Source organism: Mesoplodon densirostris, chromosome 13, assembly GCF_025265405.1.
Source record: "Mesoplodon densirostris isolate mMesDen1 chromosome 13, mMesDen1 primary haplotype, whole genome shotgun sequence".
Taxonomy (NCBI): Eukaryota; Metazoa; Chordata; class Mammalia; order Artiodactyla; family Ziphiidae; genus Mesoplodon; species Mesoplodon densirostris.
This window is the reverse complement of record NC_082673.1, coordinates 88,469,608-89,046,323: the sequence shown is the minus strand read 5'-3', so window position 1 is coordinate 89,046,323 and position 576,716 is coordinate 88,469,608. Positions and strand designations below refer to the sequence as shown.

General features: G+C 47.8%; 1 protein-coding gene and 2 non-coding genes across 3 annotated transcripts; 2 read left to right on the top strand and 1 right to left on the bottom strand.

Annotated features, from left to right (window-relative positions):
- The first annotated feature begins 168,451 nt into the window (after nt 1-168,451).
- On the top strand, nt 168,452-409,190 carry COL22A1 (collagen type XXII alpha 1 chain). Its single transcript, XM_060116083.1, has 66 exons — nt 168,452-168,542; nt 172,916-173,482; nt 202,501-202,575; nt 208,690-208,801; nt 212,950-213,073; nt 224,310-224,585; nt 227,676-227,756; nt 228,934-229,050; nt 231,485-231,529; nt 233,493-233,555; nt 237,752-237,790; nt 254,446-254,499; nt 255,328-255,381; nt 256,427-256,480; nt 258,397-258,441; nt 267,972-268,025; nt 268,696-268,740; nt 273,724-273,768; nt 274,043-274,072; nt 274,350-274,403; nt 278,170-278,223; nt 292,459-292,512; nt 303,181-303,234; nt 303,882-303,935; nt 305,399-305,452; nt 306,411-306,464; nt 310,148-310,192; nt 310,748-310,792; nt 311,241-311,294; nt 314,451-314,492; nt 317,246-317,278; nt 320,199-320,252; nt 320,523-320,576; nt 321,388-321,441; nt 323,200-323,253; nt 324,827-324,880; nt 327,534-327,638; nt 328,396-328,444; nt 329,391-329,410; nt 332,535-332,564; nt 333,351-333,356; nt 336,038-336,115; nt 344,346-344,381; nt 345,291-345,344; nt 346,594-346,638; nt 350,960-351,007; nt 357,166-357,279; nt 357,664-357,717; nt 364,616-364,669; nt 366,275-366,328; nt 369,390-369,443; nt 374,129-374,182; nt 377,755-377,808; nt 382,073-382,126; nt 387,082-387,126; nt 387,938-387,991; nt 389,746-389,799; nt 394,961-395,014; nt 396,510-396,581; nt 396,742-396,777; nt 397,600-397,644; nt 400,074-400,253; nt 401,892-401,958; nt 404,493-404,675; nt 406,777-406,854; nt 409,000-409,190. The coding sequence occupies exons 1-66, from the start codon at nt 168,452-168,454 to the stop codon at nt 409,188-409,190; spliced, it is 4,860 nt and encodes a 1,619-aa protein (XP_059972066.1).
- Nucleotides 329,668-329,772, top strand: LOC132501117 (U6 spliceosomal RNA). Its single transcript, XR_009534156.1, has one exon. It is a non-coding gene; the product is annotated as a U6 spliceosomal RNA (small nuclear RNA).
- On the bottom strand, nt 373,072-373,161 carry LOC132501127 (small nucleolar RNA SNORD116). Its single transcript, XR_009534162.1, has one exon. It is a non-coding gene; the product is annotated as a small nucleolar RNA SNORD116 (small nucleolar RNA).
- Nucleotides 409,191-576,716: the final 167,526 nt, after the last annotated feature.

Genomic DNA, 576,716 nt, shown 5'->3' with positions numbered 1-576,716 from the left:
AGCTCCTCTTGGTTTTGTGGCAAAAGCTTTGGAGTTCCTTGACTTGTAGAAACATTACCCTCATCTCTGCTTTTCCTTTCACACAGGTTCTACGTGCATGCATGTCTGTGTCTAAAGTTCCCCTTTTTAATGACATTGGATTAAGGGGCCCCCGACTCCAGTATAACCTCCAGTATAACCTCAGTTTAATTTTACTAATTACACCTACAATAATCCTATTTTCAGTCAAGGTCATATTCTGAGCTACTGGGAGTTAAGCCTTCAACATATCAATTGGGTGGGGATACAATTCCATCTGCAATGCCTCCTTGAACATGTGTGCAAAATGAGGTTCAGTATAAGGTTTTAAAAGCCGACTGAGAGAACCCCACCTTCACACTTGGATGCACAGGTGCAGTTTCACACAGTTCTAAGGACTGTCGAAATGATCGTACTCGAACTTGTATTCACGTAGTGGAGGAAATGGAGTCCCAGAGGGATGTGGTGAGTCGTCCAAAGTCACAGGGGCCAGAAGCCAGGACACTTGATGGCTTCTTCTAGAAATGTTTCTGCCACATCACACTTTATTCTCACATACTCACAATTTAGTCCATTCCTGGGCCTTTAGGAGACAATTTTTTTTTTTTTTTTTTTTTTTTTTTTTGCGGTACGCGGGCCTCTCACTGCTGTGGCCTCTCCCGCTGCGGAGCACAGGCTCCGGACGTGCAGGCCCAGCAGCCATGGCTCACGGGCCCAGCCACTCCGCGGCACGTGGGATCCTCCCGGACCGAGGCACGAACCCGCGTCCCCTGCATCAGCAGGCGGACTCTCAACCACTGTGCCACCAGGGAAGCCCAGGAGACAATTTTTAAAAGCTACAAAGGGCTCTTTGGTGAGGCCTCCTGAACTCATAAACCCTTTGCAGCCTTAAAACAAATTTGCTGTAGGATTAAAGCCCCTAAGACTGAGCCCTGCCTGGCCCTGGGCCACCATTATCCTGAAGGCACTGGAGACGCCATTGCCCTCAAGACAAAAGGACAGGCTTCTGTGTCAAGAAGAAAAGCTTCCAAGAAAGATCTCTCGGTCTAACAATTGGGCAAACACATTCAAAATGCTTTTATTCTATTAGTGACCAATTCTGCCAAGGCAGGGATTTTGCTCAGCTCAGCAGCATACAGATTTTGACATGGATTTGAAAGAAATTTAGGAGACTTCCATTTATGACCAGGAGAGAGTAAAAGGGTCCAAATTTATTTTCCACTTTAAACAGTTAGAAAACTGAATATATATTTCATTTGGACATATATATGTTATACAAAGTAATGTACCCCTAATGAATATACACATGATATATATACATATAATGAGTTTTAGACATTAGAAGCATGAAACAGAGGACTGAGTTCCCTGAAGATGTGAATAAAGGAAAGCAAAGTGAGCCCTGCAATTCTGAGTTTATAACCTAATGGCAGCTTCCAGGCTGCAGTGAAGAGAGGGGTGACCCAAGAAGAGCCCAGCAGTTACATTAAGTTGAGAAGATAGGAATAAGAGGTGGTGAGGCCATCAAGGGGACAGAATTTGTGGAGCAAAATATCAAAAGAGAAGAGAGCTTCAGAGGGAGAACCCTCGAGATCTGCAGAGGAATCCTCATTAGTCTTTGGCTGGTGACTGATCTGACTTTGTATTGCTCAGGCATTCGGTAGAGTATACAGGATGGCATTGCTTTAGGAAGGTGGCTAAATCTGCTCTAGTCTAAAGGCTGTTAGGACTTGCCCTTACAAAGCTGAAAAGCAAGCCTCAGATGGATGACCGATCTCAAAAACTTAACTGCATGCCAGAACCAAGCCTACACCATTTAAAGAAATACTACAAAATCCAGCACCAGTGCAACGTCTGGAATTCTATCAAACCTATCAAGTAGGCAAAGAAGCAGGAAAATACAACTGAGAACCAGAAGAAAAATCAATCAATAGAAACTGACATAGGAATAACAGAGATGATCAGATAAGGCCATTAAAATGCTATTATAAATCTGTGCCATATATTAAGAAGATAGATAATAACAAATATGATGGAGAGAAATGGAAAATATTACAATATCTTAAAAATGCTTCTAGAGGTAAAAAATACAGTATCAGAAATGAAAAATATTGGTTGGAATTAACAACAGAATAGACTTGAAGAAACGATCAGTAAGCTGAACACATAGCAACTGTTCAAAACAAAGCACAGGGAAGAAAAAAGGAGGAAAGTAATAAGTAGAGAATCAGAGGCCATTTTCATAATATCAATTTATTTAACATACATGCAGTTGCAGTCCTTAGAAGAGAGAGGCCAAAAATAAGTGTGTAAAATAATGTCTGGAAATTTTCCAAATGGTAAAACCCAAAAATCCAAAAAAGAGTGTTCACATACAACAAGCAAGAAAAAAATTTAAACTATCAGGACATCTTATAATCAAATTGTTGGAAACCAGTGATAAAAATCTTAAAGCATCCAAAGAAAAAAAGCATATTATACCCTTCACACAAAGGTCCTTATGAAAGGACCATAAATGGTAAATATTTGAGTGAAGATAAGATATATCTTATTTTCAGTACCTTTCACAGATAATTGAATGTTTAAAGCAAACGTAATTTCAATTGTGGGATTTAAACCAAACATAGCAGTTAAATGTATAAGAACTAGAGTATGAAGCCCAGGAAAGGATATTGGAGGCATACTGTCAGCGTTTTAAAGTTAAGTGAAGTGCGAATATATGAGGACATTTAATATTATTTGAAACCCTAGAATGCCCACTTTAAAAAAAGTAAAACTAAGAGGTATAGCTGAGACATTAGTGGAAATAAAATGAAATTAAAAATCGATCCAAAAGAAGGCAGGAAAAGGAAAAAAGTGATAGAAAACAGATGGAACAAATAGAAAATGAATAGCAAGACAGTAGATTTTAACCAAACCATACTGATAAATACTGTAAATTCATAGTGACAGAAAAGATCAAAGGGAATTCTTGGTGGTGGTGGAAATGTTCTATATCATGACTGTGATGGTAGTTTCATGACTGTGTATATATTGTCAAATCTCACCAAACTGTAGAATTACAAAATTAGTGAACCTTATTTGATGCAAATTATACCTCAATAAAGCTGTTAAGAAATAAAAGCAAAATAGAAAGATGCAGGGGGGAAAGAATGAAGAGTAAAATGGGCCCAAGATCAGATTTGAAAGTCGATACACACACATACACGCATGCATTGTGTGTTCAAAGCTTTGCTGCTTTTTCCTTTTTAAAGTTAATAAATTATTCATACAATGTATTTAGAAAATGCCAGATAATACGAAAATATTCTTTATAATCTTATCTTTCTAGATTTGAGCACTATTTTTTCTCAAGCATATTCTTCCAAGCATTATCACATATATGCTTACATAGATACACAAGTATGTTTTTCTTACTAAGAAGATTATCACTATTACACATAAGGTTTTCAGTCAACAATATTTTGGAAACATTTTCTCGTATTGATAAATAGAAATACATTTTTATACCAACCATTTTAAGAGCTGCCTGGAATTCCACTGTATATGTATGTGCGTGTGTGTGTGTATTTAACCATTCCCATTGCCATATGGATGGTTCTTTGGGCTTTTTCATATTTTAAATTTTTGTCCTTAGCAGTATTGTAGTGAACATTCTTATGTCTGCTTTTTTTCTTTTTGTTTTCTTTAGTATAAGTCATAAGACTTGGAATTGTTCAAAGGGAAAACACCCTTCTCATAAGGACTTTTACAACCTCCCCAAAGATGGTGGCAGCTGACACGCCTTTCTGGTAGAGCATGTGAATACCAGCGTTCTCATGTCCTCACTCACCATGAATATCCTTAGACTTCTGATCTTTGCTAATTGGGTATATTACTATATTGTTTCAGAGTGTGTGTGTGTGTGTGTGTGTGTGTGTGTGTATGTGTGTGTGTATAAGAGCTTTGCAAGGTATTTCCAGAGGCTTTCAGCTGCTGTTATGGGTATTATCATGCCCAAGAAAAGGTGAGGCTGGGGCCTCTTCACAACAAACCTTTGATGCCATATCTCTGTGATGTCTTATGACTTATAACACGCTTTCCAATATTATATAATTTAAAAAATGAATGTGATAGTGCCCACCTCACAAGGCTGTCGTGTGAGTATTGGGATTAAGAAGAGAGTGGTTTTTAATGTAATGCTCTCTCTTACAGAAGCATTGGAAACCACTTAATTTTCAACACCTAGGAATCAGCTCAATAACGTACACCATCCATGTAATAAAACACCCGTGGTCACTGTAAGGCCATAGTAGAAATGAGGTTACTGAGCTGGGAAAATGGTCATGATCAACTGTCAAGTGGAGAAAAAAGCAGGTTATAAATAGGTATGTAGGCTATGATTCCATTCTTTTGATAAGTAATCATATTCAAGTAGAAAATTATCTGAAATTACACCTATTTTTATATTCGCATTGATTGTTTCTGGATAAGTGGGTGAACTTTTTATCTTGCCTGTTTCTTCAGACTCTTCTGATGGCCAACGTATTGGTTGTAACAAGAAAAAGGCAATTTCACAAGAACATCCGACACCAACATGATTTAAAGTGCCTAATGGGCGCCCAGTAAATGCTTATTATCCTTTGACATTTTCAGCATCTCTGCCTGCGGGCCATTATCTTCCCCATGTGTCGTACAACGGCCGGGGAAGCCGAGGTTCCAAGCGAGTGCCGTTCAGCTTCATCCCTCACTGCGCAACACGTTTGTCCTGGATCTTCCTTCTCTGCCTTCTGGTAGCAAAATTCCACTGCAACGCGGTCCTCATCTTACACCTGTCTCTGCCGGCAGGGGCTAAGAGGACTTGGAGAAGTTCCAGCATGTGGAACTCTTCAGAAAGGACCCAGAGCACCTACAGGAATGGGGGCCTTGCAGGGAAAGCCCCTCCCCTCCCCTCCCCCATAGCCTATGAGCCAGGATGCTTCAGACTCCAGGGAGGAGCCATGATGGTGATGCTCTAAAGAGCACCCCCCCAGGTTGGAGTTGCATGGTGACTGCTGTGACCCCTCCCAAGTGCCATCAGGACGGTGGATGTAGTAGAGCCCCAGAGGAGCAGCCGCTGAGGTCCCTCAGAGCCCAAACCTGCCCACACCTTCCGCAAGCGTCTCAGACTTCAGCACCACTCACATGATGCTGTATGCTTGATGAAAAAGCCTCCCTTTGTGTGATTGTTATTCACCAGCCAGTCACCCGAGGAGGAGGAAATTGGGTAGATATTAGCATAGTACCCACTTCACATAGAGGTTAAATGGCTGAGACACAGCCAACAAGGAGTCCAGGTGGGTTGGAACCCACACTCTCCAGGTTCAAGTCCACGAATGCTCAATGGAGAAACACTTAGCACAGTGCCTGCCATCAAGATGTGTCCTCCCTCCTTTGGTCTTTCCTCCCCTGGGAGGCCGAGCTTGGGGACACAGATAGAGGGTTTGTGTTGCAACCCTAATTCTACGGCTATGGTCAATGGCTTAATCCACTCTGAGCATCACCTTCTTCTTAAGCAAAATGGGGATGTAACTCATAGGATGGTCAAACCTGGAGACAGTGGGGTATATGAAACACCTGTTAAAGTACCCAGTGCATTGTAGGGGAGTAACAGACATCAGTTCATAAAGACAGGCCCATGTGTGAGCAGTAGAACTTCTGTTCCCTGGGGCTCAAATGAGCTCAGGCTCCCCAGGGCTCATTGTTGCCCACCGCCTTCCCAGGGGGGTGTCGTGACTGAGGGTAGAAACAAGCCCCCAACAGTCAGCCAGATCGGCTTTTGAATCCTGTCTCTGCCACCTCCTAGCTGTGTGTCTTGGGTGGGCTGTTAAATCTCTCAGCCTCAGTTTGCCCATCTGTAAAATGAGGGTAATTATACCCACCTGGGGAAGTTGAAAACATTAAACTAAATCCAGCAGGTGGAAAGTGACCCTCAAGAGGGCAGGGCTTGCTGTCTTCTGTTCGCTGTTCTTTTCCTAGCAGCCAGGAGAAGGGCTGCTTATAGTGGAAGTTGGATAAATATTTTGTGAACAAAGGGATCCAGTGAGGCATGAGCCAGCATGGGGTGGGTGTGGGTCTTGTTAAAGAATGGAGAGCACATGAGCTGATATTTATTATCACTTTAACCATCGCCACATCCCAACATGAATGAACATGAACATGAATGTCTAGGGTCCTGATGGGCACCATCTCTGAATCCTGCTCGTCTGTGATTGATACATGGCTGCCACCAGCCCTGGCTGTTATCAGAGTGCCACAAATTCCGCTTAGCAGGGATGATTCACGGCACCCCCCAGAAGCTCCCCCTGACGGTAGCCTCTCAGAAGAGGTGGCCCCTTCCCCCCACATCGGTGTGGGGTTTCTCCTTCTGCATAAATGCTCCACGTGCTGGGAAGATGGGGCTTGGGCATCAGTCAAACACCAGCTCGAATCCTGAGCCCACCAATGTGGAGCTTTGCTACCTTTGGGTGACTCACGAAACCTCACTGAGCCTGTTTTCTCCTTGGAATAATGGAGGTACTTGCTTTGCACATTTGTTGGAGCTAACAACATCTAATGCTCCCTGGGATACACTGCTAATCCTGCAAGACCCTCTCCACCATCTGCACCAATGGCGAAGACTTTGTCTCTGGTGACACCTACTGGTGCCTGGTCCGTGGGGAGGAAGAAACCCTGAGACTTCTGGAATCGCAGGGGGTTGGAGCTGGAGCTTACGACACCCCAGTATCACAGCTAATACGGACAGCGCCCCCCATGGCTGCATCGCTCACCCACCGCTGGGGTGGCCTTCTGCTCCGGCTCGTGCACCGCAAACCGCTCTGCAATTCAGTAGCCGGGGAATCTTTGAGACGACACACAGGAGGTAAAAAGCCTGCTGGTTCAAAGCCTGCCCTTGGTTTCCCTTCAGCTTAAGATGAATCCAAGCTGAGCACCTCAGTGACAAGACCCCACGTGGCCTGGCCTCTGTCAGTGTCCTCTTACATGGCCCCTTTCTCCATGCACTCTCTGTTCTGGGACCCATGGAGGCCCTTACTGGTCCTTCTGCCTTGGACATTCTTATCCTGCAGGCTTGTTTCCGTCCTAGGGTCTCTGTTCACAAGCCGCCTCCCCGCAGGGCTGCCCCAGGGTGTGGCCTCCGCCCCAAGCCCGCCCCTGCATCAATCTCCTTAGTTCCCAACAGCGGCCGTCAGCTCAGGAAATGAACAGACATGGGCCGATGGCAGGTCCTAGTCACGCCTGTCTCTCACACTAGAATGTGAGCCCCACGAGGACAGGGACCCATTTTTCTGCTCTTGTGTTGACACATAGTGAATGCAGGTTTGCGGACTTAGACTTTCATCACTTAGCCACAGTGAGGGACACAGACAGGAGATGCAGCATCTCCATCTATTCAAGGCCCAGCAGCTACCCAAGTACAGTTTCCTTCCGCCCCTCACCCATTTGGGCGTGTCTGGGAAGAAGGTTGGGAGGGGGGGTTCCCCCGGGGCAGAGAGGCTCCGGCCTCGTTTTCTCACCAGTCTCTTACACCCTCCTGTCTAGTCTATTGGTCAAGGCTTACTGCCCAGATGCCACTCACCGGCCTCATGCGTTCCCTAGATCAGAGGCAAATCCAGCACACACCCGTCCACATTTATCAGAACTGCTTTGCAGGATTCTCGTGAGGGTTCAATAGCGTAATATGGGTATCGTGTGCGGTTCTGGGTAGCTGGCACGCGTAGCTGATTGACAACTAGAAGTTGATAATCAAGTGCTGCTCGTGGGCTTTCCAAGTCTGAGTCTGTGTGCTAAGGGACCAGAGGGTGGCTTTTAAAATGCACTCCAGGATGCTCCTTAGAGACTGCGGTGGGCAAGCCCATGCCCCTGCCCCTTGTCGGTTTTACATTTTGGACTTTGTTTAAGGAAAATCTTTCTCTTCCCTGCAATGCCCCTCCCCATCTCCCCATCCAAAAAAAAAAAGAAGAATGTTTAATTGCGTGCCATCATCTGTGTGGAAAGAGGTCTGCACATGACTCAGGGGTCCTGGTTCTGATCCCAGTTCTGTCTCATCCGGGGGCTGTGACCATGGTCAACTTGCTTCCATTTTCTGGGCATCGGTTTTCCCCAAACATCAAAAAAAAACTAATTATTTCATCTCCCACTCTGGTATGTGAGGATTAAATTCAGTGTCTGCATCACCAGACAACCATTAACCAGACATTTACCAGAAAGGAACCAGCTCTAAAGCCAGGAGCCTGGTGCAAACATTCCTCTGCGTCTTCAACTGTGTGATAGTGGATAAATGACTTCACCTCTCTGGGCCTCTCATTTCGTAGGTGGAAGATCACTAAACTTACAGAGCAGCTGCGGAAAATCAGCTGAGCCAAGCTGGGGTGGGAGGGCTAAAGCACCTGAATTCGCAGCCTGCGAATCACACCTCGGTACTGAAAAATGTGACTTCTCTTCACTTTCCCCGTCTCCCAGGCTCCTACCCCAGCTTTCTGAGGACTGCCTGGGATGGCCGCCCAGAGCCCTTTTCATCCAGGGAAATGTTCTGCAACTCTTTTCTCTTCCTTCTCTTTTGATCCACACCAAAGGGCTTTAAGAAGCCGAAGGCACATAGTGATAATTTGGGGTCTTGACATTCTGTCAGTGGGGTGGAGTTCCGGGGCTTCATCCACTCATCAGAGAAGCGTTCGTTCTTCACACGTCCTGTGCATCTGCAGCTGGACCACGCTGTGTACATGGGTGGGAGGAGGCGGTCAGCAGGCAGCCGCCACAGGCCAGCCCCGGACCCCATGCCTGGCCCTAACTTCCTCCCATCTCCAGGGTCCTGCTGACGGGTTTGCCATACATGCGGGCAGTGGGGCATGTGATGGTCCAGCTGAGGGTTCTCCTCTGTTCCAACACCATTGCGGGGGCGGGGCTGTCTGCAACACGTTTCCCCAAAGCCAGGGCTCTGGTATTTGCTGCTGAAAAAATTCTGAGCTAGGACGTGGTCTCTCCTTTCTTAGCAATAGAAAGGGCATCAGAAAACGTCTGCAACAAACCAAGCTCTGTGGCAGATCACCATGTACTTTACCTTAATTTCCCCCCAATTTGTCAAATTGTGAGAATTATTCCCATTTCTTGGGCACTTACACGTGCCAGGTTAGAAACTATGAGTAGTATACTTGTATAAGAAATTTAAGCCCGTGAGCGATGCTTTTTGAGCAAACTTGAGAATGCAGATTAGCAAAAAGAAGGTAAAAATCACCCCAAGGGCCACCACTGTCGACATCTTCAAGTGTATTCTTCCAGACTTATTTTAGAAGTTCCCTGTGAGTGGTGTGGTGATAGGAAGGAGACTTCTGGAATTACACTGAGTTTGAATCCTGTTCCAACCACTTACTAGCTGTTGACCTTGAGTAAGCCTCGCTCTCAGCCTCAATTTTCTCACCTCAAAATGACAGTGTCAGTACAGTGTATCTCGGAGATATTACGGGTCCACTTCCAGACCACGGCAATAAAGCAAGTCACACAAATTTTTTTGGTTTCCCAGTGCCTATACAAGTTTTGTTTCTATTATATTGCAGTCTATTGAGTGTTCAATAGCATTATTTAAGAAAACAATGTATACACCTCAATCAAAAAATACTTTATTGCTAAAAATGCTGACCATCATTTAAGCCTTCAGCGAGTTGCAGTAGAAACAAAGATTGCTGATCACAGGTCACCAGAACAAACAGAATAATGAAAAAGGTTGAACTATTGAAAGAATTCCCAAAACGTGACACAGAAACATGAGGTGAGCAAATGCTATTGGAAAAATGGCACTGGTGGGCTTGCTTGACGCAGGGTTGTCACAAAACTTCAATTTGTAAAACAAAAATGCAACATCTGTGAAGTGCAATAAAAAGAGGTGTGCCTGTCTGTCTGCAATAGGGAGACCCTGACAGCAAAGGAAATGGATGATACAGGTAAAGTGCTGGTTAGTGAGAGCTCAGTAAAAGCCAGCACAGATGTGCAGAGATGTATCCATTCAGAATATTGTTTGAGCCACTACTATATACCAGACATCGTGCTGAAGACTAGGGTGTAGGGTGTGTGTGTGCGTGTGAATTGTTTACCAAATTTGGATTTGACCCTTCACATCACTTGTCATTCTGCAGGTCTACCTGGGCGAGGGAAGCTTAGCCTGAAGAAAAGGGGACTCTTTTAATCCCGGTCAACGACTTTTGTAAGCAAAAGGGGGCACACTTGCTCTCCCATTCTCAGTGTGGTACCCGATGCCTGGCAAGCATCCAAGAGATGTTTGTTTGGCGAAGAAATGAATGACTGAACAAATGAACAGATTAATTCTGAGAGTAGAATTAGATGAAAAACTCTAAAGGAGTGGGAGGGCAGGTTCAAGTTCTCAAAGGGCTTGGTCCACGGCAGAGCTGTCCAAGTGGGGAAGGGCAGGCAGACAACCGCTGTGTGACGTCAGGAAGCCTCTGCTTCGGAGCCTTGGAGCCTCTGCTTTCCCATCTGTACTGTACTGTCAGATGGGGATCATCTCTGAGCCCCGGTCCCTGGTAGCCATCGTGTGGCTCCTGTGATCATCATCACTTCTGACCCTCCTGCCAATCCCGCTGTTGGCTGGCTGGCCTCATAGCTGCGGAGGAGCTGTGCCGTGAGTCTGCGGGGGGTCTGATTCATCTCTCTTCTCTTCCCCGCCTCTTCCCCTGCCCACTTGGAATGTCATCATCTCATCTGTGGTTAGCTGCGCTCAGCAGCGACTGCCGGGAGGTGATGGATGGGCAGTGACTGCTTCCTGTCTGGTACCCAGCAGGGCCTTCTGGGCATCCTTCCTGAGCTTCTACTGGCCCTGCTGATCCCCTGCCTGGTCTCCAGCCTGCATGTTGAATGCACCTGAATTTTAAAATATGGCTTTCCACTTGGCAGAATTTACCTAATTCTCTACTGTTTAACCTCCAAACATTTTTTTTTAAATTTGTGCAATGAGAAAAGAAATCTACCCCTGTGATGGCTGTTGTCTGGAAAGTACCCATCCCAGGGCTCAGAGGACATGTTAGAGGAATATCCAGGCAACTCAGAAACAGGGGCAAAGGTCAGACCAGAGGCTGGGTGTGTTTGTCTGCTCTGCAGAAAGGCTGCTGAGGATGACTGAAGGTAGATGGTCTTCAGAGACACCCTGTGCAATGCCGTGCATCCTCCCCACTACACAACGTGTACCCTCCCATTTTGCCACCAAGGAAAATGAGTCCCAGGTAAAATGGCTTGCTACAGGTCATACGGTTGATGCCAGATGCTGCAGGAGAGCTGTGCCTCACAGCTACAATAGAATTTTCCTCAGAGCAGCAGCTGTGAACAAAAGGTACCTGACATCTGCTTGATTGCTTCTAGTAAAGGGGAGCCCACTCCTGAGTGGAGGCGTCTTTTTCTCCTCTGGGATTCCAGGAGGGTTTTAGTCATACAAGATCTGAGGGAAAATAAAGTAAATGGGGAGAGAAAACTATGGAAACGAAAGTAAATGGGTAGAAAACTATGGCCCTAGAAAAGGATGCTTCCTAGTGGCCAAGCTCACGGTAAGCAGATACTTCCCTTTTATCCCTCATATTCGAAGGAGAAAATTCAACCCACCAAAAACTAATTAGATACAATCCTGAACCCTGATAACTCATCTTTCTCTTGTTAAAAGGATTACTTCTCTGATTGATCCTAAATGATCGCCAGCTGGACCTGAGACTATTGGATGACAGCAATATTCTAGTCAGTTCCTTTCTCCTTTACCAGAAAACAAGGCATTTATTTTTACCAGACTCTCATTAACTGGTTCTAGAAATCTGGGAGGAAAGCCAGCACCCAGATCCATTCAATGGCCTTGGAAGTAAAGGTCACAAAGCTATTGAACTGCCAGAAACATCTCAACTTCAGTGATTTAAACAAACAGGCACTGGTAGAAAGAAAGAAAGGGAATGTCTTGCCTAATTAGAACATGTTTGCTTACCTGGGACCCTCGGGCCATACCCGAGAGTCTATGGTAACAGTGTGATTTACGGTGGGGCCTTAGCCATGTGATAACATCTTAGTTTCTGCAGGGGCTGGTCAGCCATGCCTACATCTGGATTGACTCCGCAGTAAAAGCCCCGGGCATCAAAGCCAGGGTGAGCTTTGCTGGTGGGCTATAGTCCATGTGGGTTGTCATGCCTGGCCACTGAGAATTAGATGCTGTCCACACAACTCCACTGGGAGAAGACACCTGAAGATTAGTCCTGGAATCTCCTGGACTTTGCCCTACATGCCCTACATGTCTTTTCCACTGCTGATTTTAATCTGTATTTTTTTCACTGTACCAAATTGTAACTCTGAGTTACAATTAGTAACTGTATTAAATTGTAACTCTGAGTTACAGTAATGGCTTTGCTGAAGTCGGTGAGTCCTTCTAGTGAAACACTGTGACTGAGGGTGGCCTTGGGGACCCCAAAACACAGCTAGTCTATGAGCTCCTGGTGGGTAGCCTATTCCCTGTTCATATTTTACCCCCAGAGACACCACAGTCAATGTTTAGCAAATGCATGAAAAAGGAAGAGGATGGATAAACACAGGCCCGTCAGCTCCCTCTGCCTTTGCTGTAGGAATAGAATGGTCCTCACAGTGTATGCTGGGGGTACCTTTCTCAAGGTGACAGTGAGTGACTTTTGTTCATTGATCTGCTGGTTTCCTCTTACTTTTCCCAGGTATGCTTTCCTCAGCATGTGGGTAGACAAGACCTCTTTCAGCACGCTGGTGGAGAAACCAAGGAAAGCACAGGTAAGAATCGACAATTCACGTATCATTTACCTCCGTATATATTTTTCCTGATTCTGACGTTAATTTTACCTGGATTTAGCATCAATAACCCTTTTCTCATCTTTGCCTTTGTCAGAAGTAATTATAAAACCATAAGTACTTTTCTGTGCGGGCTTTAACTCACTCCAGTGGACCATCTTAGGGTAAGCACAGGTCACATTTTCTGTTCAGAATTCTATAGAAGGTTTTTGTCTTAGGTTGGATTTCCCAGGGGCCCCTACTCTGCAGGGAGACTTGATGGTGCTTCAGGCCACTGGTATCGGGGTCAGCATGGATTCTGTACCCAGAGTGGAGTATGGTCACCAAGCAAATGACCACGGTTCATTTTGGGAAAGGATGGAGAAATCATTACTGCAACTACTTGACCTGGCATTGCAGGACCTTTCTTCATGAAACCTGGCCTCTCCTGTAGTTGATGTGTTTTGGGTCTTTGAATTGTCTCGGGTGTAAAAACTGGGCAAGAGATTTTGACCTTCCATGGGGGTGGCTAACCCCAGTCTTATGATCATCCATCCTTGACCTTTTGTGATAAAATATATTAAGGGCTTCCCTGGTGGCGCAGTGGTTGAGAGTCCGCCTGCCGATGCAGGGGGCACGGGTTCCTGCCCCGGTCCGGGAAGATCCCACATGCCGCGGAGCGGCTGGGCCCGTGAGCCATGGCCACTGAGCCTGCGCGTATGGAGCATGCGCGTCCAGAGCCTGTGCTCCGCAACGGGAGGATCCCACGTGCCGCAGAGCAGTTGGGCCTGTGAGCCATGGCCGCTGAGCCTGCGCGTCCGGAGCCTGTGCTCCGCAACGGGAGAGGCCGCAACAGTGAGAGGCCCGCGTACCGCCAAAAAAAAAAAAAAATAAATAAATAAAAAATAAAATAAAATAAACTATATGAAACAATAGTTCTGCTAGTGGCCCATCTCTCTCAAGATCATGTATCCTTAGAGCCACCTTCCTAGCTTCCTGCAGGTTAGGCGGCCTTATACATTTCCAGCCTCACGGCCCTTTAAGGCAATGCCCAGGTGACTTCTGAAGGCTGCTGCGGCCCCTGGCCTCTGCTGCCCTGGGATTCTCTCATCTCTATTGCCACAGGAAGCCTGGCTCTGTGCCAGCATCCCCTGCTGTCACCCCAGCCTACAGTGGAGGGCATCACCCAGGTCTTGAGCTGGGATCCTTCACTTCCCCCCTTGCCTTGCTGATGACAGGGGCCTGACACCCCCTCAGGAAAACGGCCAGCCTGCGGATTTCCAAGTCTCGCGGGACCTATCCCTTCCATCATCGCCACTTCTCCGCGCCTTTGATCTTTTCCTCTTCATGTCACAGCAGTTTTGGTGTCTCTGCTTCATTTAGGTGGGCTGTCAGTGCTTCCACGCTTCCCCGTGGCACGACAGCAGGATATTAGAATAATGTCCCAAGTCCCCCACAACGGGGTTACATCCCGTGTGGACAAATTCTTTTTAACTAGCCTTATTTTCTGTGCCTCTCCATCCAGCACTCCCAGGCGTGTCTTCAGGGCTCCTGCTGATACACGAGAGCCTCCCTCCGCGGCCCCTTTGGAGTAATATAATTCTTCTCATCCATCAGCCCTGGTGGGCTGGGCCGTAGGCTCTACACTAGAGGTGGGTCTGGTGGCTGGGAGCAGTGGTGGGACCAACCTGGAGAGCAAACATCGTCCCACAGGGGGCTCTGCCTTCTTCGAGTCTCTGGCACGGTTGGGCTATTTCTTCACGGGCAGAGTGTTTAGAGGTTCTGGGAACTCAGGGTTTTCAGTACATCTGCCCAGATGTCCTCACGTCTCAATCTCAACTCCCACCCCTTCCCCATCAGGGCCCCCCGTTGTCATGGAATTGTCTAGGCTGATTATAATGATGACAGAGAGAAGCTTGAATTAAATCCCATGCCTGATCATCAGCTCCGTTTGCCCTCCTGCTGCAAAGTGATGGATGGGTCTTCAAATGCTGCCAAGAATGCCTCTGACTCTCCCGCTCTGCTTTAAGTTGGTTGTTAACTGACCCAAGCCTGTTCCTTGCTATTTGATGCAGCAGTTTCTCCCTGCAACAGCCATGCACTTTTTTTTTTTTTTTTTTTTGCAGTACACGGGCCTCTCACTGTTGTGGCCTCTCCTGTTGCAGAGCACAGGCTCCGGACACGCAGGCTCAGCGGCCATGGCTCACGGGCCCAGCCGCTCCGTGGCATGTGGGATCTTCCCGGATCAGGGCACGAACCCGTGTCCACTGCATCTGCAGGCGGACTCTCAACCACTGCGCCACCAGGGAAGCCCGCAAACATAATTTTTATATGCACTGGGAAACCAAAACATTCATGTGACTCTTTTTTTTTTTTTCTGTCTGCGTTGGGTCTTCATTGCTGCGTGCGGCCTTTCTCTAGCTGCAGCGAGTGGGGGCTACTCTTCAATGCAGTGCTCGGGCTTCTCATTGCGGTGGCTTCTCTTGTTGCGGAGCACAGGGTCTAGACGACCAGGCTTCAGTAGTTGTGGTTCGTGGGCTCTAGCGCGCAGGCTCGGTAGTTGTGGCACACGGGCTTAGTCGCTCCGAGGCATGTGGGATCTTCCCGGACCAGGGCTTGAACCCGTGTCCCCTGCATTGGCAGGCAGATTCTTAACCACTGCGCCACCAGGGAAGTTCCATGTGACAAGCACTTGTGGTGCTTTGGAGCTCGAGCCGAGTTGTCTGAGGTGTGCCTGGAGTAGAAGGCATCCGTGGATGAATAGCCATTGGATTCCTTTCTTCTGTCTCCACCTGCTCTCTTCTCAATTTTCTTTGAACAAGAGTGCCTAAACAAACAAAAATGTACCCTTTTAAGAGTAAGTGAAACCTCCTTCCAGCCTACCATCTAGTGAGAGGGAGAGAAATCACCAGTGATGTTTCTGTACACCCTGAGTTGTTACAGATTTGAAGCAACTACCCCTGTGGGGAGTCAGGAAAGACCGTCTCCATGAGGACCTTCCAGGATGAGCGGAGAAGCACACAGTGGTGCCGGTCACAGAGGAGATGCTACCCATCACCAAGCAGTTAAACATCCCCCAACAGGTCTCGAAGCCACGTGATTTGGTGACTTTGGGGCTTGAGAGAGACGCCTTCTCGTCGTTTCTGCATTAAACAATTGCCCCTTTATCTCGCGGTGCCTCAAATCCGGAACATTTTTCATTTTCCCTCCTGGCCCTTATTTATTTCAGACAATTCATCTTTCTCGCTGTGCCCTTTGCTGCCACATCGTTAATTGCTTGTTGTTCAAAGTTTTTCATGTTTAAGTTTACTTTTTTATTCCGTATCCAGGAAGCACAGCTTAAAAAAAAAATTTGTGGTAAGATATACTAGAAATACAGCTCTCTTTTTTTAAAATACCTTTTCTTCTCCTCTCCATGAAAATGTCGTGGGGGGAAAAAATCAGCGTAAGGTGGGGATTTCTGGTCCATTCACTGGGGGTGTGAAAGAAGGGGCCCCTGCTTTGTGATCCTAGTGCCCACAGGCAGGGGCCTGGGATGTGTTTACACCCAGATCTGTAAGGAAATTAACTCAGCCCCTGTTTTGTTTTGTTTGGGGTCTCTGAAGGTCCCAAAGTTATTTAACGTGATGTAATAAGTTCCATCTGAAAAACGGAAAAATCTGGGGAAAAAAGATTATTTGAAAGGATTCCGTATAATTATTTTCAGAAAATCAGATAATAGACTGGGAGGGGCCCTACAGGCTACAGTCTGCGATTCACCAGCAGCTTCACATCCCTCTGCCCTGAACACTCTTCTGGGGACCATCACTTGACCTGTTCCTGAGAGGTTTAGGCCTCTGTCCAAAGCTCCCTCCCCAGTCAGGTCCACCTGACCATATGATCATTCTCACCTGATCAATCTGCAAACCCCACTCCCACTGATGGATGTGGCTCTTGTCCCTGCTTGAAATGACATGTTTTTTTTGTTGTTGTTGTTTTTTACCATGTTCACTACTGGTCTCCCCCCAATAAATTCTGAACATTCCATGAAAGCAGGGACTTCGCCCTGCTGCCCACTTCATCTCCGCGGTGGGCACTCAGAAATATCTGGTGAATAAGAAAGCAAAAGAATGATGTCTTGGTTGGAATTTAGCATTCGCAAATACTTCCCTATGTGAAAATGACAGTGATATTGAGCATAGTAAAATAATCATTTTTAAACTATGACTTATTGGCTATTAAACTAAGTCTCAGGCACTATATAAAGGGATTTGTGTGTGTCATCCGACTTCAGCTTCATAACAATCCTATGAGTTTCACATCACTATTCCTCCCATTTTGCAGATGAGGAAACTGAGGCTCAGCAGAGTCTGGGGACTCACCTGACTTAACACAGATATGAAGTAATGGGCAGGGACCATAACCCACACCTGACTCCAGCGGTCCAACTTTTCACCCCGATGCTAGACACCGCTGCTGCCGGCCCCCCATTCCTTACACAGAGTATAACATGAGCCCTGCACCTTAGAGCAACCTCCTGGAACGGTCCACCGAAAGGATGCATTTCACTGTACAATAAGATGTCTCAAAGGCCTCATCAAGTGCCCTCTAAACTACAAACAGCCTCAGAAGGGGGTTTTGTGGGGAGGAAGCACTCAGGAGACAAAGCTGAATGAACTTCAGCTTGTTCAAGGGCAGCCTGCCCACCCCCCGCCCTGGGAAGGTCAGGACTGATCTGGCAGACGTTGCAGCACCATCAGATGTGAGGGGAGTAATGATAGTGACAGGAAGGTACAATCATAAGAAAAGCGATGCAGTTTTGACTTGTGTGGTGCTATGTGCCTTAGGTACCTTATTTCAATGGAATCTCCCAACAGCCCTGGGAGGTAGGCATCCTCAGCCCCACACCGCAGTGGTCCGGCCAGCTCGGTTGTGTTGTGTAACCAGGCCAAGCCCCCCAGCTAGGAGGAGACAGTGCTTGCATTCAGACTCCTTGCCAACCTCCCCGAAGACGATGCCGCTTCAGCGATTCCGCTCCCCCAACGCACATCATGTCCTCTATTAAAATTCTTTTTTAATTATCTTTCATTTTATGCAAAACTGTGAGCACAGTTCTTTCTCCCGTTCTTCTGTTTAATATAAAATAATGACCCTTAAACTCTGCCAAATAATAAGAAAAATTCAAATGAATTTTAAAAAAAATAGAAAAAGAAAAGGAAAGTGGTAGGAAGGAAAACCACAGATTGTCATTTTGCTCCTATGGCCAATTCTCATGTGCAAATAAATGTTAACAGGAGACACCCTGACAGGGTAGCATGGCCTTGACCCTGACCCAGGACCTTCACCCACTGCTGCCCAAAATTTGTTGGCAAGCTCAACTTCTTCATTTCCCCCTCATGGCTTCCTAGAGAGAAATGGAAGTTACGTGGCTTCTTACTGTGTCATTTATTTTTCTCACTGAATGTGCCTTTGAACAGGTCTATTTTCTTTATATATTTACAGCTTAATTGATATCTGTAGAACCGCACACGTTAAATATGTACAATCTGAGTTTGAACAAGTATAAATATCCATAATACTGTTATGACAATCAAGGTAATACACACACTAACACCCCACCAAGTCTCCTTGCATCCTTTTTTGTTGTTTGTTGGTTGGTTTTTTGGAAGCACACGTAAAAGATCTACCCTCTTAATTTTTTTTTTTTTTTTTTTTTGCAGTACACGGGCCTCTCACTGTTGTGGCCTCTCCCGTTGTGGAGCACAGGCTCAGCGGCCATGGCTCATGGGCCTAGCTGCTCCGCGGCATGTGGGATCTTCCCGGACCGGGGCACGAACCCATGTCCCCTGCATCGGCAGGCAGACTCCCAACCACTGCGCCACCAGGGAAGCCCCTACCCTCTTAATTTTGAGATGCACAGAATTGTATTATTAACTGCATGCACTGCGTTGACAAATCTCTGGAACTTATTTATCTTGCACAAGTGAAACTTTATACCCATTGGACAGCAACTCCTCCTGCCCACAGCCGCTGGTCACTACCATTGTATTCTCTGCTTCTACGACTCTATTTTAGATTCCTCTTCTAAGTGGAATCGTGCGTTTTTGTCCTTCTGTGCCTGGCTTATTTCACTCAGCGTCACGTGGTCCAGATTCACCCATGTTGTCACTAATAGCAGGAGTTCCTTCTTTTTCAAGGCCGAATTCTTGTAATTGCCCAATTTCAGGTTTATTCTTTTTATTCCATCTGATTGTCTGGCGAAATTCCTCACCTTGTCGTGTGTTTTCTTACCCATAATGATTACAGCTCCTTTGAAGACCTTGCTTAATGTTCTCCCATTTCTTCAGTGGCTTATTCTGAACTTTGTAGACCCTTGCCTGTTCGCTTTAAGAACATCAACACTTTTAGAGAAACCAGATGAGGGTTGGGCCCACTGCTCTCTGGATTCTAAGTCCTGGCTGCCTCGACAGACCCAAATTCCATTTTTTCTTTTGTCTCTCCTGCCCCGTGAGACTTCCCTTTCTGCTGGCTTCTCTGCCTTCTAGCAGCAGCCCTCTGGTGGTTCTTGCATATGGGATTCTCATCTGCTCACCCTGAAGTATGAATCAGCAAATACACAGAGGGAGAGGCAGGTACAGAAGGTGGGCTTATTTTTCTGCAGTTCCCTGCTTGCAAAAATCTTGCTCTTCGATCCTGAATGCTGCCGTAGCTGTCTGCCACCTTTGAGCAGATCTTTCAGCATCCTATCTGGATTTTCTATTTGTTCTCGGCTCTTTCACTGCTCTGTTTCCAGCCAGTCCTTCATGGCTGGAAGCAGAAGTTCTCAGGAGAGATTTCAGTACAGCAGGTGGCACTTCTGGTGAAGTCCAGAAACAGATCTGATACAGGAAGGTCATTGGGCAGCTCCACAAAAGGAGCTACAAGAGGTATGTGGAGTAAAAACCACAAATCAAATAAGGAGAGGAGAAATGGTGAGAACTGAGTTGGGAACAGGATAGTCCAAAATGAATGGAGAAGCTGGTACTTCCCAATGGCCCTTGTAAGGAGCAGGAGAAGTGGTCCATCATCCACATTGAAGGACCATGAACAACAAGGCAGCGTCTGGGCTTTTCCCCCATAATCAGAAGCAACCAAAGGAGTTTGACCAAAACTGGAATTTCTGGGAATAGTTCTTTTAGCAGAGAGATCGACTGGGCACTTCACCATCAGAACTGAGATGGGAGAGGCTGGAAGAATTTGGGAAAATCAGGAGGTTAACACAGGGTTTCGAGAGTTTGCAAAGATGTATTTCAGGGGGTGACAGCAAGACTGGGTAGGAAGGGAGAAGTGGATGGGACCTTGGGGCTCCTGTAAGTTTTTCCTGAGCTTCACGCCGCACCATCCATGAGTCGTGTGGGTCTTAGGATGCACGTAACTCCTCCTGCGAGGGAAGGAACTGCCTGGATTTGTGTCCATGGAGTTTATAAAAGGCAGAGGCACACTCAGAAGGCCATTTCTCCTTTCTCATCAATCAGCAATTGCTTTCCTTTGGGACAATGGTTTGAGTCTGAAAGCGATTGCGTGATGAATGTGCATCTTCAGGAGAGCCTGGCAGGCAGGGAGCCTTGTGAGGGAGCAGTCACGTGATTAACTCTCCAGCCTCCAGGGACTTGCAGGTTCACAGAGACGGTTTCAACAGCCCACAGGGGCTGTGTTTTGTCTCAGAGGGGCGCTCACATTAGCTAACCACACAGGAGTGGCTACGTGAATCAAATCCACTTTATTACATTACAGTGAAAAACAGCCCTTCACACTGGCAGACTCACGTTAGTGTGAGAAGCCCATTTTCTCCCTGTAGGTGGAGAGGGAGAAAGCTGCCGAAATACCGAGAACCTCTGAACAAATCCATAGAGGTAGAATTATGAATTCAGGAAACAATCAGATACGTGCACACAAATATCTGCAGGCACAAATGTTTCTTACGGTGTTAATTTGTGAGTGAAACTGGAAACCATGAAAATGTCTTCCAGTGGGGGAACTGGTAAAATTGTGGTCTAACCAGATAGTGGTTAGAGCCTGCAATGGTTTCCATTTATATTTGGTAAAATAGGTAATGATAGATAAAATGCAGACAAAATTTTCATCTTACAAAGCAGACTGGAAAGTCTGTATCAGCACTGAACGTGTGAGGGCGGGCGGGGGAGAGAGAGAAACTGGGGGAAAACATCTGGAATTTTTAACATTATTTATCCCAGAGCGACGGTCCTTATATTATTTTAATTTTCTACTTATTCCACAATGAACATGTTATGCTTATACTTATAGGAAGTATATGTTTATATGTTTATACTTTTATACTTTATAAAATGCATGTTTACACACTTCATATTAAAATATGACAGGGCTTCCCTGGTGGCGCAGGGGTTGAGAGTCCGCCTCTTGATGCAGGGGACACGGGTTCGTGCCCCGGTCCAGGAGGATCCCACATGCCGCGGAGTGGCTGGGCCCGTGAGCCATGGCCGCTGAGCCTGCGCGTCCGGAGCCTGTGCTCCGCAGCGGGAGAGGCCACAGCAGTGAGAGGCCCGCGTACCGCAAAAGAAAAAAAAATGACAAAAGGATATTGAAAAACTTTGAGACAACAGAGTATCCTAGAAAAAACCATTTAAACCGAGGCAGACCTTGTGTAAATCAACACGGCCCGTTTCTAACTCTCAGATCTTAGATTTTAAGAGGCAGTTCACCATTCTTTGAGTTCTGTTTATTCAAAAATGGGGAATCATGAGAAGTCCCTTACACAATTTTTGTGAGATAAAGTGCAAAAGCCCTTAGCACATCATCAGTGCTCAAATAGGGAGCTGTTATTGTTACTTTTAGAGAACCATGATAATATTCCAGTGTTCTTCTCTGCAGGGACTCATGCAGATGTGACTTGTGACTCATAGCGAAGGATGCTGATTGGGTGGCCTGGCCCCAGGGTGTGAGGTTGCTGGGGTCCCAGGGCTTGGGACACCGAGGTCCGGGGCAGCCCCCGCTGGCAGCGCCACCGTTGGCCTCTACAGCTCTGCTTTCCCTGTGTGCTCCATGGACCAGCCTCTCCTGCTCTGAAAGTTCTTTCCTGTGCACGATGATGATGACGATGATGACTTGAGCCGAGATAGGCGGGCATCGTTTCTCCTTCAGCCGAAAGGGTGGTCTCTGTTCTCATCCATTCTCCATTCTTGGGGACAACTCCCTGAGGACCTCAGATCTCACCTTATCACCACATTCAAAACCCAGTAATGCAAACATGGCGCCACCTCTGAAACCCCCACACAGGAAGCACATATTCTCACCCAAGTCCTGGTAGGACTGGCATTTGGACTCCCTCTGACTTCCAGCCCAGTCCTTAGCAACCCTCTCTCGCAGCTGGGCATCTACTTAAACAATGTTTAAACTCAAGCTCTGCCTAGTCTTAGCTGATGATTTGGGGTGAGTCACTTCCTGGGCTTGGTCTCTGCCGAGTCTCAGATCTCCCCACCTGGCAGGGCCTTTATTCATCATCTTGTCCAAACTCCTCGTCTCATCAGGGGAACAGTCACTCTGCCCCCGGCCCCATCACTCTGCAGCCCCATTGATCAGCCTTGGCCCACCCTCACCCCTCTGCCAGGGAAGTGGGGACTGGAGCATCCCAGGCCAGGAGAGGCAGTGGTGAGTCATGAGTATGGAGGGGGCCCCCCTTTGCTGAAGAGTCAGAAGTTCTCTCTGCTGAGGAAATTCATCAGCGTGGAGTCTGACTCCCCAAGAAATTATATCTCTGATTTAGTTTTCTGTTATCAACCTTTATTTTGCTAAGTTCAGCTGAGTATCATGTATGGGATCCCCACTCTATGCTAACCAAGGGCAAGGTATGCTACTATTTTTATTTAATTCCTATATCAATGCTTTAGGAATATTAATGTTATCCTCATTTCAAGGAAGAGGATATTTACTTTAGAGATGGGATTGAGAGATTTAGAGATGGCCTGCTGTCCATGCAGCTAGTAAGTGGGCTGTAAAATGCAGTTGATGATTATTATTGAAATAAGCTGGAACTCTTTCTAAAGGCCAGTTTTTTCCTATTCCAAGTGAGGAAACCGAGATTTCAAGATGGTGAGTAAGAGGTCTGAGGTCCTCACATTTGAAGAGCAGTTCTAGGACTTAGAGCTGCTCTTCCAGGTCCAGGAAGGATGCTGGCTCTCCTTGGCATCTTGGCATCTTTCATCATGTACTCTGACACTACTCCTTGAGGCCACGTCACTGGGCCTCTGCCCCTCGTTTTAGAAACTAGCCTCCACTATGTTCAGCAGTGTCCACAGATCTAGGCGTGTCCATCCATCATTACAAGGTTTCGTAGGAGAAATCTGCCTGAATAGCAAGATCAGGGAGTGATCCCCAAAGAGAGACTTGCAGCCTGAGCTGGGGGTGTGGAAGCAGAGAAGAGGAGGGTGCGGATCCAGGCGGACTTGGTGAGAGGGAGCAAGCAGAGGCAGGCTGCTTTCCTGAGTACCTGCAAAGCAAGCTCAGGTGCTTGTTTTGTTTGTTTGTTTTTTCATATCTTGTTATTACTGGTCACCTCCCTTGCCCTCATCGCCTGTCTGTGGGAGTTACTGTCTTCTTGGTTCCCGACTAGAGTACTTGGAACAAACTTGGTGTGAGATTCGCCATAGTTCAGATCAGACTCCATGTCAGATTATATTGTCTGTATATTCAGAGTAAATGGGCGTACAGTAGGTGCTAACAAAAGCAGTACTAAGAGAAAAGTTATAGCCATAAAGGCCTACATTAAGAAAGATATCACATAAACACGCTAACTTTATACCTCAAAGAACTAGAGAAAGAACAAACTAAGTCCAAAGTTAGCAGAAGGAATAAATAAGATTAGAGCAGAAATAAATGAAATAAGGGCTAGAACAATAGAAGAGATCAATGAAAATAAGAGCTGGTTTTTAAAAAAATGATAACATCAAGAAAAAATTGATTCACATAAATAAATTTAGAAATGAAACAGGAGACATTAGAACAGATGCCACAGAAATACAAAGGACAATAAGAGAACACTATGAGAATAGAGTGGTAGGGGGAGGGGGGATTGTTTTTCAATGGGTATAAAGTTTTTGTTATGTGAGATGAATAAATCCTAGAGACCCACTGTGCAGCATAGTAACTGTAGTTAACAATAACCACAGGTTAAAAGTAGGTGCACTTTAAAGATATGTATGCTTTAAAATAGTTTAGAGGAGAGATCTCATATTAAGTGTTCTCACCAGAACAAAACCAAAATGCACAAAAGAACACAAGGACATCTTTGGAGGTGAGGAACATGTTAGTACTTTGGTCATGGTGAGGGTATCACAGGTGTAACCATATGTCCAAACTCATCAAGATGTACACATTAGATGTATGCAGTTTTTTGTGTATCAGGCATACCTCAATAAAGCAAATAAACAATGTGTTGAATAAATGAGCAAGTGAAAAAGAATCCCAACTTCCATATATCCAGATTGTGAGCTGAGGACCAAAAGGCAGCTCCATTCGGTATAAAGACCGCAGATGAGCACCAGACAGACTTGACTTCAAATGCTGGCTTTGACTCATATTAGTGGCTCAACTCTTTTGAGCCTGTTTCCTTTTCTCTAAAAGAGGATAATAATTGTTCTTACCAATATGACTGTTGGGAAGATAAACGTTAGCTCTTGTGTATGTTATTCTGTGACTAGGATTTTCAGTATCATGACGACAGTGATTAAATCTGGTCAACAGTCCTGGCCTGAGTCGGCTGAGTCCATCAGAGGGACTGGGAGAGGGGCCAGGAGCTGAACTGGCCTATACTAGACCCTCTTCAGATGTCTAGTCTTTGACCTTCAGAAATACAACCGCATAAGCAGAGGTGTGCGTTGGTGGAAGCCTGCCTTCTGGGGGCAGCTGACTCATCTGGGTTACAGTGATGTGGAGGGAGGCTTCCACCAGGCTAATGCAATCTGTGAGTAGAAAAGGACGTGGGTGGTTTTGTTGCCTTTTCTAAATTGTGCTATTTCCACTGAGTTCTAATTCAGTGAATCCTGAGAGACCCTCTCTGCTCTAGAGACCAGAGCCAGACTTGATGGAAGAATGCAGGAGGGGAATGCCCGTGGCTGCTGCTTCCTGGGCACGCAGCGCCCTCTGGTGGCTCAGAACCCAAGCGTTCACTCCGCTTCCTTTGTGCAGGTGTTGCGGCTGAAGGGAGGCTCCTGAGGTTTCCGCCACCTCTGGGCTGTCTTGCTTCCTTTGGGAGCCTGGAGATCTACGAGGGAAGGAGCACCAGGGGAGCCCTCTCGTTGTACTCAGATGGGGCCTCATGTAATGGATCTGGGCTGCACCACGAACTTGCTGGATGATCCACAATTATGTGCCTGGGCTCTTTGAGTCTCAGTTTCCTCAGAATTGTGTTGTGAGATTAAAGAGGACAGATAATGCATGTGGAAGCACCCTGAGCAATTCCTAACACCCAGTAGATTCACATCAAACATTACCTTGACTTCAACATCTCCCTTTCTCAGCGAGATGAAATTGCTACAGTCCAGAAAACAGTCTCAGTCTTTCCACAGACATTAGCTAAGTGCTGAAGAGGGATGGGCTCACAGATCTCTAAAACCTGCCCCCGCAGGAGCTCCTAAGCCTGATGGAGAGAAAGAGCTGTGCAAGAAGATAACTTTGTTTTTAAGATGGTTGCATGAAAGTTAATCTTCATGTATCATTAGGCTATAGCTAGGCTATGTTCTCATTACAGTCCCATCCTTGCTTCAGAGATGGAAGAGAAGTTAATAGTTCTAGTAACCATACCTGGTCCATGGGGTACCTATGGCAGGGAGGTGGCGGCAATAGTCACACGAGCAGAATCCCTTAGGGGTTGACGGGAATCTACTGCATCTCGAAAAGAACAATTAGGGAATGAAGTGAAGCATGCCATGGCCTTTGACCCAGAATTACACTCCCAAGAAATTATTCTAAGCAAATAATTCTGATAAAAAATTTAAAAAGAAATTAAAGTCACATACAGAGGATGCTGGTAACAGGACTTGGTAAAGGACACAAAAAGATGGACACAATCTAATGGTAAATAGAATTACATCAGTCAGAGGGACCATTACGCAGCCACACAAAGTTAGAATTAGGAAGACACTGAAAGAAATATGTATGCAATTAAATACAGATAAGAGCAGAGTATGAAGTTGCACATATTTACACCTAAAAAGGACGTATATACAATGAAAGAAACTAATATATTAGGATAATGTGATTTGGGACATGGTCTTATACTAACAATATAAAAAATGAGGATCGTACTTTTATATAAAGATGCATACAAGGGGCTTCCCTGGTGGTGCAGTGGTTAAGAATCTGCCTCACAAGGCAGGGGACACGGGTTCGAGCCCTGGTCCGCGAAGATCCCACATGCTGCAGAGCAACTAAGCCCGTATGCCACAACTACTGAGCCCACGCACCTAGAGCCCACGAGCCACAACTACTGAGCCTGCGCACCTAGAGCCCATGCTCCACAACAAAAGAGGCCATCGCAATGAGAAGCCCGTGCACCGCAATGAAGGGTAGCCCCCGCTCACCACAACTAGAGAAAGCCTGCACACACATTTTATGTAAAGATCCTAATCCTAAAACAAAGTGAATGATTTAAAAACACAGTTTATTCTCAGTTGTGCCAGAGTGAGGACAGAATGCGATGTGACTTCAGAATGGTGACAGACCCCCTCTGGGGGGGGGGGGGGTTGTGCTGCCATCTCGGAGTTCGTGACACATTTCCTGAATAATGAAAGTAGAAAAGCTGTAGTCATCCCTGGAGATGGAACAGCCCACGGATTAAGAACATAGGCTTTGGAGCCCAAATGCCTCGATTCAAGTCCACACCTGGTTTGCTGCAATACTTAAACCCTTGTGACTCAGCGTCCTTCTTGGTACTGTTAGATCATAATAGGACTTGACTTCAATGGTTCTTGTGAAGCTTACAGAAGTTAATATTATACACGGAAAGAGCTTATTATGTAGAGTTAGCGTTATTTGATGTCTTAGTATCATCACCATAATTTTCTCATCGCCCTCATCATGTAGCTTGAGTCGAATGAGGGCTAGGAGAGGCTTTACAGACTGAAAAGGCTTGGATACGGGACAGCGTTAGCTTTTAACCAGTCCCAGTTTCCACGAAGTCGACAGTAATAGGTGATGTTACGGAGCAGGTCTGGGAGGTGTGTAAGTGCCCGAGTGCCTGGATTTTATCCCATAGAGACCTTTGAGGTTCACAGGGAAGTTGTGGGGACAGGAGGCAGCATGTCCCCTAAAGACATGCTTATGTAAGCCATCAGCAACTCAGATGTGGCTGGGGGCAGCATTACCAAGAAGCCATTTCTTCAGCATCTTCACTGAGCTGCATGGAGCAATAAATAAAACCTCATATGGATTTTATGCTCCACTTTCATGCTTGTGAGGCTGGAAAAAGTTCAGTAAGCAAATAAAAGAAATTCAGCGGAATTTTATTGAGTTAGTTGACTCAGCAACTAACTGAGTTAGTTGGATTGCACATCCCTAAGTTCACTGTCCTTTATAGGACCATAAACATGGCAGGGGATGAGAGTGGGGAGAGGGGAGTCTCCAAGCTGAGACAATAGCCAAGGTTGTTCTATGTTCAGAGGCAGCTACTTTCCTATGGCTTTTCCGAGTGCTCCAAAACAGAGTCCCAGATGTCTGGTGCAGCAGGAATCAACATATGTGTGTTCTACAAGCAAGCACCAAGGCCCAGAGCAATGGCTCACCACACAGGTAAGGGGCTACGTATGGGCTGGCCAAAAAGTTCATTCAGGTTTTTTCCGTATGATGTTATGGACCAACCTAAATGAACTTTTTGGCCAACCCATTAGATGATCAGGAAAGAGAACCCAAGGCTCAAATTAGGAAGGCTGTGCAAGGCATGGATTCATATCCACCAACTGAGCATGTGTGGGGCAACCACCGGGGCCTCAGGCAACTCTGGTTCTAAATCCAGGTCTCCCGAGGTCCCTAACACTGCTTTGTCCATTGGAAGTGTTGCTTCGAAATCTTCAAGTTATGAGAAGCAAAAAAGGATCCTTCCCACGCTGTCACGGACTTCGAGGCAGGTGATCTTGCAGAGGCGTGGTGACCCAAGTTCAGCCACTGGTTTAAGTAGAAGCCGGTACCTGAGAGCCTGAACCGGTACCTGCCTCAGCCCTGCCCCAAATCCATGCCCCCACAGCAGAGGAGAGTTTTCAGGGCACCAGATGTCTTTTTGAACTTTGTTTTTCATGCCAAGCAGTTGTGACGGGAAAACAAGTGTTACAATCTTTGGAGTTACAATCTCCAGATGTATCACTGGTTGGATGAATATTATCTACTTGGTGCCAAACCTTTGTTAGATGCTGTGTAGACCAAGGAGGATAAATTCTATTAACTAGTTGATATGATTAACTCACCACTCTGCACCTGAGGTTAAAAAAAAAAAAAGGAAAATGACCTGATCCTAGTTCTTTCCTGGAAGGACCTCCCCATCTATAAGAGGAAAGTGACCAGGAGCTACAGTTTAATGGATGTAACAGGGTGAGGGCTCTGATAGCCTCAGTGGAAGCCCAGAGCAAGAGCACATACATCCCCTTGGGGAAGTAGATGCAGGCCCAGATTCTTCCTGGAAGAGGTAACACTTTAGCTCAGTAGAAGTTAAGCTCAGGGTTTCGCAATTTTAGCAGTATTGACATTTTCGACTGGATAAATCTTTGCTGCAGGGGGCTGTCCTGTGCATTGTAGGATGTTTAGCAGCATCCCTGGCCTCTACCCAGTTGTGAAAACCAAAAATGTCTTTGGACATTGCCCAGTGTCGCCCCTCCCACTGAGAACCACGGATGGAGCTCCAGGAAAGCAGGTGGGAAAGTGTCTAGAAAACAGAACTCAGTTTTATTCGTATCGAGTCCTTGTGAGGTTTTAGAGGTCATCCTGCCTGGCAGAGGCAGCAGCTAGTGGTGATATCCCTGCTCAACTCAGCATCTAATCAGGCAGGAGGTCTCGGGCCCGTCACTGGTCTGATCCTGCCTGAGGTGGCTTTCCTCCAGAACAGCCATAGAGACCCCTGGGGCTTCCTGCAAGCCCCACGTGGCTACATGGCTCTATGACATCAACGTCTCTGATTTCAATGTGACATGGGCTTCCACTTACAGTGTAAACAGCATGTGAGCAAAGGGACTTTGAAAAACAGAAAAATCCAAGTTCTGGTTCAAAGTGAAGTTATGTTTGAAATTCTGAGATTCAAAGAAGTTTGGGAGCCAGAAGTCGACCGTGGAGGCCATCTGGTCCATTATATGGGTGGGTGATGGAGGGAAGGGAGGAGCTCAGACAACAGTCTTTTCCTCAAAGACCCTCTGCCCCTCAGCGGTGAATTTGTTTGCACTCCAGACACCAGAAGAGGCCTTATACTTCCCTGGGTAACAGTACAGGCAAAATAAATGGTATGACAGGGACAAGTGACACATCCTGTTTCACCCATTCTTTCTGAAGGCACACAACGGAGGCATTGGCAACAGCAGGACAAAGACGTGCAGACCATCAAGAATTGGTTGGGGCTTCCCTGGTGGCACAGTGGTTGAGAGTCTGCCTGCCGATGCAGGGGACACGGGTTCGTGCCCCGGTCCGGGAAGATCCCACATGCCACGGAGCGGCTGGGCCCGTGAGCCATGGCTGCTGAGCCTGCGCGTCCGGAGCCTGTGCTCCACAACGGGAGAGGCCACGACAGTGAGAGGCCCACGTACCGCCAAAAAAAAAAAAAAAAAAGAATTGGTTGGCCAACACTTTGATGTTACGTGGTAGAAAACAGTGATTTCTTGCTTAAAAGAAGGCATTGTATGGAGACAATAACTGTCATGGAGCTATTACTACATGACATTCCAACCTGAGCATCAGCAGACCTTCTCCTGAGCTCCCAACAACTCTAGAGAAGATGTGACTTGCCCAAGGCCACACAACTAGCAGGTGACATGAGTGGGACTGTCCTGACCCCAAATCTCCCACTCTTAACCCCTGTGCTAGCCAATACTGTTTCCTCCCATTCCCCAGATATTTTAAGGTCTGGTGAAATTGCTGGCATATGAAGTCAGCATTTGAAATAAAACCGTGACTCTGAGAACATCAGACTCTCCTGGAGGACTTGGTAAAGCCGACTGCAGGGCTTCCCCACGCCCACCGCGCCCCCCCGCCCCAAAGTTCACTCCAGGTGCTGTGCTGGTCCAGCCTATTTGATGTATTATGTGGCATCAGCATCTGAAGATACGGGTGATGTGTGTTCGGATAGATATCGTAGAAGTCCCACACACACAGTTTACCCCGATCCTGGTTGCTCACAGCTGGCTTAGTCAGCGCCCCCGACTCCTATCCTTAGCCTATGCATTAATGTACATTATCCATGGTTATCAAGTTGGATGACTGTGGTTGAGAGCCTTCTATTCTTATCAGAATTAAAAAGTTTAGGGGAAAATAAGTTTAGCTGCTACGTGCCCTCACATAGCCTTTCAGGGTTGGGGCAAAGTGCTGGGAATTAAAGTTTAACAGGTGCCCTAGGCCTGTCCACCATGATGAAGGTCATGGAGTTTTCAGTTCAGGATCTCACGGCCCCAGGCAGAGGAGGAATAGGACAGTCTGCATTTTTCCTCCAGCTCTGTCTGATGCTCAGGTGCTTTTGCCAAGGGACTGGGGCCAGGCCCCCAGGGGCAGCTGGGCTCCGTGCTTCAGTTTCAAGGGCAGGGCACAGAGAGATGACCCAGAGGTGCCCAGGGCTGAGGCCAGGTCAAGGTCACTGGCCATCACACCCCAGTATGCAGGCCCCTCTGCTTCCCTCGTGGCTGTCAGGGTGCTGAACCAGGAGGCACAGCAGGGCAGCCTGAGCCTGTGGCCTCTGAACATGGTAGGTTTATCCAAACCCAGCTGTGGAGCCCATGAGACCATAACCCCGTAAGCCTTGGTTTCATCATCTGTAGGTTGGCCATTATAATTGTTCCTGCCTTGGTGTTCATGTGAGGATTAAATAAAGGACTATCCCATACGGAAACACTCAAGATGAGCTGTAGTTGTGCTGACCCTGGAGAACTACTGACATTTATGTACACCTAATGGCATCGTCTGTACCCTCCGAGTCAACGCATTTTATTCCCAGAGGCTGGCCCGCAGCTGACCAAGTCCTAGCTCTTAGAGTCACCCTAAGGATTCCTTCTATTATAATGCCCACAGCTTCTTGAGATGTAGCACAGAGCTCCTCAATGGGCATACAAACTGCATGGGTCTCTTGTTAAAATGCCCTCACTATTCAAAGTACGGGCCATGGACCAGGAGCCTTGGCATCACCTGGGAGCTCATTAGAACTGCAGCATCCCAGGATCCACCTCAGATCTAACGAATCAGAATCTGCCTTTTAACTAGTTCCCGCAAGTAATTTGCATGTTCACTAAAGCTTGAGAAATCCCAACTCGGAAAATCCTGTTAGAAAATATGCTTTGCTCGGGGTGTTTTAGAAGCACATCACTCTCTGGCTCATTGTATGTATGTCTAATCATCCTTCCTCCACAGTCATTTACTTTACATCTAATAATACTGTTTCTTAGCATTTGCTGTCTGATTACATACAGATACATATATTCATGACTTTAATCTTTGTATGGCTCCATAAGGTAGATAGTGCATTCTACAGATGAGCAAGCTAGGAATTGGTAACTAGGTGACCCGAGGCAAGTAGTATTAGCTCTCCAGATAGTAAGAAAGATCTGGGGTCAGATCCTGACCCGGCTGTCAGTGATGTGCTGTCAATGCTTCGTTACCCAGAGCTTACCAAGGGGAGGACCTTCACATCTGCACAAATTGCCACTCAAGACTGTTTGTATCTTCTTCCAAACAGATGAAACAGATTCTAGCATAATAATGTAACTGCATACCAATAACAGAGCAATTTCTTCATGAAAATTCAATAATGAAAACTGATAATAAACTGAAAGACACCAAGAAGTCTTCACCTGACTTTTCTAGGTCTTGCCCCTTTGGTGCAGGTAGTGCTTGGACCCCCAGGTGCTGAGAAGTGGGGTGGCTGGTGAATTTCTTCCTTGATGTAAGCCCTCCACAGGGGGAACAGTGGGGGGAAGTTTGGGATGGCATCTCAGAACCAGAAGGTGCCTGGGAAGGCCAGGCAATCTCAATGAAGAGGCTATGTGAGCCTCCATTACCCCTGGAATTAACGGAAGTGTTTTCCTATACACTTCCCCAACTCTTTAGTTTTCAGAGCATTTCACATTCATTATCTGGTTCCATCCTCTTAACCTCAGTAGGAAGCCACATTTGAAATACGGATTTCTGTTTTACAGAAGAGAAAATGCAGGCCCAGAACCCTCCCCTTAAGAGTGATGCGCAGTGTCACTTATATCAGTATCCAAGGCATTTTCACAAGCAAAGTCTGGAAACATCACTAACTCCTTTGTTACAGGTATAAACCTGAGATCTGGGAGGCCGAGTGACTTATTCCACTCACCTAACCTCTTCAGATTCAGAGCAGTTAGGGACTTTTTAAATTAACACACGTGAGTCAGTCAGACAACACCGTTAAGTGAAAGGTCTGCGTTCAAAGTATCTGTCTAAGCCACAATCCTTGCCATCAGCGGTGACTAACTTGGTCATGCAACACCCCCCCCAGGCCCTTCCTTCTGCGTCCAGCTGAAGGGGTCTGTTCACACCCGTTTCCAACAGGGAGATGGAGCCATGACTCACCCTCTGTGGAAACAGCTAACGTTTTTACCATGGGCTTTACAGCCCCTAATAATGATCGTTTGAAAACAATGGTAAGCCAAGTTTTATTGAGTCTGAAACTCAGAGACCTTAAGTGACCTGCCCAGGGGCACAGAGGTGGAAGGTTAGAGCTCCAGATTGAACACAGTTGCTCTGAATGCATGTGTCTACACCAGGATTTCTCAGAGGATAGTCCACAGGCTCATCATCTCCAAAGAATGGTTTCAGATGCTTATGAAACAACTGATTCCTTGGTACATACAAGATACTCGAGACTCTCTGGAGTGGAGCCTGGGATCTGCTTTTTCAAAGCTCGCCAACATCTTCCTGCACTCTCAGTTTTGAGAAACACCATCCGTACAATTTAGCGCTTCTGAGTAAATACAGCCCATCACGTCAGGTTTTTCTCAAACGTTCTTCCTCTCAACGCCTTCTCCCTGCAACAACTTTCAGGAAGACCGATGTCCTTTATTCTACTTGATGACTTCCTAGTACTTGCTGTGCCATTCATACGTGGCTGGCCTGAGATGATCTGTCACCCTAGTCTCATTTGAGGCATCGATGTCCCCAATGAACAGAGGTGACAACAAAGGCTTAGGAAGATTAAGGAACCCCCACTAGGCATTACAGCAAGTAAGAGGTGGGCCAAGCCTGAATTCGAATGCAGGAGGATCTGATTTCTAAGTCCAGTGTTTCAGTTAAACTGTCCCAGCGACAGTACAGAACAGCACTTAGCACGTGGTGTATGCTCGACATTTACTGAATGACTGAGTGAGTCACTGCATCCTTGGTGAACTCACTTGTTCTCTGAGCTCCCTCATCCCCACGTTAGAACACGGGGAGGGTAATACCTGCAGTGGGGCCGGGAGTAGAAAATGCCACATGGTGAGGAGGGTTGTGGCAGGGCAGCTGCCCACTAAGTGTTAATCCCTTTCATCTCCTGGTCAGGGGCTGGTCTGGCTGTTTCAAAGTTTAAGCTGAGCCGAATCGCACTCGAGAGTGACAGAAAAACCTGAAACCTTGGGATACAAGCATCATCCCCTGGAGCCAAGAAGCAGGCCTGGCAGGCTCCACCTCCTTTTTTAAGACACTTCCCCCCAACCCCTGACATACAGGGGAAGCAGGGGGGTGAGGATGCCCACTCCCACCCCCGCCCCTGAGCTCACCGCAGCCGGTGGTGTTCACACCTCTCCCGCAGGGTCGGCACCTGCGGGCAGCCCGGCCTGTGGGCACCTGCCCGGGAGGAGCTGTGAGCCAAGGCTACGTCGACTGCTTGTCAGAGCACCTCTCGTGTGTGTGTCTTGCATCCTTGCATTGCAGGCCAGGAGGGATGCGGGCTCCTGATCTCCTGTACTTAGGTTCCGGGCAGCAGGCTCCAGGCGGAGCTGCTCAAGGCCCTGTTTTGGAGAAAAGAGTCAGGGGACCCCAGACCAGAGACCAGCGTGAGGAAGGGTGGTGAGGGCCCAGTGGGGATGAGGCTCCACAGTGGCTCCTGGAAAGAAATGTCGAAGAATGTGGAGGATGGTGTCCCCAGAGCCCAGGCTGGGGTCCAGGGGTGTCTCTGTGGCCGATTTCCCACTGGACGTGGACAAAGTTCTTGACTAACTGAGCCTTGGTTTCCTCAATTCTCAACACAAGCAGACGCAGACAAGGCATAGACCAGAAGCTCCCTAAAAGCCTTGGGTAGTAAGAACTGCTGGAAGAATTACATTACTGCAAAAGCGACTTTAAAATATATTATTATTTTCTTATTTCTTAAGTAAGGACTAATATTGCTATAAAAGTTTTTATATGGAATTTATGTCAAATGTTGATAGAAGTTTTCTTCAAACCTGATTCAACAATTTTGTACAGAAATAAACCTCCTTTGTTTCTTCTGGTTAAAAAAAAAAAAAAAGCCTTGGGGACCTAAGCTTCTTGGTTACTGGCTCACAGAAACAGCCGGGTGGCCGCTGTCACTGCCAGCCCATCACCGAGGCCACCGCTAGGCTCTCTAGAGGAGTGGGTGGCTTGGACACGCGTGTGCTGGGTGCCCCTAGTTGTTCGACGTGTTAGCTGATCCAGCCATGCCTTGCGTGAAAGGTTAACTGGAAGTCAAAGCACTATTCCGGAAATAGACCTATGTTACCCTTTTGGTCAGCATCAGACAGTGAGAATTCTTCTACCCCACACCAGACACAGGGTCATTGCATTAGTTCTTGAAGGTGGCATAACAAATTGCCACAAACTGGGTGACTCAAAAAATTGAATCATGGTTCTGGAGGCGGGAAGTTGGAAATCAAGGTGTCAGCAGACTTGGCTCCTTCCGGAGGCTCCGAGGAACGGTCTCTTCCATGCCCCTCTCCCAGCTGCTGGTAGTTGTTGCCGGTCCTTGGCTTTTACACGATTCCCTCCAATCTCTGCAGCCATCTTCACATGGTTTTTGTCCCGACGGATCTCAGGGTCTGTGTCCAAGTTCCCTTCTTCTGAAAGGAAAATGGCCATCGAACTAAAACCTTGAACCCTAGTTCACTGAATCCAGCAGGCCCTCATCCTAACGCGACTGCATTTGAAGAGATCTTATTCCCAAATAGGGCTACATTCACAAGTACTAGAGATTAGGATCTGAACATGTATTTTCAGGGCCTTAATCAACCCATGACAGTCACTTAGGGATCAAACTTCAGTTGCCCTCCCTAAGGATTCAAGCTAGAGAGTGTTTTAAGTTCTTTAACCGGGCTTGTGCAGCGTGGATAACTATTTAGAACATCTTTGGCTATACATCACGGATCCCACCGATTTCATAAGAGGGTCTATTTGCCATATCCAACACGTTAATTAGAAAAACACTTAGTATTGATCAAAGGTAAAGCTTCCCAAGCACCCACACCTGGAGGTGTTTTCTGATTGGAATGCTTCTTGACCAACTCTGAGATGTGATTTCCTTAAAGCAATAATTTCCCTTTGAATTTCAGTATAAACTCACCAGTGCACATATTTATGACTGTTTATGATGAAGTATAAGTGAACTAAAGATGGTATAACATCAACTGACAGTCATATCTACTTCGCCTGGTTGCCAAGATAAAAATGAAGAAATACATTCTATTATCTCTGGTTAATAAACAAACAACCTGAGGAAGAGAGATGAAGCCACTAATTTAACAAACACACAGTTAATACGTTGTAGAGGGGAAGTGAAAATATAGTCTACTCACCCCAATTTCTCACTGAACTTAGGCTCACTTTTCATTCCTTCTTAACTTACTCACTTGAAAGTTGAGTGACCTTGGATGGGTCACTTGCTCTCTCACAGTTGTAGTGACCCCAGTAGTATAAAGACTGAGAAATTGTTTTCTCTGACAGAATATTTGTAGGTCATTGGAGGTTAAAAGTGCTCCGTGGACTCTAAGCTGATAGACATGTACCAGGAGGGTCGTGATGGGAATTTTCTGCTTCCAGAGTGGTCTGCTGTCTTAGCTCTTTTAACAAGCACTGAAACAGTTATGGAAGATCAGGCATCTAGCTCTAAGAATAGCTTCTCGCTATTGCTCAAGGAAATGCAATGGAAGTTACTTTTTTAAACAACTTTCTGGCTGAGTCTTATCACAAGAGGTTAGGTGGGACTTTTTCTTAGATACAAATTTTAGCCAAGACATGGGTCTTCCTGTGTAGCTAACGCCAAATCTGCTCTAAGAAGGATGGTCATTGAAATGTCCAGATGTTTCTCCAGGGAGTAAAACTTTCCTCTTATCCCCTTAACTCAGCCATCCCTCAATACGTATTTCTAAATTTAATTACAAGGGTTTTTACCATTTTAAAGTAATACAGCTGCATGTTAGATACCTGAAAACCAGAGAATAGCCTGCAACATCCTTCCCTCTTCCCCCCACCCCCCACCATCACAATGCTTCTATTATCTGTAGTGGCCTCAGGACATTCTTATATATTTCAACTTTTACATAGATAAAATCATACTGTATGTTTTTTTATCCCATTTTTTCCTGCTTACATCATGGTGTAAGTATCTTTCCATGTTCTTTTAGAGTTTTCTTAACTCATTTAAAGGAGCTGAGTGTATATAATTTATATACCTATTTCCCTGTTATTGATTATTTAAGGCTCTTTCTAGTTTCTCCCCATTAAAAATGCCTCAGGGAATATATTTATACACAGATGTTGCTTTCTTTCTCAGACAAGGAATTAAATCCTTAGGCTCAGTTCCCAGAAGTGAATTATTGGGTCAACGAATATGAATATTTCTTTGTGTCTGGAAGTCTTTGCCAAATTGCTTTCCAAAATAGTCCTTACAATAAAAGAGGGACAAGGAGAGTTTTACCCTAACTCCAGCAATTTTGTGTTTTATTTTCTCCTTCAGCCACTGATACTTTAACAAGCAGAAAACCCTCCTTGTTTGGATTTGGATTTCTCTGTATGTGAGACTGGCCACCTTTATGTATATATTTGCTTCCTAGTTATGATTTCCTAAGTCCTATGTTCTTCTTTACATGTGGAGACCTCCAAGTGGTTTTAGGAGTCACTGGAGATTCAGGCACAAGGCAGCCTCAACTGACTGCACAGACGTGGGGTACAAGGAGTTGGGAAGGGATTCAAGCCTCGTGCTCAGTCGTGACCAGGGTTTGGGGAACTGGTGGGTTACAGAGTCAAGAGGAGGGCTGAGATCCAGGGTCTATAGGGTGTGGTGCTCAGTTGTAATTCACATACCAGGTGGAAGAGAAAGACTGGGAACGAGGAGTTAGATGGCGGCCACTGTCCGAAGGTGCAGGCTCATCCCCTAGCCTGGTGTGTGTCACCGGGGCCGAATCACTCAGTCTGGGACGTGTCTGCTGAGCACTTGGCCCCAGTGGTCAGTACCCGGTCACGAGTAGCCCCTGTTCCTGAGGCACAAGCCCTGCCATCAGGGCCTAATGACTTAGTGGGAGTAACTGACATCCTCAAAGGAAATGTCACAAATGGTTGTAGGGGCCACGTCTGAAGTCCCCAGAGCTCAGCACAGTGCTTGCCACACGGCAACCTTTGCTAAGTGTCATCATGTTAATAAGAGGTAACTAACAGTTGAATGGTTAGCACGTGTGCGATGTTTAACATCTTGGAACCAGACCCATATGGCAAGGAGAAGGAACCAAAGGTGTCAGGATTAGGGAAGAGGCCTGTAATGTGACAGACTATTTGGGTTTCAACAGCTCAAGAAAATCCTGAAGGAGATGACAGCGGAAGGCTGTTGCTGGCAGGATTTCTAGGAGCTGAAGTCACGAGTTCTTCGCTGAAGGAAGAGCTGCATGTGTCTACTACATGATGACAGTTCAATAAATATTCCTTCTATTTCCCCTCTTGTCCTTCAGCAGGAATTGAGTCTATGTATATATAATTAATTGGCAAAGCCAAAATTTTACCTTGAAGCCACACATCAGAGCATGATAGACCTGACAGGGATGTTAAAGACAATCCAATAAGAACCCCACATTTTAGAGATGGAGGAACTGAAGCCCAGAACGTTCTGCTCGCCTTCTATGGCCAGAGCATGAAGCGTTAGATTGGCCCCAAGGTCATCTGTCCCCTCAGACCCGTGTTATCTCCTCTGCCGTCCCCAGATGCACTGGAGAAGCCCAGGATATTTATTTTCTACATTTGGCCTCAGGCTCCACAGTGGTTCTAGGGAAGCCCAGACTCCCTCTAGGAGTGGGGAAGCCAGGAAATGTGTGCAGTAGAACAGCCATGCCTGTTTGTGGTCCACTGAGGGGGATTTGGTCAGTGGCCCCGACTGCACGTGGGCATCTCCAGGTTAGGACACTCCCAGCCTGCAACTTGGGCAGCAGGGTTAGGGTTAGACACATCATAGTGACACAGAGCAGAAGCCCTGGCTGCATCAGATCTGGACACACCCTCAGCTGTGCACTTAGTGTGCCCTGTGATCCAAGGAGAGCCATCCCCCACTCTACCTCAGTTTCCCCATCTGTCAAATGAGACTAGAATAGGGAGGATCTATTTCATGTGTGATTTTCTTGCTCTGAAGAAAAAGTCAGTATTTTTCTTGCATGTGCTTCCTCAAGTGCCTTTAACTGCAAACACTCAACGTGCCAGAGAGACATATTTTGGGATGGCGGGTTCTGAACTCCTACAGCATTTCCAGATGTTTGTAGCGAAGGGAACAGAGCCCAGCTCATGTGTCAGGCTCTTTAAAAAGATACAGCCCTGGGGCTTCCCTGGTGGCGCAGTGGTTGAGAGTCTGCCTGCCGATGCAGGGGACACGGGTTCGTGCCCCAGTCCGGGAAGATCCCACGTGCTGCAGAGTGGCTGGGCCCGTGAGCCATGGCCGCTGAGCCTGCGCATCCGGAGCCTGTGCTCTGCAGCGGGAGAGGCCGCAACAGTGAGAGGCCCGCGTACCACAAAAAAAAAAAAAAAAAAAAAAAAAAGATGCAGCCCTGGACATAGCTAGAGGGGCAGGGGCTTCTTTGGAACAGGTGATCCTGATGTGAGGGAATACAGCATGGCAGGCGGCCTAGAGGACAACAGACTGCATCAGCTGATAGACTTGAAATACCACAAAAGCTAACTTTGTGAACTCAAGTGTGGCTGGTATCACACTTGATGAAAGGTCTACTCATTAGTCAGGCTAGAAGTTGTATGCTCAAGTCTCTACTCTGTCTAGGAAAATACATTCTGTCCAAAAAAGTTTTGCTGGTTGGTGAGTAGTCAGTTTTACAAGAAACGAGATTTTCCAAAGTGTTCTGCATCTGACTTGGTGATAGGAAGCTCAGGTAATAGGAATCAGGTTTAGGAAGTTCCTTCCTATACTAGATAGGAAGTTCCAGTAAAACGCTAAGAGTGGGCTTCCCTGGTGACGCAGTGGTTGAGAATCTGCCTGCTAGTGCAGGGGACATGGGTTCGAGCCCTGGTCTGGGAGGATCCCACATGCCCCGGAGCAACTGGGCCCACGAGCCACAACTGCTGAGCCTGCGCGTCTGGAGCCTGTGCTCCGCAACAAGAGAGGCCACGATAGTGAGAGGCCCGAGCACCGCGATGAGGAGTGGCCCCCGCTTGCCACAACTAGAGAAAGCCCTCGCACAGAAACGGAGACCCAACACAGAAAAAATAATTAATTAATAAACTCCTAACCCAACATCTTCTTTAAAAAAAAAAAAAACGCTAAGAGCATTGGCTTTCAAGTCAAAACCTGGACTCCTACCTTGACTTTACCGCTTACTAGATCTTAGATTGTTCAAACATTCTTAATATGTCTAGTCTCCCACCTCAAGATTAGGGAGAATACTAATCTCTCAGAGATGTTCTGAGGATTAAATAAATGAATGAAAATAACAGTTGGCACCTGGTAGATGTGTCATAAGAACTCAACAAGCAGCACTCAGGTTTGAAGGGACTGCACTCATGATCCCTGCGGCCGGTGTGGGACACACTCATCTTTTCCATTTTGATTCTAACTGTGTCATATCTCATCCGAAGGGCTTTCACATCCATTCTGAGTCTTGGCAGGGATTTCAAATGAGTCTTAGTTCAATTAGCATTTATTAAGCAACCTTTCCTGGGTCAGGGGCTGGGTGCTGAGGAGACACATTCACTCATCTATTTATTAAATACCTGCTGACCCAGAACCTACCATCGTAAACAATGGGGAGAGTCTAGGGAGATCCCCCCTCTTCAGCTGTGGATTTCACATCTCAAGAACCAAGAGACTGTAAACAACTTGAGCTCTCAAATGCCGAGTTGTGTAATCCTGGCTATATCTTCATGAAAGATTACTTTTATAAAGTGGTTTGTTTACAACTTCCGCTGAGAATAACAAAGCTTTTCTTATGACACCATGCCATTAGTTGGAGGGCGCTGGTCCCGGACATGGATTTTTCGTGACATTTGGAGAGCAAGACTAACCAAGGTAACTTTAGGTAACACAACTACTTCTTCTGAAAGAACCCTGTGGGTTCATTCTTAGACCACCTGGAAAGAGCACAGATTTCTTGTTTTGTAGTGTGGGATTGTAATTGGGTCTGTGTGGGCTCTGCTGATTGAGTTGTCTCTGAGTCATTATTGTAACCCCAGAGAATTCTGAGCAGAATTGTTGCTCAAGCTATGCTTGTGGAATGACAATCCCATAGTTGTAATGGAATCAGCCAAAGCAATCCATTTATTTGTTCATCTCTTGAGTGTTCATTGAGCCTTTCCTGTCTGCCAAGCCCTCTGGAGAATATAAAATTGAATCAAATGAGAATTGTGCTCAGTCTAATAGAGAAGGCCAGACATGCCAAGTGCAGGGTAGAGAGAACTGAGACCTGGGGGAAGAATGGATAAAGTTATTGGTTTTAAGAGAGATTATTTTGGATGAGATGAGAGATAGAATAGGAGATCTGGACCATCTTTATAAGGGCAGTTGAATTGAGTTATAATAATTATTTATACACACCATGCACTGTTATCTATTACACACCTGGCAATTTTCCTATGGTAGCTTATAAATTCTGACCCCCAAACTCTCAAGTAGCTACACACATGACTCTCATTTTACGAGTAAAAATAGCTCAAGATGTTAGCAGTTTGTCCAATATCACTACGGACCGCACAGAATTTGAAACAAGGTTAATCTGTCCCCACCTCAAACTCTCCTCCAGTACTGTGCTGCCTACCAGTTACGGTTGGCTGATATTAAAATTGAACATGGCCATGGCCAGGCAGGGAGGCAGGATATGTCTGATGGATGGAGAGCACCAACATCTGAGGGAGGCATAGAGGGTGAGGAGTAGAAGGTGTGTATGGAGCCCAAGAGGACCCTCACTGCCAGCTGCAGAGTCTGGACTTTATCTTGTAGGCAGTGGGGAGCCACTGATTGTAGAAGAGGAATAGCTGAAACAGAAGATGGAGAGACCATTGGAGGTAAAGACACACAGCAGCGATGAGTTAAGCTGGATTGTGAGACCTTATAAAGAGAAGCAAGAGGACCAGACGTGATTTCCTGTGCCATAAAGCCTCAGGATGAGGGTGAGTGCATCTGAGTTCTGGTGAAGGGGTTCAGAACATGCCACCCCAACATATGCCACCTCAGCATATTATTTTGAGCTGCAAGCACTTGAGAAATAGCAGATGCAGGAAGGGCTACTGACCTACCCCTTTCTGCCCTAAATGCAGTTCACAAAGTTTTCCTGAGAAAGGTACCTGCACTACAGCAGGAAAAGAACATTCTTATCACCAGAGATCGGGCGACAACACCAAAATGAGCCTATATAGACCAGTCTACTAAGATAACCCTCATCTTCCATTTCTCTCCCCCATATATTTCCTGCCTGTTGCCCACATTTTGCTGCCCTAAGACCAAGCCCCTTTGTCTGCTCACATCCCCATAATCATTCTGTGTGTAAAAAGATGTGAAAGGTTTTTGGACTAACAGCCTCTTCGGGTGTTCATTTTCCTTCTGAAGACTCCCATGTATGTGTAAAGATAATAAATTTGCATGTTTTTCTCCTGTTACCCTATCTTAGGTTCTAAGAATTAAACTGACGTAAGAGGGTAGAAGAAGGTTTTCCCAACCCACAGTGAGGAAGATGTAAGGCATGCCTTCACTAACATGCTGATGGTTGTCAAATTCCCGAGTTTTATTAACATGGGCTTGTATGTGGTAGGGAAGGTGGAGAAACAGGCACACAGACCCCCTCACGCATGATGCTCACATACAGGCATGACCCTTGCTCGTACACGCACAGGAGGCTCTCACAATAGATGTTCAGATCATAGGACACACCCCAAATTCAGAAACATGGGAAAACATGCAGCAATGTGCATCTTGCAGGCAGGTACCAAAGCTGATTGCTCCACGTGACCTGTGAGCTCCCTCTACTGAGGGAGTCAGAGATTCAGCCAGTAGACTTACTGGACCTCTGCTGGTGGACAGCACTAGAACCATCACTCACTGGCCTCCAGTCTGAGGCGCAGAAGGGTTAAGAAGTATATGTTCAAGTCCACACAGTTGGGAGGAGGCAGAGTGAGGATCGATCGTTCCAATTCTGTCAGTTTCCTTTTTCTGTAAAAATAGGACTTATTCTTCTCAAGATTGCTGTAAGAATTAAATAATGCATGCACACTGCTGGTTTAGGAGCTGGCACCTGGCAGGTGCTCAAGGCACAGGAATTCATTTCAGTTTACTGCACAAATACCGAGCTTCCTATCAATCATAAGATGTTAGAATCAGTGATACCATAGCAATCTTATAACCCAACTTCCTTGCTGTGCAAAGAGCAAGCTGAGGCTCAGAGATGGGGGATCGGCTCTGGTGGGGCCAGGGACTGACCAAACTAGAGCGAATACTGAGGTCTCCCAATGCTAGGCCAAGAGATTAGCATTTGAATTGGTGGAGTAAAGACTTGGCCGATTGATATAAGCTACCCCGTCACTGGCCACCCCACTGCTGACATGAAGAGCACATGAACCAAATGACCACGGAGACAGGGATGGAAGTTATGCATTGGCCAAACAGCATGGGCTCCCACTTACCAAGGTTGATTTAACTACTTTGAACCTCTGACGGGGACCAAAGCCGAGGCCCTGGAATAACGCCATTCCTCTAGGAGCCCAACTTGGAGGTAAGCGGACTACACTGGGCTCCGTCCACCGTAGAAGGGGCAGTGACGTATCCTGATAGGCAAACCTCTAATCTGTGAGAAAACTAAACTCAGAAAGTAAATTGTTCAGCTAGTAGGTGAAGACTGCAATGGAAGACCAGCTCTGGCTCCATCAGAATGTATACCCCCATCCAATTATTTTTTTGCATATTGAGTGAATGGCTAACTGTTAGCTAATAAGCCTTGAACTGTGCGTAGAATTTTACAAATCATAAATCTGACTCGTGGGTTACTTCCTTTGATCCATACAAAAATCCACGAGGCAAGCAAGACGCTTTCAAGCTCACGTTACACATGAGCAAATGGCAGTGCGTTCTCTCCTATTCCTCCTCCACCTCCTGCCAGACCAGCGTTTGGAAAGTGACGGCCCAGGATGTTCACTCTAAAGCCCTACTCACTCCTCAGTGAGCTCAAGAACTATTCATACTGTTCATATATTTTAGCATGTTTCATTTAAGAGAAAAGTTAAAGAATTAGCTACCTAAAGGTTCTGAACCTCGGCTAAGATAACTGCATGTAAAAATCGTTTGCAGGGCTTCCCTGGTGGCACAATGGTTGAGAGTCCCCCTGCCGATGCAGGGGACACAGGTTCATGCCCCGGTCCGGGAAGATCCCACGTGCTGCGGAGCGGCTGGGCCCGTGAGCCATGGCTGCTGAGCCTGAGCGTCTGGAGCCTGTGCTCCGCAACGGGAGAGACCACAACAGTGAGAGGCCCGCATAGTGCAAAAAAAAAAATCTTTTGCACCCTGTAAAGGACCATGCCAGTGGGTTGACAATGAAAACCTGAAAATACAGGGGCATTCGTCAGCATTCTGGAATTCCTAAGTAATCTTGATTTCCAAGAGAACGGGGCAATAAGAAGGTATAATATCACGCTCAGTACCATAATGGGAATGGGTGGTGAGACGCAGACCTGTGTCTGAGTACAGGAGAACGATGTTCACCCAGGTTCATAGGCACTTTAGGAGAGATTCAGCACCGTAAGTTAGAGGAGAGTGTGGAAGATGGAAGGGAACTTGGAGCAGGAGGAATCCAGGTCAACTAAGACAGGTGAGACCAGAGGCACATCACTGTTACTCAGCATCACAATGCAGAGCTCAGGTGAAGGCCACTGCCTGGCTCAGACTAATCCCAGCACATCCTGGAAGTAAACGAAAAAGAAAAGGCTGCTTCTGGGCTTCCCTGGTGGTGCAGTGGTTGAGAATCTGCCTGCTAATGGAGGGGACACGGGTTCGAGCCCTGGTCTGGGAGGATCCCACATGGCGCGGAGCAACTGGGCCCGTGAGCCACAACTACTGAGCCTGCGTGTCTGGAGCCTGTGCTCCGCAACAAGAGAGGCCGCCATAGTGAGAGGCCTGCGCACCGAGATGAAGAGTGGGCCCTGCTTGCCGCAACTAGAGAAAGCCCTCGCACGGAAACGAAGACGCAACACAGCAAAAATAAATAAATAAATTAAAATTCCTACCCCAACATCTTCTTAAAAAAAAAAAAAAAGAAAAGAAAAGGCTGCTTCTGACACCTTCTGGAAGGAGACAGGATATACGTTATAAATAAATATTGTCTGTACATGCTGAAAACCTCAGCTCAGGAATGAGGACTGAAGGATGTTATCCTCCTAAACTCCCTCCCTCCAACTCATCTCTGGGGAAGCAATGCTTCTCTCTCCTAGGTTTCTGTTGCTGTTTTATGTTACTGTTTTAAAATAGCTCTTAAACCAGAAGACACAGGATACACCTGCAAATTTGTATCAGGATTATCAGTATTTCACCTATTAACCGACAGGGCAAGGTGGTGGTAAATCCAGACAGGGTTTCACTTGAAGCTAGATTTCCTGTTAACTGCTGTTGAGGGTGTGCGGGTGCCTGTGTATTTCGCACATGTGTCTAAATACAATCTAACCACTTTCCCTCATTTATTTCACATCGCTCCTACTATTTAGGAAACAAATGAATCAATGCATCATAAAGAACGGGCAAGGATGGAAGTGTGGGGTAAGTGAGGCTTATTTTCCAGGGAGAGTTATTAAAATAAGCAGTTTTAGTAGAAATATAGATCAATGGAATAGGATAGAAAGCCCAGAGATAAACCCATGCACATATGGTCACCTTACCTTTGATAAAGGAGGCAAGAATATAAAATGGAGGAAAGACAGCCTCTTCAATAAGTGGTTCTGGGAAAACTGGACAGGTACATGTAAAAGTAGGACATTAGATCACTCCCGAACACCATACACAAAAATAAGCTCAAAATGGACTAAAGACCTAAGTGTAAGGTCAGACACTATAAAACTCTTAGAGGAAAACATAGGCAGAACACTCTATGACATAAATCACAGCAAGATCCTTTTTGACCCACCTCCTAGAGAAATGGAAATAAAAACAAAAATAAACACATGGGACCTAATGAAACTTAAAAGCTTTTGCACAGCAAAGGAAAACATAAACAAGATGAAAAGACAACCCTCAGAATGGGAGAAAATATTCGTAAATGAAGCAACTGACAAAGGATTAATCTCCAAAATATGCAAGCAGCTCATGCAGCTCAATAACAAAAAAACAAACAACCCCATCCAAAAATGGGCAGAAGACCTAAATAGACATTTCTCCAAAGAAGATATACAGATTGCCAGCAAACACATGAAAGAATGCTCAACATCACTAATCATTAGAGAAATGCAAATCAAAACTACAATGAGGTATCACCTCACATCAGTCAGAATGGCCATCATCAAAAAATCTACAAACAAAAAATGCTGCAGAGGGTGTGGAGGAAAGGGAACCCTCTTGCACTGTTCGTGGGAATATAAATTGATACAGCCACTATGGAGAACAGTATGCAGGTTCCTTAAAAAACTAAACATAGAGCTACCATACGACCCAGCAATCCCACTACTGGGCATATACCCTGAGAAAACCAATATTCAAAAAGAGACACGTACCACAGTGTTTATTGTGGCACTATTTACCATAGCCAGGACATGGAAGCAACCTAGGTGTCCATCGACAGATGAATGGATAAAGATGTGGCATATATATACAATGGAACATTACTCAGCCATAAAGGAAATGAAATTGAACTCTTTGTAGTGAGGTGAATGGATCTAGAGTCTGTCATTCAGAGTGAAGTAAGTCAGAAATAGAAAAACAAATACCGTATGCTAACACGTATATATGGAATCTAAAAAAAAAAGTTTCTGATGAACATAGGGGCAGGACAGGAATAAAGATGCAGACGTAGAGAATGGACTTGAGGACACGGGAATGGGGAAGTGTAAGCTGGGACGAAGTGGGAGAGTAACATTGAGATATATACACTACCAAACGTAAAATAGCTAGCTAGTGGGAAGCAGCTACATAGCACAGGGAGATCAGCTCAGTGCTTTGTGACCACCTAGAGGGGTGGGATAGGGAGCGTGGGAGGGAGACGCAAGAAGGAGGGGGTATGGGGATATGTGTATACGTATGGCTGATTCACTTTGTTATACAGCAGAAACTAACACAACATTGTAAAGCAATTATATTCCAATAAAGATGTTAAAAAATTAAAAAAAAAATCCCTGAATGTGTCCTGAAGGTGGTCTGCAGTAGCAGAATGCCTAGTCTTTTATTCTGAGTATATATCAAGGGCTTATTTAATATATTCACTATTTTAAACAAATTTATGTATTCAACAATATTGGCCAAACCTTTTTATTGTGTGCCCACCCTGTATCAGGTGGTGATGGTCAAAACTGAACAAGAAAAATCACCTGCCAAGAGAGATCTTCCATTGCAGGAGGAAAAACTGAGTCACGAAGAGAAAACCATAACACAACTGATGATCTCAGAGAGAGGGAGGAAGTGGGGGCCGTGGGACGGGAGGATGATTCACAAGGTGCTAGAGGAAGGTAGCGGAGCATAGGCAGGGGAATCCATTACGATCTTATGCCTTGGAGGAAAAAGAGGTCATTGTGGTAGTTGCTGGGAGGAGGCGACACTGATTTGAATTTAAAGCAGGAGTAGGAGACAGATTCATAGTAACAGCCACTTTGAGGAACGAGGGAGAGCAATTAAACTGCAGAGGAGAGTATGGTACTTCAGCCTTACCTCCCTTAGAAAAGTATTTTAATTTCATATATGAGAATTATCAAAGTTCAAAAAAGGAAGATCCATTAAGAGAATTAAAAACCAAGCCACAGTTTGGGAGAAGATAAGCAAACACCCAAGTTAAAAAATAATTGGCAAAGACCTGAACAGACACCTTACCAAAGATGATATACAGATGGCAAATAAGCATATAAAAAAAGATGCTAAATATCCTATGTCATTAGGAAATTGCAAAGGAAAACAACGAGATACCACTACAAACATATTTGAATGGCTAAAGTTGAAAAAACTGACAATACCAAATGCTGACAGGGATGCAAAGCAAAAGGAACTCTCATTCTCCACCAAAAGGTGGAGATGCAAAACGGCACAGCCATTTTGGAAGACAGTTTGGCAGTTTTTTACAAAGCTCAACAGAGTCTTATGATTCCGCCCTTGTTCTCCTAGTTATTTTTCCAAGTGACCTGGATACTTAGGTCCGCACAAAAACCTAAACACAGAGGTTTAAAATCAAACAATAATTAATATTTATTGAGTGCTTTCTACATGCCAGATACTTGGCTCTCATTTCCCTCATTTTTAGTTAAAGATGACTTCTCGGAGAACTGAACTCACATAACTTGCCCAACATGAACCACGCAGGAAGCAAAGCAAGATCAGAACCACAGGAGTCTAACTTCAGATGCCAAGTTTTCAGTCACAGTGCATTTCTGTCCCCAACTCTAAAAGAAGGGAAAATATCCTACAATAAAATGCAGCATCGAGATTCATTAATTCCAGGCATATTTTGACTTTTCGTAAGCGGAGTACTGTGAGAAGACCTTTGGGGACAGACAGAAGTGGGTCCAAGTTCTGGTTCTCCCAAATACCAGCTCTGGAAAAGGTGTTGAAACTCCATAAGCTTCTGGTATTTTAGCTCAGAGATACTTTATTAGAATGAAATGTGGTAAGATACATAAAATGTCTAGCACCCAGTGCTAGACATCAACTTTCGCCATTTAACTTTTCATGATGTGGTCTCCCAGATGGATTTTCCCAGCGTGAGAGAATGAACTGATTATTTTGGCAGCTCCATCTCCCCATGGAAATGAATAAACGGCTGCTGAATTTCATGTCTTGAGCGTGGTCAATATGAGTCATTGTGCAGAGTGAGATAAACTCTTGGAGAAGCTGTAAGTTCTGTTCTTTGAATATATACCTCTGTGGACCAGAGCTTGAGTTCACTGAGTCCGCTGTCTGAACCAGCAGTCTACTTCCCCTCCCGCATTAGTACAGGACGTGCAAAATCCCTCTGTGATGACTTTGTTTTTATAGCTTCTATTGATGACAGTGTAATGATCCTAGACTGCTTACCTGGATGGCACATTAATGGTCATTCACGAGAGAACAAAAACAAGATGTCTCGGTTGGGGAGCTCAGAAGTGCACATCCTGTTGATCTCCGGCTCCTGGACAGCACCTCCTGGGTGCTGTGCCAGACCGGCCTTAGCTCTCCGCTCGCTCCCCGTGCCATCAGGGCTGAAGTTGCTGTGCCCATTGGATGAGACAGTGTGTGGAGAGCTGTTACTCTGTGCGTGGGACAGGGTGACAACTCAAGAGTTCTAGAAAGCAAGGGTTATGAGTTTACACGCAAAATGGCCAAAGCTCCTCTTGCTGCTATTAAGGGTGAGATATTCATTTGTCTGTCCTAGCACTTGGGATGCTTGGGACTAGTGTCAGACTGCTTGGTGCAAGTTCTCAGGAAGGAAGATGACAGATACAGGTATCTACTTGAAGAAGGCAGGTTTTCTCTGTCTGTTTATTTCTTGGTGTATCAGGTTTTCTCTGTCTGTTTACTTCTTGGTGTATCACAAGGGTCTAGAATAGTGCTTGGCAAGAACAGAGCCTCTGCCCTATAAGATATATTCCCGATGCCTGGTGTGTCACGGCTACTCTGCTGCCACGTATTCCAGTACCATCCCCTTCACCATCACTGGAACCATCACTAAAAAGCAACCACAGAACAATGATGCTTAGGGCTGAACCGCTAGTCACACTCACTCCTAATTGGTTCTCCAACCCTGGAATTTTCATTTAAGCACACTGTTAAGATAGTCTTCTTAACTTGCATCATCAATATATCCTTCATCTATTATTCATATTCTTTACTTCCGCAGTCTGGTCTGGAAGAAACAGATACCAAGGGGGTTTATATTACCCAACTGTTGAAAATTGCTTTTTCTGATTCTTTCCCCAACTATCTATCTTCCCTTCGCTTTCTCTCTGTCACTGCAGTGCTAGTTCAGTTTCTCTTTGTCATCGTCATGGACCAGTTCCAAAGCTTCCTCATTGCTTTTGCACTATTTCTGATTCATTTTCCCCCTAATGAAGTAGAACTTCCTGGTTGCCTTCTAAACATTGTGCTGATTGCACCACTTTTCCTTCCTGGGCTTAGCATCACCTTCTGAATCCAAACTGACCTTCCCATGGGCTCTGAAGGTCCTTCATCATTTGGTCCCCTACCTCGTCTTCCTGCTCACCTCTTCCTCTTTTTTCCCGGCCACGACTGCACAACAGCCAATGATTCATCCTTTTTGAGCACCCACGTGCCCCTTTTCACCTTCTTCCCTTGACTGGAATATCAAATGTATTATCCTTAATACAACCATCCTTCAAGACAAAGTTCAGAAATGACCACATACATCAAGAATGTCTCTATGGCTCCCCCTGGTTATTGAAATGTACCTCACTCTCATACCTTCTTATACTTCTTAATGCTGCATTTTGTTTATGCATTTTAATATAGGTATTTATGTTCATGGTGTCTCAGCCTGCTTTCTATTACATTTTGGAAGGTGTAGCATAGTGCAGAAACAGCCACAATACTTTTTGTCTTTTCCCATCAAAAGCTGAAGCCCAGAACTGTTATTAATACCCAAAGAATGGACGGTGAGCATGGAGGTGTTTAAATACTTTCTTCTAGCTGTGGAGGAAATAAGCTGGCTACAGTGATCAGCCCAAACTCACTTATGAAGAACAGGAGGGGAATTGATATTTAGGTGGATGCTCTGCATCCAATAGTTAGTCAAGGTGCAGGTTACCTGGGGCTGTGGTCTTAGCCTCTTTGAATAGTGACAGATCTTTCTGCACATCAGACGTATGGTGCTGACCAGAAACTAAGATTCTCAGTTTTATATAGTAAAAAAGAAATATAAGCCAGCTAATTAATACATGGAACGTGCACCATGGTACTTACTGTAAGTGCTGATTACCCGATTTTTAAAAAACTGACGACACAGTGCCTTCGTTTCCTGACGGCCACTGCCTGGATTGGAGAAGTGTGTACCCCCTCCCTAGAGACAGTCCCATACCTGTGCACATGCTGCCATGTGCTTCCTGTTCTCAGACTCACTGGGTGACGAAGGCATGCATCCCATCAGTCAGCTGTGGCAGAGGCCTGGCTAACAGAAAAGTCCGGGCAAGGAAACCGAGCTCGTCCACAAAGCTGAGAGGATTGTTCCTGCTAGTGTGCCCCATGGACGGTCTGCTATAGGCTTCAGCAGTTGCCGGGAGGTCCAAGGCTGGATCTGGGGGTCTGGGGTGAGGCCTGGAAATCAGGATGCTCATCAAACACCCCCAGTTACTGCAGACGCATCAAATGGGGCCTATGGAACTACGACAACTACAAAGTTGTAGAGGGAGGCTGCCCCAACCAGCGTGTAATGGCTCACCCTTGCCATGGTAGGAAATCCCTCTCTCCATCCTTGCCCCACACTAATGCAGCTCCCAGCACAGGAAGGGTTGGGTTTTTTTTGGGGGGGGGCAGGTGTTGTGCTGAGAATGTGAGTGTAAACTAAATAGCTCAAGGATGCAGGGCTGTGCCCCAGGTAATGTTGGAGAGAGCGGGATTATCTCCAGGAAAAACTACAGAACCAACCCCCAAAACACCTCCATCTCAGTTTGTGCTGAAGCAGAACAGTCAAGTATCTGGATCATTTTTCCAGGGCTCCTGTAGCAAAGTGCCACAGCTGGCGGGCTTAAAGCCACAGAAGGGTCTTCTCTCACATCCTGGAGGCTAGAAATCTGAAATCAGGGGGTCAGCAGGGCCACGCTCACTCTGAAAACTCTCCGGGAGGATCTAACCCATGTTTTTCTCGTAGTTTCTGGCATTGTCACCATCTTTAGTGCTTGTAGATGCATCACTTCAACCTGCCTTTTTCATTACATCATATTCTTCTCTTTGTGTCTCTGAGTCTTTTCTCCCGTTCTTATAGGAACACCCATCGATTTGGATTAGGACTCACTCTAACTCAGTGTGAACTCATCTTAACCTGATTATATCTAGAAAGACCACCCCCCTTCCCAAATAAGTTCATATCCACAGGTACCAAGTGTTGGGAATTCAACATATCTTTTGGGGGGACACAATGCAACCCATAAGAGCATCCAAGAAGCAACAGACCAGAACACACTGTGCAGCCCACCCCCCAGTCTGCAACAAAACCCACAGAGCCAGAAAGTGAAACTTCCTTGGGGAGTCATTGGGCTACTCTGAGTTATCTTCATCTGGTATTTGGAAGTAGATCTGGTATCTTTAGACTGAGGATGTCCTTGAAGTTTCTGGATAAGAATGGAATATGGGATTTTCTGGGGTCTGGGTGTGAAAAGGAGAAAAAAAGAGTGACTTTTGATTCCTCAAGCTGTTGGAAGGGGTCCTACAGTTTACCACATCTGCTTAATTCCATTTCACAACAATCTTTGAAACATTGTATGTTTCGAATACTTCTCTAAATCCTGGACTCTTCCCAGAGCACCATACACTTATGTATCTTGTACTGATACATAAGGTTAAAATTTATTTCTGAAGCACGTGGTGAGAGGAATAAAGCATATGTTAAACAATAAGCATATTTTCTGGTAAGCCTGACTATCCCTGTAACGCAAATGAGCACAAGAAAAACTCTGCCATTTGGTCAGTTCTGCAAAATATTGGAAAACGTCTTCTAGCTCATCTTTGAAGATGACTTCTAGACTTCGAGGGCAGAATTTATCCAGCAAATTAGCCAACTGAAAATTAGCCAGTTGCCTGGGGTCCTTGCTAAGGAGACTTTGGGTACTTGCACTTGACCTTTGCCACTGGCAGTGACAGCTGGCTTTGCATATTAATGATCCTTCTGCCGAACTCTTAGTGCTTTTCAAATAATTTATCCATCAATAATCCCACCTGTTATAGGGTAGGTCATTATGTCTTCCTTATATCTTGACAAATTAGACATTTCAGTCTTGGTCTCTGTATAAGAATTCCTGGGATAAAATCTATGTCTCTATTTACCAGCTACATGACCTTGGGCATGTTAATTAATCTTTCTTTGAATCAAGTTCTTCTGATGTAAAATGGGACTGATAAATCTGATAAGAGAATTACATAAGATAATTCACGAAAAGCACTGACACAGGTCTGCCCCACAGCAAGTTCTTAATAAATGGAAGTTTTTGTTAATATAGACCTCACGATTACACAAATTAGGATGTAACAAAATTAGTCATGGGCTTCCACCTTCCATTGTAGGCTCACTCTAGTCATTTCACTAACCTTGAAATACAAGTACTTAACTTTTAAAATATATGTACACTGTTTTGCACTGTTCTCACTTACAGTGATTTAACTATAATGTAGTACTTGTGTAATATTTGAGTGGAATAATATGATTGGAAACAGACATAAACATTGATGTGGTATACACATGAAATTTAAATTTATGATTGGCTACGTTTTCTTCACATTAACACTCTGAGATTATATATTCAGTTACTATTCTGACATCAGCATATTTTATTCTTTCTGATTTTTTTAACTGAAGTATAGTTACTTTACAATGTTGTGTTAGTTTCAAGTATACAGAAAAGTGATTCAGTTATATACACATATATATGTGTATACTTTTTCAGATTCTTTTCCATTATAGTTTATTACAAGATATTGAGCATAGTTCCCTATGCTATACATAACATACCTTGTTGTTTACCTATGTTATACATAGTAGTGTGCATATGTTAATCCCAAACGCCTAATTTATCTCTCCCCCACCATCCCCGCTATTCCCTTTGGTAACCACAAGTCTGTTCTCTATATCTGTGAGTCTGTTTCTGTTTCATAGATATGTTCATTTGTGTCATATTTTAGATTCCAAGTATAAGTTATATCATATGATATTTGTCTTTCTCTGTCTGACTTACTTCACTTAGTATGATAATCTCTGGGTCCATCCATGTTGCTGCTAATTGCATTAGCATTTATTCATTCTTTTATTTCATGCACTTTATTCATGTATTATTTCATTCTTTTTTATGACTGAGTAATATTCCATTATACACACACACACACACACTGCATCTTCTTTATCCATTCATCCATTGATGTACACTTAGGTTACTTCCATGTCTTGGCTATTGTAAATAGTGCTGCTATGAACATTGGGGTGCATGTATCTTTTTGAATTAGAGTTTTCTCTGGATACATGCCCAGAAGTGGGATTGCAAAATCATATGGTAACTCTATTTTTAGTTTTTTAAGGGACCTCCATACTGTTCAACATCATTATATTTTAATGATAACAATGCAATTCCCCATCATTCTACTTATAGTGGATAGAGCGGTACTCTGCCCTGAATTTTCCTTCAAGCCTGATGTTACCATCCCATAGCTATTGGTTGCTGAAGTGTCAAAGAAGTGTCCCTCACTGGAATTGTCCTCAGCAATAGAGAACTGCCCCAGCTAAAGTGATGCCCTCTGCAATGGTTAATTTTAGGTGTGAATTTGACCAGGCTAAGTGATGCCCAGATAGTTGGTAAAGCATTATTTCTGGGTGTTCTGTGAGGGTGTTTGCAGAAGAGATTAGCATTTGATTCAGTAGACTGAGTAAAGAACATCCACCCTTCCCAAGGTGGGTGGGCATCATCCCATCCATTGAGGGACCGAAATAGAACAAAGACACAGAGGGAGGGTGAATTCTGTCTCTCTTCTTGAGTTGGGACTTGCATCTTCTCTGCCCTGAGACACTGGGGCTCCTGGTTCTCAGGCCTTAGGACTCCCGGACTTACACCAGTAGCCCCTAGCTCTCAGGCTGTCAGACTGGGACTGAATTATATCACAGCTTTCCTGGTTCTCCAGCTTGATGGCAGAAGATCGGGGGACTCCTCAGCCTTCATGATCAGATGAGCCAATGCCCCTAATAAGCTTCTCTTGTACATCTATATGTATCCTATTAGTTCTGTTTCCCTGGAGAACTCTGACTAATATACCTTCCAGGAAGAGGCTAAGACTGATGACTGACTGACAGAGGAATGCAAACACCCAGCCAAGGGGCTGTCCCAGATCCAGAGCTCCCATAGGATTGGCTGAGGCCCGGGTCCCACCTCACTGCCAGTCAGCTTCTTCCTCTGCCCGTCTTGCCTTCTCCTTTCTTCAGTTTACACACTGATTTTCTATCTTAGCTTTGTTTCTACACACTCTGCTTTCAGACACCCACTTTGATATCCCACAGTGGATCCACCGGTCATGTCAATTGATGACATTATTCTACATGTTCCTGCTGAGCAGGTTATAGTGGACACGCTAAGCAATTTAGCAAGGCGTATGTGTGTCCAAGGATGGGTGTGAAAACCAGCAGAAGACCAATGGTCTGCCACATGGGTAAGGTTCCTATGGCCCCATGTTCTGAGGTGTATAAGGATATTCCTTTAAAAAGAGATAGATGCAGTTTGCTATGTTTGCACTTTGCAACCAAGAAAAAGATGCAATGCGGTAACTCTTTGATTTTTGGTGGTAAGATACACTACCTTTGGGCGTGATGTTCTGATACATTTATTGAGTGACCCATAAGCCTAAGTTTTATTGGGAGCCTGTAGCCAGAAAGGGCTCTGCAGCAGATCCATGCATTCTGCTGCTTCAGCCTTATGTTCCTGTAGATCTAATGATAATAGAAGCATCTAAGGCAGACAGGGATACTCATGGGCCCTCTGGGAAGTCCTCCACTGATGAATCTCAGCAGAGACATTGAGGACTTTGGAGTAAAACTGTCACCTCTTTGAGACAGTGATTCTTCTTTTGAAAAGCACCTCTGGTTTCCTGGGCCCTGAAAGCTATTGAATGTCTCAGGACACCATGTGAGTCAGCAACTTCAGTTTACTTTTATTGGCTGAATGGTTTTTGAGCTGGCAAATCATAAAAAATGGTTCTTTGATTAAATGGAAGTTATTTAAATGAGACCAAAGCCAATTCAGAGGCACAGGTAACCTGCAGGAGAATGCGGTACACATTCCAAAGTTACCCTCTCTGACTGTGCTGTACAATGAATTGTGTCTCTCTGAAATTTCCATGTTGAAGCTCTAACCTCCATTGTGACTATATCTAGAGATAAGGTCTTTGGGAGTTAACGTTAGATAAAGTCATAAGAGTAGAGCCATAATCTGATAGGACTGTGGCCTGTGGGCTTGTAAGAAGAGGAAACTCTCTCTCTCTCTTGCTCTCACTCTCCTGACCCCATGCCTTGTGAGGACACAGCAAGAAGGTGACCATCTGCAGGACAGGAAGAGAACTCCCTGTAGGACCTACCCACACCTTCACCCTGACCTTGGACTTCCAGCCTCCAGAACTGTGAGAAAATAAATTTCTGTTGCTTCAGCCACACAATCTATGATATTTTGTTACATCAGCACAAACTGACTAATACATACCATTATACTACTTCTCCATCAACTCTCAACCTAGAATCATGTGCAGCTCTCTGATGGCAGCCAACACAATGGGAAAGAAGCAAGGGTCTCTTTCAAAATCTGCACATTGTGCTGTCATCACTGGAAGTGAATGGCAGCTGCAAGAGAGACCCCCAAGGGTGCCCCTGTGGACGGTTACAAAATAAAGTTATGCAATGAAGAATTTGGGTAGTATTTCTATACGTTCATTATACAATGGAAAAGACAGAACCTGTATAGTGATTGCAAATGGACTGGTTCGCCGTTCATATTTTTTTTCCAAAAAATAACTATTGGAAATTAGGTGTCATATAGAGGAGTGATGTGTGGACGGACCTCTTAGAAAGGGAACGGTGAATGAAGACATTTATGATAAAACTAAATAAACACCAGGAGACACAACCCATTTGGAAAACACTCAATAACCAGGTGGACAAGGTGAACATACGTGGACGTCCATCAGCCTCTTTCTCCAGGAAGTCTGGCATTTTCTCTGTGGACACAAAGATTCTGGGGCATCAGGAATGAAGACTATGCGTGGGCTCTACAAGCTGGACATCCTTCACCAAGCTGAGCTGGACACTGCTATTGCCAAGTACTGATGGTGTCTTTAGCGGTGACTAATGCTAAGTATCTAGCATGCAGGGTAATTGTGCGTTCACTTTTGCCCCTGGAGTCTTGGTTTATCCCTTTTGTCCTGATGTCCCATTAGCTCCTCTTTTCATTCTCAAAAGTGTCCTACTTGAGAAAGTCAATTTTATGGCCACTTTGCTGATATAGTACCACCCCCAATTGCAATCATCCTGCTACCAGGTGGTAGGTGTAGTACTTTTGTTCCTTTTTATAGTGGAGTGGGCAGCAATTTATTCTAATAGAAACACATACATATTCTAGATGCACATTTGTCTTCCCTGCAGGAAATATTTCTAACAGAACCATCATCATTCAGTGACTTGTGGCATTCATCACCATAGTATTCCACTTTGCATCGACACTAACTGAGGAAATCATTTTACTGTGAAGGAGAATTTGTAATGAGCTAAAACCTACAAATTAATTGTTCACCATGTGCCTTATAAAACAAAGTCACTGGCTTGACAAACAGATGGAATGGGCTTCTGAGGCTCAGGACAGATTTGAGGTAACTCTGTGCAAGGTTGGGGTGCTGTCCCACGAAATGAGATGAGTCCCTTACACCAACAGCTATTTGTTTTAGTTAGGATCCAACAGGAGATAGAAACCACGAACTACTTTGAAAATGAAACGTTTAATATAAAGAATTATTCAAGAATTACTAGAATAGGAGATGACCCATCAAGGGACAAAGAGAACTCTAAAGAATATAATGATGGACCTACTGTATAGCACAGGGAACTATACTCAGTATCTTGTAATAACCTATAAGGGAAAAGAATCTGAAAAAGAATATATATATAAAACAGAATAACTGTGCTTTACACCTGAAGTTAACAACACTGTAAATTATAATGTTGTAAATTAACAACATTATAAACTATACTTAAATTTAAACTTTTTAAATAAATAAAATGTAGCTAAAAAAATAAAAGTTAAAAAAAAGAATACAATGATGACAGATCTGTAGAGCAGGCAGAATCACTAAAACTAAGACGGATCACCCACGGGGGATACAAATCTGTAAGCGCCTTACCCCCTGGCCGGAGCTTAGGACCCCTACCTCACTATGTCCTTTTGTTTCCCACACATGCAGCCTTGTGCTCAGAGGGTTCAGGTGTCTAGTGCCCAAAGGATGCCTACTGACCAGGCTATACATAAAATTTTTGTCAAATCAGAATCGGAAACTCCCCCTTAAGCATTTGATCTCCTTATGTTGTTACATCACCACACGAAGAAGAGCTTCTTCTATTTGCTGAGGTGGTTGATTACGATTACCAAGGGCAAATTCTGTTACTAAAACACCACTGTAAAGAAACACATCGTCAAGAAAGACAGTGTGTGAAATCCAAGAAAGGCACCGACTATTTCTTAGACATCTTAAGCCCACAAATATCAGTCAATAGGAAATTTTGGCAATCCAATAAGGGAAGATCCAGTAAGGATATGAATCTGTGGGAATAAAGGCATCCATGACACCATCAGGAAGAAAATTTCAGTTAACTGAGAGGCTGTCAGAGGAAATGGGAAACACGAGATGGGGGTTGTAGAAGAAGGCTCCAATTTATTAAATTATTCCCTCAATTATCTAAAGAAAAGTTAACCAGAACACACGTTTGGTTAATTAATTTAACCCCGTTTTTCTTCCCCCTACTACTTTATATAAAAAAGCACTGGTGGTGCCAACATCTCAAGTTTCAGGTGGGAATTTAATTATATTGACATTCTTCGGATCACTCACCTTCAAAAACTTTGTTAACAACCTACACACTAAGCAGAGTTTGAAAGTACTGTGATGTGTTAGCATGAGTAGCGTCACGATAACCTGAATTATCTGTGGAAGGTTCTTCTAGATAATGCCTAGTCTGTGTGTCATACGGATTTCCCCAAGGACATTGTGTGACCCAGCTGCCTCCTACCTCTGTGCCTGGGACAAATCAGCTTCACTGAACCTTAGTTTGCCCACCTGTGAAATAGGTAAAGATGATAGCACACTGCATAGGGTTATTATGAGGCACACATGATACAATGTCTATAAAGCAATTGGAAAATATTAAAATAGCATAAAATTGTAAATGGTTATTTATTTTTTGTTGACTCTACAAAATTCTTCTATCATGTCAAGGTAGTTAACCAAAAGGCTCTTACAGACCTCTCATCTTGGTATCTGTATAAAACAGAATCCACAAAAAAACAAAACAAAAAATAAAAAATATATACAACAAAAAACCTAGATAAGAAATAGTAGTCAAAAGAAGAGAGCATGACCTTACTTCAAATACCTGGAAACATGCACTGATATCTTCCATCTGGGTCAACGAGAAGGTTCTTCCTGCACTGTGGCCTGACACACACCCTTCCTTTACCATGATCTGGTTTGAAAGATCCAGGTAGCAGTTTAAACTAGAGTCTAGACCTAAAACAGAGCCTTCTTTTGTGCAGAGCTCATTTGAAAACTTGCAGCCTATGGGTAAATGGATTTGAATGATATTCCCAAATGTGGTATATGGTTACCTCCAAAATCCAGAGACATCCACAAAGTATCCTATCCTGTTCTCCAGAGTGATGTAAGGTGAAGCAAATTCTCTCTAATTTTAAAAGGATTATTTCGACTTGCCCTACACTCTGGCACCCAGAAACTTCACTAATATGGTAGGGCACTTACTCAACTATTAGACGGAGGTAAATCAAAATCTGTCATCTCACTGTCCCAATCCCAAACTGACTAATAGTATTCAGTGATGTTTTGGGTGCCCAGGACTAGAGATAGAGCCTGTATCTAACAGAAGTCCTGGGAATTTCCCTTTTTCTGGTGCATGGTTACCCTGATGAATAGCCATAGGCTTTTTTTGGTGGCCATTTATGTTTTTAATAATATATAATGATTGTTTTTAACAATTTTAAATTTCATTAACAAATTGGAAAACACGTTTCTCCATAATTTTAAAATTTGTACATTTTGATCTCTGAATCATTATTATAGGCCCCTCCCTTGAAATTACTAATGGTTTTAATCTCAGTTATTTTCCTCTGGAACCTGGAGGTATTTTTGCATATTTGTTGTCTATATTGCTTATTTGAGTCTATGGAATTTTACATCTCCATGCTTTTTAGTCCCCAGTGTGACTTTTCCCTTTTTGTCTAACTTCCTTTTCTACTTCATCCTGTTGGCTTTTTGTCTTAGATTTTGCTTACCTTGTGGTTTTCTGCTCCATTTCACAGAGGCTCTGCCTTCTTGAATTTTCGAAAAGCCAAACAGTTTAATTCCCATTGAAATGCAATTATACTTCATAGATGAAATAATGTTCTTTTTAGTCATCATTGAGTGATGTGATTTTTTTCTGGATGCACTTTTAGCAGCAGGTAGTGTGGGTACGTAGTGCTTCTCTTGGCACACTGAAGTGACCTGCTCTGTGGACCTGACTCAGACCTGCAGCTGGATGTCACATTGATGTGCTGGAAGGAAGTATGCCCTCAGAGAGCTGTGCAGGGAGCTGTCCAGGTACTGAAATGTTTCTCTTTTGACAATCCCTGGGCTCCTTGGATAGTGCACTGCACCTCCATGGTATTTAGAGACCAAGATCTAAATGTAATGTGTGCTAATTGTTACCCTAGTGTTATTGTCCCCAGTCCCTCTCAGTGGAAACGTATGCATGAACACACACACCTTAAATCTAATTATTTTATATCTATAACTATCTACTCATCTATTTATGGAATACATGAGGTGTTACCATAACATATCTTTCCATATTTCTACCTCCCTTCTTGTCACTGAAAAGCTGGCTCCCATTCCCAACATACTTACTTATGTGCTCAAATTCCTGTATGCCAATCTATGCCTCTTTTACCCTGTTCTGATACTGCATTTCAGACTACCATTTCAATCACCACTGGAATGGCTCTGTGGTCTGTTTCTGATGCCATCCTATAGGATACTGTTACTGATTCACTTTGGTCTTCCCAGTGACTTTTGGACTAAATTAACTGAGGAAGGAAGGAAGGAAGGAAGGAAGGGAGGGAGGGAGGAAGCAAGGGGAAAAAAAAGAAAGGAAATTTGGTCTATTCAGATCTTACCCAAACTTCAAGGCTCAGCTCAGAGAAATATTCCCTAGTTTTACAGAATAGTTTTACAGATGCCCGTGCCCTAACCCATAGAACCTATTAATGTGTTACCTTGCATGTAGAAAGGATCTTGAAGATAAGATTAAATAGAGGATCTTAGATGGGAAGTTGTTACAGTGGGTCAAAACTAAACACAGGGGTCCTTATAAGTGAAACTGGGAGGCAGGAAAGTCAGAGAGAGACTTGACAATGACACACTACCGGCTGTGAGAATGGAGAAAAGGACCATGGGCCTAGGAATGTAGGTGGTCTCTGGAAGCAGGAAAAGGGAAGGAAATGTGTTCTCCCTTAGAGCCCCCCAGAAGGAACACAGCCCTGCTGACACATCAACTGCAGTCAGTGAAACCCAGGTCTGACTTCTGACCTCCAGAACCATAAGGAAGTAAATGTGTTATAAGCCACTAAGTTTGTGGTAATTTGTTAGAGCAGCAGTAGGAAGTTCATGCACTGATCTTGGGTGATATTTACTTGAGGACTCTTCTTAGGATCCTCACCAGGGTTCAAACTCCACAAAGACAGGGGCCATGTCTTTTGTGCCCATCTTTATACCCAGCACATGGTTGTATCCCAGTGAAACTGACCACTCCAATGGTTTAACTTTTGAGGTTTGACTCTTATTTATTTTAGTGGAGAACTTTAGGCCTTTGTGTGAATTACAGATAAAGAGAAGTGACCTTGAGAGATTTTCTGAGTTCTCCTTCATTCTGTATTAATCTATGAAACAATCAACATACCAAGGTAAAAGGATTCAGTCAAGGTATTATCTTCTAAACATGCCCTGTTTGTGCGTTTATTCCTCCATACATTTCCTGTGCTGGTTCCTCCATCTAGAATGCCTGTCCCTTCTTGCCTTTGGCTCTTACTATTGCCACCCAGATCAAAGATCAGGAATGCATTACTCTCTCTCCTCATGCATTAGGACACATCCGAGACAGTTTCCAGGAAATTGCAAGGCTATAGTCAAGGTTGCATTTAAAGCATTTATTGATGGCTTCAGGAAGTGAGCTCATCAAAGACACAGGGGACTATGAGATATTGGTGTATCTTCAGAGATTGCATAATTCACTCAAATTCCCTGTCATGAACGATTGTCTCCTAATAGGGTAGTAAAAATTATAATGGAAACCTAAAATGCTTATAAGGCTGAGCTAAGGAAAAATATCTGGGCTCATTTAGGGTACAGAGGAATGCATTTTACACCCCTGCTTTCCTAGTCATTACGTGATGTCTTATAAGTTCAACAATCTGAAAGTCAGCTTTTTCTATCACACTAAGGACCCACTGATGACTTATGGCTTTGCATTATTCAAGGGTTTGTTTAGTAAGGATTTGCTTATTAAAAACAGAAATGATGAAGCAGCTTTGACCTTTCAACTCTTCATGTGTGGTTTCAAATTCGGGTGTGCACTCATCTAGAAGGAAGATTTTGGCATTGAAATCAGCTGAAATTTGAAGCTTCTCTGTGTAACAGTTTATATGTTGTCTTCCTCTGAAATGTCTGCGTATCTTCCTCCTGCAGTAAGAAGTCCCTCAACAACGGAGACCTGGATAAAGTGTCACATCCTCAAAGGGAAGCTAGGTGGGGATGTGAAAGAAGCAAAAACATGCATTAGGCTGACTTCTGCTGTAAATCCTGGAACTCCAAAGGTTTGGATTTGCTCACGGACAATATCATCCTTTATCCTTTTATAAATGTTATAAATAACACTTCACTTATTTTCGTGAAACATTATGAAATGTCTTATGAAAGGTTATCTTCATGAATGATAGTTATCCAACAATCCTGCAAAGAAATCACTGTTCTTTCTATCCTTTTGAAACATGAGAACTTGAGGCTTATAAAGATGACTCACCCAAGGTAACTGCTGGCCACAGCAGTGGGAGGTTCAAGCTGAAAACCACTGATGTAATTCAAGCTCCTAATTTTCCCAACAGCGAGACGAAGACTAGATTCAGAAAAGAGAAATTTCCAAAAATTACTCCATGACTTAGGATCAAAGAAGTATTAGAATGCCAACTTCTGGCCTCAATCACCAGTATATTTCCCAACACTGAGGTCAAAGAATATAGGTATGCAGAATGAGGAAGAAGCTTAGATGCCATCTCATTCCTATCCTTCACTGTGTATTTGAGAACACCGAGGCCCCTAAAAGACAGATAGGGACACCATACAATTAGACAGATTTCCCATAACTGAGCTGCAGTACCAATCGTCAACTCCAAACTTCCATTAAACTGAGCAAACATGAATTCTATTTACTGTTATCAACTTACTAAGGCCTCACATCCCCTCCATGTTATACATCCCCTTTTTTATTTTTCTAATATGTTTCATATTAAAGAATTTCTATATATAATAAAAATGGAAATTATCTTTTTATTTCATACACCCAACCCCAGTTCTCTAACTGAATAAAATTCTTATGAATAATTCATTGTGCATTCTTCCAGATACTGTTGGTTTTTTTTTTTTTTTGTATTTATGAACACACACACACAGTGTTGGTGCTTTAAAATATAAATGATATCATAATATACAGACATTCTATTAGTTGCTTCATCCCCATATAATATCATGGTCATCTATGTCAATATCTGCATATTTACTTCATTTTTTTTCAATATTAGGGCATGAACAAAATGCATTAAATACCTACATGTTACAAGACCTATTAATTACAAGGATTTAAGGTCCGTATGAAAGGAAATGTCCAGTAATTTGCTCATCTTTCCCATACATTAAAATTATGCTTAAAAAAATCTATCCTCTTGTTGTCACCGATTCCTCTGTGCCCTTCTCTAAACTCAGTTTAATAAGATTTCAACCTTACTCCACCAAACTGTTCCTGTAAAGTCACCCAGGGCTGCCATGTTGTGAAACCTGATGGACATGTTCCAATCCACAGCTAATTGTATCTTTCAGAAGTATTTGAGCAATGGGTCCCCTCTTCTTAACATCTTCTGTGCTTAGCTTCCAGGTTGCCACATGCCCGTTGTCTTTCTCCTAACTATGTCTCAGCCTCCTTTTCTGTATAATCCTCATTCCCCGACTTACAAACACCAGAGTACAACAGAGATCAGTTTCGAGTCTCTCTCCTTCTCTCCATTCACTCCTTGTGTGATTTTACAGAGTCACAGGCTTCAAATATCACATAACACTGGAAGCTCCCCAATTTTTTATCCAGATCATTTTATTTCCAGACCAGACATCGCTCATGAATAACAGACTTCTATATACAATGACCTACTCAAAATTTCCAATTCTATACTTACTAGTTAACTCACACATAACAACTCTAAATCTGAACTCCTGATCTCCACCCTAAATACTGGCTTTCCATGTTTTCCCCATCTCAGTTAATGCAAATTCCAATTTTCTGGTTGCTCAGATCAATAACCTTGGAGTCATTTTAAATGATTTCCTTTCTCTTACACCCCGTGTCTCGTATGGCAGCAAATTCTCTTGGCACCATTTTAAAAATATATCCAGAATCTGACCATTTCTACCACCTCTACTGCTACTCACCAAGCACAGACTCTGTCTCTCCACCTCACTGCAATAGCATACTATCTACTCTTTATCCTTTTGTCCTTGATCCTTGTTGTCTACTCTCAAAAAGTTGCATGAGTATTGGTAATAAAATATGAAAGACTGTTATTCATCGGTTCAAACTTGCAAATGTTCTGAATAAAAACCCAGGTTCTTTCCATGGTTTAAGATTGCCATAAGAAAGAATGAGATTTTAAAATTGCAATGAAGAAACGTTTTTTCCAACAGAGAGTTAGAGAAGGCTTTATGTAAAAAAAGGGAGTACATAGGGACTTCCCTGAGGTCCAGTGGTTAGGACTCCACGCTTCCAATGCAGAGGGTGCGGGTTCGATCCCTGGTTGGGGAACTAGGATTCCACGTGCTGTGTGGCACAGCCAAAAAAAAAAAAAGTAAAAGAAAGGGAGCCTTTGGCTTTTCTCTTAGCATGGCACATTCTGAGAAAGGCATAAATATTGGAAACTATGAGCATTCAGGGAAAAAAGTACATACAGAGGCACAAAACAGAACTATAGTGCTCATGAATTTTTAAGAAAATGACTATTGACTGATGAGTGATTTACCAGGAGATTAAAAACAAAAGGGTAAATTTAAGCTAGATTGTAATAGGACATTAACATATTCTGGACTAATTTTGGTGGGCAATAGGAACCACAGAGACTTTTTTTCCACAGAGGAATTATGTGACCAGAACTGTAAAAAGTAATCTGAGGGCCTCCCTGGTGGCGCGGGTGGTTGGGAGTCCGCCTGCCGATGCAGGGGATGCGGGTTCGTGCCCCGGTCTGGGAGGATCCCATGTGCCGCGGAGTGGCTGGGCCCGTGAGCCATGGCCGCTGAGCCTGCGCGTCCGGAGCCTGTGCTCCGCAGTGGGGGAGGCCACAACAGTGAGAGGCCCGCATACCACAAAAAAAAAAAAAAAAAAAAAAGTAATCTGAGAGCAGAATGTTAGCTGAAATAGCATGGAGATTCCAGTGAGGGTACTTCCCCAGCAGTACAGGTAAGGGATAATGTCCAGTGGTGATGAACACGCAATTGAAAATTCTGTACAAAATGTGAGGAGTCGTCACTGATGACACCAGGAATTTGAGCCTTGGTTATCTACTACGTGGTTGAGAAGCTATTACAATATCTCTGGAAATAGACACTGGTATTCTAAACTAAAGCAGTGGCAGTTGGGGTGCAGAGAAGTAGGTAATTAGATGCAATATCCGGGAATTCTCCCCTCTCTGTTTCTCTGCAAATGAAAATCATTACAACATCTTTAAAATTTTTCCTTCTGACTCACAGACTTAGAGAATGAACTTATGGTTACCAGGGGGGGAGAGCTAGGGAGTGTGGGATTGACATGTGCACAAGGCTATATTTAAAATGGATAACCAACAGGGACCGACTGTATAGCACAAGGAACTCTGCTCAATATTGTGTAACAACCTAATTGGGAAAAGAATTTGAAAAAGAATAGATACATGTAGATGTATAATTGAGTCATTTTCTTGTATGGCTGAGGCTAGCACAGCATCGTTGATCAACTATACTCCAATATAAAAGAAAAAATTAATAAATTTTTTTTTCCTTCTGGTACCATATTTAGAGATATATTTATAGGGTATTCAGATTCAGGTCAGAAGTTCGTTTTTCTGATTCTGTTGCCATGAAGACACCATGTCTACACAGTATGAAGTTCCGTTGGAATCCCTGGTGGTAGAATTGGCAGGATATGAGGGCCGGATGAGCGACGTGGGTCAGAGTGATGGAGGAGTTGAAGATGACTTTTGACTTTTACAATTCCAACATTTCAGTCCACCTTTTTAGAAAATCTTTCTTTATACTTGGTATAGACAAGCTTTCAGCCACAAAATATTATCCAAGAAAACATGACTGGGTACGTACCTAGTGGTCGTCATTAAGAATATCTTTTTAATATGAAACAGATGTGTCATGCAATGAAGAACCCATAACTTTGCTCAAGACAAGATATATTACACCTGTCATCATCTTCCCATCTCTAAGCCCCATTACCCTGTCATGGAAGATTAGACTCATCAGGCAGAAAATGTTCCTTCCGAAAATCTCTCAGATACTGCCTAATTCTCTGTTCTCTTCGGTGGTACCACAGTTTGTTTTCAGTGAGCATTTTGTGACTATGTAAGAGACGAGATATCTGGCTTACAACTAACACAGCTTCTAATTATAGTTGAAAAATTCATTTGGAAAAAATACAGATCAAAACAGTTTCCTGAATTTCAACTAACTACTTGACAAAATAATTTTCAACATGCTAACATTCACTTGCTCTTGACTGCAAAGGGAAGATGCAAAATTCATTGTATGCAATTATTTACGAAGTATTTATCTGTGTTCTAGTGATATTATCACCTAGGAGCCCCAAACTCTAACCCTCTGGGCATATCAGATTTCCAGTCTTCACCCCTTCTGCTAGGCTCTGTTAGGAGCACCGCCTTACATTCCACTGCCTCAACTTCAGCAGCTCCATCAATACTGGCTTTGGAAATTTCCCCTAAAGAAACTTTCTTCCTGTGACTGCATACTGTTGTCACTTGTTTGCCACCATGTCTCAGAGGGTTGCCCTGCAAGCACCCTACACCATAGGTGATGCTTCCCTTCTGGTCTTGTAATCAGCCTTGGCCATGTCTCCTCCATCAGACCAGATGCTTCGCACCTCCCCTCTTGGGTCTGTGTATCTGCCCGAACGTGAATACACCTGTCATCACCACTGCAGTGTATCTGTGCTTCTTGGCTATCCTCTGGGTCCCAGGTTTGTTCCCTGGCTCTGCTTCCTCTAAATAAATGCTCTCCCGTGGAAGCCAACTTCAACACATCCAATCCCAATCTCCAGCTCCACGGTCATATTCTGAAAAATGTTACTGAATATCCCCTGACAGAGGTATACTTTCTAGTTATGCCCAAGTTCCAGTAGTATTTGTACCTACATATTTCTAATTTAGTACTTTTTACAGTGTAGTATAATGTGTAGCAATATATACCGGCTTAGTTCTCTCACACTAATAAGACTATGGTACATTTTAGACTGAAAATCTGGCTTATAAAGCTTTGTACTCCCCACACTTTGACAGATCCTTGATCAAAGGTCCTCCATGCATACTTGTTAAATATTTCATAAAACCTATATAATGGGATAAAAGAACCATGGGAAATAATAGAGAATAACATACATGGGTCATGCCCTCAAACTTACCATTAAAAAATTGTACAAATGAATACATCAATACCTATGATACAGAAAGCATTGTGCTATGTTCATGGCAGGAAAGAGATGGCATTCTCAAATTGGATAATTGAAACGGGGGACAATTTACAAAAATGTAGGCAGGGTACAGGGAAACCACAAAAACTAGTGCTATACCTTCGAGCTAGTGACTATGGCAGTCCTTTATCATACCTGTGTCTGCAGGGTTCCAAGGAGAGTGGTAACAAGAACCCGTAAGGAGGAGGTCATGTGTATAGGACCACCTAAAGAGACAGTGGGGCCACAGGTGGAGGACTCAAGCCAGATCACACGAAGCCACGCCCACAGGGAGGGAGCCAGGGTACTTCTTAAACATTCTCTTCACAAAATCTTCCCAAGTGAGTTCAGGTTATCTACAGTGTGTGGATCCTGAGTTGATCTCTCCTTATGGCTGCATAATCTTAGATTTTCATTGTTTGTTTTGTTTTGCATTTTCACCAGTTTTTTTTTTAACAAGTATTATTTACTGCTCACCTTTGATGGTGCTGGGTGATGGCCATTAAGTCTGATTTCCTTCCATAAGGATGTTCACAGTCTATCAGGAATACAGACATGTAAAAGATCCAGTAAGAGCTTTAGCAGAGCCATGGATAAATGTAATGACAATGCAAAATGCAAATCAGTTAATTTCTTGGGCGAGAAATAGAAGGCATTGGCCTGAGTCTTAAGAGTAAGAAGTTTTCCAAGAGAAGGAGTCATGACAACAACGGAGGAAGCACATGTGCAAAGACTAATTCTCAAGGAGTGTTTCATTTCAAAAACCACAGAGAATTTCAGGCCCACGATGACCTCGTGTGTGTGTGGCAGTGGTGAGTTGGACATCAGGTAATCTGAGAACAAATTACACATGGCATTGTGCATTGTTAGCTAAGGCACTCAGACTTTGTCCTTCAGACAGGTAGACAGGAATCCATATTCTGAGGGGGTCCATCAGTGTCCCTCTCTGGCATGCCTTCCCGACTTCAACAGCCCTTGATCAGAGGGTCTGCTTGTGCGCCTGTGCCCGAGAGTCTGTGTTGATCCACACCTCGGACCACCTTTCCTTCCACCCCAGTTCTCCACACCTGGAAGATTTCAGGGCCAGCAGAGTAGTGCTCAAGGGCCCTGACTGTCTATTTCAAGTTGGTGGAAACATCCCCTAGAAGTCCATATGCACACTAGCCCCATCCTACTGTGTACATCCAATTCTATGGCTCTTTGGATCAGATTATACTCATTTGATTATGAGTGTAATTATTTCCTTGGGATTCTCACTAGTCCCCTTCCACATTTAAATCCGTCGAAATACCCACATGTACCATCTCGTGGTGAAGCCTTCATCGCAACCCAGAGGCAAACCAGGAGCTTCTTCTCAAATAAAGAAAAAAGGTTAAGGAAGAAGAATAAGACTTGATTACCAAACCCACAGGGCTTTTCAGAGGTTAAAGATAGCTTCTATGCCACAATACTTTCCCAGTAATACTGGGTCTGCTGGGTCATAGGGCCTAAGAGGCAGGGCCTTGCTCACAACAGCCTGGATGTGCTACAGCCCATTTCCATAAAATGGGTAATCCCTACTTCTCCTTCAAGACGAGGCTCAAGTGTGCTTTTCTCCATGAAGACTTCCTGGTCATCCTGAGGCCTGACTTATCCAGGCTCTTGATCATACGATCTTCTACACTGTGTTGTAACCACGCATTCGTTTGTCCGAGAGCTCTTTGAGAGGACAGACTGTGTGTGTGTGTGCGTGTCAGTTTTGCTCTACTTAACCAGACACAACACACTGCTTACATATTACGATTTCCTTTTAATTTTCTCATTAATCTGAAAAAATTAAATCAATATAACTGGACATTTTGCCAGTACTGTCATAAACATACACCTATATCTGGGGCTTATAATGCATGATCGTAATGAATATAAGGCGATCCAGAGTGCTTGTATATTTTTTTTAAATGATGGCAATAAATCAGTGTGAACACACGTTTTCATGTGAAATGCCAAAATCAAATTGGGCAAACCATAGATACAGAAGTGCCAATTTTGACCATGTAAACTAAATATATTGTGACTTAGATTTCCAAGAGATAAAAACGATTTTAAAAAAATCAACGGTGCTTTTGTTTTGCCTCTGGATTTATGGGGTAGATATTTCTTGGTGTTTACTAGCTGACTGTCTTTTGATTTCTGGTTTAACTAAATGAAGATTTTTTTTAAAAAAAGATCAGCTCCTCATAATGAAACAAAATAGGGAATTCAAACATGCAATTAAAATGCACATTTAATCTACCAAGTGTCTATTTTCTGGTCTATCATTTAATAGACCAGAGGGTCATTCTTCTTAATTATTTATTTGTTTGTTTGTTTATTTGGTTGTGTTGGGTCTTTGTTGCTGCACGCGGGCTTTCTCTAGTTGCGGCGAGCAGGGGCTACTCTTCATTGCGGTGGCTTCTCTTGCTGCAAAGCACGGGCTCTAGGCGTGTGGGCTTCAGTAGTTGTGGCTCGCTGGCTCTAGAGTGCAGGCTCAGTACTTGTGGCGCACGGACTTAGTTGCTCCGGGGCATGTGGGATCTTCCCGAACCAGGGTTCGAACCCATGTCCCCTGCATTGGCAGGCGGATTCTTAACCACTGTGCCACCAGGGAAGCCCAAGTATCATTTTTCCATCAGTCCTGCAATACCATTAAAGATCTTGATGTGTCATCCTCCACTCACACCAACTACGCTTATTGGACATGAAGTAAAGACATTTCTTGTTCATAACTTTTCCAATTACTTATTCTACCTCTATAATTATTCATTAGGGAATTTTCTTCATATCATACAAGTAGCTCTGTGTTACTTTGTTAATCACTTACATTGTCATACACATACACATGCATATATGTGTATATGAAAAACATTTCATTAAGTAAATCCATCTTTTTATCTGCAATTTTCAAATATCTATTCTATTCTTATAAATTTTACTCAAACCTGTTTTTATATAGGTTTATACTTTCTTGTTATTACCACACTTTTTATAGTCAAGCTTTACTCTCTCTGCAAGCAGTTTTACATGTCAGATGAGTATATACCTGATTTTTCCATCAGCCACATTTCAAAATACTATTTAACAAGTATCCAAATAATCATTGTAACTTCAAATTTGAACCACTACCCTTTCATATGTTAGAGTTTAAGTAATAGATTATGTCTTTTTCTATTATATCTTCTCTCTCCTATACCAGCACCAGGAGTTAAATTATTTTATGTTTACAGTAAATGTGCCATATAACAGGTGACAGCCCCCTCCACTGGCCTTCTTTTTTAAAATCCTTTTGGATATTATCCTATGTTTATGTTTAGAATTCCTTTAGAATCACTTTGCCAACTAGTATAACATCACATTAAGATTTAGGTAGAACTATGTTTAAGTTAGACAACAATTTGGGACAAATTTTAATTTTCACAAGATTGAGTGAAGCTCTCCAGGTACATGGTATGGCTCTCCATTTATTTTTAAACTTTTATTTGTTTCCAAATAGTGTCTTTGAGTTTATCACTGGGTAGTTCATATGTCTGTTGTTGCTCACATGACACATAATGTTTTAATCGTATCAAAGAGAAGAAGTGGAGACACAGTCAAAGTAGACATTAATCAATATATCTGATTTCATTCAAAGCCCTTCTTGAGATTCAGTCTACAGCACACCCACCTCATCAGTGTAGTTTGTTTTCTCTGTACACATCCGAAAGTAAAAAACATGAACATTTCTAAGGATATCTTGAAACGTTAGAACTTTTACTTGATTCCATAATCAAATCTCCACAACTAGCATCACCGTCCTCAAACGCCAACGTCTCACCGACCCAAGGCCTCTTCTTCCAGTGTGGAAACTTAAACTATTTGCAGTGGGTCCTGGAGTCCTGGGTTGCACCTTCTGGCTCCTTTGCTGAATTGTCTAGAAATCTGCCAGGGGCCATTCCACAGCCACAGCTATCACTCGTCCCTCTTCTGTGCCCTGCTTGGTCCTTGGCCACAGCCTCTCCTTATGCTCCTTGGCAGGGGACCTGACAGCCCTTTGACAATGATTCAGTATGACGTGGGCCTTGGCAGTGAAGGGACCACAGCCAGGAAATGAAAGAGATGGTGATGGTGCTTCCATTCATTCCTCCCTGGCTCATGCCAGCCAATGTCCATGACCCTGGGAATCCCAGCGCTGCCTGGGGCACTGCCATTTCCCATGGGGTGCCTGGTTCTTTCCTAGGGACAGACTTTCCTACGTGATTTGTCTCCTCTCTTGATTGTGTGAGAAGCAGACTCAGCTTTCTCTAGCTACTTCTCAGGTCCTCTCTTCCACTTAGCAGATGGCGGTTTGTATTCCACTGCTCCATCAGCTGGCAACCCACAGCCCTCCCCAGGTCTCTCCCAACATGTCTCTGGCTCAGTAGAAGGCAAGCTGTTGGTGACTAATATCCTGTGCATATATTAATAAAAATTTTTTTAAGTTGTACTCCTTTCAAATAATGCTTATATATTCTTGAAGGCTGAGCATTCACGGGACTAGGCGTTTGGAGAAGGAACTTGGAATTGTTGTTATAGAAACAATTCATTCGCAACACTGTGGTTCCTTAACCCTGGGGAGAAAAGGGTCAACTGTGACTTCCCCTCTAAGAGCTGGAAAGACTTTCTGATAATTTGGAGGGAATACTTCTTTGATGCTACCTTGAGGGCTAAGAGATTCAAAGTGAAATCTTCACTTTCATATTGAAAGTGAAATTCTTTTTACTTTATAGAGTAAGTTTCACCCCCGAGGAATTAAAAAAAAAAATCTAATCTAAAAATCTCCTTGGGAGGCAGTGAGCTTTCTGCCACCTTTGATTTTTCAAGTAGAAATGGGATGGGCACAATATAACTCTTTAAGGAAAGCATTTGTTCATGATTCACCTACGGTACCACCTTATTGCAATTATCACAACGTTGATCTCTGTAGAAACAGTACAGAAGAGTGTAAATAATTCAGCCATTGAAAGCAGACAAATCTAAATTCTACTTGAATAAGCTCTATCACTTACAATATAGCTTTAGACAAGGTACTTGCCAAACCTCAACGTGCTTGTCCATAAAATAGAGGCTACACAGATGCCTCTCTGCTCTCTTGCTGACATGTGCTGAAGCAGTTTTCACTCCCTGCTAACCTGGAACAGAACTCATCCTCTTAGACGTCCCTGAAATAACCCATCTGCACTGAAGCCTCGGTGAGCACAGCAGACTTTCCTGAAGTGTCCAAATGCAGGAGGGTTTACATTGCATCCCCCATACATAAACAACTCACAAAAATGGGCAAACATTCCTCAAACTCCCTTCTCACCCGTGCCTCTGAACTGGCTGGTTGGTTGTCTTTATTTTTCCCTTCCTCCTCTTTCCACCTGTCCCCTCGTGGATACTGATTCCAGCTCTCCTTTCTTTCCAGATTCCAGCCCCAAACCCATCTTCAAATCCCTCCACATTAAGGAAATTCTACTTCCACTATTGACTCAGCCCATGAGATACTCTTCAAATAAGGGATGTACAGAGGAAACTCCCTCCTTGGAAGGCTTTATCCCAGGACATTTTTGTGATTTCACTTCTACCCCAGGAAACTCATAAAAATATTTCTCCTGAATAAACAGAATGCCCTCTTCACAAGAAAAATGTTCTCAGTCTTGATTCAACGAGTTAGTAGTAAAATGCCTCAGATGCCTCATTCACAAAGTGATTCATTATTATGACTGAACGATGTAAAATGTGCGGCACCCGTTGTTCAGTGCTGCTTAGAAAGAGATAGAAAAGGAGGATGAGGATCATTAAAATGCCAAAAAAAGTTTCTAAATGAATGAGTGAATTCATGAGTGTCATGAGGGAATTTCAAGTCAGCCAAGGTGCTATGGACTGAACTGTACCCACCCCCATTCATTGCTGAAGCCCTAACTCCCAATGTGATGGTAGGGGGGGACCTTTGGGAAGGAATTAGGTTTAGATGAGGGTGGGGTCCTCATGATGGGATTAGTGTCCTTCTAAGAAGAGGAAGAGACACCGAAGCTCTCTCTCCACCACGTGAGGACATCTCCACCATCTGGTGGCCATCCGCAAGCCAGCAAGAGAACTCAGCCATGCTTTCTCCCTGATATTGGACTTGCAACCTCCGGAACTGTGAGAAAAAAAATGTCTGTTGTTCATTGTAAATCAACTATACTTCAATAATTTTTTTTTAAATGTCTGTTGTTTAAGCCACCCAGTCTATGGTATTTTGTTACAGCAGCCCAAGGTGACTAATCCATGAGGCATCCTGGGTCCAGAGCTCACACACAGGACCACACACAATGCCATCCAACAACAGGACTTGTTCTGGATATTCTCTGCCCGAAGGTCCACTGTCCACACTTCACTGCCATTTACTGGGCTGTGTGAGGCCAAATCCTTATGAATTACATCTGCTGCACTCCTTGCCCTCTCACTCTTATTTGGGTTTGGCCGTCGGGCAGCACAAGTAGACAACCGGAGGGCAGGATAAAAGAGTGACTGGGCCGCGGTCCAGCAGTGACTGCCTCCCTCCCCACGTGGCCCTTGCCGAGTGATTCTCCTCCAAACTGCAACTTCATCTGGGGTCTGATCTCTCTTCATTCCCCCCTTGCCCCTTCACAGCTAGGGGTGGAAACTGCATCCCAGGGTTGCTTGTCTTGGGCACCTTACATCCTGTCACAGTTCTGTTAATGCTTCCCTCACTTCTGTAAATATTTCCTTCCTTGCAGGGTATTCAGTTGAACCCTGTAAATGTAATTCACTTTCCTAAATACAGTGCTGACCCTGACAGGTAGGTGCCTTACCCAAAGCATATTAGAAAAACTTAATGATTATTTGCTCCTGGATTCCAAATTAGACGATAAGTTTGTTACATAAAAGCTAAGATGAAGCATAGCTGCCCTGGAGACATAGACTATAAATAAGAGGTGCTTTAGCCCGAGATCCACAGAAATCAGAGGTAGAAAGAACATGCAGGGATCACTTTGTCTAATTTTCAGATCACTTTTAACACGCATAATCTAGTGGAAACAGAATGGTCTACGGTGGCTGACAGCTCTTGGTTCAAATCGCAGCCTGCTTACTTACCAACTGATTTGGGGAAAGTACTTAAACCCTTCTCAGTCTCAGTTTGATCAACTTTAAAATGAGTATAATATAGGCAAGCCCAAGTCCCTTATTCAAAATCTTTGGGCCCAGAAATGTTTCAGAATTCAGGATATGTTCAAAGTTTAGAAGTTTAATATAATACCATGCCTGTTTCTAACTTTGTAAAAGGGCCAGAAAGGGTCAAGGGCATGACTCTAATAAAACTCATTACTGTTTTTGCGGGGAGACGTGAATATTCATGAGAACAAAATAAATGAAAACTATAAATAATATCACACCATTTCTAGCCAGGTTTTTCTACCAAATTACTTACAAGATCCTTGGACTTTTTACCTACCTTAAGAGTCATTTTGAGATCACATTAATTAATGCATTTCAAGTCAGTAGCACAATAGCTGGAATACAGTCAGTACTCAACAAATGCCATCCTCATCAACATTGTTACAGCGGCCAACAGCGAACAAGTACACAGAGCCTTCCTGTAAACTGGTTGGACTCAAGGCAAGAAGCTCTCTGGCATCTCCTCCAATTCCCACAGGTGGTCGGCAGGGCACTGGATCTCAAAGTGTAACATTTCTGAGTTTAGATAGTTGGTAGGTAGAGCTGGAATATGAGTTCAGATCTTCCATCTCCAATTCTGGGCTCTTTTCCTATATTTATCCATCCACTCAAAGATTGAGGAACACTATCTACAGTATAATCCCATGTGTCTAGAAAGAAAAGCATTACCTGAAAAGGTCTAGAAGGAAACAACAGTAAGCGGTGCTCAGTGAGTGACCGGCATGGCTGGCTCATGTCAGCCAGTAGACAAGGCACCAAGGGATTGACGTGGCCCACAGCTCTGCAAAGGGGTAGATCATTTTGCGAATATGCATTTAATTTCCTGGGGAAAGGCACCTTTATATTCATCACATTTTCAAAAACGCACACACAGAGAGATACAGACACTAGAAGTGCTTGCAGGGAGAGGGTGTGCTATTCCAGGGGGCTGACCCCCGTGATATGCTCTCTCCCGCAGCTGCTCCTGGGCCCAATAATCGGATTATTGTGGCAGAAGGACATTTCATTGCTAATTAGCACAAAGAGATCTTCCAGGCTTCTCGGGTCAGGGCCTGGCGAAGGATAAAACGCTGGGTCCTGAACGGTGCCCTTTGAGATGTTTAAATGGGTTTGGGAGGGAGCCTGTCACATCTGGTTTCTAGGATAATTAGGTTATGAAACAGGGAGGGAGAGAAGGCATCCAACGTAATCTGCAAAGTCTCTGGCAGAGCCTGGAGTAGGAAACTGGCCGTGGAGTTGACCTCCAGAGGGTCACATTCAACGCGGGCCCCAGAGCCGGAGTTGGGGGCACCGACTCAAGGAATGTTTGGTGTCTAAGGGCCTGCTGAGGACATCTTGTCAAGTGGCTTCCAAATGCCAGGCACTTGGTGCGTTTGTTTGAAAGTATAGGTTCCCAGGCACTGTCCCTGCAAATTCTAGGTCAGTGGACTTGGGTTTGAACCAGGGGGGAGGGCGGTGTTTTTAGTTCCTGGGTAGCATTTAATGCATACAGTTTAGCAGTCACTGGCCTAGTTCAGTGCTGACATTTGGCAGACGGAAATGAGGAGACATACTGGAGACGGGGATGACAACAGCACCCGTGTATGTTGTACCGCGTTTAATCTTCCTGGCAGCCCTACAACGGTGGCTGTGTTTGCCCAGTTTGACAGATGAGGATACCGAGGCTCTGAGAGGACCAGGGACTTTTCCAGTCACACAGCCAGTAAATGATGAAATGAGACTGCATCAGTGCCTCCCAGGGCATCCCTGAAAGCACTTGTCAGAGCCCACAGGCTCAGCATGGTGTGGCCCCTGCATAATTCTGAACACCTCGATACTCTCTACCTCATTCCTGATGCTCCAACCAATTGGTCTTCTTTCAATTCCTCAAAGAAGTGTGCAAAGCTCTTCTGATCTCAGGGCCTTTGCACATGATGTTCTGACTGCTTGGCCAGTGTTCCCCCAACCACCCCGGTTCTTCAAATACTTATCTTCTTTGCACCCATGTTAAAGGCAGAGTAATCATTGTGTCTGAGTGCATGCCCACATACACACAAATACACATGCATACACATAAATACACACACACACCCCTAAGGAGGTTTAGTACCTCCCAGTGCTCTAAGGTTAACAGCAAAATTCTTTAACAGGACCTGGAAAACCCTGTGTTGCTGGCCCCGACCTCTCTCCAGCATCACCTTGCCCCAGGCTTTCCTTTACGCTCTGAGCTTGTAACCCCTGGACCTTTTGGTCCTTGAAGCCTCCACGTGCCTCCTGTGGGACCCTGGCACACTCACGTGCTTTTGCTTTGGTTTTGCTTTGGGTCCCAGAATGCTATTTCTTCCCCTATTCTTTCACTCGATTGCTACCCAGCCGTGAGCCAGACTTTCTCGGGGATCCTGACCTGACCTCCCAAGCACACTGAACACCCCTTTGTGGATGTTCATTGTGTCCTGTCGGTGGCCATCATAACCCTTGTCATTTCAGAGCCTCAATCTTTAAAATGGATCGCCTCTTTCTTCTACTAAGATACAATGCCTGGTGGTTCTCAGCAAGTCCCAGCACACAGCACAGAGCCTGGTACACAGTAGGCGCTCCATAAGAACATGCGGGTGGTCACCTCACTGAGCCATTTGGGTATGTGCTTAAATATCATCTCTGCAGCAAAAAGGTTTTCCCCAACTGCTTCCTAAAGGAGGCGTCTCTGCTGTTGCTTCTTTGTCTCACTCACAGTCGTAATGACAAATTATAATGATCTGGGTATCTTTTAACTTTCCGCCTTCCCTGTAAGGATGGAAGTTGCCTGAGGGCAGGAAGGATGTCTGCCTTGCTCACTTCTAGAACGAGGCGCTTGTATTTGCTGCTTGATGCTCACGTGAGTGAATTGGTAGAAACCAAACTCCAGATTCTCAGTCCATGAATGACTCTTCTCAACATGCAGCCTTCCTGCTGGTAGATTTAGACCCACTCACGCCATGATACTGGGAAAGGGATGTCCGCTACCTTAGTTTTCCCACATAAAAAAAGGAGTGAGATCAGATGAGCTCTGAGTTTCTTTCCAGAGTGGACATCCAGAAATTCTAGGACCCACTATTTACTACAATAGACAGATGCCATTGTTGTAATTTGTTACTTCTGAAGGGCTGCACGGGACTCAGTTCAGAGGCTGAACTTGGTTTTTAGACCAGTGTTTGGCTCATGATGAAGTCAAGTTCAGACACCAACCCCACAAGTTAACCCAGATTTGTAAGTAAACTATGCTGAGAAATAAGTCATCTGAACTTTCCTTAACACCCTGGCAGAAAAGAGACAGTATACATATATTTAAGAAGAATTCACAAGGGAACGATTTGTAAAAGGAACCATTTCATCCTGTGGGCAGGATTTAGGGGGTCAGGAGGGAAGGTCCCATCCGGAATCTGGTGACAACGGTGAGACACGGCACCCCTAAGCCTGCAGGGTTAGTGGAGGTACAGTTACTAGATCCCAGAGGGAGGGGACGCTGTGTGGGGAACAGCATCTAAGATGCACTGTGGTTGTCAAGGACACAGTCAACCTGCAGAGATCTTGCAGGGAGAGTTAAAAAAAGCAAGACCCTGACTTTACCACCTCCCTTCCCTCAGATCTCTTGCCAATGCTCCCCTGTGAGCTTGGAGCAACGTGGAAAGAGTAGAGAGAATGGTGGGTGGGGGGAGGGTGGTGCATAGAAAATGTACAGCACACAACTTGAAGGAGACATCAAAAAGCAATCAAGTAGAATTTTACAGATAACCTTCAATTGCTCTAAGTTATTTATAAAGTCTATAATTTGCAAACCTCAGCATGTTAACGGTTATTAGTCTCAGGCTGCTTGTGGCACGCATCTAAATCATTTGAGGTACATCAAAGAATCCTCACTGTGTTTACCAGGAGAAGGGGAGAAAAGATCATTTAACTGGAACATATATGACCTGCTACGCTCCTGACAAACATTTCTAAAATGTAAATATGTCAATTCTAAGAGTATAATGACCTAAAAAAATATAATTCACTTGTAGGATCATCTGCATATATTCTCTTAGGTTCTCCTCCCATTATATAATGGAAACGAGAAACATGACATACAACATATATTTACACAATTTGCAACTCAGTGACTCCAAGGGCTTGTTATTCACCAACCATATAAGTGCCTGAGAACAATCACAATCCTTGTACTGTCAGCAAAACTACCATTACAGTAATGCATTTTATACAGCCTAGCCTGCCCTGTCTTTATTGAATGGATTTTGGATTAATGGGGCATAGTGTCCAATTATTCACAATGCTTTAATCCTATCATTCTTCTATTCTACGCCATTCACTATGGAAAACTGTTCTTCAATTATATTTGCACCTCTGACTGTGAAAAAGTGCTAGGCCAACAGTCCTTCCAAGAATAACTAGAAGAGTTTATATATAATTTCATTGCACATCACAATTCTATAAATGTGTCATAAATCACCCCAAATTTGCGCACACACACACAAACACATACATATATTCCATGAGTGTATAAAGAACTACCCCCAAATTTAGAGGCTTAATCTAACCAAAATAATTAATTTTCTCGAGCTCCTTCAAATGGGGATGTGGCTCCAGCTGGGGAAGCTTGAAGAGGGCTGGAGGTTCTATTTCCAGAAAGGCTCACTCCCGTGGCTGGCAAGTTAGTGCGGGTTGTTGGCTGGGACCTTAGCCAAGTCTTCAGTTCCCAGCATGGCTTCTCCAGGTGGCTAGGTTGAGCTTCTCACAGCATTATACCTAGGTTCGAAAAGGAAGCATCCCAAAAGCAAGTTTTCCCGGAGATCAAGCCTCAGTATCCATGATTTTGCTGTTTCAGGAGCTAAAAGTTAGCCTCGCGGCCAAGCCAAGGCAGCAGTCAATGTGACGGGAGACAATAAAAGTGCGTGTGTTCCAGGGAGCACAGAGCACTGGATATATGTGTGTATTTGTTTATTTATTGGCATAGATAATCTGTCAAGGAAATTAGAATGTGGGGACAAAAGTCTTAGAGAAATTAAAAACAAAATGAGGTGAATCCAAAATCAAATTGGATAGTGCTTCCTTTATCTGTCATTTTTACGTAAATACAAATAGCCAAAAATAGCCAAGACAATCTTGAAGAAGTAGAACAAACATGGAGAATTTTCACTACCAAATATTAAAATTTATATAAAGTTAAATAATTAAGACAGTACACTAATAGGTGCAGAAATAGGCAAATAGAGGAATGGAATGGAATATAAATTTCTGCTAAACACACACACACATAAATGCAATAAAATAAATGAATTATTCTGGATAAATTCGATATCCATATTTTAAAACTATGAGTATTGATTCCTTTTTCATTGGATACATAAAATTCATTCCAGATAGATTATAGGTCTAAATTTAAAAGGAAAATTGTTATAAATTCTAAAAGGTAACTTGAAGAATGGCTTAATGCTATGATATAGACACAGATTTTTTTGATATAGGCAGCAGAGATAAATCTCAGAAAGATAACGTTGAATGAACAAACCCAGACACAATGAGGTACACACTGTATTGTATATGTGTGTGAGCATATATGTGTACTGTGTGTGTGTGCATGTGTATGTGTATGTGCTGGTATGTGCACATTGGGCATGCATGTACGTGTGCGCACGTGTATTTTAAATACAGGAAAAATTCATCTTTGATGGCAGAAACCGGGGTCGTGGTTATCTCTGGGGGTAAGTGTTGTGACTGGAAGGGAATCCAGAGGAGCCGTGAGGGGCAATGTTACTGTTTTTATTTTTTCTTCCTTAACGGGTGGTGGAGACTTGGTCAATTTTTACTTTGTGAAAACTCATCCAGCTGTACATTTTTTATTTGGACACTTTGAGGTGTGATTTTTGGGCTCAAATAAAAGGAAGTTTATTTTTAGAATGCTTTTTAGTTATTAAGTGTATGACCATAGAGTGTGGCTGAACGGCAGAGTAGGAGGACCCTTAGTTCCCCTCCCCACCAGGCACACCAAAACTCCAACGTTTACAGTTGTAATTACAGAGCAACTATCTATAAGAACAACCCGAAGCCTAGCAGAAAAGATTTTCCGCAACTGAAGATACACAGTAGGATCCACGAGACAGGTAGGAGATGCAGTATACTCAAGACCCACATCTTGGGTAGGCGACTCACAAGCAGGAGGATAATCAAAATTGCAGAGGTTCTCCCCGAGGAGTGAGGGGTCTCAAGCCGCCACGCTGGACTCCCAACCCAGGGGTCCTGAACAAGGAAGACGAGCCCCCAGAATACCCGGCTGTGAAGGCCGGCGGGGTTTGCGTATGGAAGATCTGGAGGGCTGCAGGAAACATAATCTGCTCTTAAAGTGCATGCACAAAATCTCACATGTGCTCTGAGTCCCAGCACAAAAGCAGTAGTTTGAAAGGAGCCTGAGTCAGACCCATCTGTTCATCTTGAGAGCCTCCTGAAGAGGCAGGAGGCTACTGGGGCCTCCCATTGGGGAGCTCATTCTACCACAAGGGCACTGGTGCTGGCAGGTGCCATTTTGGAGTCCTCTCTCTAGCCTATCAGTGCCAGGGGCTCAGCTGTCCACCAATGGGCTGCAACCGGCCTCCGGCCCCAAGGGCCCCACGGCCACCTGCCCTGGGACCTGGCCTTGCCCACCAGTGGGCTGGCAGCCACCGAAAGAGGCAAAGACAGACAGACAGCTGGCCAGGGGCCAGCCCCACCTACCCGCACATCCATGGCAGTTGTCCCCGCCGTAACAGAAGGGTCCACATAGCCCACGTCAGGAGGCACCCCTAGAGCACATACATGGCTCTGGTGGCCAGAAGGGAGTATGCTGCTGGGCCCCCTATTTAACATGTGAATATATAATCTTTCACCAAGGAGAAACGGGACACTGATAAGTGCTGTGTGTAGGGGATTTCCTCTGCAGCTGACTTGGTGGGTGCACGTAGAGGGCAAGTTGTTGATTCAGTAATTAATTACTGTATGCCACTTAGAAGCTGAGTTGACAATGCTGATTAGAAATACTGAAACATGGGCTGGCAGCTTCAAAGCCTGGAATTCTCAACTCAGGCTGCAGGTAGAAAATCAAAAGGTGTCTAGGGCAGTTCCGAAAGCAGCCCTTATCCCCTGCGGCTGCAGGTGAATGTGGGTCAAACACAGAGTCTGTAAGGACCACTGACTTATAGTGACCATTAGATGATAATTCTCTTTGGCCTCTTGTGCCAAGTTAAGGGAACCGGAATTGATGGGGAGAGAGGGGGCCCCCAGGGATGGCACAGCGGGGCAGGCACATACAAGCTAAGGACCTTGAACTCTCAAATCCCTCTTGTCATTCCTTTCAGTGAAAGCAACCCTCTCTCACGTGTAGGGAAACCAGCCTCTCCCTGCACTTAAAGATGGATGTATAAAGAACTCTGCTGGCATCACACAGGGTGGTTGGTTCACAGGGGGCTGTCGACTCTCCTCCAGACTCCGCCCACCCACGGGCACCCTGTGCTTCGGACAGATAACAAGAGTTTTATTCCAGCAAAGCCAAGGTGTGGAAATGAGGCCTTGCTGCAGGAGGAGGTGTAACACATCAACTGTTAGCAAATCTTTCCAGTCTTTGTTGACACAGCCGAAGCCACATGAATGGCAAAGTGTTCTGAGGGCATTAGATGGTGGAAGGTGAATACAACACTGAATTGTGCCAGCTTGACTGTTATGACCTGAATGTTTGTGTCTCCCCCGCCCCCAAAGTCAGGTGTTGGAACCTAACCCCCAATGCGATGCTGTTAGGAGATGGAGCCTCTGGGAGGTGACTGGGTTATGAGGGCACTGCCCTCATGAACGGGAGGCATGATTTCCACAGGAAGCCAGGGGAAGCAAGATGAGGCCTGATTTAACAGGGGGGATGACGCAATGACGGCGACCTGGTCACAGACATACTTGGACTTAACTACATGTTCAGCCTCTTACACTGCAATATATACAGGAACATTTCAGACCTGGCAGACATATGCTTGATTTGAGATACCAGAGTGGCAGTGGGGGCGTGGGGTGAGGGATGCGCGGCCTTTTGCCAGATTCCCAGGTAGGAGTCAGTTCACAGATCCAGAGCCCCTTCACGGAGAGGGAAGTGAGCTCCCTTTGAGAACGGGCTTCACCATGCAGCCATAGGTGTGCGCTGCAAATTGTCACCGAGACCGTCTTCCCGGGGAAATGTGTCCCACGGACGTACTGACGTGACGAGTTTGCTCTTATCTTGTGGGGGGAAGGAGACCCATTTTAGTATTTTGAACAATTAAGAGATAGACTCCCATCTCTGTCTTACAACAATGATTCTTGAACCCATTTAGAATGGTGCTGAGATAAAGGCTTTGAGGCTTGAAATGAAGCAAGGATTCTAAATATGGAAAATAGGGATTGGATTAAAGAAACATTTAAAGAAGACAATTATCAAGCTATAGTGATTGGCTGGATATGAGAGGCTTAGAAGAGAAGACAGATGAGGGATGAGATCGTAAAGTGTGAAGGGCCCTGGATATACTCAGAAGAGCTTGAAATTCAGAGAACAAAAGAGAGGCACCGAAGAATTATAAAGAGGAGAATTAGATAATTAGGAACGTGGTTTTATCCTAAAGATACGTGACAGCTCCTACAAAACACTTCTCCTGGCAGACTAACCTAAAGCTCCATTAGGGTGTTAAGGTCGCTGGCATTTATGAGTGATCTATCTGAAATGGTAACGTATTTCTGCAAAAAAGAAAAGATGGCTCAATTTCAGAAAATCTAGTCATGAGATTCAACACATTTACATCCTAAAGGAGAGGAAAGCATGAGCAACCTAACAGGATTAAGGAACTTAAACATGTATTCCTGCCCAACAGCTGTCTCTAAAATACCAGTATATAAGGGGAGGAAAACTCATTTCCCTCCACCCTTCTAGGTTTTCGGCTGAGAATCCCATAAAAGACAAACTAACAGGAGAAAAACAAACAGAAGCTTAGTAACATGTATCCCTCCTACATATTCAATACATGGGAGAGACGCAGGAAAACTGAGCAACTTGTTAAAATGGCCCATCCACACCTTAAACACCACCTCCAGTGAAAGACAAAAGAAGATGTTGTTTAGGGGTGAGGGTTTTGGGGTGCAATTATGGGAGGCTTTCAGGTAAAGCACAGTAAAAGAAGCTACTGTTGTTATGTCTCTGCCTTCTTCATTGATCAGAGTTTCTGGAGATTTGGTCTCTAAGTTCCCCTGCAGCGGGCCCTCACCACCACACCGCCCCTCCTTCTGGTCTCTCCCCGCCTCCAGTCCGCCCTCCACACTCCACTGATGGGCTAACCTTTCAGTTATGCACGATGAAAAAGTTCTAGAGACCTGCTGTGCAACACAGCGCCTGTAGTTAACAACAATGTATGGAGCACTTAAAATAGTTGTCAAGAGTGTGGATCTTGTGTTACACAGTCTTAACATAAAAACAAACAAAAATACCCAAGGGGCACAAAGACACTTTTGGAGGTAATGGACACGCTTATAACCGTGACTGTGGTGATGGTTTCTCGGGTGTATATGTATGGACAGGCTCATCAGATTGTAACACTAAATATGCAGGGTTTATGAATACCAGGTGTACCTCAATGAGGCTGTTTTTAAAATTCAAATTCCTAAAGCAGAGCCCTGCCCAGATATCTCTGAAGGTGGGAATTGGACTCAGATCAGCTGGGTTTGAGCCTTTATTAGCTGTGACACCTTAAAGAAGCTGCTTAAACAACCTGTGCTCCATGTTCCTTGTTGCAAAGTGGGGATGATGCCCATTTGTAGGGTGATTGCAGGGGAAGAGGAGATGATGCAGATACAGTGCCTGGAACAGTGACTGATACCTTATCATCAATGAACATTAGCCGCTATTCATTTTATTATGTGTAAGTTTCCTATGTCTCCTTATAAACAAATCACAGTGCGATGGGAGGTCCCCCTCACACCTGCCTAGGCTCACCTGTCCTCCCCATACCTGCCGAGTAGCCTTAAACCCTTGACTGGCAGTTCCGATCTTACCTTCCTCCTCTTTTCCAAGTTTATTCTAACCTGACATTCAGTCGTTTGTTTTGTCACCTCTCTGGGGGACTCTGATGCCCCCGGACACAGTCTCCTCCTAGAGTCCCTGTCAACTCTCAGACCCCCAGTATCTCCATCCTCACGGGGACCGGGGCCCCAGGTGGGTCTGATTGCCCCCCGGGGAGAGCAGGTCTCCCCCCTGAAAACCTGCTCCACGGCTGGTCTCCACCCCCCGCCCACCTCACAGCCAGCCTCTCACCACGTCCTGTGAATGAGACCACAAAGTCTCTGTAATTACAATGAAGATATTACTAATCGTTAACATTTAATCAGTAGTTAAGCACTTGGCAGACATCACACTAAGCAGTTTAAGTGGATTAATTCATTTAGTAACAACCGTATGAAGTGGCTCCTATCATTCCTCCCATTTTGCACATGAAACAGCAGCCTGGAGCTTAAGCTGCCTGCCCGGCGCTGCACGCGCAATAGGAGGTGAAGACCCTTCCTAATACGTCCCTTCCGGCACCCCCGCCGTTGTACTGCCAGAACCTGCACTGCAGCTGCCACACTGAGCTTCCGAAAACACAGGAGACCTATTGCTTCCCCAGTTGAAACTGTTCAGGAACCCCGCATCTTCCGTAGGTGCAAGGCCCACCTGTGCCCTGCCTACCGACCAACCTAGGGCCGAGCTGCCGATGCTCCAGCGTCACCCCGGGAAACTGCCCCGGTGACGCCTTCACAGGCTCTCATCGCAGCCACAGCACGCGGACGGATTTCAACACGTGGAAGCTCTTTGCTGCCCCCTGCCGGCCGTCGGCAGCTATAAGGGAGCCTACAAACCAGCTGTGTACCACCCCGTCCGCGGGATTGCAGCCCAGGGAGTCCCAGGATATTGTCTAGCACAGGGTTCTCCTGATGCAGTTTAGTTTACTGTAACGTTTTCCAAACTTGAATCTCAGAATCCCCAGTTGAGGGACCCTAGCATCTGTAACTTTAATAAGTGCCTCTGTTGATTTTTATTATCAGGCCAGTTGAGAGAAATCACGTTCCATACACATTTGGGACCCAGACAAAGGGGGGCTTCACCTGTCAGCTCTGTCCCTCCTGCAACTGCCATCCTGCCCCATCGTCAATCTGAGCATCTCTCTTAGTGATTAATTACTACTTAATTGAGGAGGGTTTTGTGGGGCTTGATTGAGACGATGTTGGTCAATTAATGCAGTGCGTCATCACTCACCATGGTCCTCACTGCAGCTGTTTTTTTGTTTTTTGTTTTGGGGTTTTTTTTTTTCGGTACGTGGGCCTCTCACTGCTGTGGCCTCTCCCGTTGCGGAGCACAGGCTCCGGACGCGCAGGCTCAGCGACCATGGCTCAGCTGAGGGCCCAGCCGCTCCGCGGCATGTGGGATCCTCCCGGACCGGGGCACGAACCCGCATCGGCAGGCGGACTCTCAACCACTGCGCCACCAGGGAAGCCCACTGCAGCTGTTTTAAGGGCCTCTGACCTGCGAGCATCAGGCAACAGCATCTCAGAGCTCCTCCTCTTCCCACCACACCGACCTGGGTGGTCCCAAATGGCCCAGATTAAATTCTAAAAAAGTGACTTCACCTCGGGTGATACCAGCATCGCCTCGAAATGAGAGTGGAACTGGCGAGGGGATGACCTGCGGCTTCCATTTCCAGAACCTCCAGAGCCACGACTGGGTCTCCGCACCTCTCATCGCGGGTCCTTGCCCTCGGCCTGGCAGCAGAGCGGCCCCCAGCACCCACTCGTCTCCCTCCCCTCCCCCTCCTCCACTTTCCCTCCCCGGCTCGCAGTAGGAAAGGGCTGCCCAGTGGGACTAGTTTCTTGCTCAGAGAGGCTGGTGCTGTGCCTTGCTAGGCCCAGGCCACTGGACCGTCACCTCCAAGGGATGCTGGGGATACTTCTGAGCCGGGTTCCAGCCCCAAGCCCTTCCCTCTCCCTCCCCTGTCCTGGAGCACTGGGTAGGTCAGTGGCTTAGGAACCTCACGCCCCGCCCTCACGTGTTGCCTCTGTTCCCTAAGCCTTCCCCCAACCCGGTGCCCAGCCCTCTCCCTCTCCTCACACCCGCGCCCCAGCCAAGGTCTCTCAGCAGTGCAGGGCCCAGGGCGCCTCCTGCACGGCAGGCTTCCTGCTGCTGGTTCCCGTGTGCCCGCCGGCCTCCCCTTCCACCGGGACAGCAGGCTGCCTGCCTCACAGGGGGACATGGGCATGAGGATTCTAGTCTTGTTTTCATTAGGATTTATTGCCCAGTGTCCCTAACTGGATTCTTATCCAAGGATGCCAGTTAATGCTGTTGTTATTATTATTTTCTGAAAAGGTTATATAATTTTCATCTGCAAAATGAATGCAATTATAACTCTCTCAAAAGGTTTTAGATCAGGATTTAATAAGTACATTATATATATGTATATGTCATATATGAATGATGACTCATGACTTGTAAGTGCTTATTATTACAGTTAGAATATGAAACAACTCTGTTGTAGAAACCATTTTACATGTGATAAAGGGAAAATTATTCACTAAACACACGTACATATACATAAACACACACACACACAAGGCAGAAACCTCCACTGGCTTGTGATTTGTGACAATCTGAGGTAATCCCTGCATTTGGGCTTCATCTTCCTACACCGAGGGGTAGAGATCTGGAAACATGAGGACCACGGGGGCCTTCCTGGCCCGCAGCCCTTTGGAGCCAGGTCAGTGGCACAGCCCGGAGACGGAGGAGGAGATAATTTACAATCATTGAGCAGATTTTTCATGAATATTCCGGAAAGACTAACAAATACACTTGAGCTTTGTTGCCTTGTGCCGTCAGTAGCCACGGGATGACCAGAGCCAGCACTTTGACCCCTCCAGGCCTCAGTTTCCTCACCTATAGGATGAGAGGGTGGGGAAAGACTCAGGGGTTACAGACCAGGGGCAGAGCCACTGTGATATTCTGCTTGTTTTCTTTTTGGTATTAGACCCCTTGAGACAAGTTGTCTGGCTCAGGAAACCCCAGTAAAGGAAGGCAGGTCTTGTTTCACGCAGTTTCAATATGCATAAATCCATTACCAGCGTTTAGTTAAATAATGCTAGTCTCTGACACGTGGTTCAAATTTCAGTTCACAGTACTTTAACTGTACTGAGTGAGGCCCAGGACACCTGACTCAGGCAGGCTGACCTGACGGGGGGATGTGAGGGGAGGCCTCCTGTAGGACCCCTGCAGGTTGACTCCCAGGATTTGTAACAAGGGGAACAAGCTCTAAGGCCTCAGCTCTGTGACTCTAAGCAAATTACCTAAGCTCTCTGATCGAATATACACTCATGCACGTAAATACAAAACTTAACTTTTTTTCCCCAAACTATGTTTAAGGTTGTTAATACAATAGGGTGCCCTTGCTTAGATTGGATTATAAAATTTTGAAGATAGGAGACTGTTCTTTAATATATGTAAGTCATTTCTATATCCTCAGAGCAGACCAAATTGATCATTTTTAAGGCAGACTAAACTTTGTTCTAGAAAATCTAGTACATGGTATTACACGTGTAGAGAATTTCTTATCCTCATGCCTTGGGAAAAAATTTTTAATTCAGCAAAGTAACCCAAATGAGTTCTCTGAGACAAAATGAAAAAGGACATGTTCTGCTTAGTTATAGGAATTAACTGGAAGTGGTAATTGGATGTGGAAGAATTCCTGCAGACTTTGCTGCTTCAGTTGGAGCAAAGTCACCTTTGTCTGCATGGGTTGGACAGCCGTAGGCCTGAACTTACTTCGTGTTCTTACAGGGTTGCATGGCTTCTCACAAAACGAGTTGTGAGGTGAGATCTTGAGGCCCCAGGAAAAAAATCAACATGCTTAAGATTCACCACATTGTGCTGGAGGAGGAATTTAGGCAAAGTAACACAAAAGCTCTGTGTGGTGCTTTTTCTGGCCAAGCACCAGAGCAGTGTGCCTGGTGGTGTCTAAGGTCTTAAACAAAGGCATTTAAAATTTTTAATCATGAACTAGCCCTAACCTTAAACTGGACCCCACAAATTAGAGACACCATAGACTCTAAGTCTCTTAACAGGAACTCAGTGCTCGTAACCACCTGGCCCAAAACAATCTTCAAAGCTTTATTTCTGGGACTTCCCTGGTGGCACACTGGTTTAGAATCCACCTGCCAATGCAGGGGACACAGGTTAGAGCCCTGGTCTGGAAAGATACCCCATGCCGCGGAGCAACTAAGCCCGTGCACCACAACTACTGAGCTTGTGCCCTAGAGCCGGCGAGCCACAACTACTGAGCCCGCGTGTCACAACCACTGAAGCCCGTGCACCTAGAGCCCGTGCTCCGCAACAAGAGAAGCCACCGCAGTGAGAAGCCCACGCACCGCAATGAAGAGTAGCCCCCGCTCGCCGCAATTAGAGAAAACCTGCACGCAGCAACGAAGACCCAACGCAGCCAAAAATAAATAAATTTATTTTTTAAAAAAAGCTTTATTTCCCATCTCAGCCATAATTGTTTCAAATTGTCCCAGTTAGGACCACGGCCCCTCACCGTAGTATATTTCCAGTTGGCGCTGCTGGGAATGACCATCCCCCCACTTCTATTTCTCTTGGGTGTTTGAAGGCTAGGTTAAATGCACACATCCATGATGCTTTTCCAGATGCAGCCTGCTCTGTAGGACTGCATGCCTCCTTGTGTTCCCCCATTCACATACCTCTGTAAGAGCACATCACGTTTTAGAAAACGGCACAGAACGAGGCAGGTGAGCAAAGTGGTTATTAGATCCCACTCTGGAACAAAAGTGCTCACATTAAAATCCAGATTTCACAACCAGCCAGGAATGTGATTTTGAGCAATTTCCATAAAATCTCTAAATCTCAGCTCCCTCTTCATAAACATGCAGGTAATGATGGTAGCTGTTCTAAGACGTCTGAAGAAAATGTAGCAAAACATGTAAATATCTAAGCACAGTGCCTGGCACAGAAGCTGTGCTCAATGCCTAGCCCCTGTCATCACCAACATCACCATCATCATCATCATTACCAAGGTGTCATCATCTCTATCAACAGCAGCAGCACCGTGATCACCATCATCATCATTATCCCCATCACCAGCATGATCAACACCATCATCATCATCGTCATTGTCATGCTCATGATGGTCATCATCTTATCACCATCATCCTCATTGTCACCACCATCATCCTCAACACCCTCACTTCCAGCCCCATCATCCTCATAATCATCAACACCATCATCATCACCATCATTGTCATTCCCAGGAGGGTCATCATCCTCATCACACCCATCAATCACTCTCATCCTCATCTGCGTCATCATCTTCATCAGTGCTATCATAATTCCCAAGACGGAACCTCTAAGACTCCCTGATCTCCTCCTGGTACACACGCCCTGTGTAATCCCCCCATGCTGAGTATGCGTTGGCTCTAGTGACTCACTTCCAATAAACAGATTCCAGCAGAAATGATGGTGCGTCTGAGACTAGCTCATACACAGACCGCGGCTTCCATTCGGGCTATTCTCGCCCACTCTCCCTCATTCTCCCAGATTACCCACGTGCGGCCAGCCAGCTGCCGTGTCTTGAGGACACTGCATAGTCCACGTGGCCAGTACCTGAGGTCTCAGTCCAACAGCCACGTGAACTTGGAATTTGAGCTGATGGCAGCCGTGGGCTGGAGGGCTACCTCCCGGGGGGACCCAGAGCCAGAAGCATCCAGCGAAGCCACACTGGCCCAAGGAAACCGTGAAACAAGTCCTCTTTCTCCCTTTTCCTCAGAGACAAAGGAGCCTGTAATTCCCTTATTCTCTGATGTTTGGAGCCTACTGTGCATCTCTTCGTGTAGTAAATACCCTTATTTTATATCTTTTTTTTTTTTTTTTTTTTTTTTTTTTGCGGTACGCGGGCCTCTCACTGTTGTGGCCTCTCCCGTTGGGGAGCACAGGGTCCGGACGCGCAGGCTCAGCAGCCATGGTTCACGGGCCCAGCCGCTCCGCAGCATGTGGGATCTTCCCGGACCGGGGCACAAACCCGTGTCCCCTGCATCGGCAGGCGGACTCCCAACCACTGCGCCACCAGGGAAGCCCATAAATACCCTTATTTTAAAATAAATATCTAAGTGTATTTTAATTAAATCTCAGTTACTATTAAGTATTTCTATGTTAATTCCTATCCTCCTAAGGACATTTGAACATTTTAACTTCTCACTGAACACCCTTCCCCCATCATTGTAGTCATTGTTATTATTTTTAAACCTAAATTGTAGCGTACAGCATCCTAAATATTCTCATTTAAAATTACTTTTGCACTGTCCCGTATACATAACTGGAATGGGCATTTTTTGTTTATATTATTGATTTTACTGGCCCTCTCTCTTCGCTTTGGTGCACTTCATTTATTTCTTGTTTGTTGTTTGTGAGATGTTTTGCTAAAGAGATGATTTTGATCCAGTCTAGCTCATTCTACATAAGTTTACAGTGCCTCTGTTTAGTCTAAAAAGTCAGCAGAAAGGGGCTTCCCTGGTGGCGCAGTGGTTGAGAGTCCGCCTGACGATGCAGGGGACATGGGTTCGTGCCCCGGTCCGGGAAGATCCCACATGCCGCGGAGCGGCTGGGCCCGTGAGCCATGGCCGCTGAGCCTGCGCGTCCGGAGCCTGTGCTCCGCAACGGGAGAGGCCACAACAGTGAGAGGCCCGCGTACCGCAAAAAAAAAAAAAAAAAAAAAAAAAAAAAAAAAAGTCAGCAGAAATATCTTTATCTTCCTATTTGCGGTGGTATATTCCTCTTAGTTATTTAAGATCCTGATCTCGTGGCCCAGCTCCTGCCCTTCTGCTGTGCTTTTCTCTCTCTCTTCCTTATTAGTCCCCCATATTCTTAAGGAAGATTTCAACTCAGAAAATGCCTTGGCAGCAGTTTCATTCAGCCGAATTCTGTGAGCGCCGCAGGCGTGTATATGGGAGTTGGACTTGCCTATCAAAGATGCTTTTGGTGCTCCAGGTGGCTTCTGCTCAGGCTCTGATTTCAACCACACCTGTAAGACTTGTGAATAGCAACCACCTTGGAGTCTTTTTGTTGTCTGCCTTAGGGCCTTCTCTGAAGCCACAGGAGTTCACTCAGCACTTTTGTCCTGTACAAAAGAGCTGTCAGGAAGTGTCTGTGGTCTGCCTTTTCATCATTGATTTTTTAAGTGTTCTTTTATAGTGTGGATTTAAGTCTTTTGTCACAGCAGGCATTGCAAGACTTTTTTCCCAGTCCGCAGCTTACCTATTAATTTACTTACAGATGTCATTTGATGATCACATTGAAACAACAATCTGTTGAAGCCCAATGTTTCTCTTAACCTTTTTTTTAGGGTTGGTGCTTTTGTGTCCTCAGATATCTTTGCCTACATGAAGGCTGCATATATATGATACGTGTTCTTTTACAAGTTTTATGGCTCTTGCTTTTAAAATTTAGTCTATGATTCATTTCAAATTTACACTAAGTAGTGTGTCTATATGTTTGAAGCAGAGATTTAGGGGTTTTTTTTTCTTCATATGGATACTCAATTGTTTAGCAAGTTGACCTTGTGAAATTCACTTATCTGTTCTACTTTTCTTTTTTAGAGTCCCTAGAGTTTTATGTATATACAATCATGTCCTTGAGAATGAAGAGCTTGAATTCCTCCTTTGTAATGTTTGTCAGCTCCCCATCTCTTGCCTATTGCTCTAAGACTTCCAGTTCAAGGCTGCATATAAAAGGTGAGAATGGGTGTCCGTGCCTGATACTCAGTGACGGAAGGAAAGCATTCAATATTTTACTTTTAGGTATAATAATTGTTGTGGTTTTTGTAGATGTCCATTATCAGATTGAACATGTTACCTTCTATTTTTGATTGATGTTGTCATCATGAATAGTTATTAAATTATATAAAATAATTTTCATTCTTTCATTAAAATGGTCATATGATTTTTCTCGTTGATACTCTTTTTTTTGGGTCCCACCATGCGGTATGCAGTATCTTAGTTCCCCAACCAGGGATAGAACCCGGGCCTGCATCAGTGAAAGCGCCAAGTCCTAACCTCTGGACCACCAGGGAAATCCGGATACTCTTCTTTTAATTGAAGTATAATTGATTGATACTCTTAATTTGGTGAATAACCTTGATTGATTCCCAAATGCTGAACACACCTTACAGTTCTGAGATCAACTTCACTTGGTCATATTCACTTGGTCATTAGATTCATCTTACTAATATTTTGTTATGAATTTTGCATATATATTCCATTCCTTCTTTCCTGATTTTGTGCTCTATACTTCACTTACAGATTTTACAAACCACACAATACTTTGTTATTTTTGCTTTCTACAGTCATTGTTTTAATGAAAAATGTACAGAATAAGATTTTTCATATATTTATGTACATATTTATAGTGTCTGATATCCTCTTATTTTTCCGGTAGATCTGAATTTCCATTAGGTGTCTTTTCTCCACCTTGTCCACTAGATTTTTTTCACCTATTTTTCATAGCTACGTTAAAGCCCCATCTGCTAATTCCACCTTCTGGGCTATCTATGGGTCTGCTTCTATTCAATGTTGTGTTACCTGATTTGGGTTGGTTTGACTCTTTATATGTCATAATATTAATTTTTTATTATATGCACACAAACAGTAGGTTAAAAAATAATAATTATCCTCAGAATATATTCAGTTCTTAGCTTGCAACTACTGGTAGAACTCCAAAGACCTCTTAATGCTTTTCTACCTATCTGCCAATTTTGAGTCAAAGCCGCTTTCTCTCTGATCAAAAAGCTTGGCCACCAGACTTTTGAGCCCCTTTATTCTACCATCCTGCTTCCAGCCTTTTGCTTCTGGGGAGATCCATCTCCATTCTGCTTCTTTGCCTCCAACCTTCAGCCACCTGCTACCTTATACTCAGTGAAAGCCTTACATGCCTGGCTGTAATCTCTCACTCTCCTGCCCCGCCTCCATCCAAAGCAAGCATTTGTATGCGGGAAAGCTTTCATCTTACCTAGAAGATGTCTCCTGGCTCTCCTACCCGTCTCCAGACTTCCGCATACCACTATGTGCCCTTGGTGAGAGTTGTGTGGGAAAACGGTGGCAGGAGGCTACCAAAAGATTAGTGACGGGGGCACCTAGGAATTCCAGCCCATCGTATCAGCTGACATGTGGCCATTAAGTGGCCATTAAAATTTGTGCTGATTTCTTTTTACCACCTTCCATGTCAGGTTCACTCTTCCTTCTTCCCTACCCGCAGAGGTGAAAACAGGTGGGGACTCTCCTAGGAAACATTCATCTCTCTCTAGCATTTATTTCATTCTGCATATGTAGATCTCTGATCTTTAAACAATTAAAATCGCTTTGTTTATTCAGCTTGTTCTTGGTTTTTAGGGTAGTGGGAACTGTCTCTTGAGATTTCCTACATCCTGCCTGGGAGGTGTGCTCAGAGAGGTCACATCCTTATCTTCCTTTCTTTACCTCCCTTAAATTCAGAAGTAGTGTGTCCTGTCTGTAACCAATAACTTAGGAAATTAATCTTGCTTACATTTTCAGATATTTAGAAATGGATAGTCTGAATTTGTCATGTAGAACTTGTTTTATTAAGTCATCAATAGGAACATGGGTTCGTAGAACAGAACAGATCCTTAGAGGTCAGCAAGACAACCCCTCCCCCTCATATATTTTTTTTAATTAAAAAAAATTCTTTTTAGGCCGTGTCCTACAGCATGTGGGATCTTAGTTCGACCAGGGATCAAACCAGTGCCCCCTGCACTGGGAGCACAGAGTCTTAACCACTGGACCACCACTGGAAGTCCCCCCACCCCTCATATATTAAAAGTACAGAAAACTGGCTCAGAGGAGACAAAGGACCAGTCCAAGGTTACCCAGTAATTAGGTACAGAGTCAGAACTCCAATTTACCATACATTTATCTTTCTACTTTTGAAGTACCTGCATTTTAGAGATTCAGTTCCCTCATTAGTAAAGTAAGGGAACTGGACTAGGTTAACAGCGGGTCCCCTCCAGCATCATGATTCTATTTTTTCCTTTCATGTGCCTGTGAAAGCTTTCAAGGATGTCAAGGACATGATCCACGTTACATCATCGGAGGACCTTTTCTATTTATGCTTAAAGGTTTATTGCACCATATCTAGATTACAATTCTGGGGAAAAATAATAGCTTAATGTAAAAAAGAAGTAAAACCCGAAATAAAACATTAAAAAAAAATTTATTCTCACCAAATCCAAATGTGTTCATGTGAAATATTTGTTAGGCATTGTCAGGTATAATAAAAACACTATAATTTCCTTCTCCTTCCATTCCCAGACATAACCACTATAAAGAGTTTAATATATAATTCTCACAATTTTTATGGACTTACATTATATCTATGCTTTATTCCTTCTGCGTATGCTCACTGATGTCCTACTGTGTGCTGGAATACTCCGCTAGATACCAGGATAAGACAACAAGACAGGCAAGGTCCCTCCTTCCATGGACTTTATATTCCAGTGATGAAGGCAGACAAGAAGTAAATGAATGAATCAACAGCAGCATCCATCCCACAGGCAGAGATGGAGGACAGTGACTGGGAAGAGGGCTGTCCTGGAAAGGGTGATCAGAGCCTGTCTGTCTCAGAAATTGAGATCCAAATAATACAAAAGAATCAGACATTTTAAAGCATGAGGTAAGAGTGAGCTGGGGAGAAAAAGCAAAGGCCCTGACAAAGATCAAGCTTAGTGCATTCAGCCCCCAAGGAGAGTGGCTGGAGTGTGCAGAGTGGGGACTGGTGGAGCGAGGTACAGTGGAACCGGGGTCCACGTCACACAGAGCCTCAGCCAGTGAATTAGGTAACAGCCTAAGTGCGGAAGAAAGTCACTGCAAAGTTTTAAGCAAAAACTTCAGAGTCTGATTCATAATTTAAAATATGGTTAAATATAGACTCACACATAACACATGCTTATACTAAAATAGATATATATTCATCCATACATACATTTTATTGCAGATATAATTCCTTCTTGTTTGAGAAGGGTAGGATCTTTCTACATATACTCTCTGACACATCACTCAGTTAATGGTTTGGACATCTTCACTTCTCAGTGTCTAGAGATCACACGTGGTTCTTTTTTTAAAAAAATAAATTTATTTATTTATTTTTGGCTGCGTTGGGTCTTCGTTGTTGTGTGTAGGCTTTCTCTAGTTGTGGCGAGCGGGGGCTACTCTTCGTTGTGGTGCACAGGCTTTTCATTGCGGTGGCTCCTCTTGTTGCAGAACACGGCCTCTAGGTGCACAGGCTTCAGTAGTTCTGGCATACGAGCTCAGGGGTTGTGGCTCATGGGCTCTAGAGCACAGGCTCAGTAGTTGTGGTGCACAGGCTTAGTTGCTCCGCGGCATGTGGGATCTTCCCAGACCAGGGCTCGAACCCATGTCCCCTGCATTGGCTGGCAGATTCTTAACCACTGAGCCACCAGGGAAGTCCCTCACACACACGGTTCTTTTCAACAGCATTGCTCTGTTTTCATTCATCTTTGCAGAGGGATGTTCACTGAAATGACAGTGTGTGTATGAGTTCAATTTGCTTATTTCAGTTATTAATCAGTCACTTATTCAGCCATCCAGCAAGCACTGTTTGAGCCACTACAATGCCTAAAACTCTAGGCATTCATAGAAATACGAATCAGTGAAGGGTCCTTGTCCTTAAGAAGCAGCATTCCAGAGAAAGGGTGCACCGTGCATGACCACGTCCTATTAAGTTTCATGAGGTCGGGAGGGGAGATTGCACAGAGTAACAGAGGAGAACACGTGGGGAGGACTCCAGCCTCAGATGCTGGGGGTCAGGGAAGCCTTGCAGGGTGGCTGACTCCCGGAAGGAGTTCTGAGAGGTTGGTGAGGACATGCGTCAGGCAAAGGGCCGGGAATGGCCAGAGAGGGCCAACAAGTGGCAAGCACAGGGCAGGATGTAGCCCCACGTGTGACAGGCACTGAGGAGACTCATGGTGAGGAGGAAAAGGGTTCACCCTGGTGGTCACGACACCTGGGCTCCCGACTTGCTTTTTCCCCGAATCCCTGCGTCTTCATCGCTAAATCCCTTCCCCTCTCTGTGTCTCAGCCTCCACATCTCAAAGGAGCACTTTGACTTTCACATCCTGTGACTTTAAGTAAAAATCTGACATAAGCAAGACAATTGCAGGGGAAAAAAAATTCTGCTTTGATTGCTCCTGAGTTCTGAAATGCTGCCAAGTCTTTTTCCCAGAAGACAATATCGAAACAATTAATGGAATGAGAAATACTGATCTCACAGAGGGCATCTTCAACAAAATAAGGGGGATCATTAAATAATACTGTAGTGAGAGATTCAAAGTGACAAGGAGGTAATCTGGTCCCACGCCGGCTGACAATTTGATGATCCTCAACAGCGCCACCTAGTGGTCATCCAGCTTTGCCTTGAAGCCCTTTAATGAAGGAAGTTGGCTCTGTGCAGGAAACGAACCTTCTCTCCTGGGAGGGTCAAGATCGACCCCGACTATATTAAAGACCCGTTTGTTCTGGGTGCCTGCCACACCCATAACTTCTGCTGAAGACATCTCAGACTGCAGCCCCGAGCTGGGGTGTCCGTGATCTTTACAATGGGACTCCCTACAATCTTGAGTCAAAGCAGCCTCAACCAGGGAAGGGCCCTTCCTCAGGGACATTCACGCATCAGGCTGGTCGCAGGCAACGGTGCATCTTAGTGGAAGAGCTGCAAACAAGGGCGATGGCACGTAGCTGCAACAGATTCCTTCTTTGAGGAATCTGAAACAGGGATGTAATTAGACAGCTGACAGTGAGAGCAGAAGTACAGACATTCACCGTTCAGGACGTTGTGTTTGCCCTTCCAATTCCCAGCCCACTTTGCCATTGGGATTTGGGGTGCGTTTGCGACCCCACCCTAAGCTCCAGGTGCATTTAACCAGAAAGATTAACTCTATCCTCTTTGCTGTGTTGATTAGCATAGGCCAGTAGATGCCTGGTTTTTCTCCCAGCCACAGAGAGTGGTTTATGAACTCAGGACTTTGCAGGGAATTCTGAGAAACAGGATCCTGTTTAGGGTCTAAAAATGCAAAATCTGGAACTTGAACAACTGCCATTGTTTTCCCGCTATGAGAAAAGGCAACACGAGAAGAAAGCAGACATGCAGAGATGGGCAGAATAAAGGGAATTGCAGAGAAACAGAGGTAGTGCTATTCAACTGGTCCTAAATCCCATTCTCTATTATTGTCTAGGCCAGTTTGATTTGGAATTTCTGTTACTTATAAAAAACGTATCCTCAAAAAGAAAAGAAAAGAAAAGAAAAAGAATGTGTCCTCTCAAAGATACCAAGGCAGGGTGCATGTGCTATATCACTGTTGGAACCCAGCATCCCGAGTTCTCCCTGCTTGGGGCGTGATGACATGGATGAGACCTTAGCACTAACTCAGATCCTGGTCATTCTGGACCCAGGAATCTGCACGTACCCCAGCTTCCAAGTTGTGTTTGTTCCACAAACTTTTTTGGGTACCTTATTTCACAACATACACCTGATCACTATCTCCCATCCTTACTCCTGCTTAAAACCTTTTGTTTGGGTTTTCAGTGATTTTAGGACGCAGAACAACATTTTTCCTGGCCCAGAAGCTCACTCTCAGGTCTTCTTGACCTAGGTTACCTCCTTCTCAAAGATGAATGCTCTAGTCCACCTGTATCAGACCCACCTGTCCCTAATACAACCCCTCACCTGTCACCAGCTCCTGGTGTGTCAGATGATTTTGCCAGTGAGCTTGTTGGGGGAGCCCCGTTGGGTACAGACACCGAATCTGCCTCTGCTCACCACTGCCTTCAGTCTCTGGCATGGAAGAGGTGGGAGGGAATTAATAGATAGGTGAATAATTTCCTACCATTAACTGAAGGGGTGAGTTCTTGCTAAGCCAAATCTCTGCAATTAACCCTTTCCAGCAAGCCAGACCATGATATAGAACCTCTAGAACTGCCAAATCAGGCTCCACGGTGTTTCCAGATGTTGCATGCCATCAGAGAATGGCAGGAAGGCACACCTCTTCAGTGGACATGAGCAGGGTCAGCTGCTCAGTGATACCGTGGGAATTGGCAAGCCATGGAGTTATTACTATCAGTTCCACTGGATTTAGGAAAAGACCACAGCTGACACACTCCTCTAGAGTCTAAGAAAAATGGCAAATTGATTTCAGGGGTGGGGTGGGGCGGCTTTTATAAAATTCATCGCTAAACCCTTGAAATATATTTGAAGTGACGAAGTGTGCTGTGCTTCCCGGGGCAGCTCCTACCACCTGCCTGGATGGATGAAGGTCGTGCCGAGGCGCAGGCTGCATCACTGGTGCCATCACTGAACCATGCAGTCAAAATCCTGAGTTTTAAACCCAGCCCCACCACTTGGGAGCACAGATTGTCGAAGTATAAACACGCATTAGAAGTTCGCTTGTCTTCCCCTCTCATCTTTTGTAGACGCTGATTCGGGAAATGGGATGACTGGCCGGCTTGGCATTTGGTTAGCATCCTTCCCAGATCACAGTGGAAGGTGTCCTTTCACGTGGCAGATCAGAGCTCGGGCTCTGGTGTCAGACTAGTTTGGAGCCCTGTCTCCACCCCGTGCCTGGGTGTGGCCTGAGGTATCATGCTTCAACGTCCAGCTCTTTTCTGGTCTATAACATGGGGCTATGGTGCTGTTATAGGCATTAAACGAAATGAGTAAAAAGCAGTTAACAGGGCACCACACAGCACGGAGCAAGTGTTGAATTAATCTGCCCTAATGGTTTTCCCAATGAAGTCAAAATCCAGCTCCCTGTCTTGTTACACAGCTCGGAACTCCAAATCCTACACCACGGAGAAGGGGGAGCCTGGGAGACCCACAGGAGGCAACAGCCAAAGGCCGAAGGAGCCGTGCACACTGTCATCAGAAGGTAGGCGGGTCCATCTTGCCGGAGGAAAGGGTTCTGCGATTTGCTGCCTGTGCTTCTCCATAGACTGAAGGGAGCCCCACGTATGGAGCCGGGCCCCGCCCCATTTCATGGATCCCATGTACCTCCAAGGCAAGCACTCTAAACGCATTTCTCTCTCTGAAGCTCGGTGGACACCCCACTGGCTTCTCAATGGAAATGCGAATGGGCGGCAGTATTGCTTAGTTCCCATGAACTGCCGCCGGCCGAATACTAGAGATGGGAGGGGTCTTAGATTCTTGTGTTTTCCTGAAGCCAGAGAGGGAGAGAAACTTCATCACACAGTGAGTTGCAGGAATGACGGGACTGGAAAATGCTTATTCGGGCCCTGAGTTCAGATATTTTCCATTATCCCACATTGTCTTTGCTTTTGCACTCAGATAATTTATACGGCCGCTCTTCCTGAGAACTAAATGCTGGGGAGAACTGCACAACACTTGCAGTGAGCAGACCCCTGCCGTTCTGTGTGGCTTGCAGGGGGCCATCGGGGATGGTCAGAGGATCGAGAGGGCTGCCCCCGCCCCTGCCCCTGCCCCTCCCTCACTCTGAGGCTTCGGGGGAGTCACTGTGCTTCTCCTGCCCTCTGCATCCTTATCTGTAGATTGACAGAGGTGAGCCAGACATTCTGAGGAACCCACTGATACTGAAATACCTGTGGTCCAATTCCCCAAGTGGTCAGAGACAAAGACGATCTGCTTTCTTCAAAACATCCCAACCTGGACATAGTAAACACTTGAGAGATATCTGAGGATAAATTAACAAAGGAATGAAAGGAACTTAAAGAAAAAGTGCACCCAGTGAAAGAAGCCAGTCACAAAAGAACACAGTGTTTGCTTCCATTTATATAAAACGTCCAGAAAAGAAAAATCCAAAGACAGAAAGTAGAGCAGTAGTTGTCAGAGTTGTTATGCTCAGAGCAACATGAAGTATAAAAGGACTTTCATATATGCCAGCTAATAGAAGCCATAGAAGGATGGTGCACAAAACAAGAACTACCTATGCTTCGTCTCCATAAAACTGAGATCCAGAGATGAGAAATGACTTGAAGGATGACTCACACGCCTTGTCAGCGGCAGAAGAGGGACAGGGATCCCTTCGTGCTCCTCTGTGCCGCTCCTTTGCACCACAGCCCCTAATCCCACCCACTCAAACCCATGTACCACCTACCTAGTGATAAGAGCAAGAGGTCCTGGACCAACGCAGAAGATGGTTTCAGCCCGTATCTCGCAGGGCCTGTACGCTGCCTCCAGCGCTGCCCCCTCAGCCCCCCGGCAACGCTCGTCCCACCAGCCACTCTTCCTTCCCCCTAGTGTCCTCACACCACGGCCTCTTGGTCTCCTGGGCAGCCCCCCATCTGCGTCCTGCCCATGGATGACAGGTGTTCTCAGCTCCTGGACTCGCCAGCTTACCCTATGACCCCTCCCAGGGGTGTCTCACTCTTCCTCGTGGATTCTTCTTGGACTGTGTCCAGCTTTCTCTCCAGATTCTTTGCCTCTCGTCATCTCCAGTTGTACCTCTCCACGTGCTTCCTGAATTTCAACAGCTGCGGGTCCCATAGTCACGTCAAACTCAACTTCATCAATAGCTTCTCTGCTAGACCTTCTCTTGGCTCTGATCTTCGAGGGTGCAGAAACCTCACGCGATTGTATCCCTAAGTTCATGACATGCCAACATCGGCACGAAAGTCACCTCAGCCTTGCTCTCGCCTCTCTTCCCTCGTCTCCCTCCCTCTCCCTCTCTGTGTTCTGATTTTTCCCCTACTCCTTCCTCAATTACACCCCTTGCCTCCCCAGGAGATAACTGCTACGTTTGGTGTCATTCCCTGAATATGGGGGTATCCTTGGAAAATGTGTAATGCTGTTTTCTGGGTACGTAGTTTGAACGTGTATTAATGATATCATGCTGATATTTCGCTCAGCACTTTTAAGATGTAGCTGTGTGGCGGCATGTTCCTCTGGTTTGCTGCTCCTGACTGCTTCACGTCCTAGTGCGTTCACACAGTTTGTCTGTCTCTTTCTCCACTGATGGGTAGCTGGGCTTCTTCTGACACCTGCTATCACAAAGCTGAGACACGCCTCCTTATATCTGTTCCCTATAGAGCAGCTCCTCTGCTGGATCACTGGCTACGCGCCTTTTTACTTCCACCGATTCCACCTGTATTCCCTCCAGCACGGCTGGACCCGTCCAGCCTGCCCATCCCGGCAGGTCCTCAGTACCCCTTTCCCCACTCCCCTCCCACATTCTGAATTGCACCTCCTTGCCATTGCTGTCAGGATAAAAAGTTGTACCTTTGTTTAAATTAGCATTTTAAAATTATCGAGTCTGAACGTTTTTAATAAACATGTTAGTAGTTTTGACTTCCCCATCTGTCAGTAGCCTATTTATAGCCTCCGCTCATATTTCTACTCCATTTAGTGTCTTCTATATTTTATTTTCAGGAATTGTATTCTTTATTACTGATATAAATCATGTGTTCATTTTGGAAGCCAGAAAAAAACGTTTCCTGGCCTGTCATTAATTTAACTTCTTTAAAAGATTAGAAATCATTATTTCTCATGTTGTAAGAACGATTCTTATTCCCTGGAGGTCGGGGCTTCCTGTGGCACCTGTTCTGTCACCCTTCATCCTAGTTGACAGCCCCAGTGTGTCCCGTCTCACCTGAGCCCAGACTGCACAGCCTCCCTGACGGCCTTACCTCCCTCCACCAGCGGCCCACCACCAGCCCTCCCAGCCGTGTGGTCTGGCCGTGACGGACACCATCTCCTCTCCCCCCCAGCATCGCTGCCCTGGCTTGTTGCTCGCCGGCTCTCACCGGGACTGTCGACCTGACTGCTCTCCTGCCCCCAGACCCCACCCCTTCCCACTCCGTGCTCCAAACTGCTCATTGAAGCCTCACTTCCAACACACGACTCTGTCCTCCTCCTAAAGTCCCTCAGTGGATCCCACTGACTCAAGCAGTTTCAAACTGAATGAAAAAAGCTTCACTGGGTGAAGCTTTTTTTTTCCCCTCTTTAATCAGAATTCTTAGATCCCGACCCAGAATTACAGAATGAGAACACTGGCGGACAGGGCTTGGGGAACTGTATTTTAGTAGATGATTCACATGCAGGACAAACTGTCTTTTCGCTGCACTCCCTGCCCCTTAGGCAGTACTTCTGAAAACCCAGTCCCGAGGAAGGCACTGTAGAAAGTAGCACCGGACCGCCAAACTGCCAGGCCAGCTCTCCTGCCTTCAAGGCCATTAAAGTAACGCTGAGATATTTGTTCTTTCATGCGCTAAACTAGTTTTTGCTTCTTTGCCTCTGCAAGATTTGTGTCATCCTTTTGGGAATTCTTTTCCTTGCCTTCAACTTATTTTATTTCTTCAAGGTTTTGCTTAGCTGACCTCTTCTTCAGGAAGCTTTCTTTCTGATCCACTGCCCTCATCCTGATGTTGCCCCTCCCTGGCGTCCCTCCCTAGAGCTTGTCCCACCACCATCCGCCATGACCCTGCCATTCTCATGTTGCTTTCTAATGATTTATCTATGTGTGAGTCTGTTTCGTCAAACTCTGAGTTCCCTGAGATAGAATGGTATTAATTATTACCGAACCTGGGTCAACAGGTCCTAGCATTTCAGACATGAAAAGAAGGAAGATGAAATCTGATGAACAAAAATCTTAGGAATATCAGTGGAATTGTAAGGAATTGTAAGCAAGAACATGGCCATTTTCTAGATGTACTAATGGCATCTTTTATAATATGAATGAGTGTAAGCTTCTGAGCATGGGGCTTAATGCCCATAGCTTCACGGGGAGACAAACCACCCCAAACTTAGTGCAATTTAAGAAACCCAGTTTTATTACAACGACTACTACTACCACTCCTTCTTGTGGTCTGGGGGTCGACTGGACTCAGCTAAAGGCTCTCACTCGAGGTCTCTCACTCAGGTGCAATCAGATGTGGCTGAGATGGAGTCTTGCAGGAGGCTTTCTCACTCCTGTGTCCGTCGGTTGGTGCTGGTTATTGGCTACGACCTTAGCTGGCATTGTCAGCAGGGCTCTCCATGTAGCATGGGCTTCTTCAAGGCAAGGTGGCTGGGTTCTAAGAGCAAGTGTCTCAAGAAAGAGTCAGGAAGAAACTTTATTTCCTTTCATGACCCTAAGTCACATGGGGTCACTTCTGCTATACTGCATTGGTCCTGGCAGTCACCGAGATCCGCCAGGTTTCAAGGAGAGGGGATATACGCTCCTCCTGATGGGGCAGTGGTGGGTCACATGGTCAGAAGAGTACGTGGACTTGTTATGACGCACATTTGGAAACTACTGATTACAAGCTGCCCCACCACGAAGCTACTTCACATCTCTGAGCCTCAGTTTTCCCATCTGTAAAATATGGACACTAGCACAGACTTCACAGACTTTAAATCCAATGACACCTGCCTTCTGTTCAGTAAATACTGAGCATCTGCTGAGTGAAAGCAGAAATGGATTGAAAAAGCCTGCGGTTCATGGTTATAACGAGTCTACAATAACTATTAGCTTCAAGTTCTCTGTAGAAAATGACAATACCCAGTGTTCAAAGTTGGAGTCTCCATTTGGGAATGGGCCTTTGTGAAAAATACCAGAGCAGGAAATTGCCTGCCTGTGTGAATCTCCCCTCAGCCACCACTGCTCCCTCTCTTCCCTGTTTTCATCCTTTTTCTGAGCTGCTTTCAAGCAGATCTGGGCATATTTCCAGCATCCAACACCCTTAAATATTTTGTCTTCAAATATTTCATTTTGGAAGAAATCCATGTTTAATTGAATAACCAGCCCAGTTTGTGTTAAGGAAAAGACAGAATAGTCCCATTTTTACTACAAGGAGGCTTATGTATCTCTCTTCTTTTTATCTTATTATGCCTCTCATATTCACAGATTTCCTCCCATAAATATCACTATACACGTGCACGAATTTTATGAAATATAGGGCTTAATTTTTTTATCCCTCTCTCTTTTCCCCTTTGGTAACCATAAGTTTGTTTTCTATGCCTGTGGGTCTATTTCTGTTTTGTATATAAGTTCATTTGTATCATTCTTTTTAGATTCCACATATAAGCAATATCCTATGATATTTGTCTTTCTCTGTCTAGCTTACTTCCCTTAATATAATAATCTCTAGGTCCATCCATGTTGCTACAAATGGCATTATTCCATTCTATTTTATGGCTGAGTAATATTCCATTGTATAGATGTACCACATCTTCTTTATCCATTCATCCGTCAATGGTCATTTATTTTGCTTCACGTCTTGGCTTTGTAAATATTGCTGCAATGAACACTGGGGTACATACCTCTTTTCAAATTATGGTTTTCTCCTGGGCTTAGTTTTTTTTTTTTTGCGGTATGCGGGCCTCTCACTGTTGTGGCCTCCCCCGTTGCGGAGCACAGGCTCCGGACGCGCAGGCTCAGTGGCCATGGCTCACGGGCCCAGCCGCTCCGCGGCATATGGGATCCTCCCAGACCGGGGCACGAACCCGTATCCCCTGCATCGGCAGGCGGACTCTCAACCACTTGCGCCACCAGGGAGGCCCTGGGCTTAGTTTTTTATCATGTAATAATTTATACCTAAGACCACTGTCTGATACAATGACTGAATTAATAAATGCATATACAGGTACAAAAATAAGTACAAACAGTGTATGTAATATATGTAAATGAAACAGCAGAAAGAAACAATTACCCATGAACCTACTCCCCCAATTAGTATAGCAGTGACTCAACCTGGGCGCTACCATCTGTCCCATCCTCCACCTCCCTGCAAAGGTTACGTTTCATTCTAAAGTTTAAATTTATTATCCTCTTGCTCTTTTAAAAATATGTGTACTTTATATGTTATATTTTTTCCCCAACAATACTGTGCTTAATTTTGCTTATTTGGGGACTTTTAAAATAAATGCTTTCAGGAGTAAAGTGAATAATTCTGAGATGGAACGTGGTGAGAAATTACAGAATAGTAACTATCTTAGAACACTGGAGAGTGAATTACGCCCTTTCCAAAGTTATCCAAAGTCAGTTAAAAGCAACAACAGCAACAGCAGCCTCGGCAACACCACAGGTTTTGCATGGAAAACCTCCACCTTAAAACCCCAGGCTTTGAGGGAAAAGTGTGAACCCTAAGGCGTGAATGCAGGGCTCCCCAAAATCCATTCACAACTTGCTTACCAGCCCATTTCACTTGTAATGGTAAGGATGCGGAGCGACTACAGCATTCATATTTTGCCAATATACATGTAGATTTGCCCAAGCACTATGGAAAATCTTTAGTTCTAATTGCTGAAGATAGTATGCCAGTACTCTATGACTGAGCAATTCCATTCAATATACTCAATAGAAATAAATGCATATGTATATCAAAATATATATACAAAGATGTCTTCTGTAGATTTAGTTATAATACCTAACCTAGAAACAACTCAAATGTCCATCAGCAATCATCAATATATATTCCATCCCACATGCTTTTCTTACAGCAAGATGTTAACCCTCTTCCATTGAGAAGTGAGGGGGTTTCCCCCCTTTTTTTGATCCTGGGCAAAACTTTGTAGTTGCCTTGACCAACATACTACAGTAAAAGTGATGCTGTGTGACTTCAAACTTGGAAGCTAGGCAGTAAAATTAGGTACAACTTCTGCTTTGCTCTCTTACCCTCTCAGAACCCTCAGTTTTGAAACTCAGACACCGTATTATGAGAAGCCCAGCTCACATGGAGACCCCATGTGTAGGAGCTAAGGTCTCAGCTGGCAACTAGAATCCACCCCCAGACAAGAGAATGTAGAAGACTGACTCTGTCAGCTGAGGCCTCAGGTATAGTGGGGTGTAGACAAGCCCACCGTACTGTGCTCTGTCCAAAGTTCTGAACCTATAAGTACAATAGATGGTTGTTTTATGCTACGTAATTTTGGGATGACTTATTATGCAGCCATAGTAACTGGAATAATTACACAAAAAACATGAATAACTCTCACAAACATAAAAAGTTAAGGTCAACAGAAGTGAGTACATGCTGGATGAGTCCACTGATAGGAAGCTCAAAATCATGAAAACGAACCCATAGTGGAAGAAGTCAGAAGAGTGGTTACTTTTCAGGGTGGACTTACTAGAAGGAGACAGGAAAGAAGATTCTAAAAGTATAGACAGTTTTCTGTATCTCAGGCTGGGTGTCCATTTCATGACTGTGCTCACTGGTAAAAATGCATCAAGCCTTACACAGCAGACGCAAAAACTACTTCTTCAAAAACAAAGTTTTTAAAAGCAAAAGCAGAGGTGTTCTGAAGTGGGTGTGGATCCCTGGGGACCACTGACTCTGTTCCCTCTTATCCCACAGAATTCCAAGAGCTCACTAAGGAATGTGGTTTGAAAACCTCGTGAGTGAGGTTCTTCTCATTTTCTACATTCCATCATCTTTTTACCTGCAGGAACTACCATATGTAATAGCTGGTATGGAGTAACTGCTTAATACATGCTGAATCCATGAATGAATGAATGATAGCTTTTGTTTGTCTATGGTAACTACAAGAGTTCTTTCTGGCAGACTGGGTAGGAAATCCTTTGGAAAACTTCTGGAACTGTATTAATTCATTTGACACATTTAGTGTCAAATCATTTGACAAATTACTGTTCATTTTTTAAATTACTGTCCATTTTGCAATTTTTGTTCTTCCGAGTAGCCTCCCTTGTTGTCTAATGGAAGCTTAGACTGTGGTTTTTCATACCATTAAGTCCTAATCACCTAATCTCACCATTAGTCTTATATATATATGATTCTATTAAGAGGTGGATAAGAGATATTAAAGGGAATATCTAGTGAACACCTCATCTGTTTCAGAAATATATAAAAAGGGCAATATGATTTGACCAAGTGGGATTTATTCCAGGAGTGAAAAGTTTGGTTTAATATTAAAACTCTAATCACTTTAATTTACACATAACAGAAAATAGAAGAAAAAATTTTGATCTTCCCAATAGGCATATAAAAAGCATTTGACAAAATTTGATATCTAATGATTAAAAATAATCAACAAACTGTGTTAAAGGGAACTTCCTGGGCTTCCCTGGTGGTGCAGTGGTTAAGAATCTGCCTGCCAGTGCAAGGGGACACAGGTTCGAGCCCTGGTCTGGGAAGATCCCACATGCCGCGGAGCAACTGGGCCCGTGAGCCACAACTGCTGAGCCTGTGCTCTAGACCCCACGAGCCACAAGTACTGAAGCCCACGCGCCTGGAGCCCACGCTCCACAATAGGAGAAGCCACTGCAACGAGAAGCCCACACACTGCAATGAAGAGTGGCCCCAGCTCGCCACAACTAGAGAAAGCCCACACACAGCAATGAAGACCCAACGCAGCCAAAAATAAATAAATAAAATAAATATTTAAAAACAAAGGGAACTTCCTTAATCTGATAAAAGGCATCAGCTATAAACCTTTTGCTGACTTCATACTCAATGGTAAAATATTTAATGCTTTCCCTTTGAGGATAGAAACAAATAAAAGATGCCTATTGTCATCACCTTTAATTAACTTTGTATTGGAGACACTAGCCATTACAATCAGCATGAAAAACAAATAAAAGATACAATGATTCAAAATGGAATAACAGAAATAGAGTTACAGATGTAGAAAACAAACTTATGGTTGCCAGAGGGTAAGGGCAGGAGGGATAAATTGGAAGATTGGGATTGACATATACACACTACTATATATAAGATAGATAACTAATAAGGGCCTGCTGTATAGCACAGGGAACACTACTCAATACTCTGTAATGACCTATATGGGAAAAGAATCTAAAAGAGAGTGGATATATGTATAACTGATTTACTTTGCTGTACACCTGAAACTAACACAACATTGTAAATCAACTATACTCCAATAAATTTTTTTTAAAAAAAGGAAAAAAATCAAAAAGGAATCAAGCCATCTCTCTTCATAAATGGCATGATTATATATGTAGAAATTGCCTAAATCTACAGTTAGAATTAATAAGTCAATTTAGCAAAGATGCTAGAAACAAGGTAAATCTAAAGTGTACATAAATACAATAATATTTATATATTCTAGCAGCAAATAATAGAAAAATAAATTTGAAAATATGACTATTTACAATTGCATGGAAAATTATTAAGTACATAGGAATAAATCCATGTAAACGTGTGTAATATTGATATTTTAAAATATCAAATACCTAAGAATAAATCTAAGTAAAGATGTGTAAGAATTCCACATGGAACAACACAAAATGCTGTTGAGAAAAATTAAGTAATGCCTAAACAAATGGACAGTTATTCCATGTTCATGTCTTAAGATACTTAACATTATCAAGATTTCAATTCTCCTTAAATTTATTTATAGACTCAATATAATTCCAATCAAAATCCTAGAAGATCATTATTTTAATCGACTTTATTTTGTAGAGCAGTTTTAGGTTTAAAAAAAACTGAACAGAAAGTACAGGGTTCCCATATACCCCCATCCCACGAGTGCCCCCCACCACTGTCAGTATCCCCAACCAGAGTGATACATTTGTTCCAACTGATGAACCTACACTGATGCATCATTATCTCCCCAAATCCACAGTTTATATTAGGGTTTACTCATTGTACATTCTATGGGTTTGGACAGATGTATAATGACAAACATCCACTACTATAGCATCATACAGGATAGTTTCACTGCCCTCGAAATCTTCTGTGCTCCACCTACTTATTCCTTCTTTCCCATACCCCCTGGCAAACACTTATTTTTTTATTGTCTCCATAGTTTTGCCTTTTCCAGAATATAATATTGTTGGAACCATACAGTGTGTAGCCTTTTCAGATTGGCTCTTTAATTTACTTAGTAAAATGCATTTAAGGTTCTTCCATGTCTCTTCATGGCTTGATAGCTCTTTTCTGTTTAATGCTGACTAATATCCACTATCTGGATACCTAGGTTGCTGATATCCACTACTGAAGGACAGCTCTGAGCAGATCTCTCACCACAGAAGATCTACAGATGCAAATAAGCATATGAAAAGATGCTTTGCATCATATGTCATCAGGGAAATGCAAATTAAAACAATGAGATACCACTGCACCCCTATTAGAATGGCCAAAATTCAGAACACTGACAACACCAAATGCAGGTGAGGGTGTGGAGCGACAGGAACCCTCATTCACTGCTGGTGGTAGTCACTTTGGAATGCAGTTTGCCAGTTTCTTATAAAACTAAACATACTCTTTTCATACCATCCAGCACTCATGCTCCTGGGTATTTACCCAAATGAGCTGAAAACTTATGTCTACACAACAACCCACACATGGATATTCACAGCAGCTTTATTCTTAATTGCCAAAACATGAAAGCAGTTGAAGATTTTTAAAAATATTAGTGTGGTAGATATTGATAAAGAAATTCAAATATTTAATGAAAATGCTATGAACAAAGAACGGCCAAGACAACATTAAAAAATAAGTTAGATGATTTATAGGTTTCAAGACTTAGTGTGAAGCTGAAGTAATTAAGTCAGCGTGGACACTGACACAAAGATAGACAAATAGAATAATCAGTCAAAATAGACCCTACGTAGACAGACATTGTTATTTACAGTGACACAGATTTTCACTGGGGAACAGTCTTTTCGATAAATCTTGCTCCCCCCGAATCCAGTATATGTATGGAGAAAAACAAACTTTCTTCCTTATTTCGTAATTTAATTTGAGGAAAATCATAAACATAAATCTGAAAGTTAAAATAATCAAGCTTTAGAATAAAACAGTAGAATATGTTCATAATCTTGTTTTAGGAAAAGATTTCTTAAATAGTCTCTGAACCATTCATCATAAAAGAAAAACAAGATAAATCAGACCGAATTAAAAGAAGGAAATTCTGCTCATCAAAAGCCAACATTATAAAAAGTGATTAGTTGGGCCAGGCCTTGGTAAAAACATTTGTGGTACGTTCCCTGTTCCAGGTATCTTTGTATCCCAGGCCCAACCCAGAGCCGACACCCATTAGTTCTAAGGAAAGTTTAATTTTTTTCCCTGTCCCTTTTCTTCCCCCTAACTGGTGGCCTCTTGCTGTGTAGTATAGGCACGAGTCTCTTGCACTAGCAAAGGGATGAAAGGCCCATCGTGCCTTGTAAGGAAGTCTTAAATCAAGGTCTGCTGTCTAGTTGTGGGTGCTTTATTGTGCAAATGTTCAAAAAGAACTCCTCCACAAATCAAGGACAGAAGATTTAGTTTCAATGGTCAAGTACATGCACACACCAAGATCCATGTCAACAACAAGATACACTCATTGAGGGAGTATGGACTTGGGGACCAGACAGATAGGAGTGCAGATTCCAGGGATGGAATTTACTTGTTGGCTTTAGACAAACTGCCTTGCCCCTCTGGGTCTCGTTTTTCTTACCTCTAATGGGATAACTACTTAATAGTTTGTTTTTAATGCTTAAAATATCAAAATCTATTCCATGAAATACCAATTCCATGATACTGATAGATATTCCACATACGATACATTATCCAATATGGTTCAACAGTTCTAAGAAGAAACTATTTTTTTAAACTTCATGACTCCTAAAGGGATTTTTCTAGTGAGTCTTATAAATCTCCAAGGAAGGACTAGAAGATTCCATTTTCCAATACAGCTCTGAGCCTGGAAGCATCTTCCATAGTAAGAACTAGTGTTGTATGAACACACTTGGAGAAACAACAACGTAGGACAGAATACACATTCCAAAATGCGACCTACTATTATTATTATTACTATTATTATTGATAACATAAATATTACTAGGTTATTAATTATTACTTTGCAGCAACAATAATAATACAAGAGGCCCAAATCTGAAGAAATCCAAGTTACAGTTCAAAATTCATAAAGTATCATTTTCCAAACAAAATTTTGCATGTTGGATTTTGCTTGGTGCATCTCCTCTGAATTATACCAGTTTTAGAATAGACAACTTGAAAACAGACAAATCCCTCTTCCCTTTGCTAATTAGCATGATGGATTGTTGCGATGGGACTGTTCCATCACAGCAGAGATGATGCCGTTGTTTTTAATTAACCATACAGGGACTTGAATTGAATCAAAAAGAAAGAAAAGTTCGGAACATGCCTGCTCACCTGGGTTAAGGATAAAGAAGTCAAAGAAATAACAGCTGTGGGCCTACATTTCCTATCGCGTTCCTTATATGAAAACAGATTTATACATACCACTTTGAATATTTATAACTGTGTTTTCATAACATGGGGCTAATGAGAACGCAGACAGAGAAAAGCAGTACACTCACATACTTCTGCAGTGCCAGTCTTTTGTCCAGTGCCTTCCTGGATTATGCTATTAATTCCTTGGAAAGTGTGAATCATAGTAGCTGCTAGATGATGAGTGATTTTCCCTTATTCATGAGTGCATTCTTGTATGTAAACAACAGCCTCCCTGTGCCAGCATCTGTTTTACTCCCTGAGAGGCTCCTGACCCCTGCACTCTGGCTCTAGCCCTCCAGCATCCATAGGTCTCTAGGATGCATGGAAAACCAGAAAGAACCTAGGCTTTGGACTCTTCCCCCTGTGGGAATTTGGGCAAGAATCTCTGTCACTCCCCTTCTCTTTCCTGGTAGTAGGCTAAGATGAGCTGGATACCTTCCGATTTCAAGACCGCATGACTCCATGGCTTCAGGTTAACAGGGAAATGAAACCATTGGATTGGATGGAGAATATAGGAATATTTGCTTTGTCAGTGGCCCTATTTTTATAACTATTTAACAGGCCTTTACTGAGCACCTAGGTACTAGGCCATAAGCTGGACACTGGAGAAATAGAGCTCACAATCAAGTTGGGGAGAAAAACATATGCCAATAAAATAATGCGGCGTGGAACATTTGATGCTGATGTGGACATACTACAGAGAGATGACACAAGGCAGAGTGATCGCAGCAGGCCTCCCGGAAGTCATTACACTGAAGCAGAGTTCTGAAAGTTGCATGTGAGTTTGGCAGCTGGGTAGGGATGGGTGCTCTGGGTAGAAAGAACCGTACATGAAAAAGTGCTGTGAGACTCAATATACAAACAGACAAACACGTGTGTGTGTGCACATGTGCGTGTGGGGATGTGTGTGTGCGTGTGTGCACGTGTGTGCGTGTGCATGTGTGTGTGCGTGCGCATGTGTGTGCGTGTGTGTGCGCATGGGGGTGCATGTGTGTGCGCGTGTGTGTATATATGAAAGGTAACTCCAATCCACAATTTGCAGCAACCAACCCTGGAAGCCAACCAATAACCCTTAAAACAATCAGCCCCAAATGGCCAGGTCTTGGTTAATAACTGACAGCCTCCCTAATTTTTGCCCCCATTTCTAGCTTAGGACCAAATGGGATAAAAATAATATTCACCTCTAAACAGTCACATGCCCCACTGGAGGTGGTTAGTCCAACTCCAGCTTCTCCAGGCCAACAGCCTCCAATCAGGGCACCCTGGAGGCCTCTGTTTTTTCGACACTATAAAGCTTTCCCACTCCTCTGCCAGCTGTGGATTCTCTGCCAAACGCCCATGATGGTGGGTGACTCCCTTGCTAGAGCAAGTTCAAAGTAAATAGCCTTTGCTTACTTTCATTTGGGAAATCTTCATTTAATTTCACAGCACAGAGGCGTGAAGCCCTGTGTTTTGTGTAAAGAACTAAAAGTGTCTAGTTATTGTAGGTGGTTTTGTGTGTGTTTCTGCGAATGTAAACATGTATAAATTGAGGGGAGGGCAATGGTAGATGGGTTTGGAGAAACAGGCAACAGGCTTTTCTATGATGTATTAGTTAACTACTACTATAGAATAATATTATCACAATCTCTGGTGCTTCAAATGACACACATGTATTATCTCCATCCATGTGGGTCAGGGGTCCAGGCATTCTTAGCTTCAGATAAGGTCTCAACTGGGGCTGGGCTCATCGGAGGCTGGTCTGGGGAAGGGTCTGTTCCTGGTCCATGTGGCTGCTGGCAGCCTTCATTTTCTTCTGGACTTTGGTCTGAGGGCCTCAGTTCCTTCCTGGCTGGAGGTACTGGAGGAGGCAAAATAATGGCCCCCCCAAAGATGTCCATGATGTCATAGCTAGAACCTGTGAATATATGCCCTTACGTGGAAAAAGAAACTTTGCACATGTGATTACAGCTAAGGACCTTGAGATGGGGGGGTGTGGAGGGCAGGTACCTGGATTAACCAGGTGGGCCCAGTCTAATCATGTGGATCTTTAAAAGTGGGGAACTTCTCCTGGTTATCGTTACAAAGAAATGTGAGAACACACGAGGCGTCAGACTGTGGCTGGGCGTGAAGATGGAGGGTAAGGGTCGTGAGCAAGGCAGTGCAGGCAGAGCCTCCGGGAACTGAAAAGGGCAAGAACACATTCCCCCGGGGCCTCTGGAAGGAACCCAGCTCCTGACTTGTGCCCTGCACACAGGTCCCCAACCAGACCAAGCATGTGGCCACCGAAACCTTGCCTACGCTCTGCTCACCAAGCAACACCCTGTCCGAGAGGGGTCCACCCATCGGGGGTCACCTGTCTAATTTGTCCACCTGAAGACGGTGCCATTTCCTGAATCTCTCTAGAAGGAATGTCGCTGTATACTTTGCCCAAAGGCACGAGACAGCAAGTCCTCTGTCTGTTCCCACAAACGCCTCCACAAACTTACTGTTACCTGCTCCCTGGAAACGACGCTTAGAAGTAAGTGACATTTTGCTCTTAACTCAAAGAGATATAGGCTTTAATTTTAGTGGAACGTTTCTCCCCCACTGCCGAGCAGTCTTCTTCATTTGTATAACCCCCAGAGCCTATGCTGTGAGCCAAACAGACAGTGCCTGGTGAAAGTCTGTTGCACTGAAACAAGTAACTGATTCGCAAAGGGACTTGGATGCCAAGGCTTCTACATCAGGGCTGCAGTAGGGAACGGTCCACCACACAGCTCCCACTTATGGAGGCCACCCTAAATGCCAGTACTGTGCCAGGCAGCCGGCCTTCCTATGACCCCAGGCCTCACAACAACATACGACAACACACCACATACGACTCGTCGTTCCCAATTTCCAAATAAGAAAAGAAAATACAAGAGTAGGTTTAATTAACTAGCCCAGCGTCATAGAATCAGTAAGGACAAACCTGAGATCGAATCCTGGCCTCTGGACACCAACCGATGTGATTTCCTCTGAGAAGCGCCTCCCATCATAACCTGCCCAAAGGAAAAAGAGAATCAGCACTCACAGAAGCCACAGCTTCTGCAAATCTGCTCTTCGAGATTACTTTTCATCTCGGTTGGCGTAGGGGATGGTGTCTAATAATATATATTATTTTTGTAACTAGGCTAAGTTCTTCACTGTCCTACAATGTAAATCTTTATTCACACAACGTGTCATTATTCACACAAATGACACCCGTAACTCAGGTAAGAAAACCTGTACAGGAATGTATGTTATGAACGCGGTCACAACTACCTCACAACCCCAAATGCCCGTGGTGTTCAGTGACACACTCATCGCTGTGCACAGAAATTTTAAGAGGATGCACTTCCGAGCTAGACACTGCTTCAAACAAAGCCCAGTAGGGAAGGGCCACGTGGAAGCACTTTATCTTCAAGGAGGAGGAAGGGTGAGAGATCTACCTGCGGGCTCATCCCGGTCTCCTTTCTCCACCAGACGGAGTATACTCAACAGTTCATTAGGTCCCTCAGTCTCCTGGGATTGTCATCTAGACCCTGCAGGAAGCCTCTGGGAAGCAGAAGCCTCTGGCGGTCCAGTCCCACCCACGCGTACGTGTACCATTTCTCTCTCATCAGGTGATGGCGCATGTCAGGGCTCCTAGGCCTGTGGGAACTTGTACTGTGGCAGCTTTGACGACACCTTTCCAACAGCACGAAGTACACAAGGCATCTCCAGGGCACGTTTGCAAGGAAACAAGATGTGTGGCTAAGAGCTGGAAGGCGGGGGGCAGAAGGGGCCAAGCTGATCTAGGGTGAGGTACAATCCAGGTCCAGTTCAGTCTGAACATCTAAACTGACCAGATGCATAGAGAAACAATGTGTCATTGGTAACATATAAGCACAATACAATGCTCGATACATATGAACATTGCATAAACAAGAAGTTAGAGCAGATCGGTACACAATTACTAAGACTTCTAAGAACTTCAGATAAATAATACTTAGAGCTTATGAAGCCTGAGCGCCACAGCTACTGAAGCCCACGGGCCTAGAGCCCATGCTCCGCAACAAGAGAAGCCACCGCAATGAGGAGCCCGCGTACCACAACGAAGAGTAGCCCCTGCTCGCCTCAACTACAGAAAGCCCACGTGCAGCAACAAAGACCCAACACAGCCAAAAATAAACAAATAAATAAATAAATAATTTTAAGTACATTTAAAATAAATAAAGAAATGAGAGATAGACTCAAAACCGTGAGAAAACGGTAATATACTAGGAACAGAACAGCAGGCAAATAGAACACCCAGAAGGAAAAATGCAGGCATTGAAATTTTAAATAAAGTTAATGAATGGGCAAAAGTGACGTTTGAAAAAGATGATGATATAATAACGTGTTCCAGATATTAGCTGTGATAACACTTCGACATTACTCTAAACATAATCCAGAGAGACAGAGACAGAAAAATATGAAATGTAAATTTACAAGGACCATGGGAAAAGGAGGCATGACATACATCTAATAGGAACAAGGTAACAATGGAGTCAATATGTAATGAGGTCATGACCAGAAAAACTGAGAATTTCCCAGAACTGCCGAAGGACATAAACACTCAGATTCAGGAGGCGTGCAAGTCCCAACACAGATAAATACACAGAAAATCACTTCTGGACCCACTGTCGTGATACTGAGTAATGTCAACGGCAAAGAGAAGATCTAAACAGACAACTCGAGAGAAGAGAGGGTACCTACACTGGAATGACATTTGGACTAAATTACTGAATTTTAGGAAAGGTATTTTAGTCATTATGATGTTTGAAGAATATCTTAAGAAGAAAGAAAGAAGGAAAGAAAGGAAAGGAAAGGAAAGAAGGGAGGGAAGAAGGCAGGCTGTTACACCCACAGGATAACTGCCACCTCTACCGGACAAGAAGTCCTGCCTGGAGGCAGTTTTGACTAAGACCCTTCTGTGAACTGAAGGAGGTCCGACGACACTGGGCGTTGGTTATCAGCTTAAATTCTTCTCAAGAGTCTCTTTCGCTGCTTATTTTAAGGGTAGTGGGGAGACCATCTACCTGGGCAGGTGGGGCCTCTGTGTGCTCTCAAGTATGACAGGGTCGAGCGGAGCAGATCAAGGTCTCTGACCCCGTTTTCTCAGCGCCTTTTGCCCCTCAACTTGAACATTCAGATTTCCCTGCATCCACCTCCAGTGTAGCAAGTGACTTGTATAAAAGGCAAATCAGACCCTGTGACTCTTCTTCCTAGCTCCCTGCTTTGTGTACAGCCCCAGGTCCAAACGCCTAAGCCAGACCCTCGTGACTTACTCCTTCCAACCTGCCCAGCACCTACCACCGTCTCACCCCAAGCTCACTCCTGCTTCAAGCCGCTGAGCCCCTGTGCTTCCCCGGATGGTCACTGCTCTCTCCCTGCAAAGTCTATGCATATGCCGTCTCTCTACTCAAGCCACCAAACTAACAACTCCCAAAGTCTAGGTGTGACCTCAGAGCTAAGAACTAGAAGGCAGCCCCTAGCATCTGGCAGCTGGCCTGGTGTCCTCCTGCTGAATCCAAACATTTCACAGAATATCAACACTAGACAAGGCCACTCTGCCCGTGACAGATCAAGACAAACAAGACCATTGCATAATCATGAACAAGAACTTTATCCAAACCACAAAAATGTCCAAACATCCCCCATCGTGGTTGACGGAGTGACTGCTGCTTCTTTGGAATCACAGCTGTAGCTGTCACCCCTACCTTCCCCTGAGAGCTGAAGGATCCTTGCCTTGATTTATCTCTATGTTGGTTTCAAAAGCACCTGGGGTTGAGACTTCCCTGGTGGTGCAGTGGTAAAGAATTCGCTTTACAATACAGGAGATGTGGGTTTGATCTCTGGTTAGGGAACTAAGATCCCACATGCCACAGGGCAACTAAGCCCGCACGCCACAACAACTGAGCTCGCGCACCTCAACTAGAGAGCCTGCGTGCCCTGGAGCCTGTGCGCCACAACTAGAGAGAGAAAACCTGCACGCCACAACTAGAGGGAAGCCCGTGTGCTGCAACAAAGAGACCTCATGCTGCAACTAAGACCCGACACTGCCAAAAATAAATTAAATAAGTAAGTAAATAATAAAATAAATCTTTTTTAAAAAAAGCACCTGGGGTTTGACAGAGATGTTTTGCAGCTGCGCTTTAAGAGACGTGCCTGAACCTACTCCGACATGACCATAGGAGCCAGCCTACGCAGAAGAGACCTCGGCTGTCCGGAAGCAACCTTTGCTTCATCATTATGCTAAGATCTCTGCCCAGTGGGGGGACCTGTACTCTGCTAGGCACAATTCGTGCCTTGTGCAGAGAAGCAGGGAAGACTTCGCATGCCCTGGCTGTCCCTGGAAATCTCTGCCCCTTTCCTAGTTCCCTGATGACATGCCTGCCTCCTACCCCTTAAAATTCCCTCACTCCCCCCCACTCGGGGAGAAGGTGTTTTTAGAGCACGCGCTCTCCCTCCTCCATTCCTTGATCGATGAATAAAGTTTCTGCTCTGCTACACCCAACCCGGTTTCGTTTGATTGACATTTGCAACCCTGGGCAAAGGACCCACTGAGATAACATAGCCTCACTCCAATCTCCCTCACATAGGGGAGATCTCCCTACAGGTAAGATATAGGTAGGATACCCAAAACTAGGATTACCTGCTTTTTCACTGCATCCAATCCAGAGCAAAGCCCACTTCCTTAACTCCTTCCCATACCACCTAACACAGACCCTAGCCCTACGTGAGTCCCTTCCAGCACACTCTGACAGTGACTCCTTCACCGGAAGGTAACCAAGCCCCCTCGTTCACTGCAGGTGCATTCCTGGCGGGGACTGGCTGGAGGGCAGGACCGAGGTCTCATCAGAGACCTTTCCTTCCCCCTCATCCCAGGTGAGCTGTGACTGGCAGGTCAGAGAAGAGCTCTCAGGCTTTTCTCTTTGTTCACCCAGAACAAAGCTCTCCCCACCTCTTCCCACCCTGTGCCACCGGCAAAAGCCAGGAGTAATTCCCAGGGAATAAAAGTAAAGTCTGAGTAGTAAAATAAAGTCTAACCTTTACCTTTGCGCTTAGTCTAGTTTCACTCATTCACAGGGGGGCCTCAGTAAGAGGCCACGCACTGGGAGCTTCAGACTAGAGACACTGGTGCAACATGGCTGAACCCACACTTCAGCTCTCCGGCCGTGTGCAGAGACGCTGCACCCGACCCTCAATCCAAGATGGCAGCGGCGGCAGCGGGCCGTGTGCAGAGGCACCGCGCCCGGCACTGCCATCTGGAGCGGGGAGCCGTACAGCTGCGCCTGCGCCCGCCCGCCCCTCGAGAACCCCGCCTCTTCCCTTGCCGGATCCCCGGAAGCAGCCCCGCCCACGGCCTGGGGGTGGTGGGAGAGCATGCGCCCTAGAGTTCCACCTGAGCCTCTCCCTTCTCTGATCAAAGAACGGAGCTTTCGGGCTTCCCTGGTGGCGCAGTGGTTGAGAGTTCGTTTGCCGATGCAGGGCACACGTGTTCGTGCCCCGGTCCGGGAAGATCCCACATGCCGCGGAGCGGCTGGGCCCCTGAGCCATGGTCGTTGAGCCTGCGCGTCCGGAGCCTGTGCTCCGCAACGGGAGAGGCCACAACAGTGAGAGGCCCGCGTACCGAAAAAAAAGAACGGAGCTTTCCGAACCCAACTTGGTCTCGTTCTACTGGTTCCAATGAAGAAAGGGCCCTTGCTGGGTTTGGTAACACCTGTGTTCCATTTCTTCCTGTATCCACCTTGCTGTCTCCCACTAAGAGCTTTCGGGGGCACAAGCTTTCCTGGAGGAGAGCTGCCCCCATACAACCAGCCTCCACGTGGAGGCCCCTCGGTGTTTAAGTTACAAGGGACTTCCCCGGAGGTCCAGTGGTTAAGACTCCGCGCTTCTCTGGTCAGGGAACTAAGATCCCACGGTCAGCGTGGCAAGGACCAAAAAACAAAAAAAGAATGACTGATGTGGTGATAGTTAAGGTCAGAGGAAGCAAGTGGCAAGCAGGACCAGGAGACAGTGAGAGGGACGATTCCTCTTTTATTTTACTTATTTATTCTGCTAACGTGACTTTCCCTTATGAGCCAAGGTAGAGGCCTGGTGGTCCTGCACGCTGTGTGCCCCTCGCCACTGTCCTCCCCCAGGCTCCCTCATCTAAATGTAGAAGCTGCTTCTCGTTCTAACTCATTGCATCCTGTCTACCCAGAGCAGCGCCTGGTGGATACCGGTGCCCACACACATGTTTCAGATGATTGATTGGTGGGTGAATTGACCCATGGCTCTCCCAGCCTAACCAGAAAACGTTCTCTTCTCCTTCTTTGCCATTCTGTCCCCAACTCAATGCATCAGAATTCTCATCCTCCAGGGCCCAATTCAAATGTCACCTCCTCCACAGAGCCTTCTCTGGAATTCGCCTTAAGAAGGAATCACTTCTTCCTCTGTATTTCCTGAAGAAGTCAGCAAATCCTTACGGAGAAATGAAGGCGTGGGAATGAGTGAAGACCAGACCCCTGGTATGGAGACACTTCTAAAAGCTCACCTTGATTTTGCCCTTCTATTCCATCTCATGCCACAGATAAAATAATAAATACATGAAAATACCGTTTTGTCTTTGGAGTTTGCCCTTTCATGAAGCAGCTCATAAACAGTAAACCTCATTACACAGCGCACATTCCAATTAGAAGCTCACAGCCCAGAAACAGAAGGGTGGGTCTGCCCCCTGCCATTGTGAGCAAACGAACCAGTAATAAATCCCCAGTTAGCCAAGAGGAACAGGGCTTGAATATCTCTCCTTACTTTTTTTAGCCCTGCAAACAGGGCTGTGGGGTTGGCATTCAAGAGGAAAAAAATAAAGTCAGTTTAAATTTGCCATGATTTATGTCTTGCCAGGTAAGTTATTTAAAGTTTCTCAAGAATAACACTAGGGAAAGTCATTATAAAATCAGAAAGGTTATAGCTATATATCTATATCTACACATATATATGACATCATCTTCTTATAGGTAATAAATATGGATACAACACAAAGTTCAAGAATTTTTGATGTTACCAGATCTGGTGTTTTATAATTAATTAATTACAATTACTTTGGCCGCTTTCTAGTTGTGTGATATCAATCAGGGTTTTTGAACCTAAATTTTCTCATTCTGTATAGTGGTGACGTTGTATATAAAGCTCTATTTAAAAGTTTTTAGGACAAGCAGCAGTCAGGGGAATGGGGCTGCCTGTGACTATTATTAATAGCGGAAGTCCCGACAGCAGGATAGTAACGCTGACCCACAGGTGTGCAGAGAGTGCTGTGTTCCCTGGGCCTTCCAGCCACTCCATATGTGTATGTCCCCTGAGTATCTGAATCGAGGCAAGAGCTATTCTTATCCTTACCTTCTGAGCGAGGCTCAGAGAGGTTACATGACTCACCCAAGGTCACAGGCCCATCGGAAACCTGGAGGAATGGGTAGTGACAGCGTGCTGGGAGGGTCCTGACTTCAAACGGAGATAGACATCGTGGAGAGCACACACAGCTGGGAAGGAGAAGGCTCCGTGGGTGAAACTGCAGAGGGTCCGCCGCCTCCCATAGGATGCATCATCTTCTGGCAGCTCAAGTTGTCCCAGCAAGTGAAAGGCTGTCAAGGAAAGTACTGAGTTCTCCGCTACTGGAGGCATCCAAGCCGAAGCCGCCCAGAAAAGGATGCTGAGGAGCAGGCCCCCAAGGAAGGGGTGCAGGCTGAAGCGGATGACCCCCAAGACGCCTCATCATTCCCGCATCCTGGGATCCTAAGACAATACGCAGACGCCCCTGGGTTTGTCCGAGCGTCCTGGGTCTTACGTATCTCAGCAGGCCCTGTCTTCTGCCCGAGTTAAGATTGGAATTCGTCTGCTGTTTATGGTAGTAAAGCAGGCTGTTTTCATAATTGCCTTTGGAAAACACAAGCATTGCAAAGTCCAGTATGACAAAGAGACACTTTTTCTTAAGGAAACCAGAAACTGTGCTTCACAATGAAACACAAAGCAGAGAACTGGATGGTGAATTTATGGACTGTTCTTTGCAGCTGTGAACACAGGCCCCTCTTTGGTGGCGAGCTTGTTGTGTGCATACATTCTCTGAATTTTCCCCAGAGGCTGGATAGAAAATTAAACTGTAAGGGTATTTCTACAAACCAAAGGTATGCCAGCAGATCCTGGGAACCAGGGTTTTCTGGCAGCAACTAAAGCCATGGTAGATGCCATGGGACAGTAGAGGAGACAGCATGGCCAGACTGTGCTCAAAGCGAGAGGAAGGGGAGAAATACCCGGCCTCACGTCTTCCAGCTGCCCTCCAGTCTTGCTCTTGACATCCTGCTGGCCTTCCCCACTGGGAAGTCAGGAACCAGGACGCCTGGGGAATGCAGGTCCCCACCATGCAGGGGAGAGTATGCAGGGGTGGACGGATGCGAGAACAAACAGATCACAGCTGTGCCCTGCAAACACACGCATGCTCTCACAACCCTGAGGGGAAGGAATCACAGTCCTCACTGCACACAAGAGGAAACTGAGGCTCAGAGCTGTTGAATGACTCACTCATTCAACCCCCGAAAGCTGGGCAGAATCATAGCAGAATTCAAATCCTGAGCTCTTTCTTCTACACCGGTCAGCCCCTGAATGGCAGGGTTATGCGTGACTCATATTGTTATCCCTCCTGGGACCTAGCATAGCATCCAGCATATACGGGCCATCAATGAATACTCACAGAATGTAAATGGTAGTGGATGAGTCATTACTAAGAGGGTAGCAAAGACAGCACGGGGTCTGGGATTTAGAGACAACCGGGCTATGATGGCCCGAATGGCTTCTGGACGTGGGATGTGGAATTGGAGCTAGCCCTCGAGGGACACAGTGTCACAGAGTCAGAGGTCTCTGGCGTGGGCGGCTGCCCCAGATCCAGCTCAGATGACAACTTGGCAAGACCCTTCCTCACCTTCTCCACCAGGTGCTCATCTTCCTCATTGGACGAGGCAGGGGATGTTTCAAAGCAGACGTTGTAAACACAATTATACAGGTAGGCCAGATGCTGCCTGAGGATGGAGAGACGGGGGGCGGGGCACTAACTGTGACAAACCATGACACACCGCTCCTTCTGAGGGTGGGGGGCCCTCAGCGTCAGGCCGTCCTGCCCTGTGGGAACAGTGTGGCCTCACCGAGAAGCTGGGTACTGGAGCTTGAATGTGAAATTTCGAGATGCGATCCTGAATTCAGATTGTTTTTCAGTACCACACAGGTAATAATAATAATAACAACAATGAAAGTGAAAATCTTAAAGGTCAAGTCTGACCTGAAGGCCACGAGTTCTGTCCTTCTGCTCTGGAGAAACTGACATGGGCTCCCCGCAAGCGGGCCTGTCCCGACTCTGTACCATTGCATCAGCAGGAGGCACGTATTCAGGTATTTGGTTTTTGCTCATCTGTGTGCCTTCCAGGGCAGCGTTATCGGGGGCATTTGTAAAAGGCCTTCTCCAGCTCGGCCTTCCCTTTCTGAGCAGGCAGTCATCTCTGGTCCCATCCCCTGGGCAACAGCAAGCCTTGGTCTGAGCTGCTATCACACACATGTGATGATCCGGGTGTGGGTCTGTGTGCTGGAGGGTCTGGGGAACAGGAGATGGAGGGCCAGGTCTGGGGGTGGGAGTGGGGCAGGGCCCCAGCTGGCTGGCGAGGTGCACGGGGAGGGGAACGGGCCCCGGGTGCAGCCCAGCCCCAGTGCCTGGTGCGGCTGAAGCCCAGGGCTGGGGTGGTAGAATCAGAACTGCTGAGAGCAGCCCCCTCAGACCAAGGCAGTGTGGGAAGCAGGCCAGGGCAGGGGCCAGGGGGAGAGTGCAGAGCGGCCAGCAGGGTGTGTGTGTGTGTGGGTGGGTGGGTGTGTGAGTGTGTGGGTGTGGGTGGGTGCAGCCCAGGGTCACAGACACAAGGTGCAGGGGATTTTGGTGGGTGTGTGGCTGTGCTTCCCTCCTTTTGGGGATCTGCATTCTGAGCCCCAGCCTCCTGAAACTGAGGGAGCTCACAGCGGGGAGGGAGGGGGAGGAAACGCAGCCTGGAGTGGTTTAGCTGATACTGTCATTTAGCTTTCCACTGGAGAGGAACAGAGACGCAGAGAGAGAGAGATGGAAGTAGAGAGACGGAAAGACAAAGAGATACAGAGAGACAGAAAGAGAGAGAGACACACACAGAGATGGAGAGAGACAGAGAGATGGACGGAGACACAGAGACAGAGATATAGAGACAGAAAGACAGAGACACAGACAGACAGACAGAGAGGGAGTGCTCCCTGGGAACTGAGACGGTGTCGCCTGGAGCTCATAAGGTCCTGGCCGTCCCTGTGTTCAACTGGCCTTCACGTTGCGGCTTAGTTGTCACTTGGGTTGGCCCCAGAGAGCCCCTGACTCTGTGCTCGCTGCCAGTAACAGGTTTTGCACGCGTTCCCTTTGCGCGGCTCAAGCTCAGAAAGGCAGCCTCGGGCTCAGCGTGCGGGTGGCCCTGGCATCCAAGAGGGACTGGGTCGGGAAGAGAAAGCACAGGAGAGCCAGGAGAGGCGGGCTGGAGGAAGGACGTATGGGTGGCGCGGCCTCGGCCACCAGCTCTCCGCCTTCAGACAACAATTCCCCCGACGGCGTGCCTACTCCATGTCAGGTCCATAGCCCACTTTCCCCTGGTCAGTCCTCAGGGCAGCCAGGCAGACCGGGCATTGCCATCTCCGCCCCCATGCCCCTACTTTACAGGGGATGAAATCAAGTGCAGAGAGGCTAATGCTTTGCCCAGGGAAACACAATTGTTAACTAGCAGAGCTGCCAGAACAAGTTACTTCCTTGATGGCTGAGAGAATTGAGTCTCGGATAATCTAAGGACACGATGCTGGCCTCTGCACGGTCCTTCCTTCCCGCATCCCTATCCCTGGGGCCTGCCCCCCTCCCACTTGCAGCCCTGCTTCCTTCCAGGCTGCCGAGAGAATGGTGCAGGAAGGAGTGACCCCCATTCCAGCCCCGGGGAGGGTGTGATCAGCCCTGGCCCTGCCCCTCACTCACTGAGACTTTGTGTGGCCCCTTCTCTCTCTAGTCACCCTTTCTGTAGCTTGTTGATTGTTGCTCTTATTTCTATTTCATTTTTAAAATTGACTTAATATTCAGTTTGCTCTGAGTTTTTGAGTTTCTTAACATGGAAGCTTGGGTTATTGATTTTACAATTTTCCCCTAATATTTGCATTAAAGCCGAACGCTTTCCTCTAAGCACCCCTTTAGCTACATACCACAATTTTTTCCTATCTCTGATTTTTTAAAAAAGTTTCCAGTGATCTTATAAAATAATTTTTAATTTTTTGATGAAAACATTTTTATAGAGGTATAATTGACCTATATCACTGTGTTAGTTTCAGGTGTACAACATAATGGTTTGATATAGGTCTGTATATTGGGAAATAATCACCACCTAAGTCAGTGATGTTTTTCATGTTGTATTTTCCTTAAAACTCTGTGAGAACTCTTTTCTAATTTCCATTGTGATTTCTTTTCTTTTTTTCACAATGGGCTACTTAGAAAAGCATTGCTTCCTTTCTATACTATGGGTCACAGTTTCTTACCTCTTTGTAAATTTTATAACTCTTGATTTTATGTCAAACACTGTATATAGATGAGTAGTAGAGATTTAACTAAAAAATATTTACCCCCAGGAAAGAGCATACTCCTCCCAATATAGGCTGCTAGTCTGAGAGGAGGGCTGGGAGGTGGTAGCCAGTGAAGTTAATCAGTATTTACACCAAGATTTGTACACTGCCATTTAGATTTGCTGAACAATTGGCTTCAATTATTTTTAAAAAGGTAAGAAGGCATTTCCTTGAGGTGTGCACTGCAAAAACTCTAGTGATCTCTTTATGTTTAGAGTATAGCTGCCAGCTTTTTGACTGTGGTAGGTCTCTCTCTATTAATCTCTTCCTCACCTCAGATATGAGCTTTTGAGGTCCCTGGGAGTTATTTCCTTCCTCCAGTCCCATCTCTGGATTTCTATACCTCAGGGGATCTCCCTCTGCCTTGTGACCCTGACCTCAGCCTTCAGGGAACCCTGCAGTGACCTCACTCAGCAAGCGCTTGGGCTACTTCAGAGGGATTTCTATCTGCTCTCTTACCCTGTATTCTATCTTTAGAGGACCACTGTCCTGCTGTCAGCCTTTAGGGGGAGGGGGTCTCTGCAGTGCACTCTGTGGATGATTCGTATGACTCAAAGGGATTTATCTCTGCTTTCCTGTCCTGCCACTGTGTGGCAGAGAAATCACTAAATTAGCACGAGTTGCTACTGACGTGATGGACTTCTGCAGACGCTGGCACTTGTTCCCTGATGCATGTTTGTACCTATCTCCCTACCCCAACCTCACCATTTAAAGATTCAACTTAGTCTTACGTAAGCTTTATGGGTACTCCCAGCCTGGATAAAAAGCAGCTGCGGCACATTTTCAAATCATCTGATGCTTCTTTTAGCCAATATCTTGACCTTCTACATCTTAATGATCACCGTTCTTCTCTGTCTCTTCTGTATGCTGAGCTTTTTTGACGACAGGGACCATGTCTCTTCCTCTATGTGCCCACAGAGCCTAGAGTAGCACCCAGCACATAGTAGGTGTTGAGGACATACCAAAGCCACATCTCCAGGGGGTTGGTGCAAGATGACCTTATCAAGGGGAGCCAGAGCCTCAGGCTTATGGGTGCTGCTGAATCCCCCTCCCACACTGGCTCGACAAATTGGTTATGTTGAGGGTGTGAAGTCAGATTTAATGCCCATTTCCTATAGCGCAAGAAGGGAAGGGAACTATTATAGTAATGACAAAGGAAATCTCAATGAAGTGACATTTAAAGGCCGTTGTCAGACATCCAGACCACAAGTCAGAGCCTCCTCGTGTGACATTATCAAGTTTGTAGTTGCCTGGCCTTAGAGGACTAAATAGGGCCTTGACACTGGTTTTATCCAATCTCAGGGCTGAGAGGTAGGCAGAGAAAGCAGCCAAGGGAACCTAGGCCGTGAAGCTGCAGGACTCACTCAAACACCACTTACCTCCAAGCTCAGAGGGGAAAAGAGCCTTGTTCTTTGGTTTAAGCCTTAGCTGAAGGAAAAGCAGTCAGATGATGCAATGAGTTTGCAATATTTTCCCATAATACTGGAAATCAACCAAAATGCTCAGTAAGTGGAGAATGATTTACTAAGATGATTATATTGTTTACAACCTAAATAATATTTATATTATTCATGTTATGGGATTTGATACAGGAATTTGCAATAATATTTAGGACATGTTTGTAATGATGTTGGCCAATACTTATAAAATTAAGTGATCAAACCATGATATAGTTGGACACTTCCTATATATTCTCGATAATGTTCAAAACAGCTTTTTCTTAATTTAAAAAAAGTCTCAGAAAATACAACAAATTGTTCATAGTGAATATTTGTGAGGTTAAGGTTTGGAAAGATTTTAATTGTAAACATTTTAGTTGACTACACATTTTCTATGGCATCTGTTTTGTAGGAAGAGAAAAATTAGAAGTGTACACATATGAGAAAACTGAAAGCAAATGTCTTCCTTGAGTCTCTGCAAATTCCTGGATTTCTTCTGGAATTTATTTATAAATATACATTTATTTATAAATTTTAAATTTATAAATGTATTCATAAATATAAATTCAATAATACATTCCTGAAAAAGACTTAAAAGTAAATATAAGTATGAAATAATTAAAGCTCCTAACTACAAAATGGGACTGGTGTCCGAGAGAACTGAGGTAGCTTTGGGGACCTGTGTCTCACACTGTGTTGGTCACACAGAATACCTTCCACATTCGGCTTGCTGACTTCCTTTCATTGTCTCTAAATGACACCTGGTGAATTATCATCAGATTTGACATGTGCAGGAAGCAAGCTATTTTCCTGCAGAAAAACACTCTATAAAGCCACGTGACTGCAGGCATCCAGGGACCTGTGCTAACACTACTCCTCAGGACACCTGTCCTGACTTACCCTAGGTCACCACTCTACTTCTAACAGGTGCAACTGTGAGAAATTACCCTGGTCATTTATTTACCCATCATTGACTTCTATCATCTTAAGGGAAAGTCCAGTTAGAACACTGCCTAGCAGATAATAGGTGCTCAATGCATACTCATTGAATGAATTATTCCCCATGGCCCACTGTGTGCCCAGTCCCCATGTTAGGGGCTGGGGATGAAAAGATAAACACAATCCAAATCCTACCTAGCATGAGGTCGCTCGAGACTCCCAAACTGAGGCATCCAGGTGGCCAGTACTCACCAGATCAGTGGGTTCACAGGCAAGTTTGGAACTCAGGTTTTAATTTTATCCCTGGACAAATGACTACACCAACATCACATATGTGTTTGCACACATCCACACACGTGTGAACAGCCCAACTGTCATCCTGGCAGGTAGAAGAGCACAAGAAAACACCATTAATCACAATACTCTGCAAATACATTGCTGAAAACTCAGACTGTGATGGATATAAGGAGAAAGGACCAGAGCTTTCCAGCCCACATGTAGAGAAAACGCCTCCGCCTGTCTGACTGAGCCTCCAAATACCACTCCCATGCCCATCTTACACAATGATCTTGACAGAGACGTTATGAGAAACAATAACAATGTCCCAAATAACACAGCCTATTAACTGGTATCATCATTGGCTTAATAATCCGGTAAAAACCTGAAACTGATATTATAATCATAAAAATTGTTTGTTAAATGAAGTTGATTACTAGCAGATTTTATGGAGGAAGAAAAAGGAGAAGAAGGAATATTGTTTTCTCAAAGTTTAGTGACAAAGAAATAGAAGAGACATGTCAGCCAGCATATTGGTCATGGTTCTCCAAAGAAACAGAGCCGATAGGAAATATATATGTATCATGAGATATAGATATTATTTATATACATATATATATGTATATATATATATAGAGAGAGAGAGAGTGAGTGAGAGAGAGAGAGAGAGAGAAAATATAAAGGAATTGGTTCATGTAAGTGGGGAGGCTGGCAAGTCCAAAATCTGCAATGTGGTCTTGCAGGCTGGAGATCCAGGGAGAGTTGATGTTGCAGCTCAAGTTCAAAGACCATCTGCAGCAGAATTCCCTCTTGCTTGGAGGAGATCAGTCTTTTGTTCTATTCAGGCCTTCAACTGATTATACAAGGCCCACCCATGGGATGGAGAACAATCTGCTTCCCTCAAATTTCCACTAACTTAAATGTAGGTCTCATCCCCAAACACACTCACAGAAACATTCAGAATGTTTGACCACATATCCGGGCACCATGGTCCAGCCAAGCTGATGCAAAGTTAACCATCACAAGCCAGAAATATAACCCAGTCCATCTCCCCGCCCTCTGGCCTCATGCATAGCTCCCTCTCTGTACATCACTCTTCAGTACTGGTACCAGGAGCCCATTGCCTAGTCCCCTCTGGGTTCCTGAGAGAGAGAAGCTAATTGGCTGGGTATCTGTGGTGTCAGCCGCATGGACCATAGGTCACGGGCATCCTAGGAGTGGCCACAGCTAGTTGAAGTGTCCGTCCTAGACAGTGAGTGTGGTGTGGGTGGTGCTTATGGTGGGTACTTCCCGCTCAGCATGGACCATGAGCATCAGCTGGCCCTGAAGGGGGCAGGTGCCAGCAAGAGCACAGAGTCCTGAGTGCCATGGAGACCAGCTGGTATTGGGCATGCTCAGAAAGAAAGTGACTGCCAGCTCCTAAGGGCACTAATTCACCACTGGCCTCATCTTGTTAAAACAATGTGCCCATCATCAGGAATTATTCCTCAAACCCATATCAAAAGGAGTGAGCCACTCACCAGATCTGCTGTTTTGGGGCTGTAGGAGCCCTGAGTCTGAGCATGGTTCAGTCTTTAGCGTAAGAACCAAAGCCCAGAGTGCGAGAGGGCAGGACGTCCTCGTGAGCAATGGAGGGGGTCAGGTGGCCTGGGAGTGGAGGGTGGATTTCTGGGAAGAGTTCACTCTGCAGTTCTTGGGATGGGAGTAGGTTTGGGACTTCCAAATATAGCAAATTAACCTCCTGCCCTCCACAATTCATTCCAGCTTTCCCGCCATTCCTAATAAGGCACGTGCTTTGGTGTTTAAGACCACACCAGACAGCCCCAACCAGATGGGACCGGTGCTTTGTGACCGCCTGGAGGGGTGGGATAGGGAGGGTGGGAGGGAGGGAGACGCAAGAGGGAAGGGATATGGGAACAGGTGTATATGTATAACTGATTCACTTTGTTATAGAGCAGAAACTAATATACCATTGTGAAGCAATTATACTCCAATAAAGTTGTAAAAAAAAAAAAAAGAAAGGGGCCTTAGCCCTGGGTGGGGTCATTACCCCCATAACCCACCAGGGGGCACACTCCTGTCGGGAATCAGCCCTGGCGGAAGCATTGCTTCCCCCTCGTCCTGCACATGTTCCCTTTAGCTGCCTCTTGGACGGATCTATCCCCTGCTACCCCCTCTCTTAGCCCATCCGTCCCCTCTTGCACTGACTTGGCTTCTCTTGTGAGTCCACAGGAAGAGCTCCACTCCAGGGGCCACGCCGGGGTCACAGTCCTAGACTGGCCTGAGTCCCTGAGTGACCAAGCGGGGCCCAGAGGACCCAGCAGGACCCTTTCCCCTGCACTTCCCTTCTCGGTGCTCACCCCCTTTCTTCGGGCAGCTCACTGCATCCAGAAGCAGCTCCATCACATGAATAAACCCTGACCTCAACTGCTTTACCCCTCGCAGGTGCTGCTGTCCTGCTTCGGTGCTGACTGGTTAGTGCTGATGGATGAATGGCCGATGATTAGCACAGTAACTGATTGTATCTACATTTTACAGACAAGAACCTGAGGTTTACCTTGTTGAGGAAGTTGCCTCTGGTCACAGGGTTAGGGAAGTGAGAACGCTGCAATTCAGATAAAGATTTGCCAGGATTTGTGCCTTGACCTGTGTGATACTTTGTTCAGACGCTTCCCTGTGCATCGGGATTGAACGTGCTTCCTTCTGAGCGGATGCCCGTCTCCCTGCAGTTCCAGCCACAGGTTCAAGTTCTCCCCTTGGGAACCAAACCAAAAGGCCCAGGCCAACGTTTTTCTGTATCAATTAGCTCCTTATTTATGTGATGAATGTGCTGGAAGCTGGCTTCCAGCACTTTTGTTTTCTGAGAATCTGAGGCTCACCAAGGGGCAGCAATCTTACTAAATCTCCCCAAGTCCTGGACTTGAATATAGAGCATTGAATTCTCATCCACTGAGCAGTTCCCTGGGCTCCAAGGGAGGAAAAGGCAGAGTTTCTTAGAGGCAGTGGGCAAATAACAGTGCTGCCCAGTGACCCGTCACTTTCCTCAGATGCAACCCTTGTTGGGTTCCCCTTGTCGATAACAGCACCTTCCCAAAGAAATTTGGGGTGGGACGGGTGAGTCATGTGCCCATCCCTAGGAACAAGGAGAGATTTGGGGAGGCCAGCTGTGGGATGCCGTGGGACTTTGCCCTGGGAGGAGAAGGCATCGGGCTTCTGGAGAAGCAGAGCCAGCCAGGTCTCAGGGAAGGAGCCTGGAGACCTGAGGGGGAGATGCGGCTGGGCTGGGGCGGTGGCGAGTCTGTCAGGCTGGCATGGGAATTAGACGTGGCCCTCCCAGAAATGCTCTACTGACTCTTGTGTTTGATGTCCCCGCCAGGCTGGCTTCTGTGGAAGGTTAATGACCACCTGCAACCCTGCAGCAATCAGATGTGGCGCCCATGCCAGCATCCTCCCCGGAACAGCAGCATGCACGTCTCTTAGCATCCTGCCTTTTTTTTCCTCATGGTTTCAAAACTCTGGGCCCCTCCAACGGATGTTCAGAAGGGGCCCCCGCCCCACCCCTGCTGCTCTGCCTGGTGGGCCCAGACGTTCCCCACCAGCGGCTCCAGCCTCACCAGTTGTCCGTGGTATGGGAATCGCCTGACTGTGCTCTGCAAAGCGTTCTCTGGAAAATAGTGCCTGTGCAAATGGGTCTGGGACACGCTGCCAGAGATTCACAAAGTTTGGGGTCTATTAATGATGCTGTGGGTTCTCATATAAAGAATTTGTTGAAATTTGTTTAACTTGGTATTTCCGAAATCATCATGTTGTTTTTGTTGTTACTATTCTTTCTCCTCCCATGCCCCTCCCCCTCCTTTCCCCTTCTCCTTCTCCTCCTCCTCCTCCTCCTCCTCCTCCTCCTCTTTCTTCTTCTTCTTCTTCTCCTCCACTTCCTCCTCCTCCTCCTTCTTTTTCCTGAAATGTGTATTTACATCTCAAAGAAGACAGAGAAATATTCCTCTAAGCCAGTCCTGACAGGGACCAGGGCTGGAGAGATAAACACTCATCAGTAAGCAGTCTTGAAACCAATTACCCCCTCTTGCTTAGTATTTGATGCTCCCTGCGGTGGGGCTGGGGGAGCCTTGGATATCTGCATCCCAAATCCATGGTCTACAACCTCCATCTGGTCAAGAAAATGCATTTCTGCCTCAGTTTCCTGTCCAGTACCTCCTGTCCAGGGCTGTAGGCCAGTCCTGGGATCCAGAGAGCTCAGCTGTGATCCTGCAAGCCGGTGGTCCCCTTGAACTCCAACAACTCTCTGATCCTGCCCCAAACCAAGTATTTGGAACCACACCTCTGTCCTGCCTGACTCTCAGAATCCCTACAGACCATGGGCCCTTGCTGTTGCTCCCCACACACCTGGGGAGATGCTCTTATTTATGATAATTATTAAAATAGGGCTGTAGTATGTGCCAGATATTTTACATGTGTCATCTAATTTAATTTAACCCTCATAACAAAAAAGAATGCTTTCCAGATGAGGAAACTGAAGCTTAGAGAGGTTCAGCCACTTGGGAGATTGGGATTGACATATACACACTACTATATATAGAAACAGATAACTAATAAGAGCCTACTATAGAGCATGGGGAACTCTACTCAATACTCTGTAATGACCTATATGGGAACAGAATCTAAAAAAGAGTGGATATATGTATATGCATAATAGATTCACTTTGCTGTACAACACTGGAAGTCAACTACTCTTCAATAGAAATTAATTTTTTAAAAAAGAGAGAGAGGTCCAGCCACTTGTGCATGTACTTCTCACAACTGATGCAATAGTATCAGTATCCCCATCGTACAGAGGAGAAGGATGAGGCTCAGAGTGTGAAAGACATTTGCCTAAGGTCTTCCAGCAGAAGGTGGATATGTGTGTCTTTGTTTTATCAGCCGGTGTGGAAGGTTCTAATACAAGCAGAACCAGATAAATCCCCCAGAGGAGTGGCGGTGACTGGCAGCAGTGGCCAGGCCAGCTTCATGCAGGGGACCCGTGCAGACACATAGGACCCCACACTCACAAGGACCTTGTGATGGTTAGGTTTCTGTATCAACCTAATTGGACTTTGAGAGGCCCTGCTATCTGGTTAAAGGTTATTCTGGGTGTGTCTGGGAGGGTGTTTCTAGAAGACATTAACATCTGAATCGGGGACTAAGAGCACCCTCTCAGGTGTGGGTGAGCATCATCTGATCCACTGAGGGCCTGATTGGAGCAAAAAGGTAGAAGATGGGAGAATCCTCTCTTTGCCTGACTCCTTGAGCTGGAGCATGGGTCTCCTCCTCCCCTTGGACTGGAATTGCACCACTGGGTTTCCTGGGGCGGCATCCAACTTCAGAGAGTAGGTCGTGAGACTTCTCAGCCTCCGTAATTGTAAGCCAGTTCCTTGATTGATAGATAGTTTGATGAATAGATATAATTTTTTTGGTTCTATTTCTCTAGAGAACCCTAATAGGACCTCATACTTGGTTTGGCCCTGCTGTTGCCATCTTGAAACTTTTTGCAATTTTATCTTTGAACTTGGTTTTGTAAGTGAAGTCTGGTGGGACGATGGAGCACGTGTGTGAACACAGAAGACGAGCACAATGTGCGCCCCCCTGTCCCACGTGCATATCACTCTTCAATGCCCCAGGAGCACAGAACTGCAGAGGACCCACAAGCTACTGGAGCTCAATGGACTCCCAGGGAGCATAGGGTCTGTGTTCCATCTATACTGGGTAAAGGGAGACACAGACCCCACTTCAACACAGAGGGATGCAGTGGCCATTCTAAGAAACATGAACGAACAGGAGACTATCTCAGCCTTCCTGCCCCTGTTACTTCCCTGTTCAAGTCAACCACTAGGCTGAAAATGACGCAGTAGAAGACACAGAAGAGGGAAGGCAAACCAGAGTTCCTTCTCCTTTAGTGCTTCCTCCTCATCAGCAAGCAGAAGCCAGAGTGTGTTGTAAAACGTGCACATGCCAACGCGTGAAATAAAAATGGTTAAGTAACTTTTTTTAATAGTGATTCTTTTCTTTCAAACTTATTTATTTATTTTAAACATTTATTTATTTACTTATTTATTTTTGGCTGCGTTGGGTCCTCCTGGCTGTGTGCGGGCTTTCTCTAGTTGCAGCGAGCGGGGGCTACTCTTTATTGCGGTGCACGGGCTTCTCATTGCGGTGGCTTCTCTTGTTGTGGAACACCGGCTCTAGGTGCACAGGCTTCAGTAGTTGTGACATGTGGGCTCAGTAGTTGTGGCTCGCAGGCTCTAGAGCACAGGCTCAGTAGTTATGGCACCACGGGCTTAGTTGTTCCACGGCATGTGGGATCTTCCTGGACCAGGGCTCAAACCCATGTCTCCTGCAATGGCAAGCAGATTCTTAACCACTGCACCACCAGGGAAGTCCCCGGGTAAGTTACTTTTGTGCAGCATTTCCATCATCTGGTAAGATCAAAATACATATGCATGTCACAAGCTACGATATATGAGTTGTAATTTCTGTAATTCTGTACACGATTTAAACGCCCTTACATTTGCATTTAAAACTGGCATTGCACAGTATAAAGATGGCTGGTAAAATTCACACTAGCGATATGCAATTTTATTTTTCTTTATTTAGGGTGACATTAAATAGCAAATAAAACTCACAACAACAACTCAAGAGAGAGATCATAGAAGAAAAAAACTTGATAGTAGTACCTTTGACAGCATTTTTTTCCTGCTGTTTGAAAAAGGCACCCTACATTTTCATTCTGAGCTAGATCCTGCATAAAATGTAGCCAGTCCTGAGCAGCATGTTTTAAAGTTGAAAGGGAATTGGGAGGATTTTCTTTTCACTCTCCTTTTACAGGTGTGGAGACAGAGGCCAGAGCAGTGAGGTGGCGTGAAAGCAAGGATGCAGCTCAGTTCTCCTTCCCCCTCCAACCCCGGCCCCTGGCCCACACAGGCCCTGCCCAGCTGCAGCGGGGCTCACCAGCCACCCAGGACACGGGCTCTTCTGGGCAGCTGCCAGGGGCCCCAGCCAGGCTGGCCTTCTCTAAGGGCACAGGCTGCCTGTTGAACTGTTTTCTGAGAAAGTCCCAGAAACCTCTGCCCCCTCCCCAACAAAGTGTCTTTAGCCACGTGAACCCCGTGCTGTGAGGCCCGTGGCCCACTGAAAACCCCTCATTATGGCCGACACAAAGCAGGAGTGCCCTGCCCGGCCTGGAATCCCGGGCTTATTCACTGTATTGTACCCAGAGAAAGAAGGGCGCCTTTAAGTATGGAGAAAAGAGGGGGCACTTCTTGCCTTGAGCGTGGAGTCAGTGTCCACCCTCTCGTTCACGGGGCCTCCTCTTTCCCACAGCAACTCCCCCCGGCCTTGGCCTCATCCTACTGGCTTTGAATCTGAAGGTCATTTCCCAGGTTGACCTGATCAGGTGATCTTGCGTCAGTGGAGAGGAAAGGTGCTTATGTCACGGAGGGGACAGGGCTGTGGGTGTAGAAAGCTGGGCTGGGCTGGGCTTTGGTGGTGGAGCAAGTGAGGGCTGGGAGGGCAGCAGGCCTGGAAGTGCTCTGAGGGGCCTGGGTTTCGGAGAAGAGCAGCTGACCTGTCATTAGAAGAGTCTTTCCTAACAGCACTTTTCCTCCCAGGCTGGAAGCGTTTCATTGGTTCTACCCCTAACCAGATCTGGTCGTGCCTTAAAATTGCACCCCCTGATTCCATGTCCCCATCTCACCAGCCTCCCACTCTTGGCTGAGTCAGGACAGCAAGGAAGGTCTCCACCGTCCCGTCCAGCCACATGGCTCCAGCCCCTTCAGCTCTCCCTTCCCTGGTCCCCGACCTCCACCTGCAACCTCAGCTCAGACCAGGCCCTGAGTCTGCTCCTAACTGGACACAGGAGGGGTCTTAACACCAGCTGACCCTTCATGCTAACCTTTGTGCCAGAACTCAGTCTTCCTGGCTATTCTGGTGCTGACCTTGGGCCTCACCTACAATATGTGTTCTGTAGCCACTTCTTTTTAAAAGTGGGTCTCCTTCCTCGGGAGGCTGGCTGTGTGTACTGGCCTCCTGATGTGTAAAAGAACTCAGACTCAGGCTCGATTCTGGACCTGCTAGTCTCCAGCTGTGAGAACTGGGGTAAGTGACTCAACCTCTCTGAGCCTCCAGTTTCTCCTAACTCTCAAGGAGGGTGTGAGGATTAAGTGAAGCAGACCTTCTAAATTGGAATTGTGGGAGCTGGGGGCTTTGAATCTCATTTCAATTTTCCCAGGTGATTCTGAAGACCAGATGCCACTGTTAAAAGAAATCCACAGACAAATAGCACAGAAACTCAGGGGGTCGGGGTGGGGTCGGGGTGGGGACATAATTCCTTATAATGAGATCTTTGATTCTCAGAAGGCTTCTCTTACAAAAACAATAGTTATCCAGGAGGAAAACCACTTGATCCTCTGTGATCCACTAATGCTATAAGCAAAGAAGAGATTCCACAGGGCAAAGAGCAGTGAGGACGACTGGGTAGGCAGCCTGAAGGATGTGCCAGGGGCACAGAGCTAAGAGAAGGGATGAGGTACTTGGACCGTATCTTTGCAAACTCAGACTCCAAGCCCTGGGTCCCAGTGTCACCTGCTACCTCCTAGGCCCGTGACCTCAGACAGGGCACTACCCCTTCCAACATCTGCTTCTGCATCTATAAAGGCAAGGGATAAACTGGTGCATGGGTCCTCCAAGTGTGGTGCAAGAAATCATCCATCAGATTCATGCAAGGATTTGTCGAAAAGCAGGTGATGGGTTTTACCCCAAATCTTGGAGCCAGAACCTCTGGGGTGTGTCAGCCAAATCTGAAGCTCATTAAAATTGGAAAGTGAGTTGCCTAAATTTGCTATGGCCTTTTCTGATATTCCAGAACGGTGTTCTCCAAAAGGCACCCCATTCATGAAGAATGGAGCATGTATCTCATTAGTGTATTTTATTTTATAAACTATGTATGGGTGTGTCTCTGATTACAAATGTATTTTAAATATTATAAGACATACCCCCAAATAAAACTTTTAAGGTTGTTATAAAAATAAACTGACCTAAAATTTATATAGAGAGGCAAAAGACCCAGAAGAGACAAAACAATACTGAAGAATAATAAAACTGGAGGATTGACACTACCCAACTTTAAGACTTACTATAAAGCTACAGTGAAAGAATAGATAAATAGATCACCGGAACAGAATAGAGAGCCCAGAAATAGACCCATAAATATAGTCAACTGATCTTTGACAGAAGACAAGAGAATGGGTCACTCATAGTCTTTTCAATGATTGGTGCTGGAACAACTGGACATTCACATGCGAAAAAATGAATCTCACACCCTTCATAAAAATTAACTCAAAATGGGTCATGCACATAAATGTAAACTGAAAAACTATCCTAAAAGATAATATAGGGGCAAACCAAGATGATCTTGGGTAGGGTGATGCATTTTTAGATACAACACCAAAGACACGATCCATGAAAGAGAAAATTGATAAGCTGGACTTTGTTAAAATTAAAAACACCTGCTCTACAAAAGACAATGATATGAGAATGAGAAGACAAGCCATAGAGTGGGAGGAAATACTTGCAAAAGATACATCTGATAAAGGACCGTTATCTAAAATATACAAAGAACTCGTAAAACCCAATGGCAGGAAAACAAACAACCTGATTAAAAAATGGGCCAAAGATCTTAACAGACACCTCACCAAAGAAGATATATAGATGGAAAATAAGCATATGAAAAGATGCTTCACATCATCTGTCATCAGGGAAATGCAAATTAAAACAACAATGAGATACCACTATTTACCTATTATACCAGAACACTGACAACACCGAATGCTGGTGAGGGTGTGGAGCAACAGGAACTCTCACTCACTGCTGGTGGGAATGCAGAATGGTAAAGCCACTTTGGAAGATAGGTTGGTGGTTTCTTACTAAACTAAATATACTCTTACCATATGGTCCAACAACTGTACACCTTGGTATTTACCCAAAGGAGCCGAACGCTTATGTCCACACAAAAAACTACACATTGACGTTTATAGTACCTTTATTCATAATTGCCAATACTTAGAAGCAACCAAGATGTCCTTTAGTAGGTGAATGGATAAATAAACTGTGGTCCATCCAGACAATGGAATATTATTCATCACTAGAAAGAAATGAGCTCTCAAGCCATGAAAAGGCACAGAGGAAGCTTAAATGCATATTACCAAGTGAAAGAAGCCAATCTGAAAAGCTTATATACTGTATGATTCCAACTACATGACACTCTGGAAAAGGCATAACCATGGAGCCAGATAAGAAGATCAGTGGTTGGCAGTAGTGTGGCGGAAGATGAATAGGTAGGACACAGAAGATTTTTAGGGCAGAGAAAACACTGTATGATGTTATAATTATGGATAGACACCATTATACATATATCCAAACTCATAGCACATGCAATACCAAGAGTAAACCCTAATATAAACTGTGGACTTTGGGTGATCTTATATGTCCAAGCAGGTCCATTACTTATAACAAAACACCAGTCTGGTGGGGAATGTTGGTAATGAGGAGGCTGTGCATGTGTGGGGCAGGAGGTAATGTGGGAAATCTCTGTACCTTCCTCTCAATTTTGCTGGGAACCTAAAACTGCTCTTTAAAAAAAAAAGTCATTAAAAAATAAACAGAAAGTGAAACACAATTAAAAATCTACAGTAAGGAGATAAGTAGGGCCCCCCCAGATTCGACCACATAAAACATAGGGTCCTGTAAAAGCAAAGTTAAAGAAAAGCAGTGTTTTAAGTGGTCTGAAATGTCATAATAAAGCAAAAATAGATAGTGAAATGTACGTCTTATGCAACTGAATGAGAACAAACAGAGAAATTCTGAAACGCCAAGAAGCAGGCAGTTTCCCAGCGCTCACCTAACTAACCCTGACCCATCAGGGGATGAAAATCGCAGATGCCTTACCTGAGAGCAGGGCCAAGAGTGGGCACCAATCACTGAGTCATGCGTGTTAGCCTGGGGCTGCCTGCATTTCTTCTGTACCCACACGCATCTCCTTGTTCACTCTCGGCGCTGCCTGAACCCCACGTGCAGACCACTCTCCTGAGACTATATGGCTCAACAGAGAACAATGACTAGCTTCTCTGAGCACCTACTAAGTGCTGGCATTTGTGGCTACTTTCACAGAACGGATCTCATTTATGTTAGAAAACTACATTTTAGTCACCCTTGAACTCCATCCTTGAACCCACGGTACAGGGGCCACAATACAGGACCTGGGGGATGATGGGTGTGTCGTCCAGGGTCACGCAGCCAAGTAAGTAGCGGAACAGGGATTCAAAGTGAAGTCTCCCAACTCTGGCCTGTGTCCTTGCCGGGGATGATGCTCGGACTTCAAGGCCTCCCTCCAAGACCATGTATGGGGCCCCTCCCCAACCTTTGCAAACAAAAGGGGACCCCTTCCAACCCTTTCCTCATCCAGATAGCCTGAGGGCCGGGCTGATCCGTGGTTCAAGCTCCCGCCCAGTTCACTTTCACTCTGTCAATATTTGTCGGCACCCTTCTCACTCCCAGCAAAGGTGGGTGAGCGCAAAGCTAGGCTGGGCATGTGAACACAGGCAGTTTGTCAGCATAATTGATGCTGCAAAGCCGCAGGCCCAGCACAATGGATGCTTGCCGAGCAGATGGGGGAGGATGTGTAATCCCTATAATACAAACAGTCATGTAATTTAGGAAAGTGGATTTGTTTTTCTTGAACAACAAGGACAGATAATGCCATTCCACGCAGCCAGGACTCTCTCTGGAAAGTTCAGACGGGCATTACTCCTCTGTCCTGCGTTTCGAGCTCTTGCTCCACAGGCATCCATCACCAGATGGCAACCCTCTGAGCGGTCCCTCCTCACTGGGCTCCTGGCCCTGGTGCCCTTCCACTCCCAGTTGCCCATATGTGGATGCAGATTGACCTCTGAGCAGCAGCAAGCACTCCCTGGCAGTGGGGTGTGGAGGAAGTCGTAAACCTGTTTGTTTTCTCATCTTTACAATGGGGATGACAGGACACTCTGCATTGTCATTCATTCATTCACATCAAGTATATTCATGGAGCACCTGTCACTGTGTGCTGGGCATAACCAGCTCTGGAAGTGCTGAGCAGATACTAGACACTCCACACATGTGACTCCCTGACTTTTCCCTCTTTCCTAAAACTCCGGTTTATAAATCAGCCCCCCATCTCCAAAGCCCCCCTGTGGCTCTTGCCCTGTGCAGGGTAAAGTCCATATTTCTTTATTGGGCTCTAACATTTAAGATATCCAAGAAGAATATATCTATCAGGAAATAAGTTGTACACATCCTTAACCAGCTGGGGCCACTTCTAGGACTCTTCTTGCCTAATTCACAAACAGGTAGAGAACAGAATGAGATATACATACAAAGATGTTTATCGCAGCATGCTAAAAGTGAATAAAAAAGTGGGACTAGCCATCTGTCCGTTGCGGGATCATGATGGAAATTACTATCCTTCCATTCATCAAGCTTAGTGAAGCTCTTCCTGGCATGTGATGGGCATCTAATGTGTGTGGAATTAGAGAACAGATGGAAAGCAAGGGGGCCATGAACAGAATAAGGTCGATCTAAAGGAACTGACATTGACAAGTGCCCAAGACACAGTGTTAGGTGAAAAAAATCAAGCTACAGAATGGTATGTGTAAAGAGTATGTTCTCAGGGGCTTCCCTGGTGGCACAGTGGTTGAGAGTCCGCCTGCTGATGCAGGGGACGCGGGTTCATGCCCTGGTCCGGGAGGATCCCACGTGCTGTGGAGCAGCTGGGCCCGTGAGCCATGGATGCTGAGACTGCGCGTCCAGAGCCTGTGCTTCACAACGGGAGAGGCCACAACAGTGAGAGGCCCGTGTACCGCAAGGAAAAAACAAAACAAACAAAAAAATAAATGCTGTCAGAAAGCACTAGGGGCCTTGGAGAATCACAAAACCAAGTGGGGAGCAGAGAGAGATGCGGGGATGGTTTGGATTTTTTTTTAATTGTATTATGGTCAGGACACTTAACATGAGATCTACCCTCTTAAATACATGTTTAAGTGTGTAATATTGATACCATATTGTGCACATTGTTATATAGACTCTAAAACTGATTCATCTTGCTTCAGTGAAACTTTATACCCACTGAACAGCACTGCCCATTTCTTCCTCCCCCAGATCATGACAACCACCATTCTGTGCCCACCTTCTATGCATCTGACTGTTCTAGGTACCTCAGATCAGTGGAATCATACAGTGGTTTGTCCTTCTGCAACTTGCCTATTTCACTGAGCAGAATGTCCTCAAGATCCATCCGTGTTGTCACATATGGCAGGATTTCCTTCTCTTTCAAGGCTGAATGATATTCCATCGTATGTAAGTACCACACTGTCTTTATCCATCCATCCATCCATCAGTGGACATTTAGGTTGTTTCTGTACCTTGGATATCATGCTCGATACTGCAATAAACATAGATGAGGTGGTGGGAAGGCCTCGCTGAGGAGGGGGCCTTTGATCTGAGCCCTCCGTGGAGGAGAATGTGGCCATGGAGGAGGGCTCTCGTGGGAGGGACAGCCACGAGAAAGTCCTGAACGTGAAGAGGGGCTCCGGCTTGGAGGAGAGGCAGGGAGGCCATTGTGGCTGAAGCTCCACTGTAAGGGTCCAGAGGTAGGAGGTGGGGAAAACAGGGTTCTGGGCAGTGTGTGAAGGACCATGGTGGCCTGGGGTTTCAGAATTGATTCTGAGCATAAGGGGAAGCCCCACAGAAGGGTTTGCAGCAGAGATAAAGACATTGGATTTAATTTTCAAAGGATCCCTCTGGAGGCTGGTGGGTAGAGGGAGGAGGCTGCCCAGAATCCATTCCAAACATGCCCCACTGCTCCCAGGCACTCTTCCAACTACACCAATTTGGCCCCATCACTTTTCCGTGATGTTCATCTTTTTTAACCTTTCAGTCTTGTGCCTCCTAACATGTCAATCTGATTTAAAATCTACCACCTGGCCCTGTGTGAGTCATCTAGACCATCATCCATTCATTCATTCCTTCACTCATTCATGCATTTCACAAATATCGTTCATACCTGTCATATGCCGAGCATCATGCTAGACTTGGGGACATAGCAGTGAACAAGAAGATATATGTACTGTCCTCATAGAGATTGGAGTCAAATAAAAATGCAGGAAACAAACAAGTTATTTTTAAGAGGAAGAAAATGAATAATTACAAATTTCAGTAAGTGCAGAATTTTGCAAAAAGGGCGTGGTAGGTCAGAAGGCTGACTCCCAGGAAAATGTCCCTCCCTAACCCCTGGAATGTCAGCATGTGATGAGATATCACTCCAGTGACTGTGTTATGTTATGGGGCCCAATGGACATGAATAAAGGGAGGTTATCTGAGATTATCTGGGGGATCCTCATCGAATCCCATGAGCTCCTGAAATCATGAGACTTTCTCTGACCGGTGGCAAAAGAAGGTAGAAAAAGACACGAGAGGGCTGTGCTCCAGCTGGGCTGGACCAGGAAGAAGCAAACAGCTACTTTGCGAGCTACTGATGGAGAGCGTCAGCCTCCCAAAGGGATGCTGGGGGCCACCCTTGGTGCTGACAGGGAGCAAGAAAACAGGGATCTCCGTGCTACACGGCAAGGAAGGAGCAAAGGCCAGCAACCCAAATGAGCTCGGCAGCCGACTCCCACCCAGGAACGTCAGGAGGAAATGTGGCCTGCAGCACCTGGATTGCAGCTTTGGGAAACCCTGAGCAGACGATCCCATGGTATTTGCACACAGAAATATGAATTGTGGCTGGCAATGGCCTTAAAGTTATTGTGTATGTTTACCTGTGGCGTTAATCATCACCGTGATAAAATGGGTGGTAGAAATGAGAAGAAGTTAAGTCACAGGGGGACATTTTCTAACTCTTTGTCTAATGCACAGCCATATATTTTTGTGTGCATAATGATGTACATATTTTCTATTTCCATTTAATACATCTCAGAAATGTGAACCATTTGTCATCCTGGCAGAGAAAGAGTCCAGAAGGGGAAGGAAGTGAGACAGAGAACTTTCTGGAATTGTCTTTCCAGCGCCCTCTGCTCACTCCTCCAGCCTCGTGGCCTCTCTTTGCAGAGGTGGAGGAACCAAGCGAATCCTAGCATCCGCTTCTTGGAGGCAGGGCCTGACCTTGTGAAAACATGGATCCATTTTCGTGAACAGATTTGGTTTGGAGGAGGGGCTGGAAGGCGGTGGACCAGGTGGACCAGGCTCTGGCCTCTTCTCTGGTCTTTTGGGTGCTCAGGGGAGAAGGGAGAGCCGCAGGGGGGAGGCCTCTGGTCACCAGGGGCTTCTCCAACCCAAGGAGGTTTTTATCACAGTTTCACAGTGACAGCAGCAGAAGGGAAGGTGGGAGACTGGGGGTTAGGGTGTGGCTGGGAGGCCTTGAACTCTGTTCATTGTCGACGGTGAGGCCAAATTCAGTCACGGCGAGGCCGGGGGCCTGGAGCAGGGGGACAGTGCTGGGTGACAGGACAGCTGCCGGGCAGGGACCCAGAGACATTCCCAGTGGTGGAGGGGGCATTCTGTCCCCATGGGCCAGACCTCCCTCACTAGGTCTCCAGGGTCGTCAGAGGGGAGAGGCTATTCCGGGGACCCCCCTGGGCTGCCCCTCCAGTGTGCAAGCTCATTTTCACCGCGGGGCTTGGCACTTGCCGTTCTAGTGAGCCTAGTGTGCTCTCTCTCTCTGAGACTGAATGGTTTCCCAGCTCATCTCCCTGCCACTGCCCATGGGCTCTATAATGCCCCCCCACTGGCCATGCCCCTGCCCCCTAAGCACTTCAGAGACTCCTGGTCATCCGGCTCGAGTCCACGCTCTTCTGCAGGCCTCCCCAGTGCCTGTCAATCACCTGGGCCCTGCTCCCCTCTCAGGCCTGGCCCCCGGCCACAAGGGTCCTCAACTCCACGCGTGAGTCCTTCACTCTGCCTGGATGGCCCCCATGTCCTGTGAGCTCTGGGCACCCTGCTAGCCCTGGTCCCTCCTTCGCACAGGGTGGGGCGGGGGACACGCCCATCTCTAGTCTCGGCCTCCTCGTACTGAATCTAGAGTCTTCCCCCCGCATTCATTCTCTGACTCGTCCCTCTTCTCTGTGTCCTTTGCACTTAGGATAACATGGTCAGTCAACGTGATGGTCTGCTTCCCCATTTTGTCCATCTCCCTGTGAGGATGCGCCTAGGCAACCCCTCCTGGGCTCACCCTGCTACCTGCGCCTGGGCACTCACTACCCTTGCTGTGACTCTGATAGCCAGGGCACCTGTCTCAGTGCGTTGCCATCCCACAGCAGGGCCTGGCCTCCCCAGCACGGCTCCTGTGTTCCATTTAGCTGGCACCCGACACTCTGCCTGGTACCAAGTGCGCCCTCAGCCACCATGCGTGGAATGAACTGTCGTGGGCTAGTGGGAAATTAGGAGGAGAGGAAGGAAGGGGTCAATGGCCGAGGATTCCCTGGGTCACAGAGGAGCCCCATGCTGTCTGTTTATTAAATCCCTGCTACCCAGCAGGCAGCCAAATAAAGACACCCCAGAGTTTAGGAGTCTGATTGGGAGTGGAATAGGGGTGAGGGAGGTCATACAAATTAAGCCATGCTCTCATCTAGTTCAAAATACCCATGCCTGGCCCATTTTTAGGAACACAAGTCAGCAAGAAAAAGTAGAAGAGCCCCCAGCGCCTGCACCTGTTCCTTCTCGGCTTTTGGAGTCTGGGAAGCCCTTTAGGGAGGAAAGTGTGCTCATCAGACCCACCTGGGCCCCCATCCCTGCTCTGCCGAGAGGCCCTGGCAGGTGACAGTGGCTCCCTCTGAACTTCCACAGTCCTCATCTCAAAGTAAGGACATCAACCCACCCCTCCCCCAGGATGTCCCGAGAGCCAGTAAAGGGGGCCACCTGCAGGAAGAGACAGGTAGGTGCTGGGACAGGAGTGGGACTCCCTGTGCGGGACAAAAGCAAAGCCCCAAACCTCCGTCCCCCTGCCCCTCCAAACTTTCCAAACTTGCAGGCAGCTGCCCAGGGAGGGGGCTATTTCAGACCCGGCTGTAAGAGGGACCAAAATATCCGCTGAAGTCTATAACTGGACGGAGAGTTGTCGGGCCCTGTCCTGGGCTTCCTCTTTACCGCCTGGAGCCCGACGCCGTTCCTGCTCCCCTGACCCCTCCCCAGGCCCCTGCCCCCGTCCCCCGCCCCCGTCCCCCGCAGGCACGCAGCCTCGCTGCCTCCTCTTTCTTCCGGGAGGCCTCCCGCCCCTCCGGCCCCTCCCGCTCCCAGGACCCAAGCGTCTCCTTCTCAGCTCCCCCCACCCCTTGTCCCGCCCCTCCTCGCCCCGCCCATCGCCGGACTCCGCCCTCCGCGCTCCCGGCTGGGGATCCCACCGCTCCGGCCCCTTCGCCCCTGGGGGGACCGAGCAGCTTTGTTCTTGCGCAGCAGCTGGGCTGGCTGCCGCTGCTGCATTTCTTCCCAAAGAAGTGTCTCCCCTTTCCCTATTTTTCTGTTTCTCACACACTTTCTATTTTATTCTCTGAGTGCCAAGCCTTACCTTTTTACTGTATTTATTTAGTTATCAGTTTGAAAACTAGCTCTCTCTCCGGACCCCTGGCCTGTGGGGGCCCCCCCAGACCTACTACAAGTCTTATCTAGCGAGTCAGTTTGCTAGATTTGGGGGAAGGGTGGGTGGGGTCGCTGGCAGGTGACCCTCAGGAGGGGGCTGCCTGGGGCTGGCGTCTTCTCCAGACACTGCTTCCTGTGGATCCGCCCGGACTGGGACCCTAGCTGGCATCCCTGAGCTTCTCCCCCCCACCAGGTAAGGCCGGCTTCTCTTCTCCGCTGGGGGCTGCAGGAGGTCACGGGGCTTCAGGCTTCCTCGCCATCTCCCCATGACCAGGAGGGAAGAGTCCTGGGGGCGTGCGCCCTGGGGACAGTGCCCTCTCCTAACTAGGATCTGTTTCCTTCTGGAGCCAGAACACACTGAGCTCTTCAGGGAGTGACCTCGGTCCTGCGAGGTGGGTCTGTGCTTTGCCTGAGCTTTCTAGTAGAAAGGAGCAAAGTCGGTGAGAAGGCACCTGTTTGATTGATTATAGTTGAGCAGCCCCAGGAAGCAGGAGCACAGGGCTGAGGGCAGCGTGTCAGATGCCGGGCTTGTTTCCGATGGCTGCTTTTAGAGTTGTTGAGATACCCCAGCTTCTTTCAACTTTCCAGTAAGAAATTTGGAGTAAGAGCCAGAAAGATTGAAAAAAACAAAAAACAGGACAAACAAAAAAAAATCACAAAGAGAGTGAAGTGGGGTAAGAATAGCTTCCCTTTGGTTTTGTCCAGGAACTTTGCATGTTGGTCTAAATTTAAATCTCTTTCCTATCTGAGCAGTGTGTTTCGCCTCTCCCAACTTCCTCTGGCCCAGAAAGGTGTTTTTGTTCTTTTTCTGCAAACCCATCCTCTGTAGCAGACCTGAGTTTCTTGTACCAGGTTACAGAGTGTAACGAATTAGTCACGTTATTGGAAAACGTGCCCTTCCTTCTCCCCACTGAAGTCCAGACTCAGAGATGACAGACAGGGGACACGCTTATCAGGCATGTCCTGAAGGAGGCAGTCCAACCGGCCTTGTCCTGACTCTCCGTGCCCCGTCTCCCTCCCCAGAACTTCATTACTTGTCATCTTCCAGAACCCTGTACGGCACTCCTGTCTCTGCACAGGTCATTCAGGCCCCAGTCTGTATCTCATTGAGGATGTACACCTGGCAAAATCCTAGGAGGCCAGACTTGAGCTGGGAGAGCCCCCCGGTGATGGGCCGCCTCTTCAGGCCCTTTCTAGTTTAGTTCATGAGTTGTTCCAGGAAAGTTCTAAGCTCCAGGGCTTGTGCATTGCTAGAGGCAGGCCGAGTGAGGTGTGCTGGCCAGCTGGCGTAGATGCAGGTGGAGGGCAGGAGCTTTGCTGCTCGTCTGGCCTTCTGGTCCTAACTCAGTCGCTTTCTCTGGCTGCCCTGAGCTGGGGGGACTGCACCCAGTGAGCCTGTTTCCTCACCTGCCAAGTGGAGATGATGAAATGACACAGAAAGAGCTCTGTGAGTGCCTGGGACCTCGCTGGCATGCGGTGCATCTTACTTTGCTTCTGCTTCACGGATCTGGGGAGGGGATGGCATCAGTCGTTGTGGGGAGGAAACACCCGCCCCCCCCATCCTAGATCTCCTTGTCACACTGCTACTCAGGGGCCAGCTGCGTGACTTTGGGAAATTGTCACCAAATTGTGTTTGTTGGGCCTCCCAGGTCTGGCAAGAGGCTGGAAGAGATGAGGGTTTCCTTTCCTGGGGATCCAGGCGTGCCTCCGGGGGATCCATGGGGCCTTTCAAATGGGAGCAGAAATTTGTTTGTAACTGTTTTTTTATGGGGCTTCTTCAAAGTTTCATCAGATTCTCAAAAGGTTTTTCATATTAACAAAACGGTTAAGGAAGTGGCCCACAGGCTGGTCCAGCCTACAGACAGTTGTAATGCTTCTTAGGTTATTTTACATTTGTTTTCATTACTTGCCAACATAAAATGTTCAGGAGATGTCATGTACGCATCTTAATCTCTGGCTTCTCTTGAAAAATGAGAAGATGGGACGGCTTTTGGCTTGTGTCCCTGGGAGGCCTTCCGAGGAGCCGCCCACTTCAGCCAGGGATGTACCCTCTGGTCATGCTCGGTTGTCTGTGTGACCTGCAGGGGGTTTGCTGGCTCTGGACGGGATGATTCAGGTTATCTCTCTCGGTCTGATTCCATTCCAAGAGGGTTGCAGATAAGTGAAGGCACTTTCAGAGGAGAGAAAGCAGGATGTCCTGGGAACAGACGCGTGGCTCACAAGGAAAGGTCAGTGTGACCATAAGAACGATGCTCTGGTGTGGAGGAAAGAAAATGTGTGGCCACGGGAATCTGGAGGGATGCTGTGGAGAAAAGGTGGCTGATCTGTTCTCTTGGTCCCCAGAGGGTGGAAGGAGGACCAGTGGGCGAAGTTTCGTTGGACACTGGATTCCAGTCCAGTAGGAAGATTGGGGCAGATCCACCCCCCTGGATCCGCTCGCTCACTGGGGGGTGGGCCCCAAGTGCCGGAGGGATTTAAACTGAGGTTGGATGGCCATTTCACAGTGCTGGTGAGGGGCTAATCTGAACTTTTGATGGCCAGGCGAACATTTAGGGTCTTTTCCCAGCTTGAGATCGTACCCCTCCTAAGTGCTTCCTTTCCGGCCCTAGAACTCTGCTGATTCCCTTCCGCCCCCTTCGCTTCTTCAGTGCTGCTCCTGATAGAGGCCAACACAGGTTGTTGTGTCAGGACTGTGAACTCTATGTGGATCATTCATATCTCGGTTTTGTGAACAAGGAAACGGAAGGAGAGAGTTTGAATGACTTACCTGAGGGCAGGTAGAGAGAATACAAGAGTCAGGATTCAGAGCTACGTCTGGGAAATCAAAGCCCTTGTCACATCAACAGAAGGAGCCATCATTACTAATGCAGGCCAGCGGGGGAGAACCAGAATGAGAAAGGCCCATGGGGATTTTTTTAGGGTGGGAATTGTCCCTGAGGATATTTAGCCAAACCTCCTACTCAAGAATTGAAGACATGGCAGGTTGCCTGACAAAAATAACTTTAATTTTTAATAATTTTTATTAAACAAAATTAAAATAACAAGAATATTTTTGTGAATAAAAAGAAAATAACAAAAAAATCAAGGAAGAGGGGTATGGCAAGATGGGAAAAGTATAATTCCCCCATTTTACAGATGAGGGAACAGAGTCCAGGAGAATGTGAGTGACTCGCCTGCTTTGTAGTTAGAGACAGAGGTGGGTCTCAAACACAGGTCTACCGAGAGGCACCTGGGCATAGAGAGGTTGGCCCTTTGGTCTTCCCGCCCAGGACTCAGCACTGTGGGTGCATGCATGCATGCCTCTGTGTGTGTGTGTGTGTGTGTGTGTGTGTGTGTGTGTGTGTTGGAGGTGGGGTTGGTGTCTGAGAAGACCAGACCGAGGCCAGGCGGCCACACTGACCTCTCTGCCTTGTGCTTTGCAATGAGTAAATGACCACATGAATGCAGAGTTGAATGAATGAATGTTGTGTGACATGTACCATTCCTCAGCTTTATTATTTAGCAAAATCGGTCACTTTCTTTGTGGTTTTAGTAAGGACCATTTTTTATTGCTTCTTAGAATCCCTTCAAGTGGATGAGCCAAGCCGTGCTCACCGTTCTCGCTGGCCACTGCAGCTAGCACCTTTCTGCACATGACTTCGGCCCCTTTTCGATGTGGTCTGGCAGATTATTCCCAAGGAATAGGATTTCTGGGTCAAAGGGCATGGCCATTTTAATGGCTCTCAGGAGGTTTGGGACTGAGCATTCATGAGAGGCCGAAAGCCGAGTACCATCGTGGCCCAGACAAAGGGAAGTCTTGGCAGAGACCCAGGGAATGCACGGAGCCACCAGCCCGCCGTGGTCGTGGACATTGTCAGAACCCTCGGGGGTGAACCCCAGCTGATGCTTAAGTTCCCTCCTGCTGCCCACTTGCCTTTTCTTGTACCCTCCCAGTTACTGGATGCTCACTACTTCTAGCTAATTCTGTCTACGTTCTGGTAGAGATGAGAATATCATTTTCATTTTTTAAAGTTTGGTTCATAATACAATTTTGAGAAAAAAATAGCAGTTTACACTGTCCTTTGGTTGGAACTCTCTCGAAGGAGAAACCTTTCCTTTAACTGCATCCTGGCGGATCTGAGCCAGTTGGAGCTGGCCTTGACTGCCTGGCAGCCCAGTGGCTGGGGGATTCTCTTTATAGGCTCTTGCATCTGAAGGCTATAAGATGACCCTCACGGCCACCTTACCCAATCTCCTTGTCCAGTGTCTCCCAGCATTTGCCCACCTTCTTCTGTCCAGGGACAGAGGAATCACCACCTCCCAAGGGAGTCCGGTACGTCATTAGATACCTCGTTAAGACGAAAGCTCTCTCCCTGCCACCTCCGTCTGCCAGCCCTTAATTCATGTTTTTGGAGGTACTTAGAATAATTGAAATCTCCTTTCCCATGACATTTTTTGACATCTGTAGAAACAAAAATAATGTGACCCTGAGCCTGAGATTGGATGCCAGAGGGTGCCAGGCTGTATACTATGCATTCTCACATCACTTACTCCTGTGAATTGGCTATGCTGATACCCCTTGTACAGATGGATAGACTGAGGCTTATGAACATTCAGTCCCACAATTAGTAAGCAGCAGAACTGGGATTCAAACCCATGTCTTAGTGCCAAACTCATACCCTGAACCAAAATTCCATATGGCCTTAGTGTATAAGGTAAAGGTATGGAATTTATCCAAAGAGGCACATACACCATTTAGACCATCTTTGTTCTTTTAAAAAAATATTTCTCATTAGAATGTTTTAAATTATAAAAGTAATGAAAGCGTATTTTTACAAGGGCAACAATGTTGGCCACAGCCCTGTGTTCTCATGCCCCCAGCTTACCCAATAGTCACATTCTGGCAAATACCCTTTCAGAATTTTAGATGCAAACATACACATCAATCAAAAGCCAGCATTTGAACAACTGGGGGACAGTAACAATGAACACTAGAACATGTTTACCTAGTGCGGTGTCTGGCTCATCGGAAGTACCCTGTGTATAACTGAAAGGTTGAATTCAGGTATGTTTTGCCTGATCTCATGCTTGCTGTGAGGCCACTGGGCAGTCTTGCCACGGTCCCCATTTGCCTTTAGCAAAGCTGATGGGCGGGATGGGACCCTGGATGGGATGTTTCCAGGCCTCTGAAGAAACACCTAATGGCATCCCAGCTTTTCCCCTTGCTCCTGAGTTGCTGTGGGCAAGTCAGCGTGGGCTCTCCTTGCATCTTGGGTTGCCTGGCATGCTTCGCCCCCAGCACCCCATGCTGCGACAGCTCCGCATCGTCAACTGCTGTAATCCACCGTGGGCTGGTCTGTTTCTGCCACTAGGCAATGAGCTCCTGGAGTTCATGGGTTTTATATTTCTTTTTTTTTTTTTTTTTGCGGTACGCGGGCCTCTCACTGTGTGGCCTCTCCCGTTGCGGAGCACAGGCTCCGGACGCACAGGCTCAGAGGCCATGGCTCACGGGCCCAGCCGCTCCGCGGCATGTGGGATCCTCCCGGACCGAGGCACGAACCCGTGTCCCCCGCATCGGCAGGCGGACTCTCAACCACTGCGCCACCAGGGAAGCCCATGGGTTTTATATTTCTTATCTCTGAACTACCAGTGTTTGTACAATGCTGGACACAGTAGGAACTCAAGAAATCTTTGTGGAAGGAAGTAATTTCAAAATGGTGATAATCAAGTGCCTGGCACGTAGTACTGGATTAACGAAATTACAACTTGGTTTAAATCACAATAAAATAATGAAATATCAAAATTGGAAAAGCGGTACTGATATTTACGAGGTCTGGCACAGCATTCCACATACAGACACACATGATGGATGCTTCTCCTTCCCCATCAGTAGGGGGGTTCTGAGTGGTGACCAGTCAGCTCTGGACCTTGGGCGTTGTTGGGGGCCCCACTGAGCTCAGGGGGCCTGGATTCATGGACGGGGCCGTGTTGGTGTGTATAAGTCTGGCTTGGGTCTGGATTTGGCCCTTCTTTGGCTAGCTGGGTGGTTCAGTGCCTTTTAGAGCATCTCTGTGCTCGAGTCCAGGAATCACCAGAGAAAACATGATACGGGTCAGTTCAGGGCCTGGGAGCCTCTGGTCAGTGAGTTGATCTGACCTCCTTAATGCCTGGTAGGTCAATTTTCTAGGACCTTTCAAAGGTCATACAGGCCCCAGGATTCCCTGTCAGCCACACCAGCCTGTTCCCGCGCTGGACGTAAGGTAGATAGCTAGTGGGAAGCAGCCGCATAGCACAGGGAGATCAGATCGGTGCTTTGTGACTGCCTGGAGGGGTGGGATAGGGAGGGTGGGAGGGAGACGCAAGAGGGAAGAGATATGGGGATATATGTATATGTATAACTGATTCACTTTGTTATAAAGAAGAAACTAATACACCATTGTGAAAAAAAAATTCACTAAAAAAAAAGAAAGAAAGAAAAAGAAAGTACCTCGATCCACCTGATCGCCCTCTCCCTCAAGTGATGCTCTGGCTGTACACAAATACCTGTAATCCCTTGTCTCTTTGGTTGGTCAGTTCCCCCAGGGGTGTATCCGGTCATCCATTTAACACGCTCTGAATGCCGGCTGCGGGTCAGGTGTGCTTAGGGAATCAAGGGGCAGACACCCCGCAGCCCAGAGTCCAAGCTGCTCACGGTGTTCAGGTGAGGGTTCAGGTGCTCTGTGCTGTGGAGGACTCCCCAGCCAACCGCTCGCCGTGCAGCAGCACTTACTGGAATGCAGACATTGGCCCCGCGTGCTTACACACTCCCCCCAGGTGACTTTTGCAACAATCCTACAGGTAGTTAGTAATCACTTTATGTATGAGGAGAGACCTAGAGAGGTAAGCGGCCACAGCTAGGGACAAATGGCCAGAGAAGAGCAGAAGCCTCTTTCCTCTATGCTTCCTTCCCATCCCTGTGTCACAGGAGTGCTGTGTGCTGAGGCTGGGCTTTCCCGTAGGGCTTCCTGGAGGGGTAATGCTGAGTCTTGCAGGAAAGAAGAGAATTCCCCCCACACTGTGTTTAAATGCCTTGTTCCTCCTGGGGGCTCTTCCAGCTACCGTGTACTGTTCTGAAGGCAGAAACTCTGCCTTGTTTACCTCCATCCCCGCAGCCCTGGCGTAGACCTGGGTGGGAGTGGGGAGGGGTGCCGTGCCTGCGCGTGAGTGAGCATCTGTGTAGGTGGGTGGGTGGGTGCTGAGTCAGGGAGGGAGGGCGTGGGTGCAGAAATGTGTGGCTGCCTGGAGGGGCAGGCAAGGGAGCAGATTCACAAGCAGTGAGTGAGAGAACAAGTCCCCGGCTGGATAAAGGCGTGAGGGCGTTAGCAAGTATTGATCAGAGGCGTCTGGGTGGTTCTTCAGGTGAAAAGGAAAGGGGATGGGGGTGCAGTGATTCTTTCCTCAGACAGAACCTTTCCAGAGGCTTTGCTTCTGTTCCTCCTGTGGAATTCTCCCACCAATAAATGCTCAGATGGGGCTTAGATAACCCGACTTTACTCGACACAGCAAACCACAGAGGGCATGAGCAGAGGTCCCTCCCACAGGGGGCCCCCCTTGATGGGAGAAATGCCCGGAACTTCCTCTCCACCTTGGAGAGGGACAGTGATGCCAAAGGCGTAGGCTCCCTTGGGCAGGGAGCTGGAGCCCCGGGTCGAGGTGGCTCATGAATCTCTCTTGTCCCACTGTGCTGGGCACATCTGTGAATCGACTCCTGGGAAGAAAACTCATCCTGCAGGGGGCCTCCGTTCCTGGTCCCTCCCCACGCATCCCTGACCTCTCTGCCTGCTACTGCCTGCAGAGCGTCGGGGTGCTGGTAGGATCTGAGGAGATTCTTAGAAGAAAAGAAACACCCTTCGTGACTAGGCAGAGGCAGTAACTCCTGTGCTCATAATCCACATGCTTCCTCTGTTCTCAGGAAGTAGAAGTTTCAAGATTATTTTTTTAAATGTTTTTTTAGAAAAAATAAAAGAGAACGCCCTTTTATTATCTAAGTTAAATACAGAGTTAAGTTAGTTGAGACACTCACCTATTGTTATGCTGATACGAGGAGTGCCTGCTCTGTGCCTATCACTGTTCCAGGCGCTGAGGAAGAGAGACCAGAGACATAGCCCCTAAGTCTGAGGAGCTCCGTGGAGAAGACAGACGGAGAAGTAGGTCGGTTTTAATATCACTTGTGTGGTGAGAAAAACCGGGGGTCTGTGGGAGCCTGAAGAAGATAGTGGGGAATCAGAGAAACCTTCACAGGGGAGAAGGCACATATGCTGTTTTTTTTTTTTTTTTTTTAAGATGTTGGGGGTAGGAGTTAATTAATTAATTAATTAATTTTTGCTGTGTTGGGTCTTCGTTTCTGTGCGAGGGCTTTCTCTAGTTGTGGCAAGCAGGGGCCACTCTTCATTGCGGTGTGCGGGCTTCTCACTATCGTGGCCTCTCTTGTTGTGGAGCACAGGCTCCAGACGCACAGGCTCAGTAGTTGTGGCTCACGGGCCTAGTTGCTCCGCGGCATGTGGGATCCTCCCAGACCAGGGCTTGAGCCCGTATCCTCTGCATTAGCAGGCAGATTCTCAACCACTGCACCACCAGGGAAGCCCCATACGCTGGGTTTTGAAGGATGAGTAGGAGTCTGCCTGGCAAAGAAAAGACATCATCTCAGAGGTAACAACAGAGGCAATGGCTAGGATTTAGGAAAAGAAAATGCTGGGGTGTTGCAGAAAGAGAGGAAAGTCGCTGAGGTTGGAGAATTAGGTCCATGAGGAGTGGGTGGAGACCGTGAACGTGGAAAAGGAGATTGGTACCAGACTGAAAAAGGCCTGAGGAGAAGGCTTTCAGCTGGGAAGTGATGTGAACAGACCTGTCTCCTCTGATGACATCTGTGCTCAGGGTGAGCAAGGCCCTTTGCAAACTCACAGAGTATAACACACGGGGTTGACAATCTGGTACAGACGTCAGAGTCTCACCCTCAAAAGGGAAAGTGTCTTCAGGGGCTCTGGGAGGTGCGTGCCCTCAGGGCTGAGCAGGGAGCTTGGATTTGAGACTACAGGGTCTCCTAAGGTAGGGGGTCCAAATGGTCCAGTCGCCGAGGGGGCTGCCTGTGTGAAACTGCTCTGACTGGGAAGGGGAATCCAGGGCCTCATCCCTCCTTCAGCTTCCTTATCTGAAGACGGTTAACATCTCTCACTCTCCTTCCTGCTCCAACAGTGTAGAATTCCGAGATACACTTAGCACCTTGCAAAGTTGCCAGCACCTGGTTACTGGGGACCCCGAGACCTAAATGAAGGCATGAGAGGGGCCGAGAGGGGATTCAGGCACGGGGTGATGGGGGAGTGTCGGGGTGGACCACTCTCTCAGATAGAGAGGTCTCTGAACTGGGTTACGTGGTGGTACAGAAAGTACTGTCAGTATGAAATAAATGCCTAAAAGGATTCTCTGGTAGCAGTAACTTCCTTTAATTGAGTGCTTGTACCTTTTTAAAGTTTGAAATCTTTTTATGGCTGCCATTGACTAGGCAACCAGCCTCTGCGGTAGGGACCCTAATCCTTGCAACCAGCTGGTGAGGCTGGGTTAATCCCCTTGTTACAGACGAGGCGCTGAGGCTCAGAGACAGTAGCTGAGATCACACGGTGCTGAAGACAGGAACCAAACTACCGCCCGTCTGGCCCACGGCGCTCCACCTACTGTCCTGTCTCAAATCTCACGGGGGAGGTGCCGCTTATGGCTCTGATTATCCTCCCCCAGAAAAAGGGGAGCCTTTCTGGGTCGGCACCTCCCAAATCAGTGTGGGCGCTCTGGCACTATTTATATGCATTGCTTCATCGGACCAGACGCGACTCAAAATGTGTTAAACAGAAATATCTTTCTGTGTCCTCAGGACCCTGTAATCTGAGACCGTCTCTTGTGAAATGAACTGAGACAGTCTATTTGGGGTCGGGGAGAGGGGAGAAAAGAAAGAAGAACAAAATCAGGAAGAATTCAATACTGAAAATGAAAGAAATATGAATGGGGTTATGGCAGCTCTCAGAAGTCTGCACAGACTCATAGAACAATGCAGGGCAGTGAGCGTTTTCTGGTGCTGGTTGTGGGGCTGTCAAAAGGGAGGGGGGGGGCCCCTGTCTGTGCCACCGCCCCCTTGGCCCAGGAAGGGTGCAGGCGTGGGGTATCTGGATGGATTTTGGAAGCCAGCCCTTGGAAGGGGAGGGTGGGCAGGGTGATTCTGGGAAAGCCAGTCTAAGCTGAGTTGTCAATCAAAGAAGAAAGGAGAGGAAGAGGAGACAAGATACAGAACAAGGAGAGTAAGGAACCAGGGGCCACGTGGGAGAGGCTGGGTGAGCTCCAGAGATGGAGCTGTATCCGCTGGGCCTTGTAAAGTACAAGGCCTGCCTGTGGTTTGCACATGAAAGAATCCCAGCTCAGATTGGCGTAGGTTTAGAAAATGGGGCTGGGGAAATATTTATCCCCAACACAAAAGCTCTGGGTGCTTTCTGGACTTTGGGCAACACTGAGCTAAGGTGCTCGAGTGACAAAGCTTGTCTTGTTCCCCTCAATGGGTGGCCTTCTCCTCCATCAGGATCCACCCATGTCATGACAAACGGCCTTCCGCATCTCCAAACTTAGCAATTCCCCAGAAATGCACCTGTCTTCCCCAAAACTCCAGCAGAGTTCCCAGGGATGGCCCTCATAGGCCCAGCTTGGATTATATGCTTGTCCCTTGTCCAATTCCAGTATCTAGTAGGGATGTGGAGTCCAAGTTGGCCTGGTCTGGTCTCCTACCACCCACCACCCCACTCACCAGGCCATAGGGTCCCCTCACGTGAACCACATTGGCCAAGGGTAGGAGAGACCTTCTCACCAAAACAAGATACGGATTCTTCTGCCTGGAGAAGGGAGTCTTGGAAGGCGTAGGCAACAGTGGGACCAGGCAGGAGACTCTCAATGGTGTGTGGGGACTCAGAGGGGACCACACGGACAGGGTCTCCGTTTCTGGGATCCACACGGGCCCAAGTTATATGGCTCTTCGCTGCCAACTCCACGTAAAGCTTATTAGTCTCCACCTTTGTGGAACTCACATAGGATTCAGAATTGAGGAGTGTTTTGCTACGTGTTGCTTGAAGCACAGAACTCAGACCACTGACATTCAAGGGCCCACAGTCTGTCCTAGACTCCTGTTTCCACTGACACCCGGCTTCCCTTTAGGAGGCAGCCAGCAGCCCCAGGAGGTGGGTGGCCCAGAAAGTGAATCCAATAACTGATTCATTTTGTTATAAAGCAGAAACTAACACACCATTGTTAAGCAATTATATTCCAATAAAGATGTTAAAAAAAAAAAGAAAGTGAATCCAGCCTCTGCCATTTTATTTATTTATTTATTTGGATTTTTTTTTTAAACTTGAATAGTTGATTTACAGTGTTGTGTTAGTTTCAGGTGTACAGCAAAGTGATTCAGTTATGTATATAACTTGTTGATTATCTATTTTATATGTGGTAGGATGTGTATATGTTAATACCAACCTCCCAATCTATCCCTCCCCCCCACCCTTCCCCTTTGGTAACCATAAGTTTGTTTTCTAAGTCTGTGAGTCTGTTTCTGTTCTGTAAATAGGTTCATTTGTATCATGTTTTTAGATTCCACATATAAGCGATATCATATGGTATTTGTCTTTGTGTGTCTGACTTACTTCACTTAGCATATCATCTCTAGGTCCATCCATGTGGCTGCAAATCAGCCTCTGCCACTTTATAACTGCGTGGCCTTGAGCGATGCCCTGGCCTCGGGTTTCCAGTCCGTGAAAGGGAGCAGTAACTCTGAGCACATCAGGCCACTGTGGGGATTCCCTGTGGCTGACTCTGCACCTGTTGTGTGGTTGATGTTTGGTGAATCTTAATTGGATTCATGCACACGTCCCGTTCTGACTGGGAGGGCCACCAGCCTTGAGTGGATTAGTGGTAGGGCACATGTTTCTTATTCCCCCGTCAGGCCTGACGGTCACACGCAGGGGGTGATTAATAGCAATAATGCTCAGGTAACCACCTGGACACCTGACGCTCAGCAGCTCGGGGGTGTGGAACGGTTTCATGTTTCCCCATCCATGCTTCCAGGCGTGTTACGTCAACACCCCTTTTCTTGTCCCTTAGCCAATCTTGACCAAATCACATAACTTTTTGTTCACTTTCAGGTGCCACAAGGGCTAGTCCCATCTGTTCCAGTCTCAGAGTTTCATCCTGTATTCACATTAAAGCTCTCTGCCCTCCCGTCACCGCCGATGCTAAGCATTGTCCCGAGGGACCTGGAGGGCGGAGGGGGCAGTGGGCTCTTTCGCTCCTCCTTCCTCTGTCTCTGGAGGGTCGGGGTGAAGACGAAGGGGGAGCTTGGGGGGCAGCAGGCCCTACTTCAGTGGCTGCAGGGGAGCCCCCTCCTGGCTGTCCGGGCCACCCACGCTTCACTGTGTTGCGGGTACCCGAGTGGCGGGTCTCTAATGGAGCCTCCTGGGCTTGGAGCCCCCCACCCTGGGAGATCTCTCCCCTGCCCCTTCTGCTTCTGCGCCGGCAGTGCCCTCTGTGGCTGCGTACCCTTGTTGTGCAAACAGCTCTCTTGGTTGGGTGCCAGCCCAATAACCCAAACCCAGCTTCCTTTTGTGATGTCCCTCTGACTCATGGGAAACTCCCTCATCCTCGCCACGCGGCGTCCTGGGAGTGCGGGCTGCCCCTCCCCTGCCCCGGCGCTGGCAGCCCTCCCATTATCTTCTCCCCTGTTCACAGAGGGCCAAGCACACCTGCAAGCAGGTGACAGAGGTGAGGCCGGAGAGGTGGGTACAAGCCGGTGCCTGCAGGTCTGTGATGAGGACGCTGAGCTCCGTCGCAGGCAGTGAGGGGCCACCGCATCCACGAATCTAAAGATCACATTTGTGCGTCGGCAACCTCATTTGGTTCTTAGGAGGACATGCAGATGCTGAGGTCAGGGGCCAGCGTGAGGTCTGGAGGCCACTCCCAAGGCTGTTGGTTGCAGAAATCCGAGACTTGATAGAGGCCTTGTCCTCCTCCCCCCACCCGTCCTTCTGAGTGGCCGGCTCCATCTCATTAGTCAGACCTCAGTTCAGATGTCCCCAGCTCAGCAGAGACTTTCCTTTTACAAAGTGTAGAAACTGTCCTGCCCACCACGTCCACTTCTATCCCATAACCCTGTTGTGTTCAAATCAATGATTACTCTGGGAAACCATATGGGTATTTGTTTGTTTCTTGGTTTAGTTTCTCTCTTCCCTCCCTAGAAAGTCAGCTCCAAGGAGGTAGAGGTGTCGCCACACCCAGTGATTAAAACAACGCCTGCTGCCTAGTCTGGGACTCCATGGATAAATGCTTGTCGGATTAGTTAATCAGGCTGTGGGGAAGGGGGAAGGAGTGGGCAATGGCTTCAGGAGGACGATGTGCCTTTCAAGTCCCTTTGGGGGCCAGTTTGAGAAATCGCCTTTGTTTCAAGAGGAGATAGGGCTGGAGTTTCATTAACAGTTTTTAGCAACTGGCAGAGAAACACGACTGGCATCTGGCCTCTTCTAAGGGAAAAAAAGAACTGATAGGAAATATTTTTGAATTCCATAGCATGCAGAAGGAGGTTAGGAAAACACATTTCTCACTCTATTTCCATCTCCTTCAATCAGGTTAATCCTGCGTTTCGGCAGCGTGGGGCTTAAGTTGATTCCATTTACATCTGTGATGTCTGAATGGAGAGGACGTGAGGACTGGATGGATGTTCTTGCTGATTATTAAGACCAAAGGCTCCTAAAGGCCCGAGCTCTTTTCTTCCCTCCTCTTCTGTGAGACACCCAAACAAGTTCTTCCATTCTATAGAGGACAGAGACCAGTCCTCTGTGGTTAAGTTAAAAGGACACAGGATTTAGGATGATAGCGGCCTAGGACTAAATTCCAGTTCTATACTTCCTGGATGTATGATTTGGGACATGTTTCTTTTTTTTCTTTCTTTTTCTTTTTTTTTTTTTGCGGTACGTGGGCCTCTCACTGTTTTGGCCTCTCCCGTTGCGGAGCACAGGCTCCGGATGCGCAGGCTCAGCGGCCATGGCTCACGGGCCTAGCCGCTCTGCGGCACGTGGGATCCTCCCGGACCGGGGCACGAACCCGTGTCCCCTGCATCGGCAGGCGGACTCTCAACCACTGCACCACCAGGGAAGCCCTAGGACATGTTTATTAACCTTCCTGAACTTGAGATTCCTCAGTTGCAATAACCATTTTGTCAGCTTGCTATGAAGAGAGAAAACAATTCAAATGAAACCACAGCATGGCTCTGGCTACCGTTTATATCATTTGTGCCTTTGTACATTCACCATATCTGTTACCGCACAGCCTCCTGGATCAGCTGCCATTCTGTGGGTTTGGACATGTACTTTCACTGCCCTAAAAATCCTCTGTGCTCTTCCGGTTCATCCCTCCCTCCCCTCACACTCCTGGAAACCACAGATCTTTCTCGACTCCATAGTTTTGCCTTTTCCAGAATGTCATATAGTTGGAATCATACTGTATGTAGCCTTTTCAGATTGGCTTCTTTCACTTAATAATATGCACTGAAGGCTCCTCCATGTCTTTTCATGGCTCGATAGCTCATTTCTTTTTAGCACTGAATAATATTCCATTGTATGGAATACATACATACATACAATGGAATGTGTATTCCATTCCACAGTTTATTGATTCACCTCCTGAAGAATATCTTGGTTGCTTCTAAGTTTTGGCAATTATGCATAAAGGCACTATAAACATCCACGTGCAGATTTTTTGTGTGGACATAAGTTTTCAGCTCCTTTAGATCAATACCAAGGAGCATGATTGCTGGATCATATGGTAAGAATATGTTTAGTTTTGTAAGAAAGCACCAAACTGTCTTCCAAAGTGGCTGCACCATTCTGCATTCCCACCAGCAATGAACGAGCGTTCCTGTTGCTCCACACCCTCACCTGCATTCGGTGGTGTCAGTGTTCTGGATTTTGGCCATTCTAATAAGGGTGTCGTGCTATCTCGTTGCTGTTTTAATTTGCACTTCCCTGATGACAGGTGACGTGGAGCATCTTTTCATATGCTTATTTTCCATCTGTGTATCTTCTTTGGCGAGATGTCTGTTGAGATGATAGGCCCATTTTAAAAATCAGGTTGTTTGTTTTCTTATTGTTGAGTTTTAAGAGTTTATGGTGTATTTTGGACAGCACCAAACTATTTGGATAACACCAGTTCTTTATCAGATGTATCTTTTGCAAATGTTTTCTCCTGCTCTATGGCTTATCTTTTTAATCTCTTGAAGGTTTTGTTTGTTCATTTTTAGCTAAAAGTATACCTCAGAGTATTCTCCACCGTAAAAGTCACAGGAAAACTTTGGATCGGGGAAGAAACCAAAGGTACAGAAGTACTGTAGCATGCGCACTTCTGTGACTAAGTGGTAGTAATTGAAAGTGAGGCTGACCCCAGTATGGGGAGGGGGACCCTTGACTTCTCTCCATGCCCCGACTCTGGCTGCACACTGCTTCGCCTCAGGGCTCTGTCCTCCACTCCCTCTTCGCTTTTCCAGGGGGATCTCCAGCCCCAATTTCTCTTCCGAGCTCTACACTCAGATGTCTGTCTGTCTTTGACTTCTCCACCTGGCTCTCTTCCAGGTGTCTCAGACTCACTCACTAGGACCTGCCCGAGCTTACCATCCCCACTCCACTCAGGGACTGGCTCCCAGATGCTCAAACTGGCCATCGGGGCTTCCTTCCAGGCTCTCTCCTCCCTCCGTCCTTCTGTTTCCTGCCGGTCACCTGGTGTCTTGGAGTCTGCAGCTGGACCACTTGACCTGCTACTGTCTTCGGAAGGTTGTCAGCATCTCTGTTTGGATGTTGCACGAACCTCCTCACTGGTCCCTCTACTGCATCCATCCTTTTCAACAGGGTTTTCTAAATCACATCAGTATAGGCCACTCCCATGCATGAGGACATCCACTGGTCCCAGGGGCAAAATCTGACCCCTTTTCCTGGGTCACTGTACAAGTCCCTCAACTGCCTTTATTAACATGAATTCCTGCCTTCTGCTCCAGCCTGAATTTTCACCATTCCTTTCACCTCCTTCTCTAAATAATTTATTTTTTGCTCATCCCACAGTGATACTGCAAGGGAGGCAGGCTGCTCCTGGTGAAAGCAACTCTTGTCCCCCAGCCTCCTCTCCACCCATCTTTCCCGGCTCGGATCAGGCGTTCCCTCCTCCAGGAAGCCTTCCCTGATTGTCAGGCCTGAGTCAAGTCCTTCCCTCTATCAGAACACTGACCACATAGAAATGTAAGCATCTACTTGCTTGTCTGTCTCCACCATTAGGTCTCAACCTCCTTGGAGAAAGTGTCCTAGTCCATGTGTCTGGCACTTAGTAAGTACTTGACATGCATTCAGGGCATGGTTGAATTAGGGAATAAAACAGTGAAGGCCGTGGTACCCCTATGCAGTCAACATCAGCTGAGTTCTCTGAGTAGCTCAAATGGACACTTCTCCCCTTGATGTTGATAAGGGCAATAATGGTCAACATTTCACTTTATAAAGGATTGTCGCTCCCATTGCCTCACGTAATCTCCCCCACAGATCCATGAAGTAGGGACTCTTGTTCCCATTTTATAGGTGAGGAAACAAAGGACTGGAAAATCACAAAAATAGTATGCCTTAAGACCTACTGTGATCAGTTAGTGTTCTAAGCTTTTTTACATGTAGTGATGTGTTTAATTCTCCCAATAGCCAGTGACATAGATGTTATCCCCACTCGTACATGAAAGGGCTGAGGTCCAGAGAGGTTAAGTGACTTCCCCTGGTTTACACAGCGAGTCACAGGCAGAACTGGACTTTGAACACAGGGGTTCTGATATAGAAGCTACATCGTTGTGCCAGCCACCCGGGAGCAGTCAGTGTCTGTGCAGAACCTGGGTACAGAAGGTGCTCGGTCTGTTTGGTGACTGAAGAGGTCTTGTTCCAGGTCACACAGGGCAGGGGTTTGAATCCAGGAGGTGGGCTCTGCAGCACTTCCCAGGAAGCTGGGCTCTAGCGCTTCCATAGAGACAGAAGCTGCCCAGCTCCCTCTGCCCCTCTTGACCAGCAAGTTTGCCTCACAGACAGCACAACAGAGGCTCAGAAGGACCCAGCTCAGTGGCCTGGACACAGCACACCAGGCTTTTATGTCACCACCAGATTCCTGCCCACAGCATCGCCCGTCGCCTCAGCAACACATCAGCGGTGCCTCGTTCCATGCAGTCCCCACCCCCAGTGGGCAGCGGCCAGACCCTCTGAAGCAGACAGAGCTCGCACTCTGCCCAGGCTGCCCTCGCAATGTGCCAGATCTCATTTCCTCCCTCTAGATTGCTTTCTGCTCAGTGTCTTTTCTCCCCTACCTCTGAGTCCCTGAATAGGGAAGGCAGGTTACTATGGCGATGGGCCGCCTTGTGGAAGGAACTCAGCTCAGTAAATTAATTGCTGGACTTTCGGAGACTAATGGCAGAGCCGTGCCTCCAGGGACAGGGTGTGGCCTACTTCGTGCCAGCTTGGCAGCCAGACCCTGGAAAGAGCTGGTGAGAGGGAAATGGAATCATGGTACCCATGCTTGTTGGGACTGCAGCCTAAGGTGGTTTGGAGTGGGCGAGGAAGCTGACTGACGCAGATCTCACACTTGCTGTGCACCTGCTCTGGGCCAGCATCTGCGCTGCATGCTTTGTAGAAATTGCTTCATGTAACCCTCACGGCATCCCCTATGGAGTAGTGGTCCTCCCCATCTTATGGGGATGGGCGCTCATTTCTGTGGCTAACGAACAGAATCCCATACTAGGCCTGCTTCCTCAGTGGGCATTTTGTTATGAACACTCCAGTTATTCTCTTCTCTACAGTATCTTCCAGAAGGTAGAAACACAGGGAACATTTCCTATCTCATTCTATAATGCCAGCATTACCGTAATCCCAAATCAAACAAAGGCATTCCGAGAAAAGAAAATGACGGATCAATATCTCTCATGAACAAAAATGCAAAAACCCTCAACAAAATATTAGCGAATCAAATAAGACAATGTATAAAAGAATTCTAGGCCACGGCCAAGTAGGAGGGATCCAGGTATGCAAGGCCGGTTCAAAGTTTGAAAATCACTTAATGGAATCCATCACACCAACGGGTGAAGAAGGCCCTTCTCTTTCCTTTGGGGGATGCATGGCTTGCTTTTTGACTGTATCCTTTGCTTGTTTCCCACGTTGTTTCTGTGCTTAAGGAAAAAGTGTTGCTCCAGCCAGATTCCCAAGAAGCCATGTTGTTGTTTGATTACAGTGTGGGCCTGTGATTACCTGGGGCTGAACCCCGGCTACTAGGTGTGAGGTCACGAGCAGTTTCCTAAGCCCTTTGTGCCTCAGTTTCTTACCCTGTAAAATGGGTCTCATGATACCTGTCTTTCCGATTAAATGAGTTATTATGTATAAAGCCCTGGGAATAGCTCCTGGAGCTTCGTAAGCATGCGATATGTGTTAAAGGTTAGTGCTGGAAAGAGCGTGGACTTTGGCGTCATTCAGGCCTGACGGCAGGTCCAGCTCCATCTTTGCTGGCCTGGGTGCCTAGCGGAGTTGTCTGTGCTCCCTGATCCCAGGTTCATTTTCAGGAGGGTGGCGCCGCCGGTACTGACTTGCAGAGAAGATGTTGCTAAAAGTTGCCCGGCTCACGGCACACACGTGTTTCCCCAGCCTTTTCTCTAGAGAACCTGACATCAGGACTGTGGATTTTCAGCTCCGCAAATATTCACTGGGACAGTGGTCAGCACAGACTGGCCCTAGGGGAGCTTCCAATTAAGCAGGAGCCCACACCTGCTTTTTTGGGGGGCAGGAGCTTCCAATTAAGAATATTTCTGAGTCCCATGGATCTGCTTGCACACGCAGCTCTGCCCGTCACCAGCAGGGTGTGCTGGGGGCACCTCCCCGCTTCTCGGCCCCAGCTCGCTGGCCTGTGAAGTGGACACACGGTGCCCGCTCCGTGCGGTTGTTATAGAGATGGGATGTGTGACATCTACAGTGTGGAGACCCTCCAGTGATGCCGGGTTTTGCCCCAGGTACAAGGCACCCTTGGACGGCGGGTGGCCTGAGGAAGCAGGTATGGGTTGGAGTGCCCGCTCTGGCTCACGTCAGTGATGGGGCCTTAAGGTTGGGCTAAGACTTTACTTGCAGTTTTATTGATAGTATTTAGTCTCTATAATGACCCCCTTGCGACAACCGGCTACGGTAGGTTTTGTTATTCTCTGCACTCCTCGAGTGAGGACGCTAAGGCGCAGAGAGATTAGGTGTCTCTCTGAGAGCGCAGAGCTGGTGAATGACCGGGATTTGTACCACCAGGCACTCTGGTTTGAGGCTCCACCCTCCTGACCACCCGGCGAGCTCTGCCCCCATCTACACTAGAACCGACGGAAGCTGCTTCTGTCTTTTTGGGGCTGGTGGGTGATGGAGATGTGAGAGGGCTGAGCGTGCTGTGTTGCCGCCGGGATGTGGGGTTGGGCCGGCCTCAGCCCAGGTGTGGGGATGCTCTTGGGCTGTTACAGAATCCGCTGCCTGTTTCTGTGGTCAGGCCAACCAGTCCGCCTTCAGTAGAGGGAGGAGCTCCTGACATCTTCTTTTTTTAAAAAATATTTATTTATTTATTTGGCTGCACTGGCTCTTTAGTTGTGGTATGCGGGCTCTTCCGTGCGACACGCACGTGGGATCTAGTTCCCTGACCAGGGATTGAACCTGGACCCCCTGCATTGGGAGCACGGAGTCTTAACCATGGACCACCAGGGAAGTCCCTCTTCTTCTTATAAGGGCACTAATCCCATTACGGGGCCACACTCTCACAACCTCATCTAAATCTGATCACCTCCCAAAGGCCCCACCACCAAATGCCATCACACTGAGGGATAGGGTTTCAACGTATGAATTTGGGGGACATAATTTAGTCCAGAGAAAAGGGCCTGAACATACATTTGCAGGAGGCAGGCGAAGAGAAGGGGGTGGGTGGGAGATTGCCAGGAGGGACCACTCACCACGCCCCTAGCATCCACTGGGTCCTCCATTCCCCTCAACTCTCATCACCATTCAGTATTCTCTGGATGCTATGACAAATCACCCCAAACTTAGTGGCTTAGAACAACACAGATTTATTATCGTAAAGTTCTCAATTGAATTGGATTCCAAAATGGGTCTCACTGGGCTAAAATCAAGGGGTTGGCAGGGTTGTTCCCTTAGAAGTCCATAGGGGAGAATCCCTTTCCTTGCCTTGTCCAGCTTCTAGAGGTCACCTGCATTCCTTAGCTTGTGGTCCCTTCCTCCATCTTCAAAGCCAACAATGGCCAATCAAGTCTTTCTCAGGTTGCCGTCACTCTGGTTCTGACCGAGACTCTTCCATTTGTGAGGACCCTTGTGATTACAGAGCCCGCCCCGATACTCCAAGTTAACCTCCATATTTTAAGGTCAAGTAATCAGTAATCTTTTTTTTTTTTTTTTTTTTTTGGCGGTACGTGGGCCTCTCACTGTTGTGGCCTCTCCCGTTGCGGAGCACAGGCTCCGGATGCACAGGCTCAGCGGCCATGGCTCACAGGCCCAGCCGCTCCGCGGCATGTGGGATCTTCCCGGACCGGGGCATGAACCTGTGTCCCCTGCATTGGCAGGCGGACTCTCAACCACTGCGCCACCAGGGAAGCCCAAGTAATCAGTTATCTTAATTCCACCTGTAACTTTAATTCTCCCTTGCCATGTAAGGTAACATATTCACAGAGATTAGGATATGGACATCTTTTACTGGGTTTATTGTGGTAAAAAGTAAATAACATAAAATTTACCATTTTAAGTATGTGATTCAGTAGCATTAATTCCATTCAGATGTTGTGTAACCATCAGCACTATTTCCAGAACATTTTCATCACCCCAGACAGAAACCCTGTAATCATTAAGCAACAACAGAAGATGTCTTTCCATGTATTTTGGTCTTCTTTAATTTCTTTCAGCAGTGACTTGCAGTTTTTAGTGTACAAGTCTTGCACCTCCTTGGTTCAATTTATTCCTAAGTATTTTATGCTATTTTTTGATGCTATCGTAAGTAGAATTATTCTTCTTAATTTCTCTATGGATTGTTCACTGCTAGTGGACAGAAATGCAATGGATTTTTAAATGTTGATTTTTCATTCTGCAACTTTGCTGAATTCGTTTATTGGTTCTAACAGCTTTTGTAATTTTTAGGGTTTTCTATATATAGGAACATGTCATCTGGCCTTCTCCTGAAATGGTCACACGGCAATCCCCCTACTGTCCCCATGCTCCCATAACCCTCCCCATTTCCCTCTACCGGTGTCATTTTATCCTACTTTGCCCTGGCCTGTGTCTTACCTGTCTCCCAGGTGTCAGTGAGGTAGGGTTTGGTGTCATTCATCTGCCTGCCCTCAGAACCTGGCACATGAGGGCCACTGGTAAATCTTTGTGAATGAATCAATCAATGGTCAAATCTATAAGCTGTTTCCTTTTCCTGCATCTTGGAGTGAGCAATGACAAACGCTTTTTGAAATGGCCCTCCACATGAAAATAAAATATACAGGAGGGGAAATAATTTAGCTAATAAACCACATGGATCAAAGAAATGCATAGAAAGCAAGAAGTGGTGTCTGTCCAACTGAGTTAGCAAAGATCAAAGGAATGATGCTACTTCTGTGCTGCCAGGTATGTGGTGAGAGGGGCACCCACACACACTCCCACACTGCTTGAGGCAGTGGAAATGGTACAACCTTTTTGAAAAGGTTGACAATTCATATCAGGGTCCTTTCAAAACCCATAGGACACCCTAAGTATTTTCCCACAAACCTGCTGTAAGAAAATAATTAAATAGGGGTACAAAGACTTAGGTACAAAGATGTCCTCTTGTGACATATTAAACAAATAAAACAGCCTATTAATGTCTAAAAGTAGAAAATAGGATTGGAATAATGATGTTACTGTAACAGGCCATAGCCTTAGGGAGCTGATAACGTGGGGCCTGGCTGGTTCTTAACACGAATTTGCTAATGAATGGATGTGGGGGGAGAGATGGATGAATCAGTGACTGGGAGGTAACACTGGGCTTTGCTCTTAGAAAGTCACACCTTTGGCTGTGTGAAGAGTGGAGTCTGAGCAGTGAAGAGTGGGGGGAGGCTGGGTCTGGGGAATTCCTCCCACGTGAGGCCCAGAGGTTACTTCCTGCAGCTTCTCAGCTCAAGGGCCCTCCTCTAAAGGCGTGTCTTTCTCCACACAGGACATGTTCCAGTAGACCGTAACTGCGTCTGTTCCTGGCCCAGAAACGCTTGTTCTCAAGCACGAGAGAGCCATGGGCGGCCTGCAAGGGAGCGTCGTGGCCCATCTCCTCTGGATGCTGCTGCTCTGGAGTGGGGACGGCAGCTGTCAGGCCCAGAGGGCAGGTGGGGCTGGAGGCTGTGCCAGGCTGAAGACAGAGCCGTCTGTGTGCGCGTCCGTGTGTGTGTGGGTGTGGGCCTCGGGGTGGGCTAGCGCCTGTGTGTGAGAGAATGCGGGTCATCACAGGGGAGGTGTCAGCTGTCCCCCAGCTGGTGTGTGTCATAGTCGTGCAGCTGGGGCATGTGCATGTGTGTGTGAGTATGTGTGTGAGAGTGAACACGCCTTTTTCTTTTTTTTTAAAAATTTTTATTGGAGTATAGTTGCTTTGCAATGTTGTGTTAGTTTCTGCTGTGCAGCAAAGTGAATCAGCTATACGTATACATATATCCCCTCTTTTTTAGATTTCCTTCCCATTTAGGTCACCACAGAGCACTGAGTAGAGTTCCCTGTGCTCTAAAGTAGCTTCTCACTAGTTATCTGTTTTATACACAGTGGTGTGTGTATGTCAATCCCAGTCTCCCAATGCATCCCATCCCTGCTCCTTCCCCTCTTGGTATCCTTAAGTCTGTTCTTTATACATGTGTCTCTATTTCTGCTTTGCAAATTAGTTGATCTGTACCACTTTTCTAGATTCCACATATAAGTGATATTATATGATTGTTGTTTTTCTCTTTCTGACTTCACTCTGTATGACAGTCTCTAGGTCTATCCACATCTCTGCAAAGGGCACTATTTCGTTCCTTTTTATAGCTGAGTAATACTCCATTGTATATATGTACCCCATCTTCTTTATCCATTCCTCTGTTGATGGACATTTAGGTTGCTTCAACACACGTCTTGTGTCGATCATAGAATGTGTTGAGGGTGTGTCTCTGTTGAGCGCATACAGGGTTTGGGGACAGTGGGCAGGTTAGTGCCCTGCTGCGTTGTCCGGCTCTGTGAGGACATTGGACCACATCCTGGGGGGCATTGGATGTCCTGGAGTCCAGCCAGAAGAGGCGGCTGGGACAGTGAGTGGACGGGAAGTGGGGAAGTTATCGTAGCAGAGAAGGCCCGGGTGGGAGGGGGTGAGAAGTGACAGGAGGGTTTGCCCACCTGTCTGAGGGCCTCCTGGGAGGAGTCACTGTCAGTGGGGGACATGGGGAAGGGGTCAGGGACCTGAGCTGGTCTGGTCTGTATCACAGCACCCAGCCCAGAGCCCGCGCACTGCGTCCACGGCACACAGCTGGACCAGATCTCAGGGAGAGCGCCTGTCACTATACGGCTGGGTGTAAGATGCTGCCCCCGTTTTACAGATGAGAAACTGAGGTAACAGATGCCCACTACTGTATTTAAAGTAGATAAACAACAAGGACCTACTTATAGCACAGGGAACTATATTCGATATCTTGTAATAATCTATAATGGAAAAGAATTTAAAAAAAGAATATAGATATATACATCTATATGCATAACCGAATCGCTTTGCTATACACCTGAAACTAACACAATATTGTAAATGGACTATACTTCAATTTTAAAAAGTGTTGAAAAAAAAAAAGAGAGGCTCCTATCCCCCTACCTCCATCCCCGTGAGGCTGGGGGACACAAGAAGTGCTGAGCCAGAGCCAAGCCCTTTATCCGGGGCCTCCAAAGAAGACGAAAAACAAACAACAGACCCCAGAGGCTTGCGTTTCTCCATCGTTTTACAAAGTTCTGCTTTGCGTGAGCCTCACAAAGCCCGGCTGTCTAGAAAGACAGTGATGAGTGTGGGCGTCCTGGTTTTCATGGGAGGAATGTGGGGCTTCCTAGGAGCTTTCTGTGTCCCCTGGGATGACCCCACGTGCCCAGGCGATACCCAGGATTATCCAGTTCAGAAGTGGGAAGGCCCAAGGACCTTCTGTCCGTGCTCTCATTTCACAGAGTGGTGGCCCAGGGGAAGCAGTCGCCTGCCGGGTCACAGGGCCCTTGCCTGTGGCAGAGCCAAAGCCAGAAGCCAGGACCCTTTCCACCACACCTCTTCATTCTCACCTGCCCAAGACCCAGCCTGTTCCCTGGCCTCCAGGAGAAAGTGGCCCCTTGGCGAGGCCTCCTGCACAAATGAACCTTCTGCAGCCTAGAGGATTACAGCCGCAGGGCGGGCCCTCCCTGGCCCGCAGCAGCAATTATTCTGATCAGGCTGGGACATCATTGTCCCAAAGACAAAAGCATGACCTCTTGTGTCAAGAAGAAACACTCCCCAGGAATTATCTCTGAGTCTACACATCTGGACGGACACACTTCTAAAGCTCTAATCCTGTTAGGGGATCAATCCTGCGAAAGCAGGGATTCATCTCAGCTCCTCAGTGGATCGGACTTGGATTTTAAAAACTAGAGGGGAAGGTAGATGTGGAAAATTCAAGGGAGGCACTGGCTCAGGGCAGGATAAGAAGTATTTGTGTGTGTGTGTATAAATATGCCTCGCTTTATTTTTCTGTTTTTTGAACTTAATGCATTGCTTGTAAACACAAAACCAGAAGTACAAAGGAATACCATTCACTCATGGTTCTGCTTGCCAGAAATAAGCCATGTTTCTTTTTGTAGCTTCTCTCGTGAATACACAGTTGTACACAGAGACACACATGCTTTTCATACCCAACAACAGAGTGGAAAATGTATCCACATTGGTAAATAAGGGTTCCTGTCAGGCCCGGCCACGGCTGTGGCGGCTTCCTGGCATCCCACTGAATGAGCACAGGAGGAGTTTTATTTAAGTAGTTCCCTGTGGGTGATCATGGAGGTGGTCTCCAGGATTTTGCTTGGCCGTACTGCCATGAACTTCCTTATACATCTTTATTTTTTTCCCCTTCCATTTATCTGCTAGTTTGCTTCAGTTAAATCACTGAATCTGGAATTGGTGGATCCAAAGATACCCTCTTCTGTAAAAGGCTTTTAGGACCCTGACAATGGGGTGACAAACCCCATGGCCACTTCTTGAGCCCACAAAGGCACTCTCCTTACACTCTCACTGGCTACCACGGTCTCTCTGACTTTTTCCAGTTGGACAGTTTAACAAAGTGGGATTCTTTTTCTTTTTTTGGTTTGTATTTATTTTATTTTCACTAATCAGATGTTTGTGCCAGGTGTTCCCAAAGCCTGATCAGCTGCTGCTGTTGGCATGGCCAAGACTCAGATTCCAGAAAAATCGAGACAAGGGCATTTTGATGGTTCCCCTGTATATTTGTGCAGCACTTTGGAGTTTAGAAGACACTTTTCCTCATATTATCTAACTGTGAAATGGGGACGAACAAGCTCTCTGCACAGGGCTGCCCTGAGGATCAGAAATAAATTATATAGTGCTGCATTTTGTTTAATCAAAAGCATCACATAGCTTATATAAAATTTATATTTGTAAAAATATAAGCATATTTTTTATAGAGCACTATAGAGCTTCTAAAATATATGAATGCAGTCTATCTTATATGATTTCTAATAGTGAAATACTTTTAACTGTTTAACTATCTGACAAGAGAGAACTGGCTAAATAAATTATGCTTATCCCTGCAGTGGGATCTCTGCAGCCATAGAAACCGGCATTATCACACTGGAAATGGGCTCCCAGAGCATCGCTGGATGCGGTAAAACCAGCTGATATATCAGTGCGTCTGGTACAGGCCCACTTCCATCGATAACTATGTGGAAACAGAACATAAATAAATACACCGTGGGCTAGCAGTAGTTATCTCGGAGCAGATGGAAATACGAGTGTTTAAAGATTTTTTGATTGCCTTTTCTGCTTTTTCTGAAATGGGCGTGCATTATTTATAGTAGGTTTGAAAGATAACGAAGTCACTTTCGAACCAAAATAATGGGAATAAAGAAACGGGTACGGTAGTGTTCCATGATTGTCACTCACTTATATAAATATATATATATATAAGCGATATATAAAATTATATATATTTATATAACATCTATATATTATATAATATATAATTATATATGTATTATTCACTTATATACATATATAATTATATTATATATAATTATGTATATGGTATATTTTATATATCATTATAGTATATTATATATAATTGTATGTTATTCACTTTTAGAAATATATATAAACTATATGTAGTTCTATATTAGTGTATTTTATATTATATACAATTATATATGGTATCCACTTGTACAAATATACGTATTAGCTATATATATAAATATATATGTTAACTCTATCTATAGGCAGCTGAACCTCACAGCAACCGCGGGGAGACTCCCGGTCACGTGACCTTTAGGGACCCGAGGTCGGGGCTTTAAGGCAGCAGCCGAGGCCCCGCCACCGCCCCCGCGGCGAGGCCGAGTGGGCGGGGCTTGGAGGCAGGTCTTCGAGACCCGGATGACCACGCCTCCCGCCCCCAAGGACTTTGCCTTTCCTGCGACCCAGCGGCCCCCGTCAGCCTTCTTGTCGCCCCTGCAGGTTGCAAAACCGTCCACTACGACCTGGTCTTCCTCCTGGACGCCTCCTCGAGCGTGGGCAAGGAGAACTTCGAGAAGGTTCGGCAGTGGGTGGCCAACCTGGTGGACACGTTCGAGGTGGGCCCGGACCGCACCCGCGTGGGCGTCGTGCGCTACAGCGACCGGCCGACCACGGCCTTTGAGCTGGGCCGCTTCAGCTCACGGGCTGAGGTCAAGGCGGCGGCGCGGCAGCTGGCCTACCACGGCGGCCACACGCACACGGGCGACGCGCTGCGCTACGTCACGCGGCACAGCTTCGCGCCGCGGGCCGGCGGCCGCCCCGGGGACCGCGCCTTCAAGCAGGTGGCCATCCTGCTGACCGACGGCCGCAGCCAGGACCTGGTGCTGCCCGCCGCCGATGCGGCGCACCGCGCAGGCATCCGCATCTTCGCCGTGGGCGTGGGCGAGGCGCTGCGGGAGGAGCTGGAGGAGATCGCCTCCGAGCCCAGGGCCGCGCACGTCTTCCACGTGTCGGACTTCGACGCCATCGACAAGATCTGGGGCAAGCTGCGGCGCCGCCTGTGCGAGAGTGAGTAGGGACCCGCGCGGGGCAGGGCGGGGGCGGGACCCGGCTGCACCGCAGAGGGGGGCCCGAGGCCATCCGGCCAGCTCAGTAACTGAGAACTCCCCACCCCCAGTCCGGGCCCATCACCCAGGGTCCTGCCCCGTGGGCCCTGCGTCCAGGGAGGCAGAGGTGGAAAGAAAATTAAAGAGAGCTGGGTCCTGAACCCCGCCCATTCTGAGATACTCGGAGACTGGTTACGTCTCTTGAGTTGCAGCTTCATGTCTGCAATGGGGACATGTTAAGGCTGTTAAGTCAGAGCTGGTGCCTGCAGAGGCCTGGCCAGAATATCTGCACGCAGAGCTGAGAGATGTCGGGTCCTGCTCCTCTCCTGAGGGGTCGCAGTGAGAGGTCATGGAAGAACGGGGGCACAGACCGCTTTTGGGAACTGCCGGAGTCTGGGCAGGGTGTGACATGGTCAGATCTTTGTGCAGAATGGAATGCTGGCAGGACAGTGGAGTCCACGGAGCCCACTGCTGGTCCCAGAGGCCAAGGGCTCTTGACCTGGTGCCCTCTGAGATCACGCGAGGCCTCCGAGTTATTTGCCTGGAATCTTGACTGTGGCTGGGGATGGAGGATGGGAGAGGAAGGAGTATGTGGGCAGAGGGGGGCAGACAACGGGCAGAGGTCCAGGGGCCCCTGGGGCTCTGACCTGGATGCTGACCTCCAGGACCCTAGTGGGGTCATTCTGAGGCCAGCCCCCTCTCCAGGACAGGAGGGGTGAAGTGAGTTTCTCTTGTGCCAGCCTTTCTCCAGGTTCAGCCTCTGCCTGCTTCACTGGGGTGATGTTTCCTCCTTGCCGGGTAACTTCCGCCTCCAGGGCCCAGGCGGGGGCAGGGAGCAGAGTGTCAGCCTCTGTCTTGCTAACTTCTCTGGGGGACTGCGCCCTGGGTGGGGCAGCCCAGAGGGCCGCACCTGGGCAGGGGCAGGGGCCTGGGGCAGTGGAGGAGGGACTGGCAGTGGGAGCAGCTGGCCAGAGAGGCAGGTGCCTTGTCCCAGGGATGGGCTGGGCTTGCAGCTAACTCATGTCTGAGACTGGATGCCCTCGGTTTCTTGACCACTCTGTGGCTTTTCCTCTGCTTACTTATTCACAGATACTTACTGGGAGTCTCATGTTTGTGTGGCGTGACTTCTGAGCCTATAGAAAAAGATAAGACACAGCGCCTGCCCTCAAGGCTTTCCTAGTCTAGATGGTGGAAAAGACACCAAAAAAGGAATGTGATGGGTGGGGTCCTGCTGTGGTTTGGTGGATGGTGGCCCTGAGAAGAGGGAGGGCTTCCTGGAGGAGGTGACACTTAGACGGTTTAGAAGACAGAGCGTGAGCTTCAGGATGAGGTGGCCGCACTTAGTGAACTGGAAATGGCCAGAGGAAAGGAGCGGAGTGGAGGATGGTGGCTTTGTGTGATGGTCAAGGCCTAGATAAAGGAGGGCCTTGTGTGCAAGGCGAGGCGTTGGAGGCTTCTTGGCAGGGCGTGACATGGTCAGATCATTATACAGAATGGAATGCTGGCAGGACAGCTAGCAAGAGGGAGCCCCTTCACAAGACCGCTGGGGAAATTCAGAGAATGGTGCTGGGGTGGATGGCACATTGATGACGAGGCCCATTTTACAGATGAGGAAATTGATGCCCAGACTGCTGAGAGACGGTCACCTGCTCTACAGTGTGCAATTCATGGGCCATAGACTTCCTTAGTGACTTCATTTGATCCTCATTACAACCTCCTAAGATACAGATGCTCTTCTTTTTGCTGCTGAGGGCATTTAGAATGCTGAGATCATGGGCTTCTGGGCCCTCAGCAGTAGGCCGGAGAGGTGACGGGGCCACACTGGGGACGGGGAGGAAGGCAGAAGGAACAGCCCGGGCAGCGCCAGGCGAGGGCTTGATCTAGGTGCATATGCTCAAGGAATCCGGGCTGACAAGAGCCAGACGGTAGGTCACGGGCCTAGCCAAGGGGCAGACATCCAACGTGGTGGCTCAGGGTCCATGAGCACCCAGCTGCCATCCCAGAGCCTTGATTCAGGGACCTAGGAAGCAAGGCTGCTTCTAGACCCTACCCTCTGGCATTTCGTCATCCTGCCAGCCTGGGTTCAAACTGGTTCTGCATCTTGGCAGAGCAGCATGTAGATTTTGAAGAACTTCTGTGCCCAGGGGATGGTTTTGGGACTGCTTCCGACAACCCTGGAGAGGGCAGGCCACTGAGTCACGTTGCCCGGTGAATACAGTGGCGGGGCTGGGCACAGAGCCCGGGCCTTCGGCCTCCGCATGCTGGCCTCATCCCCCTGTGCCCCCAGAACACAGATTTCAGCACCACTGACCTTGGGTCTGAGTCAGGGACGATGATCACAGGTAACAGAAAACCCCACTCTAACTTGCTAAAAGAGTAAAGCACATTGACGTCACACAGGATGAAGAGGCCAGAGGTCGGGCAGCCTCGCACGGTGAAACCAGGCCCTCTCACTCTCCCTGTTGCCAGGCTCTTCTTTCTTGGTGTTAATTCTGATCTTGGCTGATGTGTGTGTTGGGGTCCCGGCAGTGAGCAGCGTTGACTGAAGAGATGCTGATGGGGGTTCTCTTTAGGGCAGATTGAGGTCACCGAGGGATGCCGAGGCACCGGGGATCAGCAGCAGGAGAACTGGCTGGTAGCAGGGATGGAAGTGATGCTGGGGCCCGTGGGGGGGGGGAGGGGCTGCCCGTCATAAGCGTGGTCTCCTCACCTCGGGGGGGAACACGGCTGCCCACTCAGCCATGACCCAGAGGGAGCGGGAAAGGAGCCCCTGCCTCACTCCCTGCCCGCTTGGCTGGCACTTCCCGTTGGCCTGACCTCATCCGACACCGGTCACCAAAGGGGCCAGGTGATACGGTGACAGGGGCCAGCCTCCTGGGCTCAGAGCAAGACGGAGAAGGAGAGCAGGGCTGTGGGAGGGAAAAGGAGCATCCAGCACAAGACAGCTCTGAGTGACCTCAGAGTCGCGAGAGTCTTTGGACCCACGAGAGGAGAGGGTGACCCACAGGCCCGGGTTCCGTCTGACTGGACGCCTGTAAGCCCTGCGACTGTTCCCAGCCCATCGCTGTGGCCTCCGAGGGGAAACAGGCTGACTATCTGGGGCCTAAACCACAGGACCCTGTTTGACGCTGGGGAGTGGAGTTAATCACCACCTCTCCTCCCTCAAGGAAAGGGGTCTGACCCAGGCAGAAACACCGGGGGCTATACCCACGGGGCAAGGGCTGCAAGCCCACCCAGCACGCCACACATCCACCGTGATAGCATTAGGAGAAACGCACGATTCTCTCTAGACAGGCTTCTCCGAATGCCTGAATAGATGAAAGATTCAAGTTATTCTTAGTCATCTAAAGGGAACCCGTTTTGTAAATACAGCTGTAGGCTGAGAGGGTCTGCTCTGTTCTGGGGACAGACGAAGCAAAATCTCTGCACAATTGCTTCAATTAGAAACAAAGCAAAACAAATAAAAAAGCTAACAGTAACATAGTGGAAGGCACGTAGTAGATTAAATCAAGGAGCATCACAGCATCCAGACAGCTAGAAATCTTTTGACACAGAGAGAGTACCTATGGGTGACTTCACAGCCTGAATCAGAGCTGTTCTGACAGGGGCTTCACACTGATGATCTGGAAATCGTAGACTAACAATGTGCGGTTTTGGTGTCGTGAGCAGTCCACCCAACCCCCTCATTCGTTCATTCCACAGCCGTAGTGGGTTCACGCTGATCCGTTCATTCATTCAACTTCAACCCAACCACGTGTTGTAAGCATTGGTTCAGTTCAGTCCATCCGTCCATCCATTCGTTCGGTCACTCATTCATTCAGCAATCACACACTGAGTGAGCCCTCTGCTGAGCACACGCCAGGTGCCCAGGATGCAGTGATGGATCTGACCTTCTTTTTCCTTGAGAAGCTTTTACCTACTGGAGGTAGCAGGAACGTGACAGATTATTACACCACGGACTGTGCACGCTGGTTACCACCTGCCACTGGAAGCTTCTGTTAGTTTATCGGCCTAGGAGCTGCCTTCACATGTAAGAATATAAGCTTCACGAGGGAAAGTCTGTTTCTTGCGGTGCCGGCGCCTGGAACAGAGCCTGGTATATGTAGGAGGAGCTGCCTAAATATTGTTTAACAGAAATCGAGAGCAGCGACCCGGCAGTTAGCTCTGTGCTCCCTGCTGCGCTTGTGGCGCTGTGCACATCAGAAGCACCCGGGCGCATTGACGTACCGCCTCCCAAATGCAAAGAATAAGAGTATTCAGCAAAGCGGAACCCATAGCCAGCAGTAACTGAGTATTTCACTGGTGCGTATTTTGGTAAGCAGAGACAAACAGTTGGATTTTTTTTCCCCTTTAAAAACAAAACCTTTATTTTATTTTTTTAACATCTTTATTGGAATATAATTGCTTTACAATGGTGTGTTAGTTTCTGCTTTATAAGAAAGTGAATCAACTATACATATACATATGTCCCCATATCTCCACCCTCTTGTGTCTCCCTCCCTCCCTCCCTATCCCACCCATCTAGGTGGACACAAAACACCAAGCTGATCTCCCTGTGCTATGCGGCTGCTTCCCACTAGCTATCTGTTTTATATTTGGTAGTGTATATATGTCCATGCCACTCTCTCACTTCGTCCCAGCTTACCCTTCCCCTTCCCCGTGTCCTCAAGTCCATTCTCTGCATCTGCGTCTTTATTCCTGTCCTGCACTCGTTCTTAAGAACCTTTTCTCTTTTTTAGATTCCATATATATATGTTAGCATACGGTATTTCTTTTTCTCTTTCTGACTTACTTCACTCTGTATGACAGACTCTAGGTCCGTCCACCTCACTATAAATAACTCGATTTCATTTCTTTTTATGGCTGAGTAATATTCCATTGTATATATGTACCACATCTTCTTTATCTGTTCATTTGTTGATGAGCATTTAGGTTGCTTCCATCACCTGGCTATTGTAAATAGTGCTGCCATGAACATTGGGGTGCATGTGTCTTTTTGAATTATGGTTTTCTCAGGGTGTATGCCCAGTAGTGGGATTGCTGGGTCGTATGGTAGTTCTATTTTAGTTTTTTAAGGACCCTCCATACTGTTCTCCATAGTGGCTGTATCAATTTACATCCCCACCAACAGTGCAAGAGTGTTCCCTTTTCTCCACACCCTCTCCAGCATTTATTGTTAGGAGCTTTTTTGATGATGGCCATTCTGACTGGTGTGAGGTGATACCTCGTTGTAGTTTTGATTTGCATTTCCGTAATGATTAGTGCTGTTGAGCATCCTTTCATGTGTTTGTTTGCAATCTGTACATCTTTGGAGAAATGTCTGTTTGGATTTTGAAGGCTGGTGAGGGTCTGGAGGAGGCAGGCCAGGAGGGGCTGAATCTTCCCATGACAGGACAGATGCAGAGGAAGAGGACCCTGACCCGACGCCCTGGGCGGTGAGCAGCACTGAGAGAGTCTGCTGTTCTCTGAACGCCAAACGTTTTGAAGGCTGATGAGGGTCTTTGCATTACACTCTCACTCTGTCTCCACCCAGCTCGGTTGGCGGGGCCAGTGGGGGGGGTGGCGGGTGTCCCGGCTGACGTTTTGCACGTGGGGAAGCCACCAGGGCTCTAGACCCGGGCTGGCCATCACATGTGTGCACTGACCAATCTGGGGCCGGTCTGAACTGAGAAGTGCTGTGAGTGACATACACGCCAGATTTTGTGGGTGTGGCATGAAAAGGAGAGTAAAGCATCTCACGCATATTTATTATATATATTGATTACATATTTAAATGATAATATTTTGGAAATTTAGGGTTTATACAATATATTCCTAAAATCAATCTCACCCGGTTCTTTTTACTTTTCAAAAATTGCGGCTCCTGGGCTTCCCTGGTGGCGCAGTGGTTGAGAGTCCGCCTGCTGATGCAGGGGACACGGGTTCGTGCCCCGGTCCGGGAAGATCCCACGTGCCACGGAGCAACTGGGCCCGTGAGCCATGGCCGCTGAGCCTGCGCGTCCGGAGCCTGTGCTCCGCAACAGGAGAGGCCACAACAGTGAGAGGCCCGCGTACCACAAAAAAAAAAAAAAAAAAAAAAAAAATTGCGGCTCCTAGAGGATCTCACTTTACGTATGACGCTTACCTGTGAGGCTCGTCTCCCCCTCTGCTTCCTCCTCCTTTTCCCTTGTTTTTCTTCTGTGATGCTGGTGCTGCAGACGGAGAAGTGAGGTCCGATCGCTTCTAGAGCCCATGCTTTCCAGCCAGCCTGGCTACGGAAGGGAGGAAGGGCCATTCTGGGGGGCAGAGGGGAAGCTGAGTCCCAGGTCAGGGCACAGGAAGTGAGGGGCCGGTGCGGCGGCCCCGCTCCTAAGGCAGCACAGCCTGGGGTCTGGAGGCAGTGGCCGGTCTGGCCTGGAAGCCCAGCTGGGAGTGACCGTGTGTGTGAGCAGGGGAGGGGTGACGTGGGGACAGGACCAGGCCTGGGATTGGGCAGCGCTTCTTCAGGGTGGCCATTGCAGAAGCTTCTCTTTGTCCAGATTGTTCCTGGACCACCCGTGGACCTGACCTGTCCTTCTCAGGCCTCAGTTCACCCCTGCTTAGAGCAGAATTCCTGGGCATATCCTGCTTCCCAAGTCATAGCTGCAAATAGGATAACTTAGTGCTACCAGTTGATTTTTTTCTAACACATTTATGGCTTACCCTGTTTGTCCATCCGTTCTCAGAATTAATAGGCACAGCACTTACGTTGGCGTTTAGACCTTAGCCACTCCTGATCAGTCGGTGACGTGGCTGGTTAGGATCTCTCCCCGAGGAAGCCCCACTGGCAGGGAGCAGAACTGGCAGTTTAACCCCATTCTGTTTGACCACAGGGCCTAAGTTCTTTCTGGTCACTGTGGATATTTAGGAAGCATCTTTAAATCCACCATGGCATTGAAGCCTCACCCCAACCACCGAAGTCAGTTTCCTGCTTTTTCTTCTTCTGTTGCTGATGGCACTGAGGGGCTCATCCAGGGTCACAGGCAACCAGACTCTCAACTCTTCACATAGCTCAGAATCCGCTGCTGCGAGTCTGAGTTTTTATTTTTTATTTTTTATTATTATTTTTTTTTCGCGGTACGCGGGCCTCTCACTGTTGCGGCCTCTCCCGTTGCGGAGCACAGGCTCTGGATGCGCAGGCTCAGCGGCCATGGCTCACGGGCCCAGCCGCTCCGCGGCATGTGGGATCTTCCCAGACTGGGGCATGAACCCGCGTCCCCTGCATCGGCAGGCGGACTCTCAACCGCTGCGCCACCAGGGAAGTTCCTGAGTCTGAGATTTTTCATGCTATCCTTCCGTAATCCTATTGGATGCCTAATTATTGAACCCTCCCAGTGCCTGGCCCAGGCCTGGCTCACGCACGGTGACCAGTGGCTGTTTGTTGAAATGGTAAATGAAGCTCACTGTACTTGAAGAAATCATCATCCCTGTCCCATAAATGAAAGATTCCGTGCACACCTAGGCGTGGAGGAGCGAGAGCAGCAGCAGCAGTCACGCGTGGCGGTGTTACGAGAGATGCACTTTCTAGCATCGCGACTTCCGTGGCCTCACCCAGTGGCCTCCCTTGAGATCTGCTCTGGCCCGTGGCTCACTGTCCCCCTGGCCTTGGGCTCATCCAGGGAAGCGCCTCCGTGTCACGGCATCAGTTCCTGCCCCTCTGTGACCTGATGAGGTTCCCAGGGGACTGGACCTCAGCCTGGCTTCCCGCAGAGCCTGGGGCGGAGGCCCAGCCCCAGAGCCTCATCTGTAATTAAGAGCTTTCTCTACCCCAGGCTCAGTCGTGGACATGAAACAACCTTTATATAGCTGATGGTGTGGCTGTCAGTGAGCTTGTGGCATGCCAGTGGCCGCAGCTGGGGGAGCCTCTGCCTACTTCTATTTTGGGGACACTGTTTGGTGGCCCTGACTCCCTTCCCCCTGCCCTTTAGCCCTTGGGTGTTAGTGTGGATGAGGGCACAGAAGCGGCCCCTTGTGCCTCTCTGGTTCATGACACAAAGCTTCCCTCTCTCTCTCTGTGTTGTGTGTCCATGTGCTATTCCAGTGAGTTTTGTCTCCTGGATGCAATACTTCCCATGATGACACAGAGAGAGAGAGAGACAGAGAGACAGACAGAGAGGCTTGTTTGGTGTGAGGCGGGGATGGATTTTATTGTTCTCCTGCAGTGGAAGAGACTGGAAAAACGTCGGCATCTCTACCCCAGCTGCGCATTTTGAGAGTGCGTGACTCTGCGTGTGTCCCCCGCCACTCCGAGGAGAGTCTCAGCTTTCTGTACTGGTTAGACCCGCTCACAGATGCAGCCGCTGTGATCGTAAGTGAGGTCAGTCTGGGGGCGGGTGCCGAGATTCCTTGAGAGGCTCTTTCTTGCTTTTGACTGTGGCTGTCACCACAGATGAGGGAATCGTTAGGTTCGCTTGACAATTTGTTCTATGCTTTGTTCTTCTTGTAGCAGAAAACAGTTTGAGTAAATAACACAACTTATTTGTGTCACTGGGACCAGGCTAGATAGACCTTGCAGGACACCAGCTCACAGCGGTGCAGGTCTCAGGGGTCTTTACTGCACTGTTGGGTTCTTTCTTCAGCACACATTGTTTGTTCCCCTCTTATCTCCCAGACATTGTTGTGAGGCGAGGGAATCACGATGGTGAATGATTCACCTGCGATCCTGCTTTTAGGGCAATACTTTCCAGAAAGGAAGGGAGATGGAGAAAAAAAAAAAAAAATCAAGTAAGCGGGAAGGTGATTTCATAGCGTGGTAAGTGCTTTGAAGGGAGTAAAGCAGGGCCATGTGACAAAGGGTCTCAGGTGGGAGGGTTAGGAAGGCCCGAGTTGATCCAGGAAAAGATCCGTGGGCCCAGAGTTCCAGGGAGAGGCAAGTGCCAAAGCCGAGGGCCTGCAGGAGGTGTGGTCCTGATGCTGGAGGAGCAGATGCTGGGGGCCGGGCTGGGGGCAGGGGCGGCCCAGGGCCCACGAGGAGAGCATCGCCACTGCCTCTGTCGGGGGCAGGTGTCGAGGCTTAGCTCTGCAGCCCAACTCGCCCAAGGCCACCTGCCAGGCGGAGGCCAGGAATCAGCCAGAAGCAGAGCGCACCTCAGCCCCCTGGACTAGTCTGTCCCCTCGACGGCCCAGAGATAACACCCACGGGGAGCCTGGGGCTGGCTGTTGGCATGTCTGGGTGGCTGGGTGTCCAGCCTGGGAGTTTCTTTGGGTCCGTCTCCCTTAGGACCTGAGTCTCGTAGTCATCAGAGAGGGGACAGCCCTGCTGGTGGCCTTGTCCTCAGTGACCAGGTCTTCCTGTCCTCACCCCTGTCTCCATCCCCACATCCCTCTGCGTGGCCTGGAGACTCAGAGGTGAACTCAGCACATACATACGTGTGTGCGTGCCTATGCACATACACCCCCCCCCATAAATCGTACATACCCTCTCTCTCTCTCACACACACACACACACACACACACACACACATGTATCTGGGAGCACATGTTCCCACGAGGCGACCCGCCCAGCTCGTCCTCCGGGTGGGCCTGAAGCCCAGGCAGAATCAGCAGCCGCCTCAGCTGTGGGTTTGGAGCGGCCACGCGGATGCCTGTGGCCTGGCTCTCGGGGCCACACCAACCTTGGGAAGCACGGCTGGGGCCCCGCCCTTGGCCCAAAGGTCACTGGGAGGGCCTCCCGGGTAAACTTGTCATGACTGAGGTCACCCCCTGGAAATAGTCATCGGGTTCCTTAATTCTGATTATGTGCTGGGGAATTTTATTAGAAAATTACTGAAAGTGAGGGAAAACTAAAAACCACCCATCGTTAATTTTTCATTTGTGTACATCAAGGAAGAAGAAATCGTCTCCCAGCTCTGCCCAGCCAGGCCCAAGCCTGACGAGGCCCCTGCCTGACTCCTTTCTCTGCTCCATCTGCGTGACCCCCTGTAAAAGCCCAGCTCTCCTGCCCTCAGCCTCTGCTGGTCCAGGGGCTATGGCTCGTCTCGTCCACACTTCCTAACCCGTGTGTCCCGCTCCACGTGGGGAGCAGGTACCCTCGTGTCCTGAGTTCTCCCCAGCCTGCCCGTCACTCTCTCCGCTTCTGGGTTCTGGTTTCTCATGGTGGCCGCACCTGTGGTACCGAGCTCCGTGTGGATCTGTCCCGGCAGCTCGATTCCCCGAGGAGGTTTGCACGTGCCCCGTGAGTCCCACAGTGCAGCCCGCGGGCTGGCGGCGGAGGCCGTGGCGCGTGCTGGTTCAGCCCCAGCGCCTGGAGCGGCCCAGCCTGCCTCCTCACCCTGGAGGAAGCCTCAGGCCAGTTCCCTAACCTCTTTCTGCCTTGCATGTTCACTGGTACAAAGAGGAGGATGGGGACATTTCCACCTTGTGGAGTGTTGTGAAGACCTCAGGGTTGGGATGTGGAAAGTGCTTAGCACAGTGGTGGCCCTGAGCACACGCTCTACAACTGTCTGCTCTTACAGTGTACCTTTGTGGGTGTGTATGATTTTTATGTATGTCTATATTTTCATCTGTCTCTATCTGTATGTGTATATGTGTATGTATATATTACTTTCCAGAAAGGTGACTGAGTTCCTACGCTTCACTTAAGGCAGTGTTTCTCGACCTCCTTTTGAGGGAACCTATACAGTAAGTCTCCTGCATACAAACAGGTTCCGTTCCGAGAGCGTGTTCCTAAGTCCAGTTTGTTCGTTAAGTCCAACAAAGTTAGCCTGGGTACCCAACTAACACAAGCGGCTCTACAGCACTGTACTGTAATAGGTTTATAATACTTTTCACACAAACAGTACAAAAAAACAAACACAAAAGATAAAACATTGTTAATCTTATGGTACAGTCCCTGAAAAAGTACAGGAGTGCAGTACAACAGCTGGCATACAGGGGCTGGCATCATCGGGTGAACAGGCCAGAAGAGTTACTGACTGGAGGAGGGAGAGGAGGTGGGAGATGGTGGAGCTGAAGGACCATCAGCGATAGGAGACGGAGGGCGAGCTGCCATTTCACTCACACGTGACGCTGATGGCACAGGTTCTGGCTCCTGGCTGCAACCAGATGCGCGTTCGCATCTTTGAAAGTTCGCACCTTGAAGGTTTACTGTAGGGGACTTGCTGTATAAGTGGGTTTTTTTCCTCTAATTGCCTCCTTCTCTGGAATTGTAATACCACACCTAACTGTCGGTCTGTTTATGCTGTTGGGTAAGGTTGGAGAGCCGCAGACCGTTGACATCGCTAAGATTTTTTTTCACCCGCTCCCTCAAAGCCAGTTTTACCTCCTTGGAGGCAATATTACCCCCTTTGAGAATGCATAATTTCGGGCATGTGAGAGGATTACAGGATGAGAATTCAGGGAAGGCCTGAGTTCGTAGCCTGCCCTCTGTCCCTCGGGAGCTGCGGTGACGCAGCATCAGGGCTCAACAGATGGACTGAGGTCTGAAAGCCCCAGTTAAATACAGGTTTCTCTGTGTGACACATTACTGTTTTAAGCTTTAGTTTTCCCTGTGAATGAAGACAGTAATATGACTACCTGATTTCTAGAGCCAAGAGAACACACACATAAAAGGCCCCCTTTGTAGCCTGGCACAGAGTTAGTGCCCATCATAATTCAGGCACAGCACTGCCAGGACCTCTGCTCTGTGGCCCAGGGACTGGATGGAATCCCAGCTCTGCCGTCTGCCAGCTGGGGGTCCCTGGGCTGGAGTGTGCACCTGTCTGAGCCTTGGTCTCCTTATCTGTAAAATTGTGGTATTTACCAATCTGGTGAATAATTTACTGTGGTTCTTACTGTTTTTATTGTGCTATTATTATCATACTTAATTTTTTTTTTTTTTTTTTTTTTGCGGTACGCGGGCCTCTCACTGTTGTGGCCTCTTCCGTTGCGGAGCACAGACTCCGGACGTGCAGGCTCAGCGGCCATGGCTCACGGGCCCGGCTGCTCCGCGGCATGTGGGATCTTCCTGGACCGGGGCACGAACCCGTGTCCCCTGCATCGGCAGGCGGACTCCCAACCACTGAGCCACCAGGGAAGCCCCATACTTAATATTTTTATGGCAAGTCTGTATAAAAAATGTCAAAAACCAAAGTTCCCAGACATGACATGACTGGATCTGAGCTCCCCGTCACAGGAGGGAATCAAGCAGAGTCTAGGAGTTCATCTGCTGTGAGTTCTGTAAAGAAAACTGGCCTTTCCAGGAGGGTGAGACTGTCCTTCGTCTAGTGCACGGGTACCAGACCCCATCCCTCAGGCCACATCTCACCAGGCAGGACGTTTTACACACTGGGTTTTGTTGGAAGATGTACTTCACGTCAGCTTCTTTACACGTTGTCTGTGGCTCTGTCGGCACAACCGCAAGCTGAGTAGTTGTGACAGAGACCACGTGGCCCACGAGATCTGAAGTATCTACCTTCTGGCTCTTTAGAGAAAAAGATTGCTGACCCCTGATAGTGGGTTCTGACATGATGGCTGGGAATCTGAAGTCGCTGCCACTGACTCCTGGGGTGACCCCGGAGAGGGTGTCCCATGGAGTGCTGAGTGGGATGGGTGGGAACCCTCCTGGAGGCCCCTTCCCTTCTGTGTCTCCATCACCGTCCTGCGTAATCCCCTCCCCCTCTGCGTGCTACTGCATTACGGGTGCCTTCTCAATCTTGTCAGTTTTAGGGGCAACCCATGTATCCCAGAAAGCTCTCCTACCATCCCAGGTCTTGGACGAGGGTTCATGTGCCAAGTGGGACTAGAGAGGACTTCAGAGGTCAGCTGTGAACCTGTGTCCTGCCGTTGCCACCAGCCACGGCACTCTCTGTCCCTGTTGGCGTCGCAGGCAGAGAATGCATCCACGTCGGTGTGACCGTCTAGTTTACTGGTATCGTCATGCCAGGAATTCCAGCTCAGGGAGGTTCGACTGTGCATTTCCCATAGTGGCTTTTGTTTTGAGTTGATAAAGGGATAAAATATAGTGGCCACAGTGAAATTGGCACTTGCAAAATGTATACACACGTATACACAGTCTGTATATAAATATGCGTCTATATAGTTAAATACATGGAGAAATTCTGCATTTCTGAGTGTCTCTCACATCCTGCAGTGAACCTCGTCCTGGCTGAACTGGAGTCACACTTGCGAGAGGGCGTACGGGGCACAGGGCTTACACGATGTCTGGGGCTTTCCAAGAAATGTGGCTGATTAATTGCGATGCTTCTGGTACAGCCTCACGCTTCATGGAAGCCTGAAGGAAAACAGTTGTCAAAGCAGTATGTTCTCCGTGACTTGTTTTGCTGTAAAATGTGTCTGTCTTTGTCCTTTTAATTACACAGGCTCTGGTTTCTTTGTGTTTATCCACATACAAACACAAGCAGAAACACACACAAAGTCACACACACACAGGCACACAGACACACTCACCCATGCCCACTCATACATACACATGAGTGTACACATGTGCCCCCCCACACACACGAGAGCCTAGACGGGGTGGTCAGCACAGCAAAAACCCCTTCCTCCTGCCACTCACCCTGGAACAGGCGACGTGCAGCTGTTTAGAAAAATATAGCTGTATTAAAAATCAGTGCCTTTTGAGTGTTTGTCTGCACTTGTGAAATACCTACTCTTATTTTCTGAAATAGCCAATTTTGCTTGAACTAGTAACGGACACGTAGTGCGTTTTTGTTTGCTTGTTTTCAGTAAAGGCTTCGGTTCCTTGCATCAGTCTAACAACCAGGTGTAAGGATAAGTGACCAAAGAGGGGACAGTGATAACTGGTGCTCTTGGAGGGTCCCTGAGGGGGCCAGGCCGGTGGGGACTCCAGCTCCCCTGCAGGGTGGGCCCTGTGTCCCTCAGCGCGCGCTCAGCCTGGGTGTTTCCTGCTGCACCCGTGTCTGCCTTGGGCCCCAGATTCTGCCCTGTGCTCAGGTTGGGCTGCCCACGAGGCACCCATGGGCCAGAGCAGCCTGTGCTGGCAGAGGGAGTGGAAGCCTCAGTTACAGGAGGTTGGGATGCAGGGCTGATCACCTCCAGTGACCTCTGCTCGCCTTGACTGAACCCTGCGCGGCACGGCTGCGGCGCTGACCCATGAGCCTGGGGCAGGAGAGCAAAAGGAAGCCTGCCTGCTGTGCAGTCTGTGTTTAGAAGCCACCCATCAAGTGTAAAAACTGTGCCAGGAAACACGTCCCATCCCCCTAGCGTGGGCCTGGGAGACGGGTGGTTACCTCCCCTTCCAGTGGCATCCAGGACACAGCGGCCCGGGAGGGTCACACCCTGGCCCCAGCCCACCCAGCCCCCTTCTCTTCACACGTCCTGTTCACTTGGGCTTGACTCATGGGGGCCTCATGGGGGCAAGGACACCCCAGGATAGGAGGTCAGGCTCTGCCCACAAACCCCACACACGGCTGCCCCTCACAGCCCCTGGGCCCGGGGATTGCATGCTCCACTCCCGGGAGAACAGGTGGGCAACCGCTGTACCTCTGGAAGTGGGAGTGGGCTGCTTGGGCGAGGAAGTCCAGAGTGGTTAGAAGAGGAGCGTGGGGTCTGAGTGGGTGTGGTCCCTTGGCCTGTCCTCCGCCTCTGTTTTCTCTGTCTCCTTTTTGTCAGGGAGGCAACAAAATGGAGTTGAAAGAATATGCTTTCTGAGATCCAGCAGGCCTGGGTTGTAAACCCAGCTCTGCTGTCCACCGGCTGTGTGGATGTGCGCAGGAGACATCTCCCCCGTGGGCACGTGGCAAAGAGTCCACAGCTGTCTGTGGATCCTGAGACCCCAGTTAAGTCTAGGCCTGGTCCCCACGTGCCCACTTCAGAGAGACCTCAGCCTGAGCGCAGAGAAAGCAGAGCCGCCTTTGGGAGTGCAGTGCAGCGAGCCCCGTGCCTACTCCCACGGTCTCAACCCCCTCCCGGTCCCGGATGCAAAAATCTTGGCCTAGAAAGTGAAAATAACCAGTTCAGCACTGTTTCTTTGCACACTGGAACTTAGAGGTAAGATGGACTGCAGTGACCTTGATTCCTTGAGACCAGGCCCCAGACACCAAAGCTGAAGAGGTGCTGGGGTCACAGGGAGAGCGGCCCAGGCTGGCTGGGGTCTGGAGTGACCCTGGAGCCCGCCCCTCCCCCTCCTCCTTGCTCTGCATGAACTTGACACCACAGCCCACCTTCAGGGGGTGGGGGTGGGGGTGACCAGAAGCATCTAATTAGGATCCTTGGCTCAGCAACTGAGGATTCCAGTGTCAAACAGTCAGCCTCTGCAGCATTTTGCATTGTCACTGGGCGGATGAGCAGGGTCTGGCCAGTGGTGTCCAGCATGATGTCCATGAGACTGTTGTTGGTTGGAGGCCACAAAGGGCCTTGAGCATAAAAAAAAAAAAAAAAAAAAAAAAGCCAGTAAACCTGTAGTGAACGTGCAGATCTTTTAAAATTCTGAGCTCCAGAGAATTTTCTTCCTCCCTCCCTCCCTCCCTCCCTCCCTCCCTCCCTCCCTCTCCCTCTCTTTTTTTTTTTTTTTTTTACTCTTTTTTCATCTCAACTTCTGAGGCCCAGCAGTTTGTATCATAGGTCAATGCTTGGATGTTTAGGCTGATGGACCTTGGCTTGAAGTCCTGCGTTTGCCATTTTCATCTCTTTACTTGCTACTTAACTTCTGTGCTTGGCTTCCTCATCTGTAGAATGGGTGCACCAGTCCCACCTTCTCCCATGAAAATTACATATGTTAAAGTATGAAAGTGCTTCCAGCAGCACCGGGCACAGAGCAGGTGCCGGACACTTGTCCTTGAGGAAGCACCTGGGTGCTCTGACTCTCAGTGTCCTTGTCTGAAACATGGGGATGAGAAAACCCACTTGGTGGCCTTGTTACAGCATTTTACTTGTGGGTCCAGGAAATCTTGATGAAATGCTGTCCGTGAGCTGGACACTGTGACTGCAGGTCAGGGGCATCCGGGAGTTCGTGGGATAAACATACCCTCTATCTAACGTTTAGACATACCTATCTATCTAACAAAACCATAGAAAAAGCACTGAAACATAAGTGAGAATTCTAGCAGGAAATTTTAGTAAGTGCCCTGTCAGACATAACCAGGGAGGCTAAGAACAAACAAGAAAGGGGATTTGCTGTAGGTCTGGTGGTTTGGGGGCCCTCTGAGGGCACACCAGGAAAAAGGCCCGGAAAGAGAATTCCAGGCAGAGGAAACTTTATGTAAAGGAACGGGATCGGGGTTATATAAAGGAACGGAGAAACCAAGGAGCGTGCGCCCTGGAGCAGGTCGGGGAGGGACGGGATGAGACCATGGCAGAGGCCAGCTCCTGGATGGAGTCGAGTGTCTGTGGGAAGTGTTGGGAGTTTTATTCTGAGTTGAATGCCATGCCGTTGAAGACTTTGTTTCATTTTACATTTTATAGCGAGACATAGGCAACCTTCTGAAAGCGGGGCGTATCTGAAGTGTCCAGCTTGGTGAATGTTGACACACGGCGTGTACCCTTCTGTTCATGAGTTCCATTCACCGGAGCTCTTGGGTGGAGGACGGATGCAACGAGGGTACAGAGAAAGCAGGGGCATTGGGAAGAGTCCAGGGTGACCTGGGGCAGAATTTAGATTCTCATCCTGGGCGCTGCATCCCAGGGCTGCAGGAGTGTGGGGAAGGGGCGGAGAGGGGCTTGGGCGGGGAGGGGCTGGTGAATTATTGAGGTGCCAGCGGCTGCACCCGGCCCAGAGCTTGGGGTGGGTCAGGAAGGATGTTGGCAGAAAGGCCCTCGTGGAATCCGCACCCTCAGAATAATTGACGGGGCGGGAGGGGTGGGGAATTCATCTGCTGGCTCTTGCCTGTCTCTGCTGGTGAAATTTCATCCCCAGGGCGTTCACTCCTCTGAGTTCTGTGTGGTGGGGAAGCCAGATCCCAGGTCCCGAGAGCCTCAAGAGCCTCGTCTGAGGCGGAAGTGGGCAGCGGAGGCCCCACCTCCCAGGCGAGGCTGCTGTCCCAGCAGGGGTGATGGACACCCTGAGGAGGGGCTGGGGTGGGCTGGCAGCTGAGCTGGGGGAGTCCGGGGGTGCTTCAGGTATGTCCGGCCCAGGAGGCGGCCTGCAGGGGGGCCACCAGCGGTGACGGTGACGGGCGGGGCCCAGGGGCAGCAGTGGGGATGGAGGGAAGTTCCCAGAAGGGCTACCTTTAGAGAAAGCACAGGGGTGTGGGCCAAAGGGAAGAGATTCAAAGCTATTTTGTGGGCATGTGGCCGGGGAGGCACTTAGGGAGTCGGAGACGCTGATGGAGCGGTGGGACGGCAGGAGCAAGTGTGTCCTTGTTTTGAGCTCGCCGTGTTTTCAGTGGCTTCGAGGTCATAAATGAGACCCAGAGAAACAGGATGGGGTGCGGATGAGGCCGGTGAGGCTCCGGGTTGAAGGAGACTCACTCTCGAGGTCCTGCGCCCTCCAGGTGGGCAGCTGGGGTGCGGCTCGTTAGGTGTGGGCACCGGGCCCGTGCTGGCCTTGTCCTCTTCCCAGCCCTGCCGCAGAGCGGAGGTTAAGGTGACGATGCCTTACACCACAGAACGGATGAATGCTGCCAGGATCAAGGTGGAGAGGGAACGTGGGCTGGAGCCGCAGCGCAGCGGCCCGGGCAGGTGGGGTGGGCGGAGCTGGAGAGGCAGGGTGGGCGTCCCCCCCCCCACCCCGAGAACGGGGTCTGAGGGCCAGGGCGGGGTGGGCGGGAGGGCGGCTGGAAGTTAGGGGAAAGTGAGTAGAGTGGAACGGAGGGCCCAGCCCGCGGTGGCGCTCTCGTGAGGAGCGGGGGCGGCTGGGCTGGGCGGCCGGCTGAGGTGAGCTGGGAGGAGAGGAAGCACCAGCAGCTTCACGCTCCGGGTGTGGCGTCGGCAGGTGAAGCAGAGCCCGGGCCGCAGGTGGGGATCCACAGCCGTGGAGGGGCACAGAGGCAGGTGACCCCCGTGTGCCCACCCCCAGCCGGCCCCTCTTCCGCAGACCCCCAGAGGAGGCGGCCGTGTGCAGTAGGCGGCCCGGGATGGGGCTGGGAGAGCGCGTGGGCGGTGCCCCCGTCTGGGGGGTGTGCGCTGGATGTCCCCACCCTTGCTGCAGGCTTCAGCCTCGTCTCCAGTCACAGCTCTGCCTTCACTGCTGGACTTGTCCGGGGGGGCGGGGGGAGCCAGGCCACACCGGCTGCCCCTCGTTGCCGTCTGGCCGTGACGTCCCGGCAGCCTGCCCCGGGTCCCCGCAGGAACGCAGCCAGTGGCCGTTCCAGGAACCTACGTCCAGCAGCCCTCGGGCAGAGGGGCCAGGAGCAAAGGAGCATCAGGGCTGGCCAGTTCCTCCCCTGTCCAGTGCCCTGGGACCCGGTGAAGAGGTCCCCACCTTGCTGCCTGCTCCCACAGGCGTTCAGGGGCCTGACGCAGTGGACGGCTGAGCTCGGCCCCGCTGCCTCTGGGGACTCCTGTCCCTGTGGCCTGCCTCGGTCACCGGAGCTCTGATTCTGGGGACACGACCCTGAGTCTGGGCACGGTCTGACCCAGGCCACATGCTGATGGAGAGGATGTGGCCGCAAGTAGACAGAATAAATAGCGCCGTGTGTTGTTTGCCCATCTCCCGTGAGAAGCACAGACACCACAGGGGCCGGGCATGTGCCTGTGGGGAGACGTGGGGCTCCCTCAGCCAGTCCTGTGCTTTCCTGAGACGGAGGGGAGGCGGGGTCTGTCCTGGTCCCACGCAGGTCAGCGCGGCCCCCGGAGCCGGGGCTCCCCTTCTCCCTGCGCCTTCCCGGCGTCTCAGCTCCTCTCCACAGGCCACGGGGAAGTCTCGTCAACCCATCCGTGCGTTCATGTGATAAATTCCCATTTTGCCACTTACTTGGTTTTATATTTCTCCATCTACTCCGAACCCACGTAGGAGGAGGGAGGGTTTTGCTTTGCCTTGTTTCTCCTCCCTGCTCAGTAGCCCGTTCCCTCGGGACCCTGCGCCATGGGAGAAAGCCTTGGGGGTGCCCCTCCACCCTCTGGTCCAGCAGAAGCTCCGGGTTCCTGGGAAGGACGGCAGGCTGGGTTCGGGTTCTGGGGTGAGTGGACAGGGGGAGGAGGACGTGACTGGGTGAGATCACGGCAGCCTTGGGACCGAGTCTGGCGCTTCGTGTGCTTTCTCTTGTCCGGTGCCTGCCAGGACCCTGAAGGGTAGATACTGAGAGTGCGGATTCAGTTCTAGAATCGAGCAAACAAGCCTCAGAGGGTTGGAAAAGACGGTGCCACGCACAGAAAGGACAGGTTCACCCCCACGAGGCCTTTCCTCCTCGGCCGTCCACACGGCAGCTGCTGTAGTGCAAAGCGGGGTGATGCTGGAGTGAGACGCGCCCGGGCTTGAGCTCTGGGTCCCTGGTTATGAACTCTGTTACTGTAATCTGAAACACTGCCTCCTCTGGACCTCCGCGCCTCCTCTCTGCCCCTCCTGGCCCACCAGCGTCCCCTTTTCAGCCTCCTGTGCTGGTCCGGTCTCACGTCCCAACATGCAAAGCTGGAGGCCGGGACCTACCCTGGGACCTCTTCTCTCCTCTGTCTACATCTCCGAACCATCTCTTCCATCCCCAGTGCTTTAAAGGCTGTGTCTACAAAGGAGCAACTCCCACATCAAAAGCCTGGAGCTTTGTTTCGGAGTCTGAAAGCCAGGCTCACAGATCCGGTTGCTTGCTAGGTGTCTAAGAGACATCTCAAACATGAAGCGTCGGAAACTGGACTTGTGTTTTCTGATTCCAGATGGGTTCTTCCTGCAGGGTTCCAGATGCTCAGGACAGAACATTCTTTCTTTCTGGGACACTCCTCACCCATTCGGCCACCAGCCTGCCCACTCTGCTTTCCAGAGAGACCAGCGCCTGAGCACCCCTCCCTGCTTCGCCCCCGCCGCATGGCTCGAAGCCGCCAGTATCCACTGCGGTAGCTTCACCGGTCCGTCCTCCTCCACCCCTGCCCGCCAGCGTCAGGCCCCCAGGCAGAGGGGCACCTCCTGCCAGGACCCATCACCCCCCACCCCTCCTGGCCCCGCCCCTTCTGCACCTCGTCTCCCTGTCTACCATTCTGGCCATGTGTTCATGCTCCCCGACCCTCGGGCTCTGGCCTGCACCCCCAATGGGTCACCCTCCTCCCGCTCTCACCTTCTCGCCTCTGACTCATCCCTCAAATCTCAGTGGAGACACCCTTTGATCCCACTGTTTTCATCCCCCCACTGGCCTCAGTACCTTTCAGGGGTTATAATCACAGAGTTCTTGGAGACATCAAGGCCTTACTTGACCAGTTTCCATCTTGTCTGCTGGATGGCAGCTCCCTGAGCTCCGCGGGCCCCTTAGCGTGTGCCCTGGCTCGGCTCAGTACCAGGTGCGTGGCAGGCACTTGTCGGACGTGGCGTGAAGGGAAGGAGGTTTGCATTTAGGTGCTTCTCAGACACCAGGTGCCAAAGGTCACTGCTAGGCTGAGCTGGGCCCTGGCACCTGTTCAGGCTGGCCGAGGGCTCTGCCGACCTCCTGCCGCCCCACTGCCCTAGCCTCCTTTTGCCAGTCCTACAGGAGGTCCTCGCAGTCTCTGGTGACACCTACTGGTGCTCTGCCCACGGGACAGTCCCCAGGAGGGAAGGAGGTCCAAGTAGCCCGGGGCAATCGAAACCACACCCTCTTCGCAGGAGTCTCACTGCCCCTGGCCTGGATCACAGCCCCCTTGTATCTGGGCAGAGCCATCTCTTCCCTGCCCTGAATTACAGACGCCGCCTGGGGTTATGAGGCTTCCCCTGACCCACCTCTCCTCTCTCCACGCCCTGGGCTTTGCTGCAGGGCTCGGTCCCCCTCCCACCTCTGGGCCCGCCGAGCCCCTTCCTCCTCAGGGCCCTGCACTCGCTGGGACCTTCTCCCCTTTGCTCTTCCCGTGGCTGCTCACGCCCTCCTTAGCTCTCAGCCCAGAGCTCACCAAGCCAGGAGGTCTTCCCAGGCCGGCGCACCCCACGTGCATCCTGGCCCCCACGTCACCGACGTGTCCCCAGCAGCACGGATCACTCGTGGCAGCTGGCTCGCTTCTCTGTGTCTGTCTCTGCGTTTCCTCTCTGCCCTCTCCTCTGTCTGGCTAGTCACTCCAACAGGGTGGGGCCCCCTCGTCTGCGTGTTTACACGTTTGCTCCTTATGGCAGGACGTATGGGTCGGGCGTTGTGCAAATACACGTTGGCTGAACGAGTGAAGGAATGAACAAGCTCGCATTGGGTGCCAGGCATCAGGCCGTGAACTCCTCGTCTGCTGGTCCATTTAGTCTTCGGGATGACCTTGGATGGGGGAAAATCCCACAGACTTTTACGCCTGTTTCTGGATCTGGAAACAGACACAGAAGGAGAAACTGGCATGGGTGGTGGGTGTCTGCAGACTCCAGACCTTGCCCCTCCCCAGCCTTGGGGAGCACTTCCCCCTCTGGCCCTGTCCCCGCTTCACTGTACCCCCGCAGGCGGGCGTGTGCTCGGGCGGGAGGGCGCCCGCTAGCCTCTCCTCCTCACTGTTCTCACGCTGTGCGTGCTCTTCCTGAGACCGAGGATGGGTGGCCCTGGTCTCCCGGACCCGGTGATCCTGCTGTCAGCAGGCCCGGGGGCGGGATTCTTTCTACCAGTATTTTGTCTCTTACCACCAGGCTGCCTCTAAAACACGTAGCCTTCATTCCCCCATAGACTGGGCACCCTGACCACACCCTCCCTCCAGCCTAAGGGACCTGGGAGGTGGGCATCGACCAGCGAGGGGATCTGGGGCCTCTGGGGAGGCAGCAGGTGCCAATTCACTTCGACCTAGAAGGGAAATGCAGGCCGGGAGTCTCCAGAAAGTTCTAGAATAGGAGGTGGAGGTGGAACCTGGACCCTGGGTTGTCCTCTTTGCTCCTCACACAGGTCCATGGCCCTGGGATGCAGCTAATAACAATCTTCAGGTGTTTTTTGTTGTTTTGTGTGTGTGTGTGTGTGTGTTTTTAACAACGGGAAAGCTCCTTGTTCACCTGTAAAGAACGGATGCGAATATCTGCCGTGTGAGAGCATTGGATGAGACCGTGTGTGTGACCTTGAGGCAGTGGAGCTATCCGATGACTGGCTGGTTATTATTATACTCATACCCAGGGTGCTTTCTAGTGCTCAGATGTGTGTGTAGAATAGTGGTCCAGCGCTCGATGTCCAAGCCTCACTCCCTGGCTTGATTCCTGCCTCTGCCACTTGCTGGCTGTGTGATGTTGGATAAATTACTTAACCTCTCTGAGCTTTGGCTTCTCCATGCACCAGCATGCCCATATTGCAGGGCTGCTGTGAAATCAGAGCACATAACTGTCTAAAGTAGCTGGTAGGTGGTGCACAGGGCAGGTCCAGCACTTCCCTTTTCTTCCTCACCATTTCGCAAATGGGTGGAGAGAGGCCCCGTCCTACCCTTGCTGAGAGCTGCAGGGAGCTCATGACATGCGCCAGGATTTTAGTGACTCCAAAGAACGTGCTCGTTGTGTGTTAAGGGTGTCCCTGTGTCCTCGGCCCCCACTAGTGAACCCACCCAGCATCTGCAGGTATTTGCTGGCCGTGGCACAGAGCTCTCTCCCATCTGTCCTGCTGTCTGTCCTGCTGCCTGTCTGTCTCCATGGTGGCTCCCTTGAAAATGGGGGCCTGTCCCCCTGACCAGCAGCTCTTGGGTCCAGAAGTGCATATTGAGCCCCACAAGGCCCCTGCCATCCCCCAGACCTCCTGGGGATGTCTGCACCAGCTGTCCTCCGGGGCTCCCGTTCACCTCTGCGAACAGCCCTCGTGGCTGCCTGCCCGTCCCTGGCCATCCCGCTGCCCCCTCCCCTAGAGCCTCTTGCTGCCTCAGCAAAGAGGGCCCCAGGGCAAGGCTCAGGCCTACGTTTAAAAAAGAATGACACGGGCTTCCCTGGTGGCGCAGTGGTTGAGAGTCCGCCTGCCGATGCAGGGGACACGGGTTCGTGCCCCGGTCCGGGAAGATCCCACATGCCGCAGAGCGACTGGGCCCGTGAGCCATGGCCGCTGAGCCTGCGTGTCCGGAGCCTGTGCTCCGCAACGGGAGAGGCCACAACAGTGAGAGGCCTGCGTACCGCAAAAAAAAAAAAAAAAAAAAGAATGACACTGATAACCTACAAATACTGTACTAGTGAATCATGTTCAGACCTTTAAAACAAATTTGAAAATGCAGAAAGGCAAAAAAACCACTTCAAGTTCTGCCCCCCAGAGGTAACCACAGTTAGTTTAAGTGTCATATATGTTCTTCCAGACCCCTGTGTATATATGTCAGTTTGTCGTAGCGAGTATGAGAGTGCTGGAGTCATACTGAGTTCGAATTCTGTTTCCACCACTAACTAGGGATGTGCTTTGAGCAGGTCATCTAAGCTCTCTTAGACTCAGTTTTCTCATCTGAAAAATGGGCATGATAACTACACTGACGTGTCAAACAGGATGCTAAATATTGGCATCTGTCAGCGGGAACATGCCTTAGCCGTGCCCTCGGGAGCTGTGAGTCTGCAGTGCGTGTGCGCTTAGATTCTTAACTGCTCCCGTTGGGATCTTATTCTTTCTGTTCTTTCTCCTCCGGGTGAGGGAGCTGCCAGGGAGCCAGGGATGCTCAGCTGGAGAAGATTGGAGAGAGGAGGATGCTGACTGTCTTGAAACATCTAACCGGCTTTTGTGAGAGACACGGGACCTGTTCTGGATTTGGTGCCAGCAGAGGACACACTCTAGGGCAGGGTCTTGTCGTCTGCCCACCCCAGGTTCCCCAGTGCCCTGCCTAGAGCCAGGTGTAAGTGGGCACAAGCAGACGGACCCGATGGGCAGAACTCGGAGAGCACGTGAAACCTCTGGGTGCAGAGTGAGGGGGCCCCTTGTACATGTCAGGGGTGTCCAGAGGCAGAGGGGTGCCTCAGGAAGTGGCATGCTGGCTGGCTATCCCTGCAGGCTTTGGAGACAGACTTGGGCGCCTTTGTGCTGGGTGGCCTTGGGCAGGTGACCCTGGAGAGACAGCATGCTGTAGTGGTCCAGAGCCAGAAGCTGGGGCCAGCACGCTGACTTTGCCATTTGCTAGCTCTGTGGCCTTGGACGTCTTGCTGACTTCTGTGTGCCTTTCTTTCCACATCTGCAAACAGCAGCACCTGTCCCGTAAAGCTGTAGGTGGGGGTGGTCTGTCAACGTGCTGATGGATTCAACATGCCTATAGCACAAGGTCTGTGCAGAGCAAGCCCTCTACATCTGTCTCCTGACCACGGGGATAACTCCATCCCCCGGCAGAGCAGAAACTGTCCACATCGTGCACCCAGTGCAGTACCTGGACGTGTGGGCACGCAGTCTTGGAAGCCCTTACGATTCTAATTATTCGTATGGACCCTGGGGCCTTGGGGCCTGGCTCTCCAACGTGGGGCTGTGTGGACGACTTCCTGGCTGGCCTCGGAGCCGCGGAGGAGCTGTGCCGTGAGTCTGCGGGGCGTCTGATTCATCTCTCTCCTCCTCCGCCTCTTCCCCTGCCCACTTGGAATGTCATCATGCCATCTGTGGTTAGCTGCGCTCAGCAGCGACTGCCAGGAGGTGATGGATGGGCAGTGGCTGCCGCCTCCCTCGGCGCTGTGCTCCTTGCTTCTCCTGGTGCTGCTCAGCTAGGCCGGGAAACCGTCTCCACTCCTACGTTCTAGACACACGTAGACCTTTATTCAAACCCAGATACTCCTCCTATCTGGTGCGTTTCTTAACCTCTCTTAGCCTCAGTTCTTACATCTGTGTAACAGAAACAAAGTCTACCTCCTCAAATGGTTGTTGTGGGTAAAATTTCCAGGTAGGTGAATGGCACACAGTAGGCACTCAGTAATTGCCAGCACCCTTTTTTTCCCAGCTGCAGAAACCCTTGGCTGAGAGCCAGGGACAGCATGGCACATCTTCTCTAGACAGAACCATGGGTGTTCAGCATGAAGCAGAAGGACAGCAGAGACCATCTTGTGCAAACCCTCCTCCCCTGATGCTCAAACACATTCTCCCCTTTTACCATTTGGTAGACTGAGGGCAACGTGAGGCGTTTTCCCCTGGAAAATGCAGTGAATTCATGGTGTGTCCCCCTGGGAGCAGCAGCCCTGATCAACCAAGACTGGGCCTCCGTTGAAGGCTTCTGGTGAAAAAGAACTCATACTGTGGAAAGAGATCTTGTTGCTCTCCAGAAGTCTAGAGTGTTCTGCCTTCCTGAAAGCTGAGGGAATATGAATGGCAGTGGGTGACAGTCAATGAACTCCAGGGGAGCAGGGGCTTTGTGATCAGCCATGTCTATTTTGTTTTCACCCTTTCGAGAAGGAAAATCAGCCAACTAAGCAAGAGCTAATTAAACACGTTTTGATTCCTGAGAACTTACCCTTATCCTTAATTCCAGAGCTACTTTTTATGTTGATCCTGAATGATTACCTATAAATCTGTATTGATCGGATAAGTGAAGGTAATCCAGTTTGTCAGTAGTTTCTTTACCAGGAAAATGAGTTTCTTTTTCTTACGCTTTTCACCTAGGCTTGGGGGTAGCTGGAGTCCCTCTCTCCTCAGTTCTAGACAGTCCTGCAGATGTTATGTCCCACGTTTGAAGGAGGAAGAAGGGAGAGTACCCCTGCCAATCCCTTCTACCTTTCTGTCCCCTTACACTGGGAAAGCTTTTAAAGACACCACCCCTCCTCAGCCAGGCACGCTTCTGGTATTTATGTCCTTGGCCAGCACTGGGTCACAGGTCCATCCCTCGCTGGAAGGGCGGCTGGCAAGGTGGGGAACAGAAGCACCGTAATTGGCTTAGACCAACCAGCCACAGCTTCTCTCCATAGGCTGAAAATGCTGCCGTTCTGAATAAAAGCGACTCTCGTCTAGCAAGGAAGGAGTGGGGAGCGGGTGTTAGGCTGGCAGCTAACGGTGTGTGTGACACCTCGGTAGCAGCAGTCCTGGAGCCTGTGCGGTCTCCTCACCTGATTGTCAGCATCATGGTGCCGCCCGCGCCCGAGAGGCGTCCAGGCCGCCACTCAGCCTTCCTGGCTCAGGCGTCACTGGTCATTCTGTTCAGCACAGACTCGAGGCCTGTTCTGTGCCTGGAGCCGGGAAGGCAGTGGACACACAGCTGGACTGAGACTCAGCCGGGTGTCCAGACTCGCCAGGGAGACAGCCATAGCCAGTCAGTGCCTTCAGCATGGTGCCGCCAGCTCTGGGACACGGGGCCCTGCCGAGGGGCCCTTACCCAGGCTAGGGTGAATGGCATCGGGGTGAGGAGGAGGGCCTGGGAAGCAGGGGGACACAGGGTGTCACAGCAGCGCTGACGCTTCCTTGAGCGCACCTGTTCCCGGTCCTCTCACAGCCCACGAGTGCCCTGAAGACAGGGACGGTGTCTTATCTATTATCCCACTTATATGTCCCTGGAACTAGCTCGGTGCCTGGAATGTGTCTGGAGCTCTGTAAGTATTTTAGTTCGAATAAATGAGTTAACGTGGAAATAAATAGATCATTATCCAAGATGTGGGCGTATCTTGGCCAAAGGGAGGTAGTTATGGACTGAGAGGGACTTTGGATGCTAACCCTCCCTCCCTGCCAAGAGGTGAACCTCTGGGGCCCCGTCTTCCCTGGGGAGCCTGGCTGCAGGGGGTATTTTGGGAGCCATTTGTCCTGACTTACTAAGTCAGCTATAAATTCCCCCTTGAGGCTTTGGAGTGTATGAGGCTTAGTGATGGCCCCAAAAGGGGATTGGCAGCTGGTTTGGGGACTGATTTCTTAAAGCAGTTTGGGCAAGCGCTGACGTCTTTGAAACGTTTCAATCTTTTCTGTGGTCATGGCTTTCGGACTGTCTTTGACCGTCCCGGTTTGGGAATCAGGGCGCCCCCTTGGGATATTTGCAGAGACAAGGCTCAGTAGCTTTGCCTGCCCTGAGCTCCAGGCATCAGCCTCCAGAGGTTTGCTCATGATCAAGGCTAGAACCTTCTGAGTCAACTCATTTTAAATGACGCAGGGTCCCAGCCAGTCCCTCTGGCGGCCTGCCAGCCTTAAAGCAATTGGCCGTCACCTGCAGCTGCCGCTGTCCTGCGTGGCGCCGTCTAAATACTGCGCACTGCTGGCATCCTCTTGTATATCTGGTTCTAGACAGACAACTCCGTGCTGTTTCCAAAATAACTCCTTCCTTGGGGCTTGTCAGATCTCTGGTGCCTCTGGGATAAACATTAAAAATACCGCCTCCCAAATCAGGGAGGATCTCATTCTTTCCCTTCTCACTGCTGATTGGAAAAGGGGCCTCAAACTGGTCCCGCAGTGAAACACTTGTGAAAACGTATGAAAAGAGATTACTGCACGTGGAATTGATGGGATGACAGAACTGCCTAGTAACGTGTGATTATTATAATAATGTACATAGTAACCAGATGGCTTCAAGGGCAGGGCAGTGCTTGTACTAAGTTGCCTCCGGTGCTACATTCAAGTCCTGTCATGGCTTGATCTTGCTCCGTCCTCCAAGCAGCCCTGCAACAAGTGTGTATTTTGTAAGGTGTCCCGTGTCACGCATACTGACACCGACAGAGAGATTAGGAGACTTGCAATGGAGCCAACACTTGGGCCTGGAACCTTAACGTTGGCAGGTGGTGCTCTTTCTGGGATTCTTAAAAATTGAAGTATAATTAATTTACAATGTTGTGTTAGTTTCAGGTGTACAGCAAAGTGATTAAGTTACACACACACACATACACGTATTCTTTTTCAGATTCTTTTCCATGATAGGTTATTATAAGATATTGAATATAGTTCCCTGTGCTATACAGTAGGTCCTTGTTTATCTATTTTATATATAGTAGTTTTTATCTGCTAATCCCAAACTCCTAATTTATCCCTCCCCTACCCTTTCCCCTTTGAAAGAAACCATAAGTTTCTTTCTGGGAATTTTGGGGCAACTGAAAGAATCCCTTTTCCTTCCAACTTTTTTTTTTTTAATTTATTTATTTTTGGCTGTGTTGGGTCTTCGTTTCTATACGAGGGCTTTCTCTAGTTGTGGCAAGCGGGGGCCACTCTTCATCGCGGTGAGTGGGCCTCTCACTATCGCGGCCTCTCTTGCTGCGGAGCACAGGCTCCAGACGCGCAGGCTCAGTAGCTGTGGCTCACGGGCTCAGTTGCTCTGCGGCATGTGGGATCCTCCCAGAGCAGGGCTCGAACCCACGTCCCCCGCATTAGCAGGCAGACTCTCAACCACTGCGCCACGAGGGAAACCCCAACTTTTTTTTTAAAGTGAGAAATCATGAAGACATTCAGATAAGACATTTATGTAGTATCGTATAATGAAGTACTTTTCACTGTGTGACTGACTCCATTGCTTTTGTGTAACTGAGCAGTCTTGCTTCTTCTGGGATTATGCCTGCTTCTGGAATTGCACCTAAAGCTCCCTGGGGTGGCATAACAGACACCTTGCAGGTGGGCCCCCAGCACATTTCCTGTTTCATTGACACCCCGCCGGCTTGGGATTTTCATCTATAAGCTCCTGCCTTTATGAATGAAGTTCCCTCTGCCTGTATCGCCTTTTGGTCTTTTGTCCATCTGGCTGAGTCTTACTGTTCCTTTAAGGGAAACCTCAAACATCACCTTTCCGGGAAAGCTTCCCTGACCTCCCCAGGCTGGGCCAGGTGTTGGATCTGAGTTCTGAGTGCCCTAGCAACCCAGACCCATTTCTGTCCCTTACGACCCCATTGATCGTGTGGATTTCCATGTCTGACTCCCTCTAATGGACGACTGTGAGCTCCTTGTGGGTGGGGACCATGCCTGTTCTTCTCTCATCCCCGTATGAGCACAGTATTGGCAGAGCCGATGCTGAACAAGTACATTTGGGAGTAAATGAAACACTCTGTCAGTGTGGCGCTGCCTCTGCGTCTGCCCCATGCTGGACGTCCTGCATGCGGGGGGGTTGGCGCGGGGTCCCGATGACGTCACGTGCCATGGAGGAGCCGTGGGCTGCGTTTGCTCATCGATCTGTTTCCTCTTTTCTCAGACGTACTCTGCCCCAGCGTCCGTGTAGAAGGAGATCGCTTTAAGCACACCAATGGTGAAACCAAGGAAATCACAGGTAAGAGAGTAACAGCCACCCTACACGGCTTGCTTTGCTGTGCCTTTTGCTGGACTTGACCATGACCCTCCTTGATTCAAGGGTAGCCCTGCTGGTGCTGTCCTCAGTCCTGTCCTTCACCGAAGTCCTAATAGGATGGTCTGAACTGTGCAGGTAGCAGCTCCCGTCAATGAACCGTCAACAGGGAAGACCGTTCACGTGTTCCCTGTGGGAGCAGGTGGTGATGCTGTAGGGTCAGTAGAGACTGCAGTGGAGTGAGTGACATGGTGAGCGAGTGATTGGCAGCCGGGCAAAGGTGAATAAATAAATGCATTTGGGAGTGAATCAGAATCATAAATACGTGAGTGAGTCAATGGATGAGGGAACACAGAGACACACGACTGCGGGGCCAGCAGCAGAAATAAACTCCGCGGAGGCTGTCTCTGAACGCGACCACGATGGGGTAACGGGGGTGCGCGGGGGACGCTGAGCCGGCCTCCTCGTCCCGATGGTGATGAGGTGATGAGCACCCGTTGACTACTCCCCGTGGCCAGGCGTCCAGCTGAACACTTCAAGTGCGTGATCTCAGGGAAGTTTTCCTCCCTCCAGGACACCAGCCCTGCTCCCCTCACCAACGCCGGCCCTGTCAGGAGCCCCGTCTCTCCACCCCAGAGCATCTCGGGTCCTTCTAGCCAGTGCAGTCAGTCTCCCGTCCAAGGCAGGGAGCCCCGGGCCATCAGAACCCGGTGTCCTGTAGGTGCTGCAGTGCCCTGCGCCTTCCCCAGGGACCCTGCCCGGGTTCGCCTGCCCATGCGAACACGCCAGCATCTGCACCTTGGCGCCTGAGGGTTGTTTTTGGAACAGCAGAAGGCTGTGCTCCCTGTGTGCACGGCAGGTGAAACGTGCCAGGGGATTAACGTTCTCGGGAGTAACCCAGCCCTCAAGCAGTGAGCGTCGGTAAAGAAACACCCGGCTCCTTGACCCACTTCCCAGCACGTCCCCACGGGGGGCAGCTGGCTTGGTGCCGCTGTCCCCATCAGCTGCCGTGCCTCCCTCCCTGCTGACCCTTCTCCTCCATCGAGCGTCTCCTGGGTAAACTAGCACTTCTGGGGGAGCACCTGGGCTGTAGTCCGTGCTCAGTGAGGTACTCACTCTCTCTCTCAGGATGTCTTTGTCTAACTCCTGAGAGCAAGATGACTTCCATCCTAGTCACTGTATTAATACAGCTACCTTGAAGTGAAAATATTTATAGCCGAGTCACCGTCCAAAGGGCAAAACTGCTGGGAACACGGATGTCCCCACTGATTGCTTTGGTAATACCCAGCGGAGCTCTGGCTCTGGATAATCTATTCTCCATCCCTCGAGCCTGGCTGGGCCTGCCGGCTCTGCCCCCGAGTAACTTCCGCTGAAGTCACTCTGGAAAGCATATCTTGACCTTGCTGCATTATCCATATCGGGCTTCCTGAGCGATGAATCCTTCGTAACGGTGTCTCCCCTAAATAATTCATTATCCAGTATGTCTGTTCATAGAAGGGAAGTTATGACAGTCATACCATTAATAACAGAAATAGTAATAATTGATGCTTCCCAGCACTTATATGCTTACCACGTCCTTGCATGCCAAGGGATTTGCACTTATTTTCTCACTTAACCCTTACAATGAAGGAGACCAGCACTATTGTGTCTTTTGTAGCTGGGGAAACAGGTACAGACACATTAAGTAATTTGCCTGAGTTTGTGGCGGAGTCAGGGCTCACATCCAGCCCATCGGAAGGAAGAGAGGGCGGGAGGGAGGAGACGCAAATGAACATTTCATCTGCCTTATCGTCTGTAGATCAGAATGAGCTTTCCTCTCGTTCTACGGACTGAAGAGCCCCCAGTATTTTTTTCCACTGAAGAATAACTGATTCTGGCTGGGAAGATTCAGAATGTGTTTTGTGTGTATGTGTGTGTGCATGCATGTTCTTCGTGTGTGAACGTCTGTGTGTGCACACATGTGCTTATGCAAGCTGGGAACAAATCCTTTTGGCTCTGGCATGTGAAGATCCTGCTGAGGAGTCTTGTGGTGATTGGATAGAAACGGGACCCTCTGTGCGGAGTCCGCGGTGTGGATCTGCTGCCAGTGGAGCCTGGAACCTCCCTTCCCCTTGGTGGGCTCCGAGGCCCCCAGGAAGTAAATCACAGTGCTGGGTGGGCATCCATCAGCACGCGGTGCAGATGCCCTGCTTTGCAGCTCTGAGAGCAGAGAGCCTGCGGGATCTATCGTCTCCTCTAATTATAACCAGACCAGAAAAAAGGCTCCCGCCAGCTGGAGCTGAGGCCGGAGCTCGGGAGAGATGGCGCCGCATACTTGCCAACTTAAACGCAGTCGGGTAATCGGAGCAGCTTTTGTAAAAAAATGCAGTTCCCCAAAGCCTCACCTCCAGGCGGTTCCTTAAATGACTCCAGCTATTTTTAGGGCTTATCTGGGCTGGAACAGTGAGGACGGGGAACAGAACAGACAAAGCAGTTTGGAGGCGTGGGTCTGGCCCTGCTGCTCCCCAGCCAGGCGGCCTGGGTCCATCACCCGACTCTCTGAGATTCAGTTTCCCCACTTACGCAGCAATACATCTGACATGCTATCTCTGAGGACCCCTCCTGGCTCTAAAAACAGAATGTTCTGCAAATTCTAGTGACTAAAGGTGTTATACAACATTCCTGGGGGGTCAGCTATTTAAAGCTGAACAAAAGTGCTGGGCACGGTCCAGCTCTGAGATTTGGCCACAGACATCCTAATGTCTCCTCCTACCTGAGTTCCGACCTCCAGATAACAGTCGCCATGTCATGAGCATCTCAGATAGTCTCAGCTCAGTGCTCCCTGCCTCCCTCCTCCCCAGGCCTGTGTTTCCAAGTCTGGTCCTCACCAGTCTCCCCGACCCTCCATCCCCACTGCCAGAATGGTCTCTGAACACAGAAACAAGATTGTGTTTCTCCCTTGCTTTAAAGCCCTTCCGTGGCTCCCCACTGCCTGTAGAAAGAAACTCAGACCGCCTCGCGTGGCCCACAGAGCCCAGCCTGATCCGCCCCTGCCTAGCTCACTCCCCTAACCATGGCTCCTGACATCCCGAAATAGTGGGATTCTCAGAAAGAACCTCGGTGACTCAGGTCCGGCGACCTTTGCACATCCAGTTACCTTGGATGCCCTTCCCTCCATCTGTGTCTGCCCAGATTTTATTTGTTCTTTAAATTCAGGCCGGGCCTTGCCTCCTCTCGGAAGCCTTCCCTGATTGCTCCTCAGCTGGGCAGGGAAAATATTCCATGTGCTGTTATACAAGCCCAGCCATTCCCCCTCCTTCTCATTTACCCATGATACCAACACAGCTTCTCTCTGTGCCTGTTTCCCTGTAGACACTAAACTTTTGGGGGTTGGGGCTGGGATTTTGTCCTGTTGATCATTGGAGCAGCCAACAGGGCATCTAAATGGAGGAGGCCCTTAATGGTTTAGTGTATTCCTTTCTTCTCTCCTTCCCTCTTTCCGCTGACGGTGCCTCAATTAAGAACGACAGCCAGAGCTCTTACTTTTTTAGGGATGGAAACATGAATCAGATCAGGTACCATCCTTCAAATTGCTCACCTTCTCCTGGGGACAGATAAACCGTGTGCACCTCGGCCAGACCCACGAAAGACCCGGTACTAACTTCCGTGCCTGGGAATCCGGCAAAGCTTTGTCCAGCGTGGACCTTTGAAGGACTCTGGGCAATCGTCACGGTGTCCCTGATACCACCTGGTTCAGCTGAGTCCGTGACTTCGGGGAGGTGCATCCTTGCAGTTTCTACATTAAACAATTGCTGCTTTATCTTGCGATGCCTCGCATCAGGGTCCATTTACCTCGGGAACATTTTTCATTGTCCTTCCCTGCCTTTATTTATTGCAGGCAATTCATCTTTCTCTCGGAGCCCTTTGCCGCCTCCTAGTTAATTGCTTGTTGTTCAGAGTTTTGTGGTGTTTAAGTCTTTGTTTTTATCCATGGAAGCCAATGAAAGTGGAACTAGAAAGTAGAGCATATGTTTGCTTTTTTAAAGCTATTTTTTATTCTCCCACATATGACTGCTACAAGGAAGCCCAGCTTCAGGTGGCAGTTCCAGTGACAGGGACGGAGCTGTGAAGTGGAGGAGCGGGCCTCTCTGCCCTTCTGCCTGACACCTTAGTGGGCGGCATCGGGCCGGTGCCCGCCAGGTTCTGAGCCTGCACTCTGAGTCAGAGCTGACACTCAGCGGGAGCCCCCGGGGCCCGCGCATCCCTGTGGGCCTTGGGCAGCCCCGTGAAGTGGGAGTTTGCAGGGGCTGAGTAGTTGCACCAGAGTCGTGGAGCTGCGGAGTCTAAGGGCAGGGAGGGCCCAGGTGTGTCTCACTGAGATGCTTGTCCTTTACATTTGTGTTGGACATGTGCTTATTATTGGTCTCCCACTAGGGTACCGGTTCTCCCAGCTGCGTCTCCAGTGCTCATACATGCTTGGCACAGAGCAGGATCTCAAAAAATATGTATCGAATGCGTAAATGATATCCATGGATAGAATCTAGTGGGAGAAGAGGCGGTAATCATTGTAAAGGGAAATAATTAATATGAAAATTATTTTGTGGGTCTTCCTCTCTATGTCAGGCTCTGTACGAAGAGTTTTGTATCATGTCCAAGCTTCACCACAATCCTATGAGGTGCAAAGACAATCCCCTTTTTAAAGATGAAGAAATTGGTGCTCAGAGACGTCAGGCAACCTGCCTAAGGTCACACAGCTAGGACCTGGTGATCAGGAACACAGCCCAGGCCTGTCTGACTCTGCTGCTGAAACTCTCAACTGATGCTAATTCCTTTCTGTTCTTGCAGCATCTTACACAGGGCTTGGAACAGAGAGGCTCTCAAAATACAACTTGAATGACTAAATCATCTCTTAGGACAGAATCTAGTTAGAAGATGTTTTAATCATCCTAATGTGAGCCCTGCAAGCTCGTTTCCTGTTTTCCATGGCAGCATCTCAGAATGTTGGAGACAGCAAGAACCTTCCTGAAGTCTTGTGGGTTATTAGGTGCCACTGATGCCGAGTGGTGTGTTAGCCCGGGGATGCAGAGACGAATGAGGCCCGGTGCCCACCCACAGGCGGCCTCCTCTCCCCTTCCCCAGGGACGCAGTGTCAGGCCGGTACATCCCACCGTTGCCTCTGTGTGGGCATCGTGGTTGGGCTCCTCTGAGGACCCCAGCTGCAGGACTCAAGTCAGCCCCCCCAGACTGGTCCAGGTGGTTTTGTAAGGGGTCATGGGTAAGTATGTGCTGCTGATGGTGGAGAATCCTGAGTGAATAACTGACCTGCTGAGTCGGTTTCCTACCACGGCTGAGCAACCGCCTGGGATTCTCTTGACAGCCAAGGTGGCGGGTGTCAAGCCTTCTGTCACAACCAAGTACTGAGGCTCTTGCGGGTTCTGTAACCCGCTCAGCATCACACAAATACATGACTGAGCTGGATGACCCCCTGTCCCGCCAGCTCCCCTGAGCCCAAAGTTCGTGTCTTTTCCATTACTTTGTGTGGCCAATGAGCAAGGTCCTCTCTCAGAGCCGAAACAAAAGGAAATACGCCTTTCCATTAAAGTATCACGAACAGTTTTCTTCTCTCTGATGTTTCGCTCTTTAAAATCATGCAGTTTAAATGCTGCTAAATTATAATTCAAGCAAAGTCCAAATGAATTGCGGAAATGTGGCTGTGAGAAGGAAAGCCGAAGTTGCCACGTCGCCTGCAGAGCCAGGCTGTGTGAGCCGGGTGTCCCCACGTGGGCTCCCTGAACGCCAGTCACACGGCCGGAATGGTGGCCTTGCCTCATGCTTGCCTGTGATCCAGGGCTTTCACGAAGGCTCATGTTTCATCGGAAACCCCAGCGTCTCTGCCTGTTGCCTGCAATTGGCTGTGGAAACAGAAGCTGTCCATCTCCTCCTTCTGTTGCATCTGTTTTCACCTGGGAGATGTATTTGCACAGTTCCCTCCACTTAAATCCCACATCCGCTCCCCCCGGGCAGGGCGGGCTGGCCACCTTCCCAGAGAGCAGATGTGCTTTTCCTCTGTGCCCCGGGCTCCTCTGGCCAAACTCACTCCTGGCTCTTCTCTTTGGACAGGTTTTGACCTGATGGATTTGTTCAGTGTGAAGGCGATCTTGGGGGAGAGAGAGAACGGGGCGCAGAGTTCCTACGTCCGGATGGGATCCTTCCCTGTGGTGCAAAGGACTGAGTGAGTGGTTGCTTCTCCTTCTAGACCTGCCCGGGACGCCTCTGAAAGGGTGGGAAGGCGCTGGTCAGCACGGTTGCTCACTGAGCACTGGGCAGGGATTTCGCCTACAGGGTGCCTGGTGAGGTCGCCCTGAGATGAAGCAGCCGAATCACTGACCCGGGAATTCACCCTATTTCTTAACCATGTATTACCATTGACATTACTGGTCCCCTGGTCCTTCTACGCTCACCTGTCCGTACAGGTGTGGTGTTCATCCTCCATCCATCCATGCCTGCATTTTTCTATTAGTTCAGTAAACAACAAACGTTTATCGTTTATGGCTTAGATCCACGGCACCTACTGTGGACCAGCCACTTCATGACACGCAGGCAGAGCACCACCCAGAGTCGTGGAGTCGTTCTGGCCAGTGGAGACCCAGTTCAGTGTTTGCTGGGTGCCCGGCCTTACACAGGTCATTGGAGGTCCCTGTGCCCCAGTCATGGCATCTGTTTCACCTGAGGTGAATGTGTCCGCCTTGCAACGTCATCTGAGAGGATCATGATGCAGAGATTAGTCCAGGGTCTGACACCTGTGGGGTCTCCAGTCAGGGGCTAATGATGACACCAGAATAAATGTTCCATTCTTCTCCTCTCAGGCAGGATGGTCTTTTGAAAATGAAAAGTGATGTTTTATCTTGACATTATCCTTCATCTTAAAACTCCTTAATTACTTCTGAGTGTTCTTAAGCTAAGGGCCTGGGAAGACCCTGTGTTTGATCTAGCCCCGTGATGCCTTTCTGGCATCAGGTTCGTCCTGGCCTGTCATTGTCCGCCCTGCCCTCTACCTGGGACCTCTGCTTGTCCTTCAAAGTACAGCTCATCTGTCCTGCTTTCAAGGATGCCTCCCCCTAACTCTGAGGTTAAGCCAGGCCTCCCCTTATTTTCTCTCCTCACAACCTGTCCTACTGCATAAAATGTAGCAACATTGAAGCCAGCAACTCGACTGTGCAATGAGTCATTTGCAGACTGTCTCCCCAGCTCTGGGAGAAGCTCCTGGAAGGGCCTGAGTCTGGTCTCTGCTGAGTCCCAGCGTGGAGCTGAGCCCTGCCTGGAGGAGGGGATGAATCAGTCCACGATCAGTGAGAAGCCTCTGTTAGATACAGCCTGGCAAAGGTGGGCTTGGCACATCAGGCCTCAGAGCTTGCATTTGGCAGGCATGCAATCGTTTCTCCTGCTCGGTGGGCCTTCTCTGAGTGCCAGCCTTGCACCAGGACTGTATCGGGCCCTAACGTCCTCCATGGCTCACAGCGCCAGCATCCCGGGAGAGTGCTGGTTCAGAAGAGGAAATGCTAGGTCGGTTTCTCTCTCTGGGTCCCGTTTCCCCGCCCTGCGATGGAGACCATTATCGCAGTCAGCAGACCCTTAAGGGAGGCATGCCTTCCTGACTGTGCGTGTTCTGTCCACACGGGCTGAGGTACAGATGCTGGGTGATCTTAACAACCTGGCCCCATGCTCATTTGGGGGCCGCACAGGGATGAACAGAATCCAGGTTCCATTTCCCACTTAACTCCCCTTACTTCTTTGGCCTAACTGTCCAATTCATCCATACCACTTAGAAACAGAAAAAAAAAAATCACAGGCAACTTCACTTTAAAGCAAACGTACAAGGGGATTCCTTGGCAGTTAGGACTCCACACTCCCACCACAGGGGGCCCAGGTTCGATTCCTGGTGGGGGAACTAAGATTCTGCAAGCTGCATGGTGTGGCCAAAAATGATGATAATAATAATAATAATAATAATAATAATAATTAATAAAGCAAACATATAACAGAGAAAGAAAAAAACAGAGGGAGGAAAGCACACGTTACGCGAATGTGGTGGGGAGCCCAGCAGAGGCCTCCCGCTTGCTGAGGATGCCGTCTTCCTATCAGGACATTTGGAGCAAACAGTACAATGGCCTTGGACTCTGCTCTCTGGACGTGGGGCCGAAGTGTTTCTGGGAAATGGATTTGGGCTCATGTGATGCTGAGTCGTCCTGAGAAGGAATTTCTACATGGTTTCGAGTTTGTTTTAATGGCAAAACACCACAAACAATCAAACCGACAGAGCTCTGACGTGTTGAGTGAGAATAGCATCCCTTTCATTTCTAATGCAATTTATGCAGATACATACATACACGTATAATTTTTAATGTACGGGTTAATTTTGTTCATAATGTAAAGGGGTGTCACTTTCAATATTTGTATTTTTCTTACTTGCTAAACGTTTAAAGGGCACTTTACACACCTTATCTAGCTTATTTCTCACCACAATAAAATGGGGGGAGCAAGGCTTGTATTATTCTCAGCATTTATCTGGTGTGACATTTGAGGCTCAAAATGGGACAGTAACCTGTTCAAAATCTCATAGTTCCTAGGAAGCAGAGGTTGGCCTCAAACTCAGGTCGGTCCTTCAACTCCAATCCCTTTACCCTCTCCTGTGTATCTGTATATATACACAGCCTAAGAAAAAGTATGTCTCTCGATAGAGAGAGATAGAGGCACACCCCAGAGATATCATGGGTTTGGTTCCAGACTACTACAATAAAGCGAATATCAAAATGAAGAGAGTCACACTTTTTGGTTTCCCAGTGTGTATAAAAGGTATGTTTACACCATATTGTAGTCTTTTAAGTTTGCAACAGCATTACATCTTAAAAAACAGTGTACATATCATTCGCACTGATGGACTTGCTTGGTGCAGGGTTGCCACAAACCTTCAATTTTTAAAAAAAACACAGTATCTGTGAAGCACAGTAAAGCTAAAGCACAACAAAACGAGATGTGCCTGTAGATATAAATATAAATATAAATATAGTTATCAATATATAGATACAGTGTATTTAGATACATAGCATATTTGTATATTATACATACATGTGCATTGAGAAGTAAGTGTGTTTAGAAAAGAACAGTAGCATAGTTGGCCTCGTTAATGCAATAAGAAGAAAACAAAATTGCAGGGCAGCGTCCATCTGAGGCTCCACAGCCTGTGTCCATGCAGAGCAGTGGGGAAGCCCCATACCCCTCCCATGCGGCAGTGACCTAGGACATCCCTGGATCCCGGGAAGGCCCGAGGGAGTAAAGGGCACTGCTTCCAGTGCCTGGATGTGATCCTGGGTGAAATCCCAGCTCAGAGAACGACTCTGAACGGCTGGGCCAACTACCGGCTCGGATCTGTGAACCGAGATCACAGAGGGAGGACCAGTCTTTACTCACAGGTTCTACAGCCAAACGAAGGGTCCCTGAGGGTCCATGAGTCTGCGAACCAGAAACCCAGACGCCTCCTCATTTCCCTTCCTGGCTCTCTAGCCAGACAGTTTCCACCTCCTCCAATGCAGAAGGCAGCGCCTTGCATTCTTTGCCCCCAGAGTAGGGTTTGGCCCGCCGTGAACGGGTGTGCCGGGCAACAGCTGGCGGTTAAGAGGAGAGCTCTGGAGACCCGCCGCTGTCTGCAGGGGAGCCTCTGCTCAACCGCTGAGCAGCGGGGTGCAGGAGTCACCCCGTGAGAGCCTGGCCGCCCTCAGCTAGGGCGGGGCATCACAACACCGTACATCGTAGCTTCTATCGCGGAACAACGTGCATGCTGAATGTGTAGGGGAAAGGGCAGTGCAGGGCTGTCTGGGCTGGAGCTGCAGGGGTCAAGGGATTCCCCCATTTGAGGGCCTGGTCCCCTGAGCTCAGGAAACCAGTGCTCTGTGGAGACGGAGGATGTCCTGGCACGTGGGGCAGGGACCAAGCGGGCTAAGATGTGACAGTGTGGCCTTGCTGAGGTGCCGCAGGCAGGGAGAGGTGAGGGCTGGAGCACTCGGCCGCATTTGACCCCGCGGCGGGGTGGCAGTGTAGCATTTATTATTGATTTTGGAGAGATGGATGCAGACGAGCATTGCGGGGGTGGATTTCACGGGGCCGAGGGTGGGTGCACCGGGACAGTGAAGGGGCCACAGCGAGGGTCGGCGGAGGGTTGTACGGAGGCCCTGACTGAAGGAAAAGGTGGTAAAGGCAGGCGAGCAGGTGGACTTTAGAACCCTAGGAGGTCAGAGTGGCAGGACTTCGTGACCCCGGGGTGCGTGGGCCTCCTTTGCAGCCTCTTCTCTCAGCCCGGCGCCATCTGTCTCTGTCTCCCTCCAGGGATGTGTTCCCGCAAGGCTTGCCTGATGAGTACGCCTTTGTCACCACCTTCCGGCTCCGGAAGATGTCTCGGAAAGAAGACTGGTATATCTGGCAGGTCATCGACCAGTACGGCATCCCGCAGGTGTGAGCAGCATGCCTTGTCTCTGTGCAGAATTCTTTCTCCTCATGGGCTTGGCATCAACCACCGTGTTTTCTCCTGGGGTCTCTGTCCTGGGCCTGGGAGATGGAGGGTCTGGTGTCCATAGAGGCTCAGGGCAGCTGCAGGGGCTGGCAGACCGCCAGAGGGCTGCACTTCTTCCTTGACGGTCAAGTGCCCATCACCTGGTGGGGCAGAACGCCCAGTTCCTGTCTCAGGGACCCTCAGCCCAGCCAGGGAGGTGGCAGCCAGTGCTGCTGTCCTGTGGCACATGCTCTCTTAGCAGCACGTTCATGATGTAGTGGAGGAAACTGGCTGAGAGTCAGCACGACCTGGGTTCAGACCTCGTGTCTAGTCCTTTCTTGTTGTGGCCTCTGAGACACGTTCACTTTCTTCCTTTTTTAAAAAATTTATTTATTTATTTACTTTTTATACAGCAGGTTCTTATTAGTTATCTATTTTATACATATTAGTGTATACGTGTAAATCCCAGTCACCCAATTCACCCCACCACCACCCCCCGCCCCCCTGCTTTCCCCCCTTGGTGTCCACACATTTGTTCTCTACATCTGTGTCTCTATTTCTGCCCTGAAAACCAGTTCATCTGTACCTTTTTCTAGATTCCACATACATGCGTTAATATACGATATTTGTTTCTCTCTTTCTGACTTACTTCATCTGTATGACAGTCTCTAGGTCCATCCACATCTCTACAAATGACCCAATTTCATTCATTTTTATGGCTGAGTAATATTCCATTGCATATATGTACTACATCTTCTTTATCCATTCATCTGTCAACGGGCATTTAGGTTGCTTCCATGACCTGGCTATTGTAAATAGTGCTGCAGTGAACATTGGGGTGCATGCGTCTTTTTGAATTATGATTTTCTCTGGGTATATGCCCAGTAGTGGGATCGCTGGGTCATATGGTAGTTCTATTTTTAGTTTTTTAAGGAATCTCCATACTGTTCTCCATAGCGGCTGTATCAATTTAAATTCCCACCAACAGTGCAAGAGGGTTCCCTTTTCTCCACACCCTCTCCAGCATTTGTTGTTTGTAGATTTTCTGATGATGCCCATTCTGACTGGTGTGAGGTGATACCTCATTGTAGTTTTGATTTGCATTTTTCTAATAATTAGTGAGGTTGAGAGCTTTTCATGTGCTTCTTGGCTATCTGTATGTCTTCTTTGGAGAAATGTCTAATTAGGTCTTCTGCCCATTTTTTAATTGGGTTGTTTGTTTTTTTAATATTGAGCTGCATGAGCTGTTTATATATTTTGGAGATTAATCCTTTGTCCGTTGATTGGTTTGCAAATATTTTCTCCCATTCTGAGGGTTGTGTTTTCGTCTTGTTTATAGTTTCCTTTGCTGTGCAAAAGCTTTTAAGTTTCATTAGGTCCCATTTGTTTATTTTTGTTTTTATTTCCATTACTCTAGGAGGTGGGTCAAAAAAGATCTTGCTGTGATTTATGTCGAAGAGTGTTCTTCCTATGTTTTCCTCTAAGCATTTTATAGTGTCCAGTCTTACATTTAGGTCTTTAATCCATTTTGAGTTTATTTTTGGGTATGGTGTTAGGGAATGTTCTAATTTCATTCTTTTACATGTAGCTGTCCAGTTTTCCCAGCACCACTTATTGAAGAGACTGTCTTTTCTCCATTATATATCCTTGCCTCTTTTGTCATAGATTTGTTGACCATAGGTGCATGGGTTTATCTCTGGGCTTTCTATCCTGTTCCACTGATCTATATTTCTGTTTTTGTGCCAGTACCATATTGTCTTAATTACTGTAGCTTTGTAGTATAGTCTGAAGTCAGGGAGTCTGATTCCTCCAGCTCTGTTTTTTTCCCTCAAGATTGCTTTGGCTATTCGGGGTCTTTTGTGTCTGCATACAAATTTTAAGACTTTTTGTTCTAGTTCTGTAAAAACTGCCATTGGTGATTTGATAGGGATTGCATTGAATCTGTGGATTGCTTTGGGTATTACAGTCATTTTCACAATATTGATTCTTTCAATCCAAGAACATGGTATATCTCTCCATCTATTTGTGTCATCTTTGATTTCTTTCATCAGTGTCTTATAGTTTTCTGAGTACAGGTCTCTGACCTCCTTAGGTAGGTTTATTCCTAGGTATTTTATTCTTCTTGTTGCAATGGTGAATGGGATTGTTTCCTTAATTTCTCTTTCTGATCTTTCGTTGTTAGTGTATAGGAATGCAAGAGATTTCTGGGCATTAATTTTGTATCCTGCAACTTTACCAAATTCATTGATTAGCTCTAGCAGTTTTCTGGTGACATTTTTAGGATTATCTATGTATAGCATATCATCTGCAAACAGTGACAGTTTTATTTCTCTTCCGATTTGGATTCCCTTTATTTCTTTTTCTTCTCTGATTGTCGTGGCTAGGACTTCCAAGACTATGTTGAATGATAGTGGTGAGAGTGGACATCTTTGTCTTGTTCCTGATCTTAGAGGAAATGCTTTCAGTTTTTCACCATTGAGAATGATGTTTGCTATGGGTTTGTCATATATGGCCTTTATTATGTTGAGGTAGGTTCCCTCTATGCCCACTTTCTGGAGAGTTTTTATCATAAATTGGTGTTGAATTTTGTCAAAAGCTTTTTCTGCATCTATTGAGATGATCATATGGTTTTTATTCTTCAGTTTGTTAATATGGTGTATCACATTGACTTATTTGCATATATTGAAGAATCCTTGCATCCCTGGCATAAATCCCACTTGATCATGGTGTATGATCCTTTTAATGTATTGTTGGATCCTAGTATTTAATGTGTTGTTGGATGCTGTTTGCTAGTATCTTGTTGAGGATTTTTGCATCTGTATTCATCAGTGATATTGGTCTGTAGTTTTCTTTTTTATGAGTTTGGGACTGTTCCTTCCTCTGCAGTTTTTTGGAAGAGTTTGAGATGGATGGGTGTTAGCTCTTCTCTAAATGTTTGATAGAATTCACCTGTGAAACCATCTGGTCCTGGACTTTTGTTTGCTGGAAGATTTTTTTTTTTTTTTTTTGCAGTACGCGGGCCTCTCACTGTTGTGGCCTCTCCCGTTGTGGAGCACAGGCTCCAGATGCGCAGGCTCAGCGGCCATGGCTCACGGGCCTAGCCGCTCTGTGGCATGTGGGATCTTCCCAGACCGAGGCATGAACCCATGTCCCCTGCATCGGCAGGCAGACTCTCAACCACTGCGCCACCAGGGAGGCCCTGCTGGAAGATTTTTTTTTTTTTTTGCTGTACGCGGGCCTCTCACTGCTGTGGCCTCTCCCGTTGCGGAGCACAGGCTCCGGACACACAGGCTCCGCGGCCATGGCTCGCGGGCCCAGCCGCTCCGCGGCATGTGGGATCTTCCGGGATCGGGGCACGAACCCGTGTCCCCTGCATCGGCAGGCGGACTCTCAACCACTGTGCCACCAGGGAAGCCCCTGCTGGAAGATTTTTAATCGCAGTTTCAATTTCATTACTTGTGATTGGTCTGTTCATATTTTCTATTTCTTCCAGGTTCAATCTTGGAAGATTATACCTTTCTAAGAATTTGTCCCTTTCTTCCAGGTTGTCAATTTTATTGGCATAGAGTTGCTTGTAGCAGTCTGTTATGATGCTTTGTATTTCTGCAGTGTCTGTTGTAACTTCTCCTTTTTCATTTCTAATTTTATTGATTTGAGTCCTCTCCCTCTTTTTCTTGATGCGTCTGGCTAAAGGTTTATCAGTTTTATTTATCTTCTCAAAGAACCAGCTTTTAGTTTTATTGATCTTTGCTACTGTTTTCTTTGTTTCTATTTCATTTATTTCTGCTCTCATCTTTATGATTTCTTTCCTTCTACTAACTTTGGGTTTTGTTTGTTCTTCTTTCTCTGGTTCATTTAGGTGTAAGGTTAGATTGTTTATTTGAGATTTTTCTTGTTTCTTGAAGTAGGATTTTATTGCTATAAACTTCCCTCTTAGAACTGCTTTTGCAGCATCCCATAGGTTTTGGATCGTCATGTTTTTGTTGTCATTTGTCTCTAGGTATTTTTTTTTTCCTCTATGATTTCTTCAGTGATCTCTTGTTTATTTAGTATTGTTTAGCCTCTGTGTATTTGTGTTTTTTACGTTTTTTTCCCCTGTAATTGATTTCTAATCTCATAGCTTTGTGGTTGGAAAAGAAGCTTGATATGATTTCAGTTTTCTTAAATTAACCGAGGCTTGCTTTGTGACCCAAGATGTGAAGTATCCTGGAGAATATTCTGTGTGCAGTTGAGAAGAAAGTGTAGTCTGCTGTTTTTGGATGGAATGTCCTATAAATATCAATTAAATCTATCTGGTCCGTTGTGTCATTTAAAACTTGTGTTTCCTTATAAATTTTCTGTCTGGATGATCTGTCCATTGGTGTAAGTGAGGTGTAAAAGTCCCCCACTGTTATTGTGTTACCATCGATTTCCTCTTTTATAGCTGTTAGCATTTGCCTTGTGTATTGAGGTGCTCCTATGTTGGGTTCATATATGTTTATAGTTGCTATCTCTTCTTCTTGGATTGATCCCTTGATCATTATGTAGTGTCCTTCCTTGTCTCTTGTAACATTCTTTATTTTAAAGTCTATTTTATCTGATATGAGTATTACTACTCCAGCTTTCTTTTGATTTCCATTTGCATGGAATATCTTTTTCCATCCCCTCACTTTCTGTTTGTATGTGTCCCTAGGTCTGAAGTGGGTCTCTTGAAGACAGCATATATATGGGTCTTGTTTTTGTATCCATTCAGCAAGGTTGTGTCTTTTGGTTGGAGCATTTAATCCATTCACATTTAAGGTGATTATCGATATGTATGTTCCTATTACCATTTTCTTAATTGTTTTGGGTTTGTTTTTATAGGTCCCTTTCTTCTCTTGTGTTTCCCACTTAGAGAAGTTCCTTTAGCATTTGTTGTAGAGCTGGTTTGGTGGTGCTGAATTCTCTGCTTTTGCTTGTCTGTTAAGCTTTTGACTTCTACGTTGAATCTGAATGGGATCCTTTCCAGGTAGAGTAATCTTGGTTGTAGTTTCTTCCCTTTCATCACTCTAAATATATTATGCCACTCCCTTCTGACTTGTAGAGTTTCTGCTGAGAAATAAGCTGTTAACCTTGTGTATGTTATTCCCTTGTTGCTTTTAATTTTTGTTTGTCTTTAATTTTTGTCAGTTTGATTACTATGTGTCTCGACGTGTTTCTCCTTGGGTTTTATCCTGCCTGGGACTCTCTGCACTTCCTGGACTTGGTGGGCTATTTCCTTTCCCATGTTATGGAAGTTTTTGACTATAATCTCTTCACATATTTTCTCAGGTCCTTTCTCTCTCTCTTCTCCTTCTGGGACCCCTATAATGTGAATGTTGTTGCGTTTAATGTTGTCCTAGGGGTCTCTTAGGGTGTCTTCATTTCTTTTCATTCTTTTATATTTATTCTGTTGACAGCAGTGAATTCCACCATTCTGTCTTCCAGGTCACTTATCCGTTCTTCTGCCTCAGTTATTCTGCTATTGATTCCTTCTAGTGTAGTTTTCATTTCAGTTATTCATTTCAGTTATGTTTTGTTCATCTCTGTTTGTTTGTTCTTTAATTCTTCTAGGTGTTTGTTCTTTAATTCTTCTAGGTCTTTGTTAAACATTTCTTGCATCTTCTCAATCTTTACCTCCATTCTTTTTCCGAGGTCCTGGATCATCTTCCCTATCAGTATACTAAATTCTTCTTCTGGAAGGTTGCCTATCTCCACTTCATTTAATTTTTTTTCTGGGGTTTTATCTTGTTCTTTCATCTGGTACATAGCCCTCTGCCTTTTCATCTTGTCTATCTTTCTGTGAATGTGGTTTTTGTTCCACAGGCTGCAGGATTGTAGTTCTTCTTGCTCCTGCTGTCTTCCCTCTGGTGGCTGAGGCTATCTAAGAGGCTTATGCAAGTTTCCTGATGCAAGGGACTGGTTGTGGGTAGAGCTGGGTGTTTCTCTGGTGGGCAGAGCTCAGTAAAACTTTAATCCGCTTGTCTGCTGATGTGTGGGGCTGGGTTCCCTCCATGTTGGTTGTTTGGCCTGAGGCGACCCAGCACTGGAGGCTACAGGCTCTTTGCTGGGGCTAATGGTGGACTCTGGGAGGGCTCACGCCAAAGAGTACTTCCCAGAACTTGTGCTGCCAGTGTCCTTGTCCTCACAGTGAGCCACAGCCAGCCCCCACTTCTGCAGGAGACCCTCCAACACTAGCAGGTAGGTCTGGTTCAGTCTCCCCTGGGGTCACTGCTCCTTCCCCTGGGTCCCGATGCGCACACTACTTTGTGTGTGCCCTCCAAGAGTGGGGTCTCTGTTTCCCCCAGTCCTGTCGAAGTCCTGCAGTCAAATCCCGCTAGCCTTCAAAGTCTGATTCTCTAGGAATTCCTCCTCCCGTTGCCGGACCCCCAGGTTGGGAAGCCTGACGTGGGCCTCAGAACCTTCACTCCAGTGGGTGGACTTCTGTGGTATAAGTGTTCTCCAGTTTGTGAGTCACCCACCCAGCGGTTATGGGATTTGATTTGATTGTGACTGTGCCCCTCCTACCATCTCACTGCAGCTTCTCCTTTGTCTTTGGATGTGGGGTATCTTTTTTGGTGAGTTCCAGTGTCTTCCTGTCAATGATTGTTCAGCAGTTAGTTGTGATTCTGGTGTTCTCGCAAGAGGGAGTGAGCGCACGTCCTTCTACTCCGCCATCTTGAATCAATCTCCACATTTGCTTTCTGAGTCTTAATGTTCTTAGCTGGAAAATGGAAAACAGAAAACCTCCCAGGAATGGTTAATGGAAGCACCATGTGGAATGATGTCCCTAAAGCATCTAGAATGCTGCCTGATGTGTGATACAAGTTTTTATGGTAGTCCTTGGTTTTACCTTGAATGGAGCTCTGCAGCTCGTCTTTGCCCATGTCTGGTGCATTCTGGCTCTCAGTCCCTATGAAGGTAGGACCACCTGTCAACAGCATGCAGCCGAGTGAGGGAAGACCTGTCTCAGACCCAAGCCATCAACACCATACACTTATTTGAGATGCAAATCCCGATCCGCTTGTTCTCAGAGTTCATGGACCAACCGTATCTGTCATTTACCCTGTCCTCTCTTGAAGAATGAACTGTGTAGAGACATTACTCATCTTCAGCTGGGGGACACTGACTTTATTTTCACTTGGGGTTGAAATAAAATAAAAGCTTGCTCAAGCCATTGGGCTGTGGTAGCCACACTCCCGGGCTCGTCCCTCAGAGGCGACTTCTCCGTGGCAGTGAGCTCACTCCCCGTGGTTGAAGCTGGACCCTGCCCCCGAGGGCACATCTTATCCACACTCACACGCAGTCAGTAGGAGCCAAGGATTGTCCCGAGCGCTTCACAAATCTTAACTCAGTCCCCCTAACAACCCTATGGGTAGGTTCTGCTGTTACCGCCTTACAGAGAGGAGACTGATCCACAGCAGGCTTTAGACATCTGCCCGTGTTTTGACAGGTCATGAGGGGGAGAGGTGGGATTTGAACCCAGACAGTCAAGCTCCAAGTCTGTCTTTTGACCGCTGTGCCCCGCTGGCTCTGGTCTCCATCCATTAGTCCTGTTGAATGACACTCCTGCAACGTCCCTGGTTAAACTGAGATGCAGAAGCATCGTCAGGCTTGACTGCCCAGTGGCCTGATTTCCTGAGTGTGGGAGGCCGACTGCTGGAGGTGAGACTCTTCTCCAGAGAGCAGGCAGCTCGTCGTGACCCTCACCCACCTCCATTGCAGACGCGCACGTCTCCAGTCTCCCTGGGTCCTGTGCCGTGGGCCTGGGCACCTGCCATGGCAGTCCTATGGGGCGAGCCCGCACCACCCCTCAGTCTGGGTCCTCTTCCTCCATGGCGTTTGCAGGGCCGTGTCGGCCTCCTCCCCTCCTTCTGCCAGAATGAGCCCTGGGCTGGAATCCTGCAGAGCCGGGCAGAGACAGAACCTGCCTTTTCACAGAGGCACCGGGCTGTTCTGTTCCACTGAGCAGGCTTTGGGGCGTGCCCTTCACTGAAAATGACGTGGTGGCCACCCCGTGCCTCGGGGAAGTCCTGACCGGACACAGGAAAAATGGACAGAGGCCACGTAGAAGATGACCTGTGAGCAGACTGGTGTGAGCCACCTTCTCACGTGCTCTTTGTCCTGTAGCCCTGTAATAACTGGATCTAGATTTTTACATCCATGACCCCACGGAGAATTTACAAACACCCTTGACCGTTGGCATTTTCCCCATTTGTCATTTGGAGAAACTGAGGGGCACTCATTCCAGATCTGATAAAGGGCCAGGAGGAGGCTAGTTCTGGAGCAGGGTGGAGGGGTGGAGGTGAGACTCAGAACAGGGTGGAGGCCAGTGCAGGGACTGGAGAGTAGGCTCTATGAGGTGGGCAGGCCCAGGACAGGGGGCCTGGGAGACCGCTGTGATCCTCTCGGCACAGGGTGATACTGACTCAGACCAAGTAGTCATAGGGAACTGGGGAGAAATGATGGGATTCTGGATATGTAGTTTGAAAATAGAACCAACATGGTTTGCTGATGGATCTGAGCCATGGAGTGCCCTCCTGAGCCCCCCCACCCCCACCCAGCTTGGACTCGGGCCTGCCGGGCCTTCCTCTGCTCTGTATGGTGCTGGGAGAAATAGAAACATTGGAGAAAAACCCATGTCCTCATGAAGCTCCCCAGGTGGCTCAGGGGTACAGGGCTCAAACAGGTGAAACTGATTTCAAGAAAGAGACCAGGTTTAATCATGGTTATAAGATTATGCTTACGAGAAGTTTCAGGTTATTAGTCAGGGGTTCATAGTTTTGTTTTTCACCCTAACTGTAACATACCAGCAGACAATGCAGTTAAAAATAAACTTTAGGTTCCCTTTGGCTGTGCTGAAGCCATGTGGGGGACCGGAGACAGAGAAACCAGAACACCTGGGTGGTGTCATAAACACTGTGGCTGGTTCCCAGCAGGGCAGTGGGCTCCTTCCTTTAACCTCGGGGCTCTCATTCATTCATTTATTCCCTTTCTGTTGAGTCCTACTATATGGCGTGTGTTGTCCTAGCCACTGGGGTTAAAGAGATGAGCAGTAGAGACGGGGTGCCTGCTTAAAAGGATGGGGCAGGGCAGGCAAGAAGCGGGTGGATGAAATAAATGACCCAGAATGCTTTCATATACTGACCCGAAATGCTATGAAAAAATAAATAAATCCACATGCCTGAGGATGTGAGAGCAAATGACCAGCTTAGAATCCAGTTACACGTGTGTGTCAGAGAAGGCTTCACTGCGGTGATGTCTTTGAACTTGCTTCATTTATTATAGATAGTATTTAGAACACTGCCTGATGTATAAGTACTATGTAAGTGTTTTATATATCTATAAATTCATTTAATTCTCATAACAGCTCTATCAAGTAGGCACTATCATCAGTGCCATTTTACAAATGAGGAAACAGCACACAGAGGTTAAAAAACCTGCCCGAGGTCACACAGCTTAAAAGTGACTTGCCAGCTTGGGTGTGGGCAAGCAATAGACAGCCCAGATTTTTGAAGAGTGTTTCGGTAAAGTGTCTCGGGGTAAGGGAGCTGATGAGGTTAAGGGTCAGGGTTAAGGAAACCAATGAAAGATATTGTGGTGTCCTGGGATTAGCAACAGCAGGAAGCTCCTGCCCGGGGCCTGGATGGCCTGGGCAGGGAGAGGTTGGTGGTTAGCGGAGACGTTGTGTTCTGGAGTCGTGGAGGAGGGAGGGCTTCCAAAGGGCCCTGGCACGTGGAGGAACATGGCTGTCTGGAACCGCAGGGAAGCTGGGAGGGCAGGAGAGTCAATACCAGACCCCTCTCTCTTCCTGCTCTTTGATTTCCACTCCATGGGCCAGACTAACTAGAAGCCAAAGGGCGTCGGAGCCCAGGTCAAGAAGTCAAAGGTCAGAGTCTGGGAGTCCAGATCCAGGTAGAGAGAGGTGGAGCGTGGATATCAGGGCAGATGGAGACTAACCCCATGGAGATTGGACAAGAATATACCCATCCATCCATTTGCTCAGTGAATACCTATTTTCTGTGTCACGTTATGTCCCCCACCTCCGTGCACTGAGGCAGTGTTGATCTTGCTCACCCCTGCATTCCTGACACCAAGCAGGTTGCTTGCCTGTCACAGAGGATGTTCAGTGAGTATCGTGCAAGGGATGAAAAAATAAGCACATGGATGAGCATATGTTCATTCATTACTTCATTCATTCATTTTTCAAAAATTAGTTTAATTTATTTATTTTTTGGCCGCATTGGGTCTTCATTGCTGCGTGCAGGCTTTCTCTAGTTGCGGTGAGCGGGAGCTACTCTTCGTTGCGGTGCGCGGGCTTCTCATTGTGGTGGCTTCTCTTGTTGCGAAGCACAGGCTCTAGGCATGCGGGGCTCAGTAGTTGTGACACAAGGGCTCAGTAGTTGTGGCTCACAGGCAGTAGAGCGCAGGCTCAGTAGTTGCGGCGCACGGGCTGAGTTGCTCTGCGGCATGTGGGATCTTCCCGGACCAGGGCTCGAACCCGTGTCCCCTGCATTGGCAGGCATATTCTTAACCACTGCGCCACCAGGGAAGCCCCTCATTCATTCTTAAAACGCAGAGGAAAGTAAAACTTCCTTCCAGAGTTTTCAAGGCATTTTGCAAAGGGCTGGAGGGTAATCCAGTGAACAAGACAGCCAAGGTCCCTGCCACCGAATTGCTTTATTCTACCAGGGCTTCAATTTTATCTTCAAGGTGAGAGAGAGTTTGGGTTAGTGGATGGGGTCTCAGACTGGCACCTGGTATCTAGACACAGATGGATTCTGTTTTGCTGCCTGCAGTTTTAAAAGAAGCTGAAACCCCTCAGGGTTTCTGGTCGGTCTCACAGATCAAGCCCCTCCTCACCAGTCCCCTTGTAGTTTCACAAAGGTGCTCTTACCTGCATAGCCCCTCGGGTACTTGAGATTTTGACCCCTGGATTAACGTGTGAGTTCAGATCTTCCATTTAATACAGGGTTTAGATCAGCCTGTAAGGCAGATGTCAGTGACACCATCGTAGTGAGGAGGACACCAAGGCTTAGGGATGGGCAGTGATTTGCCCAAGGCTGACCAGCTGGTGAGGGTCATGGCTAGGATCTGACTCAGGTTTGTCGGGTCTGACTCTGCGATCTCCCTGCCCCAGTTGCCCTCCCCTCCCTTGGTCCCATGCAGCTCAAGGGGCCTCTCGTTCTCTCCTCCCCAGGTGTCCATCCGGCTGGACGGCGAGAACAAGGCCGTGGAGTACAACGCTGTGGGTGCCATGAAGGATGCCGTCAGGGTGGTCTTCCGAGGTCCCCGGGTCCATGACCTTTTCAACCGGGACTGGCACAAGGTGGCCCTGAGCATCCAGGCCCAGAACGTCTCCCTGTACATAGACTGTGTGCTGGTGCAGACACTGCCCATCGAGGAGAGGGAGAACATCGACATCCAGGGGAAGACCGGGATCGGCAAGCGCCTCTACGACAGTGTGCCCGTCGACGTGAGTACTGACAGGCCTCCTGCAGCCAAGGTCCTGGGGTCACCAGGGAGAAGCCTCAGGAGCCAGGTGCTCCTGATGTCCCCTACACCTGTGTGTATCATGTATCAAGTCATCACCTTGCACTGTCTTAGGAGGGAGGACCCTGACTCAGAAAACTGCCATGTCACCATCACTCATTCATTCACTCATTCATTTAATTATTTAGCCACTTGATCATTTACCATATATATATTGAGCACCTACTCTGTGCCAAGCACTGTGCTCTGCACTGGGGACACGGGACATATATCTACATGTATATGTAGACAAATCGATGGGCAGAGAAATAAGAGTTACACAGTTCCCTGTAAATTTAGACTCTTTTCCCTTCTTCTCTGATTGTAAAAATATTGGAAAATGTAGGAAAGTGTATGGAAAATAAGTAAAAATCATCCTCATTTCACCAACCAGGGATATTAGCTGGGGAAGACTCAGTGGCTGGTAATAGCTGTCCTTCCATCACCATTACATCAGTGTCCTTTCCTTCTTTATTCTTTCTTTTCCCTCCTTAATTCTTTTTTCTTTTTTTTCACTTTCCTTTAATGTATCTTTCTTTCCTCTACAAATGCATTCCCACATCTATACACACAGACACACACACCATGAATATGCACACACGTAACACATGTACACTTAATGTGCTGTCTTCAAGCTGAAGTCAGCTTGATCCTTCTGGCTGGGAGTGTCCCCAGCTTCTCGAGAAGTAACCAAATCATGATCTGGGATAGCTCTTTTCAAAACCATTTCTTTTATTTTTTTTACACGTATATGTATTTCTTTTATCAAATATAGGGTTGTTGGATGTGTGCTAGATATTTTGAAATTTATGTAAATAATGTACAGCATGTATAGTCATGTCTTGCTTTTTTTCTCTCAAAATTATGTGTCTAAGCTTTTATTTCTTTTAGCTGCTGCATAACACTTCATTTTATTGTACATTTTGCTTATTTATTCTCCTGTTAGTGAATATTTAGATTGTTTTGATGTTTCACCATCATAACCAGCAAGTCTTGGGTCTTGAACGTGCTGGCACATCTCCAGATGTGCTTTCCTCATGAAGAAAATAGGGTAACACGTGCCTTTGAGGCTGGAGATATTTACCAGTTGGGAGAGTTTCTCTGGGGCATTCAATGATTAGATTGTAGGGTAAACAATTTTTGACTTTCCAGCATATTTTAACTTCTCAACAAAGTGACAGAACATTTATGTGTCTACCAGCAATGTGTGAAAGACCCATTTTCTTAGATCCTCACCAACATTCATAGTTTTTTTTTTTTAACGTTTTTGTTGTTGTTTTGCCAATCTGATGGGCATATGATGGTATTTTATTGTGGTTCTATCTGCATTTCCCTGATTACCACTGAGCTCAGAAATACTTCTATGTGTTTCTTTTTTTTTTTTTTTCTGTATCCACTCAACCATTCATTCTGTGCCTCGGGACATCTGCTTTGTCAGGAAGTGCTCTGGGGCTGGGGGTGCAGAGAGACACGAGATAAGAGAGGCCTGCCTCACAGAACTGCTGTTCTAATCGGAGGAACACAGTGTAAAAAGTAAACGGAGAAATGCACACAAAGGAGGCATTGTGGTCATTGCTTTTATAAGGATGTACAGGATGACAAGTGACAGGGAGGGCCTGGGCTCTGATGGGTGGTTACAGAGGTGAAAGGTGAGAGGAGCGAGCCTTGTGAGGAGCAGGAGGGAAAAGCAGGTAGGAAAAGAGAGCTCAGTGTGTTTGAGGGCTGTGGGTCAGGATGGGGAGCCCAGGGGGAGGATGGACACACAAATGTATAATTACCATGCAGGCTGCTATGTTCGGTATTAGCTGTATGTACAAGGAGACAAGTGGGAGAAGAGACCCCGTGAACTCTTCTTGACAGTAGAGGATGTGTATCAGTTATCAGTTGCTGCATGACAAATATCCCCCCCACCCCCACCCAAAAAAGAGGGATGAAAACAACAAACACTTATTGTCTCGTAGTTTCTGTGGTTCAGGAATCTGGGAGGGGCTGAGCTGGGTGGGTCTTGCTCAGGGTTTCTCATAACGTCGCTGTCAAGCTATTGGCTATTGCTGTGATCTTGAAGTTAGAACAGGGCTGAAAGACCACCTCCAAGCTCACGCAGGTGATTGCTGGCAGCCTCCCGTGGGCTGTTGGACTGAGGGCCTCAGTTCCTTTGCTGTTGGATTGCTGACAGCGGCCCTGGTTCCTCCCTACGTGGGCTTCTCCGTGGGGCAGCTCCCTGTGTGCCAGCTGGTGACCCCCAGCCTGCGTGATGTGAGAGAGAGAGAGACCATGCACGCACGCACGAAGAAGCCAGTCTTTCTATAACTGATCTCGAAGTGACATGCCATCACTTCTGCCATGTTCTGTTCCTTAGAAGCCACTGACCAGGTCCCTCCTACGCTCGGGGGTGGGGAGGGGAATGAAGCTCCACCTCTTGGAGGAGCATCAAAAGATCTGTGGGTGTATTTTTACAACAACTCCTGAGGGGATGCCTCAGCGTGGTTGCTAGTTTTCAGGGGTTTTCCTAGAAGAGAGACAATCCGTGGTTTCACTTGCTGTGCAGAAGCATGTAAGTTTAATTAGGTCCCATTTGTTTACTTTTGCTTTTATTTGATAGAAGCAAATTTTTAATATAAAAAAGTTCACTTAAGCCACCACATGGAGATGAGAGAGTTGACAACCTGGGTGCTCTGAACCTTTGGAGACTGTCGGTGGCAGCACCATGGCGGGGGCTTTAGCGAACGCAGTGGCCACGGACTGTGGACGGGAGGGGGCGTGTGAGGGGCCTGAGCTGTAGCACATTCAGAGCAGGAGAAGACACTGCCCCCGGTCTGTGCGGACTCGCCTTGCACTTGGGGCTTGCACCGTTAGAGGGACGGGCTGTCTGTAGATGACACTTAGGCTCCCCCTGAAGTTCAGCTCAGGGTCAGACCATACAGGACCCTGAAGAGGAAGTGGGCCTGCTCCCTGAGCAGGGCCGACCTGAAACCAGGGAGCACCTGGGTTCCAAAGCCCCCAAACTCACCCTCTGTCCTGCTCCCCCTCCCAGTTTGACTTACAGCGGATCGTGATTTACTGTGACTCCCGCCACTCAGAACTGGAGACGTGCTGTGACATCCCCTCGGGTCCGGTGAGCAGAGACTCTGCATGGAGGGGTTGGTGGGGGGGGGAATGGGTCCTTGGCTTCCTGAGGGAGGGGGCGTCCTGGGCCCTGGGATGGGATCAGGGGACACCCGCCATCCCAGTGCGCCCTGGGAGGGAGCCCGGTGGTCATCGCTAGGGTTCCATTTCCCGGTCTGGCGGGCGTGGGTTGGGGGAGCGGGTCATGCAGGTCTGTCCCAGCTTCGGTCTACAGCCCCCGGGGCTGCAGCTGAGCGATGAGGCCCAGCTCTGGGGAGCACGGGGCAGAGGCTGGCAGGGGGGAACGGCATCCCTGCTGCCGGCGCTCAGAGTAGGGAGGCTGCCGTGCTCTGCGCTGCTCAGCAAGACAGGAGGAGGCAACACGGGGTCAGGAACAGCGGGCAGAGGCTCCTGGGGCCCCGGCGCAGTTCTGCCTCTCCCAGGGCCTCCCACCTCCGCCTAGGTCCAGGTCCCTCCCTCTCCATTTACCAAATACCAGTTCCAAGGGTGCTTCCATAGTCCTGCCTCCCAGAGCCTGAAGGCTATGGATTCGGCGGGCGCGGGCCCCGGACGCAGTGAGCACTCGGTCAGCGTGTCCTGTGTCAGGACGGGTGGGGGGCACAGGCACCCGGGGTGGTCGTTACCAGGGCTGGGGCTGCGGAGTCAGCTGAGCCTGACTGTTGAGAGAGAGGAGAGAAAGGAGAGGGAGGGAGACGGGTAAGAGCAGGAGAGAATAAAGGGAAAGAAGGAGGGGGGAGAGGAAGGGAAGAAAGGAGGGAGGGGGCTGGCGAGGGTAAGGAAGTAAGTCATTACGGGCACACCTGCTGGGTTCCTGCGTTCCAGACTCTGAACTGGATGCTTTCTTCCTGTCCCACTAACTCCTCCTCACTGCATTATGATGGAAACGCCCTTGTCCCCATTCTGCAGAGGTTAACACCGAGGCTCAGAGGGGTCAAGTGGTTCCCACAGGCTGCTGAGAGGCCAGTGAAGTGGCTGAGACCCTTGGCCCACACCAGTCTGACTCCAAGGCCTCAGGGTACCGGAACCTGTGGTCAGACGCTACTTGCCCTCCCTGCTCAGGCTCCAGTGTCCTCAGGGTTCCTGGCTCCCCTTTGCCTGTGCAGGTAAGCTCCAGGGAGCGGTGCTGGGCAGGAAGCCAGGTTCTGACCGCTGTACTTCCCTTCCAGTGCCAGGTGACCGTGCTGACGGAGCCCTCACCCCCGCCCCAGCCGCCTCCCACCTCCGGCAGTGAACAAATCGGGATTTTGAAGACGATCAACTGCTCCTGCCCAGCTGGAGAAAAGGTACCATCCACAGTCCACCCTCAGCCGCCAGCCCAGGGCCCCAGAGCCGAGTGGGGCAGGGTGGCAGCAGAACCAGCAGTGGAGGTGGGAATTTCCCATCATGCTCGTGGGCTGCCAGGGCAGGGTGGCCCCAGGCTCCAGGCGACTCTCTGGTCAGGGGCCTGACCTTGCTCCTTGGGCTCCTCCCTTCTTGCACATCGGGAGGGGAGCTGCTCAGACCCAGGTGTGACGAACCTCTTCCTGAAGTTCATAACGTCTTCCCAAGGCGCTCTGGCCCCTCCTGGTCTCCTCTGCACTCGTGTGTGCGCCTAAACCAGCCAGATTTGCTTCGAGAATAAGACTCTGTAGTGGCTGAGGGTTTAGGTGTGCTCTGCGGGACACACCCTCATCCCTTTCTTCTCAATGTTCCCTGTAATTAGCTGTACTATATAATCCAAATGCGTATATGAGTAGAGTTTAATGCCTCTTGTTTCTAATTTTAAAACCTAATATGTTTCTGACTGCCACCACTGCGCACCCTTTAGCCTAGATGAAATGTCTCCTCGAGTGCCTGAGGCCTTCATCTGTTTTTCTGTGGACGAACAGCCCTCTTAATAAGAAAAAAATTTCCACTGTTTGAGCAGAATAAACAGATATGTGAGGATGACGACATCGAGATGGTCTCCGTGAAGATCTGCTCGCCTGGTAGCCCCCCAGGGCCCTCAGTCTACAGCATTCAGTGTATCCATCACTGTGTCTGCCTCTCCCAGCTCAGGGCCGGCACGCAGGAGGTGCTCCCCAACTTTGCAAGGGCCTTGGGAGACACAGACAAAACTACGAAATCGTGGTTGACGTTCATTGGAGTGGACACGCTTTAAGAATTTCCTAACAGTTTCGTTTCAATAAGCCGCCTGCCCTGGCAGCCTCTCCTCCCTCCCTCCTTCCCTCTCCTCCGTTCCCCTTCACACTCTCCTTTCTGCTTTCCACCCAGAGACCCCCTCGCAAGGAGCTCCCAGTCCAGTGGGGATGTCTAACCATGGCCCAGCTGGCTGGGAGGCCACGAGGAGCAAGCTCGGTCATGCTGCGAGCTGAGGCTTTGTCTGGGGCATCGGTGGAGTTAGGGACTTCCGGCCTGGTGCTGGGTTAGGATTGGGAGAAGCCAGAGAGGGAGCCAGGGTGGGTGCACCCAGGGCGCTGGGCGGGGATCCTTGTCCGCACCCCTGGCGGGCTCAGGCGGTCCACATACAACGTGTTGATCTGGTTCTCACCCATCAATGTCATAACGAAAGCAGCTGTCCAAACCCAAGTCCTTTTGAATTCTTGTTTTCCATTGAAAACCCCAAACGGAAAGGGTAACTGTAGCAGCGTGGGGCTTGGCCCACTAGCCTGCAGACTGTGCCCGGGAGGGCGGCCGATGCTACTCTGCCCAGTTCATGGTTTCCCCGGAGCCCTGCCCTGGCGTGGCCCCTCGGGAGGAAGTCTGGGGTCAGGCAGGCCTCCGTCCTCTCTTCTCGCCCACCTTCTTACTCTCCAGCACACGACCACCTGCTGGATCGCCACTGACCCCCTGAGCGTGGCTCACAGATCCCCTCCCCCACCTGTCCCCACTCTGTGTGGCCCCTGGTGGGTCCTAGTTGCCCTCTAGCCTCATCTCATCTCTAGCCTCTAGGCCGGCAGGAATGTCCTGTTCCTCTATGAGGTCCTGATCTTTCTTGCCTTCTGGAATTTGCATATGTAGCATCTTCTGCCTAGAACATCGTTTTCCCTCCCGCCACCCCTTTTAATCTGCTAACGCCTGTTCTTCTTTCAAGACATCCCCAAAGAATCCTTTTCTGATCCCATTATTATTGTCTGTATGATCTCCCTCCTCCCTTCCTCCCTGCCTGCCTGCCTGCCTGCCTTTCCGTTCTTCACATCCATCCATTCAATACCTATTCATTTAGCCCCTGCTATCTGGGACATTATGACCCTTTCTTTCCCTCTTCTTCCAGCGACCATAACAGTTATCACATTGGATTAAAACTGCCTACTTGTCTTTACTTCCATAAGCTCATAAATTCCAGATGGCAAAGGCTGAATCTTTCCATGTCTGTATTTTCAGCCACTGCATGAAATAATGGTTGAATTGATGGATAAGTGGACCCAGGGTATGAAGGATGGATGGAATGGCTTATTGGGTGATGCCACCCAGAGGTTGAGGCTGGCATTTGTAAATTGATGGATGATCTTTCCACCAGTGGCTGTATTTGGAGGCCACATCCAAGCTCCCCATGTAGGTTGGCAGTTTGAGAACGGATGCTCAGCTCCAGTGAACTCTGTCCAACTTACTGATTGGCACGTGGCTTACTAAGGACTGGCTTATCAGCGAGTGGAGGGGATAACCAGCTAGTAAAGAGAGAAAAGGGGGAAAATTAAAGCAGAACCTTACTTGTTTCTTTTGTCTTTCTTCCTTTAGGGTGAAAAGGGCTTTGATGGCCCAGTGGGACTCCCCGGCCCAAAGGTCAGTACCGGAGCCGGCAGAGGAGCCCTTTAGAGCGTGAGGTCCTTTGATTTGCTCTCTTTGTAAGAAGGAGGAAGAAACTCCCAGACAGTGGTGTGTTAGATGACTGTCCTGCGGGGTTTTGCTTCTGAGCTTGTTGAGATGGAAGGATAGAGCAAGTGGCTTAAAGTCCGTAACCTCTGAGTCCCTTCACGGTTCAGAGCGTCCATTGCTCAGCCTGAACGTGTGATCGAGAAGGAGAACACGCATGCCCGGGCTCAGGTGCTGTTGCTCCAACAGGCCCAGCCCTCCGTGGTCAGCTCACTCTGCATCAGTCCTTTCAGGCCTCTGTGTCCCAGAAGCTTTGGGGGTTGCGCTTTAAAGAGTCTGTTTGTTCAGCACGCACAATCTGTTTGCTTGACATGTGTGGAATTCTTTTTGTACACGTTTTCCAAACTCACGAATTGCTCAAGGCCAGGTGCCTCCTTGTGGGCTCCTCCCTCCTCAGCCGTGGACCAGCCTCTTCTCTGTCCACCGCTGCCCAGGTTTATCGCATTTATGGAGCTGGACAGGGCTGCCGTCTCGCATCATTGTTTTGGTCTCGGAAAGCTGAGACCCAGAGAGGTGTGCATTGCCCGGGGTCACACAGAGGCTGAGGGAAGAGGTCAGCGTTGCCCAGTGGCCGTTACCTGGTCTGGTGTTCGAAACAGGGGCTGAGTGTGATGGTGCAGACCCCTAGCGATGACTGCATCCCCCTCCCTTCCCTCCCCCTTCTCCCTCTCCCTCTCCCCCTCCCCCTGTCCCTCCCTCTCTCCCTCTTTCTCCCCCTCCCTCTCACCTGTATTACTTGTGTTCACATTCATTCAGTGCATCACCACAGAGCATCTCCTAAGGTCCCTTTTGTCTCCTCTTCCTTCCTCTGCATGTACCTCCTTCATCTTCCCCTTCTCTCGCCCTTCTCCCCTCTGTCCCCAGTGTGCTAGGATGGGGAGAATAGACAGACAGACAGACACACGTGCACACACAGGAGGTCCAGGGTGCCAGGTGTTTGCTGCAAGAAAGAGAGCAGGGGCTTCTGCCTTGCTGAGCAGCCCCTGGGCTGTAGCCTCAGCTCCTGGGCTGTCAGACGGAAGGAGAGAGCAAAGCTGTTTGGGGTGTTTGGGGGTTTGTGAAGCTCTAAGTAGAAAATGTTTGTCTGAAGCAGTGGCCGTTCACGGAGCGACTGAGCTCTGCTGTGGTCAGACAGATCTGGGCTTGTGCGGACGGCAGAGCCTGACCCCTGACCCCGGGAGAGAAGATGAGGTGGGAGGGAGGGGATTCTAGGGAGGGAAACAGGTCCCACCACCTGCAGATAAGCCTGGCTGCCCCATGCCTGATTGGCAGTCTTGGCCCTTTAGCCAGTGTCCCAGCCTGTCTGTGGTTAAGATGCTGTGTAAACACCTTGATTCCAGCAGCTCCGTTTACCTAGAGGTAGCTCAGGTTGTGTCCACAGGCGTGGCCTGGTGGATCCTGGGTGCCCAGGCCTGTTCTGGATGCAGGGACATACCAGGGAGCCATGTCCCCGGACTCAGAGCCAGCAGGAAGAGGCATGACGGGGTGGGACACTGGGTTGGGGGGAGCGGGGCTGGTGGGGGGACCCTGAAGCTTCCCGGGGAGGATCCAGGATGCCTGGGGGGTCCCGCCCTAGCTGGGTCCAGTAAGATGCATAGGAGCTGCCGTTCCCATTCTCGGGGTCAAGCACGCGATGCTTTCACCCACTTGCTTTCTCAAGGGGTCCTTCGTTCTGGGAATTAGGAGTTTGAGAAAATCACTCAGATGCTCCTTCCCACTCCAAGGGTGGGAGGCTTGGCCTCGTGGTGCAGTTGGCAAGGACAAAATCGGCTGCTTCCAGAAAACTGGGGCAAGGTGGGCTGTGGGCAGCTGGTGTGGGAGAGGTTGGTCGGAGGACCCGACCCAACGCTCGTCTCTGGTTTCCACCCCTCAGGGGGACATGGGAGCCGCTGGGCCGGCTGGAGCTCCTGGACCCAAGGGAGAGAAAGGAGATACGGTGAGTGAAGGCCCCTCCGCGTGGCCGGCGGCGGGGACCCCTCTGCACGGGCACAGGAGGCCTGCCGGCCGCTCCAGCCTCACCCTGCACCACCCCGCCCTCACCCCCCGAAGTCTGTGCTCCAGGCTGGCAGTGATGACTCCCCCAACTGGCCATGTCTCACCCTGGCCGTTGCATATGGCTTTTCCTGTGCCGGGAATCACTTTGCCGTCTGTCCACCCCCGTTCGCCCCTCACCTCCCCTTCCCGCCTGGCTCACGTTTTCGCACCTTTCAGACTCAACCGGGCGTAGTTCTCCAGGGTATCTTTGCGACCCCAGGTCTGGCTCAACCCCTTGGTTCTCCCTCATCCCTGGTGCCTATCAGTCCCCGCATCAGCTGACTCCCTGATACCTCGGTTTGCAGTTTGTCAGTCCAGCATCCCCGGCATCTGGCCCAGCACAAACTGTGTTCATGGATCCTTCGGTTGATGAGCGAGCACAGTGGGTGGTGGGTCAGGGAAGAATTACAGGGATAAACGATTCATGGTGCAGAGCAGGGCTTAGGAGCCACAGGGCTGGGAAGCAAAGGCTGGTTCCACCAAGATACTTAACCTTTCCGGCCTCAGGTTCCTCATCTGTAAAGTGGGGAGGATAAAATTAACTGTCAAGCTGCATGACGAGGATTAAACGAGTTAACGCATGTAAACAGTTTGTAACAGTGCAGAGGCAAAGTAAATGCTGTTGTTCCTCTGTGGTTACCTGGCGTGGTGGAAGCACTAAACCCATCCTTCAGACTGCGCCTTGTAGCATCCGTAGCACAGGTTTGGAGTCAGGTGGGCCTCAGTAGCTGTCCCCGGCCCCAGCCTTCATTGGCTGTGTGACTGCGAGCGGGTTTCCTAACCTCCCTGAAAACCTCATTCGCTCCATGAGCAGAATAAAGAAAAGAGCACCTTTGTCTGTAAGATGCCTGGCCCGTGGTCGGAGGCCAGTGAGCGAGAGCGAGTATCATCAGTTCCTTTTAGGTTCTCAGTGCTCAGGGGAAACCCGACGACAAGACGGAGCCGCTCCCCTAGAAGAGTTAGCCTGGCAGACACCCCCGTGCCATCGCCTGAGAGCTCATGATTGTAGCTGCACCGCCTGCCCTTCTTCACAGGGGCTTCATGTGGGTCCCTCCTTACTCCTTAGACCAGCTTCTTAAACTTAGGCTCCTCACTCACGGACGGGAAGGATACAGAATTTTCAGACTTGCGTGACGCGCTCGTGATCACATCAGGTGCTCTGCCTGTGTGTGGCAGAGGCAGGATTTGAATCTCCTTTAATCTGAGTCTTGTGCTCACTTGCTGAGCTACACCTTTCTCCCACACCATACACACCTGCCTCCTGTGCAGAGGTAGGAAGCACCCGCTCTGTGCAAATCAACATGGAAATAGGAAGAGGCTTATATTTAACAGCATTCATGGTGTGCCGGCATCTGTGCTGTATGTTTTACAGATTTCTGGCTCATTTAACCCTCAGATCAATGTTGTGAGGTGAGGGCTAGTGAAACACCCATTTTACTGATAACACAGGAAAAAACCAGGCTACAGAAACTGCCTGTGAGAGGGCACAGATGTTGGATCTAACAGACAAAGCCTGCAAAGTAGCCATTGTAATTATATCCAGCGAACTAAAGGAAGCCATTAGGAAGGAGACAGAGGGGAGTATCATGACATTATCTCATCAAATATAGAACATAAAGAGGTAGAAATTGTTAAAAAGAACCAAATGGAAATTCTGGAACTAAATGGAAATTTTAAAGTACAGTCAATGAAATGAAAAGGAAAATCACTTGAGAGGCATGACAGTAGGTTTGAACTGGTTGAAGAAAGAACCAGCATTCTTGAGAACAGATCAGTAGCGATCATGTAATCTGAAGATCAGAGAGAAACAATAATGAAGAAAAATGAGCAGAGCCTCAGAGAAGTGTGAGGGCCCATGAAGTGCGTCAGTGCACATAACAGGGGTACCCAGAGCAGAGAGAAAGGAGCAGAAAAAGTGTTCAGAGAGATCATGGCTGAAGACATCCCGAATTTGATGAGAGCAGTAATCTGCACGTTCAAGAAGCCTCAGGAAGTCCAATCAAGAAAAACAAAAGGAGGTCCATCCTTAGAAAAATCATAGTAAAATATGCTAACAGACAAAGCAAAAAAAATCGAAAGCAGAAAAAGAAAAATGATTCCTGATGTACAAGGAAAACCCAATAAGATTATCAGCTGACTCATCACCAAAAATAATTGAGGCCAGAGTGCAGTGGAGTGACAAGTTCAAAGTAATAATTATGACAGTGCATCATTGGGTATTTAACAAATATCTGTAACAACAATAGCACAAAAATGGAGAAGAAGGAATAGATCACGTAGGAGTATGTTTCTAAATCTCACTGGAAGTAAGTTAGTGTAAATCTTAAAGTAGATCCTGATAAGATGTATATGGTAAACCTCAAGCAACCTCCAAGAAAATAATTCAAAGCTATATGGTGAAAATATCCTTAAAGAGGTTAAAATGTTGCACTAAAAAGAACTCATGTAATGCAAAAAAGAGCAGTAAAGGAGGAATAAAGGAACAGAAAAAGTCAGGAGACATAGAAAACAAGAAGTTAAATGGCATATGTAAATCTACCTACATCAAAAATAGCATTGCCTGTAAATGTATTAAACAAACCAATTGAACAGCAGAGATTTTCAGCCTGGACATAAAAACAAGATCCAACTGTATTGTGGCTACAGGAGACACACTTTAGATTCAAATATATAAATAGGTTGAAAGTAAAAGGATGGACAATGCGCATTCTACAAATAGAAAACATTAGAAATTGGAGTGACTGTAACAATATCAGACAAAACAGGCTTTAAAAAAAGTTAATAGAAATAAAGAGGAACATTTTATAATGATAAAGGTGTCGATCCTCTAAAACTGTGTAACAATTATAAACATATGTGCACCTAACAACAGAGCCCCCAGGTATATGAAGCCAACACTGAGAATTGAAATGAGAGATTTAACACCCCACTTTAATCATGTGTAGAACAACTAGGAATGTGGAGAAATCGTAACTCATACATTGCTGGTGTAAAATGCTGCAGCTGCTTTGAGAAACAGTCTGGTGGTCCTTAAAGGGTTAAACACAGAATTATATGACCCAGCAATTCCACTCCTAGGTGTATAACCGAAAGAAATGAAAACACGTGTTCATACAAAAACTTGTTCCTGGATGTTCATAGCAGCCTTATTCATAGTAACGGAAAAGTAGAAGCAGCCTAAATTCTCATCACGCAATGAATGGATAAATGTGTGTCATAACCATGCAATGGCGTAGTATTCTGCAATAAAATGAGGTATTGATACATGCTGCAAGGTGGGTGAACCTTGAAAACACTTTGCTAAGAAAACACGGGCTATGAAGCCAGTCATAAAAGCCCACATGTATGATTTCATATATATAAAATGTCTAGGTGAATTTATAGAAACGGAAAACCGATTAATGTTTGCCCAGAGCAGGGCGTGGGGGGAAAAGGGGAGTGACCACAATGGATTTGGGGTTCTTTTGGGATGATGAAAACATTCTAAAGTTGATTGTGGTGGTGTTGCACCACCACATTTAGTACATTTAGTAAATGTACTAAAAAGCCATTGAATTGTACACTTTATTTTTAGTTAATTAATTAATTAATTAATTTTTGGCTGCGTTGGGTCTTTGTTGCTGTGTGCAGGCTTTCTCTAGTTGTGGCGGCTTCTCTTGTTATGGAGCACAGGCTCTAGGCACGCGGGCTTCAGTAGTAGCGGCTCGCGGGCTTAGTTGCTCCGCGGCATGTGGGATCTTCCCGGACCAGGGCTCGAACCCGCGTCCCCTGCATTGACAGGCGGATTCTTAACCACTGTGCCACCAGGGAAGTCCTACACTTTAAATAGGTGAATTATGTGCTCTGTAGATTATATCTCAATAAAGCTGATGTGGAAGAAAGAATAGTGCCGTAATATTGAGTTGTTGGAAAAACTAAATGAGATAAAACTCACGAGAATCTACCCTCAGTAAATGATAGTGTCTTTTAGAGGCTCCTCGAAAGGGCCTATGAGAAAGCAGCCCACCATTTTGAATCCCAGGGTACATCTGCCATGTGTGATGTCATGTCGTGGAGATGCTTCGTAGAAAACCTTTGCCTTCTGCTTTGCTTTTCCAGGGCAGAGGACCTTTTGTCCAAGGAGAAAAGGGTGAAAAGGTAAGCACCTCCTTGCTGTCTCATTCCTCCAAGGGCCGTGGATGTGGCCCGGGAACAGGATGGGACACTTGGGTTCGGGAGAGTGGTGCGCTGCCGTGGTGCTGCCTGGTAAGAATGTGGGTGGGAGGGGAAGGGGTTTCCTGGGCTGAGTGCCTCAGTGTGTGAAGTGGGAGGGAAGGGCTTGTTTAGGACGTGGATGGTTCACAGTGCTTAGAGCAGAGGGTACTTAATGGCGCTCATGGAAATTGGGATGCAGAGCTCCAGACGTGGTTTGAGGACCAACATACAGGGCGTTCAATATCAAAATGCGTTCAGGCCTTGTCGGTAGTGATGGGAAGGCTTTGGACGGTCTGTGCATGATCAGACATGCTGAGAAGGTTCGAATAGCAGGTGCCGATAGACGTGAGAGCGGGGCAGACCAGAGGAAGTTGGGGAATAGTCGGGAGATTGTTGCAGAAGTACAAAGGCAAGATGATGAGGGACAGAGTCATGGGTGGCATCAGGACTAGACAGGCAGAGGAGTGGAGGCCTATTCACATTCTCCCTGGATATGAATGTTGCACCTTCTTTAACCTTCATCAGTCGTGATGATGATGGACAAGGTGGACAGATCCTGGGAAAGAGGGGATTCCTTCTAAAGAGGAAAGCTTTCTTAAGGTGTCAGCCTAGAAGGAGAAATAAAAAGCAGTCACTAAAAATGTCATTTTCCACTCACACCAGCGATTAAAAATACATCTCCCATCTCCCAGGAGAGGCAGCCACAATACTTTGTAACATACATTTATGTTGGTTATTTTGCTGGAGCCTAGGCACTTGTAGACTCAGAATGCAGGGCATTGGACCTCGGAAGGATATCGTTACTCAGAGGGGGGCTCACATCAACCCCTTGCATAGGGCTGATGATATAAAGCAGGTGCCACTCTGTCAAGTTACTATGGAAACAGAGCTTTCATGTGCCCAGCTCGTTCTCTCCGTGTAGCACCTTTTATTTAGTCCGTTCATGTCTAGAGATTTACTCTAAGGAGATAAATCAAGGCTGTGCACAAGTACATACCCACACGTTTTGTAATTACAGTGTGATTTATAAGGCAGCCTGGAAACAACTGTAATGCTCTGCAGTGGGCAAAAGGTAACGTGAGTTATTGTACAGCTAAATAATACAATGGCATTTAGGGACACAAAATCACATTTAGAAGGATAATTAATGACCCAGAAAATGAAGATAGCATTTTGTTAATTTTTAATTAAAACACATTGCAAAATATCTATACAATATGACCCCGGTTGTGTTTATGTGTGTGTGTGAGACTCAGAGAGGGAAGCTGATTCTGGGGGCAAACCCCATTGTTAACCACTGGTTGTCTGTGGGTGGCAAAGCTGTGAGAGTATTTACTTTTTCCCTTACTTTTCTTTTTTTTCTTTTTTGTTTTGTGGTATGCGGGCCTCCCACTGCTGTGGCCTCTCCTGTTGCGGAGCACAGGCTCCGGACGTGCAGGCTCAGTGGCCATGGCTCATGGGCCCAGCCGCTCTGAGGCATGTGGGATCCTCCCGGACCGGGGCACGAACCCGTGTCCCCCTGCATCGGCAGGCAGACTCTCAACCACTGCGCCACTAGGGAAGCCCTTCCCTTACTTTTCTTTGTGTCTTCATTTATTCCACAATGAACTTCTCTTTTTTAACCTTTGTTAAAAGCACAGGCACACACACGCACACGTAATAACTACTGCACAGGAACACAGAGCCGTTTGAGAGACAGTGTGACACACAGCGTAACACGAGCTTTGCACCAGGCAGACCTGGGTCAGTCGAGGCTGTTCCCAAGCTCTGCCATCCGCGTCTGGGGCTCCCGCTGCCTAGAGCAGGACTGGCGGCACCACCTTCCTCGATTCCTGTGTGGTCTCAAAGCACAGCACCTGGAACCGAGGCACTCAGGTTTGATAGTTGCCATCATGTTCGGTTCCTGAAAGCCCAGAACCCAGGGTGTTAACAGGACACCCACATGTTCCTCGGGTTCAGGACTGGGGCTGCCAGAGCCCTTGAAGTCAGGGTGCTCAGCCTGGGTTGTGCTTCCCAGGCAAGACCAACGTGCAGCTCCTGGGCCGGCTTGTCCTCTGAGTGACGTGCTGTCCTTCTCACGTGCTGGTGCCACCAGGAGAAACTGACAGGCCCCCTTTCTCCCATGAGCAGCAGCTGCATCTCTGCCCCATCTGTTCTGGTTGAGCTCAGGACAGGCAGCCTTCTGCTTCTGGAGGCACCTCCCCGGTTCCCCAAAGCCCAGGCTGCAGCGCTACGCCCAGGACCTGAAGCTGCCGGGCCACAGTCCCAGCTGGGAGACCTCCTCACACATCCGGTGCTGGCAGGAGAGACGCGTAGCTGAATGGACTTCGGCACTCCTGGCTCTGTCTTCGGTTGACGTTCTCTTGCGGTTGGGCATTTGTAGCAAAGTCTGAGTCTAGATTCTTTCAGATCTGAGCTATGTGATTCAGGATGAGTCACCTCCGTCTCTGGGTCTCTGCTCCCTCATCTGTAGAAACGAAGGGGTGGGATGTGATGATGCATAAGGGACCTTGCAGGTGGCAGTTCTGAGACTTGGTCATCAGCCCACCCCCAGCCTGAGTCCCCGGGGCTGTCTTCCATAACTTGGAGTCTCTGCTTCCCCTCCAAGGATGCAGCGAGGCCAGGGAGAGTCAAGGGGACAACAGGATCCACAGAAAGGAGAAGGCCACTGGTGACTCATTCACTTGGACAGAGCTTAACAAACTGGCTTTTTTGCTTGAATATTCTCTCGAAAGCAATCGCAGAGTACCAAGGGGATTGGATGGACTGGAGCCTGATGTGTCCAGAAGTCATGTTACGCTGAATCTTGCTGTTTTTTTTTTTTTTTAATTTTTGGTGATGTAATCAGCCACTGTGACAATGTGCATTGACCTTTCTGAGGGCCGGGCACCGTGTAAGCTGTGTTCTGTGCTTTATGTCTCATTATTAATAAGACAGTGCTTCGAGGAAGGCACGGCTATGCCCTTTTCACAGATGAGAGAACATAGCTTAGAGGTCAGTGACCTGCCCAAGGTCACAGTAAGATGGCTAGAAAACACAGTCACTCATGAAGGGAAGCTGGAAGGCTGATTGAATTACCCCTTTTCCTGCAGCTGAGGAAACTGAGGCTCAGAGAAGGTGAGTGACTGGCCCAGTGTCACACAGCTGGAACACTGCCAGAGCTCTTTGCCTTCTGACTTTACCAGCGCCCCCCACCAAATGCCCAGGACCACCGTGTGGTGCGTTGTTCCTGGGCTGCCTCTGCCCCTCGTTTTGGAAGCCAGCCTTCTCTCTGGTTCCTGTTCCACCCCACATTCACCATGGGTTCTTGGAACAAAGCTCCCTCAGTGTTTTAATATGTATGAAATTGGGCTCAGGGAAAGGGGGAAGCAGGCTTTTAGGGGCTGCCTGAAGAGATCTGCGCGTAGCCCAGGTGTTGGGGGCACGGAAGGAGAGAAAGATAGGCATGGGCCCTCCTTCACAGCGTCTGGAAGACAGCTGGCACTAAATAAATGCTTGCCTAATGAGTGAATGGATGGATGGAGTGTGGACCTCCGTCATCCAGGACCAAGAGCCAGTAGGATGGTCACAGGCTCTGCAGTCAGATTCCGGCTCCACTTCATGTGGAGCCTCAGGTTCCTTTTCTGTAAGAGTGAGAGAGGGAATGATAATAGCTGTTACCATGTGAGGTTGCTGGGAAGATTAACCCAGTGCCCCAGGTCGCAAGCCCTCATAATGGGTGATGCTGCTGTTCTCTCCCCCCACCCCCCGTCATCATTGGCAACGCTGTCTTGGTGATGATGATGATGAGGAGGAGGAGGAGAGGGCGGCAGCAGCATGGTTTGGACCAATGCTGATGGGCTGGTTTGGACAAGTTTTGGGGGGAGTCAGGGGGAGCAGGGAGGGTGATGACTTCCGTGCCCATCCCACCCTTGGTCCTTCCATGTTGACAAATTAATAAGCAGAGTGAAGATGTTGATGTAAGGTTTCCTTTGGCTGGACACTGAGTCTTTTCCATGGAGATGTATGTGGTCCATGAGCCCCGCGGTAGAAAAAAATTCAGAAACAACAAAAACAAGACCAAAGTGCGTGGTGTCCAGTGAGCTTCCTTTTGCATCCCGAGGGTCCTTCTGCTCTGCGGGACCAGAGCCTTCAGGGGAGGAACCCCACGGAGAGGCTGCGCTGTCGTCCCTTCCTGGACCCACAGCGCCCTCTGGTGTCTAGAAGCCAGAGCGTCGCTCCAGTTTTCCTCTGCAGGGGTCCCTGTGATGCTGGGGAGATCTCTGCCCTTTGGGGGCGTTCCTCTTTCCCTTAGGAATCTAGCACCTGGGGGGACGAGGACAAAGAGAGCTTTCGTTCTGTGCTCAAATGTGGGCTCAGGTGATGGGAAGAAAGCAGGTTCGGGGAGTTGGGCGACCTGGTTTGGATCCCAGCTCTGCAGTGGCTGGGTGAGCATTGGGTGGTGTCTCTCTGAGCCTCAGCTTCCTCATCTGTAAAGTGGGGCCATTGATGCCCACCCCTTAGGGCTGTTGTGGGGCTTATAAGAGGTTGGCAGTGCCTGTGACAGCACCTGGCTTAGTCCCTGGCCCGTGGTAGTGCATGTAGAAATCTGTCCCTTATCTTTATTCCTTTCTTTTGTCTGCTAGAAGCTGTTGCTAAACTCCATAAAAGAGTGACAGATGTGCTTCTTCAGTGAACAGCGTTCAAGTACCTAGTACATGGGAGAGTGGTGGGTTCACAGAGCTGTAAAACATGGCCTGGGCCTACCCCAGAGGCTCACTCACCAATTCAGCGGAGGAGACATGCACACACATTCTGGTCATGTGGTTGTCTAATCATGAGTGTTTCTTCTTCTTCCTGGTCCTTAATCGAGTCTGTTGTGCCACCTCCATCCTCCACCCTGTTACACACTCAGAGGGTGACGACGCTGTCAGGAGACCCTACCTAGGACACCGGTCACATCAACACTGCACCTTGAGGGTTTCCCAGGATACCCGGTGTTGTACTGCTGGGGGTGCTTAGAGAATGAAACTAAAAAATATCTAGGAAATTATCGTAAGCACAGTTCCAATGAAGGGAAAAACAGAAACAAAACGACCTCAAGCTGACTGTGTTCTTTATAAGTACTCTTAACAATGATCAGCCGCAGCAAAAAATGGAAACAACCTGATGGATAATTGCATTTCTTCAACCAGAAGGACATTAGTGAAAATTAGGAAGACCTCATATGTGTAGATGTGCATGCAACATGGCGTAAATGAAATAGTAGAATAGGAAGCCATATGCGCTCACACACAAAATGTGTGTGCAGCAAGAATAGCCAGTGCACTGGGGTAGTGGGATTTGGGATATTTCATGCCTTGTTAATTGCTCTTTATGTTGCTATAACATTAATACTTTTGCAAAACATAAACATTTAACTAACAGCTAGAGCTTAAACTTAATATGATGAAAAAATAAAAAATAATAGTATATTTACAGTTGTTCATGCATGAAATCCAAAAGCAGTATTATTTTGGAGGGAAGAGTCCTCTCTCCCAGCATGGGGCATTTGCCAAATCCTGGATGCTGTGACGGCTGGTCCCAGACGACAGGACATGGCAGCGGCTGAGGGTCAGGCTTTGGGAACCTGGCACTGCCCCTGTCCTGCTGTGTGACCTTGGAAAGGTCATTACAGTTCTCGGTGCCTGTTTTCTCATATGTACACTGAAGATAATAGTAACAATAATAGGCTCTTGTAAGACTGAAGAGGGTTAAGTGATTGCATCCACGGAAAGAACTTAGCAGAGCACCTGGCAGATCAGGAAGCATTAGCGGGAATCGGGTCTGAGCCACCTGGGCACTAGATTCTCTGAGCGTGATGGTCAGTTCGGACACATCACCTACATTAGTCCAAGCAGAACGACAGACTCAGTACTTTCACTTAGAAGCCCGGGGACAGTGTTCTTTCCCCCAGGGCCTGGGGCTGTGCGATGAGAGCCCGGATATCCCTGCAGCCATGCAGTGAGCCAGGTGGGGTGGGGCAAAGGTGACGCACACAGGTTGGGCCCAGCGTAGACCCTTGTAGATGACGTGCAGAGCGGAGTCCAGGCTCACCTAAGCCAGCATCACGCACTGCTCAGATACACAGGGCAATGCATTTCCTACCGGGGCTCTTTGTTTTCTTGACGCGCAGCTGCTGGTATTAATGTTTTAATTAGAGTTGGGATAGGATGTAGAAGGCGGCTCTCAGGTGGAGACCAGCTTAGACCTGGTGCTGAGGAGACTCACCCACCCCCCGTTTCCCTTGAGTGGAGAGTAACAGAGGCCGAGCAGAGAGAGGGCTTGCAGCCCCTCATCAAGTCTGGCTCACACCTTGTAGATGGTGGAGGCCCTTGGGAGCCACAGGGGATGGAACTGTGGCAAAGTGTCCCGTAAAGCTTGAGTCAGCAACTGTGTACTCAGCACTTGGTAGAGGGTGGGAAGAAACCAAAACAACAACCACCAAAAAGTCCTTTCTTCAGCATTTTCACAGAAATCCATATGGCAGTAAATAAAATTTTGTATGGATTTTGTGCTCGGATTTCACAGTGCGGTGCCCCAGAAAAACAATGCGAGCAAATAGAAGGAACTCAGCTAAATTTTATTGGGCTGGTTGACTCAGTAGCAGACAGAATTTTAGGTCACGCAAACATTGGTTCCTTGTCTTTTATGGCTTTCTTCCATTTTTATCGGGACCATAAACCTGATGGGGAAGAGGAATCTGAGCCAGACAAATAGCAGAGGCTGTTCTGACTTCCTGGGACACTGCCTCTAGAAACTTCAGCCAAATGTCCTGTGGCGGATGCCGGAGCTGAGTACAGGTCATCATGGGGCAAGTCCTTATGGGTTGGTTAACCATGAAGTGAAACAAATAAGGTGCCGATTGGAAAACCGAGGAAAGAGGCCACGGCCATCTGGATGGAGCTAAGGAGGGTTGTTAGAAGGCCAGGCTCGGAGCCGTCAGCTGAGGTGGGCTGGTCCCCAGGTCGGAGAAAAGTAGGTTCCCCACATGCTTATTCCACACCAGGCCCCCGAGAAGCCTGGTGCCTCCTGTTCTCTGATGATTTGAAATTGGACGAAGCAGCCTCCCCCGCATTGCTGTGGACCTGAAGATCCAGCCTCTCAGGAAAGGCAGTGGCTTGAGGAGCACTGGTGACCCGTGTGCCCAGTGGAGGGGCAGGTGCCTGGGATTCCTCAGCTCCACGTGGCTTCCTTTGGATCTTTCTCGCTGTCCTATTTGAAACACGCAAATGCACGTGAATTTGCGTTTGATTTTTAAATGCTGCTGCGGTCACACCGTTCCCTACAGACCCCTGCTCCGCCGCTCTGTGTTACTTGAAGGATCAAGTCCCCTGTGTGTTGGCCCCAAACGATCCTCCCCCGTCTCTGTCTCCTGCCAATTCTGGGTCCGTCTCTGGGTCCATGTTTCCACCTCCCCGGCCTTGATTCCTCCTCCTTGCACGTCCACCGCCCCCTCTCCTGTGGAATCCTGGAGATGCTTCTGATGCAGTAACCTTCGGGGTGTCAGGCACGGAGCCAGGTGGTTCCACAGTCATGGTCTTACACAGTCCTCCCAGTGAGGGCAGGTGGAGGGCATCACCATCATCATTTCAGGGAAAAGGGCACTGAGACTTAGGAAGATGCTCCTACACATCGGTGTTTTCACTGTAGAAGCTATAGGAAGAAGACGAAGTAGTTTATAGTGAGCTCTGGTTTGTTCAGAAGTGTAACACCTACCCAGTTCAGATCTCATCCTGTGCTGGAGGGCTGGAGAAGGACAGCAGAATGACGGACGTGAACTTTGGAGCAGGATTAATCCAGCCATCTGCACTGAGTCACGGCGGGTGGAGGGTGAAGAGTGTCTAGAAAAATCTCTGTGTCACTGCAGAGCTCATAGGGCAGAGAGGGGGGTGGTGGTGACGCTCCCTCTCACATGGTCCTGATCCGCCCGTGGTCTGAGGTCTGAGCTGGCTGAGAGCCCTTCCTGTGAAGCATCAGCGCAGTACACGTCCCACTTCATGGGACAGTCAGACCTGCTCTCACAGTGACATTTCTCTGATCTCAACGTGACAGACACACCTTGTGCCATCCACAGTGTGAAAGACTGAGTCCTTCCCACCCGAGTCAGTTCGTTCTTTGGTGTCTTTCAACGGCAGGCTGTACTTGAAATTGTGAGATGAGAGGATTTCGTGGAGGTGGAGATGGACCGTACAGGCGGGTGGGGAGTGAAGCGCGGGGTCTGCTACATACGGATTTTCTTCCCAGCACCTCCTTTCCAGAGCAGTGACCAAGAAGCGCCCTCAGAAAGCGTAAGGTGCTTCTCCATAGCACGGGGTTCTGGTGTAGGTGAGACGTGTGCCATTGCAGGGGATGATGGACACACTTACCTCGCAGATTCTGTCCGAAGGGATGGGTGGGGCGTTAGCACTGGCAGCCACGGAGAATTCAGTGGCCAGCACTTGGTGATTTTGTCTGCAACAGTCGGGTGATTTTGTCTGCAACATTCGAGTGATTTTGTCACAAAGAAGATGCCTTGTAGTGGAAAGAATCATGACATCAGCCTTTTATTGACCACTTGATATCTGCCAGCTGTTTACTTTATGAGTATCAGCCTTCTGCAGCTCCTTGAAGGAGTCTGGAGCATGCCCAAGAACACAGAATGGTGGGTGAGGGGCTGAGGTTGTGTCTGTCCGACCCTACACCTCCCATTCCTAACCACTGCACTGGCCAATGCCGGTTCCCTGCCCTCCCCCAAAAAGGATGCTTTTATCTGAGAATTCTTGACCCTCAAAACCCATGTACCTTGTAGGAATCGACTTATTTTATGCAATGACTACATTATAGAGCCTCTGAGCCATAAAGTGTAAATTATATGTGTGTGCTTGTATGTGTGAAACCTCTAAGATGAATTTATGCCATTTGCCGCTAGCTCTGGGTCTCATTCTCTTTTTTCACAGCTGGCTTAATCAGCGCCCCCGACTCCTATTCTTAGCCTGTGCCTTAATGTGCATTATTCATGGTTATCGACTTGGATAACTGTGGTCGAGTGCCTTCTATTTTTATCATAATTAAAGGGTTTAGGGGAAAGTAGGTTCAGCTGCCTATGTGCCCTCAAATAGCCTTGTAGGTTGGGGCAAAATGCTGGGAGTTAGAATAAAGATGCCGCAGACCCTGTCCATGGTGCTGAAGGACACGTTGGGGAAGTTTTGAGTTCATGGGTTCTCAGGGCCCCAGGCGGAGCTGGAATAGGAAAGTCTGCACTTTTTCCAGCCCCGTCTGACACTCAGGCTGTTGCCAAGTTTCATGGCCCAGCCACAGGGCCAAGGGCTTCATACAGGAGGGGAGAGCATTTATGGGAGGGTAAATGCTGGACTGCTAGGCAGCTGGGCTGGGAGGGCAGGGGAGGCCAAGGGCATGCACCCTAGACACCGACCGGCCGGACTCAGATCCCAGCTCGGCCACTTAGCAGCTGTGGACGCTGGGCAGGTCAGTTACTCAACCCCTGCACCCCGTGCTTTCCTCACCTATAAATTGGCGACTATAATCCTGCTGGCCTCAGAGGGTTACAGCGAGGATGAAATGAACTAATGAAAATAAATGACTTACGTTTGTAAAAAGTGCTCCTAAATGTTAAGTGTAATTACCGTGATACCAGCATAGTTTTCCACCTTTTACACCAAGTGACATCTTCTGCGTCCTCTATATCAGTGAGGTCTTATCCCCAGGGCCGGCTGACAGCTGGGAAATGTCAGTGTTCCCTGCCTCCCCCAAGGAGGACTTCTGTAACTCCGAAAGCCTCAGGGAGCCTGGGGAGTGTTAGTAGAAAGCGTGTTCCAGGTGGGCTGCCGTAGAGGTGTCAGGTGTCTTTTCCTTTCTTCAGTTCATCCAAAATGATTTGCAGAGCATCTAAGAGTAATAACGGTCCCCCCTATTTACAGCTACTACTGTCTGCCAGGACTCACACACAGGCTACTCAGTTTGGGGGTAGAGATGGTTGTCCTCATGTTACAGGCCTATTAACCGTGTGACCAGGTGCAAGTGACTTTCTCTCTCTGTGTGGCCAAGCCACAAAGTGAGCTCATGTATTCTGACACCACAGAGAAGTGGTTCTCAAACTTGACCAGGCACCCAAACCCCCTTGAGGGCTTGTTAAACCACCGTGCCAGGCCCCGCTCCCGGTCTGTCTGACTCAGTGGGGCTGCGGTGAGGCCAGAGAATCTGCCCTTCTGACAAGGCACAGGTGATGCTGACGCTCCTGGCCCGGGAACCACACCTGGAGGACCACTGCCCAGAGGACTCCTCAGCCCCACCCTAGGGCCTGCTCCGGCTCTACCGGTGGAAGGAGAAGGGTACTAACATGGCACCTCTAGCAGCGAAGCATTGTCTTTGTCAGTATTTCAGGGGAAAGCTCTGATATTTAATTAATCAAAAGAACAGGGGAAATATCTGTTCTCTCTTGTCTATTTTGCCCAGTGAAGTAACCAGGTAATTCCTAGAGCTCTGGTTCTGACAAGTGAGCATATGGGTGGATAATTTCCTGCCACGTGATACCCACCAGGGGCTCCCAGTGAGATTACTGAGGCAGTGTGTGTGTGTGCATGAGGGGGTGGCCAGAAGAGAGGTCAGAGCCTTGGCTTGGAAGCAGGGCCCCCCCGATTTTGAGTCACAGCTGCCAGTGTGAACTGGGGGAAAGCCTCTCTTCCCTGAGCCCTGGTTTTCATCTGTAATGGATTTCACATGCATTATCTATGGTCATTTTCTTTTTTTTAAGTTTTTCATCCAGATTTTATTAATTCAATTCTGTAATGACTGTGACATATCATAAAGATGAAACAAAATGTATTTTGTTTATTTAAAAATTTTTTTTATTGAAGTGTAGTTGATTTACAATGTTGTGTTAATTTCTGCTGTACAGCAAAGGGACTTCGTTATATACACATATACATTCTTTTTTATGTTCTTTTCTATTATGGTTTATCCCAGGATATCGAACATAGTTCCCTGTGCTGTACAGTAGGACCTTGTTTGTCTATTCTACATGTAATAGTTTGCATCTGCTCACCTCAAACTCCCACTCCATCCCTCCCCCCACTTTGGTAACCACCAGTCTGTTCTCTAGGTCTGTGAGTCTGTTTCTGTTTCATAGATAGGTTCATTTGTGCCATATTTTAGATTCCACATATAAGTGATGTCATATGGTATTTGTCTTTCTCTTTCTGACTTACTTCACTTAGTATGATAACCTCTAGTTGCATCCACATTGCTGCAAATGGCATTATTTTGTTATTTTTTATGGCTGAGTAGTATTCCACTGTATATATGTATATGGTCATCTTCTTAAGCTGAGTGATTTCCTTTTTACAGGTGAAGAACAGAGGTTCCAGATAGTTTACTGCAAATAACAGAACTTGATGCTTCTTTCAAATTTCCCTGTGTACAAAGCATTTTCCAAAGCATTGTCTCAAGGCATCTTACAAACCACCTTGGGCCAGAGGTACTATTACTCCTTGCATCACCCTGTTTATGGACGACGAAGCTGAGAACCAGGAGGGGAAGTCACTTGTTCTGCTCAGCTAATGGGCAGCAGAGGCTTCATGCGAATCCAGACCCTCCTCTCCAGTCTGGTCCTCCCCTCTCCTCCTCTCCCCTCCCCTCCCCCTCTCTCTCATCTTTCTCTTTCACTCTTCCCTCCCTCCCTACCTTCCTCTCTCCCTCCCTCCACTTTCCTGTCTTTCTGTACTTTACTGTGGACCCTGAGCTACACAAATTCCCTTTAAAGATCTCCCTGTGCCCGACCTTTCCAGTTGCAGGGTAACCTCCAGTCTGTTCCCCACTCCTTTCTTTGACCCACCTTATGGACTTGCGAAAGTGTTCTTAGTTCTCAACAGAATATAAACAACTGGCATTTTAATAATATTTTATAGTCTACCAATTATATCCACACTCATTTTCTCATCTGGAAGCAGCATGAGCCTCTATCTTAGGAATGATGAAACTGAGGTTCAGAGTGGTAGCATGACTTTCCTGATGGGATATCAGCGGACAGCTTAGGGCTGTAACTCTCTCTCTTCGGAACATCTGCAGGCAGCTGAGTCCAGGTGGGGGAGTTTGGAGAGTGTGTCACGGGGGCACGGTGGTGTTCTGTGATGTTAAGATGAGGTGACACTGAAACATGAAATATGCGGGTCATGTTGACTTTTCCTTGGGGACACAGTTTTCAGGGGCAGGAACCCATCTAATGAAATGCCTGGATCTCATCGTGACTTGAAAGTGGAACTTTCTCAGAATGTGTCTGTTTGCAGTGCCAGCTTGGTTATCCTAACCATGATTCAAATAAGATTAAAAAAAAAAAAAAAAGATGTTACCTTCTCAGACAAAGAAAATATCCATGTCTAAAGAGGCTCAGTTTCTTTGACTACCAATGCTCTAAAGCCAACTGGCCAAGCTGACCCCGTCCTTGGGAAGCACAAATACTGCAGGAAGTTTATGACGCCTACTTGCAGATGTAAACTGAGACTCACGGTGTTCGGTGTTCGCTAACTTGACCCAGGCCATCAGTACTGAGTGACAGAGCAGGATTTGAAGCTGCAGCTTGCTGGCTCTTGAGACCGTTGTTTTCCTGTAACAGCTTCCTGTTCCCTTTGTCCCTGGGGGTTTCATACCTGCAGGGCTCATTCCCACAGGGCTCTGGGGAAGGAGTTAAAGCACAGGGAACACTTGTGGGGCCTGGGGCCACATGGGCGCGGCTCACACGGAGGTGACGGAGCCCTGATTCCCATCTCATGGAGCTCTTGTCTTGTGATGAGGCAGACTCATACAGATACTTGTTGGGCATCTACTGGAAAGTGCCAACGGAGCTGGACGTTTGACAACTGTGGGCTCAGGGGAGGTTCCAGAACTCTCTGGAGTTCCCTCCGGCGTTGTCTCTGGTCTTCTCCCTGGCTTCCTTTATTAGATGGTCTCGGAAACTCCGTGCTCTGCTGCTCTCCCTGCTGTATCCCTGAGGCAGGAGCCCACCTAGACCTCCCTTCCCTGCCTGCAACTGCGGGACCCCCCACCTGCAGCAGCCAGAAGACGGGCTGGCCTTTCAAGGACTGGGTAACCCACCCCTGGGGCAAGCTCCGCACCGCGTCACCCCAAGAGGGCTGACCCTAGAGGGGTGCGCTATGGGGAGTGTCTCCTTTTCGAAAGTGTTGCATTTATCCCTAATGTTGTAAGGAAGCAGGGCTCAGTAGGCTGCCCCTTGCCATCTGGAAGCACACAGCCTTTTGCGAAGATCAGAGCAGGATGGGGCAGGAGATAACACATGGCCTGGGAGACAGGGCATCTGGGGAGCTGAGCCCACCCTGTCCCTGACCCCCAGCATCCTGGCTCGAGGCAGAGCTCCTGCCTCCTGCGAGGCCTTTGGGGACGCTCTGATGCTTTCCCAGGGAAGGACGGCTGGCTGAGGCTGAGTGGGGCTGACCTTGATCCCTGGGGAGGGAGCACAAGGCTGGGCGCCCAGGCCTCAGCCGCCCCAAGCTGCCTCACCAGGCCATGGAACTGCTGGGTAGCTGCCAGAAAGTCAGGGTCCCTCTGCGCTCATGGGCTGCATGTGAAGACAGCATGGAACACTTAGCCCACAGGGTCACCAAGCATCCACGCAGGGCCGTGCGTGCACGTGCCAAGTACTGTGCAGACGACGAGGCAGACTCGGGGGCCCCAAGTCTCATCTCCCACTACGCATGCTGTAACTTGGCAGAGTACTGAATCCCTGTGTTTCCATGTCGTAAACTCTGAAACGTAGGTAGCAGTTGCATCTCCCTGTGGAATTGTTGTGAGGACGGGTCGAGTACACTGATGAGGGTAAAGAGCTCAGAACCTGGCAGGCCGTGAATGTGCAGCAAAGGCTGGCCGCCAGCAGCACGTCTGTAATATCCCCTTAATGTTTTCTTTAGTATCCCGTTAATCTTACTGCTGGTTCTGCTGTTAGCGCTAACGATAGCGATGCTGGTTGGTGTCTGGTTGTCACTCTATATTGCAGAAATCACTTGCATCTGTACTGGTTGCCTCTTTCAACCTCGGTTGAGTTTCAAAATAGTCAGATAGAGGGACAGGCAGGCAGGGAGTTCATCCCTGCTGTGTGGGTGTGGAAATAGAAGCTGAGAAATCTCTGGCCACAGCTGCCCTGCCCTTACAGGGACAGTGAGGACAGTTGGACCCCAGAAAGCACCCCATCAACTCCCACTTGTCCTGAGGAAATGGCCACTGCAGAAAACCCTGGGCCCTTGATATTGAACAATCCTTCCTCTTGTGAAAATACCCAAACTGTTCGCCTGCCTTTGTGTCCAGCCAAGGAGAGTCAGACGTTCCCTAAGATCAACGAGAAAGTCTCTCTGCTTCGGAAATCCCACCTAAGTACAAGGCTTGCCAATCAGAGACTGTCTCCGTCTTTCTTCTTCTTACTCAATAACTAACTCCCTTTTAACACTTTTGAACCCCTGCTGATGGCAGCCTGGTCCACTGGACGCACGTGGGTGAAGGACTTGGTTTTGCCCCCGAGGAGGTGCAGGGTCCCTGCACGCACCCCAGGGGCAGGTCAGGCGGGCAAGGACGCTGTGCAGAACCGCCATCCACAGAGCAAGTTTAAGGCTTCAAGACAACCTGCCGTGCAGGAGCCTGTTTAACTTTATTTAACTGCAGTTCACAAGCTTATTTGACCCAAGAACCCGGCAGTCTTCCCCCCACCCCGTCACACATTAACTACAAATCAGACAGGTATCGTGCAGACCAGCTTTGGAAATGTTATACGAACCCCCGCGGAGACACTTTATACTTATGCAAGCTCCACAGTGTCTGTAGTTGTTTCCTTTTTTACAGAAAGTGAGACCGAGACTCAGATCAAGTAATTTGTCCAAACTGGCCCACCCTCCTCTAAGGGATGGTTGCAGGAGCACCAGGGTTGCATTCAGCCTGCCAAGTCCCTGAAGTCCCGCCCCCCAGGCTGCCTCGCCTGCGATGCCCCCTCTGGAAGGTTCCACTCACGTTAACTATCTCCTTAGTGTCCAGGACTAGATGCTCCTGACCCCGAGCTTAAGAACCAGACGTCACTTCCCAGCAGATCAGTGTTTCGTGGGAGCACAAGCGCCCTGTGGGCACCGTTAAATTGCTGGGTGACAGCAGGAGAGGGCACCTCGTGTGGCCGCGATGACAGCGTGCCAGGGGTAGAGGTGTCCCCCCAGCAGAGGTGTGCTTTACTGCCCCAGCCCCCCCTCATCCTCCCAGCGACCCTGCTGGTGTCACCCTCCACACTTGGACGAGGGGCGAGCGCCACACAACCTTTCAGAGTGGCTGCCTTTGGGGTCACGCAGCTAGAAAGGTGCAGAGCTGGGCCAGAGATGTCTCTCTGTCTGTTTTGCTCTCCAATATCACAGCAACTTAGAATGCTGAGACCATGGAAGGCACTTTGTAGAAGTTTTAAAAGTGTGTGTGTGTGTGTGTGTGTGTGTGTGTGTACATACATACATACACGGTTGCATCTGAATTTATAGATGAAAACTAGAAATGTATAATGTGTGTTGTGTCTTTCAGAAAATAAGACCTGTCTCGAGGGCTTATCAGTACTAAATAACACAATATATGAAGACATCCTACAGGGTCCAGCCCTTAGTGTTTTCTAAATATACTTATAGATTCATCAGTTCAGTCATTCACTGAATGTCCAGCATCGTCATTGCACAGATGGAAAAGCCCAGAAAGAGGCACTGACTTGCTCAGTGTCCCACGGAAAATTGATGGGGAGGGGGCAGCTGGGATGAAGGTCTTGGTGGAGTCCTTTGATTTGACTCAGGTGGTGTGGGAGCCGGGCAGGAGCGGAGGGCTCCTGGATGCCCCTGTTTCTGAGTCGCCCCCAGTCCACCTCCAGGAGGCATGGTTGGGGGGTCGAGCAGGTCCCCACAGCTGCTCCATGAGCGTGCCCATCACATGCTTCTGCACAGTTCATTAGAATGGAGTTTGCCCCAGCTTAAGAAACATTTTTAATACCTGGTCTAGCCCAGTGGTTCTCAACTGGCGTGAGTTTTACCTCCCAGGGGACATTGACAATACCTGGAGGCATTTTGGGCTGTCACCCCTGTGGGGCTACTGGCATCTCAGGATGCTGCAGGACACCCTGCAACACCCAGGGCAGCCTCCCCACCCCCGAACAAAGAATCATCAGCCCAGTGCTGATGGGGCCCAGGTCAAGAACCCTGCTCCGGCCTGGTGCTGTGCTGACATGTGTGACGCCGGTCCTGCAGGGGGTCAGCCACACGGCGAGTTAGGGGAGGGCGGGGCAGGGACGTCTCACTCCCACTGTCAGGTGCATACGTACCCCCTGGGGGGTCTTGTTAAAACATGGACCCTGATACAACAGGCCTCCAGTGAAGCCTGAGGATCTGCATTTCTCACCCTCTCCCAGGAGGCGCCCAGGCTGCAGGTCTGTGAATTGCCCTCTGAGTAGTGGTGTCTTGGCCACAGGTCCTGTCTGGCACTTTCTCCGCTGCTCCAGCATCCTGAGAGCCTGTCTCCACTGCTGTCCTCACCCTGTCCTAATTGCTGTTCTCTTTCTCTCGTCCTAGGGTTCCCTGGGCCTGCCGGGTCCCCCTGGGAGAGACGGCAGCAAAGGCATGCAGGTACGTCTGTTCCCACAGGGCAGCACCGGGCTTGGGACCTCCTGATCAGAGTCCCCTGTCCTCGAGTGGGGTGGCCTTTGCCAGGGCCAGGCCTGAGCTGGGGCTTGTTTGTACCAGGATCTTCCCAGGTCCCCAGAGGCCAGCCTGATAATTATAACATCACCAGCAGCAGCCGTTGCCACCAGGCATCACCTATGTGTCCCTGGAAGCTGTTTTCTCACTTAGTTGACAAGCAGTCCTGCATGGGAGGTCTTGTCCAATGCCTAGACCTGGAACCAAGTTGAGGTCCAAGCTGAGGGACTCGGTTCCCAAGTCCCCAGTTCACGGCTCAAGGAGTCGGCGAGGCCCCAGCAGCAGCCTGAATGGCCAGCCGGCCTCCCTCTGGGGGGCACCCCGACTCCACCTCTGCACCCGCAGCCTCTGAGTTGGAACACACTGTAGGACCCCAGGCAAAATGTGACCTCAGCTCAGGCGGGTCAGTCTGATCCAGGATAAAGGGGTCCTCTCCTCCAGCAAGGACCCACATGGAAATCGGCTCGGGTTCTTGGCGGCCCCTGATGGGCACGCGAGCCGCTATGCTCGCTCCACTGTTCTGTCTCAGCTGAGTTTTGTTGGCCCAGCAGCAGGAGTGGATGGGGATTGAGGTGATGAACACCCGCAGTGAAGATCAGCTCCTTTGCTTGTAGAAAGAGTCTCTGGGGGTGCCGGGTCTCAGCTCACCGGTGGTTACATCGTTTCCGTGCCGAGCTCTAGTTCCAGGAAGAGATGCCCCGGGTGCCTGGGCCTGTGTCCCCCGGGTTGTGACCACATGCTATTCTGTGTGTGCAGGGGGAGCCGGGAGAGCCAGGAGAGCTGGGGCTGCCTGGGGAGGTGGGCATGCGGGTAAGTGTTGCTTTGAGTTATTCCTCTCATGTTCTTGATGCAAAACGAACTTTTTAGGGAACATGTCCTTAGGTGTAGAGGTGATGCCCAAATGGGTTCCCTACCTACGCTGCTCATGCACCACACCCGAGCTCATGTGTGTATGTCCACACGTCCATGACGTTTCCTAAAGTCTTACAGAAAATGAATTGTACTGTACTCTGCCATTTATCTTTTTAACAAGAGACATATCTTTCCACACCAGTACAGATCGATACCACCTATTCCCTTAATCAGTGCATGTTATTCCGTCATATGGATGTGTTGTAATTTACACAACTTTTCCTCTATCTGTGGCCCTCAAGGTTATTTCTAATTTCATCTGTTTTTCCCTAAAATCAATAAATGCACACACATGTGTGCACGTGCACACGTTTCTCTTACGTATACTGTATTTTTATTCCAGTAGGCTAGATGACAAAAATTGGGATACCTTTGGCTGAGGAAAAGAACATTTTAATTTTAATAGATTTTAACAGATATTGCCCATTTAGTAGCCTAGAAATCATAGCAACCCGTGGTCCAGGCAGCAGAGGGGCCTCCAGGCCCTGCAGACTCCTGTTGGGCTTTGTCAGGACACGTCTAGGCTGTGCTGGCCCCACGGCGAAGCGTGAGCGGTGCGCTGAGGAATCAGTCATGTGACCGGGAGCTGTGCACATGTCCTGGCCAGATCCTGGCATGGCTGCGGGCCGCGGGGCATGTGGAAACGGGACAGCTGCACTGGCCTTATGATGGCCCAGCACACTGTTTCCCGTTCCTCGAAGTCGAGCAGAGTTGCGTGTGAATCCTGGCTCCACCAGGCAGGGGATGGCACGAGCTCTGCGTGGGGCAGGGAGCAGCGGAGGCGGAGGGGTCTCTCGGGGAGGCCTTGTGCGGGTGGCACGGTGGCACGTGGTGGGTGGGAAGCAGCCCTCTCAGCCCTGAACATAGTTACAGACAGAGTGTGGCCTCTGCCCCGCCTCTTCCTGCCACTCCCAAACCTTTCCTTGTGAACACGCTTCTGCAGGGACCCCAAGGACCTCCTGGACTTCCCGGACCTCCCGGCCCCGTCGGAGCTCCTGTAAGTAGAGGCAGCTGTGTGGAAGGGGCTCTGTCGCCTCTGCCAGGGACTGGGACCCAGGCTCTGACAGGTCCCCATCCCACACCTGTACACGGAGGACATGGCAGTGAAGCCTGGGTGACTCTTCTTAGACCAGAAATGCTTACACGTTATGGTACTTAAAGGATCTCTTAGCGATCACGTTCAAACGCACGTTCCCAGGGCCCCATTCCCAGCTAAAGCAACAGGTTTGTGTGGAGCCCAGGGATCTGCATTTTTATACAGCAGCCCAGGTATTTCTGACACTTGACCTAAAGAAGCCATTTTTACCAGTCAGTCTAGTCAGCCGCTCCGGAAGGCGGTGGAGTCTTTCTTATAAATTGCCAGCCCCTAGAACAGTGCCAGACACATGGGATGTCTAGTGACCAAGTGCCCCGTGAATAAAGCGATGAACAAGTAGATATGGTATATAGGAGCAAAGTGTCTTCTTGGGCCTCTAACCTTGTTCTTGGTTCTTGTTAAGAAAGATTTGAGATGATCTCCAAATGAAGGAAGCAGTGTTAAAGGTCGTTTTCAAACAAGGCAACCTGCATTGCCTCAGGGGCATTCAAAGCCTCTGACCTCTGTGTATCTGGCCAGAATATTTGGATGGAATTAGAATGGCCTGTATATCCAGCTGCCCCCAAAGGCTTAAGTGGTCCGCAGACCCTCTGCCTTCTGGGAAAGCATCCTGTGCTCTGGCCCTGTGCCTCTTCTTCAGGCACCGAAGATGTATGTATTATTCCTGGAATCCACAAGCAGGCCTGGGCAGTCTCTGCCCCCTTTAACATCTTTTTCATAGAGCATCCAAGAGTCCCTTCTCCAGGAAGGGAGAGGAGAGAGAGGGGACACAAGGCATTCACCTAGTAACACAGGACGTACTCAGGCCTCTCCAGCAGGGCCATGCACCAAGCTGCATTCCTGCCCCAGAGAAGCTGTGCTTCCACCAGCTGGGGTGCTGGTGACCCGGCATCTCACTGCACACCCTACACATCTCAGAGGAGCAGACGCACGTGCATTCTGATCTCTGCACTGTAATGTGGGGCAGTAGCCTTCAGGTAGAACTTCTACAAGATTCTTGTGCAAACCAAGGGATTGATGTAGCCATTCATTGGCTCACTTATTCAACAAGTGTTTATGGACATCAAGCAGCAGCTGCTCTTCCAGACCGTGGGGTACGGTACTGAAGGGAAGGAGGCACTGCCCTCGTGGGGCTGGCGTTCTGCTTGCGGGAGGCCAGAGATGTGTCCTGTGGGGCTGAGTGCTCGAGAAAAGTGCAGCCTGGTGAAGAGGATGGATGGTAGGCAGGTGGGGCAGGGACTGTAGTTTGAATCCTGTGGTCAGAGAAGCCAGCACCTTGGCTGGCGTTTCCATCGCTTCTGCTCACAGCGGGGAGGGGGTCCTTAGCGCAGCTTCTAGGTGTTGCTCCTGAGGAAGGTGGGGCGGATAGAGGGTGCGGCAGCAGCCCTGTCCCTGGGGGAGGTGGAGGAATGTGGCGTAAAGGGGCCCAGAGTCTCAGGTTCAGTGTTGGGCTGCTCCGCCATTCCATGATCAGACGGAATCACAGGCTCTGGGTGGCAGTGGGGACTGACTCCAAGGCCACCTTCCTGCGCTTGACCAGATGAGCTCAGGGACCAGGGTGGGTTCAAGTCTTAACAGGGAGGACCTGGATGATCCAGGCGGGGGGACCAGCCCCGGGAGCTCACGTCTCACGCAGCGGGGGACCCAGATTGCTGCCCAGGCCTGAGGGGGGAGTGCAGGCCGCTGTGCGGAGTGAGACTGCATGGGAGACAGACCTTCACCGCCATCCCAGGCAGGCAGGCTGCCCACGGGCCTCAGACTCAGTCCAGAGAAGCTGGACGGGGCTGTCCTGTTACTCATCTTTCCCTCTTCCCCAGGGTCTCCATGGAGAACGAGGTGAAAAGGGAGCCCAAGGAAAAAAGGTATTTCCAATCTGCTTCAGTCCATCGGTGAAGTTTTCCATAGACAGTGTGAGTGTGCATGTGTGTGTGTGTGTGTGTGTGCGTGCGTGCGCGCACTGGCAGGTGAAGCCCGGTGCAGAGGAGGCATTAGTCTCCCAGCCTTCTGAATGTAAGCTCTGGGCCCAGAAGACTGTGGGCTCGGTACCTGCAGGGGCTGCAGTCCCCTTGCAGAGACAGGATTTCGGGTTTCCTGGCCAGGGAGGTTTTGAAAGAGCCTTTGGATCCGGACTCGGTTCCGGTTGCTGCCATGGACTCACATCTCCCTCGGCAAGTTGCACAAGTTCTCCACACCTCGATTACCTGACTCTCCCACGGAGGGAGGGAGCATGGTGACAACTGTGGCCTTGGGGACTCACGTTCAGCCTCACGCATCAAGTGGTGTGACCTGACCTCAGCTGAGACTCGTAAACGCATGTTGCCACCGCGGTGACGTGGTCAGGGCGGGCTGAGGCTGGCCGTGCCTTCGTAGCGAGGCCGCCGGGTCATAAGTAATCCTCAGACCAGATTCTTCTATGGGTGCTAAGGCTGTAGAAGGCTCGGGGTTCTGCTGGGTGGGGGTGAGGACCGCATATCCCCCCTGACCTCGCCAGACAGCAGCTGGCGTCGAATTCTCAGGAATCCCAGGCCCATCTGTTCATGGGGCTCCTTCCGATCAAGAGCTAGAAATTGGCCATGTTCCAGACCCTTTTTCAGCAGCTACCCTGTTCCCATCTTCCTAGAGTACAGGTTACTTTAGTTTTGTAGGGAATGTCTAAATTATTAAGAAACTTAATTTTATTTCAGTATACTTGGAAAATAGGGAAAAAACAGCCTCTAATTCCACCATCCTGCTACAACTGCGGTGGCCACTTTGGCACGTTCCCTGTAGGACTTGTTCTTGTGTGTCCCGTGTCTTCCTATATAGCCACACGTGACATGTTCTGCTTTGCATCCGTCTTGTCTCTTGTTCCTGCGTGGAGCCTCTCCCCCCCCCATGCTGCTGTAGACTTTTATGATTTATCTTAAAGGGCTGCACAGCGTCCCATTGTGTGACTAGACTGTGATTTATGTGCCCTTTCCCCTATTATTAATCACTTAGGGTTGTTTCCAGTTTTTCATGATTAAAAACACTGCTTTGGTGACCATTTTTGCACCGATAGCTTTATTTATTTATTTTTCAAATTTAGGATGGTTTCCTTAGGCTGCCTCCCCAGAAGGCAGGCTCCAGTCAAAGGAAATGAATGTGTTGTGTGGCTCTGGAAGCACGTGGCCCCGTGGCTTCCTAGAAAGCTCCTCAGAAGGAAGGAGGGGGGAGAGGCTAGCATAGCGCCCCACCTCAGCTCCAAAGCACGGTTTCTGTTTGTGTGGATATTAGATTCTAATCACTGTAGCTTAAGAAGTGAAATACCTTACCCCGTGGTCGTTATGAGTTGCGTGTCTTGGTTCTTCCGGGAGGTGTCACGTGGCTCCGTGTGTTTGGTTTCAGGTAGAGCGCCTCTCTGGCCCTCTCCTCCTTGCCTTTATAAGGTGGAGTCTTGAAAGGGACACTTGGGATAACTGAGGATCCAGGCCCAGGGCTTGGTGGGCAGCTCTGGTCCACGAGGGAACAAGGTGCTCATTTGAAAGCCCCCGTGAGAGCAGGCAGGGTTTGGGGAATGGACCTGGCGGTAGGGCTGAGCTCCAGACCAGCAAGAGGGACCCTGAGACTCCGTGGCCAAAGTGCGTGCGTGGCCGGCTCACCAGTGATTCCGGCCAAAGGCCCAGGTGCGCGGACATCCCCCTGGCTGTCACGTGTGGGCACAATCAGAGACCCAGGCTCGTGCCCTGGCCTCCAGGCCTTCAGTGTCCCGCCAGCCGCTACTGAGTGCCCGGTGCCTCACGTCCTGCGCTGACGGTGGCAGCGCCAGTGGAGACTGAGGACAGGCCCTGCTTTCGAGGCCCCAGGAGTTCAGTGGGCCACACGGATTCACAGGGTAAGCTCACTTCGTGGTCCTGTGAGGTGCGCAGTGCCCAGTGTACAGCCTGGAGCGTGGATAGCCCTCCGTAGGCCTTGGCCAGACCAGTCAGTGAACAGCAGGTGAGTCCTGTGTCCTCAGACCAGACCCCCCCCCCCCGTAAGAAGGATAACCGGGGAATCAAAGGTGTGGGAACCGAAGCAAAGGACAGTAGCGTGGACACGGCTGGGTCGTGTGAGGACAGGAGGTGGACGCAGCCCTCCAGTAGCTCCGGGACCTTGGCCATCAGATCCAGGTGCAGTACTGACACAGCACTGCAGGGCGCACACACCCAACACTTGATCCCCTGGGAAGGGCTCCCCACACAGAGGAGTCAAGGCTGTGGCTTTGCCACTTGCCTGAGGCCCGGGGCCGGGTCAAGCCTGCGGTCACGGCATCTGAGAACCCACAGGCAGGAGCTCGTGAGGGTCCCTCACCCACAGAGGACTCTGCTTTGCTTCATGTGGGGACCACGTGGCACCAAACACCCTGGGGTCCGGGAGATGTGGGCTCAAGCCGCTCAGCACTGATCCGGAGTGTGCAAAAGGAATTAGGAAAGGAAAGAAGCCTCCTTACTGAGCCTCAGTGCCCTGCGTTGTAAAATCGCGGGTGGGATCTGGATTGAGCCAGAAGCCGGTGAGGCGCCTTTCCCAGCCCTTGTCCATCATCTGGTTCACACGCAGTGCCGGGGGTTTCTGGACGCACCTCTCACAAGTGTCTTCTGCCTCATGAAAGAATATGGAAGGAATCCTCCCAGTTGAAGCTATGTTTTAAGTGTTTTTTTTTTTTTTTTTTTTTTTAATGTGCTAGAAAGGACCCAAAAAAGTAAAAGCATAACTTCAGTCCTTAAGAAGCCTGCAGTCTGACTGGGAGCATGTGAAAAGTTAAGTTGATTCATCCATTTGTTTCTTCATCCATTCATTCCCCAGTCATGTACCCATCCCCCAGCACCCAGCTACAAATATTTTAAATATTTGTGTGACCTCCTTCAACTCTCTGCTCAAGTGCCACTTCCTCAGAAGTCTTCCTCGGTCCCCAGGCCTGTCCCAGAGCTTACCCCTGGAACCCCTGTGGTCGTCACCCTCATGGGTCACGTGTATCACATTTGTTTGCCTTTCACCCCCTGCCCCACTCACACTGGCAACTTGAGCACACCGCTCACACCCTGGTCACCTTATACACCTCTGGGGCCTCACGGAGCACCTGGCCAGGCCTCATGTGCCGAGGCGCTGGGCACCAGGTGAGGAGTGATGCAGGAGCCAAGATCAGACTCAGATTACTGAGGACCTTCAGTGACAGGTGTGTGAACTTGGGCTTCTTTAGAGATGCGTAAGATGGATTTAGAAGATGCATCTTAGCACTTAGGCTTAGGTGAAGCCTCCGGAGTGGATGAAATGGTGAACAGGAAGCTGCATGGACCACGTCATGGAAGCCAGGAAATGTCACCGACAGAAAGCAGAGCAGGAGCACTGCACCGTCCGAAAGATGGTCTCCTGAGCTCCCCGGTTGCAGCAGTTTAAGCTGAGCTTCAGGGGGATTTGCATTTCCCAGGGTTTCAGTCGAGACTGAAGTACGGAGCTGAGGACTCTTCGCGGGCCTAGGGGGAGCCAGCTCTGCCCCAGAGGAGCTGGGCCGGCCACTTGATGTACCAGAGCCTCACGTTCTCATCTGCGGAATGGAAACATGCACAGCCTCCCTGAATCTTGTTGGAACCTTGGATGAGACCACAGAATCAAAGTGTCCAGCACATAACTGACACATCCACAAACATTCGTGTCCTTTCCCACCTGTGTTTCAGGGGAAAACTCAGTCTGTACACTCAGTGCTTTGTTCTTCCCAAAGTTCTGTTTTGAAGTAACAGCCTTTTCCCATATAATGCTGGGCGGCTTGTCCGTTAAGCTTTTGGAGCCTTAAGACTTTTTCCAGCCAAGAAACGCTGCATTCCTGTCAAAATTCTAAATGATCAGATCTGGAAAGGACCGTAGATAACCCTGGAGATCTCCCGTTATTGTCCAGAGGGGGAAACTGAGCCCAGAGGTGATGTGTTTCCTGATGCAGCCCGTTATAAGGAGAGCAGGTGCTGGAAACGTCTCACTCTCAATCTGGGCTTTCCCCGCAGGACACATGGGGCTGAGCAGTCGACATTCCCAGGGGACTGTTTCTTCAGACTGGCCACAGCCCTGCCCCCTGCAGGCGCCACCTTGCAGGGAAGCTCGGGAAGTGGGGGCCCACCTACAGGGGAGCTGCAGGAGAGGAAGTCCAGCCGGTGACCCATCAGCCTCAGTCTCCCCAGGCTGCACCAGGCAGCAGCATCATGGCATAGAGGAAGCCCCACACAGTGATTCTAGAGCCAGCCTTCCTGCGTTTTCAATCCTAGTTCTGGGATCTGCAAGCAGTGTGACCTTTGGAGAGTTTAGTTAACCTCTGAGTCTCAGGTTTCCTCAGTGCTGAGAGTAACTATCTATTATGTAAGGCTCCCATGAGGATTAAATGAGTTAGTATCTGTAAAAGGCTTAGAGCAGTGCCGGGCAGCATATGCCATATTTATGGAGGGTGGGGAGTCAGAGAGAGAGAGGTGGAGAGAGAGAGAGAGTATAGAAACAGCAGGACAGAGAAAGATGGGGGCGTGCATAACCTGAGCCCTGCGAGCTCAGCTTTGGGTCTGAGCCCTGGCTCCCTTGCCGACTTTTCTTGGTGACCCTGGGGAGAGCTGGTTCCTTCTCTGCACCTCTGTTTCCCCATCTGTCAAACAAGAAGCCTGGGCTGCATGATCTCTCAGGCTCCTCTCCAGTTCTTATATCTGATGAGTACTTAAAACAGCTTATTTTCTCATGAACCTCTCAGATTTCTTAAATCAGCAAGAAGGAAGTTTCCATTTCGCCTTGAGACAGGTGCATCCCGCTGCCTGGCTCGGCCAGACGTGGAGCTGGGCCAGAGAGAGCCAGTGGCCACGCATCACTGAGGCCACCTCCGTCAGCCACGTGGCAGGGCCTTCTCTGGGAGGTGGGGGCCTGGAGTTAGCCCTTGCTTCAGGCATCTTCCAGAAGGTGCCTTGCAGGCGCAGCGAGGTGTGGAGGTTCTGTAGACACAAGGACCTCCTAGTGATTGAGGGACAGTGAGGCCCGAATGGGTTGTCCAGGGGCTTTTGGGCTCGGGACAGTTGGCAGATGGTACAGTGTATCTAGTTAATCACAAAGACAGGAGTCCACGCCCTAGGGGCCAGAAGTTGGACGCGGCGGCCCCAGCTCTTCTGTCTGGAAAACCGTGCTTCCTACACAACTTCGGGTGGGTGTGGCAGTCGAGCTCCTGAGGCCCCAGGGAGGACGTTCCAGGGGTCCTGTCCGCCCTGGTTTGGGACTAGGGAAGCCCAGGCCTTGGGGGCTGGAGTGAAGCGGTCAGAGCAGCAGCTTTGGAATCAGCAGGACCGGAGTCTTACCCTGGCCCTGCCCCTGTCAGCTCTGGGGCCTCACAGCAGCTTCTGTGGCTCTCTGACCTGTGTCCTTACCTAACGTTTAGAGGTAACACCATTTGTCTCAGGAAGTGACCCCGAGGATCCGATGAAATTAGTTGTGGAAGCAGCTACAGGGCTTGGCACCTGGTAGGCACCCCCTGAACGTTTAACGAAAGGGAGTGGGAGTTTTGAAGGGCCTGTGGCCATGGTGCATCCCGCCCACACCAGCCCCCGACTCTGTCTTACGATGAGTTGTCCGTAAGACCATGGCCTTCAGTCCACGTGGTTCTGGAAGGGCTGGCAGCGTTGCCCACCAGGTGTTACTGGGATGAGTATTTGTTGACTTTCTCCTGTATGCTGGGTGCGTGTGGTTAAATCTTCATGGAGCAAGTGTCCAGTGGAAGAAGCACAAACACCCCCCCCTCCCGCATTAAATGTGCAGTGGGACACGGAGATTTCAGGGTCCTCAGGACTAGGCAGCCTAGATGGCAGGGGCTGTGGGCGGGTTTTGTGCTTTAAGCGGGTTGCGTGTGCCCTCTGCTGTTGGAGACCTAGAACAGCAAGTGGACCAGGCCTGGGGGAGCCCTCCACCCCCCCAGCCCCCTGCTTTCACCACAAGCCCCCAGGATTCAGACAGCGAATACCAGATCTTCCCCTCTTGAGCTGTGTGAGCCAGGATGGCACACTTAATCTCTGAGACTCAGTTTCCTTTACTGAAAGCAGGGACAGTGTGTCATAGGATTGATGTGAATTTTAAATGAGATAGTGTGTTCAGCTCCTGGTCCCCAGAAGAGGCTGCAGACACGGATTGAGTCTGCTTTGATTTGCATATTCCAGGCTTCCGGTGGGCCATGCCCGCGCTAGTTTGAATGCTGACCCCGTTCTTCCCTGTGACTTCCGTCCCACCTCCTGTCCCAGCGGGGCTCGGGGGGTGTCGCAGTTAAAGACCCGCTCTTGGAACGCCGTCTTCTGTCTTCCGGCGCTGTCCCTGTCCACATCTCTCTGCCTCTTTGTCCCTGTCTCTGCTGTCCCTCGGCTCATCTCTGTCCCTCATCCATCTTCTCCTGCTCATTCCCTGCCTCTCTCATCCCCTGGTCCTGGAGGCACACACCTATCAGCACCCCAGTCGCATCCCTCCTGCCCCACTCTCTGTGTGCTGACCAGGGAGAGAGACCGCTGATGCCATGTCCAGCGAGCCCGAGCCCTGCACCCTGCAGCTGTCCTCAGTGGCAGCTGGGAGAAGTCTTGCTTCCACTGACCTTGATGAGTAAGTGCACGGCTGTTAAGAAATAGGGACTTGGGGGCTTCCCTGGTGGTGCAGTGGTTGAGAGTCTGCCTGCCGATGCAGGGGACACGGGTTCGTGCCCCAGTCCGGGAAGATCCCACGTGCCATGGAGCGGCTGGGCCCGTGAGCCATGGCCGCTGAGCCTGCACGTCCGGAATCTGTGCTACGCAACGGGAGAGGCCACAACAGTGAGAGGCCCGCGTACCACAAAAAAATAAATAAATAAATAAAAGGGAAAAAAAGAAAGAAATAGGGACTTGGGCTGCGAGGTAGGACTTGTGAAACAGTGCCTGGTCAACACTCCTTCCTTTGCTGAGCCCTGTGGAAGTGCCCCGGGGGACATTCAGTAGACTGGCCTGCCACGAGGAGAGCTCTGGAATGGAAGTCAGGAGGCCTTGACTTCAGTCCCGGCTCCATCGCTAAGTTTCTGTGTGACCTTGGACAAGCTATACCTCCTAAGGTTGTCAGTTTCCTCACCTGTAAAATGAGGGGTTGGCGTTCTTGCCAGATCAACTGCTCTGGGAATCAATGGAAGAGATGCTTGTGGTCCTCGAGGGGCCTCTGCTCAGACCCCACGGGGTGGTAGACGTAGAAGACTGAGGGTCAGGAGAATCCAGGTTCTGGTGCCGACGCAGCCACACCTCGCTGGGGTAAGTGGCTTACATCAGGGCCTCCGTTTCCTCATCAGAGTCATCCTCAAACCTGCCGACCCCGTAGCGTCAGAGGAAAAGAAGACGCAGTAGCACACGTGGAGTCACTTGGCAGAGAGAGAAACTGCAGGCAGCCCTCCTGTCTGTTCCCCCCGAACTTCATGGGATGGAAAGACTTTAGAAGAGTCAATACACGAGAAAACAGAGACGTGTACGTCATGGCTCCAGGAAAGATAGGAAATATATGTGGTTAAGTTTACATGGATGCAAAGTGGAGGGAAACTACAGTGCAGCCTGCAGAACGGGGAGAGGTGCTGGAACAATCCCAAGTCTAAGTCAGTGGATTTGGGGCATCAAGGGATCCGGGGACAGTTGTCGGTGATTAACCGAGGCCCCGCACTTAGAGCAGCAGAGTTGGGCATCTCCTCCCCTGACCTCTGTTTGAACTGTCCAGTGGAAAGCATCAGTTTTTGCCCCCAGATTGAGAGAAAGAAGCCCCCCCCGCATTACCCTGCAGTCACCAGGGGTGGGCTGTGTATACAGTCAGCATCCGCAGGCAGGCACCCAGGACTATCAGAGCAAAGATGAGCAGAAAACCAAGAATCTTCAGTTATTCAAAGGAAAACAACATCCTGAAAGACATGCCAACTTAAAACAACAAAGAAGGGGGGCTTCCCTGGCGGCGCAGTGGTTGAGAGTCCTCCTGCCGATGCAGGGGACATGGGTTCGTGCCCCAGTCTGGGAGGATCCCGCGTGCCACGGAGCGGCTGGGCCCGTGAGCCATGGCCGCTGAGCCTGCACGTCCGGAGCCTGTGCTCCACAACGAGAGAGGCCACAACAGTGAGAGGCCCACATACCACAAAAAAAAAAAGAAAGAAAGAAAGAAAGAACTTAAGAAATAAAGTTATAGGGAAGTAGAAGGAGAGCTCAGAATCCTTCCCTTGTGCAGTGCTGCAGTCATTCAGTTGTGTCAACTGAGGCCACACTGTGCATCTCCAGCTGGGCTCCGGGGACACAATAATGAAAAGAGTGAACCCAGCCCGTGTCCTCCTGGGGGAGGGGAGAGAACGGAGGTCACGTGGAGAATAAATGCGAATTGGATTAAGAGCTGTGAGGGAGACATACGAGACCATGCTGGGGAAGAACAGGACACGGAATCCGGACTAAAAGGCCAAAGAGGTGACATTTACATGAGCCCTGAGGGCACCAAGGAGCAGCAGGGAGAACGGCAAGCATGGCCCTTGGAAACGAGAGAAGTTGCTGTAATGGCGGCGCTCCAGGAAGGAACCTGGGCTGCTGGAGGCTGTGCCATAGGCTGTTGATACCAGCATGAACCCACCCTTTGGAGTGATCTCTCTCCATCAACCGAGCTCTTAGGGCCCAGCTGGGAGAAGGACACCAGCAAGGAACACTGGACCCGGGGAGTCAGCCATGAGGGGAACACACCAGAATCACGGGCATGGCTTGAGAAGAACACTGGTATTTATCCACGGGCTGTCATAAGCAGGTGTTTTAGATAAGTCACCTCATTCCTTAGTCCTCCGTATCTTTCAAAGAAGGGATAATTTTCATCCCCAGGAAACACAGTCAACAGAAACATCTCAGAGAGGTGAAGCAACCTGCCCAAGATTCCAGAGCTAATAAGAGATTCACACCTGTGTGAACATAAGCCGATGGGTGGAGGTTGTGTGGATGGTAGCTCACTGTGATCCAGCAAATAACTCTTATATACATACTTCCTGGATGGGTGAATAATGTGTTAAATGTGTCCACAGTTGTAAGAGCTGCATTACAAGCCCTGTGCATTTATTATTTTTTTTGACCCCCATGTAGACCCATGAGATAAGGAGTCTGTGTGGTTCAAAGAGGCTGTGTGGTCTTCCCTTGGTCACAGGCTTAGATGAGAAGCAGAGATGGGAATGTGGTTTCCCTGACCTTTAACTTATGCTCCTTGACCCCCAATACACATAAACTCTAGGCTGCTGTGTGTGTGTGTTTGGCTGTCCTGGTGCCTCGTGGAGAACAGAGCATGCTCGGGAACTAAGGGCCTTTGCTTGCCTTTCCTTTGTTATGACATTGACCCTGGGGATGTCCCTCTGTTCTTCATTTCTTCTCTTTCCTTCTTTTGCCAGGGGGAGAGAGGCCTGGATGGATTCCCCGGGAAGCACGGGGACACTGGAGCGCAGGTAGGCAGGCATTGGCTCCGGGGGCCGGACGGGCCTGGGGCCTGTGCAGAGCTCGTAGGGCCTGGGGGCTGTGGCCTTTGTCCTGCTCGGCTGGGGGTTCCAAGAGGGTTAGCGACCAGCCCCCAGCTTACGGCCACACGTGGACTCCTCCACGCCAGAGCGGAGGGATTCCAGAGAACATACCATGTTAAATCCATTCTCACCTCAGCAATACGACACGTGATCATTAACGTAAAGGCCATGGGCGACGCGCATGTGTTCAAAATGCTGTATTCAGTGCAGTCCTGTCCCTGAGGGTAAAAGATTACGAACAGCCCTAATGCTCATCAGTAGATACAGGAGAATAGTATAAAATTAATGTGGAAATTAATAGAGCTTCTAATGTCCTGATACGATATTCTCTGAGACGCACTGGTAAGTGGAAAATAAAGGCAAGTGTAGGATGGTGTGGGAAGATGCATCTGTGAGTCCAAAGGGGACCACATGGAGGTGGCATTGGGTTAGTTGAGGAAGAACCTTCTAGCAATAAGTGCAGTCTGGGAAGCCTTGTCAAAGGGGACCGGTGCCTTCTGGGGGAAAAGGCCAGGTACAGGTTTGGAGGTGCAGCGCCCTCAGCCTCTTCCTTCTCCACTGCTGCCCCTGACGGCTTTCCTTGCCTTCTTTCCTCCAGGGAAGACCCGGCCCTCCTGGCGTGCCAGGGCCCCAGGGAGAAAAGGTAAGCCAGGCCCTGGGGTGACAGATGGCTCTTGACAAGCAGGTGTGTGAGCTGAACAAATCAGGGCCTGGGGTGTGTGCATTGGAGGGCCCAGGCTGGAGTTCTGGGAACAAAGTGCAGACAAAGGTGGTGAGTCAGGCATTAGAACTCAGCCTACAAGAAATTTCTGGTTATCGTATTTAAACATTTTTTCTACTTTTAGGAATAAAAATCTATTTAAAAAACAAACGAAAATCCCTATTATATAACATCCGGACATATTAAAATATTGTGCTGCCCTTAAATGGCTTTTTGGACTAACGCAGAATATGAACAAATGCAAAAGAAAACCTCACAGACGCCTTTTCCTCTTTCTCCTTTTCTCCTTCTCTCTCCTCTGCAACATTTAGTTGTTGTTGTTATTTTTTAACCAGAATTATACTCCTGAAAATGTGCTAGATATTTCATAAATAAAATAAGGTTTTATCTCATCCTGCTGGTCATCTATTTTAGAACATTTTCACAACAAGGCTTAACTCACTGAATTTGCTGCTTAGGATTTCTTTATCTCAACAGAAAGAACTGCATGTAAAATTTCTTTGTAAACTGTGAAGTGCGGTGAAACTGTATGAAGATAATAACTTTCCCAGGCATTCAGGGTCACAGAGGGAAACTAAGAAGGTGTGCTGTGTTCTGGATTATAGTGGGAGGAGTGGTGAAATAGAGCCCTGCATTTGAGTACAAGAGAAAGATTTGCTTCCAGATCTTAGGCCCTTAGGAGATACATCCGACTTTGGGTCTGAGAGCAGCTAGGAGAGAGGTGGTGGGGGAGCAGGAGAAATCCAGCTAAACCAAGGAGGGTGAGACCAGGGATGCTGCACTTCTCAGCGTCACACTGCAGGGTTCAGGTGAAGGTCGCTGCCCAATCCAGACGAGTTCTCAGCACATGCTGAAAATAAAGGGAAAGAAAAAGGCTGCTCTGACTCTTTACCGAGGCAGACAGGGTATAGTTATAAATAAATAAAATGATATACAAGCTAAAAAAGCCTCTGTTTAGGAAAGGTGGCTGGAGAATATTGATCTATTCCAAACTTGCTCACTTGGGTTTCAATTCTAGCTGAGTTAATTATTTTCTCTCAAAGTATTTTTAGACTTGAGATTTACATTGTTATGTTATCCTAGTGTCAGGGTTTTAATGAATTCTTGCAGTTCCTTGACAGGGGATGCTAAGTCCTAAAATAAATAGTTTATTTCAAGTCCTGAAGAGGGAGCGTGTCTTAAAGTTTGGATCTAGGTGACAACTCTTTCCCAGTACTGGGTGTGTGTGTGTGTGTGCGCGTGTGTGTGTGTGTGTGTGTGTGTGTTATAAATTCCAGCCTTCCACTTGATTTATGGAGGCCTTTGGCCCCTCCTGTTTGGTAAGCAGCTGAGTTGTACATTGCTTATTATGATGAATGCAGCAGAAATGGGAAGACACGGTCAAGGGTCATGGTATGATATGGGGCATTCATTGGAAGAGTCGAGAAACCAGTGGTTCTCAGGTGACAGAATGTGTCTCAGCTCATTCTGAGAGAACATCACTGGGACAAATCTTAGCTGCTTTACAATTTGAGAAAGTCATTGGAACCGTAGAGCTGATCTTTTAACCCCCCTAACTTTACAGATGAGAAAACAGAGGCCCAGAGAAGTAGGGTGTCTTGTTCAAGACGCCACAGTGGCTCCAGACCGAGGTGTATAGACCTGCCTGCCCGTACGATGACGCACCACAGACCTCAGTATCAGGGCATGCTCTGCCTACTCTGTATTAAGAGTTTTAATGGATTGACTCCATGGTTATATTAGTTATCTTCTGCCGCATAACAAATCATCCTGAACCTGAGAAGTGTGGTCTCGCCCAGTTTCTGAGGGCCAGGAATCCAGGAGCGGCATGGCTGGGCTACTGTGGCTCAGGGTCTCCCACGAGGCCAAGCTGTCGCCAGGGTGTAGTTATGTCATCTGAAGAATCCACTTCCAAGCTCACTCACGGGGTGGTTGGAAGCCTCAGTTCCTTGGTGGCCATTGGCCTCATTACATGGTCCTCTCCCTAGGGCTGCTCCCAGAAATGGAAATCACTTCCCTAGAGTGCGTTGTGAGCACTCTGAGACTGGGGCTTGGCAGGGGGAATCCACAGTCATGGGTTATAACCTCATCCTGCAACAGTACCTGTGACTTTTGCTGTGTGTTACTGGCCACATAGATGAGCAGTGGTACAGCGTAGTCCTACACAGGATGTGAATCCCAGGAGGCAGGGGCCATCTTGGAGGCTGACTTCCCCGAGGGATAAAATAGATCTTTGAAAAACATGACACCCACGTAGTGGAAAGAAAGTGATTCAAGGACAGACTAGCTTTTTTGACCTTGAACATCTCTGTGCTTCAGTGTCCTCATCTCTGAGGTAGGGTAGTACCTGAGAGGAAAAGATTTACTTCATGTCAAGTCCTTGGAACAAGGCCAGGCATTTAAAAAGGATCCTATATCTATTAGCCATACATACACAATTCTTATGGATGGAATATAGGATCTTAGTTTTCCTTAATAATGGTTGAATACATTTGATCTCATAGTCTGTAACATTACCTATGCAAGTGAGAAAACATGCGTTGATTAACTGATCTCATAACTATCGTTGAAATTCACTTTTGTGGTGTAATGATGAGAAATGCAACAATCAAGACAAAAATAAATGTAATAATGAGGCAGGGTGTAAATAAAAGAAGAAAGATACAGTTATGAACCTCGAAAGATTCATTATTCAGCCACATAAAGCTCTCTCTCTCATATATAATATATATTTAAGTATATATTTTATATATATCAATATTTATATATATTATATTTTTGTACATTTAAGACAGCCACACAAAAGTATTACAGTATAGTTCAGAATGTCTTCTAACAATCATATTAGCAAAATATTAATAAGGTTTGGGGAAGTGTAGGGGAAAAAAGACTTCTGCTTGGGAGAGTTGAAGAAGGCTCATGGGGGAATGGAGAAGACAGCCGAGCTGGGTTCTGATTGCGTGCAGCTGGGCTTGCGTCCAGGCCATGGAAGTGCGTGGAGAGGATATAGGTGATAACGAGTGCCGTGTGTGAGCACGTGTGTGCACCCGTGTGTACGTGGGTGGTGGTGTCATGGAAGGGAAAGCGAGAACGGAAACACGTTTCTGAGGCAGGACTCGGTTATTGCGTGTAAGAAGCAGAAAGGCAGGTGCAGCAAGGAGATCGACACCCGTTAACTCTGTACTTGCCACGCAACTCTGCTGTGTGGCTGAAAACTGCTCTAAAAATAGTCTGTTTTAAAAAGACATTCTTAATTGAGATTTTAGAAAAACACCTGATGCTATATAAAGAGATGTGATTTTTTCCCAGTCTTAGAAAGCAGTGGGACCATCAGAATTGTGACTGCACCAGTCAGAGGAAACAGGTCCTGTCCATAAGATAGAACCTCAGATGCAATGAAGGGTGACAGATGTGCCCTGAGTCCTTCATTCTTACTCCTCGGCCTTAGGATTTAATAGATGCTTTCCTATTTATCCAGCAACTCATTTACTCTTTGCCAACTTATTAAACAGTAGTTTTTCAGAGCTTCCTGTGCTCCCTGAGCGAGCCCCTAGGGAAAATGCAGTCATATCTCCAAGCTACATGTGGGAACATTGGCTACAAGCACTGTCCTCGTTTTAGCTATAGGGCACTAGGGTAATAACAGTGAAGATTTTTCTGTCAACAGATATGCCCCATGTAGAACCAAGATGTAGCCCACGCTCTGGAAAACCTGACCTAGCCGCAGCCATCAGAGCCTGGCGGTAAGGCAGAAGGAGGCAGAAAACAAAACTGCTGTACATCATGATCTGGTGAAAATGGACAGGCCTCGTCACAGCCTCTGTGGTAGTTATTACTTGCTAAGTATTTACTGAGCGCTGACCATGTGCTGAACCCGTGACCGGGCACGGAGGACACACCATAGGGTGTAATCACTCTCTTGATGTGCGTAGTGCAGGGCCTGCTATGAGCAGGTGCTCACTGAATAGTGGAGCAAGGGATGCCTTGAGCAGGAAAGCGGTGGGAAAAGCGCCAGCCAGATCTAGGCACTGGGTACATAAGTGAGAGCAAGGCTCCTACAGTCTTGATGCAGAGACATGAACGAGACAGAACCCTTGAGATTGTTAAGTCAGTCAGCCCACGTGATGGCATGTGTGCTGGAGCACAGAGAAGGAGGTGGTCCTGAGGACTTGCCTAGGTAAGCAGGGGCCTTGGGGGTGTGGGAGCCCGCAGGAGGAGCAGGTGGCACAAAGTGCCCCCTGTTAATAGGACCGTCCCCAGGCCCATCCGTGTTCTGCAGACGGCATTATTTCATTCTCTTTATGGCCAAGTAATGTTCCATTGTATATATGTGCCACATCTTCCTTATCCGTTCATCTGTTGATGGACATTAGGATGCTTCCATGTCTTGGCTATTATAAATAGTGCTGCTATAAACATTGGGGTGCATGTATCTTTTCGGATTAGAGTTTTGTCTGGATATATACCCAGGAGTGGGATTGCTGGAGATTATCATATTAAGTGAAGTAAGTCAGAGAGAGAGACAGATATCATATGATACCACATATTTGTGGAATCTAAAAAAAAAGATATAAATGAACTTATTTACAAAACAGAAATTGACTCACGGATACAGGAAACAAACTTATGGTTACCAAAGGGGAAAGGGGGGAGGGATAAAGTAGGAGTTTGGGCTTAACTGATACACACTACTATCTATAAAATAGGTAAACAACAGGGCCTACTGTATAGTACAGGGAACTATACTCAATGTCTTGTAATAACCCATAATGGAAAAGAATCTGAAAAAGAAAGTGTATATATATATATACGTACACACACGTGTGTGTGTGTGTATGTATGTGTATGTATATGCACAAAGGGAACAAAGTACCCTCTGTTGGAACGTTCGTCATTTCTCCGCAGGGTGCCATGGGGCCTGCAGGACCTCCTGGGGTACCGGGCTCAGTGGTAAGTGATGCAGTCACCAGTGGTTGGAATCATGGACTCAGATACTGATAGGATTGTGTAGTTGGGAGAGTTGTTGCCTCTGAGAATGAGGCGGAACTGTTCTGATGACACGAGCTGGATACAAGGCTTTGCCCACTGAAAATGGGGTAAAATCAGAGACAAGTCAGAAATTGCTGCCTTCTGGCATGCCGTGTGCCTACGCGCCATGAAGTGGAGGGAGGGTGACTATTAAGAAAGTGCCACCGGCTTTGCTGACATCTGGTTTGTCCCTCAGGTGCAGAGAGAGGGCCTGAAGGGCGAGCAGGTAAGAGGGATGTGGGTCCTCTCATCGCGGGGCTTTAGGTGGTGGCAGAAATAGGAAGGCCACCGGCGTGGGGTGACACTGCTTGCTGAGCTCAGGTGGAGCCCTTCAGAGACAGGTCAAGTTGACTCTGCCAAGAATGCAGATTCCCACCCTGTGTCTCCGGGTCCCCTTTGGGAACTTGGGAAGAAAACTCCGAGTCAGCAAAGGGTCATGGGTGGTGGCCCGGGGCATAACAAGGGGGAGTCATGGCTAATTCTAGTTTGACTTGTGTTACCAGGGAGCCCCGGGACCACGAGGTCACCAGGGCCCTCCTGGGCCACCAGGCGCTCCGGTAAGTCATCCCTCCCCAGCCCGGGGTCCACACCTCTAGGTCTGGAAAATCATAGCCGTTCTCGCCTCTGAGCTCTGCGTTATTTCAGAAGCTCATCCCATTGCCCTGAGTGATAGGGGTCGTTGTCAGCATCTAGCACGGGAGGAAACTGGGCCTTGAAGACTGAAATCACTGGGCACGGATCATGCAGTTAGCAAGTGTGGAACTGGACTTGAAGCCCAGGCAGCCTGCCTTCAGAGCCCCCAGTCCCAAACATGCCAGGATTGGGGTTTCTGGTGTTCAGTCTGCTGTTTCAGTTTCCTTTCAGATAAAATGGCATAAAAACATTGGACACTTCAATGCCAGTTGAATCATTTCCAGTGCACATTTGCTTTTCGCATGTTTCTGATTAATACTGACTTTGCAGTGGTTTGGAACACTTCAGCCTTTGGTTTCTCCCTCTGTTAAGAATTTAATGATATGTAAATAACCATTTGGGAAGAGGCCATTCAAAGGGACTCTGTGATCATTTTTGATGTGAGTTCAGATACTAAGGATAATTAATAAGAATACAGTAAATTCCACAGGTCAGTGATGGGACCTTGCTCCTCCTGGTAACATGCTGTTGCTTCTTTCAAGTACCTGTTTTACTGAAGGAAATAAAACAACTCTTATCTTGAAATGTCCATAAATCAGATTTATAATAAATCAGATTTATAATTGGATTTATAATAAGGCCCATTCCTCATTAGGATAAATGTATATGTTTTTGCTGGGACAAAACTAGAAGAAACTTAGAAGATGTTTTTAATTCCAGTATAATTAGAACAATTTCATATCAAAAAGTTCAGGTCAGAAAAGCTCCCTTCTGTCTCTATAACCTTAGATACCTTGCTTAACCTTTCCAAGGCTTGGTTTCCAGAGCTCTCCACCATTGTTATAACTGTTGAGAGATATAAAGTAGATAATGCAGGTAATGCAGTATGCTGTATGCTGTCTGTGCATATATGCACATATATTTCAGATCATAATTGGCAAGTACTGACCATCTGTACTGTAGTATATTTTACATGCAGACATATGCATATTAAGTTTGCAAGGGTGAAGTAATTTTTCTACTTTTACCAATGAAGACATTGGTACAGAGATACTGAGTAGCTTGCACAAAGTTATACAGCTAAGAAGCAAAACTGAGCTTTGAACCCAGATCTGTCTGACAGACTGGTCCATGCTCTTTTCATTCCTGAGTGCACAGTGCAGCAATATCTCCTCTGAGATGCACAAAGGAGAGAATTACTTAACTTAGTGGCTTCCACTAAGAGATAAGAAGCTAAGAGTGCTCAGCCCTGCTTAATTCATGAGGCAGCCTTCTTGATCTCTCACTCTGGGATCTGGGATGTAATAATGGGCAGTCCTTCCCCCTCATGTAAACTCTGTTATGGTAACTGAGGGAGGGAGAGAAGGAAGAAACATCAAACACTTGTGGTCACGTACTTTATTTTATATCAATTGAAATATTAAGGCTGGAGATACAGGGATGAAAGCACGTGGACTGATCCATGTGAAAGGAGTGTGAAAAATAATTGTGAGTAAACACTTGCAATCTCTAGATGATTAATGAGAATTCTCTGCATGTGTCATTCCTGTGACCCATTGTATAGGACAAGGAGAGGGTCCTGAACCCTCAGCACTTGCAAACACCAGAATACCTCAACCCTGCAGCCCAGTGGAGCTGTCCAGGGTTCTGAAGAGGTCCTCTGGGCTAGATACTTTTGACAGAATGGGATTGAGTACAATGCATGGTGTTGGTGATGAAATTCGCTTGGAAGGAGTTCAGAAACCCAACAGCCTACCTAAAGACCTTGTGAAAAGTGGGGAGCAGTGATGAGAGATCAGGAATGTGAGGTTCTTAAGGCCACAGCCAATATCTCTCCTGTCTCTAAATCCACATGTTTATCACATGGTGGGAACGTAATACAGGCTTATGAAGGAGGGACCCCCATGACAGATATTCAAGAGGGACATCAGAATGGGACCTGATTGCAATCTGAGCTCATAAGGAGCAATGTGGCCGTGGAAGGCACTTGGGGTTAGGAGCCAGAGCATCTGGTTTCATATCCCAATTCATCCACCAAGTAGCTTTGGGTTTTTGAACTCTACCCCTCTTATCCTCTCCTGCTTTCCTAAGTTGGAAATCATTGTCAGCGACATCATTTCCTAAATAAATGTACTGTGAGGGTTTAATGAGTGAATGTAGGAAGCACTGTTCCGTGAAGCCTTATTAAGCCCAATCCTGATATCAATTGTTATTTCTGTCTTTTTTGAATCCCCAGCAGCACGTAGCCCAGCACCTTCCTCAGAGCAGTTGCTCCCTAAATATTCTTTGGATTGAATCAGATCGAGAACCTTGGCTTCAGTGACTTCTGTTGAGAATGGAAAATTTTGAGTTTGTGTTTAGCAATCCCAGAAAGAGGAAAATGTATCCCATTCTCTAAATATAAACAGTGTGCGTGCGGCATTCTCCATCCTTGTTGAGGAGGCTTGCATCTTTGATTCTTTCCCCAAGATGAAGCAGGTTCTGGTAGTTTTAGCAATGTTTGGTGGAGTGTAATGAAGAAGGGCCAGCTGGGCAGACCAAATGCGAGACAACTCTTGATGCTTAAAGAAAACTCACTTCTGCAGGGTCTTCCTTCCCTTGACGTGTGCCCCGAGCTCACTGCAGTAATCCTTGTGAGGAAGGGAGATTTAAACCTTTAATTACTACAGTCTGCACATTCATGTATTCATTTTTATGGTGTTATTAAGGGAAAAGACCTTAGACCTAAATACAGCTCCATCACTTAATAGTTATGCAAAATGTGGCCGTAGTAGCTGTTTGCATGATAATCATATTATTGAAGGTGAGGAAACTGAAGCACAGAGAGGGAATTTCTGGCCCAAATTCACCCGTAAAGTTGGTGATAAGAGTCACAGTTAGAGCTGAAGTTTGCATTTTCCCATTCACATTTCATGCCGTATTCTAGGTGACCTCATTATACATTTGGGTATAAAGCAGGGTGCTGTCAGGAGGTGCTTTGTCAGGGCTTTTGTACCCATTCTTCGTGTGGTCCTCACAGCCACTTGGTAGGAAAGTTTATTGTCCTCACGTTGGAGATAAGCTAACTGAGGTCCACAGATGCCCAGTGACTTGTCTGAGGTCAGGCAGCAGGTACCTAGTGAGGCGTTAGGGGCAGGATTTTACTTAGGTCAGCATGACCTCTTTCTGCACCAGTTGGCTTTTTGTTTTTTTTTTTTGCTTTGTGGAAATTGCTCTTTCTCAGATGATTTCATTTATTTATCCAGACTGTCATTTTGCATATCGCAGTTGATGGAGAGTCAGATAACCCAAGCCAGTTCTTGCCGAACCAGCAAGATACAGGGGCAGAGGCACCAGGCTTAGAGCTAAAGACGCTTGGATTCCAGGCACCTCTTTTGTGTGCACTTTTTACAAAGCACTGATGTGAGGCCTGTGGTCCTTATTGTACTCACCTTTAAAGTGTGAATGATGGTGCCTACAGCTTGGTTGTTAATCACACTTAATTACATCAGATAGGTGCACGTATTTTAAGTGTAGATTTGAGGGAATAGGATGTTTTTTTCCCTTCTAACCTCCCAGTTTCCCCACTGGAATGGGATGGTATTGTCCTATCCAATGAGAGTGACAGGGCGAAGTATATCCTGTGGTCTTTACTCAGTATTTACCATGGTCTATCTCTCTTGTTTTTTCCCCTTTCTCCTCCTTCTAAAGGGTCTGATGGGTCCCGAAGGCAAGGATGGACCTCCTGGTTTGCAAGGTCTCCGAGTAAGTAAACTGTCTTTCCTTTCTGGTGCCCCAACTCAGCCACACTGCCCCCACCCCCCATTTTAGCTGCTCAGACAGAGGAGATGACCCCAGTCTTGGGAGCTTGGGATGAATATTGGAAGCAGATTGAAGGGTTAGATTGAGTTCATCAACAATGGTTGAGGATGGGCTATGTGTTCAGCCTTGAGCTGGGTCCTGGGTCATCTCATGCAGATGAGTCTGTGGTCTGCCATGAGTCCTGTATATAGAAACTCACATCCCTGTGTGATCAGAGCCCCAGAAGGATGCCCAGTACTGAGAGAACACAAGGAAGGGGCAACTGACCCAACCTGGGGGCCAGCCAGGGCTTCCTGAAAGTGGTAATGTTTGAGCTAAGTCTTAAGGAAAGAATAAGAAAAAATAGCAGTGAAAGAAGAGAGGTCTGCCCGTAGGCTGTTAGCTACTCCAATCTAAACATCTACCTTATTTTTGAATACCATATCATAATTTCTTATGGTATTTCATTTCATTTAGCCCTTGTCTTTTTATCCAAACGGTGCACACCTTATGGGTTTGAATCCACCAGTGAGCACAGCTCCTGACACTGTGTTTTAAGGTAGAGGGTGTGGCATCTCTCTCCTCAGTGCCCTCATGGCAAACTGGGACTGACCTCAACTCTGTGCTCAGTTCCCAGCAGGTGCCTGGCACAGAGTAAGGGCTCAACTCACATTTCCTGACCTTGAGCCCTTAAGCTTGTAACATATTTTTTTAGTTTGTTTTATTCACGTATAGTTGATTTACAATGTTAATTTTTGCTCTGCAACAAAGTGACTCAGTTATCCATGTATATACATTCTTTTTCATTTTCTTGTCCATTATGGTTTATCACAGGATACTGAATATAATTCCCTGTGCTCTACAGTAGGACCTTGTTGTTGTCCACTTTATATATACTAGTTTGCATCTGTTAACCCCAAACCCCCACTTCATCCCCCCCCCCGCCCGCCCTCCTCCCCCTTGGCCGCCACAAGTCTGTTCTCTATGTCTGTGGGTCTGTTTTGTAGATAAGTTCATTTGTGTCATATTTTATTTTATTTATTTTTTTATGAAATTATTTTATTTATTTATTTATTTTTGGCTGCATTGGGTCTTTGTTGCTGCGTGTGGGCTTTCTCTAGTCGCAGCAAGCGGGGGCTACTCTTTGTTGCAGTGCGCGGGCTTCTCATTGCAGTGGCTTCTCCTTGCGGAGCACGGGCTCTAGGCGCGTGGGCTTCAGTAGCTGTGGCACGTGGGCTCAGTAGTTGTGGCTCACGGGCTCTAGAGCACAGGCTCAGTAGTTGTGGTGCATGGACTTAGTTGCTCTGGGGCATGTGGGATCTTCCTAGACCAGGGCTCGAACCCGTGTCCCCTGCATTGGCAGGCGGATTCTTAACCACTGAGCCACCAGGGAAGCCCCTTGTGTCATATTTTAGATTCCACATATAAGTGCTATCCTATGATATTTGTACTTCTCTTTCTGACTCACTTCACTTAGTATGATAATCTCTAGGTCCATCCAGGTTGCTGCAAATGGCATTATTTCATTCTTTTTTATGGCTGTGTAATATTCCGTTGTATGTATACACCACGTCTTCTTTATCCATTTGTCTGTCGATGGAGATTTAGGTTGTTTCCGTGTCTTGGCTATTGTGAATAGTGAAGCTTGTAGCATCTTTCACTGGTTCACTTAAGAAGACAGCTCCAGGGCACAAGCATCCAGAGACCATGAGGCAGCCCCTGGCGGTAGTGAGCTCATTGCCCTTGGAGGTTTTAGTTCAGAGTCCGGGTGACCTGACAGATGGGTGGAAATGAGGGTCCTGGCATCTGGCAGAGGCTGCCGCAGTCCCGTGTATGGCTTCACATATGGCCTGGAGATTCCGTAGCTCAGTGAAGTGGATGGTGTCACAGTTTTGCTGGGATTCACTCTGTCTAGGGTGGTTGGGCCCACTGATCACACTGTACATCCTCAGTTCTGAAGTGGGCTGACCTGTTTCTGTGACCCAGCACAGACTCCAACCTGTCCTTACCCACCAGTGAACTTCCTCTTGTGGTTTCCAAGCACCTCTGCATCCTATAACAATCTTGAAATCTCAAGATTCTAAGAGGAGCTTATTGTGAAGGCTAGCTCTGAAGCGTGGTAGGGTGTCATGAAGGTAGGGCGGGTGGGAGAAGTCACTTATCCTACTAGAGGACCTTGGATATGTCACCTCCCACTCAGCATCACCAGCCCTGGCCTCAGTTTCACTGTCAGTCAGATGGGTCAAAGCTGGGTTGCCTTTGCCTCTGTATGGAGTGAGCATCCTGGACTTTGCAGCAAGATGCACCTGGGTTTGAAGCTCAGCTCTACTGCTCAGCAGCTGTGTGACCCTTTAAGACACCCAACCTCTCTGAGCCTGTTTACTTTGTTATGGTGGGAAGGCAACCCAGCCGGCTGAGTTGTTGTGAGAAAAAGTGCCCAGCGTGGGGCCCTTTGTGGGCAGCAGGATGTGGCAGCTGTCACGGCGCTCGTTCTCCTGACACACTCGTGCACAGTCTTAGGAGAAAACAGCAATCCTGTGCCTTATGTGACTGACGTTTAGATGACCCTTATCTCATCTTGCCTTGGAATGCTCCAAGTGTTACTTTTCCTAATACAGTGTTGGACGGTGAGTGGAACTCTTGATGCAAGGATGACGGCAAAGGTTTTTGTTTTTGTTTTTGAATCTATCTCTTTATTTAGTTGGCTCTTATTAAGGGGAGAGGGGACAAATCTTGCCTGGAGCTTGCTTGTCTAGGCCCACGCTTCCTTGGCCATGACTTCTTGGCACCCCAGAAAGTGTTCATGTGTTGCCCAGGGACGGTTGTTGTCCTTCCCAGAAACACCTCTAACCCCTAAGAGTAATAATTCCAGCCACCCGTGCAGCGGGGGCAGGCAGGGGCCTGGTCCAAACCTAACACTGGCCAGGGGCCTTGGGGATTGGACGCGTGCCCCAAGAGTGGAGATTTGAGGAGTAAAAGAGGGGGACCCAGAGAAGCAGTCAGGGTAGGACTGGGGTAGGGGTGCACATACTGAGTCGCTGAGCTCCATCTAAGTACCAGGCCTCCTGACCGTGCTGGGGAAGGGCTGCCGTCCGTCTGTCCACGGGCGAACAGCAGGCTCAGCCACCAGTGCGTCTCCGGGACGCACACACAGGACCGTGTGTCTCTAGGGCCTTCTTCTTCTTTCCTCCCTTATTCCCTTCCACGCATCAGTCAGCCAACAAAGCCCGTGAGTGCCCTGACAGAGCACAGGTGCTGTGCTAAATGCTCCGGGATCCCTGAAGAGATTATGGTCTCCACCACCGGGAACTCACAGCCTGTGGGACTTGAGACACATGAACAGTGAAGCCAGATGCCTCCGTGGGGACCAATAAAGACTGTAAGTGTAGAGAGGACACAGGGAGCTCCGTGGAGAGAGGCCATGGGGCTGGGAACAGGGAGCGTGGTATTTGAGGCAGCCTCGCAGGGGTGCGCGGATTTCAGCAGGAGCAGACGGGGACACTGAGGAGAGTAATTCAGACACAGGGAGTCCCTCCCCCGGCCCGAGAGGACGTCCTGCCTCTGGACACTTGCTCATGTCCATCTGCTTTTGTCCGGGCTCCCTGGTCTCCAGCTGGGAAGCGCGTCTGTAAGTAAAAGGGCCACGGACGTGGCTTTTACTTCAGCCTCTGCCAGCATCCTACGAGGACCCTGGACTGATTTCTCTTCCTTTTCTGTCTCCCTTGTCCTTTCCCGTCTCTGCCGTTTCTCTTCTCCTACAGCCCTTCTCCCAGCCCTGCATCTGCTTCACTCCCTTTGCCTTCCTTCCACAAATTCATTCATTCAGCGAATATGTCTTCATCATTTACTGGGTGATGGGCATCGTTCTAGGCAAGAGGGATCCTTCAGTGAGAAGGATACAGATCCCTGCCTTCAAGATGCTTACATTCTGGTAGGCAAGGAAAAGACTCGTACGAATTAGCATTTAACTAAACAACTGTGGAAGAGCCACGGAGAAAGTCCTGTTTGGGCGGGCTCTCAGGAGGTGAGGGAGTTGGCTGTACGGGTAGCTGGGGGGAGGGCAGAGCAGGCAGAGGAAACAGCCAGAGCTAAGGCCCTGGGGCGGGCGGCTGCTTGTGTGTCAGCACAGAGGCCTGTGTGGCCAGAGCGAGCTGGGGCCCAGCATGGAGGAGGCGAAGTCCTAAAGCTGGGAGCAGGTTCACGTCAGGCCTCGTGGGCCATTGTGAGGGTCTTGGCTTTTACCGTGAGCGACGTGGGGCTGTTGAGTGTGTTCAAAAATGTTTTATTATGAAAAAAATTAAACATATACAAAAATAGAAAGAAAAGTGAAGTAACCCCCTTACCCCCCAAGCCCATTGCAGCGCTTGCCGAGGCACTGGCCAGTGGGTTTCACACCCTCACCCACCAGCACCCACTGCTGGGTGAGTTTGAAGCAATTTCAAACAGCATCACGTTGCATCTCTAAATATTTCAGCACGTGCGTAAAAGAAACAAAACCTTAATACCGTCATCCCACCTAAATCTATGAAAAAGCTTCTTCACGTATTCAGTTTGGGTTCACCGTTTCCTGGACTGTCTCATACATCTCTGGTTGCAATTTGTTCATTCAGGATTTGGGGTGCAGACGTGGCGTGGCCCCGGTTACATTCTAAACGCATCCATCTGGCCACCGTCTTGAGAACAGACTGCAGCAGGAGGAGAGCGATTAGGGAGGGAATGATGGCAGTGACCCAGAGAGGAAGGGAAAGGGGCGTGGCCCAGACGGGGGTGGGGGTGTGGGCGTGGCTGGGAGGAGCGCCCGTCCTGGGCCAGGTGGTCTGCCAGGCAGCGGGGACGCTGAAGCAGAGGCAGAGCCCTTGGCCTGAGAGACCCCGTGTCTAGCAGAGGAGCCTGAGCCGAGAGGCACAAGGCGGGGTGGTGAGGGTGCTAACAGAGGGTGTGCCGGGGCTCACAGGAGGGCTCCTCTGTGTCCCGCCTCCTCCAGCGGATGGGGCACGATGGCCAAGCGTGTCCCTGGGGACCCCGTCCCTCCAGTGTCATTGGTGATCTCCTGACAGGAGCTGCTCCATCCCGGGGGTGTTGCTCCTGCAACACCTTTACCTGCGGACAGACGACAGAGACAAACGGTGATGTTGGCGTGGGCTGGGGGGCAGCTTCCTGTTCAGTCAGCCTGTGGCTGAGTCAGGAAGGCCTGAGACAGCATGATGACTGATTCAAAACAGCATCCCTCTCCCTCCCACACGGTGACCTGCCGTCTCCTGCTTCAATTGAAACGTCACTCTGAGAGCTGCTAATGTCAGCACTCAGGCTGTGACAGGAGAAGAGACGAGACAGTGACAAGCCACAGGGACCTGGGAATTGAGATACTGAGACTAAAACACGGGGTGGAGAAAGGGATCCGGGCCCTTTATTTTAGAGATTAGCAACCGGCAGACAGTGTAATCTGTGGCGAGGTGAATGCATTCATTTTGGACAAAGCTGGTATTTTTCCACAATGACATAGTGAAAGGGGAGGGTCAGGAGCCAGGCACCCTCTTCCCCATCCCCATCCCCATTCCCACCCCCACCCCCATCACCACCCACAGCCCCACCCCTGCCCCATCACCACCCACAGCCCCACCCCCACCCCATCCCCATCCCCACCCCCTTCCCCATCCCCAACCCCCAGCCCCAGCCCCACCTCCACCCCCATCCCCATCCCCACCCCCTTCCCCTTCCCCATCTTGCAGAGCCCATAGCCCTGGGAGATGGTTGCTGCCCCCTGAGGGGCTGTTAGGCACTCATTGCGCCACTGCTTCCTGCCTTAGGTGGAAGTAGAGAAGGTAGAGAAGGTACTCAGGCCTTCCTGAGGGTCAGATTTCCTCCTGCTTGTCTGAGCGGGGCGTTGGGGTCTGGGAGTGCTGTCTCTCGGCTGGAGCGGGCACCGCTACAAGTGCATCTGAACCTGAATGATCCAAAGCAGAACCAGCCTGGCTCCAGGCTACTGAGGCGCTTGGACACTCAAAAGCTTGCACGAGGTTGATTTAAAAAAAAAACAAAACAAAACTCTTATGCCCTAATCATCCACCCCAAAATAGACGTCCTGTCACTCTCACACCAGCCTATTTTAATTTTCTGTAGAGGACTTATGTTTTTCTTATTTGAGAATTTGTTTATTTTTGTTACCTCTACTAAAACGTGTCTGTGAGAACATTATTTTTGTATTTGCAGCACTTAGAGGAGTGCCTCACATTTATAAAAACACATGTTTTTATACATGCATTAAAGTAAATATGAAAATATATATAAGCATATAAAATATGCATAAATGTATGTCATTCATGAGCTTCAGATACAATTAGGGTGCAAGAGTGACTGGATCACACCTGAGTGCTGCTCTCTGGGGGCTGACACACTTGGGTGCTGTGGGGAGAACAGGACCCAGGACTGGACATCTGGCCACCTGGGTTCTGACCTTTGACAGAGAATGTCCAACTTGTCTTTTTAACGTTTTCACCACCTTTACCCATTTCATCCACCTCCTACCCGTCTCCTCTGTCAACCACCAATCTGTTCGCTCTACCTATGAGTTGTTTTTTTTAGATCCCATATCATAAATGAGATTATACGGTACGTGTCTTTCTCTGTCTGACGTATTGCACTTAGCGTGATGCCTTCGAGGCTCATCCTTGTTGCATATGGCACAGTTTCCTTCTTTTTATGGCTGTCTACTGTTCTCTTGTATGTGTACCACTATTTCTTTATCCATTGTTGCATCCCGGGGCACATAAGGGCCTTCCATGGCTTGGCTATTGTAAATAATGCCTCAGTGAATATGGGGGTGCATGTGTCTTTTCAAGGTGGTGTTTTCATTTTCCTTGGGCAAATCCCCAGCATTGGTATTGCTGGGGATTGCTGGATCATGTGATAGTTCCTTTTTTTTTTTTTTTTTTGACCAAGCTCCATACTGTTCTCCATTGTGGCTGCACTAATTTACATTCCCCCCAACAGTGCACAGGGCTTCCCTCTTCTCCACACCCTCTCCAGCACTTGTTATTCCTTGTCTTCTGGTAATAGCCACTCTAACACGTGTGAGGTTACATCTAATTGTGGTGTGGTTTTTTGGGGTTTTTTTTTGCGGTACGCAGGCCTCTCACTGCTGTGGCCTCTCCACGGCATGTGGGATCTTCCCAGACCGGGGCATGAACCCGTGTCCCCTGCATCGGCATGCGGACTCTCAACCAGTGCGCCACCAGCGAAGCCCTAATTGTGGTTTTGATTTGCATCTCCCTGATGATTAGGGATATTGAGCACCTCTTCATGTACCTGTTGGTCCTCTGGACGTCTAGAATGCTCAGTTTTAAAGAAGAAAACTTGGTTTCTTTTGTACCTTTACTTTTACTTGGCCTTTATGTTGCTCTGTGGTCCTAGGTCCTACTCACACCTAAAATAGCCTAGATATCTTCTTTCCTCTCTGGACAAAAAGGAGGGGGAAAAAAGTTTTGCTTAAGAGAATTCCATGTTGTCAGACATTTAAACAATGTAAAATTTGGAATGTTTAAGCTAGAGAATCATCATGGTGGAAGGAATCTCTGAGAGCGACAGTGAGAAATTTAATGTCCAGAAATATTAAATGACCGAACTGCTCAAGGTTGCTCAGGGATTTGTCACTGCCCCTCCCACAAGCCGGGGGCAGCCTCTTTGGTTCATTTGATCATTTTCTTAATATCTTCTGCCTTCTCTTCTCTCTTATCAAGACGTGAGAACCGAGGAAGTGACACCATGAAATATGACGCTCCCCTTCTTCCTAGAGGTGGAGTGACCACCAAGTGTCTCTTGGTGGGCCCGACTGTGTCAGTTGCTTTAAAAACATACGTTAAGGGCTTCCCTGGTGGCGCAGTGATTGAGAGTCCTCCTGCCGATGCAGGGGACACGGGTTTGTGCCCCGGTCCGGGAAGATCCCACATGCTGCGGAGCGGCTGGGCCCGTGAGCCATGGCCGCTGAGCCTGCGCGTCCAGAGCCTGTGCTCCGCAACAGGAGAGGCCACAACAGTGAGAGGCCCACGTACCAAAAAAAAAATCATGTTCAAAACAGAACCTCTACACGTGTAGAACTAATATAAGGTAGGAAGGAAATGATATTGGTTGAATTGTCATTGCATAGCAGGCACTTAGGTTTTTTCTTTTTTTCTTTTTTTTGCACACATGTTTCTCACTTAGTTCTCACAAGGATCCTATGAAGTCTGGCAGTTTTAATCCCGTTCTGCAAATGAGGAAACCAAGACTTGAAGATTTAAATCAGATTATCCAGCATCACACAGATTATAAATGGTGAGGCAGGGATTAGAACTCAGGTTGTCCTGGCTCCACACTTTTCCTGTTTTTGCTTTAGAATGGTGTGTGTGTGCCCACTTACACACCAGAATTCTAAACTGGACACTAGCAGTCCTTTCAGCGGAAGCCTTGGAGAGATCTAGGACCCCTTATAACTTCCAGTGCCTGTTCTGAAGGATGCCCTGAACACCTGTCAGTTTAATTTCTGGCTTCTGCCCTTGGAGCTGAGGGTCTTACATGGCTGCAAGCGATCAGGCCCATCAGCCCTGATTTCTAGTAGATTTGAGAGCGAGAAACACTAGCGGTCTTTTGTAAGTGGCAACCTGGGTTGAATTTGTTTTACTTTTCAATTTGTAAAGCCTTTTTTCTTGCCTTTCTCTGCTCTACCAGATGGTAATGGCATCATTTGGATCGCAGGCCACTGTTGGATTCCTTTCGTGGCGTGGAGCCAGGGTTATTTCAGGACCCTCTAGGTTTTCTCTGAGCACCTGGTTTCAGCTCTAACTGGTAGAAAATAATCACGTTTGACATTTGGAGGCATGGAGAACAGGGACTGAGCAAAAAGCCCATACGGCTCATATTGGAACCACTTGCACAAGCAGTCCTTTCATCGGATAATGGCCCCTCACATGGCTGTGTTAACTCGTCCTGGCTGGGAAGCAATTGCTCTTTTGAATTTATAGGCTTCCCTCTTCTCCACAGACAGACAGGCAACCTCAGAAATATTGGTCTTGCTCAGCATCCTGGCATCCAGCATGGCTTGAAAAATCTGCCCTCGTGATAAATTACAAACATTTATCCAGACATTGTGTTGGGTAGCAATTTAAAAGGGAAGAAAAGGAAAATGACAAGGAACAGGCTTATTGTTAATCAACGGTTCTTTATTGCTGCAGAACGTGGCGCTGGCCAGCACATCTCAAATCCCCACACCCAAGTATAGGTGCAAAATGCAGAGGGTACCTAGCTGCCACTCTATCCACCAGTAACTTTACCATCACCACCAGTAATATTACCACCATCACCATCACCACCATTACCATCAGCACCACTTCCATCACCAGAACCACCACTATGAGCACCATCATCAACTCCACCGTCACCACCACCAGCACCTGCACCATCACCACAATAATCACCGCCACCAACACATCAACACCTCCACCATCACTATCACCTCCACCGCCACCGTTACCTCTACCACCACCACCATCAGCACCGTCACCACTGCGTGTTTCTTAGTGTCAGATCCTGTGCTAAGCACTTTGTGGACATTATATCTTATTTCATCTCCATGGCACTGCTGGGAGGTAGTGGCTTTGAAACCAACTCTGCTTGACATGTGTTCTCTCACCCACACCGGGGACTCAGAAGAGCCAGAATTCTGCTATTACCATTTCTTCTTCATCAGAGCCTCCATCATCTTCCTTCTCATTCTCATAACTATCTATTACATTTGCATGATGCTTTGTTATGCTTTTTAAATCACTTCCTCAAATATTGAATTATTTCTTCTGCTACTGTCTTTTCAGATAATTACAATGATTATAATTTTCCACATGAGGAAACTAAGATTCAGCAAGTTTTAAATGGCTTGCCCGTCCTCATCTACCTCAGATTTAGAACTCTTTTTCTTATAATATTGTAGAGGAAAGGGGCTGGGAAAAGAACAGAGAGAATCCCTTTGATCACAATGAGTGACCAAGTCCTTGCAACTACTTACTTAGAGCTTTATGCCCCATCCCTGGCGATTCTAACTCATGAGCTGTTGGGTGACACCAGGGAATGTGTCTCAAATATGTTTTTGCCCTATTTTGCCATTATTTCTCATCATTGCTGGGACTTCATGGAGGAAGTGGCACTGGACTGGGCTAGGACTTTGACAAGTTGAGATGGAGCATGCGTCCTACAGACAGGTGGCTTGGTGGGCCAAGTTCCAGAGGCCAGGAGTCCTTGGGGTCTTTGGGGCCAGGCTAAGCAGCCCATGTGAGCTGTTGCTTAGGGTTGGGAGCATGGCCACTGGATGCTAGCCTGAAAAGGCATGTCAGAATCACGTGGTCTGTGAATTTCCAAATAGAACTCAGACGTTATGTCTTTTAGATAAGGGGGTGGCAAGTAACTTGGACAGAGCTTCTTTCCTCCTTATGGAAGAATAACCTGGCAGCACAGCTTGGCTCAGAAAAGTCTGGAGGGAAGGGGCAGGGCACGTGAACGGGGTCACAGCTCTCGTGGCTGTGGCTGCAGGAGGGGAGCGGGGAGAGCTTTGAGAGGCACTGGGGCAGCTCCGGACACTGAGGGTAGAGGAGGTGTGAATGCAGGGGCTGGAGCTGGACACAGCCGTTACCATGCTCTTTCTCTGGGTGATGCCCCTTTACGGATGGTCCACGAGCCATATGCCTTTCTTGGGGGAGAGGCTGCCTTGTGACACGGCTGCGATCGTAAATCTCTGACGCTTTTTTCTTCCTCTGGCCTCTTGCCATCATCTGGCTTTTTTTCCTTCTGACTGAAAATCTAACACTCGGGATGTCTGCTCCTCTGGATGCACCACTTTGCATTTCTGTATCTCCTACCACACCTCTCTGACCTGCCCATAATTCTCCTTTTTCAGGTCCATTTTACTGACTTCCCTGGCATTGGAGAACCTCCTGACTCCGTGCCCTCTGCACATTTCCTTATCGTCTTAGGTGTTCGTCTTCTGAGCGTTAGTGTGTCATTACATACAGTCCCCAAGCTTCAGCAGAGCAAAGAGCTGCTGAGAACTCATATATCCCTCAAACAGTGGTGGGTCCTCTGCAAGAGGGAAACTGAAGCTGCATCCCCTAGCAAATTGGCACTTTAATTAGTAATTCTGCTCAGTCACAGCCCAGACCTTCTCACCCCTTCCTCTTCCGTCTGATCCTTGCTGATCAACCATTAAATGTTCTAGCCCTTCATGGCTTTCAGCCTTTCCTCCAGACGTCTCTGGCCTGGGTTCTGAATTCTGATGACTACTCACCAGGCCATTCTGCTGACCTCGAAGGGAAGTGGCTTATCCATCTTGTAAATAACGCTGTGGCATAACTTGGAAGCAAGTGGAGGGGGTGTCTGTCTAGATAGAAAATTGAAGATGTCTGGTTTCCATCCCCTGAGGACGGGGAGCTGGCCATTCTCAGCTCTCATGATCAGCTCCCTGATGTTTTCAGTAATCAGAGCAGGATGGACGCACAGACAGGACTCCTCCAGGCTCGGCTCCCTTCTGAAGGTATCTGTGACCACATTTTGAATTTTACCTGACAAGTGTCGAGGAACTCATTCTGACCTAGACCTGATCGCGCCTTCCAGGCTGATGTGCTCCAGCTCAAGGGGTGCAGCTCCAGGGGCCTCTAAATCAGACCACCTCACTCTCCCTGCAAGTCTGCCAGCGGCTTTCCTCCCTAACAGCCCTTCTCTCTACCCTCATTGCTGTTCCCACTGCCACTGTCCTGGCTCAGCACCACATCAGTCCCGAAGGGACAAGTTACGTATCCAGCCCGCGAATGTTTATTGAGTCTCCACCATGCGGCAGGCCTTGTTCTGGGCCCGTGGATGTAGCACTGAAGAAAAGCAGAGCCAGTCCTCGTTTTCAGATGAGCATCCCAGTGGGTAGACGGGCAGCTGGTAGATACGAATGTCAGCAGTGTATGTGGTGGTGATAGAAACAAAGGGAAATACAGCGGGGCAAGGAGAGAGGGTGGGATGGGGACCACAGTCAGAGAAGGCATTCGGGTGAGGGGGACGTCTGGCAGAGACCAGATGGAATTGAGGGATGGAGCCATGTGGGCACCTGGGAACCAGCATTCCAGGCAGAAGCACCTGGAAGGGGCCTCTTGGGGCAGGTTGTGGGTGAAGGTGCCCCGGGACTGCTCCCTGGGCTCAGCACCGACTACGTGCTCCCAAAACATGGTGGCGGGGAGGAGAGGGAGAAAGGTGGGATCCACGGGACCCCAGAGGACTGGGCTGGCACAGTCCAAGGTCGTAAAGACACCTTCCCTCTGGGGATGGGGGAGCACATGGGACAAACCAGAGTGTCCAGTGGCAGAGACAGGAGAGGGCCAGGGTTTCAGAAAGAGAGAAGGAGCTGACGTCGCCCAGCTCCTATAATCTAGCAGTCTAGACTATTAGAGATATTCTGTAGAACTTATATCCTTTAGTCATCTTCAGAGCCCTGGGAATTAAGAGTCACAGGTACAGGCTCCAGCACACACAGATCTGGGGCTGAATCTTAACCTCGTCACATTCTAGCTGTGTCACATGTGAGACTTGACTCTGAACCTCAGTTTCCACACCTCCCTGTGGGACTGAGAACACCTGCATCACAGGGGCGTCCTGCAGAGTAAAGACGTAAGGAAAATGTGGGAAACCCCAAAAGAGGGTTTGACACAAAACAGGTACTCAAGGAATGTGATTCTTATTCAGAGTCTTGTTTTACATTTCATTTCTGATTGCAACGCTTTGACGTCATGAGAACAACTGTGAGCAAGAAAGCAAACAGACGGGGGCTTCCCTGGTGGCGCAGTGGTTGAGAGTCCACCTGCCGATGCAGGGGACACGGGTTCGTGCCCCGGTCCGGGAAGATCCCACATGTCGCGGAGCGGCTGGGCCCGTGAGCCATGGCTGCTGAGCCTGCGCGTCCAGAGCCTGTGCTCCGCAACGGGAGAGGCCACAGCGGTGAGAGGCCCGCATACCTCAAAAAAAAAAAAAAGAAAGCAAACAGACGGGCCTTCCATCATTCACATTCGCCTGTAATATAATGTACGCCGTGTGCTGTGTTGCTAACCAGCACACACCTCACCCCTGTTCAGAGGGGTAGACTCTGAGGCTTAGTGAGACAGGTCACTCCCACAGGATGGCCCGCTGGGGCCCTGCACAGCAGTGTGGGGTCTAACAGCAGAAGAGCAGAAATGGTCCAAATGACCTACCTGCCCAGAGTTGAAATGTATCACATTTCATCCTTATGGTGAAAACTATAGCTGTGGAAAAGAATGGAGTGGCTGTCCACATGCTGATACAGGATGCATCCGGGTTAAATTGTTAAGTGAAAAAAAGCCAAGTTTATCAGTAGATTGAATGATATGCTACAGTTTGTAAAGAAAAAAAGGGGGAGAGGGAGAGAATGTGTGTGTGTGTGCATGTGCAAAGCTTACCTAAACATAAAATGCCTCTGGAAAAATTAGCCAACAACTGGTAGGATTAGTTGCTTTCAAGGAAAGGGACTGAGTGGCAGGGGACAGGATAAGAACATTTTTCTCAGGTGAACCTTGCTGTACTTTTTGAATTTTGGGCCATGTGTTAGCAAAATCATCCAAGTTAAAGAGCCGGCATCCAAAGGGGAACCTCCCTGACTCCAGACTTCCTCCCAACCCCACACTGCTTCCCCGTAGGGCACCCCGAGGGGGACAGGCTGTTATCAGGGGGTCTGCCCCAGACGTGCCATTAGACGGGCTCCGGGCGCTGCCTGCCTGTTAATTTTGGCTGCTGCTTTTTTTTTTTTTTAACATCTTTATTGGAGTATAATTGCTTTACAATGGTGTGTTAGTTTCTGCTGTATCACAAAGTGAAGCAGCTATACATATACATATGTTCCCATATCTCTTCCCTCTTGCGTCTCCCTGCCTCCCACCCTCCCTATCCCACCCCTCTAGGTGGTCACAAAGCACCGAGCTGATCTCCCTGTGCTATGCGGCTGCTTCCCACTAGCTGTCTATTTTACAATTTGGTAGTGTATATATGTCCATGCCACTCTCTCACTTCGTCCCAGCTTCCCCTTCCCCCTCCCCGAGTCCTCAAGTCCATTCTCTACGTCTGCGTCTTTATTCCTGTCTTACCCCTAAGTTCTTCCTGACATTTTTTTTTTCTTAAATTCCATATCAGGGAAAGAAAGGTGAGACCGGCCCTCCTGGAATCCCTGGACTGCTGGGGCAGCAGGTAACTACTACCTTTAAATCCTCTTCCTTAGCAACACTGCTTGCTCTGGTTGAATAAATGACGGGGTAACGACTCTCAGGTTGTAACCAGAATCTTGCATGGTCACTGCATCAGAGCATTAAAAAGAATGTTCGGGGCTTCCCTGGTGGCGCAGGGGTTGAGAGTCCGCCTGCCGATGCAGGGGACACGGGTTCGTGCCCCGGTCCGGGAAGATCCCACATGCCACGGAGCGGCTGGGCCCGTGAGCCATGGCCGCTGAGCCTGCGCGTCCGGAGCCTGTGCTCCGCAACGGGAGAGGCCACAACGGGAGAGGCCCGCGTACCGCAAAAAAAAAAAAAAAGTTTGGTGGGACACTCGCCCTCCGTCTGCCCCTTGCTCCCCCTGCCTCCCGTCTCAGGTGCTGGGAGAATGGCCATTTGGTCTCCTGGAGCGGTTCAGGCCTGGAGGAGGGCAGACCCTCATCTCCTCCCCCTGCCCCTCCTCGCCTTCCTCCCCCGCCGCTTTCAGACTCAGCTCTGGTGTAACGTCCTCTGGCCCCAGGCTTCGTCCAGCTCCCCACTCCCACACAGCCTCACGTGTGCTGTCCCTGTGGCCCCCTGTGGACCTCCACAGCCAGCCCGCCAGGTGGGCAGGTCTGGGGTCACCATCCTCATTTCACAGATGAGGGGTGAGCCTCCCAGATGCCCAGAGACTCGCTCGGAGCCACGCGCCGCTCAGCAGACACCTCCCTCCCTCCCACGCCCCCTCATCTGCGAGTGTGTGTCATTGTGAGCAGCCCCTGCCTCTGACACACACACCTTAGTGTGCACAGAGCAAGGCGCCTGGCACGGGAGGGTGTCCAGAGCTCCCTTCATTCTCCCTTTGCCCCCTGCACCAAAGCTCGCCACCCGGTCCCCAGCCGCAGCCTCCCCCGGAGCAGGGTCGGTAAATTCCTGGGGAAGCAGTGTGCTTGGGGGGAAGCCCAGTTGGCGGGGGTGGGTTAGGAGGTTAGAGCCCCAGCGCTCGGCCCCCTTTCTGGCTGTGGCGTCTTGGACAAGTCACTTTAGCTTCTGAACTTCAACCTCACCATTTTTCACAAATACCAAGAAAAGTAAAAGGAGAGGGCAATTCAAAGAGAAGATGAGGGGATGTTACCCGGGTGATGGGGGGGGTCCCGGAGGCACAGAGAGTACCAGGTGGGGTGCTGTCCTGTCCTCCTGGGCGTGGTGGCCGCAGGCAGGCAGGCAGGCAGGTGGGATCACTAAGGGCTTGTCCACGGGCCGCCCCTGCGCTGCGGTAAATGGTCGGCTCTGGCGCCCTCCTGTTCCGGGCCATCTCCACCTCCGTGCCCGAGTCCCATGGTGTTGACCACACTGTCCTTTGACATTGTCGGGAAGGCACCCCCCAGAGGACACTGCTAACTGCACTTGCAAAACCCGCTTTTCCCACGCTGACATAGGAGGTGTGTGATGGGCACCCTGCACGCAAATCTCAGGCTTCATTTCAGTCCCTCACATTTGGGTCAGGCTACAGCCCGGGATGAGGGACTGTGAAATCAGCCATTATTCACGGTCTTCTAAAGATTCCACATTCACTGTGGCATTTTGATGTTCACAGTGAAAGATAGGGTGTTTTTGCATTTGTTTTATGACCTTTGCTTTCCAGTGAGCAAAGCTTGTGTGTTTCAGAAATTCACCATAAACCCAGCTCCATCAAATCGTTTTAAGTTACAGATTTTTTCCCTATAACTTTCTGTTGACTACTTAGAAAATATATTTCTTTCTTTCATTTTTAATTTTGAAACCAATTTCCTTCAGCAAATCTTTGCTGAATGCCAGGCATTGAGCTGGTGCTGTGGATAAAAACGCTATCAGCTTTCCCACAGCAGGGGTTTTGCCAGAAATAGGGTGCCCGATATATTCGGGGATCTCCGTGGTTCAGAACCAACGTAGAGTGTGTAATATGTCCTACCTGGCACCCCGCATTGGATTACCACCAGATGGATGCCAAGCTGCATCCAAGCCCACCACGCCCACACTGAGAGCAGTGTTTCCCTGGTGGATCGCTGCCTGTCTCTGTAATTCACCCTTCCTGACATATCTGAATACTCGCCTTCCCTGGGCCTGGCCACGGTTTTCTCCTGCTTGCCATCCGTGCATTTGTTCATTTGGTCATTGGTTCACTCATTCAGCAGGTATTTACTAAATACCCACTGTGTGCAGGTTCAGCTCTGGCGATGGGAAACCTAGCAGCCGCTGTCCGTGCCCAGAGGAGCCAGATGTAATGGGGCAGAAAGAGATGCACATAGAGTCTGACAGTCCTCTGAGCTGAGTCCTGGGAGAGGGGTAGTCAGAGCTCTGGTTCTGGGGGAGAGGTCGTCAGCCTCTCTCGGGCCCAGAGGAGGGTCCCTACGCTGATCTGGAAAATCAAGGTTGGCCCTGTTGCAGTAGAAACTAAGTCGTATGGTTTCCTGCTCCGATGAGAAGAGGGCAGAGGGCACGTATGTTTAGTTTTCTGCTCTCGTCAGACACTCTCCTTGGTGTTCGTATATACTCGTGTATATAGCCACCTGTAATAACCACCTGTGAGAAAGCAGTGCTTAGCCCGTTTACAGTCTACAGAAATGGAGCTCAGAGTTTCATGAGCTTTTGCTTGCGACGGGCAGAGCCAGCAGTGCGGCCTCAGAGGGAGCCAGGCCCCAGGGCGGCTGGCCTTCTCGAAGATGCTTTTGGCGCCTCTGTTTCAAGCTGAAAGCTTCCACCTGCTGGAATGTTTTAGACTCAGTGTACACATTCTACGTGGTGGCGCCTGTATCCTGGCCGCCTTTTAGGAAAAGTGGAAATCTGTGTCTGGTCTGGGCAACTGTTTATGCAAAGACAGTGCTGCAGTCAGGATGGCAGGAAGCCTCTTGAGTTGGTGGGAACACAGCCAGGGAAGGGGCCAACCCCAGACAGCTGAGTGGGTTTGGGGTCCTGGGCCTCTACATAGGAACCCTCCTGAGGGGGGCAGTCATTGTGCCCCTGGAGTTACATACTGAGAGGAGGACTCACAATCAGGAACAACTTGCAGAAAAAGCAAACGTTACCAAGTCACGCAGGGAGTGTGATTGCCGTGCTAATTTATGCAAGTAATTTTCAATCATCTTCAAATTCCATCCAGTTTTATAAATCTACTCCAATTGGAACTTGGTGGCTATTAGGAATAGTTATTTGCCATTCCATTATTAATAATGATAATTGGGTTAATTGGTTATTTATACATCATCACTGTAATCACTGAGCACATGAAGTAGCTGTTTAGTCACCATGGTATTAAGAACGATCACACTTTCTATTAATAATAATTAGACTTATTGGTTAATTGATAGAGTCATTACTTAGTTTTTTTATTAGTAATAATTAAAGCAGTTATTTTTTTGTTACCATTTAGATCTATTGGCTCATTTGTCACTCTCTTTCATAATTAGATGAATGGGTTATTTAGGTATTTTTATTGATGATAAAAAGAGAAGAGGGTGAAAACCTCCCATGAGCTGAGCTGGTGTCACGCACACCTTCGTTAATCCAGCCACACGAGGCCACCCCTCTTTTTTTATCACTCTCTCCTGTCTGCGTTTAATTCTGCGGCAGCCCTTCCCCGAGCTCCAGCCCCCGGGGCAGCTCCACCCCGTGCATCAGACACTCACATCCAACACTCAGCCTTCTTCAGCAGGACGGCTGGTGCCCACCCCGTCCAGGTGCGCTCCCCCCCGCAGTGTCCCCGCCTCGGCAAAGGGCCCCATCCCCTCTCCAGTCCTTCAGGGTCGTCCTCGTCCCTTCGCTCCACACACCCGACCTGCTGTGAAGTCTTGCCCACTTCTCCTTCCAAACACAACCAAGTCAGACTGGCTCTCGCTGTCCCGATTCTAAAGCCCAGACCCCAGCCATCCTGGCCCCCAGCCCTGAAGCAACGCACCTGCCTCCCAGCTGCCCCCTCCCACCGCGGCACCCCACCACCTTCCCCGGGGCCCTGTCCCCGTCCCCTGCTCATTTCACTCCTTCACACTGACCCCATCCGTCCTGCTGACGCACGGAGGTCCGTCCAGTCTCAGGCCCCTGAACCCACTGTTCTCCCTTCCCCGGACTTACTGGCCGCTCAGTTCTCAGCTTACACGTGGCCCCTTCTGCGGGGCCTGCCTCGACCAGCCCCAGCTAGGACGGCCCCTCAGCTACGGTCACGCTGACTTCATCCGTAGGACTTCCAGTCCCCAAAATGGTCCCTTCGCTTGCTTCCACATTGTTCTCTCTGTCATCGCAGCCCCTCACCAGCTTCTAACGCCTCCAGGGCCTGACAAGCCACGTCCTGCATCCTGGCTCGCGGGAGCACCCTGCCCAGAGCGGGCAGTGGCCCAGAACTTGAGGATCTGCCTGCCCCCCGCCCCCTCCCTCCTCCTCGTTTCTACCTCCGCTGCTAATACTCTTCCCTCGGTAAACGGTGACTGAACATCGTCCCTGTGCCGTGCGAATAAAGTGGTGAACAAAACCAGACACGGTCTCTGCCCTCCTGGGCCTTAAAATCCAGTGGGAAAATGCTGGACGCTCCCTGTTTCTATTTTTGAAGTTATTTCCCACTCTTCATACTTTATCCCTAAAGCTTGGGAGAAAATTTAGCAGTCAGTTTGTCCAATTTTTACAGCTGCCTTTTAAAAATAAAAGCCACACATATGAACTAGACAAATGCAAAGCTCCCCTGGTTGACGTAAAGGTGGGAGCTCAGGAGAGTCTCCCTCAAAACACGCACACAAGACGTGCCTCCGAACGCAAGTCCTTGGAACCCTGGTTTCCGCCTGGTCCACGCACAACGTCTGTGTCAGTGACGAGGGGAGGGTGACTTGCCTCTGGCTCCTCGGAGAGTCCCTGGCCGCATGGAGACTGGCCTTTGAGTCTTGACTTTCCTTTAGCCACGTTTCTTTCCTGAAACCCTAATATCCTCACCTATGAAAGAGGCATAATAGTGCAGAGAGTCTTTGGCTTTCAAGCAGCTTTTTACAAAAATTTATTGAAGTGTAGTTGATTTACAATGTTGTGTTAATTTCTGCTATACAGCAAAGTGACTCAGTTATGTGTATACACATTCTCTTTCATATTCTCTTCCATTGTGGTTTATCCCAGGCTATTGACTACAGCTCCCTGTGCTCTACAGTAGGACCGTGTTGTTTATCCATCCTATACATAATAGTTTGCATCTGCTCACCCCAAACTCCCACTGCATCCTCCCCCCACCTTGGCAACTACACATCTGTTTTCCATGTCTGTGAGTCTGTTTCTGTTTTGTAAATAAGTTCATTCGTATCATTTTTTTAGATTCCACATGTAAGTGATATCATATGATATTTGTCTTTGTCTGACTTACTTCATTTAGTATGATAATTTCTAGGTCCATCCATGTTGCTGCAAACGGTATTATTTCATTCTTTTTTATGACTGAGTAATATTCCATTGCATGTATGTACCACATCTTCATTATCCATTCATCTGTTGATGGACATTTAGGTTGTTTCCATGTCATGGCTGTGGTGAATAGTGAAGCTTGTAGCAAGCAGGGGTTTGTTTTGTTTTGTTTTGTTTTGGTGGGAGGAAGGCAGCTTCTTTGTGCCTAAAAATCCCAATGCCAGTATGTACAGAACAAAATAGAAAATTCATAAATTGCTTTGATTTAGTAATGAGCCATCTAGTTTCGTTTGGAAACTTACCAACTAAGTGACTCAGATGGCCTTTCTGTTTGAGGTTTTGTTTATTTTCAGGCGAAAGAGAAGATAAAGTGAGGGTACTAATTAAAGTCAACCAGAAGTCTGGGCCGGGGGATTAGTCCAATCTAAACAGTAGTTGTTGCCTGTCACTGGTAAGGTCCCCAAGGCCACTGGAAGATTCTGAAGTGCCATACGCACCACCCAAGACAGCTGAGGTTATGCTCAGCTCTGTGTGGAGTGCGCTAGGATCCGGGAGATGTAAACGCCTCACCAGAGCCTTCCACCAGCGGCATCACTGGGTTCTGGCACTCTCTTCACGCCCCCAGCTACCCCATGGGAATCTCTCTCTAGTTGAGGCTCTGGAGGGCCTGTAACTCACATCCCAGACTAACCCCTCCCCCCCACCCCAACCCCACATCTCTTCCTTCCCCTGCAGAGTCGATTTCCTGGAAAAGCCTCTCCTCCTTTTAGTGTCTCAGGTAGCGTCCAATCCCCGCCAGATGCTCACCTGTCACCGCTGAACTGCTGCACAGACCATCCCCTGGTCTGCATCCCTCCCCGCCATCCACTTCACACGGGGCCCAGCCTCACTGGCGTCTTGCCTGCACTGTGGTTTCACTGTCTCCTGGTCTGTCTCTTCCAGGATTCCTTCTCCCTAGTGATCCTAAGGACAGCAGAATGTCTTCCTAAGCACACATCTGACTGTGTCTGTCTTCTAGAACACCTCTGTTATTTTGAGCCGCCTCAAAGACAAAGCCGGGCTTTTCAGACCCCAGACTTGCTGCCTAGTTTTAGGGGCCTCTGCTTCCTGCTCTTACTGGGCATCCCAGTCATGCCGAGCCACCTGTTCCCGTTTATCCTGCTCTGTCCACATGTGGTGCTCGCCCTCTTCGACCACACTTCGTTTGCCAAGGCCCCACTTTGCCCTCCAAGACCAAACTCACCCTACCCTCTGAGGTGCATCCCCGATTTCCCCACTATGCCTTTACTTGATTTCTGTGCATTTAGAGCATCTTTCTTCTTTGTTGTCATTTTCTATATTTTTAATTAGATTCAACAAATATCTCATGAGTTCTTCGACGTGCCAGGACCCAGGGGTTTGCTACAAAAACTATGAAAAGAAAGTATTATTGTACCTACTACTCTGTATGTTTCGAAACCAGGCTTTGGATAAACCAAATACTTGCCTCGAGTCAAACAGCTGCTCGGAATTTAACCATCTGCCTTTGATGCCAAGCCCACGGCTTTCCCAGGAGGTCACGGGCTTGCATTTTATTTACTCTGCAAGACTGCAGTCTTCTGGAAGGGAGGGCTGGGTCACCTGGAGATCCGGAGGGAACACGGAAGGTGCCCGATGCGTGTAGACTGGAGGAAGGACCTCCACCCCCGCCATCCTGGTCTCCAGGTGCCGCTTCTCCAGAGGCCCCAGGACTTTGCAGAGGCCTCTGATGTAAGGACCGAAGCTTCTGCCTGGTCGCTCCCCGCTCCCTGCTCCCCCCCATGGCATCAACGGGTGCTGCCAGCATGCCGTCGCCCACCGACACCTCGTCTTCCGCCCGGGGCCCCTGTGCCCCCAGACTCCATGATGCTTCTCACTCATGAACACGCTGCACTTTTGCTGGTGGTGACAGATGCGAGGTTTCCTTGCCTCTGAAGCCTCCTGGGGGAGGGAGAACATTCTCTAGAACATTCGCACATGCAGGCCGTGAGAGGACGGAGGCTGCCACGTAGCCTGGGACGATTGGGGTGCACGTCACGGGGCGTGCACCCCACTGCTCTGTTCCCTCAGCGACCAGGCCCGGACCTCTTGTCCTCCTGCATCGTCACGTTCAACCTTGGGGCTGTAGGATTCACACCCCCATTGCAGAGACCGGCGAAGTGGACCTCCGCAAGGCCAGGAGCTCGCCACGTGGATAGGAGTCAGCAGACTCGCGTCCTTGAGATGAGCTGGTGCAGCGTGTGGACCCTGAGCGCCGGGGCTCACAGCCAGGGAGTCGGGGACCACCGAGGTCATGGCGCCCCGTGTGTAGAGACCTCGGAGAAGGCCGGGCATATGCTAGGTGCCCTAAAAGCGCAGTTTGCTCCCTCCTGGCTGAGGGTGCCAGGTGTAGATGGCTGATGGGCCTGTGCATCCGCATCCTCCCAGCACTCCCTGCCCCCGGCTTGCAGAGGCGGTGGTATCAGAAACAAACGGAGTTTCGCTGGAGCTGAGTCCACCCTGACCTGGCGGGGCTGGACGCAGCCTTCCTGGGAGGAAGATGTACACTGTGCCGTGTGACGGCCACAGTGTGGCCCCGGGGCGGCGTCCACGGGGCAGGCTGGCTGGAATTGAATCCTGACTGCTGTCCACCCCTTACCCCAACATTTCCCACTGGGACTTGCAGGGCGCCCCCGGCGGGCTGGAAAGGAAGCCGCAGGCCACTGGCCGGCCCCTTGTGTGGCCGTGTCTGGAGCGTCTGTCCCGCTCCCTCCAGCGCCTCCTCTTTGTAAGGCCCTTGCGGTGGTTCTTTGATGACCGTGGGGGTTGCTGCCCTCGGTCCTGAGCCGGTAGCATCTAACAGGCAGGTCATTATGAACCCGCACCACATGCAGGGAAACGACCCAGGTGCTGTGGTCCTACGAAGGTGGTGGACTCGGAGATCACAGAGCTGGGCTTGAAAGCCCCAAGTTCATTTAATGCACAGACAGTCTTTTAGGAGATCAGGCTGTTTAAGGGTGGACTGGCTGTGACGGGCGGGGAGCTTGGCAGACACTTCACAAGGGAGGGGGTGAAGGACCAGGGACATTGTGCTGGACGCCACCACGTCTGACGCCGGTTCACTTTCCTCCAGGTTCCAGTTCCTCCTCTTCAAAATGGGATGAACAGGGCCTGCCTGAAAGGATTAGCGTGAGGATTAAGATGAGGTGAAATGCACATAGTTCGGGGCAGAGTGAACCCTAAATGGAGGGGGCTGCCCCCTCGGCCTTCTCCTACATCTGTGTTTCCTGCTCCCTCCTTACAAGGGTCCCTGCTGGAACCTGGGCTTGTAGTCTTAGCAGCAGTGAGGATGGGGGTTAGGGTGCTGCATGGAGGTGGTCCACACGGGTAATCCCCAGACCTGGCTGCTCTCCACAGGTACCTGGGGAGTGTTCTCAAGTCACTGGCCCCTCAAATTTGTCCCAGACCTGTGCCTTAGAGTCCAGTCAAGGGGCCTGTTTACCTGTATTTACGACAAGCTTTCCAGTGGTTCTGCAGCAGCTGGATTGCTCAGGATCCACTGGAGATGATGGCTGTGTGACCTCAGATGGGGCCCTTACCCCCTCTGAGCCTCAGTTGTCTTTATTGTTGATCAAGGAGGTTTCGTTTCCAGTAGAGGATCCCTGAAGATCTGTCTACCCTAACGTGCTGTGAGAGTGCAACAAGCAAACAGCGGCAGCCCACAGGGCCGTTGGCAGGAGACGGGGGAGGAAGGGGAAACACGGTCAGAGTCATGAGCAGGTCAGGAGGCCAGCTTCCTGGAACGATCACTTTGAAAGAGGCCAGTGCATTCCAGGGGCCGTCAGCATCACGGGGAACGTAAGGAGGGACGAAAGCTAAGTGTATCCCATTTGCTATCAGAAAGAGAGAGAGAGAGCTGCGTGAGGTGAGAAGGGGCCGTGGATGACTTCCGTGGGGTTGAGGTTGCTGTGAGAGCCTCAGAGGTCAGGGCGATGTAAAAAGGTCAATGGAACATGCCCTATGGAGGGGTGGGTCCTGGGAGTGCCATCTGCAGGGCTCCTGCTTTGCTGGGAGGTGAGCGGAGCTGAGCTGGAGCAGATGCGGGCGGAGCAGGACTGAGCCACGATAGGGGGGAGGTCAGCAGCCTCCTTTGGTGCCCTCCCCCTCCATCCTCATCCATTAGGGGGACCCTGCATCGGTACCCACCCAGGCCACTGTCCAGCTCTGCCTGGCCATTCAGTCGCTCCAGCTCCAAGCAGATGTCTCCTAATAAAAGTCGACGTTATCCCCAAAGGCTCTCCAGCACTGAGTGAGCTACGTAGAAAACCAGGTCCGGGTGCCACCAAAAAGTTCTCTTCTGTAAACGTCGCCGTTTTCTGCCATTTGTGGACTCACCAGCGCCCCCAGAGGGAGAAAAAGGAACTGTCCGCGGAAGCGGCAACCTTGGCCATTTTTTAGTGTTTACCGTCCTCCAGTGGCGAGGTATTGTTCTCTAGGAATGCACAGCGCTCTCAGCTGTGTTCAGTGCAGTTGACTTCTTCAAACGCTTACTGAGCACCTGCTCTATTCCAAGCCCTGGGCTTGTTGCTGTGCGAGATGAGATGCGGGGGGGAGCAAGGGGGGGCTCTGCCTTCGGGGGCCCGGGGGTCAGATGAGAACTGTTGCACTGGCCTTTGGTTTGGGGGAGGGAGCGATTAATTCTGCCTGGGGAATTGCAGGAAATTTCAGAAAGGTGGAGACATCCATCCGAGCAGCGAGACAGGGGAGGGGGGGCATATTTGGAGAGACACCTGGACAAACAAAGGCCAGAGGTGCATCTCCTAGAACGTGTGTAGTGGAGAGAGAGAGGGTTTGAACATATCTCTTGATTCACCCCAGGTGATTCGATGCTGAATAATGCTTGGGAACCACTGTTCTAGACGATTTTTGTTAATGAGTTAACCCATTGTGTGTATGTGTGTTCATGCATGTACGTATTTATTTTAAATGCTCAAATATTTTAAATATATACTGGAATAGATAATATAACAGACAGTTATATTATCCCACCACCCAGATAGTACACACGTTACCATTTTGCAAATTTTACTTCAGACCTTTTCTTTTTGCTCTTGTTCCTTTTTGTTGAAAAAACACAGTATTTCAAGTAAAGTGGCAGCGCCCCCCTTCACTGATCCCCATCCCTCTCCCCTCTCAGAGGACAGTGTCACCAGGGGGCTGCTCCACGCACGTTTGTAACCCAGGCTGTGCTCTTTCTCTGCAGGGCCCCCCAGGACCACCTGGCGTCCCAGGCCCCCCTGGACCCGGAGGCCCCCCGGTGAGATTGGTTTTGATTTTCTGTCCCCAGGGCACTTAGGTGGAGGGTTCGTGGCCCTGGAGCCAGGGACATCGTGGTGTAGAGCCACGTGTTTGGTCTTAGTCAAGAGCAGAGCAAAGGCATGAGCAAGGAGGGCCCCAGCAGCAGCCGGCCCTGGAGCCCCTTCGATTGGAAATAGCACCTGAGCTACGCAGCGCGTCGTTGGCTGCTCCTAGAGATGCAGGGGGAGAGGCACACTGGGCTGGGGTCGTCCTTTTGAGGTCTTTCAGGAGCGTGTGGTTTGTCTCCCCTCCCGCATTTCAGGAGCCCTCTGGGAAAGTTCCCTGTAGGCCGAGCGGAGGGATGGGGTCCCGCTGGGTGGGGCACAGGGAGGCGTTCCCACCCATCCCTCCAGGCGGGAATGAAGGTGCCGGTGGCCCCGACTGCAGACCAGCCGAGCCCCGCGCTGGCCAGCCTTGGAGGTGTGACGATTCCACGTCTCACCATGGCCCACACCAAGGGCAGCCAGATGCCCCCGAGCCGTATCCACCCCTGGGTGCCCTTGTCAGAGCTAGAGACCTGGGCTCCTGCCAGGAAAGGTGCTGGGAGAAGGGAGCTGATGCTCGGAAGAGGTCAGACTGAAGGTTCCCCTCTGGTTCCCTTTTCAGGGTTTGCCTGGAGAGATCGGCTTCCCAGGAAAACCTGGGCACCCTGGGCAAGTGGTGAGTGACCAGAGCATCCCTCCCTGCACTGTCCCGTCTCCCCCATCCTCTGTGACGGGAGTGGCCGGGCCCTTTCAGCTGCCACCCGGGCCGCTTGCCAGCGGGTGACGCTCCATGCCCTTTCCTCCCTGTCGGCGGGGACCAAGGCCCTGGTACCCAGCCTGCCTTCTTCCTTCCGTGGTGCCTGTCACGTGTGTGCTCTGTCTCCTGGGGCCGCTCCCCCATGGCCCCAGCCAGAATGCAGACTGGAGCACCCTCTCCCTAGGCCGCCGCCTGTGCTCTTGTAACTCAAAGGGACGTTCGAAAGTCCTTCGCTGGGGCTTCTCTGGTGGCGCAGTGGTTGATAGTCCGCCTGCCGATGCAGGGGACACAGGTTCGTGCCCCGGTCTGGGAAGATCCCACATGCCACGGAGCGGCTGGGCCCGTGAGCCATGGCCGCTGAGCCTGCAGGTCCGGAGCCTGTGCTCCGTAACGGGAGAGGCCACAACAGTGAGAGGCCCGCGTACCGCAAAAAAAAAAAAAAGTCCTTTGCTGTTTAAAGTGTGGCTTCTCGTCTGTAGGACCACTGCCAGAGGGTCGCAGAAGTGATGGAGGAGGAGACGTGAGACACGGTCCAGGGTGCAGCAGAGCTCTTCCCGTCACTGTGCCGGTGGGGCTGCTGCTTTCCCAGCCCAAAAGATCCTAGGGAGCTGGGCCTTCTCCTTCCTTTTAAGTCCTGAGGGTAGAGCTCATCAAACCTTAATGTCTCCACACAAGGAAGCGGGTGCAGATTGAAGCTGGGTGTCTCCTGCCGTTTTGGCTGTAGCTCTTCAGGGCAGGATGGTAGGGGTGGCCCTGAGCTTCTGATACCATGTGACCATGGTGGGCCCTCACAGGCCTGGTGACGGCCCTCAGGAGGCCTCTGCTCGTCCGGAAGGCATTTCCTTACTGCTGGTTCTCTGATGGGGCCAGCAGAGGAGGGGAACACTGTGGATACAGAAAGCCTGTGCGACCTGCAGAGCTGACGGGGGGGTCGGGACGCTGGAGAAAAAAGGGTGACAGAGGGAAACGCGACTGCAGCACACAGTGGTTGTCCCCTTGTCACTGGACCGCAGTTCCACTGGTGGCTGTAGATGAAGGGACGTGATTGCTGGATGCCACCGTGCTCGGCCCCATTGAACTCCAGGTACCAGGCCTAAGGCTCTCGACGTAAATTCAGGGCGGTGACGCCCACTGTCAGGCGATCGGGTCCAAACCTGGAACGCGTGGTTAACTCACCCACAGACGTTCCTGAACACGTGGTCCACACAGTTTCACCCACAGACACTTGACAGCAGCGAGAGCACCACCGGAGAGCTGGAACACAGGACCCATCCTGCGTGTCTCGCCCGCCGTGCCGACCAGCTTCTGGCTGCAGCAACTCAGTGCAGCGCTTCCCTAACCGCGCCTTTCATGTTGGTCTGTTTTTTTCCCCCTTGGCCCAGGGACCTCCTGGAAAGGATGGGCTGAACGGACCCCCAGGCCTGCCAGGACCAAAGGTTGGTGTGAGTTTGGGAACCCAAAACACAGAAGCCAAAGAGATTTTTGATTGTTGGTTGCCTGGGCCTTGGATCACGTTTGGATTTCGAGTCATGCCGGGCTCAGAAATGTTTGGATTTCCAAGGTCAGATATGGGCGAGCCCCTTATTCCTACTTAGGTAACTGGGGAAGGATGTGGAGGCCTAGGACTTTAAAATTATTCTGTTAGAAATATATATGTATTTTATTTGCAAGGAGAAAAGCCTTTCAGATACTCTGACATAATAAGAGACTTCAGTTTAAAAAATACTCTGGTGGGGCTCATTACAGTAAGATCATTAAGAAGAGAGTCAGAGGTTAACTGTCATCAAATTGGGAAGCAAGTTCACAGTTTACCCACTTCAGATGGACAATTAAAAACCCATACAGCCAAAATTGTAACAAGTGAACTTCACCTTTTCATAACAGACATTAAGCTCAAGGGTGAATGTCAACAGTCCTCGAAAGGCGACTTTTGGATATTATAGGAAAATTCATCATCCTTTTCCAGAAGCAGACTTAGAAGCTTAACTTTTTCATGACAAGATATAGAATAAGTATGGATTCAACTTAACTTTATGGGCGTCGCATGTAAACATTCTCCACCCTCCTCTCTCTCCTCTCTCATCTTTCAAGACAAAACATAAGGGCTAACCAAGTACTTTGTCGTCTCAAAAGCACTTAGGCAGCATCTTCCCTACTCTACATCCCTCATTTCCATTCACTTGTGTCTTTATAAATCAAAAGCAGAGCCGTTGAATATGGCATCTAGGAGGTGGTTTGAGCTGCTGTTTCTGGTCGCCGTGGTCACACACAATTGGAGAGGTTCAGTACCACCTAAGTCCCGGCAGTTTTCTTTCGTCCAGCCTGGACCTAGTCCTGAGGCTGTTTCCTCCAAGCCCAGCCCCTCCTGTTTACTCCTGCTTGTGTTCCTTACAGGGAGACCTGGGAGACAGAGGGGCGGACGGTTTGCCCGGACAGCCTGGCCCGCGGGTAGGGACTCCTTCGCCATCACGTCTGTCATTCTAAACGGTGTGTTTGGGGCTGTGTGTGAACCTCAGCTGACAGGGCCCAGCATCTGTATGAGCCGGGGTCATTGCAGAGGGGCTGTTTGAAAGGCCGAGGGCGGGGTCAGGGGGTCCGTGGTGACACACCCTGGACTGGCAACAACGGATGCCAGCCCTGGGGCAGAGGAGCGAGAGAGCAGCGCGTTCCTGGAACCCAGGAGCCGAGTAGCGGAGGAGAGCGCCCCCGAGAGGGCGGGAGCCTTGGGAAGAAGGCCAGCCTCGCTGTCTAGCGCGTCCTGGGAGGGAAGAGGCCAGGGGGTCAATACCCGCTCCCCTCTCTCTCCTGTCCCTTAAGCTTTTCCCTCCCTCCGATGCTCCCTGACCCCTGACCCCTACAGAAGCAAGGAAGCTCGGCTGGGCTCATCTGTAGAGTTCAGCATCTCAGGTGTGGCTGGAGCTCAGAGTGCGGTGGGTACAGAAGAGAGAGGGCTGGACTCTGCGTGCGTGTGTATGTATGTGCGTGTGTGTGTGTGTGGTGTACGTATGTGCGTGTGTGTGTATCTGTATGTATATATGTGGTGTGGCGAGTGTGTATATGTATATACGTGGTGTGGCGTGTGTGTATATGTATATACGTGGTGTGGCGTGTGTGTATGCGTATCTGTATGTATATATGTGGTGTGGCGTGTGTGTATCTGTATGTATATACGTGGTGTGGCATGTGTATATCTGTATGTATATGTGTGGTGTGTGTATATGTGCATGTGTGTGGTGAACGTATGTACGTGTGTGCGTATCTGTATGTATATGGGGTGTGTGTGTGTGTGGCGGGTGTGTACGCGGTGTGTGCGTGTACATGGTGTGTGCGTGTGCACAGTGCCTTGCTTCCGGAGAGGCATGTGTGCACACAGCCGAGCGCGTGGGGAGCCCTCTCCCTCCCGTCACAGGGCCTCCGAGTCTACTGGGTTAAGTGCTAGTTAACGTGGTGACCCGCTCTCGGCCACCAGCTCCCACCCCCCGCCCACAGGCAGGCACCTGGCGGGCTCTCGGCGAGGGCTCCCCGGATGGAGGGTGGGTCACACACCGCCCAGCGCGGGCACAGCTGTGGCCTGGACTCACCGCGCTGGCCAGTGAAGGGCCGACTGGCACCTCCCGGGGCCCTGGGCTCCCTGCTGCCTCGCGTTTCAAGGAGCAAGAGCTTCCTTCAGACCAGATGGAAACCACAGGTTGTAACGCGCCGCAGCCATCTCAGGGACGCCCGCCGGCGGGACTCGGTGTGCAGAGAGTGCCCACCAGGAGCCTTCCGCCCGCCCTGGACCCCAGATGGTGATGACTGGCCCCTGCCCCCATCGGCACACAGCGAGCCGCCACCGCCACCTGCGAACACAGCGGCCCTTTGTGTTTTAAGACTCAACATTCGTGTTTTCAAAAAACATGTGTAATGATCCCCAGTGATTGAAATGTAATGATGTGTGACTTGCTGTGTTTTGTCACAGCATGGACAAAGCACGCATGCCCTGCCCTGAGGTGCCAGTTAGGGGCGAATCACGTGGTCTTAGAAGCACCAAGGCCACCTTCCGGGGTCTGAGTGATTGGCTGAGATTCAGGCATTTCCCAGAAATAACTTGCAGCATTTGCATCGCTCCCTGTTACTCTCCTTTTTGGACTCCGTGGGCTTTATGGAGTCACCCGTACCTTAGAGCTGTGTTTCCTCAAACCTCTGAGTTGCCACACCCTTCTGGGCTTACACCGTGTGAATTTCCACGTTCCGTTCAATAGTCTTCAGAGAATCTGTTCCCATCGAGTTCCCTGTGCACAATTCTGTGGATGAAGGTGATCAGTCAGAAGTATTGGGGTGAAACTGAGGTGCCCTCGGGGGTTTCTTTCATCTTTCCTTCTCCATGTTTTGTATTTATGTTCACCCCTCATGGCTGAAAGGTTCAGAGAGGTCTGTTACTACAGCTCACGTGTCATTTTTGTACAATTTCTAGTGACATACTTAAAAAAGTTTATCTACAAAGTTCAAAATTGTGAATTTCTGCGGTTATGATACTTTTAGAACATACTTTGTAGCTTCAAAGGAGACCTGGCAGGAGTCCTAGTTACTTTGTCTTGACAACATGCCAGCTAAAGATAAATATCTTCGAAGAAGATTATGGCTATGTCCTGGACGGCGGGTCTTGAGTCTGCCCAGAGAATGGGCTGGTTGTGGGATGAGCGGATGCATCACCTCTTTGGCTCGTGTCAAGAATTCCGGATGCTGCCCGGCTCTCCACGGGCCTGTGCTTTGGCTTAGGATTCAGGAAGCACTTCAGGTGGCCTTCAAAATGCTTTCTACCCAAACTCAGCCCCCCAGAGCCTTTCCCACTGCAAAGGTGCGACCGTCCTAGCAGATTTAAAGTGACAATTTCTATAGCAAGTATTTGCACAATTCCGGTTAGAGCAGTTCTTACTAACTGTGCTTGTAAACACTGGGAATTGATGGGAAAACTGGAGTGCGTCTAGAATTTCTATTTGCACTGACTCCAGACACCAGTTGCCCTGGTGGCACCAGAGCTACAGGATAGAATGTGTGCTTAATGCTAAACAGTGCTTTTAGTTTCTCTGCTTTCTTTTCTTTTTTTTTCCTCTTTGATATGTGGTACAGCCTTCACTACCAGTGGAATCTGGCATAGCTGCAGGGAAAATCTTTATGTGTGTACGTACCCATTCATTCATTCATTCATTCGTTCATGTGTCCATTTACTTACCAGAAAGCCACATTTCCTTATGGAAACCTACATAAAGTTTCGCTAAGTACCATAATAATGTTAGGAAGAAAATGTCATTCAAGAAGTTAGTGTTTCTTAAGACACGTGACTGGTTAGAAATTGCAGTCCCTCCCCCCACCCACCGAACAGCCGCCTCTTTGCACCAGTGACAGACGGGGACCTGGTAGGCACAGCAGCCTGGTGCCGTGGTGTCGGAGAACAGGCCCCTCTGGTCCTGCGCCCTTCTACTTTAACGTGCCCACAGAATGCTCGTCAGGAACAAAACTTCATCCAAGCTACTGGAACCGGTGTATCCCTGCTGGGGGCTTGCTTTCAGTATAAGTTTGCATGTTTAACAGCATTTCACCCAAGACTGGCCTTCATTGTAACACACCATGCGAGATGGAAAGAGACCTCCCAGCTGCCTGTGGGCTCCTCCACGGGTGCCTCTGTTTGCCAGTGAGTCTGCACAGCAGCCTCGGGACGGCCCGTCAGCTCAGACAAGTTCATCAACGGCTTCTCCATCATTGTGCCCGGCCTGGGGTCTGGGCTTCCCTGAAGGGGCACAGAACTCAGAGCTGGGGCAGCCCTGGGACTCACAGATTTCACCTCCGTGTTGTTTTCAGCTGTAAGTGTTTAGATTCAGGATGAGTGGATTCAGCCTGTTGAAATGCTGTCAGGGCAACTCCAGAAGCTGTTTCTTTTGAGGGAAGCAAAAGCCAACGTGAGGGAGTGTGGATGCCCTCTCTCCAGAAAGGCGAACCACTCGGGTCTTCAAAGCCTGTGACGCTTGTGCTGCTCGTGTGAGCATCGAGGGTTGTGGCTGACGGGGGCTCTGAGGGTGTGGGACCAGCTGGGATGACGGCCATCTCTGTAATGCGAGTGGAAAATGATGGGGTGTCTGTTATTTTATCTCCAGGGTGAAGTTGGGGAGCAGGGCCTGGCAGGCCGACCTGGAGAGAAGGTCTGTTCTACCTCCATTCGTTCAGTGTGTGCATTTGTTAGCATGCGCTACGCCTTGTGTTGTTGTCTCCCTGGAGCTCACGACATTCCCGTCGTGCACTCGTTGACTTACCCCATGATGGTCGGCATGTCCTACGCGTCTGTCGCTGTGGTGGGTACTGGGGTCACCGCCACTGGCCAAGAGCAGTTGAACAGGTGCAGCGAGTGGTGGCATGCAGGTGAGGGGCGGGGCATAGGAGTCCTCTCGCTCAGACTTGGGCAGTGTCAGGAGAGGGGGCCAGGAGGCAACATCGTGGCTGATCCAGAGGAATGAGGAGTCAGACAGCAAGAGAGGCGGAACAGGGGTTCCCGGGGAGGGAGTAACAAAGTGAGGACCACGTGGGGACTCCCCATGAGCGGACTCGCTAAAGTGGGCTTTCCACGTTACCCCCGCTAAGCCAGAGGTGTCTGGGGGGCCGGACGGCAGGCAGTAGGGAGCACAGTTCCCTCGCCCTGGACCACGGGGGAGCCCCAGTGCTGAGAGCCCACTGAACAGGACGCCGTGTTCTCTCCACAGGGACAGGCAGGGCTCCCAGGCGTGAGGGGAGAGAGAGGAGACCAGGTGAGTGGCGGCGGTGTCTTCCCGGCATGGCCACGTACCTGTGCCCGAGGAGAGAAGCCCCCTTTGCAGCCTTCGACCCTGGGGGGATGGGGGGTGATTCAGGCTGGGATTAGAGCGTATTTCCTCAGTGTTCATGGAAGAGAAAAGGAAGGGGATGAGGCCGGGGGCTGGAGCAAAAGGACGGTGGCTGTGGGATCTCTCTGAAGAGGGTGGAGCAACTTCAGGTGAAATTGATGGGAACGGCTGGGGCTGTTACCTGTCAGGTGCAGAATTCGGTGCTTCGCGCGCAACTGACAGGCTGTCCCTTGAACTTGGTCTTCACCACGGCAGGGCAGGTTGGGAAGAAAAACACAATACTTTGCCCAAGGTCCCCTCGTTCTCACCTGGAAGAGGCGGCCGTTACACTCAGGTGAGTGCTAACGTTTCCTAATTTTATCTTTCTCTGTAGGGAGAGAAAGGGGAACTGGGACTCCCGGGACCGAAAGGTGACCGAGGTGCAAAGGTAGGAGCCCCTGCTGTTGTCCTGGTCATCCGGTCCGTGAGCCGCAGAGCCTCCCTTCTGTAGTGTCTGTGCGTTGCCTGCGGTTCAGTGGAGAGGGCAACTCCTTGGGGTCAAAGTGGTGGCCTGGCGTGCAGTCCCGGTTCTGCCTGCTGTGTGGTTCTGAGCATCTTATCTGACCGCCTTGTGCCTCCCTTGCCGCCTCCCTTGTGTGATGCTGACACAAGCCGAGTCCGCGGGCAGGTGGTTCCAGGAGCCCTCACGGATACCGAAGCCGGTGGATGCTCGAGTCTGTTCTGTGAAATGGTGGAGGATAATGAATACAGTCAGCCTTCAGGAGCCTGCCCGCGGGGGTCGGGGCCCGCTGTGCGCCAGGATCGTGGGAAGCACTGCACGTGTAGTGACTTAGGTGACACTCGTGACAACCGGAGAGGGGTCATGTTATCAGCAACACCCCCAGTTTATAAAGGAGGAAACAGGCACAGAAAGGCCAAGCCGCTTTCCCAGGGCTGCGTGAATGGAGGGCGGTGGGGTCAAGACCTGACCTCAGTCTGGGCCCAGCGTCCTGGCTCCGACCAGGTCCTCACCTCACGCCAGCCTGGCCTGAGGGGAACCTGAGGAGCGGCCACACCCCCGAGGGACCCTGGTGTCCCTCTCCGGCCCGGTGCTGTTACCTTGTTCTCCCAAGTTGGCACGCTCGTCCCCTCCAGGGTCCTGCCCTCGACCTTTCTCAACTCGCATCCCCCTCTCTCGGGCTGAAGGCTGAGGGCTTTGTTCTGGACAGACCTGCAACCTATAAATAGAGATCCTGGAATGGAAGGAGCTTTGGTGGGGGAGCCACTCAGGCCTGCGGCTCTCCTGGATTTTTCAGAAACGCAGTTTTGATTTGAGAAGCTCATTTCCAGGATGCAGAGGATTCAGCGAGGCCATTAAGCCCGTTTTATTGCTTTGGCAGAATTACCAGGGCCACAGCAGAATCACGTTGAAGCTTCCGAAGAATCGGGCCTGCTTTTCTTTTTCCCTAGAGAAATATGTAAAAATAGACAATTCTGGTCAAAAAAAAAAAATCTAAAATAAGACATTCAGGCAACAGTGCCCCCTTCTGACTGTGCCTTGAGCATCCCTGCCTCAGTTGTCTGGTCCACTTTCTCCCCACCAGCCACTGTGAGACTTTTGAGCCCAGGGCATCTTGGAAAGTAGGGTGCTCATGCCTCTGTGTCAGCGAGCACGCAGAGAGTTAAACTATGGAGAAGCTGGGATGGGAACCGAGGCCGGTCACATTAACTACAAAACTCAAAGACCCTTCTCCAGCCAAGCATCTTCCTCTAAGTCAGAGAGCTGCCTGGGCTGTGCCCCACTGGCCCACTGGCCCTTCCTTCACCCCGCAGCCCTGGGGGTGGGGGAGGCTTTTCCAGAAAGGTGGCCTTGAGGCTCTCGGGGTTAGAGACGCTCTCCTACCCTCTTCTTGTTTATGTCTATTCATACGTTCCACTGGGACACGCTCAGCTTTGGTCATTTGGACTTTTTAATGGAGGGTAAATTGGTTTGGATAAGATTGGTTTTGGAGCACGAGGTCGACAGTGTCAAGAAGAGAATCGGGTAAACTCGGATAATGCAAATAGCGCTGAGAAAGGGTTCTTCTCTCTGAAGCTTCTGGAACTTTAATCAGGGAAATGCTGCACAGTGAGTAGTTCAGGGCTTGGATTCTGAGTTTAAAACCAGCCTGAGCCATTTGCTGGCTTTGTGACTTTGGGCAGGTGAATGAGTGTGGTTGCTTCCGTGGAATGGGAATACGGAAGCATCTCTGTTACAGGCATTTAGATGGAGATTAGAGGCGTTAATGCCTGTAGAAAAGTAAGTCGTACCTGCAGTTAAATCCTATATAACCATAGAAATAATCATAGAAGACAGTGTAACTACATTTTATTATCATATTATTGTTGTTACTAAGAGCAGCCTTGCCTCTCTCTAAGCCAACTTTATTCATTCATTTGTCTGCTAATAACCATGAGTGGACCCAGACCTGCAACAGGCCTGACCCTGGGCTGCTCAGAACACACCTGGGCCTCGACATCCATGTCCTGACACCATCGTGGCGCACATGAAATGACGGGCTCTGGGGACCGCACCTCCTGGTGGAGGAGCCAGTGACCTCTTTTCCTCGGGGCAAATGTAATAACAATTTCCTCCTCAGTGGGCCCTCGCTGACGATCCCACTCAGCCCCCAGATGATGCTGTGAGCTGGATGTACTATTGTCATTATTTTGCGCAGAGGAAGACAAGCCGACAGAAGTAAAATAACATATATAAAATGGTAGAGTTAGGTTTCAAGCTCAGGTGGTTCAACTCCCAAGCCTGTGCTGTTTACAGGAATGTAATAGTCACCCGTCAGGCCCCTGAAAAGAGCCTGTCCCCTTCGAAGAGGGTGGGGCAGGGCCCAGGGGAGTTTCTAAGGGCGCTCAAGCCCTTGGGCTCCAGTGCACAGTGTGGAGAGGTTTGCTGCAGCACGTTATGGCTGCAGCAGGTGGGCAATCACGTAAATGTCATCAGCAGGGAGATGGATCATGTCCATTTTATTACCTTCATTGGTTTATTAGTTCTGCGATTGCTTTAAAGTGTATAGTAGACATCTTTAACTTTTACCACCATTAAATCTTTACGTGCTACTGTGCCGCTTCATGTATAAATGTACGAGCCATGGAACAGCATGTCTTCATTCTCCCTTTTAGCCTTTGTTCCACTGTTGCCACACATTCTACTTCTACCTGTGTTCTAGCACCTATAGTACATCGTTACTGTTTTTGCTTTAAACAACTGGTTATCTGTTAAAGGTTTAAATAAAAAAGAAGTATTTTATACTTAAAAAAAAAAGATGGATCATGGATCACTTTATTTCCTTGTGCACCAGGGAAGAGTATATAGTGATATAAACGATCTACACTTACACATACCAGCATAGATACTTCTCAAAATAAAGTTCTGATGTGTCTGCAGTATTTTATAATTTGGAGTCTATCTGTCTGTCTATCTATCTATCTATCTATCTATCTATCAAGGTAGATGTGGGGTGGATGATTCTGTTGTCTTGGGAAAGGTATCCCAGGACGGGCAGAGCTGTCAGAGGGTTGATGGTAATTTATTTTCCATTTCTTCATCTAGGGTGACACGGGTCCAGCAGGCCCCCCGGGATTACCTGGAACTGTAAGTTAACTCTGCTTCTAACCCTTTCTCCTTCTGCACACATACCACTTAGTTATAAATATCTTTTTAAGGGAGTGTGTCAGTAGCCAGACCTGTCCCTAGGTCCTGTAATCCAAAAATGCATAAGCTTCACTAGGAACCACCTTGGGCTTATTGATTTATTTTATTCAGCAAGCACAGTTACTGTTTATTAGAACACTGGCTAGACACTGAGCATCCATACCCACCTCTTGCCCATGGGGAAACAGAGGTCCAGAGACAAGAAGCGGTCTGTCCAGGGTAAGACTACAACACAGATACACAGCCATGACTCATGCTTCTATCCTTCTCACGTCTGAGGGCAGGCGTCGTGAGTTTGGGATGAGTAGTGAGTAACAGCGTGGGCTTTGGAGCCAGAAGAAAAGTGGGTTTGAATCCTGGCTGTGCCATTCACCAACACTGCGGTCTTAGACACGTTATTTAATGTCAAAAAGACTTGGTCTTCTCATCTGTTAAGAAAAAATGTTATACCTAGCTATCTTGTACATTTGTAGTGAAAATTAACTGAAATAATACAAGGTACATTGCACAGTTTCTGGTACATAATAAATACTAAAAAAAAAAAACCAAAAATGAAGGCTATATAAATATGCGAATATAGTTTGCATTTTTTTTTCATGTGAATGTTTCTTCCCAGCCTTGATATTCTGTGCTTTGATCGGGTGATTTCGGGGGAGGTGAACATGGCTCCAGATGCTGGCCATGGCGGGGCACGTAGGGATTGGTCATTTAGTAGCTACAACAGGGGACTGCCTCATATGGAGGGCAGGAGATGAGAGAGCCTGAGCACCCAGAAATCCCATTTGCAGTGTGACTAAGATGGGTCCTCCGTGGTCTTCTGTATGTTACATCATGATGCCACCACTGTTTCTCCCCACACACATGCCCCTCAAAATGAGACGCAGCAAGTATTTCAGAATCAAATTTAGAGTCAGAACTGGCCGTGTAAAATTGTTGTTTAAGACTGGTAATATTTAACGTAGGCAAGTTTGCAGGGAATGAGCACTGCCTTTTGGTGGGAGGCATATTGGTAACACTTATTTGAGAGGTTACTTTGTATTAACATAAAGTATCTGTCTAACCATTAGATTTAGAGATTCCATTCCTAGGCATCTAGCCTGAAGAATTATTTGCATTTTGTGTATTTAAAAAATCATGTACAAGGATTTACATTGTGGTGTTGCTTATAATGAAAAATCACAGGCAACCTACATGACCAGAAGCAAAGAATTAACTAAACCCTGGAATATGTGTATCATGGAATCCTACTTCATAAAAATTAAACACACACACATGCACTACGCATGTGGCTTTAAAAAGATGCCAATATTCAAGAAAAGTTAAGTAGAAAAGCTAATTTATGAATTACAGCATGTGTGAAGGCTAACACGGACTCCGCAGCCCACCTACGTGATGTCCAGCACTCACTGGCTGTGTGAACTTCATTAAGAAGTTTCTTTCTCTGACCTTCAATCTTTTTACGTATAAAAGCAGGGCAAAAACAGATAAAACTGCTTCTTTTACTGTGAGGAATATATGAGTTAATATGTATCAACAACCATAAGTAATGCCCGCTGTTCTTATTTGTATAACTCTCGTGCAAAGTTACGCATTCCTATACATTCATAATTGCAATTGGAAATAGATACAAATGGGTCTAAAATATGCTAAACTGAAAAACAGTGGTTTCTTTTGGGGACGAGACTGGGATTTGGAGAGATGGAGGGCACGGTGTAGGAAATCTCCTTTTTTCCCCTCCTTGTTGAATTCATTGCGTTTTGGGACTAGAATCCACAATGTCCTTTTGTCCACTCACTTATATTTGAGCACCTGCTGTGAGCCAGACGTTGGCGGAGTTTGGCTGCTGTGGAGCTTAAACAGCCTCGTCAGGGAGATAAACTTTAGTCACATGGCGGCCCAGACACACAGATCCTGCAAATCATAGTAAATGCTGTCAAGGCAAAGAGCAGGGTGCATAGCAAGGGGGCCTCGTTTATATTTGAGTGGTGGAGGGGGAGGGAGATCTTTGAAGACAGGACATTCAAACACGAGCTCTGGAGGGTGGGCTTGGTCAGTCAGGTAAAGGAGAAGGGAAGCGCGCTCCAGGCCAGGGGAGTGGCGGGTATGGAAGCTTTGAGATGGGAGAAGTATTCATGCAACGCAGAGGGGCGGCCGTGCGGGGGCCGGTCCATGGGGTCCTCAGCTGCTGGGACAGAGAGTTTGCATCAGCTGGGCTCCCCGGGCCCAGAGCTGAGGCCCGCAGCCTGGCTTCCTCATCACCTGCGTCATTGCCAGTAGCCGCTGGTGGTGAGCAGTGGACTCTGCTGGAAGGATCCAGCGGTCCAGGCACAGCTCTGATTACTCGCATGGATTCTTCCGTTTCGGCTCTGCCATACCCTGAGAGGAGAATGTGTCATCCCATTCCACCGATGAGAGCAGAGAAGCTGGCAGGTGTCCGAGGTCACACAGTTTAAGGTGGAGGTGACAGGCTTTGAGCTCAGGCCGCGGAACCCCAGCGTCCCCACAGCTAACCACTGTGCTTTCCAGACTTAATACCCGCTTGGGGACTTTAAAGGAGCATGGGATCCTAACTGTCAAAACTAGTCATCGTTCAAGGAGCCCTCGGGGCTGTATTCTTTTACTCGGTAAATTTGTCAGAGGCAGGTTGTTAACGTCGATTCACATCCTTCTCATTTCTGTGGTTTCCTTTTCAGACGTCCTTGTTCACGCCGCACCCAGGGATGCCAGTAAGTAGCAGCGACTCCTCGGTGCTGCACGGTGTCCCCCAGCCTGGCTCGCGCTGTCCCCGGGGGCTCTGGGATCTGGGCCCGGGCTGTGTCCTAACTCTCAGCCCCTGCGTCCCAGTCGCTGCCAGGCATCTGGGCTTCCCGACCTTGTCCTGGCAGCCAGTGGGGACAGACCCTGCGAGGAACCAGCTCCAGGGTCGGACAGGAGGTTCCAGGGGCCTGGAGGCTGCCTGCCGGTAGCCAGGGGCGAAGGCCAGCCCTCTCTTTGGGTAAAGTTACCTCCTCACTTCACAGTGCGTGGCTCGTGGTTCTGAACAGGGCAGAGTCGTGTGGGCTGGCAGGAGACCAAAGGGCAGAGCAGGCAGTTCAGTGGGTGTCTGCAGTGAGGGGCCCCGGGCCTGGAGGGCCTCGAAGGGACAGGTTGAGAGGGGCAGTTCGGAGGGCAGAGGGGACCCAGCCTGTGTGGAGGTGTGGCTGGTGGAGGGACAGCTTGTGGCTTCTCGTGAAGATGAAAACATTTGACCGAAAAGGATGCTCGCCATGGCTGCAGCCTCCAGGAGCCTTTCCCTCCTCCTTCCATGAGCAGCCCCCGTGGAGATAAGCATGTTCAGGGTCTCTTCCTGCCCTGAGGTCAGCAGACAGCCTCCTCTGGTTCCTTTGCTCTCAGGGACGTGGTTCTCCTGCTGTTAGGACTTGACCCGCTGTGCCACGCGCGGCCGCGGAGGGGCTTGTGTGGAGGATCCACCTCCCTGTTTCCACTCTTAAGTAGCTATGACTTAAGAAGCTCAAAAGGACCCTGTATCTGATGGAAAAGAACAGAGTAGAGAGAGAGAGGCTGAGTCGGTGCCGGAATCACTGCGGAAGGAGGAGGAAGCGAAGGCGGGAGGGCCATCACGGGGCAGTGTGGGCTGCAGAAGTGCTGGGAGATGCGGGGAAGAGCAGGCTGGGCCTCCGGCTGGGTCCTCTCCTCTCTCAAAGGAAGGGCTCAAAGGGTCAAGGCGGCAGAGCCTCGAACGCGGCAGGTGCAATGCAGGCATCGCTGTGACCGTCCCTGTGCCCAGGGATGGCCCGTGGATCGGAGGAGTGAAGCTCCTTGCAGAGGGCCTTCCTGGACTTAGCAATTGAGACTTGGTTGTCAGCCATGAGGCCCTGGCCGAGCCCCACCGTCTTCCTCTTCCAGGACCACATCCACCTACCCGATGCCTCTGGGTCTCCCTCCCTCACGCCCACCCTGAGTCCCCAAATCTTGAGGCAGACCTGCACATCCAGCCTCTGCTTAAAGGAGTTGCTCCATAAAAGATGATTTCCAAGGTGCTCCTATGGGAAGGGACTGAGAGAGAGCCAGAGGTCTGCCCGGCCTCCTCTTTGAATCGCGGTGGTGCCACCTTCCTGCAGGGTCTGAGCTGTGCAGAAACCAGGAAGTCACTTTCAGATGCAAAGCAAGGAACCTGTGTCCGTGAAAAAAAAGAAAAAAAGATTCATTGTGGATTGTTGCATGAATCCCTCTGGGGCTGCCTCATTGCCATGGTAACGGTGTTGTATTGATGGTTTCGAAAGATGTTCTTCTGTTTGATTTCTCCTCGCTCTCAGCTGTGTGCCTTCCGGCCCCTGCACACGGGGAGGGGCCGTGAAATTTGGAGAGGTGGCAAAGTTTGCAGCATGATTAAGAAGGGGAATAAAAAGGGGGAGGAGGGCTGGAAGGAAAGCCCCTCTTCTGCTCTAGGATTGAGAAACCTTCTGGGGATGTCAGGGACCCCAGCTGGGGAGGCCTCGAGGTAGCGTGGTGATGGCAGTTTGTGGAGAACAGAGCAAGGGCTGTTAGATGGTGAGCAGGTCTGGAGATGTCAGGGAGGAGAAGGGAACCCATTCCTGAGCTGGAGGAGGGAGGGACAGGCAGCCTCAGGCTTGGAGACATTGCCGTTAACAACTTAAGTGAGGCTTTGTAACTGGTTTAGAAGCAGCCACCTCGGGAAGGCAGCCTGACTCCACCCCCTCAGCCTGCAAAGGATTCCCAGACGCCCAGCCAGTGCCCTGCGTTTACTGAGCCCAGAGGGGGGATTTGGCTTGGCTGACATCACCAAGGGGGCATTTGGGGGAGAACGACACTCCTGCATTCAGCATTCAGCAGCTATTGATGGGCACCTCGTGTGCACCCCTGCAGTGAAGACTCTGCCTCCTGGCTCTCAGGCCCTGGGCAGAAATGCCTTGAGCATCTTGCCTGTCAGTCCCCAGGGTCTCTCCTCTGTCCTGGCCTGACCACGTCTGGTTCCTGAGCCCGCTTCCTGCCACCCACTGTTCCTTCCCCCAGTTGGCAGAAAGCGTGTGCAGACTCCTTCCCTGTGCGTCACCCGAATCCATCCCATAAGCCCTTTCATCTTTGAAGATTGTATCTCCAGTGACTTGTGGACCAGACAAAAGAATTTTGCACATCCCCCAGCTCCCCCACGGGAAATTTTCTAGGAGGAAACCATGCTAGAAATAAGGGTATTGTTGTCTGGTGACTGGAGCCAGAGTGCGTTCTTCTGAGCTGGTGGGAAATGGAGTTTCTAGAAGGAATGAGCTTGTGGAAAACCTCTTTGCAAGAGCAACCTCACTTAATCCAGGCTCTGCGAGGTGTACTGTGCAGGTTCCACTCAACAGCTGATGCAGAGGGAGTGGCGCCCCCAGCCCAGGGCCGTGCAGACACTAACTCGGGGGTCAGTGATGAGCCTGGGGGAGCGCAGGCAGGAGCCTCGGGGGCAAGGGCTCCAAAATCTGCCCATGTGTGAGTGGAAAGCAGCGTGGAACCTGCAAAGGGCAGTTGCTGGCTGTGCTGGCTTCTCCTCCAGCAAAAGAGGCGTGTGCAGGACAGGCAGGTCCGTGCAGCCTGACCTGAGGGTGGGCTAAGCGTGTCTGCTGTACTCTGCTTCCCCACCGACAGGGAGAACAAGGGCCCAAAGGAGAGAAGGGCAATCCCGGCGCGCCTGGGGAGGCGGTGAGTGCCCTGGGCTCTGCGCCCCTGCCCCTGCCCCGCCCCTCACTCTGGGCGGCTGGTTAGACGGGACGTCCGAGGGCTGAGCGGCTGCAGCTCTGGACTGCGCACAGGAGCCCCCTGAACTGAATGTGGCCCCTTCCTCCTCCCTTAGGGGTCCAAGGATGCCCCCTCTGTGGATCTCAAATTATGCCCATTGCATGTGTCCGCACCTCCCCCGTCTGCCCGGAGCAGGGGTGTGACCTAGCCCATTGATAGGTTGTTTCATTTCAGGGATCACAGGGTCATCCTGGAGAACTGGGGCCTCGGGGACCCATTGGACCACCGGTAAGAAAACTCTCTGTCCACCTGTTGGCTCCTAGACCCGAAAGCCCCGCCAGCGCCTCCGTCGCTGGCCCCTCTCACCTGGCAATCCGGGAGTGTCCACCAGGGGGCACTGCCACGGGCACTGCCACAGGCACTGCTGGGACTGTGAGTCCAGTGCCCTGGGGCAGAGAGGACCTCACAAAGTGCCCCAAAATGCAGCCCCCGGGGGCGGGCCCCGCTTCTGGGGCCCAGGATGTCGCTGCTCTGTCGCTGAACTGTCGGTGTCGGTGAGCTGGGCTCCCGCCACGCCCTCCCTGCCCGACTCTGTGCAGCCGCAGCCGTGCTGGGGACCAGGGCTCCCCGAGGCTTTTCAGCTGCGGAAGGTCCCCTCCGCCCTCCCAGCCCCAATTGGCAGCTCCAGTTTACGTGACACCTAGTGTGTGTTAGCATTTTGATCGTATTTCCCTCAGTGTTGGCTTCTTAACTGGCTCTTTGTTGGGCAGTAATTCGTGTTCTCTGGGAGTCCCGTGGGAGAAGCCTGTCTGGGCTCAGACGCCACGGGCTGCCGGCTGGCTGTGTGACCCGGACTGGCCTGTCCCTCTGAACATTGCTCACGTCAAGATAAAGGGTGGGTGCTGCTGTCCCGGGGGTGGGGAGGACGGAGTACGATAGCGGAGGCCAGGATCTGCCATCTCTGCAGCTTTAGACCCGCTCTCTGTCCTTCAGTTCAGATCACCTAGTTCTGATGACGAAGGTGCCCTGACATCCCCGCATGGGGGCAAGGACTGCGTTGCCTGTGGCTTCTCACCTCCCCGTTTTGTTTCCCGTGTAGGGTGCCAAGGGACAGGAAGGCGCGCAGGGGCCGCCCGGAGCAGCTGGGAACCCCGTGAGTCCTCCCGGGTCCCACAGGAGGGGGTCTGGGCCAAGCACCTGCCTCCGCCCGGACTCCTGGCTCTGAGCAGAGTGTGGGGAGGGGGTCGGGAAAGCGCCGTCCACGCTGGAGGGCTGGCCGGGGCTGGAGCCTCCTGAACAGCCAGGACCAGAGACATGCCGGCCTCTGCCACGTTCCCAGCATCTCAGGGCTTCGTCCACATGCCAGCCCCGAAAGGAATCTCCTGCACATACATGGGTGGCACACACATGGACACACGCAGACGAGTTTGTCACTCTGAGAAGCATGCCCACGTGCACATCCACATCCACACGTTTGGAAACCGAGATGCACATGCACCGTGATGCGCACACATGTATGTACACCCATATAAGGACGTGCACACATATAAATGCAGTTTTGGCAACTCCAGGAAGACAAGCACACGGGTACCCTCATGCGCTCGTTGCTCCTGGCCCGCCTCCCTCAGGCCCAGAATCTCCGTGGGTCGGCACTCGTGCCCCTGAGCTCTGACTAGCGTTGTGTCTACCGAGCAGAGCCGCGAGCCCAGGCTTCTCCGGGGAGCTGGCAGACTCCCGCGGGGACTCCCAGGAGGGGCGGTGGCATTAGAGCAGCAGCAGTGCCAGGCAGGCAGGACCGCAGGTCCCACGTACCTGGCTGCAGTCTGCTCGCACAGCCCAGCCCACCGTGCACGTGACTTAGTGGGAACGGGGTCAGCCCCGGGAGCTGGGCGGAGTGGACGTCGCAGAGAAGGGGCTCGCGGTCAGCTCCTCCGTGCTCCCAGAGAGAGACCCGCCCGAGTGCAGCCTGCGAGAGAGGGAAGCCGAGTGCAGGGGTGCGGGCGGCAGGAGAAGCGCGGGGAGGCCCCAGTGCTGGGAGTCCCCTGCGTCCCCATCTCCCTGGCGATGACCCATCCAGAGTGTCCTCACCCACGCCTCCCGTCATGCACTCGTCCAGCCACCAGTGTTCAAATCCACCTCGTCCAGGAAACATGCCCTGATTCGCCAGTCAGATCCAACACAGGCACACACGCATGTGCACACACATGCAAGCTTTCCCCCCTCGGTGCCCCTGTTCCGTGAACAGCACCGGCATCTTCAGAGGGAGCCAGACCGAGAGCAGTGTTGCCGCGGCCCGCTCGGGCTCCTGCCACCGTCCCCACCGCGAACTCCCCCTCGGCCGTCCACCAGCGGTTGGTCACCAACCCCAGGTCCAGGGATGCCTCTTCCTGTCCAACCCGCGGCTGCCTCACGTGTCCTCTCTCTGGTCCCCGAGGCTTGCTCATGCCCTTACGGTCGACCTGCGTTATACCAGAGCATGTTTCTCTGCAACGCAGGTCTGAAGAGTTTGTCCCATTTTCGGGGTTTCCTTTCCCCCAGCCTCTGAGGATAGAGGCCAGACCACACCCGAGACACGTGCATGTTTGGCCCTGGCCTGCCTTTCTGCCCACCCCGCCCCGCCCAGCACACACTCCACCTCTGCCGCCTCCGTGCTGTGGTCTTAAGGAAGGTCCTAGGCTGCTTCTGTCCTCCTGTCTCCCACCTCTGTGCCAGAATCCCACTCATTTGAGGCTTGGCGAGTTGGGATGCACCCGGACGGGAGGCTCATCTTATCTGTGGAGGGGGTTTCAGGTTAGAAACATTTCCAGCAAATCAGGGAGAATTGAGTAGAAGGCATGTTTGGAGGGAAACTGGCGGAGCTGCTTATAATCAATACCTTGGGCCTTTCTAACCTTCTTGCGTCTCTTAATAGGGCGTTCCTGGACCTGTAGGTCCCCCTGGTCCCGATGGCCCCCCAGGAAGTGTGGTGAGTAATCGGGGTCGGGGGAGAGGGCAGGGACACCAGCACTGGTTGTGGCTCCACAGTGCCCGTCTCCCGAGTTAACTCATTTATCCTCCACGAAACTCGGGTTGTAGGCATCCTTACTCCCATTTCACAGATGGAAGAACTTGATGTCCCAATGAAGTCACCTAGAAAGTTACCAACCTGAGGTTCTCGGTAACTCGTGAGATCTCTGAGTGGTAAATGAAGCTGTTGTAACCGCAGGAAGCTGTGAGCATCGCTGATGTTGGAATCAGCATCAGAGTTTGCCTTAGAAGAAACAAAATGAACCTACAGAAGTGGAGGAGGCCCTGACTTTGGGGCTGCCCGGGTTCTGGCCAAAGCCCTGCCACTAACCGGCTGTCAGTCCTCTGTGAGGGGCTCCTGGAGGCCTCCGCGTTTTCATCTTCAAGATGGAGAGCGTGGCCTGTGCAGGTTCACCCTTAACCTCCTGCTGCACTTGACTCGGGGAGACAGCCTCCCCCATGGGGGCCCCAGGGGTCTGCTTTAAGGACCCCAGCTTTAATGTCCACCCGAACGTTGATTTCAGCTGCACCGTGTGCAGTGAAACACCCAATGGCATCTAGTCAAGGGTAGCAGAGAATTGTGCTCCTGAAATAGCTTGAGGGCAGCCCCGTTCAGTCACCGACCTTTCTGTTAATAATCATAACAGTTCAGAGGACAAATGTGGGCCTATATGTGTGCCAGGCACTGTTGTAAGTGCTTTACACGAGTTCGCTCATTGACTCCTCGGGACCCTGGGAGGTGGATATTAGTATTGCCCCCATTTCATGCAAGAAGAGACTGAGGCACAGGGAGACTGAATCACGTGCTTAGTGGTTGCCGTGGGTACTGCTGGACCCTTGCCTGTATCATGTCACCCTCCCCACTGCAGTGCCAGCCACAGACTTCCAGGAGCCAACCTTGCATTCCTTTGTCTGAGGATTTTCTGTGGCTTTTAGAGACCTCACTGTGCAGCCACATGACATGTGGCCAGGAGCACCACCACCAGCAGAAGCATCCCTGGCTGATGGGTGTATACATGGCCCAGCTTCTCCACTCCTGGTGGAGCCACTCTGAGTGTGTGTCCTGCGTTGGCCCCCAGAGCCCCCAGCAGGACCGAACGCCTATCCTCCTCTCTCACGTCCCTACTGGTGCTTCCGTGGAGCACCTGCACCTGAGCCTTGTCTCAAAAAGTCAACCTCTGGGGGACTCTGAAGACACAGGTGGAGCAGGTCAATGGTGCCAAGGCTATGTTCTTAGGTCACCCTGATCCTCCCCGAGGTCCCCTCTGAGAGCTGCAGCCCAAGGCGGGCAGGGCATCAGGAAACACATGCCTGCGTGGTTAGCGGTCTCGTGTTCTAGGCTGAGTGACAGACCAGGGGAGGAGAAGCTAAGGCAGGCGGGGGGAGATGGCGGCGAGGAATTTAAGTCGGGGTAGAGGGGGAATGAGTGGGGACAGAGCTGGAATCATTAACTGGAAGGGGGCTGATCGCCCTTCTGTGGGGGCGGCGGGCCCTCTTGAACTTCACCTTGCCAATAACCCCTCTTTCTTCAGGGCCCCCCGGGCACCAGAGGCCCCCCTGGGAAGGATGGGGAGCGCGGTGAGAAGGTAAGATGCGGTGTGATCTCTTTGCACACAGCAGCTGTTCTCAGCTTCTCAAGAAGCAGGGAAGGAGGAGCCCGCTCTGCTCAGACCTGTTTTAGGACCCAGGGTCGGGAGGGCTTCTGAACAGAAGGGTGGGAGGGGCCCTGCAGTTGTCTCGTTTAACCCTCACGGCGGACCCGTAGGGTCGGAGGATCCCCATTTGACAGAGGTGGGGACCGAGGCTCCAAGAGATTAATTCAGCTCTCCTACGTCCCGTAGCTAGTGAGCCACAGAGCTGGCCGGTCTGCCTCTAAGTCCATTTTCTCTCAGTTCAGTGCACCAACTTAGCCCTCCCACACCTTTGTGTGCACAGTTAAACCTTCCTGAGTTACGAGAAAGAGCTTTGTTTATTAGGAAGAAGAGAGACACAGTGTCCCCCCAAAACACCAACACCCCGGGGGCAGAGAAGGAGGTCCCACGGACTTCCGCGATCCCACGCCACGTTTCCTGAGCTCACGTTTTAGGAAGCATCTCCGATGGGTACTCCTGACTTCTGTACTGGCATCTAGTGGGTGGAGACCAGGGATTCTGCTAAACTGTCGCAGGACGGCACCCCCTTCTCAACACAGAGCACCTGCCCCGAATGTCAGCAGCGCCGGAGCTGAGAAGCCCGGCCTGCAGGCACCCTCTGACACCTGCATGTTCTCGTCTGTAAAATGGAGACACTGACCACAGGTGGCGAGGAGGAGCTGAAGCACTGATGTGTCAGAGGGCGCGGCAGAGAGCCGGTGATGGGGGCTGACGGCGGTTCGCTGTCCCGAGCCGCCACGTGAGGCTTCGCGTCCAGGAACGGGTGTCTCGGTGTCTCCCCGGCGCCCAGTGCCTCCTCCGCAGAGGGCCCCTCCCGGCACTCCAGTGTCGGAACTTGATGCAAATCCCTTCACGTCCACTTCGCCTGGGACCTTTGAAAGGAGTGATCATTTTATCTTTTCTATTTTGGCAAAATGCAACAAGGATAAATAACAAACTTTTACGCTTTGGTGGGAAGGCTCAGTTTTAAAACACATACTTCAGAGAGGAAAATGATTTACTGCAGAGAAAAATGATCCACCGACCTGTGGGAAATATCCTTAAGCGAGGGAACACAACCTGGCCCATCGGGTTTTCCTTGATTACACCACGTCTGAAGGATTAGGCTCTCTCCGGGGACGTAAGTGGGGCACTGACCACTTCGAAGGAGCTTAGACGCGGGTTAGGAGAGGGTTTTGAGGGCCAGTTGAGCCAAGAGGAAAAAAGCTGCGAGCTGTTGGCTCGTTCCGCCTCACGGGGGAGCCAGACACTGCTGCTTGTCTGAGCAGAAGCCTGGGCTGAGGTCCAAGACCCAGGGCTGCATTCGGAAGGGCACTTCCCTCCGGCGCTCTGCAAAGTGGTAAAAATCCCGGACGGCAGGATGTGCTTTCTCTCTCCCATTGTCCAGTGGCTGGCCTGAGGCTTGCGGAAGCTGATCCCACCCTGGGCCTGGAGACAGGCCCTCTCCATCCCTTGCTTTGCCCCTCCTTGGGACATGGTACCTCACCTCACCTCTGCATCAAATGTCGGAGGCGGTCAGATTGCAGCCTAGGCCCGAGAGAGCCCTGCCTGGGAAAGGGAGTTCCTGCTGCTCACGGGGATCCCCCCCTCGCCCCCAGCGTTCCGCAGCCAGGGCTGCTTCGGGGCTCCTGGCTTTGTGGTCAGAGAGGGTGAGCAAACTCCAAGCCCAGCTCCCTCATTAGATCCTGGCTGTCTGTCTCTCTCTCTCCCACTTTGGAGCCCCGGCCTGTGTTCACATCGCTGGAAGTCTGTCCTGTGAAGAGGGATTGGATTTCGTCTGTAGAGCTCCAAGGTGGAATGCCAAACATCTGGAAGATTTCAGAGAGGGTTGGCTGAATATAAAGGCACACTATGTAATGGAACTGCCCAATAAAGGGATGAACAGCCTGAGAAGGTGGTGAGCTCCCTGCTCTCAGAGGAGTCCAAACAGAAATCGGAGGACTGCCTGGAAGAGGCACACATGATGGTTTCCTGCAGTGGGAGGAAAGTTGGACTAGAAGACGACTAGTATCCTTCCTATTCCCACGTTCCACGTTGTATAGTTTGCTAAGGCCGCTGGAACAGCGTATCACAAACTGGGTGCCTTAAACAACAGAAACTTACCGTCTCACCATTCTCACCATGTCAGGAAGTCCTAAATCAAGGTGTCAGCAGGGTTGGCTCCACCTGTGGGCTGTGAGGGAAGGATCTCTTCCAGGCCCCTCTCCTTGGATTACTGATGGCTGTCTTCCCCCCACATCTTCACGTTAACTTCCCTCTCCACGTGTCTGTGTCCAAATGTCCCCTTCTCGTGAGGACACCAGTTCATACTGGATTAGGGTCCGTGCTACCTTAGTATGACTACATCTTAACTAATTACATCTGCAAAGACTCTATTTCTAAATTGAGGTACTGGGGTTAGGGCTTCAGCATATGACTTTTGGGGGACACATTATACAGCCCGTCTTTCTATGCCCTCAGAAGGGGTGGGCTTTCTGAAGCAGGGCATCACCAGGAAGCCCACCAACCCCCTTCAGGTTGGCTCACCACGGAAAAGCTTACTCTCTGCATGTCACTGATCCTGGACACTGTCCACTTTTCCTTCCAGGGAGCAGCGGGAGAAGAAGGAAGCCCAGGACCAGGTGGCCCCAGGGGCGATCCTGGTGCCCCTGGGCTGCCAGGGCCGCCCGGAAGAGGGAAAGATGGAGAACCGGTAAGTGTCGGGTCCAGGGTTTCTGTGCCCATGACGATCAGGCTGGAATTAGAAGAGAAAAAAAGAAAAGGTTCACTGGTCAAGCTTTGCAGAAGCGGAGTCATAGCCAGTGAAAGCAGGTGGGCTGGGAAAGGGGTCTTGGATGGGGGAAGCATCTTGCTCCTGTCCACTTTAGGCCAGTGCAGCAGAGTCCTCCGTGGACTGCTGGCCGCATGCCAGGCTCCAGGCTGGACGCTGGGGACGTGGAGATGGGTGAGCGCCTGTGCTGTTGAGATGCTCATGAGACAGCCGAGCAAACAGATAACCGTAGCTCAGGCAGTCCTGGAGTGCACATCCTGGAGAAGGGCTTCTTGGTCTGTGAAAGTCTGGGGAAACCTTGCACAGGAAGTGGCATTTGTGCGAAATGTGAAAGTTGGAAGAAATTACTTTTTAGGCAGAACAGCACAGAGAGGGTGTTCCAGACAGGTAAACCGTATGTGGAAACGCATGAGAGCGTTGTGTGCATGGGGACTTACAAACATGGGTGTCACGGACACGAAGTGAGATGTATTAGTAAATTTTGCTGCAGTAACAAAGAACCCCGAAATCTCAGTGGCTTTCAGCCCTGAGCACTGCATGAGGACACGGAGACCTTTCCTCGGTACAAGACAGGTCACGATGAGAGTGCCGTCCACCTGTGGCCCCCCACGGCACAGGGTAGGTGGGTCAATGCTCACTCGTGGTCCCACGGTTATCTTTGCACCATTCATTTTCCCAGGGACTTCGTGGACCACCTGGATCACCTGGACCTCTGGGAACTAAGGTAGGTTTATCTAGCGAACTGTGGATGCCATGGGTTGCACTTAGGGGCCAAACAAAATTTAATTGTCAGCATCTCTGGTCACCTCAGTTTACTTGCATGTTCATCACTTTCCACTTAACTAAAGGCTCTGTGACTCTGAACTGTGACATTAAAGTAGTTGCCACATAATTGTTGCTTAATAAATGTTTGCAGTGAAATCAAGTTGCAGAAGATGCTTTCAACCAGCAAAGCAACAGATGTATCTTGTATTATTAGTTTAATTGGGGACACAGACGATCCCCAAATTTCAGATAATGAACACAGTAAAAGTTTATTCCTCATTCACAGCGTGATGGGAGCTGTGGTGGGTGAGGCATCCTCATCCACCTAGCCGTCCAGGGACCCAGGTTCCTCCAGTCCAGTGCCATCCCTTCCTCTGGGACTTCAGTGTCTTCTCCCAGAGCCTCCGTATGTGGTGGCAAATGAGGGAAGAGGCGGTGGAGGATCTTGTGGAAGGATTTTGTGGGCCAGGCCTGGAGGTGATCACTCATTTCCACCAAACTCCTGACACTACGGGGGAGGGCCAGTTGTCCTCTAGCTGAGCCCTGGGAGGGAAGGCAGACACTTTGGCCAACAGCAGGCGTCTCTTGTTCAGTGCACTTGCAGCCACAGCTCAGAAGAGATGACTTCACCCATCAGGGAGTGTTCTTAAGAGAACTTTCCTGAGTGATTAGGGAGGTTTTCCTGGAGTTATTTTCACACCGAAGCAGCCGTTCGTTGAGTCAAATGCATCCGTTAACAATACACTTCTTATGTCATCCATTGCATATCTCCTGAGCCTCTGCCACGTGTCAGACCTGGAGGTGGGCTGTGGGGTGACAGGGGTGGGTGTCACGTGTTCCCAGCCATCTAACAGCTCAGGAGCCGGGGGAGAAGCAGCCTCACGAGTGCTGGGTTAGAGGGAGGCTGAGGCACAGGTGAGGTCAGAGGAGCCTCCCAGCCCAGCCTCGTTTGACTGTGGAAGGCTCCTCGGAGGAGGTGATGTTCCTCCTGATTTTAAAGTGCATGCAGCCACTGGAAGGGGAAGATGAGGAAGGAGTTCTCTGCGGGGCACTGCCACGGGAGAAGGCCGTGGGAGCGTGAAATAGAATGTGTTCAGAGTCGAGCGTGTGCTGTAAATGCACCCGCAGCCGATGAACAATCATTTGACCAGCTCCAATGCATAACCTTAAGAATGCGTGTGCCAAGGCTCACTTCGGCCGCACATATACTAAAACGGGGCTGATACAGAGAAGATTAGCATGGCCCCTGCGCAAGGATGACACACCGATTCGTGAAGCGTTCCATGATTTTTGGCTGAGTGATTCTGTAAATAGTTAAATAAAATTTAATAAGTAAAAAATTAAATAAAATGCAGTAAAGTTTAGAATTTCTGTACAAAAAGAATGTGTGTGACATAGTCAACGATAGACATTAGAATGTTTATTTTTTGCTTTAGTTTAACATACCTTCAAAATCACATAAAGAATTACTGTATAATTATGATATTTTTATCCACTTACATATATTTATGAAAACAAAGTTTTAAAACTTCTTTTTATGTGCCTTTGGTGTCTTGGCCTATCATCCCTAGACCCACTTTCTGAGTCAACTAGCACTTTCCTAAGTCAGGTCACCATCCATCCCAGTCAAGTTATTGAAGATACAACACATTGGGAACCCATACATGCTGCTCTTCCTGGAAGTTCTATCTCAAGGCCCAGATACCCATTCTTTTTTTTTTTTATTCCTTTTATTCTATAGTTGTGTCTTTGGGATCTGAGGAACATAACCACAGAGTATGTTGTATTTATTATATGTAAAAGGCTTGTTTACAGTAATAGCCAGGACATGGAATTTGAGGCCTCAGGAATAATTGCGGTGTCTACGTTAAATTTTCTTGCTTCATGATTTTTTCTGCTATTCAGGCAGGTGACCTCTGTAATTGTACTAAGCTTGCACTGATTGAGGTCATAGTAGGCTAATGTGCGTTCCCCTAATAGTGATTTTGTAGTTCATGATCAAAGGGGAAAACACGAGAGAGTTCTTTGAGTGATCTGAGCAAATATTTGGCAACTCCCCAGTTTCTGAAGAAAAAAAAAAATTGGAAACAACTTTGCCTGAATTTGAGGGCATGTAAGATAGTTCCTTGTTCCTGGAACAGTGGGAGTGTATGGAAAGGAGCAGGAAGCAGGACCAGATTCTGGAGGCCCTGTGAATTAACAGCCAACCGAAGGCGTGTGTCTGAGGTTCCGCTCTGATGCTGTGAGCCCAGCGTCTGACTGGCAGCGCTCCTGTGCTCTCAATTTCCCCCCTAGAGGAGGACCTTCAGGACCTGGAAGAAATTGATTGCCTCTTGGAAGGAAGGCAAGGGCACTGGAAAAAGGCACCAGAAATGGGAGATGGGGAAGATGCCTTAAAATGCCCTTTTCTCTGCGATATTTCTGAGGTTGATGAAATCTTTCTCCCAGGCAGTTTGGGGGAAAATGATATAATGCAAATAAAAATAGTTGTCTACCTCTGCTTGTCACAGGTACATGCGCTATAGATGTTAGTGACTCTTATCATTAGACCGCCCTGTGGAGTCCACTTCAGGGTTGCAGCACGAAGGTGGGGGACCTGTAGGCAAGTTGCTGGAGAGAGAGCCCAAGTGGAAGTGGGGGAGGCAGCAGTGAGGAGCAGAGAGGAAGGCTGAGACCCCGGGGTGTGCGGAGTGCAGAGCGCCTTGCCCTGGGGTCCAGTTGACCAGCCAGTTTCAACTCCATGGGACCCACGGTAAGTCGTGCTGTCCCTTTGGCCAAACACATCCTCCTATTTCAAATGTGAGATGTGTAAACAGATGACCCTTTCAGTGTTAATATTGTATAACACATATTTGTAAGTTAGAATGTAATTTAGAATGAAGGTTTCCGTAGTCAGCTGGGAAGGTAAATTGGAATTCAGGTCTTTAGTTGTAGAATGGGGGGCCCATGGGGAGGACGAGGAGGGAGGAGGGGGACAGAGAGAGAGAGAGAGAGAGAGAGAGAGAAAGAGAGGGAGCAGGGAGCGTTCAGCAGTGTGCCTTGCCCAGGCACTGTCCCTGGTTCCTGGTGCTGACTGAAAACCCCTGGGGATTTCAGGGTGGGTGCTATAGTGTGTAAGGGTTTTCCTGGGCACCTCCTCAGCCCTTCCTCATTGCTTACAACTGCAGGAAGACTCTTAAAGATGCCTTTCTTTCTCTTGGATGGACTTATTTCTAGCAAAATGAACAGACTTTGCCTTCATACAGAACTGGGTTAGGATCCCAGCTTAGCTACTTGCAAGATAGACGACTTAAGGGCAAGTGGCTTATTCTTTCAGAGACTCTCTTCCTTTTCTGTATAAAGGAGTAAAGCATAGCTAACCCCCAAAGGGCTCCTGTGGATAAGTGATCTCACAGCACATAGATGTTCAATAAATGTCATTCTCCTTCCATGACCTCACACATTTCTTCCCTGAACACTGTTGAACTGGCCCAGAATGTTTTGCAGCCAAAACAGATACTCCAGTCAGTATTACAGATCATAGCTCACATGCCCCTTTTTTCTCAATCAGGAGCCTTCTTGCTTTTGCTGACCGAGCTTTAAGGTCTTTTGCCCTTTTCTTGAAGCCACTTTCTCAAAGTTTCAGTCCATTAAGCTGTGATGCGTAGTTGCCTGGGGTAAATGTTAGCATCACAAAGAGCCATAAACATACCAGGGCCAGGCCTGGCTACCCTGCAGCAGACATCAATCAGTGACTCAGATTCTGGGCTGGGCTGGGAGAGGTCTTTCATCATGTTCCCTCCTGGGTAAAAAGTTGATTTTGGTCAAAAGCAAAATTTAGTACCTGACAAAATGTGAGTGATGAGAGGTTCCTTCGTTCGGGCATTCAGGAATTTGCTACTAAAGGGCTATTCCAGGCCCTACACTGGGCACTGTGGATGCGAAAGTGTGTAGATATTGTACCCAACATAGGGTCTGGCTCATTTTTGGTACTTTACAAATATTTGTTGGATTAATGGTTAAAGGAATGAATGGATAGTTTTCTTCTTCTTTTAAGACACACAGAAGTCAGAGGGTCAGACAGACAAAATGGGAGGCCAGTGTGTTAAGATTAATGAGGATATATTCGAATACCTTCCAGAAGGCAGAGAGGAGGGCAGGCAGAGGTGGGTTTATGGAAATGGAATGATTGGGCTGGGTCTTAATTGGTGGGTGAGTGTTTGGAAGCTTAGAACCTGGATCAGACAACATCCCCACGAGGGGAACAGCTGGTGCAAGAAGCAGGGGTGTGAACAGACAGCATGGAAAAATACAAATTCCACCGTTGGTGTGATTTAGCTTTCAGTGGTTAGGGTTTTGTGCTGTGTATGAAATAGAGCCTTGGGAAGAAGAGGGAAGCCACGATAAAACAGAAAGTAATAGGGAGAAGATCTACATTAACCACTGTAAAGAGAAACTGGGGTGCCAAACAACATGGATATTTCTGACATTTATGTGTGCTTAGTTTATTTTCTGTCTTCTGATTCATTTGATAAAATATAATTATATATATATAATACTTGATGTTATATGGTTTCTTACCTTGTAAATGAGTCTACTTAAGATACATGGGAATTTGGTAGAACGTTCTTTTTTTACCTAATTGATGAGGGTCTTAAGGTGCCAGAGAGGTTATGGCATTTATGCAAAGTCACAGGACCAGATTGACATCGTCCTGTTACGAACGGGGCTCGGGTGCACTTGCCTGATTCGCAGCAAAGCCTGTCTGCAGACACCGGGTTGTGGTGAAGGAAAGAGGTGTTTGTTGCCGGGCCAAGCAAAGAGGATGGGCGGCTAGTGAGACCTGAACCCCTGATGGCTTTCAGACAAGGGTTTAGAAGCAACGGTAAGGTGAGGGTCGTAGGGTGTGTGATCAGCTCGCGGACATTTTTCTGATTGGCTGGTGGTGAGATGACAGGGTGATGTTTGGGAATCTCAGTCATCAACCTTCTGGTTCCAAGCATCCAAGGATGCTTGTGGTCAGCATCCTCTAGTGGGTGGGGGTCTTCATTTCTGCAGAACAGCTCGAAGGTACGTGTCAGGTTGTTACGTATATCCCTTGGGGAGGAACTAGAGGTCCTGAGACTGTTTTATTGCTCAGCTATTGTATAGGTTACCATGACTTTTCTTGCAACTTTTCTTGCTTAACTGCTGTTCCTTTGTGTCTGCTTTCCTTCTCTTCCCTAATTGGTAACTGCTTGAGTCTGCTCTTTGGAACTCGGTGAAGGCCAAAGAAGCGAGGACACGACCTGGAGGGCGTTGTACCCGGGAAGGTACAGGGTCCTGTTCAGTTTCAGTCCCGCCTTTTCTTTGACACTCTTCCGTCCTGAGAGGAACAGGGACAGGGCAAGAGCGGGAATAAAGTTTTGGATAGAGAGGTGAGCCATCGACTCACAGGGGAACTAGATTTTAGGGGAGCTCGCCTTCAGTCCTGAGACTGGACTTGTCATCCCCTGACGGCCAGTTTGCCCTCTTCTGCCTCATCCTCTCACCGCTACAATGTGCTGGTGAGGGACACGGCACTGGGCATATTCATTCTGAGTTCATTACACTTTTCCCACATTTGCCTTGTTTCTTGACTCCCTCCCTCCCCCGCCTTCCCCATGCATACAAGTCAGGTCTCCTGGCAGTGCCAAGCACCTTGTACTTCCCAGAATCAGCCATATCATATTATTCTAAAGAAACAGAATGCACCATCTGGGGCTCTGAAGAGGATTTCTTGGGGACCGTTTACAGAAGTGAGGGCAGGACAGAGGGCTGCCGCGGCTCTCAGGACCATCACCACCGTCCATCTGGAGGGAGGAGGGAAAGAGACAGCGCTACCAGGGTTTAGTGAGAGGTTTGGATTGTGGTTCATCTCTTCTTTGAGAACTCCACAAGCCCTGTTTAGATTTCCCCTCTGAATTTAACACACAGTATTGAAAATGGGCTCATGATTGAGTCATCTTTGGTCTTGGAGTCTGGACTGCGGTTTGCAATGAATAAACAACCAACATTAGCTGAATGAGTATATAACTTATATACTCATCCAAGGAACAGTCATACTGCAAGAAAAACAAATCGTCTTGAAGCGTGACTTTTCTTAAAGGTCCAAAATGTAAAGTTTTCAAATGGAGATGGTGGTTACAGGATAAGCTGACGATTCATAGGGTTTTCCTTTAATGCTTAAAAACATAAACCTTAATAAAGCAGTGTTGCCTAGCAACGCCAGGTTCTACCTGAAATAAATGCGCTGCCCGTTATCTCATCGGCTCTTCATAATGACCTCCTAAGGCTGTTTCCATTTGTCACACAAGTTAACTCATCCTGGAGATGTTAAGTGCTTTCAACAGGGTCACCCCCCATTTCAGTATCAGGCTTGGCTGCCGTCTGCCGACCTAACAGAGGCGCACCGTTTCTTACACAAAATCCTGGGGGCCCTGTGTGCTTTGGATTGAATTTATTTTGGAATTTAGAAAGGTAATAATTTGCAAGCAACATATATTGCCTTTACTGGGGTGTGTGGGGCAGCTTTCCTCCTCAGACTCATTAATATTGATGTAACAGAAATGTGTAAGTATCCATGCAAAACGAGATGTCTAAAGACTGTAAATAGCCTGTGTCAGTACAAGTCAGCTTTGGCTGCCACCTGAGTTAGGATAAGCACTTGTTTTCAGAGGTGGGGGATTTTGAAATTATGCAGAAGAAGGCATGACTGTCTCAGCATCCTTCCACGGAAAGTGGCAAAAGCAGAACTTCTTCCCTTTCCGTCTTTCCTTCCCTTTCTGCTCTTCCGATCAACGTCCAGAATGACGGGCACCTGAGAACAGCAGCAACCACGACAGCAAACGTGCATTGACTGCTGTACCAGGCACCCTGTAGGTGCGATCTCCTAATAGGCACGGCATCTGCAGGCCTGGCAGCTCCTGCTATTACCTGCCCTTCGTAAATGAAGGACTAAAGCTCAGGAAACGTGTCGCTGTCTTAAGCAAGCAGTGACTAAGTGCTGAAGGCAGAACGTAAACGTACATTATGTTAACCACCGTGCATGAAGGCAAAGGTTATAGGTCATTCTCCCCGCTCCCACCCCCTGGAAAAGTGACCCACAAAATAAATGTAGGTACTTGGCAAATTATTGGTGAAATGGTGGATTAATGTATTGGTGATGTGGGGATTAAGCTGAAATGTAGGTACATGGTCATGTGTCCAGGACGGGGGCAAGGTGAAGTCTGGAGAAAGCACCATAAAACTTGGAATTGTGGTCACGTTGTGTGGGGGGGTGTCACATTGTTATAATCACATCTGGAGCCATGGTCAGGGTTGGGGCATGGTCAGCCCTGAAAGGTGCATGGTCACGGTCAGTGGCTGTGGTCCACGTGTGTTGGACTGGGTGGGATGATGGCAGCTTGGATGAACTTCAGGGGGCACTCGGAATCCGGGTTGGGGCAGGAGTGTGGGCTGGAGAGTGTGATCGGATGGTGGGAGGGGCATAATTCCCCTGCACCCTGGCTCTCTCTTGCCCAGAGCTGACCTCTTGACCTTGTGTTTTCTCTTTCCAGGGGGACCGTGGTGCACCTGGGATCCCTGGCTCTCCTGGCAACCGCGGAGACCCGGGCATTGGGGTCACTGGCCCTCCTGTGAGTCCTTAGCCACCCAGCACACCCTTGCTCCCTGGCACACAGCCAGACCCTGCTGGCTCCCAAGGGACGTGCTGCTCAGGTCCTGCAGCAGGGACACACCTTTCCCAGCTAATCTGGTAGTGGGTCGTTGATGCCTGGGCCAGCCGGGCTGTAGTCTGTCCACTGTGACTGACACTGTTTCTAAAACTTGGTGTATTTCTTATAGGAATAAGTCTTTTCTGGGGAGACCAAGACTTGTCTCATTCAAAGAGGAGTGAGAGAACAAAACTCACTAAAAAATAAAAAGGAAAAAACAGTGCTCACTGGCCAAACTTTGCAAAAACGGAGGTATAGCCAGTGAACGTGAATTGGTTGGGAAAGGGGTGTGATGTGGAAGAAACAGCATGCTTTCATGTATTTCAGGCAAAAATGAGTGCATTACCCCTCTTCCTCCAATTAACATACAGGTGAGAACGTAAGTGGAATCAAGAAGGTTTTTATCTCCAAAATAAAATCTAGGAAATGGTCTTTGGGTTGGTGGTTTTGATGAATAATTCACATTAGTGTCCTGGGTGTGAGCTGGCAGGCTCCCTGGAGGTGGCAACTGTAAGAACTGTAAAACCTTTGAGCTGTGAGAGGTCATGAGGATCCATGTCCCCCAGGCCCCATCCAAGTTGAGGATTGCTGTGAGCATCTTCAGCCAGCATACCCTGAAGACCTCCAGGAATAGAAGACACTTCTTTCAAAGCTAGTACATCTGTGTTTGATATTTGGACAGTTATTTCTGTGGAGAATAGACATTTTTTAGGAATTTCTTTCCAGAGAGTATAGGATTATGGTTGTCTGTATATTCTACCATTGCTTCTAATTCTTCCCTTTGTACCACAAAGAGCCCACCTCCTCCCTCCATCCCCACCCCTTTTTACTGAATGATGACTTTCAGAACTTAAGACCAGTTTTCAATCCTGGGGTTTTATCTTCTGTTTAGTCCCTTCTTTGCTAAAGACACAGTACCTTATTCATGCGCCTTAAACTTGTATTTGCTGGGTTTTTGGCAGCCATGTTGTCTTAGTCTGTTTGGGCTGCTGTAACAAAAATTCCTTAGACTGGGTGGCTTAAAAACAACAGAAATTTACTTTTCACAGTACTAGAGGCTAAGAAGTCCAAGATCAAGGTGCTGGCAGATTCAGTGTCTGGTGAGGGCCCGCTTTCTGGTTCATAGATGGCTATTTTTTGTATGTCCTCATGTGGTGGGTGGAAGGGGTCAGGGGGTTTGCTGACGTTTCTTTAGAAAGACTAATTCCATTCATGAGGGCTTCACCCTCGTGACCTAATCCCCCCAAACCCCTATTTCCAAATACCATTGCACTGGGGGTTAAGGTTTCTATGTATGAATTTTGGGGAGACGTGAATATTCAGTCTGTAGCACTTGTCTTACTGTTATTCAAAGGAAGCTCCAATACCCAGTGGTTTTCAGATACTGTTGCTGAGCCTCTTAATATCCAAACTGCCCATGTATCATTGTTGATATTGTTGGTATCGTTATTATCTTAACCCAGAAGCACAATCTAACTTCACCCCCATTCAATGTAATCTGAATATAAACTGGAGCAGTACATGACCCGGTCTCGCTTGGTTTTGCATTCAAGAAATAAAGTAATCCCATTGATTCCTCATTTGTCTCTCAAAGAATTTGAGAGGAAATCCAGTGTATTACCCACAATGCCACTTGTTAAATTAAACCCCCCTTTTTTCCCCCCGGTGGTGCTCTAACACCCCAGGGCTGGTCTTGGGCCTCTCACTTTGTCCCTGAAATTCCCCGGGGCCCTCTCTTCTCTGACCACCTCCCTCCCAAGTGCGACTCATACCAGAAATGACCACGTTACTTCCACTCCAGCCCCCAGCAACGGGGCGACCTTCAAGGTGTTAGGAAGACCAGTGGCCTTGTGTCTTCCTAAAGGTCCCTGGAAACCAGGGAGAAGGCAGGTGGTATCCTCTTGGAAATGTCCAGTTTTAGTCTGTTTTTCTTAGAAGAGATTCTCCACTAAAATTTCTGATGAACAAAACCCTCTATTACATCCGTTTTATCTTTTGTCTTTGGCTGTTTTTTTCATCTGCTGGTAACCAGGAGGAACAATGTGGCAGAAGGTGTACTGAAGAGAGAGCAGCTCAGGCTTCCTTACTTCTGAAATCCTGCTTTTCACAGGGCCTGCTCTGTTAGAGTTAGGATTCTGAATCATGCAGGAATTAGCCCCTTAGGAGAGAAACGGGCTGAAAGAGGAACCGCAGGGCTGTAACCTGGGTGGTCCCTCCGTCATTTCACGGGTCTCTCCATGCCCCGTCCACTCCCCAGGATTCATCATATCAAGCCCTTAATCAGAAAGCCCAGCAGCAGAGGCGGGCACTCTTCGCCCCACCTCCCGCTTCAGAGCCATGAAATCACCCAGGAAATAACGTTACTACCCAAGTGATTCCACCTGAAAAGTAATTGGCTGCTTCCAGCCAAGAGGCCGAAAATCAACTATTCAGTGTCCTTCCGCCACGTCGGCTTATTAAAAGCCTCCATGGTGGGTGAAACGTTACTGAATTTTCATAAATTCTGTCTCTGGCTGACTCTCCTTCCCAATGGCCTGGCTGTCTGTAATGAGGGTTCAGGGGTGTGTTGAGAGCGGGTGTGCGGAGAAGGTAGAGAAGGGGTGCTGACAGGCTGTGAGTTCATCCCACATGCCTGTGCTTTACAGGAGCCCTGCCATTGGCTGAATGGTCCATATCTGGTCCTCTGCTGAGTCCAGAAGCGTCTGCATCCTCAGCCCTTCAGTCCCGTGAAAGCTGGTCTATCCCTTGGTGAAGGCTGGGATTCTGCAGAAGCATCTCCTGAGAATAGGATTCAAGGGCAAGGAGTTTATTTGGGAAATTGTCTCAGAAATCACCCCTTAGGGTGGCAGCCTCCACTGACAAGCCCTTGGAGACTGGGTTACAGCTGCAGAGCTGTTCTCTGGAAAGGGCGGCAGAGCCGGGGTGTTTGCATACCGACTCCTGCTGGGCATTGGTGGAAGGCTGCTCCCGGGGAGCTGCCCTGCACTCGGGGCGAGCATCCCCTTATGGCTACAGACGCCCCCGGGGCAGGCACCTGCAGCAGGGAGCTGCCAGGTGGGTGCGTGCCCAGGGGATTTGGAGAGGGGCCCTGAAGGTGCCTGCTTCGTCAGTGTTTTCCAGGTAAACAGTCTGAGGCTCAGAAGGTGAGGTGACTTGGCCAATGTCACGCAGCTAGTCTAGGGCCAGGGCCAGGGCGCAGATCACGGCCACGTCCTCCAAAGCCAGTTCTCTTCCTCTGCTTCAGCTCTCCTGTGGCTTTGGCAGGACGGGCAGGGTTGTTCGCTTCCATTACGTGCTCACGTGAAGGCTGGATTCTTCTCGTCCTTCCTTCCGTGGCACTGAGCTCCAAGGCCTTCAGCGTCCAGGAGCAGCGCTGACCCCTGGAAGGAGCCCGGGACTTTCTCTGCCGACGTCTGCACATCATGGGGCGGGGGCTGGATGGGGAGGCCGTTGTTTGGAGTCTTGGCTTCTCCCTTCAAGACATTAACCAAAAAAAATCCCTTTAGTCTTCAGGTTGCCTCTGACCTTCCTTTTGCAGCGTCTCAGGGCAGATCAAAGTGTTGCTGAAGCTCACTGAGCCTCGGAGCCTGAGGTCTGCAAGGGCAGGATTCCCGCTGTAGCCCGCGCCCCATGAGTCCATGCTGAGCAGGAGTTTCCTTATGGATCAGGGGTGCTGGGCGGATTACAGCGTGGTAGTATTGGTAATAACACTTGGAAGCTTGCCTTGGACCTTTTGAGGTCATAACAATCCTTCCCAGGCATCTTTCTCAGCCTTCGCTGGCTGAAATTGCATCTCCGTTCTCTACATCTTCAGTTTTCCCCCTCTGGAGTCACTTGTTCTGATGCCTGTTTGCCCAGGCACTGAGGGTCACATACAAAGAAAACTAGCTCAACAGCCCTTAATAGACCAACAGTGTGATCGGGGAGAAGGAAGCATGGAGCTGATTGTGTGCAAAAACATACGTCACGTGTCCTAACTGGAAGGTTTTCTTTTTTCTTCTCCCCCTCTTCCAGGGAGTAATATAATAAGAATAGAAATGAAAGCCACTAAAAGCTAGAGCAGTCATAACCGCAGCTCACATGGCCTGCCTACTGGCAGGGTCCGGCGTGAGCGGGGCACCCACACCCATTCTCTCATTTATCTCGTGGACAGCTTCTCATCCAGTCCTCCCAGCCACCCTTCCAGGCGGATCTTGTTCTCCCTTTCATTTTACAAATAAAGGAAACCACTTAAGAGATGTGACACTTGCCTGAAGTCACAGTTAGGATGTGGTAGAGCTGGGAGTGGATGCCAGCACCCCAGCTCCAAGGAGACGCCCAAGCAGGGCCGTGGCAGGACAGGAGTTCACACTGCCATTGTGCTCTCCTGTGCCAGGGTCTTCTCACGTACGTTACTGCCTCCGAACTATTGACCTGCAAGTGTAGCCGTTGTTTCTGCTCATATGTCGTATCTGCTGCTTTAGTCCAATTCCTTTGGTTCTAAGAACCACAGAGCCACGCCTGTTGTCCCGGAGTTAGGCTGGCCTCTGGCCCCTCGAAACGAGCATGTGCAGCCAGCTAGCCCCATCTGCCCGGCTGCTACATGGGGACACCAGGCATTTCTTGAGAGGTACCTCAAAGCAGACACTCAGGACAGGCTCTGCAGGGCTTCATTCCCGGCCACGCGCTCTTGTCTTCCACTGTGAGCAGAGCAAGGTCCCGTGGGCAGAAGAGGAGGGGTTGGGGAGGGTCCCTACCGACAACACACCGCCCCAGACCACAGGGCTCCCGGTATAACCAGGAGCTGAATATCCCAATCTTGGCTTTTTAGATGAAAGTCTCAGAGGATTCTTCTCTTGATGGAGAAAAAAAAAAGGGGGGGGGGGTTGAATAAATTTCTACTCTTACTTCTGGTTGAAAACTCTCTAATCTCAACAAGGCTTTTTGTTGTTCCTAATAATAATTCCTAAGGCATACTGAGCACTTAGACAACGGGCCAGGCTCCGGTGGGAGGCCCTTTACATGCACTACCCTCCTCAGTCTCTGTAGTGGTTCTGTGAGCCTGAACTATGATTGCTTCTAGCTTACAGATGAGGAAACTGAGGCTTAGAGAGGTTCAGACAGTGCACCTGGCTCACTGGGCTGATGAAAGGTAAGCCCAGCACATAGCCTGGTACCCATGAGCCCTTCAGATAAAAGATGATGGAGAATAAAATGAGCTGTGTTTTCAAATAGATATCTATGGGAGGAACGAGGGAGAGAGGATCAAATTTCAAATTTATATAAATATAAATGGCAGCATTTTAATTGATGAGACAAGATGCATTGTTTGGTCTCAGAACTTCCCACCGTCTGGACTTTGCTCATAGAACAGTTTAGCACTGCTCTGTCCCTGTGTTTCCTATACACCCGCACTTGGCCGTCGAGGCTGGAGCAGATTCAGGTTTGATCTTTCTGGCAAGTCTGCCATCAGGAGGCATGTGATGTCCAGTGGTGTCTTGCTGTGACATTCACACCCTTTGATAGCCAAGGTGTAGATCAGTTAGCACATCAGGGCTTGCAAATTGGTGCTATTCTAGTCCAGTCAGTTTTTTATGTGTTAGCTAGAATACTTCTGTATGGAGAGATGTTCCCTCATTTACAATTTGGATACCCAGTGGAACAGCTCCCATGGAAGGCAGAATATAAATGCTTTCCCTTTAATCATTTTCAAATAACGACTTGGTTCCCTAGCATCTTGCAAAAATGATCAATGAGGTGTTTTTGTTTTTTGTTTTTTATCAATAATTTTGAACCCATGGATTTAAACACATTTGACTTGTTTTAATATATTGCAGTTATTCTTCCTTTCGCTGTTCAAATGGTCTTACTTTATGCAAATAGGAGACTATTCAAGTTGACCCTGCAGTCTTTGGTAGTTTCCTTGCTCTTTGGAATGACAGGATGTTCCAGATTTGTACATACTCCTTACCCAGATCTGGGATCAGTCATTTCTACAAGGAGCTGGAGTTCCTTTTAGTGGAAAAATGGTGTCAAAGGCCAAAATATGTATTTTGGGTAAAGTGACTCTTGAACAAACCCATCAGAGGGCGTAATCTCGGAAAAGAGGGTCATTATTGTTGAACACATGTTTAGGCTTCAGATTTAGGAATGACATTGGGAAGTCATGATACAACCCCTCCTCCACAGCACACTTTTCTATTTCTTAAAAGTATACTAGCAGGATAGCGTGGGAATGCCTGTTATGGGCCAGGCACCGGTCTGGTTCTCTACTTAGAGGATCTTCTTCTGTTTCTTTTTTTTTTAATTTTTTTTAATTTTTTGCTTTATAACAAATTTAATCAGTTAGTTTCTGATCACACAAGGCAAGGTGATCACCTAGCTTTGTATTTGTGTTGAGGAGTCTGAAGCTCAGAGAAACTAAGTAACATGCTCAAGGTCAAACAACTAATAATTGATAAAGCTGAGATTTGAAATGAAGACCTTTTTGACAACAAAATCCATGCTTCACATGTAGATTGCATATTAAATGACGGAAGAGAGGAATTCAGAGCTTAGTCTAATGAAAAAGTCAAATGCTTGAGGTGGATCATGGAGTTTAATTTGGAAACAAAAAAAAGGTGCCTCTAAAATCTGACAGCATTCCCCAAGCCAGTAATAAACTGTCCCTAAGCCCTTTCCTTGAAGAATAAGTGTGCAGTCTCAGTAAGGGACTACTTTGAAAGGGACAAAATTCGGATGTGTATATATTGGTCCATGTGTACCATTGACCTACAGCTTGACACAGCAGTGAGAGCTAATGAAGGGAGAATGACCTGGGAGTCAGGTAGACCCCAGGTGGGCTTCTGAGTCCATTGTCTTACCTGCTTGACTTGCCCTCTTGGCTTAGGCCTCTGGAGATGTCCCCTACTTCCTTTAGTGCTCAGTTCTGCACTTAAAATGCTTACTTTATTTTATTTTATCAGGCAGTTCTGGGACATATTTGGTGGGCAGGCTTTTAGGTTACCTGGTCTGTCATACTGCCAGAAACCTATGCCTCTGCATGAAGTCTCTTCTCCCTCTTGGGATATCTTGGAAGTTCTCAGGGGCACTGCTGCAGGGACGCACAGGTGCACGGGACCAAGAACAGGCGAGTAGGGCTCAAGCCACCTGGCGAGTGACTCCCGATGCGGCTTGGGCTGGTTCTTTGTCTCTTCTGGGCCTTAGTTTGATCGTTAGTGAAAAGGATGATAACACATGATTTTCCAGTTCTCCTCATACCATAAAATGTTAATTTTAGCAGAGTGCCGTGTGCTGTGTTCTGCTGTGTCCTGAGCACGCCCGGGGCCGTGCTGAGCGCTGGCGAGAGCGTGCCAAGCGCCCCCAAGACAGCACGCAGTCCTTTCGGTAGAGAGGACAGATGGGCCCCAAGCGCTGACAGCACTAGGCCACACGTCTGTGATGGGATGCACCCAGGGGCTGGGGACCACTTCTAACGAGCCTCCTGGGAGAAGCCAGGGAAGTTTTCCAAGGGTGCTGACATCTAAACTGAGAACCAGTGTGTGGCAAGAACATGTCCAGGCAGAAAGGCAGGGCAGAGTCTTCTCAGGGCTGAGGGACAGTTCTGCTCACTGCAGGACCTGAAAGTAGACACCAATGCCTCAAGCAAGGGACGCATCTTCAGTGCAACATCGGAAGCCAGATTCTAGGCTGGTCACACTTACAGGATGGCAGACCCGTGTGTGTGTGTACGCGCGCACCCACTTGTAGGAGTGAGGAGGGACACCACTGCAGCATCAGCCAAGCAGGCCACTCTGGGGATTCTGGCTCTGGATGTACCTGCCCCCCCACCCCAAGGCCTGTGCTGCCCGAGCAGGAAGGGGACACAGCACGAGAATGCTGGGATGCTGGTTCCACTCCACACCAGAGCTAGAGATGGGCTCAAGTGTCAGACATCCAGTGGGTTCCAGGATGGGGTGGCAGTAGTTGAGGGGCAACTGGAGAAGGTTCCAGGAAGATTCCCACGTGCAACACTAGTGGGTGGTATGAGAGGGTGTGGCACAGTGTCTTAAAGATGGGGGAAGTCAGCTCCTCCTTTCGGGACAGTTAAAGACCTAGCTTAGAAATAAACACCACAGCATGTTTAAATACACATTTCACTTCTCATTAGCTTATTTGTTTGTTTGTTTCTTAGGGCCCCTCTGGACCACCAGGAGAAAAAGGGCCTCAGGTACAGTATGATTTAAATAAAGGGCTGGGTTTTGATGGGAGAAATTATGCAATCAAAGCAATTTCAAATTGCGGGGGCCAGAAAATACAATCGTTTCAAAAAATCTTTAATGTTAAGCAGTGCGAACTCTCCAGGGTACAAGCACTGACCTATGGAATGGTGGAGGAGCAGGGAGTGGGGCGTTGCCCAGTGCAGCGAGCGCGGTGATCGCTGGGCAGACGGACGCTGCCTTTGCTTTCTGCCGTCTCTGCTCCCCAGTAGGACAGCCGTGGTTTAACAAATTTAATCAGATTGCCAGAGGAACTAATTTTGACTCCTGGCTTCACACCCCCGGCCACATAGCCCTGAGCAAGTGAGGGCTCTCTCTTAATCTGTATGGTGGGTGGAAGACACAGGAAAATTCCTACAGGAAGTGAGATCCATCATGAGAGGTGATTTGTGCTGCTTCCTGATGCTGTGCAGAAATTTTCAGCAGAGCGGGAATGACTTTCCAATAAAAAATAGTCATGGTCACCTGAGTGCTGGGCTCTGAGCTGGGCCTCTCACAGGGCAATCTACCCAGCCGGCCAGCACCCCGGGGCTGGTTATCCACACGGCACCCGGGGTGAGCTCAGGCCCGTCTCACTGCAGGAGCTGCCCTGTCCACTCAAGAAAGGGGCCTGCGAAGGGGGCCTGGGCAGTCAGGCTCACGGGGGAGACTTTGCGAGCATCCTTTCTGTGTGTATTTAATGCATCCACCTCCACGAGCGCAGTGAAATGCGTAAGCTCTGAGAAGGCGGCTCTCAGGCACCCACGTTCCATCAGAGATTCCTCAGAGCACCAGGCCTTTTATACAAGGAGAACCGACCCGAGGAAAGGGGGGCCTTACTTTGCTTAAACTGTGGCGGGATGTCTTTTCTTTTTCTTCAGGGATCTCGAGGCCCACCTGGATTCCCCGGTCCCCAGGGACCAGCTGGCCAAGACGTAAGTAAAGGCAAAGGGTGCAGGCTCTGTCTCCCGAACCCTTCTCCAGCCTCTCCCGGCCTCCCTTGACCAGGATGCCCCCATGGGAGCTGTTCATCTTCACTAGTCTCCCCTCCCCCATGAACATTTTTTACGTTTTGCTCCTCTCTTCCCTGTGCCCTGTAAGCTTGCATTGTCTAGTTTCACTTCTTCTACTTTTGTGTGATGCTTTCAGAAACTTGTAAGCTCCAGTTATCCCATACAGTGCCTCCTGTTGTTTTGTCAATTTTCTTTTGTACCTAGCTGGTCAGTTCTGCTCAGATCAGGTATCATCTTCTCCATGGACCTGTTCCTAACTCATCCATGTAATGGCTTTCTCCCTTCAAGGGAATTCTACAGACTTACCTAATACTCTTTGAAGCTGTATCTCTTCCCACTTTGTGACAGTGATAATCGTCTCTTATCCCTGTAATCTGACTTTCGTTTAGATAGATCTGAGCTCCAAGAAGGTAGGACCCATGTGTCTTATGCATCTCTAGGTCCTTGATGCCTAACAGGGTGACAGGCACATAGATGTTACTCGATACAGACTTACTGACCAAATGGATAAAAGACAACCATGAGTTCTTAGAGCAGAGGTCTGGCACCATTAACCAGTAGCGCTAGACTTGTTGCTTAGACTCGCATCTTTCCACGTCTATAGTTTTGGTTCACTATAAGCAGGAACAATAAATCACCTTCCCCTTCCCTTCCTTGGGTTCTGTTTCAGAGAAGAAAGTTACCCTCTCATTCCTGTCTCCAAATACTTGAATTTAATGTATCTGCTCCACTCTCAATATTACACCCTTAGAGTCAGTTCAGTAGAAGAGCCTTCCTCTTTTTCAAAGCTGGTCCTTCCACCTGTGTTTGGAAAAGGATGGCAGAAATTTAAGATAGGGGTGTGTGTGTGTGTGTACACGTGCACACACACGACACACTTGCATGCATGAGTGGTTTTCGGTTTCATGTTTTGGAAAATAATTATAGGAAGGGTAGTTTACTGTTTTGAACATTTGGCCCAGTTGAGTATTTCCTGAGAAGCTTCGGGTATTCCGCTGAGATTGGAAACCGTGAATTTTTATTGGTGCCAGTCTTCACGGTTGGGTGATTTTTTTTTTTTTTTCTACTGAGTTACACTGGGCAGATTATAGAGGTTAGGGGAGAGGGTGTGCAGGGTGGATCAGGATTATGTGCTTAGCAGAACTAATGTTTTCTTTCTCTCTTCTCTTAGGGTGTACCTGGAAATCCAGGAGAAAGAGGCCCTCCTGGCAAACCAGTATGTATCTAACTGTCCTGGATGAATCTTGATCATCAGTCAGGGGTTCGGGCAGAATAAAATGCAGCTCATATGGTTCAAGAGACTCTAAGAAGGGGCTTTTTACAAAGCTGTGGGCAGAGGGAACTAAGCCGAGATGCTGTGCCACCCAGAGATAAAGCACAGAGGGAAGCCAGTACCACCTTGTGCTTCTCTTCAGAGCCAAGAGAAAGCGAGGCTGGTGGGGAAGATGGGGGCTGTCATTGTGGGTTCAAAGCCACTGCCAGGAAGCCTGGCCAGAGGCCCCCCTCCTCCAGTTTCCTAATGCGCCTCTTACTGGTCCAGCTCAGCCGAGAGCCAGCAGGCAGGTGGGTCCCCCGCCACGTCCCCAGGGTGCAGCCTCCCGGGCCTGGAGCAGGACAGAGAAGGATGAATGGTGGTTTGGGGGTGAGCAAAGGGACAAGAGCCGCCTTCACGGCAAGTTCCTCACCGGCCCGTGTCCTGCCCCTTTGTTCAGTAATGTCAGTACCTTCTGGCTTCCCCTTTTTAGAGTAGAAGAAACTTTCTTTCCTCTCTCACAGCGAGAGCGAGTTGAGCAGAAATGGACAGTCCTGAGCGTCTGGTCCTGGGCTGTGTATCTGCACTTTAGCCCAAGGCTCCTGCAGGCTTCCTTCATGTGCAGTATATTCACCTTCTGGTATATACGCCCAATTAAGTTACCAATGCCAGAGAAGCCCCAAAGGCTTAGCCCATTAACCAGGCCACGAGTGGGCCCTCCAGGGAAGGAACAGTGAAGATGAGCAGGTCTGGGTGAGGGGGGCGACAGCTGTGAAGATACAGTAGAAATGAGTCCATCAAAAGATACTACCCAAGACGGAAGAACCAGCGGCGGCTGCAACTGGGGCATCTCAGGCCTCAGGGCTGGTGTCGGACACCAGTGAGCTCCCCTGGGCAGGAGCTTCCCCTCGGGATGGGTCGGAGAGGCCATCTTTCTCCTCTGTGAGCCTGACCTGCTACAAGTTTCAGGCAAGGACCCAAGGCCTGGAGGCCCCTGAGGGTGTGGACATCTGTTCCTGACTTATCCGGGCTGCTGGGCACAGCAGAGATCTGGAGGGGCAGCTGGTCTGCCTAGAAGGGTCCAGGAACTTTTCACTGAAGCCCTGCCAGTGGGAAGAGTGAAAAGTCTTGCTGGAGGATAGAGGGGGGCTTATTCACAAGCTCCTCCCCTCCACGGAGTCAGACCTACAGCAGCCACCCCAGTACTCAAGTGCAAGTCCCAGGTGAAGTGGGTGGAAGAGTAAGGTTCAGGCCAAAGGCTGAAGGGGGTTCAGATGACCCCTCCCAAATCCAGACCTTGACACCTCTGCAGAGAAAATTACATCAGCAGAGTCCAGCTGACAAGGTGGACTAACTGTGATGTCCATGGCTTGGTCACCAGCAGAGCAGAGAGAGAGAGAGAGGATGGGTCTCTCTTTGACTACCTTTAAATTCACTGAACACACTCCCCCCAGGTGGTCCCAAGTCCCGCTAGGTAGCTGTTGGTCTCTGTGATCTCGCTAACCAGATGAGTCATGTTTTCAAGGGTCCCCAAGACCCGCCTCTGGTTCAGTGATTCACTAGAAGGGCTCCCGGAACTCAGGAAAGCTGTTAGCCTCACGACGATTGATGGTTTATTACAGTGAAGGGTGCAGAATAAGAGCAGCGCACGGAGGAGATGCAGGCCTGAGAGACGAGGTCAGGGTTCCAGGTGTCCCCTCCAGCACTCCATTTTCCCAGCAGTGTGTATAATCAGAGGGCACGTGGATGACCGTGAGTGCTCTGAAATGCAGCAGGCGTTGCCACTGAGGGACGCTCAGGCAAACCTTGGTGTCCAGGTCTTGTAGGTGTGGTATGCCTCCCTGGCTGGTCTTGGTTACTCCACCATCTCCAGCCGTCCCACGTGGCCCAAGGACCCCACCATAGATCACAGTGTTAGCATAAGTTATCTGCGTGGCCCAACACCCTAGGTAAACAAAGCCACTCTTATCGGGCAGGGCATTCCAAGGACTTAGAAGTTATCTCCCAGGAGCCAGCCAGGGCTGTACCTTTGGAACGTGCAGGCTTTGGACAACCCAGGCCTGCTGAGCTAAGCCTCTCCTACAGTCGTCATCCCTCGGGGTAGAGAGGGGGGCCTGCAGTGTTTCTCCAGTGCTGCACCCCTAGAATCCCTGTCCTGGGAATCCCTCTGTCTAGCCTTGGGTTCTCTGGAAGCAGAGCCTCTGGTGAGGATTCTTGTGCCAACTGATTGAGGTGAAAGCTGCCAGGATTGAAGCAAGCAGGGCGAGGAGGGGAAAAGGCAGTCAAAGTTGTGGGCTCAGCTGGAATCTAGGTTCATTCCCATCCTCCGGGGAGCGAGCGGCACCGCAGAGCTGGCCCCTCTTGAGTCAAGAGGCCGGCGCCCTTACCCACCTCCATATCAGCTCATTATTGACCGTGTAATGTCTCTGTGTGACCTTCCAGCCAGCGTCCCGGCAGCTGGTGGTTGGGCACACCAGGAGGGAAGGAGGGTCTAAGCAGGGCACAGACTATGCCTCCTACACCCCAGCACTTTCCACTCCTGTTCTCTTATCCCACCAAGAGCCAGTTCCTCCAGAGCGAACATGGCGATCTCTGATGCATCCTGTGTCCACCTTCAGAAGCCCACCACCCCACAACGGCCTTGCTCCTGTGTATTCAGACCTATCTTGTGAGACCCACAGAAATGGGCCACAACAGGACACTAACTGAATTATCCCCAAGGCCACGCTGTACCTAGACAGGGAACTCACTCCTTGTTCTCTCTCCTTTTCTAACTGATGCCCAGCCGTGCTAATAGAGCTCATTCTAACTCTACAAGGGGCTCAAATGACAGCAGAAAAATACTCCAAAGAATACAAGGCCAGCAGTGTGAAAGTGTCCCAATTTGAGCAATAGGAATCTTAGGTTATTAACTTCCCAGGGGAAAACATAAGGCGTCAAAATAAAAGCCCTCTCTCCCTTTTAAAGCTTTCATTAACGTGCCACAAGTTGGCCTTCCTCCTGAGGGTCGGTCCCAGGTAACTAAGGACGTCCTCGGCTTTGTTCAGCAGATGCAGCCCACGTGAGCTCTCCCTGCAGGCTAGTAGTTCCTTCAAAACCTCCAAACCTGAGCCAGTCCAACCCCAGTCTCTCTTGGGTGTCCTCTTGAAATAGACCAGAGTGTTGATAGAATACTTGAGCATTTCAACTCAGAAAACACAGGCATACGCCCAGCCACTGCCAAGATTATCCTATGCAAACATACACGATGCTACTGTCCCGTGGCTTTCTGTAGCCACAGGATGTGGCAGAAACCCCATGGGGCCAGGGAGAGGGGGTGGGTAGCCAGGGGAATTGTCTCGTTAAGAGGCTAGACTGGATTCATAATTCATAAACCCAAAGTCAAACTTAATCAGAAGGAATCAGCCACCACAAGTCCGATTGTGGCCACAGAGGAAAATCTGGAAAATCTAGAGGAAACTCTGCCACCTGCCCTCTGGAGAGTGGATTCTCTGGCACTCCTTTTCCACTGCACAATTTAGAAGTTTGCGAAGTAGCACACCAGTCTCCCATTTCTTTCCTAAGAATCCCTTCCTCACTTTAGTGTCTGCCTTTGAGTTTCCATTTCCTTCCCAGCTTCCTGTCCCCTGAAGCCCAGTGTGAGCCCAGCCTCTGCTCCGCTTGGGCTCCGGGCTGACCACAATCATCACATGCCATGTTCCAACTCACCATGGGTTTGAATGTGAAGTCAACGACCCACAGACTCCTACACACCTTCAGAGGCTTCGTAATTACTCCTGATTTCTGAAATCTCCTTCCTGAAGTTAGAGACTTCCAACTCATAATGATGAATGAGGTTTAAAATGCTATTTCACCTGCGAAAGCTGAAGAAATTGCTTTAGAATCATGCTAGATTGTGAATGACTAATAGTGACAGCTACTACCCATCTGGGGAATAAAGGGCCATCCGCCCCTTTGTCTTCCACAGTACCCATAGGACCTATTGGTTTTGATGGAAGTGGGGAGGAGAGGCCACCAGGAGAAGAGAAAGGGCCAGAAGAAGGAGACCGGGGACCAGAAAGGCTGATGTCAGACTCAGGACTGGTGGCCCGTGCACTTGGGCTGCCAAGGCTTTCTGTGGCTCCCAAGCGTGGGGCGTAGGCAGGGCGCCTGTCATCCTGTGCCTGGCACAACTTTGTCATGTGTTACAACTTACATTTTGAAGGCTGCGTACTGTCTAAAGCATGGAGTATGCAGTGTGCATGCATGTGTGTACGTCTGTATTCATTGATGTTTATTTTGACAGGGCCCCTCTTCACTACTGTCTCCAGGGGACATAAATCTCTTGGTTAAGGTAAGAGCATAAAATAAATGTGCATGCGTTTTGAAAATGGTGATGGGGAGGATTAGAGATCTCAATAATATGTGCTTTTCTCTTTGTCTGAACAACTGTGTTATAATATTAACAATGATAGCAACATTTCTTGAGAACTCACTCACTGTGTGCCAGCAGTGTGCTAAAATCCACTGTCCAGTATGGCAGCCACTGGCCACATGTGTCAATTTAAATGTAAGTTAATTAAAATTAAATGCAATTAGCAGTTCCAGTCCTTGGTCACACTAGCCACATTCCAAGTACTTACTCGCCACCTGTGGCTAGTGGCTACCTTATTGGACAATAAGATCCATCATCACAGGAAATCCTCCCAGGCAGTGCTATGCGAAATGCTTCCCGTGTGTCTCTTGTTTTATATCCACGATCACTCTCTGATGTTGGTACTATTTATGCTCTTGTTTTGCTTGTTAGAAACCTGAGTCGCTGTGAGGGTCAGTGACTTTTTTTTTTTTTTTTGTGGTACGCGAGCCCCTCACTGCTGTGGCCTCTCCCGTGACAGAGCACAGGCTCCGGACGCGCAGGCTCAGCGGCCATGGCTCACGGGCCCAGCCGCTCCGCGGCATGTGGGATCCTCCCGGACCGGCGCATGAACCCGTGTCCCCTGCGTCGGCAGGCGGACTCTCAACCACTGCGCCACCAGGGAAGCCCAGGGTCAGTGACTTTATGGGACTAGAGTCCACTCCTCACTGATTCCAGAGGCTCACCTTTGACCCCACACAGGAGTGCATCCTGGAGTTCTGAGAGGACGCACGGGCAGAGTCAGACAGGCCGGGTGGGGTTTCTTCTGGGGCGAGGTCCAGAGTGCAGGTGCAGGGCGGTGGAGCCAGATAGGAACGTGCGCTGCGCTCATGGTACAAACCACGTGCGCCTTCTCCACGAGCGGCAGAAGACGCGAGTTCATCACAGCTCTGCCGAGGTAGGCCATGGAGAGCTGGATGCCCAGGAGCCTGGCCAGGGACCTCGGCGCTTAAAGAGAGGAACTGGGGAAGGCTGTGAGCAAGACAGAGGCAGGATAAGGTTTGTGTTTCAGGAAGAGCAGTCCTGCGGCCGTGCGTGTGGAGGACCCTTGGCTGCCTATGTTCCAAGCTTTTGTCTTAACTTCGGGTGAAGCTTGGCCTGGGATTCTGTGTGACCACCCTCTCCCTCACTTCCTGTTTTCTAAAAACCACTTGGGAGGTGTCGGAAAATACCTGGTTCTTGCATGAGAGCGAGGGAGGAGAACAAAAGGGAAAAGAAATCCTTCTCAGAAGCTTGGGCCTCTTCATCTCTTTATGCATTGAGATGCCTTGATGGAAAATTATACATTTCATTGGAAAATGAGTAGTAATAGAGCAATCTTTCCTGATTTTCATTGACAAGAGGGAATTTTGTGTTGTTTTTACAACAAGGACATGGCAAGAATTCATTATCTATTGATTTCAGCCTTGTTTAATACAGGTGTTTACGTTCTCGATCATTTTTTCCTAACTGTGTCCCGCTGGAAGGCCCTGGGTTTGCATCAGCCCCTGTCTTCCCCACCCCACAGCCTCACCAAGGATTTCAACCTCAAGGTGTCCCAGTCCTGATGACAATGATAATAGGGGTGAATGCTGCATGGGTTAATGCTTTATGGCTACAGCATTAAGATAGGTATTTAGTCAAATCGATACTTCTTACCTGCTAAAGGATGCAGCTGTGTTCCTCAGAGCACCCAGGAACCGCAGAGAGAATGTGAGCACCTGCATTCAGGGAAGCACCTGAGACTCCCTGGCCCTACAGAGCTGTTCTTTGCCTGGCAACCCTGTGGACAAGAGCCTGGGCTCTGCGGGTTTGCCCAGGTCTGTGAAGTCAGCTGTCTTAGCTCCCTGTTTCATAATCACCTGCTGCCGTCTTGATGATGATCTGGTCCAGGTGGGCTGGTGGCAGGACCCTCTCTTGCTAAGAAGGTATCTTTTATTACAGAAAATTTGCCTCATTCTGATAGTTGGAAAACTGCCTGGTTAGAAACTTTGCCTCCTAAGAGTTCCTGTTTAATGAACTTCCATAGTTGGATCTGTGCCCGGGGAGGTCATCCTCAGGGCCTCTCCATTAGATGATTCCCTGGGATAAATATTACCTCATCCTACCCTCAGCAACACCCCAGTGGGTGGGTACTATTATGTGCTGCATTTGACAGGGCAGGAGATTGGGCACAGAGGGATCAGTCACTTGTTCAAGGCAACAGAGCTGGCTGGGGGCAGAACGAAGACTCAGACCCCGTGTGACCAACTCCACGTCCCGTGCTCTAGCCCCTCTGCTCTCCGACTTCATCTTTGCGTGCGTCCGAGCTTCCTGACAGCTGCCTGACGAAGGACAGGCAGTAGTGAGTTTCTGGCCTGTCACCTGGAGGTTTGAAATGTAGGCTCCACAACCCTTTGGCAGGAATCTGCAGTGAGGATTCAGGAATCCAGCAAGAACTTGCATGAGATGATCTGGAGGTGATTTCTACGCCTGGCAGAGCCTACAGCATTCCTCCAGTTGTACACATTTGATTGAGCGCTTGCTTGATATGCTGTTCCACACCAAATACAGTGACACAGCCAGCCGGCTTTGCTGAAAATGTCTCAGGAAAAAGGAAGGGGATGGAGGCGAGAGGGAGTCTGTATTTACAGATTGGATCCCTGCAACGTGCTAAATGCTTCACATGTGTTATTTCAGTCTCACCTCCCTCTCCTAAGGTAGGAGAACGATCCTTATTAACAGATACGGAAATAGACTCAAAGGGACTAAGTGACTTGCCTGAGATGACTCAGTGGAAAAGTTGGGAGTCAGTATTGATGATCAGGGGCATCTGATCTGCCAGCGGGACAAAGCAACAGATTTAGGGAGGAAAGTAACAACTGAAACCACAGTGACACATGTAGCAGCTGAAATTCCTGTGCTGTCACCGTGTGCCAGGCATGGCATCAGGCGTTTTCCATTCATTATCTCATGTATTTCTCCCCAGACTCTGAGGTTCTCATCTCACAGATAAGGGACTGAGGCTCGGAGAGGTGAAGCCGTGATCCCAAGTGGGCAGAGGCTTTGGTGGGGTCTGGGCAAGCCCGTCTAGCTGGAAGCAGAACCCTGGCTAGTGACAGGGAGGGAGAAATTTCCCCCTATAATCCCTCTGGAGTTCTTGTGGCCAGACTAATAATGAAATTGACACACGACATTAACAGAAGAAGATTAAATACATTTTAATTTGTGCACATGGAGGTCTCATAGAAATGGGATCTAAGATGTGGCCAAAACAGGCAGCTTTTATACTTTTTGGATAAAGAAACAATACATTTGTGAGGAATTGACAGGGCAAAGAAACTTGGGCTTTGGGTCCTTAATTAGTGAAGAATCTAGGGAAGGGATATGGGAACAGATGTATATGTATAACTGATTCACTTTGTTATAAAGCAGAAACTAATAAAAAAAAAAGAATCTAAATGGAGCTTGGACTTAGGGTAGTAAATTTAAAAAGGTTTGTTCATACAGGCTTTTCCGCCTTGAAATCCCTGTTTCTGGGGATAAAGTAGTTGTTCTACTTCCAAATGCAGGGAGGGTACTTTTCACATTAGAGGTTTATTTCTTGCTTTCAGGGAGACAGACAGAAGGGCCAGTGTCCCTCTTGCACTGGCCATTTCTTCCGTATCTTTGGTTCAAAATTATATGCTATTGAGACATTTTGGGGCAGCCCACCCTGGGCCCCAACGCTAGTGTCAAGGCATTTCCGGTAGCCCAGGTCAGGAGGGACTGGGGGCCCCAGGTGCACGGGAGCCAAAGTGAGCATTGGTGGGACAGCAGATGGGGGGCTGGTCTTGCCCTGTGCTCACTGGATTCCAGAGCCTGATCCAGCCCCCTCACTGGCAAGTCCTGGGGCTGCTGGGGGCTGTTCTGGTCATCAGGGAACAATCCTACACAGAATGTGTGACTAAGACACACCCAGGCTGAGTTACCCATGCCACAAATGGAAAAGAAATTGGAAAGTAGTGACGTTTTGTATTTGCTCAGATACAATTTCTTTATGTTGTGGATCCTGCTGCAAAGAATGGTTCCCAATCACTCTTGCACCCACCAAGTCCAAAAAATCTCATCCTGTGCGTATTGTTGCCATGTTTGACGGCTGTATCTCATTTTAAGGAACTATAGAGAAGGTCTAGGAATAGATGAGATAGGTGAGTTCCTTCCAAGTCTGCCACTCTTCCAAACAAAAAACAGCAACTGGAAACAGTATCCTTCAGCTTCTCTCACCTGCCATTTCCTCACGTAGCCCAACATTTGGTACTCCTCATCCTCCAAAAACATTCAACCAGCATCTGAAACCACCACTAAAGGAAGATGACACTGGGTGCCAGAAGGTCAGTGGCCAGTTGTTTGGTGGTTGGTCGGGTCGGCTGGTTCCCTCATTTATGGAGCTCATGCTCTGCGGAAGGTGATTTGCTACAGAGTGGACGTCCAAAGATAAAGCAACTCTACCTCTGTTCTCGGAGAGCTGACACTTTTTTGCCAGGTAGGGAGGGCTTGGAGCTATAAACAAATCTCCTCAATAGTGAGACAGGTGCTTCCATAGCAGGAATTCCTGGGTCCGTGGGAGCAGGAACATATCCCCAGTGTGAAGCCATCAGGAAGGCTTCTTGGAGTAGGACACTGCTAAAGAATCTTCAAATATTGAGTAGGAGTAAGTACCTAAAAGGAAGGTGGACTGTTCAGAGTTGCTTTTTTGATGACGAAAGCCCTTCCATCCTGAATTAGAGACCGATTTGTTTTTTTGGGTTTTTTTATTTTTATTTTTATTTTTTTGCTGTACGCGGGCCTCTCACTATTGTGGCCTCTCCCGTTGCGGAGCACAGGCTCCGGATGCGCAGGCTCAGCGGCCATGGCTCACGGGCCCAGCCGCTCCGCGGCATGTGGGATCTTCCCGGACTGGGGCACGAACCCGTGTCCCCTGCATTGGCAGGCGGACTCTCAACCACTGCGCCACCAGGGAAGCCCTAGAGACCGATTTGAATGCCAAGTCACCTGAAACATCAGCTCATTGAATATGAACAAGTCTTTGCCGATCTCTCCAGTGGAGCATCCCAGAAGCCTAGTTAATGCGTTTGTTTGTGTCAGTTGTACATGGAACCATGAGCCCTTCAAGACGTGTGCTTGTTGTGGTCTCAAAGCAGAAAAGCACTGTGCCTAACAGGGAGGGAGCTGCTGGGTGGATACATGAATTCATAACAGCCCAAAGCACTGGGAATGATCTGCCACTATTCTGAGAGGCCTCTTTGTTTTACCTCATTGAACCCTTATAGCAGGGAGAGAAGAGGGGAGGAAGAGACTGAGGATTAGAGAGAAGGGCGTGGAAGGAGCATACCAAGCCCCTGGGGTGTGACATGGATGAGAGTGTGGTCAAGCCTGTGAATTTTATTTGGTGTTTACTGTGCTCCAAAATGTAAGATCTGGGGAGGACGCAGACAAGCCAGAGAACCTGTTCTCTGGGCTGAGAACTTTACGTTCACTCCAGGGACAGCACTTACCTGCCTCAAAGGAGTGGAGCAAAGGTCCATTCCGGGGAACAGTTATTAAATGCCTTCTCTGAACAAAGAATAATGCCAGGCACGGTGAGACTTGGTGTGTGTGTCACAGCAGGAGACTCCCAAGGGTGGGTGCCTGTTGCTTTCTTGTTTTTGCTGCTTTGTTCAGAAACCTCTTGGGCAAACCCACCAGACAGAGAACGCAGTTCCCAGCTCTGTCTGGTCTCTAGTCTTAGGGACAGAGCATGCTGTCTTTAACAGGACTAAATGTGTGCATTAAACCTGTACTGTGAATGTTTTCAGATGCTCACAGACATTGGTACATCTTCGCTTTCGACATCCTCATCTTGGGCTACATTTCAGCAGTCTGGCCAGAAGTAGGGAGAAATGCGGTAATAATCCAGATATATCAGATGTATCAGTGCTGAAATCTAATTTAAGACCAAGAGAGAAAAATGCAAAGTTTGACACAAGCTGTGTGGGTAGTGACTCAATCCACCTGCTTCCTTTTCATCATTTGCTGGCTTCTTCCTGTCTGGAAAGGTAGGAACCACGGGCCACCTTTTGTTTTATAAGTAACTGAACTGTTTCTGCTCCTTTTCTCAGGATGTGTGCAATGACTGTCCCCCAGGTCCCCCAGGCCTCCCTGGTCTGCCAGGTTTTAAAGGGGACAAAGGTCTCCCGGGAAAGCCAGGGAGAGAAGGCACAGAAGGGAAAAAGGTAAGGAGAAAAGGGGAAACTTAGTTTTTGTCACCGTAATGGAATACATCACCTGGGAGACCTCAGCACCGCGTCTCGGGGACACAAGGGGGGATTCTACGCAAGGGCACAGAAGCAGGAGGTAGGGCCATGGGGCCCTTGGGGACTGGCTCTCATACCAGCTGCCACATTGGTGGTGGGTGACGGCCATGAACGCACAGCCGCCCACCTACACCCTTTGCTCAGACACGCGGTAGGGTGGGGCAAGGGACAGGGAAGGCGGTGGGAAGTCAGTGAGTGCATGTGTAAGAGGATGGCTTGCCGATGACTCTGGGCATGGGCTCCAGACACTCATTCTTGCTGTTTTGTTTTGTTTTGTTTTCTTCCCCATTATTCCTGCTGCAGGGAGATGCTGGACCCAGAGGCCTCCCAGGACCCCCAGGAATAGGTGGACCACAGGTCAGTGAGCTTTCATAAAAATCATGTGCGTTTATTCTCATCTCACTGGTGAACCGACGTTTGAGGAAGAGGGACGTCCAGTGGAAAGGAACAATGATTTTAAAATCAGAAAATCCAAGTTCAGGTTCTCTCCTTAGCACTGACTGTCTCAGTGACCATGGGAAGGGGCCCTTGAACTTGTTGAGTCTTAGATTGCTCATAGACAAATACTTGAGTGGCTGAAAGTATAGATGAGCTACGAGATAGGAAGGTGTAGTGCTGGTTAAGACATGAGCTTTGGGGTCAGACAGCTCCGAACTCGAGTCCCACCCCTGAGTTGAGTCTTTGGAGCTGTGTGACCTTAGGCAAAATTCTTGACCTCTCTGGGCCTCAATTTCTCCACCCACTAACGATGTGAATAAAAACAACTTCAGAGAGAGGGAAGAGTTGCACAATATCATACATAAAAAGAACTTGGGGGCTCCCCTGGTGGCGCAGTGGTTGAGAGTCCACCTGCCAATGCCGGGGACACGGGTTGGTGCCCCGGTCCAGGAGGATCCCACATGCCATGGAGCGGCTGGGCCCGTGAGCCATGGCCGCTGGGCCTGCGCATCCAGAGTCTGTGCTCCGCAAGGGGAGAGGCCACAGCAGTGAGAAGCCCGCGTACCGTAAAAAAAAAAAAAAAAAGGCAAGGAAGCAAACAAATATGGTGGTGTGATAGCAAAGCCAGGGGCCTGTGGGGTATCAGGATGGAAAACAGCCACATCTCCCAGGCCCTGGCTGGCAGGTTAGACATCTAGTTGTTATCCAGAGACACTGAAGTTTTATAGGGTTTTGACAAACCTAAGACTCCTGCTTCAGGAACTATAGATGTCAGGTCTCAGTGTAGATGGAACAAGAGATTCCGCCCGGGGGCAGTGTTAGGTTAACAGACACCAGCACAGCCTAGCATCCTCTGTGCTATTTGCTGAGGATTACCCTTCTTTTCTGGGGTCATAAACAGTGGCTAACCCCTTTGCCTGGAGGATTCTGCAGTGGGTAATTTCAGCCGATCCTCAGCCCTTGTTGTCATCTTGCCAGCTGCTGGGTGCCACCTCTACCATGGAATGACCTTTATTCAGAGAAACAAACGCCAATCAATTACGCAGATAAGGCGTTCCCTCCACTGAGTAGGAATCGTTTTCTCTGTCAGCCCGACTGCTCCTGCAGGGTTGGTGTCTTGGGACACGTGCTCTGCCTTTGTTCCTTTAAAATTCCCTTCAAGGGAGGGTTTGTTCCTTTACAGAGTCAGAGGAAGCCAAAGAAAGCCTCCACCCGGAAAAAGGACAGAAATTAGTGCTGCATCTGAAAGACGGGGTTTTTCCCCCCTCTTGGAAGTCCATGGTGACTGTGAGAAGTTCTCAGGGTCCACACTACAGGATGAGCCCCCAGGGACTGCAGGACACAGTGTGCCTGGTGTGTTAAGGGCCAGTTGACCCGCGTTACACTGTTGTCTCCTGCGACGGTGAGCATCGTCCTAGGAAGTGGAGATGTCGTTCCACTTTGCAGAGCCGGAAACTAAGGTGGAGCAAGATTAAATGCCAGTATTACAGAACTAGTAGGTGGTGTAGCCAAGGTGAATCCCTGCCTGTCCAGCTCCAGGAGCCGCACTAGGTACTATGCTGTTATACCCCCGGTAACGCTGCCACCGCCGGCAGCACCAAGGACAGCTCCCCGCGGGGGAGCCTAGCTTCTACCTACACCGTCTCCGGTACAGACCCTGTGATAGCTTCCCCCTACCGCCACCTATTGCTGGGAAGGTGCGTTGCAGAGGATTTAAGTATCTCATCTGAGGACTCACGGGCTTGCCCTGGTTCTTGGTTTCAAATTCAAGCCTGTCTCTGTGCTCTTCATGCCACGCCCCTCTCCAGAAAGCAGCACAGAGGAGTGTTTCATTTCCTTTCTGGTGAGCCTCAGTCATCAAACAGGATCTCTGCCAGACCTGCGGACACCAGGATGAATTTGTAAATTGAAAATGCTGCCCACAGTGGAGCATGTATGGTCATTGTTAGCGTCCTTCTATAACCAAAGGCCCTGGGTGTTCATTGGTCACATGCATCATCAAGAAGGTTTGATTTGCTTCATTGTGTGCGATGGTGATTCCAGCGTCTGGGAAATCAGCCTCCCCAGGATTTTTCTCACAGATTTGCAGCTGCTCTCTTTGGCTGCTGGGTCTGGGGAGGTTAATGACACCGTCAAATCCAGAGCTTCATTGCAGAGCTTTCGAACTGCCTAAGACACTGCCTCTAAGAGGTAGGGTCTGGAGATACAGTGGCTGTTGTTATGATTGCAGTCCACGTAGAGGACGAAGGAGCAAGATGGTAATCAGAACGTGATTTTCTGGAAAGGCGGTTTTCTGCAGAGTCAGATGCAATAGCGCCTTCCAGTTTGGAAGTGCCGCTTATCCTATCCTTCATGAAAAAGATGGTTTTCTTCTCGTCCACATGTCCACCAGTCATGTAATGGGAACTGCAGGGACTGGAGATGCTAAATGAGCAGAAGCCGCCAACCCCCATCCCCCCACTGCCTTGGAGGTTCTGGATGATTCTGGGAGCAGAGATAATACCTCCTCTGCTGTTACTAGAACTGCCGGAAAAGGCCCTGGAATCCCATTCTTCCCAGAAGGCAACCCAGAGCCGCTTAGTCCCTGCTGTCTTCAGGAGAGGCCTCTTTTCACTCACAGCTACCTCAGTCCCGAAATATTCTCACCACGCATGCCCTTAAACAGCTCCCTTCCACGTCAGGAGGAAGAGGTAGGTCAGACGTGGGCCATGCTTCCTAAGGCCTGATGTGTTGGAGAAGAAAGATCTACAAGGTCACGACTCTTAGAAAAACCAGGCTGGGGCCGAGGCCGCCGAGAGCAGTGAGGGGTCCGTGGTTCTCCAGCCCGGTTCTGCCTCTTGGTAGCTGAGTGAACTGCGCTCACTAATTAGAAGACTTGGGCAACTTGGACTTTTCTGAACCTGGGGGTCCCCCATCTGTAAAAGAAGAACTACGTGGCTCATCTCACAGAGAGGATGTAACACTTCAAACAAGGAAACATGTACAAAGCACCAGGCATGGTGCCGCTCGTAGGAAATGTGAGATGCGTGTAACTGCGGCAGGTCCTCATGATTGTTCCTCTATCTGAGTTAATAACAACTATAACAGGTTTCCAGGAGAAGAGTTCAATGATTTTAAGGAAAATAATGCCATGGGGGCAGAGGTCACCTGTGAAGGCCACCTGGAGTGGGAGGTGGGATTTTAGTTGCATTGGAAAGTTAGGCAGCGCTTTGCCAGGCATTCTTGGGGAAGAGTTTTCTAGGCAGAGAAACAGCAGGCACAATTTCAGGGACAGGGCTTATTCTGAGAATAGCAGAGACTTACTAATTTAAGAAAGTTTAGGCCCCGCTCTCAACAGTGTGTAAACTCCTGGAGAGAATTACCTGTTTGATGGATTCCCAAAAGCCAGCATCCTTAGAGCAGCCTCTGCTAGGAACGTAACCTCTAAATAAATAATTGTTACATTATGCACTTAGCAAATGATGGTGTTGAGGAAATATACTTAAAAACTAAACAGAATCTTCTCCCAAACCAGAAAACCTGTCCACAAGGAAAAGAAGGGAAATAACTTTATTTTTGTACAAACATTAAGCCAGAGTATTATAAGGCATCACAGGCAATTTTGCTAAGAGATTGTAAAGACAAAGAAATCTCACCCTTTGCTATGGCTAAGCAGCTATGACCCATGATGTGTGCGTCCTCAGGATGAACAACAACTAGTTCCCATGTAAGAGGACCGTGTAGCACCGTTTGCCATGTTCATCCGAATTCACCTGGTAATCGGAGTGCCCATCTGCTTTAGTGAATTCGTTTTGTACAAAAGGAAATCAAACTTCTCTTTGCAGCTTGGAACGAGGGACCGCGAAGTTAGACTCCTTCTTTCCTTTAGAACCTGGGAGATGGGGCTTTATTTTCCTTGTTGATTACACCTCGAAGAGATGTTCCCACGTCCTTGAGAAAGACTTTCCTGGGTCCTAGAGCTGGCAAAAGGCTTATTCAGCTTTGAAAACGGCTTACATACATTTCAAAGAGACAGAGAAAGAACGCACAGTGTCAAGTCTTCTGAAGTAAATGCTCTAATACAAGGGCTTGTGGTGGGAGTTTCTTCCCTTCTTTTCAACGGGAAAAATGAAGCCCTTCCATTGGACCCTCAATAAGCATGTACTGAAGAGAGCTGAGCTAGCAAAGTAGTAAACTCGTAACGCCCCTGGAATGTAAACTCCAGGTGGGCAGGTGGTTTTTTGGTTTTGTTGTTTCTAATCTGTTTTTTTTTTTTTGATTGCTGTATTCTCGGTGCATAGAAAGATTCCCAGAACATGGTCAGCAAGGTCAGTTGAGCTTCTAGACTATAAATCTAGTGCTCTTGACATTATAAAACCAATGGGACAAGGCATCATGACCTAGGAAAATAACCAGGAAAGTAACTTAGTCAGGAGGAGGCAGTTTGGATACAGACAGATCTGGATTAGATGCCAAATCTTGTTTCTTATTACCTGTGTGACCTCAGGCGAATCACTTCACCTCTCTGGTCTTCAGATTTCTTATCTCTATGCTCTGGTAATAACCCCTACCTCACTGAGTAGTTTTCCTGGCTAAATTAGATAATGTAGACATATTAAATACTGCTTTGCATCAGCTCAGGATATACACAAAGAAATGCGTGAAGTGGGATCTCATGTGGACGCCCTGGAAGAGCAGCCGGCAGAGTAGGGGCTCTGTAAATGTCAGTCCTCTTTTCTGGAAGAAAGTGAGTCAGGCTTGGGGGTGACTGTGTTTCCTTTGATCCCCAGCTGCGGTGGAGAAGGAGACAAGGACAACTGTGGAGGTCCTTGAGCTGCTGCCATTTAGTTGCTGTGAGATGAGGGTTGAAACCATTCTAAGCCCACACTGAGGACTGGAAATTGAAAGGAAACTATTTACCTTTTTTTTTTTTTTTTTGCGATACGCGGGCCTCTCACTGTTGTGGCCTCTCCCGTTGCGGAGCACAGGCTCCGGACGCGCAGGCTCAGCGGCCATGGCTCACGGGCCTATCCGCTCCGCGGCATGTGGGATCTTCCCGGACCGGGGCACGAACCCGCGTCCCCTGCTCCGGCAGGCGGACTCTCAACCACTGCGCCACCAGGGAAGCCCAGGAAACCATTTACTTCTAAGGCAGTCGTCCTAAATGTCGGAGGAGCAGTGTGCTCTTCTGTCACTTCTTTTCACTGAGATCATAAAGTGGCCTGCAGACAGTGCTGGCTTTATAGATTTTAAAACAGTAGACGTAATGACATGCAAACGTGTTGGAACAAATGCTCTTCCCCTCTGAACCTGTTTTTTTTTTCCTCTACACAAAAGCATTTGGCACTTTACAGGCATTAATTAGATCACCTAACCCTCCCAATATACCCAAGGGAGGCAGCCAGGGTGTTATTAGGTAGTTACTGTCATCAGTGAACTGCTGATGTGGTACAACAGTCTGCATGGGAAGGCGACTGGGCGTGATGTTTCACTGAGAGAGTTGCAGGTTCTGGACCTGGACCCTCGTAGACTGACCTGCCCCCTCGCATCCTTCATTTACTGAATGAAGAAACAGAGCAAAAAAGGGACATGATCTTCTGCAAGATGCAAAGATACAGGAGGACAGGCCTGGAAACACAGCCAAGGTTGACTAATTGCCAGCGACTTCTTTTACTGCATAATACATTCTTTTAAAGGACCTGAAATGTTTTTGTTTAATAACATTTTACTGGAACATACTTGTTAACATACTGAACACAGGGCCAAAGAGGTGGCAGTTAAGAGAGATTGGAACCTTTGAATGTTACTTTCAGGATTAGTGTGTAAAGCTATATTTTTGGTAGCTCGCATGCTATGTCTTGATGACCATGATAATGAAGATGATGGTGCTGTGAAGGAGGGGAGGAGGAGGAGAATGACAGAGGTGCCAGCAGTGAATGTTGTAGTGATGGCGGTGGTGATGATGATGATTGGTATGAGGGGAGGCTAGTGGTTGTGATGGTGATGATGTCATAATGACAGCAGCAGTGATGGTGAGAGTGATGATGATGGTGATGACGGTCATAGTGATAATTATGAAGAGGATGATGATAGCTGATGCTTACTGAGAGCTAGCACTGAAGCCATCACTAGTCTACTTTGTAGATTTCAGTTCATTTAATCCTCACAACAACACTGTGAGTCTACTGTTATCATTCTCATTTTAGAAGTAGGAAACAGAGAGTTGAAACAACTTGCCCAATGACACACAATTAATAAGTGACAAAGCCAGGATTCAAATACAAAATAGTAAAAAATAATAATTATATTTATTGCACTCTTACTATATCCTGAGCTCTATGCTAAGTGTTTTCCATGTATTATTTGATTTTATTCTCCCCATATTTCATGAGGGGGGCAATCATTACTCTATTTTGTAGATTAAAAAAGCTACAACTCAGAGTTTAAATGACCTGCTCAAGGTCCCACAGCTAGTTTGGGCCTACAGCACAAACTTGATAAGAAATTGAGGAAGGGGCTTCCCTAGTGGCGCAGTGGTTGAGAGTCCGCCTGCCGATGCAGGGGACGCGGGTTCGTGCCCTGGTCTGGGAAGATCCCACATGCCGCGGAGCGGCTGGGCCCGTGAGCCATGGCCGCTGAGCCTGCGCGTCCGGAGTCTGTGCTCTGCAACGGGAGAGGCCGCGGCAGTGAGAGGCCCGCGTACCGCCAAAAAAAAAAAAAAAAAAGAAATTGAGGAAGAATGAGCGAATGAATGCATTGCAAAAGTTTTCTTCTGCAATGTAGCGCTAGCAAAATTTTCAGTAATGTTCTTTTCTTTTCTTTTTTTTTTTCTCCTAAGGGAAATAAAGGAGAACGTGGTGCAGATGGTGAGATTGGACAGAAAGGTGATCAGGTAAAAACTTATTTTACAGTGAAACATTCACCCTGAAGAACCATCACTATTTTTCCTAGGTAACTTTCATTCCACCGTTTCTGCAGTCATTTCTTGTCTCTTCTTTGCCTTTGGTAGGATGTATTTTTAAATCATGTTTTCATGGTTTCCACCTTGGTTCACTGTCACACCCCCCTTCCCCAGTTATCCGAGGAGCCTACTTTTTCTTTCCTTTAAAAACACGTATTTGTACTCGTTTACTTTCAGTGCTTCTTGCTCGCTGAACTGGCCGTCATTCATTACAAAGTGCAAAACGCCCCCTTCTTTCTTCCGGCCCACCCACCGCTTCTGTTGTATGGCTCTCACTGTGTGAGCTAAAGTGCTTCATAGACACCCCTTCTCTGTTCAGGGCCCATCCAGCCCTGCTGGACCGCTGATCCAAATGCACTGTAAGATTGTCCCCATGTGCATCTGAACACTGTGTCCCATTCGTCTCCAATCCAGGGCTACCAGCTCGTCCTGCACTCTCAGGTCCTCAGCCTCTAACAGCCTTTAAGCCCTTTAAACTGGCTACTCTGCCTGTGCCTTGCTGCTGTCCCTCTTTTCCCTCTTTTCCTGTGTTCTCTCCCTCCTGCCCTTCCCCTTTCCTGCGAAGTCTTCTATCCATCTCTCGGTCGGTACTCATCATAAACCAGCCCCATGCCAGGCCCCGCACCAGGCTCTGAGATACAGGATGAGTGTTGGGCAAATCCCTAACCTCACAGGGCTTTTCATTCAATGACCGGGTGAGGCATGTGAGCAGAGAATCCAGGGGCAGTGAGACAAGAGCTGTACTGAAGGCCTGAGTGACATACTCAGTGAAAATTCCACTTGGTTCTTGAAAGACAAAATTTGGGGGGATTATTCTTAGGAGTTGTGAACGGCAGTGATCTCTGCACCGAATGCTACAGTTTGTGTTTCCCTGTGGAAGGAGGTGAAAGAGGAGGGCAGGGAGATCATTTCTTTCATGGTGGTTTGTTTGGTCTGATAACATTGCTGTCCTAAATAAATGATGCAATACACTTCGCCCCATAACCGGTTTAGCTCATTCTATAATACACACGGACTCCTCTCCACAGGGGGACGTGAATGTCTTTCTTAAAGTAACTGTAACACTGTCAGAGATGCCATAATTCAGTTAATCTAGCTATTTCCATTGTGAGTATAAATTGTGTGTATATGTATTTATTTGTTTTTAAATTCTTATTATGGGATACTTCAAACATACATCAAAATAAGAGTGTATAATAAAAATTACCCCATTGTATTTATCACCTGGTCATAATATCTTCCAGCTATTTGGCCACTCTTGTTTTCATCTATATCCTTCTTCCTTCACATTATTTTGAAGCAAATCCAGTTACAGGATAGATTTGTTTTTGTAAATATTGTTAGATACTCCCTCATCCACCTATTTATATATATATATATATATATATATATAAATATGTTCATGTATGTATATACATATCCAGAATTTTTATCTGAGTTAGAAGATGGATTCTAGCTTGTTGTCTGAAATTCGGTAGTTGCACAAAGTGCAACTTTTTGGGAATCATTTAAAATAATTGCCTTGTGTTTTCCTAGGGTCATCCAGGAGTTCCAGGTTTCATGGGGCCCCCAGGGAACCCTGGGCCACCGGTAAGTAATTATTTTGAATCTCCTCCTCTTCTGGGCTTGTCATTTGTGCTTACTTCCATACTCCCTGGAGGTGGTATCACATGGACAGACCTCTTATTTTAAAGAGTGGGCTGACACCTGAAAGGTGTCTGGGGTGAAGTGAAAGTGCAGGTCGCGGCGGCATCTGGGGTGAGCTCAGAGGGGCTTGGCTACGTTGAGGGACAATGTAGTCAGAATGCTCTTGGGACGGGGGCATTGGCAGGGATGCACAGGCTCCACTTACTGTTTTTCCTCCAGCTCGGGTTGGGGGAAGCCTGGGATAATTCCAAGGTTAGGCTCTTAAGTAAGAAATGTATTATAGAAGCAACTTTCCCTCTTCCGTAGGAAACTGTCCCATGGTGAGAGGCTCAGGGAATCACAGAGTGTCTGTGCAAACCCAGACTTTCTTGGATTTACTGTAATTGATAGCAATAATAATAACTGCAAGTTATTACTATGTATTATTACTATTTTCAACAGTTCATTCGCTGTCATTCTAAGGCACTTGTTATCAGTCTAACTATAGCAACAGCCTTTAATATCATCCCATTTGTTCCCATTGACCCTCCTCCCCCTCTAAACAAATGTCCTCCTTGCTCTTCCAGTAGCTGTGGTGCTAACATGGACTGATGCTCTTCCTGGCAGATTTACCTCCCTTTGGTCTAGGCTGCTTGTCTGTCTCCAACTGATTCATGGGTTTATTCAGCATCACGCAGGTGTTTACTGAGCCTCCACTTTGTGCCGTGGCTTGGACTGTTAATTGCCTTTGGGAATGGATGCTGAGTCAGCTGCCCATTCAGGTTTAGGGGCCAGTCGTGCAGAAGAAACTCAGGAGCAGGCAGCTAACCCTCCTGGTCAATCATGCATTGTTTTTTTAAGTGTTCATGACGTTATATATAGATACCAAGAAGACAAAGCTCTTTACTTTCACAGTTTATTTTCTGGTGCTCTGTTAGCATTCTTCTTCCAGTAAAACCCTTACCCTGTTCCCAACCTGCTAGCTTAGCTAGATTCCAGAGTCTAGGATGCCAAAAGCTTTTGGCAAAATTATGTAAAATAATCCAAATCTGGAGTAGAAATGCAATTATTCTGTTAGATGTGTAATTTTCCCCTGCAGCAGCCCAGATGCAGGGGAGCATGAACCTTAGGCTGTTTATCTAAATATTATCGACATCTTTTTATTTCGTGAACATTTACGGGGTCCTCACCTGGTGAAAGACGTGGAGACAAATCAGACTGCAGCTTGTCTCCAGGATTTGTCTTACATGGAAAATAAGACACACCTTCTACAACTGTGTCAGGTTTCCTTGAGGTCCAAGACCATGGTGTGGCCATTTCTGTATCCCTAAAACTTTGCCAGCACCTGGTATGACATAGGCACCCAGTAAATGTATGCAAAAGGACTAAATAAAGACTGCTGGAAAGGTGTCAATAAAGTACTGTGAGACCTTGCTTATTTGTTATCCCATGCTTAGTTATTACCCGCAGGGCTCCTGGTCTTGAGTTGGTCAACAGACACGCACAGAAGAAGACCACTGTCATCAGACCTCTGATAACAGAGAGCCCTTTATGGAGACCTCTTAGTATGTACCTGGTGCTGGCTGGCTAACTCTTTATATGTATCACCTTACTCAGTTCTCTCAACAACTCAAGTCAGTGCTGTCTTTTTCTTTTTTTCCCCTTTTTCTCCATTTTACAAAGGAACTGAGATGCAGAGAGGTAAAGTAACTTCCCATTGAGCTAGTCATTGGGGATCCAGGACATGGACCCAGGAGCTCTGGCTCTGAGAGGGTGCACTCCTAACTGGTACCCTCAGTTCTGTGCTGAGCACATCGTAAACATTGCCTCATTTAGTCCTCACCTCCCTATGGCATGGGCAATATCACTTTCTGCCTCTGTGGATAAGGAAACTGAAGCATCAAAGCCAGTAAGAAGCAATGCATCGATTAGTCTAAAGAACCTCTACATTTATCACCCAGCCAGCCGAGCTCCTAATTCATTCATTTATTCAAGAACTATTGAGTGTCTGCTATCTCCAAGGCACTGTTTTAGTTCCCAGTAAACAAGGTGGGAATATCTTGCTCATAATATGTCCAGCTATTTGGCCACTCTTGTTTTCATCTATATCCTTCTTCCTTCACATTATTTTGAAGCAAATCCAGTTACAGGATAGATTTGTTTTTGTAAATATTGTTAGATACTCCCTCAACCACCTATTTATATATATATATATAAATATGTTCATATATGTATATATATCTCCAGAATTTTTATCTGAGTTGGAAGATGGATCCTAGCTTGTTGTCTGAAATTCAGTAGTTGCATGAAGTGCAACTTTTTGGGAATCATTAAGATGTCAGATGGACGCAAAGGCTGGAGAAAACGAAAAGCGGAAACGGGGTGGTAGGGAGCAGGGACTTGCAGTTTGGGGTCTGGCAGGCAGAGAATGTCTCACTGGGAAGCTGATACCTGAGCCAAGGTGTGGAGGAGGGCAGGTTATGAGCTCTGACACATGGGGCTTTAGACTGCAGGTGGAAGGGACGGCTCGTGCAGTAACCCTAGGGCAGAAGCCTGTCTGGGGCTCACTCTGCACCACTTACCTGTGTACAACTCCACTTCCCTTTATCCATCTATGCATCTCTTCATCCCTGGATTGTCGATACAGGCAGTTGCCTTCCTTAGCTCTCTGGAAGATAAATCCAATTGTTTATTTCTTGTCTGCTGTCCTGAAATGTTCCCTGACGTTAGCTGAAAATGTCCACTCTGAAGTGAGACCATTTACTCTCATCTTATGGATAATTACCCGGTGAATGCTTTGGCCTCTCCTGAAATGCGGCTGCTGTCCTCCTGACATCTTTGTGTTCCCAGAGGCTCTCCCAGCCTGATGGGGAAGGCAGAAGCACCTCTGAAACACTTACAGTTCAGACAGCTGGGAAGGGGCACAGGATCTAAGGTCTGTGCGTTGCCTCATGCACAAAGAGGAGGTGCTGATGATCTCTGTTCAGATACACAGCAAACTGGCTTTCTGCTTTACCACCCTTAGGGAACAGCTGGAATTGCCGGAGCTGCAGGACCGCCAGGAATCCAAGGATCCCCAGTAAGTTCCTCATTGGAGAGGATGTGCTTTCAGTTTGTGTTTGGACCTTCCCAGAACCCCAAGTGCTTGCCAACCCTGCCGTGGTCCTCCTTAACTCCTGTGGCTCACATTCCAAGGGTCTGTTCACTACTAGTCGACCACAGGAGGAATTGCTTTATGTTAGAACCCTAGTTACCTCGCCTCTAAATTAAAGGTTTGGATGAAATGACCTGGCAATCTGTGATTCCAGAATTCAGCTTACAACCAATTCAAACTGGTTCAAGGTTTAGCCCCACCTCTCTATTCCTTTTTGGTGTGGTTTCTATTTGGAAGAGGCACAGGGGAGGAGAAAGCCTTGGAGCTACCCCGTCATGAGTCTGTGGTATGAGCCAGGTGGTATGTCAGGCAGGAGGTAGCTACTGTTATCCAGTTGTTCAAAAAGCAGAGTGAGGGCTTCCCTGGTGGCGCAGTGGTTGAGAGTCAGCCTGCCGATGCAGAGGACATGGGTTCATGCCCCAGTCCGGGAAGATCCCACATGCCGCGGAGCGGCTGGGCCCGTGAGCCATGGCCGCTGAGCCTGCGCATCCGGAGCCTGTGCTCCGCAACGGGAGAGGCCACAACAGTGAGAGGCCCGCGTACCGCAAAAAAAAAAAAAAAAAAAAAAAAAAGTGAAATTAAGAAAGCGGAAGTCAAAGGTCAAGGTCCTAAAACTACACCGGTGGGTGGAGGTAGTTGGAATCCAAGACTTTTGTCTCAGACACCATCATTACATTCATTGCTTGAAGCTGCCGGGACCATTCTTGGTTTCAAAACCGTAAAGCAAAGGTGAACCTCAGTTTAGCAGGCACTGTGCTCATAGTCACTACATGCATATTCACTTAAAGGAATGTACGGTCCCTTGATATCCCTTATCTCATCTGACTGCCCTATCAATAGGAATCATTGTCTCCATTTTATAAATAAGGAAAGTGGGCATAAGAGAAGTAAAACTACCAGTTCAGGGTCACATGGTGAGGAAATGTCCGAGCGGGTGCAAATCCCACTCTACAGAAATCTCAGTGTCATGTTCCAGGTAGGGCTATTGCTAGCAAGCAGGTCAACCCTGCCCTGGTACCTCTGGACTCTGGTGCCAGGAGCACTTCCTCCTCAGATGAGGAAGACAAAGCCCGGGGAGGGGGTGATATCACTCATCCAAGGTCATACAGGAAATTAATATCCAAGTTGGGAGTTAAGTCAGTTTGAAAATTCCCATTTCAGCATTCTTTCTATTACTCCACGCTGACCCACTGTGTGGGATGGTCGGGTTAGGGGCAGGAGGGATGTCCAGATTGAAAAATAAGAGCTACGTGGTTCTTTCTATGATCATCATCTAGATGATCCTTTTGAAGCAGCCCACTGAGAAGTCCCAGGATGAATAAAATATGAACCATACTGCAGGCAGCTTTTTATTGATTCTCAGACAGAAAAAGATTCCTCCCATAAAAACTAATGGACTATTTGCCTGAGGAGAATAAGATGTGGCTCCCAGATGTAAATCCTAGGAATTAAATTACATTAAATGCGATATTGATTCTGTCCTGGCAAGTTATACCTGTGCTTGAAGTTGCCCGTGGTCTTGGTATGTCCACATAAACATCAAACCAGAAAACAGCTGAAGTTTTCTTAGCACTAATAATGAGTATTGGTAGTTAAAAAACAGAAATAAAGTTAAATAAGGAATAGTTAAAAATATATATATACACACACAGAGAAATCTAAAACATTTCTATTGCATTTTGAGTTAAAACATATAAACCATTTGCCAATCTCTTTGACATGGGATGAAGGCCCTCATTTTTATTTCTGTTCCCCTGAATAGAGTCTCTTGTCATTATATTGTAGAAAGAACATCCACCCATTTACTATTTGTTGCCTTTTTAAAAAGTGGTTTGAGGGACTTCCCTGTTAAGAATCTGCCTGCCAATGCAGGGGATACAGGTTCGAGCCCTGGTCTGGGAAGATCCCCATGCTGCGGAGCAACTAAGCCCATGCACCACAACTACTGAGCCTGTGCTCTAGAGCCCATGAGCCACAACTACTGAGCCCACGTGCTGCAACTACCGAAGCCCGCACACCTAGAGCCCGTGCTCTGCAACAAGAGAAGCCACCGCGGTGAGAAGCCCGTGCACCGCAACGAAGAGTAGCCCCCGCTCGCCGCAACTAGAGAAAGCCTGCACACAGCAACGAAGACCCAATGCAGTGAAGACCCAATGCAGCCAAAAATAAATAAATAAAAAATAAACAAATTTATTTTTTTTAAAAGTTGTTTGGGTGTATAACAACATCTGTGAAGCAAGTTGAATGTAAGACCCTAGTTTGTTAGGATTTTTTGCAAATCTTTTATAGCTATCTTGTGGTACAGCTATCAGCTATGTATTTAGACAGTGAATATCTCATCTTTATCAAATATTTTCAACATTTTAATTTGCGTAAAAAGATCATTCTTTTTCTTTTTCCACCTGAATTTCATTGGGTAACCTAATGAACAATTAAATTGTGTAATTTCCATAGCAAACAACAAGTGGTGAAAACAGGCTTGGGAACAACCATACTGGCTCCTTACTGAGTCTTCGACTCACCTGATTGGAGCAGAAAGACCCTAGATAGTAGATATTTCAGTCTTGCGGGCCATACGGTCTCTGTTGCAAATCCTCAACTGTGCCACAGTCAGGTGAGATCAGCCACAGACATTATGTAAACTAGCGGTGAGACTGCGTTCGGATGAGACTTTACTTGCAGCAACAAGCAGAGGGCGGGAGCTTGCCGACTCCTGTCCTAGATCACTAGTGCTTTCATAGCAGGGTCTTGGGAATAATAAGCGTCCAAGAAGGGATCCAGGAAGCTCTGTTATCAATATGTAAAAATACTTACGTAGGGTGAATATTTGGCCCAAGTTGACCAAAAAACCCACTTTATTTGTTAATGTTTGTAGGTGTCGTGATATGGGGAGGGGGTGAATGTTTTCTTTTGTTTTACTGTTATTATTTTGCATTGGTGTAAGTGGCAATATGTCTAGACAGTCTTAAATATCATGTGACATAAGTTTACAGAGATGCAGGTCATGCCAAATTGTTATCAATGCAAATGCGTAAACATAGCATTTCATTTTTTAAGAGCTAAGAGTAACCTCCCAACATGCATAGGTAGAGTGTAGATACTTTTTTTTTTTGAGTGTAGATACTTTTGAGAGTAGGTTTTAACAAACCAGTAGTGAACCTAAAACGTTGTTCATTCTTCACTAGTTCCTGAACGTCTATGAAAAAAAATTCTCGATATCTTTTTTAAAAAAATAAATTTATTTATTTATTTTATTTTTGGCTGTGTTGGGTCTTCGTTGCTGCACGCAGGCTTTCTCTAGTTGCGGCGAGCCGGGACTACCCTTCGTTGCAGAGTGTGAGCTTTTTAGTGTGGTGGCTTCTCTTGTTGTGGAGCACGAGCTTTAGGCGCACAGGCTCAGTAGTTGTGACTCGTGGGCTCTAGAGCACAGGCTCAGTAGTTGTGGCACATGGGCTTAGTTGCTCCGCGGCATGTGGGATCTTCCTGGATCAGGGCTCGAACCCGTGTCCCCTGCATTGGCAGGCAGATTCTTAACCACTGCGCCACCAGGGAAGTCCCTCAGTATCTTAATGATGTGACACTGGTATCCTTCATTTTCTTCAGATTTGGAAATGAAAGTCAGTTGTTGAGTTTTCATTGAGTCTAACTAGTACTTACTAAAGAAAGTGTGCTTTGGTCCCCTCATTGAACACTTTACATGACAGTTTATTAAATCTCTATGAATCTGAAATAAATATCAAAATATTTTTGCTTTTGCTTTTCTTGCAAGGGGATAACATCACAACCTTTAAGAATATTTCATTATGTGTGGAATATGGATTAGAGTGTAAAGCCAGACATCAGTGTTTTATTGCAAAAGAAACACTAGCAAGAAATTATAAAGTTATCAGGACTTTCAAAATACTCATGGTAGAGATGCAGGATGATATAAATATGCACATTAGAATAAAAATGGTAACACTGATTACCTCATCTGATTTAGAAACTCTAGTTGGCAGTGATGTGTATTTTTGCTAAGTAAAATGAGAAAGGAAGTATTAATGCACCTTGGTAAACACAGTCTTTCAAGGTCTGTTTCATGGGGGAAAGGGATACTAAAAGCAAGCACTGATGGTAAAGAATTGGGGAACCTCTGGATAAGACGGTGGCAGTAACAAAACCATCTGTTACCTGTGCCCCTGGTCAGCTGGTCAGTTCTTTACTTGTCTTGAGTGCTGTATGCAGAAGCCCTGCAGGTGCTATGGTCTGTGCTGTGAGGTGGTCTGGGGACAAAGTGCAGAGTTGGATCTGGACCCAGGTCTTGTGGACCCCTAAACTTCTTCCCAGTACGCCTTCCAAGCACTAATTCCCCGAGTCTATGTAATAAGGCCAAAATGAGCTCCGGTCTGCACACCAACCTGCATGATTGTGCTCTGTCCAAGGCCCCTCCCTGCCCTGCAGGGAAGCAGTACCTGGCAAGGAACCAGGTGGACAAGGCAGATGCAGAAGCATCCATTGCTCTGCACTAAAGACTCCTGCCAACCCATGAAGGCAATTCTGGGTGAGATCATTTACCTCCAGAAAAGCCAATCCGAGAAATTTAATGGTGTTTCATGTCTTGGATCTTTTAGGGGAAAGAAGGCCCTCCTGGCCCCCAAGGCCCATCTGGATTACCCGGAATCCCAGTAAGTGGCATTTTAAAAAAAATTCTAGTTTCTCTACTACAAAAATAAGCAAAGAAAACTATATTCCACCATTGTTGACACAAAGCATGTTTACTAGGGAAATTTCCGGCATTAGAGAAAATTAGAAGAAAACTAATACTAACCAAAGCCAATTTTAGTCTCATTCTTCCTTTATGTATTTGTTGTTGTTTACTTATGTAAATAAAATTTTCATCTCTTTCTCTCTCCACACACACATCAATCACAGACACATACATATATAACTGTGATAATTGTGATAATATAAACATTTTCTGTTTTCCACACTGGTATTAAATGCTCATAAATTTTACATACATTCTACCCAATAAATGTACCATAATATATGTGATTATTCTTCTGTTGCCTCATAAGTCTTATAACTTTTAAAAGTCTACAATAGATTATTTTACATTAGATTATTATTTTACATTAGATTACTGTTTTACATTAGATTATTATTTTATTTCTATAGGATGGTGCCCAAAAGTGGAGTCTACTGGTCAGAGCACAATAATATCTAAGGTTCTTGATACATCCTACAAAATTACTTTCCACAAATGTTGTTCCAGACTTTTCAATTTAATATACTTCTCAATAGGGTCAGACTCTCCAGTATGTTAGTAGTAAGGCTGGTCCAGAGAGGCCATGTGCTGCCTTCTTCATTGAGAATAAATCCTTGTGTGGCTCCTTGTCTGGTGTATGCCTGCAGCTGGGACCTCTCCTGGACACAGCCCCACCCCTGCCCTCCACGGGGCATCCTTTTGTTCCAGCCATACTGGCTTCCTTTTGGTTTCTAGAACACTCTGCACCCTCTCCTCTCTAGGCCACAGGGCCTTTGCACATGCCTTTCTGTTCACCCAGAATGCCCTCTTGTCACCTCTTTCACTATTTGATGCCTTTGATCTTTTCCAGCTCATCCCAGGCATCACTTCCTAGAAGTTTCCTCTGCCCCCTAGGCTAGGATAGGCTCTCTTAGTCTCTTTTTCCTTTCTTCCTAAGTGCCTGTCTCAGCTGGTAGTCACATGTTTATTTGCATAATGGTTTGATTAGTAACCACCTCCACCATTATTCGCTAATTGATTTGCTCATTCAGCACACACTGATTAGGCACCTACTGGGTGCTGGATCTGGGGACCTAACAGAAGAGTGCCTGGTAATCATGGGGTTATGTTCTGGGTTGTGGGTTCTGTGGGACCAGGCTTTTGTTCCCCACACGTGGTGGGCACACGGCAAATATTACTTAAATAAATATGTGGATGCATGAATTGTTTCCCTAGAGCCCTTCCTCCTTGAGTGTCTGATAAGTGCTACTGTTGGTCGAGCAGGCATTTCTGGGGCATCACCAGTAGCCATCACTGCAACCACACAACCCCGGAGGTTAAGTAACCTGTCCAGGGTGCACAGATCTTAAAAGACAGGCTGGGATGTGAAACCCCGGTTGGTATAAACTGCAACGCTGTAGCCTAGTGTGTCATAGCAGCTAGGAAATACTTGATTTAATTCCAGGAATAATAAAGCTACGGAGAGAAAATTCCAGTTTGAATTTTCTGCCAGGCCCTTATGATCAAAGTCCTAGGATGCTGGAGAAGAGAGAAGTGACCTGAGATATGAGTGTGCGATTTTCTTAGGAATATCCCTCCTCCCTCCCAGCTTCCCTCTTTCCTTCCTTCTTTCCCTCCAGTGCAAACCCCACCTGCTCTCTGTTATCCTCAGAGGAAAGCCGAGACACTGACCTCCCCGGCACCTCGTGAGCTCACCCTCTTTTCCTCTCCGTCTCTTTCCCAGCCCTGTCCCTGGACACTCCAGCCTTGCTCCACACCCCTTCCTCCCAGCTGCTCTAAACAACTTTGCCTTCCTCCAGGTCACCCCTACGTACAAAACTCTTCCTCCTCCCTCTGCCCGGGTGATAGGAATCATCATAGCTTTCACGCACACTGTGCTAGCCACGGGGCGGGCTCAGTGCAGAGAGCTTTCCCTGTGTTAACATGCATAATCCTCACCACACCCCACTCCTCTGTTCATCCCGAGGTCTCGGCTAGACGTCATCTTCTCCAGGGAGATGTCCTCGAACCTCCGCAGTGGGGTTAGGTGGGGATCAGAGCTGTGCTCTAAGCACTTCCTTCATAACCCCTTGCAGCGCTTGGGATCTACAGTCATAAATCCCTGTTGGTTTTCTGTCCACCTCCACCCACCCCCTCCCCCATCACAGAGGCAAGTAGGTGTTTCCTAAATCTGGGCTGAGTGCAGGACAGGAGGAATGAGTGATCCATGAATGAACAGCACTGACCTATGTATGCCGACATTTGAGGAACCGGATGTACCCAACCAGTGCGGAGTGGGGTTTTTTTTGGCAGGGGAAGGGTCTCATGGAGAAGCCAAACAAAAAAGGAAGAAACCGTTGACACAGCGCGTGATGCATAGTGTGATAGATAAATGGGAAAGCCAGGCCCGGAAGGGTGCCTGGGGTAGGTGACACTCAGATGTTACGGATGCACGTGGAGCATCGGCTAGCGGCCCGGATGGTCAGTAAACTTAGGTTACTGTCCTCGGTGCTTCCTGCCATCGCCCGGGCACTGGCGTTAAAGGCCCTGATGAGGAACGATGCACGATCTCGTGTATGCCGGCCGCAGCAGGAGCAGCTGCACTGCTGGAGCCGTTTACCGATGCCTGGTTTGCTCAACGTTGCAGGTGGTGGCGTTGATTCTGAGCCCCCTCGTGACTCTGCCAGACACGTTTGTCATCTGTGTTTAGGAGAGGGGCCGCTGCGAGCTGAGAATGTCAATAACTCACCCAAGATCATAGGCATAGTTGGTGCCAGTGAGATTCAAACCTTGCCCACACCGGGGGCACACCGTGACCCAGCTTCCCCTCTGCCTTGCTGCCTGTTGCTTGCTTTCCCTGGAACCCGCCCAGCCCAGGTGGCCCAGGATTGGAACCTGAGTCTGTGTGATGCTGTAATCATCGTCCTGATCTGCAGAGATTCCTGAAGAAGAATGAATGGTCTCTTAGATTAAACATGAGGCTTATAGTGTCTTACTGAGAGCAGGAGGTGGGCTAGTAGGAGGTGGGGAGCAGGTGGGGGATTGTGGCTTGATTTCATGGAAAGAAACGTGACATGTTCGCGGCCTTCCTGTAGCCCGGACGTGGCCCTGGCTGTCACTCACCTCGCCCCGCTAGGTGCTAGGTGCTCTGCCGCAGGCCCCTCGGGGTCCTTGTCATCTTCATCAGCAGCCGCCTCCGCGCCATGGTCAACCCAGGAGGCCCAGAGATGAGCCCGTGTTGTCCTACGTTTGCCTTCATGAAAATGTCCAGTAGGGGCCTCTTTCCATCTATAACAATAATAATGCAATTTATTGCTTTTGCACTGTGTGCCAGGCACCGCCAACCAGAGATCCAAGCCAGAAGCGTGGTGTTGGGGGAGAAGCCGTGAAAAATGAAGCCAGTTCTGCCTGTTGTGTGTGACTGTAGCTGTACACCAGGCAAAAAGGCATCTGTCCTTCCCTCCCTCTAAGCGTCTTCATCTAGATAACCAATTTGAGTTTATCTTGCAGGGAGAAGAAGGCAGAGAAGGCAGAGATGGAAAACCAGGGCCCCCCGGAGAGCCGGTAAGGGACTCCAAGGTTCTTACCATTTATACGCCAGATCAGCCATTTCTCAGAAGCAACTACTCTGTGTCCAGAGCTACTATGAACCGGGCACCGTGAGAGTTATTTGTTGTGCATTTCTTCATTTACTTCTCCTGAGAACCCTGCAAGGTAAACACTGCTGTCCCCATTTTACAGCTGAGGAGACTGAGTCTCGGGGAGTGAACTCTATCCTGGGGATCCTGTTCCTCCCTTTCTGCCTTTTTTTTTTTTTTTTAAACTGCCTCTGCAGCCTCCATTCTATATTGATGTGGAAGGGAACTCGGCAGGTGAGCACTGGGCTGGAGTAGAAACCTGACATCCGAAAAGCCTGTTAAACCCCTGAAAGCCTGAGCTTCACCTGCCATCTCTAGGGGATGTGAGTTTGTCCTTCGATATTGGCATAGAGTTTTTTTTTTTTTTCCTTTATCTTTAATGTCAGCTGCCGGGCCACACAGTGAGATGGACTGTGTGCTGCTGAGGACGTCTGTCTCTGTGGCCCCAGCAGCTATTGGCTGGAAGTGTGCAGTGATTTCTTCAGACCCGCCTCTATGACCTCAGAGTTGTCCTTCCTTAGGACGGTCAGCCCCTCTTGAGTGTGGATCTGGGCTTAGTGATGATGCTGAAGCTTCATTTCCTAGCAGCAGTTTTGTCTTTCCAAACCCCTTCCACAGCCTCAACACCGAGGGGAAGATGGCAGGTGGCCCCTGGGGCTTAGAGACCTGGTTCTCCCAACGCCCACCAGCAGGAGACAGTTAATGATGGGGTGCACCCAGTAAATACCAAGCTGCTGTGCAGAAGAGGGAGGATGTTTTCTAGATACTGACATGGACTTCTCCAAGATACATTGTTGAGTAAAAAAGCAAGGGCACAGAGCAGTGTGTTTAGCCTGCCCTATTTTGTATGAAAATGGGTCTGTGTATATTTATCTAGCATTTACATAAAGGGACTCTGGGAGGCTCCAGAAACACCAAGAGGAGTAGTTTCCATCCATGGAGGGAAGTGAGGACGGGTGGTTCTGAGCACAAGGGACATAGCGATGGGATGTCAATTTTTGGTCCATAGAATGTTATTTTATTATCTTTTAAATTTTTGGAGCCGTGTGTGCAGTGCTTATTGATAAAATTAAATTAAAATATTTTATGCCAAAATTACAACCACAACCAGAAGAAGAAACTGGCTTCGGATGCTGGCTTCACTCCCTACAGGCTTTGCGACCTAGCTTGAGTCAAAGAGCTTCTCCCGGCTTCAGTTTCATTTCAAATAGAATGAGAATAATAGTAGCAACTTGCTGGAATTGCTGGAGAATCAGCTGCGGTGAGAAATTGGTTACATGCATCCAGCTTCTCTAACTGTTAATTAATTTAGTAAGTTACTTTTCCAACTGCTCTAGTTTTAACTCCTGGTGAGGTTAGAACCTCAGAGCCTTTAGAACCAGTAAGTGGAATTACATAACGGTCTCCGCAGCAAGGCTTGTGCTCCATTTAATTTGTGCAGCCGTAACTATTATGACTCATTCTGCGTCTTATGCAACCTGCCAGAAGTACCTTCTTTATCACTTTTCACTGTTTGCCAGATGCTGAGACCAGGACTCACTGCTGAGGGGAAAGTAAGAGCTTAGGGCAGCGAGCAAAGTAAACAGCTCATCTAAGCTGCTGAAGGCTGGCGTCCAGCAGCGCAGCCCTGGTGGGCAAGCGGCAGTTAGCCAGGCTGAGGACGTGGCAAGGGAGGAGGACAGGTATCGCCACCGTGGCTCACAGCTGCCGTGTGCGCACCGAGGGGGCACTGAGCGCCTCATTACATTTTCCAGTGTAAGCCCCAGGAAGCCCCTGTGGGGTGTGGGTATCATTATTGGCCCAGATGAGGAAACTAAGGCACAGAGAGGTTAGGTAGGCTGGCTGAGGTCACACCGCTGGTAAACGAAGCATCGGGGACCCGCACCCTGAAGGCTGACCCCAGAGCTCAGTCAACGCAGAGCAGGCAATCAGCTTTTCTGCAGAAACCGTATTATCCTGAGAGGCTGTCACTGACAGTACAGGATAACCGAGGCCCTTGGTCTGCACTCAGTCTGCTTGCGGAATGCCTTTTCCAGATAGGCCTGTGCCAGGCGCTGGGTGTGGATGAATGGAAGTCCACGTCTGCCCTGGGTAAGCAGTGGCTAAGCCAGTGCGTGGAAGGCAAGGCCGGTTCTGCTGGAAGCAGAGGGGGCTCGGCAGCTGTCCCCAGCACGTGGTCCAGAGCTCACCTGTCCGTTCGTTCTGGGGTCTCAGCGTGTGGCCATCCTGACCTTTATCACTCTGAGCTGCTTGGGAGGAGATTGGCAGAGGAATGGGGGCACCAGAGGTCCCCTGAGAGCAGGCCTGGAGACCAGGACGGGGGGCAGGTGGGGTGTTTGGAGGAGGTCCCAGGAGCACAGACAGAGTGAAGAAATGGAACGAGGAAAGAAGGAAAAGCTGCGGGCAGGCCAGTGGGCAGACGCTCCAGTGGGCAGACGTGCCAGTGGGCAGATGCTCCAGTGGGCAGATGCTCCAGTGGGCACCTCGGGTCCAGTCCCCCGGAGACCAGCTGAGGATGTGGGAGGAGCTCACCTGGCCTCCCCGGTCCCACCCCTGCCGGGGAGCAGGAGGCTGGGGTGTTCTTCATCAACTTCAGCCTTTCTGCCTGGGGGTTGCTTGCTGGGGCATGAACTCACACGCACTCGGGCCTTCAGCACCTCGGAGTCAAGTGCCCCAAAGGCTGTTCTGGGCACAGCCTTCTGCCTGAGGGGGTGCTGATCAACAGAGTGACAGGAGCCCTCCCGGGGAGCCAGTGGGGGTGGCTGGGAAACAGCAGCACTGGCTCCTGATAGTGGGTGGTTAATTTCCACTTTGACTTATTCCTTTAAGTCCCTGTACACTGGGGACATGGATGGACAGACAGTAGACAGACAGATGACGGATGCGTGGATAGATACGCAGATAGATGGGTAGATATGCTGCTTTTAGAGTTGCCCGTTTCGTCATTTTTAATAGGAGGCATTTGAGTATTAGTTACAGCGTAGGGTGAAGTACAGAGGCTCTGGAGCCAAAACGCCTGCATTAGAACCCCAGCTGTGTGACCTTGAGCAGGTCGCTTAACCTCTCTGTGCCTTGGGGTTTTGCCTGGGGCAGAACCAATGTGCCTCCCTCATGGGTTATAGTGAGGACTTGACACTGTTGTGTGAAGCGCTGGCGTTGTGCATGGAAAACCCTCAGCAGTGGCTGGTTGTTATCCTTTGTCTGCTGGCTGCTTGGGCCGGTGATGGCTGTCCCACTTGACTGTGGGGCAGGAGCCAGGCTCGATCACAAAGACCTACGTCAGGGAGGCTGTCCTGAATTTACAACTGAGAAACAGATCCAGGGAAGGGTAATGACCCCCAAGATCACACGGCTAGACTTAGACGAGCTGGGACAGAAGAAGAAACAAACTGGGAAGTCGGAGCTCGGTGCCCCACCCTCCTTCCCCTGTAATTTTCGGTCTGAATCCACGGATGCTCTTCGCCCTCTCCCATGCCCCGCCATGGACCCCTTCCAGCCCTGCAGGTTTATAAGCTGTGAAAATGAAGGGGACTTGGGGGAGTAGCCCCTCTGGTTACCATGGAGGCGGGGCCAGCATGCTGCCCGTCTCCCCATCAAGCACACATGCCCCTTCGCCCACTTTCCCGGCTCACCCCAGCCCTCCCTCACCTCTCACCACTTATCTGGACTTCAGCGGTAAACCGCAGGCCCCCTGTCAGCAGCCCCTGCTGCCAGGCTGAGGAGAGCCTCCTTCCGGGTGTTGCTGGGGTCCAGTCTGGCTTTGCTGTTTGTTAACTCAATGAAACCATAACCTCTTGGAGCCTCAGGTCCCCATTTGTACCATGCAGTCGTTACTAGCTGCCTCGGGGTGGTTTTGTGAGTAGGTATACAGCGGTTTCTAACTTGGGCGTCTACGTAATTTCTCATGCAGACCAGAACCCTTCCAAGGATAAGCAGGGGCACTGTGAATGGGTGTTTCAGAGATGAAACCTGTGTAACCAGCGCCGTCCCAGGAAAACCAAGAACATAATAGGCAGGGCTCCACAGTGCAGATTTCTATGGACTAAAATGGACCACAGTACCAGAGGGCAGGGTTGGCAGGGGGCAGAGACCGGCTGGTGGAAATGTGATGCTGTGAAGCTCCGGCAGATGAGAATAGGAAGATCCTGCAAAGGTTGTCCTCAAGTCCGTCTTTTCTTCTTTATCCTCAGGGCAAAACAGGAGAGCCAGGTCTGCCAGGACCGGAGGGTGCCCGCGGTCCCCCTGTAAGTGCTGAGTGTGTGTGTGTTGTCCACAGTAGAATAAAGCCATCAGTCACTTGGCTGTGACACCGTGGGTAGGGTCCTCTGAGACCGCCTGGCCGTGGAGCCCAGAAGTACCTCTCTTCCAAGACCTTGGTGCTTCTGTGCAGTAAATCCAGTCCTTTCACAGGCCATTGCTGTAAAAGTTATTTTCAAACCTGCACCCGTTGTTACTTGTTGTTCTAAGTTTTCTTTGTTCTTATCCTACTTATTATCATTTTAATGGACTTCCTCTGGATGATAGAACCTAAAAATGAGTCTCAGTTTTCATTCTGAGCCCTTTTCACAGCTAAAGGGTTTTTCCCCAATTATAACAGTAACTCATTATCATTGCATAACAATCACAAATGATGATGGTAATAAAAAGAGAAAGAGTAAGAAAAGTAATGTTGTAGAGAAGAAAATAGAGTCATCTCTAACTCTACAACACAGAAGTAAAGCTCTGTTAACGTTCTAGTATGTTCTTTTAGTCTTTTTTTCTATGTATGAAATCCAACATTTATATATCTAAATCTACCTCTATCATTTATAGATCTAAATCTGTATCTAACTGTCGAGCTATTTATTATACATATAGACAGACACCTTTCTTTTTTAAGAACCACCGTTTCATCACTTTATTATATAAAATTTCAAACATACACAAAGTAAACCGAATAGTGACATGAACTGCCATGTGCCAGTCACTCAGCTTCAGTCATCATTATTCTGCTTCATACCTACCTCTACTCATTTCCTATCCCCTACTCAATACTTTTCAAGTTTTTCGATATAAAATTTACATACATCAAAAAATCTTAACTGTATCTTTTGGACAAATAGATATACACACGTAACCCACAACATCATTTCATTTTAAGCCCCATGGTTTTCTACAGGGGTCTAAAACAAGACTCAGCAACTTGGATCCCATTTTAATGTCAGGATGGATGGCCAACCCAATGCCAATGGCTGAGATTGTATGATCAGTTAGCAGTGGATATGTTGAAGGGATGTTGAGGTAGGGAGGGGTATACTGTTATTTATATACATGCATAAAAGATCCACAACAGAGCGGAACAGGAAAGAAACATACCTTGCAAGTAAAGGAGTCGTACTTAGAGTGATCTATGAAAGAAGATAAGCAAGCCCACAAGAGAGAGAAGAGACTTCATAACTTTATAAACTCCGTAAGAAAAAGAAGAGACTTCCTACCTTTTAGCTTTTAGATGGCAATTAGAGGAATCCCAAAACAGGGTCTGAGAGTTCGCCTTGATCGTCAGTGTTTTAAAGCTTCTCCACAGCTTGTTGAAAAGGCTCGTGCTTGACCGACCCTTCAGTGCATGTGTTCACTCTCTCCTACCTATAAAAAATGAACTCTATGTATTTTGGGGTTGTTGGGGTTTTTTCGCTAAATGCTTTACTCCTTTATAATTTCAAAATTGTTTACAAAATTCCTTAAATTTTCTTTGGAAACGAATATGATGTTCAATGAAAATCTTAAAATCCAAGTATCTGGCAAGAAGTAGGAGATCAAAATGCTAGTTCTATTTCCTTAATGTGTTTTTCTGTTAAAAAAAATCAATAACTCAGCTGACTGGTATTCAATAAGGAGGAAATAAAACACAGAAAATACTTTCCTTTTTCCCAACTCTCCTTGCTTTTCACCTGCTTGCATCAGGAGAAGAAACCTAAGAATGGGGACTGCCACCTCTTTCGGGGATTAAAACACAGAATTAGTGATTTCTTTTAAAGGTCGTTTCTGGTTTACTGGAGGGAGGGTTTTTTGTTTTCCTTTTTTTTTTTTCTTTTTTCAGCCACGTAGATCCATTTGCTGGGAAGTGTGCTGGAGCAAGATCCACCTCTCAACAGAGAGTTGTAAGGAATCCTACTTCAGTGCAGGGACAGAGGTTAGAGACCCAGGCAGTTGAAAGAACACCCACCTCCTCCGGCTGGCATGGCGTGAGCTTGGAGATAGACAGACCTGGGCTCAGCTTTCACTTTGTCTTTTTTTTTTTTTTTTTTTTTTGCGGTATGCGGGCCTCTCACTGTTGTGGCCTCTCCCGTTGTGGAGCACAGGCTCCGGACGCGCAGGCTCAGCGGCCATGGCTCATGGGCCCAGCCGCTCCGCGGCATGTGGGGTCTTCCCGGACCGGGGCACGAACCCGTGTCCCCTGCATCGGCAGGTGGACTCTCAACCACTGCGCCACCAGGGAAGCCCCACTTTGTCATTTATTAACTTTGTGACCTGGGTCAGGGGACCGTTCTGAACCTCTGTTTCTTCTTTTATGAAATGGGCATCAGAATAGCTCCCACTTCTATAGGGTGGTTGTGAGTACTGAAGGAGAAGGTAAAACGTGTAAAGTTCCCAGCCATGTGTCTGGGACACTGTGTGTGGCTCCCTTAGTTGGTGCTTTTGTCCATGATTATCTGGGAGGAGAGCAACCAGGGTCCCTGCCTCTGCACTGGCTGGATTTGGGGAAGACGCTGGGCCCCAGGAAGCCCTGTCCCTCCCCAGGGAAAGGGAACTGGCCTATTTTGACCAGTGGAGAGCACTGTTTATTTCTTTTTCAATCCTTACGGCAACTCTGCAGAAGTGGGTTCTACCCTCATTTTACAGATGTGGAAACTGACTCCCAGTGAAGGGAAGTAAAGCACCCAAGACCCACAGCTAGAAAGTGGGGAGCCATGGTTCAGTTCCAGACCTGACCCCAAAGTCAGCCCTGCTCCATCATACGTAATAGCATGTAAAGCCCCTTTCCATAGATTAATCCTGCAAAGCTCTGCCAGGTGGGTATTTTTATTATCCTCATTTCATAGATGGTGATGTTAGGACCCCAAGGGGTAAGTTGACTTTTCCCAGGTTACAGTGGTTCAGTCTGGAGTCAATCTAGGAGACTTCATCCCCTCGTCCTGCTTTTCCCCTCCTCCTCCCAGGCTCCGAGAGCTTCCCTTTCTGTTGCACCGCCCTGCGGCCTGGGAAGTGACCTTCAGAGCCTCCCTCCTAAGGCCACCCATTCTTATCCCCCAAGTGGTGAGGAACAGGAAAGAGAAGGCGTTTCCAGGGTAACAAGCACAACCACACAGCAGTGGGGCTGCTAGGCCACAGCTCTCATCAGATGGCCAGGCCGGAGGGCTGTCTTCTCCCCAGCAGGGTCTTCACTCGCTTTTTGAAACCAGGAGGTAAACTCAGGAGATAAGGTCTGAGAAGGGCGGGGTGGCGTCAGCTGGGAGGCATTTGGCCTTGGCCTCAGGGGGCCCTATCCGGCCACACACAGCAGTGTGGTCCTCCCAGAGTTGAGTGTGGCTCTGGAGAGGCTGTGAATCATGGCTCCACTGCTTACTCTCTGTGTGATAGATCGGCCCGAGCTGCTGTTCTATACAGTGGGGAAAATGAATCCCATCTTACAGGACTTCATTGCACTGAAACGGGAGCGTGTCCCGTGGCTGCAGCACATGTGCGGTAGGGGCTCTGCAGCTGGGGTTTTCCTCTCTTTCCCCTGCTGCACCCTTGCTCCTCTCTCCCCGCCTCGAGCCTTCCTGACAGCGAGTGAGAGGCTAGGACGGGACCTCGCCGCTCACTGTGAGGCCGTCTCCGCACTGCTCGGAGAAGGGAGGGCACGACTCCCTGTGCTGTGCAGCCCCTGTCTGTGGGGCTTGTGTTGACAAGTGAAATTAAATTCAAGGCCCCGTCCCAGGTGCTCCCCAGACCCCCTGACCTTGACCTCCGTGCACAGGCATCAGGGCATCGCTCTGTGTCAGCCACTGGCGGGGGACTCAGTCGAGCAGGACACCCAGAGCAGTGGCTCTGGCAGTGACAACGCGAGGAGGTGACACACAGAGAGGAAGGTGCCAGGAGGGCAGTAGGTGGTGACAGCGGGAGGGGCGACTGAGATGCTGGAGTTGGGGTGGGAGGCTGGCTGAGAGCAAGGCCTGTAACCGGGAGGGATTTACCCGGCGGGCAGGTGCGCACCAGCAGCAGGGAGCAGCGGTGAACACGGGAGGCCTGCCCGCAGGAACCACGGGTGGGGCGGGACCTGGACGTGGCCCGCTGGCGCGGGGAGGGCGGGCAGGGCCTGCTCAGCTGCGGGATCGGCGTCCTGTGAATGCCCGGGTCTCAGCAGGAGGGCAAGCACCCTGACGCCCAGGCTGCAGAGATGCTGTTCCAGCTGGTCAAGAGCAGAGCCTGGGGGCGGGATAGTGGGAAGTGGGCGGGCTTTGGGGCTGCGCAGGCGTGCCTGGACCCAAATCCGATTCCTTTCTAGCTGTGGGGCTTTGGGCAGGTGTTCTACCTCTCTGAGACTCAGCTTCCTCATCTGTGAAGTGGGGATTCTTACACAATCAGGGTGGCCTGACTGTTAACAGATGATAGTGCCAGCTCCGCTAACAGCTTCCTCTTTGCTCAGAGGGCTTGTGCTTCAGGGAGAAAATCTCAAGCTGCTCTTCTGCGCAGGGAGGGCCCAGCCCCATGGCCCAGTATGAGGCTCCCGGGCTGGCTGTACTCACAGCTGCTGTGGGGGACCAGCGATGGCCACAGGAACGAGGAAGGTGCCCAGGCCCTAACTTGGGGTGAAGGCAGCGTTGTCTCAAAGGGAACTGCCTACCCCAGGATCCAGGCGGAGGGGCTCCAAGCCACGTGGTATGAGATGAGGAAGAAGCGGGAGTTCAGGAGACACGTGGGGAGACGCCACCACCCTCCAGGGCATTTGTGGGACGGGCCCCTGCAGCCCTGCCCTCTGCAGAGTGACCAGGAGGAAGGGCCTGGCCACCCAGCCAGGCATCAGGGACCTGGTCCATGTCCGGCAACTGGTCAGGAACGAGGGCCATCGGGTGAGACACAGAGAGGGGTCAGGGTGCGCTGGACCGTCTCCCTGGAGCCCACACTGTCCCGCGTTATCAGCCTGCTCCTTGGTGGGGTAACTTCATTCTCTTTCTTCTAGGGCTTCAAGGGACACACCGGCGACTCTGGCCACCCTGGCCCCCGGGTGAGTGGACATGTCACCATCAGGTCGTCCCAGTGCACCTGAGCTGGCACTTCTAGGCGGAGGGCTCCCGGGCCCTGCAGGCGGGGCAGTGCCGTGTCACCTGAGAGAGGACAGTGGCAGCATTGGAAGCATCATCCCTCCTCGGTCACGTGTTTCTAGACATTTCTTCTGGGGGCCCGACGCTGATGTACAGCCAGTTTGACCAAGTCAGCCTGAAGTCAGGTGTGGTCACTGCCGGCTGTGCTGCCCACAGACTGTGCTGTCCTGGGTCCGAGGACACATGTGCTGTCATTAGGTCTACTTTCCAGAGGAGGGAACTGAGGCCCAGAGGATGTGGGTGGTTTTTCCGAGGTCCCAGAGCTAATGTGTGGAACGCTTCGGCTTATCCCAGATGGAAGACTCTGGGCCCTGTCTTCCTATCCTTTACCTTCCCCCATCTCTTCCAAGTGCCCCAAACAGAAGGACCCTTGGGGTCCACCAGTTAACCCCACTGCTCTGTACAGCGAGGAGGAAGCTGAGGTGCAGAGAGGGTCCGGTGGGCCAGCAGGTGGGGAGACGGAATCCCCAGCGGTTTGCCTGACCTGTCAGGAGGCGCCTCCCTGCAGCTCAGAATGGCAGAGCAGGCCCAGGACTTGAAGCTGGCCTTGAGGACACTGCAGACCCCGCTTGGGGCCAGGGCTCAGTAGGGTGCTTTCGGGTGGGCCATCCTCTTCTCCCCGTCCCAGATACTGAGACCACTGCGGCTGGGACAGCAGGCGTTCTGCATCTCTCTCCCTAACGGGGGCTGTTTTGTTTCTGCTTCCCCTTCTAGGGAGAGCCTGGGGCCACGGGGCCCCCTGGCCGGGAAGGGTCACCAGGAAAAGATGTGAGTGTGGGTGTCCTGTGGGGCCTGGCTGGGCCTGTGGGAGGAGGAGGTAGAGAGGACGTGCGTCACTGAAGGACCAAGAGCTGCCCAGGAACTGGACTGGGGGGTTGGGGCCACTGTGGAGAGAGTCATGGGCGAGTTCTAGGAATCTGCTGGTGACGCCTCACCTTCCAGCACCACGGGCTGCAGGAGTTCTCCTTGGGGTCCCGAGGAGGCCCCGGGTCTGGGCTTCTGGCTAAAAGGGTTGGTGCCCATGCCACATGACAGATAAGGAGGCTCTGCTGAGTCCGTCATGATTTGTCTGTTGACCTCAATGACGCGCGAGTTGGATCTGGCCTTACGTGGACTCAAGTGGCGTTTCAGAGTCTCCCCAGACTATTTCTCCATCTCCAGTGTTCTGTAGCCTCGTGGATCCATCACGGGACCACTGTGTACCCCTCACCTTCTCTCACTGACTCGGGGTCAAGTCAGGGTGGGACGAACCATCTTTTACCCCAGTCATACAAATAGAAAAACTAAGACCCAGAGAGGTCAGGAGACTTCCTCATGGTCACACAGAGTCAGAGGCAGGAGGAAGCAGTGTGGAGTCCAGGTCTTCCAGCTCCGCATCCCCACAGGGCACTGGCCTTGGGACGTGACAGCCTGCAGGGCCATCCGACATGTGTGGACACAGCTTGGCCTCCCGGGAGTGGGTGCTGGGTCAGAAGCACAGGCACACGGTCCTCAGGTCCCAGGCCCCATGCCCGCCCCCTTGCATCCTTTAGGACCTGCCTTTAACCCCTGGAGAAGTGCCCTCTGCCCCCTGGTTCTTGTCCTGTGTTGTCTCCTTGGCTGATCTGTTGTCATGAGACAATGGAGCAGGGAAGTATCTTAGCAGAAATCCGATCTCCTTCTTGTGCTTTTCCTGAGCAGTGGGATCCATTTCACAAACCCCAGCCTAGTGTGTCGAGGCCCTGCACTAAGTTCAAAGCAGAAGAGCTGCACTGACCCCAAGCGAGGCCTCTCCCCAGCCCTGTCCCCTAAAGGTGCCTCTCAGGTGCTGAAAATCCTGGTCTTGCCAACCCTGCTCACTTCAGTTTACAGTACAGGGCATGAGGGGAGCTCCCCAGGCAGGGGCGTGGTTGGGATTCAGCTCACCCAGCAGGTCAGGCTGCAGCTGGGACAGGAGCCCAGGATACCAGCCCTTGGTGCAAATGCCTTCTTCCCCCCTTCTCAGCTCTCTGACTTGTAATTTAAAAACTCCATCTTCTGGGGTGTTCTATAGTCTAATTTGTGTAGGAACATGGCCAAGCTTCTGTTTTTTTCATTCATTACACAGGGAGAATTACAACCCTGTCAGGAGGCTTCCTGGAAGACCATGTAGGTGGTGGTGGTGAATCCCCACTGCTTGGCACCCTGGAAGGTTCTCTTCACCTTCCAGGTGGAGTTTTTCTTACTGTGAGGACTGAGTCAGGAGTGGCCCCAGGTGACTGTCCAGTGACTCAGGGAGAGGACACCAAGAGGAGTTCTCCTCCCTGTTACCTGCCTGAGTTCCAGATGGAGCCCCCCGAAATCCCCGTGGGGACAGGGATTTACTCAGCTGCAGGAAGTGAGTTTGTCCGTATTCAGAATAACTGGTGACTGATGATGAGACGTTTTGGGCACCATTTGTTGGCCCTCTTGGGCAACTGGGTGAAGTTTGGTCCACATTTGAAACTGTGTCTCTGCCGTCTTCATGCGGCGACTCTGGATAATGCAAGCTCTCTCTGTTCCAGGGTGACATTGGACCCACAGGGCCACAGGGTCCCCGAGGACTGAGGGGCTTACCGGTGAGTTTTGCTTTGAGACTAACCTGCTCCGTGCTTTGGCAGGGCCTGCTACCATGGTAATATTTGGTTGGTTCATCCTGGTACAGCCCTATGTGTTGTTAAAAAAATGACAGAATGTCTTAGCAGTTGGTAGATAGCCACTGCCCTAAGCCCCCCCTAGTGGCCTAGGACCCTCCAATCATGCTCTAGCTTTAGGGCATTCTGGCATTCAGGGCATGCCCTGTATGAGTTCACTAGAGTTGTCATTGCAAAGAACCACAAATGCAGTGGCTTAAACAACGGAAATTCATTGTCTCTCAGGTATGGAGGCTAGAAATCCAAGACATTTATTGTCTCACTGTTCTGTAAGCCAGGAGTCCAAGATCAAGCTGCCAGCAGAATTGGTTCCTTCTGAGGGCTGTGAGGGAAAATCGTCCCTCAGGAGGCCTCTCTAAGCCTCTGGTGGTTTGCAAGCAACCTCTGGCACCCTTGGCTCGTAGAAGCATCACCCCAGCCTCTGCCTTCATCTTCATATGGTATTCTCCCTGAGGACGTGTCTCTGGTCCAAAAGTCCCCTTTTTATAGACACCAGTCATATTGGATAAGGGGCCCATCCTACTCCAGTATGACCTCATCTTAATTAATTACGTATGCAAGGACCCTATTTCCAAGTAAGTTCAGGTTCTGACATACTGAGGATTAGGACTTCAACATATGCATTGGTGGTGGGAGGACACGATTTAACTCATAACATGCCATGTGGTTAATAAATATTTTGAATATTATTTCTGCCCATACATGTACTTAAGTGAATCTTTCTCTTATCCAAGAGCAGCCTGAGCGAATATGGGAGAAGGATGTAGAAGATAAATACTTACATTCCTGGTTCTGTGTCAAAAGAAGCACCTGCCTTATCCCATTTAACCCAGGGTCCTTGTCATAGGGGCTGCTGTAATGTATATGTGCCTGTATATATGAGCATAAATGTGACCCATGATAATGGTGCGAGGACTCATACAGGATGGAATGTTACAAAGTAAAGAGAAAATTCCCTCTTTGTTCCCTCATCCCACACTCCAGAGGGAGCCACTGTTAATAGCATTTTGTGTATCTTTGAAAATATTTTCAATACACCTACTAGTGTATAGACAGCTTGTTACACACTTCATCTTTGCAACTTGCTTATTTTGCGTAGCTTGTGTGCATGTACATATATTTTGAATGAGTAATGGAATCAATGAATGGGTGAGTAAACCTGTAAGGCAGATATACGGGCTTCCTGGGTCTAGGTTACGCAGCTGGCAAGAGCTTCCGGGGGGGATTCCAGGATTTTCTGACATCATATCCGATGTTCTCCACCTCTCGTGGCCGTGGCCGTGAGCTTTGTCTTCAGGCTCCTATGGAAGGAACGTGGGGGGCAGGTCACATGTGTTTGACTCACCAGGTGGAGCCCCACTCTTCCCTGATGGGGCCACAATGACTCAAATCCAGCCTCCCATCCTGAGTCGGCGGCCTGTGAGGGTTCAGGGTGCCCTCCGTGCCCGCGATCTGTGATCCCCAGTGGCCAGAGGCAGGGCGTGGACAGCCTTCTGATCAGGGCGCAGGGCCTGTGCTGCCCGGTGGCCCTGTGCTGTCCTGGGCCTCCCGTCCTCTGGGCAGGTGACCGCCTGTGGTCTGCATAGTGATGGAAGCCGAGTGCACTGGGGGCCTGGCCGCTTCTCCGTCGCCTCAGGGTGGCGTCCCTGCTCAGGGGTGCTCACCCGCTGGGCTGCATACTTTCTGCTCTCTAGCAGCAGCTCACTGTCTGACACGCCCTGTCCTCTTTCGAGGAAGTGGTGTTTGTTCATTCAGCGAGCAGGCAGTGGGTTCAGCGCAGAGCCAGGAGCTGGCCGGTGCTCTATATTCTCCTGCTGAGTGAGGTCAACCTGGGGACTCCTGGGGGCATCACGCCATCCCCGTAGGCACACACAGGAGACTGACCCCCAGCTGGGCCCCTCGGCCGTGACAAAAACCCCAAAGCCCAGGCCCTCTGGGCCGTGCGTCCCCAGTGTGGGTGCTTTTGCCCCAAGGGGACAAATGTTGGTTTTGGGGTGCCAAAAGCTCCTACTTTTTAGTATCAAGCACAGATATGCATATGGAACAGAAGTAGATACACGGTATAGCTGTGGCATTAAATTCAAATGGAGCAGTTAGGGAAAAACTGTGAATGAGCACCTGGGCGGGAGCACTGACGACAGAAAGGTGGAGAAGCCCCGCTCCGGAGCCCCACCAGGGAGCGGCGTCACGCCTGCTCCTGCTGGCCCGTCGTGGCGTCCACATGTGGGCTCTGGCTGCAGTGAAGCCCCCTGGGCTCGGTTCCTGGCCGTCCTCCTACTTGTCACGTGGACTGGGTGTTTCTTCACCTCTCCAGGCCTCAGTTTCCTCACCTGTGAAGTAGGGGAATTTGCGAGCACCGGCCAGTTAATCCAGTGAAGCGACAGGACCGTGCCCAGCACTCAGAGTGCACCCGGGAGGTGACCATCACCGGGCCTCACGCGGCCCTATTCCTGGAGGGTCGTCCGGCTCTTGGCTCTGGCCTCCCTCCGAGAGGGCGCAGGGTAAACCCCTGATGAATGCAGATGCGCACAAGGGCACAGGGAGGGGAAGGGGAGCGGCATTTGGGGACAGTGAGCGCGGCAGGACAGGTGTGTGTGGTGGAGGCAGGACAGGTGCGCGCGGTGGAGGACGGGGAGGCCGGTCGCAGCCCAGGGGAGGCCGCGAACAGCCTCGGGCACAGCCTGCAGGAGGCGGGCTCGGCCCTGAAGGCCTGAGGCCTCCCAAGGCAGGTTTGGGGTTTTCTGACTTGCTCCCCTCAAGCCTGAGGAGCCTCCCACGGCATCCGTAGCCAGCAGTCAACTGCTAAAGTTTCCCAAATGCGTGTGTTCTTGGACACGTACGACTAGGTTCCAGGTTATTTCCCTGACAATCACTCTCACTCACCCGGAGCCGACATGCTTTCCTGAGCGAAGAGAAAGTTCCTGGCCACTTCAGCCAGTTCACGTGGCCTGGAGCCAGACCCTGAGTGGAGGCCCCTGAGGGCCTCCGGGAAGTGTGGGCAGAGTCCAGTCCATTGACGTAATTCACTGCCTGAGCTCCCCAAACCCTGGGCCAGGCACTCTGACCGTCCTGCCCACAGAGGAGAGAAGGAGGCACAGGGAGGTCGAGTGCCTTCCCAAGGCCACACAGCAAGTGAGAGACAGAGGCAGCATTTGGACTCAGCAGTCTGGTCCGAGAGTCTGCAGCTTGAGCCCGCCTGGCCCGTGTGTGCTGGAGTCTCTTGGCAGGAAGGTCACCTGGTGGGACGGAGTGGGCAGGAGTTTGGAGCTCAGAGCCGTTCGTGAGGGAAAGCTGTGGCCTCCATTTCCGAGTGGCACAGACACCAGAGGGGCTTCATGAGGACAAATGGGACGTGAGGAGGCCTGTGGCCCAGGAGGGAGCAGGTCTCAGCCCCAGTCGGCCTCTAGCGCACTGACAGGTGACAGCTGGCTGCCCAGAGCCGCGCCTCCCTCTGCGCACGGCCGCCTGTGTTGGCACCGTGTGTTAATGTGTCATGGCCCTTATCCTCTAGGGGAACAGAGGACCAGAGGGAGGAGGGGAGAGAGAATTGCCATCGGGCTGGGCCAGAGCGCGTATTTTTAGAGGGAGGCAGATGGGCTGCTGGGTGGGCGCAGGCAGGTGCAGAGCAGCGCTGTCGTGCCTGGACGGATGTCACACGCAGTCCCAGACACCAACTGGCCTCTCCGATTTCAGCACTCCCTAGCCCTGCGATCCCAGGCAGGTCCGTGCTTTCTCCGACCCTCGGTTTCCTCATCTGTGACGTAAAGGCATCTGTGCACACAGCACGATTCCTGCAGGGTCTGGTGAGATGAGGCGCGTGAATCACCCACGATCACACGTGCACATTTTAGGCCCAAGGAGGAAGCCCTCTTTATGATCCCCAGCAAGCCATACCTTTAATGAACATGGGGTGGGGGCGGTGCCGCCAGGGTTCAAACCACAGCCCCTTCCTTTCTATCTCAGGAAGGTTGTTCAGCATTTCTGTGCCTCAGTTTCACCATTTGTAAAACGGCGACATCTGCTCTGTTGTGAGCAGTGAGTGAGTTAATGCGTGTGAAGCCTGGCACGTAGGAAGCGCCCGGGCAGTGTTAGTGACATTTTACTGTCACGTGTTTCCATGAAGCCAGCTCCTCTGTAAACGTGTGCTTCCCAAATTATAGGACGTTGGTACCTGGTGGTTCAGGGATCAGTGCAGTGTGGTCTCCTGTGATGTTGTTGGTTCATTCATCTAGCAGAGTGCCCGCCTCCTGTGTGTGGGTGACACGTGCCAGATGCTGGGCATGGACACAGACAAGGCAGGGAAGAGAACCAGCGAAAGACACAGCCGTCTGGTGGGGAAGGTCCTGAGCAGGAGGAAAGTGAGGGCAGGGGCGTGACCAGCTCAGCTGAAGCTGACCTGTGGGTTTGGGGCTTACTAGGAATTTGTCTGTAGCTTAGGAGCGTTCTCGAACTTTCTGATTTTTATGCTACCAAGGATCTTACTGGTTAAATGTATTTATTCAGATTACAAACGGGCGCAAAATACCCCTCAAGTTAGAGAGTGTTATGGATGTGAGTCTGTCCTGGAATCTGGAGTGAGTGGACCTTTCACCCAGTAGCCGTGTGATTCTGCACCAGCCACTTTTCTGGGTCTCAATATCTTTATCTGTTCAACCCAGTGGTGACCATCACGGAGGAGGAGGATGGGATACGGGTAGGGATGTGCATCCTAAGCCGAGAACAGCCCGCGGTGATGTGAGCACTTCTGTTTGTTCCTGAAGTCAGCATCTGAGTGGGGAGGATGAACGGATAAGTGAACGATGTGGTCATGATTCTTTACTGTGCCTGGGCTCTGGGCATCCGTCACCAGCCCAGGGTTTTTCATGCACACGAACTCATTTAATTACTTATTATTTATTACGAGTTAAATATCCCAAGCTCCTTTTACAAGTGGAGAAACATCCTGTAAGTAATGACTTGGAGCCACGCTGGTCTGAGTAACAGCTCTATGTGTGAAAGCAGGCCCTCCGCATCCAGCAGTCTCTCTGTTGCACCGTCCTGCTCTGTGAGGCCCTGGCAGAATCCTCTCTTCTGTTTCTTCCACCAGGGTGAGAACGGATCGCCTGGATCCCCAGGAAACCATGGTACTCCAGGCAGTCCCGTGAGTACTGTCCCACTGCTGTGACGGAATCAGGGCAGGCTTTGAAAGGTGGTGTGGTTTACATCACAGACTGTCTGGTCTCTGTTTCCAGAAGCCTCAGTGGGAAAATAATGGTGTTTGGCTGGCAGGGATAGGCTGGAGGCAAGGGGAGCCGCGAAGGACTCCTTTCAAAGCTTAAAACACACACGATTATGCGCTTGGCTCGCTGTCGTCTACAGCCATAGACATCCAACAGGACAAAACTGTTGAAGACTAAAAAACACATGTGTCAGAAGGTTGCATGGTAGTTGATTGATGTTTTTAGATGATGGGAGGGCAGGGTCAGGCTGACCGACCCTTACCATCTCAGACAGGGTAAGGGTGCATCGTGGGGATGGATGCGTGTAACACAGATTCGGCTGAAGAGGGTCCTGCTGCTGCTGAGCAGGTGTTAGCAAGAGCTAACAATGGGTAGGTGGTAGAAAGAGGGTGACAGGAGTAATCAGCAGAGTCCTGGGCACTGGGTAGCAGGCTTGGGATTTGGGGTTCAGGTCTGGTAGATGCGGAGACATGGTGGGGAAGATTTGTCCTTGATGGGGTCTAGGGGTGGATAAGTGAAAGCCTGTCCGCTAGTCTCCTCCCAGCCCAGCCTTACCGTATATTTATTTGGTAAAATTGGCAACCCTGTTGAGAAGGCCACCTTTATGGTGTGTTGTTCAAGCGACAGATGCATGGGGTGATGGGCAGAACAGTCTGACCTGCTGACTGTTGTCACTGTGGAAATTAAGGTGACCAGTCAGTCTTGATTTCCCAGGAACCTTCCTGCTTGTAGCACTGAAAATCCTGCATCCTGGGAAACCCATCATTTCCAGGCAAACAGGGCATCTGGTGGTCCTGATAGAACCCCATCTTCCTGTTGGACCAGGGGCAGCCGTGTTAAGGCATCTTAACTCCTCAGCACACGTGGTGACCTTCCTTAGGAACCATCGTGGGAGTCTTGTCACCTCCGTTGAGACGTCACAGACAAGACGGGATTGGGTCCTGAGGCTGATCCATCCCCAGTGCAGAACTGACCCCAGAAGAGCTGACCCACATATGGTGGCTGCCCAGAAAGGTTAAAACTAAAATTCCCAAACACCTTTCCCCAAAAGTGAGCCTGCCAAACCATAAGTCGGGCTGGCCAAAGGGGAAGAGGAACACTGCCTCTGCAGGAGGATACTTGCAGGGGCCCCGTACACAGCAAGGTGTTTCGTTTGATGTTTGTCCCATTTTGCTTCTGTTGCTTGGAATGGGAGAGCCGTTCACTGTTTGCAGGAGACTCTCCTCTGCCCCCGCACCCCGTGGGGAATGCACAGTACCCCGTCTCTCCCTAACCCAGCCCCTCCGTTACAGGAAAGGGCTCTTCTGTTTTGTCCACGTGCCAGGCCTTCAGAGTACAGAGGGGTTCCGAGGTTTCTGAATCTTCTTGAGTTGGCCCTTGACCTTGAAGAATTCATGCCCTGCTTTCCCTCTGCAGGGCCAGAAGGGAACCAGAGGAGACAACGGCAGCCCCGGGCTCCCTGGCTTCCTGGGTCCCCGTGGGCCGCAGGTGAGCATAGAACCCTGTTGGGGCGTATCCCCAGCTGGCCCACTGATCGCTGTCTCTGCTGGAGCGTGACTTGGGTGAAGATGTCTGTTGTAAAGACAGTCGTGTTACCTGCAACGTGCCGATGCCGCAGAGCTCACTGATGTTTTGTTCTGTGCCGTAGGGTGAGCCGGGAGAGAAGGGAGTCCCAGGCAAGGAGGCAAGTACCATGCACCCCTCTCCTCTCGGTGACCTTTCTTGTGGGAGACACAGGCTCACTTCATGGGCGGGCGACACATGCTGCCTCAGGGGGCCCTGGGCCTAGCAGGGCTCCCACACGTGCTTCTGTGTTCTGCTGTTGCTGTCTGGAAATCCTAATGCTTTCTGAACGAGGGTCCACGTCTTCACTTTGCGTAGGGCCCACCAGTTAGGGAGTCGGTCCAAGGGTGCCATCGTGTCATGTCTCTGACTTGTCTGTAGCTCTCCACACCCAGTCCATCAACTAGTCCCGTCCATCCTGACTCCACGATACCTCCCAGCTCGGTCCATCTCTCTCCATCTCTCCCGCTGGACCCTAACGCAGACCGTCATCGTCTCTCACCTGGACGTTTGCAGTGACCTCCTAACTGGCTTCCTTGGGTCCAGCCTGCCCCCCGCCGCACTCCTTCCCCACTCACCAGCCAGAGTGACCTGAGTAGGACAAACGTGAGATCACATCCGTTTCTGGTTCAAGGCACGGCTCTGTCCTTCTGTGGCTCTGTCAACAGAGACGCTCCGGCCCTGGTCACTTCCAGCCCTCAGGATGGACAGGAGCAGGCATGGGAAGGCGCGTTTCAGGAACCACAAGGCCAGGATGGCTGGCGTGTAGACAGCGGGAGGGCGTGACCAGGGCCGGAGCAGGACTCCTGGAGGACCTGCCTTCTCCAGGACACATTGCCCTCAGCACACAGGATCCGAGAAGAACCGAGGAGGGCAGAGAGGGATGCCCGAGCCGATGGGATGGCCCTGGTTAAGTGACCACCCTCCTTTGGTTTCATTGCAGGGGACCCCTGGGAAGCCGGGAGAGCCGGGCCCCAGAGGAGAAAGGGTAAGTGGGGCAGGGGGACTGTGTCCAAGGCTTTAGGAAGCAGCCTGGCCTGCGGAGCGACTCCTGTGGTGGCCTCTCTGTTCTCTGTTCCCCCCGGAAATTTGTGAGCCCCCAGTGGGAGGCTTTTCCCGAGGTTGTAGTCAGTGATGTTGGCTTTTGTCATGGTTTTCTGGTTGTTATTTTAATCAGTAAAGTCATCGCAATTACAAATTCAAAGGCGAGCATGCCCAGACTTTGACAGATTTCCGTCTCTCCTCTCCGTGTGCAAACGCCTGTGTGTGACACGCTTGGAGCCCAAAGTGCCAGTTTGCCAGGAGCCAGATCTGTTCCTGGAGGTGACAAGGGAACAGATTTTCCCATAATGAATCGCCTTGGCGCTGCGCTCAGAAAGCCTTTCTTTACATTGCATTCCTCCAAAAAACAACAGGAAAGAAAAAAATCACTTTTTTTTTTTTTTTGGAAGAAACGCCGGTGAGGGGAGGGGGCATTCTCTCACCGCTGCCACCTGCTGCTCCCTCCAGAGAAATCAGACATCTCGTCTGCCCAGGGTCCTGCGCTTGGTCAGCCGTCACACCGTCCCACTGTTGCCCAACATGGACGGCACGCCACCCCACTCCAACCCTCCGTTTGTTTTCCGTGGTCCTGCAAAGAATTTCTCTTTGCTTTCCTTGCAAGTTGGATGAGTGAGGACCTGGCTTTGCCTGCAGGCCAGAGCAAAATGGAAGCAGAGAGCGTCAGGGCTTCTCACCCCCACAGATCTCTCTCCCTCCTCCCTTCCCAGTGACTTTCATTCCCATGGCTGCTGGTTCCTGAGTGTGGAGCCAGGGGAGGGGCCGTAGCTGGGAAGGCACTGAGGGTCTTGCCACCCAGCAGCTGGCCAGCTGTCCCCCGGGAGCTGCTGCGTTGTGGGGTGTGGCTGGAGTTTGGGTTGGGAGCAGGGGAATTCAGACGCCGAGTATGAATCTTCTGGATACCAAATCAGTACGTGGAATCTTCTCGAATACCGAGTCAGTAATGGCGAGTTGCCTTCCCTGGTTAAGTTGCCTTCCCCTGTTTTGTGGAACGTTGCCAGATAGCAGTCAGGTCCCCCATGCCTTGGACTCCAGAGACCATTTGAAATGTGGGACAAGTCCTCTCACAGCAAAGGGATGTTGAGACGTTTAAAGAATAGGAAATGCCATACCACAGGCCTTGGCGCTGAGGTGCACAAAGCACCAGGACTCTCCTAGACCCCTAAACTTGAGATCACCCACGGATGGCCATGTCCCCATGAAATGCATCACCTTCGAGAAATTTAGGTGACCCCCTCAAATCTGGGTAGATGCCTTTTTTAATTCACTGCTCTTTCTGTTATTGTTGAAAAAGCAATACAGACACGTAGTTAAACAATACAAATTGCAGAAAAGTGGCTGCAGTGAAGGCTAGCTGCCCGTCCACCAGGCCCTCTGGTCCCCGTCCCCTCCCCAGCTCGGTTGCTGTACACGTCCTCTGTATCTTGCACTAGTCCATGTGCGCAGAACCACGTGGGGTGTGCGTGTCAACATGCATATTACTAGATGCCCTGCAACATATCAGACTTTTTCCACCGTTTTGCTCTTTTCGTTTTTCATTTTTCACGCGTGTATGCGGCAGATGGTCTCATAACTGCACCGTCTTCCTTTTCCGTGGCTCTAGGTCACGCCCATGGCCATGTCCCATGTCCGGTTACCATCTGTGGCTCGTCTTTTTCTTGCGGTTTCCCCCCCTCTGCTGCCTCCAAGCGGTGGAGTTTTTACACCCTGAGGCTGTTAGCGTGGCCGCCGTATTTTCAGACTCTCCGACAACCGAGGCTGGCTGGTCAGACACCCGGTAGCAGATAGGGCAGAGGACTGGACCGTCCCGTGGTTGCCGTGGCTCCCAGATCATTGATCCAGGACTTCAGTCCTTGGGCCAGCGATGGGGAGAAAGGGGTCCCGGGCAGTGTCATCCTCTGCGGGCCCCCTAGGGCTGAGAGGAGGGGCAGATTCCCTGCGGGTGACACACCTCTGGCTGACGAGTGCCACCATCCCTCCAGCTGCCGGAGAACAAAGCTGGGCCTGAAGTGGGCCAGAAGCTCCGGCAGTCGGGCTCAGCGGCTGGCCTTCTCTAGCCAGGCAGGTGGAGCTGCGCTACGGGGACGGAGCACGGGATTGAGATTCGGAAATCAGAGCTCGTGTCTTGTCCTCTGCAGACTACCAGTGTGACACGGGCAGGTGGCTTTGTCTCTCTGGGCCCTCGTGCCCTGGTCTGTGCCATCAGACTTGAGTCATGGGCCTGCCAGGGCCAAGGTCTCCTTTCCCCCGCTGAGGAAGCAAAGGGCCGGCAGAGTCCCTTCTGTAGCCGCACGTCTCGTCTGGCCTGGGGGCACCTCCTAGGCCTCTGCTCACTGAAGCGCTTCTTTCCTCCCCTAGGGAGATCCTGGCATCAAAGGTGACAAAGGACCTCCCGGTGGGAAGGGCCAGCCTGGAGACCCTGGGATCCCAGGCCACAAAGGTCACACAGGCCTAATGGGCCCCCAGGGACTACCTGGGGAGAATGGGCCGGCCGGGCCGCCGGGGCCCCCGGGCCAGCCAGGATTTCCAGGACTGAGGGTAAGGATATTGGTGATGCCTCAAACTTGGGGCTCCTTGGGACTGAAGGGGAAGCCCGTGAGGTGTGTGGGCTTCAGAGGGACCAGGTTACAGATCCCAGTGACCTGCGTGACCCGGGGCAGGTTACTTCTCCTCTCCGAGCCTGTCCTTCCGCACCTGCCGAAAGGGGTGAGGAGAACCTCCCTCCCGACGGTCCGCCGTGATGGTTAAAGGAGGTAACGCCGCATGGCGTACGAAGGGCTCCAGGGTAGCGTCCGTCTCTCACAGTGTCCTGCATCCCCGAGCCTCCTCTCCTCGGGCTGTCGCGCGCTTCTGCCCCAGGACCTGGTGCAGCAGGCCACTGAGAAGATGCAGCCAGGTCTCAGTGACCAGAGCTTCCCGCGGGGACGGCTGGCTGTCCGTCCCGTGCCCGGCTCTGCCTCTCTCCCGTCTGCCTGTCTGGGGTATGCGTTCTTCCCTTTGGGTCGAGCTTTTCCCCAATGTAAAAGGAAAGGCTTGTTTAGAGCAGGTTTTTTCTTTGAACATATTGTATTCCCGTGGCAGACCTCTTATTTTTCACAGACTTGTAGCATCGGCTCATGCTGGCTGTAGAGAGGTGAAGGCAGAGCTTGGTGGACGTGTCAGTGGGGGCTGGTTGCCAGGTCCCCGTGACCTCCCCACCCCGCCTCTGCAGCCCGCGTGGCCCCCGGGGGACCCTCCGGTTCCTCAGAGCACAGGCTTACATGGTCTTCAGTGCCCCCGCCTGCTCTGAGGATCTGTGTCACTCTCCCTGCCAGGGCGCCTGTGGCCAGCCTGAGCTTCCACCACCGTGCAAGAGGCCAGGCAGCCAGATCCTGTCCCTCGGCCAAGTGTGGGTGCTGGCGGACTCAGTGGGCTTCCAGAAGCCCCCCACCCCTCCTCCGAGTCTTTGCCAAGTTCTCCTGCTGCTGTGGGTAGCGGTGGACATTCTGGGACTCACCTAAAAGATTATTGGCCAGAAAGGCAAATAAGAGAATGAGGACACGGAGCCCATCTCACGCTGTGCCAGACGCTGGGGCTGCGGAGATGAGCCCAGTACGGCCCCCAGCCTCGGGGGTGGACACCGCCCTGAAGGGCTCTGATGACGAGGGGGGAGCCCGGTGCGGCAGCAGGTCTGCTCACGGATCCGTCTAAGAATCGCACATCGCCATGGGCGCCTGGAGGTGGCGCCCGCCTTCTCTGCCCCCTGACCCATTGGTTTCTGTGACCAGAGCAGGGCAAGCCAGACCTGGGGACCGGAGCAGCCAAGTGACCAGTGGGAGGAAATCAAACACGATTTCATGCAGGAGGCAGCCTGTGAGCGGGTCCTGCAAGAAGATGGCACTTTGGCAGGGAGAGGCTCAGAGCAGACCTCCCGGGTCCAGAGCTGGGGAAGGGGTTTGTGCGGGGAGGAGGGGGGAGCAGGGGCCCCAGAGAGAAGGGAGTCCAGGTCGCCGTACGGGACGGGGTAACGCCGCCTGCATGGCGGGGAGCAGGCAGACGGCTCCTGGTGTAAAAGGGGTTGAACCAGGGAGCTGTGGTGTATGGGGCTGTGACCGTCGAGGCTTCCCGAGCCGTCGCAGGTCTCAGGAGGCAAGGGCTCCTGGGAGGATGAACAGCTCTGCCTTCCCGCCCTCCTAGGGGGAGTCTCCATCCATGGACATCCTGCGGCGGTTCATCCAAGAAGAAGTGGAGAAGCAGCTGGAAAGTGAGTAGCTGGGCTTTTATCACAGCCGTGTAGGTCGGGTCCTGGGTGCTTTGAAGAGCCCCAGGAAGCAGTCCGTTCACTCATCCTTCAGGACTTCTGCAGCCTGGTTGGAAAAGGCAGCCTAAGAGCAGCTCCAGTAGCAATCAGGGTTGAGGCGCACCTGGCAGGCTCCAGCCAGCCTCATCTGGCACAGATCCCGCTCCAAGCTTCTCTTCGGGGCAGCTTGAATTGCCGCTGCTTGATTACCTCTAGGAAGCTCACCATCTACAGAACAAGCTTCTCATGATCTTTCATTTCTTCTGTGCACTCAGTTGTTTGTCTAATGAGGAAGCAGCTTTGACAGGCCTGCGGTGGGTCTCTTAGTTAGAACTCACAGCCCGGGGAAGAGACAGAGACATAAACAGACAAGGCGGCTTCAGTACAGTAAGAAATTCCTGTGGTTTAATTTGGCACAGGGGGTGGTGAAGAGGATGGATGAAAGTACCCAGGATGGCTCGGGGCGGACAGGTGAGGAAGGGCTTCCCGGAGGAGGGGCCACGTGAGCTGAAAGCAGGGACAAGACCCCAGGCCTTTGGAACAGCATGTGCAGAGACCCCGAGGGGAGCCTGAACACACAGTGCTTTCAAGGAACTAGAATCCTTTGAATCCTACTGCACTGGATTTACTGTGAAATCCCAGTCTTGCATGAGCCCCGTACACAGCAGGCGCTCAGGAAGGGAGAGAGATGGGAAGGTAATAGTAATAACACCAGCATGCAGGACTGGCCCTATGTCGGGTGGAGTCCTCAGCACTCAACACATGTTAACTCGTGGAAGCCTCGGTGAGCCTGTGAGGCATGTATGATTGTTAGGATCAGAGATGCTAAGGAATTTAACTGAGGCCGAAGAGTTGGTAAGTGTCTGACCGGGGTTTGCACGCAGGCAACTGAGCTGCAGAATCCAGGCTCTTAACCGTCACGTTCTCTTGACCAGTGACCGTGCCCACTGCCGTATGTGTGGGAAACTGTCAGGGGAAGAAAGTCACAGACAGCTCTGTAGTAAGAAAGATCGGAGCCCCGCTGCTTTTCCCAGGCACGGGTGGACAAACGGGAAGGACGTGTTTATTCATGTGGTGGTGTCTCAGACAGTTTTTCTGCACCTGGCCCATGCCAGACGCTAAATGGGGTAGGGGACTCAGCACTGAACAAGATGACCCTCTTCCCTGCCCTCTTGGGGTGTCCAGGTGAGCATGGTCTGTCTCCTACACAGGAGAACCAAAGACAATTCCCCAGAGTGGACGGCACAGAGCTGGGGTTGGTGGAAAGGAAACCAAAGGGTGGAATGGTGACTCCCACCCAGCAGGGTGGGTCCTGAGGGCTCCCGTGTGGCGATCCCGACATTCTGCTTTCCGAGGGTTGGATTTATCGGTGAGGAAGGGCCTCCGCCCGTGAGGAGTTTCCAGCCCTTGGGCAGAGACAAGCCCTGTTTTGAACTAGTTTTACTGGAGCGTCTGCTGGGCCGAGTCCTTTCTTCCAAATAATCGTTTGAGGAGGAAACATCAGCTCCACTTTCAAGATGAGAGAATCAAGGCTCAGAGAAGTGAAGCGTGAGGCCGGGTCTCAGCGCTAGCGCACACCCCTCCCGCTTCCTGGCGTGAGATGAGGGGGAGGGGCTGCCGTGGGGAGCCCCCTCAGTGGGCTGTCAGAAGACCCCCGACTCTGCCTTGCTTCTGCCACTAAGGTACCAGGAGGGTGTCAACATGCCTCTCTGGGCTGGGTCACACCACCTGCAAGATGAAGGGCTTGGCCTGATTGTCTGGACCGTATGACCAACAAAGCAGAAGCCCTTGCTGGCCCTCGGGTGGGCTCTGTATGCCCCGTGCAGAAGAGGGGCGTGGCGGCTGGCCGTTGGACCTCTGGGGGTTTTGAATCAATTCTGTAATCTTCACGGTTCAGACGCCTAAGGATCATTAGTGATATCCTACCCAGCCCTTCATTTATAGATGAGGAAGTCAACGCTCAGAGAGGAGAAGTCCCTAAGCTGCTCTCCATAAGCTACTTAAATCCCACCCCACCCCCCACCGGCCTCAGTTTCCCCCAAACTGACAATTTACAACAACAACTGCTGCTGCTGCTGCGGCCTCAGTGCCACCTCGATCACAGCAGCGATGTCCACGCAGCACTTAGCTTGTTCCAGGAGCACTTTCAATGCCTTGTCCCATCTGCCCCACCCTCACACCAACCCAGTGGGGTAGCGGTTATTTCATTGCATCCATTTTGCAGAAGAGGCAGCGAAGGCTAAGAGAGGTCAAGTAGCTCGCCCAGGGCCACGCAGCCGGCAGTGGCTGCTTTGGGACCCCAGCCAGGCCGCCTGGCTCCAGAGGCCATGGCTGTATGTACAGGTGCCGTGCAGTGAGCTCTTGATGTAGTTTCTCTTGCTCTTGTTGTGCAGCTGTTACTGTCTTCCCAGGGCTGAGCTTGGCAGTGAGCTGCCATCCTGTCTTTGGTCCTTTATCCCTCCTTCATGAAATGTCTCTCTGTTTTTCCTACTCCACAGCCAGACTCGCCTACCTCCTGGCCCAGATGCCCTCAGCACACACCAAGCCCTCTCAAGGCAGACCCGGGCCCCCAGGGCCCCCTGGAAAAGATGGGCTTCCAGGTCGGGCAGGCCCCATGGGGGAGCCAGGACGGCCTGGGCAGGGGGGTCTGGAGGGACCCTCTGGGCCCATAGGTCCCAAAGGTGAGTGAGGACCCAGGAAGATGTGCTTTGTACACGACACGAGGGCTGAGAAGGAACCAGGGTGCGTGGCATGCGTGCCACTGAAGATGCATGATTCAGCCTGTTCTTCTCCCCTGCAGCCTGCCAGCACCCTGCATTGTGCCATCATGTAATTTCTTCATATGCAGAAGAGGGTTTCATACTTGACGTTTTAGCAAAATGATGCTTCTGCCAGGAGGATTAATTCTGTTTCCTCCTACTGTCTTTTCTCTCTCCATCTCCACTGCTCGAGTTCCAAGGAGTAGCACAAAATGCCCTTTTTCCCCTTTCGAGTTGGGCAGTCAGTGAGGAAGAAGACATTTAAGCTCCAGGCAAATGGGCATTCAACACCAGCTTTACATGTGAATAAAGTGGTTGGAGCTAAAGCTGGACGTGGCTGCCCACTCTCCTGCTCTCAGAGAGCTGCCTGACCTGGACGCAGCTGCTGCCAGCAACGGGGGGGTCTCTCCTTCAAGGGGCAGCGCCTGCCCCACTTAACACAGTGGAAGCAGGTCAGAAGGCGCTCTCTCTGCAGGCAGACAGATGTGAAAGGGCAGGAAAGGACATGAGCCCAAACTCACTAACCTGATCATTCACCCTTTCTCTCTGGCAAGGAATAAGCATGGGGTGGGGAAGAAGCGGTGCTGTGATCTCAGCTGGCACTTGGTGACTGAGGTGGGGGGAATGCATGCCCCAACATCTTCCTCTTTCAATAGTCCATTCCTTAATTCTTTTTTTTTTTTTTTTTTTTTTGGTTGCTGCAAGGTTTGTGGGATCTTAGTTCCCCGACCAGGGATTGAACCCACGCCCTAGGCAGTGAAAGCTCAGAGTCCTAGCCACTGGACCACCAGGGAATTCCCTCCTAATTCTTTATTCATTTATTTATTCCTTGTAGTGTTTCTCCTACTGAACTTTTTGTTAAGTTTGTGTCCAAGTCCTACTTCTTTTGGTTCGTAAAACAAAATACATGAAATCAATGTCAACAAGAAAACATAAAGCACAGGAAACATCAGACTAGACAAAAGACTGACCAAATGTAGTAATCATAACAATAAATAAGAGTGGCCTAAAATCTCCATGAACTGGCAAAATTTCAATTTGGATTATAAAAGAAAATATCATATGTTGCATACAGGAAATACTCTGGAAGTAACATAGCAAAACAAAAAGGAATGATGAAAAAAGAGTTGAGAGAGACAGTTTAATCCAGTTTGTGTAGAATTAACCCAAATATAATCTCAAATATCCTCCCGGGGGAATGGACCCTCTGTCTTCTGAACATCTCTTAGGACTTTAAACTCCTGTGATTCTTAGGACTTAATCTGATCCTGCTTCACACTAGAATGTTCTTTGTGCCCTGCTTCCTCTGCCTTATTAGACTTAAAGCTTCTCGAGAGCAGAGCCGCGTCTTATGTACATGCAGGTTTACTTATCACCCAGCTCCTCCTTGAGAAAGGTTCACGTAAAGTGCTTTTAGAACATGGTGAAGAGTAGGCGTATGTGAGTGGACGTGTGTGGGAATATGTGTTTGTACACAAGAGAGTGTGGGTGTGAACGTTTGGGTGCCTGTGTGGGATGGGTTTATCAGTGTCTGCATATTTGTGATAATATATGTGTGAATGTACATATATGTATGTGTAATTGGGTAGTTACGCACTTGAGTGAATGTTTACGTGTATATATGTGTATTTGAGCAAATGTTTGGAGGGAGTGTCCAGTTATTTTGGGGTTCACGTGGGCGTCTTTCTGAATGCAAGTGTGTGCTTGAGTGTGGGTGTGAGTGTGTGGATGGGAGCTAGGGGTGCAAGTGTGTGCTTGAGTGGGTGTGAGTGTGTGAATGGGAGCTAGGTGTGAGTGTGTGCTTGAGTGTGCGTGTGAGTGTGTGGACGGGAGCTAGGGGTGCGAGTGTGTGCTTGAGTGTGCGTGTGAGTGTGTGGATGGGAGCTAAGGGTGCGAGTGTGAGGGGCGTGTGAGCCATGGAAAGCGCACCAGCAGTGCTCGCCCTGCCCCCCGCGTGGTGGGGCTCCCTCTCTCTGCCACCATCCTGGTATCTACCATCAAAGATGTATGTTTCTCTCACCAGGTGAGCGAGGAGCCAGAGGTGACCCAGGTGAACCTGGAGTTGGCCTCCGAGGCGAGGTGGGACCCGCCGGGATCCCAGGTAGGAGCGGGCGCTCGGCTCTCAGGTTGGGGGGGACCCGCCAGCAGGGAGTGGGCCGCACGGGGCAACCCTCCCACCTGCATCGCCAGGGGCCTTGGGAGCGGCTGGGAGAAAGGGCTGGCTTAACTACTGACGAGGCGGAACTCAGATTTGTTTCATTACATCTTTCTAAAACGTCAGCTTCTTGGCTTACTGTGCAAACTGGAGTGTATCCCATGAGTTCTTGAGGTGTATCCCGTGAATTAAAAGTCCTGTGAAATGGTCCTGAAGAAAACTGATTTGGCCTTAAATAAGTCAGGACAGTGCTGGAATCGTGCTTCTCTTTCAGACATTCCTAGTACAAATTAACTTCTTTGGTGCAGTGCTAAGGGACCTTGCATAAAAAAATAATGTTTATTTCAGTTAAACCAACATTTTCCAAACTCACTTGAATGTAGGATGCTTTTTCTTTCACTGTGTAATTTCATACCCTGTTACTATTCTCAGAACACATTTTGGAGAATGCTGGCCACGTGGCAGGGTGGCCAGCTGTCCTGGCCTTTCTGGGGCTATGGGGTCCCTGGGACATGGCCCTTTGAGTTTTAAAACCTGGACAAGCTGGCCACCCTATCTAATGGCTGTATGGGACTAACTCTAGAACACAGCAGCATCGCATTCCGAGATGAGGTGTGGAAGAACTCAGACTGAATTGTTATCAAACTCCACCTCACTGAGGCTTCTATTTTTATTTAATCGTACTTTATATGATTCCCTGTGGTCATTTCTGAATAGTGGGCCTGCAGGTCATTTTATTTTTAGTACTTTTATCTTCTTGATTTTCCAAATTTCCTTGGTGGAAATGTATTGTTATTCTCATGAGAGAAAATAACTAGACATACATTACACATATTTGTGATAGCTTGCCTACTCTTCAATAGCTTAAAATATTAAGAATATTTTAAAAGTAAGGCAATTCCAAATAAAGATTACAAGGCCGAACAGAAAGCATTGTGATGGGGGAGATGATTGTACCAACATGAGGCTGAGATAATGACTAGATTTCAGTGGTTCCCACCTGAAGGAATGAACAATACTGCTGGTTCAAAACTAGTCGAGACAGGAACACAATAGATTAAATAACTGCTACTAAATCATGAACAGAATTCATGCAATGTCCAAAGATCATTTAAAGGGAAAAGTTTACTTTTTGTTTATCTTATGGAGGGACTCAGATTTTCTAACAAGGTGAAGAATATCACTGTTAAGGTTATAACTACAACACTTAGCACTGAGCTTCCCAGTTGCCAAAGCAAAAAGGGAGATTGATTACATATGATATTATGATGCTTAATAAATGGAGGCATAGAAGTTTGTTTTAAGTAAACAACCTAAATGGGAAAAGAATTTGAAAAAGGATACACGTATATGTATAACTGAATCACTTTGCTCTATACCTGAAACTCACACAACATTGTTAATCAACTGTACTCCAATATAAAATTAAAAGTTAAAGAAAAAGAAAGATTTAACCAACAAAACAAGAAAGTTTGTCTCAGGTAGTATTTTCTGGATCTAAATTTTGGGCTGTCAGTTACTTACTTCCTACTTACATTGTCTTTGACTCTGATTTGCAGAGTAGTTTAATGTAGTCCATGTATGTGGTTCAAATTTATCATATAGATAAAGCCTAGAAGCTACAGAATAAATGGGACCATTTAGATATTGGCTAATGGAATGTGACTAGGTATCTCCAAGGATACATGAATTGTGGCTGACGGTTAATGGTGAGGACTTGGTGTCCCAACTCAGATGCATCTCCTAGAACCAGACACAGACGGTCTGGTTTCTCTTTTCCTTGTAACAGAGGATGTGTTCCCTACCTGGCCTCCATCTCCCCTTGTTTATTTCTCTCCTATGGCACCCTGATTACTGTCCTAGTCCAAACCGTTAAGGCAACCCTTTTCCTGCAAAGCAAGGTGTCCACATTTCCTGCTACCTAGTGTCCGTGTGGACCATTCTAATCTCTCCAGGCAGGGCGCCCAGACCATGGGGTGTTCTGAGGTTGTTGAGTCTTCAGTTCATACTGAATGGAAGTAGCAAGATCAGGGCTCATTGGCTCCAGAACGAACTTGAACTACCTTCTGTTTCTTTTGCTCCTTGGGCCAGGTCAACCCGGGGAACCTGGCTACGCTAAAGATGGGCTCCCCGGGGGTCCCGGTCCTCAAGGGGAGACAGGACCAGCTGGACACCCTGGCCCCCCAGGACCCCCCGGCCCCCCTGGCCAGTGTGACCCCTCCCAGTGTGCCTACTTCGCCAGCCTCACTGCTGCTCGACCTGGTAACGTGAAGGGCCCCTAGAAGAGTCCCGAATGCCAGGAGACGGCGGTGGATTTCTGAAACTTGAACGCAGAGCCCGATGGGAAGCAGAGGTCTTGAGACATTTCAGCCTTGTGGTTTTTTTCTTTCTTTCTTTTATCATTTGTTTTTGTCTTATTTTCTTGAGAGACCTCAACATTATTAAAACCAACAGATGCTGCCGGTCGGTCAGATTATTATTATTATTATTGTTGTTAATTATTATTATTATTTCATACGGTAATGCTTTTCGAGTTTTTCCCCTCTCCTCTCAAGTTGGGAAAACTTGATTGGTGGGGCAGGGGATTGTTTGTTTCTCGTTCTTCTGACAGCCCCCATTTGAAGTGTAGCTGCCAGTTTTAAGGAAACTCTCGGTGCTATGAAACCCCGACCAGACACTTGCCAAACTTACCTCTTTCCTCAAAAGGAAACTTTAAGAAAATGAGGCAACGGGCTTCTATTCTTGATTGCGCCCAGAGGTCGCCCAGGGAGAAATTATCTACCAGTCGCTACTTCCCAGGAGAGATAAGTAAAGCAGGAAGAGAAAGAATTTGCAGACACGAAGAACATCCTCTCCTCCTGATGGAAAGCGCACGTAGAAGAGCGCAGACTCCCTCCTTTGGGGGCCAACTCAGCACCTCGGTGTTTCAAACCTGTGGAAGTGAAACACTGTCGCATGGCTGGCAGCAGCTTTCTGGAATCCCACGTCTGCACCAAAAATGCGGGAGCCGGTGTGGAGAGAGTCGGCCCTGTGTGCTAATTTGGCTTCTGAGCCGTGGACAGAACCCCTCCCTGCCCCTCACTTGGTTTCACTCTAATTTTGAAATCAGGGGGTCCAGAGACCACTCCCGTGTGTTTTCCTGATGGTGGGCAATTGGCCGGGGTGCTGGCCAGAGCTGGGAAATGTGTGCCTCCAGCTTCTGGCTCTGAAATAAATGGCATCGAGTGTGTGTGTGTGTAAATGACATGCCCAGTTTGAACAGGTGCTCAATAAATCCAAGTTTCCTTCTCTTCAGTTTCCCGTGACGATTCCTTTCTTATCACCAGCGTCTGCCCCCGCGTAAAGCCCTCGAGACTGGGGATGCATCATTTTCCCCAGGGGGCCCAGCCCAGAGCCACGGTCCAGTCCACATGCTGAATGCACACGTGGGTGAGCTAGTGCGCGTGACCGCGCCAGTTCCTGGGCAGCGTACTTATCCAGCACCTCCTTTTTATCACCTGTGTGCTAGATGCCTCTAATCGATTTAGGAACCCGGAGTACAGACATCCAAAGATGTTGGAAGGTTCCATATGTAGAGAAATATTATTGCCACAAGTTAAAAATAGGATCCGAGGCCTACTTCTCTCATTCAATTGGTTGGAGCTGAATCTGGGGGTCAGTGGGTGTCAGGGTCCTCGGGAAGCAATGCCTGTCAGTGCAGGATGAGACGACCTCCTTCCTGTCTTTGCACGTCTACCATCTCAGTTTATTCACACAACCGTAAAAGACACAAGGGCGTTATTATAATATCCTTTTCTGTTTGAAGAAACAATCCCAAAGACCTTGGATATCCTCTAATCCAGTGACTTAAAAAAAATTTGACCATGACCCACAGCAAGAATGCGATTTCTTTGTGAGTCACCGTATGCATACCTAAGTATAAAACTAGGAGAGCTTATTGATAACGATATTTATCCTGACCACAAGGCCCTCTAACGTTTACTATTCTACTTCATTACAAAGATGCTCATCACAACCTACTGAGTTGATGCCATGAGCCACCAGTGCGTCGCAACCTACAGTCAGAAGAACAGTGCTCTGGTCTAGAGGGAAACCGAGGCACAGAGAGAGCCTGTCTTGGCGCAAAGACTTGCGTAGAATCCAGTTCCCTGGTGCCCTAAGCATCTTTTTTCTCTTCACATTTCATTTTGCTTCTGTATTTTAAGCCGTCCATCATCTGGACCAAGAAGAAGGGTTTTATACAACAGAAAGAGTGATTTGGGTGAGTCCACAGACTTCCAGTCCCTGATGAGCTGTCCAGGTGAGAAGGACCCATGCTGCCCTCTGCACTGCAGCTGTGCCAGCCTGAGGATGTCAGCTGAATAACTGAATAGCCTATGTTTCCGTTTCCTCCTTTGTGAAGTGGAATTAACATGTACTTCACAGGATTTGTATGAGGATCATTTTTTTCTTCCAGCTTTATTGAGATATAACGGACGTATAAAATGGTATAATTTTATGGTATACAACAGAATGGTTTGATGCATGTATATGTTGTGAAATGATGACCGGACAAAGGTGAGTTAATACCTAAATGCAGGGCACATGGATCCATCCTTTCCAACATCTCCTCTGTCATTCTTTAAGAGCCATCGAGTCCACTTTGCTTATTTGTTTGCTCTAATCCAAGTAGAGAAACCCTTCCTTTCAAACCAAATATTTGCTTTACATGTTTTTCAAAGCATGTTCCCTTAAGTTTTATCATTTATTCCTTGTTACACACCTATGAGGGGCGGGGCACGGTTCTTTGTCCCCATGGTAATTCGGAAACTGTGGCAGAGGGTTGAGCCCACCTGCCCCAAATCACACACACAGCTCACGTCCCCAGCTCACCGCGGGATCACACCAAGGCGTCCAGGGAGCTGGCAAAGAGCAGCCTTGGTCTGGGTCGCGTTGTCTGCTTCCCACGGTGCTTTCTCATGAGTAACTGCTTTCTCCTGGCTCTAGGCAGAGGCGAGCTCCAAATGTGCATTTAAAAAAACACTTCCGTGAGGGAAAGGAGATGCCACTTGTTCAATTATTAGGAGACGGGTGGCATTTCTGGCTCATCTTCATATGGTTGGGGAGGTGCTATTTCAGGGCAATCATTTTGTTTCTCTTTTCCACTGGGAACATCTATCTTCAGTTTCCTTTTGTGGTGCTATTTTATGAGGCCAGAGTGTGTGCCTATATATAGTAAGTTATTAAAGCCATTGAAAACCATGGATCTGGCTGGGAGGTTCACCTGGGAAGGGAAAGAGAGCGTGAAGCGAGGGGTGTTTCTGGCGTCAAGACATTGGAGACCTGGAAAGGTGCATAAAACAAGGCAATTCCAGACACAGACGGCTGCCAGGCCGATTTCGTGTTTCAACAACCCTTCCTCCTAAGGCATCATTGGCTCCTGTCCTGACCTCTTATAACCCTGAGGCTTGAGAGACGGAGTGAACGAGGTGGCCAACCGTGTTCTGAAAGGCACACTGACATGGAGGCCTCATCCTCCGGCTCGACCTTTGACCGCATAATGAACCAAGATCCTTTGTGTGTAACAGGACTGTTGCTGTTGCCACGGAGACATCGGTAAGGTGGTCTGTCCCAGTGTCACCTTGGTTCCCTTCTGGCATGTTCCCTGTAGTCAGGGAAGAATGGAGGACTTGGCAGGAATTACTGAGCCAGCTGCCACTCAGCACAGGCCTCCGATGGTCTGAGCGGGTGGGAACCCAACAGACAAAGGACGTGGCAGAGACGGGGCTGGAGGACCAGTGTCCAGTCTCAGAGGGATGCTGGCTTGTTTAAGCGAGCAGACGTGGTGCCAGGTGCTGGGGACAGCAAGCCGAACAGGCCACGGGCCCATCTCACGGATGGAGGTCACAGTCTAGAGAGATTTAATATAATTATATACAATCATATGTATATAAATAACTCCACGACACTATTTCTGGGCAACACATAGGGAGACAGACACACATGAAACAGAACCTTACAATTTAATCTGATCCGTGCTATGGAAGAGAAATCTGTAGATATTGTGGAAGGCTCCACGATAAAAATAAAACTGATATCATCTGCCAGTGATCCTGTCCACCGCGCGCCTGGAGCCTTGCATACTTTATCTCGCAGCCATTGCGGGGCAGGTGTTTCTAGCCTCGTTTTACAGGTGAGAACACAGTGACAAGGGAGGTGTGGTGACTCTTTCCAGGTCACACAGCAGCAGGCAGGCAGGTCCTGATACGAAGATGGGCTCTGTGGGGTCCCTGGCCCTTCACCGGCCACCCCAAGGGACGAGACGTGCAGCGAGCCTGGGCCCCTGGAGATTCCTCTTCATCCTCACTTTTTCTCTCAGCCAACGGGCACTTCCTCCTGAGCCACACTGGGGACCCTTGGGTTCTACTTTTCAAAACATTTCAGGAAACGAGTTGTCTGGTTTGGATGGGAGTCTGTAGAGATGAGCCGTCTCGGGATGTGAGGGGCTCTGCAGGGTAGACACACCCGCCCCCTCCCAGCATGGGTTCCTTTGGGGAATGTGGGTCCCACAGGGCGGAGTCAGCCCCACCTGACGCCCCAGCTGCCAGACCACAGCGAGGGGCTGGGAGGGCCACTCAGAAGGAAATGAGAGCCACAGCATCACATCGGAGAACACTGGTCTGGACCTAAACGATGACCTACAAAGAACTGGGGACATTTCACCTGGAGGGAAGAATGCAGGGGCCTCACAGCTGAATCCAGGCGCCTGAAGGGAGATTGAAGAAAGGCAGGGAGGGATGAGTCAAGTTAGAAGACGACGGTGGTCACCTGGGCTCCATGAAACCATTTCTACAGAGCTGCCCAAGGAGAGTGGGCCCCGTCCTGAAGGATAAGAATGTTCCAGGGGCTGTTTGGGGAGAAGGGTCATACCACTGCCTGGGAAAACTGTGCCAGCTTCGTGGGAGTCATGGCTTGGGGTTCAGGGATGGGGCTTCCTTATGGGAGGACAGTGAGAAGAGGATGCCGGTACCAAATACGTTACCAGGAGAGACACTGGAAAGAAAAGTCCACAAGACTGTCAAAAAGAATCTTCTAGGTCAGAGTTGGGTAGGAATGAGGGTGGGGTGGGGAGAGGAGAGAAGTGATGGTTACCGATCACCTTGTAAATGGCCGATATTGGCTTTGACAGCTCTCTCTCCCTTCCTTCTCTCTCTCTGTCCTTTCCCCTGTCTCTGACAACTCCCGCCTCTGTCCCCCGATCCGAGAGGCTGTCTCCCTCCCTCTTCGCCTCTCTTGGTGTCTCTCTGCCCTTCTCCGTCTCCCTACGTCTATTTTATACCTTCTCAGTCTTGCACTTTTGAGACTGCTGGCTTAGCCCTCGCTGGACTCTTCTCCCCCCACTCCCCCTGCCTCTCTCCCCTCTGAGCCCCAGAACCAGCCCCTCTCCTCACCCCTGCTCTCATTCTGAAGCTCCTCCAGGGCTGCCCCTCTTGGAAGCGTCCAGCTTCCGAGCCCGTTTCCACTCCTTCGTGCTTGGCACGCAAGCCAAACAGCCTCAGCTCTCTGGGCGGTGGTGGCGATGGCCCGGGGGCTTATTCAGCGGGGGGGAAGGGCTTTCCCAGCCCGAGGCAGAGGCTCTCCTCTGAGTCCCCTGAACCCTTCACACCTGGCCTGCCCTACGGCCTCTTGTTCATCGCACAAGGATGTGAGATTCATAATACATCCCTTTCCAGCCTGCGGCTGCACAATTGGCTTTTCCCCCTAAGTCTGAGCTAGTTCTGCTGTGGAGTTAGGTGAGTGCTTCTTTGCCCTCTAGTCAAAAGCAGGGCTCTAGCCTTTGATTGAGTGCATGCTTGTCAAGGGCTTTTCTCTGTTTAGGATCCATTTGTTAGCGCTTCTGCTCAGGGAGGCTGCAAAGCTGGTCATTAACAGACACATTTTCTGCGGCTGGAATTTTAATGGACTTGGTTTTCCTCTACAAGCACTTTAGGACTGAGGGACGCAGATGGGGCTTCCTCCCCATCTTGAGTGGGCCCAGCCTCCTCCTCTCTGAGGCCACCCCCTCCCCCAGTGAGGAAGCCTGTCCTTCTGAGCTCTGTCTTGCAGCAACTCCCAGGCTCCTTGTCTGAAATTTTCTGAGCACACTCCCGGATTCTGGAGCTGCAGGGCTTCTTCCACTCGTGGGCCATCTGGTCTCCTCTGGATGGCGTGGCAGGCGGTCGAGGTCTGGCCTCCGCTGCCTCCCTGGCCCCAACTCGGAGGATTACAGACTTCCAGTCCTTCCCCAGTAGCCACACTCAAGACCTCCGAGTCCAAGTGCCCTGCTGTTGCTGGCAAAGGGTGCCCCTCTGCCAGGACACCCTGGCGTCGCCCGCTCCATTCTCCCCACCCCCAGGTCCCCCCAGCCTGTCCTCAGGGTCCACTCAGGCTTCATTGGTGCCTGGAGCCTCCACTGGAGTCCCATGGAGTCGGCCCCACCTTCAGGGGCCCTGGGAGGGGCTGGAAGCTCATGCCGGCAGAGGTTGCTGACCCTACGGGCGAGGGGGGCTGTCCTGAGCGGATGCACATGGACTCCAGTCCCTCCCCGCTTCCCACATGTGCAGCTGCCGCAAGTCTCAGCAGCATCCTCCGCTTTGGTTTCCTCCTCCTATGATGCGATCAAGCACAGCGCCTCCTTGATAAGACCCTGAAGGGATTTAATTACATTATTCTATGAAAAGTACTTGTAATAATATCTGGCCTATATTAAGTATGCACAAACCACGAGCTGGTGTCGTCAGCAGCAGCGTTATTAACCTCACGTCGGGAGAGCTTTTCTATGTCCCCTGCCTTTCCTGCTCCCACGGCCTCCTGAGGCCAGCTAGCTGTCAGCACTTAACAGGAGGCTGCGGGACGCCGGCCCCCCGCCTTCCCCACCCCCCAGTCATGACAGGTGCTGGCGACGTGCTACAGGCTGTGGGTCAGAGGATGTGCTCTTGGCTGCTCTTTGGATCCCAGTCTTCAGGCCAGAGCACCTTTCCTTGGAGGCTTCCGTTCGTCCCTCCACCGGGACCCACAGGACCTCCCTTCCCTCCACTGGGTAGTGAGGCCGGGAGGAGCAACAGCTGGTGGACAGCGGACTCCAGGAGCCCAGCAAGGAGGCGAGGGGACCAGAGGAGGGGCAGGGGTGAGGTGGGTGTGGGTGGAGCTGAGGGGAGCTGCAGGGGGAGAGGTGGGCGAGCGAGAGTCTGGGAGTGGCCTCCGCCCACCAGGGCCCTGGCCCCATGTCCCCTTCTAAGTCAAGGGAGCTTCGGGCCAAGTCAGGCTCAGGTTAAATACATTGGGGAGGTGACCCTAAATCCCCACTGCACCGTGGGAACCCTGGGCCTTGAGTGGTATCATTTACCATGCAGGAGAGTGATTCATCTCGCCGTGCTGCATCTGTATTGATTTGTTATACATCTGTAGATCAAGAGCGACTTCCAACCAGCCCACCAGCTCCAGTCCAGCACCACCCAGTTCTTCCTAGTTTTCTCCTTCCACACCTGTGACTCTCTCCTCCAGCACTGAGGAATGGGACCCTCGTCCCTAATGTATTTATTTACTCATTGGATCGGTCCCCTGTGTGCTCTCAATCCCACTGCTGGCAAGTCCCCGACCTCGCCGGGGCGCCAACGCTCCATCCCCCGGAGCCCCCTACCGAGGGTCCCCACCCACCTCGGCTTTGGCATCCCGAGCCAGCTGCCCTCTCCCTCACCCCCTGCACGGGTGCCCTCCTCACCCGCTGGGGCTCTGACCACCCTGGGCATGCCCCCTCACCCTGCCTGCCATCTCTGCTTGCCTGTTTTCAAGACTCTTTCTCATTTACCCCAGCAGGGTGCTTATTCCTTGAGGATCCAAACAGACCCATCGTAAAGCACCACCAGTGAGTGCACTCAGATAGTGGCCTTTCTGTGCCCACGAAGCCGCCCGACCACCCGGATTCTGCTGGAGACCCACCCTGGGCGGGCTGGTGAAGATCTGTCTCTACTCTGTCTCCCTGGAGCTCTGCCCTCCCGCAGGGTCTCCTCCGTGAATTGCACTCCCCTCCCCAAGCCTGGGAGCTGGGAGCGTGCCATTCCCAGCCTCTGCCCACAGTGGCGTGCGTTCCTCTTCAGGACGTCCTGGAACTCCTGGGAGAAGAGAACATTTCCAGGTGCCACTTGACCAAACACCGAGGGACCAAGAGGAGCCAGAAACAGAAGATGCAAGAGGATCAAAGATGGGATCTTCCCACTGAGGTTCTTTCTCTTCAGATCAGTTACACCACAGACCCTGACGGTTTGTCTGGCTTTTTCTGACCCCTCGTCTCACCACCAGTTGGGGTCTGCCCGTGATGGTCATCTCCTGGGCACGTTGTCCTCCTTGGAAATGTGGAAACATCTGAGGTACTAGAATAAAGACACCTGTCCCATCCTCCTCCTCCGTCCATCCCAAACCACCGCTCTGCAGTCTTGGTTATCTCCTGCCAATATGGGCACCAGCGTCATCTCTCTGGTCTCCCCGCCCCAGCCCTCCTCCCCTCCCGCCTCCAAGGCATGAAGCTGGAGAACCCACTTCCGGGAACAGTACTTCCTAACAACCCTCTGTGACTTGCACCCTCCAGGCACCAACCTTCTCCCAGCCCCTGCATTTGCCCAACTCTGCTGGAGTCTTTCGCAAACACTCTTCATTTACTCTTCCAGCCGCCTTGTGAGGTGCTTTTACAATAAACTCATACAGGATGGAGATGCTGAAAAGGTGAAATGACTTGCCGAGGATGCAGCAAACGCTGAATAGAAGGAGCTGAAATGGATCCAAGGGTCTGGCTCTGGTCCAGAGCTCTCTGTTAGGGCCCAGTGGAGGGAGGGCGGCCTCCGCTCCTGGGAAGATGCCGACGTGCCTGGTGTATCACATCACCAGCTCTGCCTTGTGGAACAGGCTGCTTCCCTAAAGTGATGCGGACTGATTTTAAGACAGATGTAAATAAGGAGATAAGCCAGGGGGAAATTTCTCTCTCCACTTTTCCCTCTGTGGATCAGTGAGCACCATGTCCCTGCCCAGCTGTGAGCCACGCCCCAGAGAATCTCAGACTGTGTCTCTGCTGTAGAGGATCTAACAGTCCAGATGAAGACAGACGATGAAGCCACCCCAAGTGACCTCTCTAGGTTGGGCCGTGTGATTCCACCTCCACGGGAAGGTCTGAGCGGCACGTCCCTCTGCAGCCACGTGTGTGCTTGGCCGCTAGCAGCACAGCTGTTTGCTAAAGGGCTGCACCGCCCACCCTCCCCATGGTCACACTAGGGACACTGTTACACTGTCCCGTCCACGAGGGCCACACGTACACTGTACAGAAGAGGAAGCCGGAACATGGCGGAGCTGGGGTTTAATGCACACGTGCCTGGCTCCTCCGGGCTGGCCACCTCCCTGGCTGGGGTATTCCTTTACTTTCAGTCCTTTGGATCTCTGAGGGCCGTGATCAGGTGGGGCCCCCTGAAGCCTTGTCTTCTCCAGACCAAACATCCACCTCCCCGTGGTGTATGCCAGAGGAGGGCTTTCTTCTGTGGTGGGTTTTGGGAGTTAGTAGCAGAGAGTGCAGCAGTAGAGGGTGAAACTTCTTTTGAAACAATCTCTGACCTGTGTTCTGCTGCCGGACGTTCTCCTGGAAGGGCCATCTGGGGAAAAGGACGCAAAGGGGGTGGCAGAGGGGCCGGGCTTTCTTACGGGGTCAGTGTCCTGGGCCCTCCTAGTTCAAGACCAAAGAGAGAAACCTCACATCTTTCAGAGGACAAGTGAAGGCAAGAGGCAATCACGCCTGCGACTGAACCACATACGTACATATAATTTCCATAGTCAAGCCCCAGGATAGATGTGCTTGTTACCCCATTTTACGGATGGTAACACTGGGGCTCAGAGATGTTAGATGTTAAAGAAGAAAGGACTTTACCCATTTTCACAGGGCCAGTCAGCAGAGGATTCAAATGGAGGCAGAATGACTTTTCTCTGCAGGCAATGTGTTGCTCTTAAACTTATTTTTCATTTATTTCCCAACATCTGATGGTGACTGAAAGTCATTTAACCACTCACACTTGATGGTAGCACAGAAAGAGGATACACTACTTTATGGATCTGTGGATACCGCTGAACATATATTTGGGCTGTGAGTTTTTCCAGCTGGCTTTGTGGGTTACAGCCAGGTATGATGTCCTGGGGCTGCAGCTCCGTCTATATATTTACGGTCTATAACTTACCAAAGAGCCGTTGGTAACTTCACAAGGCACCATTTTAGGTACAAGAGATAGAGGAGTTAAAGGGCAATTATTCCTGCCTTTAAGAAAGATTTATTCTAGTGGGGATATAGAGACACAACGTAACTCTGAAGGACACACACAGCCACACACATACATGCTACACAAAGATATTGAAAAGAACCACAAATAAGATAGAACGAGTGATATGGTAGAGTACCTGTCTCAGGGAGATTGGAGGAAAAGTCTCCAATAAGATTATATCTGAGCTGAAAGGAGGCAACTGAGCATAGGTCCGGGATGGAGGAGAGGGAATCCCAAGCTGAAGGTATGTGCAAATGTCCTGTGGCAGGAAGCAGGATGTCACATTTGAGGGATTCTGAATGGAGGGTCTGTGGAGGAGAATGAAGAGCTGAGATCAGAGAGAGAGGAAGGAACCTGCTCAATAAGACCTGCAGGGACTGGATAGAGGGCTTGGCTTTTACCCTAAGAGAAATGAAAAACCAAGGGTCCTCAGAAATGTCACTTTGGCAAATTTAGGGGAGGAAGATGGGGGTTGGGAGGGATCAGGTAGGAGGGGTTGCAATAGCCCAGGTGAGGAGCATGGTGGCAGCTGTAGAGGTGGTGGAACCGGGGCTATTTGGGGAATGTTTTGGAGGCACTGCTGAAGGACATCACTGATGCAAGGTGTGAGTGAAGGAGAGGATACTCATACCTTGGTTCAAGTGTTGGCTGGTGAAAGAGACATTGGCTGAAACGAAGATATCATGAGTGTGGGAGAATTTGGGAAGCAATCCAGTGGTGGGGGGACCAATGGTTCTGTTTTACAAAGGTTCACTTGGGATGCCTGAAGACTCCTAAAAGAGACATCAGTGGACCTGGATTATGTACCTGGATTTCAGAGAGGAGATGCAGCCAAAGGCATAGCTTTGAGAGTCATTAGTGTAGAGACGGTATCTCCAACTATAGCAATGAACACGCCCTCTTCTCCATGTGCATTTCCCTCCAGGAAAAGAGAGCTGAGTCCAGCGTATTGAGACTCCTAGAGTTTCTAGAGAAGCAGGGGTCCAAGGAAAGCTTGAGAAAGAGGCAGTAAAGTAGGCAAAAGCCAGCCTGGTTCTTGTTAAGAAAGCCCAGAGTATAGAAGTTTTCATGAAGATGTGGGAGTCAGCCATGCCCACTGCTGCTGAAAGGCCAGGTAAGGTGAGGACAGAGGATGGGCTCTTGGCTGGAGTCAGGTGGACGTGACCCGTAGAGTTGTTCAGGTCAATTTCAGAGTAGTGATGGGTCTGAGTGCCTAACCCAGTCGGCTGGGGACACATCAGAAGTGAGGGTGTAGAGACGTCAGTACAGAGAGCTCCTTGAGCAATTTTGCTGGGAAGAAGAGCAGAGGGGGATGTGGCCTGGATGAATCTGTATCTGTATCTGTATCTGTATCTATACCTGTACCTATAAGTACACATCCAAATATACCTATCTAAATTATATACATATAAAGTATATTTATCTGCATCTAAGTTATATCTATCTAAATTATATTTACATCTAAATTTTATTTGTAAATTTATATGTATAAATTTAAATATATTGGGTTGGCCAAAAAGTTCATTTGGATTTTTGTAAAATCCCATGAAAAACCCGGACGAACTTTTTGGCCAATGCAGTATTTACACCTAAGATCTAGGAGCCCAATTTCACTTCCTTCAGTGCTTCCAGCCTTACTTTTTTCCCCAAGCTGTGGTGCCTGTCCCTCCATTTTGCTCTTACCAGTGAGGGTGAATGAGGGCTTCCTATATTTGCAGGACCTGTCACACGCCCATGCCCTGGTCCATGCGCCATGGCAAAATGAGGAAGGGGGTGAGTGGACGATGCACAGAGTTTAGGTCTCTTGAAAAGTGAGGCCGCGAGGGGCTCCTCACAAGTAAATGGGGGCTGATCACAGAGCATCTTGATACAGGTCGGTATGAGGTTTTTATTCTGCAGGTAAAAAAGAAACCAGTAAAAATTTTTTAGTTTTAAAAAATGATGAGTGATGTGATTTGGCCTGGGTTTTAGAAAATTGGTTGTTCGTTATATGTTAGGTCCACGTACCACTGCTTAAATGAGAGGGAGAGATTGAGTTTGTTTGTTTGTTTTTAGTAAGGAAATAATCCTGAGAGATGGGAAAGGGGAAAAAAGGCAGGGTGAGCAGGCCATTCTGACAGCAGCCTGGGGTCAGGATGGAGGAGAGAGGACCATTGGGAGGCTCCTGAGAGCAGGAATAGGGGCCTGAGTTGGAGATATGAGAGCTGGGGAGGAGGGCGCGTGCTGGGGGGACCCAGGGGAAAGAACCTCCTTTGCCACTGGAAGGACGCCTCTCAGGCTTCACCATCCCCGATCACCAAGGACTTCCTGCTGTCCCTCTCTTGCTGAAGTGACTTTTGTCCCCAACTTTCTCAAGCATTGAATTATCAGAGTCCCCCAGTTGAGAGAGTTTTGTAAGAAGATAAATAGCATAATTACCCACGTGTCAATCCACATGACGTGATTGCACTGAGCAAACATTAACTTGAGCTGCTGCTGCTAAAACAAGATGAAAATCTAATCAGGATGTTCAAGAACTACTTGTCCTACCTTCAGTTTGAGGCATGAATCATGGTTAATGTTTCTTTTTTTCCCACTCAGCGCTCATTATAACCTATGGCGTTCGCTTCAGAAATGCGATCATCCGCTACACCAGCCCCGGTAGTAAAGACCAAGTGATATTTCACATCTATGTGAGTGGAGGGGTTACATGGCTTTTTCTAGTCCCTGCTGAGAAACCGGACCGGGAGCTGTCCTTGGTCCGGCCAAGGGGATGTCCTCTAGCAGGGTGAACAAGGAGAAGACAGCCAAAGGAAATTCCTGAGCGCCCTATCCATCCAGAGTTCTCAGTTCAAAAACAATAAAAGAACATCTGCACCAGGACCAAAGTGGGGGAAGAGATTTGAAGCAGGAGACAGATAAAATGCCAGACCCCTGTGGCAGCCTATCAGAGAAGCCCAGATTTTAGAGTCAAGAGCCATACATCAGCCCAGAGCTCAGAGCTTTATTATCTAGACTCAGAAAAGACACCAAACCCTAAGAAATCCTTTAAAGGTCAGATACTCCAATAACTCCATCCCAGTCATTCCGCTGTCTTGCCTTCTCATTCATATTAAAAATCTGATTCCTTAAATGAGTTGTAGAACCCTACATCATCCACACTAGCCCTCCCCCACTCCATCCTCACTCCCTGCTCCTCCCCACCTCCCCAGCTACTTCCCCCAACTCTGGCTCACTCTGTTTCCACACTAGTTCCTTAATGGGCCTCAGATATACAAGGCAGGCTGCTGCCCCAGGACCTTTGCACATGCAGTGTCCTTTGTAAACCTCTTGTCATGGGTAGCTCAATGACCCTGTGTCATTTTCTCTGGTCTTTACATAAATGTCAACTTGTCTTGTGCCTTTCCATGAGAACCTTATGCAAATGACCCTCTTTCCTGATTTCAGATTCCTATTTACCTTATTATTATTATTATTATTATTATTATTATTGGTCTCCATAGCAGTTAGCACCATCTAACACAAGTGTTGTCTGTCTCACCTTCTCTAGAATGTAAACTCCATGGGGCAGAACTTTGTCTATTGAGATTACTGGGTAATCTTCAGGGCCTCTAACATTTTCTGGAGTACATGTGGGATCAGCAACTATTCATAGGATGAATATATAACTTAGTGATTCCCTATATGCTGGTTAACAAGTCCTCAATCAGTCAGGAAATACTGCAGCAGAGTCAGGAATTCTTCATCATCTAACACAACTAATGAGTAATGAGAACAGATATTGTTCCAAACGTCTAAAACTTGACACGCATTCATTAACTTAATCTTCATGAAAATCCTCTGAGTTAGGCTTCACTGTTAATGTCTTTTTTTTAAACTAATAAAAGAGTAAACAAAGGCAGAGAAAAATTAAGCAACTTGCCTCAAATTCCACAAGTCATGAATGGAAGAGCCTGATTTCAGAGTCTATATCCTTAACCATGGTGGGCGGTCATAATGGCTGTCACTAAAGACTTCAGATTTTTCTTCTTTTTGAACATAGGTTATAATTTTTTGAAATTCCCTGAAGTTAAGGATTCTCTTTGGCCAAAGAAATATAAACAGGATTACCTTGTGTTACTCCTGGGGTGGTATTTTTAGTGTTTTAAAGGCCATTGGTAACAAGGGATCCCCACCCTAGAGGTATGGGGATGACCACACACACATCATGCAACACCAGACAGATGAGGTCAATGGCAGTTCATCAGTTACAGATGTCCACACCCCGGGGGGTGAGGACACTGCACACCATGCAGGAACATGGTGGGGGGTGTAACTGAAAGTGGGGTCCGGCTGCTCGCTGCTCAAAAGCCAATAAAAAGGCAAGGCTGGTGGAAAGGAAAGTTTGCTTTATTTTAGATGCCGGCAACTGAGGGGGAGGGTGGACTCCTGTCCAAAGGGAGTCACCAACAATCAGTGGAAAAGAGCTTTTATAGGTGAAGGGAGGGGGCTACGTGCAGAAACAGCACAGTCAGCTCTGACAGTCATCTTGAAATTGTTCACGCGATGGTCTGATCAGCATCACCTTGATTGTTTTAGGTACAGTTAGTCTTCAGTTCCAGGGTCAGTTTGTTCCCATTTCTTTGAGGCCTATTCTTGGAATTGCGGCAGCCTATGTCATGGCTACAGTCTGGTCATCATGAGTTAACTTCTTTCATCTGGTGGCGGTTTCAGTATCTACAAGACAGCTTACAGGATACGGCTCAGAATATGATCTATAGGGGCTTCCCTGGTGGTGCAGTGGTTGAGAGGCTGCCTGCCAATGCAGGGGACACGGGTTCGTGCCCCGCTCCAGGAAGATCCCACATGCCGCGGAGCGGCTGGGCCCGTGAGCCATGGCCACTGAGCCTGCGCGTCCGGAGCCTGTGCTCCGCAACGGGAGAGGCCACAACGGTGAGAGGCCTGCATACCGCAAAAAAAAAAAAAAAAAAAGAATATGATCTATAGCCCTTGAGAAGGAACTAAAGGTCCTTCGTTATGCTTAAGGACTAAATTATTATTATTATTTAGTCTTATTGGACTGTTTCCCTTTGTTTCTGCATTTTCTCACTTCTCTGATTAAATTTATTCTTTGGCTAAAATTTTTCCACAGACAAAAGGCAGGTGGAGGACATGGGGGTTGAGGGAGGACCACAGGGCCCTGCGCCGTTTCAGGGTTGCACCTGGGAACAGAGTGAACAAGGAGATACTCTAGGAGGCCAACTTTGTCGTGTCAAGAAGGCGGGGTATTACTCAGCCATAAAAAGAAACGAAACTGAGCTATTTGTAATGAGGTGGATAGACCTAGAGTCTGTCATACAGAGTGAAGTAAGTCAGAAAGAGAAAGACAAATACCGTATGCTAACACATATATACGGAATTTAAAAAAAAATGTCATGAAGAACCTAGGGGTAAAACGGGAATAAAGACACAGACCTACTTGAGAATGGACTTGAGGATATGGGGAGGGGGAAGGGTAAGCTGTGACAAAGCGAAAGAGAGGCATGGGCATATATACACTACCAAACGTAAGGTAGATAGATAGTGGGAAGCAGCCGCAGAGCACAGGGAGATCAGCTCGGTGCTTTGTGACCGCCTGGAGGGGTGGGATGGGGAGGGTGGGAGGGAGGGAGATGCATGAGGAAAGGGATGTGGGAACAGATGTATATGTATGACTGATTCACTTTGTTATAAAGCAGAAACTAATAAAATAAATAAATAAATAAAGAAAGAAAGAAAGAAAGAAGGCGGGGTGTCTCCTCGGTTCCTGCGGGAAGATGTGGTTGCCTTATTTGAATATTTCCGCAAACCCTGCTCCTCGGGTATAAGCAGGAGCTGCACGTGGTCCCCCTGATAAGGAGACCTTATCGACAGGTGGGGGGACTCATGGTGGGGTTGCTCAAGGTCTGCCCAGCTTCACCAGATGCCGAGGCCACATGCAACGTTGAGCCTTAATTTTAGTCCTGATGCCACAGAGGGGATGTGAGGTTAGCCTTGCTGACTTCCCCTTTTTGGGGTGACCTCAGAGGGACATATGGAGGTGGAGCATCTGCAGCCTCGGCCCCTGGCTGACCATGACGTGCAGAGCAGCCTCACTGACCCACAACCAACTCGTAAAGTGAGAGAGAACTCTACCTGCCATCATATACTTACCCCAAGATTCCTGCCCCCTGGTGTATACACCTTCTCCCACTTATTCAATCAAACAATGGTGTAAAGCCTGCTGTGAAGGGATTTTGCAGATGTGATTAAGGTCCCAGGTCAGTTTGAGTTAATATAAGGAGAGATTATCCTTGGTGCGCCTGACCTAATCAGGTGAGCCCTTAAATGGGACTGGACCCTTCCTGAAGGGAATGATTCGAAGCATGAGAGGGTGTATGGGGGTGGGGCGGCCACATGACAAGGACCAGAGAGTGGCCTCTGGAAGCTGAGAGTAGGCTTGGCTGACAGCCAGCAGGAAAATGTGGACCCTAGTCCTACAACCACAGGACATCAATTCTGCCAACAACCTGACAGACCTTCCCAGTCAAGCCTCCAGATGAGGACATGACCCCAGATGTCACCTCAGTTACAGCCTGTGAGACCTTGAACAGAGGTGTCAGCTAAAGTATGCTGACTCCTGGTCCCCAGACTCAGTGTGGTGATACATTAGTATTGCTTTAAACTGTTAGTCTGTGGTATTTCATGGCACAGCAATACACAACTATTATAGTTATGTTAGTTGTGTTGTGTTGAAATAGGGTTGTTGTTATTGGTGGTGGTATTACAATGTCATTTACCCCTTTTGATTGGTCAAGCCATCATGGACAGCTGCCTACTTTGTGGCACTTTACAGACTCATAATTATCCAATTATTCATTTCCTCAACCAAATTATGTGCTCTAGGACTTGGGGAAGATCGTGTCCATTTTATTCACTTTTCTACCCTCAGTCCTTCTCTGTGAATCTGCCATGTGGTGGACACTGGATGAATGTTTGAAGTGAACACACAAAAGAAGATGAGAAAGTCATGCTCAGTGATGGTGCCAAGGAGAGAGATCAGATCGGCCTGGGTAAAGGAAACCTTCAGGAAGGTGATGAGGTAAGAGAAGGTAGGCGAGGTAGGGAGGTATTCTAGGCATAAGTGACAATACTTAAGAATATTTAAAGGATGCTGGTGACAGCATGGCCCAAGGGAGCCTTCGCCAGGAGCTAGTGGTGCTGCAGGACGTGGAACTGGTGAGGTGGGAAATTAAAGCGCGAGGCTATGTAAATCCATCTGTGGTCCCTGAGAATATCGGCATCTTTAGAATGTCTCACCTCGTCTTTCCATGACAAACTCAGAATTCCAATCCAGGCAGTGAAAGCTGTCAGAAGGTAGCAAACAGTCACAAGCAAGTGTGAAATGACAGGGCTTTTTTTTTTCTCAATAAAAATATAAAACTAGAGCTTGACAAATCATGTGGAGCCAAGATTTTTAAAAAACACATATTTTAAAGCTAAAACCCTGGTGAAGATTATTTTGGTCTGACAATTGTCTGTGATGTGAGGCTCAAATCACTCTGGCTGCCAGGACACAAATATATATTCTTTTGCAGTAGGGTTGCTGCTTCTCTTTATCTGTTTAAGACTCCATACTAAAAACTTGACCCCAGTCATGTGTTTCAGGCTGCGCCCCGGGACTTGAAGTTTAAAGAAAACAGTGGCTCCTAATTCTCTAGCTCCTACTACATGCCAAGGGTTTTGCATGCATTGCCTCTGACATTTGCTGGATCCTGGTTTACGGTGGGGGAAATGAAGGAGCAGGCAGCTCATTTTCCCAGGGTCACAGTGGTGCATGCCATACACAGAGGTTTTGACCCAGGACTGAGAGATTTGAGAGTCCATGTCTTTCCCACGATGATAAACTACTCTAGAATTGCTTCTATTTAACAAGTAATTTTGGGGGCTTCCCTGGTGGCGCAGGGGTTGAGAGTCCGCCTGCCGATGCAGGGGACACAGGTTCGTGCCCTGGTCCAGGAAGATCCCACATGCCACGGAGCGGCTTAGGCCCATGAGCCATGGCCACTGAGCCTGCACGTCCGGAGCCTGTGCTCCGCAATGGGAGAGGCCACAACAGTGAGAGACCCGCGTACTGCAAAAAAAATAAAAATTAAAAAAAAATAAAGTAATTTTGGATGTATGAAGCCTGTCTATTTTCTCTTGTGTTTCCTATAAACATTTTGGGATAGCTGGAACATTTTAAAGATGAAGAAATGCATAATTACTGAAGCTAAACTCTATTCCCAGTTTTCTTTCCTCCCTCCCTCCCTCCTTTCCTCCCTCCCTTCCTTCCTTCCGTCCATCCTTCCTTCCCATGTTTAACGGTCATCTAAAATGGATTAATCATTGTAGATGACAATGAAACAAATGAAGAAATACAAAATAGCATCTCTGCACTCAAGGGGCTCAAAATCAGTGGTAAAGTCTGATTCAGAAATTCAGATAGTGACAAACACTGTGATAGAAGAATGTGAAATATTTAATGAGAGCCCTGGAGTGGGAATAGATAACTGAGTCGTGATAGTGGTGAAGGTTTCATAGGCTGGTGGGTGAGTTATGATGGATGAGTGGCTAAGACCCACAGGGGTGTGTTCCAAGGAGAGAAAAAGTTGTGCTCAGAAGCGAAGATTCTACATTTACTTAGTGGTAATTTGTTGGCAACTCTGTGTATGTCAGACACTGTGTGAGGTCCTGGGGCCAGTGGTGTCCTAAAGGGATGTGACCTCTCTACCCTCGTGAAGTTTAACATATAGTCAGGAGAAAAGACTGTATTAGTCCAGGTCCTCTCAAAGGCAAACCTCAGTGTTAGATTAAGCATATAAGGTAATTAGGGCATTGCTTGTTTGAATAAAAGCAAGATAGGGAGCCGGAAGGGGTTGGAAAGTAGTCAGAATGTGATGCAAGAATGAACTTGAGGGAAAGGGAAAGGGAGAGATGGCTGTAGAAGCTTCCCAGACGGCCATGTAGTCTAAGGCACGTTTCTCAAAACCAACTGGGGATATATGTATACATAGAGCTGATTCACTTTGTTATACAGCAGAAACTAACACAACATTGTAAAGCAATTATACTCCAATAAAGATGTTAAAAAAAAACCCCAAAACAACCGACTAGGAATCCTGCAGCCAAACTTGGCTGTCCGAGGAGAACCTTGTCTCTGGGAAACAAGTCTGCTTTGGTGTCTCTGCTGCGCTCGTTCACTGGCTGGTACAAGTTGAACCAGTGGCTGGTTCACTGGCTCGTTCACTGGCTGTTCACTGGGCTCGTTCACTGGCTCCTCCCATAGGAGGAGCGGCCTTATTGCACACACAAGGAAGGAGGTCAAAGCCCAGGACCTGGGACCCCCTGTCAGTTCCATTCCCTGTCGTTAGAGGATGGTGATGTGCATGGTCAAGGCCACCACGGGGACATTCACTAAGGAATCACATAAAAAACGTGCAATCTGCATCAAGTGCTGAGAAGACGCGGGCTTCTACGGGAGCACTGGATGGTGAGAGCTGAATGAGTCAGGAGGGCAGAAAGGGCTCCCCGGGAGATCATGAGCGGGCTTAGGTACAAAGGATTAGGGAAGGAGTTAAAGGAGAGGAGGAGAATTACAGTCGGAGAACACAGACGCACAACAGGACATACAGAGGATGGAGCAGATTGGAGGGTCTTAACCTATGCCTGGAGGGGGCAGAGAAGGCAGAGGTGAGATCTGTGCCGAGACTGACAAGCTAAGCAAAGTCCAGCCATGGGATGCCCTGCTTAGATTTTTAGATTTTGTTCTAAAACAGTGAGAAACCATTAGAAGGTTTTACAGGGGATCAAATTTGCATTTCACAGAGATGGCTCTGGCTGCTGCTAGGAGAATGGATTGGGCAGAGACTAAGACTGAAGCTGGGAGAACAGTGTGTTTCAGTAACACAGGCTTAAAGGGGAAGGAAATTAGATCAGCGTGGTGGAGGTCAGTGGCAGTTCATGGAAAGTGGACATGGACACAAGAGATATTTAGGAGGCCAAATCCCCTGGACTTGTGGTGGATTGGAACCACACTGCCCAGAGCAGACAGACACAAAGACAGTGGGAGAGGGCGTGGACAAGACTTGGTGACCGAGCATCTTATTTCCCAAGAGCCAGCATCCTTCCTGGACCTCCAAGTTTCAGCTCTGGACTCTCCCTCACCATGCACTCCACATCCAGGGGATTGGGGCATCGGCCCAAGATCTGCCTTCCCATCATCTATGCCGAGTTATAAACTCAGCAAATAATATTATAAAAGCATGATCTTGCTGGGAGACAAACCCTCAAACACTGCTCCATCGCAACGGGGCCTGCTGTTGGGAAGCCTGGAAAATTGCTGCTGTACCTCATCAGAGGTGTAGACCTCCCCGACACATGATGAGACATAGAGATGCCCTTCCACTTATGGGCTTACTGTGTCCTGAGCCAAAGCTTGGGCATTTCTATTAACAGAGAAATGAAGAGCAGACACTGGAGATGGTTTAGTGGTCTTAATCTTGAAGACTTGTTTTACAATGACATCCAAAGTTGCAGCTTTTGACACACATTGGCTCTGCATGTCAACTTACAGAAATAAACTTCTCTTTCACAAAGAGATATGGTTGAGCTCGTTTTTCTCAAAAATCCAAGGACCTGGAGGTCCATCTTTCAATTTCTCCCTGGTTTGGTTTGAATCAGATGGAGAAAAACATATCTGTATTATAAGAAAAGTTATCTCTTCAAGGACAATGAGAAATATCAAGAGACAGCCCCTGGTCAGGGATGTAGTGGGGGGAGAGGGTGGTGGCCTGTGGAGGCCATCGTCAACCAGAAGCAGGTGAGTAGCAAGTAGAAGGGTCAGATTGCCCACCGTCTTTTGTCTGTGTGTTTGTTTTTAGAAAATCAAGGCCTTCGTGTGTATGTTTCTGATTTCTGATCAAAAGCTTTTCAAAATGCTTGTGGGTCAAACAAAGATATGAGCACCCGTTTTTGACCTCGGGTTTTTTTTTGTTTTTTGTTTTTGTGGTATGCGGGCCTCTCACCGCTGTGGCCTCTCCCGCCGCGGAGCACAGGTTCCGGACACGCAGGCTCAGCAGCCATGGCTCACAGGCACAGCCGCTCCACGGCACATGGGATCTTCCTGGACCAGGGCACAAACCCATGTCCCCTGCATCGGCAGGTGGACTCCCAACCACTGCACCACCAGGGAAGCCCTGACCTTGGGTTTTAACTTAATAACTCCTCTTCCATCTTTCATGCAGACAGAGGACAAGAAGAGAGAGGTTTGGCTCAGGTCTACTGGTGGTGAGACATCACATAGTTTCTCTAAACATGTTCCCCAGGAGATGAAAGCTGTGCGCACTGCCAGGTGAGAACACGTAACTGGTGCCCTGTGCAGAAGGAGACACCTCGGGTCGTAGAACCCGTTTCCTGTCTTCATTTATTCTGAATCCAGGTGCACCAAGCTCAGATTTGCCTTCAACTTCTCAGAGACCAATTTTCACTAATTAGACCTTGCTATCTATCCCAGAGGGAACTGGCTAAATAATAGAAATAGTAACTTTAATGAGGATGATGGTGACGACAGTTGTGAGAACAGCCAGGAAAGAGCTCACATTCTCCTGACACTTTGGGCATCCTGCACCCCTCTAAATACCTCCTAAATAAGATATTCAAAAAATATCTTATTGAATCCTCATGACAGGAGAATTACTGTTCTTTGCCCCACTTCATATGGGATGAATCTGAGTCTCGGAGAATTTAAAGGCATTTGCCCAAAGTCAAAAGCAAATGGCTGGTTCTCAAGCCAATTTTTGACCACTGCATGTAGAGTTTCTCAAATTAGGATTATAGATTCTGGGTTCCAGAAGTTCCCTACAAGATGTTTAAAATGTTTTATTTCAAATCTAATTTAAAAATAACAGGAACATATTCTGAGCCACCTGGGTTTAGGAAACGACACCCGTCATTTTCTGAGATTGCATTTGGGTTTGTATTCATGTTTATATGTATCCGCCTAAATCTTAGCATTTAGCTTATAAGGCAGTATTTTCCCATTACGGTCTAGGAGTCTCTGGACATAAGCAGATGTCTTCTGGCGGGTCTGAGAGACCTCAAATTTGAGCAAGACTGCACCAACTTTTACTCTCTTAAAAAGCCAAACCTCTTCACCATTGGAAGGAGGAAATGAAACGGCAGCTGTTTGTATGCTCTGAGGGTCGGCAGGGGCACCAGTCTCCTGGGCAGCTTGTTCACATCCTCAAAGATTTCTAGAGGCAGAACCTAGGCCCATAACCTCCTCAGGCCCCACCAGAGCTCCTCCTTCAGCCTCTCTGCATCTTTGGCCAGGTATGCGTGCACCTCTTTGGCAAAGCTCTCCTGCAGGTCATTAGATCATCCAACTTGGACGGGATGTCCTCATAGATTGAGTCTGTCCCTATTCTGTCCTACTTCAGGCCTAGTCTTCATCTCCAACTATTGGCGTGAGGGAGCTATAGTGACGGTCACTGAGACAACAGCCCTGCATGAACTTGTCCACCAGCACCACCCAGTCTAAGGTCTAATCTCTGCAACGAATCCCTGTTATCTATGACTTATTGGCATTCTGCTTCTCTGGCCAAATCTTGAATGACACAAAGTCCCTGGTTCAGAAATGTTAGAAAACAAAACCAAATAAATGACTACATTCTGGCTTCAAGACTGTCATTTACACCATGCCTAGATCCATGAACTTATAAAAAGGTAAAGTTGACTAAATAATTAATATACTTTATACATGTGTGCATAGTGAGTTCTGCTAGAATGCAATATATATGTTCCTAAAAATCACTGAGCTATTTACAGTCATGGAACAAAACCCAGCAGGCTTATGGGAAAATGGAGCTGGGGTATAGCACTCAAAAAAGTCATCAGTGACACATTAAAAAAAAAATCAAAACAGTAGCATTCTTTTATACCTGCAAAATTGTTAAGAAATACATAATTTATTTTTTTGTGAAGTATAGTTGATTTACAATGTTGTGTTAGTTTCTGGTGTACAGCAAAGTGATTCAGTTATATATATATATATATATATATATATACACATATATACATATACATATATATGTACATATATATTCTTTTTCATATTCTTCTCCATTATGGTTTATTACAAGATTTTTGAATATAGTTCCCTGTGATATACAGTAGGACCTTGCTGTTTGTCTATTTTACACATAGTAGTGTGTAATATTAATCCCAATCTCCTAATTTATCCCTTTCCCCTTTGGTGGCCAAAAGTTTGTTTTCTATGTCTCAGAGTCTGCTTCTGTTTTCTAAATAAGTTCATTTGTATCATATTTTAGACTCCACATATAAGTGATATCATACGATATTTGTCCTTCTCTGTCTGACTTACTGCACTTAGTATGATTATCTATAGGTATACAATGGAATACTACTAAGCCATAAAAAAGAATGAAATAATACCTAACTACTAAAATAAATATGGTGTTTTACGTTGAAAAAGACGTGGGGTTTACTTGTGAACACAGGCATCAGAAGGGTTGCAGCTTGTGAATTATTGGGGAGGGGTCGAGGGAAGGTTATCTAATAGGAGATGAAGGGCTGTAATACCACCTGTGGATGCCTGTGGCCCCTAATGCATCCAGTGGCAGAAGGCAGCTCCTGGAGGTTTGAGGTTTGAGGTGTATGTATTTTGTGTGCTCCTACATGGCCGGCTTCCGCTGGGAGCAGTTTTCTACACTCACCTCGTGTCTCTCCCAAACAAAATCACACATGAGCAAATGCAAAATCCACATTATGCTCCACTGTTCCCTACTATAGCAATCATGCCAAATATATATGTATATGTTGTGATTCATATCAAATATATAGATGAGTTAGAGATGATTACAGAATTGATTCATTGAACAAATATCAAATTAATTAGTTACTTTCATACATGACTATTCACTATTAATTCTCTGCCAGGCAAAGGTTTAAGCCCATGGGAAACTTGGTCTCTTATGCAGCTTCTCAATCAGTGGATTCCGGAGCTTAACAGTACTTGATTTTGAAAAGAGGTCCTCAGACTTGAAAAAATTAGGAAGCATTTGTTTAGGAATCAGAGTGATTGAAGAGCTGGGGATACTAATTAACTATCTAAATGATGCTTCAAAGGACATTGGGAAGAATGTGATGGACTTGTTGACCATGAGGATTGAATATGTGAGTTTATTTCTGTTCCTTCCAGAAGCCCCACTAATATGATAACAAAGAAATAAAAGAGAAAGAAACCCACAAAGACACACACACACACACACAATAATTCCTTTAGTGTGAGTTATTTCTATTGTGTTGGCAGCATGCACTTTGATTAATGAATTTTAAAGTTGGTCAGCTCAACGTTTCTTGTGCTCCTAGAAACATAACATCTTGGTTTTGTTGTTGGTAAATAGCTATTATCCGCATAGACACTTTAGATCCACTTTCCTCATATTCCACTAATTTCAATCAATTTTCTTTGAGACTTGTACAACTGGGGGCATGAAGAACAGGGTCCATGCTCCTGAAAAACTTGTAATCTAGTGAAGAGAGGACAAATTCTCTAGAATTGCTCTGAGTAAAAGGGAAAGGAATCTCATGATTTTGTTCATACATTCAAAAAATTGATTGAGCAAATACTATGTGCTAGGGTACGTAGTAGTCAATGGGGGAGGGAGTATGTCGGTGAGAAAAATAAAGATCCCTGCCCTTTTAGAGAAAAATAAAGGAAACTGTTTAATATAATGTCAAGGGGTGAAACATTCTATAAAGCAGAACAAAGTATCTCAGGGGATGGAATCAAGGTATGGCTTCTGAGCAGAAACCTGAATGAATGGGGTGAGGAGGGAAGCACCGTGCAGGGAAGGAGCATTCCAGGAACGGAAAACAAGCAGTGCCAAGACTCTGATGGGGCTGGTGCACCCCCTGTTTTCCAGCAACAGTGAAGGGACCTTTGTGGCTGGAGACGGGGAGGACACCAGCCAGAGGGGCAGCTGGAGGCCACTTCCGCGGGGCCCTGAAGGCCATGGGAAGGAGTCTGGATTTCGTTGTAATGAGATGCAAGGCTACTACAGGCCTGAGAGACGGCAGTGATGTGTCCTGGTTTGTATTTTACAGGAATCCCTCTGTTTGTGTATATAAAATAGACTCCAGGGAGGTCAAGGACATGAGTGGGGAGACCAGAAAGGAAGTCATTGTCATAACCCAGTTGGGAGATGGGGGCACGTGTTCATTCCAGGGTGGTAGCCTGGAGACAGTGAGAGGTGAGGGCTTGTGGATGCATTTGATAGTGGAGCCAACATCATTTGTTGACGGAATGGATAAGGGCGTAGGATAAAAGTCAGAGTTGCAGATAATGTGAATAACAGGAAGGAGTTAAGGATTTTAAGGGAGATTGGCATTAGTTTAAAATCTAGCACAGGGCTTCCCTGGTGGCACAGTAGTTAAGAATCCTTCTGCCAATGCAGGAGACACGGGTTCAAGCCCTGGTCCAGGAAGATCCCACATGCCACGGAGCAACTAAACCCGTGCGCCACAACTACTGAAGCCTGGGTGCCTAGAGCCTGTGCTCTGCAACAAGGGAAGCCACCGCAATGAGAAGCCTGCGCACGGCAACGGAGAGTAGACCCCGCTTGCCGCAACTAGAGAAAGCCCGTGTGCAGCAACAAAGACCCAACACAGCCATAAAGAAAGAAAGAAAGAAAGAAAAAGAAATTAAAAAAAATAAACTAAATAAATAAAATCTAGCACAGCTCACTATATTCCGAAGGGCAGATGGACTTGGGGTATAAACTCTGCTCTAGGGGGTGTCATGCCCCAAAGGTGACACACGGGCCCTGGAGGCAGATGGAGCTGGTCCTGCATTATCCTGGCTCTGCCACCCTCTGGCTCGGTGACCTTGGACCACTTATTTTATCTCCGTGAGAGTCTCAGCTGTAAAATAGTTTACAATAATCTCTATCGCAAATGCTTTTGACAACAATCCAGTGAAATAATGCAACAAAGCACAAAGTACAATGCCTCACACATAGGAAAAAAAAAGGAAACACATCGTGATGATTAAGACTAAAAAAAATTTCACATTTTGTTCGGATTATATCTTGGGACACAAAGTTTGACTGGGAGCATCAGACCAGGAATCAGGAAAATGGGATTCCAGCCCCCATTCTGTCCTTGAACCACTCAATTTGTTTCTCTGGACCTCGGCTGCATTATCTACAGATGGCCTGCTCATTTCTATCTCAAGTGTTTGGTGAGCATGAAATAAAGACAACCCAAGTTAAAGTGTCCAGCTCCATGCCTGGCATAGAGCGCTCAGTCATATTAACTGACTCTCAAACTGAGTGACTACCTTTTATGTGGTTTAATGAGGGGAACATCTTGAAACAGGATTTAAAAATCTGTTCGTTGTCAACCTTTTCCAAATGACCAGAGTTCATAATTGCTAATAACTCTGCCCTGGCATCCCCCCAGAGTCACAGCCCTGCCAGGGTGGAAAGAAATAATATTGAGAAAGATTGACCATTAGATGTTAATATATTTATTTTGCAAAGTCTTCAGGGTGCCTAGCAACCATTGATGTTTCTATCCTATTTTTTTTCCCCTCAAATATTACCCAGTCACTAAAACACACACTCCATCCTGCTTGAGGAAAAGGGAGGGTTTAGTGGTCCAGCGTTTAGTGGTTACCTTGATCTCACTATCCCTCTTTCCAGCTTTCATTAGGGAAGCAAATCCTGTCACAGCGACTGTTACTGATTAGCAAGTCTCTCTCTGAATGAGTTTATTTCATCTCTGCCATGTGTGCTCTTCCTGCGTTGATGATTCTGCTTCCTAAAGTGATCAGTGAATGGCCCTAGGGGAAGAATGAATAATACAACAGGTGGAAAAGGAAAGGGAAGCACAACTCCATAAGGTCGCACCCCATTCAAGTCAACTTACGGAGAGTACGTCTTCCCGGTGTATTTCCTTGACTCACAAAAACTGAGCCTCAGAGAGGGGAGGGCTCATGCCTGGCACACTCAGGGACCCAGTGCCAGAGTCGAGGTCAGCATTCAGGCCCTTTGGCTTCTCATTCAGTGACGTCCCTGTGACCCATGCTCTCCCTTGCGATGTGCATAGCGTTTGGAGGAGCTGAGCCTTGGAGATACTTGACCATGAAAACTCACTGTGCACATAAGGGTCAGATGTGACCAGATCATCAACTCTTCAAGGTCAGGAACCATAGCTCATTCACCTTTATTCATCCAGATATGAGATGGAGCATCTCTGCAGTTTTCCTGGTGAAATTGACTTGGATGTTTCAAATTCCACAGCCCATGGAAATCCAAACATCTCCCCCAAATTTGTGAAAGACACTTCATTTCTTTTATCTCACGTTCCCCTGGGTTCTGCTTCCTTGCATTTGGTCTTGATTCTTCACCACATTGATTCAGATGTGACTCTAATCCCTTCGGCTGTCTCCTCAAGGAAACAAAAATACACAAAATTCAAACACACAATAAACTTTATCAGAGGAATTGACTTTACTGACAATATGAGGTGGGGAGGTTTATAGTGATGACATGAAAAGCCTACATTGTTTGATACATCATAAAAAGTCAAAGTAGGTATTTAAGTTCTATAATATTGTCTTTGAGCATCTTCCATCCAGAAATTCTTCTTTGGTTCATCCTTCCCCCAGTACAAATATTTTTGAGTGCCATTGAGGGCCAGACACTGGACTGGGAGATGAGTATTCAGTAAAGAACAAAATAGGCAAGTTTCCTCTTCTCACGAAATTGACAATGCATTTTAGGAGATGGATAAAATTTTACATAAATAATAATATGATTGCAAACTGTTACTTAAGTGCTGGGGAGAATTCCAAGAGTAAACAAGAGTGCACTAGTCTCTTAAGGTCAAGACTCAGAAGTAGCACATCATTTCCACCTCATTCTGTTGGTCCAAGCAAGTTGCAAGATCTGTCCTCACTGAAGGGGTGGGGGAGTAGACACCATCTCCAGATGGGAGGTGTCCACTGCAAGGTCTTATTGTAAAGGGCATGGCTGTAGGATGGAGGACCTAGAGAAGTTTCTTCTTCACCTAAACCAAAGGATGGAGGTTGCCAAAGAGCCATTCATAAAACTACAGATAAATCGGGAAGTCCTGTAACAGGAGGAGCCTGTTATTATTCCCTAGTTGGGTGTCCTTTATCCATTGGGCTTGCTGACCTGGCTGATCTTCTTGGAGTGGGCAACAGAGCTTTGGAGTGAGTCTGGTAACATATTCATGCGGACAAAGGAGACCATATTCCTCATGTTTCCATTCCCAAGAGTTATAAAAAGAGACCCTCTCCATGCACAGGTCCCAGAGTTTGTGTTCACAGTGGTGTGAGATTGGGAGACTTGGGCTGGCCGAGGACCCGCACACATGGAGCTAAGACATTCTTGCAGCAGAAGAATGAAGTACAACACATCATGAGGGTCAGCCTTGAGAGGTCAGCAGGAAGGCATGGCCCAATGGAGAGGGAGTCCCTTGCAAAGGGGGCATGGTGATACCATCCATCATCATCAACCTTATCAAAGGCAGTCACTTCCAGAGCTCCCTTCTCTGTGTTATTTTCCCCCCAAATCAGGGGGCAGGGCTGGGAAGAAGGAGGTAAGAAGAGAACACCGCATCCTCTGCTCACTTCATCAGGTTTCTAGGGCCACTGATTAAGCACCAATTAGCTTGCACAAGTATTGCGATGGTAGGGTCAGGATGTAGGGAACCTTGAGTTGGGTATGGAACAGAAGTATGAAGATGACCGCATGAGCCTTAGTAACTTAAGCAAGATGGCTTCAGAAATGGAAGGTAACTAAACATACCATTGGGTCAGACTTAGATGTTAAAGAAAACCACTCTCCAATGGGAAGGGAGATTTTCACAGATCACAGCTGTTGATCATTATTGGAAAAGTAAAACAGTTTTCTGGTTCTGCCTCTACCATATTTAGGCCTGAAATAAAGATGTAATGATTATGATATTGATTATGATAAAAATGATCAAGAGGCTCTGTTTGGTATTATCGATCTCTTACCTTTTCCTTTTTTTTTTTTTTTTTCGTGCAAGGTCATAACCACTTGACAGCCAGGGAATTCCCCTTACTTTTTCCTTTTGAAAGCATCCCTAAGTTTATTCTCTTCAAATGTCTATGGTTGAAGACTATGGGGAATAGGTGTGGGCTTTTGGGATGGAGGTTTATTCTTTTTCTTATAGATTTTCTGCTGGTTTTAGGCTATCACACAGCATGAGTCTTAAAATGTCTTTTCTTCTATTTACTCTAATATTAAACGTGAGATCCCTGATTTTTTTTTTTCTGGAGAGAAGAGGAGGAAATGTATTATTTTACCAGCAGAAGAACTGAATGGAAAAAGTTGATGAATGTCAAGGGAAAGATTAGTTCTCCTGGAAACAGAAAAATAATTAGAACACAGACACAGATGAAAAGCAATGCAGGCTCTTGGAAACTTTCATCTGGTTCTCACAAAGGAATAAAACCAAAAGAGAGTGAAGACCGAGGGCATTCTTATTGAATTCATTGTTTTCTGTACCTTAAAATTTTTAAGTTGATAAATACCAGATAAAGTAATAAGTGAAACTCATTATGTATAATAAACAGCTACTTGATGTGTAGTGAATCTGGCTTGTGCTGATTTTCTATAAATACCAAAATTTAGTGGTTGTCCCTGAGCTATTCATTAAACTTCAAAGTCAATGAATAATGAATAGGAAATCCATTTGTTCATTAACTTGAGAAATGAAAAATACCTCCCTCCCCTGTTATGTTTCTGATTAATTTGGCTCTGAAACAAGTTAGCAGGTCTATAAACATCCCCCAGGGCTATATCTGGCTCAGGAACCAGCACTTTTCTCAAAAGGGATGCAAGCCTATCTGCACTCAATCTGTTAGATCCTGCCCCTGGTGAAGGTGGGCTGGCTGGGGCTTCCTTCAGGTGAGTTTTGCTCCAGTGAGGAGCTGGGGATCATTTTATAGCACAAAACTCAGAATGTGCCCCTTGGATAGTGTACTGGAGGCTGATCACTTTTCCAGAAGGCATTTGCTGTCTTTAAAGCACTTTAGTAGGAGAAATACCCACAGGGACAAGTAGCAGGAGGGTATGCCAGCTACAGCTACCAGAATTCCAATTGGGGTCGTCTCTGTGGGCTCCCTTTATATTTACTGCTCCATTACATGTTCCCAGGACTCTGACCTGATTTCATTTTATTAAAAATCTCTCCATTTATCCACTTAGTTATTGGCCCATCCATTCATCTATTCATCCACTTAAACCCAAATAACTGTGGAGCACCTCTCCTGCCAAGACCCCACTTGAGGGCTGTGAGCGGAGCCTTGAAGCAGGGAGGCAAGATCTTTGCCCTAGGGAAGTTGCATTCTGATGGAGACCAGTCACCAAAGAAATAAGCCAGACGATTCACATGGTGGTAGGTGCAATGGAGAGCGCACGCAGTGAGCTGCGGTAGAAGGAGTAGACTGTGTTCACACTTCAGTGCATCCTCTGAAAGAGCCAGGACCCCAGAAATGAAAACATTTTCAGCCAGGAATAAGTCATTTCCCCATCCCCCCCCGCCCCCCCCCCCCCCCCCGCCACCAACCCTGCAAACTGAAGGGAGGTAGGAAAAGGGAGCGGGGAGAGAATAAAAGAGTAAAAGAGTGAGAAGTCACTGGGAGAGTGTAACGAAAGGAAGGGAGATCAGGGAAGAGAAGCAGACAGTCACGGAAAGTTTTTTTATGATTAAGCATTAGCGCATTCTCTCCTTTAATTATTACAAACGGGCAAAGAGGAAATTGAATCTCAGAGAAAGAAGGTGATTGCCCCGGGCCAGATGTTGGAAGGAACTTAAGTGGGATGTGCCTTTCACAGGGAGGGAAAGAGGTCGGGGGAAGGGAGAGAGAAGTGAGAAGAGAAGTGGGTGAGGAGCGGGGCAAGGATTAGAAGACGAGCAGGAGAAGTGAGGTGAGAGAGCTGGGAGGGGAGTGCAGGGGAGATTGTCGGTTGGACTGCGTGACATCATTCCATGGGCGATCCCAAAATAATACAAATGAGCGCACGTGCCACACAGAACAGGCTCAGGCACAGACGTCGAAAACAGGCTGGTGGTTTCCAAAAGAGAAACGAAAGGGAGGAGGGACAAACTGGGGTATGGGATTAAGAGATGCAAACTGCTATGTGTGAAAGAGATAAGCAACCAGGATGTATTCTACAGCACAGGGAATTACAGCCATTATCTTGTAATATTTTTTAATGGGGTGTAATCTGTAAAAACAAAAAAAACTGAATCACTATGCTGTACACCTGAGACTAACATGATATTGTAAATCAACTATACTTCGGTTAAAAAATAGAGGTAGCAAAGGAGGCATGAGGAATGAGGTGATGAAGTAAGAAAGTAAAGGAGAGCGGGGTGGAGAGGAAAAGGGCAGCGAGAACCAGAGATACTGAGAGCTGCGGAGAGCAAAGCTGGGGAGGACGCAGGGGATGATGGTCTGCGTTAGACGTTCCTGGGGAAGTTGGGGCCACCTTCCTGCCTCTGCCTCTTTTTTTTTTTTTTTTTTTTGCGGTACGCAAGCCTCTCGCTGTTGTGGCCTCTCCTGTTGCGGAGCACAGGTTCCGGACGCGCAGGCTCAGCGGCCATGGCTCACGGGCCCAGCCGCTCTGCGGCATGTGGGATCTTCCCGGACCATGTGTGGAATGAACCAGAAGCCATTCCTTCTACCTCTTTGGACTCCAGTTTCCTCATTTAGAAAGGAAGCGAGTTGGATGAGACAGTCACTAGAGTGACTTTCGGCTTGAATATCCCACCCCATCCGTACCACTCCATTTGTGGTAGGCAGAATTCCCATCCCCAAGACCACCTTAAGACCCATGGCCTTGTGCAATCCCCTCCGCTTGAATGCAAAGGGGGCCTGCAACTTGATTCTAACCCATAGAATATGGCAAAGGTGATGAGATAACATGCCCATGACTGTGTCACATTCTTGGTAAAAGGAAAGGGGTTTCACAGATGAGATTACAGTCCCTCATCAGTTAGCTTTAAGTGAATTGAAAAGGAGATAATCCTGAGTGCACATGACCCAATCGAGTAAGACCTTTAGAGGAAGGTATAGATGTTAGAGACTTGTCCTCCTGTTAGTCTTGAAGAAGCCAGCCTCCGTGGCTTCTGCAGCTGCAAAGAAATGGATTCTCCCGACAACCTGAGGGATGTGGAAGTGGATCATTCCAGATGAGAGGGCAGCCCAGCTGACACCTTGACTTTAGGCTTATGGGATATGAGCTGTGCCCATTCTACTAACCCATGAGCTGGGAGGTAATTAATGAGTGTGATTTTAAGCCTCGAAATTTTTGGTAGTTTTCTATGCATCGGTAGAAAAGTAACACGCCATTCCATTGCAGTCCTTCCATTGTGGAGGAGAAAAGGAGGAGCTTATTTCCCAGTGAAGGTTAGAAGGAGGGGCCATAATAACTAGACCTTTCAAAGAAAGTTATTGGCCTTTGATGACAGCAGGTGCACTATGCATCTAGAAGTGTACAGGTTCCTCAAAACGTGATTCAAGCCACAGTCCCAGGAAGCAAGTTTGTGCCCAATAATCATTTTGTGCCCTTAGAGACTGATTTAAAAATCACAGTCTTTGCTTGGTTATAGTTGATAGGTCATGAATAAAACATTCATTTTCCTGATTTTCAGTTTCCTACTTTGTTATAAACAGAAAGAAAAGGAAAAATAATAGTGTATTGTTTTCCATGGCTGCCATGCCCAATGACCTCAGATTTAGGAGCTTAAAACAACACACGTCTATCATCTCACATTTCTGTAGGTTAGAAGTCCGACACAGGTCTTGCTGGGTTTAACTCTAGGTGTGAGCAGGCTGTGTTTTTTCTTTTTTTTTTTTTTCTGGAGGCTCTAAAAGAAGATCCATTTTCTTGCCTTTTCCAGCTTTTAGAGGCTGCCAACAGTCCTTGGCTTGTGGCCCCTTCTGACAACTTCAAAGCCAGCAACTGCAGGTGGAGTCTTTCTTACATCAGATCACTCTGACCTTGGATCCATGGTGATGTCTCTTTCTCTGACTCCTTCACTTTTAAGAACTCTTGTGCTTACTTTGTGCCCACCTGGAAAATCTTCCTATTTTAAGGTCAGCTGATTAACAACCATAATTCCATCTGCAACTTTAATTCCCCATCGGCTGTGTAATCTTAACATATTCACAGGTTCAAGGGGTTAGGATGTGACCATCTTTGGGGGGACCATTATTTTGTCTACCACATTTTCCAGGATTGCTATGAGAACCAAACAAATTGTTGAGGGTAACATGTCTTGCACAGTGTCTGGTGCAAATGAAGGGATTAACACATTGTTGTAGTCATTGCTGTTTGTTGTTTCAAAATCTGATCCTCACAATGAACCTGGGAAGCAGGCTGGACAGGTGTTATCACCCCCATTTTACAGAAGAGGAAACTGAAGCTCAGTCAGGTGGGGAATCCTTGCCAGCAGGCACGTGGGGAAGAGGGCTCTTTTGCAAATCTGCCTCCATAAATCTTGCCTTAGAATTCTGGGGCGGACCAAAGGAATGTTTTGAATGACAAAGCAGTTTCTGGCTTTTAAGAAATGACAGCAAAGCCCCCAATCGCGCCTCTCTGCTGGGCTGAGCCAAAGCTCTAATGGAAGACATTAGTCAAATTGGAAACAGGCTGTTCTCATTAACCACAGAAAAAACTCCATTTCACGCCCAGATGGAAAGCATCCCACTGTTCTCATCAAACCTGGCTCCCTTTGTCCGCAGCCTCGCTTGAATTGGTCCCCACCCTCACCTCCTGGGGCGTTCACTGCTGACCCCACGAGGGCACACAGCTTGAGTCTGGGAAGCACTCTGGAACTCACGGGGTGGGGGGCTGAGTGCCATCACCCCAGTGCACTATCCAGTGGTGAGAGCAAAGTCAGAGTCTTGGGCAGGTGACATGCTCACAGCTGGGCTTAGGAAATGGGGTTTGCTGACAGTGGGATGAATGGGGCACCCTCATTATAATAGATACTGGGAAGGTGAAAAGAAGACAAAATCATTACGTTTTCCATTAGACATCTCTTGAATACCATCTTGGGAGTTGAGCACCGGGGACCTAGAGGGGTGAGGACCACACGCGGACGTTTATTGAGCTCAGAGTCCAGGGGGCTGATGGCTATGCATATGGAAACCCAAGGCTGTGCTGCTGGCCCCGCAGTAAAGGCAAAGGACCAGCCATCACTTCTCCTTGTATAGGTTAGGGGTGGAGGGGTGGGAAGGCAGGAAAGCACTCTGGCCCTACCTCCAGAACAATCCATGTTAGTATCATTCTGCCACAGACAAGTTATGCCAGTGGAACCCCCAAATTCCTCATACCCTAAAACGGTCATAGTGGTCACTGCCGGCAACACTGGATTCATGCAGTGGCTGGTGGGCTGCTGTCCACAGTCTCTTTAGAATCTGCCACCAGCTTGCTCTATGCGGAATCTCCTTGTCCTTAGAACAGTGCCAAGCAAGTGGTAGATGCTCAATAAGTGTTTCTCAAATGATGGGTAAAATGAGTCACCTTTGCAACCAATAAAATGTTGATCAAATGCAAAGGATTTTCTAAAGTTTAAAAAGAAAACTTTACATGCAAAGATGTTTGCCCCATTATTACTGAGGGCAATAAAGAGTGGAAACCACTCAACTGGGAAGATTAAGAAGAACGGGCATATATGCTTGAGATCTTTTGCTGGCAGTAACAACTGTATTCACAAACCTAAACAAAGATGGAGAAAAGGTTTATCTTATAAGGAAAAGTGAAGAAAATATAAAATGCTAAATCTTGTATCCCCTGTTTTCACCACTGGGTTAAAAAATAAATTCTCTGAAGTTTCTTGTCAAAATCTGTAAAGAGGAAAAATCCAAGGTAAAAGGAAACATATTACAATGTTAATAGAGTGTGTCTCTAGCTGGTAGGTGAGTAATTTTATTTTCTTCTTCCTGCTTTAATATAATTTCCAAATCCTTTTAAATGAGTATATATTGCTTTTGGAATGGAACAAATAATAAGCCCATTGAAATCCCTGCAAGATTTCTTATGATGATGTATACAGTGCATATTTTCTGCACGATCCTCTAGCTTGGTGTTCGTAGGCTGACTCACTGAAGATTGTACCTCCTTTACCAAGAAAATAAATCCTCTTCCTGCCACAGACTCAGAGCTAGAATTCTAATCACTAGCATTTGTCACTGAATAATAGATGTTCTTCATCTTATCTCGTTTGAGTCACACTGTCCCTGTGGAGTTAGCCTGCTTTTAATACCATAGTAACTACCTTATTTGGAGTGTTTCTCATGTCCCAGGGTCTATGCCAAGCGTTATCTTTAAAGACTTCCTCCGATTCTACAACAGACACGTGTATAGAGAAAGACCTGCGTTCACGGGAGTCAAGTGACAGAGTCACGAAGCTAATTGGGAGTGGCGGGATGAGAATTTGAATCCAGACGTTTGTCTTATTTCATTCACATATTCATTCTTTCATTCATTTATCCATCCATCATTCTTTCATGTATAACGATGCATTTTCCCCTGTTGTAAAGGGTTGAATGCTTAGCACGTTGGCAGTTGTGTGAATGGCATGACACACGCAAGGGAAGTGCTCGGTGAAGCGTGAGCCAGTCTTGGTGGCTTGGCTCAGACACCTGTCTTGACACAGGCTGGGAGTGTCTACCTTCCACAGGCAGTAGAACAGGGCACGGCTGACTAGCACTGTGGTCCCTCTCCTTAGAGATTTTCACTGTTCAAAGGTACTTTTAGTAAATATCAAGGTCACACATGGGAATGACTTTGAGCCTCACAAGGAAGTGCATCACTGCAAGCTCAGCATAACCCACGCTTAGGGGTCTGTGGTGTGGGTCCCCTGGGACTCCTGGAGCTCCCTTAAAGCTGAGAACTAGATTCACTTAGCAGGACGTTCACATGCTCTATAAGAAGGTCCTCCTGGGCTTCCCTGGTGGCGCAGTGGTTGTGAGTCCGCCTGCCGATGCAGGGGATGCGGGTTCGTGCCCTGGTGTGGGAGGATCCCACGTGCCGCGGAGCGGCTGGGCCCGTGAGCCATGGCCGCGGGGCCTGCGTGTCCGGAGCCTGTGCTCCGCAACGGAAGAGGCCACAACAGTGACAGGACCACGTACCGCAAAAAAAAAAAAAAAAAGAAAAAAAGAAAAAAAAGAAGGTCCTCCTGTGCCTGCGGTGGGCGAGGTATGAAGCCAACGCTTTACACCCACTCTTCTATTGTGTCAACAGCCCTGCAAAATAGGCATCATCCCCATATTTTAGATGAAGCAATCAAGGCTGAGAGAGGCTAAGTGACCTGTACAGTGTCAAGTGGCCCTTAAGGGGGAGAGTTGTTACCAGAGCCCAAATCTGCCAGTTGCAAAGCCGCTGCACGTTCCTCCATGCCAGGTCGCCCAGTCACACTCACTCTCCAGGGTCCTGTGACCACTGACCCATAGGCCAAGACTGATGCTGAGCCTCTCTGGAGGCAGCCTAGGGCAGCCTTCACTTTGATTCCACATTTCTGATCTTCCTGAGATTCAACCCTGATATAATAAGAGCTACCGCTCTCCGGGCTTGTTCTCGTCAGTGTGGATTTTTTTTTTAGAAGCCCATATGATTTAAATTTATTTATTTATTTATTTATTTATGGCTGTGTTGGGTCTTTGTTTCTGTGCGAGGGCTTTCTCCAGTTGTGGCAAGCGGACGCCACTCTTCATCGCGGTGCGTGGGCCTCTCACTATCGCGGCCTCTCTTGTTGCGGAGCACAGGCTCCAGATGCGCAGGCTCCGTAGTTGTGGTTCACAGGCCCAGCTGCTCCGTGACATGCTATATCTTCCCCGACCAGGGCTCGAACCCGTGTCCCCTGCATTGGCAGGCAGATTCTCAACCACTCGTCAGTGTGGTTTTAATTGTCCTTTGTTTGCTTCCTGAGGGAATGTGACTGCTGGTCTTACATGTGAAGCTTTTAAATGTGATCTTGGTTGTTTTTTACAGGATCCTCGCCTACACCTGCCAAGAACTGACTCGCTTACACAGCACATCACCACCGAATCCTCCACATTGATATCCATCCCGCTACAGCCCCAGACAAAGAGCTGGGAAGGGTTTAGGCACTGAAAATGTGACACTGCTTCACATGGCATTAAAATAGAAACAGTAATACGCCATCAAATTAATGGAAAGAAGTCCCATGTGTTCCCATTCTGCTGCTATTTTAGAGCATCAAACAGAAAATCCTTCCAAAAGAGCTTTTAAAAAAATTATTTTAAATGTCTCGCCTGGTATCCCAAGCACGAGGCTAGTGCTATTTTAATATTGAGTAATTCAATCCAGGTGAATCCCAAACTTTTCAGTATAATTCCTCAATTTATTGTTATCCTTGTTTTTTAAGAAAGTAGCTCAGTCCATATACACACACACTCTCTCTCTCTCTCACTCACACATACAACCCATTCACACATACAACCTACACACTCTCACACACACAACTTACACACACATTGGCCAGAGCTTGTCTCCAAGGCCTCACTAAGACCCAGAATGTTAGGTCACCTGCCCACTGGTGCACCCTCTAAAGATCCTACACAGGAAGGAAGGAAGTGAGGTCAGTCTGTGAAGACTTACTCTTGGGAATCCTAGAACACTGTCTGTTCTTTGAACATATGCTATGTGCCAGTCCAGGCGCTAGAAACTTCAGACTCCTCAGCTCATGTAATCCTCATAATTTGCATTAAAAGCTGTTTTTCTGGGACTTCCCTGGTGGCACAGTTGTTAAGAATCTTCCTGCCAATGCAGGGGACATGTGTTCGAGCCCTGGTCCGGGAAGATCCCACATGCTGCGGAGCAACTAAGCCAGCACGCCACAACTACTGAGCCTGTGGTCTAGAGCCCATGAGCACAACAATTGAAGCCCCCGTGCCACAACTACTGAAGCCCGTGAGCCTAGAGCCCATGCTCCGCTACAAGAGAAGCCACCGCAATGAGAAGCCTTTGCACTGCAGTGAACAGTAGCCCCCGCTCACCACAACTAGAGAAAGACCGTGTGCAACAACGAAGACCCAAAGCAGCCAAAAATAAATAAATAAAATAAATTTTTTTTAAAAAAGATGTTTTTCTGATGCCTTCTTATCGCTGAGAAAGTTGTGACTCGGAGAGGCACAGGAAACCGCCACCTACAAAGCAAATGTACTGGCAAACAGAGCGCCTTGTAGGGCTTTCCTGACCCCAAGAACACCTTCTTATCCTTCAGTGAACTCCTTCTGGCTTCCCAGGTTACATTGCTCCTCTAGGCCCTTAACCTGCATCTCTTTGGTGATTTGTTCTACAGCACCAACCAGGGATATCCCCGGGTGGCCTTCTTCTCTGTCTTCTACTGTATAAGAGGTGGGTGAACTGTTTCTTCAGAGAGTCAGAGGGTAAATCCATAAGGCTCTGTGGGCCACACAGCCTCTGTTGTAACTACTCAATGCTGTCCCTGTAGCCAAAGCAGCCATAGGCAATCCATGAAGGAATGGGGGTTGCCGGGTTCGAATAAAACTTTATTTATAAAAACAAGCTGCCAGCCTACCTTTGTTGGACAGCTCCTCTCTGGATGTGATTGTGCGGTTAAACTCCAGCTGATGAGACTGTGGAAATCATGGTGTCAGGTTCCATTCCAAAGGCCACCCTCTTGACCATGTGGATACCACCACACCTTAGCCAAGGTGGAACGTGGGCTGGGAGGAGCCTGGATCCCTGAGGTCTTTGTGGAGCAGAGCAGGACCACTGCCCTGGAATGTTTCCCTCACAACCGTGTGAAGTCAAGAAGGAAATAATCTTGGCGGTCATAACCCACTGTCGTTTTGGGGTTTCCTTCACTCACAGCTGAAACTAATCCTAATACACAAGTGAAGCCAGGCTCACAGCATAGGTTTTGCAGAATCTGCCTCTTCAGGCGTTTTACAAATCAAAATGATATTTCATCCACCTCTGCCCTTTAACACTCCTCTTTTTCATGATTTTCCAGATATCCGCTCAACAACTGCATTTGCATTTTTTCTTAATACTTTATAATATCCCTTCTTTCCTTACTTCCACTCTTGAACAAGTATTTATAGAATATCACTGCGTAGGCTATGGGGACATAATTATGAACAAGAAAGGCAAGATCTACAGTCTTGTGGAGCTGTATCCCAGCAAGCTTAAGAGCGGACTCACTTCATCTCTACCCCTCTTGGACTTGTCTTTATTTATTTTATTCATTCATTCATATATTTATTTTATTTTATTTTCTCTTCTCTCCTTTTCAGTTTTTTCTTTTTATTTATTTATTTTTTCTGTTTCCCCTTTTGAAATTGCTTTGCCCTCTGACCTGGGTTTGGCTCTAACTCCCTGTGCTGCCCAAGGATAGTCTCTTTATCCCACTCAGGCTCACTTTTCATACCCGTGCTCCTTATAAAAAATAAACCAGACCATGTCACTCACGTGCTCAAAATCTTCCAAGGACTTCCTGTGACATTAAGAATAAAATTCTCAAATCTCACACCACAGCCCTGTGGAGGGTTGGGAGAGCACAGTGTCTGATACATAAAGATGCTCATTAAACATCTACCAAATGTTGAGGGGGAATAATGAGCTTAAACAAGATTACTCCCACATCTGATATTGGAGAGTCTACAGTTTTCTGTTTTTACTTCCCCACTCCCAGCTTGTGTTTCTGTGTGTGAAGAGGAAGACATAATTTGATGGAGAAGATATCTTTTGGCCGAGACACTCATTCCTCAGGCAGTTCAGATGTAGGGCAGTAATAGTAGCAAGATTCAGAACCTTGGGGCCACAGAGACAGATGCTACCCTTAGTGTCTGGGTGCCTTGGGCAGGCACTCACATTCCCTGCAACTAGTTTCCTCATCTGTTAATAGGTAGGGTGAGATCTACTTCCATTGGATGCTGGAGGAGTTAAGGAGGTCTTGTGTGTGTGTCACTTAGCACAGTGTAGCAAGAGTAGGTCTTCAACACATGTTCCTTTGTGCCTCTCTTGGTTCCATTCCTGTCCTTTCAAACTAGCCCTTTGACGCCAAGACACAGCTACTCAATCTTTCTCCAAAATACAGCTGCAGAGAGAACTCCTTTCCAGCTCACCAGGTCCTGAGGGCTTGCAAAGGCCCACCCCACTCACAGTAGAGTCTGCCGTGAGTCAGGTCAGCCTGAGGGAGAATTGGGTGCAGGAAGTATCACATGAAGCACAGGGCTGCAGGAGTCTGCAAAGGTTATTCACCCCTTCTGGGTGTGATGTTTCGCCTCCTGGAAGCTTATTAAGCAAGGTAGCAAACAGTCGATCAGGAGCTCTGACTGTCCTATGAATACAGGCACATGGAGCAAATCAGGCCACTTGTCTTCAAGATAGGTCTGGGGTGCAGTTTACTTTTAGGGCAAGAAGCATTCTAACCACTTCCAGAAGAAGGTAAGGCTGTTGCTCCAGGGGTGCTGAGAGTCTAACGGGGAGAAAATATCACTTTGTATTTGATGTTTCCTTTCTTCATGATGAGCTCACTGCACCAACCTCCAGGCTGAATTGTTTCCATGCTTTGTATTGTCTTCTCTCAACCTCTATGTGAGCTGGAAACAGTTTTCACTTTAGAGATGAGAAGAGCTAAATGGTAACTTGGTGGTGAATAACACACCTGTGTGCCTCTCAAGGAGCTCAAGGTCTCCACAATGGTGGAGAGGGTCCACTGGCCTTCCACTTACTCTAGGCTGCATATCCCATCTCTAAGACCAGGCTGGGCATGCATAAGATCTAGAAGCTCAAGAATTAGTGGGTGTGACACACACATAGACAACTAGTTCTTTGAGTCCCTGGGACAGGAACTGTTTGTTACCCATCTTTGCATCCCTAGCTCCTAGCACAGCATTGATGTTGGTGCTAAGATTTCCATGAAAGTCACGGAAGTTGAAGACCGCTCAGCTCCAACAGTTGTCACTCATTATTACAGGCCAAGTAAAATGTGTCCCCCAGAGCTGGGCAAGTCATGATCTCTGTGGCCATAGACAGCATCCCTGAGTAGATGAGAGCTCTTGTTGCTGCTGTCCTGTTGTTAACAATTGCTGACACTGCCTCGGGCATTGGGGGTTGTGGAGTGGACCTAGAACTTGGGGTTCCTAGGTTTGGTTGGGGTGTCAATGTTGATGCCATGACCTATTGTGACCCTGGCCAGTTTTGTCCTCCACTTAATTGAATCTGATCTCAGTGGACCTTTTCCTAAGAGAACGTCTACTGTCCATCTTAATGGCTTTTAGCTGGGGTCAGAGGAGTGTGTGAGCTTATGTATTAGTTTCCTATCGCTGTTGTAACAAACTATCACAAACTCAGTGGCTGAAGGCAACACAAATCCATTCTCTGAAAGCCATTCCATAGTTCTGGAAGCCAGAGTCCAAAATGAGTCAGCAGAGCTGTGTTCCTTTTGGAGGCTCTGGGGAAGAATCTATTTCCTTGTTTTTTCTAGCCAATAAAGATCAGCTGCATTTTTTAGCTCATGATCCCACGTCAATCTGACCTCTCCTTCCATCACAACATCTTCTCTGGCTCTGATCATCCTGCTACCTACTTCTAGGAACCCTTAGATTACATGGGTACCACGCAGATTATTTGGAATAATCTCCCCATCCTTAATTTAATCATGTTTACAATGTCCCTTTTGCCATCAGTGGTAACCTATCCACAGGTTCTGGGTTTTAGGGTGTGGACATCTGTGTGAGAGGCATTATTCTATCCACCACAGCACATATATTCCAAAGGAAACTCTCATTCATTCTCTGACTCAAACCAGAGAGCTCCACTTCATCTGTTTCCCATATTCTACTTCCAGTTTAGATTTGTTTGAAGAAAGAGTACTGCAATGGAAACAAATAAGGTTGTTTGAAATGTCAATTGTCCAGGTTACCTACAGCTCCGAGATTATAAAAGTCTCTTTAATTCAGAGACTGAATAGTATCTCTTCCATGAAGTATTCTGTAGACTGGGCATCCCCTCAGCGCCAGCCTCTCCTCTGGAGAATCTAATTCAGTGGGTCTGGGGTGGAGCTCATTCACATTTTTGACAAGTACTCATATGGTTTCTTAGCGCCAGGAGAGTTTGGACACTTCTCACCATACTCTGCACCCATAACCTACCCTCTCTGACCCCATTTTCCTGCAACACAACCTCCTAGAAGAGGAAGAGACAGGGATGTGGGGATGCATTTACTGGGGACCTTCTGGATGTTGGACAACATGCCATACATAGACAATTTTATCTACTCCTCATGGTAACCTGGAATGTCTGCATTGTTACCTCCATTGGACGGAGCAGGGAGAGGAGGTACAGACATCTGCTCTCGTGACATCTCTAGTAAAGAGTGAAGGTGGAGATTTCCCTGCTGGTCCAGTGGTAAAGAATCTGCCTTCCAATGCAGGGTACTCAGGTTTGATCCCTGGTCAGGGAACTAAGATCCCACATGCCACGGGGCATCTAAGGCTGCATGCCTCAACAAGAGAGCCCACGTGCTGCAAACTACAGAGCCCACATGCCCTGGAGCCCACGTGCCACAGCTAGAGAGAAGCCCACACACTGCAACGAAGACCTGCGTGCCACAACAAAAGATCGTCAACGAAGATCCTGTATGCTGCAACTAAGACCCAATGCAGCCAAAAAAAAAAGGAAAATAAAATACATAAATATTTTTTTAAAAGAGTGGAGCTGGGGTTACAACTGGGTCTGTCCAAATTAAGTCACATTCTCCTTCACTCCACAGATAATATGGCAAAGATTTCACCAGAATCTATTCATGAGCAAAGAGATATCAAACTGACTCACATGTTATGTACAATAAACTCTCTATGAAACCCACTAGAGAGATTCCATAAAATAAATCATTAGGAGGTTGAATTTGACTAAGAAGTCTAGCCCATTTGTATCATGTCTGCTGGAAGATGCCTTACTTCCCTCTCAATTATTGTTTTCCTTTTAGCTCAAATGATTGGGATAACTGTGTCAATTTTCCACTTTCTTCATTGTGTTTAAACATAGCCACGATTTGCTGTTGTTCCCAAAAGAAATTTGGGCAACAGACAACCAAGCAAAGATTGGACCAGTCATTATTCAGAGAAATAGAGGGGCTGGTGAGTGATGTAATTTCAGCCAAACCAGGGGCTTCTATTTTCATTCACACAGTGAAGCAGCTTAATTGAAAAGCATTCTTTGCAAATGGACAAAAAGGGAGTATGAGGTAGGAGTCTGATTAGAAATAATGGCAGGGAGTTGAATTTCCTAGCCATGCATTCTAAATTTACTTGTAGTTTCTTAGAAAATTAAGGGAACACATGGCAGCATAATGTACCTTTAAAGCTAGCAGTTACAACCTTCTGGATAGACTTCAGAGGAAGTCCTGCCATAATGAAATGCTATTAATTCAAGCTCATCCAAACCAGAGTAATATTAAGAAAACAATTTTCCAATACTTGGAAATAAGCAGAGAATGATGGCACGTCTTTTTTTTAAAATTTATTTTTTATTTATTTATCTTTGGCTGCATTGGATCTTCCTTGCTGCGCGCAGGCTTTCTCTAGTTGCATCGAGCGGGGGCTGCATGGGCTTCTCATTGCAGTGGCTTCTCTTGTTGCAGACCACGGGCTCTAGGCACATGGGCTTCAGTAGTTGTGGCTCGTGGGCTTCAGTAGTTGTGGCTTGCGGGCTCTAAAGCGCAGGCTCGGTAGTTGTGGCGCACAGGCTTAGTTGCTCTGCAGCATGTGGGATCTTCCCGGACCAGGGCCTGAACCCGTGTCCCCTGCATTGGCAGGCAGATTCTTAACCACTGCGCCACCAGGGACGTCCCATGTCTTTTCAATATCACACTGGAAAGTTGCCTATCAGGCACCACCAAGGATGTTTTCTTTGACTTACTATTCACTACCGATTAAAGTCTAGACTCTAAAGTTGAATATTAATTTGTAGGTTTTTGTCCAGAAGAAATGTAAATTATTTCTTCCTAGAAAGGAAAATAACCACAAAGCTTAAGATTTTATTGACCCGTATGACATTGAACAATATTTGAAAGCATTATTTCTAGTATTAGAATAAGCTAGGAAAAAGTAAATAAAGCTTATTTACACAATAGTACAAAATCTTATTTTTCTACGTTGAATAATTTCTTCTATCATTACATTTTATTGTTTTTGACTTCTCTGTTCGAACATTATATTTGATTAGACAAACATACCCAAAACTTGAAAAATAAGGCCAATCTAAAAACAGTAAGTGCTGGAGAGGGCGTGGAGAAAAGGGAACCCTCTTGTCCTGTTGGAGGGAATGTAAATTGATACAGCCACTGTGGAGAACAGTATGGAGGTTCCTTATGAAACTAAAAATAGAACTACCATACAACCCAGCAATCCCACTACTGGGCATATACCCTGAGAAAACCATAATTCAAAAAGAGTCATGTACCACAATGTTCATTGCAGCTCTATTTACAATAGCCAGGACATGGAAGCAACCTAAGTGTCCATCGACAGATGAATGGATAAAGATGTGGCACATATATACAATGGAATATTACTCAGCCATAAAAAGAAACGAAATTGAGTTATTTGTAGTGAGGTGGATGGACCTAGATTCTGTCATACAGAGTGAAGTAAGTCAGAAAGAGAAAAACCAGTACTGTATGTTAACACATATATATAGAATCTAAAACAAAAAACAAAAAACAAACAAAAAAAACTGGTTCTGAAGAACCTAGGGGCAGGACAGGAATAAAGACGCAGACTTAGAGAATCGACCTGAGGACATGGGGAGGGGGAAGGGTGGGCTGGGACGAAGTGAGAGAGTGGCATGGACTTATATATACTACCAAATGTAAAATAGATAGCTAGTGGGAAGCAGCCGCATAGCACAGGGAGATCAGCTCGGTGCTTTGTGACCACCTAGAGGGGTGGGATAGGGAGGGTGGGGGGGAGGGAGATGCAAGAGGGAAGAGATACGGGGACATATGTATATGTATAGCTGGTTCACTTTGTTATACAGCAGAAACTAACACACCATTGTAAAGCAATTATACTCCAGTAAAGGTGTTAAAAAAAAATCATCAGCCCAAAATTATCCTCATACCAAAAAGACACATTTTGGGGTGGCAAACTTTGGCTCCCCTACACATATATACTCATTATTAAGAAATTAAATGAAATCTTTGACATATGCTGACTTTAGATTTGTATGAATGTGATGAGTTTATCTTTTCAAGAATAGTATCTTTTTATAATTTGGGAAGTCATCCACTGAGCTGCCCATGGAGTCACTGGACAGAGGCAGGTAAACCGTGTTGCCAGAAAAGAACAGCTTAGGCCCAATTGCATCCTTTCTTGGCTTACAGAGGGGAGTTCCAAGCAGCAATAGAGCTTTGCCCACCCTTTTATTTTAATTTCTTCTCTTCTAATGGTGTTTTCTTTGGTTTTGGTTTACTGATAGCTGATAAGGTTATTTCTTGGTTGTGGCAGTGATGACTGGGGATTTGGTTTCATGGTCTGACCACTTGGTGATCTCTGTAAAAGGACTGCTGGAGAATAAAAGTCTATTCTTTGTTGGGTGTGAGCCAACAGAGAATCCAATTTTCAGTCTTTTTGTTTGTTTGTTTGTGTGTCTATTCATCTACTTGGGCTCAGATCAAATTAAGAATTCTGTGCCCATTGGAAAGGAGACCTGCTCTTGATTTCTGGATCTCTGAGCTTTGCGTTTCAGTGTCTCTTGCTCTGTGGCTAATACTGGAATTCAAAGCTCTCAGTCCCTATATCTCTTTATTCAAAAAGGCCTTTAATTATTATTATGTGAGTGGCTGATGTTTTCTGATGTGCAGATGGTATTAAAAACGTAGGTAATAAAGTCTCAAATTAATGGTACTCTGTTCTGATTTATTTATTAAGGTATAAAAATGCTTATGTAAATGCAAATATTGACTATTCCTAAAATTCCCAGAACATAAGAAAGTTGAACTTCTAATACTTTAAGTGCCTGATGGGGTTCAGAGCAGGACACGCCCACAATGTGCCACTCTGTATATTAATTATTTTGAATTAAAGTTACTTGAGAAACAGCTTGTACAAGAAGAGCTCTCTGACTCTCCTCTGTCACCCTGAAAGCAGGGAATAAATCTCCCCCGTGAAAGGTACCCTCCCTGAATCAAGACTAGAGAGATGTTCTTATCACCGAAAACAGGGAATTCATGGCCCAGAAGACTGTGTAAACACACTCTGCTTAGTTTCTTCCTTAATTATTACCCAAACCTAAGTTTCTCTGTCTTGTCAGTTTCTCGCAAATTTATTGGTTCTTTGTCTAAAAGGTATACAAACAGTTTGCTTTGGTCACTTCTTGGGTCTCATATCTATGGGACCTCTGTATGTATGAAATTATTTTTTTTCTCTTGTTAATCTGCCTTGTGCCAATTTAATGATTAGACCAGTCCAAAGAACCAAGAAGTGCAAGGGAAATGCTTTCCTTCCCCAATATACCCTAGGATTAAAAAAAAATCGTACAGAAGCTAACTCAGGAATGTTTTAAGACTTCAAGGAGAAGTTACAGTTTAGCATCAATTGCAATCTGCATTAAAAGCTCAGTTTGTGTCTACAAATATTCGTCCAGGCAAGAGTGTCTTCTTATCATTTTGCCACAATCTAGAACTTATCCTTTATCAGTAGGAATATTAATACTTTCTTAAAGTACATAAATGGAAATTAATTTGTATTTTAAGTAACCATGGTGTTTGCTTTTTTATTATTTTCCAGTATCTGAAGACAGTTTCTGCCTTCAAAATCAAACTCAAATTGTAACAGGGAAGAGCTAAATCTGACTACATGTTGGATCTGTTTCTTTTACTTTAAGCTTTGCTTTTGTTCACTGAAAGGATACTGTGTATAGATAATGGCCTGCCTCGGGGAACCCTGCCCCTCTGCCTGAACGTTAAACCAAAGCACCTTTGTTCAGGGAAACATCCGGATCCTGTCCACCTGTGGATGGCTGCAAGAAAGGAGAAATTAGCACATCCCCTCACCGAGGCTGGTCATTCCAGGGGACATTTGCAAAACTTATGGTCTTTTTACTTTACTTCCTCATCTCCTCCCCCTCTCTGTGCTATAAAAGAAACTGGCATCCAATCTCTTTCTCTGTGATGAGAAAATGAGGATGGTGTCAGGGAGGGGAAGCCGGCTTTTTGCGAGTATTACTTTGTGCTTACATCATTTAAATGAATCCTTACAACAACCTTCCTGGATGCACTGTTACACCCATTTTCCAGATGAGAAAACTGAGGATCAATGGAAGATTGGTCGGCTTTTAAGTGGCAAAGCCAACGTGTGAAACCCAGTGTCTGAAACCCAGTGTGCAAGCCTACTATAACTCAGTCATCTTATAACTGCAGTTCACAGTGCCCGGCACATCCTAGGAAGTCAATACATATTTGTTGAATGGGAGGAAGGGAAGGCAACACCAGGATAAAAGGAAATTGACTTCTCCTTTCCAGAGTTTTGGTGTCTGTGTCCTTCTCTGAAGCCAACTCAAGTGATTACATGGTGTTTTTGTCCCTTTCTTGACTCCCACTCTCCTCCACGCCTGCCCTCTCTTTGGTATTTCTCACGGGTCTGTGGCAGACACTTAGATTCTGGAAAGAGCCCTTAGTTGTGCAAACTGGCTGCAAGGTACTCTACTGAGGGTCTGCGCAGCACCCCCGGAGTCCCTGCTGCAGACCAGCCAGCTGCAGACGGCATGGGCCTTGGTTCCGCAGGGCTGGGGGCCCGTTCTGTAGGGACACTGACTAGGACACTTAGGGTGTGTGTTCTTCTGGGTGGGATGAACTGATACAATGCAGGATGCCCAGTTACGTTTGAATTTCAAACACCTTTTTAGTAGAAGTGTTTCCCATGCACTACTTGAGACATACTTTTACTCAAAAATTATTTGTTGTTTACCTGAAATTCAAATTTAACTGGACATCCTTCTTTTCATTTGCTGTATCTGGCAACCTTACACTGGAGAAGGCTGGATCCTGGGGTTTCTTTGGAGTCCCTTTGATGTTCTCTTCTCCTTTAACTGCCATCGGCGACATCCTCCTCGGGGCTTCAGAGCTCCCTGCCCCAAAGGTGCATGCTATCCAAGGCTTGCTATATAACCTGTTTCCCATCCACCTTTGATTTCCCATCCACCTTTGAGACATCTCTATATGTACTAACCCATGCAGGGATCTCACCTCATGCTCACGGCCTCCGTGGGGACTACCCTTTACCCCTATCGCATTGCCCTAGTCCCTTTTCGGTCCCCTCGGAATGCCTCTTGCTCTGGGGAGCCGTTATCAATGCCCTGGCACTCTGAGGTTGCTCTTCCTTGGAATTTTTTTTTTCTTGTAAATTTATTTATTTTATTTATTTATTTTTGGCTGCTTTGGGTCTTTGTTGCTGCGCGCGGGCTTTCTCTAGTTGTGGTGAGCGGGGGCTACTCTTCGTTTTGGTGTTCAGGCTCTAGGCACGCAGGCTCAGTAGTTCTGGTGCACAGGCTTAGTTGCTCTGCAGCATGTGGGATCTTCCCGGACCAGGGATAGAACCCACATCCCCTGCATTGGCAGGTGGATTCTTAACCACTGTGCCACCAGGGAAGCCCTATATATATGTATGTTCTTTTTCATATTCTTTTCCATTATGGTTTATCATGGGATATTGAATATAGTTCCCTGCACTATACAGTAGGACCTTGTTGTTTATCCACTCTATATATAATAGTTTGCCTCTGCTAATCCCAGTAATCTCATTTTTGAGCTTCACAATGGTGGGGGGGCGTGATATCTTCCTGAAAAATGTAAACTTTGCACAGTCCCTCTTTGCACACAGCAGGTGCTTAATAAGTAACGGCAGATTTGAATCTGCTATTTCCTTATACCCTGAGCTGAATAGCAGGCCTCTTGTTTTCTAAAAGAAGAATTGGAACAATCGGTCACGTGGTTTCAAATCTGTTCCACACACTCCACAGGGGCTGCAATGATGTGTCAGTTAAATGGTTGATTATGCAATGAATATATAATTTTCATATTCATAAAGCAATCATCTATTATTAAGATTGCTTCTCCATTTAAATGATAAGAATCCTTTATGTAGGAAGTAAGTCAATTGCTTTTGCATCAGAAGGGATGGTATGCATTTTCTTTCAGACATCAAAATCTTATTTGGAGCCTTTAGAGCTTCCAAAGATGCATTTATGTGAAAACTGTTATTTGTGGAATGGTTTGGGTTTCTGCAAACTGAGGTGGGCAAGCACGAAACCTGCTTGAATACTGAAAATCTCAGGTCACACATGTAGGGAGTGGAAGCTTTGAATGGGCTTCCACATCTGTGAGTCCTTTTGTTGCTAAAAATAACCCAGAAATGCAGGCCATGCTGAGGCCACTGCTCCACTTACAGATGCTGTAACTGAAGACAGGGTTTGAGCAATTCCCTGGAGGTCACAGAGCCAGTGAGTAAGAACTAACATGTAGCAAGCCCTTTCCAAGTCTCACCCTTATTTTCCTAGGGTGGATGGATGGAAGGAAAAATGGATGGATGATGGAAGGAAAGATGGATGGAAGGGTGGATGGATGGGCAACTATTAAAAATACGCAAAAGTCTAAAATTCAAAATGTTGTGTTGTTTGAATCAAAGTGATTAAAACAACTAAACCATGGGACTTCCCTGCAGGGGACGTAGGCTTGATCCCTGGTTGGGGAACTAAGATCCTGCATGCCGTGTGGGGTGGCCAAAAAAAACCCCCAAACCAAAAAAACAATTAAACCACACTTATTTTTGCCTGATGACACAATTATTTCTTATAGGATATTTAGAAAATGTAGCAAAACACAGTGGAGAGAATTACGATCACCTGCACTCCCAACTCCCAGAGCCTATCTTGGTTTTATACACTTTCAGGGTGTTATTTTTCTTATTAGTTTTGTACAAAAAATGGAATCACAACATAAAACATATAAAATTGACTTTTCCAAGTAATAGAACATTTTCCTTTATTTTAAAATAAAACATCACTTTCATGATTGATTAATAGCTTATTATCTTTTATTTTATTCCACCAGTCTCCACCATTGTTAGTCATTAAAATGTTTTCCCCAGTGTGTTAATGCAAACAACGCAGGGATGGACATCCTTGTACTGCAGGAGAAAGGTTATCTATGAGTTCACTACAATGTGCTTCACGCTGATTGAGAATTCACAGGTCGGCTCAGGAAAAGAAGACCCTAGCTAGAGCTCTTTCACACCCGCTGGGTTATCAGAATCTGGGGACATCTTGAGAAGGGGACTGAGGGTTGTTTAATGAATTTGGTCTTTCCTGACTTATCTTGAGATCAAACAATTTGCCCAGGAGAGAATAGCTAATGGTGCTTAGTTTGTGTCTATGTGCATGTGTGTATGCATGTGTGTGTGTGGGGGGAATGATGTGAGATTTTAATTCTGATAAATAAGCAATTATCTGTCAAACAGCAAGCAGGAAGGGAGCAAAGGCATGAATGCCTGACAAGATGCAGATGATTTGAGAAATGTCAAGTTGCACCATGTATCTGGAGCATTGACTGCATTGCAGGGGCGGCATAACATGAGTCAGAGTTTTAGCCACCTTGGCTGTCATACTAAGTAATTTGAACTTGATCATGTCCCAGGGCAATCACCTTCCTAATATAATTAGCATTTGTAAAGCAATCCACAGTTCATAGAGCTCTTCCTTAACTCTCAGGATTCTCCCAGCCATGCTGTGTGAAGGACTTGTTAAGGGTTACAAGCTAATAAATGACCAAAACCCCTTCATTCTGAAAGGCAGGCCCAGTGAGTTGCCTTCAGGTGGGTTTCCTGTAGTGTTCGATTGATGATCTGTACACAGGTTGGTGGTGTCTCCGCGATGCTGAGGTCTCCTGTGTTCTCAGAGTCGACCACAGTGCAGAGGCCAGAGCATAGCTGTTTGATAACAGGGATAAACAAATGCATGGATGTGGTATTTCCTCCTGCGTTCTTTAAGCTGAAATGCACACTCCCACACACACTGACTGAAATCAACCTGTCAAATCCCTCTCCATCCATCATCCCCAGTCTCTCTCCCTGCAGAGGCAGAGACCAGAGTTGCCTTCTGAGGCTTTGGTTCTGCTATAGAGTGAGGGAAGAAGGTGCACTCCAGAGGTGCACGCACCCCAGAAGATGCCGGGACCATATATTGCATCACAGGTCATAAGACCTGGGAAGGACCTTAACACAGAGTTTATGCAATCCCCTCACTCATAGGTGCACCCAGTGTTACAAAGTCCCTGGTCCTAGAAAGGGGGCCACAGATGCTTCTGATATTGAAGAGGAACTCCAGCCCCTCACACCTAGCCCATTTTCTCAGGATTGAATGAGGTCTCTGTAATTCTATTTTCGCTATGAGTAAGACGGGCACTTCATGGAAAGGAACACAGTTGACTTGGGAAGAAGAGGGTGAAAAAAGATCTTGGAAAATGACAGAGGGGATAAAAAGACTCTGTACCTAAGGAACGGATTGTGAAGTATAAACTCAGGAGAAGAAAAATAAAGCAAAGTGTTTCAGAGGCGCTCTCTCTATTTCTCTTTTTACATGCAGTGGGTACAGATGAGATCAAACTCAATTCTGGTTTGTTTGTCTATTTGTCCCCAAGGAGAAGTTTCCTAGCCACCAAACTATATAATATGTACATTTGGCTGGAGTACCAGCCCATACCACAGACAATGAGGGTCAGTGTTCACAGGCCCATCCGTGCTTGCATTGAACTTGCACTGATGTCTCACCAAGGTCTGGTGAGCAGGAAGATAGGGCTTAATCCACACAGTGCTCATGGGCTCCAGCCAAAGCAACTCTATGCAGAGAAAGTTGCATGAGTTCTCTTTCCTCAGAAGGGTCCTGTGGGCACACAGCAGCCTCCTGGAACTGTGTGAACTCCTCTGTGGGGCACATACAAAGGGCTGTTTGAGGGGTTTTTCTATGGACATCACACATTTTCAACGTGGGAATTTCATCAAAGTCTGGAGATAAGGCACAGTAGTAACCATGCCATGAAAATAATATTTCCTGAGCAACTTTTCTCTGTCAGAATCTGTAATCGGCATCTTTTATGGGCTGAATGTCGCCTTTCCAAAATCCGTATGTTGAAGTCCTAATCCCCTCTCCCCCTCAGTGCCTCAGAATGTGACTATACTTGGAGAAAAGGTCTTTAAAGATGCAACTGAGTTAAAATGAGATCACTGGAATGGGTCCTAATCCCATATTCCTTATAAGAAGAGGAGATTAGGACACAGACACACAAAGAGTGAAAACCCTATGAAGACACAGGGAGAAAACAGCCATCTACAGGCCAAAGAGAAGCTTTATAAGAAGTCAACCCCATGAACAACTTGATCTAGGACTTATGGCTTCCAGAATGGAGAGAAAATAAATTTCTGTTGTTTAAACCACCAAGTCTGAGGCACTTTGTTACGGCAGCCCTAGCTGACGGAAATGGTACTTTGCCCATTTTAGCTCAATTCATCCTCGTAAGGGAAGAAGGATGCTGAGGTTAAAAAAACAAAACAAAACAGAATTGTGGCTTCTGGCTCAGTGTGGGAACTTGGAAGTTCTCTTGCATTCTCTGGGCCTCAGTTTTCATATGTGTTTAACAATAATAATCATCATCATTAATATTATAGGAAACGTTTACAGAATGCTTATATTTGAGGATCGTTTGTCACCATCCTCTATCGTAGGTCTATTGCTGTGAACTTTGAAAAATGGAGATACTGATGTACAGAGATGTTCGGACCCTACTCAAGAGCATACGGCTAGTAAGTGGCTAAACTAGAAATTAACACAGATAATTCAACACCGAAGCTGGGCCAACTGATCAGCATCTAGGATGAAGGGCCTTGGCACTCACTCCCCTGACCTGTGCTCTGCCTTCTGCAGAATGCTTTGGTGGTCCCTCAGTTGTCCCTTAAAGCCAGATGATTTAGGACCAGGGAGCTTTAATGAGTGCCAGGCTCAGCAAGGTCTTCAGGGAGCCCTGAGCCAAATGGAAGAAACTCACCAGTCATCTGAGTCTGGAGATTGGCCCTTTGTCTCTGATTCTGGAAGAAGTACCATGATCCTCTTGCAAAGATCACAGGAGAGCAAGACAAAAGAGGCTATAGGGCTTAGTCCCGGCAGCAGCATTCATGGGTTATGAGACTTGGATGCCTAAGCACTCCTTCTCTGCCTGTGGGGATCACAGGACTTGTCTCCTCCAGGAGATCTTGGCAAGAATAAAAATCAAGAGGAGAACATGGATACAAAATCATACAGTAAATGATTTGTTTTTTCAAAAAGCTCTGCAATTGCAAGGGACATTTGTACCGAGCCAAATTTCAATCTCTGTGCTTAAATTTTGTTGTTTGTTAAACTGGGATGATAACATCTAACTCCCAGGGTGGTACTAGGGATCAAGAAAGATGCTAAGTCTTTATTCCTGTCTTAAACTCCATATATATGTGTCAGCATACAGTATTTGTCTTTCTCTTTCTGACTTACTTCACTCTGTATGACAGACTCTAGGTCCATCCACCTCATTACAAATAGCTCAATTTCGTTTCTTTTTATGGCTGAGTAATATTCCATTGTATATATGTGCCACATCTTCTTTATCCATTCATCCGATGATGGACACTTAGGTTGTTTCCATCTCCAGGAATAAAGACACAGACCTACTAGAGAATGGACTTGAGGATATGGGGAGGGGGAAGGGTAAGATGTGACAAAGCAAAAGAGCGGCATGGACATATATACAGTACCAAACATAAGGTAGATAGATAGTGGGAAGCAGCTGCATAGCACAGGGGGATCAGCTCGGTGCTTTGTGACCGCCTGGAGGGGTGGGATAGGGAGGGTGGGAGGGAGACGCAAGAGGGAAAAGATATGGGAACATATGTATATGTATAACTGATTCACTTTGTTATAAAGCAGAAAAAAATATTAAAAAAAAAAAGAAAGATGCTAAGTGTGAAATGCCTCACTCGGTTCTCTTGCCAGTTTTGGGAAGTAGGTGGCACCAAGGGTCAGAGCAGGAGGCTTGTTTGTTTTGGAGGAAGGAAGAATAGGGAAGGGGAGGGGAGGCTCTTAAATTGTGTCTGTGTAACTGTGCAAGTCAAGATTGTCTTCACAGACCACAAATGCCACTAGGCCTTGCACGGTGTCCATAAACACTGCAAAGCCCCAGGAACCCCCACTTTTGATGGATGAGAAGGCGTAGGACCCGGGGTTCCTGATTTTCCCACCCTTCACCTCTCCTCACTCTGGCGTTCGTTGACTCAAAAGCTCTCTCCACCAAAAGTCCCGCTAATACTGTGAGATTTTATTTCCCAGGAATAACTCATCCCACTTCCTGGCCTCTTTAACAGGGTTGGATATCCGTTAAATGTAAAGATTTTTGGATTAGAAAGACCTTCATTCAAATGCCATGTAAGGAATGTCCTAATTGAGCATCAGCTTTTCATCTGCAAATTGGAGACAGTATCAGGACTCCCCTCATTAGCTGTGGGAGGATTAAATTACAAGATGTTATGTAAATTCCTTAACACTCTGAAGCAAATGGTAAGGGCAGAATAAAGGAAGACTATCACTGCAGTTGGTCTTTCAGCTCCGTTGTCTCTTACCTGGAAGTCCCCTTCCATTTCCCTCCCTTCGTGTCATTAGGATTGTCTTTGGGTTGATCCTTAACCCAACCCCAAACCTGGAAACGCCAACTTGACCAGCATAAATTCTGACCTGTCCTTTTGTTTTTGGCCAAGTCACGTGGCATGCGGGATCTTAGTTGCCCGACCAGGGATCGAACCTGGGTGCCCTGCAATGGGAGTGCAGAGTCTTAACCACTGGACCACCAGGGAAGTCCTCTGACCTGTCCTTTCTGATCACAGCATCTGTCTTTCTGCTTCCTCTTTCTCTCCCATTCTTCTACTACACTTCTTTTTTCTTTTTTAACTTCACAGACATCCACTCCCCAGTTCTCTTGTTCTTTTTCAGTCTATCATGACCCATCTCTTCAACCAACTTCATGTAATTGCCCTAATTCACAGCCCCTGAGCTCCCCTTCTTCCTGCTATAGACCCAGGAATTCAAGCTCCAGCCCAGCGACTTGCCCTTCTCACGTCACATGAAGCCAACACCTGTCCCTCCTCACCTGTTCTTCTCCTCCACTGATCCATGTTTCTATTTTCCTCAAGCCCTAATTCCAACTCTTCCTCTCTAGGCAGGAAAGCCTACTTTCTACTTCCCAAAGAAAATAAAGCCCACCAGACAAGTATTCCTTCTGCTTCAGCCCTCTATCACCTTCAGATGTATCCCACTCTCCTTTATTTCCATCCTGTCTCTTAAGAGTAGAGCTGGCTCCACTGGCCTGCCCAAGCCCCCAGTTAGATTGGAATTGCCTACTCTAGTCTCTCATGGGTCTCCCTCTACTTGCATCCCTTCCTAACAATTGCAGATTGTTATCTGCAATCTCCCCCATGATGGTTTTTTCCTCTCAGTTTATAAACAGGCTCAATCCCGAACAAACATTCCTCCTCCATGCCGCGGAGCAACTAAGCCCGTGCACCACAACTACTGAGCCTGAGCTCTAGAGCCTGTGAGCTACGACTACTGAGCCCTCGTGCCACAGCTACTGAAGCCTGCGGGCCTAGAGCCTGTGCTCCACAACAAGAGAGGCCACGGCAGTGAGAAACCCGCGCCGCAACGAAGAGTAGCCTCCGCTCACTGCAACTAGAGAAAAACCCGCAGGCAGCAATGAAGACCCAATGCAGCCAAAATAAATAAATAAATAAATTTATTTAAAAAAAAAGAAAAGTGGGTAAAATTGACATGAATACAAAGAAGTTTACTCCTCAAAAGACACCACGGACATGGATAAACAACACCTGCAAGTTGTGAGATAATATCTGAACACACAAACCTAAGAAATGCTATAAACATATGAAAGATTCATACAAACCCATAGGAAACAGATAAATCATCCAATAATAAAATCAGCCAAACAACAGGCATTTTTGGGGAATAGGAAACGTGAATGTCAGTAAACATATAGAGAGATTTGAGCATTATTAGTCATCAGAAATGTGCAAATTAAAACCTGTTCTGAATGAGATGCCATTTCTAATCCATCACATGGGCAAAAGCAAAGTCTGATCTTCCAGGTGTTGGAAAGATATACAGCTATGGAAACTCATGTTCCCTGTTGATACAAGTTTGAAATGATGTGCTGGTTTTGGAAAATAATGTGGTGCTACCCAGTAAATTGGAACACATGTACTCTATAACTCAGCAATTGTCCTTCTAAATAGAAAGAAAAACTGGCACAGGTGTACCAGAAGGTGCATACCTGAATGTTCATGGCTATTCATGGGTAGATGAATATTCATAGCATCCTTACTAGAAACAGTGAACACATACACACAGAAGAAATGATCCAAATATCCTTTAATAGTAGAATTCCTTTCACGAGTTCCACTGTATTCTTAAATGGAATATTATGCAGGAAAAGAAGTGAATGAATTTACACCTACCTGAGTTAACATGCCTAACTCTCAAAAACATGTGAGGGGAAAAAAACAGGTCTCAGAAGAACACATACAATTTAATTCCTTTTACCCAAATAACTAAACAATGCATCTTTCTATTAATATAAAAAGAAAGCATGGGGCTTAATAACACAAAATTCACAATAATGCCAACCAGTGGGAAAATGCCAAGAGAATGGAATCAGAATTAGAAAACGACACACATATATGATAATTTCAATTGATACAGAAAAAGCTTTTGACAAATTTCAACACCCATTGAGAAAGTAGGCATAGAGGGAACCTACTTCAACATAATAAAGGCCATATATGACAAACCCACAGTTAACATCATTCTTGGTGAAAAACTGAAACCATTTCCTCTAAGATCAGGAACAAGACAAGGTTGTCCACTCTGAATGCTATTATTCAACATAGTTTTGGCCACAGCAATCAGAGAAGAAAAAGAAATAAAAGGAATGCAAATCAGAGAAGAAGTAAAACTGTCACTGTTTGCAGATGACGTGATACTATACGTAGAGAATCCTAAAGATGCTACCAGAAAACTATTAGAGCTAATCAATTAATTTGGTAAAGTAGCAGGATACAAAATTAATGCACAGAAATCTCTTGCATTCCTATACACTAATGGTGAAAAATCCAAAAGAGAAATTAAAGAAGCACTCCCATTTACCATTGCAACAAAAAGAATAAAATACCTAGGAATAAACCTACCTAAGGAGACAAAAGACCTGTATGCAGAAAAGTATAAGACACTGATAAAAGAAGTTAAAGATGATATAAACAGATGGAGAGATATACCATGTTCTTGGATTGGAAGAATCAACAATGTGAAAATGACTATACTACCCAAAGCGACATACAGATTCAATGCAATCCCTATCAAACTACCAATGGCATTTTTCACAGAACTAGAACAAAACTTTCACAATTTGTATGGAAACACAAAAGACCCCGTATAGCCAAAGCAATATATATATATATATATTTTTTTGTGGTACGCGGGCCTCTCACTGTTGTGGCCTCTCCTGTGCGGAGCACAGGCTCCAGAGGCTCAGGCTCAGCGGCCATGGCTCACGGACCCAGCCGCTCCGTGGCATGTGGGATCGTCTCGGACCGGGGCACGAACCCGTGTCCCCTGCATCGGCAGGCGGAATCTCAACCACTGCACCACCAGGGAAGCCCACCAAAGCAATCGTCAGAAATTAAAATGGAGCTGGAGAGATCAGGCTCCTGGACTTCAGACTATACTACAAAGTTACAGTAATCAAGACAGCATGGTACTGGCACAAAAACAGAAATATAGATCAATGGAACAGGACAGAAAACCCAGAGATAAACCCACGCACTTATGGTCACCTTATTTTTGATAAAGGAGGCAAGAATATACAATGGAGAAAAGAGAGCCCCTTCAATATGTGGTGCTGGGAAAACTGGACAGCTACATGTAAAAGAATGAAATTAGAACACTCCCTAACACCATACACAAAAATAAACTCAAAATGGATTAAAGACCTAAATGGAAGGCCAGACACTATCAAACTCTTAGAGGAAAACATAGGAAGAACACTCTATGACATAAATCACAGCAAGATCCTTTTTGACCCACCTCCTAGAGAAAGGGAAATAGAAACAAAAATAAACAAATGAGACCTAATGAAAGTTAAAAGCTTTTGCACAGCAAAGGAAAACATGAACAAGATGAAAAGACAACCCTCAGAATGGGAGAAAATATTTGCAAATGAACCAATTGACAAAGGTTTAATCTCCAAAATATACAAGAAGCGCATGCACCTCAGTATCAAAAAAACAAACAACCCAATCCAAAAATGGGAAGAAGACCTAAATAGACATTTCTCCAAAGAAGATATACAGATTGCCAACAAACACATGAAATGATGCTCAACATCACTAATCATTAGAGAAATGCAAATCAAAACCACAATGAGGTATCACCTCATACCTGTCAGAATGGCCATCATCAAAAAATCTGCAAACAGTAAGTGCTGGAGAGGGCGTGGAGAAAAGTGAATCCTCTTGCCCTGTTGGTAGGAATGTAAATTGATACAGCCACTATGGAGAACAGTATGGATGTTCCTTATAAAACTAAAAATAGAACTACCATATGACCCAGCAATCCCACTACTGGGCATATACCCTGAGAAAACCATAATTCAAAAAGAGTCATGTACCACAATGTTCATTACAGCTCTATTTACAATAGCCAGGACATGGAAGCAACCTATGTGTCCATGGACAAGTGAATGGATAAAGAAGATGTGGCACATATATACAATGGAATATTACTCAGCCATAAAAAGAAATGAAATTGAGTTATTTGTAGTGAGGTGGATGGACCTAGAGTCTGTCATACAGAGTGAAGTAAGTCAGAGAGAGAAAAACAAATACCGTATGCTAACACATACATATGGAATCTAAAAAAAAAAAAATTGGTTCTGATGAACCTAGGGGCAGGACAGGAGTAAAGATGCAGACATAGAGAATGGACTTGAGGAGATGGGGAGGGGGAAGGGGAAGCTGAGATGAAGTAAGAGAGTAGCATTGACATATATACACTACCAAATGTAAAATAGATAGCTAGTGGGAAGCAGCCACATAGCACAGGGAGATCAGCTCGGTGCTTTGTGACCACCTAGAGGGGTGGGATAGGGAGGGTCAGAGGGAGACACAAGAGGGAAGGGATTTGGGGATGTATGTATATGTATAGCTGATTCACTTTGTTATAAAGCAGAAACTAACACACCATTGTAAAGCAATTATACTCCAATAAAGTTGTTAAAAAAAAAAGGACACACATGACAAATCAGAGGTGTGGACATGGTCTTCTCCTTAAACTGAATTGATTGCACCTGGTTTTTAAAAACATATTTTTAACAAACATGTATGAGTGTGCTCACTCTCTATGTGTGTATATATGTATAAACATATTACTTTATCTGTTTCATCTATTTCATAATGAAAAAACCTTAAGAAAATAGGAAATACATGCAGTTAAGGGAGAAAACACTGATATCAAATAAAGTAATGTATTGAGATGATCTTCATGTTGAACTGGTACTTTGTCACACGAGCCGTTAGAAGCATAGAGGGAATGGAGCGCAGGTCTGGAGATCCACAACCGTCAAATTAGGAGGCACCTTAGTGCTCTTCTTGTAAATCCTGTCCATTATAAAGGTGAGGAAACTGAGGCTCAAAGTGTCAAAGTAACTTTCCCAAGGTCATTGAGCTGGTTAGTAGCAGATTCTAGTACTAGAAGCAAGGCTCATGGCTCCCTGGCTATATTATTCTTAGGAGGTTATCACCTGGTCACTGAGTCTTTTCCATCCCCTACAGGGCATCTGAGAATGAAGGTGAGCTGCAAGTCCTAGCGTCTGGGAAGGCAACACAAGAGTGCAAAGGAGTCAGGGAGGAATGGGCCTAAGACGTACTGGGGGCTCCTTAGGTGTCAGATCCATGCTGGGGTCCTTCAATCCCCAGGACCAACCCACAAGGGGCGGGGTTCATATCCGACTTCATAGAGACAGGCTCACGTTAAATTCTTCCCCTTTATAATTCACCAAGGGAAGGCCTTGGAACAGGGCCTGGAGTTTCTGCAGACAGGAATGATACTGACGTCCCAGACACGTCGATTATGAGAAGTGAGAAGGTCCTGGCCACCTCCCAAGGCTGTGTCCTTTCTAAAAGGAAGAATTTGTCCCCAGAGTACTACTGTAGTCATTTAATGATTCACCAACTTAAAATTATATCTATCTATCTATCTATCTATCTATCTATCTATCTATCTATCTATATATATCTATATATATAACGCAAATATCCTTTATTTGTTACAGAAGGCAAGTTCATGTGCCCGATGCACAGGGAGCCCAGACAAACCAAAATGTCAGAGTTGGGAGCAGAGAAAGGTTTATTGCAAGTGAGGGGGAGGGGTGTCCCAGGATTTGTGATCAGCTGGCGCACAATTCTCTGATTGGTTGGTGGTGATCAATCCTTAGGCGCTAGAAGGTCTGGGGGCTACATGCTCAAGATCATCAAGTAGTTAATTTCTTCCATTTGGTGGTGGTTTTAGCATCCGAAAAACTCAGGAAATATGCATGAGATACTATTATCTAGGTACTTTAAAGCTAAAGCAGAGGATATGGGGGAGGGGGGCTCTGCTCGGTTACATATTGAGTTGAAAAGTGGTGTCCTTACAATTTAGTAGGAGTGTTTATTTGTTAATGTCATCATCCTCGCTATCAACTCAGCAGTCTCCCCCTCCTTTCTTTCAAAGTTGCTGATTTCTAAAAGATACTAATGATTTGCTACCAACTAACTTTTTTTTTTGGTAGTGAATCTAGCTTTCCACCGCAGTAAAGTAATGAACATCATTACAGTGTGATAAGTAAACATCAATCCCGTGCCTGGCAGTCCATCAGGAACTCATCACACAAACCTTTCTTGAGATGTCCCAGAGTTTGTTGGAGGAGGTCATGGAGAAGACAAGGATTGCCAGCTGATCCCAGAGCTGACCGAGGCAATCGGAGGCTCCTCACTCCCTCCCTGTCCTTGGAATATAAGCTCCACCCACTTTTCCTACGGTGGGAGTCCCTTCCAAGGACTCAGCCTTGAGAACGCAACAGTAGTTGGGACCCTCTGGATGGTTACATGTGACTGAACCCCATTAACGCCTCTCTATAAACTTTGGAGATCCGGGCTGGCGTGTTCGGAGATTTACTTGTCTCGTGGCTGCTCAAGACAAGCCTCTGAGGTAAGTCCCCTGCTTATTAAACCTGCCACCTCCATCTGGAGTGGCCTTTTTCTTTGATCTCTCCTTACCTTCCGGGAGCCAATTTCAGATTTCACCCCAGGAAGCTCCCCAGGTTTCGAACCAACAGAGTAGAAGCCCTGTGTGTAGACCCTAGAACCAGGTGATCAGGGTCAAACCCTGGCTCTGCTGCTTTCTAGCTCGGAGAAGTCCTGTTAGCTCTGTGGATGGAAAAATGTTGCCTGCCTTATCAGCAAACAAAGGATGCTTTTGCCATCAAACCGTCACCCTAACGATGAGCCCTGAGGGATCTCAGGATGGAGACAAACAAGCCCTCAGCCACTGCGGTGCACCCTGAGGGGACTCAGGGTGGGAAAGAACAGGATACTGGCCCTAGATGGTTAAAGATTGATTTCAGTGAGCCCAGACTCTTGCATCTTCCCACTTCTAGAAAAGCGGTAAATTCATTAACTCGAGATACTTGGTTTTCTTTTCTTTCTTTTTTTTTTTTTTTTTTTTTGCGGTACGCGGGCCTCTCACTGTTCCGGCCTCTCCCGTTGCGGAGCACAGGCTCCGAACGCGCAGGCTCAGCGGCCGTGGCTCACGGGCCCAGCCGCTCCGCGGCACCTGGGATCCTCCCGGACCAGGGCACGAACCCGCGTCCCCTGCATCTGCAGGCGGACTCTCAACCACTGCGCCACCAAGGAAGCCCGGTTTTCTTTAATAAACAGTAATTTTCTAATGTTCCCACTACTTGGTTTTGTTTTGTTTTGTTTTGGCAATATCGCGTGGCTTGCGGGATCTTAATTCCACCACCAGGGACTGAACCCAGCCTCGGCAGTGAAAGCACGGAGTCCTAACCACTGGCCACCAGGGAACTCCACCATCTGGTTTTTATATATCCTGGCTCCTCTCTTACCTCTTCGGAGTGGTCCCTCAGAGCGACCTGAGGGGCTGTCTTCCATCCTCAGAAAGTCCAAGTAAAACATAATTTTCAACTTTTAGGTTGTGCGTTTTTTTTCCAGGTGACAGCTACCTGTGCCTAGTTTCCTAATCTTATCTTATCTCCTGGTGTGGCCATGTGAACTGTTGGTGTGGTTTTTGAGGTGATTATCTAGTGGTTTGGAAATCGTGTTTCTCTACTCGTGTTAGCCAACGTTGGCTACTCAATGGTACATAAGCAGATTAACTTTGAAATCTCAGTAATGCACATAAGTTAATTTTTGCCCCATCACAGTCTGATGCAGGTCAGGCCACCACCATCAGCAGCTTCAGAGGCAACCTTTGATCTGTCTCCATTTTGAAATTGGCCATTTTCTTGTTTGGGCTTATTCATTTATATGTTTTTTTTTTTTCAGTTGCACAGATAGAAGAAAGGTTATGTGAATGTGTGTGTGTGTGTAACTCATACCCACTCTTTTTCCTCCCACAGGAAGTCATATCACTTCTGCTCATCTGACTTGGTGAGGACTCCGTCGTGAGGTCCCCATCGGCTACGAGGAGGGCTGACAAATGCAGCTTGGTAGTTGCAAAGAATCAGAATGAATTAGAATGGCTACCATAACTGGCCAGAGGTAAGAGCCTTTTCCTATATGTATTAGATACGTGTAAACCTGCAGATGAGGGAACTGGTGATCAGGCAGATTATGTCCTATTATGCACCTAGTCACACAGGTGGGAAGTGGCGGAAGTTGGGGTCACACTGGATCTCTCTGATTCTAATGGGTCCCTAATTGATTCTTTAAAAAACTGCAGATCTCCGGGTTGGGAGGGGCAGGTGCAAGATGATCCATTTTTTAGAATGTACGGCCAGAATATATCGGAGTGCTCATGTACACTGAACTCTGTCTTTAGAAAATGATTGTTTCATTAATGTTAAATATGAGGATGGATGAGGATGCCCTCGGTCCACGTGTTGCTGGGCACCTGCCTTGCACTGTTCTGAAGGAGGGTTCCGAGGACCACATGGCAGGTAGTACTTGAAGGTGGTCCCTTCCATTCAGTGTAATGAGAAACGCTACTGCCTATTGGTGCTTAGTTAATTGAATTATGATCATATAAGTGTTTTAACTAAACTGGTCCTCGCAAACTGGTCCTCGCAAACTGTGCGTCCGGAGCCTGTGCTGAAAAGACCCCTTTGAAATACATGCACATGGATTAAAGATAGAGGTACTTATAATGGAAATATGAGAGAACAAGAAGAAAAGGTCAAGCAAGCACCTTGACCAGAAGAAAGCTTTTGCCAGCCCAATCTTCGAGTAAAAACAAAGCTGATCTGATCATACCTAACAAATAATGGCCTATTTTTTAAAAATAGCAGTAATTTTATTTGAAATTGGGTTTACGTTCATTATCATTTGTTATAAAATTTACCCTAAGTCTATTTTTGGATCAGTGGTTCTCAATATAGGATAATTTTGTCTGCACCCTTCCCCCAGCCCAGGGACATTTGTCAATGTCTGGAAATCATTTGGTTTGTCAAAATTGAGGGTGTTGGTAGGGGTCAGGGTGCTACTGGCATCTAATGGGCAGGGGTCAGGGAAGGTGTTGAACACCTATCATGCACAGGGCAGCCCTCATGACAATCACCTGGCCCCAAATATCAATAATGCCAAGTTGAGAACCCTGCATTAGATGATGATGCAGGGTCTCTATATAATTTCCAAATATAAATGACAGAGATAATGTAAACCATGGTCATAGCAGAGCATATAGGCAGTGTTGCCTGGTCATAAGGAACTGGGATTGACCATTCAAACCCAGGCTTAGCCCCCTTTAGTTGTGTGATTTCAGTGAAGTTCTGCAACTTTGCCTCCGTTTCCTCCTAAGAGGGTTATCATGGGGTTGTTGTGAAGATAAAATGGGTTTAGAAGAGTGCCTGGCGCCTAGTGAGAACACAACTGCGGATGGGTTTGCTGCAATCACAGGTACATGTGCTCCAATAACGCAGTGAGAGGAGAACGAGATAAGATAAAAATGTGAAGCTCTGTGGGTTGAACTGCTGTGCTGCTGAGAAGTCATTCCCTTGAAGACCCATCCCAAGGCATAACAAGGTTGGCCTTCTCCTGAGGACCCTCCCACCCCAGTGCCAATCGATCTGGCTCTTAGGTGAACATTACTTCCCTGTGAGTCAAACTGAACATAGTAATTGAGCACCTATCATAAGTGCAAAGGTGTTTAAAGTAAACTTCCGATTTTTGGTTGGCAGGACAAGATAAGACAAATACATGAGAAGAAAACCAACCCCAAATCTATTCAAATAAATTTTAAAGGTGTATCAAACATCTCTATGTTCCTGATGTTGTGCTATGATTTGGGTAGAGAAAGATAGACATAGACCCTTTCTTAAGAACTTTCTTCAAAGACTTCTCCTTTGTCATAGATTAATTGTCCATATAGGTTTGAGTTCATTTCTGGGCTCTCTATTCTGTTCTATTTATCTATATGCCTGTTTTTTTTTTATGGCAGAACCATATTGTCTTGATTACTGTTGCTCTGTAGTACAGTTTGATATCAGGGAGCATGATTCCTCCAGTTTTGCTCTTCTTTCTCAAGATTGTTTTTGCTATTCAGGGGAAAAAAGGAGAACTTTCTTCAAAGACTCCTCAGTCTAGTGTGGGTAATGCATTGTGATGTAAATAATTATACCACAAAGTTTTGAGTGCCTTTTCCAAGTATGTGTGGGGTTCAGAGGCAGCTCAGAGGAGGAGGTGATGAACTCTAAGTTAGATCTTAGCAGGCTTCATATGGCAGCAATATGTAGACACAGGTTTGAAGGATGAGCACACATTCATGGATGTACTTGACATCCTGGAGCTTTCTGGGAAGTACAGGTGATTGGTATTGCTTGGGCCAAACGGAGCCAGGATTCATGATGAACAGGAATCAGACCTTGGCTGGCCTGAATGCCAGGCCATGGAGCTTGAAACTCATTCTGAGAGTCTAGAACCACTCCTGAAGGATCTTAAGAGGCAGGGTTATAGGCTCAAGTTACATTTTTAGAAGATCGATATGCCATGTACCGCAGATGGGGTAAGGGGGAACGGAACTGGAATTGGGGAGATCAGTTAAGAAATTACTCTGGTAATTAAGAAATTACTCTGGTATTTTAGATAAGAAACAGGATGATCTGGGCACAGGTGGTAGATAGAAAAGAGAGTATGCCTGATAAACATGGCATCCCAAGCACCTTTCCTATTTCCCCAACTCACTGCAACATTTAAAAAATAATAATAGCAGGGACTTCCCTGGTGGTGCAGTGGTTAAGAATCCGCCTGCCAATACAGGGGACACGGGTTCGATCCCTGGTCTGGGAAGATCCCATGGGAGCAACTAAGCCTGTGCGCCACAACTACTGAGCCTGTGTGCCACAACTACTGAGCGCGTGTGCCTAGATCCTGTGCTCTGCAACAAGAGAAACCACCACAACAAGAAGCCGACGCACTGCAACAAAGAGTAGCCTCTGCTTGCCGCAACTAGAGAAAGCCCACGCGCAGCAAGGAAGACCCAACACAGCCAAAAATAAATAGATAAATAAATAAATAAATAAAAAATTAGCTCACAGGTACATAGCCCTGACTCTGCATGAGGTCTAAGCTTTAATCCATTTAAAGCTATCTAAATTTTAATCCACTTAATCCTCACCAAAAAAACCCATATGAGATACATTTATTATCATTCCTGTTTTATAGAAAGGAACTGGGGATACAATTAGGTCAAGTTACATCTTAAAGGATACACATTAAAGAGAGGAGCAAAGCCAGATTTCAAGGCCAGGCAAGCTGCCCCAGTCTGTGCTCTTCTGTTAGCAAATGTCCCCCCCACCCCGCCCCAAACTGTCCTAAAACAATGGGGTTGATACAGTCAAAAGGGCAGGCTATTCCAGCTTCCCAACTTCCTCCCCATCCCGTGGAGTGCGTGGAGTCCGATAAGCATCTCATGACCGTTGCTTCTGTTTTTTTTAAAAATTATAGTTGATATATAATATTATATTAGTTTTAAGTGTACAGCATAGCGATCCAACATTTTTACAGGTTATACTCCATTTAAAGTTATTACTAGATAATAGCTATATTTCCCTGTGCTGTACAATACATCCTTGTTGCTTATCTATTTTATACATAATAGTTTGTTTCTCTTAATCCCATACTCCTATCTTGCCCCTCCCACTTCCTATAATGCATCTCCCCACTGGTAACCACTAGCTTGTTCTCTGTATCTGTGAGTCTGTTTCTGTTTTGTTACATACATTCATTTGTTTTATTTTTTAGATTCCACATACAAGTGATAACATACAGTATTTGTCTTTCTCTATCTGCCTGATTTCACTTAGCATAATACTCTCTAGGTCCATCCATGGTGTTGAAAATAGCAGAATTTCATTCTTTGTTATGGCTGAGTAGTATTCATTGTGTGTGTGTGTGTATGTGTGTGTGTGTACCACATCTCATTTATCCATCTGTTGATGGACGCAGGTTGTTTCCATGTCTTGGCTATTGTAAATAATGCTGCTATGAACATTGCAGTGCATGTATCTTTTCAAATTAGTGTTTTCGTTTTTTTCTGGATACATACCCAGGAGTGGAACTGCTGGATCATATGGTAGTTCTATTTTTAGTTTTTTGAGGAACCTCCATACTGTTTTCTATAGTGGCTACACCAATCTACATTCCCACCAACAGTGCACAAGGGTTCCTTTTTCTCCACACCCTCTCCAGCATTTATTGTTTGTAGATTTTTTGATGATGGCCATTCTGACTGGTGTGAGGTGATACCTTATTGTAGTTTTTTTTTAACATCTTTATTGGAGTATAATTGCTTTACAGTGGTGTGTTAGTTTCTGCTTTATAACAGTGAATCAGTTATACATAGATATATGTTCCCATATCTCTTCCCTCTTGCGTCTCCCTCCCTCCCACCCTCCCTATCCCACCCCTCTAGGTGGTCTTTATTTGCATTTCTCAAAGGAAACTGTTATCCAAATGAAGACAACCTACTGAATGGGAGAAAATATTTGCAACTGATATGACTGATAAGGGGTTAATATTCAGAATATATGAACAGCTCATACAACTCAATAATAATAATTTTAAAAACTGGATTAAAAAAATGCACAGAAGGTCTGAATGACAGAAGATCTTCCTTTTCCAAGGAAGACATAGAGATGACCAACAGGCAATGGAAAGACAGTTGCTTCTTCATGCCACAGGATGTCACCATTGAAAACCTGCTTTCTGCAACAAAGTGAGAAAATGCCAGTCCACTCGGCTGTGATTCTTTGCTCATTCTGAAGGGGCTCGAGCCCCTGTGGCCCTGTGAGGAAGGACGACCTCCTTCCCCCAGAGCCAAACTCAGCCAGGAGCACCCCACGCTTAGCTGTATCTCTCAGCTCTTCCATGTAGGGTGTCACCTTCCAGCTGGGGCTGGATCAGGCTCTACCTCTGTCCCAGAATCAATGTCCTCCTGTCCTATCTGGAGCGGATCACCTCAAAACATAAAGCTAAGATTACACCCATTTCTCTAGACACCATCACTCACAGCCTCTTGCTGAAGGACTTAAAAAAATAATATCCTGGGGAGCCCCTGCTATTGACAACTTGGAGAGCTGTTTACCTGGTGGAATTGACCAACATTAGTATTTAAGTAGATGTGTGTGGGATGAGGGTGGTAGAGAGGAGGAGGGCAGGGAGCCCAGGAGCCCAGGATGATGTTAGGTCTGTGTGATTTGATGGATGGTGGGTCATTCTCTGGCTGGGGGGATAACAGTGGAGGATTATTTCTGCTTTTCAGTCGGTTCCACCTAAGCCCACCCTGGACAGTGGTCAGGGCTTTCCTTGCAGATCTCCTGCAGTCCCCTGGCTGTTCAGAGCTTCACCCAGTGGGGCTGAGAATGCACCAGTTTGGAGTGGGGCACCCAGTGCCTGTCCACAGGAGGGCATTGGGTGAGGGAACCTCTGGGCCCAGAGAGCATCACTCCAGCTGCCTGATTTTGGGGTGCCATGTTGGCCACCAGGGACCAGTGATTGTTGTCTAGGGGGAGACCCCTGGGTCCTGACACGTGGGTCATGTCCACACAGCTCTCTGCTCCTGGCCTCCCGGAGGCCTCAGTTTCTATGTCTGTGCTTCCTCTTCTCTCCTTATATCCAATCCATGAGCAGAGCAGGGATTGAGGAGGAACACTTCACAGTAATAAGTCATAATGCTATTTTGCCACATAGGGAATTGGGGGTGGGTGGGAAGAGTAGGTCTTGGGGCACATTCATTTGGGACTTGTTGTATCTTGCATGAAAGGTTATCTCAAGGTTCATGAAGATTTAGTCACAGATGGTAATACATTATATAGATCATGTGCATATATATTATATATATTATATATAATATATATACACACATACAGGTGTATGTAATTTATTTTTGATTCAAAAATCAAAAAGTTTTATAAAAGTGCATTGAAAGTCTCACTGCCACTCAGGCTTTGGCCCCCAGTTCTCCACCCAACCCCACCCCCATAGCGAATATCCACTTCTACAAGTTTCTTACATAGCCTTCCAGTATATTTTATGCCAATATAAGCAAATACAAATATACCCTTGGGTCTCCTCTCTTCTTCACAAGAGTTATTATGAACACTATTCTGCACTTTGCTCTTTCACTTCACAGTATATTCTGGGGATCTTCTATCAGGGCAATGGAGACACATCCCAGTACAAGAAAACCCTGTGCTACTGGGACGTCTTCACTGCTGGGGATTCAGAGGAAATAGTGGGGACTTGCACTGCCTTTCACAAATAAGACTGCATAAAAATGGAATGTTCGTAGCAAGAGGATGTCATGTGATTTTAACCACATTTTAAGAACCAGAATTGTGAAAGACAGGTACCCCTTTTCCCTGTGGAGAACTAAACGTTCATGTATTTGCCATTCAGCAGACGTTGAGAACGTGCATTGTCCAGGGCTTGGCTGGGCGCTGTGGGGAGGACAGAAGAATGCATCCTTCCTCCGCCCTGGCCGGGCTGCAGCAACAGGCAACTCGTGATGCTCCTTCTTGTAGCCTCAGTACTCAGCTTACCCCGCCACATACCCTCTTACAACAGAGAATGTCCCCAGACGATGACCCAGCCTTTCCCCTGCTGAATTTCCTGCAGTGGCTCCCTCTTGTCCTTAGGGTCGATTTCCAACCCCCTCTCTTGGGTTCCAAGGCCCTCGATGTGCAGCTTCTGCTGTTCCAACCTCATTACTTGCTTCCCCTGTCCTGGCACACTCAGTTTCAGCTCTACTGGATCCCTAGTGGGGATCAAAACCCAGTCCTGGCTGTCTTGCCTCCAGGCCTTTGCATCCTTGGTCTTCTCATTCTGCAAGGAACATTCTAACCCCTCTCCTCCCCTCCCTTTGCCTCTTCTTGTCCCTTCTTTCGGATGCCTTTCCCTGATTGCCTCCCCTCCCACCCTCCCTAACTAGTTAGATGCTAGTCACCCCGGTTGTAATTGCTGGCTTACAATCCACATCTCTTCTAGGACCGTGAGTTAGTGCAGTCCAGTGTAGCAGAGGGAGCACTGGTCTCCGAAGTCTCAGTTTTGGCTTTTGTCTCTGAGGCTCTCAACTTCATCGTGAGTACCAGGGGCCCTCCCTAACATAGCGGTGGGGAGAATTAGAGACCTCTCCATGTGCAGTGCCTGGTGAAGGATGCTCAGTAGATGGGGGTCGGTTTAACCCGCCACAATCTTCTCCCCTCTTCCATGGACCGAATCTTAGACATCTCTGGACCCTCAATGTCCAGCATGAAGTAGGTGACTAGCAAATGATGCGTTAGTCCGTTCGTTGACAGCCACTGCTGACCATACTGAAGATATTGATTGCTTAGGGCATTAACCCTTTCTCAGGCATCTACTGTGTTGCCTCAGGGTCCCTCTTCAAAGTTTACCGCCGCCGACCCCCCTCATCCCCGGGCATCTGTCCCCCATCCCTGGGGGTAAGGTCTGCAGAGGACCTTTTTATTTCTCCTGCATCCCCGTCTTCCAATTCGGTAGGGCACCTCCGACGCGGAGACTGAGCATGCTCGCGGCCAGGACTGGCTGGCGAGGGCCGGTGGGCGTCGGGTCGGGCTGGTTGCGCCCCCGCAGGCCGGGCGGGCGAGCGGGCGGGGTTTGGCTCCCGGGCAGGCTGCCCGGCCCCCGGGCTCCCGTCGCAGACTCGCCGCGGGGAGGGCTGAGGCTGGGGAAGCGGGCGCCGCGCCTCCCAGCCGGACGCGCAGCCTCAGGGCGCTGCGCAGGGCTGCGGGGAGCCGGGCCAGCCGGCGGCGGCAGGAAGGGCTCTCCAGGCCGCGAGGGCGCGCTGCGCGCCGTGCGCCGGGGTCTGGCCGCGTCCCGGCGAGGGAAGGAGAGGAGCAAGGGCGCGGAGGTGAGCAGAGCGAGCGGGCGCGAGCTGAGTGAGAGGCGCGTGCGCAGGCCCTCGGTCTTTTCCCTTTTTCAGGGGTGGCGGTGAGTCCCTTTCACCGTGTTGACAGCCTTGCCACCCGGCCCGCTTCACTGGGGCTGCCCAGAGGAGGCCGCGGCCGGGCAGCTGTTGCGCCGAGAGGGGGCAGCTGCGGAGTTCCATAACCATAGCAACCTCATCAGCACCACCGCGGCGGCGGCGGCGGCGGCGGCGCGGGCAGCATCCTCTCGCTCCTCCTCCAGGCAGCCTTGCTGCGGGGACCTGAGACCCAGCTCGCAGGTGCCCGGACTCCGCGGTCCACCCGCTGCCGCTGCAAGTGTTGGCGGCTGGAGAAGGCAAAAAAGAGCAGAGTGAGGGACCCAGGAGCAGTGGCCCAGGAGGAGAGAGAGGGGAGCTCTGCAGTGGGAGACAGGTAGGTGAGAGCACTCCGGGGTCGGCAGCTGCAAAACTCTCTCGTCTGTGGCAGTGACGTTTCTGGAAGCGTGGTTGCTAGTTGGATGGCTTTCTATTACTTAACAGGGATTCTGCCGCGAAATGTGGTTTATCTCCTTCTGTCTCCCCCAGTCTCTCTGTCCTCTAGTCTCAAGGCACATCTGGGCGCGTCTTGAGAGGGCAAGAAGGGAAATCCGGTGTGATTGGTGGGGAGACGCTGGGTTAATTCTGGGTCCCTGCAGAAGTCCCAGATGGAGGCTGAGAGGGCACATCCAGACCCTTCTGCAGGCAGGTTCTCTGAGCCCTTGACCCAGCACAGGCTGGGGAGAAGATCATGTTGGCGTGAAATGGGGCAGTGGTAGCGATTCTCTGTGGTCCAGGCTGACCCTGTGGCTTGGCTGGGGACAAGGGTGGGGGACATTTGACATGGAAAGGGACCAGAGCACACAACATGTCTTGCTTTGTAAAGTCAACTTTAAACCCAGCAACTGGAAGGGATATTTAGACAAGGGGAGTAGTAACTATCACCATTTTTGGACCCAGGGGTATCCCTCAAGTTTATCACATTCTTGCCTTTGGCTCTAAAGGGTGGAGTGAGAATAGACATCAAATTATAAACTAAGAGCCCCAAGTCCCCCCTCTTTATTTCCTTAACTTACTTCTAGCCACCCCCCAGCTATTGTCAGCAAAACAAAACTTTCGTAGATTATAACAACACTCTTTGTCCCCTTGGCCAAAGGGGATGCCAGCCATTGGCAAACTATCCCGCTTTCAAACAGCCAGAGAATTCTGCTTCAGTTCTCTTTTTGAACTAGGGAGGCGTTGTTTTTCCATCAGGTTCTGAGGTTCCTGATGTCAAGGGAAGTGTCAGAGCTGAGAGGCCCCAGTGCTGTTCCCACAGAGAGATGGACTGTTAACCTCATCTACAGGCCAGAGAGAGGGGCGAAGGTTTGGGCATGATTCCAAACCCAGCTCGGCAGGGGCCAGGGCTCCAGAAGACCGTACAGGAGGGAGATAAAGTTAGGTGAATAATTTGGGTCTAAAGCCTCTTGCCTATGGGTAAGTGGGTCTCTGAGTAATCTCCGAGATGGGCAGCCATTGACTTTTATAGGCCCTCTCTTTATACTCTGGCCTCAGGGGACAGTGATAAGTCCTAGTTAAGAGGCCATGTTCTTTAATTGAGTTTTTAATTTATGCTGTAGTGGTGTTGCCTGAGGGGATGTGATTTGACCAGCATTTCATTTGGGATTTGTGTCGTAATGAGGATGATATTATTGTATCCCAGGCAGATGGTAAGGGGTAGAGAAAGGAGGTCATGATTTGGGAGTCAAACACGGACGTGAGCTCTGATTCCTTCGTACGCTTGCTGTGTGACCTTGAGTTCCCCCACCTCTCGGAGACTCCCTTCTCTCATCTGTAGAATGGGATGCTAACAATTCTTGCAGCTTGCCAGGGCATCATGGGGAGGATGGATGGGAAGGGACTTTTCAAAACCTAATGTCTAGTGCAAATAAAAGGAATTATCATCATTTTCTAAAGAAAACCCCTTCCTCAGATCAGCAAATCATTCAACGGGCCTCAGCTATGAAAAGGGAGTAGAAACATTGGTCAGTGACTCATAGCTGAAATGCTGTAGTCTGGTCCAAGACACACTCAGGGAAATGTAAAGAGGGCTTTATCGGAGGAAACACAGCATGTCATCCTTGCTTACAGATGTTGAAGGTCAAGGGCTTTGACATCAAATGCGGTATTTATCTAGTTTGGGAACATTGAGGTCTGCTCACCGTGGAGCTGGACTAAGCGTTTTAAGGCATAAAAAGGGATTTGCACATAGAGGGCACTCATTTAAATGTTGGTTAAATGGATACATCAGACACATTGTGAGCTCCTTGGGGCAAAATTCACCTTCATCCAACTGTGCTCTGTAATTCCAAATGTTTACCAAATTTTTGCCCAGTTTGACCGAAGGCTTATAGCTTGATGGAATGGCTGGACTGTCTTATACTATTCCCTGCTCTTTTCTACCCCTGATATTGCTCATGCTGGCCTCTGCCTAGAATGACCATTTCATTTCTCACTTCCTTTTTCCCTTCCTGACCCAATTCAAATGCCCCTTCCTACGGGAAGCCTTCCTGGGCTCTCCCCTGTACTCCCACAGCACTTTGGACCTGCTTTGTGACAGTTTGTGCTGGGTCATGTTGTCTTTGCTCACATACGTGCTGCCCCCTCTCCAAATTTCATGCTTCCTGAGGACAGGAACTTGGTTTTATTCTACTGTGATTGTGGCCCCTGCCCCTGGCATAGTGATTGCCATGATAGGTGGTTGTCGAGTGTGTACCCAAGCCTTACCTGCAGCATAACCACCAGCACTGGAAGAGGTCCGCACAAAGGCTGGCCGAGCTGCCTTCCCCCATCTCAGCCTGTGCAGGAAGCCTGAAGGCTGCTTGCTGGGTGGTTACGCGTTATTTAGGGTCAACCCACTGAAGCAGAGAGAAGGAGAACAAAAACATATTTTGCCTTAAAAATGCTCATTTGTTTTCAAGTGGGTACTTTAGAATTATGGTAATCTGGTGTTGAATGGCCTTCGTATAACATTTGCTGGAAACATCTGATGGAGTATTTTAAACTGAAAATGTATTTCTCACCCTTCCATTTTTCCCCTTGATTTCAGCTCCAGTGTACTGGAAAAGCACATAGACTGGATTGAGAAATCCTGGTTCTAAGAGGACCTAGGACTAGGACCCTTGGTCTTCCTGTGCCTCAGTTTTCTCATTTGTTAAATGTGGATGGTGATCCCCATCTCACAGAGATGCCAAGTGCTTGGAGTGAATGGAAAACTGTGCAGTAAAAGCAATTCATAAACTGTAAATTACCCTACCCAATACATGATTTCTTTCCATTTTTTTCTTTGTCCTGGAAAATGAGCAAAATCTCTACGTCTAATTACACAGCATCAGACAAGATGCACTGGTAATACTGGCCCCTGCACTTATAAGCTCTGTGTGTCCTTCAGTGCATCATCTTGCCCCCTCAGCCATTTGCCTTCTTTGCGAACCATTATAATGACAGCTACCTTTCAAGATGAGTTGGGAAGACATATGTTAAGAAAAGTGTCATGCCCAACACATAATACATTATATCTGTAATTTCCAAATGACAGATATAATTGCCCATAATAGAAGTTTCCAGCTTTTTTGGGAAATGTCCCAAAATGCATTGTTTCTCTTTATCCCTCTATTTCACTTACCTTTTTGAGGAAGGGAGGGAGGGGGAGGGAAGGAGGGAGGAAGAGAGAGAGAGAGAGAGAAATTACTAACAAGAAGATAGTGGTAGTTTCCGAGAGCCCTCTTTCTACGTGAGATACCAGGAAAAAGTAGAATAAGCTCAAGGTTTAGATTCTGGGGCTGAGTCCTCACTCCAACTCTGAACCTAACAGCTCAACAGGACTATTGACCTGGCCTCCTCACCTTTATGAGTCTCAAGTTTCTTCATCAGTAAACTGTCTGGGTGATTTCAGTGGCCCCACCTCGCTCTGTTTTCAGTGCTTCCATCTCCTAATTAACATTTCTCCTCGCCAAGGTTACCTCTGTGGCCTTACAGGTTGTCCTTTTGGTCAAAACTCATCACTTGTCTAAACGTTACATTTCAATGCACTATATACCCATATCCTCCCCACCATATTTCTCCTCTTTTAGAATTGTCCCCAGTCTAGAAGGCTAGAGTCCCCAAGATGACCCTGGGACTTAGGCAGGTGTTGAATACACCCTGCTATCTCTCCTTATCTCACCCCACTTCTTGTCTGACCTCAGGCAAGATGTTCTGCTGCTCTGTCCATCCTGGAAGATCTCTTTCATTCAAAATACAAGAAACTGTATGGAAGAAACCCTGTCTTACCTGCAAGAGCTGGAGGGGATTCACGGATATCTCTAATATTCACCGAGCTTCCCAGACTCTGGGTGCTCAGCAACGTTAAATGTTTCTGTTCAAACATGAATCATTTCTAGACGGCTGCACACTGATCTCAGGAGCAATTCCTGAGGGAGGTTTTAGCATCACAGAGGAAATTAGCTCTGTGGACCAGGGCTCTTTCCCATGGCCATCCACCTCTGGTGTGGATGGAGAAGCACCGTGTGTGCCCAGGACTGGAAATCTGAATCCGTAGCCTGCCATGTGTCACTCATCACACCGGGGCAGGGGATTCAACTGTGAACAAGGCAAAGACCTGCCCCCTGTAGTAGAGGGATCAGGCATGGAAACAGAAGAATGAACCAGGCAAGGCAGGGTTCTGGAGAGCAAAGAGAAGAGACGTTTGATACATTTCCTAGGAGGGGCTGTCAAGGAAGGCTTCACAGAAAAGAGAGAGGGCCTGAAAGAAATCTGCAGGAATTTGCAAGTGGAGGGAAGGGGCCTTAGCAGGAGGAAGTAACATGCAAAAGCCCTAGACTCAGGAGGTAACAAAGAAGGGCCGTGAATGGGCAGGGCTGGAACACAAAAAGTGAAGTGGCGTCTCTTGAGGCTGGGGAGATAAATAGGGGCCACATCTTTGAGAGTCTTTTGAGGCAGACTAAGCAGCTTGTCCTCTAACCTGAAGGTCTTGGGAACCATGGAAAGGTTTAGAGTTGGGCAGAACACTGTCCCTCTCTTCAGAATAGAGGTTGGATTTGAGAAGATGGATCAAGCACTAAATATGATGGCCTCTTAGGAGACTTTTCAGATACGAGTCTTAAATTCAAGAAGGAGAGTTGAGATGAAGAGAAGTGATGGACAGGAAATAGTAACAGAAGGAATCCTAAGGTGGGAGAGATGGAGAAGTGTCAGATAAATGAACAAACTGCATCCTTTATCAGAAAAATATCAGTGGAACACTCTAGGGACTTTTGACTGTGGGTGCAGGTTAAGAGGAGGGAGGGGTCATGGGTCAGGGGTTTCTTTCCCGCTTGACCCCACTCTGGTTTCAGCACCTTCATCTACCTGAACTAGCACACTAGGCTCTGAATGGACAGCCCTGCTTCATCTCTGCTTCTTGACGCAGGGCAGCTCGAGAGATCTTGGTAAAACTAAAATCGGACATGATGAGAACACTTAGGACCTACCCTCTTAGCAAATCTCAAGTATGCAATACAGTACCGTTACCTATAGTCACCATTCTACGCATTAGCTCTCCAGAACTTTCTCATCTTGCAGGACTGAAACTTTGTACCCTTTGACCCCTTGTGTCTCTGTTTGCCCCTCCCCCAGCCTCTGGTAACCACTATTCTACTCTCTGCTTCTATGAGTTTGACTCTCTTTGATTTCACATTTAAGTGAGATCATACAATATTTGAAGAGTTTGACTCTTTGATTTCACATTTAAGTGAGATCATACAATATTTGAATTTCTGTGTCTGGCCTATATTGCTTAGCATTATATTCTCCACATCCTTTCATATTGTCACAAATGACAGGATTTCCTTACTTTTTTTTTTAAGACTGAGTAGTAGTCCATTGGATGTATATACCACATTTTCTTTAGTCATTCATCCATAGCTGGGCATTTAGGTTATTTCTGTATCTTGGCTATTGTGAATAATGCTGCAGTGAACATGGGATTGCAGGTATCTCTTTGAGATCCTGATTTCAATTCTTTTGGACCTATACCCAGAATTGGGATTGCTGAGTCATATGGTAGTTCTACTTTAAATTTTTTTTAGAAACTTTCATGCTGTTTTCCATAATGACTGTACTGATTTACCTTCCCACTAACAGTGCACCAGAGTTCCCTTTGCTCCACATCCTTGCCAACACTTATTTTTATTTTATTTTATTTTTTTGCTATTGAATTGTATGAGTTCCTTATATATTTTGGATATTAACCCCTTATAAGATGTATGGCTTCCAAATATTTTCTTCTATTTCATATGTTGCCTGTTTACTCTTGTTGATTGCTTCCTTTGCGGTGCAGAGCCTTTTAGTTTGATGTAGTCCCAGTTATTTAATTTTTGCTTTTGTTGCCTGTGCTTTTGGTGTCATATCTAAAAAGTCATTGCTAAGACTAATGTCAAAGAGCTTTTCCCCCTGTGTATTCTTCCAGGAGGTTTTTGGTTTCAGATCTTATGTTTAAGTCATTTTTCCATTTTGAGTTATTTTTGTGCATGGTGTAGGATAAAGGTTCAGTTTTACTTACTTGCATGTGGGTATCCAGTTTTCCCAACACCATTTATTGAAGAGACTATCCTTTTCTCATTGTGTATTCTTGACGCCCTTGTCAAAGATAAGTTGACTATATATGTGTGAGTTTATTTCTATTCCATTATTCTATGTATCTGTTTTTATGCCAGTACCATGCTGTTTTAATTACTATAGCTTTGTAATATAATTTGAAATCAGAAAATGTGATGCCTCCAGCTTTGTTCAGCAGTGGGAGGATATTAAAGTGGGAAGTGACAGATACAGATAGACATTTTGGATTCTGGCTGCACTAGAGAGGATGCATGGGAGAGGAGCAAGCCAAAAAGCATGGAGACATGATAGGAGGCTACTTCAGGAAACCCAGGCTGTATGGAGGTAGTGATAGTCCCAACCAAGGTTAAGGTAACAGGGATGAAGAAAGGAGAACAAACTTGAGACATTAAGTCAATTGAGCATTGGGAAGTGTGGATGACTCAACATACAGTATCTAAAAGTGCAGAAATATCAAGGATGACTCTTAGTTTTCTGACCTGGTCTGATGGATTGGCCTTGTTGCCATTCATTGGCCTGGGGACACAAGGAAAAAAACAGATTTTGAGGGGGAAATGATGACTTCTATTTTGAATAAGTAGATTTTTAGGTCTCTGAGGAAATCCATGTACATTTTAGGCAATTAGAGATATCAGTCAAGCTTGGAAAGGAATTCTTGACTGAATCTGAACTTAGAAAATCATCAGCACATAGATGCTAATTCAGAGCATGGGAGTAGACGTGATCACTCCCAGGGAAATATATAGAATGAGGAAATAAAAATGTTCTTTTAGACCCACAAGGTCGATAGCACTGCCCATTCAACCCATTCAAAAAATACAGCAAACAATACAAAAACACACACTCTATAGCTTCCTCTTTCCTTAAGGGCTTTCTGCTTTGTTTTCACACTGCTGGCTAGGAAAGTCACCCCTTCATATTTCCATGGCTCCCTCCCTCCCCTCATCCAAGTCTTTTCTTTGTAGAGGTCTCCCTGGGCTACCCTAGTTAAATAGCCCCTTCTGGTCTCCAGCCTCAGAGCTTGCTTTCTTTTTCTCCATAGCATTCATCACTATATAACTGTTTGAATATTATTACGGATGTATTGGTTTACTTAAAAAAATTAATTCTCTCCTTTCCAAGATGGTAAGCTCCATGGTGCAGGGACTTTGTCATGTTTATAGCTGCACAAGTACTTAGATTTCCTGGCACTCAATGAGCATGCACCCAATATTTATCAAAGCACATACCAGAAGAATTAATGCCAGGAATCTTCAATAATAGAATAGCACTTTTTCAGTTAAAACAAATAACCACAATCCTGTTTAAGTACCATTTAGAGCCCCTGGTCAGCAGGTTGGTGTCCTGTTTAGGGACATGCTGAAGCATGCTTCTTTGTCCCTGCTATACCCGCTCCCTGAGACCACCTCCTCTTCCTGTCTCCTCAGCCAACCCTGACAAATATCTTTCAAGTTTCAGTTTACATAAAAAAAGAAAATTTCCTCCCAGGACTAGGATGAGAACAGCCTGAGGATTGAGGTAGATGTCTTCTACCCACTACGCTCTGGTGAATGCAGAGGTGGGTGTTTGGCCATTGAACTGGGAAACAGCTCTGCTTGAGACCGTAAGTATGATACAGAAGTACAGCACCCCACTGTTCAACTTAATCCGGAAATAAAAGCTACATGTTCTTGGACAATGGTTCTTAACCTTAATTATGTCGAGGATCACGTTGAGCATTGATGAAATCTACAGTCATATTCAAGAAAAAGAAAAAAAGAAAAAAAAAGGAAAAGAAAGAACAACCCTATGAGAGGGGTTATAGATGACCTGAAGCCCTCCCATGGACCCCAACTAAGAATACAATTTCTAGGAGAGGGATGGGGCTGCCTCAGAGCCTACAAACATCCCTTTGTGGGCACCATGTGGTGATGTATTTTCTGGTGGTGCCTGAGCTAGCAGGCGCCCAGGTTATACATGATGCAACACTCATGTAAATGAAAGAGGACTGTCTAGAGAAAGATGCCATTTAGAATGTGACAGACTTGGGTTTGTTTTTGTTGTTGTTGTTTTGTTTTTGTTTTGTTTTGTTTTTTTTTTTTGGCCACGCAGTGTGGCTTGTGGGATTTTAGTTCCCTGATTAGGGATTGAACCCGGGCCCTCAGCAGTGAAAGCGTGGAGTCCTAACCGCTGGACCACCAGGTAATTCTCCAGACTTGGGTTTGAATCTCAGTTCTGAGTAGAGTGAGCAACTTCTCTTTTTTTCCTGGGACTGTTCCAGTTTGAGAACAAAGAGTCTTGCGTCCTGGGAACCCCCTCAGTCCCAGACAAACCAGGTTGGATGGTTATCCTAGTTCTGATATTTATTAGTCAAGTGACCCTGGACAGTCAATTGGCCCCGTGGAGTGGTCCTACCTGCTTCCTGTCTCAGGTTCTGTGATGTAGACCTACCTCTTACATCCTGGGATGGCTCTTGTACAGGTGATTGACTGAGAGGGTGCTTTCAGTTGAAACCTCAGAGGGAGTGAGGAGAGCAGAAATAGACAGGGAAGAAGACAGGCAGAGGTACAGATGTGGGTGCAGCCTCATCTAATCTCAGCCTGATCGCACCGGGAGCTCTAGGGAACACGTGTTTTCCACCTTGAAGCAAGGCCATTTCTGTGGCTCCAACTCTGAGAGCTATATCCACGCAAGTATTTCTGGGCAAAGCAGCTCCTGTCAGCTGAGGAAAATTCTTAGGAGAACAGAGAAATGATGGGTTGTTATCAGCCAACACAGCAACTCAGTGATGGGCACACCAGCCTGAGAGAGGGGGGCAGCATGAAGCACCAGGAGCACCCACTACATTCTAATTGATCTTTCCACTTAGTTGGATTAGAGCCCCCTCCAAGTCTTCCTTGAAGACAAACAAATTTCTCCACAGCTGCTTCTTGGGGGCTTATGACATACAGCCATACAACCCTTTGATCCTCTGAGAATGTCTGTTCCCAAAAGGGAGTCATGAACACATACTATAGAAGGATCTCCCCAAACTTTGTAATGCTTAGAACCCAAGGAGCCCTGCTGTGGATCCACTTCCCCATTTAGCCACACCTTCTCCTGCTCATCACTTCAAAGCATCGCTGGTCAGGGAAAACTGCAGTGGGGTGCCAGCTACACTGGTACCTACCGGCCTGACCAGTCATGTACTGGTCTTTTGCCCACACACTGCTCTCCAGGCACTGGTCATTCTGGTACCTGGGTCTTGTTTTCTTCCGCACCCCAAGTCCCGCCATCTTGGATGCCTTCCAAGCCCAGCTACATGACCCCCACAGCACCTTGGCTTTCACCTTCTCAGCTGGGATAGCTTTTCCTCTTCTCTACTTAGCCATACATTCATTCACTCATCACACTTGTTATGTATGCACCAAATAATCTATCAAACCCAGCTTCCTCTCTTAGCTTGCTTGCTAGATTTTTCCTATTAATGCCATTCTTTGACTTCACAGAAACCTCTGGCCAATGATCTCTCCTTTTTTAATCCATTTGTCCTCTTTTTTAAATTAGAGTATAGTTGATTTACAATGTTGTGTTAGTTTCTGTTGTACAGCAAAGTGATTCAGATATACATATTCTTTTTCATATTATTTTCCATTACAGTTTATCACAGGATATTGAATATATTTCCCTGTGCTCTACAGTAGGACCTTGTTGTTTATCCATCCTATATGTCGTAGTTTGCATCTGCTAATCCCAACCTCCCACTCTATCCCTACCCTGCCCCCCCTCCCTCTTGGCCACCACAAGTCTGTTCTCTATGTCTGTGAGTCTGTTTCATAGATAAGTTCATTTGTGTCATATTTTAGATTCCTCATATAAGTGATATCATGTGGTATTTGTCTTCCTTTTTCTGACTTACTTCCCTTAGTATGATCATCTCTAGGTCCATCAATTAGCCCTCTTTTTCTGTAACTCCCCTCCTAACTCCACATGGGGTCTATGGTATACAATTTTAGCAACACTTTTCTGATAACCCTGTCGTAATCTCAACTTCTCTCTAGGATATAGTATGTTACTTTACCTGTATTGATCTTAGTTTCTTTAACTCTGAAACAATGATCATAGGCAACCATAAGAAAATTGTAATGAAAATTAAATGAAAAAATAAAAAGAAAGCAAATTCAACACAATCTATTGCAATACTTGCCACATACTAGGTGATTAGTTTATTCTGATTAAAGACTCATCTGTGTACTTTAATGTCAACTAAGAGGATGGTGAGATTGATGTTCTACTATGAAAACTGAAGAACCTGAATGAGACTCTCCTTTGAATGGAACCTCTCTATGGGGTGGACCAAGGGATATCCATTAGGTGGAGCCTTTGGATCCTGAGTGAAGGAACTTGGAGTTGTTCAGGCTTCAGGGGTCTTTGAGAGCATCAAGGCATAATAGCACTAAGCAATAACTTATGTTCAGAAGTGTGACAGTGAGTCATCAAGGAAGAACTAAATTACAGTCTGTAAACTCTGCTGAAAGAAGGCATGGGAGTATAATTTCTAAAATGAGTTGCATCAAAATTGCTAAAATTAAATATAACAGTATTTGGTATTTAAAGGATTTGGTATAAGTTATCTCAAAAATTAATTTCTGAGCACACACCATCATAACTGAGGTATTACTACAGGGAAAGAGGGGATGACTGAACGGTGGTTTTTGTGAAACCTTATTGACTTTAAATTAGAATATAAAATGCACTGAGGAATAAATGGCCTTTTTTAGTTTGCTTAGAGGAAATGTTTAAAGATAAGATTATCTTTGGAATCTTGTGCCCAAGGTAGAATTCATCAAGCGCTATATTTTAACATGCTGACTGGTGTGAGCCATGTGGGAGAATAAAATGAATATTAATGTAATTGCTTCTGAATATCAGAATGAGATTTCCTTGCTTTTCTCTTTTCCTCCTTCTTTCCAAAAGCATGCATTTATTGTAAACAAAAAATGATCATAAGTCCTTTTGAAGTGACAGGCAGGGATTGAATTATGTGTAGTACAGATGAGAGGGAAAGGAAACACTTTCTAAGTACCTACTATGTGCTGGTGACTGCAGTAAGTACTTCCCCTGGTGATACTTTTATTTAACCTTCGTGCAGGAGGTGTCACTAGTGGTCTTTAAAGCTGAGGAGACCCGGGCACAGAGAAGGGAAATAATTTGCTCACAGTCCCACAGACAGCAAGAGAGGAAGACTGAACTTGACCCTCAAATTGGTCTCATCCCAAAGCTTATTCCTTCTCAGCCACCCTGTAGGTGTCCCTTATGGAGGGCATTTAAAATTCAGCTAGAGATGATAAAAACAAAACAAAATACGAGACTAAAAATAAAGTAAAAAACTCTACTCAGTCAAAATATTTGGCTTTTAACCACTCAGCTGTTTAAACTTGGGAAATGGGATCGAGCTTCTGTTTGACTTGGAATATGAAGGGAGTGAGGAGAGGGTTTATTTAATGACCCTTAATATCAGGTCTGCTTCCAACATCTTTTGATTCTGGATTAAGTGTGAAAGACTGCAGCCTGTTTACTTTGAAGGACACTTTATGGAATTAGGGGGCTTAAAAAAAAAGAAAGGAAGGAAGGAAGAAAGAAAAAGAAAAAAGAAATCCAGGGCAGTCTATGTCTTCCCTATTTGTTGAGGTAAGCAGTCCAAATTTTAAGTGTTTGCCTTTCCACTTTATACTTTATTGTCTATCTCTAACCAAAATGAAAGAAAAAACACTGAAATAGCAGATCTGTCTTTTCTTCTTTGCTTGTGTGGTTTAATCGCATGCCCCCTGGATATTTTCATTCGAAATTCAGTGATTAACGTACGTGTCAAAACTTCTGCGATGTTAATATGATGTATTGTATACATCTAAACTTAAAATCAATATGTTGCTTTAAGATGCTTCTCATTTCAAGTTAAAACTGAGGCTGAGTTGGCTCCCATTGGCATATTATGTGAGTCATGGCGGGAATGAAGTGTGCATTGTGCTTGAGGTTTCCTTTGCAGGAAATCCTGGGGTCCTGATTGTGGTTGCCAGAGAGATGGAGAAGGTGTCCCCAAAGAGGGGGCTGGTTGATCCATTTATAATTTTAGCACAATGTGTTGCTGCCCCTTCCAAATACACACACACACACACACACACAAACACACACACACACACATATGCCACATCCTCATCTGGGCAGCTTCTTCCTTGATTCAGATTCACCTCAGTCATCATCTCTTTTGAAAAGCCTTGCCCCACTCCTCTGAATATTGAATCCATCATCTTCTCTGGCCTCCCACATCAGCCTGACTTATTTTGACCATAGCATCAAACCCTACAAGGCTGTTGAGTATGACAATGATGCTCTGTTCAAAGCCTAGCTCTGCTACTGGTGAGCTGTGTGCCCATGGGCATATTACTCATCCTCTCTGCAGTTCGATTTATGCATTTATAAAATCAGGATTAAAAAGTAGTACATCTGGGCTTCCCTGGTGGTCCAGAGGTTTACTCCGTGCTTCCACTGCAGGGGGCTTGGGTTCGATCCCTGGTCCAGAAACCAAGGTCCCACATGCTGAGCGGTGTGGCCAAAAAAAAAAAAAAAAAAAAAAAAAGTTCTTCTTTCAGGTTTTTGTGAGGATTAAAGAACAAATAAAAGTAAAGTGTTTAGAATGGTATCTGGCATATTGCAAGACTCAATAAACGTTACTGTCTGCACTTCAAACATTAAGTCCTCTCTGTCTCTTTCTTGGGACAGAATCTGTTTCTTCATCTGTCAAATAGGGGTAGTAAGGCCACTTTTCTTATAGGTGGCCTGGACTATTAAATGATATACCCACTACAGGCATAGGACTTATAAAAATGCCTGACACAGAGCAAAAGAATTGAAAAAGAAGAGCTATTTTATTAGTAAAAGAAGTTTAATCAAGTACATATTATGTGCCAAGCATCATGCTGGGCTCCTGTTGAGAGCAGGACACACTTGGTCTTTCTCTCCTGGGACTTATATTTTTCCAGTGGGTAGAGTAGGGAGATGCCAGACACACCAGGCAGTAGTTTCTCTTGTTTTTTTCCTTCTTCTTCCAGACCGTTCACTTAAACACTCATTCATTCATTTATTCATGCATGCATGCCTTCAACAAGTATGTGAATGCTTTCCCTGAACCAGTCACTGGACGTGGATTTTCTCGTGGAATCTTCACAACAGTTTTATGATCTAAAAGGATTCTTTCTAGGCCATTTTCACAAATGAAGTTTCTGAAGCTCAGAGAGATGGGTTAACTTGCCCAAAATTACACAGATGATCAGACTCAGAACCCAAATTCCAACTTAGGGGACTCTAACTCCAAGTTCTTTCCTGAGGCTGAGTTACAAAATAGAAATGCAGGTAGAGTACTCACAGAGCAATGTGAACAAGAACAAATTGACTTGCTTCTCTTAGACTCAATTTCCCCATTTTTTATTGGGGAAATTTTATTATTCAAGCAAACAATTTTTTTATTGAAGTATAGCTGATTTACAATGTTGTATTAGTTTCAGGTGTACAGCAAAGGCATTCAGTTATATATATATATATATTCTTTATCAGGTTCTTTTCCATTATGGGTTATTACAAGATATTGAGTAGAGTTCCCTGTGCTATACAGTAAGTGCTTGTTGTTTATCTACTTTATATACAGTATAAGATATACAGATATACAGTAGTGTGTATCTGTTATTCCCAAACTCCTAATTTATTCCTTCCCCCACTTCCCCTTTGGTAACCATAAGTTTGTTTTCTATGTCTGTGAGTCTATTTCTGTTTTGTAACTAAGTTCATTTGTATCATTTTTTTTGCATTCCACATATAAGTGATATCATAGGATATTTGTCTTTCTCTGTCTGACTTCACTCAGTATGATAATCTCTAGGTCCATCCATGTTGCTGCAAATGGCAATATTTCATTCTTTTTTTATGGCTGAGTAAGTAATATTCCATTGTATGTATATACCACATCTTCTTTGTTCATCTATCCATGGACATTTAGGTTGCTTCCACTTCTTGGCTATTGTAAATAGTGCTGCTGTGAGCATTGGGGTGCATGTATCTTTTCGAGTTCTCATCTTTTCTGGATATGTGCCCAGGAGTGGGAATCACTGGGTCATATGGTAACTATTTTTAGCTTTGTAAGGAACTTCCATACTGTTCTCCATAGTGGCTGCAGTTTCCCTATTTTTTAAATAAGAAGGGATGAAGAGATAATTCCCAATGTTATTTCTGTTGGGCTTTCTTCCACTCAGGTAATTTCAAGTTTCCTTTAAATTTGTTCCTTCTCGCACCCTCTCTTGTTTTTTCCCCTTATTTCTTTCATATATGCTTTATTTTTATTTTCTTTTAGTAGAGGCATTTACATACACAATTTTCTTTCCCATTAGACTGTGCGCAATGTGAAGACTGAATCTATTCCATAGTCCATCTCTCTTCTCAATGCTTTCATACCATAGGTATATACTAAATGCTTATGTCATTTAATCATTCGATTAGGATTTTATTGTACAACCTAGTGCAATAACCCACAGAAATAGAGTGATCTCATTATGTCAAGGTTCAAATGTTTTGGAACAAGTTGGATCAGAATTACTGAAGCTCTGAGGTTCCCTCTGAACCACCAGCACAGGCTGAGAGCTTCTCACCCAGCCAGTCTCCCCTGAGCTCGGCACTGACTGTGAATGGCCATTCACTTCTCTCCAGCCCTCACTTGTCTGGAGAGCCCCATGGAAGTTGCACAGGAAGATTAAATTCTCAGGAATGGTAGATCCAGAGCCAAACTCCCAGAGGCCCAAGGACATCCAGTACCAACTACCAGCCACGTTGTTTAGCCTTGTTTATTATTATCCCAGTCCTCCCAGCACAATTGATTCCACTGAGAACCTCCTCAGAAAGTTCCTGCCCCACGGGCTCACTTTGCTTGGAAACAGACTGTCTCAGGCAGGCACTGAGTCTGCCTGATGGGGTAAGCTCCAGAGGATAAATATCAGGATATATTTTGGTGGGAAATATTAGATACCAAGGGATACCATTATGATTTTTGTATTATTTTAGGCTGGGACTTCAGAGTGCTTTATAATTTAGAACCAAGAATAAACCTGGATTTCATTTTATTTCTACAACCAGGAAATATTACTGAGCACTTACCTTGGGCCAAGTCCAGGGCTGAGGATACAAATATACAATCATTAACATCCCAATAGCTAATATTTTCTTTGAATTTTTGAATTTTTATTTTTGTTGCATTGGGTCTTTGTTGCTGTGCACGGGCTTTCTCTAGTTGCGGGGAGCGGGGGCTACTCTTCATTGCAGTGCGTGGGTCTCTCATTGCGGTGGCTTCTCTTTTATTTATTTTTTTGCGGTACGCGGACCTCTCACTGTCGTGGCCACTCCTGTTGGCGGAGCACAGGCTCCGGACGCGCAGGCTCAGCGGCCATGGCTCACGGGCCCAGCCGCTCCGCGGCATGTGGGATCTTCCCAGACCGGGGCATGAACCTGCGTCCCCTGCATCGGCAGGCGGACCCTCAACCACTGTGCCACCAGGGAAGCCCGCGGTGGCTTCTCTTGTTGCGGAGCACGGGCTCTAGGCATGCGGGCTTCAGTAGTTGTGGCTCGTGGGCTCTAGAGCGCAGGCTCAGTAGTCGTGGCGCACGGGCTTAGCTGCTCTGCAGCATGTGGGATCTTCCCGGACCAGGGATAGAATCTGTGTCCCCAGAGGTGGGTTCTTAACCACTGCGCCACCAGGGAAGCCCCCCCAATAGCTAATATTTATTGAACTTATTTAGCAGCACTTTTCATACATTACTGCTTTTAATCTGTAAAGTGCTCAAATCCAGGGATGCCATTAGCATTTTATTCTGCACACATCCGAGGGTGGGACACTCGTTGGAATACAGAATCCTTTGTAGTTGGGTTATATGATGGCCCTAGGGCTACCTTTACTTTATTTATCTTTCTACACTATTTTAATAAATAACTTAGAGAGGCTCAAGGTCACAGCTTCAGTAGGTGGAGGCCATGGACTTAGAGGCACCCTTAGACATGTGTTGAATGGCTGATAAGGTGAGATCACTGCTCTCCAGGTTTCATGTTTTGGAGGAGGAGGCAGATGATTACACTAATAATTTGAAAGTAATTCACTAATTGCTGTAGCAAAAATCAGCCATGGGGTGCTCTCTGGAAGTTCAGGGAATGGAGGAACTATGGAATCAAGGAAGACTTTATAGAGGAGGTGATGTGTACCCCAGGCTTGGTAGACCAATTATGCATCTCTGGGTGAAGCTGATGGGGAAGGAACAGCCATTCTAACTCAGAAGAACTCATGAAAAGACAAGGACCTGTAGAAAGATGGGGTTTTCAGGGGACTTGCTAATGGACCAGTTAGAATGATTGGGACTCAGAGAGCATGTGGTGATGAGGAGGTCATGGGAGGTGAGAGTGATAAGGTATGCAGGCTCTGGGATGGAAAGAGGTGTCATGGCAATGGGCTGAGATTTTTTTTATCCTATTGGAGGATGAATTACATGTAGTTGTGTGTCAGCTAAGACTGGGCTTAGCTGTAATAATAGAAACCTAACGACAGTAGGTTATCCAAATGGAGTTTTATTTTCCTCTTGTAATGACAGGTCTGGCTTCTACCACTGGTTGCAGAAAGTCATCAAGAAAACAGCTTGATGCTCTGCCCAAGCTTCCTGCTCTGCCATCTTTAGCATGTGGCTCTCTTTTTCAGATTCATGGCATGAAATCTCTCCTCCACCATCAGGCATGGTGTCCGTATTTCAGATGTATAGGAAGCAGGAAGGGTGAAGAGTGAAAGACTTATGTCAACCAAGTTTATCTCATTTTGTTAAAGAAAAGGTGGCTTTCTCATAATTCCATCCAACAGGCTTTCACTAACATCTTCTTGGTCTGAACTAGCTCTTGTGACCACTACTGACCAAAAGGGTATCTGGAGAGGTGCGTATTTGGCTATGTGGCTGAGCCAGATAAAGTGAAGGTTCCATTTAGAGAGAAAGGGAAGACATTTTTTGGATAAGAAACCAGAAATACCTGCCACTGGGAGTGATGTGATCAGCTATGTTTACAGAGATGGCTTTGGCAGCTATCAAGTGGCAGATCTTGCAACCACGACCTTCAAGGAGGGCTCAGAGTGAAAAAACAGGTAGGCAAACAGATGATAATAAGATAGAGTGAGGAAGGTTAGGAGTGATGTGGGAGCCACAGGACGGAGCACTTACCCACTGTGGGACATGGTCTGGGTAGGCTTTCCCAGAGGAGGTGACTATGGGCAGGGACTGAAAGAAGAGCATATAGATGACAAAGAAGAAGTAGGACATGCGAGATGGCTCAGAGGAGAGAGATCACACGATCCTTACGGCAAATGTAAATAATTTCTTCTGTTAAAGGAGGGTAGAAGCAGAGCAGGATGTGATGCTTGAAAGAGAGGCAAGGAGCAACCAGGGTGTCTTCTTTTTTTTTTTTTCGGTACGCGGGCCTCTCACTGTTGTGGCCTCTCCCGCTGCGTAGCAGAGGCTCCAGACGCGCAGGCTCAGCGGCCACAGCTCACGGGCCCAGCCGCTCCACGGCATGTGGATCCTCCCGGACCGGGGCATGAACCCACGTCCCCTTCATTGGCAGGCGGACTCTCAACCACTGCGCCACCAGGGAAGCCCCAGGGTGTCTTCTTAGTCCCAACTAGACATTCAGATTCATGGGACAGCCACACACCACACTTGGTACCTGCCTCGTCTCAGAAACCACAGGTGGTCCTCTTCAGCAGGAATCCTTGCAGTAGCCAGCCTATGTGCAAAGAGGAACAACCCACATTGGGTGATGGAGGTTTCACCATGGCTTAAGAGCCTCATGCCTTTCAGGAGCCATTTCTCTCTTGTAGAAACTCCATAGGCCTAGGACCCCTGAAAACACATGCTCAGCACTGGAGTCTCTAAGTTCAGGGAAGTCCAAAACAAGGCACCTCCATCCAATACCTATAGTTCCCCCAGTCCAGAGACAGTCTCCCCAGCAGAAGTCAGTTTACAGTAAGCAAGACTGTTTAGCAATACAGTTTGCACACACGCCATCATTATCTGTTTCCAGGGAAACAGACTTAGAAAGTTTATCTGGTGGTCAGATTCTTAACGCAGGAAGGGAAAGACATTTTCTAACACTTTGCCCAGAGCCCTTTAATTTGTGAGCTGTTGAAAAGCCTGGAAGGGTTTTTTGGTAGTGGATACCTTGATCAGATTTTCTATTTAGAAATAACTTCTAGACTGTGGTGGATTGATGAGATGGGGCCACAATGGGCCCACATAACTAGATGGGAGGCTGTTTGTTTGTTGTTTATTTTTAATAGACTGTATTTTTAGAGCAGTTTTAAGTTCACAGAAAAATTGAGTGGAGCATATAGAGTTCCCATATATTCCCTGCCCCACACATGCATGACCTCCCCTAGTATCAACATCCTGTACTACAGTGGTACATTGGCTACAACTGATAAACCTACATTGACATATCATTAACACCGAAAGTCCATATTTTACATCAGGGTTCACTCTTGGTATTGTGCATTCTGTGGGTTTGGACAAATTTATAATGACATGTATCAAATTTATTATGACATGACAAAATACCATTTTACAGTCATACAGAATAGTTCCACTGCCCTAAAAATTCTCCATGTCCTGTCTATTTATCCCTCTCTCCCACTAACCCCTGGCAACCACTGACCTTTTTTATTGTCTCCATAATTTTGACTTTTCCAGAATGTCGTATAGTTGAAATCACACAATATGTGGCCTTCTCAGATTGGCTTCTTTCACTTAATAATACACATTTAAGGTTCCTCCATGTCTTTTGATGACTTGATAGCTTTTTCTTTTAGTGCTGAATAATATTCCATTGTCTGGATATACCATACTTTCTGAATTTATTCACCTACTGAAGGACATCTTGGTTGATTACAAGTTTTGGTAATTATGAATAAAGATGCTATAAATATAAACATCAGTGTGTAGGTTTTTGTGTGGCATAAGTTTTCAGCTCATTGAGTAAATACCAAGGAGCAGGATTGCTGGATTGTATGGTAAGAGTGTGCTTAGTTTCATAAAATACTACCAAATAGTCTTCCAAAGTGACTGTACCATTTTGCATTCCCACCAGCAGTGAATGAGAGTTCCTGTTGCTTCATTTCCTCCTCATCATTTTGTGTTTTCAGTATTTTGTTTCCAGGTGAGAAATGGTGGGATCTGAACTAAGGCTGGGGCAGTGGAGAAGAGAGCAGGTGAATTCTAGAACTATTGTGGGTTTCAGATCGACAGATCTTGGTGACGGATTGGCTTTGTGTGTTCAGGAAGCATGTGGAATCTTGGATGACTCTGGGATTCTAGTTTGGGTGACAGGATGACTAGTGATGCTACTTGCAAACATAGAAAAATGAAGGACCAAGACAAGTTTTTAGAGCTGCAATATGGTGTCTCGTAATGAGATATCCATGGAGTCTGTGGACGTTGGGAGAGATCTGGATTGGAGATAGAAATACAAGTGTTATTGGTGTGAAGACTGTAGTTGAATTCATGAGATTTGATGTGACTCACCAGTTAGAGCATTTTGGATTCTTTCCTGTAGAAAGAATAGAGAAGAGGGCAGGAGAAGGAATTATGGACGGTGTAGAAACCAGCTTCAGAGGAGTCAGGAGAGCAAGGAGAGCTTACAACAGACAACGTAGCATCTTGCAGAAAGTTTGGAGCCGGACAGAGCAGATATTGAACTGAATTACCCAGTTATTTCTGGCTGCCTGTTATCCTTAGGAAACATAAGTTATGGCTTTCAGAAGGTATTCTTTTTTTCTGTTAATCTGGAAGCAAAAAAGAGCAAATGTTACACCGTTTAGTAACAGCACAGGATGGTATCAGGTCTTGTCCCAAAGAGAGTATGTAATTATTTGACTCATTTATTGTTGACAAATATGTCTTCTCAGTTACTATGGGATGGATACTATGGGATGGATACTATGGGAAGAGAGAGCAAACAAACCAGACCAAATCCTCAGTCTCCCAAGCCTCAGATCTAGGGGAGGGAGTCAAACAATACAAAAATCAAATAAATAAACAAATAGATGTAATAGGAAGTAATGCAGCAAAATAAAAGATGGTAAGGGGTGGCAGAGGAGAGCACTTTTAGATCAAGTGGTCAGGGATACTCTGGCATGAGGTCATCTGAATAAAGACCTAAATGAAGCCAGGGATGCTCAGGATGACATCTTCAGAGCTTCACCCAGGCCGTCAATGATCTTGCATCGCTTAGAGCAGGAATAACATAGAAACAAAACTTGCGTTAGCAGAGGGAACTGTGATGGAGTCTCCATTAGGTGCTGGTCTCTGTCCTCACCACGTGACCTTTTCTCATTTGTCCCTATGGCCATGTAGGAGGCAGTATTATTATTCTCATTCTGTAGGAGAGAAATTGAGGCTCAGAGAAGGAATAATTGGCCCAAGTTCACACAGTTAATGAATGAGAGAACTGAAATGTTACTTGGAGTCTGTCTGCCTTCAACGTCCTCACTCTTTGTTCAGCCATCTGTACCGTCCTCCACAAATGGCCCTGGCAACACCATCCACAGCATATTCCACAGGGAAATTTTCAACTCTCTTTGCACTGGAAGGAAGGAACCAGGGCTATATTTGTTTTCTGTTGTCTGGCTGACTCATTTTTTAAAATTAATTAATTAATTAATTTATGACTGCGTTGGGTCTTCGTTGCTGCGTGTGGGCTTTCTCTAGTTGCAGTGAACAGGGGCTACTCTTTCTTGCGGTGCGCGGGCTTCTCATTGCGGTGGCTTCTCTTGTTGCAAAACATGGGCTCTAGGCACACGGGCTTCAGTAGTTGCAGCACGTGGGCTCAGTAGTTGTGGCTCATGGGCTCTACAGCACAGGCTCAGTAGTTGTGGCGCATGGGCTTAGTTGCTCCGTGGCATGTGGGATCTTCCTGGACCAGGGCTCGAACCCGTGTCCCCTGCATTGGCAGGTGGATTCTTAACCACTGTGCCACCAGGGAAGCCCCCTGGCTGACTCTTTAAAATGGTTTTGCAGTCCTCAGATAGAATCTATTTAAAGTTTTGGCCAAGATAAGTTGATAAAGTCAAATAAAACAGGAAATACTGATCTTTCTGTAACGTGCATAACAAATCCATCCCAAGGCACTCTTTGCAGCCTTGTGATCCCCAGGGCTAGCTTGTGTTTGAGGGAGCTCATTCTGATTATAATTTTATGCACATTTACACAATGCTCAGACTGAATTAAAAGAATAAAATTACAGTTGAATAGAAAAGTTCTCAATCTCTCCCTCTCTCTCTCTTTTTCACATTGGTACGTAAAAAAGGAATAATCCAAAAATACTGTCGATTGGTCAACAAGAATTCAGTTCTTGTTTGTTTTCACTATTATTTCTTTTTTTTTTTTTTTGCGGTATGCGGGCCTCTCACTGTTGTGGCCTTTCCCGTTGCGGAGCACAGGCTCCAGACGCGTAGGATCAGCGGCCATGGCTCACGGGCCCAGCCGCTCTGCGGCATGTGGGATCTTCCCAGACCGGGGTACGAGCCCGTGTCCCCTGCATTGGCAGGCGGACTCTCAACCACTGCACCACCAGGGAAGCCCCTCACTATTGTTTCTTAACTGATCCAATGATGGCTGATCTCCTGGTTGTGTGCTAGTGAATTACCAGGGCATCATTCCCACTGGCAGCAAATAGCTGCCTTCAGTATCCAGAGAGTCTTTAGGAAATTGCTTTAAAAGACTTTAGGCTGAATCTGGTTGGAGCAATGACTTTGCCATCTTAGAGTATTATTCCCATTTCAAGAATGACTGCCTCTTAGCAGTTAGAAAGGAAATGGTTATAAGAGTTTAGAACTCTCCAAGGTACACATTTCCATGTGGAGTATAGGATCTGTGGTGGGAAGGAGCAGGAAAGAGCCTGGAGAATTTGCAGGGACTTTATCCTAGAGGGTGGTGTAAGCATCACCAAGGATGCTATGCCTTATTCTGTGGGCACCACGGATCCTTAAAAGATTTATGAGCAAAGAATGACATGAAAAGAGTTTAGAATGTTTCACAGATTGTTCTGTAGCAATGAGGGTGTGGCCATAGGTTGGGTCAGGCTGGATAGAAGGTCTGTACTTTCAATACTTTTTTTTTTTTTTTGGCCATACCGCGCAGCAAGCGGAACTTCCCTGACCAGGGATCGAACCCGTGCCCCCTGCAGTGGAAGCGCAGAGTCTTAACCACTGGACCGCCAGGGAAGTCCAGTACTTCTTCTTCTTAATGCTTAGTTTCAGATTCTCCTACGGAGGCTTCTGTCTCTCATGATTAATACAAAGCTGTAAGCAGGCATGAGAAAAGCTGATCACATGATCCCAGTCTTAGGTGGAACAAAAGGTGAAAACATTTCGAGCTGAGAAGAATTTAATTACTTTCAGTTTATTCTTATTTTTCCAAAATGTAATAATTCAGATTAACAGCTGTGCCTCTGATTAGAATTCCTGATGGCCGTGTGCTCTATAATGTACTCACAGGATTTAAGGCTCTCTGGATAAAATGTGCTCCATCCCTTTGTCTTTAAGGAAGATACCAGGTGACGTGAGTTAGTACATCTGCTTTAACAAACCAATTGGCAGAGACAAACCATGACACCTATACCCAGGAGGACCTGGGCCTGAATCTTTCTAAGTGTGCAGCTTCCTCAGACTGCTTGGGAGCTGTCCAGGGTGCTGGAAGAAATCTCACACACTCACACGCCACTTTAAATCATCATCTCTAAAACTAAGCTTGGTGCCTAACATTGCCGGGGGAATTCTTCAATACTTTCTTAATCTGCTTCTCCCTTCCCTCTTCCTACTGGAATCTGTGCCATTCAGAATCTTCCAAATTACCACCCTCCTTGAGTTAGCCACCGTTTTTCCTCACCTCTGGGGGAAGACCTACCTCTCCTTCTCACTAGGAACACAGAATAAAAGATAAACAAGGTGGGCACTTTCCCTACTGAATCCCCCTGTGCTCAGTGTCACTCCGTTCGTGCACATCCTTTCCTGGAAAGAATGGACCTTCCTTTTAAGGCCAAACATCCCCATTTCCTCCTGCTCTGGACCTCAGCTCTCTTTCTCCCCAGAGAGAAAATGCTAGGAATGTTATTTATAATCGTTTTGTAATTATAAAGTAAGAAATCAGGCTTCTGAATGGTGAATATTCTGCATGATATCAATGGCCTCACCTGTCCACATGTCAGGTGGTCACCTGCAGGAGGACAGGTGTCCTGAGGGAAGAGGTGACTCCTAACAAGGCAGGTTGGAGAGGTGTCCTTACTTGTCCTTTCAAATCCGTTTATTGTGACAATCTCATTTACGAGTCCAGATAGGTACATTTGTGGGTTACCATATTTAGTTTTAATTAAACCGCCCTCACAAAATGCATGAGTGACTTTAAAACATCCCTACAAGGAAATTGCAGATTTAAGACAACGCAGATAATTAAAATATGAATGAAAATCAAATAGATGCTTTTTCCAATCACATTACAAGTTAAAAAATAGTTGATAAAATTAAATAATGCAAGAAATTAAAAAATTATATTATCAAGAAGACCCTTTGAAGTAGAGAGGTATGCTTACCCACATGCAGTGAGCTCTGACCTCTAAATATACTGAGACCTGAAATTAGTGAATGAAATAATATAAAATGTACATAGATTATGATATGCGTGCTCATGTGTATATATGGCCTCTGTTATCTGCTTGTGATGTGTATTCTGGGACATTTAGAAAGCATTCCATGAAAGCTGCATGTGTTCTTCTGTTGTAGGGAGATATACTGGCCTCTGCCTGAGATACACTGGCCTCTTCCCATGTATTCTTTCAGATTTCAGCTCAAATATTATATCACTCATAGCACTTACCCTAATGTTCCATTTATTTCTGTGGTTATTTCCTTAGCTTGCATGCTCCGTGTGGAAGAGGACATGTCTGCTTTTGCTAACCTCTGGGACTACAGCCCCTCCTGTGCACCCCATCACCTCCTAGGGGTTGAATTAATAACTAAAGGTGTCAATGAATACATGTCAGGGGTCGTGCCAGTTGCATGGCAGCTATTATTATCTTTTTCCAATGAATGCTGCCACTTGTAGGGTATGCTTGGAGCTCTAGGTTACAGACTGTTACCCGAGCCTGTTAAAAAGCCAGTGGATGAAATTCCCACCCCTTCTTTCCCCAGTGATACTAGGTAGCATTAGCATAAAGATTTAGAGAGATGATATCTGCCCATTCCAATCCCAGCTTTTTCCTGCCATGATAACTTGCCTCAAGACATATGAAGTTCCATGATTAATTGAGGAATCTCTGATACTTGACGTTCTAGAGGGCTCTGTAGCCACCTCTTGGTTTCAGGATGAGTCCACTGTCCGTTTGTAATGCTTGGGCTCAACGTTTTCTTCTTTCCCTGACACTTCTCTTCCTACCTGCCAATCCCCCCACCCAGTTCCTAAGATGTGCAGGGTCTTGTGTGCCAGATAGATACACCTTCCCTTCTCAAGGTACCCAATTAGCACCCAGGTTTTGTATTAAATTAGCTGCCACCTAAGCTACTTGGGTCTGTTCCGAGAAGTGCCTGGTTACGAGTTACTCTGTAAAAATGTCCTTGTCTTCCCTTTCCTATGTCTAATCATGCCAGTTCCTTTTTAACCTTTTGTCATGGAATTCCTTAATTCCAGGAACTTGATTACTTTCTGTTTTCCTTGACTCTTCTTGATGTGGACAAACAATTCTAATTTTCAGTTAAAATAATTTTCTTATATATGTATATATTCATTTTAAGTTTTCGAGTTTAAGATGAAGCTTTCTTGTTAGGGCTGGCTGAATCAAAAGCAAGTTGTGATCGATGCAGGAGAAATGAAATCTGGTATTTAATGGACAAACTTAAATATTGCATGTAAATTTCAACACAAAGGAAAAGAAAGAGTGGAAGGAGGAAGAGAACAAAGGAGGCCATTGAAGCAGGATCATAATGAAATCTATTCCTTTGGGACTGGGAGAAGTTTGTTGAAAATTTCATGTTAGTAAAATGTGCAAGCTTTCTTCTGTCCATGGATGAGTCATAAAAAGTGAAAAGCTGGTGAGTCACAAGGTACAATATAGTTATTTCTCTCATTTGATCTTCTTGACACATGTAAATAAAACAGTGTTAAAAGAATGGAAGTCTTCCATTACTAGGTAGAAAAAAAAGCAAAAAGGGCTTTCAAATACAAACTGCCTTAGAGTTTTTTTTTTTTTTTTTTTTTTTGCGGTATGTGGGCCTCTCACTGTTGTGGCCTCTCCCGTTGCAGAGCACAGGCTCTGGATGCACAGGCCCAGTGGCCATGGCTCACGGGCCCAGCCGCTCCACGGCATGTGGGATCCTCCCAGACCGGGGCACGAACCCGTTTCCCCTGCATCGGCATGCGGACTCTCAACCACTGCGCCACCAGGGCAGCCCTGCCTTAGAGTTTTGACACATCAGGTTCTGTATATTCCATGGGGTTGCTGTGTCACAAAAATTTTATTATGAACATTTTCAATCATCCAGAAAAATTGAAGAAAGGCATGATGAAAACCACATTTTCTACACCTAGATTTGGCAATTGTTAACCTACTGGAACGTTTGCTTTATCTGCATATGAATATATGCATATTTTTCTAGGTCATTTGAAAATAAGCTGCAGATTTCAAGACAATACAACTCAAATACTCAGCATGCTTACTTAGGAAAATATATTCTCCGATGCAACTTGAATGACATCATTGCACTGAAGAAAATTGCCATAATACCATTCAATGTAAATTCCACATTCATAATTCCCCAATTGTTCAAGAAAGGTGCTTATAGCTATTTTTTGGCTGTACTGTTTTGCATTCCCACCAGCAGTGAATGAGAGTTCCTGTTGCTTCACATCTTCACCAGCATTTGATGTTGTCAGTGTTCTCTTGTTTAATAGAGGTATATTGGTATCTCACTGCTGTTTTAATTTGTATGTGATGTTGTTTCATATGCTTATTTGCCATCCGTATACTTTCTGTGGTGAAGTATCTGTTAAGATCTTTGGCCCTTTTTTAGTTGGGTTGCTTGTTTACTTATTATTGAGTTTTAGGAGTTCTTTATATATTTTGGATACCAATCCTTTATCAGGTACTTCTTTTACAAATATTTTCTCCTAGTCTGTGGCTTGTCTTTTCATTCTCATGACATTGGCATTCACAGAGCAGAAATTTTTATTTTAATGAAGTCCCACTTATCAATTCTTTCTTTCATGGATCATGCCTTTGGGATTGTATCTAAAAGGTCATCACAAAACCCAAGGTCAGCTAGATTTTCTCCAGTGTTAATGTCTAGAAGCTTTATAGTTTCCTGTTTTACATTTAGGTCCGTGATCCATTTTGAGTTAATTTTTTCCCCAAGTTTATTAAGGAATAATTGACAAATATAATTGTACATATATAAAGTATGCAGCATGATGATTTGATACACGTGTATTTTTTTTTTGGTGAGAATGCTTAAGATCTACTCTCAGCAACTTTCAAACATACATACCATACTTTATTATTAACTATAGTCACCATGCTGTAGATTAGAGCCTTAGCACTTCTTATAACTGAAAGCTTGTTCCCTTTGTTTTATGTCTCCTCATTTCCTCCTCTCCCCAGACCTGTGTCTAGATTCTCTCTCTCTCTCACTCTTTTTTTTTTTTTTTTTTTTTTGCATGAGGATGTCCAGTTGTCCCAGTACCATTTGTGGAAAAGATTACCTTTTCTCCATAGTGTTGCCTCTGCTCTTTTGTCAAAAGTAAGTTGAGTCTATTTATGGGCTCTCTATTCTGCTCCTTTGGTCCATTTGTTTCTTCTTTTGCCAAAGCACACTGTCTTGATTACTGTAGCTTTGTAGTAAGTGTTGAATTTGGGTAGTCTCAGTCCTACAGCTTTGTTCTTCTGTAGTATCATGTGGGCTAGTCTGGATCTTTTGACTCTGTGTATAAACTTTAGGATCAACTTGTCAATATCCACAAAATAACTTGCTGAGATTTTGATTAAGATTTCATTGAATCTACATATCATTTTGGGAAGAACTGACATTTTGACAGTTTTGAGTCTTCCTATTTGAACATGGAATATCTTTCCATTGATTTAGTTCTTTGAGTTCTTTCATCAGAGTTTTGTAGTTTTCCTTATATATACCTTGTACATATTTTGTTAGATTTTTATCTACGTATTTCATATTTGGGGTGCTAACATAAATTATATTTTTTAAATTTCAAATTCCACTTGTTTGTTGCTGATACATAGGAAAACAATTGCTTTTTGCATATTAACCTATATCATGCAACCTTCCTATAATCATGTATAAGTTCTAGGGGTTATTTTGTTCATTCTTTTACATTTTCTACATAAACGATCATGTCATCTGCAGACAGAGACAGTTTTATTTCTTCCTTCCAAATCCATATACTGTTTATATCCTTTCCTTGTCTTTTTGCATTAGTAGGACTTTCAGTAAAATGTGAAAAGCATTGGTGAAAGGGGTCATTCTTGCCTCATTCCTGATCTTAGTGGGGAAGCTTTGGATTTTTTACCATGAAGTGAGAGGTTAGCTATAGTTTCTTTCTTTCTTTTTTTTTTGTAGATATTTTTTTACCAAGTTGTGGAAATTCCCCTCTGTTCTTAGTTAGTTTTTTGTTTTTTGTTTTTATGATGAATGGGTGTTGAATTTTGTCAAACACTTTTTCTGCATCTAAAGATATATTCATGTGATTTCCTTCTTTAGCCTGGTGATGTGATGGGTTACTTTAATTGATTTTTTAACGTTGAACCAGCCTTGCATACCTGGGATAAATCCCAGTTGGTTGTGGTGTATAATTCTTTTTATACATTGTTGGATTAAATTTGTTAATATTTTGTTTTGAGGATTTTTGCATCTATATTCATGAAAATTATTGGTCTGTAGTTTTCTTGTAAAGTCTTTGTCTGGTTTTGGTTTTATACCAATGTAGGCTTCAAAGAATAAATTAGGAAGTATTCCATCTGTTTTTATCTTCTGAAAGATATTGTAGGGAATTGGTATAATTTCTTCCTTAAACATTTGTTAGAATTCACCAGTGAACCCATCTGGGCCTGGTGTTTTCTGTATTGAAATGTTATTAATTATTGATTCAATTTCTTTAATAGATATAGGCATATTTAGATCATCTGTTTCATCTTGTGTGCATTTTGGCAGACTGTGTCTTTCAAGGAATTGGTCCATTTCATCTAGGTTATCAAATTTGTAGGCAAGGAGTTGTTTATAGTATTCTTTTATTATTCTTTTTATGTCCATGGACTCTTTAGTGATGTCCCCTCTTTCTTTCTCTTATTAGTAATTTGTGTCCTTTATCTTTTTTTTTTTCTTAGTTAGCCTGGCTATTGGCTTATTGATTTTAATGATCTTTTCAAAGAATCAGCTTTTGGTTTCATTGATTTTCTCTACTGATTTCTTGTTTTAATACAATACAATACAATTGATACAATACTGATTTCTGCTTTATACGGATTATTTTTTTAAGTTGACAGAAGGAAGAACAAGTCTGGTATTTTAATTCTCTTGATTAAGGGTCTGAAGAAAGCTGTATCTCTATGAGGTGATGTATAAGACTATGAAATTCTCTCAGGGATCAATGGAATATTTTATTGATATGGACTCTCAATTCATAACTTTTTAAAATCTCTCTATTTCTTTCATTATAACACTTCACCTTTTGGCTATATAATCGCCAGCAATATCTTACCAATGTTTTATTTATTTTATTTTATAAATTTATTTATTTTTTATGTATTTATTTTTGGCTGCTTTGGGTCTTCGTTGCTGCACGTGGGCTTTCTCTAGTTGCAGCAAGCGGGGGCTACTCTTTGTTGCGGTGCGCGGGCTTCTCATTGTGGTGGCTTCTTTTGTTGCGGAGCACGGGCTCTAGGCGCACGGGCTTCAGTAGTTGTGGCTCGTGGGCTTAGTTGCTCCGTGGCATGTGGGATCTTCCCGGACCAGGTCTCAAACCTGTGTCCCCTGCATTGGCAGGCGGATTCTTAACCACTGTGCCACCATGGAAATCCCTTACCAATATTTTATAGACTTTTAATTCTTTAAATGTCTCTTTAGAATTAAACATATAACCAAACAGCTTACTTTCAATAGTCATTCAAGCCAGACTGAAGAGGTTTAGTCTACTTTATATTCTCCCCATCTTTGTATTAATTGCATTGCAGCTAATATTAGCATATTTATTTTCTCCGTTTTCCATTTATTTAGTTTAAACAATGCAAGAAAATGTAATAAAGCATTCAGATCTGCAAACAAATACCATTATAATACAAAGAGGGTTGTTTTATGGAAAGTGAGCAAACTGATTGGTGGGCAGAGAGGAATGGCAATGCTTGGTATTTAGTTGCTGGATCAAGGTCTAAATTTGAAATAAGAAAAGTGGTTTAAGGTTAAGAGAGTAAAACTTGAGCTCTCATAAGACAACAGATGTGCGCTAGAAATAGCCTCCCTGGTGGTTTGGTTGAAGAATAGAATCTTAAGTAGCCTGGCTGTTGAAAACAGAAAACACACACACACACACACACACACACACAGTTAAAGAATTTAGTCTCATTCAGAGAGAGTGACATGTCTCATTGCTACTAGCAAGTTATACCATGGAGTTAGAGTCTGAACTTTGCATAGCTACCTGATGTGATCTAGGAGGGTCCTTCAAATTTCTCTTCCCAAACTTCTACTCATTCATTGACTGAGAGGAGAGGCCAGTTGTGTTATAAAAATTCCCACATGCTGGAGTTGTCTGTTTTCTAGTAACATCATTTACCTTGGTTCTCTCCCCCTTGTATTTCAGAAACACTAAAAGTTAGGTCTCAGGCGATACTGTTCAGTTGAACTTTGTGTGATGAAGATGTTCTATATATGTTGTTAAATGTGGTAACCATTGACCACAGGTATTTATTGAGCACTTGAAATGTGGTTAGTACAACTAAGGAAATGAGTTTTTACTTGTATTTAATTAATTGAAATTTTAAGTATCAGAGCACATGTCTGGTGCTGTAATACTGGATAGCACAGTTCTGGGGACTTGAATAAATTCGGGTTAAATATTTCAGCAGTAATGCCTCAGGGATACTCTAAATATGTTTTGCAATTTTAACGATTTTAGTTCTGTTCACCTGTAGGTGAACACCAGGGTTAAATTGATTAGCCACTAATATAAGGTAGCAGGTAGTGAATCAGACTATGTTTTTCGAGTACTTCTGCAGGTTTATAGCATAAGCCAGATAGAATCTTCAGTCAAAACTAGGGGAAGACAAGGATTACGTAGAACTTTAGTGACCAAGGACTTACTTGGAATTTGCTTTTGAGTGAGGAGATAGATTTTTGGAAAAGAACCAGGAAGCATACTTTTTCACCGTCTTTTGTCCTGGGATTGGCTTCCGGTCTTCACACTTTATCACACCTCCTTAATACATATTTACTGTGATAATAGGCAGTGTTTCACTGATGACACAACTGCCTGATCCTGAATCATCAAAGCAAGGCTTATATAAATTTGTCACACCATCCTTATTAAGGAAGAAGAAACTTATCAACAGGGGTTGATGCAAAAATGATGTTGTCTCATCTCCTGAACTAGAATAAATTAAACAAAACATCCCAGCGTTAGATTATAGTTAACTAGTAGCTTTAAAGACAGAAAGGTTTCTTATAACCCAATCTAGTTGCATTGGCATAGATATATTAATTTGCCATTACCTCTCATCCTGTAAAAGGCACAACTGCCTTCTTATTTTAGTTTTTTAACTCAGTTGTTCAGCCATTATTTCTCGAGGAAACCTAAGTGAACAACTTCCTAGTATAAAGCATCACCCAGTGGGCATTCTGGTGGCTCCCTCCATGCTGTGAATCTTTGTTTTATTTTTTTGCTCTTTTATTTTATTTTATTTTATTTTTTTAACATCTTTATTGGAGTATAATTGCTTTACATGGTGTGTTAGTTTCTGCTTTATAACAAAGTGAATCAGTTATACATATACATATGTTCCCATATCTCTTCCCTCTTGTGTCTCCTTCCCTCCCACCCTCCCTATCCCACCCCTCTAGGTGGTCACAAAGCACCGAGCTGATCTCCCTGTGCTATGCGGCTGCTTCCCACTAGCTATCTATTTTACGTTTGGTAGTGTATATATGTCCATGCCTCTCTCTTACTTTGTCCCAGCTTCCCCTTCCCCCTCCCCATATCCTCAAGTCCATTCTCACTACCACTGGCATTTTTCACAGAACTAGAACAAAAAATTTCACAATTTGCATGCTGTGAATGTTATACAAACTCTAGACTCCCCTGCCCATCTGATCACACTGCCCTTTGCTATGTGTTAGTTCCTCCTCTTGCCTCTTCACAGGCCTTTCCAATCTTATCTTCAGGTGTACTTCACCCTCAGACTAGCACTGACCTAATTCTCACTCCTGACCGAGATTCTGACCCAGTCTCTTTAAGTGGGTCACAGTGCAGCTCTCTTGCTTGCTTTGACCTGTCATAGTCTCTGTGCTAGAAAAGAGGTGCTAAGAGCAGGGAGCAGTCCCTCTTCTCCTTGACTTGGAGGAGCTTTACTTTCCCCTGGCCAGGTGAGCAAGGGCTGAGCAGGAGGCTAGGTGCAAGGCCAGACGCAGGTGAGAGGACAGAGGCTTGGCTGTTTGCACAGCTGGGCTTCCTTCCACTGGCTGGATGTGGCTTCATTCAGTGAAGAGTTAGCTGGGAAGAGGCACGGTGCTCCAGTGACAGCGTCCAGATGAGCCCCAAAGACTGGAGATTGTATTTGTTGGTGGTTAGAACAGACCCACGAGCATGGAAGAGGAGTTCAGAGATGCAGCTCAACGGAGGGAAAGAACAAGGTCTCAGAGTGAAAAGAACAAGGTAGTGTCTGGAATTGGACAGCCCTGATTTCCTCTTGTAACCCTGCCTCTTACTTACCATGTGATCTTAAGGCAAAGTCCTTAACCCTGTGTAACCCCAGTTACTGCATCTGTAAATTGGGGATATGATTAACCCCTCAGAGGAAGGTGAAGATTACATGAGATATGTCAGAAAGATCCTAGTGTAGTTCCAGGCACAGAGCCAGAGCTTCATAACCATTTACTAGGAAAGGCTCACGAAGGGTAATTGACAGATGGCATTTGGGTGTAAAACACCTTATATATACAACTTTAATCAGTGCTCCTACCTTCCTTTCCCCACTTCAGGACACCCCAAATGCTGCCCCCATATTTACTTGGATGCTGTGAGGGCCTGGCTCAGTTTGTGTTTCCCTGCATCCAACTTGACAGTTTGGCCCCTGAAACTGCAGCCTCTAATTTTCTTAATTGCAAAATTTCCCCGAAGCCTATTATTCCAGCTTGTTACTGTTTCCTTATTAATTGTTCTTTAAACAATGAGTCCAGCTAAGTTTTCCCCAACTTCCGAATGTATTTTTCTGCAGTCACTAAAGTGTTATACTATGGCTGGGTAAATTCTAACCCCAACTTCCAAACGTATTTTTCTGCAGTCACTAAAGTGTTATACTATGGCTGGGTAAATTCTAAGTGCCGACTAAAAAAGAGACTGTGTCTTGTCATTTTAACTGCTGTATCCCGGGCCTAGAATGGCGTGTGTTGCAGCCTAGGAACTTAATGCAATGGTACAAAATGTTTGGATGCATTTTCCATGAGAATATGCTCTGGCTTGTTTTTCTAGCGTTCTGGGCACCAGGCCCACTGCCATCCAGCCCCAAGGATCTCTGTTGGGGTGATGGCAGACTATCCTGAAATGGTTCCATTCTGTTTTTTTCCATCTCAGAATTGCAGTGTAGCTTCAGCAAACCTCCTGTCTACCTTCCCTCCTTTCTTAGAGCATTGCCCTCAGCCTGAATTCTAAGGCTGACTCTTCACGTGTTTAGAAGACACTGGACAGGTCCCTGCCTGTGGGTGTCCCTGAGGCCAGGGGGCTCAGAGGTGCAAGTGGGACTTGCTCTATGGGGCACATTGTGTGCCCCATGGGGGCAGGCTGTTGAGAAGTCCTTCTCTGGAAGTGTGGGTCTGAGAGTGGGGCTATTTGATGAGCCCCACCCTAGGGGCTAAACCAGCAGACTGAGGAGCTGTCCGTTCCCATCTCAGGAGGGAGAGGGAACCCATCCTGAGCATCATGAACTCCTCCCATATCCACTTGGCTGACCTTTGCTTGGTGATGTATTAGCCACCTTACTGTCCTGCACGCTGCCCTGCCGCATTCTTGACGTCAAGGATGGTGTCCATCTTATGTCTTCATTTCATTATCTAGTGATGCCCGGCACATAGTCAAATAATAGCTGATGAAGGAATGAGTGAATCCAGCTATGTAAGCTGTCTGAGTCTTCATCTCCTTGTCTGTGAAAATAGGTGGTAAGTACTTATGCCATATAATTTTAGAGCAAATTAAATGAGGTCAGACCATTTGAGGGTGTCGCATAAAACGTGCTATTTTTCCTTGCCCAATACATGTTGATTATTGCTGTTGTTACTGTTGTTGTAATCTCTCCTCAAAGAGTTTCTCAACCAGTGGGCCTTTCTTCACATCGTAAGATCTCTTTCCAAGGGACGCTTCTCCTTAGAATTGCTTAGGAGTCAAGCTCAAGTCCCCTTCTCCTGAAATTTCCCTCTGTTCTGCTACGTCTCAGATTCCCATCCTACGTCTTCTTCTCTTTATTAACTCCCTCCCTGAAAGAGCTGCCCACACCGGCTGCTTCCTCTTTCTCCTGAGGCTCCTCCAGAATTGCTGCTCGGTTAAAGGACCGCAGTATTTTAGAGCCCCCGTGATGCTCCGGGAATCACGCAGGGTGAACTACGCTGCTGCATCCTCACCACCACTTTACACGGAGAAGCTGAGGCACAGACTCTGCCTTCAGGAGGTGGTGGAACTGGGATTCTGTGCTTTTCTCACTTCATTTTGGCTTCATAACTTGTTATAATGGATCTTTGCTCTATCTGAGAAGCCCAGCACCGCCTTTCCTGCTGTAATCCTCTCTCATCCTCTTTGAATTCCCGGATTCAACTGTCTCTCCCTTTTCTAACTCCTGGCTGGACCTGTCTCTCCTCTCTCACCACCCAGACCATGTGGGTTCTGCCTTGAATTCTGATTATTTGATAATCGGCCTTTTCACCCTCATTAGATTTTAAGGAAGTTGAAGCTAGTGACCCTCTCTTTTCTATTTCTCCTTCCTCCAGTCTGTTTAGCAACAGAACCTGATAAAGGGCATCCTAAATATGTGCTTTTTTGACCAAAAACTCAGGGACAGATCCTTCTTCTTAGGACTTTGCAATCTTCAACTTTGCTTTTAACACAGAAGTAGGTGCTTGTGGGCTGGGTCACACGCAGTTTATTGTTATTTCTTACTCTCTCAATTATTTTAACAATGTGATGTAAATGGTCTACCAGTAATTAATTTTTGGATAAGTAGACCAAACTTTAGATCCCGACCACCCAGAACCACTGGAGAGGCTGTAGGTGAAATTCTCAGGCAGGCTGGCTGGGTAGTGACTTTGCCCAATCTAGGCCCACATCCAGATGTGCTCAGGATCCCCCTCCTCTTTCTGCATTTTGACCCACCTAGCTTCTTTACATCACATGCTGCTCCTGGCTAGATGGCTAACTCCTTAGCATTTTCTAGGGAAATGCACCAACTTGCTCATGAAATGGCACCAACTCCCTGTTTTCTCAAAGGAAGTTGAGTTAAAAATTCCTATATAGACAGTGGGAGAGAAGAGGTACTTGGATTGAATCAGGGGATGGGGTCCAGAGACTCACTCAGTTGCCCGGGATTTCACACTGCCCACTTCTCCCCTGCGTCTGGGGCAGCATTCGAGGACCTACAGGCCCTCAGGAGGAGGCTTCAAGACACACAGCTCCGTAGTTCTTCCCTGACTCTCACTGCAAATATGTGTTTAACGGTAAAACTGACTGTCTTGGAGATGAGTTAATTTATTGCAGAACACTGGGGCCTTAATCCCCACGCGCTTGAATCCTTGAAAGGAGTTGGATGTAACTTGCTCTACCAAACCGGAAAGCCTTCCTTCCTCAAAGCGACGAAACCAAGAATAAATGCAAAGAGGAACAGAACACATGTGTTGTCCCCAAGTGGTCTTTGGTGTATGAGAAAGTAGAAATCAGCGTACAGGACAAAAAATAATTGAAGTACTACATATATTTATATATTTTTCCTTTGTTTCTGGAAGTATTTACATTGGATGGATATACTTTATTATTACTGTTATTGTTTATATCTATCAAGCCAACCTTGGAAAATGAACTCGGCTGGCCATGAAGGTGACTCAGGTTTCTGAGAGAGGACCAGCAGCTCTGTGTCATTGGAGCAAGATGACAGACACATGAGTCATGCTGCTCTAGGTGGGTGGTTATTAGCAACTCTCTCCCACCCTGGTGGTTGAATGCGATGGAGAGAAGATCTTGTTGTTGAGTTGCTGGTTTTGAGAAGATTCTGGGAACGAGGTCATTGTAACCATCACTTACAGAAGGGGTCAGGCCTGGGCGTGGATCCCAGCACCATCACAGTTGGCTGTGAGGTCCTGGAGTGACTTAGACTTTTGAGGTCTGAGCTTTATCTTTTGTTGACTAGAGTAATCTTACTCATTTCATAGGGTTCTCTTGAGGATTAAGTGAGGTATGTGTAGAAAGAGGGTGTTTGTTAACGTTTCATTTGCGTACCTGAACAGGAGTTTGAAAAGCAAGCAAGAATCACAAGTCAGTTCTGAAGCCAGCTTTAACTGATTTGTCTGGTAATTTCCATACATATACTCTGCCTTTATCACATTCAAATCCTTTTCATTTAGTTCCTCATTGCAAAAAGTCAAAATCTCCAAATCGAAAGGGACCTCTCCTGATGTTTGACTTTATTTCCTTTTTCCAAATGAGAATTGATATCCCAGAGAGTAAGTGTTCCTTGGGGAACAAGGACATGTCCCCTGCACCTGGACACTCCCTGCTTCATGGTGAGTACTTAGTATCCTGCAGATCTGAGCTGCCTTTGCAGTGTCACTCAGACTACTGTCAGCTCTAAGTAACAGTAGACTGGACCAAAGGTGGTGGCTTCAGCCGCTACTTAATGATAGCATTACCTGGGGCTACTGAGTTCTTCACTTTCTTTTTTCTTCCTTCATACTTAAAAAGAGGGATCAATTCTGTTTTCCAAATCAAGTTCTTCTTTGCCATCCTTCGCTAAGGTCTTCTTGCTTCATGTCCCAATATGATGACCAAGGCTCCAAACGTTACATCTGTGTTCAGGGAGGCGGGAATGGGAAGGTCAGCCCCAACCAGTCACCTCCCTGGTCAGTTCCTTTATAACAAAAACAAAAAATCGTTCCAGAAGCCTCGTAGAATATTTCCTCTTTTATTTCATTAGCCAAAGCAAGATGGCATGGCTGTTTAACCTAGAGGTTAAATCTGGGGAGGGCAATGCCTGTCTTCTTTTCCCGAGCCTTTACAGGCAGAGGCAGGCATGAGTGGAGAAGACTGGGAATGAATAGCTCTTGGCTTACACAGCCAGTAGCATCTGTCTGTTGGGGTTAATACCCTGGTCGTGGGCATTGGCTCATGTGCTTTTACCATGTCCTTTTCTCCCCTCCACTTCTAGGGGTGGGTGTGTTTCAGCCTCTAGGCTTGTGTTTTGGACTAAGAAGAAAGGCTCCCAGGACTGTGGGTGTCTTGAGCATAGCAACATGGCACTGAGTTGTCATTCTCATGGGCTTCAAACCAGACAGGCCATGGAATCTTCCATTTCTGGGTCCACTGCTAACTGGCTGTGTGCCTCCGAACAAATCACGTCCCTGATCTGTGAAATCTCAGTGACGCCTTTGTCTCATAGTGTGGCTGGGAGGAATAAACGTGGTAATGGAGGGAGGGTGCTCAGCACAGAGCCTCACTTACAGTGAGTGCTTCAACTTCAGATAAATCAAAGAACGATAATTAACACTTACAGGACGCCTCCTAGGAGCCCAGCCCCATTCAAAGTGTTTTTGCAACTGTTAAATCAGTTAATCTGCAAAACAAACTCAGGAGGAAGACTCCCTTATTACATTCGTTTTACCGCGGAAGGAACAGAGTGCAGACATAAGAAATAACCACCTCAGTTTACCTGGGATTCAAACCAAGGCGATCTCGATCCAGCCCCCAGGTCCAGTAACAATGCAAAAATGATGCGTAGACTTTCACAGGGAGCCTGGTTATTATCTCTCCGGTTCTCTTTGCTCTGTGTTGGAAGAGGAGACGGAAAAACCTGAGCTCTCAGAATATAAATGCTTTGACTGTAGGATGCTGGGGACCCCGCTGCGGGGTGTCTGCGCCCTACTTAGCTGGGATTTGTATCCGAGTCTGCGCACAGCTGAGGTTCAGGGTGCAGTTCTCCTTGAAAAGGACTGGAGAGGGTGAGACTGACCGTGCATCATCACAGTCTTCCTAATCTGAGTATTGTATCTGCACAGCCTGTGCCTTCCATGATCACGCTGGTCCTTAAGGAGATTGTTAAGGACTTCATCATTGTTGATAACCTGAAAGTGGCCCTCTCTGGCTGCAGCCTGGGCAAGAAATTGGAGGGTTTTTTGCAGTGCCTTTTCAACTTTGTGATTTCAAGGTCCTGCCATCCTGGAGGTTTACAACTCTCCCTGACACTGAAGCCCTCTGCCTGCCTCCTGCCAGATCCCCACTGCTGTTTCTGCCTTGTTTTTCTGGCTTTTTCCTTTCGTAGCATTTTGGCTATTGTGAGAAGTGGTTCTGGAACAGTATCAACAAATTCCCTTAATGCTTGAGAACTGGAGCTTTTGGAGCCTGCTGATGTTAATGGCAAAATAGCTTGAGTCCTGTAATGTCTTTCTTGGATTGTTCCATCAGTTACGATTTCTGCTGAGTCCCTATTATTTTCCATCACAGAATTTTACATCCACTGTGGTCGTGACTTTCCTCACTTCCTTTTGCTCCAGGCAGATGGTGTGTTGAGGGTGCTTTGTGGATTCAGAAGCCAAGACTTTGTTGTATTTTCCTGGACTTCTCTCTGTAAGAAATTCCCACACCCAGGCACTGTGTGGCCACCAGTACATGCTGGCAATTTTGCAAGTCAGAAATCCCTCATTTCATTTTTCCTTTGCTTCAGTTAGTCATATGCTGGCAGAAAAGTCACCATTTGCTACTTTCTCTGAACTCAGTATAACTTGTAAAACAGAGAATTAAACGAGCCCCTCTATCAGGAATCAGCCAACTATTTCTGTAAATGGTTAGATAGGTGGTCAGCCTTTGGGGTACTCAGGCCATAGGATGCTGTCACGAGTAGTCAGCACTGCTCTCGTAGTGAGAAAGCAGCCTTAGATGATATATACATGAATGGCTGTGACTGTGTGCCAATAAAGCTTTATTTATACAGACAGGCTGTGGGCATGAAATCCTCTGGACACGTCTACTGTCTACTTACTCCCATTTCCAGGAAATCCTTTCCAGAGTCTTTTCCTGTTCCCTCCTTCCCACAGTGACCTTGACCATTATATTTTGGGCCATAATCCTTTCATCTGGATTATATTGTGTAAGATTCTCAGATCCCCATCTTTGAATCTGTCATTCAGACTCTTGTCAGAGTGCATTCACTTCTGAGTCTGTTCATTTAGTCATTCAATACATATTGAGTTCCTACCATGTGACAGGCTGCCATCATGCCATTTGGAAGCTAAGTCTTCAAAGGTAAACAGGAAAAGGCATGGTCTCTACTTTCATGGAGCTTATAGTTTAGTGAGGAAACCTATAATAAGTGAGACATTTTATGCTCATAAGAGTGTATAATTTATTTATTATTTATTTTAAAAATATTTATTTATTTGGTTGTGCTGGGTCTTAGTTGCAGCAGACGGGCTCCTTAGTTGCGGCTCATGTGCTCCTTAGTTGTGGCATGCCAACTCTTAGTTGAGGCATGCATGTGGGATCTAGTTCCCTGACCAGGGATCGAACCTGGGCTCCCTGCATTGGGAACATGGAGTCTTATCCACTGCACCACCAGGGAAGTCCCAAGAGTGTATAATTTATATATAAAATGGATGATTATTGTAAATACTATAAAGCCTAACAGTTGGTGAAGATTGTTATAAAAGGAAATATGAATCCTTCCTAGAACCCTCCAGTGGCCCCCACAATGCCATCGACTTCACATAAACAAGAATCACCTGGGCCTCTGGTCACAGCAGAGCTGTTCATTGCCCTTCTTCCATGTTGATTTGTTGAGCCTCGTTCATTACTTTGCTAGTCCTGCCATGACAAAATACCACAGACCAGGTGGCTTGAACCACAGACATTTGTTTTCTTACAGTTCTGGAGGATGAAATTCCAAGATCAAGGTGTCAGCAAGGTTGGTATCTTCTGCCTCTCTCCTTAGCTTGCAGATGGCTGTCTTCTCCCTGCGTCCTCACAGGTCTTTCCTCTGTGTGCTTGCTTCTGGTATCTCTTCTTGCAAATCTTTTCTTATAAGGATATCAGTCAGATTGGATTAGGGCCCACCCTCATGGCCCCATTTAACTTAATCACCTCTTTGAAGGCCCCCTCTCCAAATAAATTCACATTTTGAAATACTAGCATTTAGGGCTTCAATATGTGGATTCGGGGGGTTATCTAAAAATAAATACCATAAACAAGGTGGCTTATCAGCAACAGAAACTTATTTCTCACTCTTCTGGAGGCTGGAAGTCCAAGATCATGGTGCCAGTGCTGTTGGGTTCTGGTGAGATTCCTTTTCTGAGTTGCAGATAGCTGACTTCTCATTGTACCTCACCTGGTGGCAAGAGAGCTCTGGATTCCTCATTCCCTTGTCAGGACACTAATCCCATTGTGAGAGCCCCACCCCCATGACCTCAGCCAAACCTAATTACCTCCCACAAACCCCACCTCCAAATACATACTGTGGGATGTATACCACGAGGGAAGCCTCATGGTCCAGTGGGTAAGAATCCATGCTCCCAATGCAGGGGGCCTGGATTCCATCCCTGGTTGGGAAACTAGATCCTGCACGCATGCTGCAACTAAGAGTCTGCATGCCTAAACTAAGAAGCCTGCATGCCGCAGCTAAAAAGATCTCGCATGCCACAGCTAAAAACATGCTGCAACGAAGATCCCGCATGCCACAACCAAGACCTGGCACAGCCTAAATAAATAAATAAACAAACAAATACATCACACTGTGGATTAGGCTTCAACATATGAATTTTGAGGGGACACAAACATTCAGTGCATGTTTGGGGGATGCGATATAGACCACAGCTCCTCAGAAGGGGCTCAGGATCTGAACCTTAATGCCCATCTCTGGGTGCCATTGAGAAACTCTGGCTAGACAACATGGTGAGGAAGATCCCGGTGTGGCCATCACCAGTACAGTGAGCAGAACCTCCATCTTCTCACCCTTCCCCACATCTTTGAGCCCCTGCCTCCCTCCTTACAGCCGGGCATACATACACCGTCCTCCCTTTTCCCTTTCATCTGGCTCCCAGTCCCTTTCCAAGGTCCAACACGGACACTTGGCTTCAATCCCCTCTCCTTTCCAGAGACGTTATGGCTATTCTTTTTATTACACAGTACTTTAAATTCTACATTAAAGCTTCCTTTTTGTTCCTTTTATTTTTCCTTTGACATCTTCTTGGTGTCCCAGTTTTATTCTCCCCAAAGCTTCCTGGAATGAGTTTCCTGGGCCTTCATTTGTTTCATCTTTCCATGTCAGAGATGAGAGAAATGGGGGGGGGGCGGTGATTCAAGGAAGGGAGTATGGCTTATGTCTACACCACCTAGCTTCCCCTTCATCTTGCTAAGTACTGATCTATGTACAGCATCACTCTTACAACATGAACATCCTTTTCATCTTCTCTTTGATAGGGAAATATGTGCTTTTAAAGAGCTTCAAGGGAATATGGGGAACCACTTTTGGGTGTATATTCTAGAGAAGATGAAGGCTAGAAAGGCTTTAAAATGATCTTGTTTTTCCAGCTGGTGCATAGTTATTACCTAGGAGTTGGTGGAGCTGCTCCTAGGAGACCCAGATAAACCCACTACTCACAAGTCCATGACCGTGGGGATGGAGGCTGCCCGTTTAAGTGCTAGGAGATGCTATCTCCCTAGGCCAAGTGCATGGGTTAAATAGAAGTAGCAAACCCAGAAAAGCTAACACCTTGTCTTAACCTTGCAGTCTCTCAGTGAAATGCTTTTCTCCCAACTCTCTTCACTGTCTTTAGAAATGCACTTGTTTTTGGCAAAGTGGAAATCTGCAGTTCAAAGATACAAAGGATTAGGAAGATTACCTGGCTTTGTGGATCACAATTAGCAGTTAGTTCATTTTGATGAATTAAAGGTAAGCGAAGGCAGAGCATTTCAATTCCATGCCCAATGATGTGCATGAGGGTTTAAAATATAAATCTGGAGACTTTCACGGTTTTGTTGTATTTGGGGTATTTTGTAGCTCAAACCGTAACACAAGAGACACCCACTGAATCCTGGCTTTCTTTCATATGTGGGATGCCATTGTGTTGTTGACTCATTTATGCATCCTTTCGACATATATTTACTGAGCCCATACTATGTGCCAGTATAATATTTGATCCTCGTACAGTTTTTTGAGTAGATGATGTATTTCCCCCATCTTATTGAGATAGAAATTGAGGCTCAGAGAAATCACGCGCGAGGGCAAACAGTTTGTAAGTTGTGGAGCTGGCATATGGATGGGCGTTATCTGACTTCAGAGCCTGTGTACATAACTACCATTCTTGGCCTCCCCAACAATCCAGCACGACTCAGCCCACACAACTGTCATCCACACTGCGAAGTACGGATTCAGTTGGATACTCAGAGACTGTGTCCATAGCAGTGATACTCCTTTGGTTGCTTCCTGTGTCTTTCCATTCTTTCATTTACCCATCCATCTATCTGTCCATCCACCCATCCACCCACCTACCCATCCATTCACTAGGACAATAATGTCAGACAAGAAGAAGCAGAGTCAGCATTTAGACGTAGTTGGTCTGTGGTGCTTAACTATTTCTCCCTTCTTTAGTTGCCTCATCTGTAAAATGGGGATAATAATAATAATAGCCACCTACCTCTTAGGTTTGTTGTGAGGATTAAATGAAGTGATACATGTAAAGCTCCTAGAACAGTGGCTGGCACTTTGTAATTGTTATTATATCACTATTATTTATTATTATTTCAACTATATTATACTCAATTTCACATAATTGCCTGAAACTGATTAAGAGAGTCTGTCAGACCAACCACTTGGAGTTTATGGAATATGAGACCCTGGTTACTTTGGATTTCAGGGACTGAAATCTGACAGTTGTGCCGATCACAGTCCCATGGTTCTCCCGTCCATGGTCAACAGATTTGCTGAGCAAACAGGCAGAGCCAACATAACTGTTTGGGGGACATATTTAACCCCCAAAGCACTTCAGAAGGACCTGTGTACCAACAGCTCTGTTTTTGTTGGATCTGAAGCAATCTTACTTCTACATCACAATAGATCTCTGAAGGACTTCCTCTTTCCGAAGGTCACACAGTTACACCTAGTTCCCACATTTATACCCTGAATGGTTTGGGCAAAACATTCAATGAAGCTGAGACCCAGTTTTCTCATTTTGAACTTAGTACTCATCTGGTTTCTTAGATTTAAGTGAGATTATTCATTGACTCAACATCTTTATTTAATGTCTACTACATGTCAAGCGCTGGGTGAGGGCTAATAATACAAAGGCCAGAAAGGGTGGGTGGAGTTCTTGTTTTTGTGAAGATTACAGTCTTGTGGGGAACACAGGCTATGTATGGCACCTGTAGCAGAGTCCCTGGCACATAGTAGGTCCATGGCAATGAGCTGTCCTCACCCCCGCTGATTCCAGGGTCAGTGATGCTCTTTGTTCATGAAGGCACAGTAGCATCACAGTGAGCCTTCTCCAGTGAACTTAGTCTATGGGTACAAGGATCCTTTTCTTTTTATTGTTAAGTGTTGAGTGAGAGAGGAAGAAAGTGTGCAGAGTCAGACCTTAGCACTTGTCCTGGTTCTGCACTATTTTATAATGTTTTATAATATGTTTGACCTCAGTCTCTTCCTCTGTTTAATGAGGTGGTTCAGATAGATAAACTCTCTGGTCCATTCCAGGGGAAGATGCTGGAATTTGACCACCATTTTGTAACTCCTGCCAGGGGAACGAACACCATAAATCCATCATTCAAGGGAGGCATGGAAGGCAGTTATTTTCCATTTGATGGATGAAGGAGAAAATGGGACAGTGAAACATGGCTGTGTTCCAGTAATCCACTTTCCCTCTAGCTCAGCCCATTTCTTGGCCAGGAGAATTGGCCTTTGAAGGGAAGCTTGACCAACTCAATGGCTTAAACAATTAGGCTGCTTGTCACAAAGGGATTCTCAACATCATTCTTTCCATTTTAAAGGCAGTGGACTTAAAAGGAACTATCCTGCCATTACTTTTCCTTTCTCCTGCCTGAGCAGAGTTGTTCTCCTCTTCCACCACCTGTCTGGACTAACTCAGCATCCACCCCAGGTCTTGAAGTTGGGACTCGTGTGTCCTGGGCATCACTCTGCCATCTGCATTGGCCTGGAAAAAACCACTTACCCTCCCTGGGAATCAGATTCTCCTTCAGTGAAATGAGGAGAGTGTAAGGTTGCCAAGAGAACAGTGACGATCCTCATACATTTATGTAGATTAGTGAATGTAGTTTGTACCTCACCTGATGGAGACAGTACTGCTGTTATCACCACTGTACAGATACTAAAACTGTGGCCCGTAGAGTTTAAGTCAATTGGCAGATGTCACAGGGCTAATGTGTGCTGAGTGCTGTCAGCTGAACCCAGGCAGTCTGGTTCCAGAGCCCGCTCTGTGATCCACCACACTCCACTGCTTTTAAGAGCAGCACAAGGACCCTGCTTATCCCAAGGAGTAACCTTGACCATGGACCCTGCTCTTTATTATAAGGAGGTCCTCTGCCTTCTGCTCATTTTCTGAACTGATGGTCACCATCCTGCTAACTGAGTAGATCCCAAACTGCAGAGAGAAGCTCCTTTGGTTTGTGGAGCTGAGAGGTCCTGGGGACAACAAGAATGGAGGGTAAATGAAGGGCATCATTTTGCTAGTTTTATTTTTATTTTTATTTTTTTTCACTTTGATCTAAGTGGGAGAAGGGGGAGCAGTAGGAGGCAAGAATTAATGAGGGGGCCTACAATAAATATGCATCTGTAAACGATAGGTGTTCTGTAGAGGGCGTATTTGTTACTAACCTCTCAGCACTATCCCAGAATAATCATCTGTTCGTAACATGGCTTTTTCACATGGAGGATTCGAAATGTGGGTGAAGGAGGGCTGTGTGCCCATGGTGGCCATGGAGGGTGAGGATATGGAGATAACGAAATCAGACCTGGGAGTTCCTTGGCTTCCTGTCTTGAGGACTTGCATCTTTCTCGGTCTCATTTTTGTCTTTTTTTTTTTTTTTTTGCGGTACACAGGCCTCTCACTGGTGTGGCCTCTCCCGTTGCGGAGCACAGGCTCCAGACGCACAGGCTCAGGGGCCATGGCTCACAGGCCCAGTCGCTCTGCGGCATGTGGGATCCTCCCGGACCGGGGCATGAACCCATGTCCCCTGCATCGGCAGGTGGACTCTCAACCACTGCGCCACCAGGGAAGCCCTCTCTGTCTCATTTTTAAGTTCTGACTTAAGTCCTTGTGGTGGGTAGCCTCCAAGATGGCCCCAGTGATCTCACCTCCTGCTTTCCTACTCATATGCTTGTGGAGCCTTCTCCCATACTGACCTGTGGAACCCTAAGGATATGGCAGAAATTATAGAGCTTAACTTCTAAGGGTGGGTCATAAAAGACATTGTAGCTTCCTCTCTTGGATCATTCACTCTGGGAAAAACCAACCGCCGTATCATAAGGACACTTGAATTTTCCTGTATAGAGGCAAGTGGGAGAAAACTAAGGCCTCCTACCGGTAACCAGCACTGACTTGCCAGTTATGTGAGTGAGCCATCGTGGACATGGATTCTTTAGCACCAGGTGAGCCTTGAGATGACCACAGCCATAAGTGACCCCTTGACTACAACTTCATGAGAGATCCTGACCAGAACAATCTAGCTCACCTATTCCTCAATTCCAGGTCTGCAGAAACTTAGATAATAAGTATTTGTTGTTTGTAAGATGCTCAATCTTGAGGTGATTTGTTATTCCACGTTGATAACTAATACAGTCCTCTTCACTGTGATGCAGAAGAGGGCCTGGAGGATTTCTATTTAGAAGATGAAGGCCAATGTCACCTTTCTGTCTCTCAGCTGCCATCACATTGAACCTTCCTGAGCTTTTCTTCCTCCTTTTTAATTTGTAGACTATGGTCATCTCTACTTTCAAAGGTAGATTGGTGTGGATGAAATAAGAAATTGTGGATTGTATTATGATAGAGTTCCTATTGTGTTTATGATGTTTATGCCTACAAAATGATAATTCCTTTTTCAAATAGCATTACTTTTTTCGGTTTAAATGCAACTTATATCTCAGCCTTCCTCCAGGTCATCCCCAGTCCCTTTACGGCCCTTCAGATCAGGTCAGTTTCCCTAGCGTGGTCTTCTCTGTGGCCTGCACTTGTCTTTTACTCCACTTAATACAATTGAGTGAATTAATTTTTTGTGTGAAGAGCAATTGAATGCCTTTCTTACCCAGGAGACTGTAAACTCTTGTTCATCATATATCCTTAATGCTCGGCACATATCCAATACTCAGGTAATAACTTTTTCCTGTGGGTAAACTGGGGCCTTCTGTGCCCTCAATTTATTTACCATAAATGTATTAGATGATTGTTGAAAAGAAATGACAATGGAGCAATACCAACAACAAAATGGAAGAAATTGAAATATGAGAAAATCTCCCCAAAGAAAACAAAGATGGGTGTGTGGAAGGGGGTTCTCTCTTGAAGGATAGGAATCCTCTTTAAAACACTCATTTTCTCTCTGCTCATCTCAGCCATCTCCACATAAACAGTGACTGTCTCCCAAGAACTTTCTCTCTGATTCCTAGCTCCCTTCCCTAAACCATCCATACACCCAACCCAAGTAGTTTTTGCCTTCTCTGGCCTCCCTCCCCAGCTTTCGCCCTTTGTTATATGTCTTCTCCACTTCCCTATTTCTTCCTGGGATTGGTTCAGGACCCTGATTTAGCTCAATCAATCGGATCTCAGGAGAAGACTCAGCAAGCAAGGCTCTTTCCCCCTCGGCAGGTGCAGGAAACCTTAGGAAGGAGACTCAGAGGCTGCTGCTGTTACTGAACTCAGGTCTGGTTGCTTGCTCCTTGCTCGAAAATCAATACCCGAGAGAGAGGCAGGTGTTGGTAGAAAGGAAAGTTGCTTTTAATTAGAATGCTGGCAATCTGGGGTGACGGTGGACGGTGGACTCAGATGAAGGCTTTGTTTGGCCACGAAAGGGAAAAAGGGAAGTAATCTCAGTTAGTTATTGAGATAGAGGGTCAGAGTTGCCACCGTTCCCCAATGTGTGCAGGCTTGTCGATTTTTTGTGATCTTTCCTTAGATGCTCTCTTGTTCACACAGTTTGTTCCACGAGGTTACTGAAGGGGAAGCTGGGGAAGAGATCTGGTCATCTGTTACTTACTCTTCATCTCTACATTTTGATCTATGGAAAGAACCAACAGGTTAGGCGAGGTATTGTGTGATCAAAAGGTTTGAAAGGAGTGCTTGGGCTGGAGATGAGTAGAGCATGGGGGTGTCCGGTTTAAGGTTAGTGACAAGACCAAAGGGGTCTCCTGCAGAGAGTTCTTTCCTGCCAAAAGCTGCTCACACAGTCACTTTAGTAAGAACGTGTTCTGTTGAGTATTGACCTTCAGCATAGTTTCCCAGCACCCTACCCTTGCCTTTCGTTGTCTTCATAGAACATGGATATAACCTGACATTATATTTCTTTGTTGTTATTTTGCTTATTGTCACTGTCTCTTCCCAACAAGAGGGATCCACGCTCCATGTGTCATTTGTGTCCACTGTTCTATTTTTAGAGCCTAGAGCAGTCCTGGCCCATAGTCAGTGTTTAGTGAATACTTGCTGAATGAATTGATATAATGAGTGAGAGTTGTGAAAATAAAGATGTCTTGGATTGACCAATTAACAGCTTTATTTGTGTGAGTTCTGCCTTGCAGGTTTGATGTGAGATTTTTAGAAGATCACACAATGTCTCTGTTTTTCTTAAAAATTTATTTATTATAAATTTATTTATTTATTTTTGGCTGCATTGGGTCTTTGTTGCTGTGTGCGGGCTTTCTCTAGTTGCAGCGAGCTGGGGCTACTCTTCATTGCAGGGGGTGGGCTTCTCATTGCGGTGGCTTCTCTTGTTGCGGAGCACAGGCTCTAGGCACACAGGCTTCAGTAGTTGTGGCACGTGGGCTCAGTAGGTGTGGCTCGCAGGCTCTAGAGTGCAGGCTCAGTAGTTATGGTGCATGGGCTTAGTTGCCCCACGGCATATGGGATTTTCCTGGACCAGGGCTTGAACCCGTGTCCCCTGCATTGGCAGGTGGATTCTTAACCACTGTGCCACCGGGAAAGTCTTGTTTGTTTTTTGTTTTTGTTTGCTTTTTATTTCCTATTTTTGTTCCTTAGAGTGAAAGACCTAGACATTTAAGTGCAGCCCATGTAGTGTTGACTCAGTGAATTCAGTTGGTATTTCCTGGCTCCTTTTTGGAGAACTTCTTTGGAACCAGTATGACCTGGTAAGATAGATAGATAAATAAATAAATAAATAAATAAATAAGTTATTTGAGTCAGATAAACTAGATTTCAAATTGTGTCTCATCACTTATTAGTTCTGGAACAGTAGTTTCCTGTTTTATTGTTTGGGGTTAACATAGTCTACTTCACTCATGTGATGAGAAATGAGGCTTTTACTTTCCCGAATTCTGGCAGATCGTGGACTTTATTTCTCCATCTCATACCACACCACAAACACATGCTTCTGTATAGATATAGGACCTCGTGGGGTTGTTACCGTCCACTTAGCGCAAGCCTTAGAAAGAGTCCTGACTTATCATCAGGAGAAGCTGCCCTCCGGCTATAATCCACTAACTTAATTAAAGGTTAACCATCCTCAAGGTAAACCATGAGATGCAGACATGTTCTCCTGAGAACCATTGCCTAGTTCTTTGTGATTTGTCAGTGGTGATGCATTAAAATCGATCCACTTCCCAAACTCCATTGCTGTTGTTTTCTCATCAAATTATAGACCCAGCTACAGTGCATTTGCCCTTCCCCCTGGGAGCGGGAACTCGCTTGCACAGCAAGCTCTTTGACACAATCCGGTTTGCTTGGAATTCATTACTCGAGGGACTTGGTGAATTGAAGATCTATTACTTTTTACATTTTGCTTTCTGTGGAGTGCCTGGCATAAAGTTCTGGCTACCCTCCAGGATCATTTTGATTTTTTTTGTCTCTCTCTTTCTCTGTCTCTCTCCATACACACACACACACACACACACACACACACACACACACAGACACACATCCTTTTTAATTTTATTTTTTTAGCTTTGTTTTCTTTTTTCCTTTATGTTTGGTGGTGGAGATTAGGTGGAGACAATATAATAGAAAGATATATCAATTCTAGGTCCGAAAGATAGAACCTGAGTCCCAGCTACATACAATCATTGCTATTTTAAAACCCATTGAAAAGGGATGATAAATAGCATCTACGTGAGGGATGTTGTATGTGTCTGGCACATGGTAGGTGCTCAGTAAATCTGTGTTGAACAGATGAAATATTAAGCACAGAAACACACACACAGTGTGACCTATAAAGAGATGTTCAACTGTCAACAGTTATAATGTCCATCTTCTTCTTCATATTAAACCTGATTATTTTAAAATGAGAAACACTAGACTCAGACTAAAAAATGTTGGATTCTAGTCATGCTACACTATGTGAAGGTATTGCTTTAGATATTGAATAAAGCAACAAACAAAATTCTTGCTCTCATAGGGTATACTTGCTAGCGGGGGCAAAGAATAAAAAAAAAGCAAATAGTGTGTCAGGCTATGCTCAGTGCAATATGCTAAGTTCTTTGCATAGTAATAATGGTGATGGATAATAGCTGAAGACTCCCAGTATAGTCTGAATCCAACCAAATGCCCCCATTCAAAGTGTCAGTGTCCCACTTCTTCCCAATTAAATGGTCTAAGGTTCACATGAGAGATTTGGTGCGTGTGTGACTTCAACATTCCTTGTAATTGTGCAAGCTGTATAAATAAAATTTAGTTCTGAGTTTTAACAGTATCTGCTCCGTGGCTACAAGTAATGAGAGCTTCTTTTAAGGCTACTGCAGAAGAATTCTTGTTCTCTGATCAGAGTTGAGCTGATACGACAGTTTGAAGCCTGCATCTTGTTATTTTCTTCCCGTTGTTTGTGCAGCACAGTGAGAAGTGTCCATCCCACTCAGTGGCCTGTAGTTACCATTAACTTTGTAACCCGGTTTAGCAGCTACTTGGCACTTGCTGGAATAGGAACTTTCTCCAAAGAATGCACAGGCAACAAATGAATTAATTGTTGTACCACTTCTCGCTGTGGATTATCAGTATCCCAATTTTCATTGATAAGGAATTCAGTACAACATTCAGATCTAAAGACATAAATAAACCAGTCTTTGAATCCTGTCTTTGAGGATGTGCTTCCTTGTAGCACTTCTGGTACCAAGCAAAGTAGTCCTCAAACCCCAATCAGAAAAACAGAATCAATAGTAGCTATTTCAAACAGAGGATATTTAATATAAGGAATTGATTATATAAGTATGGGAAGGCTGACAGAGCAAGAAGGGGACATTGAGATGACTTCACAATTAATGTTGAATAATTATGATTATTAATGATTATTAATGACTCAGTGATCAATACTGCTGTAAGAAGAGGCAGCGATTGCTAGGGATGAGGAACTAAAAGGAATAATTGGAGTTCCCAGGATGTAATAACTCAGATCTCTAGGGGAAGCTTCATGCAGCCAATGCTCAGACCTCTTAAGAGGGGCCTTTGCAAAGTTATTGCGTGGTCATCTGGGGAGGGCTCTCTGCAGGTGATATTTTGACTGACGGGGAGACATAATCCATTTTTGTTGGTGACAGCTTTGAAAAATTGAGGCTAGGAGTGTCAAATGGAACTGAGGTCTGATGTGGAGCTGTGCCCTGTTGCTAGGACTGCATAGACGGGGACTGAAAAGATGAAAGAAGTCCTTTTTGGTGCTTCTTATTCTCTCTCTGGTACCTTCCATTAGCAGCAGTTAATAGGAAGTCCGCCTACTAGTGAGTGTCGTAGTGTGGTTTGCAGAGTCCCAACTCCAGAATCAAAGATCATAAAGAGGTGGGATTGGAGCTGTGTGACAAAAGGTAAATAACCCCAGTAGAGCCATGGAGAGGCAAAATTCAAACTTGCCATTCCAGGGTCTCTGCTGAGTACTGGCCACTAGATATAGCCATTACATTGTAATGATGATCCTCATGGGAGTTCATAATGATAATTTCTGTTTATTGAAGGTTCTTATGTGCATGTACTTATCTACCCAATCTTATCTGTGTAGCATTGCTCTTTTGATTTCATCTCCTTCCTTCTCCAACTTGAGTCAATCTTATCAACTCTTGCTAATACTTACCTGTTGAGTATTCTGACAATTCATTTCTCCTTCTTTTCCCCTCAAGTACAACATGTTTTCAGCTTTGCACCATTTTTTGCTTGTTTCTAAAGGACTTACCTGATCTCCTTCCTTCCCTGTGCTTTCTTTTAATCCTTCCTTCATATTGATGGCAGATAATCATTCTTCTAAATTTAAAAAAAAATGTATCGTTCTTCCAGCTAAATAGCTTACCATGGCACACAGGATAAATCCAGACCTCCTGCACATTCACTCACAAGGCCATTGATGATCTAGCTTAGTTTATTCTTACGTGCCTATGCTTTCATGCCTACTTGCTACTATTCATGTTCTCACCGCTACCTGTGATTATGTTTCTAACCCTTGCACATCTATGCATAATCTCCTTATACATCAAGGCTTCTTACAATTGTCACCTCCTCTCTGAAGCCCTTTGCTATCTCATTTTTAGTTTCCAAGTCAATGTGTGTGTGTGTGTGTGTGTGTGTGTGTGATCAGAAAGCTATTGGTATCTCCATTGCACTTATTTTATTATCATTCAATTTTAGGCATAGACTTTAGGGCTTGAGAGTCTGAAAGTTAAATTGAAGGTCTGACACCTAAATCTTAGGTGAATTTATCCAAGTGACTTAAGTTCTTTGAATCTCAACTGCTGTATCTGAAAAGTGAACTCTACAGCCAACCTCACAGAGTCGTTAGATAAATTGATGCTACTACATCATTAATTTCCTACCACGATGCTTAGCACATAGTGAATTTTTTAACAGCTGTCAGTTCTTTTATTTGACTTGAGTAGAGCCTATCACCCTCTTCCCACCCCACTAGACTCTAAGCTCCTTGAAGTCAGGAGCAAGTTCATGGTCATCATTATATTTCCACAGATCATAGAAAAATGTCTGGCACATAGCACATAATAAGTACACACATAGTTTCAGGAGTTGTCCTGCCTTCCCTGTGATTGGTATGCTTTGTGGCCCATGCCATTCCTTGGGAGGCAGTGTAAGCAGAGCACAATAATGCATACCTGGAAAGGAGTTAGGATTAAATTAGCGAGCAGCGGTGAAGCATCTAGGGGAGTCCCTGGCACATAGAGAGCTTGAACCAAGACAAGTTACCTCCTTTTTTGGTTACTATGCAGCACCCCATCTACAGAATCTGGAGGATCTCTTGATGACCTCCAATCAAAGGGAAGCCCCAAAATGCTCCTTTTCCCAAGATTAAGTCCTCCTCTAGTGTTTTGTGGGTATGTATGAAACATTTCCTTTAGCACTGAACGTGAGACTGGTGTACTGAGGTGACAGAGTAGTGGAATGAGCTTGGGATCAGGCAGGCCTTGGTTCACCCTTGATGGCATCATAGTTACTTAACCCTCAAACTTCTTTTATTGTTCTGTATGCTGTAGATTTCCCTTATACAGATCACACAGGGCCATTATGGGATGATGATTGATCATTCGTGTGACGGTACTTTGTAATCTGAATGAATACCATCTTTGCGTCTGCCCTCAGTAAAGATTTCCATGGATACAAGCGCTGGAACATTTGCCTGGTGAAGCTCACCATGGATAAATGAAGACCTTCAAATAGGCAGGAAATAATCTAATTTCTGTAAAAGTTAATTGAGATCTGTGTTTTCTAAAGGCTAATGGCCTGGTGAGAGATGTCCTGAGGCAAGCTCATGTGATGGCCCACTTGTTTTTTCAGGTACCAGTTATCAAACAGAAGTCACATCTGTCACTGTGAACCTGTTTGCACAGTGACCTTTCCCGCCCACCTACAAAGTCTCCGTGGCAAATATAGGGGAAGAAGATGATCCCATTAAAAGGCAAAGATGCTAATGAGTAAAATGCAGCTCCCAGGAAGCTTAGTTTGAGTCATTGCTACATTTCATCAAGCCGCAGGACCTGTGTTTGCTTGGGGCTACTGCTTGCCCATCAGGCTAGGCATACGCCCAAGGGAATGAAGCCCTGACCTCCATGCTCAGAGGGCTGGCCTTTTCCTGGGGAGTGCGGAGAAGATTTGAAACCAAAATCTCAATGCATATTACGAGCCACAATTCCATATAAAGTAGGTATGAGGTGAGGATGGGCCATCATTTAGGACAGCTGATGCTATTTCAGTGTCTTTCAGGATTCCTAATTGCCCAAGGTAAGATGTAAATCCCATATCATAGACTCATAGAAGGAAACAAACAATTCACCCACTCTACCCTTGGCAGACTTTCTACTATTTTATTTACTGCCTTCATACCTCTTAATCAGGATTCAAAATTACATTTTTCTCCCTCTCCACGCCCCCCCCCCCCACAATACAGGTCGAGGCAACTTCTTGATACCTAGATCAATAAATGAGAACTTTGGGGGAGACTATGAGGATAGGGTGCATTTCATAAGGTTTAAAAAGACCCAGATGTGGGAGTTCCCTGGTATCCTAGTGGTTAGGATTCCAGGCTTTCACTGCCATGGCCTGGGTTCAATCCCTGGTCAGGGAACTGAGATCCTGCAAGCCACACAGCGTGGCCAAAACAAACAAACAAACAAACAAACAAAAACCCAGATGCAATAGTTTCAATGGTCAGTTATACAGTGTAAACTAATTATCTCACACAAAGCGATGATAATCTATGGTGAATATTTAACAGTGAGTCTAAGAAAGCTGGTAACTTGTTTAGGTCAGTTCTAGAACTATGCCTGGAAACTAGTATGTGTTTACTAATATTCTGAAGAATGAATGAATGAATGAATGATTGTACTAAGTTCCCAGGCTCCTGTAGCTGGTCTTTTCAAATACTTTGTTCCCCTCAAATGTAAACTTTCCTAAAACTAGTATCTTTGTGAGATTAAAAGCTTTCCAACCTTATAGGAGTCTTTGCTTATTTTTTTTTCATTTGAAGTCTAAGGGATATGCAAGTTTTATAGCGAATTTTCATTGATTCTTAGCATATTTTCCGTTACGTCATTGAGCATAGTTAATATTTGCTAATTCTAACATCTGGATCATCTTGAGGTCAGTCTCCTTTGATTGTCTGTTAAGAATGGGTCACGTTTTTGTATTTCTTCTCATGTTGAACAATTTTGGACTCTGTCTTGGATATTGTGAACATTGGGCTGTGGAGACACTAGGGACTGCAGTATTCTTCCAGTGAGTGTTTTTGTTAATGTTCTTGTTGATGTGATTGTTGTATATGTGGGTTTGTTTGTTTAGTGGGAAATTAACTTGGTTGAACTCAAATGGCAACCTGTGGCTTTTGGGCAGCAGCTCAAATCCCAGTTCAGTTATTTTCACCTTAGTGCAGCTGCTTGGAGTCTGCCCCACACATGCATGGTTTTGCGGGGAGCCAGAGATTAGGACATCATGTATACACAGAATGTGTGGCTCTCTTCTCTGCTTCTTTCATTTCTAGGTTTCTGCCTCACTTTACAGAGGTTGAAATTACCCTGAATGCTGTCCTCTAGTCCCTTGGACCAAAAATACTATAGTCTTTTATAAGAGTGGTGCCTTGCCCTCATGCTAAAGCCACATATATAAAAAGGAAACAAATGCAATAATAGGAGTGCAATTCGAACTTGATTTGTAGATTTAGGCGGAATCAGAATTTAGCCAGTATTTGAAATCACTCAAATGATCCTTTCTTTTACTATCTTTTTACCATTATATTTTCCAACTGTACTCCACAGTTGTGCTAAGGAAGCAGAGTTCCATGAAATCTCAGGAAGTCCACAGGACCCCAGCCCTCAGCTAGATGATACAGTGCCTTCCCCTGGATGAGAGGTGTGGAACTGTAGGAGCTCCTTACTTCAGAGTCCCCTGAGTAATAATCATAAAAGATGTAATAAAACTTTGCATTTAAATTGCCCCTTATTCTCAGGATGTCAAAGTGCTTTACAAACACAAATTGCTAGATACCTTTTTAGGGTAATTAAAATGAGCAAATTTCCCAGACAAAGAAGGTGACACTGTTTTTGTACTTTGGAGTTTTGTTGTTGTTGCTGTGGCCCCTCCCGTTGCGGAGCACAGGCTCTGGACGCGCAGCCTCAGCAGCCATGGCTCACGGGCCCAGCCGCTCCGTGGCATGTGGGATCTTCCGGGACTGGGGCACGAACCCGTGTCCCCTGCCTCGGCAGGTGGACTCTCAACCACTGCGCCACCAGAGAAGCCCCTGGAGTGTTTTTTTAACAGGTAAATGAGTTGAGGCACAAGTAAGTTCTTGAACTAGTCAAACCACAGTGTTCTGAGGATGGGTGACTTCAGCACGAGCACACCAACCACAGTGCCAGATTCCACTGCTCTTCAGAATAATAATGACCGTATCCATGATTTGGGAATACTGGTGTTTGTGTAAGAATATCTGCGCTACCATTGATCGGAAGCCTGCAATCAGCCAGGCGTTAGGCCTGGCCTGTGGTTGACAGTATCGCATTGTTTTCCTCCCGGTGCCTCTGGAAGTAGGTCTTTCTTCATTTTAGGCTGCTGGAAGGTGGGGCTTAGCTTCACTTTACAGTCCAGGAAACTGGGCTCAGAGCACTTAAGCAACTTGCCCTGGGTCCTCCAGCTGGAAAGTAGCAAAGCTGGGATTTTAGCTCAAGTTTTCTGACTCTTTTTCTCTGCCAGTGTCATTGCCAAATGCTGTTACTTTCCCCCGTATTCCTAAACTCTTAGGGAATATAATGCATTCTCATCAGAAATAGCAGCTCATCACAGACCTGCTGACTTGGAATGGTAGTTCAGTATTGGGAGTGAAAGGAGTTGAGAAGCTATTGGTAGAAGTTGGAACTTGCTTGCAAAACAAGCTAAGGCAACTGGACCTTATTCTGCCTATGTGTCATCCCATATGCCAAGGTTAATCTTCAGTATTCAGTGGTCCCAGAGGCAAAGGGAAGGAGGTATCCATGCTCTTGAGCATATGGGCAGACACTTTAGGAAACACATTACTAAATGTTATTCTCACCAACTGTATGAAGTAGGTTCTTATCTTCATTTTTTTTTTTTTTTTTTTTTTTTGCTGTACGCGGGCCTCTCACTGCTGTGGCCTCTCCCGTTGCGGAGCACAGGCTCCGGACACACAGGCTCCGCGGCCATGGCTCGCGGCCCCAGCCGCTCCGCGGCATGTGGGATCTTCCGGGATCGGGGCACGAACCCGTGTCCCCTGCATCGGCAGGCGGACTCTCAACCACTGCGCCACCAGGGAAGCCCCTATCTTCATTTTATAGAACAAGAGACTAAGACTTAGAAAGGTTAAAGATTTTCCCAGGGTTGCATAGCCCTTAACTAATGTCACCAGCTTGTTTAATGCCAAGACAGGTTCCTACCATTCTCACACTGTTTAAAAAGTCACATTCTCTAGATAATTGACAAGGACCTACTATATAGCACAGGGAACTCTGTGCAAATAGTCTGCAATAACCTATATAGGAAAAGAATCTGAAGAAGAATAGATATATGGATATGTATAACTGAATCACTTTGCTGTACACCTGAAACTAACACATCATTGTAAATCAACTATACTCCAATATAAAATAAAAATTAAATTTAAAAAGTCAGGGCCTCCCTGGTGGCGCAGTGGTTAAGAGTCCGCCTGCCGATGCAGGGGATACGGGTTCGTGCCCCGGTCTGGGAGGATCCCATATGCCGCGGAGCGGCTGGGCCCGTGAGCCATGGCCGCTGGGCCTGCGCATCCGGAGCCTGTGCTCCGCAACGGGAGAGGCCACAACAGTGAGAGGCCCGCATACCGCAAAAAGAAGAAAAAAAATAAAAATAAAAAAAAAAAATAAAAAGTCACATTCTAATCAGGTCTGATGGCCAAATCAGTCTGAATCCAATATGCCCACCTGTGTGGACATACTATGTAAGTACTTTCTGTTCAAGGTGGACACATGGTTACCAAGTTTGCATTTGGAGGCCATTGTGATTTTCCAACCTGCTCATACCAGAGCGCCCTTTCCATCATGCCCATGTTAGCCTGACATGTTTATGTTACAGACAACCTTGCCCAGAGGTAAGCCCAGGGGTGCTCCTTTGCTCTTCCAACCTCCATTGTGTTCATAGAATTGTTTATGAGACCAAGATTAACCCCCAGTACCTCAGTCTTTGATTTCATGAAAAGCTGCTTGATGTGATGGGCCTACAGGCCAGATGGCCATGTGCATTTCGAAGAAAGCTGGACTCAGGACATGGTGGTCACTGGCAAAACCAGCGGGTACTTTGACCCCTGATGTCCAACTCAAATAAATACCTTTCGACAAATATTTCTGTAGAGGAAGACACTTCTCCACATTGCATTGCCATCACAGTAGCAACACACATAACATAAAAAATAGTGCAGGAGCGTTTGGCAGAGAAATGGAAGAAGTGCCCATCTAAGTGTGATCTTTTCACCAAGTCAGATACATGGGTCCTACTGTGTTATGCCCAGTGAACTCTTCGTGTGAATATAGGTTCTGCCATCATTTTATCACCAAGGACATGGCTGTGTTCCATGATTGCCCTCTCCAATGCCCAATTGTCATGTCTAAGATAAGCATTAGATTAAATGCTCCCTGTGTATCAGATTGCAAAGGGGAAGGAGACCAGCCCCGCCTCTTTATTGACACTGTTATTCCAAAGTGGGATACACCAGCCCTGCCAGTACGTTAGGGTGTGCAGATCGTCACATACGGTGTAGTCTGAAGGCCAGGAGTTGCAGGTGTTGTAAAACTGAAACAGCCCCGGTCAACACGGCAGTGCTGACAAGGTAGTTTCACAATATCTGCTGAATCCAGACCCCAGCCTTCAGCTAGACACTGGGGTAGCTTACTTCAGTTCCATTGGGGCATCAGATATGAAGTCTCCCCTACAATTTTTAAACAAAGGGGCCGCATGACTAAAACTGTGGTTTAGAAAAATGATTTTGAGAAGTAGAGGGCAGTTTGTGACCTTCAAATATGCGTTTTGATTCATGGGTGTGGATTTATTTAGAAACGTTTGTCGTGGACCTAATTCTCAGAGCAAGTTGAGACGGGGGTGAGATGATGTCATTGGAAATACACAAAAACTTTCAGAACTCTTATGCCTAAGCTATTTATAGATATTGTTATTACATTGGCTAATTAATATTTACTATAATAATGTTATTAGTGCATTTTAGCAAGTAATTTAATACTAGCATAGCTGTATTTGAATAAGTAGTGATACTTAGTAAAGCAGCACACCTGTGAGATGAAGATGACACCCTGAGCTTCCCAAGTGGTGATGAGGCGTCAGTGGGCTGCCGAGCCTGGAGCCTGGAGGGAGAGCAGGGACCGTACTTGGAGGAGCCTGTGATCAGTGTCAGGTGACGGGGCTGCTCAGGGCTTATCCCAGAGCTGAGAGGTTTCCAGTCTGACTGGGTCCCCTGCTTGGTAATAATGCAATAGTGGCCTAACCCCCACTTAATAACCAAGTATATTTCACATTAACTCTGAGAACCAGGCTTGGTTGGTATCTCCAATTCACCTACAGTTAACAGGTTCAGAGATGATTAGCTTCCCAACTGCTAAGGCAGTGTCCTAAGATGACAGTAGACAAGAAATGTCATAGTCGTATTGGGGGGAGCTTTGAATGTCATTTTCCAAAGAAACCATATCATGGAGTCACACTGGCACCATTTCTGATGCTATGACCAGGTGAGGTGGGCAGGAGCATTGAAGTGTGGGATTTGGTGTCTGCCTCCTGTAACTGGATCCTACTCTTGTGCTTCTTACTAGGTGCGTGGTGCTGGGCCAATACATGGCTTTATAAACTCTAGGTTCTTCATCCACAAAATGGAAACACTTACATCTACCTTGACTTTGGAAAGCCTAGAGCAGAATCATGGACAGGGCAGATACTCAATATGTGTCACTTTTTCCTTTTCTTTTTCTTTTTTTTTTTTCACTTTCCTGATTATCCTCCCTTCCAAAGAAAATGAAGGGTCAGAATTGAAAAAATCCAAGGGTTGCAGAAACAACATTAGATTGATATTTAGACAGCAATTGATTTTTTTCCTTGGGTAAGAAAAATTATACATTTGCTTCTAAAATATGAAGAGTGGCAATTATGATTCATGCACACATGATTCATAGAGAAAGCTGGAGCTAAAAAACAGCTAAACTAATAATATTTCGTCCTTGTGACTAAAGCTTATCTAAGCTTAGAACGTGGACCCAGAGTTAGAGCAAAGAATCCCAAGGGCAATTTTGCTGATGCTTTGACTTAGTCACTGGGACACGAACAGGAAAGATTGCTGTTTTCTCATAGCCCACCTCCCCAAGGTGGGTGCATTTGTGTTGCGTGCAGCTGTTCCCTTCTCTTCACCCACTGAATTTCCAAGCATGATTGATTTCCGCTAACAGTGCCCAAAGCCAGGCTTCGTCTTCTCTGTTGTGGATTATTGCAACAGCTCCTAACAGGTACCCCGACTATTTATATCTCCCCCTCTTCAGCAAACCTATTCTCTCTCCTCTTACTGAAGTGAATTCTTAAAGCGTTGGTCAACCGTGTGGCTGAGAAGAAAGCTCATAGACTTGGGCGTTTGTCATTTTCTCACCGTGCAACCCTCAGCCATTTAACAGTCTCTTTGATGAGGTTGAAATGTGTATAAAATAGCTTACACTGTTCCTGAAATACAATAGGTAATCAGTCAATTTTGTTTGCTCTTCAGTGCCTTTGTACTGCCGGAAAAGTCATCATGCTTTTCAAGGCTCTCCACATGTGTCGTCCACCCTTCGCTGCCTAGACACTGCTCGCTGCACTCCTGCCTCCTGCCTCACGGTTCTGATTTTGTATTTTCCCCATAAAAGTCTTCCACGAACTGATGCTTGAATGGATTCCATTCCTTTGTCTTTCCTTCCATGGTGCAAGCAAATCAAGGTCTTGTGGGGCTCCTTCACCCCCAGTGAGGTGAAGCAAATGACTCAAATAAACACCACAGATCTCTACTGCCGTGTGTAATTCAGTGTGCATTCATCAAGACTGTACTGTGTGCTCATGCGCTTAGACATTATCATGGTAGCTATGGGTCTGAATCAGATACGGTCCCCTTAAGGACTTTACATCCTAATAGGAGAAGAGAAGGCAAAGCTAATCTACACCTACCTGTATACCAAGGAGAATGAGAAAAGTTCCAAGAATGGCTGGGCAATACGGGTTCAATGAGTCAGGGAGCACATCTGTTCTAGAGGATGTGACCAGAGACTTCAAGGAAGACCATGATATGAGAGACAGTTGCTGAAGAACAGGGCCAGTTTCAGCAGGCAGCTTGGAGTGGTGGGGACCACACAGGCTTTGGATCCAGAGCGAGGGGCTTTGAATACCAGCCCCGCTCCTTACCAGCAATTCCCTGTACCTGAAAAGCTCTTTCACGTAATCTTTTTAAGATCTGTTCCTTTTTTGTCATTCACGTCTGTGTTCAGATGTCATGTCGTATGAATCCTTCTCTGAACACTCTTTCTAAAGGAACTTTTGACCCTTTTGCCTGAGGCAATTGCTCTTCATATCAGATGCTGTTGGTGTCTAATTCTCCCCTCTGTTGCCCCCAGTTCTTTTAGGTGTGTACCTCTCCGAAACATGGTTTAGGAGAGAAGAATCCTACCGCCAGAGCCAGGGATGCTCCTGCTTGGCGTTAGTCCATTTTGTTAGTCCCCTTCCCTCCCCAGTGGCCGGTTCAGGGGAAGGATGTGTGACTCAGTCCTAGACAGCAAGGCGTGGGGCATCGTGGAGACCTCTGGGAAGGACTGGTTTTTTCTTCCCAAGAGAGGCAGTCTTAGGAGCCGTCTCTCCTTCAGATGTTGTGTCAATATTTGGAATAACTGCAGCCACCTTGCAAATGTAAAGGGCTCCGGTCTTGGATAAAACTGTAACCTGAAAGCCACAGAATGAAAAGATGGGAGGAGTCTGAGAACCTCACGACAGCAGGGACCCGGGGCATGACATCCTCCTCCTCTGAATCTTAAGTTATGGTGTGTGTGTTTGGGGGGGGGGGTTGGGGGGTGTAAATACATTTGTTCCGTGTCTGTATTGTTTAAGCCAGAGGTAGGAAATCTTTTATGATTTGTAAGCCTGTGACCCGTTAGAAATATTCCATACTGCAATTGCAGCATGAAAGCAGCGGTAAGAATATGTAAACAGATGGGTATGGCTGTGCTTTAATAAAACTCTTTTACAGAAACAGATACCAGGACAGGCCCATAGGACAACACTGGTTTAAGCCATTGAATCAGGATTATCTGTTTCTTTCAGGTGAAGCCATGCCCATGAATGCATTTTCTCTTTCTTTACCCTGACTCATTTCCTTAACTGCCATATTACTGGAAACCAATTATGTACTTGTTTGGTAATTCAGTCTCTCGGTCACCAGAAGATAAAGTTCTGTTGTGACAGGGATGTGTTTTCTCTTGTTCAATGCCTGGCACAGAAGAGGAGTTCCATGAGTGTGTGAGGCAGTGTGCAAACGAGCGGATGAATTTGGGCAAGCTTATCAATCTCTTTGAGTTTCAGTTTGAGTTTGACTTGCCCCTTTTTCAAAGGTGAGTGATAATAATAGCTGGAGGTGAATATATATCCTGGTGGGTACTGGTTGTCTCCATGGGACTATATAAAGCAGCCCCCTCCCCCTTTCACTCTCAAAAGTATCCTGAACCAGATAAAAAATTATCTTTTATTATTATTATTATTTTTATTAATTTTTTTGGCCGCACTGCATGGTATGTGGGACCTTAGTTCTCCAACCAGGGATCAAACCCGTGCCCCCTGCAGTGGAAGCGCAAAGTCTTAACCACTGGACCTCCAGGGAAGTCCCTTATTTTATTTTATTTTTTTGGATAATGCATTATATGGTTCCTTTAATGTTAGTAACTGTTTATAGAGCCTTGCCCTGTGTGGGGCATAGTGTTAAGCTCATTTTATATATTATTTTATCTACTCTCTTAGGAAATCTTGTGAGACGGCTGCTATCATCCCCATTTTAGAGGGGAAGAACCTGAGGCTAGGAGAGGTGAAATAATGTGTTCAGGGACACACAGCTGATGGCAGAGCTGAAATGTCTGACTCCAAAGAACATGGCCATAACCATTGTACTCTGGTAGATTTTATTTCCAAAGATGCCTGTAACCCTTTGCAAGGTGACCTCACCCCTCCGCCCTGGGGAGGCATAACCTCTTTCTCCTCCCTTTATATCTGGGCCAGTCCTCCCACCTGGCTTGACAGATAGGGTGTGGCCAAAGTGCTGTCCTTTATCTTCCAAGCCGGGGTCTTAAGAGATCTGCAGCTTCCACCCTCCCCTTCCAGAATGTTTCCTCTTGGAGACCAGCACCAACTTGAACTCTGACTGCCCCGCAGGGCAGAGGGGCCAGGCTCTATTTTGCACATTCCACCCACAACTGAGAACTCCCAGGCTGACTGTGGGCTCCTACAACTGAGATCTGATCAAATTTCCCATCCACAGAATTGGGAGCCAAGAAAACTGTTGTTGCTTTAAGCCAGTGAGTTCCAGGGTTATTTTGTTAGGTGTCAGTGGATATCCAAGACGCATAGAGATGTCTTTGCGGCGTTCATCCGAGCATGAGAAGTGGTGTATGTCGAGTGTCTGAGTGTGTGTGGCCCATAGGTGATCAGTAAGTAGTGATATCAGTACAGATGGAATTGGAGACCACAGGAGCCGAGTAAGGTTGCATGGGGTGGGCAAGGTGGGCCGCAGAGAATCGAAGGGGTTAAATGCGGTAGTGAAAATGTGCACTGAATTTGCCATCTCTGTAAACTTTCCTCTCTAGAAAGTGCTCCCTTAGCTGGAATTTCATACTTTGGGTGCAATGGGTATGACACTTCAATTATACTCCATCCATAAGTTCCAGAGATCTGCTGTAGTTCATAATACTGTATTGTGCACTTAAAATTTTGTTAAGATGATAGATCTCACATTAAGTGTTTTTTACCACAATTTAAAAAAAAATCACAGAGTAAGTCACAAAGTACAAGGGAAAAAATTAAAATAACTGGGCACAGTGGGAGGACTCTTGCATATAAAACCCACAAAGCCGGGGCCTCAGACACGGTTTTGCCCTTTGCTTGCTCATGTCCTGGAGCTTTATCTTCCCAGGTCTCAGTCAGTGCCTTTGTCTTTTATGGTGGTTGGGGAGGATTTCTGAAAGGGGCCTTTCAGATGTTAAAAAAAAATCCAGCTCTAATATTTAGAGTACTTCAGAGCAGATTTTGTCTCATGTCAAGACAGCTTCTTTGATCTCCTCTCTGGGCTGGATGCCACCTCTGTGTCTGCTGTCCTCCTTGTAAGCGGGGGTGTTTACCAGGCTTTCTGCAAAAAACCACAATCATGATATGAGATTTGCCAACAGTCATCAATAGAAAGCTGCCCTGATGCAAGTTCTAGAAAGGAACTAGAGAGGAGGAGCTGAAAGCACATGGACATTTCAGAAAAGTAGTTGGAGTTGGTGAGTTTTCTCTTTTTTTTTGTCATCAACAAATTGCTCTTTTCTTCCTTTAGCTGCCAAAAAAGGTGCAGTTAATACAGAGTTCATCATACAGGGCTTGTGCTCACTCAGATGCTTGCTACATTTTCCTCGAATAACGGTGGCAGCCACAAGGAGAGCAGGAATAATGGTGATGATAGTACAAGTCAATTCAGGAGAGATCTATTGACTACCTATAAAGAGGCCACCCAAGTTTTCTAGGACATGAAACCAAGGCGTGAATAAGACATAGTCCTGTCCTTGTGTTACTCATAGACTGTAGTGGAAACAGATAGAAAATGAATTACTGTGCAGTGAAGAGTGTGAAAACACAGAAGGTACAAATGGTACCAGGTTCATGAACTTTGCCTGAGGAAGTCTTCCCTGACCTCCAAGACTAGCCCTGATGCTCCCTGTTTTAAAACTCCGTGTGCTTCTCATTCATAGCATTTACGACAGTTGGAAATTGCATTTGAGAGCAGTGCACCAGAGTCCCACCTTAACAGCATAAGCACTGGAAGGTCAGGGCGTATGTCTTTTGATTCACCATGGAATCCTTTGTACCTGGGCCAGTGACGCCTACACAGTAGCACTCAGGGACAGTTTGTTGAATGAAATAAGGAAGTATATAAGATCAGGGAAGACTTCTGAGGGAAAGAGGTATTTGAATTAGGTTTTGAAGGATGAGTAGAAGTCTGCATCCGTAACAGCAGGAACAAAAATAAATCTAAAAATATTGACAGTTTAAAAGGAAAGTGTAACCTCATTAGCTCTTTGTTATGGCATCAGCAGGGATCCGTACTAAGACTCCCTAGCATCTGAATCTTTAAGGAGGTAGATTTATGGTGGAAAGGGCCTGGCATAAAGTTATTAAGATGGATGGTTCTAAGCCCAGGTTCCACCACTGTTTAGCCTCCCAGGCTCCAGTTAACACATCTTCAAATTGAGACTATTCTGTGTCCTCTTAGATCAGATGAGATAATATCGGTGGATTCTTTGACAGTTACAGATGACCCTCTGCCTATGTATGACTGCAATTTTATGATTCTTTGATAGCATAAAATATGATGCAATGGCCTAGGCACTGAAATAGATCTCTGCCTCAGTTCCTTTGACTGTAAGTGGACAAATCACAATTGTTCACAGCAAGAGACAGCCTTATGTCTGGACCTACCATACTGCAAGGCCATCATTTCCTTAGCCAATGACAAGCTGAGGTAGTTTGGGATGGAACGTTGAGCACTGTAGTCCACCAACCCTGTTTTTGAATCTCAGGCCCTCTACTGCCCAGTTGTGTAAGATAGATGTATTACTTAGTCAGTTGGAGCTTCTTGTTTCCTCATTTTAAAAAATGGGGGGCTTCCCTGGTGGTGCAGTGGTGGAGAGTCCGCCTGCTGATGCAGGGGACACGGGTTCGTGCCCCGGTCCGGGAAGATCCCACGTGCCGCAGAGCAGCTGGGCCCGTGAGCCATGGCCGCTGAGCCTGCGCATCCGGAGCCTGTGCTCCGCAACGGGGGGGGGGGGGGGGGCCACAATGGTGAAAGGCCCACGTACCGCAAAAAAAAAAAAAAAAAAAAAGGGATAATAGTGCCCAATTTCCTTGGTTCTTGTTAATTTGCTTCATAATTTATTTATTTACATTCAACAGTGTATCAGTATTATTTCAGGGATAAATTGGATGATAAATTAATATATGCAAAGCATTTATCCCAGAGCTTGATGCATTGTTGATGGACAATGGCAATTGATTATGACGGTGATGCCATTATTATTAATCAAGAGATGGACAAAGTGTGAGAGTTAAAAAGAGAGAGAAAACCTTGAGGAGGTTGCATGTGGCATCCAGGGGCCCAGGAGTGCTCTGGACAGGTCGATGAGACGGGAATTCCAAGCAAATAGAACAGTCGGGGTCAACCCCAGGTGCAGAAACACATAGGGTGATTTTGGGATGAGTAGAGGGGTTATGAAAGGTGCATCAAGGCAATATAAATTGAAATATGGGAAGTTATCGGGGGATGATATAAAGCCTCTTTAAACACTCTACATTCTGCAGGTAGATTGGCATTGCTGTATTACAGAATATGTAAAAGTCCAGTTTTAGTAGAGACTGCTACATTGTTTTCTATACGGTGGAATACATTAAAGTAATAGCATTGCTGAAGCTCACTCAGTCACTCACTGCAAGCATTTATTGTGCCAGTGAATTGTTGCAGTGGAAGTTTTCCAATGTAGTTCTCACATCTTCTTTGTGAAGGTAGATATTATAATCTTGTCGTACAGGTCAAGGCTCAGGAAATTTATCTTCTGTCTTTGATATGTGTTCTTGTTTCAGGATAAAACATAGGACTTTTGAAAATATCAAGTTAAAAGGCATATTGCAACATATTAGTGCCATGGAAGAAAATTTAAAAATAATAATATTTAAATAATAATATTAATTAATTAATTAATAGTAATACTACTAATAATATTTAATAATATTAAAAAAGAATATACATTTGTATAATCTCAATGGATTTTCCAAAACTCAAAAATCCAGTTTAACCAGCACCAATATCAAGAAACAGAACATCATATACACTCCCCCAAATCCCCCTTGTGCTTTTTTCGTTACTGCTGAAAACCACTGCCAAGGGTAGATACTACCCTGACTTCTGACACCATAGGCTATTAGTTTTGACTGTTTTTGAGCTTTATAGGAACAGGATCATACAGTATGTATTCTTTTGCATTTGGCTTCTTTTGTTCAAACATGATTATGCAATTCATCCACATTCTTTTACACTTGGCATTGTCTGCCTTTTTCGTTTGGGCCATCTGGTCAGTGTGAACTAATATTATAATTTTAATTTGTGTTTGTAAGATCGTAAATGAAGTTAAACACCTTTCCATTTGATTATTGGTCTTTTGGCACAGTGTTTAGGTGTATAATTTGAGGTGTATGTTCCTCTTGTGCTGTGCTCACCAAATTGTACTAAAAGTCTCCAGTTCCTGTGAACTCTTTGACGCCATGCACTAAGCCTTCTTCCTCTGTGTGGCTTCAGCACCAAGGTCAGTGTCTGCCAAAGGGTCCCCTCTAAGGCGTGAAGCCAGAATGGGAAAGCCAAGGCAGGCGGATGCTAATCCTGTGTTCTGACACTCTATAGAGCGTGAATAAGGCTTAGTTGACCCTTCTGTCTCCCTAGCATTCCAAATGGGATGCTCAGTTAAGCCAATGAGTGGAGTCCTTCTGAACAATGGGCATTCTAATATGGCCCCCGCAGGGAGCACACCTGCAGGGGATACAACTGCCTTCGCTCTCAACAGGTTTGTGAACACAAGAGTGGGCTCTGTCTCAACTCCGTGCACAACCACATCTCATTTATGTGGAGCCTATTCAGAGTGATGTTTGATCTTCCAATTACCCTTGATGCTTCCAAGTAAGTGCTTGTGGCTGAAATATAGTGCCTAAAAGTATGTGCGCTGGGATCCAGTTCCACTTTTCATTTACTCTATTTGTGCTTTGGTCAAGTTACTTGCCTTCTCTGAGTCCTTTTCAAGCTTTATATTGGATTAATCTCCCCCACCTCCAAGGTGATTGTAAGGATCCAATAGTCCATGAGTCTGAAATATTTGGGAAGACTCCTGGCCATGATGGATCACTCACTCAATGAGGGATCTGGTTATTAACAGTAATACGTGGAGTGTGAAATTTTGAGATTTAGTAGAAGGTAATGATGACCACGTGTTTGGCTCAGCATGGCTTTGGGATGCATTTGTGTGGGACATGTTTTGAAGTAAGATACAAATCAGTGGAGTAAACTGTGGCTACCTGAACATTGCAAAGATTACACAATGTCAGTGCATAATAAGTATACTTTGAAAGGCTACCTGAGAAATAATATTCATAAAATGCAATGTGATGTATGGCTCAGAAAATGTCAAGGGGAGGAAGAGGAGGTTGCCTGGAAGGCTGGAGTGAGAGATGAGGCTAAGAAAGTACCTTTAAGCGAGATCAGAGAGGGCCTTGAGTCCTATGCCAAGAAGTCTCCAGACATCGAGAAGCCAGTGGAGATGTTTGATAAAGGAGTAAGTAGATAAAGCCATTTTTCAGGGGATGGGCCTTAGGGGCGCTGAGGGATTAGAGTAAGTTACTGTATCACTGTCTTTCATTCTTCGACTCTAGAGAATAAAGGATTCCCCTTGAGACAATGTCCTCTTAATTGGCTCTTGTACTAATTAACTGCCTCTTGACCTTCTATCTTCAGCCACTTAAATCATTGATGATCTCCTGCAAAGGCATCTTCAGCTTTGAACTTTGGGAAGCTTCTTGGGAAATGAAAGGGGCTCTGGCATGAATTAGAGACCTGTCCCAGCCCCATTTCTGCTGCTACCTTGCTGTGTCTTGGGGGGTGTCTTAACCTCCCATGGTTTCAGTTCCAAACTCTATATTGAGAGAGCTGGCCTGGCAATTTCCCCACTGGGCCAAGATTCTATGATTCAGTCCTTTGTCATTGTCACCACAGATAGCTAAACTGTAGAGCATCACAGGAAGGTCAGGGTCAGTTCAACATCATGGGAAGGAAACTGCTACTTACTGCACACCTGCTCTGAATAAGATACTGTGCAAGGCCCTTAACTCATGGTGACATAGCTCGCCAACTCAGGTTTACAAGAAACGTAATTCTTTATCTGAAGTTGAACCTCATTTCTGTTCTAATCTCCAGGTCATACATAACAACCGTAGAATCCGGAATTTCTCCTCACTCTTCTGTGAGGTTGAAGCCAAGTTCTTGGGCTTGCAGAAAGCCACAGTATTGGAGGTGGGGATTGAGGTTGGGAGATCGGATATTTAGTCCTTGGTTATTACCTGCGCTCACCAGCATCTTTTGAGTTTTATATCTTCCCATAAGATCCTTAGTCATTAACCTCTCAGCCCTTACCCCAGGGCTTCCTTCCCTGTCTGGTTCCATGAAGTCTTTAAGGTCTGTTTTTTTTTTTTTAATTTTAAATTTAAAAAGTTTAAATTATTTTTAAAAATTAATTAATTTATTTATTTTTGGCTTCATTGGGTCTTCATTGCTGCACGCGGGCTTTCTCTAGTTGCGGCGAGCAGGGGCTACTCTTCGTTGTGGTGCGTGGGCTTCTCATTGTGGTGGCTTCTCTTGTTGTGGAGCATGGGCTCTAGGCGTGCGAGCTTCAGTAGTTGTGGCACATGGTGTCAGTAGTTGTGGCTCGTGAGCTCTAGAGCACAGGTTCAGTAGTTGTGGCACACGGGCTTAGTTGCTCCACGGCATGTGGGACCTTCCCAGACCAGGGCTTGAACCTGTGTCCCCTGCATTGGCAGGTGGATTCTTAACCACTGTGCCACCAGGAGAGTCCTTAAGGTCCTTTTGATAGGACACCAGTCAGTGCCTGGGAAACTCTGAGAACTTGCTGTGTCCCTGACTCGACCCAGGGATGAGGAGGTACAGGTGCACTCTGCACAGAGATTCCTCCAAGTCATCGGGAGATTCATTCTCTCTTTAGAATAGGGACACCCAGCCAAGTTTGAGGGTAGGGAACAGCATGGGGCCTCTTAAAGGGAAGGGAATGCGCCATCTTTGCTTTCTCTTCAACTCTCTCTCAAATTGCCCTGTTCCAATCAAACTTTAAGTAGTTTCTAGTTTGGAGAGGGGGAAGAATAGATTACAGTGTAATGTTCTAAAGCTGTTATTCAGGCTGAAGTTCCTAGACTCTTGAAACTCCAAAATATTTGCTCTCAAACTGCAGTCTTTCCCATTGCATTCAAAAGTCTGCTTTGAGGGCCTCCCTGGTGGCGCAGTGGTTGAGAGTCCGCCTGCCGATGCAGGGGATACGGGTTCGTGCCCCGGTCTGGGAGGATCCCATATGCCGCGGAGCGGCTGGGCCCGTGAGCCATGGCCGCTGGGCCTGCGCATCCGGAGCCTGTGCTCCGCAACGGGAGAGGCCACAACAGTGAGAGGCCCGCATACCGCAAAAAGAAAAAAAAAAAAAAAAAGTCTGCTTTGAAACTTAAAATCAAGGACCGACTTTTCTCTTTTTATGTCTGCAATTCGAATATGCCATCTCTCTTCTGGGGATGGGGAACGCAGGATGCTCAGTGGCCCCGAATGTAACATAGTGCAGGGACAGCAGTCTGAATGGAAGAGAACAGCTGTTTATATTTCAGAGTTTTACCCCATTCATATTATTTCTTGTAATTATCACTACCACCCATTGTGTGAGACCATGCAGGCCCATTATGAAAGTTTGATTTTATAGAAGAAGAAACCAAGGATTAGTGGGTAGGTGACTTGTCACAGGTCACTTACCCTTACAAAGACATATCAAAAATCCTCTGTATTCATTTCTTAGGTGGAAACTGAATGAACTATCTCAGGTGTTAATGAGCTTCCCATTTTGTGGGGTGTGTGTGTGTGTGTGTGTGTATGTGTGGTGGGTGTGCACGGGCACACTCAGGTATGTACGCATGTGTGTGTCTATATACATGTGTGCCTGTGTGTGTGTGTGTGTGTGCACACTGGCACAAGGAATTTTAAGTAGACTGAGTTATTAAATGATCACAGCAGTTCCTCAGTATTTTAAAGTCCCCATCTGTAGACACATTTCTCAGGTTGTAGAACTTTGGATTCTTGATGTTCTAGCTCTTGGAAATAAAGCCAGCATGGGAGGTGGGGTGTCGGAAGGTGAGGGTTGTTGGCTTAGCCCAGGTAAAGAGGGAGGTGAAAAATGCTTGTCACCTTCTCTCCAGATTTCCTCTGTGTGTTTTACTGCATCATCTCACAGGCTCACAAGTGCATGAGGAGGGCCAGGTCATTGGCTTTGCTGAACAGCACCAATGGCCTGTCAAACTGTGGGCTAAGTATAGAAGTGGTTGAAAGAATTGTGCTTTTCTGCCAGTCCCTCTCTTCCAACACAGAAATGAGCAGCTTGCAGATGTATGTTGAAATTGTCAGCACAGTGTTCAAGAGAAAATTGTCTTTGCCATTCTTTCTTTATTCTATCTATCATTTATCAGAGTAGTGACACACTAGAATGCTAGACAAGAAAAGAGTTCATCCTTGTCCCCCACTTGAGTTTGTGGAGTTTTTTGAGAAAAATGAATAATTTAAGGCAGACAAATGCTTGAGGTGCTTCCAAGATCTGGAAGAAAGGATGTTTAGACCAAACAGGGGTCTTTGGGGAAGATGTACTAGATTACAGGGTAGGATGCCCCTTCAGGTGTGTCATTAAGAATACTTAGGGGACTTCCATGGTGGCTCAGTGGTTAACAATCCGCCTGCCAATGCAGGGGACACGGGCTCGACCCTTGGTCCGGGAAGATCCCACATGCTGTGGAGCAACTAAGCCCGTGTGCCACAACTACTGAGCCCACCTGCCACAACTACTGAAGCCCGTGCGCCTAGAACCCGTGCTCTGCAACAAGAGAAGCCACCGCAATGAGAAGCCTGTGCACCACAATGGAGAGTAGCCCCCACTCGCCACAACTAGAGAAGGCCCGCACACAGCAACGAAGACCCAATGCAGCTAAAAATAAATAAATTAATTAAAAAAAAATTTTTTTTTAAAAAAGAATACTTAGGAATTGAGAGTTCCCGGGTGGTCCAGTGGTTAGGACTCTGTGCTTTCACTGCCGTGGCCCAAATTCAATCCCTGGTCAGGGGACTAAGATCCCGCAAGCTGTGCAGCACGGCCAAAAAAAAAAAAAAAAGAAGAATACTTAGGAATTAACCAGAAGATGGGAGGGAGGCAAGAGGCAACAGATGAACAAAGACTTGGAAGTATGAACAGATGGTGAGATGGAGGAAACCTAAGCTGGGAAGTATCAGTAAGGCAGGAAAGACAAGGGTGGTGGTGGGGGAAGAAGATACACACACAGGAGAGAAACTCTTCATCAATGTGATTCAAAATCTGTCCATTGCCCAAGAACTTTGTGTCTTCCATTTTGCTTTGTGCTCCAGGAAGGTGAGAGGCTGTGAGAACAAAATAAAAAGATATGGACTTGTAACACTTTCAAAGTAAAAGCGACACAGTTGGGGTCAACCATCCATAGAGAAGGCTCAATAGTTCCCATTAACTGGACCTCCCTGCTGTGTTAGACATTGTCTATCTTAGCCTAGCTGGTCTGGAAAGCAGAACTAGAGACAAAGGCTTGTCTGAATACAGTGTTAGGGAGTGTGATTCTAAGTTGCAAGAGGGAAACAAAGCAAGGAAGGAGAGAAAGCCAATGCAGGTGACACCCAGGTGCCATCTCTACCCTTACTGGATGCATACTCCCGAAGGTGCCATAGAGCAGCGTTTGAGAAGCAGCATAAATTGTATCTCTGATGCCCATCTGGGCTGACAGGAAAGAGGAGATTATTTATCCATTGTTCCTGTCTGCTCGTGGTCAAGGTTTGTTCCACAGAAAATTAACTCCCCTGCACTTTCAGACTGGACGTGCATGGGGGTAAAGTAGGTGGGAGGAGAGAGGTGTGGTGTAAGAATCAGGCAAGATGAGATCAGACTCCATGTACATGAAGGTGATTGGAGTCCAGATAGAACTGGTTAACCCTGAGATGATTGGGATCAGAGCCAGATGAGGCCAAGAGGGTCTGAAGTAGCGCATAGGAAGCATCTGATATACACACTGTAGTAGTTATCTACGCTGTGAAATAAAAGAGCTCAAAGGTTAGCAGCTTAAAACAACAAACGTTTATTATCTCCCAGTGCCTGTGGGTCAAGCATGTGGGTATGGTTTAGCTGGGTGGTTTAGCCCAGGTCTCTCACCAGGATGCCATTAAGGTGTTGCCTGGGGCTGCAGTCCTTCTAAGGATGGTTCCCTTCCAGGTTCACTCAAAGGGTAATTGGCATGATTTGGGTCCCACAGGCTGTTGGCTGAGAACATCCCAAGTCCCTTTACACTGGCCCTCTCCGTGGGCACTTACAACACTGTGGCTGGCTTTATCCCACAGAACAGGAGGGGGCAGGCACAGTGGAGCCAGGTTCTTTGTAGTCTTGGGAGAGGATTTTACGCAAGGACGTAGATACCAGGAGATGGGTCACTGGGGCCACCTTAGAGGCTGCCTGCCACACAAACTCTATTGCATTTAACATGTACAGTAGTCCTGGGGACGTGATCCTCTTATGCCTCTGAGGAAATCAGCTCAGAAGGCTTTCAGCACTTCCTGGGCCTGGAGCCCATCCTGATCACCTCAGCCCCAGTGGTGTCTTCTTTCTCTAGGTCCGCCGTGTGCCCCGTAGCAGCAGTACGTGGCACCCCAGATATCCTGGCCTTGGTTCTACTGTGTCTGCTGCAGAACTTTCCCTCTTCCACCATCAGAATAAAATACAGACAGTGTCTTCTTCAACCATGCAGGGCAATTTGGAGTGTGGGCGCCTGACGCTGGACTTTTTGGTCTAACTCCTGGTTCTATAATCCAGAGCAATTGCAGTGAACTCTTGGCTTTCCATTTCCTCCTCTTACATAGAAGAGTGTTTTTACTAATCTCATAATTCTGTTTTGAAGATTGGTTAATTTAATACATGAAAAGCACACAAAAAGTGCAGAATATTCTTGGCATATAATTTTCACTGTATACATTCTGTCCAAGATTTCTCAACCTCGACATGATTGTACTGTGTTTAGCTGCATCTCTGGCCTCTACTCACTACATGCCAGTGGCTCTCTCCAGTTGTGAAAACCAAAAATACTTCCAGATATTGCCAGCAAAATTGCCCCCAGTTGAGGACCTCTGCCCTGTGCCAATCAAAAGTTCAGGAAAAAAAAATTTTTTTTTGAATGAATGGCTAGATGGATGTTGAGGGTTGTGTGTCTTTGGGGAGGGGGATGGGCAGAAAGAGACCCAGAGGAGTGTGTAGAATGTTTTGAAGGGGCCAAGCTTTCAAGGTCACTGTTCCCTGAACGCAAGGTCAAGGTCTAGCCCGGCTCTATTGGCATTGGGGAGCTACTTCTGTCCTCTGACATTCAATTTTGTCATCTGTAGAACAGGATTAAAAGTCTTATTTTGTTTTTTTTGTTTGTTTTTTGGTTGTTATAAGGATTAAATCAAATCATCTCTATGTAACGATATGAGGAAACTTTATTTTTCATAGCAGCAGACTCCTTTTCATAGGAATACTCAGAATTGGAATTGCTAGATAATATGTTAGTTCTGGATTTAATTTTTGAGGGACCTCCACATTGTTTTCCGTAGTGGCTGCAGCAATTTACATTCCCACCCTGTTTACTTCTTGAATGCACATTCTATTTCCCAAGCAAAATAAGAAATCCCTTATCTGTTAGTGTCCTGACTTTATGGGACCTGGAACAATACCAGAAATATCCTCTATGTGTCACACCCACAGGAAGGGTTGATTCCTTCCTAGAGGAAATGTTCCAGGTAATTCTGAGTCTGCAGTCTTCTAAGACCCCAGGGAATTAGGAGTTAACTCTTGACTGCTCTTTCTTCTTTTCTCTTCACAAGAGCCCTATTGTTTAGAGAACTTCTGCACCAGTTCTCTCTCTCTCTCTAGCACACACAGACACACACATGCACACACACAGAGACACACACACACACACCAGGGGCACACACACAGTAAGCACTCAGTAACTATTTTTAAGCCACTTGACTGGCATGTGAACAGTATAAATATCTGTGAAAATCAGGGCTCACCCAGGGAAACTGAGCCCAAGTTTCCAGAAAGCTGATACTTTCTGTGAAGATCCTCTTAAGCCAGACGGTGCTCAAAAGTGATGAGATGAGTTTACTCTCAAAGCTTTCCCCTAAAACATGTTACCCAGAGGTGATACTTCTTGTCCATCAGCCATATTTATCAACCAGCTCCTGAGAAAGGAAATGCAATTGGTCATTACCTCTGTAGGAAAATACTGCATTAGCTAGAAAGGCTCTCATCCTTAGACTTCCCAGGTCCTAGTGCTATGTCAGCTGGGGTTAAAAGGCCATTTTTCTTTCTTTGTGCTAAAGGCTGGGAAAATAGATGTGAAAACATCTCTGGGATCAACATTTGGCTCAGAGCCTGGGCTGGTAAACAGATGGGTTCCTTTCAAGTGTGGCTATCACTCAGGGAAGAAGCTGACATGACTGCCATGTGCCACCCGTGTGCTTGCTCATGATTTTATAGTTATTCCACTTCTGTCTGTAGCTGTAGGTGGGAATTCAAAAGAGGCAACCAAGACTCAAAGTTTCAGTGATGGAGGTTATCCTTTGTCAGTTGCTTCATTTGCCAATATTTTCTCCCATTCTGAGGGTGGTCTTTTCACCTTGCTTTTAGTTTTCTTTGCTGTGCAAAAGCTTTTAAGTTTCATTAGGTCCCATTTGTTTATTTTTGTCTCCATTTCTCTAGGAGGTGGGTCAAAAAGGATCTTGCTGTGATCTATGTCATAGAGTGTTCTGCCTATGTTTTCCTCTAAGAGTTTGATAGTGTCTGGCCTTCCATTTAGGTCTTTAATCCATTTTGAGTTTATTTTTGTGTATGGTGTTAGGGAGTGTTCTAATTTCATTCTTTTATATGTAGCTGTTCTGTTTTCCCAGCACCACTTATTGAAGAGGCTGTTTTTTCTTCATTGTATACTCTTGCTTCCTTTATCAAAAATAAGGTGACCATATGTGCGTGGGTTTATCTCTGGGTTTTCTATCCTGTTCCATTGATCTATATTTCTGTTTTTGTGCCAGTACCATAGTGCCTTGATTACTGTATCTTTGCAGTATAGTCTGAAGTCCAGGAGCCTGATTCCTTCAGCTCTGTTTTTCTTTCTCAAGATTGCTTTGGCTCTTTGGGGTCTTTTGTGTTTCCATACAGATTGTGAAATTTTTTGTTCTACTTCTGTGAAAAATGCCATTAGTAGTTTGATTGGGATTGCAGTGAATCTGTAGTTTGCTTTGGGTAGTACAGTCATCTTCACAATGTTGATTCTTCCAATCCAAGAACATGGTATATCTCTCCATCCGTTTATATCATCTTTAACTTCTTTTATCAGTGTCTTATACTTTTCTGCATACAGGTCTTTTGTCTCCTTAGGTAGGTTTATTCCTAGGTATTTTATTCTTTTTGTTGAAATGGTAAATGGGAGTGTTTCCTTAATTTCTCTTTCAGATTTTTCATCATTAGTGTATAGGAATGCAAGAGATTTCTGTGCATTAATTTTGTATCCTGCTACTTTACCAAACTCATTGATTAGGTCTAGTAGTTTTCTGGTAGCATCTTTAGGATTCTCTATGTATAGTTGATTAGCTCTAGTAGTTTTCTGGTAGCATCTTTAGGATTCTCTATGTATAGTATCATGTCATCTGCAAACAGTGACAGCTTTACTTCTTCTTTTCCGATTTGGATTCGCAACTCAATATCAAAAAAACAAACAACCCAATCCAAAAATGGGAAGAAGACTTAAATAGACATTTCTCCAAAGAAGATATACAGATTGCAAACAAGCACATGAAAGAATGCTCAACATCACTAATCATTAGAGAAATGCAAATCAAAACTACAATGAGGTGTCACCTTACACCAGTCAGAATGGCCATCATCAAAAAATCTACAAACAGTAAATGCTGGAGAGGGTGTGGAGAAAAGGGAACCCTCTTGCACTGTTGGTGGGAATGTAAATTGATACAGCCACTATGGAGAACAGTATGGAGGTTCCTTAAAAAACTAAACATAGAACTACCATACGACCCAGCAATCCCACTACTGGGCATATACCCTGAGAAAACCATAATTCAAAAAGAGTCATGTACCACAGTGTTCATTGCAGCTCCATTTACAATAGCCAGGACGTGGAAGCAACCTAAGTGACCATCGACAGATAAATGGATAAAGAAGATGTGGCACATATATACAATGGGATATTACTCAGCCATAAAAAGAAATGAAATTGAGTTATTTGTAGTGAGGTGGATCGACCTAGAGTCTGTCATACAGGGTGAAGTAAGTCAGAAAGAGAAAAACAGATACCGTATGCTAACATATATATGGAAGCTAAAAAAAAAAAAAGTTTCTGACGAACCTTGCGGCAGGACAGGAATAAAGACACAGACGTAGAGAGCGGACTTGAGCACACGGGGAGGGGGAAGTGGAATCTGAGAAGAAGTGAGAGAGTGGCATGGACTTATATATACGACCAAATGTAAAATAGATACCAGTGGGAAGCAGCCGCATAGCACAGGGAGATCAGCTCGGTGCTTTACGTCCACCTAGGGGGGTGGGATAGGGAGGGTGGGAGGGAGACACAAGAGGGAGGAGATATGGGGATATATGTATACGTATAACTGATTCACTTTGTGATACAGCAGAAACTAACACATCATTGTAAAGCAATTATACTCCAATAACGATGTTAAAAAGAAAAAGTTTCAGTGATGTACTCAAGGGTGCAGAGCTGGTAAATGAGAATTTCTTTATCTTTAATGGGAGGAATTTGATCCTATTAGCTTTTCTCACAGAGTGGACCGTAGCCTATTAATCAGTCCAGATGATAACCCACAAAAATAAGAATATCATACTCAGGGAAGCTAGAGAGATACTCTGTACTAGATTTGCTTGTAATGTCAGAGGAAACTATTCTATCAAAGGCTCTGAGAAGTCCTGCAGCCTTGACATCTGCTTAACCCAGTTTCTCCTAAGCTTGGTTGAGCACAGAAACCTCTTTTGATACAACACCAATGAATATTTCATGTAAAAGAGTGTCCAGGGTGAACTTCTGTAAAAAATATGCTCAATTAGATGATCCCTAAGGGAACTTCCTTTGAACCTCAAACATTTTGTGAGTTTCCCAAGTTGCCAACTCACTTGCTCAGCAGACAGCACTGTGAAATCCCGTCAGAGGTCTCGGGATGGTTGGTGGTTTAGCTTCCGCAGTCACCAGACTTTTGACAATAAACTGCACATAGTCTGCCAGTGTTTCAGTTCTTCATCTAAGACAGCATTTCCCAAACATTACAGCTTCTTGGAACGTGGACCCACGTCCAGGGCATCTTAGAATATGGGGTACGGAGGTGTCTAAAATTAGGGGAAGGAATCACTGCCCCTAAGTATGGAGTGAGGCTGTGGGTAGCCCAAGGAGAAAACGGCCATGGCGACCTTGGAAGGTAGAAAGTTGCTGGTCTCGGATGGGTTTAAACAGGGGCTGAGCAGCGGTGTACTAAGGAATCAGAGAGGATTCCTCCGGTTGGAAGCATCCTTTCCACATTTGGGTTCTGCTGGAACAGTAGGCGTCTGACCTACTTTTCCCTGGCTCATCTTTCCCAGTCCTCCTCCTCTCATTCTTTCCTTCCTCCCACTTCCATCCCAAGGTGGTGGGTGGGGCTTCCCTGGTGGCGCAGTGGTTGAGAGTCCGCTTGTCGATGCAGGGGATGCGGGTTCGTGCCCCGGTCCGGGAGGATCCCACATGCCGCGGAGCGGCTGGGTCCGTGAGCCATGGCCGCTGAGCCTGCGCGTCCGGAGACTGTGCTCCGCAACGGGAGAGGCCACAGCAGTGAGAGGCCCGTGTACCGCAAACAACAACAACAAAAAAAAAACCAAGGTATTGGGTGGCAGGTGAGGCTGGGATAAACCAGGGAGACACATCAGCCTTATGGAAATGGCCAGGCTTCAAGTCTACCACCTGCTCTCTGATCCCTGGGACTGTGTCCTACCCCCCAGCCATTCCAGAGCTGGTATTCGGCAGCACGTCATTCTAGACAGGGCCCTGGGTAAGTGGCGGCCTGATTTGCCAGTCTCCCAGTCTGGGGCATCCATGTTCTCCTTGAGTCCCATCTGAGCTGGGGTATCTCTGGCTTCACCATTAGTCAGGCTTCCTTTTGACCTCGAGCAGAATCCCAGCCAAGTATTGCTATTATTCCAGAACACCCGAAGCCCACATTCCAGAGAGAGCCAGCACAGGGGGGACTCTTTCGCCCCAAACATCCATCCACCCATCTGATATTTACTGAATCCTTACACAGTGCTAAGTACTCTGCAGGGCCCCTGGGAAATAGATATGAATAAAACCAAGTTCTTGGGGCTTCTGGCCTGATGGGGAAGACCAGTAAGGCAATGAGGGATTCTCTGTGCCCTGGATAAATATAATGAGGCACATCCAGGCATTGGTGGGGTCAGAGAGGAGGCATGCTAATTAAAGGCCGGTTTTCAGGAGAAAATAAAAAGTATGTGGTTTGCTAGGTAGTTTCAGTGGGTAATGATGTATATTCATGGCTTTGCTTTATAACCTTGCCGAGGGTACACTTTTTACCTACAAGGTCAGATGAGCTCAAGGATTCCTCCTTTAATTAGGACTTTTTGTTGTATTTCCATGTGATGCCCTCTGCAGATGGGGTTGGATGATTCTGACTTGAATGTTTTGGCAGTGAATTTTACCATGAATATAATTGCTCACCAGGAAGTCTGTGCAAGTCATGTTCAAAGTAGCCATCAGCCTGGGAAGATACTAGATATTGATTATAGTTCATTCATTCATTCAATAAGTGTTTACTGGGGACCCAGTGTGCCCAGCATTGTTCCAGGTGCTGGTGATACAAAGTTGAAATTTTGTTTAGTTTTTTAAATAATAGACTTTTTCCCCCCCCAAGGAACTCCTACAGAGGCCCTCCCCGCCCCCTCTGTAAAATAGAAGAGGCTCGGTCTGCTGACAGGAGGGGTGTGAGAACCTTTGAGCTCCACCCACTTGGTTAGCCTAAATTCCCTTGATGCGTTCTAAGAAATGCCTCTCCCCTGCCCTGGGGTTATAGGGGTACTCTCTGAAAGCCACTCATGTTGAGAGGAAATGACTGGGGAGAGATTAGAACTCAGCCTCTATTTTGGACAAACTAGACTGAATCCTGTTCTGGCACTTAGCTGAAATAATTCATGTTTCTGAGCTTCCATTGCTTCCTGTGTAAATGGGTGGCACTCATAAGGCACGTCTTAGAGAGTTGCTATGGACACGATGATGTCTTCTTCATATCCGGCCACTTCTGAGCGTGAGTGAGGACCTGTTAATAATTCTGCTGGGACAGTAGATGTTAACTGGGACATTCCATGGAAAATAAGGACACATGGGTTCATAAAGATGATGCTAAGCAATGAGTCCTAACTCGGTGTGTCTTTAGAAAAATATTATTATTGCTCCTGTTATTCTTTTATTAATGAGGAGATTGAGACCAAATATCCACAGCAAGGTAGTATGGTAGAATGAACTGTCCCATAGTCTTGGAGGACCCGGGTTCAAGTTCTAGTAAGAAAGTGCATACTGTTCTCCTAGTCTATCTTTGAGCAAGAGTCTGCCAAGGAATTTACCAGATGTTGTATTAAGGGAAGTATGGGCTGGAGGCTGGGCCAGGTAGGGCTGAGGACTGAGTACAAAGCATTTTTACTATTTTCTCTTGGTGTCTGAGTGCTGACATCTCAATAGCATACTTTGCATGGCTGCTTCAAAAAGCTTTTTGTCACACACTTAAAATAATTACGGTAACATGTTGCCTTAAAATGAATGAAAGATCCCGCACTTTGGGGGAACGTCCTCCACCCCTTCTTTGCTCCCCACACCAGCCCCTCTCCTACCTCACCTGCAGGACCCTCTGATGTCTGCATTGTCCCCAAATCAAGGCTTCACTCCACACCCTGAGGTTGGGTCTGCAGCTTGATGAGCTGGACCCCTCCCTCTGGGGTCTCCGAACTTGGTTCATTTCTAATAAACCTTAGGGCTCACTTGTCGATGCACTGAGACTGTCTGTTCCTAGTTACCTGAGGCCTGCAAGGGCGGGGAAGCCAGGTAGCCACGTTTCAACATGTAAGCTGAGCAGATTTAACGGGAAATCACCCATGGGAGAACTACTATTTTTAGCAGCGACTTTTTGGCTACAGATGCACCTCACACCCTCGATAATCCAATCAGTGCCTCTTCTCTCCCTTGGGTCCTTTCATCTGTGTGGACCCAAGGAGCCCACATTCTTCAGTGTCTATGTCGTGACTACTTGCAGCCCTGGTGGGTGCTGGATGGTGACCCTTCCCCGTTTTACAGAAGGTGTGAAGTAGCCGACCCAGCGTCATCCAGTCCTTGAAGGGCGGAGGCGCAGAACCTCGCTCTGAGTCTGCGTAGTCTGGAGCTGACGGAGAGGAGAGTGGTCTGAGTCCCAGGAGAGCCCCATCGCCAGGCCGAGGGTGGACAGAGTCCCCAGAGGCTGGCGGGCACTTCCTTAAGCTCTGAGAATAGATGCAGTGTCCAGGGGAGGGAGGTGGCCACCCTGCCTGGTCCAGAAGGCATCTTGGGGCCGCGATGAGCAGCGGGTGACAACATCTCTTTCTTGTCTTGGGATGAAAGATCCCAGCAGGTGCCATCTTCAGAGGAAAATGTTCTGGGGACATGAGCTCTGATGTCAAACTCTTGAAGCTCTGTCCTGTGGGAGAAGGAGACAAATCTGTGGAATCTAAACCAAGGAGAGGAACCCAGAAGGGGCAGGCAGCCTTGAAATCAGAGCTGACGTCAGAAAATCTTGAGTTACTTTTTTTCAGAATGAAGTAGTTTTTACTGAGCTGTGGGATAGGCGAGTAGCACAATACAAGCGTGTGTAATACTGGAAATGGTATTTTTTAAATTGAGATAAAATTCACATAACATAAACTTTACATAAACTTGAAGTGTACAATTCAGCGCCATTTAGCACATTCACAGTGTTGCGCAACCATCACCTTTATCTAGTTCCAAAACATTGTCACCCCATACGCATTCAGCGTCACTCACCAGCACTTTTCTCCCCAGTCCCTGGAAACCTCACACTGCTGTTTCTATGGATATACCTGTTCTGAACAGTTCTTATGAGTGGAATCATACAGTACGTGACCTTTTGTGTCTGGCTCTAATGTTTTCGAGACTCATCCCTGTCATGGGGCCTTCCACGCTGGCTGTCTGGCTCCAGACTGTTACAGAACCGGGGTCCCATACAGGATCACAGATACCTGTGGGATCTGAATCTACTGAAATAGTTCACTGATTCTTGAGCAGCTCAGGATCGGGGGTGATTCTCTGTCAGGTGATCAACCGCTCTGCTCTCCATACTAGGGGACTGCACACCCCAGCTCCGGCACAAGTTAGCCGGGATCTGGGGCAAGACAGTCAAGGAAACCTCTTTTGATACATGTTTGGTTTGTTTCTGTGGGTCCTCCAGTTATGTGACTGAATGAGCCATCCTGTGGATAAATGCAAGGGGCGTGCACATCCTTTGCAGCAGCAGTAGGTGCTGGCTGGGGGTAGGTCCAGGGAGAGGGCAACCAGATGGGCTCTGTTCTGCATGGGCTCCTTGATGCTCTCTGGATGGGGAAACAGGGCGAGCTGCGTCAGTGCACCTGCAGCTCTGGGTGAGGTTTTCCCGTGTGTGGCGAGGCAGACAGATTGGAAGCTTGTGGGGAAAAATCTGTGTTCCAGTCTGCACTTCTGCCAGGGACCTCAATTTCCCCGCCACAATAATTGTTATGTACAAAGTTGCTGTGAGGTTTGAATAAATAAATGAGGGCATCCATAGACTAATATTTGTGGAGCCTTCACTAACAGTATCTAAGAGCTTGTGTTGGATGCTTGGGAGAAAGGACACGGTGAATCTGCTCATGCTCTAGTCCCCTCTTCATCCTCCCCACCCCATGCCCGGGTCCTGGGGACTCAGTAGGTCAGATGGAGCCAGAACACAATCAAGAATAAACTATTTCATATGGTCTTTAGAACAGAGCTGGGAAGTGGCTGCCCGTCTTCTTATTTTATCACTTTCTCTCCTTTATTCACTCTCAATGATAATGGAGCCTACCACATCTGGCGAACGTGCTTACCTTATGGACACACGGTCAAGGGCACGCACAGGGCTTAGAGAGCCCGCAGAGGTCCCAGAACCCAAGGTCACACCCACCAGTAAGGGGCAGAGCTGGCCTTCTGGTGCAAGTCTGTCCCCAAAGCCTGTGCTCTTTTCAGGAAGCAGAGTTGCCCTTCCGTCGCACAGATGGGTAAATTGAGGTCCATAAACAAAAATAAATGACATGAATTTACGCCAGGGATGCTGACATTGCAACCCTGATGCCCCGCGGCATCCTGTTTGTAGGAACTCAGTAGAGTAACTGCCTTGATTTGTGGAGCACTGTCTGTGACCCAAAGACTGTGGTAGGGATTTTGCCTGTATTATTTTAAGCCTCAAAGACATATGGAAAAAGGTAACTATTGTTCTCATTTTGCAGATGATGAAAATGAGGCACCACAGAGTTAAGTAATCTGCCGAAACTTGTATCTTTGTTAAGCAGCAGAGTGGTTAAAATCAAGGTCTTTGTGAGTCAGGATTTTCCTGCTTTCTCCCCACAAAGCACAGGGGCCCATAATTTGCTTTCATGCTCAAATGTCCAGTGCCAAGCATGCTGTTTGGCACATAATATGTACTCAGTAAATGTTTGCTGAGCAAATGAGACCTGTGCCCAAGGAGACCCACCTGAGACCAGGGAAGATGAGCTTCATCCTCATACCTGCCCAGATCCAAACCCTGCAATCTAATAGGACCCAATCTCGGCGAGGTCAGCTTGGTGGCACTAAGGCCACCCAGGTGGACTCACAGGTCAGACACTCAGGTGTGTCTGGCCCTCAGTTTCCCCGCCTCCCCTAGAGTTCCTTTGGCTTCCCAAGCTCTGTCTGGCCCAGAGTGGAGCACATCTGCAGTGCAAACTAGAAGACCTTCCACGCTAACCCAGCAGGGGTGCCGTCTCCCTGCCAGGCTCCTTCTATTTTGGGGCTGGCAGTTCTGCAGGGAATTCCTCAGAGACCATGACGGGGGCTAGAGAGCAGAGATAATGGTGGGGCTGTGAAGGCAGATTTCTAGGACGAGCGGAGACATTGAAACATAATTAAGGTAACTGCAGTCTTATTAGATAAATAACACTTGGGATTCAGGGCATGTTTCCCTCCCAGACTCGGGCGTACAGAGAAAGGCGAAGGCATTTACTAACTACATCAGGAATGTCCTGCTGGGTCAGTGGGGGTGATTTAGAAAGAGTGGGGTGGAAAGGGCAGAGAAATAGAGGAAAATGAAGGTCTTGAGAAGGGACACAGTGACCTCATTGTACCCAGGCTATTAAACGATTCGCCTTAAATGGCTGTATGTGCCCTCCTCCCCCATCTCTCAGGAAATTGCATGAAGTACCAGCTTCCTCGGGTGTGCACAGCCAGCAGCCTAACTCCAGCCCTGCTGTTTTCAGTTGCACAGACCTGAATTGGGTTCTGTCTCCACCATCATTGGCCCTGGGCCCTCACGGAACCTCAGCGAGCTGGGTAAGGTTGAAACCCTGACCCTCTCAGGGCTCCTGTGGGGTTGAGTGAGATCCAGTGCCAAGCACAAGGAACATGACAGGGGCACCATGGGTGTGTGCCATTCACAGAAGGAGGGCATCCAAGGTCACCCAGCTCCGACTCTGTTCTCTGATGATGGGCAAGTTACTTAGTCTCCTTGAGCCTCTCTCCCCTCATCTGTCAAGTGGGGATAATGATTGTAGCCACTCCCAGAACTGATGGGAGATTGAGTGGGACGATGTGGTAAAGCACAGAGAAGCCTGACCCTTGGCAGCCATTGAATAAAGACTAGCTCATGACGATCTGGTCCACATCTCATGAGCTGGTGTCCCCTGGGACAAACACACTCCACATCTGGGCTTTGTTTGGACGGCAGATGGTTTTGAAAATTACTACATTCATTTCCAACAGTTGATATCAGGAGATTTCACCTAATAAATAAGATGTCTGTCTTCTGTTGGAAACTAGATCGGGCAGCTCCAGGCCTACTTGGCTCAAAGGCCACCATCACTGGTGCTCAGGGGTGCTGTTCTCTGGTCTGTCACATGACCTACGGTCTCTGTTGACTCATGCAGGTCACCTGCCTCTCCTGATCTGGCCCGACAGACCATTTCATAAATGAAGAGACTGAGTCACAGGAGTATGTGTGCTCATGGAAGATCTAGCTTCCAGTGTGGGTGGTGTGAATCCTTGATGAGCACTTTGACTCATCCATCCATCCATCCATCCCTCCCTCCCTCCCTCCCTCCATCCTTTCAGCTGTCATGTAGATACTTATTTTGTCTCACACTCTGACCTGCTCCCCAGGACATCAGAGACTCCCAGAGGCACACAAAGAGATAATGCAAAGGAACAAAGGATGGGTTGAGGGAGGGGAGATGCCAGGCATGTGCTCAGTAGGGGCTGGAAAGTAAAGGGCCTGAAGGTTCCAGCCTGGCACCACCCACTGAGGCTCCACTCCCATGCAGAGGTCCCCGCACTGAAATCATAATTATCCTTTCAGGCAAAAGGGGATTTTCTGCTAGTGAATCTACTCCTCCAGCCTGTAAGCTAAGTTTCAGAAAGTAAGTTCACTGTTCATAAATAACAATGTTCATGGCACGCAGCACACTCTTGAAATGTATTTTGTTTTTTGGACAAATCAGCATCATAGTCCCTCCACCTTCAAGACTTACACCAAGTATCAGCATGTAAAAAATTGTGAGGGCTTCCCTGGTGGCGCAGTGGTTGAGGGTCCGCCTGCCGATGCAGGGGATGCAGGTTTGTGCCCCGGTCCGGGAAGATCCCACACGCCGCGGAGCGGCTGGGCCCGTGAGCCATGGCCGCTGAGCCTGCATGTCCGGAGCCTGTGCTCCACAACGGGAGAGGCCACAGCAGTGAGAGGCCCGTGTACCGCAAAAAAAAAAAAAAAAAAAATCGTGAGAAGTCCTTCAAGGTCAAGGATTAACCTCGCGTAATCCAGTGATTCCCAAATTTATTCAACCAAGAGATTCTTTAGGGAAGAAACACCTATTAAAGAATATTTTCAGAGCATAGTCTGGGAGGTAGTTTTGAAATCCTTTCCAGAGGTCTGGAGAGGAGAAAAGAGGGCTAGAGAGATTGGCACAGGGAAGAGAAAGCAATGCTTAGCACACTGTCCCTTGCTTGTGGCAGGACTGTCTTGTGCTGATCTAATTACCCCCAGACCCATTTTACAGATAAAAACCTAGAAGCTTGGAAGATGTTAGGCTATTTTCCTAAGGCCACAAAGTGACCTAAAAAGTGGAAGGATTCAAACTCAGGTCTAATTCTAAAACACTGTTCTTTTCCTGTTTGGCTCAGAAAAATCCCATGCCCATGGACATCAGAGTAACTTGGCTCTGTGACTTTGAGGGGGAGGGGAGAGGTGGACAGGCCGATGGGGAGTGTCCACAGTGACCCTGAGTTCCAGAAAGATGAGGCGCTTGCAACAAATACAGGATTGATTCCCCTCCTGCTTTCAAATGCCTTCTCCTCCCTGCTCCCTTCCCACTGTTGGCTTCATGCACACTTTAGTAATTTACTGCATTACTCCACTTAACTAGTGTCTTCACACATAGCAAGGTGCTACTTAGTCTTCTGGCCTAGAGAGTTCACTGAAGCAGGCCTGGAGGTACATGCAAGTCGTGTGTAGAAGCTAGAATGAGTGAGAGGGGTTCCTGGGCTGGGGGCCAGAAGATGAAAGAGCAGTTTGCAAAGACTGTTGCAAAGACAAGAAGGGCAAATATTTATTCAAATGAGACGCTTACATTCCAAACTGCATTTGAATGTGTGACTGTGCAAGGTGGTTTCCATGTGCGATCCATCTCCCTATGAACGAATGAATATCCAGGCCTATTCACCCCACATCCTGCACTGCTTCCTGGGCTAGGTGCTGGGTCAGACAGGTGAGCATCCTTCCTTCCTGTGCAGTTCCTGCTAGAGGCCCTGAGCAAGAAGCCGGGACCCCAGGTACACTGCCTTGACTGTAATCCAGGTTGTGCTTTTCATTTAGCTGTGTGACCCTCAGGCAAGTTGCTTAACCTATCTGTGTCTCCTCTGTAAAATGGGAATGATCGTAATAGTATTTACCAATGGGTTTGTTGGGAGGATTAAATTAATTACATAAAAACGCTTAGAATGGGGCCTGACACCCGGTGAGCAGTCGGTAAATATTGGCTGTTGGAGTCATTATAGTACAGCGGTAATGAGTAAGAGGGGATCTGACTGAAGCAGGGCAGGGACCGAGGGCCGAGTGGTTAGCCTGCTTGATTTCAAGGGGCAGCTGGCATGTAAACTCTTCTTGAGGGAAAACGGGGAGGTTGAAGGGTTGGTGAGGTTAGGTCAAGGCAGAGGAATAGTCGGTGCAGAGATAAGGAGGTGAGAACTATGAACTGGCTTGAAAGTTCTGGAAATCAGTGGGCTCTCTGTGATGCTGGCAGGTTGAAAGACATTGATGGGGAGGGGAAGGGAGCTGGTGCTGGGGGTGGGTTGTGGTAGAGCCCTGTCTTGGGGTAGCCCCGACCTCTAGGTCTTCATCTGTAAAATGGGAGTGATGACATACAGGCAGTGAGATACTCACTGGAAGGCACCTGGCCAACCAGCATTTCACAGATACCTGTGGATCCAAGACCAGAAAGAAGGAGCTTAGCTTGGAAGAGAAAGGGGGGTTGCAGGAGTGCAGGGGAGGGGCGAGCGGTGGTGGCATGGGAGCTTTTGGCCCCACGGTTCTGGAGTGGTCTTCCACTGCCCCCAAGACTCCCAAGCCCCCTTCTCATCCTTCCAGACCCCTGATGGAGGGTCCAGATCCTTGGAAAGTTGCTCTGAGTGCGATCCTTCTTCCTTGTGTCCAGAAACCTCTGTTTCCCTGGGTAGCATTTGCAGTGTCATAATGATCCACACAGTTGCTTCTCTGTCTTCCTCCTCAAAGTGTGAATTTCTGGACAGAGTTTCCATGTGACTTACTTGACATCCCTGGTCCTTAGCTGTGCTCCCGCCCCACTGTAAGCGCTGTGGGAGGAGACAGAAAGGAAAAAGCAGATCTAGACACGGCCACCTCCTCCCATCCCCAGCTTCTCGCCTCTCTTTTTCATCTCTCTGCACGCTGGAATATTGCAGCGCTCAACACACACACACACACACACACACACACACACACACACAGAGAGAGTGACTGAGATATTGTATAATATGGGGGTTTTTGTGTCTGGCTTCTTTCACTTCGCACAATATTTCATGGTTTGTCCACGTTGCTGTATATGTCAGTACTGCGTTCCTCTTTATGACTGAATAATATTCCGTTGTATAACACATTTGCATTTGTTTACCCATTTATGCACTGATGGAAATTTCGTTTGTTTCCATCTTTCGATTATCGTGAGTAATTCTGCTATGAACATTCGTGTTCAAATTTTTGCTTGAACACCTGTGTTCGATTTTGGGGGGTAAGTACCCAGGAGTGGAATTGCTGGATCATGTGGTAATTCTATGTTATCTCTGGAAGGAACTCCCAAACTGTGTTCCCCAGTGACTGTATCATTTTATATTTCCACCAGCAATGGACATGGGCTCCAATTTCTCCAAATGATTGCCAGTGCTTATTTTCAGTTATTTACTTATTTCTTTGTTTATTATAGCCGTCCTAGTGGATGGGATCTCATTGTGATTTTGATTTGCGTTTCCCCAGTGATTGATGACGCTGAGCCTTGCACACGTGCTTGTCGGCCATTTGTACGTCTTTAGGGGGACTTGGTTTTACTTAAAGGGTGAAGGGAAGCCAATGGGAGTTTATAACATAGGAATTGTATGAGTCCATTTCCATCCCAATAGACCTTTTGGCTTCTGGGTGGAGAATGGAGGAGGCAGGTGACCACCTGGTGGGTATTTTAGGAGTTTTGGGGAAAGATAAGGGGGGCTTGAGTGACAGTGGTTCACAGCTCCATCGCTTACTCTCTGACACTGGGTAGGTCACACCTCCCCGGATCCTCAGTTACCCCCTTTGTGGAATAGGGTAATAACAGCACATCCTCACAGGAGGGTGCTTAGGTTAAGTGGGGTCGTGGTTTCAGAGAGCCCACCTGGGTCTGGCATGTGGCGGGAGCTCCAAGAAGCAGGGGCAGCCTCCCAGGCAGCAGCTGGCGGGTGTGACCTGGTCAAAGGCTCAGGGGAGACTTTGAGGGGCTCCATGTTGGCAGCTTCACCCATTTCATCTCTGCCCTCCCGCTGCTGGGCTGGGGGGAGAACAGGTAAAATGAGAAGGGAGAGGATGGCGGGGATGGAGAGGCAGACACATCCCAGACTACATTTTCTCCTCTTCCTCTCCGTCTGTCTCTCTCCCCAAAGCTCTGCTTCTGGACAGACTCCCCTGTCACCAACCCACAGCACCAGAGGAGGCCTCTGCATCCCGGAGTCTGAGCAGCCCTGGGAATCGGCGGGGGCTGTGGGAGGCTGCACGGAGGAACAGAGGTTCAGACCCTGTGGGGCCTGGGCCCCAGCTGGTTGTGGCCCTTTGGGGGCAGGACTTAGAGAGTCCAGTCTGGCGCCACCCCTCCTCTGCCTGCCTGGCCGCCTCTGTCCTGCTCATCTTGTCTAATCAAGCATGATGTTTGTGTGAACTGTTTACTGTTTGTCCTTCTTCATTCTTGAATGTCAGGTAACCCTTTGTGTGTGGTTAAATATGTCAGGTTAAGTGGGAGATGGTCACCTTAGCGACTGCATTTCACAGTGCTCAGCCTTCACAGGCGTGGGTCCTATTCCATAATCTCCATTCCCTTCCACCTCTTATACAGGGGAGGTAGTGATGGACCACCCCCATCGTCCTGGGGCAGGCTTCCTGTACAGTCCCCTTATAGCACGGACTGTAGCGTACAATAATTATCTGTTGTCTTATCTCCCTTTCTTGAACTCCTGACTTATGCATTCATGTCTCCCTGGTAGCTACTACCATTGCTGACACTAAGCCTTGAGTTAGTGTCAGTATTTGCAGTATGATTGAATGAGCCAGGGATCTCATCATGACCACAAAGGGGGTCTGAGCAGGCGTGGCTCAGACATTTATAAAGGGAAGATTGTTTTTAAAAATTAAAAAGCATAAGCTCATGATTAATTCACGCCCCAGAAAACAGGTTGTCATTGTCATTTTATAAAGATTAGTATCCAAGCCAGTGTGCAGGTTGCTGTTTCAAGTTTGTTGTATATCACACTTGGAGGCAACTACCCAAATCCTGGACGCTGCCAGCTCTTGCATTGTTTTTTTTTTCCTTCAGGGTCTTACCTTCCAGCCTTACTCCCTTTGTGCCCAGTGTCCCCAGCACAACCCCAATTCCCATTTCCCAAGCTGCTTATCATCCCTTCCTCACTGGCCGAGGACTCAGAGCCCAGTCCATGCTGTGTACAACCATCATGACATTTATTAGCCGAGTGGTCTTAGGTAGCTACAGCCGCCTTCTGCAGCATCAGTTCCCCTCACAAAAACGTGGGCATTTTTATACTGATCTGTTAGGTTTGGGGTTGAAGATTAAATGATAGGAAATGATGGAGTATCCAGCATCAATCACAGTTGTTCCACAAGTTTTGCTTCCTTCCCCCGCACATCCGTGATCCTCTTTGCTTTAAATATGCTCCATCTCAACCCTCCACTCCTAAATCCTGTACTTTCTTCAGGACTTGGCTGAATTTTAACCTTTAGTTCATCAACAGGTGTGTATGGAGTGCTGTCTCTGGGTCAAGCCCTTTGCTGCCCACTGGGATACAGCAGCCCAGGAATCGAGGAGGGTTTGAGCCCCTGGAGGTGACATTTGGAGAGGGTGATCTAGAAATTAAGCAAGTAAAGAATTCCATAGGGTAGTTGATTCTCCAAATATCCTCGAAGAGGGTGGTACTAGAAAGGAGCCATGAGGAGGGGGAAATAAAGGCTTGTTGAGGAAATGACAGTTGTGCTGAGACCAGGCGGAAAACGGAGGACCGGTGCTGGGAAGTCTTCAGAGAGTGTCTTTGAGGTCACTGGGAGACCCAGGCCAAGGCTTCACGTAACCTGCAGGGCTACGTGAAGGAAGAGTGAGGGGCCCGTATGCGGGGCATCTTGAGGCCACGTGGTTTTAACCAAGCAGGTGCAAGGCCATCGGAGGGTGACCTGGCTGAGGTTACCTCCCCCGTCACGACCATCGTTCCTGTGCTGCTGAGTGGAGAAGGGACCCCGCAGGGAGGGGCCCGACTGTCAGAGAAGCAGGGACCTCAGTGTGGCGGCTGGTGTCCTCCAGCTCAGAGTCGAGGGAAGCAGTGGTGGAGGAGGGGGCCAGCGGCCAGCTTCAGCGTAGAATACATACGTGTATCTCGGGGGGCAAATGGCAGGGCTTCTGAGGCCTTCCCTGAGGTTCCCTTCATACTCCCGTACCTCCCGCCACCCTAAGCTGCACACACACACGCTCACACTTATACACACGCGTGCGCCCCTTTATCCGGCAGAACACCCTGTCCCTCCTGCCGCGCCTAGGAACAGGCCACCACAGCCCCGCTGCAGCCCGCGCCCCAGCCCAGTAGAGCCTTTGCCTGCCTGGCTCCCTCCTGAGACTCTGAACTGCTGGCTAGAGGCCGTGACTGTAACTCTTGCTCCCTGGATGGGTTCCCTAGGCTCCACGCTGGAGGCCCGGCGCTCAGGAGGTCCACGGGGCATCTGGTCCATATGACTAACTACATCAATGAACGGAAGCAGTGAGGGCCGGGTAACCACTGGGCAAACTGGCCTCCTGGATGGGAGAGGAAGAAACAGTGTTAGCTGCAGACGGCTCTCGGCCGGGGGACAGGTGGGTGTATAGGCCCAGCCTGGTTGGTGCCACGCATCAAGCTGAACTCGACCACGCGAGGGGGACTGTGACTGATACAGACACTCACGCCGAGAGCTGGCCCTGGGGCTGTGTGAGGCTGAGATCGTGTCCCTATGGCTCATTTCTGTGTCCCTAGCTCCTAGTACAGTGCCTGGGGCATCCTGACTAGACAGGACACGTTGGTTGAACAACAGTGAATACAGACTTTCCAAAACGGGAGGACAGGGTGAGCCATAGAGCTTGGAAAGGTGTGACGGATAGAGGAGGTGGACCTCCAGGGGGCTGTGAAGAGATTAGGGGGGAACAAAGGCAGAGCCGGGAGAATGGACACCAAGGAGAGTGGACATCCAGGCAAAGAGGACGATCACGGTCTTCTTTGCTAAACGTGCGAAGCCAGCTCGATTGGAGCAGCATTTCTAGAAAGTGTTGGAGGGGGTTTTGACAGAAGGAAGGAACAAACCAACGAACGTAGCTATAACCTTTCAAGATGTTAAAAATCAGTATTTCAACAAGAATCATACAGAGATTAGGTCACTGAGGTTGGCTTCCTGAACATAATTACCTCTCACCCTCCCCTCCCCAAAAGTGTTATTTTCATGACCTTCCGCATTGACTTTTAAAGATTAAATGAACGGGGAGGCCTTCAGTATCGTGGGGTTCCAGAAGTTTCACCTCTGTGCCTTCCATTACCTCTTTGCTCTGATACACCCCTTTCTCATTTGTATAAATGATTCATATGAATACATGGGAAAATTAGAAAGCACTCAGGGTCCCATCAACCTAAACGTCAGCTAATATGAATGCTCGCTCTGGGTCCAATTGCACTTATGTCTCATCATATCTACTCTTCTCCTCCGAGACACATGTTTTTTTTATAGCTGATGAGGAGTGAGGTCCAACCATATTAAGCCACTGGCCTTGAGGTTACAGAGAAATAGGCATTGGATTTGGGATCCGGCCCGAAGCATGTCTGGCTTTAGTGACTCTGAGTGGAAAGTTCCAGTAACAGAATGGACTCTGGGTACCTCGGGGTTTCAAGGCTCCTGGGTCCGAGGCGAAGGCATTGTTTATACTAGAGCTGGAGAAGATGTTTGGCCTCACTGGCACCTAGACCAGTGGATGGCAGCACAGATAGGGACGTTTTCATGGTTGGGAGGAATGGAGTCACTCTTGGTGGTCATGCAAATGAATGAACTTTGCCAGTCCTGTGACTCCCCCCGCCCCTTTGACGGTGGATGCATCCAGCCCAGACTAATGCCTCCATCCCCCTCTTCCCATCCTCCCCATCCATCAGATCTCCTCTTGGATTCCTCTCCATCGTCCCGGGATGCCTTCTTGCTGGACCATGCCTGCAGGGCAGTTTTCAAGGAAAGGTTAAATATGAAATGAACCCCCTCCTTTCATTTTAAGGGAGAGTATTCCTAACTATGAGTGAAAGGCTTATTGTTTCTCTCAATTACTGTTCACTGAGTGTCTGTTGTCACTTTAAAAATAATGTCAATAACAGCAGCAGCTACTTTGGGTATTTTCTGAGTGCTGGATATCGCGATATGTACTTTATATACTTCACAAGTAAATGTTTCGGTTTCTCACACTAACCCTGCTGGGAAGGTATCACGAGCCCTATTCATAGATGATAACACTGAGGGTCAGAGAAAAAAGCACCTGCACCAAACTAGGAACTAATAAAGGACAGGGTTTGTGGCTGTGAAAGTTTGGCCCCAGCCTTTGCTACCTCCTCTGCACCTAGCTGCCTCTCTGTGTACTCTGGGGACTCAGTTTTCTCTTCTGTATAATGGGTGGTTGGGCTTCCTAAGCCCCAAGGCCCCTGCAGCTGTGTGAGGCTGTGAGCCAACAGCTGAAGCCTCCATAGAAGCCTTACCTGGTGCGATGCACCAACCCCTGGGGGTACCCCTGGCCCTGGAGGCGGAGGAGCGTGCAGCATCAGCTCTACGTACCGTAGAGCCCAGGCAGGCTGCTTCTCCCCTTCCCCGAGAAAACATCATTTCACGTCGCTTTCAAGTCCCTCCCACTCTACCTTGGCTGAAAGGGTGGCTGGGAGGAGGGTGGCCATCCGTGTGTGAGAAGGTTGACAGTGGGTGCTTTCAGATCTTGTGCGTGGTCCTTGTGGGAACACAGACGCAGGCTGAGTCATAGCCGTGCTTGGGAAGCTAATGACAGATGCCAGCGAAATCGGGTCCCAAAGCTCCACGGCCGGGGCACAAACAGATAGCGCCTCTGAAATGCCAGCCTCGACTCGTTGGGTGGGAGCCTCGCGGCTTACTTTCACCTCCTCTCCTGTTTACACTGTGGCTTCTGGAAGGATAAATAGAGCGTCCACTGCCGTGGAGCCGCCATTGGGCACTGCATCCCTCTTGGATGCTGGGTCCTCTCTGGAATCTTCTCCAACAAGACGGATTGTGCTGCCTTGCTTTTCCTGCCCCGAGGACAAAAGGGACTCAAGCTTGCCTTAAAACTAAGAGCCGTGGAATCATTTCACCCTTAAAGTCCTAAGTAGGGGCCTGCTGCCAAGTGCTCAGGGAAGCTCTATATTTGATTGGAAAGAAGAGTAATCAGCTCATTCATTCGTTTGCTTTTCCATTTATATGTGAGCTTCTCTTGTATTTGTGTATTATTCCAGTCCTCCTCTCATTTGTCCCACAACTGTTACTGCATGCTCTTCACTACCATGTTTTTTTGCTAAACGCGGTGGGTGCCCTTCCTTTAAGCAGCTCGCAGTGTAACCTGAAAGATGGACGTACTTCCAGAACATAGGCTGGTCAGGGCTGTCGTGGCATGTATGCGACATTCTGGGGGCTTGTGTTGGGAAAGTGGTGGCATGGCCGTTCAGGAAGGGCTTCCTGGGGGAGCTGTGGTGGACATTTAAGCTTGGGGAGCTGGTCAGGTGAGGAGGACATAGGTGAGCCGCCTGGTGGAGATAACAGATCACACAAAGGTAAGACGCATTCAGAGGCGGTGGAGCGCTTGGATGAGGCTGCCTGCAGGGATTCTGGTGGGCGTGGGCGACAGAGAGAAGACAGATTGGCAGGGCAGGAAGGTCCCAGAGTTTGAAGGGCCTGGTTTTTCTGCTAAGAGTTTGGGCTGCACTGAGGTGAAACATGCATCACTGTCAGGCTGCTCCTATAGCAGAGGTGGGTCTGTCTGTGTTAAGCCTTACAGAGCATTCCACTCTAAGGACCCGGATACCCGAGGTCCTTCCTGGCTTTTCTCTCAGATGGCTCTGTGACCCCGAGACAGCCCCAAAGCCACTCAGACTTTCTGTTTCCTCGGCCCCAGTATGAGGGCCTGAGCCAAGTGATCCCTGAGTTTCCCGTGAGGTCTAAACTTCTGAGATGCTGATGAATCGCAGTCACACCCACCTCCTTCCCCATGACCATGCAGGTATCAGGGAGGCCATCCCCTGCTCTTTTTCCCTCTTGGGGCACCTTCCATGAGCAGATGAGATCACGGATGTGACAACTTTGACCACCAGGAACGTAAGACCCCTGGACTAGAAATCGGGAGACAGGGGTCCTGAGCGCACCCCTCTGCAGTGGTGGTCAGCGCTCTTCCCACTCTGGGCCTCGCACTGCTCAGCGGCAGGATGAGGGTGGTAGAGGAGCCACCGCGGGGCCTGCTGGTTCTCTGCACTTTGCTGTATGAGGTCGTAATACCTGGGTAAAGCTGATGGTTTCAACGTGTTAAATGAAGAAACCACCGATGCAAAACCAGCTGACACCTTCATACGACACAGCTTGAATTGGGTGGACGGCCGTCCTGCAGACAAAATGCTCTTGAAACATTGTGATGCACGTACAGCCTTAGTAGTCACAGGTAGGGAGCACTGGGGACTCTTCTCCAGGCTCGCTCCCAAAGCAGGAATCCCCTCTTCAGCTTCTGGGGAGAACTCTGCATCTGAAGGTGCTCTTTCTGGCAGAGGGAATCAGTGCCATTCAAGGCGGGACATTATCTCCGGCTTGAGTTCCCTGCCATTGCATTGAAGCCTCTCCCACCTCAGTGAATGGAAGATGCTGTTACCACCTCCCCAGCTTCTGTCTTCCTCAGGACCCAGAGAGTCGGGAGCTTGACCCTGAACCCAGGAACCTTGGCCATGTCCTGAACACCCCTAAGCCCTGGGTCCTGATAGCTGGCCCTGGACACCACCCAGGTCTTCCCTTGGTGCCTCAGTGTGCTGTCTGCCCAGCTCAGCCCAGCTTCTCCTGCTGGCCCCCACCCCTTCCAGGGTGAACGTCTTTGGGTGTTCAAGCTTGTCTTTGCTATGTGTAACCTCCTATTATTATTATTAGTTATTCTAATATTAGCATTATTGAGCACCCATAATGTTACTGGAAAAATATCCATTAGTGTCAAACTGAAAAAAAAAAATCACTGCAAAATAGATGCTACTTTTAGCTGGGAGGGAAAACCTGGGTTAACGTGACCCAGCTTGTCCCGAAAATGGTCAGCACGTGACCCAGGTTGGGCCGGGTCAGAGCTGACGCCCTTTGCATGATTCTTGCTGTCTGCCCAAGAGCTCAAGTCACCACATGCATCTTATGTGTGCACGTGTGTGTGTGTGTGTGTGTGCGCGCACACACACTTAGGTGCCCGTTTGTGTACGTGCATTTCAGGAGGTGGGAGGAGAGATGAATTGCCACCCACGCTGGTCACATGCTTAACTCCTGGGTGAGTGCCACCAGCATCCGCAGGGCGGGGAGGTCCCGTGCTGGGAGCTGCCGGCAGCAGTGCTGCTTCCTTGCCTTTGGTACTTTAAGGCTCTACCTGAGTTTACGCGTCTGTTATCCTTTTATGAGGTTGTGAAACCTTACGTGACTTCATGCCTGCGTTTTCAGGTGCTGCTTAAGAGGGGCACAGCACCCCAAGGGAAATAAGGGCTCAGTGCTGTGTGGGATGCTCCTTTTGGCATTGTCTTCAGACATGAAAAATAATAAATGTATACAGCACATTTTGATTTCTACACTGAAGGAAAGAAAATACTTTTTAACGTCAGGGGGCCAAGTGGCTGGGGCTGAGTTTGCTGTGGTGAGTGAGGATCACAGAT

What these genes read in the sequence shown, in the direction of transcription:
- COL22A1 (XM_060116083.1), top strand. Translation starts at nt 168,452, where the DNA reads ATGGGCGGCCTGCAAGGGAGCGTCGTGGCCCATCTCCTCTGGATGCTG. An exon ending in CAGGATTTCCAGGACTGAGG is followed by an intron (nt 400,254 to 401,891) that starts GTAAGGATATTG and finishes CCGCCCTCCTAG; the next exon opens with GGGGAGTCTCCATCCATGGA. An exon ending in AGTGGAGAAGCAGCTGGAAA is followed by an intron (nt 401,959 to 404,492) that starts GTGAGTAGCTGG and finishes CCTACTCCACAG; the next exon opens with CCAGACTCGCCTACCTCCTG.